The following is a 458,178-nucleotide window of genomic DNA, read 5'->3' as shown; positions in this document are numbered from 1 at the left end:
GCAAGGACGTCTCTCTAGACCTGCCGTGTGGTGGCGCTCAGTCTGCAATTACTGACAGTGGCGACACGCGGGTCCGACGTATACTAATGGACCGCGGCCGATTTAAAGGCTACCACCTAGCAAGTGTGGTGTCTGGCGGTGACACCACATATACTTTATTGTTTTCAAATACAACCTTAATCTCCTTCGAAGTACTCTCCATTAGCTTTAATACACTTGTCCAAACGTTCATTCCAGTGTTTGAAGCACCTTTTAAATTCATCTTCTTTGATACCTGCTAGCACTTTCATGACATTGCGTTTTACGTCTTCCACATCCACAAAACGCTCCCCTCTCAAGTCTCTTTTCATCCTTGGGAATAGGAAGTAGTCTGAGGGTGCTAAATCCAGCGAATAGGGCGCATGGGTCAAGGTAGTCGTCTTCATTGAGGCCAAAAACTGGCGAATGCTGAGAGCCATGTGCACGGGAGCGTTATCGTGATGGAGGAACCACACACCAGAATCCCACAAAGCCAGACGTTTTCGTGACAAACTTCTGCGAAGCCGTTTCATAACCTCCAAATAGAATTTTTGGTTTACTGTCTGGTTTTCAGGGACAAATTCAGAGTGTACGATCCCTTTGATGTCAAAAATACAGATCAACATTGTTTTCACATTCAATTTCACTTATCGAGCTGTTTTTAGTCAAGGTGAGCCAGGTGACTTCCATTGTGATGACTGTTGTTTACTTTCTAGATCGTACCCATAGCACCACGACTCATCACCTGTAATGATTTTGTTGAAAAAATGTGGATCATCTTAGAACTCATCCTTCATTTCGAGACAGGCTTGAACGCGACGATCCCTTTGATCTCTGGTAAGAAGCTTCAGCACGAATTTTGCTGCCACTCTTCGCATCCCCAAATCAATGGTCAAGATGTGCTGAATTGAGCTCCAGGACAACCCGGACAAATTCTCAAGTTGGTCGATTGTCCTGTGTCGATCTTCACTGATGAGATCACGGATTTTGTTGATGTTGTCTTCGCTTCAAGCAGTTGAAGGTCGACCGGAATGGGGCTGATCTTCAACCACCATTTCTCCCCTTTTAAACCGAGAAAACCATTCATACATTTGTGTTTTACTAAGAGCATGGTCTTTGTAGGCTGTCTGAATCATCGCAACAGTTTTCTACTGCGTTCTTGCCGTGCAAGAAACAAAACTTCACTGCCGCACGTTGTTCGCAAGAACTAGCCATTTCCTCATGTCACATCTGCACTGTACGCACAATCAAAGAACTGCCAAAGAAACCACACTTCTCACTGTTGGGTGATGCCGCGTGGCAGAATGACTCAGCAGAGCTCCTACTACAACCCTCTGGTGGCGCAACCTGCTACTACAAGTACCGATGTGCAGCATTACGATTCCAGTTACTTTTGGGTTCCCCCTCGTATACCTAACACTGCCACTCACTACTGCTTCAACATAACCATACTCTCTATTATATGTCTGAAGAGCCCCAAAATAGCGTGAGCACATTGTGTCAAGTTTCCTGCATTGAGAACTTCACACTTGCCACGAAAATTTCCTGCTCATTCCGAGCTCCAATAGTTCACAACAAAACAGCAAAAACACAATGGTCTCGCCAGATAATATAACGACATCTTTCCCTAAATGAGATTTTCACTCTGCAGCGGAGTGTGCACTGATATGAAGCTTCCTGGCATATTAAAACTGTGTGCTGGACCGAGACTCGAACTCAGGACCTTTGCCTTTTGCAGGCAAGTGCTCTACCAACTGAGCTACCCAAGCATGGCTCACGCCCTGTCCTCACAGCTTTACTTCCACCAGTACCTCGTCTCCTACCTTCCAAACTTTACAGAAGCTCTCCTGCACAGGAGAGTGGTTGGTTCTAGGTATCGAGGACTTTGCTGGAGCTATGTAGGTCAAGTGAAAATTGTGTTGAGTTTTTGAGTTCTATATGAATTACTGGTATTGAGGTCTTCATTTGAGATGTATAGGTCACACAAAATGTACAACACCAATAGTTTTCATTTTTGTAATTTTTTTGTGTTAAATTTTGAGGATTTCATTTGCTTGATTTTTGGGTGAAAATTTATGTTGCAGTTATGTCATTATTGCCAGTGATTGGAAGAAATCACCATTCTCTTGAAATTGTGGTTGTTTATTTGTATGACGCCACATTAGTAAATGTACATATTGTGAAGGTGCTGTGAGAATGCTTAATGCCTTGAAGATGCACCTACAAAATGAGTGTCGTTAAACAGTAGCATCACTATCTCCAGCTTCCCACTTGCAATGTGATGCAACATGTGATCAGATTAGCTGGATATGTGCTTCAGCATTTGACAACTTAATACTTTTTCAAATGGAGGATTTTTTACTCATAGGTACTTCATTTGAGGTTGATTTGAATCTTAATTGGCGACAGAATAGTGTACTCTACATACAAAATTCAAGTTACTAACCAGTATGTACTTAACTCTTTTGTAATTTGACATGTAGTGATGATATTCTTCTTAAATTTATTCTTTTCATTAAAGCCAGGTTCTATCAAAAAGTATTCACTAATTCATTCAGTATTTTTTATTTATTTTCAGGAACACATTGCAAATCCAGTACCACACCAGAACTACAGGATTGTAGAACCAAACGTTCTCTGCCTCAATAGCAGTAGTATAGATACACTTTAGGAAAATGAAACTGATTACATTCCACTGTGAAAACCCACTGTCATAAAATGTTTATTGAAGTGGATGACACTTGTATCTCTTTTGTTGGAGTTGCTGTTGCAATGAATGTGATTTTAGCATTATAAAAGAATACCAGCAATATAACCAGGAGAGTAATGTTACATAGTGTGTTTAGCTTTTCACTAGGCAACTGTAGAATCCCTTATGATGATGAAAAGCTTCCTAATGAAGCACAAAACATAAAATGTGGCTACCTATACAACTAAGTATGAGAGTAATGCACATTAAGAAAAGCATTTTGTAAGCAACTTCCTTTCCAACTGGAAAAACAGGTTGCCAAAAACTGCAATACTAAATTCTATACTGTACAGTGCACTCATTGGCACTTGAAGTGTCTGTTTCTATTTCACGAAGTACACAAATCATATGAGTAATGAATCCATTTTGTAAAGATTTCTATTCTTCATATACAAGATATGCCTGTAAGAGTTACTGTTAAGTCACAGTTCCAGCCGTTTCGAACACGCATTATTTTAAAGCAGGGCGTAAGGATGAGCATGGGATACTGCACCCTTTTACTGTTTATGCAGGTGAAACTGGAAGGGAGATAATTCGTCGGCGTTGGCAAGTGTTCAGCGCGACCTGCCAAGAATAAGCAAATACGGCCCGGAAGCTCCGTGGCCAGCTGCAAAGAGTAATGTAGCATTGTATTGTTAAAAAACAAATGGGGAGACTCAAAATAGTGACTGTTTATTACCCGTTGAACTGCTTTTGAGAGTACGTGGACTGGGCGTGGATAGTCAGCCACGATAAAAGCTTATGTATTAATTGTGTTCAAAAATGTGTAATTAACTGATTCTGGGTGCCCGGTAATGTGTGGGCTTACGTCATAAAGTTTAGTTGTTTTTTTGTACAGAGTGGAAATAAGTATGTTCTGGCGTATTGAATGATATTCCAAGAGTAGCGTATTTTTTAAATAAGAAGAGAGATAGCGAGAGAGTGAAAATTTCCCCTTCCTAGCAGTGAAATCTTCGGAGAAGCATCCGGTGCTAGCAGAAAACATCGGCACTGCAAGAAAGCAGAACCAGCATTCTTCAACAAGTAAGTCCACAAAAATATTTAAGCTGTATAGAGAGAGCTTAACATTACACGAGGCCACCGTAAAGTTCATCAGGCAAATCTAGGAAAACTAAAATTACAAATGGGGGCTAGATACCTAGACAAAATGTTAATATGCACATCTTACAATGAAATTATGGAGTAGTATTCATACTAATGCAGTGAGTTTGTTGAGGCGATGAATCCATAAACAATAAACACATTCCAAGTACAGGAAACCTTGGCTAAATAGTGTTATACTGCTGAAGGCCAAATAGAATAAATGAAAAAGTACATGCAAGCTTTCATTGCATTTGCATAACTTTCTGGATTAAAATTATCTTTGACAGATGAATAATATTGAATTCAGTTTGTGTTAATCATCAAAATTTTAATTAATTCAGTGATAAGCATTAAATGAGGGTTGGAACTTAAATAGTGCCCACTATTTATTCACAACTGATACAAAAGAGTTAAATGTTCGCACCAGTTACTGTCCTTCAAAGCAGTCACCAGCGTTATGTAGAACCCATTGCCAGTGATGTGGAAGGCATAGTATACTGCTAGCAGAGCACAGTAACAGGTGCAAATCTGTAACTGTTTTGTATCGGTTGTGAATAAATAGCTGCCACTATTTAAGTTCCAACCCTCGTAGCTCTTGGATCAAACATAATTCCCTCCTTTTGACAAAATGATAGCAAGTTCTAATAACAGTATTTCTTTGGGTTAGTACACACAGTAACAGAACACTGTTGTAAAAGAGAGCAATAACACTTGCACCAGATCTACATCCACGAAGGTGCAATCTAGCATAAATATTTTGTGATATGTACCTAAGACAAAGAGCTACAAAAAAGGACTCTGTGTTAAGTACGTTTAATCTTGTGTAGGAAGGACTTCATGTCAGGACATGATACAAGAAAACATAAAAAAAGATATTTACTTTCACAGTTCCTTTTCATTTTCTGTATACCATTAAGATTAATCAAATATGTGTAATAAGATACCTGATAACAATAACATTACTTCAGACAAACAAAAATTTATGAAGAGACACAAGTGGTACAGCAGCCTGCCAAGAGATGGAAAAGAGCCACCATGGTACAACAACCGAGTTAGAAAATTGCTGCGGAAGCAAAGGGAACTTCACAGCAAACATAAACATAGACAAAGCCTTGCAGACAAACAAAAATTACGCAAAGAGAAATGTAGTGTGAGGAGGGCTATGCAAGAGGCGTTCAATGAATTCGAAAGTAAAGTTCTATGTACTGACTTGGCAGAAAATCCTAAGAAATTCTGGTCTTATGTCAAAGCAGTAGGTGGATCAAAACAAAATCTCCAGACACTCTGTGACCAAAATGGTACTGAAACAGAGGATGACAGACTAAAGGCCGAAATACTAAATGTCTTTTTCCAAAGCTGTTTCACAGAGGAAGACTGCACTGTAGTTCCTTCTCTAGATTGTTGCACAGATGACAAAATGGTAGATATCGAAATAGATGACAGAGGGATAGAGAAACAATTAAAATCGCTCAAAAGAGGAAAGGCCGCTGGACCTGATGGGATACCAGTTCTATTTTACACAGAGTACACGAAGGAACTTGCCCCCCTTCTTGCAGCGGTGTACCGTAGGTCTCTAGAAGAGCGTAGCGTTCCAAAGGATTGGAAAAGGGCACAGGTCATCCCCGTTTTCAAGAAGGGACGTCGAACAGATGTGCAGAACTATAGACCTATATCTCTAACGTCGATCAGTTGTAGAATTTTGGAACACGTATTATGTTCGAGTATAATGACTTTCCTGGAGACTAGAAATCTACTCTGTAAGAATCAGCATGGTTTTCGAAAAAGACAGTCATGTGAAACCCAGCTCGCGCTATTCGCCCACGAGACTCAGAGGGCCATAGACATGGGTTCACAGGTAGATGCCGTGTTTCTTGACTTCCGCAAGGCGTTCGATACAGTTCCCCACAGTCGTTTAATGAACAGAGTAAGAGCATAAGGACTATCAGACCAATTGTGTGATTGGATTGAGGAGTTCCTAGATAACAGAATGCAGCATGTCATTCTCAATGGAGAGAAGTCTTCCGAAGTAAGAGTGATTTCAGGTGTGCCACAGGGGAGTGTCATGGGACCGTTGCTGTTCACAATATACATAAATGACCTGGTGGATGACATCAGAAGTTCATGAGGCTTTTTGCAGATGATGCTGTGGTATTTCGAGAGGTTGTAACCATGGAAAATTGTACTGAAATGCAGGAGCATCTGCAGCGAATTGACGCATGGTGCAAGGAATGGCAATTGAATCTCAATGTAGACAAGTGTAATGTGCTGTGAATACATAGAAAGATAGATCCCTTATCATTTAGCTACAAAATAGCAGGTCAGCAACTGGAAGCAGTTAATTCTATAAATTTTCTGGGAGTACGCATTAGGAGTGATTTAAAATGGAATGATCATATAAAGTTGATCATCGGTAAAGCAGATGCCAGACTGAGATTCATTGGAAGAATCCTAAGGAAATGCAATCTGAAAACAAAGGAAGTAGGTTACAGTACGCTTGTTCGCCCACTGCTTAAATACTGCTCAGCGGTGTGGGATCCGTACCAGATAGGGTTGATAGAAGAGATAGAGAAGATCCAACGGAGAGCAGCGCACTTCATTACAGGATCATTTAGTAATCACGAAAGCGTTACGGAGATGATAGATAAACTCCAGTGGAAGACTCTGCAGGAGAGACGCTCAGTAGCTCGGTACGGGCTTTTGTTAAAGTTTCGAGAACATACCTTCACCGAAGAGTCCAGCAGTATATTGCTCCCTCCTACGTATATCTCGCGTAGAGACCATGAGGATAAAATCAGAGAGATTAGAGCCCACACAGAAGCATACCGACAATCCTTCTTTCCACGAACAATACGAGACTGGAATAGAAGGGAGAACCAATAGAGGTACTCAGAGTACCCTCCGCCACGCACCGTCAGGTGGCTTGCGGAGTATGGATGTAGATGTAGATGTAGATATTTTAAGAGCGGTAACTGAAATTTATTCAGGTAGTGAATAAGCAACATGGATTGCGAACTTCTCAGAACTGTATGGCATAGTCCAAAATAAAAGAACTGTGATTTTACAACTGAGAGATAGTAGAATCCAAAACCTGTACCTTACAATTCTGAAAGTGGCAACAATTGCACACCTATTGCAGTAAACTATACATTAAATCATGAAAAACAAATTATATGCATTTTATGTACTCATGTAGAACTGACAAAAATTGTTTGTGTAAACATTTTGAAATCCCACTTGTGAAATGTGAACAACAATATTTTAGAGTCATTGGCGAATCTAGAAAATGGAAAAAGAAAAATCTGAGCAGGGAAGAGAGAGAGAGAGAGAGAGAGAGAGAGAGAGAGAGCATGCTGGGACATAATAAAGACAGGATAGTGAGCTGGTAGTTGCAGCATCTGCAGGCTATGCTGGGGCAGCTATTGTGCCAGTGGGTAGAAGGTTGTGTAGGGCTGGAGGGGAGCAGAGAAGGTTGAGATCAGGGTGGTGGTATGGGTGGCAATAATCCAGCCAGTGAAGCAGTCATTGAATTTGAGTATATCATGTTGGGTGGCATGCTCAGCAGATGGGTGATCCAACTGTTTCTTGGCCAGTTTGGCACTGGCCATTCATGTGGACACACAACTTGCCAGTGGTTATTACCATGTAGAATGACAGAATGTGGTTGCAGATAACTTGGTAGATCACATGACTGCTTTCACATTTGTCTCTGTCTTTCATGGGATGGGAGATGCCTGAGACAGGACTGGAGCATGTTGTAGTATGGGCCAGGTTTTGCATCTATTACAAGGTAATCCCCATGGGATGATTGGTTCAGAGCAGGGGTGGAATAGGGGCAGACAAGGATATCACGTGAGTTGGGTGGGCAGCGGAATACCTGTGTGTGCGTGTGTGTGTGTGTGTGTGTGTGTGTGTGTGTGTGTGTGTGGAGGGGGGGGGGGATATTTTTCATTTCAGGACACAATGAAAGGTAGTCAAAATGCTGCGATTCTCTGAAGTATCATTAATGAACCCTGATGATGACAGAAAATTTGTTATGAACTATCATTAATGCAATACAAGTCATCCAATCTTAGCATTTTAAGAAAACTAAATTGTGTGGTTGCCTTAGTCTTAAATCAGATTTATGTCTCCAAGAATATATATCCTTTCCTTAGAACATTTTGCAAAAAATAAGTCAATTTTCTCCTAGGACTGCCCAAATGCTTCAATATTAGTGTCTGGAATATAGTACAAAAATATAGTTATGACTTTAAATGTGGGCTGTAATAGTGCAGCTGCTTCCATTGTATTTTCTAAGCTTGTATCATCCACACTAAGGACACACTCTATTGCACAAGGGCTGTAAGCCCACAACCCTGATTTATGTAGTCTCTTCTATGATGCCTCTTCGGTAACACATCAGTCTGAAGTCATAAAGCTGAAAATCTTAATGAGTTCAGGATGGTGTTTGCTGAAAAATGTACGCACCACCACAATTTTGGTTTCACTTCTTCATATATTGTCTTCAAGGTCTTATTGTTGGATGATAACCAATTTCTTAACTTCATATGGAAAAAAAGTTACTACTCAGGATAGACTATAATTATTAATAATAATTTGATTAGTAAAAAGTGTAGTGACCTAGAACTTTTGAAAAGTATATGGAATCATTTTATGCATCTGCATCAGCACTAATCCGTTTATAGGTACAAGTGCAATACTGAACATCATGGGAGATTACACAGTATTCATAACTAATGAGTCAATCAGTTAATGAAGTAAGCCACCTTGTGCATAAAAATTGGAGTAACGGAAGTACAGCAGTCAAAGATGAAATCTAATAAGCACAGAGTCAAAATCTGCAATGTTAAATGTGTCTACTTCTGAACCTTAAGTTAATTTTTTCCACAAAATTTTAACTGTGTTAATGAAAAGTTGGAATGCTGGTCTTTACAATGAGTGGTATCATCCTTACCAAATCTATTTATTAGCTCAGAATATTTTCACTGCTAGTGAAATTTTTAATAACTTTTAATTAACATTGTTTTAAAGAAAACTAATTGTATTTTTGCTGTCATATACTGAGACTACAACTGTAACAATGAAATCTGACCTAAATAACAAATGGGCAGATTTATGCTTACATCACATACAAATATTACTGAAAATCAGAACCAAAAGCCGCCCAGAGAAAGAAAAGAGAGAAAAAAATTATTGGTATTAGTTGGGGTGTAATTAGAGCAGGTGGCAGAAACCAGCTCAATCTGCCACAATATGCCAGGACCATCCCCCATGATATGTAAAGTTAACACATAATGTAGTCTTCTTGGTTACACCTAACAGAATACTAAGATTACCAACTTTATTTTCTAATGACCTGACATTTATATATAAGAATAATCATGAGTCATCACCACAAAGGGGTAAAGGTGAATTCTTAAGGCAACAGCACATCATTGCCTTCACTTTATACATAGTCTTCTGTTATAAGGAGATTGCGTACAAACAACAGCAGCTAGCTCTTGATGGCACTGAATCCAGATGATCCCAGCAAAGTAATTTGCTCAGAACCACCCTTTAAAAAATCACTGTTACTTTCTTGTTCTGGCAGACGCTCATACAATGACTTCTTTGTTTTCATCCAAATTCTGTGAATTTATTTTTTTCAATGCCCTACTAATATAATTGAACATATACTGTCCTGTGAAAGAAGTGTAATTGTTTTCTTTTTCATGGATTTGTCTATGCATTTGTAGCAGTAACAGTAAATATGAAAGGATAACCAAATAATGTATTACTTAAATTTCAGTCATTGAATGGAATGTTAACCAACAGTGATATACTGAAATCATATAATAATACCAGTTAGATCTGCTCAACTATTTATCATTAAATAAACTAGAACTATTTATTGTATGTGGTTAAAAGACAGTATGACATACCCCCACTGCATTTTTTGTAGATTACATATATGTCATGCCCTCATGAGGTACTTGTTTATTATCTTGTATATGCTTTCTGAATTTACCTTACAGTTTGTTTTTATTATAAAAAGTGCACTAAATATGGCACCAACATATACATCATGCTTCTCTACAAATCAATATGTTACATCTAGCTCCAAATAGCTTGGCACCCACACAGCCCCAGGTGTGTCTACCTTTTTGTTATGAAGGAGTGACCAGCTTAGTCTTCAGTAATCTGCTGAGCAGTGTGCTTGGTCCACTATCAGCATTAATTGTTAATGGGGTGATTTTCTTATTAGGCACTCCAGGCAGTTATATTATGTCATACTGTAATGAGCTGTCCGTATAATCTTTTGCAGACTCACTAACTGTAGCTGAGGAGTTCTACTTTTGAGTAGGCCTCATCCGTTGAACTGAATCCCCCTACCAGATACTGCTTGCATGCAATGAAACCCCCACCACATCCACTGTACCCACCCATACAATACTATCTGCACAGGTATGGGACAATACTCTTAACACTCTGCTTCCACATTCAGCTTGGCCACATGCAACCGAACTGTCACCTAGCCACCCTAACCTAATCCTCTGGTTACACTACAGATCAGTCATCACAACAAAATGCCTATTCAATCTGGTTATGTCAGTGTTCATTTAGGGAGATAAAGTAGGTGGTTACACAACCTGAAAATTAATTTGCATAAGAATATAGCATCTGAAATGCAGTGTTACAGAAGAATGGTGAAGATTATATGGATAAGATTATATGGATATACCAGATAACTAAATAGGTGGTACTGAATAAAGAAGAGAAATTAATGCCACAACTAAAAAATGGGACTGACTGTTAGGACACATCTTGAGGCATCAAGGAATCGTCAAGTCAATTTGGTACTGGAGGGAAGTGAGTGGGATAAAAATTATTGAGGTGCACCTAGGTTTGACTACTGTAAGCAGGTTCAAGTGGGTGGGAGTTTTGCCTTACAACAAAATGTAATGAAAGCTGTGCCTTATAACAAAATGTACCCAAGTTTCCTGAGTAAATTAATTACTGTTACAGCCAGTGCTTTAAATGTGATATCTTGATGAATTCGTGCATCAGTACAAATTGTCAGGGTTGCTTCTAAAGGGTATCAAATATACGTCTGTATCGTTATTATTTTCAATTAACTATTCTCAGTTCCAATATTTACTATCAACGAACATTTGATATAATAGTCAGTGTATGTAGACCCATTTATAACACAGTTGCAGCATATTCAAGAAAGTATTAAAAAATAAAAAAACACCATCTGAACAGCCCTTGAAGGCCCAATGGTACTGACTGGCTGCCGTGTCATGCTCAGCCTTCAGGCATCACTGGGTGTGGATACGGAGGGGCATGTGGTCAGCACACCATTCTCCCAGCTGTTGTCAGCTTTCATGACCAGTGTTGCTACTTCTCAGTCAAGCAGCTTGTCAATAGGCCTCACAAGGGCTCAGTGCACCTCTCTTCCCAACAGCACTTGGCAGGCACAGATGGTGACCCATCCAAATGCTAGCCAAGCCCAACAGCTCTTAACATCAGTGATCAGACAGGAACTGGTGTTACCACTGCAGCAAGGCCATTGGCCAAGAAAAATATTGGTTTCATTTGTTATTGTGTTCCGACCAATGGAAACTATGGTGCAATTGTCTTGCACACATTCCTTGGTGTATTACATTACTCACAGACTTCAGCATGTTTACACAAAAAACATTGAATACAAAATAATTTTTAATCATTATGGGCTCCAAATATTTAGGTTTTCTGTGTAATATTGTGACTCCTAGCAAATTTGTATGTTTGCGATATTTTTTATTTGTGTTACAAAATCACTGATTAAAAAATTGGCTATTTAGAAATTGCTTTTCCACAAATAGAGAGTATTAGATATGTATTTCAACACAGGAAGCAAGCTGTACAGGATACTCCTCAAGGCAAAATTAACAACCTTTCGCAGTACTTCATGAGTGGCGTTACTAATGTGATATACTTTATGCACTTGGTCCCTGCAAACCAAGTAGAACCTGGAATATTAGACAATGAATGCCAGTGTAATAAAATCTCAATTAGTACTGTAATGTTTAATACAATTACAATTCCACATTTTGCTCATCTTTACTCTCGGCGAATAATAAATCTGTAAAAATGTAATTGTAAAGATCACAGTACAGTGTGTAGATATACTATCAATTCTGTACAAATTACAGTGAGTACTATTATTAGCTAACAAGAATAGACATTACATTAACCATTGTTGATTAGCATGTTTATGTAGAATATAAGCAAATTCTTCATAGAATTGGGCATTAATACAAAGAAACATCTTTACATACACTTCAAAATAAGAGTTTAAAACTGCATCAGAATAATGGCCAACAAGGGTGAAACTCAAGAAATGTACCAAGAACCATTCTTCACTTGATAGGAAAAATAAAACTACCGGTACCTTAAATACGCACATCGTAAGCTATTTATTTTACATTACTCACCATCCCATGACTGGAATACAGTCATTTTTTGAGCATTGCCATAAGATACTCTTCCTGTGCATGTATCTTAAATAAACCAAAAATCTGTAGTCATTCATGAAGCACTTAACGATGTCTTCTGCTGTATTTTATGCACATTCCTCAAGCATGCAGCATCAGTATTTGGGCATAGTCTGACAGCGTTAAGACAATACACAGGAGTTGAAGTGGATGGGATAACTTCTGTGAATGATGTTACTTCCCATGTTTTGGTGTGGGAAGTTCTGTTGAATCATAGTTAAAATAAGACACCTCTTTTAAATTACGCATTTCTACTTCATTAACGAAGTTACTATAGGTGAGCATGGAGTCAACCTATTTACAACAAGAATTGTCACACTCGTTCATGTACTTCATTGAGAATCCTATATAATTTCGTTGCGAGGAGCATACGATCTGCAGAGTTGAAAGCAGCCTGACCCCTACTGAAGGAGGCCTGGCACCTACTGAGCAGCCCACCACCGGCGAGCACACGCAGAGTCATGATTGGTGCAGGTCAGTGTGCAAATGGGTGTCACAACAGCCTCCCAAATTAAAGATCACTCTCAGCAACACAAGAGACACTGACACCTCAGGTGCACATCCACAACGATCACCCTGCAATGAAAGGTAAAAAGGTGGGGAAAAGATTAGTCCCACAAAGGCTGGAACCTGAGAAGAAACCACAAGGCATAAAATTATTTACTTGCAATTTTCTCATAATTTTTTCTTTAGCTATACATGTACCACATATAAATTCAATGTTCTTGTCTTTTCTTTAGCTATGTATATTATTTATGTGCAAAATTTGTAACAGCAATCTAAAGAAATAACTTAAAATGGTAAGATTGAACAAAAGAAACTACCCGCTTTTTTTAAGAGAAGGGATATAAATGCAATAAAAATAAAAGTTGTTAAAACCTATGGCTGGAAAGGGTAGTTAGCATGGCCTCAAACAGCTTGCTCCTCCCCCTAATGGAGGAGACTGGGGGGAGGGGGGGGGGCTTGGATAGCAGTGGAGTGATTTGCATCTCCTAATATTATTAAAAATAAGATACAGTGTTAAGCCACGCTGTTAATGATATGCCATACCCATGGTTCTAAATATGTGTTACTCAGGCAATATAGTTGATAGTTATTTATCTATGTTATTTCTTTGAGATAAAAATGTTATTTTAAAACCAGTTAAGAATAATCAATGGACACCCTGTACCTTGTTGTCTTTCCTATACCCCAGGAAAATTAAGAAAAATAGGGGAAATAATGTATAAGATTTTGAAACTTTAGGAAAATACTCATACTGGATGTAGTAGTGAGAAATAGAAAAGTTCTCTCCCCTGATGGGTGAGTGTCTGCCTCCACCAACCCAATTCAATTTTTTGAACTTTATTTTTCTGTTTTTATGAAAAACAGTTCATCTTTCAAAGACATCTATTATGACAAAAAATATTTCTAGTGAAATTCTGCTCAAAGAAGTTCATATGCATGTTTTAACCAAGATAAACACATTAGGATTACAGAAGACCACTCACTGAAAAACAGAAGTATTGAGTTGTTGATAGACACAAACAAAAGAAAGAAAACTTGCTTGTGGGAGGGAGGGGTGGCAGGTATATGAGCTGGCACAATTGTAGCATCCAGAGGGAAGGGGCACATGCTGAAAGCAACTTGACTTGAGAAGGGTGACAGGATAGAGGGGACAGAAATTGTTGGGTTGAGGGTGTGGGGACAGCAGGTTACTGTAGGTTGAGGCTGGGATAATTTCAGAAACAGAGAATATGTTGTAAGGATAACTCTGGTCTGTGAGGTTAGAAAAGCTAGTGGTTGAGGGGAGGATCTATATAATCTGGGTTATGAACCAGCCATTTTATGTTCAGCTGCATGTTGGGCCACAAGTACGGTCTACTTTGCTTTTGGCCACAGTTTGGGAGTGGCCATTCATCCTGGTGGACAGCTGGTTGGTAGTCATACAATACAGAAAGCTGTGCAGTGACTGCACCAGAGCTGGTATATGATGGCTGCCTTCACAGGTGGCCCAGCCTCTGATGAGGTACGTAGGATAAGCCAGTGACTCGACTAGAGTAGTAGGTGCTGGTGGGTGGATTAGGCAGAACTTGTACTTTGGTCTGCCACATGAATATGATCTCTGTGATAAGAAGATGAGAGTGAGAGTAGCACAGAGAGAGACTAGGATGATATGTAGGTTGAGTGGGCAATGAAACACCACTTTAGGAGGGGTGTGAAGATTCTTAGGTAGGATGTCCCTCTTTCAGGGCCCTGGTGAACAATATGGTTCATTTGTTCCAGTCTAGAGTGATATTGGGTGATGAGGGGCACTCGTTTCAGATGATTCTTAGGGATGGTGGGAGGACTGGAGATGTGTGAGGATACGGCATAGGAAATTTGTTTGTGGACTAGATTGGGGGAATGTTGCTGTCTGCGAAGGCCTTTGTAAGCCCTTCAGCATACAGAGCAAGTGTGTTCTCCTCAGGTGGCTAAGCTGTATGTAGGGGATTTTTTTGTGTGGAAGGGATGGCAGCTGTCGAAATGGAGGTACTGTTGGTGGTTAGTGAGTTTGATGTTGACTGAGGTGTGGATGGAGCCATCAGAGAGGTGGAAGTCAACTTCCAGGAAGGTGGCACATTGTGTAGAGGAGGAACTGGTGAAGCAGACAGGAGAAAGGGTGTTGAGGTTCTGAAGGAATGTAGATAGGTTGCCTTGGCCCTGAATCCAGATCGTGAAGATATATCATCAATGAACCTTAACCAGACCGGGGGTTGGGAGATGGATCATTTAATGTTTGTGGAATGACTCCATAACTGTAATCTTCAGTCAATTTGTATTCTAAACATATTTATAGTAACTGTATCTCAGTCTAGGAGTCATTCATTGACTTTCTGCAGTAAATTCTACAGTGAAAATTGGGATTTCTCTGAAGAATCTAGAAAACTGCATACTTCTTGCAAAGTGGCATAAACTTGGTACCAATAGTGTGGCCCCCATTTCAAACAGAGGAAGGGTTTGACACTAATTTAGCATAGCAGTCTTGATGACAACAGTCTTTTGCAGTTACTGAACACAAAACATTGTTGATATGTTCAGCAACTTTTCTGCAAAAATCATAATCACATTTCTCTACTTTCTGAGGCAGTGTGCATTTCAGAGTTAATTGTATCATTGACATTAATATCTTAGTGAAACTCTTGTGTGGGGGTTCAGTGATACAGAAAAGTGCCTAACACCAGCCAGATGCATGTCTAAAGATGTTGCTGAGGTATCCTGTCACAGTACTGCATAGCAGAAGAGAGATCAGGCTGACATTGAAACCCTGTGGCAGCATCATGTTTACTGCTACAAATAAACTACAGTGGTGCTATCTTTTTGTTTGGTCATCAGCCTACGCAGTTGCAGATATGAGATGACAGTGTAAACTTTCACATGAGGGCCCCCCCCTCCCCCATTCACCAGCCATACACCATGAAGTGAATTGTCATATAACCATCTCTCAACCACATCATTGACATTTACAATAGCTATGGCTTAAGTTAAACAATCAAGTCAGTGCCCCCAACTAGACATTTCCATTTCAATGACAGAAATTTTGTCATTAATGTTATCTTGTTAACTACACAGAAGCAGAGTCTCTATTAAGAAGTTATTCTTCCCAAACATGTTTGCAGACATAAGTAAATTATTGCCCAGATTATCCTAAAATGATGAATTTATTGCCTCACAAGACCTGCAATTCCGGCAGCCATTGCTCCTGAAGCATAAACCAGGCAAGTAACATAGCCCTATGATATGTTATATTATTTTAAACTGTATTCATCCAAGACAAAAGAAGTGACTTCATTCTTGTAGGTTTACGTCCAAATCAGTTGATGGCCTATGATAAAGAATTTCCATCATCATACTGCGCACACATGATAAACAAGTGAATTCACAGTCTTAGCCACAACCCATTTCATCTTCTGTATCTCTCTCACTGTAATGTTACTGGAAACTTATTACCTATAGGCATACTGTCACTCAAGACACAAATACAATGTAACTGACTTTGCTTTTGCATAAATTTAAAAATTTGCACAGGCACAGATCATTGTTGTGTGGAGAGCAGTTCTTGTACCAAGACTTCAGCTGGAATGATCTCTTCAATTACAAACTGTTGCTCACTAGAAAGTGGTGCATCAACATGGATGCCGTCTTGATAGTTATTCACAGTGCCAGCTGCTCCACCAATTGTCGATTCTCTGCAAGCCTTCCTGCACTTCGCTGTAATCTTCCAGCTTCTAAGCCTCCATATAGACAAATAGCCTCACGTAGCTACTGAAGCTCCAGTTAAGCAGTATTTCATTCTTTTATAGTTACACGGAATTTCCATATTTTTTTTTTTTTTTAGCTTGTTTGATTTAAGCACTATTTTTTCCACCTCCATTTGCATTGTAAGGAAATGAAAATCCATCATTCTGGCAGAAACAGCTGTGCCACGCATGCCAGCTGAAGAAAGTCAGGAAAAGAAAGCAGATAAACTGAAATAAATAATATCCATGAAATCAAACTTACTATACCGTACTTCAATTGCCACTAAAATCTTTTTATACATATTTTTTAGTTTGGGAATAATTCTCAAACACACTGATGAACAGAAACTGTCATGAATTTCAATTAAGAAGAAAACTACTTCTGCAAAAACACTTTGTGTAGTGTAAGCCAACTTTTGGTCAAAGAATCTGTCAATTTAATATCAGTTTCAAATTTATGCCCTGAACAAATTTCCTCTCTGTTTATTTTTTTTTATTTATCACTAATTTGGTTTGAGTCAACATTCAGTTGGCTGCTACTCAGCCACAGATCTAATGCAAAAAGCCTTGTGGAAGATTGTGTCCATCTTGATGGAGACCATATAGTAAGAGATAAGCTCCACTCTTGGCAAGATATCCATTGCATGTACTGTCTGTTGGTAGAAACCTGATAGTCTGTTCTTACTACTGTGGTCAATGGGACATTAAACACTGATCTTCACACAATGGAAAATCTGTTATGTGATAATGACAATGTTATGAAAATTGTAGTTACTACTCACCATATAGCGGAGATATTGAATATATGTTGCCTAATTGTGATGAATGCCTGTTTGGCTGAAAGCTTTGTTTGACAATCTATTAGTTGTGCCTAACTGTGAATCAGTGGTGAGTAGCAACTATCCTTTTTATAATATTGTCAAACATTAATCTTCCTTTTTTAATGCTGTGAGATGACAAAGCAATCCAGGTACAGTTATTGGTGTCACTATTTTAAACCAGAAAACTGCTTTTGTTGTTATAACCAGTGCTTGATTTGTGATGGTGTACCGTACTGATACCTCTGATAAAAATCCATTAAAATAATGTTTTAAGACAGTAATTACAAAAAGTCCCTAGTAGGTCATAGTACTGGTATTACTACTTCTTTACAAATCAAGCACTGGTCATAACAGTTGCTACTTCTGCTTGTTCTGTTTCTGAAAGATTATGTCATATCCAAAAGGTCAAACCAAACTGAACATATCTAGAAGAAACTGTTGTAAATTAGTGTTCATTTTCATAGCCCATTATGTACTCTCACAGACTGATCAATTCAAAGTTACAAGCAGATAAGAGGTGATGTGTGGAAAGAACACATAACAAATAAGAAGCTGTGTATCATTGCTGAATGTGTTACAGTTGACTCATTATACCTTATTCTAAACATATACACAGTGAATCTTTGATGAGGTTTCTAGGACAATGGATATTCAGTATTTGTTCATCCCATTCACATTCGGATTGCTGGAAGTTATGCAGTCAAAAAGATTGGTTCAGTAACATCTGAACTTCATGGAATATTTCCTCGCAACACAAGAGAAATGTAGATTCAAGTAGCAGTCCGGCTGAAATTTTCATATGTCACTAATAGGTGTTACATTTATACCTAATACAGCTGATGTCTAACAGTTCACAGTAAGTGAATAAATTTTGAATAATTAAATATATTATAACAAAACATTCAACATTCCATGCAGAACCAACTATACAATATTTTAATTTCATACTTTTCACAGCTTTACTTTTGAAGAAATGTAAGCAACTCAGTCAAAAAATATTATCCTTGGACCTATAATGATTAGTGGATGGACCAATAAACTCTTCTCAAAATTGCGTGCACTCCGCCCCCCCTCCCCCCTTCCAAGAGACACACACATTATACAATGATTCTGTAATTACTTTCTCTGGGCAGGGGTGGGATCAGGTATTGTGAACAATATACACATAAAATGAGATGATATAACATATGTAACAGACATAACTCCTTTTGCAATAAACAAATTTATTGTACTGCAGTTGTTTTTAACATGTCAAATTCAAAAATTACATTCATTGCAACAGTTACGCGAACACAAGAAATACAAGTGTCATCCACTTCAATAAGCATTTTATGACAGTGTGTTTTCACAGTGGAATGTAAACCATTTCATTTTCTTAAACTGGCCGGCGCAAAACCAAGTGCCGCCCTGTGCGAGCTGCTAAATTTGATTCGCAAGTGACGTTGCTTTGTGAGCGGTCATGCCATCGAATTGTTCTGATATCTGAACCAGTACATAATAAACGCCTCCAATTTGAAACCTCAGGGGAGTAAGTGCATTGATGTGACTTTCCCACCTAGTATCACTCAGTGGCTTAGCGACAGGTTAGGCGGATACTTCTTCAAGACATCCCAATGTCGAACGGAGGACGAGAAGAAGTCATACAAGCTTTTCGCTGTCGAAAACATGGAAACAGCATATTTAGAAGACATAGCGGCATCATTTACAACAAGATTCAATGAGTGACTGCTACATGGTCCATAAAATGCTATCTTGTTCATATCTGAAATTCTTTTCTGGAGACCAGACTTCTTTCCTTTCCTGTCTGCTCCATTGTCGTATCCTTGCCCTCTCATATTACACAATAAGATGTTTTTATCTTCCAAGAACTTGAGTACGACCTGCCTCAAAGTGGAGCTTGAAGAATTGGGCACTGGAAGAAATCCCAGGAAATGCTCCCGAATTCGGACATCATATGTCACATAGAGTCTTATCTCCTGGATGAAACATACCACAACTGTCATCTGCTCAACTTTTGAAATATCTGGTGTGCAGTACAGAATTATACTGTAATGCTTTGCAGATTTCATCATTAATAGAATGTTGTTGGTTATAGTTGATCCAATAAGATGAATTATTTCATTCTGTGTTTCTTTTCCAAGATAATGATGACCCTTGTTCTCACCTTGCTTTGTTCTATGCAGGTGCTCCATCATCACAGTGTCGAACTTCCCGAATAATTCAACGAGTTTCAAGAAGTTTCCATTGTCAGGCTGAAAGAGTGTATCTGTTTTTCCTTTCAAAGGCAGACATTGCGACCCAGGAAATGAATTATTGCTATTAAGTGCTCAAGAACATTTTTCCAATGTTCGCTTTCAGTATTCAGAAGCCTTTGATGATGGGCGTCGACAGTTCATGACATTTTCAGTCCCTCGGAAAACACGATCCACTTTTTATGCGAATTAAAATGCTCAGTAGACTTCCTGTGACTTTCGAGATATGAAGCAAGGTGCCACCAGTCGCTTATACCGTTCTTTGCAATTTTTACTGTAGATGATGAAGTTTAAGAGAACCGTCCGAAACAACCAGTCCGGAATTAAATGGGATACCAAAGCTCTGAGGAATGATGGAGACGCATTTGAAGATCGCAAAGGCTGTGGATACTGCGGTCGTGAATACCAGAGTAGGAAGTTCAAGTGAAGAAGAGTGGACATCTCTAAAAACAGCAATCACAGATGTTGGGATGATAAACATACGAACAAGGAACGTAAATACAAAGAAACCACGGGTAACAGAGGAAATACTTCATCTGATCGATGAAAGAAGGAAGTATAAAAAATGTTCAGGAATACAGAAATACAAGTCACATACGAATGAAATAATTAGGAAATGCAGGGAAGCTAAGGCAAAAACGCTGCAGGAAAAATGTGAAGAAATTGAAAATGAAATGATCGTCGGTAAGACTGATTCAGCATATAGAAAAGTGAAAACAACATTAGCGGAAATTAACCCGGCACTAAACTCAGCTGGTCTGTCAGACCACGGAGAAATCTTCACATTAATACAATGTCTGAAACTTGCTTAAAAGAAGCCATCTTGTCGGCACATATAAAAGATAACATAAGAGTCGTCTGATGGTAATTAAAAATCGATGTAATCTGTACGGGTCTGAAAGAACAGCTACGTGTTTGACATTTGTGCGTCCTGTTCCCAGGCGCGTGCACTGCCGGGTTAAAAGCAACGGTGGTATCATTAAGAGTGCAGTGGGAATTCCACTGCTAAGCGCAAAGGAGAGGGCAGATAGATAGGAAGAATACATTGAAGGACTCTTATTAGGGGGAAGACGTGTCAGATGGAGTGCTAGAAGAAGAGATGAGTGTTGACATGGAAGACATAGGGGATCCAGTATTAGAGGCAGAATTTAAGAGGGCTTTGGAGGACTTGAAATCAAATAAGGCTGAGGGGATAGGTAATATTCCATCAGAATTTCTGAAGTCATTGGGAGAAGTAGCAACCAAACGACTGTTGAACTAGGTGAGTAGAATCTATGAGAATGAGTAGAATCTATGAGACTGGCGACGTACCATCAGACTTTTGGAAAAATATCATGCACACAATTCCGAAGATAGCAAAGGTAGATAGATGTGAGAACTACCAGACAATCAGATTAACACCTCATGCATCGAAGATACTGACGAAAATAATATATATATAAGAATGGAAAAGAAAATTGGGGATCTGTTAGGTGACTATCAGTTTGGCTTTAAGGAAGGTAAAGGCACCAGAGAGGCAATCATGACACTGCGACTGATAATGGATGCAAGACTGAAGAAAAATCAAGACACTTTCATAGGATTTGTCAATCTAGAAAAAGCATTCAACAATGTAAAATGGTGCAAGATGTTCGAAATTCTGAAGAGAATAGGAGTAAGCTATAGAGAAAGCTTATCCATCGACTCTTTGATTTGGTCTGAATGTCAAATATGAAGGTAAAAAACCAAAGCAGCTAAACAATGTAGAAGTCTATCATAAATAACAGTGCCAATATATGCGTGACTTTTTAATATTTCTTTGAATTCAAACAAATTTTATTGCCACGGAAACCACATTGCGCACACGATGTTGCTTTAGAGTAGACAATACTAATGATGTAAGAGCTAGAGAATTTAGAGTTAGCCTATCTGTTTGAAAAAAATTTCCCATAGAGAGATACAATGTGTATCAAGAAACATATCGCAACCAGATATGACTGAAACTGAAGTGCTCAGAGCTTGTTTTACAAATGCAAATTGACTAGTGTGGTATCGCCAGTTTTAGTGAACCTTGAAAGCACAATGCACGTAGATCTTATATTAAAAAGGGAATGAGCATTAAAAGGACGCTTTCAATCGAAGGTGAAAAATACATAAGCGACTTTGCATTCAACGTCTGCTATTGACACGTTTTTACACAATAATGCCCATTATTAATCTGGATGGTTCATTGTTACCTGTGTGAATGGATCAGAAGCTTTGGTTCACACCTGATAATATGAGCTTTACGTACAGAAAAAAGTGTGAAGGGATCATCTATGTCTGGAGGGGGGGAAAAAAGAAAAACTGTAAGAGAGAGAGAGAAATAAACATCTAGCATTTTTCACAGGTCAGGCTTTATTTCCGTTTTAAAGAAAGTTATTGTTGTCGTTCTGTGTTCTGTATTCCATACAAACGCTTTAAGAAATGCAAGAAAATTCTGCTGGATTTCATTAACCCGGAGAGTCTCAGGGGAATGCACGAAGGAACACTTCGTACCTCATGTGGCAAAACAGCAGATAGTAGTACAGTGGAAAAATTCAAAGATACTATCAATATCTCTCTTCTACTTGGCACGTTCATCAAAGTTAACACAACTTGCTTTTATCAAAAACATTCATCTGAGATTATAATGAAATTAGCGTCACTTTGACATTTATCGAATGTGATGACATTTAGGATAAAACAACTGATTTCATCTTCAATACTTTTAAATCGTATGTGTAATTTTAACTGGTACGTCTGTTATAAACAATATGGCAAACAGCCAAATCCCCTTAGATAGCATATCGAATTTTACTGAAATAAACAATAAAGGTGGTACAATTATCAATCACAAGTATGTTCATATTTATTAATTTTAGTAAATGAAATGTAGTTGTGAGAAAGAAGAATTGTATGACTGGCACTGTAGATGAATAAGTTCATATTATTTTTAATAATCAAAAGTTAAACTCTGGTTTTTTATGTACTCGTTAACAACAAGATTGATAATTTTAGTATCTTCCATAGGGACGCTTTTGGCGACACCTATGTCGATTGAAACGTATAGTGACATATGCATGACTTTCCACAGATTTTGATATGTATGTATTGTTATAATGTAGTTTTATCTACTGCTATGAATTTCAAATCAAAAAACTGACTGCGAAAAAAATAAAAAAACAGTCCATAAATTACGCAGATTTATGTAAGAAGCGTCAAATCAAAAATAGTGCGATTCTATTGCGAGAAAAACGGGGAAAATGTTTAACAACCTGATAAAACAAAATAAGAGTTTCATTCAAACATGAATGAATCGTAGCTGCTTGTGAACCATGAGCATGAGCACAGGAAACATATTGCTATTACAGAACACATGACTCATCTTCCTTGATGTACTACCGAGCACTTCCTCTTGCTACACAGCCACAGATGAACTGGTAACTGTTGAGTTTTGCAGGGCCGTGTAACTGTGAATGCAGCTTCGGCGAGCCTTTGAGGGGGGCAGTCAGCCTCATGGTCGACAGGATTAGTGTCGTCACCGAGGTCCTTCTGCAGTTTGGCAACAGACATCACGGAGGTGCGTGTACGGTCTGGGTTACTTCCACTCACCAGCTAACACAAACACCTACCACTACGAAGGTGTGTGGCGATTTTGAAACATGATGGAAAGCCGACCAGGATGGGGAGGTAGTCGAGTCATCACTACCAATGAACTTGTGCTAAATTATTTCTCAGTATGATAACCAGGTGATGCCGAAAGTGTACATGGTGTGTTCAGTTCTACATCGCTCTCATAAGGGCTCGTGCTTCAAAATCCTAACCCCCAAAAGTTTGGCCAAGTCGTAATTTCCCTGACCTGGCGAGAGCACAATTAAGCCAAAAGTATCTATGTTCTTTCAAAACCTCAAATCTGCTAATAAATTGTCGACTCAGTGGAGATAAAAGAATAAGGTAAAAAGATTTGATATGGCAATTACCATAGCAAAAGTAATGAGACCAGTAATATTAACGACGAATCTTGTTTATAGGTCTATGTGATAATTGTTATTAAATAGGTCTAATATGACTTTCTGGGTACTTTGTTAAGGTAATATTTTGCAACTGTTGCCATAAGCTAATATAACAAGTAAATAATATTTACTTACCGTGAATATAGAGTATACGTTTACATGCCCAATTAAACAAGAAATACGTCAACTGGATCTAACCACAATCGCATTTTATGCATTTGCAGTAAGATGAAGATGTCAAAACTGGTTTGCAAGGTTATGTGCTCTCGCTCTCTGATAAAAAAACTTCATGGAGTAAGGAGGTTTAGCTTAGGTAATATATATTAGCTGAGCACTGCCAAGAATAAATTAGTAGTAGTAGTAGTATTATTTTTCAAAAGTTTATCTAAAAAGATAATACCGGCTGCGGCGCACATTCTGTTTCGAGCAGACTGCACATCTACGACATAGTCTGCGTTTCTTGGACTGGTCACTTGGAGTGGCATGAGGAAAGTGCCTCCCAGTAAAGCGAAGATGATTCTCGTCATCAGAGCGTCTTCCTTTACTATCTCTTCTACGTTCTGTAGCAAATTTTTCAACAATTTCTCGTACCAGACTGGCCGCGGCGCAGCGTTATTTTTCCAGAACATTTGCGCCCCCCTTGCTCTTGCGCCCCTGGCGGGGCACTCCTGCCAAGCCCTAGGTACACCCCTGGATACAAATAAACAATCACAATTTCAAAAGAATAGTGATTTCTTCCACTCACTGGCAATAATGACATTACTGCAACACAAATATTCACCCAAAAATCAAGCACATGAGATCCTCAAAATTTGGACCAAAAAATTACAAAAATGAAAACTATTGGTGTTGTAAATGTCGCATGACCTATATACCTCAAATGAAGACCTCAATATCAGTAACCCATACAGAACTCAAAAACTCAACACAATTTTCACTTTATCTACATACCTCCAACAAAGCACTCGATACCAGGAACCAACCACTCTAAAACATGGTGTTGCAAATTTCACTTCACCTCACATAGCACAAGCAACGCCATAGATACCACACTTTCACTTACTCTATCTAACCAAAGTTCTCAGTACAACAAACCAAACCATGCTCACTTGACTAATATCAGAAATGTATCCTAACCAATGATGGTACATCAGTACCCAAGATACCTACCAATAACAATCCAACAATTACCGAACACTAACAAAGAAATTCCGAAAATTCATGAAAACTTTCATAACCACCAATTTCAATATACACAAACAACATCGCCCATTGCAACAAGCAATGAGCTACTCATAAATATCTGCATCTTCATCATAACAGAAGAAAAGAGAAAAATATTAAATCTCCAACCACGAGAAACACATGGCACTAATATTTCCAAAAATAAAAATAAATCCATCAGGCAAAATATACAAATTCAAAGTAACTCACCAGAAAGCCGGCACAAATTCTTTCAATAGCAACTTGAAACATTCAGTTCATGTCAAACAACTCACTACCAAACATCCAGCACAAGAGAGCGCCACCAAATACTACAACACACAATCAACAAACACGAAAACTCAAAAACAATATGGCTCACCATGACACACAGGTCAAAGCAGATGGGTGTAGCATCAGCACCTGACCTTGTGCGAATAACCTCACATTAGTCTCAGATAGGAAATAGTGATGAGGCAATGTCTGCCAATTGGCAAGAAACCTGGACTAAATCATCAATATTGAAACTTAATTACTTTGGAACATTTGTTCAGAGTTTGCATCTTTTTGGTACAACCCAAAAAGGTCAGTACTGCCTGATTTGCACTTAGGAGATCTTTCTCACTGTACTGGCCCACAAACAGTACTGACAGCATACTTTTATTCAATATGTTCTAAAGCATTTTCTTTCTATGCAGCGCACCTAAGACCCAAAAATTGTCCATTCTAACATTGAAATTCCAATACTTACATCATAAACCGTTTACTCCCTAATGGTACTTATGATTAATAATAAAGAGTGAATTTACTAGACACTGACTTGATTTGCGAATTTTCTAAATGTCAGATGAGACATTCATATGAATCCTTACCTGCTATTTCAGCATCTTGTTTTGCAAATGGAAATTTCCCACAGTATCTCCAGTTTTGCTGCATTTCTCTTCCTGTTTTTAGACTGTTTCATCACTATATACTTCAGTGACTAAAAATAAAGTTCAACTACTCCATTACTTAACATCTCAACATGTTTAAACGAGAGTTACCTTTGAAGAAGCCTTCAAACAGCCACTACAACAGTAGTAAGTTGCATACAACACAGCTATGAAGCTAAATCTGCCATTTGTAATGTTCATGAGTACAACAGTACATGTGCAGCTTGAGTACATACGTCACAGTATTAAATAAATCCTATACATTTATATTCTATGGGAAAATACGATATTCTAACCACAATCATTTTCACCGATCAGCTTATTTGCCTCCCAGAATGCGAATATACATTACTTTTCCGACGACCACCTACAGACTGAATTGCATAACTTAAAACATGTTTTCGGGGAAAATGGATACAGCAAAAGAGACATCACAAACGCTTTAATGGGCCGCCGACGATAGACAGCTGGTGAACCAGTAGAAGAGGCCAGACGGACAGTATTCCTGCCATACTGTGGAGCAACTAGCAGTAAGTTAGGACGTCTGCTGCAGAAACAAGGCTAAGACCAGTGTTGCGGCCCGCCCCCAAGATACGAGACATATTGCGCCCTGTTAAAGACGACATTGCTCTTCGAGTGTCCAGTGTGTATGATGTACCTTGTCAATGTGGCAGCATGTATATTGGACAAACAATTCGCACGGTTGGGGAGCGTTGTAATGAGCACAAGCGCCATATAAAACAAAGGGAGCTTGGCAAGTCAGCCATAGCGGAGCGTTGCCTAGAAAACGGACATAAAATACAGTTCGAAAATACAAAAGTGTCGGCTCATGCGTCTAAATATTAGGACTCCGTTATAAAGGAAGCGGCTGAGATTTGTTTAAACAACATCAATTTCAACAGAGACTAGGGATAAACACTCAGCACAGCATGGGGGCGGGTGTTGGACATCGAAAGAAAGCAAAGACAGATGCACGACGCGGGAGCGGCAGTTTCAAACGTGGCGCCTGCCCATGGCGCCACCTGGAGTCACCGGTGCTGTCATGGGCAATAGCTCCGCTAGCTGCCCGGGGTCGATTTACACGTGCACCACATTGGGTCGATCTGATTGGCTGCTGCGAGGCCCACGAGAAAGATAGGCCGCGGCGCGTACGTCACGAAGGTAGTCCTGAACTCACTCGCTCGCTCAGCAGACAAAATGCGTTTCTAAACCTGTTAACTCGCAGCTGGGCGTGTAAGTACTAACGAGAATTGCATCTTCCATGGGAATCTGCTATTCTGAAGTCTTACTGATTAACCGTACTACAGCAAAATTTAAGATCAATACTCGAAATAAATGGTATAACGGCTTGTTTATAGCATTTAGTCTCTTCTGCTTAACAGTACCGGTACTCATTACGTACTGGAGGTGGTGCCTTATGCAACTGATAATCATTTTAGCATGATTTTATTTTATTGTACATCAGGACAGCCACAACAAATTATAAGTAGGCCCATGGACTTCCCATCATTATAGGACTAACAACAGTAAGGTTCGATAATAGCAGATTTCAGTAGAAGATTCAGTTTTCGTTTGTATGGGTACGGACACGCCTAGTTACGAGTTAACGGGTGTAGAAACGTAGTTTGTCTGCTGATTTGAGCGAGCGAGCGAGCGCAGGACTACCTTCGTGACATACGCGCCGTGGCCTGTCTTTCTCGTAGGCCTCGCGGCTGCTGCTACTGATGCCATCATGCTTGTATAAGCGAGAAATCGTAGCAGCCCCAGCAGTCAGTGAACTCCTGACGACGATGGCGGAGATGGACATCGAAAGCTCGAGGATTTTATTTGAATTGACGCTGTTGGAAAACCGAGAACGCTTTATTCATGTATGCCGTCGCAAAAGACTCCGAGGACATATTACTTTCCTGTTTCCTCTCCAACAATTTTGCTTTCTGTCTCTTAGAAATCACAATAGCACAAAGCCTATTGCTGATTTACTACAATAATACCATGCTGAACCCACCACCTCGATGAAAACACAGATCTTTCTGCCAGCCAAAAATTTTGTCTTCAAAGATAATACTCGCAACGCTGTCTACTGGACGTGGTAACTTCTGTGAACTATGTCACTTACCGCGTTTCACTGTCGCTAGTCTTTCTTTTTCAAATTGATAGACAATTTAATTTTGTCCACCTCATTTCAGATATACAACCGTACAAAATTTTAAGATCTAATCGATGCAGACGATTGACAGTAAACATTTAATGACGTTAGCTACGAGATTGTTTATCCCACCGTGAGTTATTTATTATTCTTTGATTGTTTTCTTGCAACAGTACTCTCCACGATCTGGCAAACATAAATGGTACCTGATGGAGAGAAAGTCTTTTTGTGTTTATAATAATATTTCTACATGATTGTAGAAAAAGTTATCATACTTTTGCGTTCCAGTCATCAGCAAATTTTCTAGAGACATGAATTATGGTGAAATAAAAGTAAAAAGAGTCAAATCTCATAGATTCAGTGGACAGCTTGTTCATGAGGAAACACTTTCGAATACCGAATAATTGTAGCTTTCTCCACTGAAAGCAGTGCAACATAAATATGGTTCAAATGGCTCTGAGCACTGTGGGACTTAACATCTGAGGTCATCAGTCCCCTAGAACTTAGAACTACTTAAATCTAACTAACCTAAGGACATCACACACAACCATGCCCGAGGCAGGATTCAAACCTGCGACCGTAGCGGTCACGCGGTTCCAGACTTAAGCCCCTAGAACCACTTGGCCACTACGGCCGGCTACATAAATATGGCATTTCCTGCAAGAGAAGTATATATTTATGCTGCTGCATCTTGCTATTATGATTGCTACGTTTATTTACATGTAAGAAATTTCTATGGAGTCTATGATAATGTTACATCAGATGGCCACTTGTTATGACTTCTGCAGTACTCGTTAGCAGCAAACACAGTGGCTGCACCAAAGACTGAGACGGCACGGTGTTTTACAATTATTTATTGAGCTTTCTTTACAATTTCTCCCTTGTCGTCGCTGCCCAGCCCTGCGGATCCTTCCACCTGGCTGCTGCTATGTAGATTCTCCGACAATGTACGCAACGCGTGCCACCAGTGCTCCGCTGAAGTCAGGATGCCCTGTGGTTGGGATGAACTCATCGCTGCTCGGCAGCCCAGTATGGCACCCCCACGGAGCCGCATCACCGTGAGGAGAGGTGCTGCCGCCTGCTGCACCGGCAGCTGGGAAGCCGTCAGTCGCAATGTTTGCGAGCTCCTGTCATAAACGGACCATGCACGGTATTGCCATGGAGTCCGGGTGTCAGTCCCCGGCAGCGTCTGTGCCCAAGACCATGTTGCGGCCGGTCCTGCTGGAAGTTCTCGCTGTAGTTAGTCCGCCATGGTGCTGACCGGACTCGGGCCGACCCCCAGAGCTGAAGTTGATATCTGGCGGTGAACAGATGACTCCTGCGAGCTGGAACAGACTTCCGGAATTGTCACCTACGAAGACTGAACGTTCGGACATGGACTACGTCTGTCCTCAGATCCGAACTGCTTCCTAATGGCTTCTGTCCATTGCTGCCTGCGCTCCACTATTTAGATCCGGCAGGAGGACGTTTTTTAACCTCGGCAGCAGCTTCTTGTTATTACTCCCGCAGCATAACTTAGCGTGCTGGCCTCACTACCCTTACTCAGCACTCTCCAGGCTTCGCTCGGCGCTCGGTCTGCGTGCGTCCCTGCATCAGCCGGTTGGTAGACTGCAACTGACAGTAAGACTATCTGTGCCGTGCCTACTTCACAATACCGCAATTGCCGGCTGCCTCTGTTTTTCCATTCTCCACTGCGTGAAGCAATGCTTACTACATGTGGCCGCAACAGTAGGCACTTAATTACACTACACCCGACATTCTAATGCACGAATATTACTTCAATATAATTTATTTTTCTTCAGAAGACGACTGTGCGAAGAAGACTACTGTTATTTGTTGCTCAGAGATAGTGAAAAAATGCATTATTGGTTTCTTCTGTGTTGGGAAACAGTTTTATTTGTCTGATGTTTCATTATTACATCTGTGTGGTTTCTCCTCAGCTAAAGTTGGGGTGGCTTATTTGGTACATTAAATAAGGTAGACATTGCATCCTATACAGGTTTCCTATGTTCCGCATTCGCTGATTTGGTTGGAAGTGTAGTGAATAAAAGTTCATGTTCTTGGGTATTTACACGAGGTTCCTCTGCAAAAGGTCAGGTCTCCTGCTGATTACTAGTCATATTTTGTTCTTGAAGGAAAGTGACATTCTGCAGTAAATATCTGTACGTTACAAAAAAGTGAAAAGTGCGTATGGAAGTACTGGCCAGGATTTTCTCCACCTGGTGTAAATCCTTATAGTTGATGCCACTTAGACAGCTAACCTTTTGATGAAGATAAAATGATGATGACAACACACACACCCTCTCGAGCGGACAAATTGCCCTGAGCTGTCTTCCGGACTCTTTTAAGTAACTCATTGTGGTAGAAGATGAGCTTCTTCATGAACAATATAGGAATAAATTTTTCGTGTAACTAAATAAAATAACCTCCCCCCATGAACCAAGGACCTTGCCGTGCCATTGGTGGGGAGACTTGCGTGCCTCAACGATACAGATAGCCATACCGAAGGTGCAACCACAACGGAGGGGTATCTGTTGAGAGGCCAGACAAACATGTGGTTCCTGAAGAGGGGCAGCAGCCTTTTCAGTAGTTGCAGGGGCAACAGTCTGGATGGTTGACTGATCTGGCCTTGTAACACTAACCAAAACAGCTTTGTTGTTCTGGTACTGTGAACAGCTGAAAGCAAGGGGAAACTACAGGCGTAATTTTTCCCGAGGGCATGCAGCTTTACTGTATGGTTATATGATGATGGCATCCTCTTGGGTAAAATATTCCGGAGGTAAAATAGTCCCACATTTGGATCTCCGGGCAGGGGACTACTCAAGATGAAGTCGTTATCAGGAGAAAGAAAACTGGCATTCTACGCATCGGAGCGTGGAATGTCAGATCCCTTAATCGGGCAGGTAGGTTAGAAAATTTAAAAAGGGAAATGGATAGGTTAAAGTTAGATATAGTGGAAATTAGTGAAGTTCGTTGGCAGGAGGAACAAGACTTTTGCTCAAGTGAATACAGGGTTATAAGTACAAAATCAAATAGGGGTAACACAGGAGAAGGTTTAATAATGAATAAAAAAAATAGGAGTGCGGGTAAGCTACTACAAGCAGCATAGTGAACGTATTATAGTGGCCAAGATAGACACGAAGCCCATGCCTACTACAGTAGTACAAGTTTATATGCCAACTAGCTCTGCAGATGATGAAGAGATTGATGAAATGTATGAAGAGATAAAAGAAATTATTCAGATAGTGATGGGAGACAAAAATTTAAGGAGATGGGACCTGGATAAACTGTCTTTTGGGTCTACCTTCTGTCTTTCTTAGATTCTTATACAATTAGGTCTTCCTTCTCCTTCCTTTCTTGTCCTATGAGAACATGTTCAATTCTTGCAGCAGCTTATTTCTCTATAAACGTAATTTGTACTTGCCATACGCTAAGTAATAAATAATGTTCAATTCTCCTTCTGTCCATACACAATACTTCAATCATGCAAACTCTTCCTTATATCCATTGTATACAACTTGTTAGAAGAAGACTAGCCCAAGATAGTGCAGCCCCGGGTATCTGACCTCAGTGGTTCAACGTTTAATTGATAACTTCACTGCACGTGAGTCAGTACTGTAATAAGATCGCAAAGATACAATTTGATTTATTGCACTAGTCTGCAATGTGAAGTATGTACAGGAAAAATGAGACGGTAATTTTTAATGACAAAGGGTACAAAGATTAATGAAAACAATTGTTTATTGACAATCCATAATTACTCTGTATAAAGATGTACAGGAAAGCTAAGACATATCACCATTGAAGATGTCAAACAGATCTTAATTACATTGAACACTTTCAATTTTCTTTTATCTTCTGTATCTATTCTGTGTTCTCACAAGACATGCATGTTATGTAGTACCCATCTGAATAAGTCATGACAAAATTTATTGAAATATACTTCCCTTGACTTGAAAACCATTTTATAAATATTAATCAGCAATGGAAGAGAAGAAAGTACAGCTACAAAGTCCGGCCACTTTCCATTGGAATGGCACATGGCATAAAATCATTAGAAGAATGGCAAACTCTACCAACTCCAGGGAAAAGGAATACTCTGAGAAGGTAACCTTTACTTGATGCCAGTTATAATTTCAGCTACATGCCATGTGAAAATACAGCAAGGAGTGTTAAATCCAACTTTAAAGACAATTGTAAAAAAAAAAATTCTTATAATATTAACTCTCCCTGTGAGGAAAGCTGTTTCTTTCTCTTTACACACAATAATATAAATATTTTAAGTCTTAAATGAAGACTTTTAAGATTGGCGTGAAACACATTGTCCACCATTCTAAATCTCTCAAAGATGAATTCGACAAATATTATATGGAGTTGCTATATTTCATGGGACAAAAGAGCTATCGGTTCGTAATTTTTTTCCCGCTGCACTCTAATAGTAAAACAATTTATGTAACTACATATTTTTATATGAAAAAGATACAGGTTTATGTTGACCTGTGGGAAATGTAATATATATATTAGTGGAATGAATGGTTAGAAAGAAAAAAGAAGAGATAACTGGACAACAATCCAACAGCTGTAATTTAAATAACTGAAGTTGTTTTCATGTTAATTTATTATTTATTGAATTTGGTTAAGTAGTTCGACACTTGTTCATTTATTTGGGGTGGCAGGTGAGAGGGTATAAGATTTTCTGCTATTTTATTGATAAGAATTTCAGTAAAGGAAGCACCTGATTAATAGAAAAATCCTGTACTAGTTTGATTTATAAATGAACAGGCATACATAGGTGTGTGTTAAGTAATGTTGGGTAGGAAGGTCACATGGAAGGTTAGCACTAACTATAATATATTGGAAGACATTACAGTCCATGTTCTGTTGTGGTTGTTCTATTTATTTGTCCGAGATATTCCTTTTGGGATTTAAGCGGCAATGAGATGCGTAATGCTGTGTTTGACATCATTTCAGGTACAGCAAAGAGTCTTCCGTGCAGTATGTCAATGACATGAACGTGATGTATTGCAGTAATGTCAATATATACTGAATCTTTTAGAAATAGTTATAGTTTTTTTTTTTTTTTTTCCAGCTGGCTGAATATCAGCCACTTATAAAGGCACATGCTGACTAACTTCGTCTGATGTATAATCAAAGTACAGGGTGATTCAAAAAGAATACCACAACTTTAGGAATTTAAAACTCTGCAACGACAAAAGGCAGAGCTAAGCACTATCTGTCGGCGAATTAAGGGAGCTATAAAATTTCATTTAGTTGTACATTTGTTCGCTTGAGGCGCTGTTGACTAGGCGTCAGCGTCAGTTGATGCTAAGATGGCGACCGCTCAACAGAAAGCTTTTTGTGTTATTGAGTACGGCAGTTGTTCAGCGTGCATTTCGAATGAAGTATGGTGTTAAACCTCCTGATAGGTGGTGTATTAAACGTTGGTATAAACAGTTTACAGAGAATGGGTGTTTGTGCAAAGGGAAAAGTTCTGGACGGCCGAGAACGAGTGATGAAAATGTAGCACGCATCCAGCAAGCATTTGTTCGCAGCCCAGGAAAATCGACTCACAGAGCTAGCAGAGAGCTGCAAATTCCACAATCAACTGTATGGAGAGTCCTACGAAAAAGGTTGGTTATGAAACCTGAACGTCAACTACCCGAGGCGATGGATCGGCCGCCAGGCAGCCCGTGACAGAGCACTTCATCACTGGTCTCCAAGAAGCCCTGATCTTACCCCCTGCGATTTTTTCTTATGGGGGTATGTTAAGGATATGGTGTTTCGGCCACCTCTCCCAGCCACCATTGATGATTTGAAACGAGAAATAACAGCAGCTATCCAAACTGTTACACCTGATATGCTACAGAGAGTGTGGAACGAGTAGGAGTATCGGGTTGATATTGCTCGTGTGTCTGGAGGGGGCCATATTGAACATCTCTGAACTTGTTTTTGAGTGAAAAAAAACCTTTTTAAATACTCTTTGTAATGATGTATAACAGAAGGTTATATTATGTTTCTTTCATTAAATACACATTTTTAAAGTTGTGGTATTCTTTTTGAATCACCCTGTATAATGAATTCCAACTCTAACTCCAACTTCTAGGAATACTGATTTAGTAGACGTTGGAATTGAATCAAGATTTAAGAAGATTTCATCTAGTTGGGAGTTCAACAAGTACTAGAGAGCAGATGTGTGGTCTACTCATAGCACACATACTGACTGAACTTACGCAACTTTCACCAGATATACTCCATCCGTTCTCTCACTTTTCCTCTCTTCACTTATGAAGGACCATAAATATTTGAAATAGTTCTCTGTTTTACCTATAGCCATCTTAATGAAAAAAGTCTGTTTCTTGGATGAATCTGCAGTAACCTTTCATTTTTATTTGGTACAGTCTTCTTCTTCTTTTAGGGGAATCATAATATACTTTCAGTTTCTTTCTTGCACAGATTTTCTTTTTCTGGCACTTCATTACTAGCTTTTTGTTGAGAGCACACATAACATTATAACAGTAATTAAATAAAGAAAAAAATTGGTCCTACGTAGTATCTGCATTACTGTCTACATATACAGCTTCCGATTTGACTGCCATTATCATTTCTTTTTAAATACTATCGTGTTTTCCAAGTAAACCTGACCTTTTCCTTCTATAGCAGTAAGTATATCTGTTTAATGTGATCAGCAATGCTTCTACATCTATACTCTGTAAACCTCCATGAACTGCACGGCAGAGGGTACACCCCAATGTACCAGTTATTAGGGTTTCTTTCCATTCCATTCACATATGGAGTGCATGAAAAATGACTGAATGCATCTGTGTGTGCTGTAATTACACTAATCTTGTCCTCAAGATCACAATGCGAGCGATATGTAGGGGGTTGTAGTATGTTCATAGTATCACCATAGTATCACCATTGTTAGTAGACTTTCTCAGGATAGTTTATGTCTATCTTCAAGAGTCTGTCAGTTCAGTTTCTTCAGCATCTCTGTAACACTTTCCTGTGAGTCCAACAAACTAGTGACCATTCATGTTGCCTACAGAGTATTTGTTCAAGATCCCTGTTAGTCCTATTTAGAATGGGTTCCACAAACTTGAGCAATATTCTACAGTGAGTTGCATAAGACATTTGTAAGCAATCTGCTTTGTAGACTGATTGCACTTCTTCTGCCAATAAACTAAAGTTACCACCTGCTTTACCCACAACTCAGCCTATGTCATCATTACCTTCATATCCCTACAAAGTATATAGGTATTTGTATTAGTTGTCTGATTTCAACTGTGCCTCCTTGATATTATAGCCATAGGATACTACATTTTTTCATTTTGTGAAGTGCACTATTTTACAGTTCTGAACACTTAAAGCAAGATGCCAATCTTTGCACCACTTTGGAATCTTATCAAGATTGGGCTGAATATTTATACAACCTCTTTCAGACAGTACTTCATTGTAGATAACTGCGTCATCTGCAAAAACTTTGAGGTTACAATTACTTTTGGCCGCAAGGTCATTAATATACAATACGAACAGCAACGGCCCCAACACCCTTCCCTGGGGCACACCCAAAGTTACTTATACATCTGACTATGACTCATCATCCAAGATAACAAGCTGTTCCCAACTAAAATGTCCTCAATTCCATGACAAATTTCACTAGATTCGACATATGATCGCACTTTTGACAATAGGTTTAGGTGTGATACTGAGTCAAATGCTTTTCAGAAATCAAGAAATACTGCATCTACCTGACTACCATGATCCAGAGCTTTCAGTATGTCATGTGACAAATGCGCAATTTGAGTTTCACATGATCAATGTTTTCGGAATCCATACTGGTTGGCATGGAGCAGGTCATTCTGTTCAAGACACTTCATTATGGTTGAGCTCAGAATATGTTCTAAGATTCTGCAACAAATTATTGTCAAGGATATTAGATGGTAGTTTTGTGGATCACTTCTATTACCCTTCTTGTAGACTGGTGTGATCTCTGCTTTCTTCCAATTACTAGGCATGGCTTTTTGTTCCAGGAATCTATAATAAATTTTAGTTAGAAGGCACAAATTCAGTAAAGAATCTGACAAGACTTCCACGGGCCCTGCAGCTTTGTTTTTAACAATTTCAACTGTTTCTCGACACAACTCCCATATACTGATTTCAATCATCTTTTCAGTGGTACAAGGATTAAACTGGGGCAATTCTCCTGGGTTTTCCTTTGTAAAGGAACATTGGAAAACTGAGTTAAGCATTTCAGCTTTTGCTTTGCTACCCTCAATTTCAGTTCCTGTGTCATTTGCAAGGGACTGGACACTAACTTTGCTCTTTTACTCTTGTGCATTTATCTATTTGTACTGTCAGTTTGTAAGTATGCAGCAAGTCCAGAAGTGTATTAAAGTTCTCTGTATTTTTCTTTGTGTCTATGTTCAAATCCATAACAATTATCAACTTTAAGTTTAACTGAGTTTCTCTTGAGTATTTCCAATCCTTTTCCAGAAGAATTTCGAAATGACACTCATTTGCAATTCTTGCCTTTTGAGTGTAGCTACTTTCTAATGCACAAGGTGATGGCATCCTATAATGCATTCTTCCAGAATCTTTTCTATCTTCAAAATGTGTAAAACTTTTGGATAACAGGCTAAATTGAGTCAGCACAGATGAACTAACCAAGAAACTCAATCCAACATTTTTTGTGATTAAAAATATCTTGCAATGTATTGACTTGATTTGTTCAATGTTCATTCACTTTCTCAATGGTACCTTGGAACACGACAAATAAATTAATGAATCTGAATGTTTACACCATTAAAATGTACATACATGTTTTCTAATTAAGAGTTTTAGTGTTGTATTCAAGCACAGTTAATCAAAGATGATTATAATGAAAATAACAGTTCCACAAAGACACATAAAGAGTCAGCTGTTACCTACAAAGTAACAAATCACTGAAAAGATTGTTTTATGCTCTTTGTGTTAGAAATTATGTTCCATTCCTGATATGAATATGTTATAGGTATAAAAAACTCAAATTTACAACAGGGATCACAGTAAAGAAGATGTACAAAACACAATTTAAACATTTCTGCATTTCACACTGAATGTCACATAGACCTACCATACTCTCAATAAGTGATACAACCAACAATACTGGAACACTTCACATATGATCTCCTCATACACAGTCAAGGCAGAAAAATCTCTTATAAATTACATCACAGACAAATACTGATTTCAAACTGCAATAAAAATAAATATTTTACGTGTTTGTACATAATGTGTATGTTTTTGAACAATTCAATCATTTTCATCTACAAGTCATTTAGGAAGAGGTTTATGAAATTCAGGATTGTCAAAAATCAATGTCCTCTTCTGTGGTGTCGTATCATGATCAGCTGTACACTCTGTTAAGGAAATAAAAATGAACTGTTTTCACTTACATTAAAGTTGTATATGATACAATGTATGCAGATGTGTAAACGTGTGTGTGTGCCCACCCCCTCCAGCCCCTCCCCCCTCATACTCATACACACATGCGCATATATATACAGGGCTATTACAAATGATTGAAGCGATTTCATAAATTCACTGTAGCTCCTTTCATTGACATATGGTCACGACACACTACAGATACGTAGAAAAACTCATAAAGTTTTGTTCGGCTGAAGGCGCACTTCAGGTTTCTGCCACCAGAGCGCTCGAGAGCGCAGTGAGACAAAATGGCGACAGGAGCCGAGAAAGCGTATGTCGTGCTTGAAATGCACTCACATCAGTCAGTCATAACAGTGCAACGACACTTCAGGATGAAGTTCAACAAAGATCCACCAACTGCTAACTCCATTCGGCGATGGTATGCGCAGTTTAAAGCTTCTGGATGCCTCTGTAAGGGGAAATCAATGGGTCGGCTTGCAGTGAGCGAAGAAACGGTTGAACGCGTGTGGGAAAGTTTCACGCGTAGCCCGCGGAAGTCGACGAATAAAGCAAGCAGGGAGCTAAACGTACCACAGCTGACAGTTTGGAAAATCTTACGGAAAAGACCAAAGCAGAAGCCTTACCGTTTACAATTGCTACAAGCCCTGACACCCAATGACAAAGTCAAACGCTTTGAATTTTCAGCGCGGTAGCAACAGCTCATGGAAGAGGATGCGTTCAGTGCGAAACTTGTTTTCAGTTATGAAGCAACATTTTTTCTTAATGGTGAAGTGAACAGACACAATGTGCGAATCTGGGCGGTAGAGAATCCTCACGCATTCGTGCAGCAAATTCGCAATTCACCAAAGTTAACGTGTTTTGTGCAATCTCACGGTTTAAAGTTTACGGCACCTTTTTCTTCTGCGAAAAAAAACATTACAGGACACGTGTATCTGGACATGCTGGAAAATTGGCTCATGCCACAACTGGAGACCGACAACGCCGACTTCATCTTTCAACAGGATGGTGCTCCACCGCACTTCCATCATGATGTTCGGCATTTCTTAAACAGGAGATTGGAAATCCGATGGATTGGTTGTGGTGGAGATCATGATCAGCAATTCATGTCATGGCCTCCACGCTCTCCCGACTTAACCCCATGCGATTTCTTTCTGTGGGGTTATGTGAAAGATTCAGTGTTTAAACCTCCTCTACCACGAAACGTGCCAGAACTGCGAGCTCGCATCAACGATGCTTTCGAACTCATTGATGGGGACATGCTGCGCACACAAAATTCAAGCTTTCGCAACCCACGGTTGCTTCATCAGGAAAGAGGGAAGGAGACGGAAAGACGAAAGGATGTGGGTTTTAAGGGAGAGGGTAAGGAGTCATTCCAATCCCAGGAACGGAAAGACTTACCTTAGGGGGAAAAAGGGACAGGTATACACTCACGCACGCGCGCCCACACACACACACACACACACACACACACACACACACACACACACACACACACACACATATATATATATATATATATATATATATATATATATATATATATATATATATATAGACACAAGCAGACATATGTAAAGGCAAAGGGCAAATAAAGTAATGATGTAGCAGAATCAATAAAACAAAATTGTAAGTATAAACAACTGAAGAAGCATCAGCAGCTCAGGTAAGGTAATGTAAGGTAAGGGATACTGGTTGGTTTAAAAGATGGGGGGCAAGGACCAAACCATGACATCATTGGTCCCTTGTTCCGAAGGAAATAATGCCACAAGGGTGAGAATAAGACAATGAGACAACAAAAAACAAAATGAAAGGAAAAAGCACTGAATGGCAAGAAACACTTGAATGGACAAAAGGGGACAAGAAAACCACAAAGACACAAGAAACATGTAGAAGAGGTTAAAACAAGAAAACAGTTTACATGGCTGGTCAATCATGAGCATGAAAAGGAAAAGACAGCCACTCTGCAACACATTAAAACCCCCACCCTGAATGCACCAGGGTGGAGGACACACAGGGACAAAGGACATGTGCTAAAACTTAGAGGAAATAATAAAATTCACCCTCATGAATAAAACTTAAAATTGAAGATGCTGTTGAGGCATTGTTACCCAACACCAAAGATAGGGTGCTGAGAAGGTTGAAAGTACGCCGCAGAGCAGCTAAAAGTGGGCATCCAGCAAGAGACAGATGACCGTCATTCGTGAGCCACAGTGACACCGAGGTAGGTCCTCACGACGGAGAAGGTAACCATGAATCAGACACATATGGCCAATGCAGAGCCGATAGAGAACCACAGAGTCCCTGCGAGAGGCGCGCATGGAGGTCATCCACACATTTGTAGTTTCCTTTAATGGCACGCAGCTTGTTGTGCGTACTGAGGTTACGCCATTCTGTCTCCCAAAGCCGCAAAAGCTTGTGGCGTAATACTGAATGCAGGTGAGTTTCAGACAAGCCGACCCCCACAATCATTTTCTGTGTAGCCTGTTTGGCCAGCCTGTTGGCAAGTTCATTGCCTGGGATTCCAACGTAACCTGGGGGCAGAAATGACTCGCCTGAGCATGAGCGGATGTGCTCAAGAGCATGAGATATGGCCATCAGCTCTGCAATGAAAACACTGCAGCCATCTGGTAAGGAGTGCTGTTCTATATGCCCTCCATAAACTTAGGCAAAGGTAAAGTGACCATCAGCCATCGAGCCATCTGTGTAAACCACTTCATGGGCCTGGTAAATGTCAAGAATCGAGAGGAAGTGAAAGCGGAGAGTCACAGGGTTAACTTGAGTCCTTATGGCCATGCAAAATGTCCAGGCGAAGCCGCAGCCTAGGTAAACACCATAGAGGTGTATGTGAATGAACCTCAAGAATAGGTGGTAAAGACAAGGACTCCAGTTCGGAGAGAAGGGATCGCACACGAACTGCAATTGTAAGCCCTGACCTGGGCTGACGATGCAGGAGATGAACTGCCGTGGGCGGGAAAGGGAGACGATAATTCGGATGTGCAGGAGAACTACAAACGTGTGCAATGTAACTGGAGAGCAATTGCGCATGCCTAACCTGCAATGGAAAGACTTCAGCCTCCATCAGGATGCTGGTCACCAGACTTGTCCTAAAATCTCCTGTCGCAAGGCGAATGCCACATTGGCGCACTGGGTTGACTAAATGCAACGCTGAGGGCGCCACCGAACCATAAACCAGACTCCCATAGACAAGGTTGGATTGAACAAGGGCTCTGTAGAGCTGCAGCAGCATAGAGTGATCTGCACCCCAGTTGGTGTTGCTCAGGCAGCGGAGGGCATTGAGGTGCTGCCAGCACTTCCGCTTAAGCTGACAAAGGTGAGGAAGCCAAGTCAATTGGGCATCTAAATCCAGTCCCAAGAATCAGTATGTCTCCACCACAGTTAGTGGATCGTTATTACGGTAAAGTTCTGGTTCCAAATGAACGGTACAACACAGACAGAAGTGCATAACACACAACTTTGCAGCTGAAAACTGGAAACCGTGGGCTAGAGCCCATGACTGCACCTTTTGGATGGCTCCCTGTAGGTGCCACTCAGCAGCACCTGTACTGGTGGAGCAGTAGGAAATGTAGAAGTCATCTGGATACAGAGACGGAGAGACAGACGGCACTACAGCTGCTGCTAGACCACTAATGGCCACTAAAAATATAGATACACTCAATACGGAGTCCTGCAGGATCCCATTCTCCTGGATATGGGGCGAACTATGGGAGGCACTATCTTGGATATGGAAAGTATGAAGTGACAGGAAATTTTGAATAAAAATTGGGAGCGGTCCCGGAGACCCCACTCGTATAATGTGGCAAGGATATGATGTCGCCAGGTCATGTCGTATGCTTTTCGTACATAAAAAAAGACAGCAACAAGGTGTTAGCATCTGCAAAAGGCTGTTCGGATGGCAGACTCGAGGGATACAAGGTTATCAGTGGTAGAGCGACCCTGGCAGAAGCCGCCCTGACCTGGAGCCAGTAGGCCACATGACTCCAAAACCCAACCCAACTGGTAACACACCATATATGCCAGCAGCTTACAAAGAATGTTGGTGAGGCTGATGGGCCGATAGCTATCCACATCAAGCGGGGTTTTGCCGGGTTTAAGTGCCGGAATGATGATGCTCTCCTGCCACTGCATTGGAAATATGCCATCGCACCAGATCCGGTTGAAGATGACGAGGAGATGTCACTTGTAGTCAGATGAGAGATGTTTAATCATCTGACCATTGATGTTAATTCCAGGGACATCTGTTGGGGTCTGGTACCCAAAAACTCTTTTAATCTTTGCCCAGACTTGGGAAGGTGACGTATGGCACTCAATGGTTGACACGTACCTCTTTCAACACTGCTGTTTCCGCCTTTTGATAAGCTGGCGAATGCAGGCACAGAGCCGTTTAAAGGCTATGAGGTGCTCCAGGGAAGGGTGCTGCTTATGCCGTTGTCGAGCTTGCCTACGCTCCTTAATTGCCTCAGCGATTTCCAGCGACCACCAAGGGTCTGTCTTCGCCGGCGGCACCCGAAAGCACGAGGGATCATGTTTTCCGCCACAGAAATGATCATTGTAGTTACCTGCACAACCACCACATCGATGTTACCATGTGGGGGAGATTCAATGGTGACAGCAGAGGTGAAGGTTTCCCAGTCTGCCTTGTTTAAAGCCCATTTGGTCAGGTGTCTGTGGGTCTGACACTGGGACCGTGACAGGAAGATGGGAAAGTGGTCACTATCAAACAGGTCGTCATGTGCTCTCTAATGGGTAGTTGGGAGAAGGCCAGAACTGCAGACTGAGAGATCACTGGCCGAATACGTGCCATGTGCCACACTGAAATGTTTGGCGGCCTCAATATTTAAGAATGGCTCAAATGGCTCCAAGCACTATGGGACTTAACTGCTGTGGTCATCAGTCCCCTAGAACTTAGAACTACTTAAACCTAACTAACCTTAGGACATCACACACATCCAAGCCCGAGGCAGGATTCGAACCTGCGAACGCAGCGATCGCGCGGTTCCAGACCATAGCACCTAGAACCACTCAGCCACTCCGGCCGGCCCAGTATTTAAGAGGCAGAGGTCGAGTTGTGACAGTAAATTTTCGATATCTCTGCCTTGGCCAGTAAGAACTGTGCCACCCCACAAGGGGGTTATGAGCATTAAAATTTCCCAAAAGTATGAAAGGTTTAGGGAGTTGATGAATCAGTGCAGCCAATGCATTCAGGGGTACTGCACCATCTGGAGGAAGATATACGTTGCAGACAGTTATTTCCTGTGTCGTCCTTATCCTGACAGCCACAGATTCAAGAGAGGTTTGAAGGGGGCAATGGTTCACTGCATACCGAGTTCAGGATATAGACACAAACTGCACCTGACACTCTATTATAGTTGCTTCAGTTCCTGTCATATCTCTTATAGCCACTGAGGGCACGGGTCCACATTGCTGGGAACCAGGTTTCCTGGAAGGCAATGCAGAAAGCAGATGTAAAGTTTAACTGTTGCCATAGCTCAGGCAGATGGTGGAAAATGGGAAGGCATGAAGCGCGCAAGGAGGCAGGTAATGCCTCAGTGTCACCTGCTGCCTCCGACTGACTATTTGGAGCCATTTCTATGGCGGATGAGGCATCAGTGAGATCCAGGTCCGCAGAGGACGCTAAGATCTCCACTGCATCCTCAGATGCAGAACTGATAGGGAGTGATGCTGTTGGGGCCACCAGAGGGTCCCGTTTCTTCACAGACTACTTCTTAGTTTGCTTGCTCTCTCACTTCTCTTTAGGGGCTTGCTGGGAAGATTTCTCCAAAGCAGCTTCAGACACAGATGAAAACCGTGAAGCTCTTCATCCAGCAGCTTTTGGCTCCTTGAGCCACTGGTGAGTGTCTGCCTTGGCATTAGTGCAGACCTTGGGAGAGAGGGCCCCTTCCACATGATGAGAGGAGCCCGAGGAGGCTGTTGCTTCTCAGTCAAGGGAAAGGGGACCAATGTCCCCTGCGTTTGGGGGGGGGGGGGGGGGGGTTGCTCCCGAAGTAGGTGCTTTGGCAGCAACGGAGGAAGATTGGCCCCCTACTACCCTTCTTAGAGACTGCTGGTGCCATACGGTCACCAGCAACAGATGACATAGTCTGCCTCATTGCGGGTTATCCGGCCCGATGCCACCCACTCTGATCAGAGGCTCTCCCCATGGGCGGCACCCAGCCACAGCAAAGACCAACTGGCATGACAGCCATTGCCAGGAGTCCTGAAGCCCCATCAAGACGGGCATCTACTCCTTGGCATACATGGGGAGTTTACAGCTCAGGCATCAGCAGTGCAATCCCTGTGTTGCCAGGGGGCTACCACCAAATGGGTACATAATGGCCCCACTACAAAGGACTGGCTACCGTGCTGGCAACTGGGTACAGAGAAATCCAATATTTTCATGGGGCTGGAAGAGGACAGGAGACAATGGAAGAAGATAACATACCCCAGAAAGTGTCCTCACCCAAATAGTTGAATCGCAGGTGGAGATGTAAAGCCATGACAAGAGATTCAGGAGATCGAATCTAAGGGCACTCATGCACCACGTAAGGCGTCCTTCACCATATGGCCCGCACTTCTGTAGAATTTTGAAAGTGGCAGGTCAAACCATAGGTGGGACCTGAACTCATAGGGCCAAAAAGTGTGAAACTCCTTTTAGTCACCTCTTGCAACAGGCAGGAATACCTTGGGCCTCTTCTAACTCTACATCTACATCTACATTTATGCTCCGCAAGCCACCCAACGGTGTGTGGCGGAGGGCACTTTACGTGCCACTGTCATTACCTCCCTTTCCTGTTCCAGTCGCGTATGGTTCGCGGGAAGAACAACTGTCTGAAAGCCACCGTGCGCGCTCTAATCTCTCTAATTTTACATTCGTGATCTCCTCAGGAGGTATAAGTAGGGGGAAGCAATATATTCGATACCTCATCCAGAAACGCACCCTCTCGAAACCTGGCGAGCAAGCTACACCGCGATGCAGAGTGCCTCTCTTGCAGAGTCTGCCACTTGAGTGTATTCAACATCTCCGTAACGCTATCACGGTTAGCGAATAACCCTGTGACGAAACGCGCCGCTCTTCTTTGGATCTTCTCTATCTCCTCCGTCAACCCGATCTGGTACGGATCCCACACTGATAAGCAATACTCAAGTATAGGTCGAACGAGTGTTTTGTAAGCCACCTCCTTTGTTGATGGACTACATTTTCTAAGCACTCTCCCAATGAATCTCAACCTGGTACCCGCCTTACCAACAATTAATTTTATATGATCATTCCACTTCAAATCGTTCCGCACTCATACTCCCAGATATTTTACAGAAGTAACTGCTACCAGTGTTTGTTCCGCTATCATATAATCATACAATAAAGGATCCTTCTTTCTGTGTATTCGCAACACATTACATTTGTCTATGTTAACGGACAGTTGCCACTCCCTGCACCAAGTGCCTATCCGCTGCAGATCTTCCTGCATTTCGCTACAATTTTCTAACGCTGCAACTTCTCTGTATACTACAGCATCATCCGCGAAAAGCCGCATGGAACTTCCGACACTATCTACTAGGTCATTTATATATATTGTGAAAAGCAATGGTCCCATAACACCCCCCTGTGGCACGCCAGAGGTTACTTTAACGTCTGTAGACGTCTCTCCATTGATAACAACATGCTGTGTTCTGTTTGCTAAAAACTCTTCAATCCAGCCACACAGCTGGTCTGATATTCCGTAGGCTCTTACTTTGTTTATCAGGCAACAGTGCGGAACTGTATCAAACGCCTTCCGGAAGTCAAGAAAAATAACATCTACCTGAGAGCCGGTATCTAATATTTTCTGGGTCTCATGAACAAATGAAGCGAGTTGGGTCTCACACGATCGCTGTTTACGGAATCCATGTTGATTCCTACAGAGTAGATTCTGGGTTTCCAAAAATGACATGATACTCGAGCAAAAAACATGTTCTAAAATTCTACAACAGATCGATGTCAGAGATATAGGTCTATAGTTTTGTGCATCTGCTCGACGATCCTTCTTGAAGACTGGGACTACCTGTGCTCTTTTCCAATCATTTGGAACCCTTCGTTCCTCTAGAGACTTGCGGTACACGGCTGTTAGAAGGGGGGCAAGTTCTTTCGCGTACTCTGTGTAGAGTCAAATTGGTATCCCGTCAGAGTCCCCCAGACTCCCGGACCCGCGTGGGGGGAGGCATACTGCAGACATCTTTAAACAATAAATGTTTAACAATTTAACTGCCATAGCAATTCAATGTCAGCAAACACTATGTTCAGCGGCAGTCCCAATGTTTATTAATCCTTTTGCTTCTACATATGTGCACTTTGCATTACATGCTGAGTGACTTTTGTTATAGCTGAACTGCTCGTCAAATGCTGATGCCTATGCTGACAGATGGCATTCTGGGTGATATGAAATATTTATTATCCAATTTCTTGAATACTATTATGTGTAAAGACTATTTTTACACCTCTTACAGTTTGATATCTTCACTTGATAAAGAACCGAATTTCTTTTTGTTTTTAATCATACTTACTGCACTGCACCAAATTAAGTAAAACACTGCACAAAATTTTAAACAGTTTGCAGAGGTAAAAACTTATTGCATAAACTTTTAGGTTTGATTTTAGCTCGTACATTGCAGTGAATGAAATGTAAATAAGGTATCGGAATTTTACTCAAAATTGAGGGCAGAACAGTATCTCATTTGATTTTCGAGTTATTGGGTTTTATGTCCAGCAGATGGTTGGGTGTGATACGCTCAGTTTCGTTCACACAGACTTTCCAGCTGCTATGAAATACTTATCATCCATTTTGAGATAACAATTAGGTGAAAAAGTTTTATTTTTGCATATCTTACAGTCCAATATCTTCACCTGATAAAGGACTGAATTGTTTTTCATTATATTCCATAGTTACTGTGTTGCATCAAATTAAGTAAAACACTGTCCAAAATTTTAAAAATTTAGCAGAGGTAAGAACACATTGCATAAACTTTGTGTATGGTTGATTTTAGCTTGTACATTGTAGTGAATGAAATGTAGATAAGATAACAAAATTGTATTTAAAATTGAAAGCAGAAGGCTATCTCATTTTGTTCTCGCGGTATTGGGTTTTATATGCGAAGGATGGTTGAACACCACGTGCCCGTTTATGTCCTGGGGAATCGCAAATCATATGGTCATAACAATGGTCATATCTTATAAATGATTCCAGATATTGAAATGAGGTTTTCTACAAATGGTAGCATGCAATGAGGCGTATATTTTGTATTATCAATAATCAAAACTTTTTTATTTGGTGGATATGGAAGTAACTCGTACACAGCAGTGAGAAGTTGGCATCAGGAAGCATTCAGATGTTCACAGCACTGACGGAAAATCCAAGCATCAGGAGTATACATGACCACAACACCCAGGGAATGGTGTAACAAGATGTTTATACATGCCCACAGCAGTGAAAGTGTTAATTGAATACACTTACTTAAAACACAAACACCATAATAATCTTACACCTATCGAACAGCTTTCACCCAAGTCTCCAAACACGCAAATTCACTGGACAAAAGGTAATCATTTGGTACATTGAAGTCAATAGTATTTTTTCATGCTGATTGTGATGAAACAAGGAGGAATGTGTGGTACCAGTATGGAGAGAGAAAACTAGTGTACCGGGTGCTCCTAAGGTTATAGTGTGGATTAAAGACATCTTTCATGGTGTATTGTCACATACAGTACTTGTGGTAAAATATTGCAATCTGCATGAAATTCATGTCCAGTTGTGGCTGTACCTTGACCATGACAGACCTGGAATGCCAGCAAGAGGATAAAAATTCCATTTCTATAAGAAATTGCTGTGAAACACCAACGCTGGTTCTGTCTGACCCATTTCCAAATGCATACTCTAAAAAGAATTATACGACAAAGATATTTGGAGAAAAGATTCACACAAAAGGGCCTTGGTGGCTCCTGCTTACAAATTTTCCCCTTTACAATGGTCAAAGAAAGACTAATGGTGGAGGTCTGGAAATATGAAGTCAAGTGAGTGTATTTCAGCCATTATTGAGGTAATACTTGGCACTGTCTTCACTATAAACCTCAGCAAACTTCTCAGGAAAACTTTACAAAACGGAAGAGACAAGTTGACAAAACAAATCTGAGTGCTGATGGACTAGCTTTTGCTATTACTGCTAGGACCACCTGAAACAAAACATCAAACGTCAGGAGCAGGAGCCACAGAGCCTAGCCAACCTGAATGAGTTGTTGCAAGAATCATTATAAACTACACTCCTGGAAATTGAAATAAGAACACCGTGAATTCATTGTCCCAGGAAGGGGAAACTTTATTGACACATTCCTGGGGTCAGATACATCACATGATCACACTGACAGAACCACAGGCACATAGACACAGGCAACAGAGCATGCACAATGTCGGCACTAGTACAGTGTATATCCACCTTTCGCAGCAATGCAGGCTGCTATTCTCCCATGGAGACGATCATAGAGATGCTGGATGTAGTCCTGTGGAACAGCTTGCCATGCCATTTCCACCTGGCGCCTCAGTTGGACCAGCGTTCGTGCTGGACGTGCAGACCGCGTGAGACGACGCTTCATCCAGTCCCAAACATGCTCAATGGGGGACAGATCCGGAGATCTTGCTGGCCAGGGTAGTTGACTTACACCTTCTAGAGCACGTTGGGTGGCACGGGATACATGCGGACGTGCATTGTCCTGTTGGAACAGCAAGTTCCCTTGCCGGTCTAGGAATGGTAGATCGATGGGTTCGATGACGGTTTGGATGTACCGTGCACTATTCAGCGTCCCCTCGACGATCACCAGTGGTGTACGGCCAGTGTAGGAGATCGCTCCCCACACCATGATGCTGGGTGTTGGCCCTGTGTGCCTCGGTCGTATGCAGTCCTGATTGTGGTGCTCACCTGCACGGCGCCAAACACGCATACGACCATCATTGGCACCAAGGCAGAAGCGACTCTCATCGCTGAAGATGACACGTCTCCATTCGTCCCTCCATTCACGCCTGTCGCAACACCACTGGAGGCGGGCTGCACGATGTTGGGGCGTGAAGTAGAAGTATACCTTTTGGCCAGAAGCTCAAATGTATGGCAGACTTTTTGTTGTGCCTGTCTGTTAGTCATTATTCCATCTTGGTTATTCCATTGTTTATATCCTTATTGGAGTAGTATGAAAGAAAGAGATGAAACTATAAAAAAAAAAAGAAATAATTTTGTACATACATCTTCCCGATATCAAGGAAGCAGTTCTTAACTAGGGGATATGGGGCTATAAGAATTAAGAAATCATAACGCCAGGGAACACATTGTGCCTGCGCCAAATGGGAAGTGTGTAAAAGTCATTTACACTGCCAGTGAAATGTTAATGCTACATTAAATTTAAGCAAGACTATTCTTTAATTTAGACAAACATGAACACCATATGTACATCATGAGGCTCTTACTCAATACCTAGTGATGCACCAGAGGTTAAAGTAGCACAAGAATTATAGCAAAGACAAAGTTTTTAATGAATGAACTCTATTCAGAAGAACTGTGGTAAAAATGACAAGAATAAAATGCTGTAAAGGACTGAATCAGTTTTATATTCATTGACATAATAGTTTAGAAATTTTTAATCATACTACAAACCTAAATAAGTTTTTTTACAGCAGTTTCCACTATCTTTTACCAGAACACAGCGGTTAATAATAATAATGGCAACAGAGAAGGCTAATGGTTTGTTTGAACTTCACTTGCATTGGTTTTTACAATGGTGAAATGCCACTTTATAACAAGGCTTCAGAAAGATGTACTTGGTGTCAACTCCATTTGGCAAGGCATTCACAGTTGAAAACCACCGGATGCCTGAATGCCCCAGTAAATAGGCTGGCAGTCACCGAAGAAACAGTTGAGCATTTGCAAGTGATGTGTCTAAGTAACCCTCATGTCTATGCAGAAAGCATGTAGACAGCTAAACATTCCACAACTGGCTATTTATAAGAACTAATGGTAATGACTAATGCAGAAACCTTACTGGTAGAAAGTCCAACCAAGGATAATGAGTAAAATATTAACTGATGGGTCAAAAATAACTGATTACTCTCTGCTTCTTCAGTCCACCTGGACTGAATGATATCATGATCATATCGGCTTATTGGCTCTTAACACTTCAACAGTATGGAGAGACAACAATATTTATCTTGTGAACATAACAAAGAAGGTGGCAAGCAACAGGAGTATGAGGTTCAGTGAACTTTCTCTGCTTATCAATGGGCCAAGACATCCAGCAAAATAAGTACATGAACTTCCTTGCAAAGGATTCAGTGCACAATGATCATTTCCTTATCCATGATTTTAATGCCTCTGACAACAGCCCTGGAATTAAAGTGAGAGCATACAACACTAAGATGACTGGCAAGAAACACAATGGCACAGAGACTGCCAGTACATTAATCTGCATCCTATTTCCCACAGAGGAGCATGGTTTATATATTGGACGTGCAGTAGAGGGCACTTCCGTCATACGGATGCTTCTCCTCATTCCAGTTTCCTTTGAAGACTAGGTGTTAGTATCCACTTGTTCAGGCAACTCAAAATTAGAAAATCATTTATTTTTGGGCAGTACTACAACCAGGAAGTCACACTTTCCAAGAGACCTATCAAACTGAAACACCAGTTCCTCATTACTATCGCCTCCATTCTGGCATCAGAAAATACAAGCGGCAGAAACCACATGGATTTTTTAAAAGATTATAGTTGTACATATGATTGTAATCTGCACTAATTCCCACAAAGAGTTTCTGCGTCATTTGGACCGCAGCTGCAACACGGCGAACGGAAACCCGAGGCCGCTGTTGGATCACCTGCTGCACTAGCTGCGCGTTGCCCTCTGTGGTTGCCGTACGCGGTCGCCCTACCTTTCCAGCACGTTCATCCGTCACGTTCCCAGTCCGTTGAAATTTTTCAAACAGATCCTTTATTGTATCGCTTTTCGGTCCTTTGGTTACATTAAACCTCCGTTGAAAACTTTGTCTTGTTGCAACAACACTGTGTTCTAGGCGGTGGAATTCCAACACCAGAAAAATCCTCTGTTCTAAGGAATAAACCATGTTGTCTACAGCACACTTGCACGTTGTGAACAGCACACGCTTACAGCAGAAAGACGACGTACAGAATGGTGCACCCACAGACTGCGTTGTCTTCTATATCTTTCACATCACTTGCAGCGCCATCTGTTGTTGAAAATTGTAACTACTGTAATTTCGAAAGTTTGTCCGCCTGAAAATGTACTGTTGTCCCAAGCATATTGCAGCAAACGGTGTATTTCTATCGCTGCTTGTTTAGTTTTTATTGCCGTTTCAAATATACCGGTCATTTTTGAAACACCCTGTACATGGTGTAAGCTATCATATAACCAGACAGTTATGTAGCAGATTCACTTCAGAACAAATTGAGTGTGTTTGTACCATTTGTTGGTGTTTTTCCTCTGGATAATCTAAAATAGTAATTGTATTTGTTGTAAACATGATTTTTATCTGTTATCAGCTACTGTATGCTCTGTAAGTCTTCACATAATTGTTTTAATCATCCCATTTCCTTAAAAAAGCTACTGGCTGCATGATATGTACCCCAAACACCAACAGAAAATAAGTTCAAAAAAATCAAGGATAATTTGATGTGGGCATCATGTTTTCTAATGTAAAGTGTTTAAAAAACTCAATAAAATCTTTAAAAGGATATTTATGTAAGAGTTTGAAGATTCCTGTTCCAATGGACATGGGTATTCCCATAATTATTGATTCGCTCACACCAGTAATAGCATCTTTCTGGCCATAGTAAGCTGCATCAAATAGATGATCAGCAGTTTTTTCAAACTGTAACACAAAAGGTAAAATAACATTTTAGTATTTAAACAATACAGTGTACAAAAACACAGATTGGCTAGCATTGAAAGTGTATCACTTAGTAGCTGCATTAAGATCTAAACTATGCATAACAAAGAAGTGAACTGTACAAAAAGAAAATAACTGTACTATTAGCCCTTACAGCATACTAACAATGCTGGTTATTGTCTGATAATAACTTCACTGATTATTTGCATAAACATAAGGAATACTTATTTACTATAGCAGAAGTTACAGATGGCATTGGTTAGCTAAGGGTAATACATAATCTTAAAACAGCATTTAACATTTAAGTTCCTCAGGTCCTTACACCACCTTTCCAGCTTTTCCTCTTACAAAAAAAAAAAAAAAAAAAAAAAAAAAAAAAAAAACGATTATTATGGAAATGGTACTGACTGAATACTGCTGCACAAGATTTTATCAGCCACATCATCATGTGCCAATTTCTAACATTATTAAAGGTCACATCCTGCTGTCAGCTCATTCAGAAACAAATTTAAAAGGGACTCACCTCATAAGGGAAAAAGAGGCATAGATACAGGAAAATGTGTGAACAGTCACTACACATCAATCAATGAGCATTCGACATTATTTAGATGATCAATTTTTTGTAAATTTCCTTTTTCCCCCTAAATAACAGGCTTTGTGATGCAGATTCTCCCCCTCCAACCTGCATGCATCAAACATTCTACTGAAAAACATAAGAGCTGCTCAAAATAATGATAAAACTATTTTTCATTCAGAAATTATGGGTGAATATTTACTAGATAAATTAATGTGCAGGGTGATTATAATTAAAGTTAAACTTTCAAACCACTGTAGAAATGACACTACTCGTCAGAATGACGTCAAATTACAATGGAATATTATCAGAGAAGATGGAAAACATATGACAGAAGAAAAAAAATAGTGTGAAAATTGATCAATAGATAGCGCTGTATGTGTCAGAATACGTATATGAAAACACCTGTCATGCGCATGACCCATTGAAGTTGGTATAAACACGCCGGTTACACAGTGTTGGTGTTTAAGACTTACGCTTAGTAAAACATGGTATCTGGCAAACATCTTTGTTGTCGAAACCACCGCAACAACTAATGCTCTGTGTGCGGGAAATTTACCCCGAAATTTCAGAGAAAGCCAATCAATGATTTAGTTCAGAAGGCATATAAACTGTATTTTGATCATACTGTTGGTAACCCAAGATAATGAGTTTTGCTCCTCATATTGCCTGCATAAGCTGCCCTTCAGTTTAACCGAACAGTTGGGAGGAAAATGTTGAGCCATGTCATTCACTGTTCCAGTGGTGTAGTATGAGACTAAAACCATTTTTCAGACTGCTTCACAATTATTGCAGGGCATTCAAACAAAACTAGACATAAAATAAACTGTCCAAATGTATCTTCAATGCATTTGCCTGTGCCCCGAGATAAAGGGTTGCCTGTTCCTGTCATAATTTCCAAACCACAGGTTTACACATTGGGTTCACGAAATGCTGTTGCTTCTTGTGCCTAAGGGATAGACTTGACACCTAGAAGCACTATACAGTCAAGGAATGGCCTATGGAAAGTAGAATGTGGAAACACTCATTGGTTGAGTCCAACAAAATCATTTTGCCTCCTCCTGACCTCAAGTAGGGCCTTATGAAGAACTATGTAAAAGCTGTGGGTAAAGGAGGTTGGGGCATCATTCAATTTAAAGAAAAGTTTCCTAACCTGAGTGAAGCAAAGCGAAATAATTTATCTTTCTTGGAATACAAATAAAAAGAATTCATGAAAGATACCAAACTCAAAAATAATTAATTAGCTGCTTCGTCTTCTTTCAAAGCAAGGTGATGGGATTTTGGGGCAAACAGGAAAGATGATAATTATGTTTCAATTTTGAATGATACACTAAACACTACAAGCACATGCAGTGTAACATGTTGCTAGAATTTACTTTTTACATTTGCACCTTAATTTCTTTCTGGGAAATTTGGGAGCCGTAAGTGATGAGGAGAGTGAATACATTCACCATGTCATCCGTATGATTGAACACCATTATCAAAGTTACTGGAACCCTTTGTAGATGGGCAACCACTAATGTGGTCTTGTTAGGGAGCGTGGTGAAATGGCAAACAAAAGAAGACCATTGTTGACACATTTTATGACTACTATAGAAGATTAAAGTTAAAAATATCTTCTGAACTAATTTTGACCTACTACTGGTGTCATGTCCATATATACACATTAAATAGTATTGGGTTCTCAATGTCTGAATATGAATTTCTTATTGTTTTCATTTTGTCACTGTTCACCAGTACTGATTTTGCTGTCTATGAAACGCGACCTGACAGAGAAAAACTAATTGTAACAGCGAATTCAGTGTCCCATCAGTAACTAAATCCAGCCATTTACAAGGAATATTCAGAAAGTAGGGAACGTTTCGGCATTAAAAGAAAACTAAGTACAGGAAATAAATTTTATTATATACATCAGAAAGAGTGACTGACATACTACTTTTCCATATAGTCACCAAAAACATTAAGGCACTTATCATAGCAGTGGACAAGCTTAGAAAGACCTTCGTCGTAAGATTCTGTCACCTGAGACTTGTGATAGCCTAGCTTTTGATTGACAATTTCAAACAACAAATTCCATGAACCTTGTGGAAAAGAAAGTGAAAGCTCTGTTATTAAGCAGTGATAGATTTCACAAATCGTTTCATCAACTTTAGTAAAAAGGTCATCAGTCACAATGCTCACACGTCCACTCTTCTCTTCATCATGAATGTTGGTTCGGCCATTTTTAAACTGAATGCACCATTTCTGGACGGAACATTCACTCATTACATTGTTACCGTACACTTCACACAGTTCATGATAAATTTCTATAGGTTTTAGGTTTTTTGCCAACAAAAACTGTACCACAGACCGCAGCCCACAACGGGCATGATTTTTGATTGCAGCACACATTTCAAATTCAAATATCAAAAAAACCAGACGCACAGAAACATTCCACTTGTCACGGATGGATGCCAACCTAGCTGCTGAGCACACACATACCAAAATATACACTACTGGCGCGCACCTTCTCAGAAGTTATCTTTTTCCTTGCTGTAAATTTTCTTCAGTATTCAAAGAAGACTTGCTTCATGCAACAATAGGAAATATAAGGTGTCTTCCTCTTCTTTTTGGGTCACAGGTGAAGTGTGTGTGCATTTTGCCAATTGTTCTACAATGACTTTGGCTCTTGGTTTTGCTACACCCAAAATATGGTGAATGGAAGCACGAAGTTTACAGGTATGTGAGAGTTATACACTTGTTTTTCCGTCTGTGGTGTCACTAATGAGTTTGCATGCCTTTTCAAAAAATAAAACAGCTGGCTTAAGTACTGCTTGTGTAGGAATTGTGAAGGATAATTACATTCATCCCACTTACGCCCAACATGCAGAAAAACAATGCCATCTGGCCATTGTTAGATATGTTGTGCAGTTGAACACTAGGCTCACTTCTCATCTAGGGCATCAACAACACTTAAATTATAGTATGACATTATTTATAGTTTTCCTGTATAACCATCTCTACTTTCATCATGGTGCATAGAGAAAATTAGAATCACTACCCTTTTTTGGCACAAATGGAACTAAACTTAGATCATGCATGACTACATACATAGCAGAACCAACTTCCTTGCTTGTCCTTACAGTAAGAATTCTTGTAGAATTTGTCTTTTACTTTTTTCATTATTACTACATACATTAGTCCTCTTGACCTGAGACATATTGCTTAATTAGTTAAGCTAAACCAGCTGTATGCAGTAATATTGACGTTACTCTTTTCAATCAGTTTAGCTAGCCTAGAATTGTTTCTTGGGACTACTTCTCTACTGAGAAAACAAAGCCATTTAACAGATAACCTGTGCGAGTATCAGTAAGGCACATGACTTTTAAGCCATACTTGCATGTTTCGTTCAGAATGTATATTATGAATCTGCATAACACGAAATGGTGCCAGAGTTTCATCTATACACGCACAGTCTCCAATACTGTAAAACATTTGACATTTGTTAATAAATTTTGTAGAAATTTCTAACATTCAAGCTACAGGATTGTTTTGCTTGCTTTCAAAACAGGTTGCATGATCATCAAATTTCAAGCATGTTAAAAGTATGTCAAACCAGTTTTTGCGTGTAACACACACAAATATGTCTCATCCAGTACGATCTTGGGCATAAAATGATTTGTAAACTTATCTGCTGGATTTGAAAACAGATGAATAAAATAGTAAATTGAAAAATGGTTCTAGTTCACATAAATCAGATTAATACAAGACATTTACATTAGTTTCAGGCTTTTCTTTGTTCATTTTTATATTAGTCCATTTCAATATCATACTCAAAAAATATTGTCAGTTAAAGCACATTCCAAATGGCAAGAGGATCTGGATTATTATCTACTTGAGCAGGTCATCACAGTGTTGGCAAATGAATGGTGTTATGCTGCCAAACACAGGATCACTCGAAAAAGAGGCTTTGATAACAAGCAATATTTGTTTCGACCAAATATATTTCTAGCAGGACCTTTAGCTAAAGATTCAGTCTCTACACTTCTGTCTTCATCACTTTATTCACTTGTTTCACTCAAGGAATTCACAAGTGGCATAAAAAGTTTGCCTTCAGTTTCACAATGTTCTGATTCTCAATTACGTTCACTTTCAATTTTCTTGACACTATCTGATCTGACATCACTTTCTAAACTGTTCTCCAACCATTTTAAAAGAGTATTTTCAAAGTCAGGGTCGGTAACGTGAGCAGTAGACAAAGACCTGGCTGACGAATCTACGACAGTAAGTCCCAGACATCATGTTCAAGTGAGGAAGTACATTAGTTTCTAAGACTAATATTATTTTTATGCTTTTCAGTAGTGCAGTGACATGAATTTTACTTTAAGATTCTTCTGTGATGCAAGAGTGGAGCACTGAACACTAATGCTCATTGGCACGGCTCATCCATTAGGAATGGCCTGCAGTCATAAAGCTGTTGTACCTCCCGATAATCTACACCATTCTATTACACAGCTTGTAACAAAGGTCATCTTGAAACTTTGTCTACTGCACTCATCTAACATTATCAGCTCTCATATTTTAATGTCCTCTGAGCTTATTGCTGGTTCTATAACAATACTGTTTTGTCTTGTCTAATTCACACAAAGCAACAGTATCAGTTCTATCATCTACAACTCACCACGTCACTACACTACATTGTCTGTGAACTTGGACATAATGAGTCTTCATCAGCTGCACCCAGTTTTAGACATCAATTCTCATTACATTGGCTTTAAAACTTACGCAAGCACTTAGTCAGGTATATGGTGTCACTGAATGTCTTTTTTTACTTTGCCTTTTAAATAAGACACTGTTCTGTCTCTTATTATTGCCAATACTGAGAACTTTATGTGCCTGTTTCTGAAAGATAGAAAAAATACAAAATAATTGAGAGTATGTTATAATCAGCTAATGTATACTTACAGAAGCCAGGTTCAGAATAGATTCCTTCATCTTGGCCAGCCCATATCGAGTGATTCCAAGGACTTCCCCTCTGCTAGTCATGAGATCTGCGACAAGCATTGGATGTCGCCTATCGATGCTCATGCCATGATTTTCCATTACCAATTTTATCTCTGTCATTATTGTAGACCTAAAGGAAATAAAATAAAAACATTTCTCAAATATGCTTTTTCTTCAGTAATGGAAAATGGTGAGAAAGCAAAGAACCGTATGCAAACAATCTACATCCCTATTACGAATATCAGTGTAAAGTGCACAGCAGAGAGTATACTTAATTGTTATTTAATACAGACACTGTAAATTGCACACTAAAAGGATAGCAATGCTCAATGAATTTGAAATGTATTATGACTTACTAAAATACAAATTGTGTCTGGATAACAGCACTCCTATAGTAATGTGTTGTTTTTTTCCATTTTATGCACAATATTGTGACGACCAACCCATCCATCTTTAGGAAACACTCACAGCACCTTAGTAAGACTCCTATTTGTCCCAGCGGGCTCAAAAGCAGCCAGTTTAGGTGGGTGCTAAACTTTTCAGCACTGTTACCTCTGTATGTTCCAAACTTAGGCAGCATTAGGATTGTTGTTTTTGTGAACTTCTTCATAGTGCACATATCACAACATGTGATTTGGACAACACTACAACAATGGTACAAAATCAAGTGTTGTGCTCAACTAAAGTATTGATGAAATCTACCAAATGATTCAGTAAGACTATGAGGACAATGCTTCGTCATATTGTCAACTCTAAAGGTCGGTGGAGTCATTTAAGGAGGACCAGGAACGGTGGATGGGCAGACAGCACTCAGTAAGAGTGACAAAATGTGTCTTGTGTCCGCAATACTTAGAACACTGATTGCTGAATGAGCATATGGATGATTGCAAAGACTCTCAGTATTCTAAAAGCGACCAACCACAACTGAACATATGGAAAATGTGCATCAAGCTTGCCCCCAAACTAATGAATGACAAACACAAGAACAACTGAGTGATGATCATCTTTAAGAAAATGTGCAAATCGAATCCTATTACTTGGAATATGTTTGTACTGTCTGGAAAATAAGAATGTTTCAATAAGATCCTGAGATGGAATACCAAGAGGGCAAGAGTGAGACAGTTGAAGTGAAAGACTATGCCAACTGTGAATCTTCCTGGCTGATTAAGACTATGTCCCAAAATAGGCTTCAAATCTGGGATCTTTGCCGTTTGTTGACAAGTGCTCTACTGACTGGACTACCCAATCACGACTACCAATCTGCCCACACAGCCCCACTTCAGCCAGTATTACTTCTCCTACTTTCCAAACTTCGCCCAAGTTCTCCAGCATACTTCGTGGGACTAGCACTTCTGTATATTGTGTAGAAATGCAGCATAGGAGATTGTTTACAGAATGGATATTTTCACCCTGCAGCAGAATGTGCACTAAACTGAAACTTCCTGGCAGATTAAATCTACGTGCCTGACTGGGACTCAAACCTGGAACCTTTGCCTTTTGTGGAGAAGTGCTCATACTGATTATTATTCAAAATTAAAGAGTTTAATTTAATTTTTCTATTCTTTTGTCCCAAAACTGACAATGGCTTCTATTTTCATCCTGGCACTTGGTGCTGAGTAAATTTTTCCATCAGTTCCAGTGACACACCTCCAAGTTTCGTCTCACATCAGTTGTCGACAAGAATTTTACTGGCCCCTGTGCCTCTTCTGGCTCCAGTGCTACCTCCAACTTTTATCACAGAACATTTGATGACATGGTATTTTTTTCTGAACGATTTCTGATCTATCTCACATAACAGTATTTCCTTTTAGCTCCGGGGCCCAACACTTCTGTCCCGCAACTAGTGAAAGTGTCCACATTTTTGTCCAACATCTTCGTCCCACCACTGGTGACAGCTGTCAAATTTCTGTCCCAACAATGGCGATGGCTTCCACATTCTCGTTCCAACAATGGTGTCGGCTTCAACCTTTTGTCCCACTATTGATGATGAAACTATGCTTCATCCCACCATTTACAATACACATTTGCATTGCCTGCAGTGTCACTGTTGGCTCCAGCACCACCATCCAAAGCTTCATCCCATCGACTGGTCACATGGAAGAACATTTTTCAGAATCTCCAGCACCGCCATTGGCTTCTGCACCACCTCCCAATGATTTGTCTCATGAATTGGCAATGGGGCCACGGAGATTTTCATAGGTTCCAGCACCGCCTTTGGTTCCAGCTCCCTCTCTCAATGTTTCATCCTAGCAGTTGGCAATGAGTATGTTCATCTTTGGCATATAAGTGACTTCACAAGTCCTATCCATCTTGCATGACATGCAGCAGATGTAGCAAATAATTTTGGAGAAGCTGGCCAAGGCCAACGTCAACAAGACACTGGAGGCTCCCAGCTGCCATCCCCAACGTGCCTTCTTGATCCACCACCTATTTTTCATCACTGCCGCAACTTTCTCCTCCTCGCACAGCACTAGAACCTTTGATCAACTCTTTCCTCATGTATCGATGTCACGGTAGCTTCCACCAGCAAACATCAATCCGCAGTCGTGCCTATTCCCTACCCCTGTCCACCCGTGCCTAATCCATGCACACAATATCAGATTCTTTTTTCTGTGCATAATCTACAAACTGTTTTATGACTATCCTTTCCATGCCTAATGCATGTACTCATTTCCTTACACCCCAAGTGTCCTCACACCAGTCAATGCCCTCAGAGTACAATCAGTTTACATCCTTAGTGCATGGGCACCCAACTATGCCCTCCAGGGATATTTTTACATCCCTAGTCGTCCTGCACTCTTCCATGCCCTCCAGGCACAGCCAGTTTACATACTAAGTGCTTCTGCATTCATCTATGCCCTCCAGGCACAATCATTTTATTTCCCTAGTGCTCCCATACCTACATATCCCTCCAGCACAACACTTTTACTTCCAGGTGCTCTTGCACTCCCATCCGCCCTCCACGTGCACTTTGTCCATATCCTTCCCATAGTGTTCTTGTACCTGTATTAGCCATCTGCAAGCAGTCTACCTCTTACACAGGTGTTCTCAGAGATTTATGCAACAGGTGGAAGTATCTAAAATTGTTGTTTTCACTACAAGAAAACTTGAGCAACTCCTGTTGATTATTAATGTAAATAACCAGCAAGATTCCCATTGATTCCTCAAAGTGGAGAAATAGAAAATAAACTTTAAAAATGATCATTGAACTTTAACACTGTTTGCTTACAAAGCATTACATCTGATCATATTGGCAGATGTATTGCATTACTTTCATCCATTCTGTTTTTTAAAGCATAGTTAAAATTTAATAACTTGTGTGTTTTTAAAGCTACATTTTTACATTGTTAGGGTAAAGTGTAGTACAGGCCAGCATCCAAAGAAATAAATGTGGGAAACCTCTTGAAACAACTATATTTCTTTGGATGCTGGCCTAGAATTGAACCTAGGTGACAGTATAGTGAGCTTGCTGTGTTCCATGTCACAGAGTTTGATAACATTCAGTTTCTAGAAGTGGAGGTTTTCTCCACATTAATTTTTCACACCTTTTTTCCTCACTTCCAGAACAGGAAATGTGTTTTCTATTTTCAGTTACTGCATTTGTCCCATACATGAAGTGCAGATGTACACACCAATGGTATAGCAAGACTGCGTTCTTCAGAGTCTACTATAAGCATTCTCTGATAGAAAATTGAATGTTGTTTCAGCAAGCCATGACCAGTCTTCTTCAACTACATACAAATCATAAACTACCATTATCATTAAGTTGTTCAGCATTAGGAGATGGGTGTGCTCTTGTGTGAACTGGCGACCAATGTTGGGCAGGTGTTCTGCAGCCATATTAATTTGTGCTGGAAATAGATGTCAGAATTTGCACGTGATAGTGTGTTTTATTTATTCATTCATAGATCATTTGGTACAATAGTATCAGACAAGCCAGAAACATATAGACATAATATATACATATAAAGTATTAACAAAATAGGATTGACACAATTAATAAAATGTTCCAGGCTATTGTGTCGTGGCTGAATGATTTTCACATTTAAACCAAATGTTTCATTCCCATTCACATCCTTGCTCACTACTGACTCCAGCAAAATTCAGTTTACACATGCTTCCACAGAGTGGCTTGATATCACATGTTTCAAATACGTGAGCACGGTAGGCCATTGTCAACTACCGTCTTCCGCTGTTGCTATCACCCCGTGGTGAAAGACTGGTACACATCATCTTCAGCACTATAATCCTACTGTCATTCAGTTTCAAGCCTTCCTCCTTCCTACTGAAATTCCTGTGGTGTTTATGATCTCTATGGCCTCTCCGTATAGCTTTTCATGTTACCTGCTTGTGGCTGCCAGTACTTGAGTCTTATCAAAATGAATGTGATGGTCTATTGGCCACAGAGCATGTTCAGCAAGAGCTGATCTGTTAGTCTCCCTCTTCTGCAACTTCCCTTGTGCTCCTCTAGCCATTTCTTCACCATTCTTTTGTTGTACCCACATACAGCTTCCTACAACTACACAGAATCCTGTAAATTCCCCGACAAATAACCATTCTTGAGCAATGTGTTGGTGAGATGTTTCAATTGTGCATCAGCAGCTCTGTTTTGCAGATGTTCCTTGCTCTATCCGGCAACATTTTTATGGTGTTTCACTTATGTTGTGGATGGTGGTTCAAATCCCGGTTCAGCTAACAGTCAGCATGTGTGGGATTTTGGTAAACCTTGTGGTCTAAGTTAACATCATCTTTCTTGAAAACGAGAACATCAAGAAAAATTTAATCTTTCATCCGCCTCCTCCTCCATGGTAAACTTAATTTTTGGATTAATTGCATTGAGATGTTTGTGAAAACAACTTAGTTTTTCTCTGCCATTCCTCCACAAAACAAATGTATCATCCATGTATTGGAACCTTATTCAATTTCTTGTTGGCAGTTTCCAGTGTGTGCTCCTCAAGTTTTTCCATGAAGAAATTTGCTGTAGCAGGGCTTACAGGACTCTCCATGGCCACACCATCTGTCTGTTCACAGAACTCATCGTTCCATTTGAAGTATGTAGCTCTGAGGCAATATTCAAAGAGTTCTGCAATACCAAGAGGGAAAAATTAGATTCAGCTGTTGCAACACTTCATCATAGTAAACAGCGGTGCCACATCAAAACTAACTAATATCTCCTCCGGCTGGACCACTATGCCATTTAATTTACTGATAAAGTGAGCCAATTTCTTGATAAATGAATCCAATCAGCCCACATACAGTAGTAATAATGTTGTCAAGAACTTTTCAACTGAATATGTGGGCAAACCAATATCACTCACTTTAGTTCTTAAAGGAAGATGTTCTTTGTGCACCTTTGGCGACCCATAATCTCTTGGTGGTAGCGAGACTGAGTCAAACACACTTTTTTGAACAGTCTGTTTGATAGAGGACATTTTTATCAACCATGTAACAGTTCTACGAATTTTGCCTGTGGGGTGTGACTCAGTTTCCTACAATTGCAGAACTAATACATCGTTAATTAACTTTTCATAACTGGGATTCGTAGTCATTTAAATTTTTTGAAAGACATCATGTTTATGCCAGTGACTGTTAAACTTTTTATTTCCACTATTGCAATTTCGCCCTCATTCAGGTGTTTATATGGTATTCAAAACAGCTGCTGGACACCTCTGATGCCACTTTCTCAGGCTAGAATGGCTCCTTACCCTGTGTTTTGCAATGGTGTCATCATCATTTCCCACTTTTTGGTGGGGAGGAAGGTGGCACAACCATCGCAGATGACTTTGCCACCTCTCAGACTTTAAAACGTGGATAATTTCCCAAAAGCTGGAACTCTGCAATTGCCCAGTTATATTATGAAAATAAAATGACTGAGATTACTTATCATAGTTTCTTTTTGAAAGTCAACACTGTGGTTCTGTAATTCTACTACATAAAAAATTTCACACAGTGATTTGTATTTTTGACAGATAAATCTGAAGACGAGCCTATACTGATGCAAAACTGGTAGTTGCAAATAAAGCACCTTCAAAAGCTATGCAGCTTTTGGAAACACCTCACCATTCTTAATTGTTGTAATTTTTAATGATAATATGAACATGTGCAATAGTTTAAGAACTTCTGAATCAGACACTACCAATAGTGAAAAAGTATACAGTCTCAGCACATAAGCTCGAGCATTAAATAGCTCAACCTTTCCACTCACAACCCATACCACAAGGGAGGGTAAAGTGATGTTTCATAATACAAGTATGTATGAATGGGCAGGAGAAAACCCTCTCAATATGAAGATACAAAGTACTCACCTAAGATTGTTTGATTTATCGACACGCTAATTCAACATCAAAACTTCTTTAACCACTTAAAATCATAAATGGGAAACAAGCTGGTGCAGAATATTACTCTTACTCTAAGCAAGTGATACAAGAATAAAGAAAACTTAAAAGTCTCACAGGTACTGCTGTGTCCACCTTCAGATACAGTACACAGCTATGTACACAGTGGATGTCATACATGAGGCCAGGCTCCAGTGAGCTGCCATATAGTTACAGTCAGTCATCGCAGAAGGTGCACCTAACAGGGACCATATTACAATTCCAACATAAGTCATACAGATAGTCCAAGTCATCTACTGTAGTTATGCTCTGACGCCACAAAGGATGCTCAAGACATGGATCTCATCTTGCTTCTGCCTGATGTCAGAGAAACAACTTGCAAACGAATGTTCATCCACCAACAACAGATAAGAGTGGACACACATATCCAATCAGCGAGTTGCCATTGGTCACCAGCCGTTACCAGTCACCATCACTCAACAGTAGTTACCAGTTGCTGTCAGTGTTCAGCAGCAGTTATCGAGCAGCCATCGCACAGTGTCAAAGTATCTGCCAAGTGTCGATGTGTACGTGTAATAACAGAGCCAGAAATTTAGAGACTATCATGAATAGCACATGCATATTGGAAATGCTATTAGATTAGGCAGTCATTGTTCACTGGATTTAGGTTTAGACCAGTGTTCAGAACTTTAATATCAGTGTCACACCTTCTAATCATCATCACACTGAAGTTAAGTGTTGGTATTAAGCTTTTAATAAATGATTGTTAACTGTCACTCATTGTGTTGTAAACATTATTTTTGCTGTAGTCTAATTTGCCCTGTGGTGAGACAAGCTGCAGTGGGTAAGCACATCACCTGAATACAGCAACTACTTTCAGTGATAAGGTGTCCTTTGCACACATCTTTTATTTTGGGTGCCGAACTGATTTGGTGAACACAACACAAATAATAACGAATTGTCTAATGATGCTTAACAAGATTCATTTGCCAGTGATCTTAAGTTTTTCATCCATTCTATGATCCCACTGAATGACTGCTGAATATACATTTCTTATTGAAATGCAAAACAGTTCAATCATTTCAAATGATGGTGCAAACATAATTAGCCACAAGAAACTTACAAGAAAAATTTTTTTCATCATGAACAAGTCTCAGGAATGATATTATCACAGTAAAACACTGAATATATACACTGAGGTAACAAAAGTCGTGGGATAGTGATATGCACATATATAGATGACAGTATCATCTCATACGCAGGGTATAAAAGGGCAGTGCATTGGCATAGCTGTCATTTGTACTCATGAGACACATGTGAAAAGGTTTCTGGCACAATTATGGCTGCTGGGAATTAACAGACTCTCAGCACAGTACGGTAGTTGGAGCTACATGCTTGGGACTTCCATTTTCAGAAATCATTAGGGAATCCAATATTCTGAGCTCCACAGCATCAAGAATGTGCTGAGAATACCAAATTTCAGGCATTCCTCTCACCACAGACAAAGCACTGGCAGAGCAGTGGTGCTGACAGACAAGTAACACTACACGAAACTACTGAAATCAATGTGGGACCTATGACAAACATAGCCCTTAGGTCGCAGTGTGGCAAAATTTGGTGTCAATGAGCCACGGCAGAAGATGACCAACACAAGTGCATTTGCTAACAGCACAACATCATTGGCAGCACCTATCCTGGGCTTATGAAGTACACAATTAGTATCACTTTTAGTGCACTTGTCTATTGTATGTGCAGTGCAGCAAAAGAGTGACGTTGATTGGATATTATGTTTTGTGATGCCTGTGTTGCTACAGAATAGAAAATTCTCTGACAATTCTAGAAGAATGCCTTCACCTCAGACGTAAATATCATCATCAACTTCCTCTCCCTCTTCCTCTGAATTACTGATACCCATACTGCATGCATGTTTTCATGAAATTGCTTTCATTACTAGTTACAGATGCAACAGCTCTTTTCAGGTCTAAACTGAATTTTCTGCGACTTTCATCTGACATCCTGGGTACACTATCATTGGTACGAACTCCATACAATCTCCGACATGCTAGTATTTTGAGTTGGCTGTTGAGGTTCTCATCAATCCAATGGATGCGACCCCAAAAGAAACTCATCTTGCTGTTTGTTCATAAATCAACAATTGTACATACACTGAGATGACAAATGTCATGGGATACCTCCCAATATTGTGCTGGGCCTCCTTCTGCCTGGTGTAGTGCAGCAACTCAACATTGCATGGACTCAACAAGTGATCAGAAGTCCCCCTCAGAAGTACTGAGCCATGCTGCCTCTATAGCCATCTATAATTGTGAGAGTGTTGAAGTGCAGGATTTTGTGCACAAACTGACCTCTCGATTATGTCCCATAAATGCTTGATGGCATTCATGTCATGTGATCTGGGTGGCCAAATTATTTGCTCACACTAACCAGAATGTTCTTCAAATCACTCACGAACAGGTGTGGCCTGATGACATGATGTACTGTCATCCATAAAAATTCCATTGTTGTTTAGGAACATGAAGTCCATGAATGGCCACAAATGGTCTCCAAGTAGCTGAACATAATCATTCCCTGTCAATGATTGGTTCAGGTCAATCAAATGACACAGTGGAACCATTGCTGGATTCCACAGTGCGACAGCCAGGTGAAAAAGCAGGTATTATGAGCTTTCCATTGCATGCTTGATTACTCTACTGAAAGGGTGCAGAAATTTTGAAACTGCAGAAATTTTAAAATATGTGCATACGTTATCATGCTAAAATTTCTTCTCCCTAGATGTTGAGTAAGAATGACTGAAGTCACCAGGCTAAGGCAATGATCTTGTAGTGATTAATTCTACATAAGATGTTGTTTCATAAAGCAATGTTGTTATTATTATTATTTATTACTGAACACATTTGTCTTGGCTTGGTTTTGTGCATCTTCTGTTTGAGTTGTTCATTGGGCTATTGGGTGGCAGTGGGGTGCAGCAGCCGATGTTCCAGCATCAGAGCAAGTGCAGAGAGACCCCATCACCACCTGCAGCTATGAAAACTACAGCTGACACAACATAGCAAGCTACTGCCAGTAACAATTGAACCCACACACAGTGATGGCAGCTATGAGAGCTATGGCTGACACAACACAGTGAGCTGCCGCTGGTAGTAGTTCAACCCACACACAGCAACAAAAGCTATAATTGACAACACTAGTACACAGTGGATGCAAACAAAATTTAATTAACAGAGTGAAGTATTGTGGTTTTGTGGTCATAGGCCTATAGACATTTGTGTCTGGTCGGTACACTGCCTACAGGGCAGGTTAAGAATGACATGCTGGTCTAAGCTCTTTATTCTTATGATGAACTGAATACATTAACATTATATTCTATGAAGGAAGTACAACCTGTATTGAATGAGATAAAAGAAAAAAATTAGGAAATAGGAACATCAGTACTATTCAATACAGGAGCCCTAGTGTTGCTAAGAAGTCAAAAGCGAAGTTTAAAAAGTGATACACTAGCAAATAAGTTCTGTCCTCTATATGAGGGACCATTCGTTATCAAAAGTACACATCATCCTCAGGCCGCTGTGCTCACCAATAAAAGTTCACAGGAGGAAAAGGGGTATATGCTATTCAGGATAAGAAGTTGTTCATACCTGAGTAATTCAAAGTTAAGGTTTATTTACAAACTTCAAAATTTGCAGACTAAGAATGTCAACTGAAACTTCCAAAGACATACTGGGTACTTGGAGGGATAATATTTAGGACTTTTGGTAGATGTAAGATTAATGTATATCTGGCGTTTTTGTAGAGTATGAGACAGGCAGTAACATACACTCAGGCTTAGTGGGAGAGTATTGCACTCATTTCTAACAATGCTGTGTATGTACCCTGGCTAAGCAGGAAGTAAGAATGACATCGCAAGATGTATTTAGGTATTCAGGGTAAATCTTAACATGCAATTTCAGGATGATCAAGGAATTAATCCATTCTGTTACTCGTAAAAGGGTTCAGCAACGACAGACATGTTTTATGTTTTGTGTGTAGGAGATGTAAAGAAATGAGAGCTCTAAGAGAGAAACTGTCAGTGTTCTGGGGACCAGTGTACCGGTTAGTACTTGCGTAAGGAACTAGGAAGTTTTCCTTATGACAAGGAACTCTGTTTTCACATATAATCAGTTGGATAGCCGATGCTATCAGGTTGGCTATCATGGTTATTAGCAATAAGATGAAAAGGAGCAAAGATCCTTCTTGTCCCTCTCCTATGTAAGCCATGGTCTGAGTTAACAATTTCTTTTCCTAAAATGATGTTCAGAATTTATGTCCCCTTCCGAACTAAAATTTGTGTACAAATTTAAATTTCGTACTCTTGTATGATAACTTTTCTAGGGGAACATTTGCTTGAATATCTACATCAGGGAGGGTTTATATTTTTCTATTGGGTAACTATAGGATAGTAACTATAGTATAGGTAACTATAGTATAGTTCAAGTAAGTTTTGTAGGGCAAAGTATCCACAGATTACTTCCGGTCTCTTTAGTAAATATCAGACATATTTATATAGTATTACTGCTCTGTATGTGTAAAAGGAAAAAGTGAAAACTAACAGTGAGTTCACTCATGCTTGTTAACCAGGATGACATATGTCTGTGGATTGTTAGCATGTAATGCCCTCGCAATTTCTTCAAGTTTCTCACAAGCAAGATGTCAGCTACGAAAACAAATAGGTGTCAGATCTAGCAAGACACTGGAAGTTTAAATAAATTATTTACTCTTCAAACAACTCCTTATTGATTAAAACAGTCTTGCCAGTGAGTGACTGCATATTAAAATGTAGAAGGATGTGACCTTCACGCACTCATTCTCATCACTGCATAAAAGGTTCAGCATATGCGAGGGAAGACTCCTACGTTTGGTTGGTTGGTTGGTTTGGGGAAGGAGACCAGACAGCGAGGTCATCGGTCTCATCAGATTAGGGAAGGACAGGGAAGGAAGTCGGCCGTGCCCTTTGAAAGGAACCATCCCGGCATTTGCCTATAGCGATTTAGGGAAATCACGGAAAACCTAAATCAGGATGGCCGGACGCGGGATTGAACCGTCGTCCTCCCGAATGTGTCCTACGTTTGGAGATGTGATTCAAAATACAATGACATTCAGGGCCTGGGTTTCTAATAACTGACTGGGGTATCCATTTAACAACGATATCATCATTTTATACAACAAACTTAATTGACTCTGTCAGCAAAAAGTTGCACAATAATTACAGTTATGGGAAAAAAAGAGAACAGTTTTATGTTAATATCACAAAAAGACAATGCATGAAAAAAACAAAAATGTATTTTATGTCAGAAATTTTGAGCCTACAGAAACAAAGTCACCATGCTCAAATTTCTGTTCCCTCAGTGTCAAGTGTGAATAAGTGAACATATTGAGTTATAGGGCTGTTTTTGTAGTGACTAATATTTTGGAGCCCATGGCTCCTTTCTCTGGCAGAAGAGTTGAAGGAGAAGGAAGCGGGATGAAGGAAAAGGACTGGGAATGTTTAGAAAGAGTACAGTTCAGGAAAGTCACCCAGAATCCTGTCAGGCGAGACTTACCAGATGGGATGAATCTTTCCTTCTCATCCCATCTGTCACCTGACCCGGGGTTGTGGATGACGTTTCTGAACTGTACCCCTTTTCCTAAACCTCTTCAGTCCTTTTCCTTCGCCCCTCTTTCTTCCCCTTAAAATCTTCTGCCAGAAGGAGCCACTGCCCCTGAAAGCTCGTAAACGTTACACCTTTTTGTGTGTTAACCTGCGCCACTTTGAGAGTAGATATTTTTTAACAATGTATTTGCATTATATTGGCAATAATCGATTGTTTTCATTGTTACATGTTTTTTTATGTACTGTACATGACATTCATTTCAGTTTTGTGCACTTTCTGTCTGAGATATGTTGGGCTACGGGTGGCATTGCGGTGCAGCACCCAATGTTACAACATTGGAGGAAGTACACAGAAACCTCACTGCCAACTGCAGCTCCAAGGAAGAAGCCAGACAGAAGATTCCATGAACCCAAAATGAACTAAGATCAAGAAAAAAATATTAAGCTTGGTCGTATACTTGAGGCAGTCTCTGGTTTACAGTCCCTGGACAGACAGTGTGTAACTTATTCTGAGAACAAAGTAATTTTTCAGCAAGACCTTCAGTATACTGATTTTAGCAGATTGGGGAAACACTCTGTTTCGTGTAGTGCACTACGGTTCAAGAATTTTACAAGAGCACTGCGTGATCGTCATGGTCACAGTACAAAGCAGTAACATGGAAAAAAATTTGTGCGGCATCCCCACACTATGTACAAGGATGCAAACACTGGTCGACAGTCCCATTAAATATTGCTTCTGACTGAGAAAGTATCCACAGACAATTTTAAGAGTTTTTCCATCTTTCTACACCACAGGGAAAACATGAAGGTATTATTGCAGCACTGTTTTTTCCTTATTTAAAAGCATTGCAGTCCAAGATCAAGGAAGGCTTATAAGAAATTTCAGGTATGTATTTGCTGAAGAAATCAGGTGGTGAGTCTGAAAATAAAGTTCTAACAGAAGAAGGAAATTCATTTTTTGATTCTAAAATTCGCTTTTCAATTTCTAATCAGAAGATTCCAGTGATAAAACTATGTAGGAACCACAGTGAAATTATTGTTCAAAATCTAGCACAGAATTGATGAATTCTCAATTTTTTGTATAAGAAATTGTGATCTGAAGCTCTCTGATCATTAACCTCAACAAGGATGATTTTTCAGTGGATACAACATTCCACTACTCCCTTTGACACCTGGAAAATGTTTTTTCATATGCCAGAATGGTAAATCTTCAGAAGTCAATAAAATTGTCTGGTGAAATGTCTGAAAGGAGACTTGTTCTGAAAGCTAGTCTAATAGCAAGAAAAAATATATCTGTGTTACAAATGAAAAAGAATTGGATTTGAAAACTATTTTATTTGTATACCCTTTTATTCACAAACAACAGATAAACCTTTTTATTTGTGTAAATGAGTAATTCTTCAAAGAAATATTTTTATTTGTTGTTGTTCACAAATAATGAGTAATAATTTATATCTGTATAATTACTCATCATTCAAATATTTTTTTTTTTTCCAATTCTGATTTCTATGTGCATTCACACTGTCAAGTTAAGTGGAATGTTCAATATAAATTATATTTAAACTAGAGTTCAAATAAAACAACATTACTGAAAAATGTTACCTGGCTGCTTCAATACCAAGAGTTGTATACACTTCATAAATATTATTAGAAGTAGTACGTGTTCCCTTCACCCCATGTGTTGCCATCACTTCTCGTAGGTTATCACCTTCCACTAAGAGTTTGTATCTTGTTTGACCACCAGAATCATCATTGTGGATCACTGCTCTGCTCACTGATGGAAGACCCTACAAAATGGAAATGAAATAAACTTCAGGTAAGTTTTCAGTAATTTTTCTATACTGCACAATACAAACATTTCCACTGTCTCTAAGCTTGGTAACAAACACTGAACATTTACAGTGTAGGCAGCGATTTTTCTCCAGTTTTCTATACAGAGATAAAGACAAAGAGACACATCTGATTTACAGTTTCGAAGTGGTATGAGTGGTGAAAGGTATAATTTATATTAGATGTTAGCAACTTCCTCTTTTTCGGAAATGTTTTCATTTCTCTTGTTGGTCTTCTATACTTCAGGCATCATCAGCTATTTTGTTGCCCAAATAATAAAACTTATCTACTACTTTTAGCGTCCTATTTCTTAATCTACACTGCGTAAAAGAATTAACGAAACACTCTTTTGAAACTTTGTTATTTTCCCCAACTGTGAAGTAGAATTTAGAAACAGGGCTTACGAGTGCTTAAATCCTCCATCACTGAGGATGCAAAAGTATAGCGCCCTGCGAACTCACCCTCTGGTTCAGGGATGCTTCGTACTAGAAGGTGTACACACAGAAGAAAGAAAAGTCAAGAGCTGAGAAGTTCATGTGAGGTGTAAAGTAGTTTAATGATGTTACACTGCAACCAAATTCCACCACAATTCTGCTCAAAGACACTGTGGATGTGTCACACGTTGGGAAGGACATAACACCACCCACATGTCACCCGTCTATCACCCCTTCCTTAGACGCTTCTGCAGTGAAGATCAGAAGTGCGATGCCCGGCACTGAAATCACCCTATTTTCTTATGACTGGTTGAGGAAAACATTTCCTACAACTGCTGCTCAGAATTGACACTAAAATACAGGAGGTGGCACAAAAGGTGTCAATGAAACCACCCCTTTCCTTGAAGCATCCATTTACACATTCTTGACAACCTTTGACACTGTTGGCACCCCCACATATAAGCCAACCCTTGTCTGAGGACATTGTGGGTCTGTTACCCCTCTGTATTACATTTGGAGTGTGGCGCCACTGTAATTTCTGCGCTGTTATACAGTGTGGAACCACTAGGGATCGTTCAAAAACACTCGATGAAATTTGAACGTGATCCAAAACAGCATGGGTATTTATGCTTTTTATAGATCTATTTTGTGCAGTGTAATTTTCTGATCATCAACTGATTTAGTTCGGCAACATTCCATTACCCTCGTTTTGCTTTTGTTGTTGTTGTTCATCTTATAGTCTGTTTCCAAGACACTGGCACTGAGATGGAGTTGACACTCAAGCTGGCCCCTCATATTTTCTACCACAGGCAGACATGGAGATCTCACTCATCATACGTTAAGAGGATCCTGTGTCCTCACACGTTTGAATATTTATTATTTTTTGACATTTTTCTACAATTACTGCTTAGCATTTCCACAAGATGAAAAATGTATTAATGCACCTACTGTTGGTTAGGCTGTCTCCCGCAGTTAAAATGAATCTTTACCCCTGATAAGGTATCTTGAATTTTTATTGCTGTGTTGTTTCATGCACACATTAGGCATAATAATTCAGTTAGCAGCCAGAGTTGGGAGTTGTAGTTGGTCGACTGTATTCACCAGATGCAGGTGCACGGGACATGTGTGTTCATATGTGATTGACAACATATTCTATCTATTTGTGTCATGTTTTCATTGTCTAAAAAGTTTCAGTGTGAAGTAGATAATTTTGTGTTGTGGCATATGGGATGTTATTAAAGTGAAGTGTAGTTGGAACTGGTTTGGAAGGAGTAACAATTTTTCAATAATAAATAATACTATCAGCAATCAGTGAACCACCATTAACCATTACCAACTCAATCTTTCATAGTCTGCTTCCTCTAATGTGATCAATGGGATAGGAATTAATTGGATAGTTGGAGGCGAAAAGGAGTAATGTAGCACTGTTGCTAATTATATCCTGCCAACATGTTATATATGGAGACTGGTGACAAGGACATTGCATCCTGCAACAATTTTTTGATCTGGAGCCCAATCATCAGGATCCATGTATGGTGAGTGCATTTGGAATTCTCAGCGGCGCCTCAATAAATTCAACCATTACTGCACAGAAAAAAGCTGTAGACTGTGAACTATTATCTAAATTACATAAATTGAATGTGAAGTCTGCATATTTTGACTAGAAAAAGTGAAAATTGTGACGTAATTAATTATGAAGACAATTTCAGTCAAGATAGAATTAACATGAATGTTATTAACGAATACAGCCTAGTTGGCAGAAGTCAAACTATAGCAGCCGTAGCGGCAACTGCAAGTAAAAGTTCCAATTTAAACACACACAACGAACCATTAGATGCAGGAATAGACAACAATCATGTCAAAAATGTAGGAAGTAATGATGTGACAATGGAATGGGAGCAGATAATCAAAACTGGATCAAGAGCTGAAGGCAGATATTCAAAAGTTAATGATAAAAAATCAGGGCAAAGATAATGGAGACCAAACATGAAATTCACAAAAACACTGGACCAAAAAGTGACCGATACCCATAATGACTCACACGTTATTCGCAGATCCAAAGAAAGAGCTTACAGGATCGACATACACTGAACATTCTGATGATACTCAAGACAGTAAACAACATGAAGAAGAGAAATTCTGTCTCCATCTTACGGGAACAAGAAGTCTATCTGACTACTGAACTGAATATAATAATTCATAATGCCACTTGAAATTAATGTTATGAGATAGATCAATTTGCCAAAGCCAAACATAATGGCAATTTTGAAATTAATTTAAGCTTGATAAAAGAGGGTATAGATTTGATAATCCAAGAAAACTACAACGATAAATGCTACCCCAATAAACGATTGACAATTTTACTACCAATGGATGATTTAAGTTTCCTGTTGACAGATTCCTAGTGAGGCAGATAAGATTAGGATGTATTTGTGGACAACACTTGTATGTTGGTAAAGACAGATGAGGAAAGTACTGCATGGAAAATTTCACATCATCTCCAGAGTTTGAAACAACATTCCCAGCTGAAGAATGTTTGTCAAAGAATTGCTATTGGAACTACACAACACTTTTGGTGAGGAAATTTAGTTGGAACAGTAGATTGTAAAACAGAAGGAGAAGAAGAAGGAGAATGTACGCTAATTTCTGAAAGAAGAAGAGGAAGAAACTTTATGTTTATTGTCAGGCAATAACAACTCATTATAACTTTCAACACTTTGATTTATGTAGACAATGTGTAGAAGACTGGTTGAGAATCCTCCCAGTGATAGTGTGTTATGAAATTGTATCTTTGAACTGCTTCAAGCTATTTTACATGTCGCAAGTACTTACATGTTCAACTGTGTAGGCAACTTGAGTATTGTTTCTACGTTGTGCTTCTTTCTGTTTTCTTTTTTGTTATTTATGAAGTACTGATGCACAACACTACATCACTGCTAAGTCATCCAGTGCAAACAAGTGGCTCACAGCAGACACACCCTCCGCTACGTGGTGCTGTTAATCACAACTGTGCTGAATGTGCTGCTTCCTGATCCTTCCACAAGAGGCTCCAAGGGAGTCAGTGTGTTTGTACACACATCCACATGGGCAATGAGGTGAGATTTCAGCTGCACTGATGAAGTGAGTGTCGGTTATGTTTTTTACAAAACACAGTATCCATGAGAGAACTGAATAATTAAAATTAAATACTGCAACATAAAGTACATTCACATCTGGATATGTAAAAAACTTTGAGGTATTTATCACAAAAATGCATTTACTTATTTAAACTGTGTATCACAAACATGTCTCTAAGCCCTTTTATGTTCTTTCTTCATTTCTTAGCATACTAATCGTTAATATTTATTTGACTAAGACTGAAACATAATGCAATTTGTGTGTACATTTTATACATCACATACTTAATCTTTAATGTTTGTTCACAATGATAATATTTATCAAATGGTGATCCTCTTTAAGTATACTCCTCAGAACATAATGAGTTTGATTAATAAGAAGGACTAAAACTTGCTGATTTAAAGTTTATTAATTTCTTTGTGAACAAGATTCTATGCCACATCACATGTAGCTGAAAGTTGATTAATTTCACATATACCTTTAATCATTTTGTTAATTACATTATACAAACAATAACATTTCTTAAACGCCTAATCCCCCCCCATGAACCATGGACCTTGCCGTTGGTGGGGAGGCTTGCGTGCCTCAGCGATACAGATAGCCGGACCGTAGGTTCAACCACAACGGAGGGGTATCTGTTGAGAGGCCAGACAAACGTGTGGTTCCTGAAGAGGGGCAGCAGCCTTTTCAGTAGTTGCAAGGGCAACAGTCTGGATGATTGACTGATCTGGCCTTGTAACACTAACCAAAACGGCCTTGCTGTGCTGGTACTGCGAACGGCTGAAAGCAAGGGGAAACTACGGCCGTAATTTTTCCCGAGGGCATGCAGCTTTACTGTATAATTAAATGATGATGATGTCCTCTTGGGTAAAATATTCCGGAGGTAAAATAGTCCCCCATTCGGATCTCCGGGCGGGGACTACTCAAGAGGATGTCGTTATCAGGAGAAAGAAAACTGGCGTTCTACGGATCGGAGCGTGGAATGTCAGGTCCCTTAATCGGGCAGGTAGGTTAGAAAATTTGAAAAGGGAAATGGATAGGTTAAAGTTAGATATAGTGGGAATTAGTGAAGTTCGGTGGCAGGAGGAACAAGACTTCTGGTCAGGTGACCACAGGGTTATAAACACAAAGTCAAATAGGGGTAATGCAGGAGTAGGTTTAATAATGAATAGGAAAATAGGAACGCGGGTAAGCTACTACAAACAGCTTAGTGAATGCATTATTGTGGCCAAGATAGATACGAAGCCCACATCTACTACAGTAGTACAAGTTTATATGCCAACTAGCTCTGCAGATGACGAAGAAATTGAAGAAATGTATGATGAAATAAAAGAAATTATTCAGATAGTGAAGGGAGACGAAAATTTAATAGTCATGGCTGACTGGAATTCGAGTGTAGGAAAAGGGAGAGAAGGAAACGTAGTAGGTGAATATGGATTGGGGCTAAGAAATGAAAGAGGAAGCCGCCTGGTAGAATTTTGCACAGAGCACAACTTAATCATAGCTAACACTTGGTTCAAGAATCATAAAAGAAGGTTGTATACATGGAAGAAACCTGGAGATACTAAAAGGTATCAGATAGATTATATAATGGTAAGACAGAGATTTAGGAACCAGGTTTTAAATTGTAAGACATTTCCAGGGGCAGATGTGGGCTCTGACCACAATCTATTGGTTATGACCTGTAGATTAAAACTGAAGAAACTGCAAAAAGGTGGGAATTTAAGGAGATGGGACCTGGATAAACTGAAAGAACCACAGGTTGTTCAGAGTTTCAGGCAGAGCATAAGGGAAGAATTGACAGGAATGGGGGAAAGAAATACAGTAGAAGAAGAATGGGTAGCTTTGAGGGATGAAGTAGTGAAGGCAGCAGAGGATCAAGTAGGTAAAAAGACGAGGGCTAGTAGAAATCCTTGGGTAACAGAAGAAATATTGAATTTAATTGATGAAAGGAGAAAATATAAAAATGCAGTAAATGAAGCAGGCAAAAAGGAATACAAACGTCTCAAAAATGAGATCGACAGGAAGTGCAAAATGGCTAAGCAGGGATGGCTAGAGGACAAATGTAAGGATGTAGAGGCTTATCTCACTAGGGGTAAGATAGATACTGCCTACAGGAAAATAAAGAGATCTTTGGAGATAAGAGAACCACTTGTATGAACATCAAGAGCTCAGATGGAAACCAAGTTCTAAGCAAAGAAGGGAAGGCAGAAAGGTGTAAGGAGTATATAGAGGGTCTATACAAGGGCGATGTACTTCAGGACAATATTATGGAAATGGAAGAGGATGTAGATGAAGACGAAATGGGAGATACGATACTGCGTGAAGAGTTTGACAGAGCACTGAAAGACCTGAGTCGAAACAAGGCCCCCGGAGTAGACAACATTCCATTGGAACTACTGACGGCCTTTGGAGAGCCAGTCCTGGCAAAACTCGACCATCTGGTGAGAAAGATGTATGAAACAGGCGAAATACCCTCAGACTTCAAGAAGAATATAATAATTCCAATCCCAAAGAAAGCAGGTGTTGACAGATGTGAGAATTACCGAACAATCAGTTTAATAAGCCACAGCTGCAAAATACTAACACGAATTCTTTACAGACGAATGGAAAAGCTAGTAGAAGCCGACCTCGGGGAAGATCAGTTTGGATTCCGTAGAAACACTGGAACACGTGAGGCAATACTGACCTTACGACTTATCTTAGAAGAAAGATTAAGGAAAGGCAAACCTACGTTTCTAGCATTTGTAGACTTAGAGAAAGCTTTTGACAATGTTGACTGGAATACTCTCTTTCAAATTCTAAAGGTGGCAGGGGTAAAATACAGGGAGCGAAAGGCTATTTACAATTTGTAGAGAAACCAGATGGCAGTTATAAGAGTCGAGGGACATGAAAGGGAAGCAGTGGTTGGGAAGGGAGTAAGACAGGGTTGTAGCCTCTCCCCGATGTTATTCAATCTATATATTGAGCAAGCAGTAAAGGAAACAAAAGAAAAATTCGGAGTAGGTATTAAAATCCAGGGAGAAGAAATAAAAACTTTGAGGTTCGCCGATGACATTGTAATTCTGTCAGAGACAGCAAAGGACTTGGAAGAGCAGTTGAACGGAATGGATGGTGTCTTGAAGGGTGGATATAAGATGAACATCAACAAAAGCAAAACGAGGATAATGGAATGTAGTCGAATTAAGTCGGGTGATGTTGAGGGTATTAGATTAGGAAATGACACACTTAAAGTAGTAAAAGAGTTTTGCTATTTGGGGAGCAAAATAACTGATGATGGTCGAAGTAGAGAGGATATAAAATGTAGACTGGCAATGGCAAGGAGAGCGTTTCTGAAGAAGAGAAATTTGTTAACATCGAGTATAGATATAAGTGTCAGGAAGTCATTTCTGAAAGTATTTGTATGGAGTGTAGCCATGTATGGAAGTGAAACATGGACGGTAAATACTTTGGACAAGAAGAGAATAGAAGCTTTCGAAATGTGGTGCTACAGAAGAATGCTGAAGATTAGATGGGTAGATCACATAACTAATGAGGAGGTACTGAATAGGATTGGGGAGAAGAGGAGTTTGTGGCACAGTTTGACCAGAAGAAGGGATCGGTTGGTAGGACATGTTCTGAGGCATCAAGGGATCACCAATTTAGTATTGGAGGGCAGCGTGGAGGGTAAAAATCGTAGGGGGAGACCAAGAGATGAATACACTAAGCAGATTCAGAAGGATGTAGGTTGCAGTAGGTACTGGGAGATGAAGAAGCTTGCACATGATAGAGTAGCATGGAGAGCTGCATCAAACCAGTCTCAGGACTGAAGACCACAACAACAACAACAACAAACGCCTAATAATGCAAGCCCATTTGATTTTGCTGGGAGACAATTGAAGATTTTCATTTAATGTGCGCCTATTGATTTATTGTTTCCTTCATATTAATTGCAACAGTTACTATATGTTAAATGGGTTTTGTACATAATTTTTCTTCACTTACATTTTTCTTGAACATCACATTCTGAACTTTTTTTCACAGATATGATATTGTACTTGTCTTTTGAAGTTTTGCTCTCTTACAGCATTATTTTATGCGAATGTTAATTTATCAATGTGTGTTCTTTAACCCTTTGTTCCTTTCCTATAAGAAGTCAGAGGTGGGAGTTGGAGGTGGCTGGCACTGTTCACTAGATGCAGATGTGTGATGTGTGTGTTCGGATGTAATTGACAATATATTCAGTCTTTTTGAATCATATTTCATGGTATAAAAAAATTCAGCATGTAGCAGTTAATTTTGTATTGTAGCATACAGTATGTTACTAAAGTGAAGTGTAGTTGGAACTGGTCTGGAAGGAGTAACAATTTCAACAGAGGCCAATGAAAAAATTTTTTTAAAAACTTTTTTTACTTTGATAGCTGACCCTTATAAATTTTTATGAGCTGAATCCAAACCTAGCCTTAGTTTTTTTGTATCACCCATAGTTTTCGAGCAATATGCTTTTTATTATATAGTATAAAAATCCTATGCTATATGGTAAATGGGGAAATTAATGAAACACTTTCTTACAACATAACCGTGGTTTGCATATACAGTAAGCTACTTAAAACAATGATATGTGTTAACAGAGGTTTCACTTGTCAGCTGGAATTGGTTTGTATTTTCTTTGAAGCTTCTTGTGTAGCTTTTTCTACCATGAGTACTACATACATACATTAATCCTTGTTCCATAGATCATGAACACAACATTTCGTAATGATGTGGAACGTGTCACTTTAACAAAAGTTTTCTTTACACAAAATATCAATTTTTTTTTTTCTTTTAACTTCTTGGTGAAGTGACCAACAGAAGTCCCCTATCATGTTGGTGTTCCAGCGGCCTTAGTAACATTTTTCCATCACTTTAATGTTCTGGTGAAAACGCTCTCCTTGCGCCTCACTAACATCTCCCACTGTCCGGGAAGTAATCAAGGTGACTGTTCAAAAAGTGAACTTTCACACTCATTTAACATCCTAAAGTTTTAAACTTCTTTAACATTGTATCTATAATAGAAACATATTCTGGGTCTTTTTCATATCCTAAGAACTTTGTAACGACTTGCTTGAATGAAACCCATGCTTCTTTCTCATTTAAGGTCATTTTGGATTCAAAGTTAACATCAAACATCAATTTTCTAATGTCAAATCCGACAAAGACACTGTCTTTTAGTTTAGCTTCTAAAAGGTGTGGAAACTTTTGGCAGAGATACTTAAAACATGGTCCATCTTTAGCCAAATGTTTACAAACTGTCTCATTAGGCCTAACTTTATTTGTAGAGGTGATAGGAGAACGTTTTTTGGATCTACAAGGTTTTTGTGTAGAATGTTCTTCTCACCAGGTTTTAAAGACTCCCTCGCATGCCACTTCTTTCTGCACCAGCTTTGATCCCTAGCCCTACTGTCCTATTCACACAAGAAACATGGAAATTTGGTAAAGCCACCTAGCTGACCACAGAGCATGCATGTTACTTTTAGATCGCCACATATCATCCAACCATGAGCAGAATAGCCTATTTTATTTAGCACTATTTCTAGGTTTTCATAGCTTTGTTTCATATGTACAGAATGTCCAACAGGTATAGATCCATACATGTTACCATTGTGTAATAGAACAGCCTTTAAACTAGTTTCGGATGAATCAATGAACAGTCTCCAGTCTTCCTTTTTGCATTCAATATCAAACTCATTCATCAGACCGGGAATGTCTAAGTAGTACACTAAATCACCTTCTTGTTGAAAAATGTGAAAAATTGCTGCTCTCTCTCTTTCTATACATGTACATGCTGACTCCAACTGCCAATAAGTTCTTGTCTTTTAATCTAGAGCCAATCAATTCAGCTTTTTGTTTCATTAAGCCCAGATCCCTAACCAAATCGTTAAGCTCAGTCTGATTAAACAATTTGGGCTCTAGACTTTCTGTATTACAATGGAATTCATCATCACCTGGTTCATCTAAATCACATTGTGCATCAGAAAATACTTCTGTTTGAACAGAATTTAAATCATCTGGTGGTTCAGAAACCGGCAAATCTAAACCATGCCCTACTGGTCGGATGGTGGACACAAGGTTAGGGTAGCTTATTACCTTCTTGTTTTTCAAATAATGACCAGTAATATCAACACTGCAAAAGTAGTGATCATTGGAATGATTTCTTGGCTCCCTCCATATCATAGGAACAGCAAATCTAAAGGCTGGTTTCTCCTTTTTGGATCATTTTCTTAGATCTTCAACACACACATAACATACCTTATGCAGTGCCCAATATTTAACTTGATCACCAAGTTTAGATAAAAGAAATTTTTCAGGTAGTGAAGGGAGACCAAAATTTAATAGTCATGGATGGCTGGAATTCGACAGTAGGAAAAGGGAGAGAAGGAAACATAATAGGTGAATACGGATTGGGGCTAAGAAATGAAAGAGGAAGCCGCCTGGTAGAATTTTGCACAGAGCATAACTTAATCATAGCTAACACTTGGTTCAAGAATCATAAAAGAAGGTTGTATACATGGAAGAATCCTGGAGATACTAAAAGGTATCAGATAGATTATATAATGGTAAGACAGAGATTTAGGAACCAGGTTATAAATTGTACGACATTTCCATGGGCAGATGTGGACTCTGACCACAATCTATTGGTTATGAACTGTAGATTAAAACTGAAGAAATTGAAAAAAGGTGGGAATTTAAGGAGATGGGACCTGGATAAACTGACTAAACCAGAGATTGTACAGAGTTTCAGGGACAGCATAAGGGAACAATTAACAGGAATTGGGGAAAGAAATACAGTAGGAGAAGAATGGGTAGCTCTGAGGGATGAAGTAATGAAGGCAGCAGAGGATCAAGTAGGTAAAAAGACGAGGGCTAGTAGAAATCCTTGGGTAACAGAAGAAATATTGAATTTAATTGATGAAAGGAGAAAATATAAAAATGCAGCAAATGAAGCAGGCAAAAAGGAATACAAACGTCTCAAAAATGAGATCGAAAGGAAGTGCAAAATGGCTAAGCAGGCATGGCTAGAGGACAAATGTAAGGACGTAGAGGCTTATCTCACTAGGGGTAAGATAGATACAGCCTACAGGAAAATTAAAGAGACCTTTGGAGAAAAGAGAACCACTTCTATGAATATCAAGAGCTCAGATGGAAACCCATTTGTAAGCAAAGAGGGGAAAGCAGAAAGGTGGAAGGAGTATATAGAGGGTCTATACAAGGGCGATGTACTTCAGGACAATATTATGGAAATGGAAGAGGATGTAGATGAAGATGAAATAGGAGATATGATACTGCGTGAAGAATTTGACAGAGCACTGAAAGACCTAATTCGAAACAAGGCCCCGGGAGTAGACAACATTCCATTAGAACTACTGACGGCCTTGGGAGAGCCAGCCCTGACAAAACTGTACCGTCTGGTGAGCAAGATGTACGAGACAGGCGAAATACCCTCAGACTTCAAGAAGAATATAATAATTTCAATCCCAAAGAAAGCAGGTGTTGACAGATGTGACAATTACTGAACTATCAGTTTAATAAGCCACAGCTGCAAAATACTAACACGAATTATTTACAGACAAATGGAAAAACTTGTAGAAGCTGACCTCGGGGAAGATCAGTTTGGATTCCGTAGAAATGTTGGAACACGTGAGGTAATACTGACCTTACAACTTATCTTAGAAGAAAGATTAAGGAAAGGCAAATCTACATTTCTAGCATTTGTAGACTTAGAGAAAGCTTTTGACAATGTTGTCTGGAATACTCTCTTTCAAATTCTAAAGGTGGCAGGGGTAAAATACAGGGAACGAAAGGCTATTTACAATTTGTAGAGAAACCAGATGGCAGTTATAAGAATTGAGGGGCACGAAAGGGAAGCAGTGGTTGGGAAGGGAGTGAGACAGGGTTGTAGCCTCTCCCCGATGTTATTTAATCTGTATATTGAGCAAGCAGTAAAGGAAACAAAAGAAAAATTTGGAGTAGGTATTAAAATCCAGGGAGAAGAAATAAAAACTTTGAGGTTTGCCGATGACATTGTAATTCTGTCACGGACAGCAAAGGACTTGGAAGAGCAGTTGAACGGAACGGACAGTGTCTTGAAAGGAGGATATAAGATGAACATCAACAAAAGCAAAATGAGGATAATGGAATGTAGTCGAATTAAGTCGGGTGATGCTGAGGGAATTAGATTAGGAAATGAGGCACTTAAAGTAGTAAAGCAGTTTTGCTATTTGGGGAGCAAAATAACTGATAATGGTCAAAGTAGAGAGGATATAAAATGTAGACTGGCAATGGCAAGGAAAGCGTTTCTAAAGAAGAGAAATTTGTTAACATCGTGTATAGATTTAAGTGTCAGGAAGTCGTTTCTGAAAGTATTTGTATGGAGTGTAGCCATGTATGGAAGTGAAACATGGACGATAACTAGTTTGGACAAGAAGAGAATAGAAGCTTTCGAAATGTGGTGCTACAGAAGAATGTTGAAGATTAGGTGGGTAGATCACATAACTAATGAGGAGGTATTGAATAGGATTGGGGAGAAGAGAAGTTTCTGGCACAACTTGAATAGAAGAAGGGATCGATTGGTAGGACATGTCCTGAGGCATCAAGGAATCACAAATTTAGCATTGGAGGGCAGCGTGGAGGGTAAAAATCATAGAGGGAGACCAAGAGATGAATACACTAAGCAGATTCAGAAGGATGTAGGTTGCAGTAGGTACTGGGAGATGAAGGAGCTTGCACAGGATAGATTAGCATGGAGAGCTGCATCAAACCAGTCTCAGGACTGAAGACCACAACAACAACAACCAAGTTTAGATCCAAAGTATGATAGATAAACCTTTTTCACAAAGTCTGTAGTGTTTCTTTGGTGTTTTCTAATCACAAATTCGTCACAAATATAACAAAAACTGTCAGCAGAGTTTTTACAATCATGATTAGACATTGTACTGAGCATATGTACAGGAAACGGGAAAGTGAGGTTAGGTTGACAGTAAACAAAACAACATATGTTAACACTAAAATAGAATTCACATTTTTTTGCCAGCAAATGTTTTTCAGCAGTGCTACCAATGTCATCTACATTCATTACACCTCCTCTTTATATTATTTTAACTATATAAAAGCAGTTAAATTCTTTAAGAAATCGCTTAATTTAATAAATTTAACTGTAAAATGTGAATAAATGGTGGGTGATACAGTTTTTTTAAGTATCATATTTGGATTTCCCACCCTAAAATACATAAGAATAAGGTAATTTCAGAAAAAAAGTTTTTCCATTGTTGGCCTGTGTAATCAATGATACAATCAGCAATCCACCATTGACTGTTATCAACTGAATCCTTCATTATTCATTTCCTGAAATGGCAGTAAAGGAGCACACATGGATATGAGGAGGAGTAATGTAGCACTGCTGCTAATATACCAGTGAGTTTGTTATAATGTGTCATGCACAGAAGAGTACTGCCCTGTTGAGAAACGGCACCACAATACTGACACACAGAATAACACGAGGACACAGGATATCTGTGACGTACCATTATGCCGTCAGAGTTTTCTCTATCACTTCTGGCAGCGACATGATATCATACCCAATGGCTCCCAACCCTATGACATCAGGAGAGACTCTCCAAAACATTGGAAGAATGGAACCTCTCCCTATGTCGCTGCCAAACATGTCAACGATGGTCATCTGGGCAGTGCATAACTGCGTTTCATCGCTTAACACAATGTGACACCATTCGTCGGCAGTCCACACTTCCTGGTCATGGCACCACTCCAAATGCAGCCACTCATGTAGTTGTGTCAACAACAGCCCAAGCATGAAACTGTAATTCCCTCATACAGCAACTGCTAATCTCCAACTGATGGTGTGGTAGTGATCATTCCATATCTGATGACAATGTTTGTGCCCATTATATACCTTACAAGGCATAACAACAACACTAAACATGAACCACACTTATGCCCTCTGGGGGCCATCCCACCAGTCACAGAGAATGGAAACTCTAATGATTTACATTTCTGCTGATCATGTGTTTATGTATAAGTTACACTGACACCTGACCATGTCTTTTGGGTGTTTCACTTTCTTGTCAAATTGTATACATTAATTATCTGGAATGGAAATGTCAATAGCAACTCCCAGACTTTTTGCAGACGATGCTATTGTATGTAACAAAACACTATCTGGGAGGAGAATAAAACTACAGAAATATTCTGTCAGATCTTGATAAGATTTTAAAGTGGTGCAAATACTGGCATCTTGCAAGTCTCCCCCCACTTTAGCACATAGCAAAGAACATTCTTACAACCATGTGATAGTATCAGAAAAGTCCTTCATCATGATATTGTTCGGCTACTGCATCACATCGGCTTGAATGTTGGTTATGGCATGAAATTGCATTTCTGCACTTCGTTGTTTTGTGACTGGCTCATATTAACAACTCCAAGTCTTATGACCCATGATAATTTTGTTCAAAAAGTAACTGTCCACATTCATCATTTCAATGAAGTCATGACAGGAATGCATGATCATCATTTTAGTTTGGGAGACAAGATGTATGCAGACAAACTATGCACACACTTTCCTCTTCTTCAGAACATTCTGGACAATGTCTTGAACACTTGATTTTAGAGATGTTGCTCTTTTGCAATTTGTGACACAATCATGCTGACACCCTGCAGCCAGAAGTCCATTACTTAACCCTGCCAGTTCACAGCTTACTGCTTGTGAGTGCATCAGTTGTTAGTTCAAGCTGCCACCATAGTTACTGCCCACAAGTCGCTTACACACCAGGAAGAAATCAGTCTCGGAACTTTATGGATGGACAATGCTGAGACAAGTTTAGGTGCAGACAGAGTTGAATTTTGTATCACCATGCCATCTCCCAATTCTCTTGCGTCAACAAGAGAGTTTTCTTAATCTATTATAATACCAACTACCACAGTGAAAAATCTTGGAGATTAAAAAGAAATTTGTAGTTCCGAGAGGGGGGAGGGGGTGGGGGGAGTGGGAGACCTGCAGCCCAGAGAAGTTGAAACCCCCCTCCCCCTCCTGGTTTGCCAATGGGTACATAAGCAATAATTCCTTTTTGTTGCTTCTTCTAATCTATGATTAGTGAGAACATTACCTTTATGACAATTTTTGGAACATTCTCCTTCAGATGCTGAAGTGCATAATTTAAACTGGATCGTGATTTTCCAGGCTTCACAGTAATGATGGAATCACCGACAACTGTTACTAAACCTGGTTTAAGTTTTAATTTTGAAGTACAAATGCTGAAAGAGAGAAATATAGACAAGTAAGTCACATTCCTTTTACTCCTCTATGATCAATAAACTAAAGGTAACGTGATTTACCTGTATCTTATTGATTCTGCATCAACCTCTAATTTCAGAAGTCTTATGCGGTCGATATCTAATTTCACAAGAAGGAAACAATCATCAGGAAGATACATTTCTTCAATGTACTCTGAAACTTCCCCCAACGTTGTCTTTTCAATGCGACCCTTCACTCTTCGTGCAAATTCTGCATCATTATTTATTTCCAGGCATGCTGTGATGATTGGTGTGCTAATAGTTTTGCTGGCATTAATTATTTCTTTGATCCTAAAAATACATAAACCAATTAACATATTGCACAAACAGATTGTTTCAACATAATGTTCATCATGTGAGTGGAGTTGGAAACAGGAGTGTCTGTAAAAAATAAAAAACACTTCCTGCAATATTTAATATTATATAGTTGGACCACATTTCCAGGTGTGTGTGTGTGTGTGTGCGTGCTGTTGTCTATTTTTGACAAAGGCCTTATTGGCCGAAGCTTATTGTGAGACAGTCTTCTTTCCTTTTTTTACCTATCCGCAACTCAGCATATCTCCTATATGGTGAGTAGCAACTATCCTTTGGTACTCAACAAATATGGCTGTAAAAAAGGTTTTTATACAAGCTAATAGGCATTTTAGAGAAGAAAAGTCAGTGCTGAGCATACATGATTCAAAAGAAGTGGATATACTGACAATTTTTTATCTTTACAATTATAACATATGTTATAACAGAGTTTATTCTGTCAGAAATATAGATAGGATTTTAATGCCACACAGCAGTTGCAACTTTCTTCACAATAAATATACTGGCATCAGTGACAGCTGAGTCATATATGTTTCTGTACCTTCTTAGAAACTTTTCATCTGCCTTGCACTTTCAAATTTATCTTAACTAAAAAATGTAAATTTTAGGGGTATAGAAACAACTCACTAAAGTGTAAGAGATGTTGAGTTATGAAAATGCACACCAATAAGACTGAAAACTTTGCTAGCTCCAACTCTAATGGGGTGACGGGTGGTGTCATGTGAAACGGGCAAGAGAAGGCATGGGGCAGGAGACAGGCAGAAAATGGGTGGAGGGGGGGGGGGGGGGGGACTGGAGAAGGTAGACTGGTGGTTGGGAGTGAGAGTCAGCAGGCAGAGCTGTAATTTCTGCATGGCATTTTATGTGGATAAGACCAATAACCCGCTGTCCATTCAAATAAATGCTGCAAATTGCAGCCAAGAGCAGAGTGTCCACCCAATGGAGGAACATGCTACTGAGCACAACAGGCTCAAGTTCAATGGCTGCTTCTCAGTCCGTGCCATCTGGATCATTCCCCTCGACACCAGCTTCTCTGAAGTTGTCCTTGCAACACACACTTTGAGCACATAATCATTCTAGATTCATTCTCTGCTAGGCCTCTGCATCACACCCACACTCTCTTCCCTGCAGTGTCCCCTTCCTCTGTTCTGTCACCCCTCCCCAATCCACTCCCTATGTCACCACATGCAGCACCATCTCACTGGTGTCTGTCCATCACTACAAGGTAACCATACTGCTGGCCATAATAACTTGACAATTTCGCTAGTGCTGCCAGAAGCAGAGAAAATTGGCACTACTTGAAAGTTACTCATTTGTTTCTGAGTGCTGCCAATGTCAAGGTGCCCCTAGATGCAAAATACACACATCAAAAAAAGTTTTGCATCACCTTGATTCTGAGAGTTTCGGAACCTGTACAGAACATTGTTATAGAGATCAACATAAACATCATTTCTGCCCTTTTTATTGCTCATAAAAACCACACATTGCATGTTGTACCACCATACAGTGAGACCTTCAGAGGTGGGGGTCCACATTGCTGTACACACCAGTACCTCTAATACCCAGTAGCAAGTCCTCTTGCATTGACGCATGCCTGTATTAGTCGTGGCATACTATCCATAAGCTCATAAAGGCACTGTTGGTTCAGATTGTCCCACTCCTCAATGGTGATTTGGCGTAGATCCCTCAGAGTGGTTGGTGGGTCAAGTCATCCATAAACAGCCCTTTTAAATATATCCCAGGCATGTTCGATAGGGTTCAAGTCTGGAGAACATGCTGGCCACTCTAGTTGAGGGATGTCATTATCCTGAAGGAAGCTATTCACAAAATGTGCTTGATGGGTGTGCAAATTGTCATCCATGAAGACGAATGCCTCACCAATATGCTGCCGATATGGTTGCACTATCGGTCGGAGGATGGCATTCACGTATTTTACAGCTGTTATGGCGCCTTCAATGACCACCAGTGGCGTACATTGGCCCCAAATAATACAACCCTAAAACGGCAAGGAACCTCCACCTTGCTGCACACGCTGGACAGTGTGTCTAAGGTGTTCAGTCTGACCGGGTTGCCTCCAAACATGTCTCCCACGACTGTCTGGTTGAAGGCATATGCAACACTCATCAGTGAAGAGAACGTGATGCCAATCCTGAGCAGTCCATTCAGCATGTTTTTTGGCCCATCTGTACCACACTGCATGGCATCATGGTTGCAAAGATGGACCCCACCAAGGACGTTGGCAGTGAAGTTGCGCCCCTCACGCAGCCAATTGTGTACAGTTTGAGATGTAACATGATGTCCTGTGGCTGCACAAAAAGCATTATTAAACATGGTGTTGTTGCCATTAGGGTTCCTCCAACCCATGGTCATCAACTGCAGTAGTAGCACTTGGGCGGCCAGAGCGAGGCATGTCATCAACAGTTCCTGTCCCTCTGTATCTCTTCCATGTCCGAACAACATCGCTTTGGTTCACTCCGAGACGCCTGGACACTTCCCTTGTTGAGAGCCCTTCCTGGCACAAAGTAACAATGTGGACACAATCAAACTGTGATATTGACTGTCTAGGCATGGTTGAACTACAGATAACATGAGCCGTGTACCTTCTTCCTGGTGAAATGACTAGAAGTGATCGGCTGTCGGACTCCCTCCATCTAATAGGCACTGTTCAAGCATGGTTGTTTACATCTTTGAGCAGGTTTAGTGACATCTCTGAGCAGGTTTAGTAACATCTCTGAACAGTCACAGGGACTGCGTCTGTGATACAATATCCACAATCAACATCTATCTTCAGGAGTTCTGGGAACTGGGGTGATGCAAAACTTTTTTTGATGTGTGTGTTACGAAAAGTTTGTGCCCACTAGCAAATAACTTCTGTAAGTACTTCCTGAGGTGTTTGCAGTAGAACAAAAACTTACTCAAGTTTACTTCTTGAAGTCACTGGGGCAAGTTTACTTTGGGAACGTGCTGCAAGTACTTGTTGCAGAAGTGCAGTTATCCTTAAAAACCAGAGCAGCTGCCATTGTTGTTGAATTATTATTAATGAATAAATCATGATGAAATACAAAAATAAATAAATCAATAAATAAAAAATACCTAGAGGAGTTGTATTGATGTTACCAAGAAACACTATTCAATTTACTAAAATCTGAGGACTTAACTTATTAAAAACCTTGATGATGTTTGTCGTACGTAAATTTGAAACATCTCTTGTCTACTGTATTATCAAATATTTGCAAACAGGGAACTAAAATGTAGCACAGTATTTCAACAGGAGACTGTGTTGTAACTACTCTGATTTTTGCAAGCAGTATTTACTACTATTATCATAAATATTATGTGTTTATGTTTGCACTAACATTAAAAAAACAGCTAAAGTTTAAAGATTTGTGTACTGCCATTCTACTTTCCCTTCTGAAGAAACAAATTGATTGTTAAATTTATTTCATACTTCCTTTACTGGCGGTGCAAATTAGTTGTTTTTAAAGATTCCAATGGTATGTTTGTTTCAGTGCATCTGTCTTTGTGACATTCTACCTTTTTGACACCAGTACTGAACAAACACAACTTCTGTAAGTTTGAGAAAAACTTCCATGAAATGACAAATTCAGCAAGTACTTGCAGCAAGATGCAAGAACTAGAATGAACTTTCACTCTGCTGAGGAGTTCTGAAACCTCCTGACAAATTAAAACTGTTTGCTGGACTGGGACTCAAAACTGGATATCATGTCTGCCACACAATTTTAATCTGTCATGTAGTTGCATTCAAGAAACTATCTCCACTATCTTGGGAACTTCTTGAAGTTGATGAAACTTGTGGATGTGGATAGGAGGAGGAGGGGGTTTGCAGATATGGTGGTTCCTAATATTCCAGCCAGTTCTGTGATTGTATGGATACTGCACAATACCACAGCATCACATTTGACAGAATGCTTAAGAAATATGGTTTCAGCATTACAATGTTAAGAGTTGTTGCAAGACAAGCAAATAAACTGAAATGACTCAATGAAGAAGGCTGAACTGTTATCTAAAATAAAGGAAAACAAGCCGGCTGTGAAAGTGTACATTAGGGATAAATCACTGAGAGCAGAGATCACAAAGTAGTCTGTTTACTGCCCTACAAAGGCAGTTTAAATCTGATAAAACTGGCATGAGCCAAAATAAAACAATTTTAGGGAAAACAATGTTACTGGCGAAAGCATAAGGAAAGATTGCAGAACCTTGTTAATACTGCTTTCCTTTCAATTACTGCACTGCAGTGGCAAGGTTACTGCAGGGAAGTGCAGCAGCTGGAGCAAGAGTATTGGACACGAAATGGAATTGATGAAGTTACCATCAATACCATGTCCTCAAGCGACGACAACGAATCAAACATAGATGACAGTGACCTTTAGTGAACATCATTTTGACATTTTTTTCAGACAGTTAATTAAAACATTGTAAACATTACTGCTGCGCTGTGTTTGATAAATGCAATGTGCAAACAGATCCTAAAAACCAGTTTTTGATGCTCTATTCATCTACATTCATCTACTTTCATTTTTCATTATTTTCAATAAATAAATAATAAATAAGTTGTAGATAAAACTCTGGAGCAGGAATATGTCAACACATTATGTGATTTCTGATCTGACGGCAGTGTCATTTATGCGAGCAATATTTCTGCAAGTGCCGCCAACGATTTCATGTTAAACACAAAACACGGGTAGTGGTGCAAGCACTGCTACAGGCAGCCGACGCTGCCTTCCCCTCGCCACTCCTCTATCCTCGGCAGCCTTAATGAGGGGGCACAGCTGTTCCTGACAGACATCGCGCTAATCATCAGCTTGTCATGGGCAACATGGACAACAGTGTGTGTGTGTGTGTGTGTGTGTGTGTGTGTGTGTGTGTGTGTGTGTTTAAACCGCACATTACATAAAAATAGTGCTAGTACATCACCCGTGATCAGAAACATCTGACAGAATAATAGAAGAAGCCACTATCTGACATCATTCAGCAACTTTTATGTCAGGTCCCTTAAAAATAGAAAGAAGAATAGGCTTTAAAGTCTTGTTAATGATGAGAGAAATTAAGAGATGGAACACACTTACTAGACTGAACAATACTGGTCAAGTCCTTTACAAAGGAACTATCCTGATACACATCTTATTAGATTTAAGGAAAACATTGAAAAGCTAAATGTGACTTGATGACAGAAGCATCTTGAATGTAATTGGTTATGGTAGGTGACTGTGATGAGTCAATATAAATCTAAATGTTCTTTATGCATTTAAACAGAGCTTTTTATAAAGGCATGACAGTGTATGTGATGGAGAGATGTATGTTACATTTAGTGTTGAAATGCAAAAGTAATACAAAGATCCCTCTAAGCCAGTAACACCAACAGGTACCAGGCGAAACAATATATCGGCGCTACACTACATTTAATATTGTCAACATGACCATGAGTAGAGCTCTTTCACTATAGCTGTTAAATAAATAATAAACTTGAAATAGAAGAATAATCTGTAATGTGGAACTGTATTAAATAAGTATTAAGAGTGAAAATTATATCAAAAATACTTTGAAATGAAATAGAATGTAACAATCACTTATGAATCTTTGTTATGAATTTCTTGGGAAATGGATGAGTTTTTTAGGCTATGAACATTGTATTTTGAAGCAGTACAGGGAAGACTGGATGTATTAACTACAGGTGAAAAAATTTTCAATTAATAGGAAACAGACTGGAACGAGACTACTTACACGAATAACGCTGAATTAATAGGCAAGATCGCTAGTAGTGTTACTCAATATGAAGTTTGTTCACGTTCACTGCCTTATGAGAGTAGAGTTGCAAATATTTTGGATTTAGCGCAGTGTGTTTTCTTTTGTGTACAAGTTTATTCAAGAAGTGGTTTGTGTTAGTGTTCTCCTATATGGTTTAAAAAACATAACATTAAACTCATTACAGAAAACACTATTAAGGTATTAGTACAGATTTTGCTTTAAATGAGAGTGAAAGTTCTGAACAGTTTCTCCAGTACTACTAAAATTTACAGAAATAATGGGGTTTTAGAGGCACACACAAGGTGCATGCTGTAATTTCAATGTCTTGTACTGTAGTAAATTTTTAATCATATCTATTCTGCAAAGTAATTACTGAAATAATCTCTGGTACGAAAAGTATATGTTATCTAGTGAATGAATTGGTAAATTAGATTATGGTGGAAGTTGAACTACTTCCTGAAAGATATTAGCCAAAGAAATAATTTAAAAATGTTACAGAGACAAAATATCATAGATGGCTCCCTATTGACAGGATCTTTAGGTCTGTGCCAGAGACACATATGGGCACTAACAGCCACTGTTATCACAGTGTGGGGGTTCTACCATTTTTGTGTTACTTATGATCAGTGAGGAGAATGCAACCACAATTCAGTGTGGATGCAGTTGCCTCAGACTGCAGCCATGCGTGAGAGTTAAGTTTGTGTGTGTGTGTGTGTGTGTGTGTGTGTGTGTGTGTGTGTGTTTGTGTGTGTGTGTGTGTGTGTGTGTGTATGTTCTATTGTTGACTAAGGCCTTACTGGCTGAAAGCTTTATTTGTGACAGTCTTTTTGTTGTATCTATCTGCGACTCAGCATCTCCGCTATATGGCGAGAGGCAATGCTCCTTTTCATAATATTGTTTCCTTAACCCATCTTCTATGTGAAGTCGTAGGGTTAACAGCATCTCGCATGTTTCTACATTTCTCCGGAATCCAAACTGATCTTCCACAAGGTCAGCTTCTACCAGTTTTTCCACTCATATGTACACAACTGATGTTAGTATTTTTCAGCCATGACTTGTTAAACTGATAGTTTGGTAATTTGGAATTGGTATTATTATGTTCTTCTTGAAGTCTGAGAGTATTTCACTTGTCTCAAACATCTTGCTCACCAGATGGAAGAGTTTTGTCATCAGTATTTCTAACGGAATGTTGTCTATTCCTGGGGCCTTGATTCGACTTACATCTTTCAGTGCTCTGTCAAATTCTTCCCACAGTATCACATCTCCCATCTCATCTTCATATATGTCCTCTTTCATTTCCATAATACTGACCTCAAGTACATCTCCCTTGTATAAACACTCTAATACTGCTTCCACCTTTCTGCTTTCTCTTCTTTGCTTAGGACTAGTTTGCCATCTGAGCTCTGGATATTCATACAGGTAGTTCTCTTTTCTCTGAAGGCCTCCTATATTTTCCTGTAAGCATCATCTCTCTTACCCCTAGTAATATATGCTTGTACATCCTTTACACTCTCTTATCATGATGCACAGTTGGTTAGGATAAACAGCCTTGCAATACAGATTTTCCTCTTGGAAACCAGTTATAATAATTATTGGCTTCAGGATAAATGTTTGCAAGAGATGAAATTTATAATTTACCAAACGCTGACATACAATTTCATCTGTTCCATGGTAAATTCATGTCATTATTTGAAAATAGCGTTCCTCATAAACTAAAGACAAAACACATTAAAAAAACCACATAAAAAGGCATGGATAACTAAGGGGATTGACGAATCTTCCAGTATTTATTACTTTTCCACTTCTTTGGCACTGTCTTCTTCTCTCTAAGCACAAAAAGTGTGACTACGTCAGCATACCAAAATTTTTAAAGGTGCTGAGGATGGTAGAATAAACAAGCTGGCACTCTACTTTTCAGTCAGTTTTTTAAATGAACAAGAACATATTCACATGTTTTGTGCTCTGACAGAAGTATTTTTCCATCGGTTCCCTTCTTTTCCCTGCTGCAGCAGGGCATGTAACTCATATGAAAACAAATGTATTAGTAAAATTTAGATAGTTGACTTATGTGAAACAGAAATAAACCTAAACTAATTTTACACTTGACACTGGATTTTATGTACAATTAAAAATTGCATGTGCTTCAGTACAACAACATGGGATTCTCAGATGATAACAGAGACAGTTTACTGCACATTTCTCTATGCTACATCACTTTTATGAACTATATTTCCATTTCACATCAGATTTTACAATTATATTTTGTGTGTAAAAGGAGGGTAACTTTGAACCTCTGTATCTTGGAAACAGATACAGATGTTATGAAAATTTTCGAGGTTCTTAAGAATCAGGATCTTAGGATTATAAAAATTTCAGCCATTTTTTGTGCATACCCTTCTTGGAATCCTCGGCTGGGTTTCGATCCACTGGTGGACAGCAAAAGTCCAGTAAAAAAATATTTTTTGTGAGGTTTTCTGAGGAACCGTCCACAAAACAATGGTGTCTCCATAAGTCACATCATGACCACCATAGACTGCATCAAATGCAAAAATAACCAACTCATTCGCTCCATTTGCCTAAGCAGGAAGAAGTGCATAATACTCATACTTTGACCCTTTATTGTAGGATAGTGACAATAAGACAATCCTCCTGCTGAGTATATAAATGGTCCCTAGTCCAAGGGCTATCAAAAACATTTTTTACCACTAATAGAACCCAAGGTATAAGCACAAGAAAATTCCATTTTTATGTGGGGCATTTTCGAACACATTAGGTACGAATGCTGTCGCATGCACACCGATATGTCACTGTTCAAACCCATAGGAGGTGATAGGAGAGAGATCAATAACTATTGACCCATTTCACTACAGACTCATTTTCAAAATTTCTGCGAAGGTGATGCATTCTGGAATCCCAAATGAGCATCAATAATGTTCCCAGTAAATCACAGTGTGAATTTCAGAATAGCTGCTTAACTGTAAATGCCACTTACACACACACTCACCACATCTTACAAGAATTAAACAACAAAATAGCACAGATTGAAATTTGTGACCTATCTAAGGCCTTTGAGTGTGTGAGACGCAATATTCTCCTTGATAAACTGTATTTTTATGAATTGATGGTGTTGTCAACCTATGGTGTCATATACAACCAAAAGAATGAAGAAAGTTCTACTTAATAATGCAAACACTGTAAGATGGAGAGATGCTTCTGAACAGTGAGAAATCACTTATGGGATTCCACAAGGCTCAATCTGAGGTCCACTATTGTTTCTCAGATATTGCTCCTTATCATGCGAGACCTCGTAAGTCACATTTTTACCATTTTGCATTACTGGTATCAAAAATTGAAGAAACATGGTCTGCATCATCCTAGCAATATCTCGTAAAAAAACAAATGAAAATATTTGAGATAAATTCTGTTTCAAAGTGGTATCTTGTAAAACTGTATGTCATACAGATTCCTATTCAAAAGAAAAATTATTGTAAATTAAAACTATCAGTCCTATTGCATTAATTTACTTTTACAGCTTCATATCTATTAGTCTGCAACAAATATTGCAAAAGTTGAATTTAGGTCCTCAACAAAAAGTATGTAAAAGGTTTTTCCTCTCCCCTGAGATGTTGGATTTCTGTACCTACAAGGTATCACTTGTTAAGGAGTGATATGTAAATGACCTTAAGTCCAATATACAACAATCGGAATTACTTGTTTTTGCAGATGGCACTACCATAATGAATCTAAACATACAAACAGCAACAAAAGAAATGGTAAATAATGTTCTTAAAACTGTCATTGACTCGTTTTCTGTCAATAGTCTCACTCTCAATTTTTAAGAGACACCATGTAAACATTCTGCACATTCACAGGTACTACCCCAATGACAAGAGTAACACATGGTGTGGAAATAACAAATAGGTTGGAAACTTCAGAATTTTTAGGGCTCATATTGATGAGAATTTAAATTGGAGAAAGTACATCTCGGAACTCTTACAACAACTTAGTTCAGCAACCTTGCATTTCAAATCATTGCGTATCTTGGGAAGAGACAAATCAAAAGGTTGACATACTTTGCATATTATAATTCAATAACATCATATGGAATAATGGATTTGGGTAACTCATCTTTAAGAAAGAAAGTCTTCATTACTCTTAAACGTGCAGTAATACTAATATGTGATGCTTAATGATGGACATCCCATAGGAAACTATTTAAGAAGTTAAATATTTTGACTACTACTTCACAGATTTATTCCCTCATGAAGTTTGTTGTAAATCATCCTCTGCAGCTCAAAACAAATAATGATATGCATAATTACAATGTAAGAAGAAAAAATGACATTCACTACGGCACATTAAGACTCTCCTGAGCATAAAACAGAGTGCTAAATGTTGCAGCTAATATTTCTGATCAATTACCCAGTGATATAAAATGTCTGACAGCAAAAAAAAAAGTTTCTACTTTTGTGTAGAAAAATTTCTATTACAGTAATGTGTAAGGTGGTGGTTTGCAATGCTGCTAACTGAGGGTACACAGGCAGAAGAATTGTGTGAAGCAAGGTCTTTACTGATATACTTACACCACCAGAGTAAATCTTTGACAAGGGCAGCAACTTGTCCTTGTGAAACATCAAAAATAATCTTACAAATACCAGCACATCACATCAAGAAGCAATTACTAAAGACACAATACTTTCAAGCAGACAGTCTGCCAGTTGCCCTCTTGTTTTTACAGGAATTTATATCAGAATTTCAGTCTAAATTCACCTTGGTACTCCCTGAGTTATGTTCATCGATGCAACTCCAGCAAAATGAAATGTTTTTAGAGTCATCTGAGTACCAGGTTCACCTATACTCTGGGCAGACAATGCACCAACAGCAGTTCCTGCAAAGACATTCCATTTTTAAAAAACATGAAAAACATATGGAACAAAAAATGTAAATTCTATATTTTGGTGTTCTCTAAATGTTGATTATATTTCAGATGTGATTAAAAAAGCTGTAACACATATACTCAACACCTTCAGTGAAATAAAAATTTAATTTTGTTAACTATGACACAAAGTCACAAAGTGTCCCAAATGCATGAAAATGTTGCATAGCGATCAACGACACTCTGAATTATCTTCATACTCTCTTAAGCTGAAGATAATAAGCTGTGTGATGAGTTGTCAACAACCGTGTACAAAATGAGAATCAGATCACTTTCAATTGTGGGCAGTAAGAAAAATACACAGTAAAACTCATCCATAAATGTAAATTTAGTAGTATCTCCACATCTTTTAATTTAAAATATAACATATCATTAAGACTTAATTTACTACTATGTCAACAGCACTCACTGACATCATAGTATTAGTTCACAGTGGCACAAATCATTCTAAGTCCATAGCCCTTAATGACAAAATTCTGTTTGCATGATGCATAAAAAACCACACCGTCATTTATGACTAACGTATGACAGTGTAGTTGCTTACATAGCAATGTACAAACAGAATGATGTCATTCGAAGTTACAAACGTAGAATAATTTCAACTGCCACGAACTGCTGCTATCCTCAATGCACGTATAGATAAGTCTAGATGCACACATTAAGCGGCTGAGTCAGCAATGGCAATGAGCCAGACAGAATAGCACTTTGCAAAGACTGATGTAACTGATACGTGCTCTATGGCAAATGTGTAGTGTAGTGTACAACACAAACCACAAACCAGAACTGGGATAGTTTGGGATGCATCACTATCTGTGATGCAATTAAATTGTTTTAAAATTCTCTCTCTCTCTCTCTCTCTCTCTCTCTCTCTCTCTCTCTCTCCCCCCCCCCACCCCCCCCCCCACCCCCACCCCTCCTACCCTCTTCTCTTTATTTCTCAAATTGAAGTACACAGTACAGTCAACCATTAATGCAAATTTTGCAATATCTTCATATTCTTTAATCCAAATACACAGCAAATTATTAAGACTTAATTTACAACTATTACAAATCCTGCTTTCGAAAACATTCCTCCCTGATATGTTGTTGCTTAAATGGTTTTAAAGTTCTCTGAGACTGGGTGGTCATACTCTACTACCACAGATGCATCTGTTGCTGTCGATAAACCAATAATACAGCAGAGAATGATCACACAGTCTCAGACAATGTTAAACTCTTGTAAGCAACACCTCGGGGAGGAAAGTTTTCCAAAGTGGTAAAACTGGAAGTGTCATTCTTATCTACATGAAAAATTGCAACAGTAATCCATCTTTACCACCATCAATATAAATATTTGCTAGCACAATGTCAAATTTCATGCCATGATCCACAGCAGGACCATGAAACAGTTGACAATAGAGGGCAACAGTGGTAGCAGCGTTATGCTTAAGTACATCATATAGTTTGTAGATGGTAGGAGGCCATTAATATACACGAAAAACACATCGATGTGGCATCTTAGTGCCTGACTCACATATGACAGTGTGGTTTCTTACATAGCAATGCCAAAACAAGTCATTACGATGATGCAATTATTTTTTTTTTATATCCATACTTAATTCTCAAATCATAGTATTCACAGTACAATCAGCATGTAAGGTAAATTTAGTGATATCTCCTTGTCCTTTAATCCAAATATACAATATATGTATCAACTGTGTGAGCCACTGCAACATACCCTTGTGTCTGGCTCATTGCTTGCCCCAACTCATGCCACTTTGCGCACATTTAAGTTTACTTGTATATGCTTTGGATAGCTGTAGTTTACAGTGGCAGGAATTATTCTAAGCCCGTAAAGTTGAATGATGTTACCCTGTTTGAATGTTGCTATATAAGCAACCACAGTGTCATATATGAGTCAATCATTAAGACACTGCCTCGACATGTTCATCACATGTATAAGTGTGTACTACTATCTACAAACAACCATATGATGTAATTAAGGACAACATTGCTATCGGCGCTGCAATCACCAACTGTTTTGTGGTCCTGCTGTGTGCTGTGCTGTGAAATATGACTTTCAGAACTGGGTTACCTTCAGATGTTCATACAGATAAGAATAACACTGCTGGCATTACTATTTAGAAAACTTTCCTCCCTGAGATGTTGTAACGTACAAGATTTTAATGTTGTCTGTGACAGTGTGGTCCCACTCTGCTTCCACAAGTGCATCCAGTGCAGTTGATAAATAATTGTGTATTCATACTAGACATTGTAAATTACATATTGATGATATGTTATGTGTTTGTAGTACAGGACAAGGAGATATTGCTAATTTAAATTACTGGGTTACTGTACTGTGTATACTTCATTTTGAGAAATAAAGATGAGTACGACAACAACAATGACAACAACAACAACAACAATAACAGAAACTTTTAACTACAATACAGGTAGTGATGCATTGCAAACTGTCTCAGTTACTGATCTGTGTTGTAAGCTGTTATATGTTACTGAACTTTCTCATCTTAAGAAGTGCAGTCTAGACTCTTTGATTATTGGTTTATCTCTGGACATCCAACAAATGACTGATATAAAGACATTCTTCACTGACTGGTTGTTATGTGATGTTATTAATCATTGTCTGCTGTCTTGAATACACAATATTTCACACAGCATTTGGTGGTCCCGAGTTACTGAATCATGCACCAAAAAGACTGTATCACACTCCAGAGAAATTGGACCATGTATCGGTAAAATAATGTGCTTCTTAGGTGAGTTTTTGTGTCAACTGCATCATGCAAAAACACTCATGACAACCACATAGCATAATCAATGACTACTAAGACAAACATACAGAATTCTGCAAATATCGGCTAACGGCAAATGTTATCTTAAATCTGATACTTATGAAACATATGACCTTCTGGATGGACAGTCCCATATTATGGCTCTCACAACCTGAGCAGCAATTTGTCTTGAACCACATCATCTTAGACAAAACTAAATACAGTTATGTTGCGACTGATCTTAGCAAGCAAGTAACCTACAAAATTACAAGACATCTCAGCTTCATCACGAAGCACTTAAAAATACACTGATGAGCCAAAACATTATTACCATCTGCTTAATAGCTTGTTTGTCCATCTCTGGAACACAATACATCATTGATTCAGTGATCTGACAGTCCGTTGGTAGGTTTGTGGAGATACACGACATTACATGTATACACACAGGTCATGTAATTTGTGTAAATAATAGGCCACAGATTTGTGTATTTGGTGACAGCAAAATGGTTCAAATGGCTCTGAGCACTATGGGACTCAACTGCTGAGGTCATTAGTCCCCTAGAACTTAGAACTAGTTAAACCTAACTAACCTAAGGACATCACAAACATCCATGCCCGAGGCAGGATTCGAACCTGCGACCGTAGCGGTCTCGCGGTTCCAGACTGCAGCGCCTTTAACCGCACGGCCACTTCGGCCGGCTTGGTGACAGCATCTGATAGCAACCCACATGGGTTCCACAATATAAATCAGGTGAATTTGATTGATGAGACATCAACATGAGTTCACTATAATGCTCGTCAAACCACTGTAGCATGGTATTGGCTCCGAGACACAGACAGTTATACTGCTGAGACTTGACCTCGCCATCAGGGAAGACATCAAGCATGAAGGGGTGCAGGTGGTTCACAGCTGCCAGCGTTTTTGATTACTACTATATGTCCCATGCAAGCACTGTAGAATGCCTCCCACAGCATAACACTGCTCCCACCACCCTGCATCAGTAATGTGCTGCACTTTTCGAGCCACCATATCATTGTCCTTTCAGTGTTACTGAAGGTGAATAGACATAGTTAAAACAATGTATCATTACAAACAAAAAAACATTTACTATTCACGAAGTTGAGTAACTCTGTGTAGTAGCTGGGTGCCAAATCATTAGTGAGACATGGAGAAAAATAATGAACATCACTGCAGATCTCATCAGAGAGGCAGCCAAGAATGAAGACACTGGTAGAATAACTAATTAAACATCTTAGTGGTAGCAGTGATAGATAGGGCATTGCAGAAGCAAACAATTTGCAATCAGAAGCTGGTGGTGATGTAAGTGGAATCTTTCCATTACCTTAACGAAACACAGAAGGGAATTAAAAAGGACAAAATTTCATCATAGATTATCATATTGTAAGTACTTTTGTCAGATTATAACTTATATGGTGCTGATAAAATTTTCTGTTTGTTCATTTGTTGAACATGTGAATAATTTAAAAAATTTAACAATGACATAATTCCAAAGAAATGGGGCAGACCAAAATCGAAGCCTCACTATGAGCGAGATATCTTGAATGCTTGACTTGAGATACTGACATGAGAGACGATAAAAAAACAAATGTATTGAAAAAAGAAAGTCATTATAAACAGACGGTAACATCACGGAAGCTACAAAATAATTTGAGTACTGTCACATTACTCCAATATCACAACTTTTATTCCTTTACACAACATGCCTTACAAAATGGAATTTTTGGAACACAACCTACGACCAGCTTAGAGACAGACGTGATGACACTTTCTGCAGAACCTGACCATCATTTTGCAGGACAATGCTCAAGCACGTATAGTGCAAGCTGTTACTGATATGTTTGACTGATGGGGGTGCTAAGTGCTATACCACCTACTGCACTCCCCTGACTTAAGCCCTCGTAAGTTCAACTCTGATAGGAGCCAACTTGTCAGTCTCTCTGCAAACACCTCTATCACGGATATTACCAAACCTAAGACATCTCAACAGAAACCTGAATCGGTTTTCACTTATGCTTAAATAACATGATTCAAGTCCGTTTCCCTTTGAGTTATCCCACAATTTCGATGTATATTATCCCTAGAACACCTCAAAGATCCACACAGATATAACAAAATCTGATCTCTATCACATCTGTTTCTTTAGCATCCCTTTCCCTACAGAAGTTACCATGAACTTCACTGATGGACATATTAGTGCACGTTGTGATAATGCTTATTATGTTTTCATCCAAGAACAAATTCAGAATTTCTATTTCGGTATTTTTTATACGAGCTTGATTTTTTGGTCCAGGCAAATGCGTAATAATATTACAAGATCTGCTTCTAACAATGGTAGGATATTTATTTTTCCTCTGTTTAGTTATTCCATCTTTCCCTAAAAGAAATGCATCCTCTTGAGTTACTTCTTCCTGTAACTCATATTCATCATACTCTGGCACTTCTTGTTCTGTTCCTGTGACCGCTTTCATGAACACAGTCCTCAGTCTCTGAGTCAGTACTATCACTGTGAGCATCTTCACCACTCAGCTCATTGAACCATTCCAACCATACATTAGGATCTCTACTAAACTCTGTCCGAGGTTTTTTTGCTTTTGACATTTCTTCCATAATCTAAAAATAAAGAGAATACTAGGTAACACGGAAGGTAACTGCAGTCCAAATTTACGCACATGAAAGATCGATTGAATCTAGGAAAGCAATAAAATAATACAAGACTTACTTTGTTTCAGATTGTGGCAGCAGAGCTCGCGCAGATGACTGGTGTCCTCAAGACTATAATAATGTTTCATAAACAATGTATCTTGCATAACTGAAAGCCAACAATGATTGGAGCTAACAGCTGGAGTGTTAACAGAAAGGTACTGAAAATGGCGCGATCTCAGTCCTGCCCTGTCGGACAAAATTGAGCGGCAAAGTCATGTGGATGATGAGTGTCATCCGTGCAAGCGACTGAGGGTTAATGACAGATCTCCATTCAGTGGAGACGCACAGCACACAGGGACACATGAAAGACACAATTATCCAGAATAGTTATCAAGTTCTAGTTCTTGGCAGTTTTTCTTTGCTACTGTTTATGAGATAATCTTTGTCCCTATTAAAGTAGGATATGCCTATGACAGTTCTGGAACAGCATGTGTTCAGTGAGTGCATGGGACAGGTCTTGCACATTGGTCTCAAAGATATGATGAATGTGGCAAGAGGTAGGAAGTAGGAGGGTGATAAGGATAAACACTGAGGGAAGTGAGTAGGATTTTGGAGATGATATTCCTCATATCAAGGCACAATGAAAAGTTGTCAAAGCCATGGCAGGGGATGTGATTTTGCTAGCCTAGTGTGGGATTCTATTAGGTAAGATATTGTGTACTCCGTGTTTTTATTGGACCAAGGGTTCTCTCTAAGGCTTCTGTATAAAGTCAAAAATGTAATGTAAGTGAACAGATTTAAAAAATCTTTGATTTAAAGTCAGAAATGTGTATGTTATTCTCATTAGTCACCAAACAGGCCTGGAGACTAACAAAATGTTTGATAGCTCAGTAGATAAGTTTGTCCATTATGAGTAACAATTGAAAACTGGAAATATTTTTATAATCAATGATCACATAGTACTTGCCACACGTTTTTCCCTGTGTTATGCTTGGTTTTCTTCATATTATTCTAATCACTGAACTACAGAAATGAGGTTTGTACCTGGTTCAATCTTAGCCCGCATATATTTATCACGACAGGTATGAAAGAATTCCACCAGCTGAGTTAAAGTTAGCCTCTCAAGTTGCATAATAACTGGTGGCACTGTTTGATCTGTTGCGCCAACACCCATTTTGTGCCTCAAGCGTGCTGTGCGCCTGGCAAAGCTTTCCATGAACTTCCTGAAACATACATAAATTCTGAACATTATGTATCCCGTAAATTTCAACAAGGCATTTTCTGAATTAATTTACAGCATAATCAGATACATGTAAAATATGATGAAAAAATAGTGAGAGAGATAGAACATATATGAAGTTTTACACAAAAGTGGTTAAAAGAGGGGGATTTAATAGGCAATTATTTCACAGCTCATGGACGGTTTGTGTTGGGAAGATGCACAGTTACTTCTTACTCTAGGATAATTTTCCTTGATTTCCTCTTAAGGTGCTTGATTTAGTATTGGCTGTTTGATTTACAATTACCTATCAATCCCATCAGCTGAGTAATTAAATGTTGAAGCTCCTAAACTAACATTCAGTATAAAGAGGCCTGAGTTTGGCAAAAAATTGATAAAGATAAATCTGGGCTTAACCGGAAGGTAGGTTTCAAAACCTCATTTCTTTGCTAGGTATGGTCCAGTTGGATTTAGTTATGCCCTTGACTTCCTCCAGCATTTCAACTGAGTATAGAGAGATCTGCAGTTTAATGTTTCAATTATTCTGCTGTCTCTTCAACCTATCAGGACACATAAAATTAAATTTTCGATAACAACAGTTGTATTAGTAGTAGCAGCAGCAGCAGCAATAGTAACCACAGTAGTAGTACAGTACAGCAGTATCAATAAGTCTTCTAAAGTTTTTGGGGGTGGTGTAGCATCTGTACAATTTGCACAAAAATCAAACTGCTGTTATAAGAGTCAAAGGACATGACAGGGAACTAATATTTGAGCAAGGAATAATACAAAGTTCTAGTTTATCCTCAATGCTGCACAGTTTGTGTATTAGGAAACTGTAAACGAATTCAAGGAGAAATTTGGAAAAGTAAGTAAAGTTCTGGGAAAAGAAATAAGAACTCTGAGGCACATACTTCTGTCACAGATGCACAGGGTTTCAAAGATTAGAAGAACAGAATAAATACTGTCTCAAAGAAGTTATAAGATGCTGATCAACAAAAGTAAAAGAAATGGACTGGTGCACAATTGAATCAGGTGATGTTTGGGGAATTAGGTTAGGAAATGAGACACTAAAATAACTAGACACATTTTGCTATATTGGCAGCAAAACAACTGTGGCAGAAGTGAAGAGGTCATAAAATGCAGACAGGTGACAGTAAAAACAGCTTTTCTGTTATATATATATATATATATATATATATATATATATATATATATATATATATATATATTAAAAACAGAGATTCCATGACTTACCAAACAGGAAAGCGCTGGTAGATAGGCACAATAAAAAACACACAAACACACCTATCTACCAGCGCTTTCCCGTTTGGTAAGTCATGGAATCTCTGTTTTTAATATATTTTTCCCATGTGGAATATATATATATATATATATATATATATATATATATATATATATAAGCAGTGGTGTCTGTATATGTGTGGATGGATATGTGTGTGTGTGTGCGCGAGTGTATACCCGTCCTTTTTCCCCCTAAGGTAAGTCTTTCCGCTCCCGGGATTGGAATGACTCCTTACCCTCTCCCTTAAAACCCACATCCTTTCGTCTTTCCCTCTCCTTCTCTCATTCCTGATGAGGCAACAGTTTGTTGCGAAAGCTTGAATTCTGTGTGTATGTTTGTGTGTCTGTCGACCTGCCAGCACTTTCATTTGGTAAGTCACATCATCTTTGTTTTTAGATATATTTTTCCTACATGGAATGTTTCCCTCTATTATATATATATATATATATATATATATATATATATATATATATATATAAAGAAAGATGATGAGACTTACCAAACAAAAGCGCTGGCAGGTCAATAGACACACAAACAAACACAAATATACACACAAAATTCAAGCTTTCGCAACAAACTGTTGCCTCATCAGGAAAGAGGGAAGGAGAGGGAAAGACGAAAGGATGTGGGTTTTAAGGGAGAGGGTAAGGAGTCATTCCAATCCCGGGAGCGGAAAGACTTACCTTAGGGGGAAGAAAGGACAGGTATACACTCGCACACACACACACATATCCATCCACACATACAGACGTGTGGATGGATATGTGTGTGTGTGCGAGTGTATACCTGTCCTTTCTTCCCCCTAAGGTAAGTCTTTCCGCTCCCGGGATTGGAATGACTCCTTACCCTCTCCCTTAAAACCCACATCCTTTCGTCTTTCCCTCTCCTTTCCTCTTTCCTGATGAGGCAACAGTTTGTTGCGAAAGCTTGAATTTTGTGTGTATATTTGTGTTTGTTTGTGTGTCTATCGACCTGCCAGCGCTTTTGTTTGGTAAGTCTCATCATCTTTCTTTTTAGATATATTTTTTCCACGTGGAATGTTTCCCTCTGTTATATATATATATATATAAGATCATGTGACTTACCATACGAAAGCGCTGGCAGGTCGATAGATACACAAACAAACACATACATACACACAAAATTCAAGCTTTCGTAAACAATGGTTGCTTCGTCAGGAAAGTGGGAAGGAGAGGGAAAGATAAAAGGATGTGGTTTTCAAGGGAGAGGGTAAGGAGACATTCCAATCCCGGGAGCAGAAAAACTTACCTTAGGGGGAAAAAAGGACAGGTATACACTCGCGCACACACACACATATCCATCCGCACATACACAGACACAGACACAAGCAGATATTTGTAAAGGCAAAGAGTTTGGGCAGAGATGTCACTCGAGGCAGAAGTACAGAGGCAAAGATGTTGTTGAAAGACAGGTGAGGTATGAGCGGCAGCAACTTGAAATTAGCGGCAAGTTCCCATCTCCAGAGTTCTGACAGGTTGGTGTTAGTGGGAAGTATCCAAATAACCCGGACGTTGTAACACTGTGCCAAGATGTGCTGGCCGTGCACCAAGGCATGTTTAGCCACAGGGTGATCCTCATTACCAACAAACACTGTTTGCCTGTGTCCATTCATGCGAATGGACAGTATGTTGCTGGTCATTCCCACATAGAAAGCTTCACAGTGTAGGCAGGTCAGTTGGTAAACACCTTCAACCCATTACATGCAGTCTCCCATCCTTCATCAAAGACACCAACCACTTTCTCGAACGCCTGGAATCCTTACCCAATCTATTACCCCCGGAAACCATCCTTGTAACCATTGACGCCACTTCCTTATACACACATATCCGCCCGTCCAGGGCCTCGCTGCGATGGAGCACTTCCTTTCACGCCGATCACCTGCCACCCTACCTAAAACCTCTTTCCTCATTACCTTAGCCAGCTTCATCCTGACCCATAACTTCTTCACTTTTGAAGGCCAGACATACGAACAATTAAAGGGAACAGCCATGGGTACCAGGATGACCCCCTCGTACGCCAACCTATTTATGGGTCGCTTAGAGGAAGCCTTCTTGGTTACCCAGGCCTGCCAACCCAAAGTTTGGTACAGATTTATTGATGACATCTTCATGATCTGGACTCACAGTGAAGAAGAACTCCAGAATTTCCTCTCCAACCTCAACTCCTTTGGTTCCATCAGATTCACCTGGTCCTACTCCAAATCCCACGCCACTTACCTTGACGTTGACCTCCATCTGTCCAATGGCCAGCTTCACACGTCCGTCCACATCTAACCCACCTCCATTACGACAGCTGCCACGCATTCCACATCAAACGGTCCCTTCCCTACAGCCTAGGATCAGACTCTGAATGTGGCTCTCCTGCAGGGATACGACTTCCTCAAATCCTGCCCTGAAATGAGATCCATCCTTCATGAAATCCTCCCCACTCCACCAAGAGTGTCTTTCCGCCATCCACCTAACCTTCGTAACCTCTTAGTTCATCCCTATGAAATCCCCAAACCACCTTCCCTACCCTCTGGCTCCTACCCTTGTAACTGCCCCCGGTGTAAAACCTGTCCAATGCACCCTCCCACCACCACCTACTCCAGTCCTGTAACCCAGAAGGTGTACACGATCAAAGGCAGAGCCACGTGTGAAAGCACCCACGTGATTTACCAACTGACCTGCCTACACTGTGAAGCTTTCTATGTGTGAATGACCAGCAACAAACTGTCCATTCGCATGAATGGACACAGGCAGACAGTGTTTGTTGGTAATGAGGATCACCCTGTGGCTAAACATGCCTTGGTGCACGGCCAGCACATCTTGGCACAGTGTTACACCGTCCGGGTTATCTGGATACTTCCCACTAACACCAACCTATCAGAACTCCGGAGATGGGAACTTGCCCTTCAGTATATCCTCTCTTCTCGTTATCCGCCAGGCCTCAACCTCCGCTAATTTCAAGTTGCCGCCGCTCATACCTCACCTGTCTTTCAACATCTTTGCCTCTGTACTTCTGCCTCGACTGACATCTCTGCCCAAACTCTTTGCCTTTACATATGTCTGCTTGTGTCTGTGTATGTGCGGATGGATGTGTGTGTGTGTGTGTGTGTGTGTGTGCGCAAGTGTATACCTGTCCTTTTTTCCCGCTAAGGTAAGTCATTCCGCTCCCGGGATTGGAATGACTCCTTACCCTCTCCCTTAAAACCCACATCCTTTCATCTTTCCCTCTCCTTCCCTCTTTCCTGACGAAGCAACCATTGTTTGCGAAAGCTTGAATTTTGTGTTAATATTACGTAATCCACCTCCAAACCATAACCAAAAAAATTTTTTTCCGCTTTCAACACTACCGCTGCTATAAAATCCACCGTTACTAGTTCACAAACAGTTCCTTTCACCTATTAAACAACCATTTCGGCTACTTCTAATAACTTTTGCTTTATTTCCATTTCCATTTTTCTCACATCACTGATCATTTTTAGCCGCTTCCCATAGAATTTAACGTCATTATTTCTTCGTCAGACAATTGTGAACCTCATTTTCATAATCTGCCACCACAAAACCACTCCTTTTAATACATTTACACGTAGTTTTACGAAATTTTCCCCTATTTCTCCACCCTTTAACGTGTTTTGGCGGCAACACAACCACCTAACCTTTATGCACGTCGTTGTCTACCAACCCAAGTTCACCACAGGATCAACATAGCCCAGCTTTAACCAATACTTTTTCGCCTTTTTTCACAAAAGATCTCTAGTTGCTTTCTAGTTCACCTTTATCTCTCCCCATATATTTTTATTTTCATTTTCATTTCAGCCTCATGTTACACTTTCCACCTTCTAATACCATGTCACCCTCACAACACCCCCACAACGACCCCATTAAGTTTTATTTACATTCCCTCCGCAAACATGCCTTCGCCCTAGCTAGATTACACTCCCATATTTTATTTTCTCAGGCTTGTCTGACATTTGGCATTACCCCCAAAGGCCTCACACTTAAAGTTCCCATCTCTGGCTGCAACCCTTCTTTCCATCAGTCCCTATACCAGTTCCAAACTGAACAATCCATTGCCCTCACCCACCTAATCCTTCACCTACACATCAACTCGGCCAATGAACGCACCCGTCAGCTCCTATCCTTAATAAAAGTCCTCAATCTTTCCTCTCCCACATCCACACCGGCTGTTCAGTGCATTCTCCTACAGGCCAACCGCAAATTAGAACAGCATGCCACCCTCCACCTTAAAAAACTATCCATCTCCTGGTTTCCCACCTCCGGAAAGGCAACTCACTCACCCTTCACAACCTTTCCAGCAAACCTCAACCTCCTCTCATTGCACACAGACCCAGTCTCTCCCATCTACTCAATCTCCCACTTCCAGCTCCACTCCCTCCAAAACCTCAAAATTCCAATCAACACAACCTGGAACCACAACACCCTAATTCAGTAGTTAACCTTTCCTCCAAACCTCTCTCCCAATCCGAAACCTCTGTCCTATCCAAAGGCCTCACCTTCAGCCCCATTCCCAGATTCAACCAAACAGCCCTCGTCAAAGATTTACTGTCCTACACTCGTACTCTCTGCTGGAAATATCACTTTGCCACGAAGAAAAATGATCCTAATCCTACTCCTAATGATCCAACTCCCCAAGACACTATCCAAATTGAACCCTGCCTGGAACAGTTCCGTCCTCTGTCACAGCGGGACCCACCTCCTCTTCCTCAAAATCACCCTCTCCAAACCTTCCAGAAATTTCTGACTTCCAGCCTTGCCTCTCAATCCTTCTTAAAAAACTTTAATCCTACTCCCAACATCACCACTGCTGAAGCCCAAGCTATCCGTGATCTGAAGGCTGACCATTCCATCGTCATTCTTCCGGCGGACAAGGGTTCCACGACCGTGGTACTTGATCGTCAGAACCTTAGGCCCCCTACAAAACCTTTCACCTGACTCCATCAACCTCCTGACCCCACCGACACTCCCCACCCCTACCTTCTACCTTCTTCCTAAAATTCACAAACCCAATCATCCCGGCCGTCCCATTGTAGCTGGTTACCAAGCCCCCACAGAACGTATTTCTGCCTACGTAGATCAACACCTTCAACCCATTACATGCAGTCTCCCATCCTTCATCAAAGACACCAACCACTTTCTCGAACGCCTGGAATCCTTACCCAGTCTGTTACCCCCGGAAACCATCCTTGTAACCATTGATGCCACTTCTTTATACACAAATATTCCGCACTTCCAGGGCCTCGCTGCGATGGAGCACTTCCTTTCACGCCGATCACCTGCCACCCTACCTAAAACCTCTTTCCTCATCACCTTAGCCAGCTTCATCCAAACCCACAACTTCTTCACTTTTGAAGGCCAGGCATACCAACAATTAAAGGGAACAGCCATGGGTACCAGGATGGCCCCCTCGTACGCCAACCTATTCATGGGTCGCTTAGAGGAAGCCTTCTTGGTTACCCAGGCCTGCCAACCCAAAGTTTGGTACAGATTTATTGATGACATCTTCATGATCTGGACTCACAGTGAAGAAGAACTCCAGAATTTCCTCTCCAACCTCAACTCCTTTGGTTCCATCAGATTCACTTGGTCCTACTCCAAATCCCATGCCACTTTCCTTGACGCTGACCTCTATCTGTCCAATGGCCAGCTTCACACGTCCGTCCACAACAAACCCACCAATAAGCAACAGTACCTCCATTATGACAGCTGCCACCCATTCCACATCAAACGGTCCCTTCCCTACAGCCTAGGTCTTCGTGGCAAACGAATCTGCTCCAGTCCGGAATCCCTGAACCATTACACCAACAACCTGAAAACAGCTTTCACATCCCGCAACTACCCTCCCGACCTGGTACAGAAGCAATTAACCAGAGCCACTTCCTCATCCCCTCAAACCCAGAACCTCCCACAGAAGAACCACAAAAGTGCCCCACTTGTGACAGGATACTTTCCGGGACTGGATCAGACTCTGAATGTGGCTCTCCTGCAGGGATACGACTTCCTCAAATCCTGCCCTGAAATGAGATCCATCCTTCATGAAATCCTCCCCACTCCACCAAGAGTGTCTTTCCGCCATCCACCTAACCTTCGTAACCTCTTAGTTCATCCCTATGAAATCCCCAAACCACCTTCCCTACCCTCTGGCTCCTACCCTTGTAACTGCCCCCGGTGTAAAACCTGTCCAATGCACCCTCCCACCACCACCTACTCCAGTCCTGTAACCCAGAAGGTGTACACGATCAAAGGCAGAGCCACGTGTGAAAGCACCCACGTGATTTACCAACTAACCTGCCTACACTGTGAAGCTTTCTATGTGGGAATGACCAGCAACAAACTGTCCATTCGCATGAATGGACACAGGCAGACAGTGTTTGTTGGTAATGAGGATCACCCTGTGGCTAAACATGCCTTGGTGCACGGCCAGCACATCTTGGCACAGTGTTACACCGTCCGGGTTATCTGGATACTTCCCACTAACGCCAACCTGTCAGAACTCCAGAGATGGGAACTTGCCCTTCAGTATATCCTCTCTTCTCGTTATCCGCCAGGCCTCAATCTCCGCTAATTTCAAGTTGCCGCCGCTCATACCTCACCTGTCTTTCAACAACATCTTTGCCTCTTTACTTCCGCCTCGACTGACATCTCTGCCCAAACTCTTTGCCTTTACAAATGTCTGCATGTGTCTGTGTATGTGCGGATGGGTGTGTGTGTGTGTGTGTGTGTGTGTGTGTGTGTGTGTGTGTGTGTGTGTGTGTGTCTACCTGTCCTTTTTTCCCCCTAAGGTAAGTCTTTCTGCTCCCGGGATTGGAATGACTCCTTACCCTCTCCCTTAAAACCCGCATCCTTTCGTCTTTCCCTCTCCTTCCCTCTTCCCGACGAAGCAACCGTTGGTTGTGAAAGCTAGAATTTTGTGTGTATGTATGTCTGTGTCTGTTTGTGTTTCTATCGACTTGCCAGTGCTTTCGTATGGTAAGTCACATCATCTTTGTTTTTAAATATATTTTTCCCACGTGGAATGTTTCCCTATTATATATATAAGAGAGTGAGTGAGAGAGAGAGAGAAATTAATTAAGATCTACACTAAACTGTAGTGCAGCATGATATGGAAGTGAAATGTGGATGACACACAGACAAGAAGAGAATAGTAGCTTCTGAAATGAGGTGATGCAGAAGATTAGATGGGTAGATTTAACAACTACTGAAGAGGTACTCAACTGAACAGGGGGAAAAAGAGGTTTATGACACACCTTGGCTAAGAGAAGAGATAACTTGATAAGACACACCTTGAGGCATCAATGAATAGTTAATTTGGTAATGGAGGGAAATGTATCGGGTGAAAACTGTATTGGGAGACAAATGCTTAAAGTAACACAGTTCAAATGGATGCATACAGCAATAGTTATGCAGAGATGAAGAGACTTACAAAGGACAGACTAGCATGACAAACAGCACCAAACCAGTCTTCAGACTGAAGACCACAATAATAACATTGTATACTGGGAAGTGGTAGAGGGAAATGGGGAGTACCACCAATGGAAATGTATGTACAGTGAATTTCTGGTACTACTTAGAAGCACTTATGCATGGAAAAAGAAATGTTATACAGCCACTGTTACTGTCCATAGCATCCATAAGCAGGAAACAAAACTGGAATGGAAATCAGATGACATCACACAAATGAGCTTCCAGGAGAATGCATCGATACAGCCTGCCATGAATCCCTCTCTTGTGCAACCGCTTCATCTAAGAGTAGCAATTGCATCCTACATCCTTAGTTATTTGTTGGATGTTTTCCAATCTCTGTCTTCCCCTGCAGTTTTTACCCTCTACAGCTCCCTGTAGTTATTACCTATTGTCGTAACACACCCTATTATCCAGTCCCATCTTCTTCTCAGAATTTTTCAATTGTTCCTCTCTTCACTGATTTTGCAGAGAACCTCCTCATTCCTTATCTTATCTGTCCACTTAATTTTCTTTCTATAGTACCACATCTCGAACACTTCAGTTCTCTTCTTTTCCAGTTTTTCTACAGTCCACAATTCATTACCATACAATACTGTGTTCCGCTCCAAACGTACATTTTCAGAAATTTCTCCCTCATACTAAGGTCTGTAGACTTCTTTTAACCAAGAATGCCATTTGCCTGTGCTAATCACCAATTTTCGTGTTAAACTTATCAGTAAACTCATTTTTGGTATTATTTATTATTTTTGTCTTTCTTAAGTTGACTCTCAATCCAAATTCTGAACCCATCAGACAGCACATTTCATTCAACAGGTCCTGTAATTCTTCTTTCTCTCACTGAGAATAGCAATGTCATAACTGAATCTTATCATCGACACCCTTTCACCTTGAATTATAATTTCTCTCTTGAACCTTTCTTTCATTTCCATTATTACTTTTTCAACTGAACAGTAGGGTCAAAGATTGCATTCCTGTCTTATTGCTCTCTCTTGGTTCTTGCCCTTATAGCATATTACCCTTCTTTCCCTAAGCCTTGCACCTATTTTTTGCAAATTTCAAATATTTTGCACCATTTTACACTGTTTAATCATTTTTGTAGGCCAGCAAATCCTATAAATGTGTCTTGATTTTTCTTTAAGACTTGCTTCCATTATCAGACATAATGTAAGAACCGCTTCTCATGCCTTTGCATTTCCTAAAGCCGAACTGATAACTATCTGACAGATTCTTGATCTTCTTTTGCATTCTTCTATACGTTAGTCCTCTCAGCAACCTGGACGCACAAGACGTTAAGACGATTGTTTCGTAGTTTTTGTACTTATGTGCCCTTGCTATCTCCAAGATTGTGTCAGTATTTTTCCCAAAAACTAGCGATATGTATTCAGTCTCATAGATTCTAAACATTAACTTGAATAGTTGTTCTATTGCCACTTCCAAACAAATGTTATCTATACTTTCAGCCTTGTTTGAACGCAAGTCTTCCAAAGTTTTGTTTAATTAGACTTCAGACTGTTTATTGTACTGTCTACCAGAATTATTGTGTTTGGATCTTAGGGACGCCCCACGGCAACATCATCAGTGCCCTTACACTTATCAAAACAAACAAATGTGAGGATAAACTAAAATTGTTGTGCACCCATGAACTCGAAATGAACACACAGTCACTTCATTTTGCATGCACAAAAACCAATTAGGGGGGAAAGTAGCCATACATGAAATTAAAACAAAGAGGAAACAAAACAAAGAAGAGCTCAAAGAAAAGCACAGGGAAATGTGACTGGCTGACCACTTACCAAAAAACTTGGGCGAGCCAGTCACCCTCTTGACACATTAAAAACATCTCCCTAAAATCTTGTTAAAAATGTTGGACAATTCACAAAATTTTAAAACTTTAACCACATTCATTTGAACATTGCTTACAATAGAAGGCAGATGCGTTGGCAAAACCACCGTAGTCCAGGGGTTGGAAAATAAAACACAATCCAATAAAATGTGGCACACAATGATCTGCACGCCACAGGCACCACACATTGTTGAGTTCCCTCACCGTGGTAAGAAGCCATGTGTCATGGGGCTGTGGCCTATGTGAAGATGAGCAAGGAGAACATTGCCCCATCAAAGTGGCTGGAAGGAAGTGCGCCATGGATGAGTTGTGAGCTTTACTATACAAAGATTGTTGTCAGTCACTTCCAGCCACTCGTTTTCCCATTGACGAATGACTTTGTACCTCAACAGTGAGGCGACAGAATGCAGGGAGATGGCACACTGAAATACTTGAGGATCACAACATGCCTTCTTGGCTGCTTGATCCACCATTTTGTTCCCTGAAACTCCCATGTGCCCTGGTACCCAACCGAAAAACACCTCCTTCCCCAATCATCGTAGTTGGAGGAGGGCATCCTGGCTATTTTGGGTTACTTTATCTGCCGAGTACAAACATTAGAGAGAGAGAGTAATGGGCACTCAGAGAATCTGAAAAGACGCGAAATTGAACACTGGGAGAACAGCTAATCTGCTCCAGTGCCCATAATATCGCATATTATTTTGTGTCTAAGATAGTAAATTCTGGAGGTAGTCTGACCTTTACGACATGATATGGGAAAATCACAGAGCAACCAACGGAGTCCCCCCTGCTTAGACCCATCCGAAAAACAGCTACAGGGTTGTGGTGTTCATATGCAATGTCTGAAAATGTCAAATTAAAAACAGAAGCAGGAGTGCAATCCCTTCTATAATGCACTAAATGTAAAATGTCACTGGGCCTCTGCAGTAACCGTTGCTGGGCCTCTGCAGTAACCAAAGCAGCAATAGTTAAAACCCTGGATCTGAGGTTGGACTAGCTCCACACCAAGTGGACTCCAGCACATGCTGCACATGGATTCCAAACAGCAGTGTGGCTAGTGGATAGTTGGAGAAAGGCGTTCCAGAGGTGGATGGCAACAGGATGTGTGTGGGTGAGGTCACAATGCGAAGAACTTACATGTCTGATGCACCTTGAGGAGCTGCCGCCAGATGGTAAGTGGTGATTCCGCAGCCTCAGTACATAGGCTGGGTATGGGACTGGTCCTAAATGCAGCCATGGCCAGCTAAATCCCTCATGGTGGACAGTGTCAATGGTCTGCAAATAATATGGCCTCACTGATCCATACACTGTTCTCCTGTAGTCCAGCCGCCAACACATGAAACCTCTATAAAACTGGAGGGGAGATGCCCTGCTGCTCCCCAATACCTGTGGCTAAGGCACTTTAAAAGATTCAGTGCCTTCAGGCTTCTGGCTTTCAGGTCTCTCAGATGTGGCAACCAAGACAATTTCACGTCAAAAATGAGGCCATGAAACCTCAGTGAGTCCCTAAAAATGAAGGATGGTGTCCGTTGCATGCAAGGCAGGCAAATTTAAAATGGATGAGAACAGTTAAAATGAATACACACTTATCTGCAGAAAACTGAAAATCCGTGTTTGCAGCCCACTCCTTTAACCTCCGAACTGCATGCAGCAACTAACTGCTCGCTATTCCAACACTGGAGGAGGAACAGAAAACAGCAAAATTGTCCACAAATAAGCAGCACAGTACGGGATTCCCTATCATAGATGTGATACTGTTTATGGCTATGGCAAGGAGAGTACTTTTAAAATATTGCCCTAAGGGACACCATTCTCCTGCTCACATCAATCATAAGGGTGTCAGAAACTCAGGTCCTAAAAGACTGCTGAGACAGAAAAGACCATATGAAGATTGGGAGGTGGCCACGAAAGTCCCTTTGATGTAGTTGTGGGAGAATACAGAGTCTCCAAGCAGTATCGTATGCCTTATTTATATCTAAGAATATGCCAATACAGTGATGCTTACGTCGGAAAGTCTGCTGAATAGCCACCTCTAGCAGGGCCAGGTTGTCAACAGTGGACCGAAATCTTCGGAATCCACACTGAGAGCGACTAAGGAGTTGCCTGGTCTCTAACAACCAGACCAGGTGATGGTTAACCATTTGCTCCATGGCATGTCCTACATAGCTCATTAAGATGATACTCCAATAACAACTGGAACACGTGTGGTCCTTTACAGGTTTAAGGACAGGGATCAGAATTGCCTCCCTCCACGAGTTGGGGAAGTTGCCTGTCTGCCATATAAGATTAAAATGTTCAACGAGGATTTCCTTTGATGCTGCCGGCAAATGTTGAAACATGTTGTAACAGATTTGTTCGTGTCCAGGTACAGTATCACAAGTCTCAGATAGTGCCGATTTCAGCTCCCACGTGGAGAAAGGGTAGTTGAAAGACTCACAATTGTTGGATCCAAAATCCAACTTGCTCCTCTCTACAGTCACATGTTGACTACAAAATGCTGGAGCCTAGCTTGCATTGGAAGTAGTTGGTACAAAATGCTCTGCCAGTGTCTGAGCAGTATCTCCAGGTGTTGCTTGGAGACACCCATGTCAGCATTCTGGTTATTGGTAAACAGCTATGTTTACAGGAAATCCTCTAGATGGCTTCCCAAACTTTTTGAAGAACATGTGGAATCGTTGCTGGAGTTTGGGAATGCTTGCTGTGACCCTTTCTTACTCTCCTTAATTACGTGCTGAGTTTTCGCTCTCATGACTCAAAAGGCTCTGAGGTTTTCTGCTGTTGGGCAGCATGTTATATGTTGAAGAGCTGCATGCCTGCCCCAGATCACTGAGCGGCACTCATCTGTCCATGAAGGTACAAGTTGCCTCTTAAGATGACCTGAAGACTTTAGGGTGGGTAAGTCAGAAGCACGATGTGGTCCACCCATTCCTGGAAGCTGTTGTAATGTTCAAACACAGCCAGCTGGCTCAGCAGCATCCAGTTAGCCCTGCTGACCATCCACATTGGTGACTGCTCTTCAGGTAGTGTTCCAACTAGTAGGTGAATGTGAGTGGGAAGTGGTCACTGGAATGAAGTTCATTAGTGATCTCCCATTGAACAGAGTATGCAAGGGCTGGAGAGCAGAAAGAGGTGTCGATGGCTGAGAATGACACAGTAGCAGTGCAGGAATGAGTGTGAGTACCTATGCTGAAAAAATTTTGGAAGCACAAATTCGGGCAAAATTAGGAAGAAGGATGAGACAAGAGCAACATGGCTCCAGAACAGGAACGTCCATGGTGGATCTAATTTTTGCTGTAAGACAACTGCAGAAACAGCATTATGAATATGGAATAGATCTACTAATGACCTTCCTGGACACTGAAAAGGCATATGATAGTGTACGTAGAAGCGAAGTGTGGAAACCCCTGGAGAACAGAGGAGTAGCAAAACAGATTATTTGGAGGATAAGGGAAATGTACCATAGAAGTGTGAGCTGTGCGAAAGTGGAAAGAGAGAAATCAGCCTGGATGGAACAGAAGAATGGCTTGAGGCATAAAGTGCACTTTTACCATTACTCTTCATTGTAGTGATAGATGATATAATGAGTACACTAGCACAAGCAATTGGTGAAGGAAGGATGACAGCTATGGTGTTTGCAGATGATCTGATGATTTGGGGGAATAAGGAGGAGGAAGTACAGGGGCAGTTGGATGTATCAGAATGAACAGTACAAGAATATGGGATGAAATTTAGTATAAGTAAGAATGAGATGATTATCCAAACAAGAACGAAGGAGAGAGGAACAACTGGAATAACAATTGATGGAGAACAATTGAGATAGGTGGAGAGTTTCAAGTACCTAGGAAGCCTGATACAGGAAGGTGGAAAAAACGGCAGAGAAATAAACAAGCGGGGGAGAAAAGCAGAAGCATTTCGGAAGAGTGTCAGAAGCCTGATATGGAGCCAGGATGTATCCCAAATCAGTAAAAAAGTTATAAACCAGTCATGCTATGTCCTGATCCTGACATATGCATCTGAAACCTGGGTTATGAAAGGAAGAGAGAAAAGCAAAGTACAAGCCAGTGAGAGGAAATTCTTGTGAAACAGCATTGGAATGACAAAGATAGACAGGTTAAGAAATGAGAGGATTAGAGAGTTAACGAAGATGGAACCATTACAGGAGGACATATAGAAATCATGGCTGAGATGGTATGGGCATGTTACGCAAATTGAGGGGAAGAGGATACCCAGGAGGATACACAAGGTGAAACTGGGAGGAAAGAGACCAAGAGAAAAGACCGAGAGACAGAGGGCTGAAAGGAGTGGAAGAATGCGTCCAGAAGAAAGGAGAAGACTGGACCGAGGTGAAGACAGAGAGATGGTGGTAAGACAGAAGAAGAAGAGGCTTAGGCTTATGTTCCAAACAGACCTGGCCAGAGGCTGGAAACTGTCCAAGATGATGACGATCTATGATGAGGATGCACAACTCATGAGACGTCATGAGGCTCTCCAAAAACCCGACTCTGAGGGCAAGTAAGATCAAGTCCCAAAAACCATGATGGGCAGTGAAGCATCCCAGGAGGAGAAATGGTCAGGGGAGTTGTTCTATAAGACCTGTGAGAGTCTCAGAGTCTTTTGCATCTTGCAGAGATAAATACAGCGAGTAAACAGTGATCCATGATGTGCATTAGTGACAAGCACTACAATCCCTTCCTTGGCCCTTTCCCCCTGACAGATCATCCTTGCAGTATAGCATATAGCCCTGTAGCACAGGGACATCTGTATCTTTAAAACGTGTTCCTTGTAAACACAAGCACAAGGAGTGTGCCTGTCTTAGGAGTTTCAGTTCCTCCACATGAGCCCTGAACCCAGTGAAGTTCCACTGTAGTATGGAAGCTATGCAACAGGTGTGGTTTTAATTTACCCCTATCTTTGCACTGGGGAGGTGAAGCACTTGTAGAGAAAGGAGGAGTGGAGGAGCTGCCTGGATCCGAGGTATCTGACTCCATGATGTCCTCCTAATCAGTCAGACGTAACGGAATGACATCTGATGGGACCTGGGACAGTTTTTGACCTGAACATTGGGTTCCTTTCCCTGCACCCTGTCCCATTAAGGATGATGGGGAAAGGCGGCGTTGAGAGGCATTCTGCTTTTCACGTGCCTTCTGGATGCTCACCGCGGAATTGTTGTTTGTCTTTCCTATTGTAGATCACTGGAGATGGGCAGGCAGTCCCAGCATTATGAGCATCTTTTCCACAAATTGCTTCACCTCAGAAACTCAACGGTTGTATGACCGAAATGCTGGCATTTATAGCACTACATAGGGTTTGGAATGTAAGGCCAAACATTAAGTCAAAGGAAACCTGCCATAATATGTTCAGGCAGTGTTGGAGAATTGAATATGACAATGAAAGTGGCAGTCTTTTCAGTTTATCCATTATTTGTCTGCGTTCGTTGCCCCACACCCACTATCCCCTGGGATGTCCATTCTTGCTTCAGTTCCACTATGTCCATGTACATGATAGCTCAGCGTGTGACGATGCCCTTACTGGAGTTGAGAGAAGTGTGCATCTCAACAATGTATCATATTCACCCAGTTGCTTTGACTTATTAGTTTCGACCAACAATGAGCCACTACACAGTTCTTTTATAGATTTTAAGGTGCCAGCAAGGCCTTCCAAACCCTTATGGATATAGAAGGGGACACTTTTACAAATTTTCCCTTCTTCCTCTTTCTCACCAAAGAAACACACTGTTATTCACACATCAATGAGCCCCATTACATAAGTCAAATTAATCAGCTTAATTGGTTGACTTGGGGGAAGGGCCCAAACAGCAAGGTCATTGGTCCCATTGGATTAGGGAAGGATGGGGAAGGAAGTCGGCTGTGCCCTTTCAAAGGAACCATCCAGGCATTTGCACGAAGCGATTTAGGGAAATCACAGAAAACCTAAATCAGGATGGCTTGACGCAGGTTTGAACTGTCGTCTTCCCGAATGTGAGTCCAGTGTGCTAACCACTGCACCACCTCACTCAGTCCATTATCAGGAGGACTAGCATCTCTCAGTCTTTTGAATGAATGGGCGGGAATACTCCCAGGTGGTACTCTCCTCCTGCTGGGAGGAAAGCTGACGATTTTGAGGGTTCCGTCTCAATCCCACGAGCAGCTAGGGAAATAAGGGTCCACTCAGACAGAACCCCGTGTGCCTGAGTAAGCCTTATACAACTGAGGTGCGGCAGGTTCCACACGTTGCCCGCTAACAACAGTTCCACCCCAACAGCCATGCATCCCATCAGCGCGCAGCATACCTTGAGATGGGGGAGTGTTTTATAGAGGTTTATTCCGTCCTTGCGATCTGGGTGGTCAAGCCAAGATCCCTGTTCTCTGAGACACGCAATGTTCCACCGTAATGCCGCACGGTGGTCGCTGAAGCATGCCCAGAGCTTACGGTGACAGGGGACTGGTGGTGCTTACCGGGTCCCCAGCTCAGGAACCCCATGAGCGCCAAGCCCGTACCTAACAAATGAATGCTGAGCTGCTGAGGGCATCTGGCAGAATTGTCTCCACTTTGTACAGCATTACGCTGAACTGCTGGAGTACAAAATGACAGGCTAAATTTACAAGTCATTTCCCATCTGATACAGTATCATATGGGTAGTAGGAGTTTGCGTATTTCACTTTCACCTGGGGTGTGAGTTGTTTTTAAAATTGTGCTTAGACACAATCATTGGGCCAATTCTGTTAGTCATCACAACTTACATTATTAACATGGGGAAGTGGGGGCGGACAGAAATATATATTGTTAAAAATTAAGATCTAAATCTCTACTCTTAGCACTATGAAGAGCATTGCATCACATATTAGGGCTTCTCCCCATTCCATGCCTGTACAAAGCACAAGAATACCGACTGCTTCAATGCCCCGTTCATGCTGTTATTAGCGTAACCTTGCCTTCACAGTCCCACAGGGGAGAACTGTATGGGCTTTTAGCACACTCCTTCCTTATTCACGTAATACTGGTTCTTCTAAATTTGTAAATAGGTTTTCATCAGATAGTTGTTGGTTATCTTCCTAAGCATCTCCCAATTAGGGTTTTCCAGCATTTTTGTGATGCTCTTCCATGGGTCCAACAAACCTATGACCATTTGTGCTGCCTTTCTTTGTATACATAAAATGTCCCTCATTAATCCTATTTTGCATAAGTTCTGCACACTTAAGTAACATTCTAAGACAAACCAAAAGAGTGTTGTTTTAAGTGGTCTCCTATGCACAGTGATCGCATTTTGTCAATATACTACCAATGAATCAGTCTTCCACCTGCTTTAACTATAACTAAGCTTATGTGGTCCTTCCTTTTACATCCCTACATCTGTTACATCTCAGTATTTGAATTGGTTAACTGGTCCTGTTTGTGACTCACTATTACTGGAGTCATAGATTACCACCATTTTTGCATTTGGTGAAAATACAAATTTACTTTTCTAGATATTTCACGCAAGTTGCCACTCCTTGCACCATTCTGAAGTCTTATCAGGATCGAACATAATATCTGTGCAGGTTTTTGCTTCTTCATAGAGTACTTCATTACAGACAGCTGTATCATTTGCAAAATGTCTAAGGTCACTATTAGTATTGTCTGCCGGGTTATTAATATAGAACATGAACAGAAAGGGTTCCAATACTCTTCCCTGGAGTACACCTGAAGTCTTTCCTGCATCTGTCAAAGATTCTCCATCTAAGATGATATACTGTGCACTCCCTACCGAGAAATTCTCAGTTCAGTCACAAATTTCATTTGATACCCCACATGGCTACCAATATCAATACCCAGAGGATTCAGGCCTTGCAGACCATGTGCAGCTTCCACAAACTGCTGCCATTCCTTTTTATTTTGTGCTCGCTTCCTCCAGGTGTCTTCAATCCACAGAGCTGTCAGGTCCTTCACCGGGTTGTCCATCCAACATTGGTATGGTTGTTCTATGGGGTGTCAGGTGTTTTGTTTCCCCTCAAGTGCTTTCTTCACCTGCCTTTCTTCTGGCGCCTCCTCATTTTTCCTCCTCCTTCTGCATTCTCCTTTATCTAAGATCAATCCCCATATTTTCCCCATCACTCTCCTATCAAATATTAATAGTTTTTCCGCACATGAGCATACAAACATTAATAGGTATTGTCGTGTCACGGAGTCAAATGAAGAAATATGGCAAAATTTAACAATGGAAAATCCAACATGGAACATAACAATATTATGAAATAGATAGTTGCTACTTCCCATATAGTGGAGATGCTGATAATAGGCACAACAAAAAGACTCAGAAAATGAGTTTCACCCAACAAGTCCTTCATCGGAGATAGAAAATACACACACATACGACCACAGCCTCTGGCTGCTGAAGCCACACTATTCTTTTTCTGAGAGTCTTTTTGTTGTGCCTATCTGCACTCCGCATTTTCGTTATATGGTGAGTAGCAACTACCATTTCCATCTTTTGAAAAAATACGGCATCTGCTTGACTGTTCTGATCTGTGGTTTTTAGGATGTCTACTGAGAAAAGCTCATGTTGGATTTTGCACGACTGATGTTTCTCGAATACATGCTGGCTTGCATAAGGTCATTCTGTTTGAGATACTCATTATATTCTATTTCTTGAGTACTTGAGCAAAAAGAACCATGATAAATATTCTCTTAGAAGTTCATAAAATACCTCATTAAAACCAGAATACATATATTTTTGATATATTTGTGAGAACACAAAGTTAAGAAAAAGTTTTATAAACAGCAACCTCAAAGAGAATATGGATACAGTATATCACAGGAAGAAGTGGTGACACTAGCTTATAAGTTACTTTTATTCATCAGTAAATAAAAGAGTGATCAGCAGAACAGTAGTACCTTAACTCCTCTTTGAATTCATCACTACAGCCATCAAAATCATCTGATTTCAAAAGTTCCTCAGCAGCTTTTTTAATGCTGGGTCCATCAAGTGATTCCTCATCACGACATGGGCACTTTGCTCGAACATGATCTAACACACGCTTGAAATCCACAGGGCAATCCTTACCTGCAACAGTGAGATATACAATTATGAAAATAATAATGAAAGAATTCACAGACATAAAAATAATAAATGAAAAAAGTTACCTAACAAAAATTAGCTACTGCAACAGTTACAAAAATAAACCCTTTCTTTATGTTCTGCAACAATTTTAGGGTTTCATACCTCAACCGGTACAAAACAGAACTCTTATGGGGTCACCCTGTTATCTTTCTGTCAGTATGACTAAATGTTATACACCCTTTTTTTCAGGAACAGGTAAACATATCAAGTTAAAATTTATGTTACTAACTAATGTATACGGTCCCTTGACAGTGCAAAAAAATTAATCCCCTAAGTCAATACAATCGAAAGTTATGGGCATTTATGTCACGTTTTGACACTCGCACTCACTCATCAAAACATGTATGATACTTCCTGTTGACCTAGAATCATGACATTTGGCAAGAGACTGCACACTACAACCAAAGGGAAAAAATCCAAAAATTGTTTATTTGTAATTAGATCACGCAAAAAAAAATCATCATTTGTTATCAGACTGGCTGCTCATCTGTTTGTTAAGACCCCTTTCTTCACAAATGGGCTGCATAACAAGTTGAAATTTATTTCACATACCAAGTCAATGGATCCTTGCGGGTATAATAAATGTAAGGGTCTAAGTCAAAGCAACCAAAAGATATCCTCATTTCTGTCACATATTTTGATTCTCACAAACCCACTGATCAAAACACACTGGTCTAGAATAATGAAATTTGAAAGAAGCAAGGTTTTACAGTAAAACCATAGGGAAAAATTATAAAAATAATTATATTACTAATTATATCACAAAAGGAAGAAAAATTGTCATTTGTTATCAAACCGTCTGTTCCCCCTCCATCTGTTAAGACCCTTTTCTCTCAGAAAGGGATGGATGTATCAGCTTGAAACTTATGTCACATTCTGAGGTCTATGGTTCTTCAGTGGTCAAAAAAGTTCAGATTCTAAGTCAATACAGTCAAAAGATATGGCCATTTATTCCACACATTTTGATAGTTGCACACTCACACATTAAAACCTACAGGGTACTTCCCACTAATGTAGACTTACGAAACTTTCACAAGAAGCGAGGTTTCACAGTACGGCTTCAAACTTGAAATTAAAACATTCTTGAAAGTCTTGGAATTCCTGGGATCAATATCTTGTATCAATGTTAATGACAGGCAAAAATTGTCATGATTTGTATGAAACCCTCAATGTATGAGTCCTACTTGCACCATGTCAATTTATTTAATTATCAACTAATATTTACTGGATATGTTCTTATGAAAAAATATCCACATTCTGAACATTGTGACATTCTTCAAAGCAATAAAGGAAATAAACATATGTTACTGAATACTACCTTTCTGTATTGAAGATCAACTTCACAATTTTAAATACTATCGTTTTTGAAGCACCCAGTACACTGTCTGTTCAATGATTATTTTATCTACAGTTATCACAGGTTATCACAGTCAGCTATCAACATACTTCATGTAAAATAAAAACAAATAAGAACACCAACAGTTTCCACTTGATGATTTTTGAGAATGAAATGTATTCTAGAATCATATCCCACCTGAGCAACAATAATAACCTCAGTAGATCACAGTTTGGATTTCGGAAGAATTGCTCTACTGAGAATCTAGTTTACACATTCACTCACCAAATTTTACAAGCATTAAATAATAAAACAGCACTGGTTGGTATTTTTTGTCATCTATTTAAGGGATCTGACTGTATGAATCAAAATATTCTCCAAAATATATGGAAGTTTTACCAAATAGATCAGGCTGTTCCAGCTCGTCAGCTCCATTGTGAGCCGCGGAGCGCTACCTGCTCCAGGGAGCCGTGTTGCTCGCTGTGGCCAGTCAAGTGGGCCGGCACGCCGGCATGTGGCACGGCTGGCTGAAGCGGGCAGCAAGGCAAGCGTTTCGATATGCCAGCTGCGTCTTACAACATTCACTAACAGTTTAAAAAATGTCACATCCTGTTGCGGTGTAATCGAGTTGTACAACATCCAAGAGGTCTTCAGTTACTTGCAGCTCCATGTCGACACCACGCACAAAGACTACAAGCTGAGCACAATCCGATATGTCGGTGCTTTCGTCAAGTGCTAGCGAAAATGCAACAAAGCTCTCCGCCTTTTTTCTGAGTTGTGTCTCTAAATCCGCTGCCATGTCCAGGATTCGACGAGACATTGTTTGCTTCGACAGACAAACCCCTTCAATTGCCTGCACCTCCCTTGGAAACAAACAGTCTGCAACTGCTACCATGCACGATTTTACGGGTGGTCCCACCGAAAACGGCTTGCCACTCTTCGCAATGATGTGAGCGACCCTGTAGCCTGCTCGAATTGCAGATTCAGTAGTGTTTTCTCCGCTCTCATTCACCTGAAAATTATAAACGCATTACAGAACTATGTTGCATGTTTTGATATCCTCCGTATTACGAAACCGTTTTAAATTTACGTCACCTGGTATGTCGTTTTTAAGCCTGGCTACCAGTTCTCTGCGTGCAACGCCTTCTACCTGATCATAGTGTGCTGCGTGAAGAGGTGTATAATGTCGTTGTATATTGTACCTCTTCGCAGAATTAAATACTTTATGACATACAAGACACTGCGGACGACCATCCCTCTCAATGAATAGAAAGGTATCCTCCAATAGAGGTACAGGGCTCACGCGGCTAGTCATAGCTGTCATTGCACATGGATTATTGCGTCAGTTGCGGCTACATGCGGCCTGGGGGCAGTGAGTTTGCTTTCCCCCTCCACGTGGGCTCCGAGCTGCCGCAGTGAGCGCTCCGGAGCGCTCCGGCTCCCTGGAGCTCGGTTGGAACAGCCTGAAATAGATGGTATGACCACTCAAAGGATAATGAAACATATAACCAAAAGAATCCACAAAGTTGTACTCCGTAATTCAACTAATGTAATCAGGCAAGATTCCTCAGACTGGAAAGCAATCGTGTTTTTGGGTTCCCCAAGGCTCAATCGTAGGTCTGCCATTGTTCCTCATATATGTGAACAATCTTCTGTTTAACATAAAAACAAGCAGAATTAGTTCTTTTGGTGGATAATAGCAGTATTATAATGAATCCAAGCATACATACAGCAACTGAACAAATGGTACACATTGTTCTTAAAAGCCTCATTGACTGGTTTTCTGTGAATGGTCTCACCCTCAATTTCAAAAAGACACAACACAGTGCTACAGATTCAGGGGTACTACAACAAAGATAAGGGTAACACATGGTGAGCAAATAATAGATAGGGTGGGAACTTCAAAAATGTTAGGGGTCTGTACTGATAAGAATTTAAACTGGAAAAAGCACATTTTGGAACTCCAAAAACAACTCAGTTCTGCCACATTTGCAATTAGAATCACTGCAAATCTTGGACAGAGACAAATCAATACGTGGACATATTTTGATTGTAAAACCACCAACTGTGACTGTGGTGAACCAAAGACCATGGAGCACCTACTGGATTGTCAACTATGCCCTGCATATTGCAGAGAAGAAGATCTGCTTGTGACACCAGGCACGGCTGAAGTTGTAAGGTTTTCTTCAAGAGTAGTGTAGCTTGGTAGTTGTTTGTGTCAACTGCTTGTAGTGGTAATTAGCATGTACTGTATCTGTTTTCTGATTCGAATAAATAATAAATAAATAATATGCAATAATGCTCTGTGGTAGCTAATTTTTAAGAACGAAAGTCTTCATCTCTAAAAAACATGCTGTAAGAATTTTATGTGGCGCTCACTAATGATCAATTTGTAGAAATCTATTTAATGAATTAGTTATTTCGACTACTGTTTCTGGATCTATTCTCTTGTGAAGTTTGTTGTAAATAATCACTGCAATTTATAAGGAACAATATGTACAAAATTGGGAAGAAAAATTGGCATTCATTACTCCACATTAGGGTTCTCTTTAGCACGAAAAGGGGTTGCAATTATGCAACCAAAATTTTTGATCACTTAGCCAATGATACAAAATGTCTCACAGACAGCAGAGTAAAATTTGAAAACAAACTAAAGACGTTCCTTGCTGACAATTACTGCTGCTGCTGCTGCTGCTGCTGCTGCTGCTACTACTACTACTACTACTACTACTACTACTACTACTACTACTCTGTAAAAGAATTTAGTATTGTAACATGTAAAAGGTGGAGGGTAGGAATTACTGACTATAAAAAAATTAGCATGTAACCATATTTACAAATTAATTTGTGATGTCAAAGTAAAATGACTCATTCCATATCATATCATTATGATTTGTCATGCAAATGATCCATGGAACATGGAACTAAGGAGACTAAGTTGCCGAAAACTGTTGGCTAAAAATGAAAAATTTTCATAATATGTCAACAAAGTGTTTCTTTCTCTAATTGTTTTCATGTTCTGTCAAGCAAAAAGAGGAAATTCAATTAATGTTACTACCATCTTTTCATCTTTCCTATCAAGTACATTGGATCAAGACCTACAGTTTCTTTCTTTTATTGTTTTCATGTTCTGTCAAGCAAAAAGAAGAAATTCAATTAATGTTACTGCCATCTTGTAATCTTACCTTCCATATATGTTGGATCAAGACCATCTCCTCCATAGAGAAACTGCACAATGTCCCCAACTGAATTGCGCACTGTCATATCATAATGCAAACACAGATCTTCCAAGGACTGAAATAAAATCAACTCTTACAGTAATCAATATCAATAAAAATTAAAATTATGTCTGTTATTATAGGTTATCTGTCTTGAGCTGACAAACATATTGATATTATGTATTCTGATATCATATAGTAATAGTTTCTCCGCAGAATATTAAAAACAAACTAGACATGCATTTGATGACAAACATCTGTTTCAACATTTAACAGAATTTATAAGCAAAAGGTACGTTTACATAACATAACAAGTTTCATATCAGACAAATGGGAATATTATTGATCAGTATCAGTCAGAATGAGATTTTCACTCTGCAGTGGAGTGTGCGCTGAAATGAAACTTCCTGGCAGATTAAAACTGTGTGCCCGACCGAGACTCGAACTCGGGACCTTTGCCTTTCGCGGGCAAGTGCTCTACCATCTGAGCTACCGAAGCACGATTCACGCACTGTACTCACAGCTTTACTTCTGCCAGTATCTCGTCTCCTACCTTCCAAACTTTACAGAAGCTCTCCTGCAAACCTTGCAGAACTAGCACTCCTGAAAGAAAGGATATAGCGGAGACATGGCTTAGCCACAGCCTGGGGGATGTTTCCAGAATGAGATTTTCACTCTGCAGCGGAGTGTGCGCTGATATGAAACTTCCTGGCAGATTAAAACTGTGTGCCCGACCGAGACTCAAACTCGGGACCTTTGCCTTTCGCGGGCAAGTGCTCTACCATCTGAGCTACCATCTGAGCTACTCCTTTCTTTCAGGAGTGCTAGTTCTGCAAGGTTCGCAGGAGAGCTTCTGTAAAGTTTGGAAGGTAGGAGACGAGATACTGGCAGAAGTAAAGCTGTGAGTACCGGGCGTGAGTCGTACTTCGGTGGCTCAGATGGTAGAGCACTTGCCCGCGAAAGGCAAAGGTCCCGAGTTCGAGTCTCGGTCGGGCACACAGTTTTAATCTGCCAGGAAGTTTCATATCAGCGCACACTCCGCTGCAGAGTGAAAATCTCATTCTGGAAACATCCCCCAGGCTGTGGCTAAGCCATGTCTCCGCTATATCCTTTCTTTCAGGAGTGCTAGTTCTGCAAGGTTCGCAGGAGAGCTTCTGTAAAGTTTGGAAGGTAGGAGACGAGATACTGGCAGAAGTAAAGCTGTGAGTACCGGGCGTGAGTCGTGCTTCGGTAGCTCAGATGGTAGAGCACTTGCCCACGAAAGGCAAAGGTCCCGAGTTCGAGTCTCGGTCGGGCACACAGTTTTAATCTGCCAGGAAGTTTCAGTATCAGTCAGAGTTTACTAAATGTAAAGGATAATCAAAGGTTAATGAGCTTATCACAAAGGAAATACAAAGAAAACGAAAAATAGTTCTTTTTCTACAGTGTAGCGCATTAATAAAAAACTTAAAAGAAGAAAATGCTCTCATCATAAAATCACAAAGGCAATTCTTCTGTTATCTTAAGTATAAAAATGACTATGTGAATAAAACAGAATTCTTTTCTGATAACATTCATACCATCAGCAAGGACCCCACTACTAACTTCACTAAAGAGTTTAATGAGGCTTTTGATTCCAGCAACTCCCTCTTCTCTCCCAAAGACCCTGTTAGATTACTAAGCTTGAATCCTGAGACACCAATTTTGCATTCACAAGTTAAGATTCATTAAAATAATTGGCCTATTTGTCCAATTATTAATGGAATTGGTGGTCTTGGACGCTTCCTGTCCAAGAAATTACTAGTTCTTCTCAAGAAATACTATACATAGACGACATCATTCTCTGTAAAAAATGAAAGAGAGATTGTCAGTTCTCTAAAAAATGTAATGTTTCCTCCTGGCCATACACTTGCATCTTCTGAAATTACAAGTCTCTACACTAACATTCCTAAAGACGAGAAGATCTGTATTATTGAAGACAATTTCAACAAATACAAGAAACTGCATTCCAATGAAATTAAAGAATTTATAAGATTTTTGGAGAATCTTTCTATAGTACAACTACTTCAGTTTCAATTGACAGTTATGTCAACACGAAAAAGGCCTTGCTATGGGGAACTGCCTAGCTGGATTTCTAGCTGACATCTTCATTAATTATGTTGAAATACATTTTTTTAATTCCCACTCCACTCTACTCAATATCTTTTCTTTCTACAGACGATATGTTGATGATACCACCACTGCATTAAAAGGAGATGTGAAGAACATCAAATCACATAATGAGTCACCAAACTGCTTCCATCCTAAAACTAAATTTACATATGAAATACAAAACCAACATAATGAACTGAGTTTCCTGGATCTGAAACTATGTTTAGTATATGTTAAAGTAACTTTGATATTTACAAGAAAGGCACCACAACATATAACATCATGATGACTCTTCTTGTCATTTTCACGGCACGAGTGGAGCGATGGAAGTAGAGGCACTGAAAGCAATTTTTTCCAGATCACAGGAGTGGTATAATGCACGATACACTAACTATCTAGGAGATGGTGATTCTAAGGGATATAAAGCTGTAGAGGAACTCAAACCTTATGGCAATGAAATTCACATTAAAAAACATAAGTGCATTGGGCATGTGCAGAAGCGCATGGGGGCTTCACTTGTGCAAACTAAAGCAGACATTAGGATCCCAGAAGCTTAGTGATGGTAAGACCCTTGGAGGAAGAGGAAGATTGACAGATGAAGCAATTGATAGATTGCAAAGGTATTATGGGTGTGCAATTAGGCAAAATACAAGAATCATTGAGCATATGAGGAGAGCAGTATGGGCATTATTTTTTCATACTGCATCAACAAATGAGCACCCACAACATGCACTGTGCCCCACAGGTGATGACTCATGGTGTAAGTACCAATTAGGAAAGGAATATGCCCATAAAAACAGTTTGCCAAATGCTGTAATTTATGTAATTAAGCCCATATTCAGAGATTTATCACAGCCAAGTTTATTGGAAAAGTGTTTACACGGGATAACAAAAATCCAAATGAAAGTGTAAATAACTTAATTTGGATTCCCAAAAGAGTATTTGTACAGATAAAAACATTACATTTTGGAGTGTACAATGCAGTGGCAACATACAATGAAGGAAACCTTATCAAATGTGATGTGCTGAAATGTGTAGGTTTCCAACCAGTACACAACACGATTTCCACAATGCGCCTAATTGATGAAGAAAGACTAAGAGGTGCAGGAAGAAGAGACAAAGGCCTACAACATGCAGCAAAAGGGAAGAAAAGACAGTGAAAAGGAAACTAACACTGGAAAAAGAAAAGGATGCTGATAATCCATCATATGGGGGCAGGAATGTATTTAAAAAACTTTGAAAGCCATTTCCCGTAACTTTAAAATTTTTATCTTTGAGGAACATTTTCTCAAAAACTGCTAACAGTATGTCAATTAAATTTATACACAATATTGTTTAATTCTTTTCCTTCATTTTTATAACAAATTATAAAAAAATATTGTATAATTCAGGAGTAACAGAAGAAAAAGTTCAAAATTTTAGAGAAAAAAATAAGCATCTGTTTAAAAAAATTGTAAAACAAAAACCAATAAATATTTCTTAACATGGCATTATAACTTTGTAGAGAAATATTAACTGAACATGTAGTCCAAATTTCAGAGCAATATGTTTAATGGTTTTAGAAAAAATGTTCCTTCTATTTGCTAAAATTAACATGGAGGAGATGGATTGTTTCGGATCCCCTTAAGCACAAATTGGCTCTTTTTCCCACTACACTTGACTGTATCATTGAGGTGCTGCTACCCCCTTCTGCTATTGCTATAGAACTTAATAACTTAAAGTATATAACTGACAAAAATGAATATCAAGCAAACCTTGTATAAAAACTTTATAATAATAAAACCAATAAGAATACTCTGCACTCAACAAAAATGGCCTTACTGTTAAGAAAAACACTAAAATCCCACTTTTAGGTGACACTGTGTATCATATAGCTAATTTATTTAAAAATGTGATTTCACAGTGTCCTCTACGACCAATAATGGTGCCAAGTAGCTCTTAATACATAATGAAAAGCCTCCAACTGACAAATTTTTCAAATCTGGAGTACATAAAATATAATGTAATATATGTCCGAGCTTTTACATAGGGCAAAGAGGGAGAACATTTAAGGTCCACTTGCTCAACAAAAAAACACAAAAATTTATGTAAGTTAACTTTTGCAGAACACCTCAAAACAGAGAAACAGCCTCTTCCTTCTGTATCCTTGCTTAACGTGGAAATTTTGCATATAGTTGACAAGGACTACAAAGTGAACCTTTTAAAAGAATTTGAAATATATAAACACTCCTACCTGAATTCAAAATATTTGTTGAATGATCAACTTGCATTAAAAAACAGGCACTATTTTGATTGCATATCATCTCCTATAAAATTTGAAAATCAGACCATTCCTTTTATACATATTAGAACTATGTGCCATGGGGTTCCTTCCCCCCCCCCCCCCCCCCTCGAGTGTATTGTATATAACTTTCTCATATACCTCATTTATATTTTTTATATATGCTTTTGTGTATATTCCTTTGTTGGATGCGAGCTCCACCAGATATGCAAAACACTGTTTTTTCTCAATACCCAAACATGTTTCAGAACGACTGTGCCATCATCAGTGGGTTTTCGTTTTTATTTATTCTGCAATGTGAATATTTTTGTTAAATGATTATAAAATTATATGCATCTTTAGTTCAAACAACAGATCATTTCTATTTTGGTGTGCATGAATTTTCTGGATCACTTGTGTGTCAGTTACTACAGGTAGCTTGTCATCTGCAACCAAACAATGTTGATGAGAAAGTTTTTTGTTGGGAGTTAACGCATCTCCTAGGATGTAATTTAGTTTGTTGTGATGTTTTCGTGCGTATATTCGTTTTTACTTACTTTCCGTGTGGCGAGCACTTTTTTTTTTTCTGAGCACTATGGGACTTAACCCCATTCGGATCTCCGGGCGGGGACTACTCAAGAGGATGTCGTTATCAGGAGAAAGAAAACTGGCGTTCTAAGGATCGGAGCGTGGAAAGTCAGATCCCTTAATCGGACAGGTAGGTTAGAAAATTTGAAAAGGGGAATGGATAGGTTAAAGTTAGATATAGTGGGAATTAGTGAAGTTCGGTGGCAGGAGGAACAAGACTTCTGGTCAGGTGACCACAGGGTTATAAACCCAAAGTCAAATAGGGGTAATGCAGGAGTAGGTTTAATAATGAATAGGAAAATAGGAATGCGGGTAAGCTACTACAAACAGCTTAGTGAACGCATTATTGTGGCCAAGATAGATACGAAGCCCACACCTACTACAGTAGTACAAGTTTATATGCCAACTAGCTCTGCAGATGACGAAGAAATTGAAGAAATGTATGATGAAATAAAAGAAATTATTCAGATAGTGAAGGGAGACGAAAATTTAATAGTCATGGCTGACTGGAATTCGAGTGTAGGAAAAGGGAGAGAAGGAAACGTAGTAGGTGAATATGGATTGGGGCTAAGAAATGAAAGAGGAAGCCGCCTGGTAGAATTTTGCACAGAGCACAACTTAATCATAGCTAACACTTGGTTTAAGAATCATGATAGAAGGTTGTATACATGGAAGAACCCTGGAGATACTAAAAGGTATCAGATAGATTATATAATGGTAAGACAGAGATTTAGGAACAAGGTTTTAAATTGTAAGACATTTCCAGGGGCAGATGTGGGCTCTGACCACAATCTATTGGTTACGACCTGTAGATTAAAACTGAAGAAACTGCAAAAAGATGGGAATTTAAGGAGATGGGACCTGGATAAACTGAAAGAACCAAAGGTTGTACAGAGTTTCAGGGACAGCATAAGGGAACAATTGACAGGAATGGGGGAAAGAAATACAGTAGAAGAAGAATGGGTAGCCTTGAGGGATGAAGTAGTGAAGGCAGCAGAGGATCAAGTAGGTAAAAAGACGAGGGCTAGTAGAAATCTTTGGGTAACAGAAGAAATATTGAATTTAATTGATGAAAGGAGAAAATATAAAAATGCAGTAAATGAAGCAGGCAAAAAGGAATACAAACGTCTCAAAAATGAGATCGACAGGAAGTGCAAAATGGCTAAGCAGGGATGGCTAGAGGACAAATGTAAGGATGTAGAGGCTTATCTCACGAGGGGTAAGATAGATACTGCCAACAGGAAAATTAGAGAGACCTTTGGAGAAAAAAACCACTTGTATGAATATCAAGAGCTCAGATGGCAACCCAGTTCTAAGCAAAGAAGGGAAGGCAGAAAGGTGGAAGGAGTATATAGAGGGTCTATACAAGGGCGATGTACTTGAAGACAATATTATGGAAATGGAAGAGGATGTAGATGAAGATGAAATGGGAGATACGATACTGCGTGAAGAGTTTGACAGAGCACTGAAAGACCTGAGTTGAAACAAGGCCCCCGGAGTAGACAACGTTCCATTGGAACTACTGACGGCCTTGGGAGAGCCAGTCCTGACAAAACTCTACCATCTGGTGAGCAAGATGTATGAAACAGGCGAAATACCCTCAGACTTCAAGAAGAATATAATAATTCCAATCCCAAAGAAAGCAGGTGTTGACAGATGTGAGAATTACCGAACAATCAGTTTAATAAGCCACAGCTGCAAAATACTAACACGAATTCTTTACAGACGAATGGAAAAACTAGTAGAAGCCGACCTCGGGGAAGATCAGTTTGGATTCCGTAGAAATACTGGAACACGTGAGGCAATACTGACCTTACGACTTATCTTAGAAGAAAGATTAAGGAAAGGCAAACCTACGTTTCTAGCATTTGTAGACTTAGAGAAAGCTTTTGACAATGTTGACTGGAATACTCTCTTTCAAATTCTAAAGGTGGCAGGGGTAAAATACAGGGAGCGAAAGGCTATTTACAATTTGTAGAGAAACCAGATGGCAGTTATAAGAGTCGAGGGACATGAAAGGGAAGCAGTGGTTGGGAAGGGAGTAAGACAGGGTTGTAGCCTCTCCCCGATGTTATTCAATCTATATATTGAGCAAGCAGTAAAGGAAACAAAAGAAAAATTCAGAGTAGGTATTAAAATCCAGGGAGAAGAAATAAAAACTTTGAGGTTCGCCGATGACATTGTAATTCTGTCAGAGACAGCAAAGGACTTGGAAGAGCAGTTGAACGGAATGGATGGTGTCTTGAAGGGTGGATATAAGATGAACATCAACAAAAGCAAAACGAGGATAATGGAATGTAGTCGAATTAAGTCGGGTGATGTTGAGGGTATTAGATTAGGTAATGAGACACTTAAAGTAGTAAAGGAGTTTTGCTGTTTGGGGAGCAAAATAACTGATGATGGTCGAAGTAGAGAGGATATAAAATGTAGACTAGCAATGGCAAGGAAAGCGTTTCTGAAGAAGAGAAATTTGTTAACATCGAGTATAGATTTAAGTGTCAGGAAGTCATTTCTGAAAGTATTTGTATGGAGTGTAGCCATGTATGGAAGTGAAACATGGACGGTAAATAGTTTGGACAAGAAGAGAATAGAAGCTTTCGAAATGTGGTGCTACAGAAGAATGCTGAAGATTAGATGGGTAGTTCACATAACTAATGAGGAGGTACTGAATAGGATTGGGGAGAAGAGGAGTTTGTGGCACAACTTGACCAGAAGAAGGGATCGGTTGGTAGGACATGTTCTGAGGCATCAAGGGATCACCAATTTAGTATTGGAGGGCAGCGTGGAGGGTAAAAATCGTAGGGGGGAGACCAAGAGATGAATACACTAAGCAGATTCAGAAGGATGTAGGTTGCAGTAGGTACTGGGAGATGAAGAAGCTTGCACAGGATAGAGTAGCATGGAGAGCTGCATCAAACCAGTCTCAGGACTGAAGACCACAAGAACAACAACAACAATGGGACTTAACATTGTGGTCATCAGTCCCCTAGACTTAGAACTACTTAAACCTAAGGACATCACACACATCCATGCCCGAGGCAGGATTCGAACCTGCGACCGTAGTGGTCGCGCGGTTCCGGACTGAAGCGCCTAGAACCGCTCGGCCACCGCAGCCAGCGGCGAGCACTTCCATTCTCCACGTCATTCTGATGCACACGTAACTATAACAAGTATTTTCCACAAATAATGTAGTAAAACACTTTTCACTTCACCAAAACACAGTGTGATTGTGGTTTGTTGTGGATCCCAGACCAGCCAGTGTTCATTTGTTCACCAGAGAGTTCGGCGCCAAATCTGAATTTTGTTTGCATTTTATCTTTGTGTGTGTGTGTGTGTGTGTGTGGGCGCGTGCGCGCGCGCACTTGTGTGTGTTTTCTGTGCACTTCTTAGCTGTGTGTGTTGTCTTTTATATGGTATTCCTTTTGTGTGTAAACGATGCATCTTTGCAGATTTTAGTGTATCTATTATTTGTGTGTGTGGGGGGGGGGGGGGGAGGGGGGGGTGCATGCATGCGTGTGTGTGTGTGTGTGTGTGTGTGTGTGTGTGTGTAGACTTTATCTGGTTGTGCTGTTTTTATTTGTAAAGTTCCTTTAATGTGTTAAATAGTGTGCCCTTGCAGAGTGCAGTGTATTCGTTTAAGACCTGTTTTCCTTTTGCTATTGCCTTCTGTATATGGAAGTTTTCCTCAATGGTCAGTTTGCTGAATAGGCTGTGGCTGGGTTTTAGTGTTCTGAAGTCTGTTGTCGTCGACAAGGTGGTCAGCAAATGTACTATGGGAGCTGATGCTTTTTAAAGCTCTGATATGTTCTGAATATCTGGTTTTGAAGTTTATGCATGTTTTTCCTATGTACACTGACTGGCAAGTGTTGCAAATGAGTTCATATATTCCTGATCTGTTAAATTTATCCATGGGTGTTTATTGTGTTCTAATCTGTTTCTGTGTTGTTCTCCATCCTGTATCCTATTTGGAGTCCCTGTTTCTTTAATATGTTGCCTATTCTGTAAACAAACTTGTTATTGTAGTTGAGTATGTGCCACTTCATTTTGTGTGTGTGCTGTTTCTCTGTTGTGTCTTGTGTGTGGTCATTGTTTGTGTTTTGTGTTGTTCTGTGTTGGGTGAGGATTTGTGTGTGTGTGGTATGTTCATTTTTGTACTGTTTGTATATCTTTTGATTTAAATTGTCTACCATATGGGTAGTATAACCATTTTTTACTGCTAGTTGTTTTATTATGTTTAGTTCTTGTGTGTAGTTCTGTTTGTTCATGGGTGTTCTGTTTACTGTGAGGAGCATGAATCCGAAGTTTGCACACTTGTGTGTCAATGGGTGGTCTGATAGGTTGTGAATGGTGGTGCTTGTGGTTGTTAGTTTCCTGAATATTGTGAAGTTGTGTGTGTTGTTTGTTTTATGTATGGTGAGATCTAGAAATTGTAGTGTGTTGTTAGTTTCTGTTTCTAATGTGAAGTTAATGTTTGGGTGTAAGTTGTTTATTTCATTGTGTAGCTGTTCTATGTGTGTATACGGTTCATCAATCAGGCATATTATGTCATTTACATAACAGTACCAGTTAAGAAGTGCACAACACACACACACACACACACACAGACAGATAAAATGCAAACAAAATTCAAATTTGGCGCCATACTCTCTGGTGAATGAATGAACACTGACTGGGCTAGGACACACAACAAACCACAATCACACTGTGTTTTGGTGAAGTGAAAGTGTTTTACTACATTATATGTGGAAAATACTTGTTATAGTTACATGTGCATCACAACATCTCAGCATGATGCAGAGAATGGAAGTGTTTGCCACATGAAAACATAAGTAAAAATGAATATAGGTGCGAAAACATCACGACAAACTAAATTACATCCTAGAAGATGCATTAACTCCCAGCAAAAAACTTTCTCATCAACATCGTTTGGTTGCAGATGACAAGCTACCTGTAGTAACTGACACACAAGTGATCCAGAAAATTCATGCACACCAAAATAAAGGTATTTACAAAAAGAAACGATCTGTTGCTAAGATGCACATAACTTTATTATCATTTAACAAAAATATTGACATTGCAGAATAAATAAAAACGAAAACCCACTAATGACGGCACAGTGGTGCCGAAAAATGTTCGGGTACTGAGAAAAAAATGGTGTTTTACATAACTAGTGGACCTCACACCCAACAATTTTAACTGCAAACACGGCCAACACATGGAGCCGCAAACCAAAATGATGAATGTGTGTTCCTTGTTGCTAGCACACCAGATACATACATGGGATTCAGTTACTGTAAATGGTTGATCTGTGTTCACAGTAATCACACAAACTGATAAGCCAAAACATTATGACCACTGCCCACCATGGCAGCATTGATCACTGACTGGTTGCTTTGCAAGCATTGATTGGTTGATTGATTGATGGTTTGAGAGGGGTTATGGGACCAAAAGGTGAGGTCATCAGTCCCACAATTCTGAAGTGAGTACGGAAAAAAGAGGACTGCTAAAAGTGGATGGACCCAGTCAGGGAAGTCAAATTATAAAATAATGATTATTAAAACACACACAGTAAAGGCATAAAAGCTGAGACCAAATCTTTTCTTTATAAAAAAAAAATGGGGGCAGGGGGGTGGCAGCGGGGGTGGGCTGTGGGGGACGGTCATAGTGATACAGACTGAGAAGACTGTGAAAGAAGTCCCAACCACAACCAGCCTGGCTCTGCTCTAAGACTAAAATAGAACCTTATATCTGGAAATAAAAACCACTTTCACAAAGGAAACAGGACCATTTCAACCATCCGTGGATTGTCTGCTAATATTAAATGTAAGGAATCAGGAAGCCTATACTTAACACGAAGGGCCGAAAGAAGGGACATTCCACCAATATGTGAGATATCGTCAATCTGGCTCCACAATCATATTGTGGTGGTGGGTCGTTACATAGGAGGAAACAATGGGTTAGCCGGGTATGACCAATGGGTAAATGGCATAAAACAAATGTTTCAGAACACACTGTTCATTGTACATTGCTGAATGTGGAGCTCCACAGCACCCCCCCCCCCTGTGTTCACATGTTGACCCAACAACATTATCAATCATGACTACAGTAGACCAGGGACTATTGAGATTCGAACATCAATCAATGGAAACATGTTGGTTCTTCAGGTGAACCACAGGTTTGCTACACTAGGTCACTGCACATCTCCACAAATACCGTTATCAAGGTGAATGGCAGCTCAAAATGTGCAGTGCGCCATTGACACAGGTTGGTGAGAACAGTATTATGTTATGAGAGAGATTCTCCTGCGCTTGCAGGGGAGGGACCTGTGACAGTAATGGAAAGTGTGCTGACAGCTGCAAACCACCTATGTCCCTTTGTGATTGAGGTCTTCCTGAATGGTGATACCATTTTTCAGAAATGGAATTGTCCATGTCTCAGAGACTAAAACATGCTACAGTGGTTTTATGAGCATTATAGTGAACTCATGTTGATGTCTCAGTGATCAAATACACCTGACATAAATCAAATGGAATCCAACTGGACTGCTACTGGATGCCGTCACTGCATACACAAATCAGAGGCCGGTTATTTACAAGAATTATGTGACCTGTGCGTAGACATCTAATGGCACGTACCTCCGCAGAACTACCAACAAACTGTCGGATCCCTGATATGAAAATCAGTTATGTATTTCATTCCAAACACAGACAAACAAGCTATTAAACAGGTGATCATAATGTTTTGACTCATCAGTGTACAATATGCACAATTCTGGACATATCATGACATTATGCGTCTATGAAGAAGACACAGACATCTGCTGAACCAATACTAAGTAAGTTTCTGTAATATACTTCTTATACTTCACATACATTTAGAGCCAAGGTCTAAAGATTTATGATATCCCTAATTTTGTAGTCTTCTTAAGAAGACTAATTAATTTGTAGAAACTGGTAAAGCATAATAAAAAATATATTTGCAACTGATGACTGAATTTCGTTCTGAAAAAAATTTAAAAAATACTTGACCAAACTGATCTCTTCATTCCTATTTCCAAATATTACTTATGAAGGGCACTGCAACTAAATTCAACCTTAATGGTTCCATAAAGATGAAGGATCATATACAAAGGGCAAGGTGTAAGATTTCTAATAGAAATGGTGTAGAACTAAGTGAGAAAGCATATAATACATATACGTAGAATAAAGTCAGAGAATAGGATGCTACAGAAATGAATTTCTAAAACTTTGTACAAAAATACTGGCCGTATCATTGCAATGAGGATTTTAAAATGTCATTTAAGGAAACAATAACCAAAAAATACCTTTTTTCACTAAAATGTTATACGGAAGTTGATCTTCACCTGTGTTGGTCACATTGATGCACCTGAACATTTACGTATTGTAAGACAAGGCTCACAAAATATGAAGCAATTCTGTACCATCTTTGCCATAGCCAACAATTGAGGCTTCTTTCTAACTACCAGTTTCAATTTTTGACTTAAGGTTTTTAGTGGTACAACAGTTATTCACAACATTAGAAAACCAAATAGCATGGGACTTACAAAGACTGAGCACAACGTGTGATAACAGCCCAATTCTAACCACTGATCAAACAAGGCACAAAATAAATCAATGAAACCAGTTCTCTTTAAAGCATAATCAACTGGCGACACACTACAGTGTAATCAATTATGGATAAATACAGAATTGCCAGCCTGCGTCTATTCTTGAAAACATGGCACCTGCACTCATTTTTGTCGTGCTATACCGATGCCTCTCCTTTAGTCTTTTTCTTCTTCTTGTTTATCCTGGCTTCTTGAGATCTCTTGTGAAGAGGCACAATACAACAAATTCTGTAGTGGTGTAGGACAATCAATGAAATTACACAACAGTTAATAATTTAACTTTTGAAACTGCCAGTTTACTGGCATTTATGGAAAGAAAAACACTCTCATACTCTCATGTGGTCAGCAAACTTTGTGTAACATTTTGTGTGTGTAATAGGCCTTATTACGTCACAAATCATTCTAATGAATTAATTAAGCTGCTTTACAGTGTTCTAGGCAACATAATCAACAAGGTGATAAGAGTCTCAATTAAAACTGGACTTCGATATTTTGAATAAACTTTCAGTTCTTTCCCTCCCCCCCCCCCCCCCCTCAAAATCAGCACTTGTCTCAAAATTAATTTCCAGCTTCGTGCATTAAGTCCAAACGCATTTGCAACTATTGTACTTCATTTACCACACAGCTCGATCACGCACTGGCATGTAACATATTTCAAATCAAGCACACAGATTTTAGTTTTCCCTAATGGGAATTGTAATAACGTGATATGTCTATCTCACATAAAGTTTAAGGGGATACGGAATCACCTATCCCCGCAATGTTAATATATGCCTACTATAGGGAACATTTTCTCACAAACTACTGGAGACAGAGAGGTAAAAATTTTACTGCATGTGCATTCATATGTTACAACAATACTGAAACAACAGTTTATTGTCAAAGTATTTTCTTACAGAGATATTGTACATTTATTTTTAAGTAAATTTTTTCCATCGCTTTTTACTAGACTACCACCCCTAAGTCTTTTGTAAATCAAGTAATTAAAAAATCGTTGTTTCAGTATGTAATAGGGACCTATGTCACTACGTCATAAAAATTTCAGACTTCTAGGTTGACCAGTACCTGAGATAATGTTCCTAGATGAAGTAAAAAGTAAACTTACGGGAAACGGAGAAAGAAGATTAAAACATTCCTGATCCGTAGCTAATACCCCCTTCACAGTCTTCATAATCATCTTCAAGTCTTCTTTTGGCACCCCTCTGCACCTGTCTTGCTTTTTTCACTAATGTCTTGATTATATTATCAGCATGCCTTAGTCTGTGCTGATCTAAAAAGAACATAGCACGTACCGTACGGGAACCAACACACATACCCAACTTTTGAAGGACCTGGCATTTAGTTATATTTCCAAGATTGAAGGTTGCCACAGCATCATACACACCAAAATGTAGTGTATTAATTCCGACAAACACTGTTTTTGGGAGACGATGCCATATCACACTATTCAAGCACTCGTTGGGGTTCTGCGTTTTTCCGTGAAGACATTTCATCAGAAGACTTCTGTCAGCCAGATCTCTGAAAATGGGCTTTATTTCTGCCATGATGGCTGATGGTAGACTGTGGTGGTGAATGTATTTCTCTCCTGTTGTTAGTCCCCTATTGTATTTACACCAGCTGTTTTCACCTTTGGGGCACAAACCATGTTGTGGATGCTCATCCGTGGATGCGGTGTGGAAATATAAAGCCCATATAGCTCTCCTCATTTCTTCAAGATTGCCTGTATTTTGCCTGATTGCAAGGCCATAGCAGTTCTGAATGTGGTCTATTATGGAATCAGTCAATCTTCCTCTGCCATCCAAGGTTTTCCCATCATCTAGTTTTTTCCCTTTCATAACTGATTTTAACCTTCTCAGCCTGGCACCCATTCTCTTCTGCACATGTCCTATACATTCAAGTTTGCTTATATTTACACTGTTCCCATATGGTTTGCTTTCCAAAACTTCTTTGAATGCTTTAGAGTCACCATCTCCCAGATATTTGACATAGCGAACATTATACCACTGTGAAGAGCGATGAAAAATTTTCTTCACCCCAGCAACCTCCATGCCACCACTACTACCATAATAATTAGCAATACAGTCATCACTGTGTTCATTTTTCAGCCTGCCTGTGCACCTACAGTATTTAGACATTATTGCAACATCAATAACCTTGCCAGTATCAACACTAGTTGCTGTTACAACACCATTGTTGGAGGTGTGGCCCCTTTTCTGCCACGTGCCATCAAACGCCACTGTGAGGTCACGACTGCCGTCATTTTCTTCCACTGCTTCTTCCACAGCAACCTGCATTGACTTCTGTGCTACATCTTCAACTGCAGATCCTAGTACATAATTGTAAGCTTCAAACTTTGAAGGTGCACTTGGAAGATTTAGAACACCACATAGCATATCACCAGCTGCTTTGCCCTTACCAATTGCTCGCAATCCATAAACTAACCTAATATTTACACTATAAAGTTCAGTTTTCTTGTATCCATTATTTACAGTTACTGAAACCGAACTTGGAAACTTACAGCTGTATTTACAAACACTGCATATTAAATTAAACTGGGCAGCCAGGCCAACATGGGATTCTACTTTCAGAGAAACGTTTCCATGACATTTTTTGCAGCACAAACTGTTTTCAAGAGCTTCACACAATATATTCGTATCAATGAGTTCAAAAACTTCATTCCCTCTATCAAGTAAATTATATTTCTCTTCCAAATCTCTTAGTTTTTTATGAGAAGCACTGTTTTCATTTGGTGTAAGTTCGTTCGGCAAATCAGTAATAAGTGGATTCACATTTTCCAACAGTGATGATGATGAACTGCTTTGCTTTGCTAATGAATCATTATTTCTTTTCTTTTGCCAGTTCACACGCTTTTTAAATACTTTTGCTTTAGCTCTAGGCATTTTCACTGCGAAAAATGAAGCACTAAATACGAAATAACTCAACAACAACTACTTTCTTATATCACACTGTTTACAAAACAGTCCCGCCACAAAGTCAAAGAGTAACTTGAGGAAACCAGAGAGAAACATTTTCGGACAACTAGTGTATAAATAGTCGCTGGAAACCGGGATATTTGAATTCATGTCACTTTAAAGGTACTGCCAAAAAGTTCATGGTCAGCCACGAGAGACGTGTATAACTAAAGCGCAATACCCGATCTCACAAATATATAAAAATAAAATAGTTATAATTGTAGTAGAGCTATGTATGATACGTCATTTTAAAGAGGAAACATGGCAGAATATAATACGCCAATAAAAAAAAATTCGATTTTTTAACCCAAAATCCGATTCCGTATCCCCTTAAATGAAACTGGATTTATTCTCCATTCGGCTTAAGAGCACAAAATAAAATTCACCACATAGGTCAGCGAACTGTACACGCACACTTTTAGCACTCTAAGTGATAACTCGTCTCAGAGTAAAAGCCGCACATAAATTCACACTTTTTATTCTGAATACAAAATTCAAAACACCTTTATATTAAACAAATAAATTATGGCATGTAATTACTAACTAAACATTTCCGATTCTGAATAAACTTCAAGAACTTGTATTTCATAATCAATAAAATTTTATCGCCCGAGAGAAATTATTAGTTTGCTAAAACGGATTCAGATTACAGTCAACTCGTGTCTGGACGATGACGTCACAAATTGACACTTGCTTGGAATGAATGAAATACCTGTACTGAAAAATACTATCTCTTGGGTAACTTAATGACTTTTATAAAAAATTTGGTGCCCCTTCTATCACTACAGTGCCTTCTTATCAGCAGAAGCAGTAACTCAGTTAAGGAACTATTTATCAAATAAGATTTAATTATACATTATATTCAGTTATTGGGCACCTTGTGGGTAAATGAAAGACTACAAAATGCAACAATATTAACTAACAGTGCAACTAATCACATCTTGTTCTGATGAAAAATAGTACATCTATACAATGCTATTCTTGCAAGAGTTAGAATATTTACCAAAATCATAAATGTACACAAAGACTACTCACATAATTTACAACCATTGAACATCGATAGTTTGTAACTGTTGATGTTCAGTGGAAATTAGTTATACAAGTAGTCTCTGAATGCCACTTACCTTTACTAGCCTTCGTTGCATGTAACCAGTTTCAGCTGTTTTCACAGCTGTGTCAACTAAGCCTTCACGGCCACCCATAGTATGGAAGAAAAACTCTGTTGGAGTTAAACCAGAATAGAAGCTGTTTTGCACAAAGCCTTTTGCAGCTGGAATTTTTGCTATTAAAAACAGAGAAAAACCAAATCTTATGATCACTTAATGCAAAGCAAAGGGTTATTAATGAAAATATTGCCTTTTTGCTACTAAATATTGTTCTTACAATGCCGTTCAAAATGAGGTAAGGCTCTGTCCTCAAAGCCATTCGGGACACGATGTCCACTAATGGCCTGCTGTCCGACACAGGCAATCATCTGAGATATGTTAATAAATGATCCTGTGCAAAGAAAGTGAATATCAAAATTTGTAACAAAAGGAAACACATTTGCAATGTTACATATCAGATTATGTAAGTTCATTTACATGCTTAGTGTATACTTCGCTATTTTCTTGAAGACACATGCACCAAATATTATGAATAAGCAATGTTAACCAAATAACATGTAAAACTGTGTAGTTTCTTTTCTGACATCTGTATACACACCATAATGTAATCAATTACAACACTTCAGTTGATTAACAGCATATTAATTTCATTAATGGAACGAAGGAGTCTATCTCCATAAGCAGTATTATACAATGTGAGGCACAAAGCAGCTGAGGCATCCATTCCAAGACTGTCCAGATTGCTTAGAAGACAGATTGTCCCATGATGCAGTGCCAGATTCTGCTTTGACAACTGGGTACTGGTGTACAGTTCTGCTCAAGTTTAAATGTAGCCCACGGCAGGATATTTGCAGCTTTTTGAAATGCAAGAACTAAATCCCCAATATGCCAAAAGGAGAGCAAGGAAATATTTTGTGAGAAATTCATGAATTCCATTAACTGCTGCACAAGTTTAAGAGTCAGTAACATGGGCTTCAGGAAGTACACCATCTCTTATGGTGCTAGTAAAAAAATGATATTTTGAGACATACTCCTATAATTATGGTTCAGGCAACAATGGAGCAATTTTTGAATAACAATGCCTCAATCATTCAATCACACAAACTACAGCATTATAAACTGTCTGCAGAACCAAGAAGTGGGTACGTTATGTTTCTTCTTCAATTACAAAAAATCACACAAGCATCGGTTGGCTTTCTGTGGGGATGGACTTGCAAGAAACTATTCTAGATCCTGATGAAATTCATTAAGCTATACTCAAGCATTTATACTAAAGATGAAAACTTCCATTCTTTTAGTAGCATCTGCCCCCATTGGACAGAAAGGCAATGCCATAAGGTAGCTCCAAGTTCTGACAGCAATAGAAGATGTGTTGGAATTGGAGGTATTAAAAGGGTGTGTTCTACCTGCAATTTTGACCAGGAAGGACAATCTTCCTCACTCTTCTAAGTGTTGACATTGCCAGATGTTCCCAAAATCTGCTGATAGATGACAATTGTTCCATTTGGTAATTATTTGAATTGTTGTTCTCCTTTGTCATTCATCCCTCAACAACTGTGACTGTAAAGTGGTGTGGAATGTCCTCAAGCTGAGACAGCATGAGGACAGGTGATGACATTTGCAATAGTTGAGGGTGTGGGTCTCCCTGCAGTTGTAGCCCATATGGGTGGTTATGCTCAAGGCTAATACACATTAAATCCATGGAACGTACTCGTGCTACCTCATTGTTCAAACACAGATGGCTAGCAGTTCATCCTGATGAATATCTGTTCACATGGTTTCCTTTCAGGAACTGATCCTTCAGGAAGACACATCCATACTGGATTGCAAGGAACAAGAGTGGCAGGATGTTTATAGTTCCGATGACATGATAAATATAATGCTTTCCTTAACACACTTCTCATGCTCTTTGAGAGTTGCTTTCCAATAGAACATTCTAAACAGGGTACTAGCAGTAATAAGCAGCCCAGGTGGCTGACTAGTGGGTTAAGGATATCATATAGAACAAAGCAGGAATTATATCAAAATGTTACAAGTAGTCACAGTCAAGTTGCAGTAAGCCCACTGCAAACAGTATTGTAAGGTGCTTAAAAATGTTATTGGGAAGGCAAAGAGTGTGTGGTATGCAAATAGAATAGCTAATTCAAAGGATAAAATTAAAACCATATGGTCAGTTGTGAAGGACGTGTCTGGTCAGCAGCACAAGGTCGACGATATAAAGTCAGTTTACAGTAAAAATATTTCTGTTACTGATAAATCAGATATATGTACAATATTTAACAATCATTTTCGGAGCATTGCTGGTGAATTAAATAAATATTTAGTTTCTACAGAGAATCATATAACTCTTGGCAAATGCCTTTCTGAGACTGATGTCTGAAATACTCCTCTGTGATACAGACACTGAAGACTAAGGACTCTCATGGATATGATGGACTGCCTAGCAGAATATTGAAGTACTGTGCTGCACATGTTAGCCCTGTATTTAGCCATATTTGTAATTTTTCCTTTAGGAATGGTCAGTTTCCTGAACGTTTAAAGTACTCAATAGTAAAGCCGCTTTTTAAAAAGGGAGAAATGGACAACATATACAATTTTAGACCTATTTCTATGACATCAGTGTTTGCTAAAATTATTGAAAAGGCTGTGTACGTACGGATAATTGATTATTTTATATCACACGTTTTTCTATCACATGTACAGTTCGGCTTTAGAAGTCACTTAATAACTGGAAATGCTGTGTTCTCTTTCCTCTGTGAGGTACTGGATGGGTTAAGCAAAAGGTTTCGAACGCTAGGCATTTTTATTTTCACAGATTGGCCGTATGATTAGTGAAACTGAACAATTCAAATTTCTAGGTGTTCAGATAGATAGTAAAGTGTCGTGGAAAGCCCACGTTCAGGATCTTGTTCAAAGACTTAATGCTGCCAGTTTTACTATTCGAACGGTATCTGAAGTGAGTGATCGTTTGACACGAAAATTAGTCTACTTTGCTTATTTTCATTCACTTATGTCATATGGTATTACATTCTGGAGTAACTCTTCCCATTCTAAAAGGATGTTTTTGGCTCAGAAACAGGGGTTTCAGGCAGTAAGTGGTTTAAGTCCACGAACCCCTTGTCGACCCCTGTTCATGAGTCTGGGTATTTTGACATTGGCCCCTCAGTATATATATTCCTTACTGTCATTTCTTGTTAACAACATTAGCTTATTCCCAAGAATAAGCAGCTTTCACTTGGTGAATACATGGCAGAAAACGAACCTGCATTTGAATCTGACTTCCTTAACTCTTCCGCAGAAAGGTGTGCAGTATACTGCTGCATCCACTTTCAATAAGCTACCACTCGAATTCAAAAATCTTAGCAGTAATCCACACACTTTCAAATCGAAACTGAAGAGTTTCCTCATGGGTCACTCATTCTACTCTGTTGAGGAGTTCCTTGAAAAAGTAAGCTGATTCTTGTTGTATTGTTCATTGTGTTTACTTAAGCTTATGGAATTTTTTTGGGGTTCATAAACATTTTATTTTCATCTGTCATTACTATCATGTTGTACTTTTAATTTACTGACACATTCCATGACCTTTGAGATTTGCTCCTCAATTTGGTCCTACGGAACTTGACACGTAAGTAAATAAATAATTGTAAGCCAATGCAACTACATACTGGACAGTAACCATACAAGCACAGTTGGGCAAAATGTATCTGAATGACAAATAATGAACACAGATAAAAATTATTATACATTACTCGTGAAAAACTAATAGAGCTACTCATACGAATCACCATTAATTTTTGTGAATAATAATATTTATTCAACTGTGAACAATGGAACAGTAACCACACAAGCACAGTTGGGCAAAATGTATCTGAATGACAAATAATGAACACAGATAAAAATTATTATACATTACTCATGAAAAACTAATAGAGCTACTCATACGAATCACCATTAATTTTTGTGAATAACAATATTTATTCTTCAACTGTGACCAATGGATTTCCAAATAAGGGACAAATTTGAAACCTAAAGGCATTAATTGCTCCAATTCTTTGTCATACGTCAAACAAATGTACCTTTGTTGCTTTGTTTTCAGGACCACTTTTGCTTTTTTCAACAAACTCATCATAAAGTTTGCTTGGTTTTGGAATATTTTCCACTGCAATATATTAAAAGAAATATGTTCTATACATGCAAAAAAGCATAATGCTGCATTATATCTCCTTAAAATTGACTTTATTTCAGGATAATGATGAAAGAATTTCAAATCATGATCTTCTAGAGAAAAAATTGAGAAATCCTCAATTTTGCTCTAGATTTTGGTTGTGATTTCACATCAGCTTCATCTCCTTGGTCCCATTCAGAATGGTAAAATAAATTTTCTTATTATGTCACATAGCTTCATTCAGTCACCTGATTGCTTCAGCATTTCTTTGGCTATAATAGGTCTGTAATTCACTGTAAGTCTCCCTCGGTCATGGGCAGCAATACAGGCAAATTAGTGGTTTTTAAATCATTATTAAGACAGTGCTACAATAGTTGCTTGTTCTTTATTTGCTGCAGGAATGGAGAAAAATGTCTTCAAGTCATCTCTCGACACATTTGCAACATGGAGTTGCCAGTGTGCTGTAATATTGTGTGTTCTTATACGTAATAACTCAGTGTCACTTATGAAATTTTACAATCCCAAAGCTCTATGTAACTGCACAGTCATATGTGAGATAGAAAAGCTATTCCATTCTGTAATGTAAAGATCACTCAGACTTAGTTCTAGAATGATTTCAATTATGTCTAATGGCTTTGGATGCCCATCAGCACTCAGCAAAGTGTTATAATTTTGTGATGCATTTTGGCTAATGCCATTTCAGGATGCTCCAAATTTAAAGTTTACTGACATTAGTCTTGCCAACCACACGGCTCTTACTTTGTTCACTATATCCTAGTGTTAGCAATTTTTGTATAACTGAGGAAGGAATTGCAGATTTGGGTCTCTGCTGGCTGCATTCTCATCTTTGTCTAACTATGCAGAATCAGTCCACATGTTGTTGGGGCAAAGAAGGGGAAGAAGTACTAACATGTGCAGAGTCAGTTGAACTGGGTCATATTGGAAATGTAACTGCTACGGTCATTTGCCTACAACACATGTCGGTTGGCTGAACGCTGCTGTACACTGGTTTATTGGAGGCCTTCCTCAGACCTTTGAATCTTCTTATGAGTCTGTTATATGAGGACCTATAGTTCAAGATGTACTCCAAAACATGTTTCAACTTGACTTGTCAATTTATTCCCCCCACCCCAATTGTTAGAGGTGAAAGAAGTGATAAGGGAGAGAAAAAACTCTGGGACCAATGTGTGCTTGTACCCCAAATGTTTAGCTTTACAGCCTGGAATGAACCCACTGAGCCACACTTACATATAATTGTTAATGAACTACTTGTCAAAGAGAAACAATGCTGAGCGACAGGAACAAACACTGGTGATACATGACACAGTTCTGTTCCAGAAGCAAACAAAGAAAATGCACTTGTATCCCATGTTATTCATTATTTAAATTACAAATAACAAGTAATAAATAATTACTTGTATCCTTAGAATGTGATAATACCTTTACCTATGAACAATTTGTATGTGAAAAATTTTTTTCAATCATTTATTTATTCAAACAATTATCCAGATAGAGATTTATTTGAATAATGCCCATCTCTGCACACAAACAGGCAATCAGAAGTAGAGATCAATGGCTGATACTGACAATGGTACAGTGCTGCGGTGCAACCTTGCCATCTGTGAGGATGAGACTTTCAAGAATGCAGTGCTGGGTAGTTGCTAGTAGTGCCCTATTGAATGTTACATGCACTGAAGTCTCCAAGGAGGAGGAAGGGAAGGGGCAACTGCTTGAGAAGGTCTTTGAGAAACTACACCTATACGGTATTACAGTGTGTGGTATACAATTGTTATTTTCAGTGAGTGCCACCCCCCCCCCCTCCCACACACACACACATTTTAAAGATAACTGCCTGTAATTCAGTGGTAAGTGTGACTGGTGAGAGTGCATGTCATTCACAAACACAGTCAGTCCTCTTTTGGCATCCTCATCACCAAGGTTGTCCCTTTTCTGCATACTACAACCATTTAGTGTAGCAGTATTATTAGCTTTATAATATGCCACATGCAGAGACAAATCTAGTGATCATCCCTATGCCAAGAGCTTCAGTTCTTTTCCACGAGTCATGAATCTATACATACTGACAATATGTTTATTTTGCTCATTGGTCTTAGTGGGGAGTTCAAGACATTGGCAGGAGATTTTCTTGATCTCTAGCATGTATGCTGAGTTCTATGAGTTCTATTCCTGAAGCGCTCTCTCTCTCTCTCTCTCTCTCTCTCTCTCTCTCTCTCTCTCTCTCTATCTATCCATCCATCCATCCATCCATCCATCCATCCCCCCCCCCCCCCCAAACCCCATATAAGAGATTTCTGCTTTTAAATTTATGTCCTGAGAGCTTATGTTCCTTTTTATTGGAGAAGATGGTGCATGTTGAGATGGGGATATATGGCTACCATTTGATGGAGGTATGTTATCAGATGCATTTATCATTGAGACTGTCTTCTGTTTTATAGGTAGTGGTGGTCTCAAATTTCTTACTGGAAACTGTGGGCAGCTTCACAGGTATGTTTGTAGGTGCAGATACTACTTACAACAGTAAAACCTTGTTTCAGTGTAGCACTGTGTAACCCTTCGGCAGCTTGCTTGAGGGCAAATGTAAATGACATAGCAAACACCATGTGAATGCACTGCTTCAGTGTGAGATATTCATTAGTGGTCGCCAGTTCTTAAATTTTTTCCCTCAGTAAACACAGCACAGTATTTTGCAACTGACAAAAAATGGAGGTAAATTAAATAATGTTCCTGGCTAGTGTGCAGTTGATTCACTGAAAAGATGCCCCCAGGCCCCAGACCATCATAGTCCTGTGTTGCCAACTGTAGTCCCCACAGTGCGACCTACGAAATGCGCTTATATTTCAAGATTTGAATTCTTCAGTTAAACTAAAATTCTTTCAGAGAGAGGGGAGGTATGAACAAACTGCCCCCAGACCAAAAATACAAGACATTTTTATTGTCTGAATTTCACAAAGAGGCCATCTTTTCATCCACTGCCTTTCCATTGATATGATAACAATGAACTGCTTCACATTGGAATAGGCTGAATCATCATCTGCTCAACTGCCCTGCCAATTAAATGATGCCACAGGATCACCTGGCTTGTGAGACTGAGGGGTTTTAGAGCTGAAGCCACCTAACATCCGTCTTCTGTTCTGAGCTGCCACCAGAGCAGACATTAAATTGTTTAGTCTTCATTTCCCTTCTCCTCCAAGATGGGTCTGGGGCTAGTAGAGTTACCTTCTCTCATCCCCCTGGCAATCCTCATCATGTAATCCTCATGAGCAAATAAACCAATATACTCTCTTTTCTGGACATGAGTGTCATATATTCATTCCAATCTTGACTACACCGCAAAGTAGATGTACATCACATTATTCATAGCTCTGCTCAGCCTGCACCACAAATCCTCATATATCAGAACTTCTGATGCTTGTAGCATCACTAGGGGGTTCAGTATGTAGGGTCATATCTTCAGGCAAATGAATCATGTTTTATTGTATTGTGAAATGTTGGAATGTCAAATACAAGTGTGAAATCCATTGCCTCTTCGAACTTCTTCTTTACTGATTTCATGATGATGCAGACATTCCTCTCCTCCTAGAGGTCTGATTGTAAGGATGTCTTTAAGAACTTTGCACATTACAACACCTTGCTAATACTGAGGATCTTCTGCAATTCTACTAAAATGAGAATATTCTCACAGCAGAGCATTAGTCTGATGACATGTTGTTGTTTTAGTTAAATCGGTTGACATGAGATCATTTTGTCTGTTCAAATATTTCAGCTACCCTCTAGATATAAAATGGGTGCACTTTTTCAAATGACACAACCTCACTTCATAGCCAGAAATATATCCCAAGACATATCATCTATGAAGATGACTGGTTTGGAGAACAGTCTTCTCTAGTTCTATAAACTGAGGTATCATGGGTTGGATTGTCAAGAGGACTGATGGAACTCACGCACTGACTTCTGGTCTTCGAGTATACCCAGTGCTTCTGCACCTGCATCTTGATACTTGAAGCTTCAATAAATAGAAAATATTCTAATCATCAGAATTATGGAAAAAAATTGACCAGGGAGGAAATATGGATGTACACTTTACTGTAAAGAAAAACTGAAACAGTATGACAGATGAAGGACTGGGCAGAATAGCAGGATTTGTTAAAAAAATAAAAATTAAAAAAACTTGTAATACACGGAAATCATTCAAGTTTGTGCACTAATATGCTGTCATAAGGAGGTAGAATACAGCAAATTCCATGAAAAGGTAATAATATAGTTTCAATGTAAAAGTAGAACAAAATCAAAATAGCAATTTTTCTGCAGGAAAGAATTTTGTGAGACGAAGAAGATGTTTCTCTTGAACATATTTTTCCAGCAAAAAACTATCAGTAACTGGACTTCTCCAAGAATAAATGTAACTACAAATGAATCAGACAATGTTTCATCAAATAATAAAGAGATCCCAAATATCATCCATTTGGAATTGGGAGTCTATAGTGTGGTTCAAATAACATTTCTGTTTTAATTTAGAACAGTGCACTAGCTACCTGGAGCTGTGCTTAAATGAACAGGAAAATTACTGCTGACTTCTTCAATGGATTACTTCCTTCTGTGAGAAATTTACAGGACCGTGCATGTATTTTAGTAGAGTACTAACCCAATATTGCAACCACAGAAGATTTTTCTGGATTTTAGTGCTTCAGGAATGTTGCACTAATGACACTGACTATTCACCTTTACATCAGTCACTGTAGAAAAGACATAATAATAACAATAATAATAATAATAATAATAATTCCCCGTGGAGGCCCGGGAAAAAGAATAGGCCTCCGGTATGTTCTGCCAGTCGTAAAAGGCGACGAAAAGAACAAACCACTAATAGGGCTAACCACCCTTTTAGTGTGATTATTTGGTTCAGGACAGAACTAAAGAAGCCTCGGACAAGCGCCGTCATGGTCAGGGACGACACTTGAACCCTATGCCCGCCCACAATGGTAACGACACTGCTAGCCAACTGGAAAATGATTTAAATCCAAGTAGAGGTGTTTTGCAGGACATGCTTCCTGCAACCACCCTAGAAGGAAAACAAAGACAGAGGATGAGATGGTCAGATAAAGTTAATCGACACCTCATGTTCTGATATTACCAAGCAACAAACCTAGGAACCAACACAACTGGATACAGATCACAAGTATACACAACATTTATTACCAGATACCCAGAATTAAAATTTTTAACAGAACAACGACTAGCTGATCAGATCCGTGTAATAATAAAAAATAACAGGATACCCCAGACAGAATTGGAAAACATCAAACAACAAATACAACAAATACTGGAACAAAATAATGTGCAATCAGAAGAAGAAGAAAATACAGTAATGGACTCAAACATCCCAGAGCAAACAAACAAAGAACAACACGCACCAATTAAACAATCAGAGGAAAACGAAATCTTAAGACAGCCACCAGAACAAGCACAAATAGAACACGAAGTGACACACATGTTAGATATAGAAGAAAAATTTCAGCTAACATATATAGAATACAAAGACACAAATACAGACATTAGACCATTCTTGCATACACCACCAAATAACCCACAAGTCGAAACAACAATAAAAACTATCAACACAATCATACACAACAAAATAAATGAAAACACAACTATGGAAGAGTTACAACTACTGGTTTATATAGGAGCACTCACTACATTAAATATACACACTAGGCAGAGATCAGAACCAACCAACACACAGAAGAAACCCACAAAACCAGCATGGCAACACAGGCTACAGATCAGAATAGAAAAACGGAGAAAAGACATCGGACAGCTAACACAATTTATAAGAAATGAAATCTCGGAACAAAAACGAAAAAGGTTAGGTAAAATCTCACAACAAGAAGCGATAGAGCAATTAGACGAAAAGAAGCAGAAATTACAAGCATAAGCCAAACGACTCAGAAGATACAAAAAAAGTGAAAATAGAAGGAAACAAAACCAAACATTCAACACAGACCAAAAGAAATTTTACCAGACAATAGATAACACACACATTAAAATAGACAATCCACCAAACATAACAGACATGGAACACTTCTGGAGCAACATATGGTCAAACCCGGTACAACATAACAGGCATGCACGGTGGATACAAGCAGAAACAGACACATACAAGATAATACCACAAATGCCTGAAGTGATAATTTTGCAACATGAAGTCACCCAAGCTATTAATTCTACTCACAATTGGAAAGCCCCTGGAAATGATAAAATAGCAAATTTCTGGTTAAAGAAGTTCACCTCAACACATTCACATCTAACTAAATTATTTAACAGTTACATTGCAGACCCATACACATTCCCTGATACACTTACACATGGAATAACTTATCTGAAACCTAGAGATCAAGCAGACACAGCGAACCCAGCTAAATATCGCCCCATAACATGCCTACCAACAATATACAAAATATTAACTTCAGTCATTACACAGAAATTAATGACACATACAACACAGAACAAAATTATAAATGAAGAACAAAAAGGCTGTTGCAAAGGAGCACGAGGATGTAAAGAGCAACTGATAATAGATGCAGAGGTGACATATCAAGCTAAAACTAAACAAAGGTCGCTACACTACGCATACATTGATTACCAAAAAGCTTTTGATAGTGTACCCCACTCATGGTTACTACAAATATTGGAAATATACAAAGTAGATCCTAAATTGATACAGTTCCTAAACATAGTAATGAAAAATTGGAAAACCACACTTAATATCCAAACAAATTAAAATGACATCACATCACAGCCAATACAGATTAAGCGTGGAATATACCAAGGAGATTCATTAAGTCCTTTCTGGTTCTGCCTTGCTCTGAACCCACTATCCAACATGCTAAATAATACAAATTATGGATACAATATCACTGGAACATACCCACACAAAATCACACATTTGCTATACATGGATGATCTAAAACTACTGGCAGCAACAAATCAACAACTCAAACAATTACTAAAGATAACAGAAGTATTCAGCAATGATATAAGTATAGCTTTTGGAACAGACAAATGTAAGAAAAATAGCATAGTCAAGGGAAACACACTAAACAAGAAGATTACATATTGGATAACCACAGCGACTGCATAGAAGCGATGGAAAAAATGGATGCCTATAAATATCTAGGATACAGACAAAAAATAGGAATAGATAATACGAATATTAAAGAAGAACTAAAAGAAAAATATAGACAAAGACTAACAAAAATACTGAAAACAGAATTGACAGCAAGAAACAAGACAAAAGCTATAAATACTCATGCCATACCAATATTGACCTACTCATTTGGAGTAGTGAAATGGAGTAACACAGACCTAGAAGCACTCAATACACTTACACGATCACAATGCCACAAATATAGAATACATCACATACATTCAGCAACAGAAAGATTCACATTAAGCAGAAAGGAAGGAGGAAGGGGATTTATCGACATAAAAAACCTACATTATGGACAGGTAGACAATTTAAGAAAATTCTTTCTAGAACGAGCAGAAACTAGCAAAATACAAAAGGCAATCACTCATATATATACATCGGCTACACCACTGCAATTTCATAACCACTTCTACAACCCTTTAGATCACATAACATCAACAGATACGAAGAAAGTAAATTGGAAAAAGAAAACACTTCATGGCAAGCACCCGTATCATCTAACACAGCCACACATCGATCAAGACGCATCCAACACATGGCTAAGAAAAGGCAATATATACAGAGAGACAGAAGGATTCATGATTGCAATACAGGATCAAACAATAAACACCAGGTATTACAGCAAGCATATTATTAAAGATCCCAATATCACAACAGATAAATGCAGACTTTGTAAACAACAAATAGAAACAGTAGATCACATCACAAGCGGATGTACAATACTAGCAAATACAGAATACCCCAGAAGACATGACAATGTCCCAAAAATAATACATCAACAGCTTGCCTTACAACATAAACTTTTAAAACAACAAGTCCCTACATACAAGTATGCATCACAAAATGTACTGGAGAATGATGATAACAAATTATACTGGAACAGAACCATTATAACAGATAAAACAACGCCACATAACAAACCTGACATCATACTCACCAATAAAAAGAAGAAATTAACACAACTAATCGAAATATCCATACCCAATACAACAAATATACAAAAGAAAACAGGAGAAAAAATTGAAAAATACATCCAACTGGCTGAGGAAGTCAAAGACATGTGGCATCAGGATAAAGTTGACATCATACCAATTATACTATCAACTACAGGAGTCATACCACACAATATCGACCAGTACATCAATGCAATACAGCTACATCCAAACTTATATATACAACTACAGAAATCCATAATTATTTATACATGTTCAATTACCCGAAAGTTCCTAAATGCAATATAACACATACCGTACAGTTAATAGGAAGTGACGCTTGATCAAGGTCCGCGTCACTTTCCATTCTTAACCAGACTTAACATCTGAGAAAGTAAAGAAATGATAATAATAATAATAATAATAATAATAATAATAATAATAATAATATGTTCTGCCAGTCGTAAAAGGAGACGAAAAGAACAAACCACTAATAGGGCTAATCCCCCTTTTAGTGTGATTACTTGGTTCAGGACAGAACTAAAGAAGCCTCGGACAAGTGCCGTCATGGTCGGGTACGACGCTTGAACCCTATGCCCGCCCACAATGGTAATGACACTGCTAGCCAACTGGAAAATGATTTAAATCCAAATAGAGGTGTTTTGCAGGATATGCTTCCAGCAACCACCCTAGAAGGAAAACAAAGACAGAGGGTGAGATGGTCAGATGAAGTTAATCGACACCTCATGTTCTGTTATTACCAAGCAACAAACCTAGGAACCAACACAACTGGATACAGATCACAAGTATACACAACATTTATTACCACATACCCAGAATTAAAATTTTTAACAGAACAACGACTAGCTGATCAGATCCGTGTAATAATAAAAAATAACAGGATACCCCAGACAGAATTGGAAAACATCAAACAACAAATACAACAAATACTGGAACAGAATAATGTGCAATCAGAAGAAGAAGAAAATACAGTTATGGACTCAAACATCCCAGAGCAAACAAACAAAGAACAACACGCATCAATTAAACAATCAGAGGAAAACGAAATCTTAAGACAGCCACCAGAACAAGCACAAATAGAACACGAAGTGACACACATGTTAGATATAGAAGAAAAATTTCAGCTGACATATATAGAATACAAAGACACAAATACAGACATTAGACCATTCTTGCATAGACTGCCAAGTAACCCACAAGTCGAAACAACAATAACAACTACCAACACAATCATACACAACAAAATAAATGAAAACACAACTATGGAAGAGTTACAACTACTGGTTTATACAGGAGCACTCACTACACTAAATATACACACTAGGCAGAGATCAGAACCAATCAACACACAGAAGAAAACCACAAAACCAGCATGGCAACACAGGCTACAGATCAGAATAGAAAAACTGAGAAAGGACATCGGACGGCTAACACAATTTATAAGAAATGAAATGTCAGAAAAAAAACGAAAAAGGTTAGGTAAAATCTCACAACAAGAAGCGATAGAGCAATTAGATGAGAAGAAGCAGAAATTACAAGCATTGGCCAAACGACTCAGGAGATACAAAAAAAGTGAAAATAGAAGGAAACAAAACAAACATTCAACACAAACCAAAAGAAATTTTACCAGACAATAGATAACACACACATTAAAATAGACAATCCACCAAACATAACAGACATGGAACACTTCTGGAGCAACATATGGTCAAACCCGGTACAACATAACAGGCATGCACGGTGGATACAAGCAGAAACAGACACATATAAGATAATACCACAAATGCCTGAAGTGATAATTTTGCAACATGAAGTCACCCAAGCTATTAATTCTGCTCACAATTGGAAAGCCCCTGGAAAAGATAAAATAGCAAATTTCTGGCTAAAGAAGTTCACCTCAACACATTCACATCTAACTAAATTATTTAACAGTTACATTGCAGACCCATACACATTCCCTGATACACTTACACATGGAATAACTTATCTGAAACCTAGAGATCAAGCAGACACAGCGAACCCAGCTAAATATCGCCCCATAACATGCCTACCAACAATATACAAAATATTAACTTCAGTCATTACACAGAAATTAATGACACATACAACACAGAACAAAATTATAAATGAAGAACAAAAGGGCTGTTGCAAAGGAGCACGAGGATGTAAAGAGCAACTGATAATAGATGCAGAGGTGACATATCAAGCTAAAACTAAACAAAGGTCGCTACACTACGCATACATTGATTACCAAAAAGCTTTTGATAGTGTACCCCACTCATGGTTACTACAAATATTGGAAATATACAAAGTAGATCCTAAATTGATACAGTTCCTAAACATAGTAATGAAAAATTGGAAAACCACACTTAATATCCAAACAAATTAAAATGACATCACATCACAGCCAATACAGATTAAGCGTGGAATATACCAAGGAGATTCATTAAGTCCTTTCTGGTTCTGCCTTGCTCTGAACCCACTATCCAACATGCTAAATAATACAAATTATGGATACAATATCACTGGAACATACCCACACAAAATCACACATTTGCTATACATGGATGATCTAAAACTACTGGCAGCAACAAATCAACAACTCAAACAATTACTAAAGATAACAGAAGTATTCAGCAATGATATAAATATCGCTTTTGTAACAGACAAATGTAAGAAAAATAGCATAGTCCAGGGAAAACACACTAAACAAGAAGATTACATATTGGATAACCACAGTGACTGCATAGAAGTGATGGAAAAAACAGGTGGCTATAAATATCTAGGATACAGACAAAAAATAGGAATAGATAATACAAATATTAAAGAAGAACTAAAAGAAAAATATAGACAAAGACTAACAAAAATACTGAAAACAGAATTGACAGCAAGAAACAAGACAAAAGCTATAAATACCTATGCTATACCAATATTGACCTACTCATTTGGAGTAGTGAAATGGAGTAACACAGACCTAGAAGTGCTCAACACACTTACACGATCACAATGCCACAAATATAGAATACATCACATACATTCAGCAACAGAAAGATTCACATTAAGCAGAAAGGAAGGAGGAAGGGGATTTATCGACATAAAAAACCTACATTATGGACAGGTAGACAATTTAAGAAAATTCTTTATAGAACGAGCAGAAATCAGCAAAATAACCAAAGCAATCACTCATATTAATACATCTGCTACACCACTGCAATTTCATAACCACTTCTACAACCCGTTAGATCACATAACATCAACAGATACGAAGAAAGTAAATTGGAAAAAGAAAACACTACATTACAAGCACCCGTATCATCTAACTCAGCCACACATCGATCAAGACGCATCCAACACATGGCTAAGAAAAGGCAATATATACAGAGAGACGGAAGGATTCATGATTGCAATACAGGATCAAACAATAAACACCAGGTATTACAGCAAGCATATTATTAAAGATCCCAATACCACAACAGATAAATGCAGACTTTGCGAACAACAAATAGAAACAGTAGATCACATCACAAGCGGATGTACAATACTAGCAAATACAGAATACCCCAGAAGACATGACAATGTTGCAAAAATAATTCATCAACAGCTTGCCTTACAACATAAACTTATAAAACAACACGTTCCTACATACAAGTATGCACCACAAAATGTACAGGAGAATGATGAATACAAATTATACTGGAACAGAACCATTATAACAGATAAAACAACGCCACATAACAAACCTGACATCATACTCACCAATAAAAAGAAGAAAATAACACAACTAATCGAAATATCCATACCCAATACAACAAATATACAAAAGAAAACAGGAGAAAAAATTGAAAAATACATCCAACTGGCTGAGGAAGTCAAAGACATGTGGCATCAGGATAAAGTTGACATCATACCAATTATATTATCAACTACAGGAGTCATACCACACAATATCCACCAGTACATCAACACAATACAGCTACATCCAAACATACATATACAACTACAGAAATCCGTAATTATTGATACATGTTCAATTACCCGAAAGTTCCTAAACGCAACGTGACATATACCATACAGTTAAAAGGAAGTCACGCTTGATCAAGGTCCGCGTCACTTTCATTTCAAACCAGACCTAAGGTCTGAGAAAGGAAAGAAATAATAATAATAATACCCAATAATACCCAATACAACAAATATACAAAAGAAAACAGGAGAAAAAATTGAAAAATACATCCAACTGGCTGAGGAAGTCAAAGACATGTGGCATCAGGATAAAGTTGACATTATACCAATCATACTATCAACTACAGGAGTCATACCACACAATATCCACCAGTACATCAATGCAATACAGCTACGTCCAAACTTATATATACAACTACAGAAATCTATAATTATTGATATATGTTCAATTACCCGAAAGTTCCTAAGTGCAATATAGCACATACCGTACAGTTAAAAGGAAGTGACGCTTGATCAAGATCCGCGTCACTTTCCATTTTTAACAAGACTTAACGTCTGCGAAAGTAAAGAAATGATAATAATAATAATAAACCCGTGGAGGCTCGGGAAAAGAATAGGCCTCCAGTATGTTCTGCCAGTCGAAAAAGGAGACGAAAAGAACAAACCACTAATAGGGCTAACCCCCCTTTTAGTGTGATTACTTGGTTCAGGACAGAACTAAAGAAGCCTCGGACAAGCGCTGTCATGGTCAGGGACGACGCTTGAACCCTATGCCCGTCCACAATGGTAATGACACTGCTAGCCACACGGAAATGTTTTAAATCCAAATAGAGGTGTTTTGCAGGACATGCTTCCTGCAACCACTCTAGAAGGAAAACAAAGACAGAGGATGAGATGGTCAGATGAAGTTAACCGACACCTCATGTTCTGATATTACCAAGCAACAAACTTAGGAACCAACACAACTGGATACAGATCACAAGTATACACAAAATTTATTACCAGATACCCAGAATTAAAATTTTTAACAGAACAACGACTAGCTGATCAGATTCGTGTAATAATAAAAAATAACAGGATACCCCAGTCAGAATTAGAAAACATCAAACAACAAATACAACAAATACTGGAACAAAATAATGTGCAATCATAAGAAGAAGAAAATACAGTAATGGACTCAAACATCCCAGAGCAAACAAACAAAGAACAACACGCATCAATTAAACAATCAGAGGAAAACGAAATCTTAAGACAGCCACCAGAAGAAGCACAAATAGAACACGAAGTGACACACATGTTAGATATAGAAGAAAAATTTCAGCTGACATATATAGAATACAAAGACACAAATACAGACATTAGACCATTCTTGCATAGACTGCCAAGTAACCCACAAGTCGAAACAACAATAACAACTACCAACACAATCATACACAACAAAATAAATGAAAACACAACTATGGAAGAGTTACAACTACTGGTTTATACAGGAGCACTCACTACACTAAATATACACACTAGGCAGAGATCAGAACCAATCAACACACAGAAGAAAACCACAAAACCAGCATGGCAACACAGGCTACAGATCAGAATAGAAAAACGGAGAAAAGACATTGGACAACTAACACAATTTATAAGAAATGAATTATCAGACAAAAAACGAAAAAGGTTAGGTAAAATCTCACAACAAGAAGCGATAGAGCAATTAGATGAAAAGAAGCAGAAATTACAAGCACTGGCCAAACGACTTAGAAGATACAAAAAAGTGAAAATAGAAGGAAACAAAAACCAAACATTCAACTAAAACCAAAAGAAATTTTACCAGACAATAGATAACACACACATTAAAATAGACAATCCACCAAACATAACAGACATGGAACACTTCTGGAGCAACATATGGTCAAACCCGGTACAACATAACAGACGCGCATGGTGGATACAAGCAGAAACAGACTCATACAAGATGATACCACAAATGCCTGAAGTGATAATTTTGCAACATGAAGTCACCCAAGTAATTAATTCTACGCACAATTGGAAAGTCCCTGGAAATTACAAAATAGCAAATTTCTGGCTAAAGAAGTTCACCTCAACACATTCACATCTAACTAAATTATTTAACATAACAGAGGGAAACATTCCACGTGGAAAAAATATATCTAAAAAGAAAGATGATGAGACTTACCAAACAAAAGCGCTGGCGGGTCGATAGACACACAAAAACACAAATATACACACAAAATTCTAGCTTTCGCAACCAACGGTTGCTTCGTCAGGAAAGAGGGAAGGAGAGGGAAAGATGAAAGAATGTGGGTTTTAAGGGAGAGGGTAAGGAGTCATTCCAATCCCGGGAGCGGAAAGACTTACCTTAGGGGGAAAAAAGGAAAGGTATACACTCGCACACACACACATATCCATCCACACATACAGACACAAGCAGACATATTTAAAGACAAAGAGTTTGGGCAGAGATGTCAGTCGAGGTGGAAGAGTAGAGGCAAAGAAGTTGTTGAGAGACAGGTGAGGTATGAGTGGCGGCAACTTGAAATTAGCGGAGATTGAGGCCTGGCGGATAACGAGAAGAGAGGATATACTGAAGGGCAAGTTCCCATCTCCGGAGTTCGGATAGGTTGGTGTTGGTGGGAAGTATCCAGATAACCCGGACGGTGTAACACTGTGCCAAGATGTGCTGGCTGTGCACCAAGGCATGTTTAGCCACAGGGTGATCCTCATTACCAACAAACACTGTCTGCCTGTGTCCATTCATGCGAATGGACAGTTTGTTGCTGGTCATTCCCACATAGAATGCATCACAGTGTAGGCAGGTCAGTTGGTAAATCACGTGGGTGCTTTCACACGTGGCTCTGCCTTTGATCGTGTACACCTTCCGGGTTACAGGACTGGAGTAGGTGGTGGTGGGAGGGTGCATGGGACAGGTTTTGCACCGGGGGCGGTTACAAGGATAGGAGCCAGAGGGTAGGGAAGGTGGTTTGGGGATTTCATAGGGATGAACTAACAGGTTACGAAGGTTAGGTGGACGGCGGAAAGACACTCTTGGCGGAGTGGGGAGGATTTCATGAAGGATGGATCTCATTTCAGGGCAGGATTTGAGGAAGTCGTATCCCTGCTGGAGAGCCACATTCAGAGTCTGGTCCAGTCCCGGAAAGTATCCTGTCACAAGTGGGGCACTTTTGTGGTTCTTCTGTGGGGGATTCTGGGTTTGAGGGGATGAGGAAGTGGCTCTGGTTATTTGCTTCTGTACCAGGCCGGGAGGGTAGTTGCGGGATGCAAAAGCTGTTGTCAGGTTGTTGGTGTAATGTTTCAGGGATTCCGGACTGGAGCAGATTCGTTTGCCACGAAGACCTAGGCTGTAGGGAAGGGACCGTTTGATGTGGAATGGGTGGCAGCTGTCATAATGGAGGTACTGTTGCTTGTTGGTGGGTTTGATGTGGACGGACGTGTGAAGTTGGCCATTGGACAGGTGGAGGTCAACGTCAAGGAAAGTGGCATGGGATTTGGAGTAGGACCAGGTGAATCTGATGGAACCAAAGGAGTTGAGGTTGGAGAGGAAATTCTGGAGTTCTTCTTCACTGTGAGTCCAGATCATGAAGATGTCATCAATAAATCTGTACCAAACTTTGGGTTGGCAGACCTGGGTAACCAAGAAGGCTTCCTCTAAGCGACCCATGAATAGGTTGGCGTACGAGGGGGCCATCCTGGTACCCATGGCTGTTCCCTTTAATTGTTGGTATGTCTGGCCTTCAAAAGTGAAGAAGTTGTGGGTCAGGATGAAGCTGGCTAAGGTAATGAGGAAAGAGGTTTTAGGTAGGGTGGCAGGTGATCGGCGTGAAAGGAAATGCTCCATTGCAGCGAGGCCCTGGACGTGCGGAATATTTGTGTATAAGGAAGTGGCATCAATGGTTACAAGGATGGTTTCCGGGGGTAACAGATTGGGTAAGGATTCCAGGCGTTCAAGGAAGTGGTTGGTGTCTTTGATGAAGGATGGGAGACTGCATGTAATGGGTTGAAGGTGTTGATCTACGTAGGCAGAGATACGTTCTGTGGGGGCTTGGTAACCAGCTACAATGGGGCGGCCGGGATGATTGGGTTTGTGGATTTTAGGAAGAAGGTAGAAGGTTGGGGTGCGGGGTGTCGGTGGGGTCAGGAGGTTGATGGAGTCAGGTGAAAGGTTTTGCAGGGGGCCTAAGGTTCTGAGGATTCCTTGAAGCTCCGCCTGGACATCGGGAATGGGGTTACCTTGGCAAACTTTGTATGTGGTGTTGTCTGAAAGCTGACGCAGTCCCTCAGCCACATACTCCCGACGATCAAGTACCACGGTCGTGGAACCCTTGTCCACCGGAAGAATGACGATGGATCGGTCAGCCTTCAGATCACGGATAGCCTGGGCTTCAGCAGTGGTGATGTTGGGTGTAGGATTAAGGTTTTTTAAGAAGGATTGAGATGCAAGACTGGAAGTCAGAAATTCCTGGAAGGTTTGGAGAGGGTGATTTTGAGGAAGAGGAGGTGGGTCCCGCTAAAATCCCCCTAAAATCCGTCACAGCGGGACCCACCTCCTCTTCCTCAAAATCACCCTCTCCAAACCTTCCAGGAATTTCTGACTTCCAGTCTTGCATCTCAATCCTTCTTAAAAAACCTTAATCCTACACCCAACATCACCACTGCTGAAGCCCAGGCTATCCGTGATCTGAAGGCTGACCGATCCATCGTCATTCTTCCGGCGGACAAGGGTTCCACGACCGTGGTACTTGATCGTCGGGAGTATGTGGCTGAGGGACTGCGTCAGCTTTCAGACAACACCACATACAAAGTTTGCCAAGGTAACCCCATTCCCGATGTCCAGGCGGAGCTTCAAGGAATCCTCAGAACCTTAGGCCCCCTGCAAAACCTTTCACCTGACTCCATCAACCTCCTGACCCCACCGACACCCCGCACCCCAACCTTCTACCTTCTTCCTAAAATCCACAAACCCAATCATCCCGGCCGCCCCATTGTAGCTGGTTACCAAGCCCCCACAGAACGTATCTCTGCCTACGTAGATCAACACCTTCAACCCATTACATGCAGTCTCCCATCCTTCATCAAAGACACCAACCACTTCCTTGAACGCCTGGAATCCTTACCCAATCTGTTACCCCCGGAAACCATCCTTGTAACCATTGATGCCACTTCCTTATACACAAATATTCCGCACGTCCAGGGCCTCGCTGCAATGGAGCATTTCCTTTCACGCCGATCACCTGCCACCCTACCTAAAACCTCTTTCCTCATTACCTTAGCCAGCTTCATCCTGACCCACAACTTCTTCACTTTTGAAGGCCAGACATACCAACAATTAAAGGGAACAGCCATGGGTACCAGGATGGCCCCCTCGTACGCCAACCTATTCATGGGTCGCTTAGAGGAAGCCTTCTTGGTTACCCAGGTCTGCCAACCCAAAGTTTGGTACAGATTTATTGATGACATCTTCATGATCTGGACTCACAGTGAAGAAGAACTCCAGAATTTCCTCTCCAACCTCAACTCCTTTGGTTCCATCAGATTCACCTGGTCCTACTCCAAATCCCATGCCACTTTCCTTGACGTTGACCTCCACCTGTCCAATGGCCAACTTCACACGTCCGTCCACATCAAACCCACCAACAAGCAACAGTACCTCCATTATGACAGCTGCCACCCATTCCACATCAAACGGTCCCTTCCCTACAGCCTAGGTCTTCGTGGCAAACGAATCTGCTCCAGTCCGGAATCCCTGAAACATTACACCAACAACCTGACAACAGCTTTTGCATCCCGCAACTACCCTCCCGGCCTGGTACAGAAGCAAATAACCAGAGCCACTTCCTCATCCCCTCAAACCCAGAATCCCCCACAGAAGAACCACAAAAGTGCCCCACTTGTGACAGGATACTTTCCGGGACTGGACCAGACTCTGAATGTGGCTCTCCAGCAGGGATACGACTTCCTCAAATCCTGCCCTGAAATGAGATCCATCCTTCATGAAATCCTCCCCACTCCGCCAAGAGTGTCTTTCCGCCGTCCACCTAACCTTCGTAACCTGTTAGTTCATCCCTATGAAATCCCCAAACCACCTTCCCTACCCTCTGGCTCCTATCCTTGTAACCGCCCCCGGTGCAAAACCTGTCCCATGCACCCTCCCACCACCACCTACTCCAGTCCTGTAACCCGGAAGGTGTACACGATCAAAGGCAGAGCCACGTGTGAAAGCACCCACGTGATTTACCAACTGACCTGCCTACACTGTGATGCATTCTATGTGGGAATGACCAGCAACAAACTGTCCATTCGCATGAATGGACACAGGCAGACAGTGTTTGTTGGTAATGAGGATCACCCTGTGGCTAAACATGCCTTGGTGCACAGCCAGCACATCTTGGCACAGTGTTACACCGTCCGGGTTATCTGGATACTTCCCACCAACACCAACCTATCCGAACTCCGGAGATGGGAACTTGCCCTTCAGTATATCCTCTCTTCTCGTTATCCGCCAGGCCTCAATCTCCGCTAATTTCAAGTTGCCGCCACTCATACCTCACCTGTCTCTCAACAACTTCTTTGCCTCTACTCTTCCACCTCGACTGACATCTCTGCCCAAACTCTTTGTCTTTAAATATGTCTGCTTGTGTCTGTATGTGTGGATGGATATGTGTGTGTGTGCGAGTGTATACCTTTCCTTTTTTCCCCCTAAGGTAAGTCTTTCCGCTCCCGGGATTGGAATGACTCCTTACCCTCTCCCTTAAAACCCACATTCTTTCATCTTTCCCTCTCCTTCCCTCTTTCCTGACGAAGCAACCGTTGGTTGCGAAAGCTAGAATTTTGTGTGTATATTTGTGTTTTTGTGTGTCTATCGACCTGCCAGCGCTTTTGTTTGGTAAGTCTCATCATCTTTCTTTTTAGATATAAATTATTTAACAGTTACATTGCAGACCCATACACAGTCCCTGATACACTTACACATGGAATAACTTATCTGAAACCTAAAGATCAAGCAGACACAGCAAACCCAGCTAAATATCGCCCCATAACATGCCTACCAACAATCTACAAAATATTAACTTCAGTCATTACACAGAAATTAATGACACATACAACACAGAACAAAATTATAAATGAAGAACAAAATGGCTGCTGCAAATGAGCACGAGGATGTAAAGAGCAACTGATAATAGATACAGAGGTGACATATCAAGCTAAAACTAAACAAAGGGCGCTACACTACGCATACATTGATTACCAAAAAGCTTTTGATAGTGTATCCCACTCATGGTTACTACAGATATTGGAAATATACAAAGTAGATCCTAAATTAATACAGTTCCTAAACATAGTAATGAAAAATTGGAAAACCACACTTAATATCCAAACAAATTCAAATAATATCACATCACGGCCAATACAGATTAAGCGTGGAATATACCAAGGAGACTCATTAAGTCCTTTCTGGTTCTGCCTTGCTCTGAACCCACTATCCAACATGCTAAATAATACAAATTATGGGTATAATATTACTGGAACATACCCACACAAAATAACACATTTGCTATACATGGATGATCTAAAACTACTGGCAGCAACAAATCAACAACTCAAACAATTACTAAAGATAACAGAAGTATTCAGCAATGATATAAATATGGCTTTTGGAACAGACAAATGTAAGAAAAATAGCATAGTCAAGGGAAAACACACTAAAAAAGAAGATTACATATTGAATAACCACAGTGACTCCATAGAAGCGATGGAAAAAACAGATGCCTATAAATACCTAGGATATAGACAAAAAATAGGAATAGATAATACAAATATTAAAGAAGAACTAAAAGAAAAATATAGACAAAGACTAACAAAAATACTGAAAACAGAATTGACAGCAAGAAACAAGACAAAAGCTATAAATACTTATGATATACCAATTTTGACCTATTCATTTGGAGTAGTGAAATGGAGTAACACTGACCTAGAAGCACTCAATACACTTACACGATCACAATGCCACAAATATAGAATACATCACATACATTCAGCAACAGAAAGATTCACGTTAAGCAGGTAGAAAATTTAAGAAAATTCTTTATAGAACGAGCAGAAACTAGCAAAATACACAAAGCAATCACTCATATAAATACATCGGCTACACCATTGCAATTTCATAACCACTTCTACAACCCTTTAGATCACATAACATCAACAGATACGAAGGAAGTAAATTGGAAAAAGAAAACACTACATTACAAGCACCCGTATCATCTAACACAGCCACACATCGATCAAGACGCATCCAACACATGGCTAACAAAAGCCAATATATACAGTGAGACGGAAGGATTCATGATTGCAATACAGGATCAAACAATAAACACCAGATATTACAGCAAGCATATTATTAAAGATCCCAATACCACAACAGATAAATGCCGACTTTGCAGACAACAAATAGAAACAGTAGATCACATCACAAGTGGATGTACAATACTAGCAAATACAGAATACCCCAGAAGACATGACAATGTAGCAAAAATAATACATCAACAACTTGCAATACAACATAAACTAATAAAACAGCACGTTCCCACATACAAGTATGCACCACAAAATGTACTGGAGAATGATGAATACAAATTATACTGGAACAGATCCATTATTAGAGATAAAACAACACCACATAACAAACCTGACATCATACTCACCAATAAAAAGAAGAAATTAACATAACTAATCGAAATATCCATACCCAATACAACAAATATACAGAAGAAAACAGGGGAAAAAATTGAAAAATACATCCAACTGGCTGAGGAAGTCAAAGACATGTGGCATCAGGATAAAGTTGACATTATACCAATCATACTATCAACTACAGGAGTCATACCACACAATATCCACCAGTACATCAACACAATACAGCTACATCCAAACATATATATACAACTCCAGAAATCTGTAATTATTGATACATGTTCAATTACCCGAAAGTTCCTAAATGCAATGTAACATATACCACACAGTCAAAAGGAAGTCACGCTTGATCAAGGTCCGCGTCACTTTCCATTTTTAACCAGACATAATGTCTGAGAAAGGAAAGAAATAATAATATCATCATCATCATCATCATCATTATTATATTCTCTATGTGGAGAGGAGAGAAGGCGAGAAGAGGAAAGGACTAAGTGAATGCATTGACGGGATAGGAGGCACATTCATACCACCTACCTATTGGAGCAGGTAGGTTGTAAGTAAGTGGAGACCAGGAAGGGTTATGGGAACAAATGATATGCCACAGGGAAAGTTCCCAACTGTGCAATTCAGAAAAGGCAGTGTTGGTAGGAACAATCCAGACACTAGAGTCAAGCACATGTTGAGCAGCATCATCATCCTTGGAGTCTTTTGTGGTGGCAGGCTTCAATAAAATCTTCTCAGTTTACAAGCTGTGACACTTCAAATAAAATACTTGAGCTTTCAATAGCTCTCTCCACAACCATCCTCAGAAGTTAAAATCACCAATTCCCAGGGCCTGCAGAGTGTTCCACTTTTATGGGTGTGATAGCAGTATCCGGAAGCTACCAGAGAAGGCCAAAGTGACACACATGCAGAAAGCGAGTTGGGCAGCTCACAACGGCTCTGGCCCACTGTGGGACTGAGTTATGTCACGTGGTATGAGGGGCCTGCATCACATTTGAAGTGGTCACTCCTGTCGCCCTACAAGCATCAAGAAACTATCGTTGCTTTCGCTCAACCACAGTAATGGTGTCCATCACAAAATTAAATTTACTGCTGTGATGGCAAGGAATGGCAAGCTTCATTTCGGTAGCAGGAACACACGGATAGGAAAAGTTAATGGTTCGGATGTACCAGTACTGCATTATGTCATGTTTGGTTCTTTATTATGGCATAACGCCATGTGTCCTAGAAGATGAAAACGTGCAGGACACCGGCTTAGTCATTCAGTGTACAGGAAGCATATGTCACTGATTGGTGCTTGAACAATAAGTATAACTTTGAATTCCAACAAACACTGCATGTTACTTTCTGAAGCATAGAATTCAAGATTGTGATGCGCTTTTGTAAGTCAGTCATAGCTCGTGTCACATGATCTAGGCAGCTGATGACAGCGGATATTCAGAGCATAGGACACGTGATGTAGTGAGCCAATAGCAACATCACTGTTACGTAGCACAAACACATGGATAGGAAAAGTTAATGGTTCGGATGTACAAGTACTGCATTATCTCATGTTTGGTTCTTTATTATGGCATAACGCCATATGTCCTAGAAGATGAAAACATGCACCTGAGATGCTGCAAACAGTTTAAATTAGCCAATAGTGTGGAATTAAACACTTCGTTTTAAATAAATTGACTGCCTCAGCAGAAAAGATTAAGAAAAGCCAAATCTCTTTAGCAAACCGACAAATATAACTTAATTGTTCTGCAAGGCGATTAAAGGTTGACTTTCAAAAGGGTGGAAATAAAATAAAATCTGAATCTAATAACATATTTGAATGTATTTCAAATCACTTGATAGTTCCCGGCCACAGAAATCTGTATTGTTTTCATTTGACATGAGAACAATAAACAAAGATCACTAAATGTAAACACGGGTCACATGAAGACTACCCACCTCCCAACTACAACTCAGGCTGCTCTGTGCATCAGCCTCAGATCTACAATCTTCCTGAACCGGGGCAATACTAGATAATGGCACCCCCCTCCCATCCTCATGCATTTGGGGTAGGATGCCAAAAATTTATAAGATATACTTTTCAAAACTATGTTCATTTTGTAGTGCACATCTTTGTGAAGATGTCTGATAAATAAAACATATGTGTTCGAGAAAATGTAAGACATGTTATTTGGTCTTGAGTGTGTCAAAGTGCAGTGCCACACCTCTGCACAAAGCATTCTTCTATCGCATGTCACTGTATTTCACTCTGTGGAATTCAAAGTGTAATATCCTGAAATGGATGCCATCAAACTATATTCAGGACAGTGGAAATTAAAACGTCCTGTGGTGCCTCTCCTCCTCCCAGTCAGCCAGTTTGACATCCTGCTCTCTCTCTCTCTCTCTCTCTCTCTCTCTCTCTCTCTCTCTCTCTCTTTTTAATAGATAGAACCTTGCAATTAATATTGAATGGGATTATTTGTAACTGGGAGAACAAGAACTCTTCAGAAAATTTGCACTCTTTATTGCCTATTAGATAATAACTTGCTGTTTTGTGTGACATAAAATTAAATATAGAATACATAAAACCAGTAAAGACAAGAGACAAGCAAGACAGTAAACATTTCTTCTATCTGTTAGCCCTAGCATTTTTTTCTCTCATCTTGCAACAGCTTTACCTGATGTTTTTCCTTTCCTCATCAAAGTGCGTCAAGCATTTCACTATATGAAGGGAAAAAAAAAGGTCATTGTCTAATACTGAAAAAGTTATTAATGCAAATAATACCAAAGACTGGTGTGGTTTCTCGGTTTGATTACTTGTATTTTGCCACTGTCTGCTAGATAAAATTAAATAGGCCTGCCTAATATTGCAGCAATTGTAACACACACCAAATAAACAAGACCGTTTTGGCACAAATGGTCATTTTTATAACACGACAGAATATAATTCATAAAGTACCAATATCAAATGCCTATTAGGCCTACTACAAGCAAAAAACTTTATGTTCGGAAATAGTTGCACATTTCATCCATATGCTCCAGATTCTCAAGCATGAGATCAAAAAGAAGTAGTACGAAATTTTTGTATAAATTAGGAATCATCATATTCTTCCGTAATTTGTGTGATGTCCCCATTTCTTCTCCTTCCTCATTCTAACAAACAATCTCGTCATCACTAATTCTGTAACTATTCCTGCCAGTGTCAAAACTTATTCTCTGGTTAACTTCACTAACACTGCCACAATCACTGGTTTAGTTATGCTGCATTTATTCTCTGGTTGGACCTTATTACGTGTTCGTACAGTGCGTTTTCTACACTACTCCCAGAATAGAACTTAAGCAGCTGCTAACTGGGGCCTGTACTCTGGCTCTTACTACTATAACGGTCTGGCCAAAAATTTTGTCAAAATTTCTTTTTCTTGGATACACTAAGAAGATAATACTTAATCTTTCTTACCTGTTACTCCTGTTAGTCATTTATTTCCACTCTGGTAGTCTGAATCTATGGATTTCGATAGTAATTATAACAATGCTGATCATTCGCAAAACCAGTCAACAACATAAACAGTGACTGGCATTCACCCATTCAGCTTTGTTCCGCTCAGCTCATATAGCCTGCAGGGAAGTTTATTTCCAGACATGTCGGGGATTATCCTGGCACAGACATCACGTATGCCATGCACACATTCAAAAACCAACTTAGGATTCATTCAGAAATCAACATAGAATGTGTTCAAGAACCAACATGATGCGTTTCAAAATCATATGAATAATTGATAGACCAACGTGCGCCGGATGCTAGGCACTTTGTGAAGTGAGGGTTTTTTCCTCAAGAATATGAATTTGGCACCTCCCCCCCCCCCCCCCCCCCCTCCAAAATTGCCACCTGGGGCAGATACCCCAGTTTTACTCTGACAGCTTGGGCACGCCAGTAGAATTTTTACGGGTAGCATCTGGCTGCTTGCTGCAACTGCTTATACAGCTTACAGCCTCACTTCTGTAGCCAGAAATGGGAGAAGGTACTACTCATACGCGACTCAACTGCACATGCACATGAGCTTGCTCACAACTGCTCAAACAAATCTAATGTAAACAGCTGTGACATCACGCTCATTGGAGGCAATTTGTTGTAACGAAGCACTGCACGATCTTCCTAAAGCCTTTGATGCATTTTGATGTTGGTAGATGCTTGTATGAGCACTACGTTTGGTTGTTGTATATGGCGCATTTCCTTTGCAACTTAAATTTTATTTTATTTTATTTTTTTCCTCTCTCATTCATGTTTTATTGCTACAGTATTATCCTGCAGTAGAGAGATACAGTAACATCCTTTGAAACTTTCTAGCAGATTAAAACTGTGTGCCGGACTGAGACTCAAACTTGGGACCTTTGCCTTTCGCAGGCATGTGCTCTACCATCTGAGCTACCCAAGCATGACTCATGACCTGTCCTCACAGCTTCAATTCTGCCAGTACCCCGTCTCTTCACAGAAGAGCTTCTGTGGAGTTTGGAAGGTAGAAGACGAGGTACTGGCAGAATTGAAGCTGTGAGAATGAGTCGTGATTCATGCTTGGGCAGCTCAGGTGGTAGAGCACTTGCCCACGAAAGGGAAAGGTTCCAAGTTTGAGTCTCAGTCCAGCACACAGTTTTAATCTGCTACAAAGTTTCATATCAGCGCACACTCCACTGCAGAGTGAAAATCTCATTCTAGTAGCATCCTTTGTTAGAGTATCAGTTCTTACCAGTCAAAATTACAGAAATGTAACTGAGAACTAAAACGATTCTAAAAATTCCCGGCTTTTTCCCAGTTTTCTCCTGGATGAAAAAATTTCCAGGTTTTTTCCCGGATCTCCCAGTTGTCCCGGGTCGTATATACCCAGTTAGTAAATAAGCAAATGGGTCAAGCAGGTACACAGTCTAAAAAAACTAGAACTGAATCTCAGTTGTTTGTGTGTGCAAACCAACTCTGTTCTCAAATTCCTATTCTGACAGCCAGTAAACAGGTTTTATTCTGCTCAAATAAATGGGTGTCTATTCATTTCCAACTTCTATTGATAATCAAATACCTATCTGAAAATAATACTTCTGATGTTTTCACTCTATACATATCATTCACATTGGGAATCCTCTCAAAATATATCCAAATGAATGAGGTATGGAGGAGATTGTTAGAAGGGGTGAGGAGATAGGGAAGGGTCGGGCGGGGGGGGGGGGGGGGGGGGGGATAGGAGATACATAGGGGGCCGCGGGCAGGGGTTGACTTTTAAAATCAAATCCTGTGTTTAGCAATTAAAGCAGGAGTGCCTCAGATAAACTCAACAGCATCCACTCTATTAGGCAGAATACCAATTAAATGCATGCTGCCCCCTGGTGATTCAATTACACTGAGCCTATACAAATACCACAGCGTTGCTGCTTGTGAATTTCTGCAATTTCTATACCGTAATTTTTATAGCAGCAAATAATACTACAATGTTGTCAATATAATTAAAACTGTTCACAGAATAAAAGCTTACCTTTAGAACCACTAAGTGCCATTACAAGAGGACTGTTACTTCTATGCAATTCCTTCAAACAAGCCTTTCCTGCATGATCTCGAATAACGGACAACTCCTTTAGAATGACAGCTTCAAGTGTCTCCTCTTCTGTGCATCCTGGTTGGCACGTAAGTAGACCTTCATGCATTTGTCGAATGTATGCATCACATTTGCTGTACCTAGTCATTATAACACAACAAAATAGTTCAGGCTCAATTACACCAAAGAATAAATTTCTAAATATTTTTTAAAATGTCCAAATCAGGAGCAAGAGGGAGGGGGGAGGGGGGAGAGATGAAGGGGGAGAGGGGGAGGGTTGATGGAGAGGGGGGAAGGGAGAGGGAGGGAGAGGGAGGGGAGGGAGGGAGAGGGAGAGGGAGAGGGAGGGGAGGGAGAGGGAGGGGAGGGAGGGAGAGGGAGGGGGGAGGGGGAGGGGAGGGAGGGGGAAGGGGAGGGAGGGAGAGGGAGAGAGGGAGGGGTGGGAGGGAGAGGGAGAGAGGGAGGGGAGGGAGGGAGGGAGGGAGGGAGGAAGGGAGGGAGGGGGAGGGAGGGAGGGAGGGAGGGAGGGAGAGGGAGGGAGGGGAGGGGGAGGGAGGGAGAGGGAGGGAGGGGAGGGGGGAGAGAGATAGGGGGAGAGAGGGGGGGTACGAGTGTGCATAAGGCAAGTCTTGCAGCAGGGATGGTCAAAGGGGTACGAGCCATAGGGTAGGGAGAACTTGCCCTATGCACCCTCCTACCACCACCTATACCAGACCTGTAACTGGCAAAACATATACTATCAAAGGGAGAGCCACCTGTGAAACAACACATCATATACCAGCTGTACGTAAACACTTTTCAGGCTTTTACATTGGCATGATTACCATCAAATTATTAGTTAGGATGAATGGGTACTAGCAGCGTGAGTATACTGTAAATATACAATATCCTGTTGTCCTGTTGCACAGCATGCTTTACAACATGGCAGTTGCGACCTTGGTGCCTGTTTCACCACACGCGCCATCTGGGTCCTTCCCCCAGACACAAGTTTCTCAGGACTCTGCAGGTGGGAACTAGCACTACATGTCCTGGGTTCTTGTCGGCCACCTGCGCTTAATTTATGTTATTTTCTTCCATCTCAGCATTTCTTCACAGTAATTACTCCTTTTGTCACTCCACTTTAGTTTTCTACATCTTTCATTTTCTTACCTCTATTTTTCGCTGTCCCCCTCCTGTTCTGTTACAGCAATGCACAAAGCTTTTCACTTTTATTAACTCGTACACAATGTTTTAGCAATAATCTCTGTCTTGCATATTACCTGTCTTCCACCTTTAAGCTCTCAGGTCTTCAAGTCTCACCCGGTGCAGTCCCCAACAATCAGTCTTTCTTTCTCACCCCGTCCAGTAAGTCCACTCTGATTTTGTAAGTCCACATTAAGTTGTTTCTCACTGCTAAATAAACTATCTAACAACTGTACTACATTATCAGCACTTATTTCTGCAACAATTGTATCTTCTTCTAAGTTTTGAGAAGGTCGAAATACAGTGCGTACTTCAATGCAAGATGCTTTCAATAATTTCCACAATGAAACTCTGTCTCGAAATCTGGCAGAAACCCAAAGAGATTCTGACACACCAGTGGCGAGACGCAATCAATACCTTCATTGTGTGATACCATCGGTGAAGTCACTGATGACAGTGCCAGTAAAGCAGAGTTATTAAACACAATTTCCCAAAACTCCTTCACCAAAGAAGACTAAGTAAACATTTCTGAATTCCAATCAAGAACAACTGCCAAGATGAGAAACATAGAAATAGATATCCTCGGTGTCGCAAAGCAACTTAAATCACTTAATAAAAGCAAGGCTTCTGGTCCAGATTGTATACCAGTCAGGTTCCTCTCAGAGTATGCTGATACAACAGCTCCATATTTAGCAATTATATACAATTGCTCACTCACAGAAATATCCATACCTAAATACTGGAAAATTGCTAAGTCACACCAATGCCCAAAAAAGGAAGTAGGAGTAATTACAGGCCCATATCACTAATGTTGATTTGCAGTAGGGTTTTCGAACATATACTGTATTCGAACATTATGAAGTACCTTAAAGAAAACAATTTATTGGCACATAGTCAGCATGGATTCAGAAAATATCGTTTTTGTGAAACACAACTAGCTCTTTACTCATGAAGTAATGAGTGCTATCGAAAGGGGATGTCAAATTGATTCCATATCTTTAGATTTCCAGAAGGCTTTTGACACCGTTCCTCACAAGCATCTTCTAATCAAACTGCATGCCTATGGAATATCGCCTCAGCTGTGCTACTAGATTTGTGATTTCCTGTCAGAAAGGTCACAGTTCGTAGTAATAGATGGAAAGTCATCAAGTAAAACAGAAATAATATCCGGCATTCCCCAAGGAAGTCTTATAAGCCCTCTATTATTCCTGATCTATATTAACGACATAGGAGACAATCTCAGTAGCCGTCTTAGATTGTTTGCAGATGACGCTATCATTTACCGTCTTGTGAAGTCATCAGATGACCAAAATGAATTGCAAAATGATTTAGATAAGATATATGTGTGGTGCTAAACATGGCAATTGACCCTGAATAAAGAAATGTGTGAAGTTATTCACACGAGTACTAAATGAAATACGCTAAATTTCGATTACGCAGTAAGTTGCACAAATCTGAAGGCTGTAGATTCAAATAAATCCTTAGGGATTACAATTACAAATACCCTAAATTGGAACAATCATGTAGATAATGTTGTGGGTAGAGCCAACCAAAGACTGCGATTCATTGGCAGAACACTTAAGAGTTGCAACAGGTCTACTAAAGATACTGCTTCCACCACGCTTGTCCGCCCTATTCTGGAGTATTGCTGTGTGGTGTGGGATCCGCATCAGATGGGACTGACAGATGACATCGAAAAAGTACAAAGAAGGCAGTTCATTTTGTATTATTGTGAAGTAGGGGAGATAGTGCCAAAGACATGATACGTGAATTGGAGTGGCAATCATTAAAACAAAGGCATTTTTTGTTGCGACGGGATCTTCTCATGAAATTTCCATCACCAGTTTTCTCCTCTAATTGTGAAAACGTTCTGATGGCACCCACCTACATAGGGAGAAATGATCATCATGATAAAACATGAGAAATCAGGGCTCACACAGAAAAATTTAAGTGCTTGTTTTTCCCACGCGCCCGTCGAGAGTGAAATGGTAAAGAGACAGCTTGAAGGTGGTTCACTGAACCCTCTGACTAGCACTTTATTGTGAATAGCAGAGTAATCATTTAGATGTAGATGTAACAAGGAACACCATGACAGTGCGATTGCAAAAGGCCAATGATGTTTATGTCATTTGATGCTTCACATATTGTCTACCACACAACCCCAATGTTGCAAGAGCGACAGGGAGCAGGACTGGAGGTTTCCAATCGTGAACACATCATGAGGCTATGGAATGTAGTTGAACTGTTTAGTTGACGAGTAACTCAAAACAGTGCTACAGCACTAGTGTTGTTGATGCAAAGCAGAGAAATGGCAATGATACACAGGGAAAACATTGCATTATATTTACACCACAAGTTGCTGAAGTTGACACTTCATTTAAAAAACACCAAGGAATTTCACAGAGTGAGAAAGAATGAGAAAGAAGTGGCAGATGAAATATTAAGGTTTCTGCGAAACGAGTTGGTCGAATGTGTGGTGTATTATATGCTCAATGTGTGGGAAACATACATGGGGAGTACAATTATGATGATACGTGCTTAACAAGTGAAAATGATGCAAAAACAGGTGTCGACCCATGTAGTTCATCATCCTTGTCAAATAGGGAAACAGAAATTTTGTCTACAGTGAAACATAGTAAAGGACAATCATTATCAAAGTAGTGGGTACTGAACAAATTACATACAAGGAAGAGCATCCACAGAATAGTAAAAATCCAATTATGAACAAATTTCAAGTCCACAGCAATAGTGCATAAGAAAAACTATGGATATTCAAGGGATGACAAAGCGCACTTGTAACAGAAATTGGTGTTTGAGCATTTCAAGGATGTTTGACACAATTTACAGGATGCGTATGATAGTGACATACTATGTTTTGCACGTCAAAATGTGCGACAAGATACAATGATTTCAAGAAAAGCAGTGGATGGTTGCATTACTTCAAGTACTGCTATAGTATTGGAAGATGTAAGATAACAAAATTTCAAACACAGTGTCAACTTGACGGTGCACAACAAACTGCAGAAGCTCCCTGAAAATTTGTAGATGAGATAAATAAAATTATCCTATTGTCCAGCAACTTTGACCAAAAGGATTTGAAGAGGAAATGCGTATGAAATGAACCCTGGAAACTAGAGGTACCAAGAGAGTTGTATCAAGATCAACTAAAATCAATGCCTGAACACATTTGAATACAATTATGCCGACTTTTAATCTGGATTTTAAATTGTCTGGAAAGTTATTTATTGTGATATGAGAAATTGTAGGTGCTCTGCCCACAACAACTTCTGCTTGCATGCATGATCTTGCAGGGGCAGGGAATAGCTATGTCACAGCAAGAAAAAGTTGTAAAACGGGCATAAGAGAATTACAACTATGGAATGAGTACTGCTTTTGGCCAATAGATCATCAAAATAACTAGCTTTTGCTATATTCCTGGTTCCTGGTTTGCATACATAAATACACTCCTTTAGAGAAAACTATCCTTCCTGAAAAGTCTGCTACATTACAATTCATACCAACTGGAACCATAGGACAAATTCAGCCACTGTATGCTTGTTCTTTCAATGTCTATAAATCATATTGTCACACTATCTGCAGCTACGTCTCAAAGAATAGCCACTTTCACAATAAACTCCAAGACAGGCAGCTTCGCATTTGGTTGTATGCCATCCCATTCCATCAGTTCTCATCACCCTGTTACACCAATATGATTCAATGTGCATTCTTTAAGAGTGGATATCTAGCTGAATGTCCTGCATGCTTTGTACCTCCAAAGGAATTCGCCTTCGATTTCAATGGTGCAAACCTTTGTGATCACTGCAGCAATTCGGTTTTAATGGTGCAAGTTAATGGTTTCTTTTGAACATTTCTTGAATGTCAACAATGCCCATTTAGTGAACTATAACACATACATCCCATAGAAGACTGATCTCTGCATCTTCCAGACACTCATTTCCTGCTGCCCTCCTGATGCACATGGTGAGTCATTAGCATCTAATTTTTTCCTGTCAAAGTTGTTAGACGAAAACTTCTTTGTTAACAGAAAAGCTTCTTTCAATGACAGCATTTCCATGAAACATGCTTAACAGCTTCTGCACGAGCTTGATGAAATCATAGTTCGCACTTCGCAGTAAATTCATCTGAAAGTGATCAAGTTTGCCCTTCTTAGGATTTCTTTGTTTCAGCTATTTTTCAGAATATTAAGTATTCTTTCTTCATTATGTCAGCTGTTGATGGAGTCATATGTTGCTTTGCCATAAATTCTTCCAATGTAATTGTCACTCAAGAATTTCTCAAAATCGAGCTCCCCATAAAGTTTGTTAGATAAACAAGAGCCATTTTCGACTATCTTCACTTTCAAAGGGCTCTTCTCAGAAATTTTTAGATATATACTTTGCAAAATACCTGTGCACGCATCCCTGAAAATAACCACATACAGCCCAATGAAGCCACAACTCCAAATTTCTCAATCCACACCTGCCCCTCTCAATGTTGCAAACCACAGTAGCAGAGACTTCCATTACAAGATTTGCACAGACAAACAAGTCCCCTATAGATAACAAAGACTTTTTATGAGTTCTGCTGAATCTTTATAATACATTTACACTGATAAGCCAAAACATTATGATCACTGCCCACTGCAACACTGGATGTCGCCTGGTGGCATTGCAGGCATGTGACGTGGTGACAAAAGTATGTAAGTAGAGCAGACATGGACGGGGGATCACCCTAACAAAGATCTGAGCTGCAAATGGGGAAATCCATTGACATAAACAACTTTGACAAAGGGCAGATTATTATTATTATGTTTTGAGCACCTACAGATAGAGAGAGAGGGACAGTGAAACTATCACTAGGGACTAAATGGTTTGACATTCACAACTCTTTACAGAAAGTTTTTGGAAAGGCTGTGTATGTAAAGATAACTGGTCATTTTATTTCGCATAATTTGCTATCAAATGTACAGTTTGGTTTTAGAAGTGGTTTAACAACTGAAAATACTGTATTCGCTTTTCTCTATGAGGTACTGGATGGATTAGACATAAGATTTCAAATGCTAGGCACCTTTTTTATTTAACTAAGGGGTTTATTTGTGGTGTTCACAAAATATTGCTCCAGTAGTTGGACCATTACGGAATATGGGGAGTAGCTCACAGTTGGTTCACCTCTTACTTTAACAACAGGCAGCAAAAGGTATTATTCATAGTGTTAAGAATGGCTATTATGTGGGGTCTGAGTGTGGCACAGTCAAATGGGGGTTGCCCAAGAGGTCAGTGCTGGGACCACTCCTGTTCTTCATTTTTACAAATGATATGCCCTCTAGCATTACAGGTGATTCTAAAATATTTCTCTTTGCTGATGACACTAGCTTTGTAGTAAAGGATGTGTGCAACATAGACACTGTTTTAATTAGTGCAATTCATGACATAAGTCAATGACTTGTAGAAAATAAACTGATGCTAAATAATAGTAAGACCCAGTTTTTACAGTTTCTAACACACCATTCAACAAAACCCAACATTCACTTACGATGTATGGTATTACATTTTGGCATAACTCTTCCCATTCTCAAAGGATACTTCTGGCTCAGAAGTGGGAGGTTCGGGGAGTAAGTGTAGTAAGTTCACGAACTTCTTGTCGACCCCTGTTCTTTAGTCTGTGTATTCTGACAATGGCCTCTCCATATATCTATTCCTTACTGTCATTTCTTGTTAACAATATCAGCTTATTCCTAAGAATTAGCAGCTTTCACTCAGTTAATACTAGGTAGAAATCCAATCTACATTTGGATTGCACTTCCTCGACTCTTGTGCAGAAAGGTGGCCAGAATAATACTGCATCCATTTTCAATAACCTACCACAAGAATTCAAAGATCTTAGTAGTAATCCTTGTGCTTTAAAACTGAAACTGAAGAGTTTCCTCATGGGTCACTCCTTCTAGTCTGTCAAGGAGTTCCTTGAAAAATTAACATGATTCCTGTGTTATAATGTTGATTGCATTTACATAAACCAGCTTGTCGTTTTTGGGTTCATAGACATTTTACTTTATCTGTTATTACTTTTATGTTGTAATTTCACGATCTTGGAGATTAGCTCCTCAATTTGGTCCTACAGAACTCGATGTGTAAAAAAACATGGGGTTCAGAGGCTTCTCTACTCTGTAAAACAGGACACATGGCGATCGGTGGCATCTCTGCCAAAAAGAGCACAATTGCAGTGGGCATGGGACCAACAGGATTTGACTGTAGATCAATGGAAAGTGTCGGCCCTTCATCTGAATCACATTTTTGATACACTAGGTAGATGGTTGTCTCCGTAAACACTGTCATTGAGGTGAACACCAGCTCGATATGTGCAGTGCACTATGGACACAGGCTGGTGGAAGCAGTATTATGCTATGGCAGACATTCTCCTTCACTTGCGTGGGACCTGTGACAGTAATGAAAAACACGCTGACAGCTGTGAAACACCTGCATCCTTTCATGTTTGATGTCTTCTCCAACAGCGAAGTCACCTTTCACCAGTACAAATTTCCATGTCTCAGAGCTAGAACCATGCTACAGTAGGTTGAGGAGCATTACACTGAACCCACACTGATGTCTCGGTGACCACGTTCACCTGATGTAAATCCTGTGAAACCAATCACTGTGTACGCAAAAGTCAGTAGAAACACACCTGACTAACACACAAAATGAAATGCATGACCACTCACTCAACTTCATTACTTTCATGACCACCTGTTCATTTTCATTACTGTTTCATGAATTTCATGAACTGCAGACACCCAGGTAAGGCATCTGTCTTGAAAAGAGCTTTGACACTGGAAAATTTGAAGCTTTTTCAGGGCAAATTCTTGGGATATCAATCCTACTCATTAGATTGTAATAATAGTATTAGAAGGACAATTGCTACTCACCATATAGCGGAGATGCTGAGTCGCAGATAGGTACAACAAAAAGATTCTCACAATAAAAGCTTTCGGCCATGGGTCTTCATCAACAATAGACACAGACACCCACACACCCACGCACGCACACATTCACACACACACACACACACACACACACACACACACACCCGCACACACGCACACACGCGCGCGCTAACGCAACTCACGACTGCAGTCTCAGGCAATTGAGTGTGGTTTAAGTTGCCTGAGACTCTAGTCGTGCATGCGTGCGTGCGTGCGTGCGTGCGTGCGTGTGTGCATGTGTGTGTGCGCGCGCGCGCGCGCGCGCGCATGCACTTACATGAATCTATTGTTGACGAAGCTTTAACTGTGAGAGTCTTTTTGTTGTGCCTATCTGTGACTCAGCATCTCCGCTAAACGGTGAGTAGCAACTTTTATCTCATGAAATTGTTACATTCCATCCTGTACTACTCATTAGATTTTGTGTCCTATGACTTTCAGTTACTCTCACATACAAAAGGTGGCTGATAAACATTCTGAGTCAAGTGCAAGCTTGTAACGCGATGTCCTCCCCTCGCATTACTTTTCCTCAACAGTAGTTGTCGAATTTTCGACAGGACAATGTTATCTCAGTTGCTCTTTTGAAAAGTTTCAAATAATTTTATATACAGTTTGTTAATTTTCAAGCTAAAATTTATGAAATGGAATTACTTTATAAAATATTTTAGTTTTGATGTTATAATAGATAAGTACTAGTTCTGAATGTACAGTTAAAATTATTTTTTTAGAAACATTTGAAATTACATATTATCTGACACTTAAAATTTCTATTATTAATTATGCAATCCTCTACTGTTTTCTATGTTTATTTCTGAATTCATTTATGAAATAACAATCCAAATCAATAATGTAACAAAAACTTGTAGGAATTCATTTGTTAAGAAAAATTTTAAACCCCTTTGGAATATTGTTATTTCAGCAGAGTGTGAGAGCAGTAAGCTTGTGTCTTATGTGATCAGGTGTATTTTTGTATAATAGGTGTGAACAATGTAATTTTAGCTTTGTTAATGTGAAAAATCAAAATACTGTATGATATAATAATATGTGAGAAAATCAGTGGAAAATATATTTACATAAAAAATTCTGCCACAACAATCTTCAAATTTATTTAGTTCAACCAACCATGAGGACCAGATGTTAGATTTTCAGCTTCAAGAATCAGACCCATAGACAAGAAGACCTGGAGCCATCTCAACGTGACAAGCTAAGTAAACTTGAAAGTTTATTGTAATCTTCACTACTCTCAAATCTTCATAAAAGGCTTTGCTTATTAATTATTTGGACTGGGCATTGTTTAAAGTGGACAATAGAAGGAAGAAGGAAAAAGGAGGGGGGGGGGGGGGGGAGATTACAAGCTGCATATGGGTATTGTGCCAAACTTCCAAAACAGTACTTTAAGGATGAAATCTACTCATCAGAAAAATTTTGGACTGTGTGTGCAGGGTATTTCCACATGTTAGTCTGAAATATTTTCTTCTAGCCCTTGTATATCAACATCATAGGATACAGCAGTTAATTGCCAAACTGTTTTATTTGATGATTTTACTAATATAAGTGTTAACAGAACCAGGTCAGAAACTGTACAATGAAGCAAATCGTTTCTGGTTCATAGATATGAGGACAACATTCGGTTGGATTAAAACACATACAGTTATTAAATGGTGACATTCCATCCATTTACAATGGTGGTGGCATGAGTCACATGGAAGGTTTCGAATTTCTAGGGGATGAAGATAGACAGAGAGCTATCGCATAAAGCATATATTCATGCCCTTTTGCAGAAGTTGCACTTATGAAGGAAACTACACCCTTACACTGTCATCACAGTCCACACGCTCTCACATAACATTTTTATGTTTACACACACTTTTTTACAAGAAAATGGCTCTGAGCACTATGGGACTTAACATCTACGGTCATCAGTCCCCTAGAACTTAGAACTACTTAAACCTAACTAACCTAAGGACAGCACACAACACCCAGTCATCACGAGGCAGAGAAAATCCCTGACCCCGCCGGGAATCGAACCCGGGAACCCGGGCGTGGGAAGCGAGAACGCTACCGCACGACCACGAGCTGCAGACTACTTGTTTACAAGTAACTGCAGTTTCCATTCTGTAAAGACAAGAAAAAATGGTTCAAATGGCTCTGAGCACTATGGGACTTAACTTCTGAGATCATCAGTCAACTAGAACTTAGAACTACTTAAACCTAATTAACCTAAGGGCATCACACACATCCACGCCCGAGGCAGGATTCCAACCTGCGACCTAGCGGTCGCAGAACCGCTCAGCCACCCTGGCTGGCAAAGAGGGTGTTATTTTGCAGCATAATTTTTAAAAGCTTCATTAATAAGTAATAAAGTTCATACACTTCAGCCTCAATAGCAAATAATACTTTATGGCATCACATTTTTATTATTATTATTATTAAACAGAAGAGGAAGGGCTGCATTGGTTGTAAATTTTTAATCTGTTTAATGCAGACTGATTGCAGCTACAGCGTAGCTGTCTTCAGTGCTATTATATTCAAATCATGACGACTCATCTAATTAAAATCCCATGTTACCACACTGCCATTAAAGATGATTTAAACTTTTTTGTTATCTGTAATTGCACTGTGATGCCATGTGTGATTTTATTTACTGTGAGTCATCAAGCCTTGGATGTCACTGCAGCTACACAGTAGCTGAAATCAACCTACATTAAAGTTTAAAAATATACAACAGATGATGCCCTACTTCCTATCTTGGACCTCATTAATAAGGTCGTGGAGCACACAGTCCTTGATGGAAATACACCTGAAGATTATTATTATTATTTCTTTACTTTCTCAGACGTTAAGTCTGGTTAAAAATGGAAAGTAACGCGGACCTTGATCAAGCGTCACTTCCTTTTAACTGTACGGTATATGTTATATTGCATTTAGGAACTTTCAGGTAATTGAACATGTATCAATAATTACAGATTTCTGGAGTTGTATATATATGTTTGGCTGTAGCTGTATTGTGTTGATGTACTGGTGGATATTGTGTGGTATGACTCCTGTAGTTGATAGTAGAATTGATATAATGTCAACTTTATCCTGATGCCACATGTCCTTGACTTCCTCAGCCAGTTGGATGTATTTTTCAATTTTTTCTCCTGTTTTCTTTTCTATATTTGTTGGATTGGGTCTGCATATTTCGATTAGTTATGTTAATTTCTTCTTTTTATTGGTGAGTATGATGTCAGGTTTGTTATGTGGCGTTGTTTTATCTGTTATAATGGTTCTGTTCCAGTATAATTTGTTATCATCATTCTCCAGTACATTTTGTGATGCATACTTGTATGTAGGGACTTGTTGTTTCAAAAGTTTATGTTGTAAGGCAAGCTGTTGATGTATTATTTTTGGGACATTGTCATGTCTTCTGGGGTATTCTGTATTTGCTAGTATTGTACATCCGCTTGTGATGTGATCTACTGTTTCTATTTATTGTTTACAAAGTCTGCATTTATCTGTTGTGATATTGGGATCTTTAATAATATGCTTGCTGTAATACCTGGTGTTTATTGTTTGATCCTGTATTGCAATCATGAATCCTTCTGTCTCTCTGTATATATTGCCTTTTCTTAGCCATGTGTTGGATGCGTCTTGATCGATGTGTGGCTGTGTTAGATGATACGGGTGCTTGCCATGAAGTGTTTTCTTTTTCCAATTTACTTTCTTCGTATCTGTTGATGTTATGTGATCTAAAGGGTTGTAGAAGTGGTTATGAAATTGCAGTGGTGTAGCCGATGTATATATATGAGTGATTGCCTTTTGTATTTTGCTAGTTTCTGCTCGTTCTAGAAAGAATTTTCTTAAATTGTCTACCTGTCCATAATGTAGGTTTTTTATGTCGATAAATCCCCTTCCTCCTTCCTTTCTGCTTAATGTGAATCTTTCTGTTGCTGAATGTATGTGATGTATTCTATATTTGTGGCATTGTGATCGTGTAAGTGTATTGAGTGCTTCTAGGTCTGTGTTACTCCATTTCACTACTCCAAATGAGTAGGTCAATATTGGTATGGCATGAGTATTTATAGCTTTTGTCTTGTTTCTTGCTGTCAATTCTGTTTTCAGTATTTTTGTTAGTCTTTGTCTATATTTTTCTTTTAGTTCTTCTTTAATATTCGTATTATCTATTCCTATTTTTTGTCTATATCCTAGGTATTTATAGGCATCTGTTTTTTCCATCGCTTCTATGGAGTCACTGTGGTTATTCAATATGTAATCTTCTTTTTTAGTGTGTTTTCCCTTGACTATGCTATTTTTCTTACATTTGTCTGTTCCAAAAGCCATATTTATATCATTGCTGAATACTTCTGTTATCTTTAGTAATTGTTTGAGTTGTTGATTTGTTGCTGCCAGTAGTTTTAGATCATCCATGTATAGCAAATGTGTGATTTTGTGTGGGTATGTTCCAGTAATATTGTATCCATAATTTGTATTATTTAGCATGTTGGATAGTGGGTTCAGAGCAAGGCAGAACCAGAAAGGACTTAATGAATCTCCTTGGTATATTCCAAGCTTAATCTGTATTGGCTGTGATGTGATATTATCTGAATTTGTTTGGATATTAAGTGTGGTTTTCCAGTTTTTCATTACTATGTTTAGAAACTGTATCAATTTAGGATCTACTTTGTATATTTCCAATATCTGTAGTAACCATGAGTGGGGTACACTATCAAAAGCTTTTTGGTAATCAATGTATGCGTAGTGTAGTGACCTTTGTTTAGTTTTAGCTTGATATGTCACCTCTGCATCTATTATCAGTTGCTCTTTACATCCTCGTGCTCCTTTGCAGTAGCCTTTTTGTTCTTCATTTATAATTTTGTTCTGTGTTGTATGTGTCATTAGTTTCTGTGTAATGACTGAAGTTAATATTTTGTAGATTGTTGGTAGGCATGTTATGGGGCGATATTTAGCTGGTTTTGCTGTGTCTGCTTGATCTTTAGGTTTCAGATAAGTTATTCCATGTGTAAGTGTATCAGGGAATATGTATGGGTCTGCAATGTAACTGTTAAATAATTTAGTTAGATGTGAATATGTTGAGGTGAACTTCTTTAGCCAGAAATTTGCTATTTTATCATTTCCAGGGGCTTTCCATTTGTGCGTAGAATTAATTGCTCGGGTGACTTCATGTTGCAAAATTATCACTTCAGGCATTTGTGGTATCATCTTGTATGAGTCTGTTTCTGCTTGTATCCACCGTGCATGCCTGTTATGTTGTACCGGGTTTGACCATATGTTGCTCCAGAAGTGTTCCATGTCTGTTATGTTTGGTGGATTGTCTATTTTTATGTGTGTGTTATCTATTGTTTGGTAAAATTTCTTTTGGTTTTTGTTGAATGTTTGGTTTTTTGTTTCCTTCTTTTTTCACTTTTTTGTATCTTCTAAGTCGTTTGGCCAATGCTTGTAATTTCTGCTTCTTTTCATCTAATTGCTCTATTGCTTCTTGTTGTGATATTTTACCTAACCTTTTTCGTTTTGTGTCTGATATTTCATTTCTTATAAATTGTGTTTGCTGTCCGTTGTCTTTTCTCAGTTTTTCTATTCTGATCTGTAGCCTGTGTTGCCATGCTGGTTTTGTGGGTTTCTTCTGTGTGTTGGTTGGTTCTGATCTCTGCCTAGTGTGTATATTTAATGTAGTGAGTGCTCCTATATAAACCAGTAGTTGTAACTCTTCCATAGTTGTGTATTCATTTATTTTGTTGTGTTTGATTGTGTTGATAGTTTTTATTGTTGTTTCGACTTGTGGGTTATTTGGTGGTCTATGCAAGAATGGTCTAATGTCTGTATTTGTGTCTTTGTATTGTATATATGTCAACTGAAATTTTTCTTCTATATCTAACACGTGTGTCACTTCATATTCTATTTGTGCTTGTGCTGGTGGCTGTCTTAAGATTTCGTTTTCCTCTGATTGTTTAATTGATACGTGTTGTTCTTTGTTTGTTTGCTCTGGGATGTTTGAGTGCATTACTGTATTTTCTTCTTCTTCTAATTGCACATTATTTTGTTCCAGTATTTGTTGTATTTGTTGTTTGATGTTTTCTAATTCTGACTGGGGTATCCTGTTCTTTTTTATTATTACACGGATCTGATCAGCTAGTCGTTGTTCTGTTAAAAATTTTAATTCCGGGTATCTGGTAATAAATGTTGTGTATACTTGTGATCCGTATCCAGTTGTGTTGGTTCCTAGGTTTGTTGCTTGGTAATAACAGAACATGAGGTGTCGATTAACTTCATCTGACCATCTCACCCTCTGTCTTTGTTTTCCTTCTAGGGTGGTTGCAGGAAGCATATCCTGCAAAACACCTCTATTTGGATTTAAATCATTTTCCAGTTGGCTAGCAGTGTCATTACCATTGTGGGCGGGCATAGGGTTCAAGCGTCGTCCCCGACCATGACGGCGCTTGTCCGAGGCTTCTTTAGTTCTGTCCTGAACCAAGTAATCACACTAAAAGGGGGGTTAGCCCTATTAGTGGTTTGTTCTTTTCGTCGCCTTTTACGACTGGCAGAACATACCGGAGGCCTATTCTTTTCCCGGGCCTCCACGGGGATTATTATTATTATTATTATTATTATTATTATATTATTAATAGAGTAACTTATGTTCTGTGACAAAAATACAAAATTACTGAAATCCCGTGGAATAAAGATAAAACAGCATAAACTAAACAATGTACATACACAGCTTACCCTGCTTGTAACAGTTCATGTTTTGCACGCAGTAAACCTTGCCCAGGAGTAACATCACCAATACCTATTGAAAAGCCCCTATTCATAAGAAAACTGGACGCAATGCGTGCAAGTCGCCACATGGCCTTGGCTGCTGTATCCTCACCCCAGTCACACAGGAGTACATAAAAAATATTGCTTTTTGAACCAGATCCGAGAGTAGATTTGTCCATAGAGCCAGCAAGGAGCTCCGAATTCCGTATCACAACATCTGCGGACATAGATGTTTGATTAGTTAATTGATAATGATACTTAAACTTCTATACAGTAATTAAAATAACAGTTTTAAATTTGAGTTTTCACTGTATTAAAGTTATGCAAAAAACTGCCCTTTCAAAATAACAGCATAGTAGATAAAACAGCAACAAAGAAAATTCCGCAGCAATTTTAGTTTCAAAATGCAGAACATTCTTCCCTAGAAGTCAAGGAGAAAGGGAATGGTATGTAAATCAGTAAAAAGTTGCTGAGGATCACAAAGAACTTTTATGCTGAAAAGGAAACACCAGACATTTGCTGTAAGTGATTTAGGGAAATCAGGCAACAAAATCTACTAAGTAGATTTAAATTTATGAGGATTTTAGATACAAGGTACAGTCAATAACAGCCATGATGAGTTAGTCTAAGATAAATTGAAACTTTTTTTTTAGAAGAAGAAAAGTAAAATACATTAAAAGAAAGTCAGATAATGGTAACAGGTAAAATGAAAATAAGATTGAAGTGAAATTGTCATTGCAGGAAATGGAGAGAGGAAAAAAGATGAACTGTTCATTTTGAAGCATATCATGATACTGTGAGCTTGTGCAGTTTGATTTCCACATGTAAATAGGGCTCCATTCCATACAGTGTGCCTAAACATTGTAACTGCACTGCTAAAACTGGATGTTGCAGTGAAAACAGATGGAGGTTTTATATTTTGTGCTTCTTGGAAAAGTAAGATTTCAGTGTCAGTATGGCCAGAAAAAATATGCCGTAATTCATATCGCTTTAACATACTGCAGCCATTTGATAACGAATATTTTGTTTGAAATCAGTAATGGCAGCAAGGAATAATAAAATAATTTAAATATGTAAACAGTTTAGTGATTGGTAGCTTTTCCTCAACTTACCCGAGATTGGTGTGTCTACGAGTTTCAAGTGGCAGAAGACAAAAATGTTTGAGACAGCAGTAGGTTTCTATCATAAGGCAAATCCTGAGGCTTTCATATATATTACTCGCATCTTCATTCAGAATTATGTACGACTTAAAAAACTTTACGTATGTTAATGTCTCTGTTATTTTTGTAAGTGCGCCCATCTTCAACACAATTTCTAGTTTTGTAATGATGGGGATGATGACAGCTACTTAATTTGTCATCTGAATGTTCCATGCAAAGCAAGAAGGAAGGTTAGAGTTTAGCATCATTTCAAGAACATTCTCATTAGGGAATAATGGGGAAGAAAATTGAGTATGCCCTCTCAAAGGAGCCATCCAGAATTTGCCTTAAGTGATCTAAGGAAATCAGAGAAAATGTTAATCTTGATGGTCTGAACAAGCCATGGATCATAACTGTGATCTCTTGCTATGACGTAAAGCAAGTCAGTTTTAATGTAATACACCTTCTCCATGAAAAAATATAGCAACATTTTGACCATTTACACGATTGTCTTCTTCCTATCCTATTTTTTATCCATTAATTTACGTTTAATAGCTAGCTATGTTCCTTCTCTCTCTCTCTCTCTCTCTCTCTCTCTCTCACTGCATTGTGAAACACACAATTTCAGTTTGTGTTTAAATTTTATTATATTATCTATTAAATTCTTTCCCGCACTGGGTAAATGGTCTATCTTTTTATGTCTGGATACTTAACTGCTTTTTGTGTCCATTAACACCAAGTAAATGTTTAACTTCATAATGAAGTAAATGTACAGTGAGGCTGTTGGCAGTCAGTGTACTCAGTTGTTTAAACAGGTTCCTAAGAGAGGTTCTGGAGTGTTCCCACATATCTTCATTCTGCACTTCTGCACAAGATACACTTACTTTCTCAATCGCAAGTTATCAGAGAATATGATGCAATAACAAATTAGTGAGCGAAAATATGAAAAATAAGTAAACTTTTTATTTCCAAAATCCAATATTGTCTTTAACACAAAAGTTACAGAGCTTAGAAGTTTGAGAAGATGTTAACTTAGAGTTCAGGTTCTTATCAAGACAAACATCGAAGAATTTGGAATATTCTGTTTTATTCACTGATTTACTCTCCTGCATTATTTCTAATGCTGCAGTCAGGTCTAGTGAGTACCAAAATGTGTGTACTATTTTATCACAATTCAAGGACAGTCCATTTCCAGAAAACCAGTTATTAATTTAAATTATAACTGCACGTTGAAGTGTCTTAAGTTTCTCCATTAAGTTGAATTACAAAACTTGCATTGTCACCAAAACCATGTGAGAAAATCAGATATTGGATCTAAATGCATTCAATCACGCAATGACCATACTGGCATTGAAGCAGAAGATGAGAGAGAGAGAGAGAGAGAGAGAGAGAGAGAGAGAGAGAGAGAGAGAGAGCCAAAATACAAAATTCAATTTTCCGAAATTGTTTCATTGCAGAAGATCATAATAACGGCCCTCCACTCAATATCACATGAACACTGAAATGGCAGATGTTGAGATAAATGATCACAGAACTAAAAGCAACTACAATCACTTAGTAGTGAAAATGTCTGAACCAAATGAGAGAATTGGAACATTCTACAGAGATTAAACAAAAGAACTTGTTCCCCTTCTAGCAACAGTAGTTTATCATAGGTCCCTGGAGCAATCAAAAGTAGCTATTGACCAGAAAAAAGTGCAGTACATTCCTGTTTTCAATAAGGGTTGTAGAGCAGATGCACACAATTATAGGTCTACATGACTGATTTAAATCTGTTGCAGACTTATGGAGCATGTTTTATGCCACATATTATGCCATTTTTGGAGAACAAAAATCAGTACAGATTCTACCCACAGTGATCTTTTGAAACACAGCTCATTCTGTTACTTTGTGAGACTCACAGTACTGTAGAGATCGGTGCTCCGGTTGATGAGATGTTCCTTGACTTCAGGAAGGCATTTGACACAGTCCCACACTGCCAGTTAGTGAAGAAATTACAAGCTTATAAAATATCGGACCAGCTTTGTAATTGGATTCAAGGCTTCCTTGCAGTAGAACTCAACATGCCATTCTCGACAGTAATTTCAGGGGTACCCCAAGGAAGTGTGATAGGACCATTGCTGTTTACTAAATAGTCTACTAGAGAACATCAGAATCCTTATAAGGCTGTTTGCAGACACTGCAACTGTCTATACGAAGGCAGTAGCAGTTAGCAGGAAGAGCTGCAAAGGATTGATGAATGATGCAAAGACTGACAATTGAACCTGAATGTGCATACATAGGAGAAGATATCCACTACTGCACAATTAAGCTGTTGATAACAAACTGCTGGAAACTGTATATTTAGTATCTAGGAGTAACCATATGGAGTGGAATGACCACATAAAAAAATTACATGAAAGCAGATGCCAGACAGAGATTCATAAGATGATCCCTAAGGAAATGTAGTTCATCCATGAAAGAAGTAGCTTACAAAACACTCTGTTGACCAATGCTTGAGAAATGCTCATCAGTCTGGGATCCTTACCACACTGGATTAATAGAAGAGATGGGAAAAGTCTAACAAAGACAGCATGTTTCGTCATGGGATTGATATGTCAGCACGAGATCATTATGGAGTTGTCCAAAAAAGCTCCAGGAGCAGAGAGGCACTGTGCATCACAAAGAGGTTTACTGCTTAAATTCTGAGAGAGTATATTCCAGGAAGAATCAGACAACATATTACTTACTCCCACATATATTTTGTAAAATGAGTACAACAAGAAAATTAGAGAATCTAGACCTAAAACAGAAGTTTACTGATAATTATTCTTACCATGCAGCATTCACGAATGGAATGGGGAATGGGAATCAGTTAGTGGTGCTAGAAGTACCCTCTATTACAAACTGTCAGGTGACTTGCAGAGTAATGATAGTTGTAGATGCTTCTTGGATACATGATGGGAGATTTTTTAAATGTAACACAAAAAAGATCAATCCAATACTGATTGCTTTTGTTCAGTTTTAGTCATTATTCTCCAAGGTGAAGATATTATTTCAATACTTAACACACTATGAGTTTCCTGATGCAACACTCCACATCCTTTTAGTTAGATTTCTGATATGAACAGATTAGAAAATCTTTATCAGAATACTATGAGCTGCTGATTCAAATGCTTTTTACATGTCATAGAACATACCAGTCGGCAGTATTTTGTCATTTAAATCTTGTGAATCAGTCATCAAATCAAAAATAGTGTGTGCTATGGTGAGAAACTTTTGCAATCCAAATTGAAACTGACAAAGTACCTTAGTTTGAGAAAGGTATGTTAATGTTCTTGTGTACATAATCTTTTCCACTTCCTTGGAGGAGCTGATAATAGTGAAACTGGTTGGTAACTAATAATATCTATGCCACTACCTTTCTTGTAAATGGGTCTGACATTACCATATTTCAGTCTGTCTGGAAAAATCCCCTTCAATTGTGATGTATTGCATATGTGACTAAATACATTACATATCTGTGAAGCACAACACAATTTTAGTACTATACTTGAAATATTATGTTTTGTGGAGTTTTTGGTGCTGATAAAGTTAATTACACTAGGCCTATTAGTTTTTTTGGCAGCACCTGAAGTAAATATGATTTGTGTGTACATATTTTGGTACTGCTTCTTAGATATACTCTATTGCTTTATCCCATGGATGTCCATCACAATCTTCTGATCTACTTACAGGAAGTTATTATTCAATACATGTACTACCTGACTGTTGCTATTTATTATTTGCTTTATTTTCAGTAACAAACTCTTCACTCTCCTTAACTGATATCAGAGTTTCTCTTTTTACTGTTACCAACATAGATTTAATTTCTTATCCGAATTATTAACTTTGGACATTATAAGCTCAATGGTGCACAACTGGCCATAAGTGGTCATTTATTCCCGTACTGCAGACATAAATGATGGCAGTGAAGTGCCATGCAGTTGCATGTAATCAATACAGTAAGATTTTTCAACATTTCTGATGACAAAATGTTGCCTTTTCATCTACAATTTCATGAGAGTGTGCAACCGACACTCCAACCTTCCAAGATGATGACATTCATGTTCACAACCTGCGTACATTTCTGGTTTAACAAACATTCATTCACAAACCTTACTGCACCTCGGCTGGAGCACTAAACCATCTGATTTTAATCCTATAGAAAATGTTTGATACAATGTGAATGGTGGGGGAAGGGGCAGAGGTGAAAGATAGCAATCAAATTCCCACAATTACCTTTGGGTTCTAATCATCAATGAGGCTCCAGATGGACATGGCATATCTGTAGAACCTTGTGTACACTCTTCTTCACTGGTTTCAAGGTGTTTTTGAGGCTAGAGATAGTGTTATATGGTATAAGCATGATTTCTCCTGAGGGTGACTAATTTTTGGTAATGCAGGCTTACAAAGATTTATTTTTGCATTTTTAAATACTTCCTCAAGATAGCACAATAATTTCTGCAATATGCAGTCAGGGCTATTTTTCCGTTTATCCTAATGAGTTCATAAGACTTTTTTCCCTTGCACATGGTATTTCGGATCCTTTTTTAATCCAATGTTTTTTCAACATCTCATTAGTTCCATATTTTATTGTGTTCCAGGCAAAGCAGCTTTAGACTGAAAGAAATATATCTACGAACATACCAAATTTAGAATTGACATCTGTCACATTACACACATCCCTCCAGTCAGAATCCTGTAATGCTACTTTGAAGTTTTAAGTTGTCTGTTCATTGGTTGCACTAACTGTTTTGCATGTTACTACTTCACTGTAATCAGGTAAGTTATTAAGAATGGACAGTTTTGTGTCATGGTCAGGGGGCCTATTCACTATCAGATAAGCATTTCTGTCACCGATTAAGTTTACACACAGAAAAATATTGTCTAATATAGTTGGAGTCACAAACGATGGTGGTTGAGGTTAGGCTTATTCTGTGCACCTACATCACACATTTTCCAACACCCAATGAGCAATCAGGAGCAGTCTCAGCACTCTGCTGCGAATGTCATAGCAAATGCGAGCATTAAACTTGATTGTAGAAAGCCATTTAGAAAATTTTTATTCAATTTGTTGAGAGTTGTCAACGGCTGATGTTAGTGGTAAGCGACAAATTCTACACAACCAAGTCAGATACAAAATTTGCAGGATAGAAGCTTTCTTCAAGTGCAAAGAGTGTACTGCAACTGTCACTAGGAACCGGTAACAATGTAATCCCCATCTGTTTCTCGACCTGCATGAACCACCATTATTCATGGATCGGACTACAGTGTACTGCTATCTTGTGTAATTCTGATGGCACAGTTCGCAACAGAAGTCAGGCTGCAAGAGTCAAGTAACATTTTGAAATTGTTTTTAATATGCATGACTTATCTCCTTCAGTGATTGTGTTGATTATTATTATTATTATTATATCTAAAAACAAAGATGATGTAACTTACCAAACGAAAGTGCTGGCATGTTGATAGACACACAAACAAACACAAACACACACACAAAATTCAAGCTTTCACAACCAACAAATGCTTCATCAGGAAAGAGGGAAGGAGAGGGAAAGACGAAAGGATGTGGGTTTTAAGAGAGAGGGTAAGGAGTCATTCCAATCCCGGGAGCGGAAAGCCTTACGTTAGGGGGAAAAAAGGACAAGTATACACTCGCACACACGCACATAGCCATCCGCACATACACAGACACAAGCCTTTACAAATGTCTGCTTGTGTCTGTGTATGTGCGGATGGATATGGGTGTGTGTGCGAGTGTATACCTGTCCTTTTTTCCCCCTAAGGTAAGTCTTTCCGCTCCCGGGATTGGAATGACTCCTTACCCTCTCCCTTAAAACCCACATCCTTTCGTCTTTCCCTCTCCTTCCCTCTTTCCTGATGAAGCAACCGTTGGTTGTGAAAGCTTGAATTTTGTGTGTATGTTTGTGTTTGTTTGTGTGTTTATCAACATGCCAGCGCTTTCGTTTGGTACGTTACATCATCTTTGTTTTTAGATATATTTTTTCCAGGTGGAATGTTTCCCTCTATTATATTATTATTATTATTATTATTATTATTATTATGTGGACTATGAAACTCGCCAGACCTGTTTATTTACAATACATCCAACTGGATAATTGGAAGCCACTTTCAATAAACACAAACACAAAACATTTGAAGATTACTTACATGAATCATTAATGCACAGCTCTTCATTGCTAGTGTATGCCCTTCCCTTGGTTCGTAAATTTGCTTTCACAGGACATTTTTTGTTTGGTCGTAAAATCAGTCCAAAGATCTGTTTTCCAGTCCATAAGGCCATTGGCTGTATATTATCAATAGAGATGAAAGAATTAAATGTCATTTGCAGTTTATGTTCCTAAGAAAATCTTAAATTAACACTCATGGTACAAGTTTAACACTACCAAAAATAAGATACTGCTGAATTTTGAATAAGCAGAAAAAGTTTCATTTTTCTGCATCCCAAATGAAACACACAAAACTTAAGAATTTATAACAGTAATACGCACAGAGAAAAGAGAAGGATCACTCTGGGCTATGAAATGGAAAGTTTGGCAGAGGAAACAAGTTTTGTTTGTACTGTCACCATTTCTTGTATACAGTACTTAACTTCAGGAAACGTAATTACAGTATTGTTGATAAGACCTTTTAAAAGTTGAAAACACTATTCCTAGCTTTTGACACTGTTAGTTCCTTCTTCAGCAAAGAAATTATGATAAATTTAGGGTTAGTTGGAAAGGAATCACTATAGATCTTAACAACAGATAGATCGGCTGCAGCGTAGTGAATTACTCACGAAATCAATGTTGAACAACAAATGTAAGTGAGAAGGCACATCACCCAGATTCTCCAACTCATTATGAAGTACAGAAACTGCTGCCTCAAATGTGCAACTCTGCTCACTATGTCATGGGATGCAAAGAGTGGCATCACAGCAGCAACACAGTCATTGGAACACTTGAAGTACAAAACCAGGTTGCTTGGAGTGACAAGTGTTTTTTTTTTTTTTAAAGCAGAATTTCAGTATATTAGAAAGACACAAGACAACACATTCCACTTACCCACTGGGCACTGTTCAATTAGGTGGTGAAAGTATTCTCATGCATGCAACATTTACACAGGCTGATTGGGGCCTCTGATAGGGCTTGCTTCATCTCTCATCGGCAAACAATACTGAACCTACTATCCAACTGCGTGCATCTGCTTGTCCACCTACAGCACAGTGCAGCTAGCCCATACATTCAGCAAGACAGTGGATCACACAACAATACTCAGAATGTGTCAGAATAGTTCAAGGAGCACTACACGGAAATTAAAGTTCTTGGGTGGCTACTGCAGGTCAACTTACCTCAGTCCCATCAAGCACCTTTAGGCCAACCAGATATGCATATTTCTGACATAGCTCCAACCAGTTTATATTTTTTGTTGGGGGTGGCTGAGAGGTCCTGCACCTTTTGTGTCTTGTAGAGTCCACACCATAATGTGTCACAACCATCATTTGAATGAAAGAGGTTGATATACATTACTACGTATGTTTAATTCAATTGCATATTTCACTCATCACTGGGAGTCACAGACATACAAAGACATACTGCCTTAAGTTATGATTGCGTGGTCTTAAGTGCCTCGCCACGGTTCCCGCGCGGCTCCCCCCGTCAGAGGTTCAAGTCCTCCCTCAAGCATGGGTGTGTGTGTTGTCATTAGCGTAAGTTAGTTTCAGTTAGATTACATAGTGCATAAGCCTAGGGACCGATGACCTCAGTGGTTTGGTCCCATAGGAATTTACCACAAATTTCCAAAAATTTCCCTATGTTACGCAATATGCCATAAGAAAAAGAAAATGCACATCTTTGAAAAGCTTGGTCATTAGAAGTGAGGTGGAAATACAATGTTTTGTACTGATCCAGTTCAGTTGAGTTAATTTGCTGGTTCCAAAGTTGCAGTCATTATTGTACCAAGTGTTGTGGTCTATGCAGTTATTTGTTAGCAGAGATTAATGATTACTTTACAATTATTACCTACAGGAAGATAAACACATGGAAAAATGAAACAACATATTATTTACATGTGAAGAAAAGAGAGATTTACAAGACATCTGTGTCTAATTCCCTCAGTATTTCCCTACATCCTATTAAGAAGATGTTCATTACCAAAATGATAACATCGATGCACACCTTTGCAGAAGGATAAGTTTTGCCTCTTAGGATATATAAGTTGGGTTGTTGTTCTTAAGATAAAGGCACTGACTCAATATATAGTAATTGTAAGTGATTATGAAACATCCATTTGCATTATAAGCAATGCCATTAACACGCTGCTATCTCGAATATGGCCAAACACAAGGTGTGACTTCTGATACCTCAAACTTTTTAAATCAGCTACCTCTTCATATACATAAACTCAGAAGATATTTGCATCATTATGACTTGCTCAATGAAACCAGTATAACTTTTTACTCTTCAGTGGAGAATACATTGTTATGAAACTTCCAGATATGTTAAAACTGCTTGTAAGACTTGTATTTAAACCTAGACACTTGCACTCATAAGCAATTATTTTACTGGTTATTACTGAAACTTGGCAGGTTGGAACAGACACACAGATACACATAAGGTATCTACAAAAATACCAAATGTGATGCAAAAGGCCAGTAATCCTTGTGAATGCTAAAAACACAATAAAGTCCTTTCTAAGATTTTCTCAGTGCAAGTGATTAAAATGGTATGTTTTTGGGCTTTTAACTGAGATTAAAATCTTATTTTTGCACAAAAAATTTTCAATGTATATTCACTAGAAAGTAATAAACAACTTTTTCAAGACCATACATTATGACAAACTCAGTACTATAAGTATTTTACTTACAAAATATACTGTACATCATTTATCAAAATCAACACTGACTGCATGTACATTCAATTACTCAATATTTTGACAGTTTGTGTTAATTACAATCATTTTAGCTCAGTTTTAGGAGAACAAAACAGAAATCTGATTCAGAGAGGGAAGAATGCAAGTGGACTTTCGTAGTCATTCAGCATAAAGTTATAGTTGAAGGTATGGTTCCACTGCAGCAGCTGTGGCATCACAAGCTGTGCAGCAATAGCTATTTGCCTGTCAGGTAGTATTCTCTTAATGTAACTAAATGCAACTTTTCCAAAAGCACTTTTGTAGTGACGCAAAAGCAGAGACAACAAATCAGTGTGTGACTTGAATGTCTGGCAGAGCAGAGAATGGAATATTCATAGTCTAAGCTCACACTGAAAATCACATTTTTCCAGTAAGCCTACTGGCATATCAAACTATTGTCACTGATATCCATTTCTATTTTGATTTTCAAATGTTGTTTCTGTATTAAGTGTTTCAGGTCACGGGAACACTTAATTACTGTCATTTTCCTATTTACCTGATCACTGTGTAACACCCTAAAAAGTTTGTGCTTCTATTACAAAAGCAATTTTTGTATGTACCAACTTGAATTGAGTACTAGAATGCAAGTGGGAACCAACCCACATAGAAAAGGATGGGTTGTTTTGGGGGAGGAGACCAGACAGCAAGGTCATCGGTCTCATCAGATTAGCAAAGTCAGCCGTGCCCTTTTGAAGGAACCATCCTGGAATTTGTCTGGAGTAATTTAAGGAAATCACAGAAAACCTAAATCACAATAGCCGGACACAGGATTGAACCGTTGTCCTCCCCACTGCGACACCTCGCTCGGTCATAGAAAAGGAAGTGAGATATTTTGAGTTTTATTGTGACTCAAAGCTATTCCAAAATTTTTCATTGTACTGTGAAAGAGTAAATATTTATATATCAAATAATGGAAAATCCAAGATGGAATGTAAGAATATTATGAAAAGGGAAAGTTGCTACTCACCATACGGTGGAGATGCTGAGTCGCAGTTAGGCACAACAAAAAGACTGTCACAAATAGGCTTTCAGCCAGCAAAGTCTTCATCAAAAACACAAACACAAACAAACAAACAAACACACACACACACACACACACACACACACACAAAACTGCAGTCTCTGGCAACTAAAGCCACATTGTGTGGCTTCAGTTGCCAGAGACTGCAGTTGTGTGTGTGCCTTTCTGTTGGCCTAGATGCAACTCAGAATTTCTGTTATATGATGGGCAGAACTTTCCTTTTCATAATATCATTACAAATTATTTATATATAGTGGAATAATAAATTATTGCAGTAGTATCTACATATGTCAATAACTTACTTTTAACAATTTGTAGGTTAGCATCCTTCTGCATTTTAGCACACAATTTTTTGCATGAAATACACTTTCAGAAACGTAATCTTTACAGATGACCTCAGCTTACATGCACCAGTGAAACAGAATTTTTTAAATGGTTGAAATAATTAACTCAAAAATAAAGTACAAATAATATAAATACTGATAATGAAATCTGATCATAAATAACACTCAGTGTTGTAGGTTTGCACAAAGAAAGTAACTTCAGCATTTATTACTCATTGTAAACTCTTCAACAAATAAGAATTTCTCTCTGTCTCTTCCTGTCATTTGAATACATTACTGTTCTCGGTGATACATACTTTCAATATTGTTGGTGGTGGCAAATCAATATGCATGTTTGTATCACTTCCAGCCAAGAGAGTTGCTGCTAACTGACAAGCCTGGCCTCTGTCTAGAAAATTATCTTTCTGTGTAAGTAGATAGGCTCCAGTGATGAAATCTTGTGTGGCAGCTATAAGTAGTTCTCCATTGCGAGGTGTCACGAGATTTGATTTGTTCTGAAAGAAATATTTCAAACAAATGAAATTTTAAAATTTAGTACATAGAACTGAAATTGTTTTCTCTGACAAATGTACTGTAGATTGTGAAAATGCATTTCAATTCAAAGCTTTATCTGTAAGTATCCCGTGTTAGATTTTATCTTTTCCATGGCAGACTAATACGAATTAAACTTTCACTAATAATGTCCACAATAAAAATATTGTCCCTTGCCATGGTGGCACATAATTCTCCATTTACTAGTCAGTATGCCTAATCAAAAGCCAAAACAACAACATTTGAGTTTAAGTATGACCATACTGTGACTTCTTTTAGACTGCATTAACTCACATTTACTGTTATGTAGAAGCAAAGTGACATCATGAAGTCATAGTTCACTGCCTACTATATTTAAAAAGTACAAATGTGTATGGAACTGCTGAACTAAATTGTATTTTCAGCACACAGGACACAAATTGGCTTGTTTACAAAATGATTTAGTGTATTTTTAAATATCGTGAATCTTTTGGTTCACAATGCTACTTTGCTTCTGCCTAATATTGATTGTGGTCTAACATAAATCACAGCACAATACATAAAATTGAAAAGCTATTGGCCTAGTTGTCTTCTCAGCTTCTGATTGCAATTTCGAGATATGTTACTACTATCAGCAGATTGTAATAGTAATCACTAACGGACCTTCAGCTGGCCAATTTTAAAATAAATGTGTCATATAATTATTTAGTAAAATAGAGCCTACTGCACTGGTCAGAGTTAGGTGAAAAAAACAGTTTATACAATAAGTTTACAACTGAAAGCTACGATAAAGCCAAGTATAGAGTAAGTCTACATCTGGCAAATCAGCATATGTATATAATCTTTGAAGATGAGGAACAGTATACAAACACATAAAAACAGGATGATCAACAACACAAATGAAGAAGAGGCACTACATCTAGCAAAAAGATCACCAAATGTAATATGTAACAATATTATGAGGAGGATGGTTGTTATTCACCATACAGTGGAGATGCTGAGTCACAGACAGGCACAACAAAATGACTCTCACAATTCAAGCTTTCGGCCATTAAGGCCTTTGTCAACAATAGCCGCATGTGCGCACACACACACACACACACACACACACACACACACACACACACACACACGACTGCAGTCCACCAGTGCATGATGGGAGTGGTGACTGGGTGGCGGTAAGGAGGTGGTTGGTGGGGTGGGGGGGGGGATAGTACGGTAGCGGTGGCAGACAGTGAAGTGCTGTAGGATACACATAGGGCAGAGGAGAAATGGGAAGGGAGGGGGTGGGGGAGGTAAGTAGCGGAAAAGAAGAGAAATTAAAAATTGGGTGTTGTGGTTGAATGACGGCTGTGTAGGGCTGGGATGGGAACAGGGAAGGGGCTGGATGGGTGAGGACAGTGACTAACAAAGACTGAATCCAAAAGGGTTATGGGAACATAGGATGTATTGCAGGGAAATTTCCCACACGCAATTAAGAAAAATTGGTGTTGATGGGAAGGACCCATATGGCACAGGCTTTGAAGCAGTCATTGAAATTACGGATACCATGTTTGGCAGTGTGTTCAGCAACAGGGTGGTCTACCCGTTTCTTGGCCAGAGTTTGTCGGTGGCCATTCATGTGGACAGACAGCTTGTTGGTTGTCATGCCTATATAGAATGCATCACAGTGGTTGCAGCTTAGCTTGTAGACCACATGACTGGTTTCACAGGTAGTCCTGCCTTTGATGGGATAGGTGATGTTAGTGACCGGACTGGAGTAGGTGGTGGTGGGAGGATGTATGGGACAGGTCTTGCATCAAGGTCTATTACAGGGGTATGAGCCATGAGGTAAGGGATTGGGAGCAGGGGTATATGGATGGACGAGTATATTGCGAAGGTTCAGGGGACAGCAGAATACCACTGCGGGATGGGTGGGAAGAATAGTGTGCAGCACGTTTCTCATTTGAGGGCACCACAAGAGGTAATTGAAAACCTGGCAGAGAATGTAAGTGAGTAGCTCCAGTCTTGGTTAGTACAAAGTTATGAGGCGAATGCTCCTCTGTGGCCGGACGGTGGGAGTTTGGGAGGTGGTGGGAGACTGGAAAGATAAAGACACATGAATTTGTTTTTATACAAGGTTGGGAGGATAATTACGGTAAGTGAAGGCTTCAGTCAGCCCCTCAGTATATTTAGAGAGGGACTGCTCATCACTGCTGATGCAATGACCACGGGTGGCTAGGCTGTACGGTATGGACTTCTTGGTATGAAACGGGTGGCAGTTATTGAGGTGGAGGTACTGTTGGTGGGTAGTAGGTCTGATGTAGCAGAGGTACTGATGTAGCCATCTTTCAGGTGGAGGTCAACATCCAGGAAGGTGGCTTGTTGAGTTGAGTAGGACCAGGTGAAGCAAATGGGGGAGAAGTTAATAAATGAAAAGCACCAGTTTGCTTTTGTTCTACAATATTACTTTTATTGTTAACTGGTTTTTGGCTTACATGGCCAAGGGATAAGTTGTTGAGGTTCTGGAGGAATGTGGATAGGGTGTCCTCATCTTTGATCCAGATAACAAAGATGTCATCAATGAATCTGAACCAGGTGAGGGAATTATGATTCTGGGTTTTTAGGAAGGACTCCTCTAGATGGCCCATGAATAGGTTGGCATAGGATGGTGCCATGTGGGTGCCTGTAGCCATACCCCAGATTTGTTCGAAGGTAATGCCTTCAAAGGAGAAGTAATTGTGAGCGAGGATACAAGATACAGATGGTAAGGGCGACTAGGAAGAAGGTTGTTGCTTTGGAATCCAAAGGGCATTGGGAAAGATAGTGTTCAATAGCGGTAAGGCCATGGGCATTAGAAATGTTAGTGTATAGGGGGGTGGCATCAATAGTGACGAGCAGGGCACCATGTGGTATGGGGACAGAAACTGTTGAGAGTCATTGGAGGAAATGGTTGGTATCTTTCGTATAGGAGGTTAGGTTCCGGGTAACAGATAGAAGGTGTTGGTCTATGATAGCAGAGATTCTCTCAGTGGGGGCACAGTAACTGGCCAAAATGAGGCATTCTGGCTGGTTGGTTTTATGAACTTTATGAAGCATGTAGAAGGCAGGAGTGCAGGGAGTGGTAGGATTAAGTAGAGAGATGGACTACGGAGAGAAGTTCTGGAATGAACTTAAGGATTTGAGTAGTGACTGGGGATCCTACTGGGTTACTGGAATGGAGTCACTGTGGCCAGATTTGTAGGTGGAAGTATCCGACAGCTGGCAGAGACCTTCCTTGTGGTTCAAAACAAAAGGTGGAGCCTTTGTCTGCAGGTAGGATTATACGGTTGGGATCAGTTTTTAGATGGTGGAATGCGGTTCTTTCTGTGGATGTAAGGGTAGTTTGCATGTTGAGGGATTTGGGGAATGATGGTGAGGCAAGGTTTGACGTTAAGAAATTCTGGAAAGTTAACACGGGGTGGTTTGGGGGCAATGGGGCATTCACAGTTGGATGGAGGAGTGAACTGAGTTAGGAAAGGTTCAATATTGGTCTTTGGTTGAGTCTGATTGGTAAGGTTGGTGGCGAAGAAGTGTTTCCACTGTAGGGACTGGGAGAAGGACAGAAGGTCTTTAACAAGTCCTGCATGATTGAATTTGGGAGTGGGGCAAAAAGTGAGGCCTTTGGAAAGGACTAATATTTCTGTGGGGATAAGGCTTCTGGAGGAAAGATTCATGACTGTGTTGCGGGTCTTTTTAAAATCTGGATTCTGTGTGGTGGGGGGGGGGGGGGGGGAGGGGGGGGGGAGATTTGGGAGATTTGGAGGATGGGGTAAGTGTAGTGTGTCTGCAAGACAGGGTCTGTCAGCTATCAGGGAGCGTGGGGGAGGTTTGAAGGTCATGGACAGTGGTACTCCAAGGCAGGAGTAGGAAGTGAGCAGGGTGGAGAGCTTTTTGAGGTAGCATTCCTGTAGAGGAAGAGTTTCAGTGTGTGTTATGGGTTCCAGGAATTTGGGATTGCATAGCAGGAGAATTTTGCAGATGGAGAGAAGGTACTGCAAGGAGGGTTGGGTTTGGTTGATACCGATTTGCAGGACTACGTTGGTGAGGGCTAAGGACTGTCAGAATCTGAACAGTGGAGGTCATTGTGGAAGGAGAGGTGGCAGCCAGAGATGGGCAATTCATTAGGAGGGATTCCGTGAGCAAAGCAACAAGGCAGGAACAGTATGTGAGACTAGAATCTGGCTAGGGATGTGGAAACTTTTCTGTACTGATGCAGATGGAAAGGGCAAGGATCCATGGTGGTGGGAACAATGCGGAAAATTACGCAAATAATGTTGAATTACATCCGAAAAATTTTGCAAAAATACAGTCAAATATGTGTGAAAATTCACAAAAAGGAGCAAGATAAAATCTAAGGGAGTCGACGATAGCGAAGGTAAAAACTCACAAAAATTGGCACGAAGTCACAAGGATCAAAGAAAAGAATAACTAATAAAAAACATATTATTGTGGGTAGTGGGTCTGATGGTGGATAAGTGTGAAGAAGGGGGACGGCAGATGTGACTGGATGGTGGAATTAGTGGGTGCGAACTGGGATAGAACAGAGAAAGTGTGGGGGTGGGGAGGGGTTTGTAGGATGAGATACAAGATCGTGTGGCACCAGAAAGGTGCAGGAGTTAACATACAAAAATACGGGAAGTGACACTGGGAGAGTGATCAATTTGAAAATATAGGATTAATTATATTGGCAGGAGTAATGTGGGACATAAGATGCTGCACCAACAGTGTAGTCTTGTAGCTGTCTAACCTGCAGCACTTCACTGTCCACCACCCGCACCACATTATTCTTCCTCCTTCCCGCCCCAGCCTCCTCCTTACTCCCACCCAGTCGCCACTCTCATCATGCATTGGTGCTGCAACTCGCAGTGTGATTTCAGATGGCTGAGACTGCAGTAGTGTGTGAGTTGTGTTTGCACGTCCACGTGTGTGTGTGTGTGTGTGTGTGTGTGTGTTTGTTTTGCTGAAGGCCTTAATGGCCGAAAGCTTTAATTGTGAGAGTCTTTTTGTTGTGCCTATCTTTGTTGTGCCTATCTGCGACTCAGCATCGCTGTATGGTGAGCAGCAACTTACCTACTCATAATATTGTTACATTCCATCCTGGATTTTCCAAATGTCATATGTATTTAGTTTAGAATTGCTGTAATGTATAAAGGGAAGAAAACTGGTAATTTTTAGCAAATTCAATATGTAACACTGTAAGGATCTCATAGAGCTGAAGGAGGACATTAATCAACAAAGGGAACACTGTGAAGAAAGTACCATGTACATAACAGAACTGATAGAATAAGTGCCATGAGATACTTGCAAATCTAGGAAAGGCAACAATAATGAATGAGTACACATGTATAGAAAACACACAAGGGCTGCAGCAGGAAGTAGCGAATATGTCTAAGAAAATTACAGAAGGTAAAAGAATAAGCAATGCCATGAAGGGCCAAGTTTCCAGGAAATGTTTGATACTGTAAAAACCCTTGCCTTAATGCTATAATTACTTTCACATTCACAAAATTGTTCCTAATTCTTGTGTTGATGAACTATATGACTTTAAAAATGCAGTATACAAGTTTAAGTCAGTTTGTGATAGAAAAATTTGAAAGCTACAAAGCGGAACATGGCTGGTGGACAGTCTTTTTTCCATTTGCTATTTCTGCTGAACAACTTATGGGGTAAGCATGATATATGGAACGGAGCGTGCAGCTGACAACAGTTCCAGTCAAATAATACAATGCAGTGTGCAACATGTGCAGCTTGAGACTTTTAAGCAACGAGAGCTGTTCAGCACAACCAGACACAGTTGATCCAATGGAGCAACAACAGGTTGGCAGAAGAGCACTGCATAGGAATATGGCACTAGTGAACTCATCTGGCAGCAGGCAGCAGGAGTTGTGTGTAAAATGCAATAAAATGAAAGAGTGGTTTGGGAGGGGCACATAGAATAGAGGAAGAGAGAGACTGCAGAAAGAAGGCTGTGAGTATCAGACGAGTAAAGCTGTTATCACGGTGTAGGAGGGGTGTTGGAGGTAGATGTGTAGCAAAGGCTAGCAGGCATAGAGACTAGATGGATTACAGGATCAAAGGACCTGTTACAAACACAGTAGCTTTCTTACCATAGTATCATCTCTGAATATCACTGTACCTTTAATACAATTATCTTTAAATCTTCCAATTCTGTTATTCCCAATCCCTCACCATTCTAATACTAGAGAAACAGATAACTTTGGCACAGGCATCTATGAATCCCCATCTACTCCCTCTGTAAGATACTATTTCTATGCATTCACAACTATCAATAATTTATCTGCCAAATCAAAACCTTTGCCCTCCAATATTTGTAGCAGCATTCCTGACACCAGTATATTTCCAATTTACTGGCATTCTATTCTGACTTGGACTACCACTGCCCAACAATACCTATCTACCCCTAGCGAACCCCATCATCACTCCCTCATAGATGGAAAAGTCAGCAAGCAAGGTATTGCCTTGCTGGTGTTTTCCATTTGCCACAACCCCCAAAACCCTGTAATAGTAGCAACCAAACAAACCCAAAATGCTGTTGTCAATGTATCTATCAAATAACTCAATTCTACAGGAGTTTCAGACCTAGCCAAATGCTTCACGCTCAGCCCTACACCAGCGTTCAGTCACACTGAACTCATCAAATATCTGCTCTTCTCCTCTTAATCCCTCCAGAGGACACCATTTTTTGCCACTTACCCCTCAAATCAAAGCCAACCAAAATCAAATCTAAATCCTCTCCCAGGTTTGTCTCTTCAACTAATCAACTGACTCAAATGACAAACTGGCCAACTGACACACTTCCCCTTTCCCCACTCCCATATAACGACCTCCTGGTTACCTCCAACGATTCCTTACCACCAAATTGGACTCCCCCTCATTCTTCCATCCCTTCCCAATAACACATTCTTCTTTCAAGATGAAATTCAGGGAGTGCATGACAAAATGTATCCAATTTTGACATTTTCACCTAAAAGCTTTGACACAGTGATACTATTCAAGAAGTCTTGCTGAACCTCCAAATCCTACTCACATCCTTAGGCCCATCGCAGAATCTCTAACCTGAATCAATCTCCCTCCTTTCCCAACTAACCCTCTGCAAACTCAGTTTCTACATGTTTGTCATAATCCACATATCTAATCAACCTAATCATTCTGGAGCCACACTGTAGCTTGTAATGTTATGTGTGCCTCACTGCTTTTTTTTAAACTAATTTGTGTCTGATTTTATTCTGAGAAGCTCAGTAATGTATGTAAATACCGTAAATGTAAATGTGATTCAAAAAGTACTTGAAGTGAAGTGAAACACAGCTGGACAGCAAGAAACTCCTTAGAGCGCAATCCCCGCAATGATAGTATTAGAGAATCTTTGAGTATGGACTCTACATTTAAAAAAAAAAAAAGAAAACAATTGATTTATTTAAAAAGGAACTGTTAATCTGTATCTTGTGGAAAGCGGACGTGTTGCTGGGTCGTCGCACAGAATATATTGTTACATTTAATGAAAATTGATACTTTAGTGATAAAACTGAGTAAAGTATGTGTAAGAGTTGCCAAACATTTATGTATACAATTCTCTGGAAGTGAAGAATAGAAATATCTTGGTTTTGGAAAAGTAGGTGAACTTAATTGTCGTCGCCGTCTATCAATCAACAGAATTGTAAGTGTACAAAGTTCACTAAAATACAGGAAAAGAAATGCATTCTCTATAGTTTTCATTCAATAAGTAACAACCTCTCATAATTTCTTAATTACAGTAATTGGAATATGTTCTTGAACAACAGCATGGTGCTGAACTCCACTGACCAATTTTGATGTAGCAGGACGTGTAGTTTGAAGGAAGTTTGTGTGCTAAGCAATCTCCTTTTCTCATGAAAATCAGATTGCTGTTTGATCTTATTTACTTACAACAGTGGTCCCTTAGGTATGAAAAGCTACGAAAACTTGGGGTCAAAGCTATCCGCAATACGGCCAAGTAACTAACAGAGTTGTATTTTAAACCTTAAAGAACAATAACTTCCTCCAAATTGTGATACATCACCAACTAGTGCAGAAGCTGATCATTCAAGGAGGCAGCAACCAAAATTCAGGTACCAGTTATGACTTCAAGTAAAAATCTCAATCAAAAATCTCTCTCTCTCTCTCTCTCTCTCTCTCTCTCTCTCTCTCTCTCTCTCTCCAAACACATATATAAATATTCATATTATTATTATTAAAAAAAGTTATTTTATAAGCTGATTAATGTATTCCTACATAAAGAATCTGAGCACTTGCTGATGCACACCTTCAAATCACTGTCTACAGCCTAGCTTCTCACAGCAAAGACATCTCTTGACAATCCCAACCCCTTTACCCTCTGAATCCCAACTTAACACTGTTGATTTCACCTCCCTTCGCACCAACATCCCACATGGCTTTGTTCAACCCAACTAGTACACCACCTTCCCAGACACTGATCTCCACCTCTCCAATGGTTGCATATAAAACTCAGTCCATATGAAGCTCACTAACTAACAACAGCACCCGCATGTTGAAAGCCCCGTCCCTTCCAAAGTAAAAAGTCCTTTCCGTATAGCCTGAACACCTGTGGAGAGCACATTTGTAGCAACAATGAGTTGCTTGCCCAATATGCTGAAAATCTTTGTAAGTAGTCTAACAATGACAGTAATCAATTACTGATAATATACAGTAAATGAATAGATAAAAAATCTACTCCCCAAGTGGCATCAGGGAACCACACACACAAAAGGATTTAACTTTCACAAGCTGTTGGAGCCAGTGGCTCCTTCTTCTGGCAGAAGAGTTGAAGGGGAAGGAAGAGGGGTGAAGGGAAAGGACTGGAGAGATTTAGGGAAAGGGGCATAGTTCAGAAAAATCACCCAGAACCCCGGGTCGGGGAAGAATTACCAGTTGGGATGAGAAGGAAAGACTGAATCTGTCCTCTAGATTTTTTATCTATCCTTTTACTAGGTAGTCTGTAGTTTCATTAAGACATATGATCTTACATATAACTCAGCAAAATGTTCAGAATGTGTCATAACATTATACATTTAATAAACTGGAATGACACAAGATGCCAAAATCATGAAAAGTATAAGGTAGGGCAACTCACTGTCGCCATTAACATTTAATTTGTATATTAAAAAGGTAATGAAGGAAACAAAGAATAATCTTGAAGTGGGAGTTGTTTGTCACTGGCAAAAAGCCAGCATGATATAGCTGACTGATGACACCGAAATGGTTGCTAAAACTATAATAAACAAGAATTGAGCTGGGTGCTTAATGAAACATAACTTGTGTTGGTTGGTGGCTAAAATGTGTACAAAAAAAAACATAACATCATAAGGTGCAGAGCATGTGGACACGATAGATGGTAAAATGGTAGAACTGATAAAGAAAGAAGATTCAAAAAGAGACATTATAGTAAGTGTTGTACATAGCAAAAGAGCTTTTATATATTTGAAGCAAAACATAATTTTTTTGCAAATAAATTTTTATTATGTTTACCGGTTTACTGATAAACATAATAAAAAGTTTATTTGCAACAGATGACTGAAATTTATTCTAAAAAATAATACTACAGTTGCTGAAAATTACATTCGTGAATAAAATAAAAAATATAAATTGTAAAACCAGAAGAGATTCATGAATGTTATTTTTGGAATTCAGCTCTGTATGCATGCAAACATGGGCAACGAGGAAGACAGAAATGAAACAATTCGAAGCCGTTGCAGTATGGTGTTACAGGAGACTGTTTCACTTCAGTTGGAAAAAGAATGAAGACATCCTACAATGAGTAACAAGAAGAAAAGTCTAGTAAAAACACAATGAACTGAAGAGAGAGACTGGATGGGCACACATCGCACCACGAGTCACTGCTGAGAACTGTAGCTTAAGGGTTGATGAAAGTGGAAAATCACAGGGGCATGAATAAATATGAACATAACCAGATTGTTGATGATGCAGGATGCAGTATTTATAGTGAAATGAAGAGGATAGCCGGAACATAGTAGATCTGGGCTACTGAATCAAACCCACTCTGGGCTCATGTCCGGAACAACAAGAAGTAAATAGTTACTGTTTCAGCTAGTGCTCCTGTGATGTGTAAAATCAATTAACAGAACTATCTAACTGTATATTGTTGTTGTTGTTGTTGTTGTTGTTGTGGTCTTCAGTCCTGAGACTGGTTTGATGCAGCTCTCCATGCTACTCTATACTGTGCAAGCTTCTTCATCTCCCAGTACCTACTGCAACCTACATCCTTCTGAATCTGCTTAGTGTATTCATCTCTCGGTCTCCCTCTACGATTTTTACCCTCCACGCTGCCCTCCAATGCTAAATTTGAGATCCCTTGATGCCTCAGGACATGTCCTACCAACCGATCGCTTCTTCTAGTCAAGTTGTGCCACAAACTTCTCTTCTCCCCTATCCTATTCAGTACCTCCTCATTAGTTACGTGATCTATCCATCTAATCTTCAGCATTCTTCTGTAGCACCACATTTCGAAAGCTTCTATTCTCTTCTTGACCAAACTATGTATCGTCCATGTTTCACTTCCATACGTGGCTACACTCCATACAAATACTTTCAGAAACGACTTCCTGACACTTAAATCTATACTCGATGTTAACAAATTTCTCTTCTTCAGAAACGATTTCCTTGCCATTGCCAGTATACATTTTATATCCTCTCTACTTTGACCATCATCAGTTACTTTACTCCCTAAATAGCAAAGCTCCTTTACTACTTTAAGTGTCTCATTTCCTAATCTAATTCCCTCAGCATCAACCAATTTAATTTTACTACATTCCATTACCCTCGTTTTGCTTTTGTTGATGTTCATCTTATATCCTCCTTTCATGACACTGTCCATTCCGTTCAACTGCTCTTTCAAGTCCTTTGCTGTCTCTGACAGAATTATAATGTCATCGGCGAACCTCAGAGTTTTTATTTCTTCTCCATGGATTTTAATACCTACTCCGAATTTTTCTTTTGTTTCCTTTACTGCTTGCTCAATATACAGATTGAATAACATTAGGGAGAGGCTACAACCCTGTCTCACTCCTTTCCCAACCACTGCTTCCCTTTCATGCCCCTCGACTCTCATAACTGCCATCTGGTTTCTGTACAAATTGTAAATAGCCTTTCGCTCTCTGTATTTTACCCCTGCCACCTTCAGAATTTGAAAGAGAGTATTCCAGTTAATATTGTCAAAAGCTTTCTCTAAGTCTACAAATGCTAGAAACGTAGGTTTGCCTTTTCTTAATCTTTCTTCTAAGATAAGTCATAAGGTTAGTATTGCCTCACGTGTTCCAACATTTCTACGGAATCCAAACTGATCTTCCCCGAGGTCCACTTCACCCAGTTTTTCCATTCGTCTGTAAAGAATTCACGTTAGTATTTTGCAGCTGTGACTTATTAAACTGATAGTTCGGTAATTTTCACATCCGTCAACACCTGCTTTCTTTGGGATTGGAATTATTATATTCTTCTTGAGGGTATTTCGCCTGTCTCATACATCTTGCTCACCAGATGGTAGAGTTTTGTCAGGACTGGCTCTCCCAAGGCCATCAGTAGTTCTAATGGAATGTTGTCTACTCCCGGGGCCTTGTTTCGATTCAGGTCTTTCAGTGCTCTGTCAAACTCTTCACGCAGTATCTTATCTCCCATTTCGTCTTCATCTACATCCTCTTCCATTTCCATAATATTGTCCTCAAGTACATCGTCCTTGTATAAACCCTCTGAATGCATTTACATCGATTGGATGAACGTTATGGAAACAAACACTCGAAACCGACGTTTCACGTAAGTCACATGCAACGAAAATCTGCAACGCAACCATCTGTGTGTGGCGTGTTTGTAATTATGTTTTATTTATATTTTAGGACAATTAATCTATAAAAACACACCAAATGTAGAAAGAAAGCGTGTAAACCGTCTGATGATGAATCGCAACGGTTTCCTTTGAATAAAGGAACTCAAAGTAAATTTGTGGCTGGTTGCTGTCCTAACACCATCAACATTTGTCTTCAAAAACAGCCACGGTCTCCAACATGTCATCATATGACAAAATTGCACTCTATATACTCCTTCCACCTTTCTGCCTTCCCTTCTTTGCTTAGAACTGGGTTGCCATCTGAGCTCTTGATATTCATACAAGTGGTTCTCTTCTCTCCAAAGGTCTCTTTAATTTTCCTGTAGGCAGTATCTATCTTACCCCTAGTGAGACAAGCCTCTACATCCTTACATTTGTCCTCTAGCCATCCCTGCTTAGCCATTTTGCACTTCCTGTCGATCTCATTTTTGAGACGTTTGTATTCCTTTTTGTCTGCTTCTCACTGTATATAATACAAGTAAATTAGGGTAGAAGTAGTTCTTAGCATGCGTAACCTTTAATGTGACATTGCGTATTTTCAAATTTAATTTTGCTTTTAATATTTTCTATTCCTTTTTGCTTACTTTTTCCTCTTTGAAACTATTCTAATGTATACCAACCCCCATAAGAATCAAGGCCTCAGCACGAGCCTCTTCTGTCTGCGGCAAATGGAGATTCATTTCATCACCATCAAAATCAGCATTGTATGGTGTACAGACACATTCATTAAACCTGTAAAAAACAAAGCATCTAATTTTTCTTAAAGGAGCTGAACAAGTACTTGCACTTCTTAAAAAAAGAAAACATACCTGAATGTCCTGTGTTCAAGAACTTTGGCTCTGTGTGACATGATACTTAATTTGTGAAGACTAGGTTGCCGATTAAACAGTACAATGTCTCCATCAACAAGATGCCGCTCCACTATATCACCAGGCTGTAACAAAAGAGAATACTAATGCAGTGTCTCACATGTATATGTGTATCAGGACTATTTTACTCATCTAGCTTAAAAGACACATTTATACAGCAGACACATAAGATATTGAAATGATGAGTATTAAAAAATCATAACTAAACAGCTTCAAAGTCAAGAGTACTAAAATAAGAAGTGGCCAGAAAATGGAAAAGACGGGGAGGTTATTGTGTGGCGGAGAGGCTGCACAGGAAACATGAAGCATGCATAATGAAGATGGAAAGGAAGGAGAGGGGAAGGAGATCACAAATGGAAGTACCACAGACTTCTATCAATCCTGCCACATACTCACAATAAGTAACCTATTACAAAACATCTACAAACAATTATCTGTAGAACAAGGAACACTATTAATATGCTAATCATAGGTTCACAGGGGAATTCAAGTGGTTTGATGTTAGTTTTAGAAAACTTTCAACCATTCAAAGTATCTCGGTAAAAGCTAATGTTCCACCACCTTTTCTCCTCCAGTTTAGTCCAATGCTCGATAACTGGCACTAAAGGTACACTTGTTATATTTACATCATTATAAATACCTATTTCATCAAAACCAGATAAAGCAAATGCAGGGTGCATTCTAGGCACAGAAGGAGAGGGGGGGAGAGGGGGGGAGAGGGAGAGGGAGAGGGAGAGGGGGAGAGAGGGAGAGGGGGGAGTGGGAGAGGGAGAGGGGGAGAGAGGGAGAGGGGGGAGTGGGAGAGGGAGAGGGGGAGAGAGGGAGAGGGGGGAGAGGGAGAGAGGGAGAGGGGGGGGGAGAGAGAGAGAGAGAGAGAGAACTTTGCAGCTTTACAGTGTATAATATTTCTATATTTCTTTGTCCAAGATTAGATACGCTACCCACTCTCTTCCTGGAGATGAAGGTAGAAGGCCACTCTCTTTCCTTCAAGTCTCGTTTGAAAAATCTATATGTACACGGGAAAAAAAGTACCACATGCACACTACCAAGAAAAATCACTATTAAATGTTCAACATGCACTTAATAGTGCTTACAACAGCTGCAGTATAAAACTACTATTAAGTGCTGTGTCAGAAGCCACAGACAGCATGCTTCCAGCTGCAATTGTGCACAACCCCACCACCTGCCTTCTTACACACACCTCTGCAGACAAGGGGACACTAGCAACTGTGGGTCTCAGATTCAAATTTATCTTCAAATTCCTTTTCATCTATTTAGAAAAATCAACACAGAAGTTACCTACAGAATGGGGTAATCAGGGGGGTTGGAGAGGGGGGAAGCTATTGTGTGGATACATTGTATTTGCCCAATTTTTCAAAAGTATTGCTCTAATATATGAACTGTAACAAAATTCACACTTTTCCTTTCATTAATGGTGAACACTGATTTTATTTTGCCATTACACATTATTATTCTATAAAGTTATTTTCACCTTATACATTCTGTTCTTTACAAGAATTCAGACAAAACTTGGCATGAAGGAACACTGTGCATTCAGGTCAAACTTGCTTTTAAAAAAATTACAACCACTTAGAATTCAGGTACACAAAATTAAACATAGTGAGAATTTTTCCACCGTACTACATATGGTGGGAATTTAAGGAGATGAGATCTGGATAATTTGACAGAACCAGAGGTTGTGCAGAGTTTCAGGGAGAGCATTACGGAACGATTGAGAGGAATGGGGGAAAGAAATACGGTAGAAGAAGAATGGGTAGCTTTGAGGGATGAAATCATGAAGGCAGCAGAGGATCAAGTAGGTAAAAAGACGAGGGCTAGTAGAAATCCTTGGGTAACAGAAGAAATATTGAATTTAATTGATGAAAGGAGAAAATATAAAAATGCAGTAAATCAAACAGGCAAAAAGGAATACAAACGTCTCAAAAATGAGATCAACAGGAAGTGCAAAATTAGAGAGCTTTGGAGAAAAGAGAACCACTTCTATGAATATCAAGAGCCCAGAGGGAAACCCAGCTCTAAGCAAAGAAGAGAAAGCAGAAAAGTGGAAGGAGTATATAGAGGGTCTGTACAAGGGTGATGTACTTGAGGACAATATTATGGAAAGGGAAGAGGATGTAAATGAAGATGAAATGGGAGATATGATACTGCGTCAAGAGTTTGACACAGCACTGAAAGACCTAAGAAGAAAAAAGGCCCTGGGAATAGACAACTTTCCATTAGAACTACTGATAGCCTTGGGAGAGCCAGCCCTGACAAAACTCAACCATCTGGGGCGCAAGATGTGTGAGACAGGCGAAATAACCTCGGACTTCAGGAAGAATATAATAATTCCAAACCCAAAGAAAGCAGGTGTTGACAGAGGTGAAAATTACCGAACTATCAGTTTCATAAGTCATGGCTGCAAACTACTAACGCGAATTCTTCACAGACAAATGGAAAAACTTGTAGAAGCTGACCTCGGGGAAGATCAGTTTGGATTCCATAGAAATGTGGAACACATGAGGCAATACTGGCCCTCAATACTGACCCTACGACTTACCTTAGAAGATAGATTAAGGAAAGGCAAACCTATGTTTCTAGCATTTGTAGACTTGGAGAAAGCTTTAGACAATTTTGACTGGAATACTCTCTTTCAAATTCTGAAGGTGGCAGGGGTAAAATACAGAGAGCGAAAGGCTATTTACAATTTGTACAGAAACCAGATGGCAGTTATAAGAGTCAAGGGGCATGAAAGGGAAGCAGTGGTTGGGAAGGGAGAGAGACAGGGTTTTAGCCATCCTCGATGTTACTCAATCTGTATATTGAGCAAGCAGTAAAGGAAACAAAAGAAAAATTTGGAGTAGGAATTAAAATCCATGGAGAAAAAATAAAAACTTTGAGGTTTGCCGATGACATTGTAATTCTGTCAGACAGCAAAGGACTTGGAAGATCACCTGAACAGAATGGACATTGTCTTGAAAGGAGGATATAAGATGAACAACAACAAAAGCAAAATGAGGATAATGGAATGTAGTCGAATTAAATCAGGTGATGCTGAGGGGATTAGATTAGGAAATGAGACACTTAAAGTAGTAAAGGAGTTTTGCTATTTCGGGAGCAAAGTAACTGATGATGGTCGAAGTAGAGAGAATATAAAATGTAGACTGGCAATGGCAAGGAAAGCATTTCTGAAGAAGAGAAGTTTGTTAACAACAAGTGTAGAATTTAAGTGTCAGGAAGTCGTTTCTGATAGTATTTGTATGGAGTGTAGCCACGCATGGAAGTGAAACGTGGATGATACATAGTTTAGACAAGAAGAGAATAGAAGCTTTTGAAATGTGGTGCTACAGAAGAATGCTGAAGATTAGATGGATAGATCACATAACTAGTGAGGAGGTATTGAACAGAATTAGGGAGAAGAGAAATTTGTGGCACACCTTGACTAAAAGAAGGGATCGGTTGGTAGGACATGTTCTGAGGCATCAAGGGATCACTGGTTTAGTATTGGAGGGCAGCGTGGAGAGTAAAAATCATAGAGGGAGACCAAGAGATGAATACACTAAGCAGATTCAGAATGATGTAGGTTGCAGTAGGTACTGGGAGATGAAGAAGCTTGCACAGGATAGAGTAGCATGGAGAGCTGCATCAAACCAGTCCCTGGACTGAAGACCACAACAACAACACAACTACATATGAAAATTAGGTCTGACTGAAGTTATTGAAAACTGGCATTTCAATTATGAAATTTTACATAAACCACTTGCAAAATATGTCATTACAATTTGGTGCAGACAACCGGTTATATATCTGCATTTGGATTCTGAGTGAGTCAGTCCTATCATGCAATATTTCATTTATTAAGTTATCTGGAAACCAAACTATACTCATGCCCAAAAATTAAGGATAATGCTGAACATGGTGAAACAATGCTCTGGTGTGCAGTTTACGGGTTTAAATCACCTCAGGGTATGACCATGCAGTGCATTTGACCTGCAGTCATCGCACGGTGGCGCTGGCAGCAGTCCACATATGCAGAGGTGTGTTGGTGCATGTCAGAGTACGGTGCAGCGAGTAAGTGTGCAGACGTTTTCAGATGTGCTAATGGTGACTGTGTGTTGAAAACGGCTCAAAGAACACATATTGATGGCGTCATGAGGGGTAGAATACTAGGGCGACTGGAGGCTAATCAAACACGGCAGGTCGTAGTATGGGCCCTCCATGTGCCAAAAAGTGTGATCTCAAGATGACAACGATTCCAGCAGACAGGAAACGTGTCCAGATGCTACAGTACGGAACGTCCACAGTGTACAACACCACAAGAAGACTGATATCTCACCGTCAGTGACTGCAGACGGCCACAGAGTACTGCAGGTAGCCTTGCTCAGGACCTTACCGCAGCCACTGGAACAGTTGTCTCCAGACACACAGTCTACAGACAACTGAACAGACATGGTTTATTCGCCTGGAGACCTGCAAGGTCCATTCCACTGACCCCTGGTCACAGGAGAGCCTGTAAAGCCTGGTGTCAAGAACATAGTACATGGTCATTGGAACAGTGGTCCCAGGTTATGCTCACAGACGAGTCCAGGTATAGTCTGAACAGTGATTCTCGCCGGGTTTTCATCTGGTGTGAACCAGGAACCAGATATAAACTCCTTAATGTCCTTGAAAGGGACCTGTATGGAGGTCATGGTTTGATGCTGTGGGGTGGGATTATGATTGGTGCACATACACTCCTGCATGTCTTTGACAGAGGAACTGTAATAGGTCAGGTGTATTGGGGCGTCATTTTGCACCAGTATGTCGGCCTTTTCAGGGGTGCAGTGAGTCCCACCTTCCTCCTGATGGATGGTAATGCATGGCTCCACCGAGCTGCCATTGTGGAGGAGTACCTTGAAACAGAAGACATCAGGTGAATGGAGTGTCCTGCCTGTTCTCCAGATCTAAACCCCAACGAGCACGTCTGGGATGCTCTCGGTCAACGTATCGCTGCACATCTTCAAACCCCTACGACACTTCATGAGCTCCGACAGGTAATGGTGCAAGAATGGGAGGCTATACCCCAGCAACTGCTCGACCACCTGAACCAGAGTATGCCAACACGTTGTGCGGCCTGTGTACATGTGCATGGTTATCATATCCCATATTGATGTCGGGGTACATGCACAGTACAGTGGCATTTTGTAGTACATGTGTTTCAGGATGGTTTTCTCAACTTATCACCAATACCATGGACTTACAATCTGTGTCGTGTGTGTTCCCTATGTGCCTATGCTATTAGCGCCAGTTTTGTGTAGTGCCACGTTGTGTGGCACCTATGAGCATGAGTGTATGTGTTACATAACTGGCAAACAGTTCTAGTAATGGTTTGTGAACCTTTCACAGTTCCAGCTGAGTGACTATTTGTCAATATAGTTATTCTGTAGTCAATAACGTGCATTTAGCCACTCCACAAATCTGCTGTCAAAAGGAACTTGTTTTTCTGAATTTAACCCATCAGAACATAGCTCAAATATGGCTGATAAAGTTAAGACGATTTCTTTCCTTGTTGCTGTTGTTGTTGTCATCAGTCCAGGGACTGGTTTGATGCAGCTCTCCATGCTACTCTATCCTGTGCAAGCTTCTTCATCTCCCAGTACCTACTGCAACCTACATCATTCTGAATCTGCTTAGTGTATTCATCTCTTGGTCTCCCTCTACGATTTTTACCCTCCACACTGCCCTCCAATACTAAATTGGTGATCCCTTGATGCCTCAGAACATGTCCTACCAACCGATCCCTTCTTCTAGTCAAGGTGTGCCACAAATTTCTCTTCTCCTAATTCTATTCAAAACCTCCTCATTAGTTATGTGATCTACCCATCTAATCTTCAGCATTCTTCTGTAGCACCACATTTCAAAAGCTTCTATTCTCTTCTTGTCCAAACTACGCATCGTCCACGTTTCACTTCCATACGTGGCTACACTCCATACAAATACTTTCAGAAACGACTTCCTGACACTTAAATCTATACTTGTTGTTAACAAACTTCTCTTCTTCAGAAATGCTTTCCCTGCCATTGCCAGTCTACATTTTATATCCTCTCTACTTCGACCATCATCAGTTACTTTGCTCCCCAAATAGCAAAACTCCTTTACTACTTTAAGTGTCTCATTTCCTAATCTAATTCCCTCAGCATCACCTGAGTTAATTCAACTACATTCCATTATCCTCGTTTTTGCTTTTGTTAATGTTCATCTTATATCCTCCTTTCAAGACAATGTCCATTCTGTTCAGGTGCTCTTCCACGTCCTTTGCTGTCTCTGACAGAATTACAATGTCATCGGCAAACCTCAAAGTTTTTATTTTTTCTCCATGGATTTTAATTCCTACTCCAAATTTTTCTTTTGTTTCCTTTACTGCTTGCTCAATACACAGATTGAATAACATCGGGGATATGCTACAACCCTGTCTCACTCCCTTCCCAAACACTGTTTCCCTTTCATGCCTTTCAACTCTTATAACTGCCATCTGGTTTCTGCACAAATTGTAAGTAGCCTTTTGTTCCATGTATTTGAGCCCTGCCACCTTCAGAATTTGAATGACAGTATTCCAGTCAACATTGTCAAAAGCTTTCTCCAAGTTTACAAATGCTACAAACGTAGATTTGCCTTTGCTTAATCTATATTCTAAGATAAGGCCATGGGGTCAGTATTGCCTCACATGTTCCAACATTTCTATGGAATCCATACTAATCTTCTCCGAGGTCGGCTTCTACCAGTTTTTCCATACGTCTGTGAAGAATTAGTGCTAGTATTTAGCAGCCGTGACTTATTAAACTGATAGTTTGGTAATTTTCACACATGTCAACACCTGCTTTCTTTGGGATTGGAATTATTATATTCTTCTTGAAGTCTGTGGGTATTTTGCCTGTCTCTTAATCTTGCTCACCAGATGGAATGTTTTGCCATGGCTGGCTCTTCCAAGGCTATCAGTAGTTCTAATAGAATGTTGACTACTCCCGGGCCCTTGTTTCGACTCGGGTCTTTCCGTGTGTCAAACTCTTCATGCAGTATCGTATCTCCCATTTCATCTTCATCTACATCCTCTTCCATTTCCATAATATTGTCCTCAAGTACATCGCCCTTGTATAGACCCTCTACATACTCCTTCCACCTTTCTGCTTACCTTTCTTTGCTTAGAACTGGGATTTCATCTGAGCTCTTGAGATTCATACAAGTAGTTCTCTTTTCTCCACAGGTCTCTCTAATTTTCCTGTAGGCAGTATCTATCTTAGCCCTTGTGATATATGCCTTCACATTTGTCCTCTAGACATCCCGGCTTAGCCATTTTGCACTTCCTGTGAATCTCATTTTTGAGACGTTTGTATTCCTTTTCGTCTGCTTCATTTACGGCATTTTTAAATTTTCTTCTTTCATCAGTTAAATTCAATATCTCTTATATCCTCCTTTTGAAGACCTAAGGATTTCTGTTGGCACACATCTTCTTACCTAGCTGATCCTCCTCTGCCATCACTATTACATCTCTCAAAGCTACCCATTATTCTTCTATTGTATTTCTTTACCCTGTTCTTGTCAATCATTCCCTAATGCTCTCTCTGAAACTCTCTACAACCTCTGGTTCTTTCAGTTTATCCAGATCCCATCTCCTTAAATTCCTAACTTTTTGCAGTTTCTTCAGTTTTAATCTTCAGTTCATAACAAATAGGTTGTGGTCAGAGTCCACATCTGCCCCTGGACATGTCTTACAATTTAAAACTTGGTTCCTAAATCTCTGTGTTACCATTATATAATCTATCTGAAACCTTCCAGTGCCTCCAGGCCTCATCCATGTATACAGCCTTCTTTCATGGTTCTTGAACCAAGTGTTAGTTATGATTAAGTTATGCTCTGTGCAAAATTCTACCAGGCGGCTTCCTCTTTCATTCCTTATCCCCATTCCATATTCACCTACCACTTTTCCTTCTCTTCCTCTCCCTACAATCGAATCCCAGTCACCCATAACTATTAAATTTTGTCTCCCTTCACTATCTGAATAATTTCTTTTATCTCATTATACATTTCATCAATCTCTTCGTCATTTGCAGAGCTAGTTGGTATATAAACTTGTACTACTGTGGTAGGTGTGGGCTTCATGTCTACCTTGGTTTTCCTTACTTAAAAATATTATGAAATATCCTTGAATTACATCTAGTGAGCTACAACTTCCTGAGAAATTCAAAGGCCAAATTTCCCCTTACGTTCCACAAAAGGCTACAATACTACTGTTAAACATTTTCAAATGATGGAACATTAGGCAGAGAATGAATGAATGGGTACTCCTCTTTAATGGAATATAGTAATCTGAATTAACATGATATACTTTCTTTGGTCATTATTAATAATAAAGCTCAGTTCAAAGTTCACCATCAAAGTAGTTTGTTAAAATATTTGGCAGTTTCCATGGTTTACTTAAATCATATAATATCCTGGTGGGAAGCTCATATATCACAGATTTCAATGAGTCTTGAATCTGTTTTAGGGAGACCTGTTCTGAGTACCTGGATAATACCTGGCTTGCAATGGTCCCTAGTTTCCGAGAAAATCAATGCTGAAATTTTATGCATACCTCCTACACATCAGCAATGTTAGTTGTGTCAAATAAGCGAACATAGCAAAGCGGCTAAATTTTACTGCCATCATGCAGGCGGTACAGGTTCAAATCCCAACAGTGTGCACACAGAATTTTCAGAAGCTATTCTGAGGTACACCGTTCATTCAAACTCAGAAAGATTGTTCTTTCTACAATCAACTTTGATGTGAACCATGCATATTTGATCACTCCTAAACTGATGCATAATTAAAGGATGTATTTTTATGGAATCTTCCCGAGAAGCAATTTTGTATTAATGTTTAGTAATTCAGAAGCATCTGAATATTTTTTGTGATAATTTTAATCTGACTGTAGAAGTAAACATCACGAGATTGGCAAAGTCAAGTACATTTGGATTGATCATAAAATATCTTATCAGTCTGCCCTGCCCACGAATTCATAAAATAAATAAATTTTTGCCCGATTTCACACAGGTCACAATTACATTTTTTCATTTAGGAGTCAACTCATCAACACTCACACTCTCTCTCTCTCTCTCTCTCTCTCTCTCTCTCTCTCTCTCTCTCTCTCTCTTTTTTTTTTTTTTTTTTTTGCGGACTGTTTGGTGAGGCGGTTTTCTCTCCTTGTTCCACAAGGCATCTATTGTATGTAGAGTGGTACTGGTAGCCAGTTTTATCAGTATAAATGAGGTCAAATTACAGATGAGTACTTTCATCTATATCTGGAATCCTCCCACAGCTGCTCTTACTTCCTCCACCTTTGAGAACTATTTGGAATTTTAACTATAAACCACAAATGGAACATACACTTGTAGAAAGTGTGCTGTAATGACTGATTTATTAATGAAATCGTTATGGCAAAAATGACTATTTTTTAATAATTTTGCATGATGGTTACATCTAATGATTTTCCACGCGTGCAGACCTCTATGCTATGCTCACTTGGTCGAAATGTAATTAATGTTACAGATAGAGGAGGTATGCATAAAACTTAAACAACAATTTTCTCATAAACTAGGGGACATTGCATGAAAAGCTGCTAGCCAGATACTCTGGACATGTCCCTCTACAACATATCTATGATGCACTGAGATCCGTGATTACTGGGTCTGATGGTCCCCTTGTCAGTTCAGGACATGGAGTCAACATATTCATTGCTATGTTTGAAATTCTTTGCCCAGGTCAATAAACAGTAAAATGAAAATAGTCATCATTCAATACTTACTGTAACTTCGTCAACTGAAGGAATAATTATTTACTAAGCAAATGAACATTTCTGAAACAGATGCACATACACGTGCATGCATGCCCCCCCCCCCCCCCCCACACACACACACACACAGTTCGTATAAGAACACATTTTTGTGGCATAATGCTTCACAAGATGTGCATGGCCTCAATAAGTTCTTCGATATTCTCAATTACAGTTCCCTTCAAGATCTGTAAAAATAGTTTCATACAAATAAGCTCACTGAAGATGATTGATTTTCAGGCATTTCATGGATTCAGTAGCATATCTGTTCAAATTAATAACATTGATGGTTGAACAAACACAAAGGTAAAGTTAGCCTGAAACATACAAGTCATATTTTCTTACCGGAGTTAAACACAGGATACAATCTGTCTGGACATTATATCAGCAGCACCAACTGTACAATGAATTGTCCTTTGTTTACAAAAAGATAAATTCAATGACATACTCCAATGATGCAAAATTTCATGTGTAGACTTTTGAAATACAAGATAAATATTTACAATAACAGAATTCTGATTATTTTCTGACAAATATATATTCTACCTAACAGAAAAGAGCTTCATCCAAATAATTATTGAAATTTGTACACAATTTTGAAAAGTCTGAATTTGACACCTTCACCACATACACACCAGCCTAGCATATCAGCCACCTATTTTTAAAAAGAGAGAGAGAGAGACAGAGAGAGAAAATACTTACCCTAAGTTCCTGAGCAATTTTCTGACGGTTCCCAAATTTTAAGAATTTCTTAAATTTCAGGTTCTTTTGTTCAACAAAATTTGCACCTGGATGCTTGTCAGGTCCATTTATTACCATCTGTTTCATCAGTTTGAGATTGGCACTAGTTACTCTTTCTGGATATGTGAGAATTTTTGCAACATGGACAGGTACACCAACCTACAATAGAATGATAGAATATAAATTATATGAATCATTATCTCATGCACTTTATGCATCTAAATTTGTAGTATATATGTAATAACTATTCTTAACAGGGATGCGAAATAAAAAAGTATGAATTAGCATTTATTAACAGGCATACCTGTTCAATGAGAAGATTTGGATCTGGAGAAATAACAGTTCTGCTGGAAAAGTCGACACGTTTACCTGACAGATTTCCTCTAAAACGGCCCTGTTTTCCTTTCAGTCTTTGAACAAGTCCTCTACTTGATTTTTTGGGCTGTTTTCAAACAAAAACGAGAAAATTAAACACAATTTTTCTCACACAAATCTTATCAATGGAATAAGCCCACCACATACAAAACAGAAAACACAACAAACTGAAACTCACAAAATTATCTCGTGACTCTTTTTTTACCTGCATATTCAGCGGTATTCCTGAAGTTTCACTGTTGATGTAAAGTGCACAATGCAGCTGAAGAAAATCCCAATCTTCATTTATCATCTGAACTTTCGCACCAGTCTGACGATGCTTCGTAATTACGTCATTGATAAATATAATTTCTGAAAGTTTCATAGTCAGATCATCTTCATTCCTGAAACAACGGCAGTACATATTAACAGTCAAATATTGTATCGTGCATGAAAATATACGTTCACAGTGTTTAATAAGGTCCAAAGGAGTACTAAGTTCTCAGTAACTATCTACAGCTACCATCAGTTGTAGATAGGTTTGAGGAGAAAAAAGTAGTAGTATTTAGGGTGTAAAAGAAAGTGATCTGCACCCAGTTAGACCTCAATCCACAACAGTTCAGAAATGAAAAGGTTTTATTATTATTATTATTATTATTTTAATGCAAAGTATTCACCAGTTCGCATCTTATCTTTCAAAATAGGCAACTATACATACTTTCAGATACACTCCCCAATATTTATGAGCACATGAGCCTTCTCCTAACAATTTATGTAATTGATTACAAATTCACCTTCAATGTATTCTATTTACACTGCTGGGCTTTAAAATTACAAAACCAGGATGGACACCAAAAAATCTTAAGAAGAATAAATGATTAAATTCATAGACGATTTTGGAAAATATGGGAGGGGTGGGGTGGCGGGGAAGGGGAAGAGGGTGGGAGACGGGGGAGGGCATTGCGGACAGAGACCAAGGCTTGCCTACAGCAAATCAGTTCAAATGGATGTAAGTCACAATAGCTGTGCATGGACAAAGAGGCTTGTACAGGATAGACTATTATGGACAACTGTATCAAACCCATCTTTGGACTTAAGTCAACAATGATAAAAACATGGAGTTGTTCATGAGATGTTCACAGAAAGCTGTCATAATGTTTTACTATTTGGTACCATGTGTGCTAACAGTCACACTGATACCACACTATGCCAAGGTATATGAAAAGATCCTGGAAAGCAGAATCCTAACAAGGGTCAAGAACAAATTGCAAGAGGAGCAGCATAGCTTCAGACCTAGAAAGTCATATTCTGGCCTCAAATTAGCAATGAGGCAGCTCCAGGAGTACCACTCTGAATTTGGGGAATTGCGTGTGATGGCCTCTCTTGATAGCATCTGTAGAAGAAAGGTCTGGGGAGCAGTAGAAAAAAAGGGAGTGGAAAAAGAGACAACAAGCAGAGTGGAGGTGATATACTTTGGAAGTCTGAGTTGTGTGAAAGTGGGAAATGAAAGAACGAATTGGTCCAGCAAACAAATGGTGTGAAAGGGGCAGTGCATTGTCACCTCTCCTCTTCATTTTTGTCTTGGATGAGATAGTGACTAAGGTAGCAGCAAAAACTGGAGAAGACAAGATGAAAATAATGATGTTTGCAGATGATTTGATGATCTGTGAAAACAGTGAGGAGGAGATTCAGGAACAGCTGGATTCTTGGGAAGAAACTGTGACACAGTAAAGAATGAAATTTAATGTAAACAAATGTGAGGTCCTGGTTCAACTAGAAAGAAAGATACAACAACTAGCAGAATGAAGATTGGAGGAGAAAATTTAAAGTACGTGGAAAGTGTTCAGTACTTGGAAAATGTGATGAAGGAAAGTGGAAGAAGTGAGAAAGATATCAGCGAACGTGGCCAACAGAAGCATTCCTGCGATATTTTAGGAGCGTGATTTTGATTTTAAAAAATTAAAAAAAGCAAAGTAATATATACAAGTTACTACATCCCAATGCTGACCTATGCATCTGAAACATGGGTAATCAAGAACCAAGATGTAAGCAAATTACAGGCATATGAAATGAACTTCCTCAGAAGTAGGATAGTAGCAACAAGGAGAGAGAGAATGAGGAATGAAAAGATAAGAGAAATGATGAAAGAGGAATCCTTGCAGAGCAAGACAGAAACATCAAGGCTAAGATGATATTGGTACTTTAAAAAAAACAGAAAACAATAGGATTCCCATGAAGATAAATGAAAGGGAGATGCAAAGAAAACATCTAAGAGGAAGTCCAAGGGATAGATGGCTGAAATGTGTGGAAAACTGTGTTCAAAATGGAGGCGCAAACTAGACCAAAAGGAATATATGGGGGTTGACTCAAAAGTAATGCCTCCATTTTTGTAACTCTTCAACAGTTGGCAGCATTGATGTGCGGCAGGTACTGATTTGTTCCGTAGCCTTTTCTCTACAGCTAAAGTTGGGGGGAAGCCTTAGCATTGACTGAGTGTGTTGTTACAGTGTAAAGTATGGAACCCTGCACAGACGGTCGGTCAATGCAATTTAAGCTACGTGCAGTCATTGAATTCTTGACAGCAGAAGGTGTCACCCCAAAGGAGATTCATCAGAGAATGAAAGCAGTTTATGGTGATTGTGTTGATGCGAGTACTGTGGGTCATCGGGCAAGTAAGTTTAAAGATGTTGAGGCGGGAACATCTGACCTGTGTGACAAAAAAAAAAAAAGAGTTGGACGTCCTGTGACAGAAACCACCGAGTTTCACAAGCAAAATGTTAACAGATTGATACAGGACGATCGTCGTATCACTCAGAGAGAAACTGCAAGTACAATCAGCATTTCACAAAAACATGTGGGTCACATTTTGCTTTGCTTGGCTATCGGAAGATCTGTTCATGATGGGTACCCCGGATGCTGACTCCTGAAATGAAAGTGCACAGACTTGAAATTTGCCAGGAACTACTCTCACGTTATGAGAATGAAGGTGACACCTATCTCCATTCAATTGTGACAGGATACAAATCGTGGGTACACCATTATGACCCGGAGAACTGTGAGACGGTGGTTGCAGAAACAGAGTGTCGACTTTTTCTATGACGGTTTCAGAAAACTTGTTCATCGTTGGCAGAAATGTATCCAATTGGCTGGTGATTATGTGGAAAAGTTAATATTGGCAATTAAAGATCACATTCTAAAGATTATTTCTGCATTTGATTTATAAAAATATTTCCATCCAAACCCAATTAACGAAGGTGGAGGCATTACTTTTCATTGAACCCTCACAGAAAGATAGTGGGAGAACCAAACTACATGGCATGGCTTATGTCCCAAACATACCCACCCTGATGCTGGAAACCACTCAAGATGATGATGATGATGATGTGCTAACAGTTTGACAAAGCAGTAAGTGTCTACGTGAAATCACAGTACATCCACCCTGTACATCAAATTTGTCTTATTATTGCTTATAATCATCCTCTGTCAGGAAGCATACGAGAAGTCAGCAGTGTTGTAGCAGTCTGAGATACACTGGATCCTTCTAGTGATGTGTATTTCACAACTGTAATTTCATACTCAGATGAAATGAAAACTTTAATGAAAGCCAGGAATGAAATATACTAACAGAAAACACAATTTTTGTTTCAAATATGAATATTCTTTTGGAATGTATATAATTTAGGAGTAAAGAGCACTCACAAAATAGCTGAAAGGTTGAGTCGCAGACAGGCACACATAAAAGATGCGATTAGTGCAAATTTTCTTGAAAATTGCCATGAACATTGAAACATAAGTGATGGAATTCCGTATTTTAACTTGGCACTGCCTCAAATCAAACCTAGTTCCTTAATATTGCAGACAAACAGCAGCATGTCTTCACTTATCAGCTAGAGCATTTATACCACCTACCTAATAGCAGATAACAGAGGTGATGCATCATAGCATGGAAGCAATGAGGCCTTGGTAGGTTGCTGGAGGGCGTTGGCACCACATCTACACACGCAAGTCACCTATTTCCCAAAAATTCCAAGGAGGGGGGCGATGAGCTCTGACACCATGTTCAATCACATCGCAGATGTGTTCAATTGGGTTCAGATCTGGTGAGCTGGGGGGACAGCACATCAACTGGAACTCATCACTGTGTTCGTCACACCACTCTATCAGACTCCTGGCCTTGTGACATGGCAAATTAACTTGTTGAAAAGTGCCACTGCCATCAGGAAAAATGATCGTCATGAAGTGGTGTACATGGTCTGCAACCAGTGTACGATACTCCTTGGCTGCCATAGTGCCTTGCACAGAGCTCCAATGGACCCATGGATGCTGATGTGAATGTTCCCCAGAGCATAATGGAGCTGCCGCCAGCTCGAGTTCATCCCACAGTATAGATGTCAGAGAGCTGTTCCCTTTGAAGACAATGGGTTCACAACCTACCATTAGGATAATAAAGAAGGTGTAAGGGTTCATTACACCATGCAATGCTCTCCCACTGTGCCAATGTCCAGTGTCAATGGTCACACATCCATTCCAGTGATGTCATGGTGTTAACATTGGCACATGCATGGGTCGTTGGCTGTGGAGACCAATTGTTAGGAGTGTTTGGTGCCCTGTGTGTTCATACACAATTGTACTCTGCCCAGCATTAAAGTCTGATGTTAGTTTCACATCCTGTTTTACAAGTCTTCCCAGCCTATGACACCAGACATCTGTAATGAAGGGTGGCCACTCAACCCCATGACGTCTGGGTGTGGCTTCAGCTTGGTTTCGGCATGTGGTGAAGACACCACAGTACTTCTCTAACAACTGACAAATTGTGCAGTTTCCAAAACGCTCATGCTGAATCTCTGGGCCATCACAATTTGCCCTCAATCAAACTCAGATAGATCACACACCTTACCCTTCCTACACACAGCACACTGACTGATATTATATGCACAGTCCATGGGTCTGACTAGCAGTCATTTCTCGTCAGACGATGTTGCTATCGCCTGGATGGGTTTATATCAATAGTAGGTCGGTGTCATAATGATCTGGCTGATCAGTGTAGGTACATATAATAAATTACATCTTCAGGGATGTCTAAAATAATTACTGACAGCCCTTCAATGACTTACAATTGGTGTTATCTTTTGGGCACTTAAAATCAATCAAAACTTCACCCAATGCTTTCTGGCAAAAGTTCAATTAGTTCTTCTATGATTTACTGTACAGTTCAGTGACACTCAGCAGTGCACAAACAGTTCCACAAGGGGAAGAAAAGTCTGAAGGGAGGCAGGAAGCTATGGATGTTAAGTTTGTGCCAGTGATGTGCTTTTCATTTTATACAAAGTAGTATTTGAATGTTTTATCAAAGAAAGGCAGATCAGAGTTTAAAGTCCTGTCGACAACAGGACCATTAGAGACAGAGTACAAGCTTGGATTAGGGAAGAATAGAGAAAGAAATCAGCTGTGCCCTTTCAATGAGATCATCCCAGCATTTGCCTTAAGCAATTTAATAAAAACCACAGAAAACCTAAATCTTGATGGTCAGATGGGAATTTTAATTGCTGTGCACCTAAGGTAACAACACACTCATAGTTGAGGCACTGAGTGATCAATAGGCACATGAAAATGAGTGGGAGGCAGTAAGAGGATGAGATATGAAGGTGGCACAGTTGAGCTCATGCTGGCCGCATGCAGGGGGAGCTGAATGTGGCACACTATGACATGGAGGAATGGATTGGGAGGGACAGATAAAGCAGAAGTAGAGAGAATGTGGAGAAGAGGGTGTGAGTGTACAGTGAGCGAAGTGGGGTGCTTAGAGGTAGGGGTTGAGGTGGGAGAGGTGCTGAGGCCCAGAGGGTTAAGGGTCTGAAGAATATGTTATAAGACCAATCCTCACCTACATAGTTCAGAAAAGACAATATTGAAGAAGGCGGATGAGGGGGGGGGGGGGGGGGCGAAGGGGGGAAGAGAAACCAAATGGCAATTAAAAGTCAAGCATATCATGCTCTGCAAGGCATTGCACTAGTGGGTGGTTAAATCAAAGTTTGGTGGTGGCCATTCATTCATGTTCACAAATAGTTGATAGTATCCCTACATAAAAGGTTGCACAAAAGTTGACAACGGAGCCTTTATATGATGTGAGTGCTTTTATTGGTGCCCCTTCCTCTAATAGGATAGGATATGTTGTGAAGGAACTAGCTTGGATGTACTAAGTGAGTGCGTAAAACAGTTCTTGCACTGGGTCTCTCACAGGGGTAGGACGTGGGGCAACGCACTGGAGTGCGTGTGGCACACAGATTGACATGATGTTTTTATAGATGATGATGATTTTAGGTGAGGTGTGCTCAACATCGTCATTAGCGCCCTGATGAAAAGTCAGTTTATAATGCATTAAAATTTGCTTCCCTTCACCACCAATTTAGGGGTGATGCCTGACAGTTCACAAAATTTCACCACTCTTGTAACATTGGAATCAATATCAGCAAGGGTGGAGAGCAGATCTCCATCAAGACTGAGGGCTGCCCTGATATTAGTATATAAGACACATTGTCAAAATACGCTGAACTGAAAATGGCACACCTCAAGCCTCACAGAGTGGTGGATCCTCCTCCCACTGAGGAGGAAGCCATGTGTTAAAAAGCTACATCTGATGTGCACCCAGGTAAGCAGGACCTTCTTCCAGCAGAGAGGCTGACATTAAGAACGACATGCTTGTTTGGTCGATTTAAGCAACCACAGTTTGTTCACTGTCACCTTCAATCATTCAGTCCCCCACTGACGCACAATGCGCCTGTCAGAAAATGAGATGGTGGCACACTACAGGACGAGACAGCGATGGACAACACCATCCTGACAAGTTCCTTGGCTGTCTTATCGGCCATGTCATTTCCCTATATCCAGGCACCCAGCAAAAGATCACCTCCTGGCAAAGATGTTGGAGCCACTGTAAGGAGTCATGGATGAGCTGAATCAACTGGTCTACTGGATATATTTGGTGAAGTGCTTGTAGTGCACTAAGCAAGTCGGAACAGACAAAAAACCTTGTACAGTGATGTCCATGAATTCTCTCAAGTGCCATCATAATGCCATATAACTCAGCATCATATTTCGTAAATTGTTCTGGAAGACACACTCTGAAAGCCGTATCACGGAAAACAGTGGAACAACCGAGGACATTCTCCTGCTGGTATCCATCTGAACAAACAATGATAAAACTGTGGTACATACTCAAAACGGAAGAAAACAAAGCTGTAAAAACGTAATCTAAAGTGCGAGTTTTTTTGTACCATGTCAAGCTTAAAATCACTTTGTATCTCTGAAGACACCAAGGTGTCCATCACTTGCAGTGTATTCAGAGATCTGACAGATCCAGATCCTTGAGACAGTCAGTAGCACATATCCCGAATGGCTTGGTTTCATGGAGCCGATTCCTGAACAACTGTTCTAGGTTGGGTTGGACCACTGCTCTAAATGCCTGTCAAGCCAAAAGGATGCGTAGCTGAATCCAAAGTGGTGGTTCATCAGCCTCTGCAGAAAGACTGTGAACTGGGCTGGTACAAAAGGCTCCAGTCGATATCTGAATGCCCTCATGGTGTACAGTGTCCAACATCTTGAGGTAGGAAATAGGGGCTGATCCACAGACCACACTGCCACAATCTAAACGTGATCAAACAAATGCCCTATAAAACTGCAGGAGGCAGGACCTGTCGGCTCCCCGTGCTTTCCCGCTAAGTCATTTCAAAATATTTAATGACTGGAAGTCCTTAGTTCATAGGTCTTTCAGCTGTGGGAGCCGATCTAATTTTGAGTCAAATAATAAACCCAAAAAGCACACAGTTTTGATTGGTTAAAATTTCAACAAGCATGGTTAAAACTGACACATGTAGTCTTCTCTGGTGAGAACCAAAAACTAGTTGTCTTGTTCCAGTTTCCAGTCTCATGGTGGTCAGCCGTAGCTGCCATGTCATCAATGTATGATCGGAAGAAGAGAAAAAGCATTTGACAGGGCTCCTGACTGTGAAGGAAATGCCATTGATAGTAGTGGCAAATAATGTGACACCTAGTATACTGCCTTGGGGGATCCCATTCTCTTGAATATAGCAGTAAGACAAGGCATCACCAATATCAAAAGCATCAGTTGTTGAGGAAATACTGGATAACAAGGGGTACATGTCCACGTAGTTCCCATTCATGAAGTTGCTGAAGGATGTTGTACCTACAAGTAGTATTGGACGCTTATTTGATGTCAAGAAACACACAAACCACATGGTTTCAGCCTAAGGAGGACTCCTATATTGCTGTTTCCAACAGAATTAAGTTGTCCAGCGTGGAACGATAGTGCCTGAAACCACACTGGGAGCAGCTCACATGACCTCAGGATTTAGACAGCAAGACAAGGAGGCCGTTGACCAGGCGTTCATGAGTCTTACCCACACTGGTACCTGTTAGGGACACTACGGCCCTTGATTGGTTTCCATAATGGAATTAATATTGCCTCCTTCCAAGTCATGGGGTACTGTCGATCACACCAGATCTGACTGAAACATGAGAGGAGCTGTCCTTTTGCTTCAGGGCACAAATGACGGAGCATGGCTTATTCAATCTGATCAGGCCCTGGAGCAGTGCCTCTGGCCATGGACAGAACTGATTCCAGTTCCCACAGGGAGAATCAAAGATTGTAAACTTCCTCACTATGCTACTAAAATGGAGCTTGCTCATATCAGCGTTTGTACAGAACACCTGAAATGCAGGAGCTTGTCTGGATGACACAGTAACTGTAAAAACGTCTTCAGCTTAAAACTGAGCCATGTCTTTAGGTGCGTCCACCAAGACCGCATTTCTCAACAAGGCCGTAAGGGGTCGTGTATTGCCCCTGCCAGAAATCCACCTTATTGATTCCCAAACTCGTGCAGTAGAAACGTACCGATTAATGGAAGTCATGAATATCTCCCAGGAATCCCTTTTCTAGTCTTTTATCAATCGCTCATGTGTGCTCTTGCAGTTCTGAATAAATGAATGTTTTCTATAGTTGGATGGTGTTTGAAGTTCCACAAAGCTGTTCGTCTGGCTATGATTACCAAGCAACATTCATCATTCCACAAAGATACAGGCCATCATCTGAGGTGGTTACTAGACTGTAGGATGGACTCTGTGGCAGCCCATGGGATCTCACAAGTGATATGGGCCACCGTCTCCTGTGCACAATCCTTTTGTTCAAAAATAGCCTGTCGACTGTACTTTAACCAATTTGCCCTTCAAATCATCCATCTCCGTGTTCATTTGTTGACCACCGTCTTAGTCGGCAGATGGATCCACATTAGGGAGTGGTCACTAGAATGAAAATCTGTAGCCACTTCCCACTGAACCTATTCTGCAATAGCTGGAGAGCAAAAACAAAGGTCAATGGCTGAAAAACACTCTGTAACTGTGGAAAAGTGTTTCATCTGAGGTGAGTTCAAATGGCAGCCATTCTCAGAATGGACGAGTTGCTCAATAATTCGACTCCTGGAGCAAGTGCTAGCCGTGCCCCACAGTACATTGTATGCACTGAAGTCCCCAACAAGGAGGAATGGACATGGGAATGCCCAAAAGAGTCTGTCAGTGTGTCTGCATCCAAAGGATCATGAGGTGGAAGATATAAAGAACATACTGTGATGTTAAAGGGTGCTAGAACTTTCATGGCAATTGCTTGATTGGCTGTGGTAAGAGAGACAGGAGAGGAGTGGCATCTGTCATCAATAAAACAGCCACTCCACCTTTAGCCCTGTCTTCAGTAACATTGTCCTTCCCGTAGGGGTGGTAACCCCTTAATGCAGGTGTGTCAGTGACTGCTTTCTTATAAACAGATGCAGAATCAGCAGATGCTGGACCAGGAGTTGTAATTCTTCGAAATATCATCACAATCCCTTTATATTCAAATGCAACACAGAACTCCCTGTGGGAGCCATTGATTAGTGATGGTTGGTCTTGTCTTTCTCTCTCTGAGGCAGTGATTTACCCGGCAGCTCAGGGGGAGTGTTAGCCGGTGCCCGGTTCTGCAGTCCCTCCAAGTGGAAATCAATTTCCTCAAGAATAAAGTCCCCATTTGAGAGGTAGGGAGCTCGCCAATCTGAAGGTTTAACTTTGTTCACCTCTGAACTACTTTTTGAGGAACATTTTTCCTTACTTATGGGAGCAGTTGGTTGCTTGGGTTGAGGGGATGGCTTAGTAGGATTCTTATGGTGGGCAGTGGTATGTGACTTAGGTTGCACGCCCATTACATCCCATAATGGTATGGCCAAATCTTTGACATCTGAAGCATCACATTGGGTTAGGAACAAACGAGTGAACCTTAAGATGGATATAGCCTGCAAGGATGTGTTCAGGAAATTCTGAGGTGTTAAACATTACAATAAATGTTGCAGATTTTTCCAACGTGCCATTGGGCTCATACAGTTCTGCACTTCCACAACACCCATATTTTTTCCATTCTTCACATAACTCCATATGGTCCATTTCCATTATATCAGAGCAGGTAATCATACCTTTAGAAGTTAATAGTGCTATGCAACCAAGCCTAGACTGGGTAGTCACCTAAGATCTTATATCCCAAAAGCTTAGATACTTGATTTGGAATCAACAGTTTCAATTACAAGTGTTCCATTACAAAGTCATTTAACACTTTTTAGGGGCCCAGCAACACCCGCCAATGCTTCTGACTATAGAAAGGGGAGAACTTCTGAAAGGTTCCCCCTCTTTTCTTGATTACGCTGAAAGTGTTATGGGTCACTAGTGATCTGTTACTATGATTCTGAGATTACTTCTCAGGAGAAGTGACCAAACGAGCTCCCTTTAATGAGTGGGTGTAGGTACTACCTGACGGTACATCCATCCCATCAGTAGTAGTTGTTTTATGAGACCCTTTCATAGGGATCTCATGATATGCTAAGGAAACAAACATCGACCCAGGCCGAACCCTGCATGCCTGAGCAAGCCTTATACAACTGGGGGGGGGGGGGGGGGGGGGGCAGGTTCCCGAGGTTGTCCACTAGACTGTTTTACCCGAACAGCTATTCACCTCATCAGCACATAGCACACTTTGAGGCTGAGTTTTTTTTATAGAGGTGTGTACCCTCCTTGCCGTCCAGACGGTGATGCCAAGGCCCATGTTCTCCGAAACACAGAATGTTCCACCACTGCCCGGAGCCTACAATAACAGAGGACTGGTGGTACTTACCAGTCCCCAGTTCAGGAACCTGGGGTCACCAAGCCCAGACACAGCAAACGAATGCTGAGCCCGTGGAGTGGGTGGATGGCAGAACACCATTTCGGGAGAGGTGGGGAGTATTGCAGGTGGATGTTTCTCTTTTCTGTGCACAATTATAGGTATTCAAAGCCTGTATGAAGGATCTGATAAAGTTGTTCCACACCAGGGTGATTTTGGTGGGTACTAATTAAGGGGTGATAAGAGGATTCTAAGTATGTATGGATATGGCAAGAGAGATCTGTTTTCACAAACTAGATTTGGAAGGTAATGTCTGTCAGTGAAGGTCTTAGTAAAACTTTCAGCATACTGGACAATGGCTTACTCTTCATTTCAGATGCACCATCCACAAGTGGGCAGACAGTATGGAAGGGACGTTTTAGCATAAAACGGATGTCAAATGGAGGTATTGTTGATGGTTAGTAGGCATTATATTGGCAGAAGCTTTTATGGAGCATCGACGAGGTAGAGGTCAACATCAAGAAAGGTGGCAAGCTGGGCTGCATAGGACCAAGTGAAGCAGATAAGTGAAATGATGTTGAAGTCGTGGAGGAATGAGGCTATGGTGTCTTGGCCCTAAGTCCACATTACTAGGCTATATCAATGGGGCTGAACGAGACGAGGGGTACAGGACCATAGGTGGCTAGGAAGAGGAACTAGATGGTTCATATCCAACTTGGCATTGGAGGATGCAATGTGCAATGTATAACAAATGAGGTGGCACGCTGGAGTCAGTAGGAGGACAATGGGAGAGGTGATATTCAAAAGCTGCAAGACCTTGGGCATGGGGGATGTTGGCGTATAGGGAGGCAGCATCAACAGCAACCAGTAGGGTTCCTTCCAGCTTTTATTGGAGTGGGGATGATTGAGAGGTGATGAGGGAAATAGCTTGCATCTTTGATACCAGAAGATACACTGTGGGGAAGATTTATCCTATGGGGGCAGTGTAACCAGATTTAAAGTGGTATCTGGGGCAGTTAGGTTTATGCATTCTGGGATGCATGTAGAAGGGTTCTGTGTGTGTGTGTGTGTGTGTGTGTGTGTGTGTGTGTGTGTGTGTGTGTGTGTCGGGGGGGGGGGTTGTAGGTGGGGGGAGGTGTAGTTAAGATGAAGAGGGATTCAGGAAAGAGGTTCTGGGACAGGACTAAGGATCTGAGTAGGAACTGGTGTTATGCTGGACATTTGAGACGAGATCACAGTGGTGGGGCTTGGAGGTGTAACAGTAAGGCAGTTGACAGACACTTTCTTACAGGTAGTTATGACAGTTCATCTACATCTACATCTACAACTACATCCATACTCCACAAGCCACCTGACGGTGTGTGGCGGAGGGTACCTTGAGTATCTCTATCAGTTCTCCCTTCTATTCCAGTCTCGTATTGTTCGTGGAAAGAAGGATTGTCGGTATGCCTCTGTGTGGGCTCTAATCTCTCTGATTTTATCCTCGTGGTCTCTTCGCGAGATATACACAGGAGGGAGCAATATACTGCTTGACTCTTCGGTGAAGGTATGTTATCGAAACTTCAACAAAAGCCTGTACAGAGCAACTGAGCGTCTCTCCAACAGAGTCTTCCACTGGAATTTATCTATCATCTCTGTAATGCTTTCGTGATTACTAAATGATCCTGTAACGAAGCGCGCTGCTCTCCGTTAGATCTTCTCTCTCTCTTCTATCAACTCTATCTGGCACGGATCCCACACTGCTGAGCAGTATTCAAGCAGTGAGCGAACAAGCCTACTGTAACCTACTTCCTTTGTTTTCGGATTGCATTTCCTTAGGATTCTTCCAATGAATCTCAGTCTGGCATCTGCTTTACCGACGATCAACTTTATATGATCATTCCATTTTAAATCACTCCTAATGCGTATTCCCAGATAATTTATGGAATTAACTCCTTCCAGTTGTTAACCTGCTATATTGTAGCTAAATGATAAAGGCAATATGGGAGTCTTCAGCCACGGGGATGATGATGTAAGGTAGTGGATTGATATCCTTTTCTCCAATAGGTTTGTGTTTTTTGGGTAGGGACTTAGGAAAGGTGGTAAGGAATTCCTGGAAGATAACTGAGTGTGAGTAGGGGAGTCTCATGATTGGATAGAGGTATGAACTGTGAGAAGCAACTAAGATCCCGCAATGCTACTGCCACCAGTCTCTCTCAGCTGATCTTCACCCCCCACCCCCAACTCATTCTACACTCACACCCTGTTATCCATATGTCTCCCTCTTCAAGTGGTCAATTTCCCCTCCCAATTCACTCCTTCATGAAACTGTGCACCATATGCAGTTCCCCTGCCTGCACCATGGCAAATTCATGGGTGCTACATTCCTGTCCCATCCGCTTGCTGACTCTCCCTCTCAGCTGTCAACCAACCTTCCCTCCAAACCTCCAAGACTCCTTTCTATCTTCATCACTCCACCCAATACAACCCCTTACTCCTATCTAGTTGCAGCACCAGTAAATGAAGCTGGCTGTGACAATGTAACCATTTATAATTTGAGTGTATGTGTATTCTGTATTAGTCAGCTCTGAAGGGCATTATCCCAAAGCTTATTAATATTCCCAATCTTGTTCATGTTCCTAACGACCACTCAGTTCCTCAACTACGTGCTGAAGTTTACCTTTTGCCCCTTACACTTTTAATATTGAAAAAGTAACAAAGCCACCATTACACAGAAAAAAATCGAGTTTTTTTGTTATTAATGTCATGATTAGTGCTTTCTTTAGGAGCACGAAAACTCATTCATTCTCATATGGAGGAGAAAAGCTCAGTGCAGGTCAAGCATACTGAAATATCTCTATTCTCTATAACATTCTGAAGATCTTACATTTGACCACATTTAAAAAAAAAGTGTCATGGGTACAGGCAGCAATAATGCTAAGGTAGTACACATAAAGCCCTAAAATTCTTACTTCACTGTTGTGCCTTTGTATGAAAGGTAATTTAAAAATCCTTACACATTTATCATCGGCATTGCCTTGATACTACAACTATGTGAAAGTCAGTGCACTTTTATAAGGTCACAAGGCAAACGGCAGTTACATCTGCGCTATATCGATAACATCTGCTGTCACTGTCTTCTTTCTTTCTGCTTATAACTACAGCAGAGCCACAGGTAAGTAGACGTTAAGACGTATGGTTATAATGTGCCTTGCAAGAGAACAATTGACACTAGAGAGATAGGTGCGCGGGAAGAATCCTAATAAGGGAGAGAGAAAAAAATTTGAGAGAGAAAAGAGCAGAAATGATGGGAAACAGGAGGATATGGTTACAAATGAGAAACAACATAGTGATAAAATGAAATAACACAAAAAGGGTTTAATGAAACCATTCTTCAGTAAAATCTCTCTTCTTAAAAATCTGTTGTATTCTTAACATGCAAATTTAAGAGAATATGGTAATACTGTCACTGTGAAGTACTTACGTTCCTGATTTTAAATCAGACACTACAGATGGTCTTATACATAGTGGTGGCACAGGTATCCTTGTCAAAATAAGGTCCTTTGGACTACCACAAGATGGGTTCATAAGCAGTAAAGGAACATCCTCTTCTGGTATCCTCTCCAGAATGTGCAGAACCTCAAGAGGATTGAATATATGAGCCAATCCATTGACAACTGCAGATTCCAGTTCACGATTATATTCGACAACTTTTGCATAAGCAGCTGAAAATGAAGGTATCTTTCATTAGTTCTCACATAATTCACATTGTAATTTGAAGTTACACAGTCTGATTCTGTAAAATTACTAGCCCTTACCCTTGCTTGAGGAAGTCGCATTCAATAAATTTTATTAGCATACTACTGCAATAGCAAATTTAGCTCTCAGTATTGTTATACAGTATAAACATCAACAAGTAACTTGGTATCCTTAATCTATGGAGAATACATAGCATTTTTGTTACCCAGGTTACAACTTTTTTGGAGGTGAAAATGAATCTTAAGACCCATACCACAATTCTACCAACATGTCCTCAAATACAGTGCAGCTCAACAGTTAACTAGCCTCTACAGCATAAAACACATTCATTTAAAATGAGGCCAACAGTTATCTGTATGCCACAAACAATACACAATGGTGGTTTCTCCTGCTCCACATGCATCATAGAGCAGTCCACTATTCCAAGACGCATTAGAATTACTTTTCCTCAGGTCAGACATCAGGAAAAGGACTGGCACAGTCAGAGTCTTCTTGATTATCTCCAAATTGTGGCATAAAAGGGTACACCACAATGTGCCACAGTATGTATCATACAGGCATACTCTGCTGCTTTATTTGTAGCACTATTTTCTTCAATTTCCATACATGTTGTTACTAAGAAAAATGAAATCTCCTTCCTCTGCTTCTGTAGATGAAGGAGGAAGTCCTGGATAGTTTGCACTCTTTTGTCTCAGAGGTCCAATCACTATACAGGGTGTCCAAAGAGGAATGGTCAGTATTCAGTGATATGACAGGAATGGCCATTCAAAGCAAAAAGTCTAGTACACATGGACTCATTCATACCTTAAGAGCTGTGAACACTTCATCTTTATCACTGTGACATCAATCTCTTCTTAATGCAACCTCTTTGCTTTCCATATTTTGGGAGGAGGTAGTATGGGCCAAAAAAGAAAGAAATGTCTAGTAAACATGGGCTCTAAAATGCAAACCAAGGGTTAAGGGCATTTGTTCAGTAGAAGAGATGCTTCACAGCAGCAAAGATGAATAAGTGCTCATAGATCTTAAGGTATGTACTTTAGAGCCATAGTTTACTAGATTATTTTTGCTTTGAATGGCCATTTCTTTCATTTCCCTGAATACTAACCACTCCTCCTGGGATATCCCGTAAACATGAATGTGCAACTAGGAAGTGAAATCAAATGAGGAATTTCATCTGCTCCAATGCCCTACAGATTTCATACATCTCTGAATTATTAACTGTGAATTCATCTGGTAAGCAAATCCTGACAGAAGAATCAGGCAATTTTACAAAAGTCGGTTACATCAAGCCAATTCAGAACCATCCACATATATTATGAAATACTTCCAGCATTCACCTAAAATGTTGTAAAACAACAGCTTCAAAAGTAGTATAGGATACAACAGCTTCTTTGATGTAGTAATTTTAAAATTACTCTGGGCCTCTTCAGTAACCAGGGATACAATTTGTTCCACCAATGGTTCAGAATAGTAATTCCAGCCACACAAGTGCCACTAGGTCCTACTTTCAACAAACCCCAAGTGATCCCACTGGTCAGGGCAATTGTAAAGGTAGACTATGAAATGGTAGGGACTGTGGAGTGGCTAATAATTTTCATGTCTAGTGAACCACAAGAAGGTGCTGCTGAACGATACGTGGCCATCTGCCAGCTTCAGCACAGGGGCCGAGTATATGATTGGTTTTAAATACAACTGTTGCCAGCTTAATGCTCAAATGGTGAATAATGTCAGTGATACTGACCTTTGAAGACCTTGGTGAGGCATGAACTGTGTACTATAATGAGACTATGTAGGTGTTCATCCTTTAGTTTTCCAAGCTACGGCTAGAATATAAAATACCACTACTCACTATTGTGGTATCATTCACAGACTGTGGTGCCACACCAAGGTTGCTAATATGCATTGATATCACAGACACTGTTGATTTATTGCTGCAATCTGGAGTGATGAATGGGAGGGGCTTCTGAATGCCATGCTTCTGTCTCAGCACCACAGCGCCCTCACGCAGAGGTCAATATCGAGCTTAGCATGGAAGTGCTTTGTCCCAATTTGTGACCCCAGCTGATGCAGTCAACATCATCAAGTAGGATTAAGGAATTATTCAAGTCTCAGACAAAAATGTACTTTGGCAAATTTTGAACATTGTACTTCAAGTGAAGAGTTTGTTAATTAGTGCATCAAGTGATGCTTTAAAAGTCAATGACAGCTCTAAATTATCAAACACTCCAGTGGCAAAGGATTGTATCAAGTTAAGTAAATATTTTTATCAACTGTTTAATAAAGTGAACTAATATTTCATTTGTTGTTGTTCCAATGAGCCGTTTCACAAAACAATCAAAGACCCAACAGTTACGGCTTGACGATTGAGGTTTCATATGGTCATAATAACTAAGACTCACAGACACTAGTAATTGCTCATGACTTCCTAAGCCAGGACTACTAAGTTCTGGACTGGTAGAAGTCATTCAAATTCAGGTTGCAGGATTTTGTGTTCTGCCTTTGCCAACATTTAAAAATCCAAAAGTACAGTACCTATGTTCACAACAACCATTATGAAGTGATGACAGATTTGTGTTAAGGTACATTATGTTGTGTTATAAAAACTCAACATGAGTTATGATGCGGTTCCTATGTCGGTCTTTACTTCATTGGGAGAGCAATAAAAACATGATGAAAATGCGTGGGGCCACCACTGCCCAAAGAAAATGCAGCTTGTTTCCCCTCCACCACCACCAACACCACACCCATGGCTGTCAATGTGTTAGGTAACAACAGACATAGCTACCTGCTTCCTGCAGACAACTCAAGTCAGGTCATGGTGAACAAATTCTACATGTGTTACAGTACTGTACAACTTCTTTGCCCCTTTACACAAAGACAACTTTTAAACATTATAATGCAAAAAGATACAATGAATGTGCTGAAGAGCGCAAGACGGATGGAATTACATTCAAATTTCTTTTTTTTTTAATTTTATGCAGAAAACTGTTAAATTTACATAGAGTTAAGTCAGTAGTTATTTAAAATTACAAAGAGACAGACACACTGGCCAGTACTCACATCTATAATGCCTAACTTACAGTAGATAAGAGAGACATTGCACATAAGAATAGAAGTGCTCTTTTTCTTTCCTGTCCTTTAAAACCACAGATTCCTTCTTCAGAGATGAAAGCAGGAATAGTTGGGAAATGTCAGAGAGGGCTTCTTGGGGAGCAGGACATGTGGGTAGGGGGTAGGATACACAATGCAAATGCTAAGGTACACCCAACTTGTATGAGGAGAAAGTAAACCCTCAAATATACCTCACAGGTGGTTGTTGGTTTGAATGAAGTTGGTAATAAATGCCTTACATTATTTCAGCCTTAAATAACAGTTTAAAAAAAATACTAAATGTAATGTAAAAACACAGGGACAAGAGTACACTGAGGTACACAATCCCCCTACGCATTTCTCCTGTAGGTATCATGAAGACACGATTACAATCATTCTTTCTGCACTTCATATGTGAATGGAACAGGAAGAAGTCCTAATAACTGGTACAATAGGAAGTACCCTCTGCAATGCACTTCACAGTGGTTTGAAGGGTGCAGATGCAGATAAATAAAGTAAAAATACAGGAACTATATTACACTGAAACTGTATTTAAAACTTGCCTAATTTATGTTGCACCAGAGGATCGGTCTTCTTCTTCGAACGGTACTGTTCATGGACGATTTTTAACAAACCACATTTCTTCACGACACCATTTAGCTCACTGCAGTGAGGACAAATTGTAATCTTCTTGCATTTGTCCAATATCTGCTTTCTTAAAGCTTTCCGAGTCAAGTATGGTATTGCAGGGTTCATTACTTTATTTCTAAATGGTTTTTTATCTTTGTCTGGCAGTAAGACTCTGGAACAACTCTGAAGAAAATTAAAATACATAATTGTTTGCATAAAACCATAACATTACAAAAAATAAACCCAAAACTGTCTCCAAACAGGATAAAAAAATGCTAATACTCAAAATTCATCTCATGTGGAATTCAAAAAAACAAGAAAACATATCTATATATCACTGAGAGAGAGAACATTTTCTTTTAACATGTAACCTTAAGTGAATAGCTAAGAAACGACGCGTGGCACTTCCTAGTCTGTGAGCCACCTACTGCATATGAGAAAGTTAATAATGTTCAACACAGAAGACATTATCTTGATCAGACATGATTGTAATCTTTAAGAAGCCACATGTACCTTGAGGCCAGGTGCAATAAGGTGAAAAGCCAGTATTATGCATACAGAGATCAAACTTTTCCGAGTCACTTTTCAGGTGAAAGTGGTATGTAAATGTTATACCCGCAGTGAGTTTCTCCTGAACTCACTTCCCTGAAGTTTGCTTCCATCAGTCGTTTTGTAGTTCACCTCTTGCTACCTTTCCTGTTACTTCTATTTCAGTGCAAGTCCTTAGTGATGTTGCTTAAACCATTCTTAACATCTCACCACGTAGTTACAGTGGCCTTCTTCTAAGTCTACTATCAAACAACTGAAGGCAGTAATTACTGTTTGAAAACCTTAATGTTTCATAACTTATGCAGTTACAAACAAAATACACAATCCGCCAACTCCTACCATCCTAATCACAACAACATGAGGCAGAAAGTTGTCTTGTGTCGCTTTTCATTCCACCTTTGCAACAGATTTTATTTTCTTCTGGTGGTGGTGGTGGTGGTGGTGGTGGTGTAATCAGTACAAAGGCTGGTTTGTGCTGTGCACCACATTGGTCATTCTTCTGCAAGTCTTTTCTTATTTGCATAACTATTGCATCCTATATAATTTGAATCTGCTTGTCATAGTCAAGTCTGGGTATCCCTTTACAGTTTTACTATCCCACATTCCCACTTCCTACCATTACCAAATTAATTATTTCAGTACATGTTTCAGGATGTGTCCTATCAACATATCTCTTCTTTTATTGGCGTTGGGCAACAAAGCTGTTTTCTGTGCAATTTTATTCAGTACCTTTCTACTCAGTTTACCCATCTAACCTTCAGCATTCTTCTGTGTTATACCTCAAAACCTTCTACTCTGTTATTGTATGACATTTTTTTCAGTCACACTTCACTTCTATATGAGGTTACATTCCAAACATACACTTACAGAAATGACTTCTAATAATTAAATTTATATTCAGTATTAGCATATTTTACTTGTTTAGAAAATCTTGTCTTGCATTTTACATGCATTTTAATTCTGCCATTGCCAGTGGTTTTGCTGCCCAAATAACAAAATTTGTCTCCCACTTTGAGCATCTCATTTTTTTAATCTGATTCATTTCGACTAATCTAATTTAATTCAACAACACCCTCTTACCACTGGTATATTTTTGTGGATGTACATCTTCTAACCCCTTTTCAAGTCACTATCCATTCCATTCAACTGATTTTCTAACTTCTTTGGCAGTGCCAAAAGCTATTATTTCTTCTTGATGAAATTAAAATCTCCCTTTTGATTCTCTGCTTAGTCTCCTTTATTGTTTGCCAACGTACAGAGAAAATACACAGATATTAAACATTAAAGTTGTCATTCATATCTCAATTACTGCCTCTTCATGTTCTCTTGAAGAGTGCAGTTCGGTTTCTGCACCAGCTGCACATCACCTTTCACCCCTTATGTTTGATCTGACTTCAGGATTCCAAAGAGTGCATCAATATTGTTTTAAATTTAATTTGCCAATTATCAATGGAATGGTGGTCATAAACTTTGCATATCTGTGGTGGCTCACTAACATTAAAATTTTACTACAGCAGATATACAGTCTCTTCTGCACCTGTTTGAGGCCTCTTTCAAAACAGACTGTATAGTAGCCTATATTCTTCTGTGAACAATCTTCTTCTATCATAGTTAATAGATTTAACCTACCTGAGGATATCCATCACCAGTTTTCAGTATTGCCTATAGTAAAATTCTGCAACTGGGGTGTAACTGCCCTGTGTATTACGACACAGGTCACATTACCTTTTGAATTATACTCTGCTTAGCCATACTACAAGTCTGCTTTTTTAAATGGAGAACACTCAAGGGAAGCAACTGGGGTTTTTAGGAAAGTGTTATATTTATCATTCAAAATATGTTAGAATTTAAAATCCTGTTGATGTCAGTGTCACTGAATATGGAGCCTTAGTACAGTTGGATGAGGGTTTGGAATTAATTTAGCTGTGACTTATTTCAAGGGACTGTTGGAAACTTGCCTGAAATGATTTGTGGACACACGACACATACTTCGCAACTGAGGTGGATTTTTGAAATATTAATTTATCACAGTTGCTGACAGGGCTGCAACATGTTAAAAATTCTTATATACGAGATCTATGGACAAGCATTTGAATCCCATGTTTTCCAAATGTGAGGCCAACATCTTAATCGCTGCACTACTTAACATTTCATCTTGTCATTCAAGTTACCCTTATCATACGATTTCTTGCCAAGTGTGCCTTTTCAGATTATCTATCAATATCTGTGTTGGAAGTAAAGCTCTGTCCTTATATTTTACGTTTCATTATTGGGATAAGGTTGCCCTAATTGTTTGCTATGTTGGTATTTGTGCACTATGATCTGACAGACCATTATTTGTTGTTGTCACAGTGTATCTCTCAACTAAAGAAAGGTACGATTATGTAATCTAATACAGTAATACAACTTCCCCACTAATGAAGGGGATGGAGGAACAGAGTCAGTGGGTCATACTATATGCTACATTTCTTAAAGCTGAGGATGGTACAATAATGTGAACTGACGTACCTTGCAAACAGTCTGAAGCACAGTAATGACAGATCGAAAATATCCTACATGAAAAACTGGAAGCTCCAAATCAATGTATCCGTAGTGCCCCACACAGTCATTTAATCCTTTTCCACAAGTCAGACATACTGCGTCTTTCTGATTGACTCCCTATACAGAAAATAAATATCATACTGATCATTTGTAGTTTTCCTCTGACCATACTAAAAAGTAAATGACCATATTGTATTAATTAAACAATTAGATTAAAACAGTAACTGTAATGTAAATGAAATACAGAAACCATATATAATCTTAGTGTAGAATTGCGTGAGAACTGAAACACTTACACCACTGATGAGTACAGCAATCTAAATTTTGAATTTGTATCAGTCTTTGACCAAAGGTTTTTTAAATACTTTAACGGATTACTAGTTCTGAACAATAATGATTGTCCACAGATCAGTCTTTGTTAATAAAATTGAATAAAAAACAATAAAATTTATAACAAATAATAGCAGCACCCAAAAATATAAAACATAATTAAACTGAAAGAAAAGTAATTGTACATGACCTGTAGGGTCGGCTCAGTGGCAGTGTGCCAACACTAGCCCTGTCATATGGGTCATATACAATTATTTCTCTGTCAGTTTCATCATTTCTTATGTTTTGTGATGTTCATCTTCTTGGCTAAATATCATCTGAGGATGATTGTAATTTATCAAAACCAGTAAACAAAATATAAAAGTCCTTTCAGCCAAAGACTGGAATAAATAAATAAAAAGACAACTACTTACATAAAAAAAACAATGGAAAATCAAGGATGGAATGTAACAATATTATGAAAAGGGTAGTTGCTACTAACCATAAAGCAGAGATGTTGAGTTGCAAAAAAGCACAGCAAAAAGGTTGTCAGAAAGTTAGCTTTCAACCAACACACACACACACACACACACACACACACACACACACACACACACACACGAGCGCGCGCGCAAACGCAACTCACACAATAAGAATAAGTGTATGAACAAGAGTAGGGCACATAAACGCAACTCACACACACAGGACCACAGTCTCTGGCAGCTGGAGCCAGACTATGAGCAGCAGCATATTATGGATGTGGCAACCACGTTGGGGTAAGGAGGTGGCTGTGGCAGCGAAGGGGAGAGATAGCAGGGTAGGGGTGGGGGACGATAAAGTACTGCTTGGAGTGTGCAGGGATGAAATGGACAGTAGGACAGCTAAGTGCAGTCTGGAGGTTAGATGGAATGTGAGGGAGAGAGGGGTAGTGGAAAAGGAGAGAAGTAAAAAGACTGGGTGTGTTGGTGGAATAGAGAGCTGTGCAGTGCTAAAACGGTAATAGGGAAGGGGCTAGATGGGCAAGGACAATGACTAACGAAGGTTGTGGCCAGGAGGGTTATGGGAACATATGATATATTGCAGAGTTCCCACCTGCACAATTCAGAAAAGCTGGTGTTTGTGGGAAGGATCCAGATGGCACAGGCTGTGAAGCCGTCATTGAAATGAGGAATGTCATGTTGGGTGGCCTGCTCAGCAACAGGTGGTCCAATTATTTCTTGACCACATTTTGTTGGTGGGCATTCGTGCAGATCTACCTCTCCCCCCCCCCTCCCCCCCCCCCTCTCCTTCCATCCATCTAATCTCCAGACTGCCCTACTCTCCACCTCGACCCAGCATGCTCCCACCAGCACTTTACTGTTACCCACCCCCAACCCTGCTATCCCTCCCCCTCCCTGCCTCCCCCTCCTTAGCCCCACCACCCGACTGCCTCTCCCATTATGCAGAGCTGCTTGCAGTGTAGCCTCAGCAGCCAGACACTGTAGTCATGTGTGTGTGTGAGTGAGTTGTGTATGCATGAGCATGTGTGTATGTGCTATCTCCGATGAAGGCTTTGTTCGCCAAATGCTCATAATCTGACAGTCTTTTGTCGTGCCTATCTGTGACTCGGCATCTCCGCTACATGGTAAGTAGCAACTATCCTTTTCAATATATTGTTGAGAGGTTCAATCATATTCAGATTAGAGGACTAAGGTGTGTTATGTCATAATTCTGTTCATTAAATCAGCTCAGACAATTCCAAATGAATGAATGGAAGCATTATCATACTTAATTACAAGCTGTTTAGCACAAAGCACAGTTAGCAGCATTGGCTGAAGATGGTCAATCAGGCTACTGGAACAATTTCACCCTGTAACCCACCCATTAAGACAATACGATGGTAAAACATTGTACTTAACAACATCATTGAAACGCACTGTACTTCTTTTTCAAGCATCCCTAGTGCAATCAAAGCTTCTGAAATGGCCAGTTTATAGAGAATGTCTGCCATATGTACTTCAGTTAGGGCACTTTTTTTGACGGAAGCTTCCTGTAAACGTGCGTCCATCTCAGATGACATGTGGGGTTATGTTGTCTTCTGCTTTTGGTCACATTCTGCTTCAAAGTTCTTTTGTTTTTATCAGTCATTTTTGACAGCTGTGCTGGGCAGATGATGTTTTTCCCCTGTTTCATGCAACCTGTGACTAGTGACAATGTGGTAACTCTCCCAACACCTAAAAGGTCAATATCCAGCTCCAGTAAGATGGATTCTTAACAATCATGACTGTTTTGAAATCTGAGAGGCCAACCATAGTGAAGTTCGCAATACCACAATATATTTTACATCTAACCTCAGTCAATGTTAGTAATCCATTGATGCATGTACATTCTCACACACTAAATGGTATGCTTATCCACTGGAGAGAAAACAGCAATATACAACAAGGATAATATCTTATGTTGACAGGTCTTGGTAATCTTCTTTTCTAGACTAAAGGACCAATAAAAAATACAAACTAAATATAACTAAAATAGCCTGTTAATATTTTTAATCTCTTAAATGGTTTGTCATGAGCTTTTTAAGAGAGTATACATGTAGATGTACTTCCTGATACATTATCACACTTACCACTGGGCTGAATGATTTGTATCACTGACAAACCATATTTTGGGGATAAGTGGAAAACCTTAGACTTCAAATATGTATACCGAAATCTGTAGAACAAGATTTAATTATGTTTATTTATCAAGGGTATGGATACTTGGGGGGGTAAGAAAATTTGTTCAACATATTGTAAAATTTTACTATTTTAAGGACTTAAGTCAAGACGTACTGTCTGTACTATGTCCATGTGAAACTTGCCAAAAGATGAAAGACAACAATCAATCGATAAAGTACAAATTATACCTGATAATACCTAAAGGCTTCCAAGACCTCACAGCTGCTGATTTCCTTGACCAATTACCAACGAGTAGGGGCCGGGAGTTAACATATATATTTGTACTAGGTGAGTGTTGGTCTAAATATGTTAAACTCTATCCTGTTAAGCATGCCAACACAGAGATCGTGACTAGATGTCTACAAGAATATTTCTCAGAGGTAAGAAAGTCACGTATATTGTTGACAGACAATGGCACACAGTTTGTGAGTAAAGCCTTTTTTTAGCATGGGAAAATGTTAGACAAACTGCTATCTCTAAATACCACCTGCGAAGTAACTCTTGTGAACGTATCACAAAAGAAATCATTAGGTTATGTAGGGCATACTGTTCAGACAGACATACAACTTGGGCATGGAAAACACCAGAATTCCAAGTAATACTTAATGAACTTCCACGGTTGTCTACTGATTTATCTCCCATTGAAATAATGAAAGGTAAATTTATAGCAAGTCACTGTTGAAATTATTTAAATGGCCAGATGACAATGATGATAACGTACAGGGAGGCAACTTAGATGATATTGAAAAGACAATTTACAACAAGCAGCAGATAAACACCTGCGTAAATACAATGAAAAAGCTACGACACCTATGTTTGATGTGGATGACTTGGTACTAATTAAGGAAGTACATCACAGCTCAAATTTGAGGAAAGAAACACACAAGTTTTGCCCTCGATATAGCAGTCCTTTCAAAGTTTTAAATGTACCACATCCCAATGCAGTTTTCTAGATCTACCCAGAAACTGGTCACGAAAAGGGATTATATAATACTGAAATATTAAAACAGTATATGACACCATTAAATTAAACTTGGGAAAGAAACACAGTAACAACAAAGATTGTTCTTAATGGTGAAAGTATGTAAACAAATACTGTCAAATGTTATTTAATCAATTGTTGTTATGAATTCCTTTAGTGTAAAATTGCTCACCAAAGAGGCAGATTACTTACCACCATATGGTAAAAACTAGGGTTGGGTTTGTACGTGAATTTTTTTTATTAAGGGAGATTAATCATCGGTAGTGCTATCACCTCATTCGATAATTGACCAACTATATTTTTGTTAACTTTTTCACTAATTTGAAGTGTTCCGGGTGGGTTTGTGTTCAACTTTTATAGAGGTGGTGTGGGATTTGTGTGTACTACATATCTCTCTCTCTCTCTCTCTCTCTCTCTCTCTCTCTCTCTCTCTCTCTCTCTCTCTCTCTCACACACACACACACACACACACACACACACACACAAATATATTCACCTACAGACTATGCGCAAACTAATATGATTTGGGAGTATTCTTTCGCTATGCATGTCATTGTTTCATCGGGAGGGAGGAATAGGACAAGGTGACATACTAATATGCTTCACATGGAAATGACAAGCCAGCACTAAGAAGGAAAAGGAGTTTTGGAGGGGAGAAAATGTACAGGAGAACCCATGGCAGAAAAGCAGGAGATAGCTGGAGTTTCATAAAGGATGCAGCTTTAAGATGAGGGGAAGTGAAAGGGAGAAGTACTGAAGTACTCAACAAAGTAGTGGAAAAGGAAGGTCACATACTTCAAATAGAAAGTTATGGGTAAGTAATCCCCAAAGACAGGAGCTCATTCCAGGTTCGGGAGGACCCATGCAAGGGAAGAACTCCACCCACTTCAGAAGAAAGAAGAGGTACATCACACCGACTGGGCCTACCAAATATGAGGCAAAGAGTACTGAATCCCCGGAATAGTAGCCTACAAGAAGGGAGAAATACTTAAGGGCAATATTCGCAAAGAAAAGGAATAAGAAACCTGCTTAAGGGAGCATCTCCTCCAAACTGGATAATAAACTGAGAAAGTAAACATTTGTTACTCTGTTGATTAGCACAAGTTTTTGAATCTTGGCATAATTTGATGTTTGATCTTAAAATGATGTACAACAAGTGCTTCCTCCAAACTGAAAGTACTCTGAAAGAAAGCAATGTAATTATGGTACACTCTGTGTCACCATGCTAACTAAAATAAGGGAGCTATTAAATACAAAACAATCGAGTTTATGAAAATTCTCATTAGAGGATATGTATGTTTGTAATGATTAATTGTTGAGTGTATCATCATAACATCTTTTCTCTTAGTGGAGGAATATGTAGCTACCCATGCCATTCATGGAAGGGCATGTATCTCGTACATCAAATATAGAGTTCAGAATAAAGATGTGCATGATCGCAGTTAGTCTGCAAACATTGGGCCACATACTGTGGGAACGTATTACTCAACAGGTGCAGGGTCTAGCTGCTAGAGAGAATCTGTACTCTCTGTGGAGCAAGGAGGAATGAAGGAGTTCTGGTACCATGGAAGATATCCGGCACCAAGGAAGACAAATAAGATGTATATAAGCGATTGTTGTTGTATACTATTCACATAATGTTAACAAGTGGTCTTTGAGAAAGTTCCCATATAATGTGCAACCATTCATCAAAGTTTGTGACAATATACAGAGTTGATTGGAACCAATTTACATTTTATTTAAGTACAGAGCAATGTTTTGTTTTATAGCCACTTCACTTACTGAAATCTGCAGAGAAGAAAGAAGTTTGATGGCAAAGAAGAACAGGGCACGGCATAGCTGGACACTGAAGTAAATCACAAGAGGTGCATGGCTGAATATCTACCCCAGTCTAATAAGGGAGTGTTAAGGTAGCAGTGTCAGATGTAGCGGCATGGAGTAATAGGTCCAGAACAGATAAGTAAAAGGTCCAGAACAGACATTGCTCAAGTAGTCAAAACACTGTCACACTAGCTAAATACAGCAGTCATCAGCCCCTAACAAACACTCCAATCTCTTAATGAAATGAAAGATGTGAATGCAAGTTCAGTGGATGAACTGCCAGCAGAAGTATTTAAGAGCCTATACTTCAATTAAAACAACTCTGTAATTGAAATAACGGTGAGCTGAGTAGTAGGGACTGGGCATCAGCCAATCACAGCATAGCTGGGCTCCATGTGCTCACTGTATTGCCTGATCTGCAGGCACAAGCAGCAGAGCCTTGCTACGTGACAGGGGCTGCACATGGAGGAAGGATGTGTGGATGTTGTGTGCAAGCCATCGTCTCCACACCCCATCACTAACATTTCTCAAACACAAAGTTGTTTTAATCTAAGTAGAGTAAGTATGGGAATAAAATAAATTACATACTTGTGTAACAAAGGGTATCGACAAGGGAGTGGCCAGAGAACTTCTTATTAACATTAATAAGAAAATGCCATTTCAAGCGAAGAATTCAGGACTATCGGCCTAACACTACAGTAGTGAAAGAATTACTGAGTGTCTTCAACAGGAGAATATATGTGGGAATAGGCAGCTTTATAGATGAAGAACCACAGAGATTTATAAAAGGAAGAGGAACAAAAGATAAAACTGACTTATTACGAGCAATAGAAGAGAGGTGCCTCTAGAAGAAATTAGAAGTTTATAGAGCCTACATCAGCTCGAAAAAGCATGTGACAGAGTAAAATTGGATAAGACCTACAAATTTTGAGAGAAAAGGGAATAGACTGGAAGGGAAGAGGGTTAGATTAAAGCCTATATATGGAGCAGAATGTTAAGGTAAAAATTGGAGAAGACAACAAATGACAAATAAATAGGCACATCGCTCAGAAAAAAAAGCTGTAATGTATAAAATTCACTGCTGGGGTAGTGCTATCAGCTAAAGATGAATTGATAATGAACAAAGCTCTGAGTGCAGAAAAAACGAGAGACTGGTCATTTGCTTGGAGGAAAAGAAGTTGACCATAAGAGTATGAAAGGACACAGTTTACCACGATAATACTTTCAAATACTTGGGCACCTTCATAAAGGAGAATACGGCACACACACAAGAAATTAAAACTAGAATGCAATGGCTAAGCAGCATTTAACAGAAAGAAGTTTATGAGGGGAACTGAACAGAAAAAAGCAAAGGAGGTTAGAATTTGTCTCATTGACAGCACGGTCATTAGAGATGGAGCATGAACACGGGTTACGAAAGGATGGAAATGAAGTTGGTCATGCCCTTTTCAATGGAACCATCCCAGAATTTGTCTGAAACAATTTTGGAATATCATGGAAAACCTAAATCTGGCTGGCAGGATGGGGACTGAACCATTGTCCTCCCAAATTCAAGTACAGTGTGTTAACCAATGCACCACCCCGCTATGTGAAAACTGAACGGATCTGAGAAAATGACTGGTTCAATCTTTTGTGTGGAGAGTGGATTTATATGATGTGGAAATAGGAACATTAAGGAAGTGGAAAGGAGATTTGAGGACTTTGAGATATGAGTATTGAGTAGGACAGAGAAAATAAGCTGCACAGAATGAGTTAAGAATGAAGAATTATTACGAAGGACTGTAAAAAGAAATATTGCAGAGGATTTTAAAGCTAAAAAAAAGAACTGGTCAAAGAAGACAATGTTTACCAAAATATGCTTTAGAAGGGGTGGTGAATAGAAAATGGGATAGAAAAATGGGGGAGGAAAAGATATCAGTTGACAGATAAAGCCAAAGTGCAAAACAGTTACGTAATGACAAAGACAATGGCAGGAGATAAAGGAAGATGGAGACCCAATGTTATGTAAAAACCTGCCTAAGGGGGGGGGAGACTAAATAATAACAACAATCAGAAGAAGAAGAAGAATGATAAATAATAGTGAAATTTGGTCTCTAAATACTCTACTAAGGCATAAGGATTGTAAATAAAATTACCTAATACCTGTTAGTAAATTCACTAACACAAAAAAATTGTGTTTTGGTACTTACAGTTTTGTGTTTCATTGTTTCAAAAATGTGTTCATATAAAAGGAAAAATATTATCTTCAAAATCTTCTGTTTTATTAAAAATAATCTTTAAAATATGGGCTATAACATGGTGAAATGAAATCAGTACATTGTTCATTCCTATTAGGTATTTTTCCTGTTATAATGCAAATTTTTCATTTTTTTTTTTTAATTTGGTCACTAATTAAAATTTGTTGTTATTAAAATATTACTTAGATTTTAAGTTTTCACTTTTATTACTCTTCTTACTAACATGATTTTGTTCAAATAGGAAGGAAAAATTGGTAACAAGTTATAGTCTAAGCAAAAAACAGCAGCTATCTGTATGTTGGTAGCCACATTTTCTGGCCTACAAACTCTAGAAATGTTACTTCATGGCAATAGGGTGCTCACTCTTAAATTCCATGCATTTAATGAGGGCTGCAAAAAGGGGTATACAATGGTTAAACTCCAAAAATTAAGGGAAAAAGTAAAAAGGAAAATAAAAGTTTCCCTACATGTTGATGTACAAAAAAATGATACTATACTAGCAAATACCATAGAAAAAAAGCTGTCCACGTAGTCTTGCTGGTTGATAACATAAGGAATAATTTACACCACATTGTAAAGACAAAACAAATTCTACCACAGTCTACCCCTACACCCCTGAACTTGCCTCAGCAAAGAATTCAAAGTACTTCTGAAGTTTATAATCAATCATTTTGGCAAGCACTGAATATTTTAAACAAAAGTTTCCTGGTCATTGGAAATTATATATTAGAATCCATACCTGTGCTACAAAATTAATCTTTGGCCCACTGCTACAGTTGTTGCCTTGGATTCTTTTTGTAGTTGTCCTGTGCTTTTATGTTGTGTAACGGTTCACATTACATTTGTCTATGTAAAAATAAACCTTTTTTAAAAAAAAAAAAAAAAGTTTCAAACCATGACCACTTTTATTGAAGGGAGAAAAGGCAGGTAATGGGTCCAGTACACACAGTTTGCCAGAATAACACAAACAGTAGCTTATTTGAAACAAAAAAAATTACTTATGTCTCTCTCAGTACGAAATGCCATTTCAAGGTACAAATGTGGAACACCAACATTATGAATGCATTCAGTTTCAACTTCAAGTCATTGATCAAGAAACTAAAAGGGAGAGAAAATTGCAACATATGACAATTCGCTATAAAAAATTATATACAACACTAACAATTCATTCACTCATCATGTTCTGTAGATCACATCAAGGATAACCTTCGGGACGTGGAACAAGTCACTATACTGATTAATGATTTTCATGCTCATGCTGCCAAAACTTAATTGAGTTAATTAGCTACATTTCCATCCATCATTTTGCATGATAGATTGTAATGAGGTAGAATCAGTCATTTTACATCACATCGCAAATTTCTAAGGTGTTTTTTTAATATAAGAAAAAATGTGTACAGGTGTGAGTTAGTAATTCCTATCAACCACCTTTTACACATTACAGGAATAGAAATTCTTCTGCAGAATAGGAGTTCTCAAGGAGAAACTTTCTCAGTTTATTTTCAAATTTTACTTTGCTGTTTGGCAGCTAAATAGATGATGATGGTTGAAGTAGAGAGGATATAAAATGCAGAGTGGCAATGGCAAGAAAAGTGTTTGTTAAGAAGAGAAATTTGTTAACACTGAGTACAGATTTAAGTGTCAGGAAGTCATTTCTGAAAGTATTTGCGTCGAGTGTAGCCATGGTTGGAAGTGAAACATAGACCGTAAAAAGTTTAGACAAGAAGAGAATAGAAGCTTTCGAAATGTGGTACTACAGAAGAATGCTGAAGATTAGATGGGTAGATCATGTAACTAATGAGGAGGAGGCACTGAACAGAATTGGGGAGGAGAGATATTTGTGGCACAACCTGAAAAGAAGGGATCAGTTGGTAGGACACATTCCGAGGCATCAAAGGATCACCAGCTAAGTACTGGAGGGAAGTATGGGGGGTTAAAATCATAGAGGGAAACCAAGAGATGAATACAGTACGCAGATTCAAAAGGATGTAGGTTCCAATAGTTACTTGGACATAAAGAGGCTTGCACAGTATAGAGTAACATGGAGAGCTGCATCAAATCAGTCTTCGGACTGAGGACCACAACAACAACTTTGCTATCTGTCAGATATTTTACATCACTTGGTAAGTGATCAAAAATTTTTGTTCCAGGATTGTGCACCCCTTTTTGTGCTAAAGACAACCTTAATGTGGAGTAATAAATGTCATTTTTCCTTCTGGTATTGTAGTTATATACATCATTATTCCTTTTAACTGTAGTGGATTATTTACAACAAACTTCATGAGGGAATAAATATACTGTGAAGCAGTACTCATAATGCTCAACTCCTTAACAGATGCCTACCAAATGACTGTGGGTGAGTAACAAACATTATTCTTACTGCACATTTTTGTGCAATGAAGACTTACTTTCTTAAAGATGAGTGACCTCAGAACATTTTTCCATATGACATTATTGAATGAAAATATGCAGAACACGTCAACTTACTGATTTTTCTCTCCCCTAGATTAGCAATGATTGTAAGTGCAAATGTGGTTAAAGTTGTTTTAGTAGTTAAAAACAGTACTTTTTTAAATTCAATTTTTCATCAATATGGACACCTAAAAATTTTGAAGTTTCCATCTTATTTCATCAACATGTGTTGTGCTTATCATCACTGTAGCATCCCTAAATGTGCAGAACTGAGGGTGCAACCATCTGCAGAAAATCAGTCAATGATAGTTTTAAGAATTTTATTTACCATTTATTCTGTTTCTGTATGTAAGCTCGGACTGATCACAATACTAGGATCATCTGCAGAAAGAACTGACTGCTTGTTGTATATTAGACGGAATATCATTCACATGTATGAGAAACAATATTGGATGTAAGACTGGGCCTTAGGGAACCAGATACATTACTCCTCCCCACGCAGATTTATGTCCCCAGACAATATAGGTTGAATACTATTACAATTTTCTGTATTATTTTGGTTAGATATGACATTACCCATTGGCTATACCATCAATCCAATACAACTGCAATTTATTTAGGAGAATACTGTGATTCACACATTCAAATACCAATCAGTGTTATATTATTATTTAATGCTTGTAAAATGAACATTTAAAGGGCATTCTCAGTAGGGCAACCCTTCTAAAACCCAAACTGTGATTTGCTGAGGATATTATTGTCACTAAGATGAAACACTACTCTAGAATACACCACCTTCTCAAAAATGTTGGAAAATGGCATCAGCAGTGAAACAGGATGGTAGTTATTAACATCTCTATTGGTTGGTTGATTTAGCGGAAAAGACCAAACAGCAAGGTCAAACCCAGAACCTCCCACAGAAGAACCACAAAAGTGCCCCACTTGTGACAGGATACTTTCCGGGACTGGACCAGACTCTGAATGTGGCTCTCCAGCAGGGATACGACTTCCTCAAATCCTGCCCTGAAATGAGATCCATCCTTCATGAAATCCTCCCCACTCCACCAAGAGTGTCTTTCCGCCGTCCACCTAACCTTCGTAACCTCTTAGTTCATCCCTATGAAATCCCCAAACCACCTTCCCTACCCTCTGGCTCCTACCCTTGTAACCGCCCCCGCTGTAAAACCTGTCCCATGCACCCTCCCACCACCACCTACTCCAGTCCTGTAACACGGAAGGTGTACACGATCAAAGGCAGAGCCACGTGTGAAAGCACCCACATGATTTACCAACTGACCTGCCTACACTGTGACGCGTTCTATGTGGGAATGACCAGCAACAAACTGTCCATTCGCATGAATGGACACAGGCAGACAGTGTTTGTTGGTAATGAGGATCACCCTGTGGCTAAACATGCCTTGGTGCACGGCCAGCACATCTTGGCACAGTGTTACACCGTCCGGGTTATCTGGATACTTCCCACTAACACCAACCTATCCGAACTCCGGAGATAGGAACTTGCTCTTCAATATATCCTCTTTTCCCGTTACCCACCAGGCCTCAATCTCCACTAATTTCAAGTTGCCGCCACTCATACCTCATCTGTCATTCAACAACATCTTTGCCTCTGCACTTCCGCCTCGACTGACATATCTGCCCAAACTCTTTGTCTTTGAATATGTCTGCTTGTGTCTGTATATGTGTGGATGGCTATGTGCGTGTGTGCGAGTGTATACCCGTCCTTTTTTCCCCCTAAGGTAAGTCTTTCCGCTCCCGGGATTGGAATGACTCCTTACCCTCTCCCTTAAAACCCACATCCTTTCGTCTTTCCCTCTCCTTACCTCTTTCCTGACGAAGCAACCGTCGGTTGCGAAAGCTAGAATTTTGTGTGTATGTATGTGCTTGTTTGTGTGTCTATCGACCTGCCAGTGCTTTCGTTTGGTAAGTCACATCATCTTTGTTTTTAGATATATTAATACTGAGTTCTATTTATAATCTATTATCACTTGTCATACAGGTTTATATGAAACACTGCTACTTCCCATGTAGCTAATGGAGATTTTCAGTCTATGAATCTACGTATTCAGATAATTTGTAGAAAGAGTTGATAACAAGGCATGTTTTTTATTTTCATTTGAACTGGAAGGGTTTCCTGTGTCAATGCCAACAGCAGTAGGTTTTTAGAGATGAAAAAAATTTAAATTTTAGGGTTGTAAAACAATGAGTTAAACAGGACAATAAAAGTTTTGCATAAATGGAGACATGTGAGGATAAGTCAGAAATTCAAATCATCAATGAAATCTAGCATCTTACTGGAAATTATCAACATACTGCGAAACATTTGACAAATCAAGCACTGGAATTGGTCAGTTTGGGTATGTCTTTCAAAGTAGGAAAGCTTGCTTGTGGTGTGTTGCCCCCTCAATTTCCACCATGTCTCTACACAACACTTGCCAGCTTGAAAGCACCTACAGAAGCAAAAAAAAATTATAATACGTAAATAAAGATAAATGTCAGAATATGAATGGCCTAACAGTTCCTATACATCAACTTTAGACATCTATAGCAATACTACTAAGAAAAACACTTTGTAACAAATAAATAACACGTAAAATATGCAATGCGCATCACATTCCATAGTCTTTTAAATCCACGCATTGTGAATATGTAGCGTTTACACATGGAAAGATGAATGGCATCATTCCCCTACCACTCCCACTCATTTGGATCTGTCATGATCACTATTTGCATTACTTTTCTCCTGGCCACGTTCCTCTAAATTAACTTTTTCTGTTTTTTCTGTAGCTTCATTTAAGTTTTCACTCATTTTCCTTTTCTTTCTCTGTGTAGAAATCACAATCAACAGAATGATGTTGAAAAGACAAAGGAACACACGATTTCACTCTTTTGTTTAGCAAGAAAAATTCATGATTTCTTCCCTGTGTCCATGTGACTTTGGGCAGTCTTCAAAGGTCATATGTCTGCCCTCAAGTTGAAGTACTGAGTGCAACAGGATGGGAAAATAAGATTGGAGCAGTGGCCTCTCTTAAGTATAACAGAGGATAGGTATATAGTGCCCAGATTGTAATAAGCAAAGATGAAAACACAGACAGAATGATTACGCGTGAGGCTGACAGTAAGCCAAATCTTATTCATGAATAAACACTACTATGTTCAGTGGTGATATGGTATGAAACATCGCTACACATTAATGTTCTTGGTAAAAACACACAGCTTCAGCATACAGACTCTCTACCAGGCTAGTAAAAAAGGCGCAAGTGGCCAAATGGATGCCACAATGGTGGATTGTATTGAGACAGAATAAGATGGATGGACATGCAGATGAATAAACAAAACATGGATAGTCTAGTTTCAAGCGGGCAAGGGACTGGCACAAATGAAGGAAGGCGGTCTGATCCGCTCCCCGCAAAGTACTGCTGACAACACGTAGGAAACTTAGGGACCGTGTACAGTGGGTGGCCAGGTAAGACACATGGGAGGTCCAAGAAAGTTTTCTATTGAGCATGATCCCCAGGAATGTCAATGTTTCAATTAATGGAAGAGCAACAGGACCAGGATGTAACGATGGTGGAGGAAACCAATTGCACTGCCAGAAATTCATACAAAAGTTTTGTCAGTGGAAAAGCAAAAGTCATCGTCAATGCTCCATGAGTAAAGACGATCGAGGCAATTCTGAAGACGCCGCTCTAGGAGACAATTACATGGGGGACTGCAATAGATGGCAGAATCATCAACAAAAATGGAACCGGAAATGCCCAGCGGGAGACAGGCCATAGTAGGGTTAACGGTGATACCAAAGATGAAGACACTGTCTACAGAACCCTGAGGCACACTGTTTTCCTGGATAAAGTTGTCTGACAACCCACAAATACCTTGAAAACTCAGTCTTTTAAAAATTCCTGAAAGAAACAAAGCATGTGGCCACAGAAGACCCATTTGTAGAGACTAGGGATGGTACCAGGCTCCAGTAGATATCGTTGGCTTTCTTCAAATCGAAAAACACTATCACAGTCTGGTATTTCTGCAGAAAACTATCCATGACATGGCTTGACAAAGTGACGAGTAGGTCAACTGCAGAAAGGTGCCCTCAAAACCCACATTGTGCAGTGTTTAGTGAACTGTGAGACTCGGGCCACAATACCAACTGGGCATGAATCATATGTTCCATCACCTTGCAAAGACAGCTGGTGAGAGAACTGGAGTGATAACTAGAAGGAAGATGGTTGTCCTTTTACTGGGCTTAGGGATGGGTATGACACTGACTTCAGACCAGCATCTAGGAAACATGACCTCTGCCCACATGTGATTATATATACGAAGGAGAAAGTGTTTACCCACAAGAGAAAGGTTCTGAAACATCTGAATGTGGACATTGTCCAGGCCTGGTGTGGAGGATTGGAATGAAGTGAGAGCATGGTGTAGCACTCACCACTCACAATTCTGAGAAGAGATCGATATCGCCCGAGCCTCCCCCACTCATTTCTGATGGGAGGAAGGCAGGGTGATAGTGAGTCAAGCTCGAAATCTCCGCAAAACAGTGGCCAAAGATGTAGGAGATAGCAATAGGGTCCACTAAGACAATCTGCTACAGTCAGGCTGGAAATTGGAGGATGGCCTTAGTTCCAGAGTTTCATCGAAGATTGGCCCACGTGACTGTTGAAAGAACTAGTAAAGAATATCCAGCTAGCTTTTTTGCCATGCTGAAGAAAGCGACTGTGCACATAACCATTTATAACGAATGCAGTTTGCCATCGTAGGACGATGGACTACATCTCCACGTGCAAATTGCATTGCGGCATAGCTCAGTCCACAAAGGGACCAGGACACAGCACAGCAAAGAGAAAGTGAGAAAAATGAAATGTTCTGCGGTGGTAGGGATACAGTTTGTAAGATATTCTACCTGGTCATCACAACTGGGTAAATGTTGTTCATCGAAGGTCCCCAGGGAGGAGTAAAGCCTCCAGTTGGCATTAGAAAGCTGCCACTTAGGTTTGCACACATGTGTGGTCAGCAGACAGATAGCACATGGGAAATGGTCGATCAAGTACATATCAGAGAAAATGGACCACTCGAGACAATGGGCAAGCTGGGCAGTGCAGAATGAGAGATCCCAAGGGGAACTGGTGTTCGCAGAGTCTGAAAGGAACATGGGTGCTTCAGTGTTGAGGCATATGAATTTGAGTTAATTGAGAAGGTTAGCCAAGAGGGCAACTCTCTGAGAGGTTCTGGGAGGTCAAAACAGACTGGAAAGAAATGCAAGAGGTCAAAGTGGATAACTGTAGATAACTGTAGCAAAGACTGACTGTCTTCAGTGCGCGAAACCATGAGAACCCAAGGTGCAGCTGGGACAGTCTTTGTTTATTAGCCTCAATCCTCTTATGTTTAGTAGATGTAGACTGAGAAGACGATGATTGGCTCATTGCAAGAAAATCCCCCATGACTGCCAACATCTCTGATGGTGCACTCCTTCCAACTGAGGGCCCCCGTCAGAGAGGGCTCACCTGCCTTAGATGATTGTTCACACCTCCCGAACAACTGACAGAGGGACTAATCGGCAATTTGGGAAGGTAGCAGCTAAGGCAATCATCCCTCCCTTGGCCTGGCTTGTACCAGAGGGTATGTGCGAACCCTACCTGTTGATCCAGGGCTGGGAATTACACATTACCCAGTCACCTGTTATGCATCAGACACATGGGCCGGTCTTCAAGAGCGCACAAGGAGGAAGAAGAAAAAGAGGAACCTCAAAAGCCAAAGCGGTGGAAGGACAGGAGAAGGGAAACAAAGAAAGAAAAAAAAAGAACAAAAAATACAGTGGAGAGGCTGTTCTGATATCCAGCTACTGAAAAAGCAGAACACATTCCCAGAAATGAACCAGACATGTTTCACAAGGGAGGGGAAAATGAATAGCAAGTAGCAAGAGGATAGACATGCAGCACATAAAGGAAGAGATGTTGCAAAGGCTGGGTACCTGTGGTAACCAATAATGAACTCGCCAGAGTGGTGAGCCCCCTCAGGGGCCCAAATTTCAGTGTTACCTACAACAGGCTATGGAGCTTGGAACCCAACTTGATGTTGAGAACCCAACCGTAGGTGGTACAACATACATGGAAGAAGGAACAGTTCCAATATGACTGACAAGATGAGAAATTTATTCAGAAATGCAGTACAAAATAGAATTTTAATCTAAAGTACTGGATGTGACAATATTTGCTCTCAGTAAGAGACTTCGACAGCTTAAAAGTCATACTGGGCTTTTCAATTTTTTGTACAACAGACATGCCATCTGATGGTTTAAGTAACAAGTGTTCCAAACCATGGGCCAGTTTCAGTCATGGACAGGCAAAGGATATCAGTTTCGTAAATTTTAAAGATGAACTTAACTTGGTCTCTACTTTGGTAAAACCCGACAGCACACTAAGTGAAACCTTGAAACTAACAAAAGAGCATGGCTTTTGGTTCAACATAAAATGTAGTCTTATGAATTTTGTGAACACAACTACTGACAGTGGCAAGTGGAGAAAGAAATTTTTCGAAGTTTAAACTGATTAAAACACTGTCGATTGAACACGAGGCAGCTGAATATTTGGATTTCATTAAGTTATACAGGATTTCACTGATTTCAAAGCAATATCAATAACTTAATATAAAGCATATGTTTATCATTACATATGAAGCATATGTTTATCATTAATTTCAGTTATAAGTTATTTATAAATTTTGTGCATTTTCATCCATTTACATTGTCCAGCAGGACTATATTTGTTTTTTCTAGCAGTGAAATAGATTGCCAAATGTCAACCGCCAGGGCAAATCTAGTTTGGAGGTATTATTTCACGTACTACCATGTGTAAAAGTATGAAATTGGAATTGGACTGTAATTAATTACATATCTGTTGTTTGAAAATGATAAACAATATTTTATTCAAAATAATCTCCATTGCTATTTACATATTTCTCCCACCTCTCCAGCTGGCTATGAATTCCATGCAAAAAAAAGTTCTTCTTTTGAAGCAAACCAGTCAGCGAGCCATTTTCGTACATTTTCATGCGAATTGAAGCATTGTTCAGCAAGAGCATATCCCAGTGATGCAAATAGGTGATAATCGAACAGAGCCAAGTCCGGAGAATAAGCAGCATGCCCTAGTAATTCCCAACTGAATGCTTTGATTGTTTCCCTGACTCGTTTTGCTGTGTGTGATGGGACATTATCGTGGAGCAATACAACTTTGTCACCTCTTTCCATATTACAATCATTTTTCATGTAATACTCAATTTAAATCAATCATTTGCTGTTGGTAGCAATCAGTGTTAACGGTTTCACCAGGTTTTAGCAGCTCACAATAGGTGGCACCCTTCTGATCCCACCAAACACAGAGCATTGTCTTCTTTCCAAAGTGATTTGAGCTTGCAGTGGATGTCGATGGTTTGCCTGGATTCACCCAAGATTTATAACACTTAGGATTCACAAAATATATCCACCATTTTTCATCACCTGTCGCTATTCGATGGGGAAAAATCTTTCTTTTGTATCTGGTGAGCAGCATTTCACAAGTGGTCTTTCAATTTGCTTGCTGTCTTTCATTCAGTTCATGCAGAACCCATTTTCCCACTTTTTGCACCTTTCGCATAACTTTCTGTGTCACATTCAATTGTTCTGCAAGTTCCTGTTGAGTGTTGAGTATCATCTTCATCCAATAAGGTCTGCAATTCGTTGTCTTTGAAGTTTTTTGGTAGTTTCCCCACGCTCATCATTTCTCATGTCAAAATCACCACTTTTGAATTTTTTGAACCACTTGAAACACTGTGGTTTCCCAACAGCATGTTCATCGAAAGCTTCAACAAGCATTCAATGTGATTCTGCAGAAGTTTTCTTCAAATGAAAACAGAAAACAAATTCTGTGCACAAATCGTAGTTCGTAGGCACAAAACTCGACATGTTTACGGGTTTGAAACAGATACTGATGTATGGAACTTTGGTTACTGTGTGTTGACATTCATTGTCAGCCATTACAGGAAGCAGATGACACTCCAGATGCGGTTTCATGGACCCTACACTAACAGCTAGCACCATGTACATGGAAACTCCGGTCTCATACTTCTACACCTGGTGTACTCAGCTTATTTTTCCTTGCTCACTGAGACTCAAATTTCGGGGCATTTCATGCCCTTTGCAACTTCTGCCAATGTATGTGATCTACCACTTTTTGGTGTTCCAGTGAACAGTCATCCAGTGCACAGTGAAAAAAGTGCATTTGTTTCTATTCCCGTGTGTTACTCTTCCCGCAGTGGTCATGGTGCTCCTCCATCCGCACCATGTGCTCTCCTCTGTTTAGGAAATGAGAGAAAGAGAACAGATTTTATAGTTATACTCTGTGAGTGATATAACTTTATTTTGGTTGACACAGTTAATTTTGGAGCTATAACTCAAAACGTATTATACTGTGAACATTTCACTTCTGCTTCACTGACTGGTGCCTCACACCTGGCTCTGGTCTTAAAGATGTGTTTTCATCAAAAAGACTTATGAGTAAGTGTGATATGTGAAAATAAGACATCATGGATGAATGACACTGGAAAAAGGTTGACTATGTGCAAAAGGAAGTTGCCGGTCTGTGCATCACTTTGAAATCTTATGAAGATGTGACAGAATCTTGTCTTTCAGGTAGTACTTCATTACAGATAACTGCATCATCTGCAAAAAAATCTGATGGAGGTTGCCAACACACTTTCCTGTGGCAAACCCATTGTTACTTCTACATCTGACGATGGTTCTCCATCCAAGATAACACGCTGTGTCCTCCCTACCAAAATGTCCTCAATCCAGTCATAAATTGCACCCCGTATGATTGAACTTTTGACAATAAGCATATGTGTGGTACTGAGTCAAATGCTTTTCGGAAATCAAGAAATACTGTATCTACTGGACTATCTTGATCCAAAGCTTCCAGTATGTCATGTGAGAAAAGTGCGAGTTTGGGTTTGGGAGAGGGGGGGTGTGGCACATGGAATTTTTGCACATGCTGGCAAGTTGACAAAATCCCTGGAGCCGGCCATGGTCCAGACACTCTGTGACCAAAATGGCATTGAAACAGAGGATGATAATATGGAAAGCCAAAACATTAAACTCCTCTTTCTAAAACTGTTTCACTGAGGAGGATCATATTGCAATTCCTCCTTTAAATTGTTGCATATTGTTAAGATAACAGAAATCAAAACGAGTGATCGAGGGATAGGAGATCAACTGAAATTGCTCAACCTGGTGGAATACCCATACAATTCTACAAAGAGTGTGTGAAAGAAGTTCCTCCCCTTCTAGCAGCATCATATCATAGGAGTGAAGTGTCTCTAGTGATTGAAAAAGTGTCCAGGTCGTACCCATTTCCAAGAACAGTCTTCGAACAGATGCACAAAACTATAGATCTATATCGCTGACATTAGTATGTTGTAGAAATTTGACACACGTTTTATGCTTGCATATTATGATATTTATGGAGATAGAAAAACTCCTCTGCAGGAACTGACATGGATTCTGCAACCAACAAATGTGTGAAACCCGGCTCACCCTGCTTGTTTAGAAGGCAGAGAATGCAATAGATTCTTACATTGAGCACTGTTTCTTACCTTCCAGAAGGATTTCGATACAATTCCACATTGCTACCTAATGAACAAAATACAAGAATGTGGAATATCAGACCAGTTGTGTGATTGGATTGAAGAGTTTCTAGCAAACAGCACAGCAAGTCATTCTCAATTAAGAGACTTCTTCAGATATAAAAGTATCTTTGAATCTACCCTAACAAAGTTTTATAGGAGCATTACTTTTCACAATATGTGCAAAATGACCTAGAGAAGTTGCAGCACTGGAAAATTGTAGTGAAATACAAGAAGAGCTACTGAGGATCAATGGTTGGTGCAGGGATTGGAAACTGATCCTCATTGTTACCAAATGTAATGTATTGCACATAACTAAGAAGACCCGTTATTGTATTAACATCTGGAAGTATGTGTACAGTGAGAACGGGGCAGGGCATGAAACGGGTGGTGACATGTGGTACTCCTACTAAGTTTGATGCAAGCAAGTCCACACCACAGCTGCTGAGCAATGGTGTACACAGACAAGTCATGCGAGGGCAAAACACGCAAATACCCAACACTTTAAAATGAGGATCCAATACCCACTAGCTAAGGGAATCAATCCCAATATAAAACACTGGCATTCATGATCACTGGGAGCTGGCACTGAGCTGACAACCCAACCTGTAAAAATCAAATGTTACGAAATCTAATGAAGAAAAAGCTGGCCCGACCAATTTACAATGATCTGGCAGACATCTAAAGAATTTAAATTGAGATCATGGAGTGTGCTAACTCTCTATTAAGCTGAAGTTCTAAGCAAAATTACTTGATCATCTGGATGAATACCGATTGGATGATACAGCTGTTCAGGAAGTGAGATGGTTAGGTGAAGGAGTTATAAAGTAGAAGGATCACATGATAATTTACAGCTGCCAAAAGAAAGTCACATGTTAGGTAATGGTTTTATTGTAAACAAGAGAAAGAAAGCTTATCACGGACTTCCAGTTGAAGTGACACAGATTGTGCAGATTCAGAAACAGAGGGAAATTCTTCAACTATAGTCTCACATGTGCTCATGCACCAACTGAAGAGGAGGCAGCTTTTTAAGATAAGTTATATGAATTAAAAAACAAATGTCTCACAGGAGACAGTAAGATAATTTATTAGAAAATGGAAATTTTTAGGTAACACAAATGACAATGAGAAAAGACTTCTACATTTTGCTTTCTCAAGAAATATGGTAGTGGACAGTACAAATTTTGACCACAAATATATACATAAAACAGCGAAGAAATCTCCATACAAAAATATTTTTAACCAAGTCAACCATCTCCTAATGGGTGCATGACATCTGTCCAACCTAATGGATATTAGTAGCTATAGGAGAGACAATTTTGACTATAACAATTACTATGTAATAGTAACAATCAGAAGCCCAATATCTAATGCAAGGTAGGTACATAGATCTTATGCAAGAAAATTTCATATTGAGAAGCTCAAGGAGCCCCAGCTTGCTGAAAGAATTTCTGACCTATTCAAGGAATAACTGGCACACTTGCCAGACCATGAGAGAATCGAAGAAATACAACAGATATCTGGTTGGATGAAGAGTGTACACAAGTCATGGCAATTACAAAAAAAGATCTACAAGAGACTGCAATGGGTAAACCATGCCCAAAGATTTATACAAGCTTAAAGAAAAGCATGAAGAGAAGAAAAGAGGCTGCTCAAAAAGAAAAAGAGAGAACATGAAAGGGTAGAACTGGAAGAAATGGACAGCTGAATGGGATGAATGAGGTGAGAGGTTTTTATCAAAAATTAAATACAAGCCAACAGGATTTTCAGCCTATGATGAATATATATAAAAATACTATGACTCAATTTTGAGCAGTGATGAAGTAATATGCAAAAGACAGGCTCTACACTTTGACAAACAACTGAATAAGGGTTTAGGTGAGAATCAAGGAATCGCACCCTCTTTAAACACAAGGAACTCAGAAATATAGGAAGCAGCACCAACTGCTGAGGCAGAGGAGGCAGCCATCAAGAAGAAATTCTGGTCATATGCAAAGGCTGTTAGAGGCACCAAAGTTAGTGTCCAGTCCATGGTCAGTGAGGCAGAAACTGGAATTGAGGCTAACAAAGCAATAGCTGAAATGCTTAACTCTGTTTTCAAATGTTCCTTTACAAAGGAAAACCCAGGATAATTTTCTCAATTTAATCCTCGCACCACTGAAAAGACGACTAAAATAGGTATTAGTGTCAGAGGTGTTGGGAAATAGCTGAAAACATTAAAATCGAACAAGGCTCCAGGGCCTGATGGAATCCCTATCAGATTCTACATTTAATTTGCGGCTGAGTTGTCCCCTCTTCTCACTAAAATCTATCATAGGTCACTCGAACATAAAACCATGCCCAGTAGTTGGAAGAAAGCACCTGTCTACAAGAAGGGTGGTAGAAGTGAATATCTTTGACACTGATTTTTTGTAGAATCTTAGAACATATTCTGAGCTCAAACATAATGAGATATCTTAAATAGAATGACCTCCTCCATGCCAACCAGCATGGATTCCAAAGCCATCAATCATGTGAAACCTAACTTGCACTTTTCTCACATAACATACTGGAAGCTTTGGATCAAGATAGTCCAGTAGATACAGTATTTCTTGATTTCCGAAAAGCATTTGACTCAGTACCACACATATGCTTATTGTCAAAAGTTCAATCATACGGGGTGTAATTTATGACTGGATTGAGGACATTTTGGTAGGGAGGACACAGCATGTTATCTTGGATGGAGAACCATCGTCAGATGTAGAAGTAACAATGGGTTTGCCACAGGAAAGTGTGTTGGCAACCTTCATCAGATTTTTTGCAGATGATGCAGTTATTTGTAATGAAGTAATATCTGAAAGACAAGATTCTGTCACATCTTCATAAGATTTCAAAGTGATGCACAGACCGGCAACTTCCTTTAAATGTTCAGTATGTAAAATTGTGCACTTTACAAAATGAAAAAAACATAGTATCCTATGAAAATAATGTCAGTGAGTCATGCTGGAATTGGCCAACTCATACAGATACCTGGGTTTAGCACTCTGAAGGGACAAGAAGCGGAATGATCACATAGGTTCTATTGTGGGTAAAGCAGGTGGCAGATTTGATTTATCAGTAGAAGTAGAATACTGGGGAAGTGCAATCAGTCTACAAAGGAGATTGCTTACAAATCATTCATGCAACCCATTCTAGAATATTGCTCAAGCGTGTGGGACTCATACTAAATAGGAATAACAGGGTGGTGGTGGTGGTTGTTGAGATGTTTAAGGGGGACTAAACAGCTAAGGTCATCAGTCCCCCATTCCAAAATCAGGCGAACCAAAAATCTACGGAGCAGGTAAAAACCAAAGGGGGAAGAGACGTCCCCCCAGGCGCTAAAAGAACACAAATGCAGCAACAAACACTACAGACAAGAACAGGACAGAGAAACACCAGACAGAAAGAACAGAAGAAAGGCAGACGGCCGGAGACTGGTTGACTGACCACGAGAACAAAAAAGGGAAAGAGTCAACCATCTGACGGCACACCAGAACAGCAACAGACACAAGGACAAAAGACACAGAAAGGGAAAGGTGCAGGACCTCCCTAAATCGAACCATAAAAAGGACTACCATGGATAAAATGTAAAACATTGTCAGCCATGGAGGCATCGTCGGATAAAACCAAAGCCAAAGTGCCCGGGAGATTAAAAGATTGCCGGAGTGGGCGCAGTCGAGGACACTCCAGCAAAATGTGGCCGACCGTCAGCCGGGAGCCACACCGACACAAGGGGGGATCCTCCTGACGCAACAGATGGCCGTGCGTCAGGTATGTATGGCCGATGCGCAGCCAACACAGGACTACCGAGTCCCTGTGAGAAGCCCGCAGGGAGGAACGCCACACAGCGGTCGTCTCCTTGACAGCCCGCAGTATATTCGGGGCTGTCATGCCGCGCCACTCAGCAGCCCACATCCCAAGCACCTTACGGCGCAAGACCAGCTGCTGGTCGCGAGCCGTAAGGCCGATCTCCAAAGCTGGGGCGTCTATCGCCCCTTTGGTCAGCCTGTCTACACGTTCGTTCCCCGGGATGCCAACGTGACCTGGCGTCCAAACAAAAACCACCGAATGACCAGAGCGGGTAATGGTGGAAACAGACTCCCGAATAGAGGACACCAGAGGAGAAGAGGGATAGCAGCGGTCGATGGCCTGGAGGCTGCTCAGGGAGTCACTGCAGATGACGATGGACATACCTGAGCAGGAACGCATATGCTCAAGAGCGCGCAAGATGGCCACCAGCTCTGCAGTAAAAACACTACAGCCAGCTGGCAAGGAGCGCTGTTCAACATGGCCAGCGTGAGCAAAAGCGTAGGCAGTGCGACCATCAACCAGGGAACCATCAGTGTAGACAGGCTCGCAGCCCGGAAATGAGGCGAGGAGCGTAAGAAAACGGCGACGGAGGGCTACAGGCGGAACCGAGTCCTTGGGTCCCTGTGCCAACTCCAGACGGACGGCCGGCCGGGGCAAACACCAGGGAGGCGTAGGTGCACGGACCCGGAAGTGAGGCAGAAGAGGGAATGACCCCAGTTCGGACAGCAGGGACTTTACGCGGACAGCTATGGAAAGCCCAGACCGAGGTCGCCGTTCGGGCAGATGGAGGACCGTGACAGGGAAAAGCAGGCGACGATTGGGATGGGCTGGCGAGCAATGAACGTGGACAGCATAGTCGGCGAGCAGTCGATGGCGGCGAATCCGCAGCGGGGGAACCCCGGCCTCGACCAGTAGACTATCCACTGGGCTCGTACGAAATGCGCCAGTGGCAAGCCGAACCCCACAGTGATGGATGGGGTCTAACAACTTCAACACTGAGGGGGATGCAGACCCATAGGCCAGGCTCCCATAATCAAGCCTGGACTGCACAAGGGCTCTATATAATTGCAACAGCGTGCAGCGATCCGCACCCCACGATGTGTGGCTGAGGCAGCGGAGGGCGTTGAGGTGCCGCCAGCACTTTTGCTTCAGCTGAGTAATATGAGGAACCCATGTGAGCCGGGAATCAAACACGAGTCCCAAGAAGCGGCAAGTGTCCACCACTTCAAGCAGGTGGCCGTCGAGGTAAAGTTCAGGATGAGGGTGGACCGTCCGACGCCGGCAGAAGTGCATAACTCGAGTCTTGGCTGCAGAGAACTGAAAACCGTGAGTCAGAGCCCATGATGCTGCCTTCCGAACGGCTACCTGCAGCCTGCGTTCGGCGACTCCCGTAGTCGTGGAGCTAAATGAGATGCAGAAGTCATCGGCATACAAGGAAGGAGACACCGACGACCCCACGGCCGCAGCCAGACCATTAATGGCCACTAGAAATAAGGACACGCTCAACACCGAGCCCTGCGGGACCCCATTTTCCTGTATATAAGATGAACTAGAGGCGGCACCCACTTGCACCCGGAAAGAGCGGTGCAATAGAAAGGTTTGAAGAAAAGCCGGGAGCCGACCACGAAGACCCCAGGCATGCAGCGTGGCAAGAATGTGATGCCTCCATGTGGTGTCATACGCCTTCCGCAGATCAAAAAATACAGCAACAAGATGCTGACGTCGGGCAAAGGCCGTACGGATAGCAGATTCCAGCCGCACCAAATTGTCCGTGGCAGACCGGCCCCGACGGAAGCCACCCTGGGATGGAGCGAGGAGACCACGCGACTCAAGGACCCAACACAAACGCCGCCCCACCATACGTTCGAGCAATTTGCACAAAACGTTGGTGAGGGTAATGGGACGATAGCTGTCCACCGCCAGTGGGTCCACACCGGGCTTCAAGATGGGGACAATAACACCCTCTCGCCATTGCGACGGGAACACGCCTTCGCTCCAAATGCGGTTAAATACCGCGAGAATGTATCCCTGGCAGTCCCTGGAGAGATGCTTCAGCATCTGCGCGTGGATGCAGTCTGGTCCTGGTGCTGTATCAGGGCAATCAGCGAGGGCAGCGAGGAATTCCCTCTCGCTGAAAGGAGCATTGTATTGTTCAGAACAACGCGTGTGGAAGGATAACGGCGTCCGCTCGGCGCGCTCCTTTAGAGAGCGAAAGGCGGGGGGATAAGAGGCAGTCGCAGAGCTCTTCGCAAAGTGCGCGGCAAGCTGTTCAGCAATGGTGGCAGCGTCCATGCAGACAGCGCCGTCCAAGGAGAGCCCAGGTACACCCATAGGGGTCTGGTATCCATAAATCCGCCGGATCCGGGACCACACGAGCGAGGGGGAGACACGGGAACCCAAGGATGAGATATACCTCTCCCAGCACTCCTGCTTACGCCGTGCAATAAGACGACGGGCCAAGGCACAGAGCCTCTTAAAGGCGATGTCACCCTGTAGGGGAGACTCAATGGTTGCAGCAGAAGTAAAAGCCGGCCAGTCAGCCCCGTGGAGAGCCCAGCGGGGCAGGCGCCCAGAAGAATGACACTGGGGCAGTGACAAACAGATGGGAAAATGGTCACTACCACACAGGTCAGGATGCACTCTCCAGTGGAGGGATGGGACAAGTCCGGGGCTGCAAAGAGAGAGATCGATGGCCGAGAAAGAGCCATGAGCCACACTGAAATGCGTGGGAGCACCGGTATTCAAGAGGCTAAGGTCGAGCTGAGCCAACACATGCTCCACGGCCCGACCGCGGTCATCGGAGACATTCCCACCCCATAGGCATTGAAATCGCCCAGAAGCAGCAAAGGTGGCGGGAGTTGAGCCAGCAGTGCTGCCAAGACATGCCGGGGGAGCTCCCCATCCGGAGGAACGTAAACAGAGCAAACTGTAATAGCCGGCGAGAGCTCAACCCTGGCAGCGACTGCCTCTAAAGGCGTCTGAAGGGGTACTGGCGAGCTACAGACAGGGTGGTGAACAAAGAGGCAAACTCCACCTGACGCTCGGTGACAGGCAACACGGTTCTTATAGTATCCCCGATAACCGCGAAGGGCAGGGGTCCGCATTGCAGGAAACCAAGTTTCCTGCAGAGCAATGCAGAGAACAGGGGAATCACTCAGAAGCATCCGGAGCTCAGGCAGGTGGCGGAAATAACCGCCGCAGTTCCACTGGAGAATGGAAGCAGGAAGGGACCGGGAGGGCGTGAAGGCGACTAAGAGGCAGACGGCACCTCAGAGTCAACTGCCGCCACCGGGGGAGAGTCAGCTGAGTCCATAGGAAAGGCCCCCAAGGGTTCCGTGAGGGCGAGATCCGCAGCAGAGGCGAGGATCGCCACCTCATCCCCGAAGCCAGGACTATGTACAGCAGGCGGTGCTGAAACCGCCGGAACGTCCTTCTTCTTGGACACATGCCGTTCCTTCTTCTCACGTCGGCCCTTAGGGTGAGAGGGCTGGGAGAGCTTCTCTGAAGGTGCGTCGGAGGCTGATGACGACGCAGAAGCTCTACGACCAGCAGGTGGCGGAACCTTCAGCCACTGGCTGACATCCGGCTGGGTAGGAGAAGAAACGGAGGAAGGGAGAGCCCCGAGGGACCCCTTCCGCGAGAGAGGAACCGGCAGAGGCAACGCCGGCGGAGAAGGAGGGGGAGGGATCGAGCCTCCCGGTTGTGGAGTAGATGTCACTCCCGAAGTAAGCGTGGGGGGAGCGACAGAAGAGGGTTTGCCCCCAACTGCTAAGGGGGCAACAGAGGAAGGCTTGCCCCCAGGCACGAGGAGGGCAGACAGAGATACACGGCCCCGAGGGCCCACTGAAGGCGGCACAGATGAGGCGACAACGGTCGCTCGCGTGGGCGACGATAATGTGGCTGCAGCATAAGATGTTCGAATGGAAGCAGGATACAACCTTTCATATTTCTGTTTAGCTTCTCGATAAGTAAGCCGGTCCAGGGTCTTAAATTCCATGATCTTCTGCTCCTTATGAAGAACAGGGCAATCCGGCGAGCATGGAGAGTGGTGCTCCCCACAGTTGACACATACAGGCGGAGGCGCACATGGAGAATCGGGATGAGCGGGGCGTCCGCAATCTCGACATGTAGCACTGGATGGGCAACGGGAGGACATATGCCCAAACTTCCAGCACTGGAAGCACCGCATCGGGGGAGGGACGTATGGTTTGACGTCACAACGGTAAACCATCACCTTGACCTTCTCGGGCAAGACATCACCCTCGAAGGCCAAGATAAAGGCACCGGTGGCCACCCTGTTAGTCTTGGGTCCTCGATGGACACGACGGACAAAATGCACACCACGTCGTTCCAAGTCGGCTCGCAGCTCGTCATCGGATTGCAACAAGAGGTCACGATGGTAAATAATCCCCTGGACCATATTTAAGCTACTGTGGGGAGTGACGGTAACAGGGACGTCACCCAGCTTATCACACAAGAGCAACGCTCGTGACTGGGCTGGGGAGGACGTCTTGAGGAGGATGGACCCATTCCTCATTTTCGACAACCCCGCCACTTCCCCAAACTTATCCTCCAGGTGTTCCACAAAAAACATAGGCTTCGTCGTAAGAAAGGAGTCACCATCAGACCTGCTGCAGACAAGGTATTGCGGCACGTAAGGCTCCCGCTTGGCACTAGATCGGCGTCCCTCCCATGGCGCAGCCAACGAGGGGAACGTCTGAGGGTCATATTGCACAGCATCAAAGTCGACTCTACCTCGCTTAGAGACGCTGGTGGCCGTGCGACCACCAGCTTGGTGTGATTTATTGCGCTTCATTGCGCCACATCCACCCAGATGCCACCTACTCCGAACGAGGGCTCTCCCCAAGGGCGCCACCCAGCCAAAGCAACGGGTACCTGGCCGATATCCCGTTGCCCGGAGTCCCCGTGCCCCAGACAAGATGGGCACATACTCCTTGGCATGCATGGGGAGGAAACAGCTCTGGCATCTGTAGTGCGATCCCTGCGTGGTCAGGGGGCTACCACCAAGAGGGTACATGACGACCCCACCACAACGGACTGGCTACCGTGCTGGATTTTAGGTGTCTAAAGGGTCCACAGGTGTCGTGGGCGCTAAGAAGAAGATTGCACACAAGACGAGAAGGACGCAAGCCAGAAGACGTTGGCTGTAAATCCCGCCACACGACAATGGGTAGTATGCAAGATGGTGGTGCATGATGGACCAATAGAAAAACACCACGTAAGGTGTCCTTCCCCAAATGGCACGCACTAACAACGGAAATTTTGAAAAACAAGGAGGTCAAACCCAAGAGGGGACCATCACAGAAGGCCGAAACGTGTGAGACTCCTTTTAGTCGCCTCTTACGACAGGCAGGAATACCGCGGGCCTATTCTAACCCCCGAACCCGCAGGGGGGGAATAACAGGGGGGGGGGGGGTACTGTACATATGCAGAGAAGGGCAGCCTGAATAGTCACAGGTTTGTTTGACCCATGGGAGAGTGTTACAGCAAAGCTGAACAAAATTAACTGGCAGACTCTTGAAAATAGATGTAAACTATTCCAACAAAGTCTAGTAACAAAGTTCCAAGAAGTGGCTTTAAATGATGACTCTATGAACATAAACAACCCCCCATGTATCGCTCACATACGGGTCATGGGGACAAGATAATAATAATTACAGGACACACAGAAGCATTCAAACAGTCGTTCTTCCCATGCTCCATACGAGAATGGAACAGGAGAAAACCCTAATAACCAGTACAATAGGACGTACCCTCTGTCATGCACTTCACAGTTATTTGCAGAAAATGTATGTGGATGTAGATGAAGAATAATAACCACAAGAATAATCTAATGCAAGCAGAACTGGTACAAAAATGTTGGGAACTAATTTATCAAACATTTCCACACAATTGTAATTAAGAGTTTATAAGATTAAAGCATCCCTGATGAATGTAACATATTATCATTAGCTCAATATACATGAAGGGTGATAACATAGTAGACTCAAACTAAAAGGAAATTTGCATATTACCTAAAGCAAATAAAATACTCTTCTAGATCCTCTTTAGCTGACTTGCCCCTTTCTTGAAAGTGCTGCCGGTAACTATCAATGTGGATTCCGTCATGGAAAATGTACTGTTGATTGGGTCTTCATGATTTAGCAAATATTAGAAAAATTGTATAAAATTTGCGATTGATACACATCACCTCTTTATAGTCTTCAGATCAGCCTAAGGCAGTACTGACAGGAGGAATGTACAGCAATGGAAGAATTAGAGAGTCCTAATAAACTGATCACCTTACTGAAAACACCTGCAGTCAAGTAAAGCTACAGAATATTTTATCAAAAGCTGTTGATCACAAAAGTGGAGTAAGACAGGGCCATTCATTATCCTGTTCTCTGTTTAAAATAACCTTGGAAAAGGTTATTACAGATGTGGACATCTATGCCAGAGGGACTATCCCCTACAAAACAGGTCAGATGTTGGCATAAGCAGGTCATACTGGTATAATTGCAAGAACACAAAGAGCAGTGAAGGTAAAAGTGTAGTTATGGTGTCAACAGCTTTTGTGTTGTGTGCTGTAGTTAGTAGCCATCTAACGGTGAATGATGGGAAGTGAATACAATGAATGATGGTTATATAAGATGGCAGAACTAATGAGAGAACAGTGTTCAAGAAACATTGTCATGTTGTGGAGTGTATGAATTACGTGGCAGCATAGTGGAATACACAGCGCAGAATACTGTCATATAAAACAGAAAATTCCATTAAATTTATACTGTACTCCCGTGCTACAGATCAGTCCATCACCACAGACAGTTTTCCTCCAGTCTCACTGGCTTACCCAGCTCACAACCAAGCTGCAACATTACAACCTAACTTATACTTCGGGCTACACTACAGATCAGTCCATCACCAGACCTAATTTTTTTACATTCACATTTGTTGGCTTCACTAACACATAACCAGACTAAAAAAAGTCAACCTAACCTAGACCTTGTGCTACACTACAGATCAGTCCGTTACAATAGCCATTTTTCCTCCAGCTACTTTTGTTGGCAATTCACGACCCAACTCCAACACTGTAGTACGAAACAATATACCAAGGAACCCTGTCATATTCTGAAAAACATACAATACAAGAAATGCATATGAAAACCAGTAACCAACTTCGTAATTCATATTAGCCAGAACATTAATCGTCAACCTTGCACTAACTATTTCAAAAACAAAAGCAATCAACTGAACCTTTCATAAAAACAAGCCATGCAATTCAGCAATTTTCACTGACTATAGTATACTATCACCTGACTGGCTATGATCCACAGAAATGAACTGCCAACAGTGGCACACAGCAGAAGATCCACTGACACCATAAGTGCTGTTTAACCACAAACTCACAGATGAATGACAGAAAATCTACATTTATGACAGTAACTAAGAAAGATTATCTTATAAACCCCATTCAGAGACATTGGCTTGCATAAGTTTGATGTCAGCCATAGTTACTCTTGCCTCGGGTCAGAAGAAAAGGTTAAGAGCAACGCCAATTCTGAAATCGAAACACAAATACTGCCCGCGAACAAGTGTTCCATGATCTCAGGAAAGATTTGAAATAACAGATGCTGTTCAGGAACGATAATTATGATGTACACAGTTATAGTGAGACAAATGCTGAAACAAGAACATTAGCAAAATTTGATGAAAAGCAACTTAGCATATTTGAAACAAAGATTTTAAGAGAAATTCTTGGGCCATTGAAAGAATATGATGTCTGAAGAAGAAGATTCAACTATGAATTATATAATCTATATAATGGACAATACATTGTCAGCTGCATTAAAATTAAAAGGCTTGTTAGTGAGAACTATCAACAGAATTATTAATAAGATATTCAATACAGTTCATGAAGGAACTAGGACAGTTGGGAGGACCAAAGCCAAGACGAGAGAAAATGTCATAGAGTATATAAGGAAAACTTGAATGTAGAACTCGAGGAGTTTAGCACTAAACAGGAAAGAATGGAATAATCTTTTAGAGAAGAACACGGCTCACAAAGGGATGTTGTGCCTGTGTTGATGAGGATAATAATAATGATGATTATGCGTAAGGAGCAACCACATGAAACTAACTGCAGATTAGGCAAATGCCACACTGAGATTCATTGGAAGAATACCCAGAAAATGCAGTCCACCTACGAAGGAGGCAGCTTACAAAAAAATCATTAGACTAATATCATTATGTTGCTAATCAGTCAATCTGTACCTGATAGGACTACTAGAGGAAATAGAAAAGATCCGAAGAGGAGCAGCATGCTTCATTACCCAGACATTTAGTAAGCGTGAAAGCTAATTTTGTGGATATAGAAATTAGCAAGCTAACATACTTTGCGTACTTTCAATCTCTGATGTCATACAGAATAATATTCTGGGGGTAACTCAACACTTAGGCAAAAATTATTCACTGCACAAAAGAAAGTGGTTAGAACAATGTGTGGGGCTAACAGTCGCACATCTTGTAGGAATCTGTTTAAAAGGATAGAAATTCTTACAACAGCCTCACTGTACATTTACTACGTAATAAAATTTGTTCTCAACACTATGGACCAGTTTAAAAACAACTGTGAGATTCATGATAATAATACCAGATGAAAGAAACTTAACACTATCCTCTACTTCACCTTTCTTTGGCACAGAAAGGGGTAAAATATGCTGCTGTAAAACTTTTTGATAAATTACCAGATGAAATAAAATGTCTGACAGACAGCAGTAACAGTTTTAAAAACAAACTGAAATCATATCTTCTTCACAACTCCTTCTACACCATGCATGAATTCTTGAACAGGAATAAATAAATCTATAGATATAAAATATGCAATATGTGCCATTTAAAGGAATGGGATAGGTAATAAAAATGTTAAGCTTTTAAAAAAACACCTTGATTTCTGTGCTAATTTCTTATGCACTTGACACGTTCCACATCGTAACGGTTACTGTGAGATCATGGGGTGCTTTTCTACAACAATTATGAGTGCTTCTTTTTTTAACAGTCAACAAATATATTGCTTCCATTTGGGTAAACCTCAAGAAAAGACCACGGAGGTAAAATTAGGGAGATATGAGTTCGCATGGATGCTTATGAACAAGATATTTTCTCAAGGATCATTTGCAGCAGGAACAGGAAAAGCAAGAAGTAACAGGGTTACACAAAGTACCCTGTGCCACATACCATAAGGCAGCTCCTGAAGTATAGACACAGCAATCTGTGACTGAATGCTGAGGCCACTATAGGGTACAGGAAAGTGTCAAGTGACTGTAGGAGGAAATAGGATGACATGGACAGAATTTTTATTTGTACAATGAATGGCAGCTTGTTCTAAATGTGGAAAAATATGTGTTAATGAATAAGAGTAGGAAAAACAATCCTCTAATATTTGAATACAGCTTTAAGTTTTGTTAGTATTGGTATTAGTTGTGGTTTAGTAGTATTAATAGAAGTAGTTGCTTTCTTAGTAGAGAGAGAATTTTGAGACCACTATTGTTACTTTTATAAATAGTCCTACTGGTGTAACTGAACTTAGGTAACGTGGATGTATAGTTTTTTTTCATTATGTAAAATTTTACGCTGAGTGAGAAGTGTGGGCTCCGTCGTAAGTTTGTGAGTAGTGGGGGGAATGCAGTGGGGAAGCCAGTGGGAATTCTAACAAGGTCCTCTCCTGGGAATGCAGAATGTGAAGTAGAAATAAGATGATAGAGGAGCAGGAGCATAATATCTGTGTCCTTCAGGTGCAGTTACAACACAAAAAAGATGAACTAGATAGGTTGAGGAGGGTGAAGTTTGCTGGGGAATGGGAACTGGAAGTTGGCAAGAAGGCAGCTAGGAGGAGGAGGTATTCAGACAGTTATACTTTGAGTATATGCAATAGATTTGACCAACTTTCAGAGTTGAGTGGAGAGGAAAAAGGGATAATGTAGACAATTTTAGACCTATTTCTACGCCACCAGTGTTTGCTAAATTTATTGAAAAGGTTATGTACGTAAGGATCATTGATCACTGTAAATCACAACATTTGCTATCAAGTGTACAGTTCAGCTTTATAAGTCACTTAACAATTGAAAGTGCTCTGTTCTCTTTTCTCTGTGAGGTACTGGATGGTTTAAACAAAAGGTTTCAAACACTAGGCACACTTTTTGATTTAACAAAGGCATTTGATTGTGTTGATCACAAAATATTGCTCCAGAAGCTGGACCATTACGGAATATGTGGAGTAGCTCACAATTGGTTCACTTATTAATTCAGCAACAGGCAGCAAAATGTCATTATGCACAGTGTTGAGAATGGCTGTGATGTGGGGTCTGAGTGGGGTATAGGTGCCCCAGGGATCAGTGTTGGGGCCACTCCCGTTCCTTATTTATATAGATGATATGCCCTATAGTATTATGGGTAACTCTAAAATATTTCTGTTTGCCGAGAACACTAGCTTGGTAGTAAAGGATGCTGTGTGCAACACTGGCTCGGTTTCAAATAGTGCAGTTCATGACATAAGTTCATGGCCTGTAGAAAATAAATTAATACTAAAACACAGTAAGATTCCGTTTTTACAGTTTCTAACAGACAATTCAACAAAATCTGACATTTTAATTTCACAGAACGGGCATGTGATGAGTGAAACTGAACAGTTCAAATTCCTAGGTGTTCAGATAGATAGTAAGCTGTCGTGGAAAGCCCACATTCAGGATCTTGTTCAAAGACTTAATGCTGTCATTTTTACTATTCAAATTGTATCAGAAGTGAGTGATCGTTCGACATGACAATTAGTCTACTTTGCTTATTTTCATTTGCTTATGTCATATGGTATTATATTTTGGGGTAACTCTTTCCATTCTAAAAGGATATTTATGGATCAGATATGAGCAATTCGGGCAGTAAGTGGTTTAAGTTCGCGAACCTCTTGTCGACCCCTGTTCACAAGACTGGGTATTTTGACATTGGCCTCTCAATGTATATATTCCTTACTGTCGTTTCTTGTTACAATATTAGCTTATTCCCAAGAGTAAGCAGCTTTCACTCAGTGAATACTCAACAGAAATCAAACCTGCATTTGGATCGGACTTCCTTAACTCTTGTGCAGAAAGGTGTGCAGTAAACTGCTGCATCCATTTTCAATAAGCTACCACTAGAATTCAAAAATCTTAGCAGTAATCCACACACTTTCAAATTGAAACTCAAGAGTTTCCTTATGGGTCACTCCTTCTATTCTGTCGAGTAGTTCCTTGAAAAATGAAGCTCATTCTTGTTGTATTGTCAATTGCGTTTAATTAAACTTATTGCCTGATTTTTACTCGGGTCCACAAACATTTTATTTTTATCTGTTATTACTTTTATGTTGTAATTTCATATACTGACACGTTCCATAACCTTGGAGATTTGATCTTCAATTTGGTCCTACATAATTTGACGTGTAAATACAAGGTGTACAACTTTGCTTCTGCTGTTTGCCGATAGATGGTGACAATGGTAAGTAGTGGCCGAAAAAAACAGATTGCAGACATCAGGCAGTTAGCTTGGACCTCGGTCAACATAACCTCATTCAAACATTAGTCGATTTGTGTCTGCATCATAAAGTTGTTCTTGATTGAAAATGTCAGGTTACAAACCTAATTCTTGTCATTTGCGGGAGGTGTTACTGCTTTGTTTCAATATGAAGAAAACAACAGCTGAGTCTCATAGAATGCTCTGAAGTGCATATGGTGAGGACACTATTGGTGAGAGAATGTGTCATGAGTGGTTTCAACACTTCAAGAATGGTGATTTTAATATCATAGACCGGCATAGTGGTGGAAGAGAGAATGTTTTCGAAGATGCAGAATTGGAGACACTGCCGAGTGAATACTTGTGTCAAACTCAAGGAGAATTGCCACGATTAGTGGGAGTGACACCTCAAGCCATTCCAAACATCTAAAGGCTATGGGCATAATTCAGAGAGAAGGAACTTGGGTCCAGTGTAAGCTGAAACCAAAAGACGTTGAACGGCATTTGTGTGTTTGTGAACAGTTGCTTCAGAGGTAAAAACGGATGGGATTTCTGCATCACATTGTGACCAGGGACAAAAAATGGGTTCATTACAATAACCCTAAATGCAAAAAATCACGGATGTCCTGGCCATGCTTCCACGTTGACGGCCAAACCAAATATTCACAGCTCCAATATCATGCTCTGCACTTGGTGGGACCAGCTCGGCGTTGTGTACTATGAGGTGTTAAAACCAAGTGAAACAATTACAAGTGCTCGTTATCGAACACAATTAATGCATTTGAGCACAGAATTAGAAGACAAATGGCCACAATACAGCGAGAGGCACGATAAAGTGATTTTGCAGCATGACAATGCTCGACCCCATGTTGCAAAAGACGTCGAAACGTACTTGGAAAAGTTAAAATGGTAAGTCCTACCCACCCTCCGTATTCTCCAGACAATGCTCCCTCCTACTATCACCTGTTTAGATCAATGGCGCATGAACTGGCTGACCAACACTTCCGATCTCATTAAGAAGTCACAACTTGGATCGATTTGTGGATCACTTCAAAAGATGAACAATTTTTTCGACGCGGGATTCATGCACTGCCCAAAAGACGGGAGAAAGTAGTGGCCAGCAATGGAAAATACTTTGAATGATACATGTTAAACCAATTTGTTTCATAAAAGCCTCAAATGTTGGGGAAAAAAACTGTGGAAGCAAAGTTGTATACGTTACAAATAAACAAACAAATAAATAAAAAAAAAAAACAATCATGTTGATAAAATATTTGTGTGTAACACTGCAAAGTGATATGAAATGGAATGAACACCTAAGGTTGGTAATAGGGATGGCAAATGGTCAACTTCAGTTTACTGGGAAAAATCAAGGAACAGAAACAACAAAGAACACTTATGCCACACATTCTTATGCACTGCTCGAGTGTCTGGGATCTCCACCAGGTTCGATTAAAGGAAAACATTGAAGCAATTCAGAGATGTCCTATTACTGACAGGTCTGTTCAACAAGCGAGTACTACAGGAATGCTTCATATAGGCCTACTCAAACAGAAACCCCAACAGAGAAGACAACATTCTTTTTACAAAAACACTATTGAGGGAGCCTAGAAATCCGTCATTTACAACAGACTGCAGAATGACACTACTGCCAAAACAGTACATCTAGTGTTTGAACTGCAAAAACAAGATACGAGAAATTAGTAGCCATAAGAAGGTACTGGGTGGTTATAGATGAACTTTTCCTATTTAACATGCCATAAAATGGAAATTAATTACCATACGAAGACCAAACTTGGTAGCACTAATGAAACAGACTTGGGGAAGAGCAATAATGCAGAATCAATTCAACTGACACACTTTTAATGTGCTGGTACGGTACATCACATCATTACATACTGGTACCATTACTGCTACAAACGGGGCTCAATATGGTGCCTATCAGCGTCCAGAAGAGACTGAAAGCACAGGACTGCATTATGCACAGCTGAAAGAAGCATTTCTGTTGGTGTGCTGGCTATTTCTCTTAATATACTGCACTTCAAATCAGTACACGTGTAATGACACCCTAGTAAACCCCGTCCATCAGGTAGCCCCACAACCAGAAATCACAAGGAGTGAGGGAGATGGTTGATACTTCGATCATTTCCAAACGTGGTTCAGAATAGCAGATTAACTTCACAAGTGATACTCGATGGGGGCCCATCTTGCACGATAACTGTTGAGTTCAATGCATCTCTCTCCTGTAGGGTGGGTATGACATGCTGGTGAAGCATATCACAGTAATGTTGGCCAGACACACTGCACGGCTTCGGTTCTTGAGGCGCCAACCTGCCATGAAGCCACGCCACATGGTGACACATTCATCATACAGAGGAACTTCATGCACAGTGATTGGAAGTGAAGATGTCCACACTCAGCAATTTTGCGTGATTACCTCACCCATCAGACAAAAAGGAGCTTCATCCGTCCATAGGACGGTCCAGGACCAGCCCTCGTCAACTTCAATCCTCAGGAGAAAGTGGAGAGCAAAGTCAACATGTCGTGCATCCTGTGGTGCAAGCTGCTGTACGATATGGATCTTGTGCAGATAGAATTTAAGAACAGCTCAAAGCATCTTCTGTGCAGTGGATCGCAGGATGTTCAACTCTCATGACACTGCTCACACACTGCCTGTCGATCAGGAATTGCGTGAAGCATTGTCTGCGTAGCAACAGTGATTTCATCATCACCTGTGGTGCAACCGGTGGATGGCCTCTCCCCCAGAGCGAAGCCCAGTTCTCCAGTTTATTTGAACTACTTCATCATGCTCCGCACAGCAGGTGGAGAAAGGGAGCGATATTTTGTATAGAGGAGAAAGAATACAACAGAATTGATCTAGTTATATCTATATTTTTGATGTCATTTTTCAAACTAAACCCCATCAGACACTAAACAATTACTGCTAATATATTACACGCTCTTAAAGGCAAGGAATTTAAATATTAGTGCTGTCGTATTGAAATTTCACCGTCGATAGCTTTCGGAATTGTTGAAAGTATTTAGAAGTATTATCACTGAATTGTTTCACAACGTGCGGCTCATTTGGTTCCACCTTTCACTGTTGTTTGTTCAAAAAAAATGGTTCAAATGGCTCTGAGCATTATGGGACTCAACTGCTGTGGTCATAAGTCCCCTAGAACTTAGAACTACTTAAACCTAACTAACCTAAGGACATCACACACATCCATGCCCGAGGCAGAATTCGAACCTGCGACCGTAGCGGTTCCAGACTGTAGTGCCTTTAACCGCTCGGCCACTCCGGCCGGCGTTTGTTCAATAAAAAAGTCACAAGGAATGTAAAATGACAAGACTTACCATTCGTCTATCAAGAACTCCATACTGTACGGGTGTCCTCTGGGGATCCTGGCTGTATAGGTTCTTCGCCACAACATGCAAATGAGCTTGTTGCTGAATCTGATGACAACTGTCTACACCGAAGGAGACATGAGATCTGCAGAGTTCATTATATCACAAATTACTAGTGGTACTCACGCAGTGAGTCAATCATTATCTCATCCACACACAGAGAAGTAATAATTACAGCGGATAGGCAGAACTTAAATAGCAAAACATTTCTTGCATATTTCAAAACATGAACTTTAAATAACCAAATAAGGTAAAGCAAACAAGAATACATGAAATTTCTCACATTTTTCGTGCCAAATTTGTTTCGCGGTATTGTTCTTTAACCATGTTGTGACAAAATATAAAACACAGGTACCACGCTACATTAACTCCGTTCTCTCAAACGTTGTTGACATTGACAGCACATGTGCAACAACAACTCAAAGAGCATCGTCCGTGAAAACAGCACACAATTCAGTTAGTGAACACTAGTAAAAAAATATCTTTGAATTTGGAACAAGCCGACAACCGACGGTGAAGAGCATTTACCTTTCGGTTCTTAGCTACTGGCGATTTGCACAGAAGTTATATGTACCTCTTCAAGGAAAGACGTAATGAATTTTGGTACAAGCTAACGATTTTTTAAAAACATATTTTCTTGATCTACACAGTTTAATCGATGTTGTGTTAGAATTTTATCCTGATAGCATCTTTAGAAATGCCTTTAAATGGTTAAACTGATTAAATCTGTACTGGCGGCCACTCCCACATTTCCCTTTCGATATCTATGGCTGACATCTATATAAATGGCTGACATCTACATCTTTACCTGAAAAATTTATGGAGTGGTTTATTTACATTTTGACAATACTAACACATGTTAGTAGGTGGTAGGTTGAATTCGCAAACCTTTACATGGAAGTCAAGATTTATGCATAATGGGTGGTGGAAAAACTCTATTTAGGAAACGGAGGTTTCATGGAAAGCGGCTTACCAACAAAAAAGAGGAAACAGCTCGAAATGAAGAACAGTAGCTCTCAGCTTCAGCATCGAAACTTGGGACAGGAGAATTGTACAGGTGCGTGAATGATGTTGATATGGATTCCACTGGACTCAGACTTACTGACTTAGAGCTTCTCTGCAGGCTATAAAGTTTTCATCTTCATGTGCTAGCTGTAAAAATACGGAATGCGTGCTTGTGGTTGAAGAAAGAAGATTGGGAATAGCTTCTGTTTTTAAATTAATCTGTAACTATGTGACTATGAATTTTCATTTTCCTCCTCCAAAAAAACTGACACTGGTATCTATGAAACCAATTTTAGGATGGCATATGCTCTGAGATGCCTTGGACAGGTCAGGGAAGGAGGTAATTTACTGTGTCATTTTCTGAACACACCTCCACAATGTGCAAGGTCTGAAAAAATAAATAAAGGATTGCCGTTTGCTGTATGCGATACTGTCAAAGTTTGTATGAAGAAAGCAGTGGAGGAATTGGTGGAAATAAACCAAAAAGAAATAGATCCCGGAGTTGATATTCATGACAGTGATTGTCCTACAAATGCTACTGACCTGTGTATGTCTGTAGATGGGACCTGGAGAATAAGGGTCACACATCTCCATATGGAGTTTGCATCTGTTATTGGTATTGACTCAGCTAAAGTTTTAGATGAAGAAATTATTTCTAAATACTGCCACGAGTGTGCTACAAGACAAATGTCCAATAATAAACACAGTGAGAAACTGTGGCAAGAAAAGCAAAAGAAAATTATAGTGGCTCAAGTGGGGACATGGAGGCTGCTGTAGTTGTGAAGACGTGGTCCAGATCTGAGGACTAGTATAGTGTTAGATATACTAAATACCTTGGTGATGGGCACTTCTTTTCGTTCAAAGCTGTAACAAATAAAAATGCGAACAATACAACAATAAGTTGGAATGTTTTGGCCACATTCTAAAGAACCTTGGTGGTAGGCTTCGTCGCATACTGCAACAGAGGAAAGGTGAAGTACTTGAGGATGGAAAAGCACTAGAAGGAAAATGCAGGCTTAATCTGAAAGAAATTTATTCTCTTCATTTATTTTATGGTGGAGCTATCAGGAAAGACACACATAATTTAGAGGCAATGAGGCGTGCTGTGTGAGCGATTTTTTTCCTCAATATACCCACTGACCAAACACCAATGAACAATCTGTGTCTGAAAGATGACTGGTGTAAGTTCAACAACAGAAATTAGATGTATGCACTTAAACACACGTTACCAGAACCTTTTATGAATGCCATTAAGCTCACATTCCGGTTTCTTGCAAACCCTGATTTATTGAGGAAGTGTCTTCAAGGAAGACGCAAAATGCAAATGAAAGCCTCAATAATATGATTTGGATTAGATGCAGTGCTCAAAAAGGACATTCTGTAGACTTGAAGTACTCAAAATAGGTGTCTGTGACGCAGTTTTATGTCACAATAACGGAAATAATGGCAGAATTGAAGAGCTGAAGAAAGTTGGTATAGATCCTGGTGTGTTTACAACAAAAGCATTTTACACCATCGACGAGAGCAGGGCGACGAAAGCTAACAGATCAGTCTCTTACTTGCAAATACAGGCCAGACAGATTTGAAGAAGAGAGAAGAGAAAAGTGGAGAATGAGGAGTAACAGTATGGAGGATTTTAAAAATTGAGGTAAGTTTATTGCATGTAGAAGCAAGGGAAGAAAATCTTTGAACCTCATTTTCTCTGTTTACACTTTTTACCTTATTGGAAGCCTTTTCTCAAAAATTATATGCGCTAATGCTATGGAATTTTCAGGAATTGTTCGCAACATGCTGCTGTCTCCCTGGAACTAAAAAATTCGAGATCCTGCAATTATATTCTGATTTTTAGATGATTGTATGTAGAAAAAAGTTAATTTTGGGTGTGCAAAATTAAAAACTCTGTTGATGATACAATTTGTACCATAAATTAATAACTGTAGTTCAGTGGTCTTATACCTTCTCAGAACACTACAGTAAAATTTTTAGATTAATTGCATGAATAGAATTTGAGTTTTGGCTTTTTATAAAGAAGACAATAAAAAATTAAAAATTCAAATTTCTGGTTAAAATATTAATTCTGCATATTTTATTATATTTTTCCGTTAAAACACAACTCTTTTGCTTTGCACATGCAAAATTTTAGATTTTAACATTAATAAATATAGCTATAATGATTTTTTTTAATGTTTGCATTTTCCGTTACATTCCCCTTAAAGTTCATTATTCATCAATGATCCCATGGTACCAGAAGTAAGCCGGCCTCATTGGTAGAGAGGTTCTAGGTGCTTCAGTCTGGAACCGCGCGACCACTATGGTCGCAGGCTCGAATCCTGCCTTGGGCATGGATGTGTGTGACGTCCGTAGTTAGATTTAAGTAGTTCTAAGTTCTAGGGTACTGATGACCTCAGATGTTAAGTCCCATGGTGCTCAGAGCCATTTTTGAACCATTTACCAAAAGTAAACAATGCTTCGACTGAAAGATTTCATTGAGGTTGTTGTTGTTGTTGTTGTTGTGGTCTTCAGCCCAGAGATTGGTTTGATGCATCTCTCCATGCTACTCTATCCTGTGCAAGATTCTTCATCTCCCAGTACCTACTGCAACCTACATCCTACTGAATCTGCTTAGTGTACTCATCTCTTGATCTCCCTCTACAATTATTACCCTCTACGCTGCCCTCCAGTACTAAATTGGTGATCCCTTGATGCCTCAGAACATGTCCTACCAACCGATACTGTCTTCTAGTCAAGTTGTGCCACAAATTTCTCTTCTCCCCAATTCTATTCAATACCTCCTCATTAGTTATGTTATCTATCCATCATACATCATTAAAGGAGGTTTGAAAAAGAATATAATTTTATTATTATTTTATTTTTGTTAATCAGCACACAAGACAGTTTATACGCCTAATTCCTACTTCATGTATCAGTACGTCCAGAGACAGTATGAAAATCATTCCATCAAATGCAGACCATATCAATGAAAAGACACCTGCGCTTTCAAGCTTCCTATGCCACTTTTTTGCCTCACATTTAACACAGGTTTGAAGACTTCGGATTTCTTTTGTACGCTTCATCAAGTGCGATTATGAGATCATTGGCAACGGTTTGCCAAATGTTTTTACAGACTGCTTTCTTTGTATACATTAATTTCAGCTTCCTATAGTTCTGACTCTGGATGAATTGCATTTATAAAATTCATAGTTCTCTTGTTTGTCCACTTCTTTATTACTTCACACAACAATCTATATCCACATCTGTACATAGATGTGTATTGTTTTCGCTCAGACACTTCACTGTAACGTTGTTCGTGACAGAAGCAGGAAACAAGAGCAGGAGAGAACCATTTACAGGCAAGGAGAGATATACATACTGCCGCACAATACGAAATATTTTCCGCCTTTGGTGGACAGCATCGGCCAACCCTTGGCATTACATCTTCAACTATTGACAACATTCCACATCAGTAATATTGTCCAGCCATACTGCAAAACTGACATCAACTGTAGTCACATTGCAGCAAAATTGATGTCAACGCTATTGTGGCCAAATATTGCCGTAAAATATTCCCACCTAAACGAAAAAACAGTTAAAATTTCATCGACTGAAACGAGCAGCCATAATGTTTATATTCCTCACCTGACACAAATACCTGAGTGTTTGTTCCTGAATATAACGCGGTATCAGGGAGAGATACTAGGCAGGAACCTAAGACTACAGCTTAAATTGAACTTGCTGCGAGCTTCAGTTCAGGAAAAACAAAATGTAACTCAGTTTAGAAAATTAATCCTGTATACCAGTGAAACAGCGCTTTTCGATTGGTATTCCAATCCTCACATTTCTTTGGAGCCTGTTTTATTTATTCATTTATTGGACATATGCATTGCCAAGCAATATTTTAATACTTTTTTTTCGAAATGAAGAAGCTGTGCAGCCCCAACGGTTTCTGGGACTCGATCTTCAAAAAGGCAGTGGAGATACGTCTGCACAACAATTTACTAAACAGAAACAGCGGTTTTCAGATCACTGTAGCGTGGAATCCCGCGATTGACAAAATACGTCAGGAACTCTTCGATCTGAAGGCAGCGGCGTCCGCAGACAGATTGAATAGCCACCGGGTCTCGACTCTGCGTTACCTTCTTCCAGAGGAACGTGATTAGCCGGCCTACAGAAGCGGACGACGACCAAGCTGCTATATAGATATGCAGAACACAGCATCCGGACAGGATTCCCGCTCACGCTGCGGAGAGTTACGCATCGTTGATTGTCGCTGTTGCTACTCGAGATGTCGGAACGCGGAAGGGGACGCAAAGCTGCTGCCTTGGCGGAGTTGCTGCTCACGCTAGCAGGATCATCCGGCAAGAAGAAGAGGAAGACCGCAGCGCAGTGCTTTCGCTGCCAAAAGCTTGGCCACGTCGCCAAGCACTGCAGCGGCGCAGTTGCGTGCTTGAAGTGTGCGCAAGCACACGACACACGCGACGGCAAAATGCAGAAGAACACCCCCTGTACCTGCGCCAACTGCGGCGGCGCACACGCGGCCAACGCCCGTTCCTTGCGCCTACAGAAGATATTGGCGCGGACCGGAGAAGAAGACGCAGAAGCAAGTGACCACCACACACGAAGAGGTGGTCTCTTGTACGGAAGACGTCCACAGGCGCCTTAACGACGACGTACAAGAAGCCATCTCCGCCTTCAAATCCGCCATCGCGGAAGAGAGGGCGGCCATGCTGGCGGAACTGGGCGAGGCTCGGCGTCAGATTGCTGTGCTGACGCAGGAGCTTCGCTCAGCCAAAGAAGATTCCGCCACAACAGAAGACACCGCCACCCCGACGACCCCTCCACGAGAGAAGGAGTTTACGTCGGTGGCCACGCAGACCGACGAGCCTGCCGAAGGGGAGGCGACACAGCACAAGGAAAAGGACACCGAAGCAGCTGCACAAGAAGAAGAGTGGGAAGAAGTCCCATTCCTCCCGCTTCCAGACATGTACAGCGCAAGCGCTGCAACGAAGAAGATCGCTGGCTCGCTTCGCGATGGTACATACCGCCACCACGACAACCCCTATCCTTTCGTTCCACCTAACCATCCTAAACCTCCACTCCCACATCACTCACTTGGGTATCCAGAAGGCCTTATTGGTCTTTTCAGGGAGGAATTCAATCTGATTGATTCCTACCCTATCTTCACAGAGCTGCAAATGCACTGTATAATCATCTCTCTGGTTAACGGAGAATATGATAAAGCAGGAATCCTTATGCACGATATCCCAACCGAGGCAGAGACCTCAGCAACGAGTAAGAAGAAAAAGAAAAATCGTCATATCGACAAGCTCAATAAATAGGTCATTGGCACTCCTTGCCAGTCCAGATACAACCACCAGTACAGCAAGAAGATTCTACAAGATTCCCAGGGGAGTAAAGGCCAACAGGCCACAAACTTCCACCCGAACCTCCTCACAGTGAGGAAGTCATAATAGGAGCAGCAGCAGCAGCAGCATCTGGACACTCGCTGAATGGCAGTCAAGCGTCTGGCGTCTGTTCCGCTAACTCGGACACGTTTCAGCCATATGCCCCCACTTGTACGGGTGAGAAAACAGGCACTCATCCGGCTTTGCTTTTATTAAAGCATCGGCAGGAGCTCACTTTGAGGTCTGCAATAAGGAATTACGACTGTCAGGATACTTAGGTCAGCGCCACCCGACAGCAGTTTTGTCGTTTTTCTTGCTGCTTTTTCGAGATATCGGGCTCGAGTGGTGCCTTGGAGTCGAAGTGGTCTACCGCTGTTGACAGAAGGCGCGTCTTGTTGTTGCCACAGGCCGCGTCGTCGGCCGTTTCGAGAGTCTCAGCTGCTGCAGAGCGAGGCTCTGCTCCCCCCCCCCCCCCCCCCCCCCAGGTTAGCGAAATTATGGGCCAGGACCTGGAAGCCAGCCACGGAACCAAAGAGAAGGTTCCCGCCGCCACCGTCCAGACCTCCGCTTCCGTCAGTGGAGTAGGGCCAGCAATGCAATCGGGTAACCTAATGGTGCCAGCGAAGGTTGCCAGCAGCCCTCTTTTGCGCTCCAGACATTGCAAGAAAAACACCTAACGCTGTAACACACAAAACGCCGATACCGACATATATAGCCAGTACTTGCGATACCGCCCCTCCTCCCCTTGGCCTAAGTCCGCTCCTGCTTCCCAATGCCACCAACAACCTGCCAAACTACATAGTATCCCTGAATAAAGGCAAGCAGATGACCCGTCAGCCAATCGAAATCCTCCCCAAACCCACCACCTCGACCCAGCCCTCCACCTGATCCAAATACTTAAACTCCCCCCACACAAGTCCACTTCATCCAAACAGCGGTGTGCAAGGAAGGTTCACAAGCATAGGCACTCCAAGAGTAAAAAATGGTTCACCACCCCTACCCCAACCACTCCCTCACCTTCTGAGGATCCTGCACTCTTGACACCAGCTGTTGTCGCTCTGGGAGGGAACCAGGAAACCATCATCCTGAACGGGAACTGCGTAACCAGGCAGGACTCGGACGGTTTCATGTTGGCAAAGAAAACCTTTCGCCAGCCAAGGCTTTTGGTGGCCCGGGCAGTAGAAGCCACCACGAACAGGTTTCAGGCAGTGGCTGATGAGCCAGAGGCGACACAGAACAACACAACAGAAACACAAACCCAGAAACACAAACCCAGAAACACATCACCCACCATCTCCCTCCGACTGTCGCAGAGTTTCCTCAGAATTATGAGGAACTCTTCGAGTTGTTAAAAGCAGAAATCAGGGGAGGCAGTTTCAAGGCAAAACCTGCCGGTGGTGACGAAATAAAAATAACACTACACACATTAGAAGACTACAATACAGTCAAAACACTTTTAACCAAAATAAGAAAACATACCCCACTACACGTTCCCCACAACAAAAACACGAAACAAAAATATTGTTGTCAGAGACCTCCCAACACTATGGTCCCCCCAGGCAATCACAACAGAATTGACTGCCCAGGGGTAATTCCTCAAGACTGTCCAGCAGATGGTCAAAGTGAAAAGCAAGTTGCCCCTATTCCAGCTTACACTGCCAGATATCCCGCAGAACAAAATGGAGATAAAAATGGTCCTGGCTGTGCCTGTCACCACTGAGCCACTGCACCGTAAAAACAAGACAGTGCAGTGTTTCAGGTGCCAGGGCCTAAATCACATCGCTGCACACTGCACCATAAGATGCAGAAAGTGTGCCAAGGACCATGACACGAAGTCCTATACACTAAAACCCATGGACCCACAAATAAGGTGCGCGCTGTGTGGCAAAAACCACTCAGCGGGTTACCAAGGTTGTGAGGTCCACAAAAGACACTCACAGCAGGCGAAGGGCGCAAAGGTCGCCCCACACATACGCAAACAAGACACCACCACCCCATCCGGTCACCCAAAGAAACAAAACACATCAACACACATGGACTAGGCTTAGGTAAAACCAAGACCAGACACACAAAGGGCAACATACGCAGAAGTGGTTTCTTCTCCGAGAAGCCATAAAAAAGTAACCCTATCACCACAACATCAAACACAGTCACAAGAACAACATTGGGAAAGACACAATAACAACAACAAGGTCCACCAAGACAGAGGAAGCTCTAGGGAACCCCACATTCATTCCACCCTCTTGTATCAATTGTTAGGCATTATGGTCCAGATCATGAACCTCATCATGGAAATGATGAAGGAATTCAGGGAGGCCCAGAGGCAGAACACCCAGATCCTCGTTGGCCTTCAGGGGGCAGTCCAGCAGTCGCTCCTCTCTGTGACTTCCTCAATAGTTCCAAAACCCCATCATGGATAGATGACCAAATATCCAAGGCCTGTCAATATGCATCTTTAATGCAGATGGCATTGTTAATCAAGAGATCGCGTTCAGAGAACTCATGAAGGAGTTCTCCATCGACATATGCATGATGGGGGAAACCCACCTAAGACCTGGAATAAAAGCGACAGTTCCCAACCACGTTAGCTACTGTAAAGACAGGCCAACCCAAGGTGGAGGAGTGGCCATATACATAAAAAGAGGGATCCCCCACCATCAGCTATTTTTACCACCTACCAATAAAATCGAAGCAGTGGCGGTGGAAGTAATCATTGCAGTTGTTGCAATCTACCGACCCCCCCCCCCCCCCCCCCCCTCCAGGCGAAATCCGCGAGGGAGACATAGCTGCTCTAAGTCAAATTGAAGGCAAACTCATAATAGGAGACTACTTCAATGTCAAACACCCAGATTGGAACTCCAGAGTAGCCTCCAGAGCAGGCGCCAAACTGCAGCGACTAGTGCAGGACCACCACTTCGAAATATGGGGTTCGGTCGAGCCCACACATTTTTCTAAAAATGGAGGTAGGCCCCACGTGAAAGACAAAGCCCTCACTAGGAGTATCGCAGGGTTTTTGGCCTCAAGGGCAATTAACAGAATGTCCTCCGACCACAACCCAGTGATTCTAGAGGTCGATGTGGGAGAATGGGTAGCACTCCCACAGTACCAGACGTCTTACAAACTGGGAGCGATACCGAGAAACTGCCGCCTCTGATATCGCTCGCGCCCTGCCACCTACTGCCGAAACAGCAGAACAAGCGCTACAAGACCTAACAGGTACCATCTTGCAGGCAGTGGCAGAAGCCACCCTACCCCCCCCCCCCCCCCAGAGGGACGGACCCAAATACAGCTCCCGGAACACTTGCTGGCTCAAATTCGACACAAAAACAGAGCAGCAAAAGAGTTATCACCAGAAATCAGGCCACCAGGAGGCTGCTCAATCGTCTACAGAGAGAGCTGAAGGCAGCGCTCAATGAGCACAGAAACCAGGAATGGCAAAACCGCCTCACAGCTCACAAAGTAGACGATCACGCACTATGGCAAGCAAACAAGCAATTCACAAAAAGACGAGCTGGGATGCCGCCACTGCACGGCGAGTGGGGTCTGGCCTACAGCCATGCTGAATAGGCCAACGCCCTCGCCGACTCCTTCCAGAAGCAGTTTCAAGCTGTAGAACCAGAATGAAGAACATGAAGAGGTAGTCCGTCGTCAACAGGGTGTCTTCCTCAATGCTGAGGAGGACCCTAAGGACGACAAACACTTTTCACCCCAGAAGACGTGGCAAAAGTAATTAGATCCCTCCCCCACAAAAAAGGCACCAGGACATGACAGTGTCACCAATCATCTAGTTAAAAACCTCCCACCCTCGGCGATCACACACCTCGTTAACGTCTTCAACGAGATCACTCGTTCCCGCGAGTTCCCAGCTTGCTGGAAACACGCGGAAGTGGTTGCGATACGCAAACCAGAGAAAGACCCTCTATATCCGCAGCACTACAGGCCGATTAGCTTCTTGCCAGCTCTCAGCAAGACCTATGAGCGCCTCCTCCTAGTACCCATACAGGAACATATTACCAGAGAGGAACTTCTGTCGGATTTCCAATTCGGATTCCAGCAGAACCACTCTGCCCCACAACAGATCATGAGAGTGGTTGAAGCAGTCCCAGTGGGTTTCAACCACAGAGGCTACTGTGGGATAGTGCTACTAGACATAGCCAAAGCCTTTGACTCAATATGGAATAGAGGACTACTCTACACACACAGGGGTCCCGCGGGAGCATAGTTAAGCAAATCAAAAGCTATCTCACGGATATAACTTTCTCTATCAAAGGAGAAACTGCCACCTCCACCAAAAGGCAAATTTGTGCTGGGGCGCCACAGGGATCGTTCCTGGGGTCCGTTTTGTACAGTCTGTACACTGCGGACACACCAACGCCCCCCCTGGTGCACATTGCACAGTACGCAGATGACACAGTCTTCTACACACGAAATGCAAACAAGGACCTGGTCATCCATAAGCTACAAATGGTTTTAGATGACAGAGAATCTTGGGCCCATCACTGGCGCATTACCATCAACTCAGAAAAGACGCAGGCAATGTTGATCACCTGGGGGCTTGGAAGGCACGGACCTCCTGAAGCCCCCCCCCCCTTTCACCTTCACCTAAACAGAACTCAACTCCCCTGGCGCAGAGCCACCTTGGCGTAACATTGGACTCTCGTCTTACGTGGAAACCGCACATAGACAAGGTCCACAGGAAGGTCTGTGCCAGAATGTCCATCCTATACCTTGTCCTCAACCCAACCAGCTCCCTTCCCTGCTCTGTAGGAGTGAATGTTTATCAGGCCAATAAATGCATATGCATGCCCTGTCTGGGGATACGTGGCGAAGTAGCACCTGGTAAAACTCCAGAGGCTGCAGAACCACGCCCTCAGGAGGGCATTGCATCTACCCCTCAGATTCCCTACCGATGATCTGCACACTGCACTCTTCAAAGAGCGTGTCCAAGATCTGGCAAGGGCCTTCTATGAAAGCTCTTCCAGATCAGGGAATGTCCTCATCCACTCCTCAGCTCGGTATGACATGTCCCATGACAAGCACAAACCCCCAATGACGGTCTTTGACGACTAAGTCGAAGAAAAAATCCCTATATTCAATTGCTGATCCTCGTCCCTCCACCCATAATATCAATCATTTCGCCAACCTCAGGCAAGTACCAAACACACACAGAACATCCATCACATCTCGCAGACACCCAAAAATTACAGAAATAACCACACACAAAAGTACACAATGGAGTAAAAGCAGAAAGGCTACAAACTCCCCTACACAATTCCCCAAAGAGGGGAAAGTATTAGATTAGAGTGACAGCATCTCGACACATTGCGAGAAGATGATGGGTATGAAACTCATGGAAACGTTGCGACAAGACGACATGACCACTCGGCTGATAACCCAAGAAGAATTCATCATTGGAATACGCCAAAAAAGACTGCAATCACATAAAGCTGCCATATGTTACTTGGAGTTGAGGTATTGAACATCCAGACATCCTTCATTGCACAATGGTCATATAAAATTCCATTCAACATCCATATGTTTCAGTTGTTTATGTTCACATTTTTGCAATAGGTGTAGGCATGAATTTTGGAATTTTCGTAAACACTTTAAATTCTTCAGGAAGTTTCTTCAGCTGCATAGTTTCTGCTATAGATGAAACCAAAGTAACGTATTCTGCTTTTGTTGAAGACAGTCCCACCAGGTCCAGCTTGGAATGTCCTTTCAGTGTAGTACATTTTCTGAGTGATGGTTGTGCATGGCGTCCCCTTTTGCGTTTTTGACAAGTTACCCATGTGCCTGTCCACTCCTTTCAATATTTCTTGACATTTGGCCCTATGAAACCATCTGTAATGAGACTTGTCGTTAGTCAAACGTCAGGATGCGGCTGGGCAACTGGTTAAAGATGATCTTCCAAAATACTTGAGGTATGAAGGGACAGGTAGAGTACTGTGACACGTAACACGAGATCTGTCTTGTTGTGGCTGGTATAGGAAAATGTTCGAGTTTAAAGATTAGCAGTTGTATCACTGAGGAGGTCTTGGAGCTGTCTGTCCTGCTGCTGAGCCTCCGTGAATTTATCATAGTCGATCTGAGCAGGGAAGTCATGGATCCATGAGAGCTAATCAGTGATGACACTGTCTATGCCTTTCAAGTGACGTACAGCAGTTGTGAAATGTGTGATGTCATTTAGGTTGTGGAAACGTCAGGGAACTAGTCATTCAATGGGTTACAGACTGAGTCTGCTAGTGGTTAGTGATCTATATAGATGATTAATGGCCTGCCTTCAGCTTGAACTGAAGTATTGCCTCATAAATCATGAGCAGTTCATGGCCACAAAAAGACCATTTGATTTGAGAAGAAGTGAATGGGCCACATCAGCTTCCGCTTGTCATTGGTGTTTATTCCTTTGAGGGCCTCTGTGAGTGTCTTCTGAATAGTTGCTGCCTGCAGTAGGTGCCACTGGTATAACTTGATAATCCCTAGAAATCCATGTCATTCCTGCTAGTCTTGTGGAATTGGTGATGTTGTGTACTTGCTAATTAGCAGATGGTTTCCATTCATTGTAGTGTTTGGCAGAGGCCTACGACAACATAAACTAGAAAAGTAACCTCATGTTATACATTCCTGACATGATCAGTCTAGGGCGATCTGCATTATGTGACAACAGAAGAAATTTCACAGACCAAGATCACTAAAAAAGAACTTTATTGGATACCCAGTTTGGACAAGCTATGCTGTCATCATCGGGTTCTTATGCTTTTGAATTTTTACAACATGTTATCTGTCAGTGTAACAACTTACTTCACATTGCATATTTACATCCCACTACCATGAAGATCACCATGCATCAGCATGCCTACTGTAAAAGTATTAGGTACAAACATAAGCATATTTATATTGAGCTGATTGCAAATGTTCATGTTCACTACCAGCAGACAATCATTCATTATGACGCCATTTGCAGTAAGTACATCTAAACTTGTTTGAGGTGAGGGTATTGTGTGTCATGATCCTGGGTAAAAATGAGGTTCTCATCAGGATAAGCATAGCAGATGGATAGTTTAAATGGGATAACATTCAAAATCCACTCCCATGTTAGGGGTGGATTAGGCATAAGAAGGTACTTGAATAGGTCAAAAGGTGTGATGTTTTCTGCTTTTTGCACATCTTCCATTTTCATTGGCATCTGGTAATATGCTTGATTGCAATTCAGGATGCTGATGGCATATTCAGTATTGGGGTACTGTGCATTAAGAGCTCTGGAGTCGCCACATAAAAGTTAAGTACTGTCTGTCTTGGGGCTGGTTTAATGGGTGAAGAGCATGAACTGTGCAAATTTCTGGCTATTCTGGCTTTTAAAAGTTCATCAATCACAACCTCACCTGCAACAAAGTTTATCTGCTGGGAGCCAACATGGTCTATGTCAGACTGGGGAGTACAGCGTAGTTGGGATCACGTGTACCATTCCATTTGTGATGGTGCACTGAGGGAAATGATAATTAAGCAAAATTGGCGGGTGGTTGGGTGTGTGGGGTAAGAACAAGGAGTGCTTGAGAAGGCACATTACTAACATTGTTGGTAAGTGAAGGATGTGATATGTAGACAAGAACGCTTCCTCTGAGGCTCCTGTAGGCACATTGGAGGTGTGTTGTGCCTGCACGATGGAATCGTCATTAACAGGTGAGGTCAGTCGAAGTTCTTGTAGATGATATTGTGCTGCAGTGAGCTATTCAGACATTTTTGGATTGCCAGTCCTATTGTTTCATCCTCCAGTTGGAGGCATAGGGACCCTAGGTGACAGTGTGCTTTTGAATAAATCCAGTAACAGAGCCATGATAGGTAGACTGTTGTCTTGCCACAGCCTGCTGCAGGTCAGCAGTCTGCTATGCACGGTTCTGCTATTGGATTTGTCCAAAAGCACGTGGGCTGCCTGCCTACTGGCCTACTGGCCTGCCACCCTGCCTCAGCTCCGCTGAGCCTGTGCTAACACACAAGTTGTGGTTGCCCCATCCAGGTTGGCCAGACCAGCCACCTGTTGCTCATGAGCTGTGGCCACACCCAGATGGAAACACACACTATGTAAGTTATGTCTGCAGCGCTCATCACTTTCTCGCCCTTATAGATCATAAAGTTTCATGTAATCTTCCTAGGTGTGTAGGGTAAGCCAAGGCTGGAAGAGCTATTCTACTAAAGCATAAAAAGTCATAAGTACTTTAACAATTCCCTACAAGTACTTTAATGAAATATAGTTAAAAATATATCTAATTAAAATTTAACTAACACAAAATATCATACCTGTATAACATTCCCAAGAAGTAAGAAGAAAGGAGTAGTAAACAGGTAGCTCATTTTTTAGGCTTCTGTACCTGAGTCAGTAAAATTGGAATCCTTATATGATGATTTTGTTGTCCATCTGTCTGTCTGCTGCCCATCTGTCAAGAACCATTTTTTCAACTTGAAATTTATGCCACATACTAAGGTCAATGGTCCCTAGGCGATTTAAAAAATTGAACCTTCTACGTGAGTGCAATCCAAAGTTATGGCCATTAATGTCTCATATTTTGTTATCTTGCCAGTATCGATAACAGGCAAAAATCATCGAAATGCTCGATTTCCTGGGATGGATGAACCATCTACATAGATAAGTAAGTTTGTTCGGAATCCTTGATGCAAAAGAACTACTCGTACTTGTCTCGATTTTTGTGTGGGAATATAAAGCCAGTAGTCGGTTTTGCTGACACACTACATGAGCAAACATCTAAGAGTCTGCACAAGAAGAAAGCGGGCTACCTGTGCCGGAGGAGGTCCAGTGGGACGCGGCTTCTTCCAGTACTGAAAATATCCCCTTGTTACCAGACAAGACAGCACACAATGACAGCTGGGTGAAGGCGCATTGTTGGTAGCATGGGCAGAACGTGCATCTTTCTTGGGGGCTGTGTCAGCACCAGGTCGAAAATTAGTTCGCATGGTGTGTAAGAGTCATCATTCACAGTGGGCAACTGCACATATGATCCGACAGATGTTGTTGCTTTGGACTGGATTGCTTCCGAAACAGGGTGACAGCGAATTCACAAAAGAAATCAGATATTGGGCACCAGTGTTTGGCATTATTGGCAACTGTCGATGCACTGCACTGGCGAGTGTTTCTGAAGAATATACTACAGTGGAGAGACGGTTACTGAGGACTGTATACTCCAGCACTGCACTCATTTGCGTGACTCTCGAATTACAATGCACAGTGCATTGTTGCTGCGTAGTATACAGTTCAGTGAGTACTTGCAATAATTTGCATTTGTTGTGGGTCACGAAAATAGATCAGTACTGTGAGATATTCAGTGGCTGACATACACCATGACAATGCACGGAGTAATATCATTTTATTGCTCAAATGGTATATGACAAGAAGCACGTCTGATAGGTCTGAAACCATAGAGCTTACCAACTATAAACGGTCAAACCAGAGGTAGTCTTTTGTGGAACAAGATTGATTGTCAGTGGCATTACACAAAGCGGCATTCCCACAGACGTATATATAGTGAAAGCTCTGTGAGCAATAGCGAAATTAAGATGGGAAAACGTATGTTACGATAACTTGCATCTCCTCTCTGACGTCAAGGAGGAAAATGAAGACAGAAGCAAACACGACGAAATAAGAGACATAAACTGTGATCCAGGTGAAGGTACGTTTCTACAAACGTTTTGTGTGAGTGCTGAAGCAATAGACAATTTGTTATTATAAGAAAACAGGTGTTCAAGGAATGACATGCACTAAATACAGAGTGAAATTTCATTACAGTTGGACGAAAGTTCTACCAAAAACTAAATGCTGGATTCGAGGAAAATGTGCTGAAACGAATATTTAGGGTATAGAGACAAGAAAGACGAAATTATTATAATTCTTTTTAAACAAAACGAAAACCTGCAGAAGAAATACGACACTTCTGGTACACAACGAAACAGTGCAATTAAGACACAGTGTAGGTGTAGCAATGTCCATCTCCATAGCTGAGTGTTCAGCATAAATGGCTGCCATATAAAGAACCTGAATTCCATTCCTGGCACTGCCAAGGATTTCCCTTTGTTGGGAAGTCTGGTACTAGATGCACTCAGCCTCATGTTACCAACTGGGGAGCTACTTACCCGAGAACTACCAACTCTACATCCTGCAAGGTCTGTAGAACAGGAAGGACAGCTGTGTGCTGACCATATGTCCCTCCACTGCACATTGGCCAGGCAAGGAGCTCATAGCTGTAGCTATACTTTTAAGCCAGAACATACTGAAAGAGTGAGCTGTAATTTAACAGTAGTGGAATAAAACGAGTGGAAAGATCCACGAAACGTATACAAGAAAGTGGCTACATCAGGAAAAAACAGAAGTACTGTATTGGTTATCATGACTAACAGATTTGAAATGTTGGTAGAGCTCAGTGATGACAGTAAGTCGAAAAAACCAAGTGAAGAAATGTCCAAACGACGATGTATAAAAACAGTAAGTAACAACAACAAAATCATAATATTGTGTGACAGCCATGGACAAGAACTAGCTCAACTAATAACCCAGTCACCTTCGTTAAAAGCAACCAGACTGTCTAACCAAGTACTCCTGTATCAGAAATAGGGAAATTAGCACTATACGCCGAATGTACTAATTTAAACAAAAATAATTACATAATTCTAATAGGCAGGTCAAACAACATGTGCAGAAGTGACACATAAGTGGCAAAAGTAACTTAAAAATTGCCTAAGATGACTTGCTTTTACAAATTTTATAGTCTGTCAATGAAAATAATCAATTTTTTTACAAATGAAGCGGCAGCAGGAGAAGACAAATGTAAAAGAATTTAAATTTACGAGCTTTGGGAACCACTGGCTCTTTCTTCTGGTAGAAGAGTTTAAGGGGAAGGAAAATGGGTGAAGGAAAAGGACTTGTGAGGTTTAGAAAATAGGAAGAGTTCAGAAAAGTTGCGCAGAACCCTGGGTCAGACGATGAGAAGGAAAGACTGATAGTTGGCGACTGCACCGGCCGAGATTTGAAAACCTGAGAGCATAAAGATGGAAGCTAGGGTAATACACAAGACAAAGATCACTGCCGAAACATTGCACATGAGTTAATAAGAGCCGAAATAAAGTACATTGTTTGTGATAGAGGTGGGAAGGGGAGGAGAGTAGGGTGAGGAAAAATAGACAGGTCGAAAAATGAAGGATATAGAAAACTAAAAGGGAGTGAAGAAACGAATGGTTACTCTGAATAAATGATGAGACCGAAGAAATTAATGTAAATTAAGGCGAGGTGTATGGCGAGAACCAAGGACATATTGTAACGCGTGTCCCACCTGTGGGGTTCTGAGAAACTGGTGTTGAGAGAAGAGTCCAGAGACATTTACCTTTTCAGGCATGTAATGAGATTTGTTTAGTCCTTTTGTAATGTTCATCGTTTTTTAACAATTGCAATGCACTTTGGCTGTTCCATGTTGACACCATGATCCAGCGAATATATTCCAACTCATATTATTTCAGCTACTCCAGTCCAGTCATTAACATCACCTATCCCATCAAAGGCAGGGCTACCTGTGCAACCAGTCATGTGATTTACAAGCTAAGTTGCAACCACTGTGCTGCATTCTATGTAGGCATGACAATCAACAAGCTGTCTGCCCGCATGAACGGCCACCGACAAACTGTGGCCAAAAAACAAGTGGACCACCCTGTTGCTGAACACTCTGCCAAACATGATATCCCTCATCTCAATGACTGCTTCACAACCTGTGCCATATGGATCCTTCCCATCAACACTAGATTTTTTGAATTGCGGAGGTGGGCCCGCATCTCGTGGTCGTGCGGTAGCGTTCTCGCTTCCCACGCCCGGGTTCCCGGGTTCGATTCCCGGCGGGGTCAGGGATTTTCTCTGCCTTGTGATGGCTGGGTGTTGTGTGCTGTCCTTACGTTAGTTAGGTTTAAGTAGTTCTGAGTTCTAGGGGACTGATGACCATAGATGTTAAGTCCCATAGTGCTCAGAGCCATTTGAACCATTTTTTGCGCAGGTGGGAACTTTCCCTGCAATGCATCCTACGTTCCCGTAACCCTCCTGACCTCAATCTTCGTTAGTCACTGTCCTCACTCATCCAGCCCCCTCCCTGTTCCCATTCCAGCACTACACAGCCGTCATTTCACCGCCATATCCAGTCTTTTAATTTCTTTTTATTTCTCTCCTTTCCGCTACTTACCCCATCCCCCCTCTGCATGTTCTCTCCTGCCCTCCGTCTAAACTGCAACACTTCACTGTCCACCACTCCCACCATACTATTCCACCCCCTCTCTGCCCCAACCTCCTCCTTACCCCCACCCAGTCGCCACTCCCATAATGCACTGGTGCTGCTGTTCACAGTGTGGTTTCATCTCTCTGAGGCTGCAGGCGTGTGTTCAAGTTGCATTTACGTGAGTGTGTGTGTGTGTGCATGTGTGTATGTATGTCTACGGCTGACAAAGGCCTTAATGGCCGAAAGTTTTAATTGTGTGAATCTTTTTTTTTTTTGTGCCTATCGCGAGTCAGCAACTCCGCTATATGGTGAGTAGCTGCTTTCCTTCTCTGGTATTGTAACTATTGTGTTCCATATTTTCCCCCTCATGTGACTCTGCATTGTTTGCTGAAAGGACACTTTAGGACTAACTTAAAATGAAGTGCATAGTTGCTCGCTGGCTACTAATGCATCACACTTTCAGTGTTCGTATATTGAATTTCTATTAGTGCGCAATTCACTCTTTATTAATTTTTTATGAGTTGTGAAAGTGCACATGTTCGTAGTGCGGTTATCGTTTTGACTTTCCCTTTTGCACCTGAAAAGAAAAGTGTTGTCGTAGGCGTGGTGCAATCCTAACGCTGGTAGTATTTTCAAGACTTAGTTTATATTCATTCATTCTTCATATGGATATCCCCTTTCATGTAGCATGTAAATAGCCACTTGTACAAACATAAATAGCTTGTACATAGTATCATAGTGTGTAGCTGGTTTTGTGCAGATAGTGTTTTCTTCGTAATCTGTATGCATATTCCCTAGCTTAATTCTTCCTAATTTCGTAATCTTCGTTTATTTCTGTAGTGTAGACGTTTTGTTTCCTAAGTAGTCAACCCATATCATAAAGTTTTCTCTAAGGGTAGACTCCTTGTTTCTTTGCTAAGCTACGATCGTCGTCTGGAGGCTTGTGCTGAGGCATGTGCATGCGAGGTGGTTTACAACCTTAATGCTAGCTAATGGACGTGTGCAGTCTGCCCTCATTCTACTTCACCACTTCCATACGCTACATCTCAGTCACATACATGTGTTGTGTTTAAACAGGAAAACGTCAAATTAAATAATTTCTCATCCTCCGTGAGGATAATGTTTCCTGAGCTTCTCTGGCTCGCAAACATACAATGAAAATCTTACATAACTAAAACTTACACTCTAATAAGGTAACATACGCGAAATAGGCAAAATGAAATCTTTCCTTAGTACTAAACACCAATTGTAATAAGTATATTTAAGTGGACAGCATGTTATCTCTTATATACAGTTATATACAGTGCTTGATCAGTGTCAAATAATTTTAAGTACACAAATTCACGTAAATCTTAGTGTGGGTAAAGGCCCCTATCGTTACCACTGTGTAAGTATACTACCTTATAGGATCAAGGGTGAGAGTTTAGGATATAACAATGGCCCTGTGTACAGCAGTTGCCACTTCTGATTCAACTTACCGTACTTTATCGATTTTGAATGAGTCCTGAGAAGTACTTGTTGTCCTACATTGTACTACACAGTGTGTCCAAATTTCCTATCATAATCTGTTTTCTGTACTCAGCCTTTTCCTCAGTGTTGAACAGTGCCCAATGTATTTTTTCCTTGTGTGAAGTTTCTTTCCTAGGGACCTTGGTTAGAGGTTTTTCCCAATTGTCTACTTGTCTTTTGTTAAACAGTAATTCTGTAGGTATAAAGCCAGATCAGCTATGTGGGAGATTGTTAACAACTAGCTGAAATAGAGTACCGTATACGAACCACATTGTCTGATTGTGGAGATGTAAGTCTGGATAAATCTGTTAAATTCCTTAAATATCCGCCGTATGGGCCTTCCTTCCGGGAGAAACGTGGGTACAAGTATTTGTTAATGTTGTGAGTGTACATGAACTGTTTCCAACACTTGCCTGTAAAGTATGATGGGTTGTCTGTCAACAATATTTCCAGCTTGCCCACTCTGTGTAGTTAATCCATTGTAATTCTGCTGATGATGGTGCTCTCAGTAACTGACCACACAGCATACAATTTGACATAGTTAAAGGAAACATGTTATGGAGCAACAACCTCTCTTACACCTCATTTCCCTCGTGGATACAGTCAAGCTGCATCCAAGGAAACTATCTCCAAGGATCTTTTAGGCAATGTTGGGTGTAGTTCAATTAGTTTTGACTTGTTTGTATTTTGAACCTTCTGACAAACAACACATTTCCGTATTACTTGCAGAAATTGTAGTATTAAACTTGGATAGTAAAAATAAATGTTTATCTTACTATGACATGTGGAGACACGGATAGTATCCCAAAACATTGTGAGTGTGTAACATAAAGTCATTAAAGTGATCCTCTGGTAAACAATCAAACCATGGGCTCTGCTTTGGGTGGTGTCAGAGAAACAATACAACTTGGTAAATCCTAAAGAGTCATCATTGTTCTGCATCAGTTTTAGCCTTACGATATGACACCTTCTGCTTTTCATCTTACCCTATTCCATGAGCCAAGAAGAGGCAGTGAGGAAAGATATCAATAGAACGCTAAACTGGGATATAATACAACCATCTTTATGTCTGTTCTGTACTCCACAACCATCCTTATCTTCTTGCTCTGGCCCCAGTTTGGCCATTAGCAAATCAGACAGTAGTATCTGCCTCATGCTCGACACACGAGGAATAAATAAAATTATTATGCTTGCGGGACACAACCTTTCAACCTGGAAGAACAACTTCTAAAATTACGTAACGACAAGTAACTCACCATAATAGATCTCCTCAAACTGGCAAACTGCACTACATGAAGGTAGCCATAACTACACTGCCTTTGTATGTGGGGGCAGAAGCTATAGGTTGTGTGTTCTCCCTTCTTGTTTGAATGTCAGTTCAGGCGTATTTATTTCTGCTTTAGATCAATTCTTAGGACTTGAATTGTTATAGTAGAGGCACAGCATACGTTGATGATTTACTGATTGCTACCCCCACATGGTCAAAACACTCAAGTTGCTTGGCTCAAGTCTTGTGTAGGTTTTCAGAATACGGAGTCACAGCCAGTGTAATGAAATCACATTTCGGTGTGGAAAGGGTTAATTTTCTTGGACACATATCACCTCAAGGTATACTTCCAGACCATAAGAAGTTCGATGAAGGGATATCTTGGATTAGTATCTTTATTCAGAAAATTTATACCACAGCAGCTTTTAAATAGTGATACTCTACTTAATCTTCTATGGAAGAACCACCCTTGGTTATGGACCAAGCAGTACCAAATTGATTCTAACAATATTAAAGAAGCTCTTTTGAATGCCAACATCTTACATCATCATGACATGACCCAGGATTTTTGTCTCTCTACAGACCCATCCTCGCAAGGGGTGAGGACTTGTTTATTCCAGATCACTGACACGAACTGGGAGCTTACCCCCAAGGTAATTAGTTTTGCTAGTAGGACCCTTTCTGAAGCCGAACAAGCATATTCCATGATCTAATTGGAAGCTCTCGTGGTAATAAGGGCCTTCAAAAAGTTCGAATATTACCTGTGGGGAAAGCATACCAAGGTGTATTGCGACCATCAGTCTTTGTCCTTCCTTCTCACTTGTTAGCCCTTACACAGGAGGATCGCTAGTTTGTGTTTGTATTACAGGAATATGAATTTGAAATTTAGTATATCAAAGGTAATCAAAACGTAATTGCTTATGCCTTACCAAGGCTTACACAAGGTCTAAACGAATTCTTGGTATTCGTGGAGAACAATTCAGAACTCAGGATTTTATTGATGAAACATAAAACACAACAGCCATCCTATGTTAGAATGTTTGAAAGCATGGAGCAACTACAGCTGTATGGACTAGAAAACATGCGTTTATTAAGTGATTTAAGTTGCTTCAATACTCCAAGGATATAAATCATGGAATTCTTTTAGATAAGCTAAATCATTATGGTTTGAGTGGGGCAGTGCATAAATGGTTTAATTCATACTTAACTGGAAGAATGCAGAAAGTTGAAATAAGTGGTTCATGTAATGTTAAAACAGTTGATTCCTCAAAATGGGGAGCTATCAAGTACGGGGTCCCACAGGGTTCGGTCTTAGGTCCTCTACTGTTCTTGATATACATTAATGACTTACCATTCCACATTGATGAAGATGCAAAGTTAGTTCTTTTTGCTGATGATACAAGTATAGTAATAACGTCTAAAAACCAAGAACTAAGTGATGTAATTGTAAATGATGTTTTTCACAAAATTATTAAATGTTTCTCAGCAAATGGACTCTCTTTAAATTTTGACAAAGCACAGTATATACAGTTCCATACAGTAAATGGCAAAACTCCAGTAATAAATATAGACTTTGAACAGAAGTCTGTAGCTAAGGTAGAATTTTCAAAATTTTTAGGTGTGTCCATTGATGAGAGGTTAAACTGTAAACAACACATTGATGGTCTGCTGAAACGTCTGAGTTCAGCTACATATGCTATTAGGGTTATTGCAAATTTTGGTGATAAGAATCTCAGTAAATTTGCTTACTATGCCTACTTTTATGCACTGCTTTCGTATGGCGTAATATTCTGGGGTAATTCATCAATGAGTAGAAAAGTATTAATTCCTCAAAAACGTGTAATCAGAATAATTGCTGGAGCTCACCCACGGTCATTCTGCAGACATCTATTTAAGGATCTAGGGATCCTCACAGTAACCTCACAGTATATATATTCACTTATGAAATTTGTTGTTAATAATCCAACCCAGTTCAAAAGTAACAGCAGTGTGCATAGCTATAACACCAGGAGAAAGGATGATCTTCACCATGCAGGGTTAAATCTGACTTTGGCACAGAAAGGGGTAAATTATGCTGCCACAAAAGTCTTTGGTCACCTACCAAACAGCATCAAAAACCTGACAGATAGCCAACTAGCATTTAAAAATAAATTAAAAGACTTTCTAGATGACAACTCCTTCTACTCATTGACTGAATTTTTAGATATAAATCAAGGAAAAAAAACTTAAACATTAGTGTCATGAAATATTTTGTGTAATGTAATACCTTGTACAGACATCTTTTATTAACCTGACATGTTCTACATCATTACGAAGTGTCCTATTCATGATCTATGGAACAAGTATTAATCTAATCTAATCTCTAATCTAATCTATACCTCTAAGTTACTGATGTAGGCAGCTGGTTTTGATTAGAATTCTGGAATATTTACTTCGTCTTCTGTTGTGAAAAAATTTCGAAACATTGTGTTTAATAACTCTTCTTTCACAGCACTGTCATCAATAATATTTCCATTGTTATCTTGCCGAGAAGGCATTGACCATGTCTTGCTGCTAGCGTACTTTACATACCATCAAAATCTCTTTGCAGTTTCTGCCAGGCTTCGAGATAAGGTTTCACAGTGGAAACTTTTATAAGCATCTCGCATTTATATCCGCACTAAATGTACCTCCTACAGTTGTTTGGATTTTACAGTTTTGGACTGAAAGTGTCGGTTTGTGTCATTTTTGTAATTGATCAAACATGCCCTGGGAAATTTTATTCGTTGTAGCTCCAGTGTCCAGTTCTATAGGTGCCCTTAAACCAAGTATTTATGCATTGATTACTGCTGTACTGTGTCTTCATTTTCATGTACAAAACTGGTAAAATCTTCCTGTCACAGGTCATCTTTGATATCACCTCAGTTGTCACATCTAAGAAAACAGCTTTTAACTAGTCCCATGACCACATCCCTATTACTGTACATCTAGCAGGGGCCTATCGAGCCCGTTTGGAATTTTCTAAATTACCCTGGGTACTGACCGGCTTGTTAGGGGTAACCTCAACTACGTGAACATTACGGGTCTGGTTTTGCCAGTTAGTATCTTGTGTGACTCCTGCTTTGAAATTTCGTTGTCCGTGGTGACTATTCGAAACGTAATTTTGATTGTACTGATTATAGTCAGTCAGCGGCGGATTATTTTGTCGCCCTGTTGCCTTCTGCCCTAGCCGGTTGCCGTTTGGGACATTTCCCCCGATCGGAAGCGCATTGTACGGCTGCTGATTATAACCTCTCTGGCCATTGAATCCTGACCAACTGAAATTCTGTCCTGTTTCATTTTTATATCCTCGTTTGAATTTTTGTCCCTTTCTGTTACCAAACTGGTTCCGGTTCGTATTGCAGCAAAGTGGATGTGGCTGCCATCCATGTTGGTTGGTACTGCCATTCCCGCCATGTTGCTCGTTTGTTTGTGTGGGGACTGCCTGTGTGCTGCAGTTTGTGGTTGGACAGAACTCTCTTCGTAGATAAGATCTATAGAACAGTGAAACGAGAGGTAGTCGACTTTTCAAAATTTTTAGGACCTCTACACGCGATATCAGGCTTGTCCAAAAACGGGCTTTATTGAAATACTTCTCGAAATATCTTCTGAGCCCTTGTGTTTACTGCTGAATGGCGCTGAGTTAAACACTTCACTCATCAATCTCTCTTGTACTGTGAGAGAATTGAACTTGTCTAGGAAGACCCTTTCAAACTATTCTTAGGTGTGACATTTTCCCGCTATGTCAGCGGCCCACAGCAAGACATCGCCCTGTGTATAAGATACCACAGAGTGTATCTTCTCCACTTCAGTCCAGTTCCTTGGCGAAACGTTCGGGAAAGCTAGCTCTTGTGAACATGACTGTGTTTGTTCGCTTACGCTCGGAAGACAAAATTGGAAACTGCCTGAATCGTAGTAAGCCTTCATCTGTGGGTACTGGTGTGGCATTTTTTGTTGTATCGGATCGTAATCCGTAATCTCTGCATGACAGGGACAGAAGTCGGCAGCTCCTGCTGAGTTTTATTGTTGTGATCTATTACACCTGACAGTCTAGGATTCAAGTGCAGATAGATGTTCAGATTACCTATCCTCTCTGTTGACAACTGATAGCATGAGGTTGTATGTTTCGTTTCCTGTTCAGTGTTACCAAGGATGTTCGGCTGCAATTTTTCCCCCCACTGCTTTCGACCTCTGATCTATTTCGGCTCTTAGTTCTGTCTTCTGTACCTTCATCTCTTCCTCGACCCCATCTACATAACCCATCTTTTCTTAGACTACCTTCCTCACCACTGTACTGTCTTGTTGTAGGATACCAGCCTCAGCTCTATCCATTATTTCTTTAATATCTTTATCTGTCCTTTCTTGCTACATTCTCAGAACTTAGTATTTAAACTTATGCTACTTTTTTACAATGATAGACCTTGCACCTGATCAGGTAGACCTTTGTACGCTGTTTACAGCCCATCAATGGTACCTGCCATTTTATTTATATACTGGCACAATTTTAACTGCTACTCCTACATTTTTGTCCGAGCCTCAGATACCTCCTTCATCTGTTTCGCGAACTGCTCTTGTGTCTCGCCTACTGATGACACTTTTTGGCTTAAACTATTTACATCTTGTGACATGTCTGTGAGAAATTGTATTTTTAGATCTTTCCGCACACTTACAAGTTTATTAAATAATTCATTTGAAAGATCAGAACGCAGATCTTTTGCCAAGTCATTGAACTGTTGTGTTCTGTCGGTTTTGAAAGCATCAAGAGTTTGCTTTTGCTATTCAAGTAATCCATCTGTGTATCTGTCTGCTGTTTTGTAATATCATTAAATTTTTCATCGATGTTTTGCCTAAGTGTTTGATTTTGCACTTCCTTAAACTCGTTCATAAAACTGAAAGCTTTGTTTAAATGACTGTTGACAGATTTGCATTGTGATCGGGGTTTCTGATGTGTGCAATGCAACTTGTCCAATCACGATTCCATTGTGGGAAAGTGTCGCTGACAAAGAATGGTTTAATAAGTCTGTGCAGTCACGTGTTACATTTTCACAAAGGAAAAGAAATACTGTTTGGAGAAAAATGCAACAGAGTCTCATCTACTATCATCATCATATCATTTTGAACGATAACATTACTATCATCAGTATCCATGTTAATTGAAAAATTTAATTGGTCGTTGTCACTGTGGGCAACATTTTCAGTTTCGATTTCATTTGTTGCCACAGCCATATTGACGACATCTTGTGCCTGGCTAACTGGAATGGACTGGCAACAATGTGCCTTTCTTGTGTGCTCATTTTTTGATAATTTTATGAAATGAAAAAATGAAGGAATGCTTTTGAAAACGAAATCTTCTTTTTACAATAGCGAAGATACCACTACGACACAGCTGAAAATGCTGATGGCCGTGGTCAGCCGTCTTCAGGCTACTGCCTTGGAGTGCAGCGGCAGTGGGGAGTCTGGTGCGTCACATGGTACCCCCAGGTGTTACATGCTTCACCCACGGTCCCTGCTGTCGTGACATCTTCGCGGGTACCGGGTGCTGTTGCACCACCCTCTCCCCAAGGGGAATGGCGGATTCAACGGCGTTCACGTCGCTCGAGGCAGAGGGTCAATGTAGAGGGTGGCTGTGTAACATATCTCGCTCTGCCTGTGAGTGGACATGTGGCTACTCCTTCAGCAAGGTCTGAACAGACACGTGGGGGGAGGGGTTTATTAGTGATTGGGAGCTCCAATGTTAAGACGGGTGATGGAGCCCCTTAGAGAAAAAGTGGAAAGATCAGGGAAGAAGGCCAGTGTACACTCGGTCTGCTTGTTGGTGGTCTCCTCCGAGATGTGGAGGAGGCCCTGCCGGCGGCGATAGAGAGCACTAGGTGCACCCAACTGCAAATTGTTGCTCGTGTCAGCACCAATGACTCCTGCCGTCTGGGTTCAGATGTCATCCTTAGTTCATACAGGCGGTTGGCGGAGTTGGTGAAGGTGGAAAGCCTCGCTTGCGGGGTGGAATCTGAGCTAACTATTTGTGGTGTCGTTCCCAGAACCGATCGCGGTCCTCTGGTTTGCCTCAAACGATTCTCCAGAGATCTGGGGTGCAAATTGCTCGACCTCCGCTATTGGGTGGAGAAATGTAGCGTCCCCCTGAATAGGTAAGGCGTGCACTACACGCAGGAAGCGGCTACAAGGGTAGCGGAGTACGTGTGGAGTGCACATGTGGGTTTTTTAGGTTAGAGAATTCCCTCCCTAGGCCCGACAAGACGCCTCCTAAGATGCGACAAGGTAGCTGTAGGCAAAACGCAACAGGGAATGACAATATTAATGTGGTAATAGTAAACTGCAGGAGCGTCTATAGAAAGATGCCAGAACTGCTCTCATTAATAAACGGTCACAATGCCCAGATAGTACTAGGAACGGAAAGTTGGCTGAAACCAGATGTAAACAGTAATGAAATTCTAAACTCAGATTGTAATGTATACCACAGAGACAGGCGGACAGTGAAGGGGGAGGCGTGTTTATAGCGATAAAAAGTGCAATAGTATCAAAGGAAATTGACGGAGATCCGAAATGTGAAATAAATTGGGTGAAGGTCACGGTTAAAGCAGGCTCAAACATGGTAATTGAATGTCTCTATAGGCCCCCTGGCTCAGCAGCTGTTGTGGCAGAACACCTGAAGGAAAATTTGGAAAATATTTCGAGTACATTTCCCGACCATGTTATAGTTTTGGATGGAGATTTTAATTTACCAGATATAGACTGGGAGACTCAAACGTTTATAACGGGTGGCATGGACAAAGAATCCAGTGAAATTATTTTAAGTGCTTTATCTGAAAACTACCTTGAGCAGTTAAACAGAGAACCGACTCGTGGCGATTACATATTAGACCTTCTGGTGACAAACAGATCCGAACTATTTGAAGCAGTTAACGCAGAACAGGGAATCAGCGGTTACAGCATTGGTGTTTTCAGCCGTAAATAGAAATATTTAAAAAGGTAGGAAGATATTTCCGTTCAGAAAAAGTGACAAAAAGCAGATTTCAGAGTACTTGACGGCTCGACTCAAAAGTTTTATCTCAAGTACTGATAGTGTTGAGGATAAGTGGACAAAGTTCAAAACCATCGTACAATATGCATTAGATGAGTATATGCCAAGCAAGATCGTAAGAGATGGAAAAGAGCCACTGTGGTACAACAACCGAGTTAGAAAACTGCTACGGAAGCAAAGGGAACTTCACAGCAAACATAAACATAGCCAAAGCCTTGCAGATAAACAAAAATTACTCGAAGCGAAATGTAGTGTGAGCAGGGCTAGGCGAGAGGCGTTCAACGAATTCGAAAGTAAAGTTCTATGTATTGTCTTGGCAGAAAATCCTAAGAAATTTTGATCTTATGTCAAAGCGGTAGGTGGATCAAAACAAAATGTCCAGACACTCTGTGACCAAAATGGTACTGAAACAGAAGATGACAGACTAAAGGCCGAAATACCAAATGTCTTTTTCCAAAGCTGTTTTCACAGAGGAAGACTGCACTTTCGTTCCTTCTCTAGATTGTCACACAGATGACAATATTGTAGTTATCGAAATAGATGACAGAGGGATAGAAAAACAAAATCGCTCAAAAGAGGAAAGGCAGCTGGACCTGATGGGATACCAGTTCGATTTTACACAGAGTATGCGAAGGAACTTGCCCCCCTTCTTGCAGCGGTGTACTGTAGGTCTCTAGAAGAGCGTAGCTTTCCAAAAGATTGGAAAAGGGCACAGGTCATCCCCGTTTTCAAGAAGGGACGTCGAACAGATGTGCAGAACTATAGACCTATATCTCTAACGTCGATCAGTTGTAGAATTTTAGAACACATATTATGTTCGAGTATAATGACTTTTCTGGATACTAGAAATCTACTCTGTAGGAATCAGCATGGGCTTCGAAAAAGACGATCGTGTGAAACACAGCTCACACTATTCGTCCACGAGCCTCAGAGGGCCATAGACACAGGTTCCCAGGTAGATGCCGTGTTTCTTGACATCCACAAAGCGTTTGATACAGTTCCCCACAGTCGTTTAATGAACAAAGTAAGAGCATATGGACTATCGGACCAATTGTGTGACTGGATTGAAGAGCTCCTAGACAACAGAATGCAGCATGTCATTATCAACGGAGAGAAGTCTTCCGAATTAAGAGTGATTTCAGGTGTGCCACAGGGGAGTGTCGTAGGACCGTTGCTACTCACAATATATATAAATGACCTTGTAGATAACATCGGAAATTCACTGAGGTTTTTTGCAGATGATGCTGTAGTATATCGTGAGGTTGTAACAATGGAAAATTGTACTGAAATGCAGGAGGATCTGCAACGAATTGACGCATGGTGCAGGTAATGGCAATTGAATCTCAATGTAGACAAGTGTAATGTGCTGCGAATACATAGAAAGAAAGATCATTTATCATTTATCTACAATATAGCAGGCCTGCTACTGGAAGCAGTTAATTCCATAAATTATCTAGGAGTAGGCATTAGGAGTGATTTAAAATGGAATGACCATATAAAATTATTCGTCGATAAAGCAGATGCCAGACTGAGATTCGTTGGAAGAATCCTAAGGAAATGCAATCCGAAAACAGAGGAAGTAGGTTACAGTACACTTGTTCGCCCACTGCTTGAATACTGCTCACCGGTGTGGGATGTGTACCAGATAGGGCTGATAGAAGAGATATAGAAGATCCAACGGAGAGCAGTGCGCTTCTTTACAGGATCATTTAGTAATCGCGAAAGCGTTACAGAGATGACAGATAAACAGTGGAAGACTCTGCAAGAGAGACGCTCAGTTTCTCGGTACGAGCTTTTCTTGAAGCTTAGAGAACATACTGTCACTGAGGAGTCAAGCAGTATATTGCTCTCTGCCACGTATATCTCGCGAAGAGACCATGAGGATAAAATCAGAGAGATTAGAGCCCACACAGAGGCATATCGACAATCTTTCTTTCCACGAACAATACGAGACTGGAATAGAAGGGAGAAGTGATAGAGGTACTCAAGGTACCCACCGCCACACACCGTCAGGTGGCTTGCGGAGTATGGATATAGATGTAGATGTAGGACCTATACAGTGGTGCCTCGCTAACATGTATGAAAATATATTGTCAGCCTAATTCAGTTGTATGCACACACTTCCTTCCCTAAAATTAATTTTTTATCCGAACATCTACGTATCTTACTAGAATGTTTCAATTTAGAAATTGAGTTAGGAAAGGTACTACGATCACATTGGCAGGTATGCTACTAAACAGAGTCATGCACGTATTGGATCATGAATTTTCTTTCCTTTTCGTTTGCTTTTTCGCTCCTTTTGGAATTATTTCTCAAATTGATTATGTTTAATCTTTTGCACACTGTATGATTTCCATCCTTGTTGTCATAATATAGTATCCCATTCTTGAAACAGAGAAAATATACAAAATTATATAATTATTTTCAATTATTACAAACATGCTAACTCCCTCCCAATGGTGTCGACCTAGTATAGGTCGCCAGACACAGTGGTTAGGAAGAGAGATATTGTGAATTGTTCAAGGCTGACATAGTTATACTGATCCACATTTAGCCACATCAGAAATTGTAAGTCTAGGAATGCACCCAGGTATGGATGCGTGTAGGTAAAGAAACGTGACAGTTCCAGAACACTGATTGAAGATTAATTCCTTTGGATTTTGGTGTATGGTTTGATATTTATGTCATCTCCACAACACTGTACTACGACGCTAGCATGGCTGCATCAGATGTTCTCTACATCTACATCTATACTCTGCAAACCACTGTGAGGTGCACTACAGAGTGTACGTCAGCTTGTACCAATTATTAGTGTTTCTTCCTGTTCCATTCAAGTGTGGGGTGTGGGAAGAGTGATTGTTTGAATACTTCTGTGTGTACAGTAATTATTCTAGCCATATCCTCGCGATCTCTTTGAGAGCAATGTGTTCAAATGGTTCAAATGGCTCTAAGCACTATGGGACTTAAGATCTGAGACCATCAGTCCCCTAGAACTTAGAACCTTTATATCTAACTAACCTAAGGACATCACACACATCCATGCCCGAGGCAGGATTCGAACGTGCGAACGTAGCGCTCGCGAGGTTCCAGACTGAAGCTCCTAGAACCGCTCGGCCACAGCGGCCGTCAGCAATATATTGGGGGTTGTAGTATATCCCTAGAGAAATCAGCTAAAGCCGGTTCTTGAAACTCTGTTGATAAACTTTTGTCAGGATAGTTTACATCTGTCTTTAAGAGCTTATCACTTCAGGTCCTGTGATATCTCTGTGACACTCGTCCATGGATTAAACAAACACGTTACCATTGGCGCTGCCCTTCTCTGTATACATTCAATATCTCCTGTTAGTCCTATCTGTTATGGGTCCCACACACTTGAGCAATAGTCTAGGATGGGTCATATAAGTGCTCTGTGAGCAATCTCTTTTGTAGACTGATTGCACTTTCCCAGTATTCTATCAATAAACCAAGGTCTACCACTTACTTTACCCATACTGAACGTATGTAAGCATTCCATTTCATACCCCTATGCAGTGTTGTGTCCATGTATTTGTATGAGTTCACCGATTCCAACAGTGACTCATTGATATTAAAGTCATAGGATACTACATTTTTTTGTTGTGTGAAGTGCAATATTTTACATTTCTTAACATTTAGAGCAACTTCACAATCTCTGCACCACTTTGACATCTTATCAAGATGTAACTGAATATTTATGCTACTTCTTTCAGACAGTACTTCATTACTGGTGATACTATTAATAAGGTCTGCAAAGTCATTAAATATACAACATGAACAGTAAGGTTGCCTGCACACTTTCCTGTGGCAAACTCTTAGTTACTTCTACATCTGACGATGGTTCTCCATCCAAGATAACATGCTGTGTCCTCTCTACCAAAACGTCCTCAATCCAGTCACAAAATTCACTTGTTACCTGATATGATTGAACTTTTCGCAAAAAGTGTATGTGTGGTACTGAGTCAAATGCTTTTTGGAAATCGAGAGATACTGTATCTACCTGACTACCTTGATCCATAGCTTCCAGTATGTCATGTGAGAAAAATGCGAGTTGGGTTTCACAGGCTGGTTAGCATGGAGGAGGTCATTCTGTTCAAGATATCTCATTATGCGTAACCTCAGAATATGTTCTAATGTTCTACAACAAATCGATGTCAAGGATATTGGATGGTAGTTTTATGGATTACTTCTACCATACTTCTTATAGTTGGATGTCACCTGTTGTGTTGGGTACGATGTTTTGTTCAAAGGGTATGCATTAAGTTTTAGTGAGAACAGGGGCAAACTCAGCTGCAGCTTCAGTATAGGGTCTGAAAGGGATCCCATCAGGCCTGGAGCTTTGTTCAGTTTGCTAACGATGTCAGCTGTTTCTCAATTCCACTGGTACTAATAACTTATTTCATTCATGTTTTCAGTGGTACGATGATTAAATTGGGGTAATTCTTCCGTGTTTCACTTTTTAAAGGAACATTTCAAAACAGAGTTAAGCATTTCAGCTTTTGCTTTGCTACCCTTAATTTCAATTCCTGTCTCATTCGCTAGGGACAGAACACTTATTTTGGAGCTACTATTAACAGCCTCCATCTTTGTGTTGACTTCTTCTCCAAAAAGTGCGAGTCCTCATAGAATTGCAGGTTAGGTAAGAAAATGAAAACTTGCAACTTCTGCATGTTATAACTTTTAATTAACACAATACCGGGAGAGTGCAAGTACATATGTCTTTACAGTACCAGCTAAAAAAACCAACAGACACCAAGTTCAGTGAAAAACCATTGGAGATCATAAAAAATTGATAGTATAGGATTCAATTTGCTGTCAGCTTACTCAGATGTAATCATTCCTCCATATGATACCATTGTCACGCGTGGATGGTGCGAATAAGAATCATTACAAATGTTTATTTATATGTGTAGGAGATTTAAAGAACTACACCATGGACAATAGCTTAATGTATACTATTTCTTTTTGGCAGCTTATGTCCAAGTGTCTCTGAAAGGCCAGAATCGAGATACTTTGTGCAAGCACTTTCCACTAATGAACTGATTTCATGTTCAGCTTTACTATTCTATTCTGCTCTTGTATATGCGTCGTACTGGTTTCATCTATGATGCCAATCTTCTTGGAGTGATTATGAAGTTCATCATTAACATACTCTATCTTATTGTTGGTTATGATAACTGTTAGCTTATTAACTGTCTGCCTATCCAACAACAGTTGAAACTCTAAGAAAACAGAAGCGTTATCAGTTTTGCTCTTAACAAAATATAAAGATTTGTACAAAGCACATTCATCTTTATAAACGACAAAGTAGCTGGCTTCAGCTAACGATGTGAGTGACATCCATCTGCATACATTGGCATGAAATATTTGTCCTGGGGTATAAAGACTAGTTGGCAAATTCGAATTAAATTAGTGTTTGTTATACGATCTCTGTTCTCATTTCTCAACGATCATCAATATTTGGGCACAGCGTTTCTCTAGGGGCCCAAGATTCGTTTCTATCACAGAATACCAGAGACAATAAATTCCATACTCCATAGATATGATAAACTTATGAGAAAATGTGGGTGTGTATGAATGCGTGGATGTTTATGTGCATCTTCGGGGACTGTTTGCGGCGTCAGAGTAAAGTTCTTACGAAGCTTCAGGTGTTGTGATATGCTGTACCGTTTGTCATGAACTGCGACAACCACAGCTGAGCACTATGGCTAAACTGGAGTGGAGGAGAATAATTCACTGGGGTCCACTGACTGCTTTAGGTTGGTTTACATTTTTCAATCATCGTACCAATACGCATTGTGGCAGATCTTGGAAACTGTGTGACCACTTTTTATATTCGCTGTTGTTTTCTCATGAGTGCAGACAGGTTTCTGGCACCAGTTTTGTATGGATAGAATGAACAGCTTATGTCATTGATGGGATTCCCCTTCCCATGTATTAAGAATAGAAAACCTACGAGGGTAACGTAAGCAGGCGTCGTTTAAGCGTGTAATCTGCTACTTAACCAATAATTTTACTCCTAAAACCAAACATAAAGGCGTGTAACACCCATATTTGTGCTAGGAGCAATATATAAGTTAACCGAATCTACTGACTCCATGTATTTCACTTTATCTTATTGACGCTAACTTTCAGTTTAGCTATAATTTCAATTAACTTTAGAATCATTACAGATGTGAGCAGATTTCCTTCTGCAAGTCTCCTGTATTAGAGTTCTGGCCTGGCAAACAGTTTTAATCTGTCAGGAAGTTTCAAAACCAGTGTACACACTGCTACAAAGTGAAAAAAAACCACATTGACGGTGATTAATCACGTTCTTCGCGAAGTCCTTACTTTCAGGAGTGCAGGTCTCACTAGGTGTGTAAGAGAGCTGCTGTGAAGTGACGAAAACGATTGAGAGTTCGGTGCCCGTCTCACAAATTTCATTACATAAGCCTGCACATCATAAACATTGGTGAAACTGTAAATAATGTAACATTTAAAAAGTTACATACATACATAATTATGTGGCAAATTCAACAATTATTTCAAATTCAGAAATATAAATAATTTATTATTAAAGGAGACCATTCATTCAAAAGATTTCTTTCCAAAAGCTAACAAAGTTTTCATTCTCTTTTGTGTGTGTGTCTGTTGATGACTTGACATTTACATTTTTGGTGAATGGTTTCCTGTTGTTCTAAATTATTTACTTTCTGCAGAACGTTCCTATTATAGGTATGTCAGATTCAACAAATGTACAAACACCACCTCTCTCAATACTACATCATACACAGAATATCAGTACTCTTTTGGGAGGCCAGGTTCTTGTTGTCACAAGTCGTGATAAATGGGATTGTGGAAATAATGGTATGTACTTTAAAAAAATGTTTGTCCAACTGGCCCAGCTGGTAGCACCTTGTATAGACTTATTGTCAGAATTATGTTGAAAATTGCAATGGTCTGGGAGGTGAATGAGACCAGAAGGTGACAAATATGACTCACAGGCAGAAGCAGTGTCATCACTGATGGGATTGGTACACAAAGAAGCTACATTCTGAAAGAAGGCAGCAGTTCCTCCAGTAACCACAAAGGCAGAAATCAACAGAAATTGGATGGCAGCTGTGATCCTACACGCAGTTATGGTTGGAATGAATATTGTTAAAAATCTCTTGCTTCCTTATGGACAAAATATTAGTCTGCAATGAGTAGATCATTGGATATCAAGAGAATCCATCAGTCAAAAATAGAATGCTCATTTGGGTGGAAAGCAAGGGGAAGTTAAATGGATGTGGGAATACAAATATTGTGTGGAGAAAATGGAAAATGTAGAAATGAAAAGGCAGCCAGTAAATATTTTAACTATCTGTGACACATGATAGGAAGAGAGATATTTGGATGGGGTATCATAAGAATGTTGATGCTGGATCAGATAATAATAGTGGGAATAACAATGAATAGGGTGATTGGCAAATTGAGTAAAGAGTTATATGCAATAAACCACAAAGAACATTGATTTTGAAATGGAGTAAATAGCTGATGAATACTGCAATCACACAAGTATACATCCCAAGCAGAGATGTGGATAATAGAGAAATTTAAGAATTGTGTGATAATATTAATGAATTCCTGAAATATGTCAAAGGATTTTGTAGTTAATTATAATAAGAGAATGGTATACAGTTATTGGTGAAGATGGGGAACAGAATACAACAGGCCAGTTCAGTAGGCCTATTGGCAAGTGAAATGAGGTGATAGAAGTATAAACAGAGTTCTGTACCATGAATTACTCATTGCAAACACACTTTTTGGGATTGCCTTGAGGAGGCTCAAAATATGTATTGGATTGGATATTTTGGTAAAACAATGATTCAGAAATCAAATGAAGATTGCAAGATTTATCTAGATTCCGACATTGGTAGTCATTGTAACCTATTATTAATGGAAAACCAATTGAAATTCAATAATTTAAAGATAAAGTAGCCGATATGTTGGAAACTAGACGAACCCAAGGAAGCAAATATGTACAAGAGTACTTTACTGAAGAATAGAAAAGAAAATTACAAATAGTTTAGGAATAACTGGTTTGATGCTAAGAAAGGTAGGTATATGTGGGACTCGCTTCAGGAATATTAAAGATCAGATTTCTGAAAAATAAGGAAATGTATACCAAAATCAGGAAATGTATAAGGCAAGGATGCTCATTGTTACCCCTAATACTTAATAGCTGGAAGTGACCTGGAATAAAGTTAGGTGCCTAATACAATGGAGCATCTATTAACAAAGGCTATAATATGCATAAAAATTAAAACATCAGGATCTTTCCACATCAACTGTCCGAGGGGTCCCCACTCGACCATCTCAGATTCTGTTAAAAATTGATATGTGTGTACATATGTTTGTGTTATGTCACTATTCAAAATTTTGGCTCAATCCTTTCAGTGGTTCGAGAGCTAGGGCCACCTTAGTGGACCCATACCAAATCATAAAGTGCACGGGGTGAATAATTTGGCCTACTTTGGTATAGCTTAGTGCATCTGTTGTGACATATATCACCTTGAATTTTTGTACACTAGTAAAACTTTTAGTGCTGAATGTAGCTGTAGCACTCAAATTGCTCAGAAATTACTATCCCCTATTGCTACTTGGTCTGAAAGTACCTTGTACAATTTATCGTGAAAGATTTACGTCATACTTTAAGCATCTTTTATTATAAGGGAAAAGCAGCTATGACCTTGATTTTTGAGCTGCTAGCCAACAACCAGGTGCTCATTATACCACACCAGTATTAGCATTTGTGAGTGTATACTTCTGATTGGTTTACGGAAGTGTCAGATTCCACCCGTCTGCTTTGACCCATGCTGTCATCAATATGGCGGAAATGGCTATTCTAAGTGTCTCCATAATGGTGCCTATGATGTGATTACATACACATGGCAACAAACACGAAAACACGTATAAAAATAAGAGGCCAATCGCAGCTGATGATACCAAAACAACGCCAACAGCAAAAACTACGGAAATTGGAATCAAGACATTTCCCTTGACCACAGCTGACAATATCAAAACACCAATATCTACAAATAAAATTACGAAAATTTGAATCGGTCATTTCCCTTAACGTATATAGATCAACCCCAACTATTGATACGAAAAAAACCAACGCCTACAACTACAAAAACCAAAACCACAACACCTCAAAAATTCAAAAGTCGTAAACTCCGCTTCGTAATGACGTCACACACCACATCACTATTATGTCATGGGTCAGAGCAGGCGGCAGATCGGATGCTTCCGTTGACCCCTTCTGATTTTATTGAGCCTTATCTCAAGTGTCAGATTGAAAATTTACAAATTTTTCAAGACCGGATTTTAATATAGCTACCATCACTGATCTTCTTTTAACTGACACCATTGGAAAGAGCTCAGTTTTTTGCTACAAGGAACATTAAAAAGTAGAATGGTAATATTCCATATAAGATTTTTAAACTAGCTTCAAAGATACCTTAGCTTTTGCACATACCGCATGCTTGACATAATATCTTTAATGAATGCATACAAAAATCAGCAAATAAACAATATTGTTGTGAACATAACAAAGCAATAAGTTCCCAAAATGAACCAAGCATCATAAATTTGTTCCCGGAGTTTGTGAAACCATTTTCATGGCTCTAAAATTCTCTTCAATGCTCTTCAGCACCTCTGATAGGTTTCTGACCCATGGAATTGGCACTTAGAGCTGGCAGAATGTCGATTATCTGCTACTCTGGGATCCAGTAGGGGTCCTTTCTTAGGGGCCAATGTAATGAATTAGTTGGACCATGTGGATGCATGAAACTGACTAAGGCATCTCTCAATTGGAACACTCAGAGTTTACTGATTGATCAATACTTGCAATAAATGACACCGTGTCATTGGATACTCTGCTAATTTGTAACCGTTTTTCATCGATTGGACTGAAGCAGTGGTTTTCTCTGGTCCCTGCAACTGTGCAACCATTTTCAAATCTTGGCGACTTGCTCTTTCTGCTAATCACTTTGTTGTGCCCCCATTATCATCATATGGAGACTTTCCATGGCTCGTGGCGAAGTAGTTCCGTTCTGCACTGATACTAAAGTCATTGTAGTGCTGATATAGAGTCATGAAGTTCTTGAAATTTTTGTATTGTGTGGCTGATCTATTGCGGAAATAGCTGATGTGCTTCAGCACTGGAAAGTGGGTTTGCAGGTGATCAATCAGCTTGGAGCAGAAAACACGAACTGCAACTGCATCATGTCGCAAGCAATCACTGATGATGCTGAAGCTAAGAGACTCAATCTTTCCAGTCAAAGCCTTGTAATAAATAACAAAGGGATATAATGTGGCCCTTCCCCCATGAACCATGGACCTTGCCGTTGGTGGGGAGGCTTGTGTGCCTCAGCGATGCAGATGGCCGTACCGTAGGTGCAACCACAACGGAGGGGTATCTGTTGAGAGGCCAGACAAACATGTGGTTCCTGAAGAGGGGCAGCAGCCTTTTCAGTAGTTGCAGGGGCAACAGTCTGGATGATTGACTGATCTGGCCTTGTAACATTAACCAAAACGGCCTTGCTGTGCTGGTACTGTGAACGGCTGAAAGCAAGGGGAAACTACAGCCGTAATTTTTCCCGAGGACATGCAGCTTTACTTTACGATTAAATGATGATGGCGTCCTCTTGGGTAAAATATTCCGGAGGTAAAATAGTCCCCCATTCGGATCTCCGGGCGGGGACTACTCTAGAGGACGTCGTTATCAGGAGAAAGAAAACTGGCATTCTACGGATCGGAGCGTGGAATGTCAGATCCCTTAATCGGGCAGGTAGGTTAGAAAATTTAAAAAGGGAAATGGATAGGTTAAAGTTAGATATAGTGGGAATTAGTGAAGTTCGGTGGCAGGAGGAACAAGACTTTTGGTCAGGTGATTACAGGGTTATAAATACAAAATCAAATAGTGGTAATGCAGGAGTAGGTTTAATAATGAATAAAAGAATAGGAGTGCGGGTTAGCTACTACAAACAGCATAGTGAACGCATTATTGTGGCCAAGATAGACACAAAGCCCATGCCTACTACAGTAGTACAAGTTTATATGCCAACTAGCTCTGCAGATGATGATGAAATTGATGAAATGTATAACGAGATAAAAGAAATTATTCAGGTAGTGAAGGGAGACGAAAATTTAATAGTCATGGGTGACGGGAATTCGTCAGTAGGAAAAGGGAGAGAAGGAAACATAGTAGGTGAATATGGATTGGGGGGAAGAAATGAAAGAGGAAGCCGCCTTGTAGAATTTTGCACAGAGCATAACTTAATCATAGCTAACACTTGGTTCAAGAATCATAAAAGAAGGTTGTATACATGGAAGAATCCTGGAGATACTAATAGGTATCAGATAGATTATATAATGGTAAGACAGAGATTTAGGAACCAGGTTTTAAGTTGTAAGACATTTCCAGGGGCAGATGTGGATTCTGACCACAATCTATTGGTTATGAACTGCAGATTGAAACTGAAGAAACTGCAAAAAGGTGGGAATTTAAGGAGATGGGACATGGATAAACTGAAAAAACCAGAGGTTGTAGAGAGTTTCAGGGAGAGCATAAGGGAACAATTGACAGGAATGGGGGAAAGAAATACAGTAGAAGAAGAATGGGTAGCTCTGAGGGATGAAGTAGTGAAGGCAGCAGAGGATCAAGTAGGTAAAAAGACGAGGGCTAATAGAAATCCTTGGGTAACAGAAGAAATATTGAATTTAATTGATGAAAGGAGAAAATATAAAAATGCAGTAAATGAAGCAGGCAAAAAGAGATACAAACGTCTCAAAAATGAGATCGACAGGAAGTGCAAAATGGCTAAGCAGGGATGGCTAGAGGACAAATGTAAGGATGTAGAGGCTTGTCTCACTATGGGCAAGATAGATACTGCCTACAGGAAAATTAAAGAGACCTTTGGAGAGAAGAGAACCACTTGTATGAATATCAAGAGCTCAGATGGCAACCCAGTTCTAAGCAAAGAAGGGAAGGCAGAAAGGTGGAAGGAGTATATAGAGGGTTTATACAAGGGCGATGTACTTGAGGACAATATTATGGAAATGGAAGAGGATGTAGATGAAGATGAAATGGGAGATAAGATACTGCGTGAAGAGTTTGACAGAGCACTGAAAGACCTGAGTCGAAACAAGGCCCCGGGAGTAGACAACATTCCATTAGAACTACTGATGGCCTTGGGAGAGCCAGTCATGACAAAACTCTACCATCTGGTGAGCAAGATGTATGAGACAGGCGAAATACCCACAGACTTCAAGAAGAATATAATAATTCCAATACCAAAGAAAGCAGGTGTTGACAGATGTGAAAATTACCGAACTATCAGTTTAATAAGTCACAGCTGCAAAATACTAACGCGAATTCTTTACAGACGAATGGAAAAACTGGTAGAAGCGGATCTCGGGGAAGATCAGTTTGGATTCCATAGAAATGTAGGAACACGTGAGGCAATACTAACCTTACGACTTATCTTAGAAGAAAGATTAAGAAAAGGCAAACCTACGTTTCTAGCATTTGTAGACTTAGAGAAAGCTTTTGACAACGTTAACTGGAATACTCTCTTTCAAATTCTGAAGGTGGCAGGGGTAAAATACAGAGAGCGAAAGGCTATTTACAATTTGTACAGAAACCAGATGGCAGTTATAAGAGTCGAGGGGCATGAAAGGGAAGCAGTGGTTGGGAAAGGAGTGAGACAGGGTTGTAGCCTCTCCCCGATGTTATTCAATCTGTATATTGAGCAAGCAGTAAAGGAAACAAAAGAAAAATTCGGGGTAGGTATTAAAATTCATGGAGAAGAAGTAAAAACTTTGAGGTTCGCCGATGACATTGTAATTCTGTCAGAGACAGCAAAGGACTTGGAAGAGCAGTTGAACGGAATGGACAGTGTCTTGAAAGGAGGATATAAGATGAACATCAACAAAAGCAAAACGAGGATAATGAAATGTAGTCAAATTAAATCAGGTGATGCTGAGGGGATTAGATTAGGAAATGAGACACTTAAAGTAGTAAAGGAGTTTTGCTATTTAGGGAGTAAAATAACTGATGATGGTCGAAGTAGAGAGGATATAAAATGTAGACTGGCAATGGCAAGGAAATCGTTTGTGAAGAAGAGAAATTTGTTAACATCGAGTATAGATTTAAGTGTCAGGAAGTCGTTTCTGAAAGTATTTGTATGGAGTGTAGCCATGTATGGAAGTGAAACATGGACGATAACCAGTTTGGACAAGAAGAGAATAGAAGCTTTCGAAATGTGGTGCTACAGAAGAATGCTGAAGATAAGGTGGGTAGATCACGTAACTAATGAGGAAGTATTGAATAGGATTGGGGAGAAGAGAAGTTTCTGGCACAACTTGACTAGAAGAAGAGATCGGTTGGTAGGACATGTTTTGAGGCATCAAGGGATCACAAATTTAGCATTGGAGGGCAGCGTGGAGGGTAAAAATCGTAGAGGGAGACCAAGAGATCAATACACTAAGCAGATTCAGAATGATGTAGGTTGCAGTAGGTACTGGGAGATGATGAAGCTTGCACAGGATAGAGTAGCATGGAGAGCTGCATCAAACCAGTCTCAGGACTGAAGACCACAACAACATAATGTGGCCTGACTATTTTCCCAGTGGAAGCCTTGTACAGCGTACTGCACGATAAATGAATAATTTCCTGCTAAATCCATCACAACAACCAGATTTCCACCTTTTAGATTTTCCTTAGTTTCTTTTAGGTCGTTGCTTTGATGTTTTGCTATGTAATGATGGGGTGAGAGATTCACAATTTTGGTCATGATGTTTTGGATAAATTCTTCAATCGTTGACTGCTTTGTCTCCAGGGTATCTTGGTCGGTGTGTATCCATTCCTTGTATTCAGTTGCTTCATCAATGTCATTCCCTTCAAATGCAGCTTCTACAAATCTTTCCAAGACTTCTAATCCAGGGCATTGGTCAGATTGTCGGAGCATGCAATCTTTTGAATCCACATTGCAAACTGTTTTGGCTAACAAACTCTTGTAGTCATCCTTAATTGCAGTCGCTGCTAGCTTCAACTTGACATTTTGATGAGCTGTACAAACACAAACTGAGTGTGTTCCTGCTGAACGAACTGTGATGCACCACTTTGGCCAGAGCCCACAAAATTTGGAAAAGCCAACTTTTGGTAAATTTTGTGTGCAGTATTCTTGATAGGCTTCTTTCAAGTTACAAAGCAGCAGACGTTTCTGCATATGAACTTTTGGGCCAGCTGGTGTCCTTACGACAACATAGTCCTTTTTTCCAGGGCAGATTCGGCTGGCTTCATCACTGTCATAGAATTTTGCTACACTTTCCTTAATATCTTCTTGCGAAGCCTTTCCTCGCTTTGGATCTGGTTTCGCTAATATGCCTTTCTCTTCCCTCAGCTTTCTGGCAGTAATTACCATTCGCTCAGACACGTTGAATTCTTCCATTGTTTTTTAATGCTTGTTAACTCATAGGGACCAAAGTTAAAATTTGAATTTTCTCAGAAGCTGAGAACACCTCCAGCTTTGCTTTCAGTTCATTGATGAGAATTTTGTATGAAGAGCAATCGTGGAATTTTTGACCTGGTTGCGGTTCTATGACATCATCTGCTTTAAGCTTGCCAATTTCAGCAGTTGTGGTAACTACAACCATTTGAACTTGCCTTATCTTTTGTTTTGCGTATCCACTAGAATCCTGGTTTGAAACGTGCTGAAATTTTAGTGGTGACACACCAATTGCTGTCAAGCTAGAGTCAAAGCTGTCTGAAGCAACCGTAGCATCATCTTCATTAGACTCTGATGGTGGCAAAGGCTTGTCCTTTTTTGCATTGACGTCAACTCTACAACCAGGGCAAAGCTTCTGCCCGGACTTAACATCAACTGTCGTAAGTTGTTTCAAAAAGTCGGCTATTGCTACATCAATAAGATGCAGACCTTTGTTGAACACATGATTCTTCTTTTGAAATGGATTGCAGCATGATTTCTGCAGGTATTGAAGCCTGGTCAACAGTTCTGCTTCATGATGTAAACATATTTTGGCATCACAATCAAGCTGAAACGCAACTCGTCGAATCAGCAAGTTCTGATCCTCCTCGGAGAGGTTACTAATTGACTTCAGAAGGTGTTTGTCCTTGGTGAATTTAATTAAATGACACATAGACTTGTTGATTTGTCCAATGGTGCACTGCTCTAGACCCATATTTCCTTTGTTTGAAGCCATAACATGTTGTAACTTCAGCATAATAACCACAAATGATGCAGTAATTGGCAATTTGTGTACAAACATGAGTGCTACCCAAATCAGAATGTATGAAATGAGAATACTGGAGAACATTCCATAACATTACATAAAATTCCGGAAGTTTCTAGTGCCTTGTTATAAAACTGTTGTACCAGCATAAAGATTTTGGAATCCATGCCTTGTTTTATAAAACAGTGGTACCTACATATCAAATATCCAGAAATTTACGGAACCCATGCCCTGTTATAAAATAGTCATACCTACATATCAAATTTCCAGAAGTTTCTGGAATCTGTTACAAAACTGTCGTACCAGCATATCGAATTTCCAGAAGTTTCTGGAATCCATGCCCTGTGTTGTAAAACAGCAATATTTGCATCTCAGTTTACAAAAATTTCTGGAACCTCTGCCCTGCATTATAAAACAGTCATATCTGTTTATCTAATTTCCAGAAGTTTCTGGAATCCATATATGAAATAGTTGTACCTGCACATCAAAGGAACAAAGGTACCATGCTAAAAATAATTTGTACAAGGGCTATCCACAAAGTACATTACGTTTTCGTTTGTGTCCGTTAGGGGCGGGGCTAGTGCGGACATCTTGGTGTCATGGCATTCCGCCGCTCAGTCGGCATCCTGCCATGCTAGTGAGAGGTTCGTGCTGTACTCCGTTGAGTTACTGTGACTGTTTGAAATGTCAGTGTTAATTGAAAATGCCGCGAAGTGTGAAGTGCGTGCTGTAATAAGGTTTCTGACTGCAAAAAACTGTACACCGATAGAAATCTATCGGCAGCTTTGTGAAGTGTATGGGGACAACATAATCACTGAAGGTGGAGTGCGTAAATGGGTCATAAAATTTAAAAATGGTCGAACTAACGTTCACGACGAAGAGCGAAGTGGAAGACCCAGCATAGTGACTGCCAAACTTGTCGAAAAAGTCGATGCCGCTGTCCGTGAAAACCGTAATTTCACAATACCGGAACTCTCTGAGTTTTCCACAAATTTCACGAAGTTTGTTGCACGAAATCATTACCGAAAAGCTTGGTTACCACAAGTTTTGTGCAAGATGGATACCAAAAATCTTGACAGAGATTCACAAAAATCAGCGAATGGCTGCAGCGTTAACGTTTTTGGACGCTTACGAGAAAGATGGCGACTCATTACTCTATCGCATTGTTACTGGTGACGAAACATGGGTTAAGCATGTGAACTGCGAGACAAAATTGCAGTCAATGCAGTGGGGGCACACAAATTCCCCCAAAAACCCAAGAAATGCATGCAGACAATGTCGGCAAGGAAGGTGATGGCAACTGTCTTTTGGGACAGAAAAGGTGTGTGATTTTTGTGGATTTCCTGGAAAGAGGCACTACAATAAACTCTCAAAGGTATTGCCAAACTCTGCACAACCTCAGAAGAGCAATACAAAACAAGCGCAGGGGAATGTTGGGCTCAAAGATCTTGCTGATTCATGACAACGCCCGGGCCCACACGGCAAATGCCACTTGTGAAGTTCTCGAATCTTTTAAATGGGAGTTGTTTCCTCATCCGCCGTACAGTCCCGACCTGGCACCGAGCGACTTCCTCTTCTTCCCAGCAATGAAGAAGTGGTTGACTATGCAGCGTTTTGATGACGACGCACGGCTTCAAGAAGAGGTAACCACGTGGTTGAAGGCGCAGGCGGCCGAATTTTACGACGAAGGAATTTCCAAGCTCGTCCATCGCTACGATAAGTGCCTTAATTTAAATGGCAACTATGTAGAAAAGTAATATTTAAGTGTTGCTTTCATCTGTATATAATTAAAAAATTTTCCAATACTTTATTTATTTTTAATTCCAAAACGTAATGTACTAAGAAATCACATCACAAGTGCCTTCACATCTCCTGCACAACAGTTGCCAACAAGGTAATACATGCGGTAAGGGTAACAGCTTAGGTTTCTTTTGATCTATTTTAAACGCCTTATATGGAAAATGACCTTTTTCAAGTCCCTTATAGCAAAAAATGTGCTCTTTTCAGTCGTGTCAATAAAAAGATGATCAGAGTTGATAGCAATAAAAAAATTGATCCTGAAAAGTTCTAAAAATTTTAAATTTTCAATTTGACACTTGGGACAAGGGTCAATAAAATCAGAACTACACAAATCAAAAAAAAATTTGTATCACCCTGGTTCCCAGAACTCCTGAAGGTAAACATAGACTGTGGATATTGTATCAAAGACACAGTGCCTTTGACTGTTCAGAGAGGTCGATAAACCCTCCCGAAGATGTAAACAACCATGCATGAGAAGCGCCTAATAGGAGGAGGGGATCCGACAACCGATCAGTTCCAGTTATTCCACCAGGAAGGAGGTTCACAGCTCATGTTGTCTGTAGTTCAACCATGCCTAGACGGTCAATACGACGGTTTGATTGCATCCGCATTGTTACTTTGTGCCAGGAAGGGCTCTCAACAAGGGAAGTGTCCAGGTATCTCGGAGTGAACCGAAGCGATGTTGTACGGACATGGAGGAGATACAGAGAGATAGGAACTGTTGATGACATACCTTGCTCAGGCCATCCAAGGCCTACTACTGCAGTGGATGACCACTACCTATGGATTATGGCTTGGAGGAACCCTGACAGCAATGCCACCATGTTGAATAATGCTTTTCATGCAGCCACAGGACGTCTTATTATGACTCAAACTGTGCACAGGAGGCTGCATGATGTGCAGCTTCATTCCCGACATCCATGGCGAGGTCCGTCTTTTCAACCACGACACCTTGCAGCGTGGTACTGATGGGCCCAACAACATGCCAAATGGACCGCTCAGGATTGGTATCATGTTCTCTTCACCAATGAGTGTCAGATATGCCTTCAACCAGGCAATCTTGGAGACATTTTTGGAGGCAACACGGTCAGGCTGAACGGCTTAGACACACTGTCCAGTGAGTGCAGCAAGGTGGAGATTCCATACTGCTTTGGGATGGAATTATATGGGGCCGACGTACGCCGCTGGTGGTGATGGAAGGTGCCGTAACGGCTGTATGAAATGTGAATGCCATCCTCCGAGCAATAGTGCGACCATATTGGCAGCATATTGGCGAGGCATTTGTCATCATGGATGACAATTCGCGCCCCTATCGTGCACATCTTGTGAATGACTTCCTTCAGGATAATGACATCACTTGACTAGAGTGACTAGCATGTTCTCCAGACATGAACCCTATTGAACATGTCTGGGATAGATTGAAAAGATGTGTTTATGGACGACATGACCCACCAACCACTCTGAGGGATCTATGCTGAATTGCCATTGAGGAGTGGTACAATCTGGACCAACAGTACCTGGATGAACTTGTAGACAGTATGCCATGACAAATACAGGCATGCATCGATGCAAGAGGATGTGCTACTGGGTATTAGAGGTACTGGTGTGTACAGCAATGTGGACCACCACCTCTGAAGGTCTCACTGTTTGGTGGTACGGCATGCAATGTGTGGTTTTCATGAGCAATAATAAGGGTGGAAATGATGTTTATGTTGATCTCTATTTCAATTTTCTGTACAGGTTCCAGAACTCTCGGAACCGGGGTGATGCAAAACTTTTTTTTATTGGTGTATTTACTCATAAATGCTAATACTGGTGTAGTGTAGTGAGTACCTGGTTGTTGGCTAGCAGCCCAAAAAATTAAGGTTCCAGCTGCCTTTCCCTTTAGTAAAGGGTGGTTAAAGTAGGGCTTGAATCTTTCGCAATAAATTTTACAAGGCACTTTCAGACCAAGTAGCATAATGGATGGTCATTTCTAAGGAATTTGAATGAATTAGCTCCATTCAGCAACAGAAGTTGTTCTAGCATACAAAAATTTAGAGTGCTAGATATCACAGAAGGTGCACACAGCTATAACAAAGTTAACTGACATCTTCACACCATGCACTTTGTGACTAGGTATGGGTCCACTGAGGTAGCCCTAGCTCGGGAACGGATATAACCATTGAGCCAAAATTTTGCACATTGACCTTACACATACATATGTATACGAAAACAAGTTTTGAACTGAATGTGAGATGGTAGAGTGGGGACCATTTTTTTATACTAGGGCACTTGACATGGAATGACCCAGCAGGTAGACCTGCTGAATGGCTAAATGTGAAAGTTGTACAAGAGGCTCTTGAAGAGATGACTGAATTTTGCTGCTGAAGATGGTAAAGATGGAAATGGATCTCTTGGAAGCCTTTGAAATGTGATGTTACATGATGTTGAAGATCAAGTGGATTAATGAAGAAGAGAAGACATCCTGTAATAAGTCAGTCAGAGAAAAATCTTTATAAAGAATGTAGTAATCTGAGAGAGTAATAGTTTCACACGTATTGCAACATGATTCTTTGCTCAGAACTGTAATTGAAGATTTTGTGAAAGAAAATACATCACTGGTGCAGGCCCAAATATAAATATATGAAGTAGATCATTTCTGATGCAGCCGTAATGCTGAAATGAAGAGGATAACTGGAATGTAACAGGAATGGAGGCATGAATGAAACCAACTTAAGGTTCATGACAGATAACAAGAAATAAAAGCTGATGAAATCCTCTTGGGCCTCCACTTGGGTGGCTGCGTCAAAATTCTCTGATGTTTCAGTAAGTGTTGACCCCTCCAGAACCTGCACTTGGAGGAAAGGGTGGGGAGAGAGAGCTGCTGCTTAGGTATATAAATGGGACACTCATGCCAGATTTACTCTTTGCCAGAAGATGATGAAAATGACACTCGTGGAAAAATTCTGGAATTTGGACGCATTTACCTAGATGGGAGCCTGAAAAAATTTCATCAGCTGTATACATTGGGAAAGTCTATATTCATATATAAAGAAATAAAAGGTTTGATTGCTTCAGCCCATGTACATATGAATGCTTAGACAAATATTGCAGTATGACTTGTTGATGAAACCTAGTTGAAGGAATGGGAAAATGAGAGGAATATTAATTTTAAGAGTCCCACAAGGGGTGCATGACTTATTTCACGCGTACTTTGCAATGTGAATGTGGGCCTCAAGGTACTGCATAATACTTTCTCTGCCTTTCCCATGCCGCAATCCCTCTCTTCTCTATCTACACCTCCTCAGACACTATTGATCCCAGTGTTATGTCTTGGTTTCTGACTCTTGCATTGTTATCCTTACTTTCTTCTCTGTATCACTGTGTCAGCAAAATAAAATGTAGTTCTCCATTTTTCCAAAATATGACATTACACTGGACTTTTTTGTGGATAGTGCCCTTTTCATGTACAGTGGTCTATGTTTTCAAACCATGTTGGGAGTTGCTCTGGTTGTAGAGCCAATACTGTAGCCAATTCATTTCAGTGAGGTTAAAATGTACCCCCTCTATCATTATCCTCTGACAATGCAACACTTGCAGATTGTGCCTGAGGTGTTACCCCTCTACACCAATCCTCCCACCCGCGGGGGCTCACGGTGAGTATGTGCGTGGTGAGCACAGGGCCCAGAGCTAATGCAGCCTTCCTTCTTTCCTGGGCTGCATTTCCTTTCCCTTCCCCCCCTTTCCTGTCTTAGCGCCCATCCGCTCTGCCCTCTCCCCTCCCTCTCTTGGTGTCCTTGTTTATGTTGGCCCTGCTGTCATCCCGGTTATGTTGGCTTTGCGATTTGGTTTTGTTGAGTAATTACTTCATCCTTTTGTCATTCTCTGGGGTTTAACCTCCATTACTAAATTTCTGTTCTGTGGTGTGAGCCATTGGGGGAATCGTACCTTACCTAGTATCTCCGGCGTGTGCCCTCCTAGTTCCTTCCACCTTTTCTGATGCTAGGGTACATAGCCAGCACGGTAGCCAGCCCATGTGGTGGGGGTCACTATGCACCCTTTTGGTTGAGCCCCCTGAAACAACAAGGATCACACTTCTGATACCTGTGCTGTGACCACCTCATGTAAGCCTAGGAGTGGTTGGTTGTCATCTTGGAGCATTGGAACTCCCAGCAATGGCCGCCGTGCCAGATGGCCCTTGCTGTAGCTGGGTGGTGCTTGTGGGGAGAGCCCCTGATCGGAGTGGGTGGTATCAGGGTGGATGCTATGCAAATGAAATGCATATAGGTCCAGAACTCTGGCCGTTGTTCTATGGCCGTTTCTTTGAATGGAAATGATTCTTTTAGTGCTGCTTCTTCTGCCCTGTTGGCCTTTCCTTCCATGGCTACCCCCTGGGAGGAGGGTCAGGCTCGTTGGCTAGGGACGAAACATTTCCCCCGCTATATGGTTTGCACCAGGACTGATGGGGATACTTTCACAAATACGAAACCTTTATTTTTTGTGGAACACATTGAAGACAAGTTTGGCGAAGTGGACACTCTGAGCAAGATGCAGTAGGGTTCGTTGTTGATCAAAACTGCTTCAGCTGCCCAGTCTGTGGCCCTTCATGCCTGTGACCAACTTGGCACAATTCCTGTGTCCATTATTCCCCATCAGTCTTTGAATATGGTTCAAGGTGTAATTTTCCACAGGGACTTCATCCTTCAAACTGATGAGGAACTTACAGACAATCTAGGATGGCAGGGTGTTCACTTTGCTTGGCGTGTTCAGAAGGGCTCGAAGGGCAATTGCATAGATACTGGTGCCTTTATCCTGGCATTTGAAGGGGATACCCTCCCTGAGAAGGTCAAGATTAAGGTTTATCGATGTGACCACCACCTATGAGATGCTTTAAGTGCTTGCGTTTTGGACACGTCTTCCCACCGTTCGCAGATCCCTCTCTGTGGTGACTGTGGTTTTCCACTCCATGAGGGGAGTTCCTGTGTTCCCCCTCCTGTGTGTGTTGATTGTCATGGCAATCATTCTCCACATTCACCAGATAGCCTGGCTTATAAGATGGAAAGAAGGTACAGAAGTTTAAGTCCCTTGATCATCTAACCTACACTGAGACTCTTAACAAGTATGCATGTCTTCATCCTGTGTCAATGATGTCTAGCTATGCTTTAGTTACATCTTCATCCCTTCCTCCCCCTTCCTTACCCCAGTCCTGAACCCCTCTCCACCACTCCCCTCCCCTGCAGTTTCCACGCCCTCCCCTCCAGGCACCGCTCCCCCTCCCCAGCTGTCCCCCTGCTGGTCCAGGGTAAGAATAGGCCCGAGGTATTCCTGCCTGCCGTAAGAGGCAACTAAAAGGAGTTTCAACTGTTTCGGCCTCCTAGTAGTAGGTCCCCCTTGGGGTTTGACCTCCATTTTTCAAAATTCTACAGAAGTACGAGCCTTTTGGGGAAGGCCGCCTTACGTGGTGTATCACTGGTCCTCCGTGCACTAAGACCTTGGCACTCAGCATTGTAACGGCGTTGTAACCATACCCACTATTCCTCAAATTGGGCCTAAACGCCTGATGGGTTGTACAAGTTACGCCCATAGTGCATCCCCATCTGCACCTACGATCATGATGGACTTTCCATGGAACCCGAAATCCAGCACGGTAGCCAGCCCGTTGTGGTGGGGTCGTCATGTACCCTCTAGGTTGTAGCTCCCTGACAACACAGGGATCGTACTGCCGATACCTGAGCTGCACCCTCCCCACGTCGGCCAAGGAGTAGATGCCCGTCTCCTTGGGGCATCAGGACTCCCGGCAATGGTCATCCTGCCAGGTGGCCCTTGCTGCGGCTGGGTGGCGCCCGTGGGGAGAGCCCATGGTCGGAGTGGGTGGTATTAGGGCAGACGTTTCACAGATGAAACGTCAACATGTATCAGGTCGCTCTGCGGCAGAGTCTTTTAAAAAGAAAGGTACTGTCTCTGGTTCTAGTTCTCCTGCCCTTTCCCCCTTGGCCACTCCCTGGGAGGAAGGACAGGCCCGCCGGCTTGGGGCGAAGTGCTTCCCCCGCTATTTGGTCTGTTCTCGGACCGATGGGGGGACGTTCGCCACCTCCAAGCCCATGTTCTTTGTTCAGCACATTGAGGACATCTTCGGGGAAATCGAGGCTCTCAGTAAAATGCGTTCGGGGTCCGTTCTTATAAAGACCACCTCCGCCAAACAGTCGGTGGCGCTTCAGGCGTGCGACTGACTAGGGGACATCCCAGTGTCCATTGTCCCGCATCTGGCACTGAATGGGACGCAGGGGGTTATTTTTCATTGGGACCTCCTGCTGCAATCTGATGAGGAGCTCAGGGCCAACCTGGAGTGCCGAGGCGTGCATTTCATCCGGCGAGTCCAGTGCGGCCCCAAAGACCATCGCATCGACACCGGAGCCTTTATCCTCGCCTTCGAGGGGGACGTTCTCCCGGAGAAGGTAAAGGTGATGTGCTACCGGTGCGACGTGCGACCTTACGTCCCGCCTCCTATGCGCTGCTTTCGGTGTTTGCGCTTTGGGCACATGTCGTCACGGTGTGAGGCTGAGCCCCTTTGTGGCGATTGTGGACGTCCTCTTCGTGAGGAACATACATGCACCCCACCATCTCGGTGCGTTAATTGTCCTGGCATCCACTCGCCTAGATCTTTAGACTGCCCCGCGTATCAGAAGGAGAAGAAGATTCAAGAACTCAAAACTTTGGATTGTCTCTCTTATTCTGAGGCCAGGAAGAAGTATGACCGCCTCCATTGACAACTTCGTTTGCCTCAGTCGTGTCCACTCCTTCCACAGTATCCTCACCCCTATCCTGTCCCCCCTCCACCTCCTCCCCCCATCCGGGGTCTATGCCTCCGCCTCCCAAATCCCTCCCTTCGAAATCCTCCTCCCCCGCAGCCCCCGCCCCGTCTGCCCCAGGGGCCACCCTCCCCCCCCTCCCCCCGCCACCACCTGAGAAGCGATCCTATTCTGAGGCGTCCATCGGGGAAACGTTCCGGACCCCGGCTTCCGAGGTCCGGCGTTCCAAAATGGACCCCGCGCGTGAGGACCTTCTTCGGGTCCAGCCCACCATCCCTGTGCCTGCTCGGACTTCCAAGAAGGCCTCCAAGATGATGTCTCTATCCCCCTCTCCACCCCGGCACGTTTCGTCTGACGCTCCATCCGTGAGTCGCTGCTCCCGGCCGTCCTCAGTTTCGCCGGGACGCTCTGCTGCCAGGTGCTCAGCTGGCCTCTCGTCGGCAAATGATGCTGCCCCTCCTACGCAACCCGGGACAGCGGCCACAGCTGGCGACGACTCGATGGAACAGGATCCGCCTCCCGCCGGTTGTAGCGTTGTGCCCTCGAAACCTGGCCCTCCGCGGCCGTCGAGGTGACCAGCTCTTCCCCCATCTCGTTCCCCCCTTTTTTCTGATTAGCGATGGCCTTGTTACATTGGAACATAAGAGGTATTCGATCTAATCGGGAGGAATTACAACTGCTCCTCCGCCTGCACTGTCCGCTCGTCCTTGGTCTCCAGGAAACCAAGTTGCGCCCAACTGACCATATTGCCTTTACCCACTATACCTCGGAGCGGTATGACTTCACCCCTGTGGACGGCATTCCAGCTCATGGTGGGGTCATGTTGCTCGTTCGGGACGATGTCTATTACCATCCCATCCCATTGACCACCCCACTCCAAGCAATAGCTGTCCGTATTACTCTTTCTGCCTTTAATTTTTCAGTTTGTACCGTCTACACTCCATCGTCATCCGCAGTTAGTCGGGCTGACGTGATGAACCTGATTGTTCAGCTTCCTCTGCCATTTTTATTGTTTGGCGACTTCAATGCCCATAATCCCCTTTGGGGCTCTCCTGCATCCTGTCAAAGAGGCTCCCTCTTGGCGGATGTCTTCAACCATCTCAATCTTGTCTGCCTCAATACTGGCGCCCCGACTTTCCTCTCGGACTCTACTCATACCTACTCCCACTTGGACCTTTCGATCTGTTCTACCACTCTTGCCAGTCGGTTCGAGTGGTATGTCCTTTCTGACACCTATTCGAGCGACCACTTCCCCTGTGTCGTTCGTCTCCTGCACCACACCCCATCCCCATGTCCTTCGAGCTGGAACATACCGAAAGCTGACTGGGGACTTTACTCCTCCCTGGCGACCTTTCCGGACCACGATTTTCTCAGTTGTGACAGTCAGGTCGAATACCTCACGGCTGTTATCATCAATGCTGCCGAACGTTCCATTCCTCATACTACCTCTTCTTCAAGTCGCGTTTCCGTCCCCTGGTGGAATGAGGCTTGTCGAGACGCTTTCCGTGGTCGACGACGTGCATTACGCACTTTTCGCCGCCATCCTACGTTGGCAAATTGTATTGGATACAAACGACTCCGAGCGCAATGCCGTAGAGTCATCAAAGGCAGCAAAAAAGCTTGTTGGGCCTCTTTCACCAGCTCCTTTAACCGTTTTACTCCCTCTTCTGTCATTTGGGGTGGCCTGCGCCGGCTGTCTGGCATTAAGGCCCACTCCTCGGTACCTGGCCTGACCTCTGGTAATGAGGTCCTTGTTGATCCTGTGACTGTCTCCAACGCCTTCTGCCGCTTTTTCGCGGAGGTTTCAAGCTCCGCCCATTACCACCCTGCCTTCCTTCCCAGGAAAGAGGCAGAAGAGGCTCGGCGACCTTCCTTCCGCTCGCTGAATCTGGAAACTTATAATGCCCCCTTTACTATGCGGGAACTCGAACGTGCGCTTGCACTGTCCTGGTCCTCTGCTCCGGGGCCAGATGCCATTCACGTTCAGATGCTGGCACACCTTTCTCCGGCGGGCAAAAGCTTCCTCCTTCGTACCTACAATCGCGTCTGGACCGAAGGTCAGGTCCCCAGGCGTTGGCGTGATGCCGTTGTTGTTCCTATACCCAAACCTGGGAAGGATAGACACTTTCCTTCTAGTTACTGCCCCATTTCTCTTACAAGCTGCGTCTGTAAGGTGATGGAGCGCGTGGTTAACGCTAGGTTAGTCTGGATTCTTGAATCTCGATGGCTACTTACCAATGTTCAATGCGGCTTTCGTTGCCGCCGCTCCGCTGTTGACCACCTTGTGACCTTGTCGACATTCATCATGAACAACTTTTTGCGAAAGCGCCAAACGGTCGCCGTGTTCTTCGATTTGGAGAAGGCTTATTATACCTGTTGGAGAGGAGGTATCCTCCGCACTATGCACAGGTGGGGTCTACGTGGTCGCCTGCCCCTTTTTATTGATTTCTTTTTAACAGATCGAAAGTTTAGGGTACGTGTGGGTTCCGTATTGTTTGACGTCTTCCTCCGGGAGAACGGAGTGCCTCAGGGCTCCGTCTTGAGCATAGCCCTTTTTGCCATAGCGATCAATCCAATTATGGATTCCATTCCACCTAATGTCTCAGGCTCTCTTTTTGTCGATGACTTCGCGATCTACTGCAGTGCCCAGAGAACATGCCTCCTGGAGCGCTGCCTTCAGCATTGTCTAGACAGCCTATACTCATGGAGCGTGGCAAATGGCTTCCGGTTCTCTGAAGAGAAGACGGTTTGTATCAACTTTTGGCGATATAAAGCATTCCTTCCGCCATCCTTACATCTCGGTCCCGTTGTTCTCCCATTCGTGGAAACAACTAAGTTTCTAGGGCTCACATTGGACAGGAAACTTTGTTGATCTCCGCACGTCTCTTATTTGGCGGCCCGTTGTACACGTTCCCGTAATGTCCTCAGAGTTCTTAGTGGTTCATCTTGGGGAGCGGATCGCACTGTCCTGCTTCGCTTGTATCGGTCCACAGTCCGATCGAAGCTGGATTATGGGAGCTTCGTCTACTCGTCTGCTCGGCCATCCCTCTTACGCCGTCTGAACTCCATCCACCATCGGGGGTTACGTCTTGCGACCGGAGCCTTCTACACTAGTCCCGTCGAGAGTCTTTATGCTGAAGCTGCCGAATTACCATTGACCTACCGGCGCGACATACTGCTGTGTCGGTATGCCTGCCGGCTGTTGTCAATGCCCGACCACCCCCTTATCAGTCCTTCTTCGCCGATTCTCTCGACAATCAGTACGGGTTGTATGTGTCTGCCCTGCTGCCCCCTGGAGTCCGCTTCCGTCACCTGCTTCGACAATTGGATTTTGCCCTCCCTACCACCTTCAGAGAGGGTGAGAGCCTGACACCACCTTGGCTCCAGGCTCCGGTTCATATTTATCTCGACCTCAGCTCGCTCCCGAAGGAGGGTACTCCGGCTGCAGTGTATTGCTCACGGTTTGTCGAACTTCGTGCGCGACTTGCCAGTCACACTTTTATTTACACCGATGGCTCCAAAACTGACGATGGTGTCGGCTGTGCCTTTGTCGTCGGGGCCGTCACCTTTAAATACCGGCTCCTCGACCAATGTTCCAGCTTTACGGCCGAGCTTTTTGCTCTCCATCAGGCCGTTCAGTATGCCCGCCGCCACCGCCATTCATCGTATGTACTCTGCTCTGATTCACTCAGTGCTCTTCAGAGCCTTGGAGCTCCCTATCCGGTCCATCCCTTGGTGCAACGGATCCAGCAGTCCCTCCCTTCTTTCGCTGATGATGGCTCTCCTGTCAGCTTTCTGTGGAGTCCCGGACATGTAGGAGTGCCTGGTAATGAGGCTGCTGATGCTGCAGCCAAGGCTGCAGTCCTCCTGCCTCGGCCAGCCTCCCATTGTGTCCCGTCATCTGACGTTAGTGGGGTTGTTTGTAGGAGGCTTGTGTCGTTGTGGTGGGATACTTGGTCATCCCTTCAAGGAAACAAGCTCCGGGCAGTAAAACCATTCCCAACTGCTTGGACGACCTCCTTCCGACCATCTCGGCGAGAAGAGGTCCTTCTGACCAGGTTGCGGATTGGGCATTGCCGGTTTAGCCACCGCTACCTGCTCTCCGGTGACCCAGCCCCGCAGTGCCCTTGTGGTCAAGCATTAACAGTGCGCCATGTTTTATTGTCGTGTCCCCGCTTTAGTCAATCTCGTGTTGTCCTGTCCCTCTACTTTACCGGATATTTTAGCTGATGATGCTCGAGCAGCTGCTCGTGTTCTTTGTTTTATAACTTTGACTGGCTTGTCCAAAGACATCTAACTCTTTTACTTATTTTATCTGCATCTTTGTAAGGACTTTCTGGTGTCTCCCCCCCCCCCCCCCTCCCCTTGAGTTTACTAGATTCTATGTGCTCTAACAATTGTGACTGGGCGCTAATGACCTCAGTAGTTGAGCGCCCTTAAACCCCAAAAAATAAAAAAAAAAACCTCCCCCAGCCGGAGAAGTGTCCCACTTTTTCGGCGTCTGCCGGTCAAGGGCGCCACTCCCAGAACCCCCCTTCCCGGCACCTTCCAGGCCAAAGGTCTGCTGCCACACGACGACCACGAGAACCATGGTCTGTGGGCCCCCAGGTCACCCGCTTTTTTTCTGTTCCAGATCTTGCCGCAACTGGCCCCTTTTTTTGCAGCACAGCCCTCCTTGATATCAAACAGAAAAGAAGAAGAAACATAAGTCCTGGGACAAAGAGCCTCTGGTGTCGCCAGGGGTCCCGTCCCCACCTTTGCAACCTGACTCTGACCTGCTGTTCATGAATGTCGCCACCTCCTTGTCTGCACCCTCAGGGGGCTCAGCATTTAGTTGCTGGGTATGGGCTTGGCGACCCCGGGGTCCCTGAGCTGGGAGCTGGGAACTGGGAAGTGCCACCAGTCCTCAATACCGTAAGCTCTGAGCGTGCTTCAACGACCACCATAAGGCACGACGGTGGAATGTTGTACGGTACAGAGCCCGGGGATCTTGGCTTAACTGCCTGGGTCGCAAGGATGGTATAAACCTCTATGAAAACCCCTCAGTCTCAAGGTGTGCTGTGCGCCGAGGAGACGCATGGCTGATGAGGTAGAACAGTTGCTAGCGGGCGACCACTGGGGAACCTGCCGCCCCCCAGTTGTATTAGGCTTACCCAGGCAAGCGGGGCTCTGTCTGGGTGGACATTCCTTTCCCTAGCTGCTTGTGGGACCACCATGAAAAGAAATACAAATAGTGCGCAAGCACGAGTCTCTAAGAAAGGAAAGTTCAATGCTTTACAGTATGACCCCCAATCGTTCCCTTCCCTGCCCACACCAGGGGGGGCATGGCGGTCAAAATTATCTGGTGGGACGTATTCTCCTCGATTTCTGGTTTGCAGCCGAACAGATGGGGACCCATTTCTGACCACAAAGCCTCAGTTTTTTGTGGAAAATTTAGAGGACAAATTTGGAGAAGTTGAGGGCATGTCTAAAATGAGGTCTGGAGCAGTCCTCATACAGACAGCATCCCCAGCACAGTCACGGGCACTGCTTGTTTGTGACAAGCTTGGTGATGTTTCAGTCCCCATTTCGCCTCATAAGAGCCTCAATATGATTCAGGGACTTATTTTTCATCGTGACCTGTTGTTGCAGTCTGGCGACAAGCTCCGTGCAGATCTGCAACGCCGCAGTGTCCACTTTGTACGACGTGTCTTCAAGGGACCTAAAGATAGTAGGGTCGCCACCAGCGCCTTCATCTTGGCTTTCGAGGGAGACACCCTGCCCAAGAAGGTCAAGGTGATGATATATCGATGTGATGTTAAGCCTTATGTCCCTCCTCCCATGCGCTGCTTTAAGTGCTGGAGGTTTGAGCATGTGTCATCGAGATGTGACGCCAACCCTACCTGTCGGGATTGTGGATGTGCCTCCCACGTCCCGTGTTCGCCGCCCCCTGTTTGTGTCAACTGCGGACAGAAACATTCACCTTGCTTGTCAGACTGCGCGGTTTATCAAAAAGAACGGAAGATTATGGAGTATAAGACCTTGGACAGGCTCACTTACACACGGGCTCAACAGGCTCACTTACACACAGGCTAAACGCAAGTACGACCGACTTCCCCCTGTGCGCATTTCATCGACATTTGCTGCAGCAGCTTCGATGTCGCCATCCCTGGCGACGAGTTCCCAAACTCAGCCGCTTTTTGTGGGCCCTCCAGCCCGGCCATCTACTATTCCTGCCCCCCCCCCCCCCCCCCCACAGGTAGTTGGGGGAACACCCTCTTCCGTTGCTCCCCTGTTATCAACATCGGGAGTAACAACCCCTCTTTCTTTGGGGACTTCAGGCCCCACCTCTGAGCCGGAGAAGTGCCTGCCTCCTCCGGCTCCCCTCGTGCGGAAGGGATTGCTTGGTGCCCTCCCTTCCATGGTTACTGCCCCTCCAGATGTCAGCCAGTGGCTGAAAAAGCCACCACGTGAGGGCTGTAGGGCTCCCATGTCTTCCTCGGTCCATGAGACTGGGTCAGAAAAGCCCACCCAGCCTGATAAACCGATGGACAAACGGGACCCTACCAAAAAGAAGAAAAAGCAAAAGGAGAAGAACATAGAGACAGAAAACGAGTTCACCACTGCACCCGAAGATGATGTGGAGCATCTAGCGTCCACTCAGGAGCTAGATGTTGCTCGACCCGCAGCTCCTATGGAAGTTGATCAGGCTACTTCGCAATCAATGGCGGCGAGCACTTCTAAGGTGTAACCTATCCCTCCCCAGGTCCTTTCATGTCTTCACAGTCTGATACCATTATCCTTCAATGGAATTGCCGTGATTTTTTCCACCACCTTGCTGAGTTGAAACAGCTTTTGTGCCGCTTCCCTGCCACTTGTCTGGCCCTACAGGAAACTTGGTTTCGTGTTCGGTGGACCCCGTCCCTCTGTGGCTACTGGGTTATTATAAGAACCGTGTAGAATACGACAGGGTGTGTGGCGGTGTCTGTGTTTATGTTCTTGCCACTGTTCCTAGTGCCCCAGTGCCACTTCACACGGCTCTCGAGGCTGTGGCTGTTAGAATCTGGGCAGGAATGGAGCTTACCATCTGTTCCCTCTACCTTCCCCCAGGTGAGGTTGTCCCTCTTGCTGATCTAGCTGCCTTGTTCGCCCAGCTACCCCCGCCATTCCTCCTTTTGGGGGACTTTAATGCCCACCACACTTTATGGGATGGGGCCCAGGTCTCGGGCCAGGGTGGGAACGTTGAGGCTCTCTTGGCACAGCAGTACATTTGCCTCCTTAACACTGGTGCTCCCACATATTTTATCTTGACTCATGGCACATACTCGGCCATTGACCTCTCTCTTAGTAACCCGGGTCTTCTTCCATACCTCAGTTTGAGGGTCCACGATGACCTCTGTGGTAGCGACGACTTTCCTATCCTGGTTTCTCTTCTTCAATCCCAACCCCCTGACCAGCTGCCACGATGGTCTCTTAGTGGAGCTGATAGGGCAGCCTACACCTCAGCTACTATGGCCATTGTTCCGCTTCGTGGTGACATTGATGTGGCAGTGCAGGAGGTCACTATGGCCATTGTTTCTGCTGCCGAGGCAACTGTCCCCTGTTCTTCAAGTACCCTAAGGCGTAAGTTAGTCTCTTGGTGGACACCAGAGGTTGCAGAAGCTATCTGGGACCGCCGGCGAGCCCTGCAACAACACCGGCATCATCCTTCCCTAGAGAATCTGGTTGGCTTTGAACGGCGGTGGGCCCGGGCTCGGCTGTTAATCCGGCAGAGCAAACAGGACTGCTGGGAGCGATATGTTGCCACCATAGGTTCTCGCACCTCCCCTTCTCAGGTGTGGTCGCCGGTTCGGCGCATTTTTGGCTTTCGCCCTCATGCGTCTGTCCCTTGCATTTCTCTTCGGGGTACACTTTTTACTGACCCAATCCCCATCGCCGAACATCTGGCAGAGTACTTCGCTCGTATTTCCGCGACAGCAGGCTACAGTGCAGAATTCCGTGCCATTAAAGAGCAGGCTGAGCGTACGCAGTTGTCGTTTTACACGCATTGTTGGGAATGATACAACGCCCCATTTAGTGAATGGGAGTTCCAAAGTGCCCTTACAGCTTGCCCCGATACTTCTCCAGGTCCAGACTGAATTCACAACCAGTTTCTTCACCATCTCTCAGCACACTGTCAGGGTGAATTACTCGCCCTGTTTAACCGCATCTGGACGGAGGGCATTTTCCCACCTCGTTGGCAGGATAGCGTTACCATCTTGGTGCTGAAACCTGGTGCAAATCCGCTGGTGGTTGATAGCTATTGCCCTATCAGCCTTACCAACGTTATGTGCAAACTCCTGGAATGGATGGTGAGTCGGCGGCTCATGTGGATCCTCGAAGCTCGGGGCCTCCTAGCCCAGCAACAGGGGGGCTTCCGTCAGGGCCACTCAGCGATCGACAATTTAGTCTCTCTAGAGTCGGCTATTTGTACAGCTTTTACTCGACGAGAACATCTAGTTGCTGTTTTCTTTGATCTTCGGAAGGTGTATGATACCACCTGGCACCATCATATCCTTGCTACGCTACACGAATTGGGCTTACGATTTTTCTATGGAATTTTCTCTCCAATCGCTCCTTTCGGGTTAGAGTTGGCACTTATTTTAGCTCTGCTTATATTCAGGAGAATGGTGTCCCACAGGGCTTGGTTGTCAGTGTTCTCCTCTTTTTGGTGGCGATTAATGGTCTTGTGGCTGCGGTGAGCTCATCGGTCTGTTCCTCTCTATATGCCGATGACTTTTGGCTTTATTACAGTTCCCCAAGCATTAGTGTCGCTGAACGGCGGCTGCAGGGAGCTATCTGTAAGGCACATTCTTGGGCATCCAACCATGGTTTTCAGTTCTCAGCCTCTAAGACCCGAGTGATGCATTTCTGTTGTCATCAAATGGTCCACCTCCATCCAGAGCTCTACCTTGCCAATGAACTCCTTCGTATTGAGAAGACGCATTGCTTCCTTGGCATGCTGTTTGATGCTCAGCTCACTTGCACACCTCATCTTCGCGAGCTTAAACAACGGTGCTGGCGGCACCTCAACACCCTTCGCTGCCTCAGCCACACCGTTTGGGGGGGCTGCACGAACAACCCTCCTACAGCTCTATAAGGCCTTAGTCCAGTCCCGTCTCGACTACGAGAGCATGGTGTAAGACGTAGCAGCACCTTCAACGTTGCAGATCCTCGACCTGATTCTCCATTGTGGCATCAGACTGGCGACAGGTGCCTTCCGCACTAGTCTGGTGACTAGCCTTCTTGTAGAAGCTGGAATCCCTCCACTACGATTCCGCCGACAACAGTTGCTTGCGTCATACATCGCCTGCGTCCATGCCTCGCCCGACCACCCAAACCGCAGGCTCCTTTTTCCATCTTCTGCACTCCCCTCCCCACGACGGCAGCCTAGGTCGGGTCTCCCGATTGCAGTCCGCGTTCATTCCCTTCTCTCGTCCCTTGAGTCCTTTCCCCTTCCTCCATCCTTCTGGCCCTCTTCTTCTATCCCTCCTTGGTCCCTCCCTCGCTTGCGGCTTTGCTTGGATTTGTCCTGCGACTCCAAGCCCTCCGTTCCACCTGCCAGTCTTCGTCAACAATTCCTGGCTCTTCTTGCCTCGTTTCGCGATGCAGAAGTAGTCTACACCGATGGTCCTGTGGTCGATGGACGCACTGGGTTTGCTTTCATCCATGGCGACTATGTTGAGCAGCATTCCCTGCCTTGTGGGAGCAGTGTTTTCACTGCGGAGCTGGTTGCTCTTTATCATGCACTCGCTCACCTTTCCTCCTGCCCTGGGGAGTCATTTGTCATATGCAGTGACTCCCTGAGTGGATTGCAAGCACTTGACCAGTGTTTTTCTCGGGACCCTTTGGTGCGCGGTATTCAAGATGCTGTTTTTGCTCTCGCCGAGTGTGGTCATTCAGCGACATTTGTGTGGACCCCGGGCCACATCGGCATTCCATGAAACGAACGTGTCGATTGGTTGGCCAAGCAGGCCACCACTTCGCCACCCCTGGAGCTTGGTCTCGTGGAAAGAGACCTCCGCTCAGCCCTACATCGCAAGGTCCACGATATTTGGAGCTCTGAATGGTCTGTCTTGAACATGCCAAATAAGCTCTGTGTGGTCAAGTCGTCCACGGCCGTATGGAACTCATCCTTGAGGGGCACGCGTAGGGACTCAGTTCTCTGCCGTCTCCAAATTGGACATACGCAGTTGACCCACAGCTATCTCCTTTGTCGTGAGAACCCACCCAAGTATCACTGTGATGCAGGGCTGACAGTGGTCCATCTTCTGATGGACTGCCCTCTTTTAGCCCCCTTACGGCAGTCCTTTAATTTACCAGCTGCACTTCCTTTAATTCTAGGTGACGATACCTCTATAGCTGACTCAGTTATATGTTTTATCCGTGCAGCTGGGTTTTATCACTCGCTCTAGTGTGGGTACTCTCGCATGATTTCTCAGGCTACACCCACTCCAGCAACTTTTAATTGTGACGTGGATACCAAAATAGTGTCTTTTATGGTAACAAGTTGTGTTGGTACCTCTATCAACACTTTCCAGCTGGAGGTTCTTCGTTTGTAGCTGAGTTGTTGACCTTTTACCTGATCCATCAAACATTGTAGTCTGTTTTACTCTAGTCAACTATTTGCTCTGCTCCTTTTAAGTATCCTCTATTTTGTGTTATCCTTGTGCTGGTCATGGTACCTTTTCTGCCATTCATCTTTCTCTTTCTTCTCTGTCCCTCCTCCCTTCATTACACTGGTCGCCACACGACGACCTTTGCGATAGTGACCACTTCCCATTGATTCTCTCGCTCCATTCCCGCTCATTTTAGCTCTGTACCCCTTGGTGTTCCCTCCCTCTGAGTGCAGAGGTTACACTTTTACTGTATAAGCCTTTTACAAGTATGTCTGTTTGGAACAGGGGACTGATGACCTCGATGTTTAGCCCCCATCAAACCCCAAAACGAACCAACCCACCTTGTCTGTGATGGATGGTGGCACAGCAGCATGACTGGCTTTCTCCTGTTTCCCGCCCATTTGAATCATCATTCTGTTGTTATCCAGTGGAATTGTAATGGATATTACCGCCGCCTTCCGGAGTTGAAACCCCTTATTTCTTTTTACTCTGCAACTTGTGTGGATCTACAGGAATGTCATTTTACGGATGATCTGTCACCGACCCTCTGTGGTTTTCGTGCTTTCTGACGAAATCGGGTCGACCCCCTGCGGGCCTCTGGTGGCGTTTGTACATCTGGACTCTGGGGTCACAGTTTGCAATCTTTATCTCCCTCCTGACAGGACTCTTACACCTGCTGCCTTAACTGCCCTTCTTCAGCAACTTCCTCCTCCCTTCTTCCTTCTCGGGGATTTTAATGCTCATCGTTGCTTGTAGGGCAGTGCATTTCCATCTAATCGGGGACTTCTCATAGACCAGTTTCTTGCAGACCACGACTTGTGCCTTTTTAATGATGGCTCCCCTACCCATTTCAGTGCTGGTCATGGTACCTTTTCTGCCATTCATCTTTCTATTTCTTCTCTGTCCCTCCTCCCTTCATTACACTGGTCGCCACACGACGACCTTTGAGATAGTGACCACTTCCCGTTGATTCTCTCGCTCCATTCCCACTCCCCGATGGACAGATTACCTCGTTGGCCTCTCTGTCCTACACAGGTCGTTTATTCTCCCTCTTTGTTGGGTTGTATTGGTGATGTCCTACGTGACGTGTCTGATGCGATTGTTTGTGCTGCTAGCCTTGCTATCCCATGCTCGTCTGGACCATTTCGCTGCCGGCAAGTCCTGTGGTGGAGTACGGCCATTGCCATTGCCATCTGTGGTCACCGTCGAGCTTTGCAACACCTTAAGAGGCACCCATCCGCTGCCAATCTTATTACCTTTAAACGCCTTCATGCCAAAGCCCTTTATTTAATCAAATGTAGCAAACAGGTGTGTTGGGAATGCTTTGTTCTTCCCTTGGTTCTAATGTCTGTAAGTCATGGGTATGGGCTATACTTCACTGCCATCGGCAGTCTACCCTCCCGGGCGGCCTTCACACGGACCCGTTGATTCTTGCGGAACATCTTGCGACCCATTTTGCAACAGCATCAGCATCAACCTCCTATCCGACTGCTTCCTTCACCAGAAACAGCGGGCCGCGAGCTTCTGCCTTATATTTTACCCCTTGTCAGTCAGGACCTTACAAGGAACCTTTTACTGAATGGGAACTTCTTTCCACACTTTCTTCTTCTCATGATATGGCCCCTGGACCAGACTCCATTAATAACCAATTGCTTCAACATCTCAGTGCTCCACAATGATGACATCTTGTCCAGGTGCTTAACCGTATTTGGCTCCCCGGTGACTTCCCTTCTCAATTGAGGGATGGCATCGTGGTTCCCAGCCTTAAGCCTGGTAAGAACCCCCTGTTTGTTGAAAGCTATTGGCCAATTAGACTGACAAACGTTGTTTGCAAGTTACTTGAATGTATGGTAGCCCGTTGGCTCAATTGGGTCCTCGAATGGATCTATTGTCCCCTTACCAATGTGGCTTCCGAGAGGGACGGTCTCAGATTGATCGTATACTTCGATTGGAATCTGCAGTTCGGCAGGCTTTTTCCCAGCGCCACCATTTGGTTGCAGTATTTTTCAACCATTGCAAGGCCTATGATACGGTTTGGCGCCATCATATCTTACTTACACTTCATGAGTGGGGTCTTCAGGGCCCACTCCCAATTTTTACCCGCCAGTTCCTGTTCCATTGGTCATTCAGGGTTTGGGTTGGTACTGTATTTAGTTCTCCACTGACCCAGGAGAATGGTATCCCACAGGGTTGCGTATTGAGTGTACTTCTTTTCCTCATTGCTTTAGACTGACTTGTGGCCTCTGTCAGTCCTTTGGTCACCCCTGCTCTGTATGTGAATGATTTCTGCATTTGGGTTAGTTCCCCTTTGTCTCTGTAGAGAGGCAGCTCCAGGGTGCTATACAGCGTGCCTCTGCACGATCCCTCTCACATGGGTTTCAATTCTCTCCTTTAAAAATGCAGGTGGTCCACTTCTGTCGCTGTACTACGGTCCACCCCAATCCAGAGCTCTACCTCAATGCACAATGATTACCTGTGGTCCCACAGTTTCATTTCCTGGGTCTTCGTTTCGACAACAAGCTCACTTGGCTGCCTAATATCAGACTTCTGAAGATAGGATGTTTCCGTAAACTCAGTGTCCTTCACTTCCTTGCCCACACCTCTTGGGGTATGGATCGTTCCACTCTTCTCCGCCTTTATCGGGCTATAGTGCTGTCTTGCTTGGACTATGGTTGTCAAGTTTATGGTTCGGCTGCTCCTTCCACACTGCGCCTCCTGGATCCGGTCCACCATTGTTGTATCGGTTTGGCCACCGGTGCTTTCCCCTACTAGCCCTGTTGATAGTCTGCTGGGTGAAGCTGGGATCCCCCCCCCCCCCCTTTTCTGTTCGGCGGTCCCACCTTCTGGTTTCTTATGCAATTGCTGTTTGTTCCTCTCCCGCTCATCCTTTCTATTCTATCCTGTTCCCAGACCGAGGACGTCGCTCACCTGATTTCTGCCCTTGGGCGAGTTTACCGGTTGGGCTGTGCCCTGTGTTTCTTCGCCGTGATTTTCAGCTTTCTTCTTTGTCCTGTCTCCCACGTTCCCTCTCCAACCAAACACCCCCCACCCCCCAATTAGTTCCTCAGCCATGGATTCAGATGGATCTCCTCAGAGGTCCGAAAGATTCCGTTCCCCCGATGTTGTTCCATTGTTTTTTCCACCTTATTTTATGGGAGTTTCGGGATGCTGTTGTTTCTTACACTGATGGCTCTAAATCTGCTGATTGTCCTGTGTTGGCATGGAAAATCATTTCCTGCCAACTGCTTGTGAGGTGTTAACTGTGGAATTGATGGCAATTTCCCAGGCCCTTACCTTTATTAAATGGTTCCAACTCAACCGCGTTTTGTTATGTACAGACTCAATGAGTGGCCTTCAGGCTATTGAGTGGTGTTTTTCCCACCATCCCTTGGTCTTGGCCATCCATGACCGTCTCGCTGATCTTCGCCATGCTGCTTGTTCCGTTGACTTCCTTTGGGTCCCTGGCCATGTGGGTATCCCAAGTAATGAGCTTACTCATCGTTTGGCTGGGGGAGCAGTCACTTACCCCACCTTCTCTGTAACCCCTCCTGTAGTGGATTTATGACTTCATATCAAATCCCACTTCGCACAGTCATGGACCAACTCTTGTGAGGCTACCTCCCTGTCTAATAAACTTCGTGCGATTAAGGTGACACCTGTCCAGTGGGATTCTTCCTTCTGCCTCTCCCGAAAGGACTCTACCACCCGTGTCATCTCCGTATTGGCCATACCAGACTGACCCATGGTTTTCTTTTGCATAATGAGCCACCCCCACTTTGTGGTTGTGGAGCCTTCCAGTCAGTAGCCCACATTTTTGTGGAATGCCCCCTTCTTTTGGCTCTGCATACTAAGTACAGACTTCCCTGCACTTTACCTTTACTATTGGCTGACAATTCCGGGATGGTTGAACTGGTTCTCAGTTTCCTCCATGAAAGTGGTTTTTATTTTCAGTTATAAGGTTTTTAATCTCCCTCTGGAGTAGGGGCAGGGCAGTGAGGGTTGGGGTGTCTCCCACTGTAAACCGTGTTTGGAGATTCCTGACTCCCCTCCCTGGCCAAGATCCTCTTTTCTCTCCCCTTTACTCTGTTTTTATCGCTTTTTAGATTTGGTTAGTCTCCTTTTACAATACGCACTTTTACATTCTAGCTGTTGAACGCTCTTGAATAGCAGGTAGTCTTGCCTGTACTGCATCAGAGGTGGGATATTTCCTGCCTCTAGCATAGCCTTGGGGTTGCCCTCTTGATGACTTCCCTCCTCTTTTTTCACCATTGACAACATGACTGCACTTTTATGTTTTTTAGCCTGTTACCTTTTATTGTTATGATTCTCTGAGATGTAAATCCGTCCGAATGGACCACCTTTGACACAAGGGACTGATGACGTTGCTGTTTGGTCCCTTAGACCTCAATCAACCAACCAACCATCTCTATGCCAACCAAGGAATAGATGCCTTTTCTTTTTTTGGACACCAAATTACCACTAAAAACCATCTAAGCCAGGTGGTTATTGATGTGTTTGGGTGGCACTAGTTGAGAGAGTGCGAAGCAATTTCTGTGTCGCATCATCAGTTTCAGGGTGCGGGGACTACAGTAAAGTGGCAGTGGTGCATCAGTTACAAGCTACTAGACACCAGAGGCTGGTATTAGACTCTGGGAGGTACGTCAACAGGAAGCATGTAGTATGCAATCGCGGAGTAATTTCTATGTCGCATCGTCAGTGTGTGGGTGCGGGGACTACAGTAAATTGGCAGCAGTTACAAGCTACTAGAGACCTGAGGGCGAGATTAGCCTCTTGGAGATACATCGGCAGGGAGACTGTAGTATGCAATCGCGAATCAATTGCTGTGTCACACAGGGGGATATCATTAAACATACTTCGCACATGAAATCAAGCATATCCCACATAATAATGGAACTGATTCAACTATCTGTGCAGATAGAAATGTAACAATTATTGTCTTTACTTCTCATCCTGTCCGGTAAGTCTCTCTTGATCTAGGGCTCTGGGTGCCTATTTTGTAACTCCCCCCATTTCCTAAACCTTGCCAGTCCTCTTCCTTCACCCTTCTTCCTTCCTTTTCAACCCTTCTGCTGAACCTTGCGTGAACATTGAAATACGAATACACACTGATTCATGGAATGCCTTGCTCATCAAACACCACCATTTGCCCCCCCTGGGGGTCCACAACTCTTTTGTGGATACGTGTGTAGGGAGCGTGGGACCCCGAGCTAATGTGGCCCTCCTTCCTTTCCCACATCCTTCCCCATCCCCCATCTTTGCCCCCCCCTCCCCCCCTTTCCTCTGCCTCTTTCCTTCCCTTTCTCCCCCTCTGGGAGTATGTTTTGAGCCTACGTCCGGAGACGGACGCTCGAAAATGTAAAACAGTCTTTCTTCGCTTTCTCTGCTGGCAAGTCTTTGTCCTTCCTTTGTCCTTCTCTTTTCACTACCTCTTCTCTTTACCCTTTTCTCCGCTGCGGCGTTTGAGACCTCTCTTCTTTCCTTTCCCTTTCTTTTTTTTCCCCTTTGTCTTTTTTCCTCCCTGTGCGTGTCTGAAGGCCGACCCACGCATTCCCATGCGTAGCCGGTGACGGGGTAACGCGTAATTCCCCGCCCCGGGTAGACAGGTAGGACACGTACGTACCCCATGGTAACGGCCAGGCCCAGGGAGGGGTGATTACCCGAGCTGATACCTTCCAAAAGTGCCGATTGGTCCCTCCGTCCGTTTCTCGGGAGGTGTGACTTGAGGTGTGAACAATCACCTAAGGCGGGAGTGCCCTCAGAGAGGGCCCCCACAAGGAAGGAGTGCCCCATCGGAGACGCTGGTAATCATGGGGGATACTTCTGCAATGGTTTCCTCATCATCTACTATGTCTGCTCACAAGCGTAAGTTCAATGAGTCTCAGCCACAGACAGGTCTTCCATCGTTGCCACAGTTCCTTGTTGTTTCTCGGTCTGACGAAGGTCAAGACTTCTCCACGGTCAACCCTTTCATAATTCAGAAAGGTGTCAATGCAATTGCAGGTCCTGTAAAGTCTTGTTCCTGATTACGAAATGGCACCTTGTTGTTAGAAACAGTCAGTGCCTTCCAGGCCCAAAAATTGCTGCGTACTTCACTGCTACACACCTTCCCTGTCCGGGTGGAAGCGCACCGCACTTTAAATTACTCACGTGGGGTCGTTTATACATGCTCCCTCGACAGATTGTCCGACGAGGAAATTCAAAACTACCTGTCTGACCAGGGTGTCACGGCTGTTCATCGAGTCGTGAAAAGGGTTGACAAGAAAATTGTTCCAACCTGTACGGTCTTCTTGACATTTGACAGAGTTCAACTCCCATCAAACATAAAAGCGGGCTATGAGATAATTTCTGTTTGCCCTTACATTCCAAACCCTACGTGTTGCTATCGGTGTCAGCGGTTCAATCATACCAGCCAGTCCTGTTCTAATCCGGCCAAATGCGTTACATGTGGCAAGGATGCCCATGAGGGTGCTTGTCCACCTCCATCCCCTCGTTGCATCAACTGTATGGGTGACCACGCTGCTTCCTCTTGAGATTGCCCCATTTTTAAAGACGAACGGCTCATTCAGGAAATCATAGTGAAGGAAAGGTGTCGACCTTTGCTGCTCGAAAGTTATTCGCCAGTCGAAAGCCCACTGTGCCTCACACAGGTAAATACAGCACTGTCCTTGCCTCTCCTCGGCCAACAAAGCAGGCAGCCACTCAGACTTGTGATCCCACCTTTAGTGCCACGGTCGTCAGATCAGCCAGCACAAAGATCGACCGTTCAACCTCCCCACTCTCACCTGCTCACTCTATGACTCACCCTTCATCAGGTTCTGCTAAATCTCGAGCCCCAAAATCAGACACCCGGACTTCCAAAAAAGAGCCTACGTGTGAAGATTTTTTACGTACACCAATTTCACAACCGTCGGTTCCTCCTTCATCTCAACGTTTTGTTTCCAAGAAGGCTAATAAGAAACCCAGTTCCTCTCCTTCTCCGCCACGGCGTGTCTCAGCTACAGCACCGCCTGGCGGTAACCGCCCTCGGCTGACTTCTGTGTCGCCGAGGCGCACTGCTGGTGGGCGATCAACAGGCCGATCGCTGGTGGCAGAGTTGCTCCTGAACAACCTGTGGATCAGGATCTTCTGCCTTCAGCCGACTGCCATTCCACACTGTCGGTCGCAAGCTCTGAGCAGTCGTTGAGTTGAGGGCACCCTTGGTCACATTCTTCCATTTTCTGTCCACCCTATGTCCATTATCCATTAGAATATCTGCGGCATTCGAGCCAATCGGGATGAATTGTCGATCCTCTTACGATCCTACTTCCCGGTCATCTTCTGTCTTCATGAAACAAGGCTGCGTCCCCACGACAGCTTTGTTTTCCCCCATTTTCAGTCAGTCCGATTTGATCTCCCCTCTGTTGAAGGCACTCCAGCACATGGAGAACTCATGATTCTTCTCCATGATACTCTCCATTATCACCCAATCCCCTTAAACACTTCCTTCCAAGCTGTCGCTGTCCGTCTTTCCCTTTCTGGATACACCTTCTCTCTTTGTACTGTCTCCATTCCATCGTCCACACCAATGGCACGAGCTGATCTCCTTCATCTTCTTAGTCAGCATCCACCCCCCCCCCCCCTCCCCTTTTTGCTGGTTGGGGACTTCAATGCCCACCACACACTTTGGGGATCTCCGCATCCTTGTCCACTCAGCTCACTATTGATAGACGTCTTCCACCAAGCAGATCTTGTTTGCCTCAACACTGGGGACCCTACGTTTTTGTCTGCCTCCACGACAAATTTCTCTCATTTGGACCTTTCGGTTGGTACTGTTCCACTAGCTCGGCGCTTCGAATGGTTCGCTCTTGCTGATACACACTCGAGTGACCACTTTCCATGTGTCCTTCGATTGCAGCCACAACTGTCATATATGCGCCCAAGCCGATTGGACACTTTTTTCGTCTCTAGCGACATTCGATGACCGTCACTTTCCTAGTGTCGACGATGAGGTCACTCATATTACAGAAGTTATTCTTACAGCTGCGGAATGTTCAATACCTCGCACCTCCGAATTGTCCCAGCGCCCCCCAGTTCCTTGGTGGAACGAGGCGTGCCGTGACGCAATACGTGAACGGCGATGTGCTCTTCGCGTTTTCAGACACCATCCTACTTTGGCCAACTGTATCCGCTATAAGCAGTTCCGTGCGTGATGCCATTGCGTCATCCGCGATAGCAAGAAGGCAAGCTGGGACTTCTTTACTAGCTCATTTAACACCTTCACTCCCTCCTCGGAAGTTTGGAGTCGGATTCGGCGGTTATCTGGAGCGCCTGGTTTTTCCCCGGTCTCTGGGCTCACTGTCGCACATGGTAAATTAGTGGACCCTGTCGCAATTTCTAACTCATTGGGTCAACACTTTGCTGAGATTTCGAGCTCTTCAAATTACCTGCCAGCGTTTCTCTCGAAGAAACGTGCAGCGGAAGTGCAACCTCTTGCCTTCTCCTCTCAAAATCGCGAAAGCTACAATACTGTTTTCTACATGCGGGAACTCCAACTTGCACTCTCTTCTTCTCACTCTTCCGCCCCAGAACCGGATGGTATCCACATACAAATGTTGCTGCATTTATGATACCCTAGTCTGCACCGAGCGAGGTGGCGCAGTGGTTAGCACACTGGACTCGCATTCGGGAGGACGACGGTTCAATCCCGTCTCCGGCCATCCTGATTTCGGTTTTCCGTGATTTCCCTAAATCGTTTCAGGCTAATGCCGGGATGGTTCCTTTGAAAGGGCACGGCCGATTTCCTTCCCAATCCTTCCTTAACCCGAGCTTACGCTCCGTCTCTAATGACCTCGTTGTCGACGGGACGTTAAACACTACCCACCACCACCTCCGCCTTTATAATCGAATTTGGACGGACAGTACTTTTCTCAGACGATGGCGGGAAGCTATCGTCGTTCCTGTTCCGAAACCTGGAAAGTACAAACATCTCCCCTCTAGCTATTGCCCCATTTCTCTCATGAGTAGTGTGTGTAAGGTTGTGGAGTGTATGGTGGATTGCCGTTTAGCCTGGTGGCTGGAGTCCCGCAGTCTTTTAACACCGGCCCAATGCGGTTTCCGAAAGCATCGTTCTGCAGTTGACCATCTTGTTGCTCTCTCCACTTATATCATGAACAATTTTCTCCGTAAACGCCAAACAGTAGCAATATTTTTTGATCTGGAGAAAGCATACGATACCTGTTGGAGGACAGGGATCCTCCGTACACTGTTCTCTTGGGGCTTTCAAGGTCGGCTGCCCCTTTTTCTTCGTGAATTTATGGCAGAGCGCACATTTAGAGTGCGGGTGAACACAACTCTCTCCTGTACCTTCTCCCAAGAAAACGGGGTACCCCAGGGCTCCGTGCTAAGTGTTGTACTGTTTGCCATTGCCATAATTCCAGTTATGGATTGTCTCCTTCCTGATGTCTCGGGCTCCCTCTTTGTGGACGATTTTGTGATCTACTACAGCTCTCAACGGACCAGCCTTCTTGAACGGCCTCTTCAAGGATGTCTCGATCGCCTCGGGCTCCCTCTTTGTGGACGATTTTGTGATCTACTACAGCTCTCAGCGGACCAGCCTTCTTGAACGGCCTCTTCAAGGATGTCTTGATCGCCTCCACTCTTTGAGCATCGAAACTGGCTTCCACTTTTCTCCCATTAAGACTGTTTGTGTTAATTTTTGGCGTCGTACGGAGTTTCTTCCGCCTTTCTTACATCTAGGCCCTGGCAACCTTCCGTTCGCGGATGTCGCTAAATTCTTGGGTCTTATGTTTGACAGAAAACTGTGCTGGTCCTCCCATGTTTCCTATCTTTCAGCTCGCTGTCTGCGATTCCGCAACACCCTCCGTGTCCTGAATGGCACGTCCTGGGGAGCGGACAGAGTGATCCTTCTCCACCTCTATCGCGCCTTAGTGCGCTCAAAATTGGACTATGGAAGCATAGTTTACTCCTCTGCTCGGCCGTCTATTCTTCAGCGTCTCGACTCTATCCACCACCGTGGATTACGTTTAGTGTCTGTAGCTTTTTACACCAGCCCTGTGGAAAGCCTTTATGCTGAGACTGTTGAACCTCCGCTGTCCAATCGGCGAGCTGTCCTTCTGAGTCGTTACGCTAGCCATCTGTCTTCCATGCCTGCTAATCCAGCCCACGACATTTTTTTCGACTCCTCCTTGGATTTAGGGTATGCTGGACGCCCTTCCTCCCTACTACCACCGGGAGTCCGCTTCCGTCAACTGCTCCATTCTCTTTCCTTCCACTTTCCTAAAACTTTCTTGACAACTTGGGGTACAGCACCGCCTTGGCTCTGGCCCCGGACCTGCCTGCTCCGTGACCTATGTCAGTTTCCCAAGGATGGTACCCCTTCTCTTGTTTATCGTCGAGTATTTGCTGCTCTCTGCGCACAAATGAATGATGCCACATTTATTTACACTGATGGCTCAAAAACATCGTTTGGTGTTGGGAGTGCCTCTTTTGTTGGCGACACCCCAAATTGATTTCAGCTTCCCGACCAGTGTTCAGTTTATACTGCGGAGCTTTACGCTGTTCTCCAGGCTGTCCAATACATCCGTCGCCATCAGTGGATACAGTATGTTATCTGCTCAGACTCTCTCATCTCTCTCCTCAGTCTCCAAGCTCTCTACCCTGTCCACCCTCTGGTCCACCGGATTCTCTGTGGCGTTCCTCCGGATCCCAGGACATGTTGGTATCTGTGGAAAAGAGGCGGCCGATATGGCGGCCAAGGCTGCAGTCTCTCTTCTTCGGCCAGCTATTCGCATGATTCCCTTCACCGATCTATGGAATGTTTTATGTCGTCGTGTTGCTCTTTTATGGCACGCACATTGGTCGACACTTCCCAATAATAAATTGCGGGTCGTGAAAGCTCTTTCCTGTGCTTGGACCTCTTCCTCCCGAACTCGTCATCGGGAGGAGGTAATTTTAACTAGATTCCGGATAGGGCACTGTCTTTTTAGCCATCGACATCTTTTAAACGGCGATCCTCCCCCACTCTGTCCCCACTGCTCTCAACTGTGGATGATGAGACACCTTTTACTTGAGTGCCCCTATTTTACTCCATTACGTGCCCGTCTACAGCTGTCGCCGGATATATCTTCCGTTTTAGCAGATGACACGCAATCAGCCGATCGTGTTCTCGAGTTCATTAGTGCCAGTGAGATGACGTCAGTCATTTGAAGCTCTTTTTGGGGATAAACAAACCCCCCTCTATAGTGGTTTTTTAAGCTTTCCTTCTGTTTTTGGTTTCCCCACTTTTTTAAGTTTTGCTCCGATAGCTGCTGGTTACCAGTTTCATTTTTTTAGCTTTTCCTAAGTCACAGACCGGGCACTAATGACCATAGCTGTTTTGCACCCTAAAAAAATAGAAAAGAAAACACCATTTGCATTGGTATTGTCATAGTGTGCTGTTTACAGTGCCAGTCCAAAATGGTTTCAAACAAATGATCAGCCTGCCAACTGTCAGATAAGGTCAGTGTACTGGTTTTTTACAGCAAAGGAATGTTGCAGTGGTGGAAATTTATTGACAGATAAGTGAGGTGTGTGGCCCAAATGTGATGAGTGATAGCAAAATGTTGAAGTGAGAGCTTTCAAGGATGGGTGGGGAAAATGCCTGTGATGAACCATGAGCAGGCTGACCATCAGTGATCTCAGATTATTTGGTCAATGTTGTCTACAAAAAGATTTGTGAACACCAGTGATTCACAATTTCAACTTTAGCTCTGTAATTTTTGAATTTGGGTAGAGTAGTTGTGCACAAAATTGTGTCTGAGAAGCTGCAATTTCCCAAATTGTGCGCTTGTTGGGTTCCCAGGCTGCTTGCTGAGAAACAAGAAATGGAAAGAATGGGTTGTGCTATTCGTTCTTTTGATCAGTATCATAAGGAAGGTGATTTTTTTTTTTTTCAGAATATTCTCATGGGACAATATGCCTCGCATCATCCCAGAGTCTACATGTCAGTCGATGGAATGGCAACACATGGCATCATTGATCAAAGTCCAGGCCAAGCAGATAATCTCAGTGTGCAGTGTTATGGCAACTGTATTTTGGAATGTTATGGCAGTTGTGTTTTGGGATAGCCCTGGAGTTGTGTTAGCCCTGCACTACCCTCAGTAAACTTTTACATGCAGTACAAAATAAGCTACATGGCCTTCTGACGTCTGGAGTTTTGTTGCTGCATGACAATGCCAGACCCCATTGTGCCATTCACACCCAAAATCTGATCCAATCTTTTGGATGGAAACAGACTGTCCGCCCTGAGTACAGTCCAGACCTGACAGCCAGTGGTTTTCACTTGTTTCACAACCTAAAGTAGTTTCTTCTCAGTGGCAAGTGCGTCACAGCAGATGACAAGTTGAAAGAAGCAGTTAAAGACTGGTTAGCTTCACAGACAGCGGACTTATGACTTAAGGATACAAAAGCTTGTGGAACATTATGTCAAATGTTTAAACAAATATGGAAACTATATAGAAAAATAGAGAAACAAGTAAGGAATTAAATAAAAACAGTCTTTTGAAAATAAATCTGTGGTAGTTTATGTTCTATAAGAAATTGAACCTCGTAGAAAAGCAGGATCTTGAAGAATTTATGCAGTTATGATCCATCCACCCTCCAGCACCTTGGCAAGTTTTTGCAGCAGCACAAATATGGGCAGTAGATGGAAGTTGTCAGAAAATCTCTTTAAGAAATTAGGCGTTTGTCTATTGATTAATAAAAATACTTTAATGTTTCACACAGTGCTTTTGCCACCAGTGATGTTAAACTATGTCGCTCAAGCATAGTACCAATGATACAAAGGCATGCTCGTGATAAGTAGCTTAACAGTGACCATTACCCCACCTTCTTGGTGGTTTCATGTTGCCGACTAAGACCAAGTGAAAGACGTCGACTGAATCATCCAGGATGCTACAAATACTGTTCAATAAGGGGCAGTCAAACGAAAATGAGGCAGTAAGTAAGTAAACTGTTTATTATTTCGAAAGTAATCGCCATAGCTGCTGATACATTTATCCTGTTGTGAGAGAAGATGGTCAGTGCAAAATGGAAAAATTTTGTGGTTGCCTGTGGAATTGCACATGCACCTCTTCATCTGAAACAAATCGATGGCCACAAATGTCTTCCTTCAGGGCACCAAGAATATGGAAATTGTGTGGGGAGAGATCTAGACTGTAAGGAGGATATGTAAGGGCTTCTTAGTGAAACTTCTGCAACTTACTGAAAACAACCTTAAAAACATGTCATATAGGTCAGCAAATTCAAATGGATATTGGCAAGAGCACAGTATCATATGAAACAACAGAAAAAGTACTGTTTGGGATACATGTTGCTTCAGTGACTGCACATACCCTGCCTGCTTAAGTGTGTGAAAAGTTGAAGTGCGTAAGTTGATATGCCTTTCCAGCCAAAATGGCTATAATTACCAGCAATGAAGTCTTTTATACTCAGCATAAAGTGTATAGTTGTTAATAGTCTTTAGTCTATTATCTAGTTTGGTGCAGCTCTCCAATGCTAATCTTTCCCATGAAAACTGTTTCTTCTCTGCATAACTGCTGCAATCTGCACCATTTGAACCTAATTGCTGCAGTCAAGTCATGGTCACCTCTCCTGTTTTTAGCTACCACACATCCCTCTAATACCAAATTGATACCTCCAGTAGTTATTCAGTTTCCCCATCTAATCTTCAGCATTAATCTGTAACCCACATTGCAAGGTCCATTTTCTTCTTGTCGGAACTGTTTATTATCCAAAATTCATTTCAGTAAAAGGCTACACGAGACACATGCCTTCAGGAAATAATTCCTATCTTCCAATTTTTATTTGGAGTTAACAAATTTCTTTTTCGCAAATGCTTTTACTGCTATTGTCAGTCTGCATTCCATGTTCTTTCTAATGTGACCATTGTCAGTTATTTTTCTGCTCAAATTGCAAAATTCATATACTTTTAGTGTCTCATTCCCTAATTTAATTCCCTGAGTATTACCTGACTTAATACGACTACATCTATTACCCTTACTTTTCTTTAGTTGATGTGCATTTTGCAATCCCATTAACTCAACGGTTTTTCCAAGTCTTTTGACTTATCTGATACAATTGCAGTATCACCGACAAACCTCAAAGTTGTTTTTAAATATTCTCATCAACTTATTATTATTTTTTAAATTTCTCCTTGGTTTCAATTACTGCTTGTGCAGTGTACATATGGAATAACACCGAGTATAGGCTACAATCCTGTCTCACTCCTGCCTCAATTTTGAATTCCCTTTTAGATCCTTTGACACTTATAAATGCAGTGTGGTTTCTATACAAGTTGTAGATAACCTTTCACTCTCTGAAATTTATCCTTGCTACCTTAAGAATTTCAAATAGTGTATTAAAATCAACATTGTCAACAACTCTCTCTAAATAAACAAATGCTATAAAAGTGGGTTTATCTTTCTTCAGTCGTCTAAGATAAATTGTAGGATCAGTCCTGCCTTGTCTGTTCATACATTTTTTAAGAACTCAAACTGATATTCGTCGAAGTTGGCCTCTTTGTCTTTCCGTTTTGATATAAAAAAATTGTAATCTAAGTTTGTGATTGTGTTGACTGCCTCATATATCTTGCATACAAAGTGTAATAATTTTATCAGGGTACGTTCTGTCAAGGATCTTAATAATTCTGAGAGAATGTCGTCTACTTCATGCCTTATTTCCACTAAAGTCTTTGTCAAATAATACTTGTGGTATCATATTTCCCATCCCACTTTTATTTACTTCCTTTTCCATAAGATGGTCTTAGAGTTAGTTTGATCTGTATGGCCCTTCTAGGCCTATATATTCTTTCCACTTTAGTCATTCCTTCTTTTCGTAGTACTGGTTTGCCATATTAGCTCCTAATATTCATACAGCTTCTTCTCTTTCCTCCAAAGTTCTTTAAATTTATATATGGGCGACATCTTACCTTCCCATAGTTATTAAAGTTTCTGCAGCTATCTGTATCTCGTCGACCCATTCCTGCTTTGTACATTTTGTACTTTCTGTCAGTCTAATTTTTTAGACATATTCCCTTTTGTTTATTTCTTTTGTGGGATTTTTGTATTTTCTCATTCTGTGAATTGAATTCAGTCTTCCATGTGTTATCCAAGTATTTCTGCTAGGCCTTGTCTTTGTGTCTGTTTGACCTTTGGCTGACTTTGTATTTCATCTATCAAAGCTACCTCTTAGTCTTTTATTGCATTCATTTCCCCTCATTCAGTCAATCATTGCATGATGCTGACTTTCAAATCTCTTGGCAACTGCTGATTATTTTAATTTACAATGTCCTATCCTTTTAATTTTGTACTTTTCTGCAATTTCGTCAGTTTTAATCTGCAGTTCATTAGCAACCAAGTGTGACCAGAGTCTGAATTTGCCTCTGATATCTTCCAGTGTCTCCAGCACTCGTACATCATACTTTTGGGCAATATCATACTCTCTCCTTCCACTCCATGAACCATTAAACATACAACACCCATATTACTGATGAGGAATTTAATGGTGCAGTAGCACAGTGAGAGATGCCTCCTCAATACCTGACAGAATATGTTGCCATCACCTCACTAACAGTGAGAAATCAGGCATACTAACAACATTCAACAAGATATGCCAAAAAGGAATTTTGTTAACCCAGAAGAAATATGAAAACTGACAGAAACCTCACAGTTAGAACAATTATTAACTGATTTGTTTCATTAACCTTCTATGCAAATTAAGTCTTTTGTCTTAGTGTTGGATCAACTCCTAGTAACATGTAAACAAGAAAATGGAATACTGCAGTTGGCTGTTTTAAATACCACCCTTTTATCCATTGCAGTAAATGGAATTGTAACTGCCACAGAACCTAATGTTTATTGGCAGTATATGTTGACGATATCTTTGCTTCTAGTACAGTTCCGCTTCTGGCTGGTCCAACAGATATCTCCAAATGCCTTTACGTGGAACACAGACATAGGTTAAAGCATGGTTGTTGTATTTCATTGATGAAATCACATGTTGTACCCTTTTGCAAACTTAGCCCTTTTCATCCTCATTGCAAATTGTACTTATATCACCAAACATTAACAGTTGTTAACTGTGCCCAGTTCCTGTTCTTACTACTCATTAGTAAACTGGTGTGAGTTTCACACATCAAGCAGACAAAGGCTACTTGTATGCAGAAACTTATATTACTTTGGAAGTATCTTCTGGGAGGAAATGAAGTCTCCAAAAATTCTGTGTATCATGTACCTTAACTTGACTACTGTTATGGGAGCATCATTATAGGTCCACTAAGCCATATGCACTAGTGTTATTAAGTGCTGTATATCACAGTGGGATCTGGATCACAACAACAGCTTTTTTATATGAACCCAATAGACAGCCTTCTGGTGAAAATAGTGTTTCAGCAACTTCTAATTAATAGTGGGCCTGAAATAAATAAAATGCCAAAATACTTTTGTTATTCAGTCTTCTTCCACATACTAACATTTGATTATTTAGAGTTCATTTATAGAATTGTGGTCAGCTATGTTATGTTTTATTGGTGTTTACAAAGAGCCCTCTTAGGCCCTGGGCACTCAAGCTCTGTTCATGACAACGTTAGTCTCACCATAGCACATCCTCTCTCCTGCCATGTGACTGGATCTCAAGCATGCCATTAAGAATGACAGTTACAGGAATTTACCACTATTGTTTCTTCTCTGTACTTCAAAAATTTGATGCTTCTGCAAGATAGAGGCATATGGTTCCAAAGGTGGATAAACAGTTCGGTATTCATATTTCAATAAGAATTTCTTCAAACACTACTCTCTACCAAGTGAATGTAGGCATTTGTGTAGTGGAACTGATAGTTCTACTTTGATTGTTCATCCATACCAAAACTTGCTCCATCCAAGAATCTCTTTAATACTGTGATTCTCAGCAGTCTCCAGGCAATAATAAAATGCTTTCCAGTGCAGCCTAATGTATGATATTATAGTGCTCTTATATAACCTTTACAGAATAGGGAACACATTTGGAATTGAGCCACATTGGCATCCTAAGAAATGATCACATTGATGAGGTAACTGAGGCAGTTTGTCAGATGAAACTGTTGATGCTTCAATCCCCTGGAGCTGGTGTAAGGATGCAGTACCTATGTTGCCAGCTTCTGCATAAATTGGAAGAGGTGTGGCAAACAAGCATCTATCTCAACATACTCAGGATGATAAGATAACACTAAATAAAAGAATTTATTCTATAGCACTTCCCAAGGAAAGTTGATTTTCCTGTATCATATTCACACTGTACACATTACGCTCGCATTTGGATATATCTTCCTACTAGAGACCAGATCAGGCGTAGCTGCATAAAAATTTCAACAATTCAAATATTGTTGAATGCCTAGATGTATGAAAGCTGTGGCACACAGTTAACCCAATCCTTACCACAGATTCTGATGGATGACTATTGCAATCAGTGTTTATTCTAACCCAAGAACACTATGATTTAATGGTTGAACAGTACCCACACATGGCAGACAAGGTCCAACACAATTAGCGATACCCAATTGGCTGGTGGAACCATGTGTTCCAGCATATATTGACATTAGTTCCAATAGGTGTTGCAGCCACCAGGCTGCTCACGCAACTGCTGTTGTGTTAGCAAGCCGGGTGGCCTCTGTCGGATGAATTGAGCACAAACTTCATGCCTGAAGTATGAAGCGGTGCACACACAAAACTGACAGTTACAGCACTCTTCTTCCTTTACAAAGAAGTGAGCACTGTGCTCACATCCATCCTTCTGCGGTCGACGTAGGTTGTTGAGTCACGTGATTAGATACCACCGGTGCGTAGGGTCATAAGTGGCACAAGTGCGGACTGGTGTGCAGTGCGTACCTACCTGTGAGAGGCCATATAGGAGGACAGGCAATGCTGGTGCAGCTTCCATTTCCACATCAGAGTCCAGACCCAGGGAAGGAGATGGCAGCAGAACAGGTGGCACCAACTGTGCTGGAGGTGGTAGAGATGGAAGCATTGGCTGCAACAGTGTAGCCGGGTCCCCAACATGGCCCCTGACAGCTGAAGAAGGCACCCACAGCAGAAGAGACAGTTTTGATAACATCGGCAGTGGCAGTGAAGGCGAGGGCGCTAGCCATGATGTACGAGATGGTTAGGCCGATGGAGGCACGAGGCGGTGGAGGTGCACGCAGTGTGCAGCCACCCACACGAGGTCGTATCTGGTCGATGCATTGTGACACCCTTCCCGCAGCCATGTGGATGTCGCAAAGGCATTGGCCATGCATAATCTAGATTACTACCGGCATCCATTTTGTCTGTAATTTCATGGTGAACATGGCGTGTGGCAACGCAGCAATAGATTCAGTATGGTGGCACAGTGGTTTAATGCCAGTATGCGACACTTCAAAACCCAAATAAATAATTGATGATTGAGAAAGCTCTCTTGTTAAAATTGTTCTTTAACCCCGCACACTATAAAACGGAAAATAGAGCACAAAGGTTTTGCAGATGATCCTCTTTAAAGTCACCAGACAATACTGTGTCATCTTAATAGTTGATGCAGCTTGGAATTGATGCAATAAGTTGTAAAAAAAAAAAAAAACAAAGAGAGAGAGAGAGAGAGAGAGAGAGAGAGAGAAAGAGAGAGAGAGAGAGAGAGAGAGAGAGAGGGAGAGAGAGAAGCTAAAAAACTGCTGGTGCTCATGCCTCACCAAAAGACAAATGCTGGCATGGATAAAACCTAAATGGGGCATTGATAACTAGAAGGCATTTAGATTTCTCATCTACCGGCAGCCGTAGATATGTATCTGCCAAGTCAGTCTTTGAACAATAATGCCCCCCCGCCCCCCCCCCCCCCCACCCCATCCCAATAATTTTGCTAACAGCTCATCAGGGCAATACAAAGGACTGGTATCAATCATTGACTGTACATTAATAGATTTTAAAAACCCCCTCAGAGGCATAATTTACTGGTAGGTTTTTACTGTCACCTTTGGTGTTGGCCATTCACTGGAGGAAATAGGTTGAATAACATCAAGGGATTGAAGATTGATCTAATTCTGCATGTGGTTGATCCTGTAAAGTTACTGGCACCATGCGGGCCCAGGAAAAACAGGGGCAGACAAACTGTTTCATAGTAATACAGGTCTGAAATTCTGTTGCACAACCCAGTCCCAGAGAAAACAGAGAGGCAAATTTGGCACAGAGAGCACCTTACTGTTGATATGGAACTTTATCAAAAACCACATGCATTTCATCATTGATGGAGAATCCAAACAGCTTAAAAGCATCCAAACCAAACAGATTTTCAGTGTAAGCATTGTCAGCAACTAGGAATGTTAATGAAGCCTTGTAAGTCACAGGTTCAGAAAACTGTCCAAGAATGGGAATCTATTGCTTGTTATAACTCACCAGCTTGTGTGACACTGGAGTCGAGGGACTGAACCCAAATCCAGGCAGTCTGAGATTTCATTTCTGTTCCACTCGTGTCCTCCTGCATTTAAACGGTTTGTTAAACACGTGCATTCAGTGTATATCTTGTGTTATGACACTGTCACTGCTGACTCACCGAGCACATAAATGTTCATTTCATCCTCACTCAGGTTTGGAAAGGAGTTACATACAGAAGCAAAGTGACCTTTCTTATGGTACCTGTTACACATTGCCCAGTGCTTGAGACACGTGGTCTATTCATGTTGAATGAAGCAGTGCGGGCACGAGACCAGCAGAGCATGTGACTGTTGCTGTTGTAATGTGGACTGTTATTATTGTAGACGATGATTACGTGTACGATGCTGAGATGTCTGCTAGACTGCTGCAATAGTGTCTGTTCCATTTCAAACTGACTGAAGTCTGGGAGGGGGTGAGAGGAACTGATTTGTGAAACTTCGGACCAGACTTCTGTCTGACTACTTGCAGCCTGTGAAACTTCAAATGACTGATCTATGTTCAATACACCTGCAAGTGTAGAATTTTCACACTGTAGAGCTTGCTCTCGAACTTCCCTATCAGGAGCAAAACCTGTGATCTGTGTTTGTCACAAAGTTATGACGATGTCTAAGACCACGTAGTTCTGCTGCCCATGGCCTGTATGACTGTTTTGGCTGTTTTTGGGAGAGGTAAAACTCCACATGAGTAGCAATAATGAGAGTATGTTTACAGTGATAGGTGGAAAGTAGTAGCTCACACAGCTTACTGAAAGAAAGAATTGAAGGTTTTTGTAAGGGAGTGAGCTGACATAACAACTGATAATGCAAGATGAAATTTACTGCAAAAAAAGGACCTTGCACAGGTTTATGTCTGTCACCCAAGATACCTGGAAATGTTACCGCATGTATTTTTTGTAAGCATCCCAGTCTTCTGGTGTATCATTGTTCGGAGGAAACAGCAGTGGACATGTTGTTGATGGGGCTGCAGGTTTTGCAAGTGCAGTTGTTAAACTGGAAATAGCACTGCCTCTCCAGGAATTAAACTCAAAGAACCAATGACGGAAGCACTGCCTCTCCAGGAATTAAACTCAAAGAACCAATGACGGAAGTGAAACGTGGAGCTGAATCTCATTCTCAAGTGTTCTGACCCAAGAACACTCTAAACTATTGCTCAAACAGTACAAGCACATGGAAGACAAGGTACAATACAATTATCAATACACAAGTGGCCAGAGGAGCCTTGCGCTCCGGCCTATATGGACATTAGATCCAACAGGGGGCACGGCTGGCAAGCTGCGCATGCACTGCTGTCGTATTAGCAGGCCAGATGGCCTCTAGTGACCAAATCAAGCACAAACTTTACACACAAACTGTGAAGTGGCGCTCACACACACAAAATTGGTAGTTACAGTACTGTTAAAATAACTACAAGAAAACAGTTATTATCACAAAGTCTAATTTCCTTGTTAGGAAAATTAAATTTATCAATAGATACAGCTTGAGAACCCTGTAGCCCTGGAGGCTTTCGATCCTAGTGTATTTCACATGTTCATTACCATCTTCTTCATTTTTTTCTTTACTGTACTTTTTATTAAATCATGTCTCTTCATTTACCATATTCATATTTCAATAATTTGTTACATAGGTAGAGGACCACCATTTAATGCCATAAATTGCTTTTTTCCTCCAGAAATCAGAAAAACCACATGTTATGTCTCTCTTAATTTTTCCTTATCCCTTACAGTGACCATTCCTTGTTGACAGCATGGGGAGATCGTGCCCTCTGCAACAAGATTATGTTCTGGGAGAAAGGGGAAGGGGTGGTTCACAGGCCATTCTTATACTGACATGCAATCTCATATACAGCTATTACAGTGTTACTAGGAAATGAGTGACTAATAACCCCATTGTTAAATCTGATTAATCCAAATTCTTTCACTACAGTTTTAAGAATTTTTGTGAAGCATCTTTTCAGTGGAGAAAGAGTAGTAATGCAAAAATTTTTTAAATTCAATTGCAGACAACCATATCACCAGTGTGACATTTAATATGCTCTGACAGATTGTTGAGTTCTTACATAGCCTTGTATATTAGTCCTTTCTGTGTTAATTTATTGATATATTTAGGGAGATTGTATTTGATCCTAGTGTGACATTGTAACATACTCATATAACACAGTTTTTTTTTTGGTTGTTGTTGGGAAAGAGAAATGAGGATGTATTGAGGATGTATATGTTGTAAAGCATTTTTCAAAGTACGAAATTCTGTTATTAAGGTGACTCTGCTGGATATTCTAGAACAAGCAACCAGTATAATTTTTGCGACATGCTTCAGTATGCTAAAAACTCAAGCACCGCAAGTCCAACTTCCCCAATAAATGTTCTATATCACCTGTCTCAGGAATCACGCGTACTGAAAATGTGACTGACCTAAGACATTATATTAATAGTAGGATATGGATTTTCCAGATAATGTAACTCTTTCTACTTCAAATTATTCATCGATAATAGTAGACTATTCTTATACCTCTTGAAGTTTAAGAAGCTCTGAATTATGTATACTGACTCTCATCAGATATTTTAATAACTACTTTTCAGTAAGAAAACTGCTACTAGTTTTTATTCCTATGCTTGTATTAACTGTAAAAAGGACAAAATTGGCACATTCTGACAATGCAAATGAAATTTTTTACATATATGAGAAACAATAGAGGATCCAAAATATAACTCTGTGGTGTGCCGTGTTTGATTCGCTTTCAAGATTACAACATTCAAACCTGCATTTGGCCATCCTGATTTAGGTCACTCCAGCCAAGTGTCAGGATGGTTGCTTTGAAAGGGCATGGCTGCGTTCCTTCCCCATCCTTCCCTAATCTGATGAGACCGATAACCTCGCCTTTTGATCTCCTCCCCCATTTCAACCCAGTCCAACCTGTCTGATTGGTTCACATTCTGAGTGTATATTTAAACATAAACAACATGGAACTGAAGCATTTTGTTTTCTTCCATGCATATAAGACAAAATGAAACTAATATGCCTACTATTCCATAATATCTAAAACATTACATCTGTATCTACTTGTACACTCTGCAAGCTACTGTCTTTTGCATTGTGGATGTTACATTGTATTTTTGATTTTCTGTTTTGTCCATTTGCACATTGAGCAAGGGAAAAGTGACTATATAGGCCTCTGTATATGCCCTAAAATCTCTCTTATTCTCATGACAGCTACATATGATATAAGGTGGTGTCAGCATAATAGTCATGCAGTCTTCTTGGAATATGAATTGTCGAAATTAATGCATTGTGGCTTCACAATTTTTCATCAAAGATTTCCATTTAAGTTCCCTTAGCATTACTGTTGCACTTTCATATTGACTCTGCCAACCTGTGGTGTATCCTAGCCTAATGTCTCAGAATTTGTTTGATGCCCATCGTCATGCCTACTTGAAAAGGACTCTCAACACAGCAACAGTACTCTAGATTTGGTCACACTAGCATCTTATAGGTGATTTGGTTTACAGACATGTTGCATTCTCCCAGAATCTTTCCAACAAATTGAAGTTTTTCATTTGCGTTCCTGACTGAATACTGATTTTCTGTAACTGTCCCATTTCATATCACATCCTAGTATTTCTCCTAAATACTTGTACAGTGTGTTGTGTTAAAGATGTTCTCCACTAAGCTTCTAGTCTGATGTTATTTGGTCCTTTCCCTTTGTTATAGGCATTATGTCACATATATTCCCATTTAAAGCGAGCTGCAATTCATTTCACCATGTGGATCTTTTGTGCAAGTCTATCTGCAGTAGAACAGTGCCCATCTGCTATAACTTACCAAGTTCTGTCAGTCAAATATTCATCAAGCTAATCACATATATGCTCAGAGGTACTCTGTATGATTGTATCTTGGCTATGATGAGACGTCATGATTTACACGATCCGAAACAATACACAAATAAATGAATACTCTCAATCTTTATAAATTTTGGTTAATTGATTCTAGTATATCATCTACACAGCCAATTCAGTTGACAATCAAGTTTGAAATCCAAATTATATGCTACTTTATTTTTTTAAAGTAGGAGTTATATAAGTTCTGTTGTACACTGTATTTTCAAATACTGTCTCTCATGAGATGGATCAGTAAGTCTTTATCAATGTTTTATCACCTTTTTTGTGAAGTGGCTTGATAATGGCATATTTAAATGTGTTTGGGAAGACGTTGCTATGAAAAGATTCATTATTTAAGTAAATTAAAACATTACAGCGTTCAGCTGAACTGATTTTATTTTACCACTAATTACAATGTAATCACTAGGCTAAGCATTTAGTTTTAAGAGATTTGAAAACTTATTTTGGAGATGTAGCAAATAGTTGAATTTTATCAAACTTGTTTTGGAATGCTGAAACTGTAGGCTACCTAAAAAGTATGTTGTCAGGCTTAATTTGTCTCCTACACACAGAAAAAAGTCATTAAAAGTATCTGCAATTTTGGGAACTATCGTTGATCACTTCATTGTTTATCTCATTTCCTCACTAATTTTTCCTGTCCCATTTTTGTACACTGTTCCAAATAGGTCTTACTTGTTGCCAGAGGAGCTTATTTTTTTCTTGAATAGGATACTTTATGATGATCTGACGGCTTGGCTTGTAATTTTACAAACAATTTGTAACGTGATATAAGCCCATTATCAACTGTGTCCCTTGATGCTAAGTAAACTCTTCTGATAGTCTGAGTAATATTCTGATACCCGACAAAAAGTTTGAAGTGATAAATTGAAGCAGATAGTCTGAATATAAGAAGTCAGTAACAAGTAGTGAAAAGAAATAATAAATTATCGAAACTTGTCAAATGTAAAGCTGGACATGTTTTTACAGTAGGTTTAATCCTGTAATAAAGGGTGTACATAAAGTCCGGGAACACTTTCAATTATTTATTGCATAAGAAACAAATACTGTACAGATATCACACACATGTCATTTTGAAGAGAAACCCTGAAATTTTTTAATGTATACCGCCAAAGCGTAGTTTGGTAATTTGCCGATAGTCAGCGCTAGTTGCAAACATGGCGAGTTCAGGTGTGGAGCGAGCATTCTGTGTGTAGGAGTTCGACAAAAACAAGTGTGCTACAGCTGTTGACGTGTGTTTAGAACCATGTACGGTAAGAAACCACCAACAAGGGAGGCCATTTACCTCTGGCACAAAAATTAATTACGATGGGTTGCTTGTGCCCAGCAAAGAGAAGTGGATGACCCAGTGTGAGTGAAGTGAATGTGGAGCGCGTACGAGATTACCGTATTAATGTCTGCCGGGTCACTCCTGGTTCGCATATTGAATGTGTGTGTGTCTATATATATATATATATTACAAACTTTCAGAGTTACTCTTCAAAATGCAATATGTATGACATCTGTACAATGTTAAGTTCTTGTGCAATAAATAATTGAAAGTGTTCCCAGATGTTGTATACACCCTTTTATGTGCTAAGAAAAGACTCTTGTTTTTTGATTTATTGCTTTACAACTGCTGAGCTATGACTATTTAAGACATATGACTCTTCAGATGTAATATATTCACTTTTCTTATTAAACAGGAATTGTCAAAATCATTACTTTCATGATGGTACACTGCTGCAGTATGTGGTGGCCACCAGCAGAGTCCATTAGTGGCTTTATTAACTTGGCAGTTTTCATGCTATTTAGTGGATTGACAATATGTAATTTCCTAAATGCCATTTTTGATGGCCCAGGATACCTACCACCAAACTGGCAACCAGTGAGTAATCTACTCAACAGTTTCTTTACTGTAGATGTAAATTAATTGGGACTTCAATGTAATTATCTTCACATTTGTTATGGTGAAATGCACTGAAACACACTATGCTGGTTTATGACCAAATGTAACCAGTAATTATCATTAAATGTAACCAGTAATTATCATTAAATGTAACCAGGTATATGTATTGAACAAATTATTATTATTGAATCTTTATCAGATTAAGTAGTGTTAGTAAGGTCAGTTTTGGGTCAACCTTGTTTTGTCATGAGCTAGTGTCACTTAAAACTCATTCAGAATCAGTGTTGTTAATTAGTTTTGTACATTAACTGAAGACTTTGTTTTTTTCTCTTTTGATGGTGGATAGGAGAATCCAGACGATTCGGAATACCTGCAGTTCTGTAATGTGTGTCATGGTTATAAAGCTCCAAGATCTCACCATTGTGGGAAATGTAAGTATATGGGTTTTGCTGGGAGCCAGGAAAGTTTCTTTGGCACTGGTTTTTATCTTGAGCATTTCTTAAAATGCATGGTTGGAAGCAAAAGTAAACAACTTTAAAATGTTTGTATTGCTGTCGGCTGCCAACTGAATGCAGACATTTACATAACACAGTATTTTGACAAGAGTACCATGTCATCATCTTCAGGTGATACTGTAGAATGAGCAGCTTTGCTACATTGTGCATCCTTTATAGTCTTAATATTCCCTACCCCCTTCCTCACTGCAGGGCCGAGCATCGTGTCAGGTGGTGTGGTGGAGGGGATGCACTCACTGAATGCTGGGTGTGAACTCTGCTCCCTTAGTGCTTCTGTCATCCCGGTGGGTTCGGAAATAATTCTCAGTCAAGAGTGTGACTGCAGTTGATTGAGTACTGGGTTCAGTGCTGCACTGAGAGTGAAACGGCTATCTCTAAGGATCAGGCTATAGAAAGCTTGCATGTAAACAGGTTCTGTTAGAACACAATCGCAAAATGATGAAGGCTGTTGTAGCTCTTCTGTTTGTTCATATTTCAATTTTATTCATATCTCATGGAGTTCCTTGCAGCTGTACGATCTGCAAACACAGATTTGGTTGGTTGCTTGAGTTCAGTATGTCTCCCGTGCTCCTGGCACCTGTCATCTTCTGTCTGCACAGTCTGCCCAATTTATACCTTATCATATTTGAATGGAATGTGATAGACATGCAGTTTATGGTACCCCAAGTCATCCTTCACCAAACATAATAATGCATGTGTGTTTGGAAGTTGTCAGAGAAAGCATTTAATGTCATGTCGAGTCAAAATTGTCAGTTTTGTTCGATACTTTGCCGACTTATGATGGATACACCATTGTCTTAACCATATTGTTGTGTTCTATTTGCTCGGCCTGCACCTTCTGCCTGAAAGTCATATGTCTCCCTCCGTACCCATTCTCCTTGAATGCATCCTTAGTCTGCAGTATCTTGACTCAGTGTAACATTAAATGCCTTTTCCGTCCACCTCTGAAAGTTTGTGCCCTATTAGGTACAGTGATGGGGTTTCATAAACTGGGTTTCTACTGTAGTCCATCCAAGTTGGTGGGGCAGACATGAGCAGACTGTGCAGACAATCAAAGAAATGTGCCGGAAGCACAGGAGACACACCAAACTCAAGCAACCGAGAAAATCTGTGGTTGCGGAACATTATGTTGCTACAAGGGATTGAATGAAATATGAACAAATGGAGTTGCGAAGATAGACTATGTTCATTGTGGGTCTGTATTCTAAAGGAGGCTGTTGAAATACAAGTGACTGATAGCTTGATGAATAAAGGCAGTGGCTTTACTCTCAGTAAAATATGGGAAGGCAAGTCTTTTCATTGTGAGGATGCTCCGCCTGTCCTCTTATTACCAGAGTTATTAACACATCACAGAGTTATGATTTCATTCATAGGCAGTATTTTTGCAGTAAGGTGATATATATTTTTGCAATATGAAATTGTCATCACTGTGACAGATTAATCTGTCATGAGTGGAACTCTACAAACTTTAGGAAAATATAATTTATTAGAAAATGGCAGTAGAGGCTTTTTATCGCATGCATATCTATTTTAGTATACCTTAATTATATAAAAGCACATAAAAAGTATTTGTTCAGTGCTGCTAGTGCATCAAATTGACATTTATATAAGTGTGATTAATTCACTATAAAAAAAAATCTGTGGTTGTAATTATTGCATACAGTGTGTACGTTTGGTGATATGTCATGGCATTATGCTTCATTAATGAAGATATTTATATCTGCTTATATGTGCTATAAGCCAATATTTAGTATTTTTTGTAGTATGCTTCTAGTACTTTACATACCTGTTTGACCATTTTCTACTGATGAATTTTTTCCTAAATTTCAATATAAAATTGTGAAGTTGACAACTGTATTTCATTTTGAGAAAACATCACAAACTCCCTCTGTTCCCTTTAGTCAGTAGTGGAAATGTACCCAAAAGAGAGAATGATTTATAACATTCAAGACACTGTCGTAAACATTCAGAACCAAGGGAAAGCAGTATACTTGTTGGATCTCGTGAAATGGGAATCAGGGGCAGTGACATAGGGATGCAGGAGCCAAAGATGCATGTTGGGATAGCACAGAATAAGATCATCCGGTCCTCTTCATGCTCTTATCATACTAATGAGAAGAAAAGATGTGAGTATGCGAAGAAGAGCATTTTCTAGTAATGATCAACAAGCTGTAATCAATAAATCACAGCATTTGACCACAATACTTGTTCTGCCAGCCACAGAGATGGATGGAAGTGGTGATGTCCAAACTGATAAATGACCTTTTCCCACAATCTGCAGCTACCCTTTTAGACAAAATGATCCTCCAGTATACAGTGTGTGCAATATAACCTGGTATTTTAGCTAAATGTGTTTTATTTTGTAACAAAGAGTGGCCTTTAGATTTTCCAAAGATTTGTCATCAGTTTTAGCTGACAACACTATTATTGTAAAAGTTTCAAAATTTTATCTTTTGTGGGCCCTGCTCTTATGGAATGTTTTTTATAAAGTGAACAACTAGTCACAATTAGTCAGTAGTGTGATTTTACCTCTCGTATTTTCTCAGGTATGATCTTTTTTACTATGAACATGTAGTCAAACGAACATAAAACCAAGATGTTAAAAAGTTTTTAATGTAATTTGTGAGCAGTCAGTTTTAACTATTTTTTAATGGCCTTGCTCCTTTTCAAAGGTGTAATGGGGAGGACTCATTGCGTTTTCCCTCTGATACACATTTTTCTTACTATCCATTTTCATAGTATTGTATTCTATGTAATTGCTCTCCATCATTCGTAACAGCGTGCATTGTCAATTTTAACTTCCAACCATTCAAAGGGATGCTGTGGAGCGATGCCAACCTCTCATCACCACCACTATCACAGTAGGATTACTTGTGAATGGTTACTTTGTGCATTTCACGAAATTCATACATTTATAATCAGCAAGGGCACTCATAACCATGTTGTTGAGCATCTTAAAATCGTCAACAACATTAGCATAATCATACTCCTTGGATTTTGTCCCATCTATAAAGGTGTGCCTATCTGTAGATATTTGGGTTAGTGAACAAGTATTGCTTCTGAATTACTATTTTAGTAATCCTAATGCACCATATTGTGTGATTGTATTTTAATCCTCAAATTTTATCTTTTGACTGTACTACCTTAGTGTATCTTCTGTTTCATGTTAGATGCTATATTATTGACTGATAAAATTATTTAACTGGATGGATAAAAATCTACTCATCAAGTTGCGGCAGAACACACACACAAGATTGTTGTGATTGACAAGCTTTCGGAGCCAGTGGCTCCTTCTTCAGGCAGAAGGGTTGAAAGGGAAGGAAGAAGGGTGAAGGAAAAGGACTGGAGAGGTCTAGGAAAAGGGGTAAATTTTGGGAAAGTCGCGCAGAACTGCAGGTCAGGGGAGACTTCCCGTACAAGATGAGAAGGATGGCCAACCACAACAATCTTTTAGTTTTATCATTACCAGATTATTGACTGAGTGGTGGAAATTTTGGTTTATTAGTAATTGTGACGGAAACGGTTTTGTTGTATATAGATAGTGAAAACTGGATGATGCTTACTTGTATTTTTAAATTTTTAATGTTAACAATGAAAAGGATAGTTGCTACTCACCATGTAGCAGAGATGCGGAGTTGTAGATAGGCATAACAAAAAGACTGTAACACTGTGTGTGTTTTTTGTCTATTTTTGACAAAGGCCTTGTTCGCCGAAAGCTTATTGTGTGACAGCCTTTTTGTTGTGCCTGCCTGTCACTTAGCATCTCTGCTATATGGTGACTAGCAATTATCCTTTTCATAATATTGTTACATTCAATCCTGTATTTTCCATTGTTTAAAATTTTAAATGTGCATTACACCTCAGCTATTTAATTTTAAAAAGTTGGAGCCAGTATGTTTCAGATTTATTTCTTCAGCATTAAATTAATTTCTTCCTAACCCAAAGTAATTTTCCTAGCAATTCAGTACTTACAAATCTTTGAAGTCAGTATGATTGTTAATTGCCAAAGTTACTCCACAAAGTCGTAGTGTAATTTAACTGTTAATTTTCAATTATACCAAGCGTCTTTCTCATTGTGTGTTGTTACTTTGTCATTCCCAACTCTGTGACTATAAAAGAAAAATGTAAGAAGAATATTTCATATTTTAGATATTTAAACTTAAAATGACTATTTCTGTATCCTTAAAGAGAAAAAAATTGGAATTTCTGTTATTGACAGGTGGTCACTGTGTGATGAAGATGGATCATCACTGTCCATGGATCAACAATTGTGTGGGACATCGTAACCATGGGTATTTTACTGCCTTTTTATTTTTTGCTGTATGTGGCTGCTTGCAAGCAAGCATTGAGCTGACATGCTGTTTGTACAGAGCACTTAATCGGGTAAGTATACTGGACCCCTATTATCAAGCAGATGAGATCTTTTTTATGCTTGTTTAAGTTTCAAAATGTATCAGTTTTGACATGTGGGAAGTTATTTAACAGTGTAAATGGTCAGAATCAATTTATTAAATTAATAGAATAACTGTGCACTATTATTAAGAGAAATTTTTCTTCTTGTTGCTTTCTGCCTGTGTAACGTCTGTCTTCTATCAGAAAAACGAAGAGCTTTGAACAACATATATATGCTTATATTAGCTCCTCATTGCTTGTAAACAGGCACAGCCTGAGGTTTGATGAACTGCTATAGATTGAAAATTGTAATGGTGTGACCATGATTGTGTAAAGATAAAAGTTAATTTTTACTAAAAGTAAAAACAGCAACTAGCTACCAATAATAATGCAATTTATTAAGAAGAAATAGTGCTCTCCTCATGGCATCGAGGCCGTCCTGTCCCAAAGGTCCTGGACGGTTCTGAAAAGCTTATAGCGTTCATTTCCAAAACCTTAATTATAAGGCTCAGGAACATTATTTGCAAATAGAAAAGGAAATGGTGGCTATCACATATGAAGTGCTTAAGTACTATATTTTTTGTTTGGGAATAGTACAAGCCTTTGTGGTCTTGGTTGGGCCCAAGGCTAAACTTTCAGAACAAACAGCTCACGATCTTCATTATTGTATCTTACACTTTTCAAATTACCAGCACTTGATACATTACTGCCCACCCCATCAACATTCTAAGGCATACTCCCCATGTGTCCAGATTTCAAATTTGACAGACAGGAAAGTGTTGTTTTCAGATTGACTGCCACAAAGAGCAGTACTTAAAGGCTTTCCGATAAAATTCAGAAGAGAGTTAGTTGGACTGTCCTCAGGGGCTCAGCATTTCTTTGCTGGGCACAGGTTTGGCAACCCCAGAGGTCCTGAGCTGGGGACTGCTAAGCACCGCCAGTCCTCTGTTGCCCTAAGCTTTGGGGATGCTTCAGCGACCACTTTGGAATGTTGTGTGTCAGAGAACAGGCATCTTGACTTGACCCCTGGATTGTGAAGAAGGTAAAAACCTCTATGAAAATCCTCTTAATTTCAAGGTATGCTGCACGTTGATGAGGTGCGTGGCTTATGAGGTGGAACAGTCGTTAGTGGGCAACCTCTGGGGAACCTGCTGCACCTCAGTTGTATAAGGCTTACCTAGGCATGTGTGCTCTGTCTAGGTGGACTTTCTATTTCCCTGGTTGTTTCTGGATCCTTCTAAGTTTTCTGTTCCACCTCCCAGCAGAATGCGTGGGCTGCTGGTAGGTACTAATACCCAATCAAATAGGAGGGCTTGTGCAGCCAGTCCTTTTGACTCAGGGATATTAAAGAATTCAAGCGGGTTCAGTAACAGAATGCATGCTGCTGGTCAGAGAGGTTTTTATTGGCTGCGTGGAAAGAGGGGGGTTTCGAAAAAGTATCACCTTTTTACATACAAAAGGGTTAGATGCGATTGCTGGTAATTTAAAATCAGTTAAGTCGTCGTGAAATGGCACACTGTTGGTGGAATCATCTAATTCTTTTGGATACACACACTCATTTCTGCACTGCTACCGTGTCATTCTCAGCCATTGACATCTCTTTCTGCTCTCCTGCCCTCGTAGACTGTTCAGTGGGAGGTCACTAATGACCTTCATCCCAGTGACCACTTCAGACTCTGCATTCACGTGCTGGTTGTTAAAGCTCTCCAACTTTACCATGCACTGGTCTTGTGTCCAGACTAGCTTATGGTAGTCAGGTTTATGGCTTAGCGGCTCCTTCCACTCTGCAACTACTTGAGCCTGTTCTCCATTGTGGGGTGCCTATGGCTATTAGTATCTTTCGCACTAGTCCCATTGACAGTCTCCTCACAGAAGAGGGTAGTCCTCCTCTACAGATACAACAGAGCCAACTCCTGGTTTCTTACGCAGTTGCTATTTGCCAGCTCCCTGACTATCCCGTGTACCCTGTCCTCTTTTCAAATGAAGGATGTCACCCTCCTGACAACCACCCACAGGTGGTGTTGCCGGTTGACATGCATCTCACTTCCCTCTGTCGGGATCTCTGTATCCATTCACTGGAATGCATCTACATCTACATCTACATTCATACTCCGCAAGCCACCCAACGGTGTGTGGCGGAGGGCACTTTACGTGCCACTGTCATTACCTCCCTTTCCTGTTCCAGTTGCGTATGGTTCGCGGGAAGAACGACTGTCTGAAAGCCTCCGTGTGCGCTCTAATCTCTCTAATTTTACATTCGTGATCTCCTCGGGAGGTATAAGTAGGGGGAAGCAATATACTCGATACCTCATCCAGAAACGCACCCTCTCGAAACCTGGCGAGCAAGCTACACCGCGATGCAGAGCGCCTCTCTTCCAGAGTCTGCCACTTGAATTTGCTAAACATGTCCGTAACGCTATCACGGTTACCAAATAACCCTGTGACGAAACGCGCCGCTCTTCTTTGGATCTTCTCTATCTCCTCCGTCAACCCGATCTGGTACGGATCCCACACTGATGAGCAATACTCAAGTATAGGTCGAACGAGTGTTTTGTAAGCCACCTCCTTTGTTGATGGACTACATTTTCTAAGCACTCTCCCAATGAATCTCAACCTGGCACCCGCCTTACCAACAATTAATTTTATATGATCATTCCACTTCAAATCGTTCCGCACGCATACTCCCAGATATTTTACAGAAGTAACTGCTACCAGTGTTTGTTCCGCTATCATATAATCATACAATAAAGGATCCTTCTTTCTATGTATTCGCAATACATTACATTTGTCTATGTTAAGGGACAGTTGCCACTCCCTGCACCAAGTGCCTATCCGCTGCAGATCTTCCTGCATTTCGCTACAATTTTCTAATGCTGCAACTTCTCTGTATACTACAGCATCAACCGCGAAAAGCCGCATGGAACTTCCGACACTATCTACTAGGTCATTTATATATATTGTGAAAAGCAATGGTCCCATAACACTTCCCTGTGGCATGCCAGAGGTTATTTTAACGTCTGTAGATGTCTCTCCATTGATAACAACATGCTGTGTTCTGTTTGCTAAAAACTCTTCAATCCAGCCACACAGCTGGTCTGATATTCCGTAGGCTCTTACTTTGTTTATCAGGCGACAGTGCGGAACTGTATCGAACACCTTCCGGAAGTCAAGAAAAATAGCATCTACCTGGGAGCCTGTATCTAATATTTTCTGAGTCTCATGAACAAATAACGCGAGTTGGGTCTCACACGATCGCTGTTTCCGGAATCCATGTTGATTCCTACATAGTAGATTCTGGGTTTCCAAAAACGACATGATAATCGAGCAAAAAACATGTTCTAAAATTCTACAACAAATCGACGTCAGAGATATAGGTCTATAGTTTTGCGCATCTGCTCGACGACCCTTCTTGAAGACTGGGACTACCTGTGCTCTTTTCCAATCATTTGGAACCCTCCGTTCCTCTAGAGACTTGCGGTACACGGCTGTTAGAAGGGGGGCAAGTTCTTTCGCGTACTCTGTGTAGAATCGAATTGGTATCCCGTCAGGTCCAGTGGACTTTCCTCTGTTGAGTGATTTCAATTGCTTTTCTATTCCTTGGACACTTATTTCGATGTCAGCCATTTTTTCGTTTGTGCGAGGATTTAGAGAAGGAACTGCAGTGCGGTCTTCCTCTGTGAAACAGCTTTGGAAAAAGGTGTTTAGTATTTCAGCTTTACGCGTGTCGTCCTCTGTTTCAATGCCATCATCATCCCGGAGTGTCTGGATATGCTGTTTCGAGCCACTTACTGATTTAACGTAAGACCAGAACTTCCTAGGATTTTCTGTCAAGTCTGTACATAGGATTTTACTTTCGAATTCACTGAACGCTTCTCGCATAGCCCTCCTTACGCTAACTTTGACATCGCTTAGCTTCTGTTTGTCTGAGAGGTTTTGGCTGCGTTTAAACTTGGAGTGAAGCTCTCTTTGCCTTCGCAGTAGTTTCCTAACTTTGTTGTTGTACCACGGTGGGTTTTTCCTGTCCCTCACAGTTTTACTCGGCACGTACCTGTCTAAAACGCATTTTACGATTGCCTTGAACTTTTTCCATAAACACTCAACATTGTCAGTGTCGGAACAGAAATTTTCGTTTTGATCTGTTAGGTAGTCTGAAATCTGCCTTCTATTACTCTTGCTAAACAGATAAACCTTCCTCCCTTTTTTTATATTCCTATTAACTTCCATATTCAGGGATGCTACAACGGCCTTATGATCACTGATTCCCTGTTCTGCACTTACGGAGTCGAAAAGTTCGGGTCTATTTGTTATCAGTAGGTCCAAGATGTTATCTCCACGAGTCGGTTCTCTGTTTAATTGCTCGAGGTAATTTTCGGATAGTGCACTCAGTATAATGTCACTCGATGCTCTGTCCCTACCACCCGTCCTAAACATCTGAGTGTCCCAGTCTATATCTGGTAAATTGAAATCTCCACCTAAGACTATAACATGCTGAGGAAATTTATGTGAAATGTATTCCAAGTTTTCTCTCAGTTGTTCTGCCACTAACGCTGCTGAGTCGGGAGGTCGGTAAAAGGAGCCAATTATTAACCCAGCTCGGTTGTTGAGTGTAACCTCCACCCATAATAATTCACAGGAACTATCCACTTCTACTTCACTACAGGATAAACTACTACTAACAGCGACGAACACTCCACCACCGGTTGCATGCAATCTATCCTTCCTAAACACCGTCTGTACCTTTGTAAAAATTTCGGCAGAATTTATCTCTGGCTTCAGCCAGCTTTCTGTACCTATAACGATTTCAGCTTCGGTGCTTTCTATCAGCGCTTGAAGTTCCGGTACTTTACCAACGCAGCTTCTACAGTTGACAATTACAATACCGATTGCTGCTTGGTCCCCGCATGTCCTGACTTTGCCCCGCACCCGTTGAGGCTGTTGCCCTTTCTGTACTTGCCCAAGGCCATCTAACCTAAATAACCGCCCAGTCCACGCCACACAACCCCTGCTACCCGTGTAGCCGCTTGCTGCGTGTAGTGGACTCCTGACCTATCCAGCGGAACCCGAAACCCCACCACCCTATGGCGCAAGTCGAGGAATCTGCAGCCCACATGGTCGCAGAACCGTCTCAGCCTCTGATTCAGACCCTCCACTCGGCTCTGTACCAAAGGTCCGCAGTCAGTCCTGTCGACGATGCTGCAGATGGTGAGCTCTGCTTTCATCCCGCTGGCGAGACTGGCAGTCTTCACCAAATCGGATAGCCGCCGGAAGCCAGAGAGGATTTCCTCCGATCCATAGCGACACACATCATTGGTGCCGACATGAGTGACCACCTGCAGATGGGTGCACCCTGTACCCTTCATGGCATCCGGAAGGACCCTTTCCACATCTGGAATGACTCCCCCCGGTATGCACACGGAGTGCACATTGGTTTTCTTCCCCTCTCTTGCTGCCATTTCCCTAAGGGGCCCCATTACGCGCCTGACGTTGGAGCTCCCAACTACCAGTAAGCCCACCCTCTGCGACCGCCCGGATCTTGCAGACTGAGGGGCAACCTCTGGAACAGGACAGGCAGCCATGTCAGGCCGAAGATCAGTATCAGCCTGAGACAGAGCCTGAAACCGGTTCTTCAGACAAACTGGAGAGGCCTTCCGTTCAGCCCTCCGGAATGTCTTTCGCCCCCTGCCACACCTTGAGACGACCTCCCACTCTACCACAGGTGAGGGATCAGCCTCAATGCGGGCAGTATCCCGGGCAACCACAGTCTTAGTCCGATCGGGGGATGCGAGGGACGAGCTGGCCGTCCCCGACAAACTCCCATCCGGACCCCAACAGTGATGCCCATTGGCAACAGCCTCAAGCTGTGTGACCGAAGCCAACACTGCCTGAAGCTGGGAGCGAAGGGATGCCAACTCAGCCTGCATCCGAACACAGCAGTTGCAGTCCCTATCCATGCTAAAAACTGTTTTGCAAAGAACGTCTGAACTAATCTACAACCCATATACGAGGGCCGTTCAGAAAGTAACCTCCGGTTGATTTAAAAAAATACACCAAGTTAAATAAAAATATTTTAATATATACATCTTACAACTACAACTTTGCACTATTTTTCTACATAGTCCCCATAGCGATTGAGGCACTTATCGTACCTCTTCACAAGCTTTGAAATTCCTTCTGCATAAAAATCACCCGCTTGTGCCTGGAGCCAGCCTGTGACCGCATCTTTGAGCTCTTCGTCGTCATCAAACCGCTGTGACCCGAGCCATTTCTTCAAATGCATGAAGAGGTGATAATCACTTGGCGCCAGGTCTGGGCTGTAAGGTGGATGGTTGATAACGTCCCACTTGAAGGACTCAAGAAGGGCCGTTGTTCTGCGAGCAGAGTGAGGACGGGCGTTATCGTGCAAAAAAAGGATACCAGAAGTCAGCATACCACGGCGTTTGTTCTGTATAGCCCGTCGTAACTTTTTTATTGTTTCACAGTACACGTCTTGATTAATGGTCGTACCACGTTCCATGAATTCAACCAACAACACCCCTTTGGCATCCCAAAACACCGTTGCCATCAGTTTTCTGGCAGAAAAATCTTGCGAGGCTTTTCTTGGTTTGGTAGGCGAATTTGAATGTGCCCACATCTTTGATTGTTCTTTTGTCTCAGGGTTCACGTACTTAATCCAGGTTTCGTCACCGGTCACGATTCTGTTTAACAATGGTTCTCCTTCGTCCTCATAACGTGACAGAAAGTCTAATGCAGAGGCCATCCTTTGAGTTTTGTGGTGGTCGGTAAGAATTTTGGGCACCCATCGTGCACAGAACTTACGGTAACCCAATCTTGCTGTCACTATCTCGTACAAGAGAGTCTTAGAAATCTGTGGAAAACCAGTAGACAACTCCGACATTGAGAAACGTCGATTTTCACGAACTTTTGCATCAACTGTCTGAACGAGTTCGTCAGTCACCAATGATGGTCTACCACTCCTCTCTTCATCATGAACGTTTTCTCGTCCGCTTTTAAATAAACGTACCCATTCACGGACAACTCCTTCACTCATAACTCTTGGTCCGTACACGGCACAAAGCTCACGATGAATAGCTGCTGCAGAATATCCTTTGGCTGTAAAAAACCTTATGACAGCACGCACTTCACATTTGGCGGGGTTTTCTATTGCAGCACACATTTCAAACTGCCACAAAAACTAAACTAGCGCAGGTACGACGTTCACTCGACCACGGCTTGATGCCGACTGACCTGTTGAGTGCGTGAATGCACAGATGGCGTCGCTACTCCCCTCACAACCCGCACTGTGACCAATCGGAGGTTACTTTCTGAACCGCCCTCGTATTTTCTTTCACACTCCCTCTTGGATGGTGCCTAGATCATGGATTAGGACCTACCTATTCCAAGGTCCTAAGGTCTCTATCACTCCAATGGTTTTCTGGAGTCTTGTACGTGCCATCCGTGCAGAGTTCCAGGATTCCATGATCTTCTACACTGCCGAGAACGTGAGAGGTAATTTCACGTCTTCTACTGTCGTAGAACACCATTTATTGCTGGAAACATACAGTGTGTCCACGGCAGAGCTTCTACCCATTCACAGAGCCCTCCATTTTGTTTCTCAGGCCTCCCTCCACAGTGTTTTAATTTGTTCCGGCTCAATGAGCAGCCTGCAGGCTATTGAACGATGCTACTCTCATCACCCTGTGGTATCTTCTATCCATGACCTTTTCTCTGCCCTTGGCTGTGCTGCCTGCTCAGTTGTCTTTCTCTGGGTCCTAAGTCATGTGGGCATCCCAGGGAATGAACTGGCTTACCATTTGGGTAGAGAAGCAGATACTAAACCCCCCCTCCCAAATTTGCTTTCACGATTCCAGCTGCGGGTATGTGGATCTACGTCAAATCTCTCTTTGCCCAAAAATGGAATGCCATCTGGTGTGCTACTGTTCATAGTAATAAACTCCGCACAATCAAGGCATCTGCTGCAGTTTGTCACTCTTCCTTCTGCTCCTCTTGGAAGGAGTCTACTGTTTTATGCTGTGTATGCAATGTTCATACCACGCTCAACCATTGTTTCCTCCTCTGTAACAAACTGTCCACACAATGTGGCTGTGGAGTCAGACTGACAGAATCCCACATATTAGTGGAATGTCCCCTTCTTTTGGCCCTTCGTGCCAAGTATAGACTTCCAGATTCCTTAAATTTAATATTAGCAAACGATTCATGGATGGTTGAACTGGTCCTCAGTTTCCTCCATGAAAGTGGTTTTTATTTCCAGATTTAAGGTTTTGCTTTACTCCTGGAGCACAGACAGGGTGGTTGTGGTTGAGACCTCTGTTCATTTCTTCTCGGTCTGGGATCCCATGACCATTCCCCCATGGAAAGACCATTCTTTTTTTTTCCAGTTTTTAGATTTGGTCTCACCTTTTATGCCCTTTACTGTGTGTGTTTTAACTTCTTTATTTTATCATTTGACTCCCCTGACTGATCTGTCCACTTTTAGTGGACCCTCTTTCTTCTGTGAGTAACTTCAGAATTGCGGGACTGATGACCTCGCTGTTTGGTCCCATAAACCCTCTTAATTAAATCAGTCACAAAATGAATGACACTCAGTTCATAAGAGTTACTGATCTCGTGAATTTTCCAGGACTGCAAATGAAAACAATCGGTGGGACCACAACTTGAATTACACTGCTGGAAATCACTCGTAAGCGAGCCCGAGATTAATCACTTAGCCTAATGGTAGCACAGTCTGATAGAGTAGAAGTCAGCAGCAATAGGTGGAGCTCATTTTACTTGGATCCCAAGCAGGCCCAGTTATAACATGAACAGTCGAAATAGTAACTGGTGTAGTGCAGAGCCACCATCAGTACTTCAGTCTGCCGTGGAGGTGAACACATTAACTTGTGGATAGAAATGCAAACGGTGTGGTTGCTTGGCCTTAAATTGGCAGGTTTACGTGACATGCTGGCTGGAGAAGCTGGTTTGTTCCCCACTTATACTGACCCCATTAGATGTAGGCATACCATACTGTATCAACAGATTGATGCATCTGGTGGGATCAAAAGATATGTTATGCTTAATAAAATAGATAGATAGTGTTAATATGATTATGCTGACTTTACTGGGAAGTCATTGTGTGTGGAAATTTTCTGACAGATTATTCAGGTCGCGGATATGTAGAGTTAGTGATTTCTAGCTTCAAATTTCTTTTGGCAGTAAAGTTTCCACCAAGATTTGAAAGACATAGTGCATTGTTTTTAAAGATAAGTTTTTTTCAGCCATTTACATGTACCAGCAATAGTTATTGGTCCAAGACAGTCAAACTTTAACAGTAAAATGTGCTAGCCAGTTAGATACAGATCATAGAAGAAAAATGCATCACAGAATCATAAATAGTGATTCAGTCACAATATGTAGTGAGAAATTATGAGGGGAATACTGGGAATATTCATAAATAAGACAAAGTAAAAGGGAAGTTAAAGTTTGTTGTAAACGTATTCTGATAACAATGTGTGATCTTTTGTTCGCTCAACACAAACGAGAGTAAAGTTAAACTAAACAGGAGTAGGGACTGGGAGTGTGTAACTGCTGGGGTTAAAGTATCTTGTGCTAGGAACAGATAGGTCTTCGTAATTCAGAGAGATGATAGTAGCAAGAGTTGAAACTTCATTAGCGCCAGCATTGTAAAATTTTCAGTCTGCTGTAGAGTGAAGAACATGCATTATTTACAAATAATCAGGGAAACCATCCGAGAATAAAGCAAAAACAATTTGGAACATTATTGAATGAGAAATGGTGATTAGTTATTGTTAATACAGTGTACAGATTGTTTCTGTGAGTTGCTTATATTGCGTTGTGTTATTCCTTCACTTGTTCTGCTTTCATAAAAGTTCTCTTTCTTCATGGGTCTATGAGAAATCACAAAGAAATGAAGGAAAGTAAAAGCACATAGCCAGATCAATGAGTTGACTGATCCCACCAAGTATGAAAACCTATGACATAAATAAATGCGTCATATAGAGTGTCAAGTTTAAACTGTTTTTTCCTGCTTGTTGTCCAGTTGCCTTGGATACATCCCAGTACAGTTACATATAGTCCATTTACTTATTGATGTTTGTTATTTACGTGCTTATGCAATATTTGTGTAGTTGCTAGTTGCCCATTTTTATGGTCATAGTATTTACATGGAGCAATTTATTTATTTATTTTATTTGAGATACATATTCCATAGATCCAGTATGGCGTGATTACGCATGGATGTGGAACGAGTCAAAGCAGATACAATATAGATATCATACAATACAATACATACTGGTATATTACACATGATAGATGAATGATTCAAAATTGGTACAATACAATAATATAATCAAGATAATAAACAATACAATACAAAAATACAATAGTGATAAAAAACAATACAGATAACAATGACAAAGGAAATAATCTGAATTACTAGTCAAATTACTTATCTCTTTTGAAGAATTCATCTAAAGAGTAGAAACATTTTTCCAATAGAAATTCCTTTAGATTTTGTTTTAATAGCATTTTATTTTTTTTAAGACACTTTATATTACTTGGGAGTGCATTAAAATTTTTTGTACTTGTGTACTTTACCCGTTTTTGCACCAGAGAGAGATTTTTCCGTTCACAGTGCATACCACCTTTCTGCCTTGTGTTATAATGATGGTATGCCTCATTTGTTTCATATTAAGAGGAATTGAGAAGAGTGAAAGCCATGAGTGAGAGTAGATATTGTGAGGTAGTGGTTAATATACCTAACTATTCAAAGAGATTTCGACATGAGGTTCTTGGAGGGACACTACATATAATTCGGACTACTTTTTTCTGGCTTACAAAAATTTTTTTTGAAAGTGGTGAGTTGCCCCAAAAGATTATTCTATAGCACATCACCGAATGAAATTAGCCAAAATACGCAGACTTTGATACGTTGATGTCTCCAAGTTTGGAGATTATTCGGATGGCAAATGTTGCTGAGCTAAGCTTTTTTAGTGTTTGCTGTATGTCGAATTCCCAGTTGAGCCAGTTATCTATGTGAACGCCTAGGAACTTTGTGCACTGAACGCTCTGCAACTGTTGGCTCTCGTGTGCAATGTTAATCTCTTCTGGGCTTATGTAACTGGATTGGAACTGCATGTAATTTGTTTTACTGAGGTTTCTTGCTAGAGAATTTGCCGTGAACCAGTTCAGAGCATTTGCAAGTGCTTTGTCGGCATTTAACTCTACGTCAGTGGAGGTTTTGCTGGCTGTCACTATACTTGTGTCATCGGGAAACATTGTGATATTGCTAGCACTATTTGAGGACAGGGGTAGGTCATTAATATATATAATAAATAGGAGGGGACCAAGGATTGACCCTTGTGGATCTCCATGATGTACTGTTCCCCAGTCAGACTCTACCTCTCCTACTTGTAGATTGTTAACACCTAATACTATTTTTTGTTGTCTGTCTTCTAGCTATGATCTGAGCCAGTTACCCATTTGTCCACGGATTCCATATTGGGCTGCTTTTCCTAAAAGTATTGTGTGATCGACGCAGTCGAAAGCCTTAGTCAGGTCACAGAATATGCCAACGGGTAATTTTTTCTTGTCAAGGCATTCTAAAACATTATTTTTAAGTGTGTAAATTGCTTCGGATGTAGATATGCCTGACCTGAAACCAAATTGTTGTTTACTAATTAGTGCAAATTTTTCAAGGTGATTGACAATCCTGATGTATATTAATTTTTCAAAGCCTTTAGAAAATGCTGTTACAAGAGAGATAGGACGATAGTTGGAAGCATCTGTGGGATCACCTTTTTTGTAGAGGGGCTTCACAGTAACATACTTCATTCTGTCAGGGAAGATACCTTGATTTAGAGAGGAATTGAATATATGAGCTAGAACTTTAGAGAGTTGATTACAGCTGGCTTTTAGCAGTTTGCTGGAAATACTGTCTACACCCTCGAATTTTTACTTTTTATAGACACTATGTTTTTTTTTTTTTTTTTTTTTTTTTTTTTGCACAGTTATGGGGGCCATACCTATCATGTCTATAGAATTAGGTAAAAGTTCTTTCAGAGTTTTTATTACCTTTTCTGAAGAGCCTTTGCATGCTGTTTTCTGAGCAACAGTTAGAAAGTGCTCATTAAAGATTTTAGCTACAATATCTTGATTTTGAACTAGCTTACCTTCATTGTTAAGAGCAATATTTTGGGTCTTGTTGGGGTAATTTGCACCAGTCTCATTTCGTATCACTTCCCATATAGTTTTGGTTTTATTAGTGGAGTTATTAATTTTTGAGCACAGATACATACTTTTTGATTTCAGAATGACTTTGTTCAATATTTTACAGTATTTTTTATAGTTATTTCAAAGGTTAGGGTCATCTGATTTTTTTGAGGCAATGTACAACTCTCTCTCTCTTTTGCAAGAAATCCTAATTCCAGTGGTAATCCAAGGCTTGTTGGTGGATTTTTTAGTATGGGTTTTATATATTCTTTTTGGGAAGGTACTTTCAAATATTAGAGCCACTTCATTACTACTACTACTACTACTACTACTAATAATAATAATAATAATAATAATAATGGCATGTGACGAGGGCCTCCTGTCGAGTAGACCGCTCACCTGGTGCAAGTCTTTCGATTTGACGCCACTTCGGCGACTTGTGCGTCGATGGGGATGAAATGATGATGGTTAGGACAACACAACACCCAGTCCCTGAGCGGAGAAAGTCTCCGACCCAGCCGGGAATCGAACCCGGGCCCTTAGGATTGACAGTCTGTCGCGCTGACCACTAAGCTACCGGGGGCGGATACTTCATTACTGAAAAGGTTGTATTTGGAATTGGCATTTTCTAAATTATACACTGGACTCCAGTCTACATTTTGGAGACATGATTTAAAGATCTGAATAGTTTCATCAGTGGATTTCCTAGTAATTTTCCAGTTGGGACCACTATTAATCTCACAAATGAGTTGTTAATGGTGAGTCTTTGTCCATCATGGTCAGAGAGACCATTCAGAACTTGCCTGACAGCTATATCATCAATCTTGGTTATGTCAATAAATACATTATCAATTAATGATTTTGTTTGTGAAGTTACTCTGGTGGGACAATTTACAACAGAAGCAAGATTATATGAGGACATCAAGTTCTCAAGATCTACTCTGTCTCTGGAGTTTGTTAGGAAATTTGCATTGAAGTCTCCAACAACTATGACATCTCTACTGAATTTAAATATGTGTATTAAGAGTGCATCTAACTGTTTCAAAAAAAATGCTAAAGTTGCCTGAAGGTGCCCTGTATAAGGCTACTACTGCTGTATAAGAGTTATTTGAAGCAAGAGAGCAGCATTATAAACTCACATTGAGAAGTGATTGAGTGACAGAGTAAAAGGTGAGGTGATGGTTGGGAGGGAAAAGTGTGTGTTATAGAATAGATTACATCTTCCATTTAGTTCATTATTTGTGGAAACAGCTAAATTTAACTTCATTCTTTTGCATGAGCAGGTACACACATCTCTAGATGTGCTTTTCTTCTTCGTGCCATTATTGAACTTTCTCTTGCAACTTTTGTCAATTCACACAGTATATGGTGTTTGTATATAAGTAGTAGGAGTTAATATTTTTGTTCTTTTCATCCTGTTTTTAGATAGGCACTGACTGTAATTACATTGGCTGTAATAAATGTTTTGTTTTTAGGGTTATTATGAAAAGATAGATCACACTTGCCACATAGGGAAGGCATTGAATCACAGATAAGTGCAGTGAAAAAAAGTGCTAAACAATTAAGTTTCTGGATATAAAAGTCCTCCCTCAGAAATAGTGTGCACATGCACATATACACACACAAGTACACCTCATGGCTGTTTGAGCCACAGCGGTTGGAGACAATGCCTATGTGTGTGCGTTTTTTTTATGTTTGCAAAGAACGACTGTCCGTCCAAAACTTAAATGTTTAGGACTAGTGTCATTGTGCCTGTCTGTGACTTGTCACCTCTTCCATGTGGTGAGCAGCAATCTATCATTTTCATAGTATTGCAGTTATTCCATCCTCGACATACCATTGTTTGTTTTTAGGTTTGGTATCTATACTATGGTAATGGCACAGAACCAATTGTTTACCTTGGAACATCAATGTTGGTACTGTGTGTATTGGCCCTTGGACTTGCAATTGGGGTTGTTTTGGCTGTCGGAATGCTGCTTTACTTCCAGGTAATTTAATCAATACGTCTCTTATTGTTTTCCAAAACAAAAATTTTAAATATTGCTCTGGTAGTACGTTGATGTTTCATATTGTATAAACCTTTTACAAGTATCCTGCAGAGAAATTAACTTGAATGATACATGAGACTTCCTTTTTGAAGTAGAATCCTGCTTTATGATATTCATACAGGCTTTTATTAATAATGTAACTCATTTAAATTGCTATGTGATGAGAATAGGTCTAATTTAAATATGCATCATCACATGTAGATTGCAATAATGGCTATTAACATGATCAACATTTTTAGTTTGCAGTGAAATGGTTACTTCCACTTAAAACAGAATTGATAATATATCGCCTGCATTTTTACTTAATTTAGCACATCTCCAACACCATTAAGCAAAATATTGTGTTACAAATGTAAAAGTGTTGATGAACATACCTGGCACTACATGATCTCAGCTGTGTGTTCAGTGTATCATTTGTTCGTATTAGTCTTGGGTATTCAGCCGGGTACAGTTGTTCACAAGACATGATATTTAAATAGCATATTTTGCCATTATCTTCACGTGATACCTGTAGAATGAGCATCTTTCATATGTCGTACCTCCTTTATACTCATAACACTCCCATCTTTTCCCTCACTTGCTATGCCATATCGAGTGGAGTGATGGTGGGAGGGACACGGTTGATAAATGCTGGGTGCAAAATCTGGTCCATCATTGCTTCTGTTGCTGCCGTTGGATGTGGAAGTCACTCTCAGCTGTCGTTGAGAGTACCATTGGCCGAGTGCTGGGTTCCATGCTTGACTGAGAGTGGAACTACTTTCTCTAAAGATCAGGTTATCGGTCACTCATTACAATACCCTGTTTAGAACACAATCCCAAAATGACCTGGGCTGTCTTAACACTTTTTTAATTCATACTTCATTGATTCACCTGTAGCTGTGCAGTGTTTTGTAATTGAAAATCTTGTTGGTTGCTTGAGTTCAGTGTGCTTCCTGTGCTCTTGGCACCTTCCTTCCACTGTCTGCAGTCTGCATGATGTATACCTTATGCATTTGTGTGGAATACAGTAGACACTTGATTTATTGTGTCCCAAGTCATCTCTCACTGTACCCAATAGAGCACACATTTTCTGAAATTTATAGAAAATGCATTTAATGTTAGATCGAGCCAATATTCTACCAACTTTTTTCAATAGCTTTCCAACATGTGGAAGATTCACCATTGCCTTGTTCTCCTCATTCGGTTCATGTGTGTACCATTTGCCTGAAAGCACGTCAGATGTGTCTCGTGGCATATATATTCTTCTTGAATATTCCCTCAAGGTGATCGAGCTGTCTTTGTAGGCTTTCTGTGTCTATTAATGCACAGACGCTGTGGTCCTGTGCTTGTAGTGCACCCTCACACTGTGAAGGATGAAGGCATGTGGAGGCATGGAGATACATATAGGTCTGGATGGTTTTCCTGTACACATTGTGTCCCGTAGTTCCATCTACTTTGTGCTTGACTAAAACATTGAAAAAGGAGAGTTCGCCATTCTCTTCCACCTCCATAGTGAGTTTGATGCTGGGTTGTGGAGTGTTCACATGTTGAACAAATGCCTGAAGCTTTCCACTAAATGTATCATCAGCATGTGTGAAAAAGCATGTAGGCTTCAGTGCAACTTTTTCCTGAGCTTTCTCTTCAAAGTCAGTCTGCTACTGCCAGTGCCATAGGGCACTCCATGGTAATGCCATTATTTTCTTCATAATAATTCTATTGAAGAGAAAAATACAGATAGGAGAATGAATTCGAAGTGAAGTTGAATTTCTCCCTGATCAGCTTGAGAGAATCAGAAAGCAGCACTTTATTTAAGAGAAGAATAAGAGGCCTATCTGCAGCACACCGGCAAAGTGTCAAACAAAATTGGCAACGTAACATTAAACGTGTTTTCTGTCCACCTCCAAAAATGTGTACACTGCTAGGTATGGTGAAAGATGATTTGAGGCTCCATAAACTGAGTGTCTGCTACAGTCCATGCAAATGTAGTAAGGCTTACATTGGGCTGACTGTACGAACAGTCGAAAAAAGGTGCCTGCTGCACAGCAGAAACACCAAAGGCAAGGAACCAACAAAATTTGTGGTTATGGAACACAGAATAGCTACAGGGAACTCAACAAAATATGAGTAAATGGAACTGCTAAGACAGCCCTGGTCATTTGGGATTGTTTTCCAAAAAGAGGTTGTTGAAATATGAGTAGCTGATGCCCGGATCCTCACAGACAGTGGCTTACTCTTAGTAAACCAAAGCTTAAGATCACATACATTATTGTTTGTTATTGCTTGGGTTTACAAATGACTTAAGATCTGTCCCAGATATTTTTCAGTTTATTTCTCTCTCTTTCTGTGTCTACTTCTGAGGATATTTTCATTTGAAATTGCAATTTTTGATTAGCCTTATTTGCCCTAAGTAATAGTGGCTCTTCCTCTGGTAGTATTTTCTGAATATACTCTGCAAATAAAAAGAAAAATATTGTGAGAAAAATTAGATCACAAACACACATGGACACCCAGAACACATCTACTATAAAATATATTTATAAAAGAGAAGTTAATATGTGTGCTGCTAATAACAGAGCCATTTGTGGTGAGAGTAATGAGAACCCCATGATGCAGACATAATGAATGGTGAGAACCATTAATGAAAGCTGAACACAATGTAGGATGAAGAGAATTGTACAAAGAAAAATTAGTTAAAGGGGACAAAGGTCATCTAATTTATAAACTTCAGCTTGGCTGATAGACAGGCTTTTAAACTGAAAATGTGTTGTGACTCGCCAATCTTTCAAAGTGCCGCTGCGCAGTTACGTGCGTCCTCTACATGTGGCGCTGTCTGTCAGCGATGCAGCAGCCGCGCCACCTAAGCGGCCAGCCAGCCAGCAGCCGCTAGACTTGGACTCAGTTATGATTTGAATGTTACCGTGTACACATGTCTTACTTTGTCTACTTGCTCTGTGACTTACATGTGTTGTGTCGTTCTTGAAATATGTGTGTTCAACTTGACGTTATAACAATTGGCGACGAGGTAGTAGATTTTCCTTTTCATCGTTGACCCACAGGTTTCCATGGCTACTTTAGAGCAACTATTGCAGGGTCTCATTGAACAGCAAATGCTTCTCACATCAGCGATTCGTGATTTCGTTGCGGCATCAAATGCGGGGCGTTTCTCGTCGTCGTCTGTACATCCTTACGACGAGACGGCAGAAGACTGGTCTGATTACGAAAAACGTCTTTGACAGCAGTTCTTGGCATTTCATGTCAAGGACGAACAAACATGTAAGTCTGTTCCTTTCATTGATTTCACCTCAAATGTATCGGTTGTTGTCGCAATTGGCTCCTTTGAAAGATCCTGCGTCTTTGTCCTTTGCTGACATGTGCTCACTTCTGTCCGTATATTTTCACAAGCATACGCATGTGGTAGCCTCTCGTGTTGCCTTTTATCGCTGTCAAAAACAACTGAATCAATCTTATCACGCTTGGGCTGCTGAACTTCACGGCCTCAGTAGAAAGTGTCAATTTGTTACTGAAGTTCACAGAGAATCCTACGCCGATTCCATGGTACGGGATGCTATTATCCGATCGGCACCTGGCAAAAAAGTTAGGCAACGTGCCATTCAGTTGGCAAATCCATCTCTAGATGAAGTCCTATCCATTGCGCAGTCGTTTGAAATTTCTCACGCCGCTGGAGCGCAAATAGAGGCGTGGGGTGACATCGGGGAAATACAACCTCTGTGCACTGTTGACGATGCGTGCGGCGTGTCCCTGCCGGCCGATGTGGCCACAGTACGCTCCCATGTGCAGCCTCGGCCTAACCGTAAACAAACCTCTAAGAAACTGCAGCAAAACCCCCGGCAACTTCCTTCACGTCCACGGTGTTTTACAAAACATTCACGGGAGGATTGTCCCCAACGTTGGGCCGCGTGTCACAATTGCAAAAAGAAGGGTCATGTGTCATCCGTTTGCAAATCCGACCGCATACCTGATGTTCATGACCATGACACTGATTCTGCTTCTGTGTTGTCTGTCAATGGTACTTCTTCTCTTTCAGGGAAGTTATTTCTCACTGTCCAAATCCTTGGTCGGGATGTTCACATGCAGGTGGATACTGGTTCGGCTGCCACTATCATCAATTCTCCGACCTATCTTCAGTTGGGTTCTCCAATCCTATCACCTGTCACTCGGCAATTACGGACGTACAATAAACAGAAGATTTCTCTCTTGGGACAATTTAATGCTGAGGTATCTTACAAATCCGTCATTCGCCCTGTTACTATATTTGTGGTTGACCATAGTAACATGGAAAATCTTTTTGGTTTCGATGCCTTTCACGTTTTTGGGTTCTCCATAGATGATTCTGTCAATATTGTCTCTGATGTCATTCCTTATGCTCAATTGGATTCCTTGTTGACGACATTTTCGTCCCTTTTTTCTCCTGGGCAAACGACTTTGAAGCTCATATCACGCTAAAACCCACTGATTGGCCTAAGTTTTTTCGGGCTTGGCCCATTCCTGTGGCCCTTCGTGATCGGGTCAAACGGGAGCTGGTTCGTCTCACTGCTTCAGGGGTCTTGCTTCCTGTCACTTCAAGTGAGTGGTCCTCTCCTGTCATTGTCGTTGCTAAGCCCAATGGTGATATTTGTTTCTGTGGCAATTTCAAAGCCACTGTAAATGCTCAATGCCTCATCGACACTTACCCTATGCCCCGACCTGAAGAATTGTTCACTAAACTTGCTGGAGGCCAGTATTTTTCTAAACTTGACCTTTCAGAAGCTTATCATCAACTTCCTCTCAACGCTGCTTCCCAGCAGTTTCTGGTCCTTAACACGCCTTTTGGCCTCTATCAATACCAACGATTGGCATTCGTGGTTGCCAGCGCCCCTGCTCTCTTTCAGCGATTCTTGGAACAATTATTGCTCCTTGTCCCTGGGTGTATCAATTACATGGACGACATTGTTGTCACGGGCTCCACCACTGAAGAACATCTTCAGAATCTCCGCACACTTTTTCATGTCTTACAGATTGCCGGTCTTAAGTGTAATCTTCAGAAATCACAATTTTTTCAGGCATCTATCACATACTTGGGGTTTTCAACTCTCTCAGGATGGTATTCGTCTGCTTCAGCAAACTGTCGCTGCGATTGATGCCCTTCCTCACCCTACATCTGTTACGGAACTGCAGGTCTTCTTGTGGAAAATAGTATACTATCACAGGTTTTTACCATTTGCGGCTTCGGTGGCTCAGCCGTTGCATCGCCTGTTGCATAAAAACGTGCCCTTTCACTGGTCTGCGTCATGCGATGCGGCTTTCCAGAAATTGAAGGCTATGCTGAAACAGGCCCTGTGCCTGGCTACTTATCGACCTGGCCAACATCTCGTTCTTGCCACGGACGCCTCTCAATATGAGGTTGGTGCAGTCCTTGCGCACAGTTTTTCTGACGGTTCTGAACAACCCATTGCTTATGCCTCCAAAACTCTCACGGATGCCCAACGAAAATATTCTCAAATTGAAAAAGAAGCTTTGGCTGTTATTTATGCTCTTCATAAGTTTGGTGTTTTTCTTTATGGATCCAAATTTCATCTTGTTACGGACCACAAACCACTTGTTTCCTTGTTTCATCCATCAATGTCGCTTCCCGACAAGGCTGCACACCGCCTCCACCGACTCGTAATTGACTCCTACTCTAACTTTTTCTTTCATTGTCCGTTGCACGTCGCCTACCACTGCGGCAACCACAAATGCCCTAGCTCGCATTTTCTCTTTGGAAGGTCTTACCTCCACTCTTGTTACTGAAAATGGTCCACAATTTGCCTCTTCCGAATTTGTGGATTTTTTTGCCCGTCATGGCGTCATGAATGTCACGGCCCCTCCGTTCCATCCACAGTCAAACGGTGAGGCTGTACGACTGGTCCGCACAGTTAAGGCTCAGATGAGGAAACTCCTGACTTCTTCCACTGCTGATGATGGGCTTCTTCAATTTCTGGCTTCTTACTGTTTCACCCCCATGGGTGACCACAGCCCGGCTGAGCTCTTATATGGCCAACAGCCCTGCACGCTATTTCATCTTCTGCGGCCTTCCAACTCACGGCCGTTGGTGCCTTCGCTTGGCCGGTTCACTGCCGGCAACCGTGTATGGGTACGGGGATATAGCAGGCTGCCAAAATGGAGTCCTGGTCGCATCTTATGTCACCGTGGCCGACGCCTGTATGAAATCCAGACAGACACGGGTGCTGCAGTGCGTCATTCGGACCAGCTTCGGCCTCGTGTGCCGGCAACACCTGTTCTGAATGTCGCTACCCCCACCTTCGGCTCTACCCGACGTTCGGGATCTTGGCATCTCTCATTACTCACAACGAAACCCTCTCACCATCATCTCGGTGCTAGCACAATAACGGACGCCACCAGGAGACGTGCCCATGCAGGAACTGGATGACCATCATCTGTCGGAGCAAATCTACTCGCCTCCTTCTCCTACGGATGCGGACACATCGCCCATGTCTCCTGTTATAACAACCGGACTTGCTGCAACAGGCAGATTGGTGCACGGGGCCCCAGCAGATTTGGCCCCTACGTCTCCTGTCATCTCGACCCGTTATCATCGGGGACACTTTCGTCCGTACGGAAAGCCTCCACCTCAAGACTTCACGGCCAGTCAAACAACACCTATGGACGTTAGCAATCTACAGGCCACCTCCATCAAGACCAGTGCAAAAAATTCAAAGGGGGGAAAAGTGTTGTGACTCGCCGATCTTTCAAAGTGCCGCTGCACAGTTACACGCATCCTCTACATGTGGCGCTGTCTGCCAGTGATGCAGCAGCCGCGCCACCTAAGTGGCCAGCCAGCCAGCGGCCGGCCGCTAGACTTGGTCTCGGTGCTGATTTGAATGTTACCATGTACACATGTCTTACTTTGTCTACTTGCTCTGTGACTTACATGTGTTGTGTCCTTTTTGAAATATGTGTGTTCAACTTGACGTTATAACAAAATGAACCACATTAAAACTGGTATGCAGTAGTATTTATTACATTTTTGAAGAAATCAACTAACCAAAAAAAGTGATAGAGACATAATTGCAATGAATAAATGATCCAGAAGTTAAAAAAAGGATTAGAAATTATTCTTGTAGGGGGAAATATTGTGGAAGAGAAGAAAGATAAGTAGAATGGAAAGAGAATTGTTATAGACAGAAAACAGATAACAGAAATTATGAGATAGGAGAGGAGCTGGGGTGAAGAAATGAGAGAGAATGTAAGGGAACAAGGATGATTTTTGAGGACAGTTGTGAAACATCGAAGTGGAAGGACGAAAGTAGAAGGGAACGTGGACAAAAAAGGAAACAAACAAGAAGAAAATCAGATAGATGGCAAGGGAGAGCCTGATATGTACTGTGTAGTTGTGGTTCTTTGGCTTCTCTCGGCATATTTCAGTATGAAATACTTCACAGGTGAACGGCCAGATGTCAGTATCCAATGTACCCATGGAATGAAGTATGACCACACTAAGATTCTGACACAGATTTCTAACTTCTGGGATGGTGTCATCAAAGAATGTATGAAGATGTGAGTAAGGGATCTGCTGATGAATCATGATAGTGGCAACTTCCTTAGTAAAGCATGGGAACCCTCAATTAATCTGATAAAGAAGAGGAAGGAGATATCCCCCAATGAACTGTCGTCAGGAGCACATGGAACAGCAGCAAAGGTGCCACCAGCACGTGTCCTTGGTGTGGACCAATGACGGAGCAATGTGTCAGCAGGAGGGAGGAGACGACGACCTGGACTTCCACCCACTTCCTACAGATGGACTACAGACTGAGTGGCAGCTAGGAGGGAGTGAATGGGTGGGAAGGGGTGGTGGAGATGTAAAAGAACCATACTATCTCCTAAGCAGTTCATCAGTGTACTTAATGATAGAAGCATGGTCACTTTCCAAACATTGTGTTTGTTGGACACTAACAGCTGGCTGTTCACTCGTGAAGTATTTCATTAGTGAAGAGTTATTGTCATCGGAAGATTAATATTTAGAGAAGAATTAATATAATTTTGGTGGTAAAAAAATCTGACCATGACTTGTAATGCTTCAGTGCATTTTCAGCTAGAAAATGAAAGAGATTACAATATTGGTTAAAACTAAGACAGTGGGCAGTTTTGCATAACTAATTTTCAAGTTGTGATTGCTGATCATTGTTTAATGGAGTTAAAATCTTTGTTGGATAGAATTATTCTTGTGGTAATTCTATATTCATATGGTATGAGGATTCAGAAAAATGCGTTTCTTGTTAATAACCGTATATCTCACCTGATGACCTGGTGTCTTTTTGTATTCTAATAAACTGAGACGCTCATGCCTTTAATATTAATCATTATATCATCTTAGAACTAGGGTAATAGATGCAAAACATGACCAATAATTAGGCTGTGATCATTATCATTTCCAATCTCTCACACTTCTTTTATGTCTATTTTTGGGGCTCGTCAAATGTACTTCAAAATATTCTTTTGAATTCTTATCTGTATTGTTATCTATGTAAAATCCAGGAATGTAGCAGTATTATGAAAAGGATAGTTGCTACTCTCCTTGTAGTGGAAATGCTGAGTCATAGATAGGCACAATAAAAAGACTGTCACACAAAAAGCTTTCGATCAACAAGGCCGAATTGTCTATTTTTGACAAAGACCTTGGTAGCCAAAAGCTTATTGTGTGACACTATTTTTGTTGTGCCTGTCTGTGACTCAGCATCCCTGCTATATGATGAGCAGCAACTATCCGTTTCATAATATTATTATTATATATGTACTTATGTATGTATCTCTACAAGTTAAATTTTGTTTTGCTTGACAGTTAGTATTAATACTTTTATTTCTGCCAGCCTCCTCTCCCATAATTGTTTTCTGTTCCCTTTGTTTTCTTCCTTGGCTCAAGATTCTCACAGGTGAAGCATTTTAAATGCTGCCCAGTGAGATCGTGTGAGCTTGTCCATGGGCAGGTATAGGTAGTATAGCTATTCATCAGGTGGCAATATTGCCCTACTTTCAAACTTTGGTCTCTCACCCCTGCCCATGGTCACTCGACATACATACTGCCTGCACATGCTACTTGCACCCTCTACCTTGGATGCCCGGCTGGACATACACACTTGAGTGAATCCAGTCTGTCATAAGCAGTTGCTCCCTTCTGCTATCTTGTAACAGTTATCAAATATATATCTTCATTTCCTTTACATTTTTGCTGGTTCTATACCTCTTTCTGCCCTTGGTGAATATGAGCTCTTGTAATTTCTCAGAATTACATGTTTAACTTCTTCGCTTGTATCCAGATTTTACAGTAGTGTCATTAGAATTATGAAATTGCAAAGTATTTTTGTTGGTTGTCACTGCTTTTATGGACAAGATTCCAGTAATAGTTGAATGGCTGTTGAGTCGTTCTCTGGACTTGCTGTGACTGTAGTGTTAGCTTGAATATAGCATGGAAAGTGTATACAAAATTTAGGAGTAAAGGAGACCAGCAAGGGGTGTGTGTGTGTGTGTGTGTGTGTGTGTGTGTGTGTGTGTGTGTGTGTGTGTGTGTGTGTTTGTAAGACTACCTTGCAGTTTTCTACTGCTGAGCTGCTCTTCTAAACAGCATCCAATAGGAGCAAACCAGTTGCGACTTTACCTGATGTTGCTTGCCCCTGAGGTAGTTGGGCTATGCATGTCTCTATTTAAAAGGAATAGCTCAATGTACTCGTAGAGTCGAGCAGCACATGTCTGTTTTCATGCCCAGCTGTTAACTCGCTGCAGATAATAACTTAACGCTGTAGTCCTGCAATAAAATAGTCCATGCATTGGTTAGAATTACGATTTAATAAATACACAGTAATATGTAAGTGAATAATTAATAAAAAACATTGTATTGTAAAGTCTATAATTGATATAGGTGATGGAGATTTATGTTGAATAATGTTAATTCAAGGAAAAACATCTTAAAATAAAGGGAAAGTGGTCCTACAATATCCATTTAAAAGAGAGACAGAAAATACCTTTATCTAAGGTTACATCCAGAATGTTATGTGAATGGTAGCAAAATCCCCAAACTAAATAGGCATCAAAGACTTGAGAAAACTAAGATCGCAGTACCCAAAATATTCACCAGCTCAGAACAGTTCAGGTTCAACACGACATTTCACAAATTAATACACATGGTACAAGAAAAGTAGCTCATGCCCTGTCTGTCTTCAGTTCCATAATACAATCAGAAAAAGTTAGTATCCTACACTGGATCTCATTCAGACCTCTCAAAATATTAAGTCCCTTCAGAAGTTAAAGTATGATAGTGGCCATTCACCAGCCAGAATCAGTTACCTGCATGACTGAATCACACTTGTTACTACAGGCAGGTCTACCATCTTCCAGTGCTTGAAATGGTGTCCTCTTCAATATCTAAATGAAAAGCTGATCTCATAGCAACTGTTCAGTGCCCAGAATCACCCACTAGATCAAATACTTCATAATACCACAGGTCTTCAAGAACTAATGTAAAAGTGTCCAGAATCGCTCCTTTGGGCACTTCACTCAAAAAGCATCCATATCCACTTGATTTCAGCAGTGTTCCGTCACTATCGAACTCTCATTGGTTAAAGGCCATCCCCACCAAAATTACGTTGTTCATAAGTTCTACAAACATGATTTAACTCAGCTTAATCACTTCCCAGACTAAACTTAATATATCACAACAATGTTTAAATAAAGAAATGTTCAACAATATTTAAATAAAGAAATGTTGTAAACATTTGGTTACATTCAGATCTTTCACAATAATTGCAATTAAAAGTTTGTTCATTCATAAATAAGCCAGCATTCTTAAGCAAGTGTGCTCTCGACAAATGACGACATTTTGCCATTAAATATTGTTTAAACAATTATTTAAGCTCGCTTGACAGAAGCATCTTTTGGTCCTCTTTCCAATTGTGGTGTCAGCTTACACATGCAATTGACAACTTCTTAAATTATTACTATTTTGTTTTAGCAATTGTAATCAGTAATTAAGTAAATAGTAACATATTCATTAAATAACTACAGTAGTATGACAATATATGAGGTATTCATGCTGCATTTATTCGCTGTGTTATTGTGGAGAATACGATGTTCTGTTAAGTATTTGCATAATGGAAAGATATAAAGAACATAATCAATCAAGAAGTGGAATGGATACAGGTAAATTACTTTCTTGGATGAAAGCCATCGTTTAATACTGTCATCGGAGATATCATTTGTTGAAACCATGTGAAGTGTTTAAAAGTTATTGATTCATTGTCTAAATATTCAGTCGCCATAAAATATTAACTTCTGTAGTGTGTCACTGGCCGTGCTTAATTTATCTGAGAGCACCATTGTATTCATATTTTCTTTAATACTTGACTGTGAATAATTATAGATTTTCTAAGAGTTACAACTTAGCCATCTTTCACCTTGTCTGACACTCCACCATGTTTGGTACATTTTCTGCACAAGGGTCATGTGAGCAATAGCTGCCCCTAAGAAACAGCGTGGCATAAATAGTATATCTGATTTTCTTTATTGAGTATCATATTTCAAAAAGTGTTTTGTAATACTTGTAGTAGAATTAACTGTTTTGTGTAACTGTTGTATATGAACATTCTAAGCCAGTTTTAAGGAACATTTTTGACGAACATAATCCTGTGAAATTATAACTGTATGTGGTTTGATTTAAGATTAATATATATCTTAAATTTTTATATTATTATGCCTGTTTCACAGCTCCGTGCAGTATTCAGAAATCGGACTGCCATTGAAGATTGGATAATGGAGAAAGCAAAACATCGTCGTAAGGGCACAGATGAAATTTTCATTTTCCCGTATAACTTGGGATGGAAACATAATTTTAGACAGGTATTTTTTCTGTTTGGCTGGAGTTTTATGTAAAATTTTCATTTTTCATTTTAAGAGAACAGAATTTAAAGAATTAGACAAGTTACTTCTGGTTTCAAGAGAAAAATCTTTGCCTGAGAACATTTTTGTAGTAGCCATACTCCAGGCCATTGCTGGTTTGGGCTTTGTTATAAGAACAGATCTACATGTTAGACTGTCAGAATCAGCAATAGACTGAAGAAGAACTGCTGTCTTTGTTCTACAAATAAAGCAGTGTGCTGGCATTACAAATATGGTCTTCAGTTGGAATTGCGGAAATAGTACTTAAACTCCTTGTACTTCTTAGGGACATAAATATAGTTGCATAACCATGGGAAAAAACTTAAAAGTAAAAATGAGAACTGTTTTCATCGTTTCAATATGTAATTGACTAAATGTTATCTGAAACATATGATAATGTGTCAGATACTGCAATTATTTCACTTTATTGTCAGTGTTGGAAATAATTTATTTTCTTGTTTCCAGAATGAGATTTTCACTCTGCAGCGGAGTGTGCGCTGATATCAGCGCACACTCCGCTGCAGAGTGAAAATCTCATTCTGGAAACATCCCCCAGGCTGTGGCTAAGCCATGTCTCCGCTATATCCTTTCTTTCAGGAGTGCTAGTTATGCAAGGTTTCGCAGGAGAGCTTTTGTAAAGTTTGGAAGGTAGGAGACGAGATACTGGCAGAAGTAAAGCTGTGAGGACCGGACGTGAGTCGTGCGTCGGTAGCTCAGATGGTAGAGCACTTGCCTGCGAAAGGCAAAGGTCCCGAGTTCAAGTCTCGGTCGGGCACACAGTTTTAATCTGCCAGGAAGTTTCTTATTTTCTTGTTCTTTATGTAGTTTGACTTATCTAGGAATAAATCACAAGATATCAAAATAATGACAGTCAGTGTATACACATCCTGTGGCAGCTCCACAAAACAAGCCTCTCAGGGGCTCAGCATTCATTTGTGGGTATGGGCTTGGCGACCTCAGGCCTCCTGAGCTGGGGACTAGTAAGTGCTGCCAGTCCTCTGTCATCATAAGCTCTGGACATGCTTCAGTGACCAGCAGGTGGTGCAGCGGGTGGTGCAGCAGGGGAATGTTGTGTATACAGGGAATGGGGATCTTGGCTTGACCAGCTGAGGATGGTAAAAACCTCTATAAAATAGCCCCTCAATTTCAAGTGTGATGCACACTGATGAGATGCATAGCTGTTGAGGTGGAACAGTTGTTAGTGGCAACCTCTGGGGGAACCTTTCCCAACTCAATTGTATAAGGCTTGCTTAGGCATGTGGGACTCTGTCTGACTGGACTTTAAAATCTATTAAACAACTGCGTAATGATTCCTTCTGGCCAAAGCTAATCTGTCCAAGCAGGCGGAACTTCTCAAGAAATCACTGAAATGAGTGACTCTGATATCGTTGTTGAGAAGCAAACCTATCTCAACTCAAGCAAGGGCATGGTAACATGCCGTGATATCGTGGATATGAACATAGTGGAGATGAAATGAGATTTGGCATCCCAGGGGGTAGTTGATGTGGAGCAACGAATGTGAAGGAATGATGTAGAAACTGAAAAGATTGCCACTTTCACTGTCACGTTCAATTCTCCATCGGAGCCTGAACATATTTTTACATACCAACCCCTGTTCAGTGTTACAAATGCCAGAGTTTTGGCCATACAACTGTGAGTTATGGAGTTGAAGTGACCTGCAGGAAGTGCGGAAAAGCAGCCCATGGATGACACTGGTACTGACTGACTGTCTCCAGCAAGCTGCATCAACTGCTTTGGGAGCCACCCACTCTGGACCTGAGACTGCTCTGTTTTTATTGAGGAATGCAAAATACAAAAAGCAAAAGTGACCAAGCAGATCCCCAATGCCGTAGCCAAAAAAGAATACAAGGCAATGAAACACCCCCCCCCCCCCCTCTTGCCACTTTGTATTTTTCCATGGTGCAGAAATCTGTTACCAAGGTGGACATTTCATTGCAGACATCATCCTGTGTGCCACTATCCACCACAAGTGACTGTACTTGTACTTGTATGTGTGTGTGCCAAGGTAAAGTGAGTAAGGGCAGAGCAATCCAAGCAGCTGCAACAGCAAAGCTCAGCAACAATTCCACAGTGAGCATCCAGAAATCACATGAGAAGCAGTGTGGCTTTCAGTGCCCCTTCCCACCTCATCCTCAAAGGGACAGGCTGCAAGGAAAGGGTCATGATGTTTGGGTCAAACATCATGCTGGGACTTCGGACTGATCAGGAGGATATTTTGGAGTTTGATGCCCCGGATATAGGCAGCATCTCCACTCACGCTTACCCTACAATTGCTTCATATCCCTGGTGCAAGGGTAGGGGTAAATTATAACCACACCTATGAAAAGGCTCCTATACTACAGTGGAACTTCAATGAGTTCAGGACTCGTGTGGAGGAACTGAAACATCTAGCACTGAGACCCCTGTGCTACAGAGCTATATGTTATATCGCAAGGATGACCTGGTGGGAGAAAGAGCCAAGGGAGGGTTCACTGTGTTCTCACTAACACGCACCACTTCTCCAATCTCTGCCTGGCTGTGTTTGTCAACAATGCACATAACTCCTCTGCTCTCCTCCTGGCTACTGACCTGCAAGCAGTTGCTGTCGAAATTCATGTGTATTGGAGGATCACTGTTTGCTCATTGTATTTACCTCCACAAGATGCAGTAGACTCTGAGACTATCACAGGTCTTATAGAACCACTCTCCCAACCATTTCTCCTCCTGGGAGACTTCAGTGCCCATCATGTCTTTTCAGACTTTTTGGGACTTGATTTCTACTTGCCGTCGGGGTCGGGTTTTGGAGAGCCTCACGCCGTTTCATGAGCTGTGCATCCTCAACAAACACACTCACACTCATTTCTGCATTGCTACTGTGTCATTCTAAGACATCAATATCTTTTTTTGCTCTCCAGCTCTCGCAGACACTGTTCAATGGGATGTCGAAAATGACCTTCATTCCAGTGATTACTTCCCACTCGCATTCACCTACTAGTTGGAGCACTACGAGAAGAGCAGTTACCAACATGGATGGTCAGCAAGGCTAACTGGATGTTTCTCAGCCAACTGGCTGTGTTTGAACATCACAACAGCATCCAGGAATGGGTGGACCACATCATGCGAGTGATCCAAAATGGCTCTGACTTATCCACCATGAAGTCTTCAGGTCGTCTTAAGAGGCAACTTGTATCTTCGTGCATAGATGAGTGCTGCTCAGCGATCCAGGGCAGGCGTGCAGTTCTTCGATGTTTCACATGCCACCCAACAGCAGACAACCACAGGGCATTTTGATGCACGAGATCCCGGAGCACAAAATGTAATGAAGGAGAGCAAGAAAAGGACACGCAGAGCGCTCTTGGACTCCACCAACCATTCCACTGATCTTCAAAAGTATGGGAGCTATCAGGATGGTTTCTGGTAAACACAATAGTTTAACAATAGCCCGAGTGCTGACATGGATATCTGCAAAGAACACCTGGAGATATTGCTCGGACATTAGCAGAGCATTTTGTAACAGCTACTTCCAATGCAAGCAAGGATCCAGCATTTTGTTGTTAACATGTGGCTGTAGAGAGGGGCAAGTTGGACTTTGGAGCCTACAATTGTGAGTCTTTCAACTACCCTTTCTCCAAATAGGAGTTGGAATCGGCCCTGTCTGATACTAGTGGTACTGTACCTGGTGATGACCAAATCTGGTATTACACACTTCAACATTTGCAGCAGCATCAAAGGAAATTCTCCTTGAACATTTAAATCTAGTATGGCAGACAGGTAACTTCCCCAACTTGTGGAGAGAGGTACTTCAGATACCTCTCCTCAAACCAGGAAGGGACCACACATGTCCCAGTAGTTATCAGAGTATTGCCTTAATAAGCTGTGTAGGAAAGATCGTGGAGTGAATGGTTAACTGTCATCTGGCCTGGTTGTTAGAGACCGGGCAACTCCTTAGCTGCTCTCGATGTGTGTTCTGGAGATTTTGGTCCACTGTTGACAACCTAACCCTACTAGAGGTGGCTATTCAGCAGGCTTTCCTATCTAAATATCAATGTATTGGCATATTCTTCGATGTCTGATACTGCTTGGAGATAATGTATTCTTGCACAGCTGCATCAATGAGGCTTTTGTGGCCCCTTCTCCATCTTTATACAGTCTTTCCTGTCTCAGTGGTCTTTTAGGTCCCAAGGTGGTGAAACACTGTCATATTGTTTTGAGCAAAAGAATGGTGTCCCTCAGGGGAATGTTTTAAGTGTTACCCTCTTTGCCATAGCCATCAACAGTACCATTTCTGTGGTAAGGAGTCCTGTACAGTGCTCCTTATTTATGGACAATTTTGCTGTTTTCTGTTCCTTCTCAAGTGTTGCAACAGTGACACATCAGTTGCAACTTAAGGAGGTGAAGTTAGAGGAGTGGGCTGAAAAGACGGGTTTTCTGTTTCTTGCAGATAAGAGTGTGTGTGTGTGTGTGTTTGTGTGTTTAGTTTACCTGACTTGCATATGAGGGACACCAGCCTACATTTTAGACTCAGTGACGCTCTGGGCCTCATTTTTGACTCTTTTGACTCCAAATTGTTGTGGTTGCCACACCTGAGAGACCTGGAACCTTGAAGGCACTGATCATAAAGTGCCTTAGCCACAGGTCTTGGGGAGTGGACAGGATGCATCTGCTCCATTTTTATAGGCATTTTGTGCAGTTGTGGCTGGTCTAAGGGTGCATGGTGTATGGTTCCGTGAGGCCTTTTTATTTGAAAATCATTGATTCTGTCCGTCAGGAGGGGATTCAGATGGCCACGGGTGCCCCTATATTCTCTGTGCTGAAGCTGGAGAACTGACACTTACCATCTGGCGGCAGCTCTTCATGGTGTGTCAGGCAAGTAAGTTCCTTGCAGCTTTGACTTCACCCACATACCACAGTGTTGCTCATCTGCCTCTGGAGTGCCTTTTCTCCAACTGTCTACCAGCCACAATACTGTTTGGGATCCACGTGTGCTGGAGTCACTCCGTGTGGAGCAAGTACGACCCGAAATCCAGGGGTTTAACCACCTGCCTCCTTGATTACTGCAAAGGCCCAGAGTAATTTTAGATTTGGTGCTGTACGGGAGAGATTGCAGCCCTGCTTCAGTTTTACATTTGATATTTTGTGACTTCTTATATGAGCATCACAACTATGTACCTGTCTTTACGGATGGATGTAAACAGGGGGCCTCAGTTGGTTGCTCTAGTGTTTTCTCGGATCGTGTCCTCAAGACTTAATTGTCTTCAACACAGAATTATGTGTGATCTTAGTCATGTGATTATAGTCAGTCCATATATTCCGAACCCAGAGCACTGCTGTCAGTGTCATCTTTACAACCACACTCGAGAGTCCTGTCGACACCCGGCCAAATGTGTAACCTGTGGCAGGGATGCTCACGTGAAGGGTTGTTCTGCCGCCTCAATGAGCGGACTGTCCAGGAATTCTGGGTGAGGGAAAATTGCATTATCCAGTCTCTCGCAAGTTGTTGGCTAGTCGGAAACCCTACATTCTACCATCTGCATATACAGTACTGTTCTTGCTACCTCTTGCTCCAAGAAGGACATGGCCACACAGCCGTGCAACATCAAATTTAGCACCACGGTTGTGAAGTAGCCCAGTGTCATGGAAGTGTCCCCATCTCCTCCTCCAGCTGTGCAACATGCCACCAAACTTTTGCCTCATGGGGTGAAATCACCAGCTACACAACTGGCAGGCCAGAAAGGACAGAAGGACTACTCTCGTGAAGATCTCCTATGTCCCTACAGCCATCCAGCATCTGAATCTTCCTCTGCTAACCGGAAAGGCTCGAAGAAGTTGAACAAAGGCAAAAGGTCCTCTCCTTCGCTGACTCGAAGATCCTCTTCGCTGGTGACACCACGTGATACCCTCGCCCAGCCAACCTCCACGTCGCCTGTGCACACCACCAACTGTTTTACTGCACCCGACTTTGCAGGCCAACAGCAGAAGAATGCCAATGCTCCTGTAGACCTCATGGAGCAGGATCCCCCTGCCTCTGTTCCCTGTAGCAGCAAGTCTTCGAAGGCTGGCACTCGGCAGTTGCTGAGGTGACACCTCTTCATATTTTCCTTGTCATGAGTCTCCTCCATTGGGACGTTTGTGGCCTTTGTTCAACACAGAGGATTTATGGCTGCTTGTAGAATCACAGCATTCCACGGGTTCTCTGGCTTCAAAAACGAAATTGCGTCCTTACAAGCACTTTGAGCTCTCACAATTCTTCCTGGTCCATTTTGACCATCCCCCGCCCCCCCCCCCCCCCCCCCCGCCCCTCCTGGTAGGCATTCCATCTCATGAGGAAGACACACTGCTCTTACGGGACGATGTTCATAGTCAACCCATCACCCTGAATACCCGCCTTCAAATTGTTGCAGTTCGTCTTTTCCTTCCTCACTTGAACTGTTTCTCTTGTACCGTTTACATCCCTCTGTTGTTCGATGCCACCAAGGCAGACTTCCTCCAGCTTCTTGGGCGGCTAACTCACCCCTTTCTGCTGCTCGGTGACTTTAATACACACCACCCCCTATGGGGTTCTCCAAGAACCTTTTCAATCAACTTAACCACCTCTGCCTTAACACAGGAGCTTTCAGACTCCATGCACACCTGTTCCCATTTGGACCTATCCTTCTGCACTGGCCAGCTGGCCCATCATCTCAGGTGGTCCATTCTCTCTGACACATACTCGAGCAGCCGTATCCCTTGCGCTATCCGTTTGCTGACTCCCACCCCACTTACATACACACGCAGTTGACTCAGGCTGACTAGAGGCTTTACTCCTCCCTGGCAACCTTTGATGAACATTATTTCCCCAGTTGTGATGACCAGGTGGAATATCTTACAAACGTTATCCTTAACAGCCACAGAATATTCCATTCCTCACACTTCCTCCTTACCACACTACGTCTCTTGGCCGACTGATGCTGTGGCGCAATTCGCACACGGAGATATGCTCTCTGCATTTTTAACTGTCATCCTATGATGGCAAACTGCATTCATTATAAAGGGATGCATGCACAGTGTCATTGCGTTCTTAGCGATAACCTTCTCTTCTCAGAATTGTTAGTGTTACGAGGCCACCTTTACTATGAGGGAGCTAGATTATGCTCTCACTTCATCCTGATCCTCCGCCCTAGGGCTAGGTGCTGTTCACGTTCGTCATTCAGATGTTACAGCATCTTTCTCTTGCTGGCAAGCACTTTCTGCTTAATACGTACAACTGCATCTGGGCAGAGGTCACATTTCCCAGTTGCTGGAGTGAAGCCACTGTCATGGTCATACTGGGCAGAGGTCACATTTCCCAGTTGCTGGAGTGAAGCCACTGTCATGGTCATACCTAAGCCCGGTAAGGACAAACACCTTCCGTATAGCTACTGCCCCATTTCTCTCACTAGTTGTGTTTACAAGGTGATGGAACATATGATTTGTGGCCGGCTGGTATGGCGGCTTGAGTCTCGCAACTTACTAAGAGCTGCACAGTGTGGATTTCGCGCATGGCTTTCTGCAGTTGACCATCTTCTCACTTTCTTCACCCATGTCATGAATGGTTTTCTGTGGAAATCCCAGGCTATGGCCATGTTTTCCGATTTGGAGAAAGCATATGACACCTGCTGGAGGACTGACATCCTCGGTACTCTCTCCACGTGGGGCTTCCATGGTCGCCTGCCCAGTTTCCTTGAGGAATTTTTAAAAGATGTGGGTTCTGCCTTGTCGGACACATTGATCCAGGAAAACAGTGTGCCTCAGGGTTCCGTCCTGAGCGTCGTCCTCTTTGCTATCGCCGTTTATGGCCTGTCTCCCACCTGGCATCTCTGGCTCCCTTTTTGTTGACGGTTTTGCCATCTATTGCAATTCTGCATGGACCTGTCTCATTGAGTGGCGTCTTCAGCAATTTCTTGATCACCTCGACTTGTGGAGCATAAACATTGGCTTTTGCTTTTGCAGTGAGAAAACCAATTGTACGAATTTCTGGTGACGCAATTGGTTTCTCCTACTATCTTTACATCTTGGGTGTGTTGCTCTTCCATTTGTTGAAACTTTGAAATTTCTGGGGCTCATATTCGATATGAAACTTCCTTGGCCCTCCTACATTTCTTACTTGACAACCCCAGCCCACTGTATGCAGTCCCTTAGTGTCTTTTTTGTCATCAGTCTTCTGACTGGTTTGATGCAGCCCACCACGAATTACTCTCCTGTGCTAACCTCTCCATCTCAGAGTAGCACTTGCAACCTATGTCCTCAATTATTTACTGGATGTATTCCAATTCCTGTCTTCCTCTACAGTTTTTGCCCCCTACAGCTCCCGCAGTACCATGGAAATCATTCCCTCATGTCTTAACAGATGTACTATCATCCTATCCCTTCTCCTTATCAGTGTTTCCACATGTTCCTTTCCTCTCCGATTCTGCGCAGAACCTCCTCGTTCCTTACCTTATCAGTCCACATAATTTTCAACATTCGTCTGTAGCACCACATGCCAAATGCTTCGGTTCTCTTCTGTTCCGGTTTTCCCACAGTCCATGTTTTTCTACCATATAGAGCTGTACTCCGGACATACATTCTCAGAAATTTCTTCCTCAAATTCAGGCCGATATTTGATATTAGTACACTTCTCTTGGCCAAGAATGCCCTTTCTGCCATTGCTAGTCTTCTTTTGATGTCCTCCTTGCTCCGTTCGTCGTTGGCTATTTTGCTGCCTAGGTAGCAGAATTCCTTAACTTCATCTAGATTGTCACCATCAATCCTCATGTTAAGTTTCTCGCTGTACTCATTTCTACTACTTCTCATTACCTTCATTTTTCTTCAATTTACTCTCAATCCATAATCTGTACTCATTAGACTGTTCATTCCGTTCAGCAGATCAAGTAATTCTTCTTCACTTTCACTCAAGATAGCAATGTCATCAGCGATTCATATCACATATATCCTTTCACCTTGAATTTTAATTCCACTCCTGAACCTTTCTTTTATTTCCATCATTGCTTTCTTGATGTACAGATTGAACAGTAGGGGCGAAAGGCTACATCCTTGTCGTAAGGGTGTAAACCCTTTTTAATACGAGCACTTCGTTCTTGGTCATCCACACTTATTATTCCCTCTTGGCTCTTTTGCATATTGTATATTACCCATCTCTCCCTATAGCTTACCCCTACTTTTTTCAGAATTTCGAACCTCTTGCACCATTTTACATTGTCGAACGCTTTTTCGAGTGGACAAATCCTATGAAAGTTTCTTGATTTTTCTTTAGTCTTTCTCCCACTATTAACCGCAACGTCAGAATTGCCTCTCATGCCTTTACCTTTCCTAAAGCCAAACTGATTATTATCTAGCGCATCCTCAATTTTCTTTTCCATTCTTCTGTATATTATTCTTGTCAGCAACTTGGATGCATGAGCTTTTAAGCTGATTGTGCGATAATTCTCGCACTTGTCAGCTCTTGCCATCTTCAGAATTGTGTGGATGAGGTTTTTCCTAAAGTCAGATGGTATGTTGGCAGACTCATACATTCTACACACCAACATGAACAGTCGTTTTGTTGCCACTTGTACCAATGATTCTAGAAATTCTGATGGAATGTTCACCCTTGCTTTGAATGTCACCAAAGGTTTTTTTCACTTTCCTGTATGCTGAGTCTGTTCTTCTGACAATCATTTCTTTTTCGATGTCTTCACATTATTTCTTCAGCCATTTCCTCATAGCTTCCCTGCACTTCCTATTTATTTCATTCTGCAGCGACTTGTATTTCTGTATTCCTGTGTTTCCCAGAACATTTCCCAACTTCATTGATCAATTGAAGTGTTTCTTCTGTTACCCATGGTTTCTTCGCATTTACCTTCTTTGTACCTATGTTTTCATTCCCAGCTTCTGTGGTGGCCCTTTTTAGTGATGTCCATTCCTCTTCAACTGTACTGCATACTGAGCTACTCCTTATTGCAGTATCTACAGCCTTAGAGAACTTCAACTGTATCTCATCATTCCTTAGTACTTCCGTATCCCACTTCTTTGCATACTGATTCTTCCTCACTAACGTCTTAAACTTCAGCCTACTCTTAATCATTACTATATTGTGATCTGAGTCTATATCTGCTCCTGGGTGCACCTTACAATCCAGTATCTGATTTCTGAACCTCTGCCTGACCATGATGCAATCTAACTGAAATCTTTCCGTATCACCCAGCCTTTTCCAAGTATACTTCCTCCTCTTGTGATTATTGAACAGAGTATTCGCTATTACTAGCTGAAACTTGTTACAGAACTCAATTAGTCGTTCTCCTCTCTCATTCCTTGTCCCAAGCCCATATTCTCCTGAAACCCTTTTTTCTACTCCGTCCCCTACAACTGCATTCCAATCCCCCATGACAATTAGATTTTCATCCCCCTTTACATACTGTATTATCCTTCAAATATCCTCATATGCTATCTCTCTCTCTTCATCTTCAGCCTGCAACATTGGCATGTATACCTGAACTATTGTTGGTGTTGGTTTGCTGTCAATTCTGATACGAACAACCTTGTCACTGAACTGTTCACAGTAACACACTCTCTGTCCTACCTTCCTATTCATAATGAATCCTACTCCCGTTATATCATTTTCTGCTGGTGTTGATATTATGCTATACTCATCTGACCAGAAATCCTTGTCTTCTTTCCACTTTACTTCACTGATCCCTGTTATATCTAGATTGAGCCTTTGCATTTCCCTTTTCAGATTTACTAGTTTCCCTACCATGTTCAACCTTCTGACATCCCACACCCCGACTTGTAGGACGTTAGCCTTCTGTTGTTGGCAGTCCCCTCTGGGAGATCCGAATGGGGGACTATTCCAGAATCTTTTGCGATTGGAGAGATCATCATGACACTTCTTCAATTACAGGCCATGTGTCCTGTGGATACAAGTTATGTGTCTTGAATGCAGTGGTTTCCATTGCCTTCTGCATCCTCATGCCATTGATCATTGCTGATTCTTCTGCCTTTAGCGGCAGTTTCCTACCCCTAGGACAAGAGTTCCCCGGACCTCTGTCCACTCCTCCACCTCTTTGATAAGGCCGTTGGTTGAATGAAGGTGATTTCTTATGCCGGAAGTCTTCTGCTGTCAATGCTGATTATTAATCAAAATTTAAACAGCGGCGGGTTTCAAACCTGGGACTGAAGACGTTTAGATTATGAGTCAAAGATGCTACACCTAGACCACGGGTGCAAACTATGTGTCCTCAGTGCTACTTCCTGTGGTGCAGCTTGAACCACTTTCCTCCTTTTGTACTGGTCCCTTGTCTGTTTGAATCTAGACGATGGGTACTTCTTTTATGCATCTGCACATTCATCCCTCTTACACCGTCTCAATACTGTCTACCATCATGGCATCCATTTGGCCACTGGCACCTTTTACACGAGCGCGGTTGAGAGTCTGTATGCAGAAGCTGCCGAACTACTGCTGTTCTCTCCCCGTGACTTCCTCCACAGCAGATACGCATGCCATTTGTCGACCATGCATGGCCACCCATCCTATGCCTCCTCCTACGATGACTCCTTTGATTACCAGTATGGGGCACGTTCCTCTTCTTTGTTACCTCCTGGAGTTCGCTTTTGGCTTTTCCTGTGGCAGCTTAACTTCATGTTACCTGGAACTTTTCCGATGGGTGTGAATCCTTCAGCACCTTGGCTTCGTGCAGCGACCCATGTTCCCCTTGGCCTCCACTTGCTTTGTAAGGATGTTGCTCCAGCCTTGCTCTATCATCTTCAGTTTCACGACCTTTGCATGGGATTTTGCGATACTACCTATGTGTACACTGATGGCTCTCAGACTGATCAAGATGTCAGGTGCGTCTTCGTTGTTGACGCCGATGTTTTTTGGTTTTGGCTTCTGAACACTGCTCAGTATTTACAGAAGAGCTCTTCGCCATCTATCAGGCCAAGAACAGTACATCTGGCGACACAGGCATTTCAATTGTGTCATCTGCTCTGACTATCTCAGTGCCCTTCAAAGTCTGTTTGTGCTGCATACTGTCCATCCCTTAGTGCAATGGACCCAGGAAAGCTGTCACTTGCTCACTGTGATGTTTATGTGAGTTCCTGGTCACATCGATGTAACAGGAAATGAGGCTGCTGATGCTGCTGCTAAGGCTGCAGTCCTCATAACTTAGCCCGCTAGTTCTTACATTCCCTCCCACGATCTCTCTGTTGTCGGTTGTCAGCAGGTGGTGTCACTTTGGCATTACAATTGGTTCTTCCTTCAAGGGAACAACCTCTGGGCTATTAAGCCTCACCCAGCGGCTTGCAGGACATCTTTTCGGCTCTCTCGCCCCGAGGAGATAATTTTTACTAGGTTGTGAATTAGGCACTGTCTCTTAGCCATCACCATATGTTAAAAGATGCTCCCCCACCACTTTGTGCCCATTGTGCCCAGCTTTTGCCTGTCTGACATTTCTTTATGGAATGCCCTTTTCTTAACCACTTATGTTCCCATTTGTATTTGCCACCTGAGTTATCGGATGTTTTAGCGAATGATGCGCAGGCTGTCCACCAAATTTTATTTTTTATCCGTCGTAGCAGTAAGGCAAAGGCCATTTAATTTTTAGTTCTGGACCTCCATTTCTCTTTGACATATTTTATAGACTTTGCTCCACCTCCCAGTTTTTGGCTGTCTTGTCTTCTGTTGTTTGGGATTGATATGTAGTCATTTTTAACTCCTCTCTTTGTCTTTGTGTTCTACAGTTTTGACATGGGAACTGTAGACCATAGTTGTTTCTGCGCCCTAAAACAAAACAAAACAAAATAAACATACCACCAACCTAATAGTCAGTTATCCTTTCACTTTCTGTAGAGAAGTGATTTGACTTTGAAACTTTGTAGTAGGATGTTAGAAGTGGTCTTGCATATGGATGAGTCGAAAACAAGTTGCATGCAGAGCATCTTTCATTGTTGATATGCAAGAGAGGAATTGGCTAAGGAATGTGATGCTTCATTTCATTGTGTTCTTGCATGAGAGAGTTTTGGAACCACTCTAGATCATTATGATGTTTAGAGCTCAGTTCTGCAGGGTATGCACTGTTGATATAGGGATTATCCTCTTGAAAGTTGTCGTTCCTGTCTAGGAAAATAAGAGCAAAACTAAAATTGTTCAGGTTTTCTCATGATTGATTAATTGTCGTGCTGGTTATTCATTCAAGTTGCTGTTTCCATTTTGTGCACAGCCTTTCACTGACCAACCCAGTCATCTTCAGGTGCTGCAAATTATGCTGTTACGTTTATTCACTGCTGGACTCAGAGACTGTCCGACTTTCAAGTAGCACACACACACACGCTACTGAGCATATGAATGTTTATGAAAAAGTGCAAATGCCCTGGAATCACTGAAAAAATTGATCTTCTTTCATAACAAGAACATTTCAGTGACTTGCAATGACTTTAAAATATAATTATTTGCTCTTACCATAGCTACATGTAATGGCATACACTGAAGAGCGAGACACATTGTACATTATCTAAGCCTGGTGTATGTTGAAAGATGAATGATTAATTAAAACTCCTTTATTATACACAATCGTTGACACTTATTACACATAATAGTGACTTTCACATTTGAAATGATATTGGTGACACACATTTTAATACTTTATATTCACTCTGTGTAAACCAAACAAATTCTTTCAATGTTTCAAACTAGTCCTTTTAGTCTTTGCTTACTATCATTAAAATGGCTTCCACGTAGTGGAAAATCTCAGTGTGATGGTTTAGCCTGGGTTCCATTGGTGTCACCCTCTTTACTTTTTTAGTTGGCAGCAAAGAATGCTCTATTCTCCAAAAACTCACAGTATCAATATAGCAATTCCAAGACTTTCAAAAAGAATGGAATCTTGTGGCATGACAATATCTGAGGTACTTTTAACATTTATTTCACTTTTAACCTCAAAACTATAACTTGTTTGTTAATAACGAGTCACATGTGAATGTCACCAAACAGTGAGATAGGCTGCTTAATGAGTATCCCTAGCAGTTTCTCACTTGCCCATGCAGAGGCATTTCCATGAAAGATCAGTCATCTCTGCCAACATTCATCATGTTAATTTGATTCATTTGTTTATTTTCTGAAAGTCTTAAATACATCACAATGCAGATATGAAACATCAGTTTGAATAAAAAAAAATCCGGATTCCAGTAAGGTCAGCTGGGTGTATTAATAAAGTACTTATCATCGCTATAAGTATGCACATTGCCGCCAATTTTGTACAGGAGTTTCTACGGTCTGCTATAGCTCAAGGACAAAGTCTCCTTCTGCCTGAAACTTTTGCACACTTCAGTTCTGCATGTCTTGACCATGTCATAATGGACTAGGTAACCAAACTACACCTCTTCAGACATGCAGTGCCACAGCAGTGAATTTAATTCTGTATTGAAATTGAATTATGATCCAGAATGTGACACAAGTGCCACACCAGTGAGGAGGAAACAAATGTTCCATTACTGTCTTATCAGTTATTGTATACATTGTAAATAAATTCATACTATTGCGAAAAGATTTTGTAATACAGGTTATGTGTCCATTTCAATGTATTCTCCAACAATTCCAAAAATGGAATAAGTGTTAAGATCATGAACCTAAAAAAGAAATAAGTACGGCTATGGAGACATAGGAAATGACAAAATATGAAAACATATGCTCGCATGCCTTATATCAGAGAGGTGAATACTTGGTAAAGTTTACAAGTTAACAAATGGTCATAATTCATTGTTCACTCAGTTGTTTTTATTTTCGGTAATTATTAGTGTTTGTTTGTCACAGGTGATAAATTGGTCGCTGGTTCCTGCCGGTGATGGTGTCTTCTGGCCTGTAGCAGATGGGTGCAATCAGTTCACTCTGACTGTAGGTACTTCGGATTTTGGTCTATTTGCTTTGTTTTAAATTGCATATGCTGTATCCAACAACAAAAAGCAAGCACCTGAAACATACAGTAGGTGATTGTCCATTCAATTTAAGAGAGAAAGCAAAGTGTTCAGTTGTGATGTGTGTGTGTGTGTGTGTGTGTGTGTGTGTGTGTGTGTGTGTGTGTGTGTGTGTGTGTGTATGCTTTTCCATTGCTTACTCCAATTTACCCAATAAGAAAGAGGGAAAAAAAAAAAGAAGATTTCCATCTAACATTCCAGGCGAGTATCAGGCAGATTGTTTCTCTTCTCAGCTTATTAACTTGATAAGAAACATCTTCCGTAGCTATGTTTTACAAGGAAGACACACAGAGCCAGCCAGTTATGCTTGAGGAAGTTGTGATGGTACAGAATTTGACCGATTTGAAATAGGAAATTTTCTCATAAACATTAGAGATACAAAATTTTCTTTACCCTCATCATCTATAATTGAGAAATTTGTACAACTAATTTTACTATAATTTTAACAATATTTGAGTAGGAAAACTTGTTAGTTATATGTAGATGAACTTTATATATGTTCAAATATTCGTCTTGTGTTTTTATTATTCGTTTGATGTACTCCTTGGGTAGTGTGTGGCAGATGGAGTTTGACAGCAGAAATCCCTATGTCACAGCAGGTGGTGCATGGAGCTACCAACACTGTAGGAGGACTTCAGAGAACTGCATCATCACAATGTACTTCTGTGGATGAATGAAATTCTTGTAAAACTTTCAGTGTATAACGATCTTAGCTGCTGCTCATTCATAGATATCTGTATTCACATACATTTATAATACAGGTTCATTGTTGTTTAAAAGAGCCAGAAGTTCTTTGAAGAAAATAATTACAAAAGATAAGAAAACACTAATTCATTATAATTTAAGGAAGCAACACTAACTGGTGAAACAAGTTGGTGGAAAAAGTCTTAATTTGATAAATATTACCTGGTTGTTCATTTCAAAAAATACAAACAGGAGTAGAGGCATGTTTAAAACAAACACGAGAGGTTGAAAAAAATTTCAAACTAAGCCATTATGCATTGCAGCAAATTTCAAACTAAGTGATTATGTATTGAAGCATTATGGTGTATTTTTAAAAACTGAGCAACTGTACAACATAAAAAGAACTGAAGACTTTTGTGTCTATTTTGATTATAAAATTGAAGATTGGACAAACAGTTTCCTTCCTAACGTGAGTAGAAAGATTATTTAAAAAGTGATATTGAAGCACTGTGCATCTGTGGTGTGTGTGTGTGTGTGTGTGTGTGTGTGTGTGTGTGTGTGTGTGTCATATTTATATAATGTTACAGTAGTGACAAGCCATCATTGATCGGAAGTGAAACTAATGCCTAATTAATTACATGACAAAAATTTTCAAATGCTTCAGAATTTGAACTTGAAATTATTCTGAAACATTTCATATGTGTTCATAGAATATGTAATTGTAGATTTTTCATAGCAACAGTTATCAATAGTGAGTCATCAACATATTCAACAGTGAGAGCAAAATGGTAATAATGATTGTTTTGCAATACTTGATGGTTGCTAGTAAGTAAAAAAAGGTTTACTATAAATTTAATATAATTTTGAATGATCTTGAGAAATGAACAATCAAAAGCAGGAAGTCAGAGAGATGTTTTCCAGGAAGAATAATTTAGGACAGTGGAAACAGTGTGTGCAGTGAGCATTTTAGATCTGTTTAATAGGCAGTTCATACACAGTCATTCCACACATCGTGGCAGCCGGCGCAGTTTGCATCCGGTGACAGTCAACTTCATGCAGCCTCTACAGATGAGCGTCAGACTGACCTATACAAACTCTAATTGGAGTTCATTTCTTCAAAACCCGGTGGGTTGTGATTAAATAAGACACTGTGTATTGTGCAGTTGATTTTTAATTTTTATTTATACAATGGCCTCACCAGGTGAATGTCAGTTTAAACGTTGAACGTATTAGTCAGATTTTAATTTAGATAGTGAAATTTTTCAGTGAAGTTTGGATAAAAGAAACATAGATCATTTACTATTAGTACCTTCTTCATTATTATTAACATTTCTGTAATTTTTTAATTTTTATTTGTGAGGACATTGATGGCCGTGACTCTCATAAAAGAAAATGAAGCATTTGAGACAGTTGTGTAGCTATTGGCACACATAACAGCAAAAACTGATGATTTTCTCAACTAGATGAAAGACTTTTTAATTCAGATGATAAATGGCTTGATTTTGGTTCTTAAGTAAATGGGAGAATGGAAAAACTAGAAAAGGAAATGGAATGGGGATTAAAACATGCACAATATTAAGATGATTGTGTAGACTTGATGGAAGAAAAGGTAGAAAGCAAAGTTGAGCATTTATATCCAGTTTGGTGTAGAATATTCTAGTGAATATAGTACAAATTTTACAGAAATAAGTAATAGACACAAATGGTAATTTAAAGCAAATCAAAACTAAGAATGTTGAAATGCTTTTGGTATTTGGAACTGTGATTGTGGAAATTGGAAGTATGGGATCCTCAGGTAAGGAAGGAACTGAATTTGATAGACAATAAATTAATCGTTTATGTTGCTACTGTACAAGCTGAGGTAAGAACCTCATTATATAACAGTGGGTTCACATATCAGTTATTATGAAAACTCTGAATGTGTGTGACTTCAGGTAAGCAAAGAATTAGGATTTGTGTTTTGATCACATAAGTGTATATTTGTAGAATAGCACAGAAAATACTGAGAACATACAGTACATGTCAGAAATTGAAAGTATTTACTTCACATACACACATTATTTTATAACCAATAATAACAGAAAGCATTTGGGATCTTGCGATTGTGGACCTGTTTGATCCACTGCCTCTTGGTCGGGGAGCAATGGCATACATTTTTGTAATAGTACCAGAAATGCAGGCAACAAATATTGAAGTGTGTTTATTCAGGGAAGGAGAGAAACGGAAGAAAATATGGGCAATGGCACCCACATGCAATTGGAAGTGGGAGATTTAATCCTTGTTAAGTCACAAATGTAGCATAACAAGTGAGAAATTAATTGGAAGGATCAAGGGAAGATTTAGCATACAACATGTAAATTTGTTTTATGTGACAGTATTATGAAAAGATCAATAGAAAATCCAGAATGGAATGTGATAATATAATGAAAAGGAAAGTAGTTACTCATCATACAGCTGAGTTGCAGATAGGCACAACTTTCCTTTCATAATAGTATTATGAAAATGGTAGTCGCTATTCACCATATAGCGGAGACCCTTTGTGCACTTGATAGGGGCCAGCATCAATAATTACAGTGTACTGTGATAGATTATGTTAACTGAAAACTCCTGAAGAGTTGTAGCATTATTTAATATTGTGGTCTGGAACCACATTTTTCTTTTTATTTACCTTTTAAGGGGTAGGCACTGATAGTGGTGTATATTGGTGAAGAGTAAAGGAATGAAGACTCATGGAGCTTCTACAAATAATTACCATGGCCATAGTACCCTGTGTCCTCTGTGCAGGGAAGTACTTTTTTTCCTTATTACAACTAAGTACCAATTTATGGTTGGAATTAAGCCCATGTAGGAGAGTCTACCAGGAATGGTAATGCTAGTGTTGGCAATGCTGGAGGAAGGAGAATATCCTATGAGAGTTTTCCTCTGTGAGAGACTTGTTCTAAATTGATGATTACATCAGACCCCTGAAAATTATCTGGGTTGAGCTTAGTAGTGTATAATTTTCTTTATTTTTATAGATTTGATTTTTACATAGATTTTTATTTGTTACATGGTGACAACTGGTAAGGGTTCATACTATTCTCTACAGGTTGTTTACTTCAATATGGTATAGATATTGTACAAAGGGACTGTACTGTTTGGAATTTTCTGAGTGATAATATGGTTGGGATGGTATAATTTTTAAGGATGGTTAGCTTAGCTATAGCATAAGAAGTCAAGCTTATTCTAATTTTTGCCAAAAACAATTATGTTCCAAAAATGGTGCTTTGTAAAATGCCAGAAATCATGTGTACCCAATAGAAATAATGACATAAGCTTTTGATGTAAGGGTTACAAAGACATATGAGATGTGACTATAAAGTAACTGGACTGATGCTGTCACATGCACCAAAGATGAACAACCAGTAGCTGTGAAGCATGAAGCTTTCTCAGTTGAATGCAACATCTCTGTTGTCTATGGACAGATAATTGTAGTCGTGGCCTTCTTTTTGTGTCTCTTATTTTGTTGCACTGGAAAAATGATCACTGTAATAATTGAGTAATAAATTGTCATGAAGTTTCACAAGAAACTTGGAAAAACTGCTTCTGAAACCTATCTTTTACCAAAAGATGTTTGTGGCAAAGATTGTTTAATCACATACACAAGTTTTTGAGCAGTTCAAGCATTTCCAAGATGCCCGATAAGACACTGGAGATATCTCACGTTTGGGTTACCCTTCAACATCAATAACGATGAAAATATTAAAAAAAGTAGGTGATATGATTCCATCTGACCCTTGGTTGAGTACTCAATCGATTTCTGAAACTGTAGGAATTGACAAAGGATGCATAAGGTAAATTTTACATAACATATTTAACATGAGAAAAGTGTGTGCGAAACTGGTGCCAAAAATACTCACAGTCGAACAGAAAGAAGCTTGGGAAAATATTTGTACTGAATCTTAATTTCTCACTTATGATCCACAAACTAAGGGCCAATCCATGCACTGGAAGGGCCCAACTTCACTAAAAACATAAAAATCTAAAATTAGCAAATCAAAATTAAAAGCAATGATTTTTTTTTTTTTTTTCAAAATTCGTGTAATTGTGTATCTTGACTGGTATACCAGTGTAAGCCAAACTCTAATTTCAGTCCGGAAAATTGATATTGTCTTGAACGGCATATACCGACTGGGAGAATCGGACATTCCATGGTATGGGCGCATCTCTGTGTCTTACTGAACCAAGGATTTAGTTTTAAAGGACTCTGTACATGTGAGAGGAGGAGAGAGATCGTTTTGTTGTGAGAGACAATTATGGCATGTAGTCAATGGTCAAATAATTTCTTGCACAAAATAAAATACAATAACTAACATAAAGTATTCAAGGTGTGTGTATCTCCATACCGAATTTAGTTAATTATCACGGTACAGATATTGAGAGACGTAGATCGCTCGGAGGTGAAGTTTGGAATGATAGTGTGAACCTGCATTTTCCACAGTCAGAATTTGTTGAGAGATTATCTCCGAATTAATAAACTTTAACTTGCTGAATTGTTGGACCTATCATCCAGACTCATCAAATAACATGCCACACAGTTGTGCCAAACAATCTGCATAGCGAGTAAAGGTTTTAGAGATTTCAGGTGGAGCAGATAATGATGAGGAATTTCTGCGAGACCACAACTGCAGAAGACATCTCTTGCTCTCCTGTGGTATTTAAAATGAAATATTTATATTTTCCATGTTTTCAGGAGATTAAAGATAAAAGGAAATAAGGAACTAAGCTAAACCAACTAAAACCAATAATTAAAATAAAAGCACACATAAAGAATACTTATTTATAATAATAAATAAATAAATAAATAATATTTTAATTAACTGACCAATAATCTACATCTACATCCATACTCCGCAAGCCACCTGACAGTGTGTGGCGGAGGGTACCTTGAGTACCTCTATCGGTTCTCCCTTCTATTCCAGTCTCGTATTGGTCATGGAAAGAAGGATTGTCGGTATGCCTCTGTGTGGGCTCTAATCTCTCTGATTTTATCCTCATGGTCTCTTTGTGAGATATACGTAGGAGGGAGCAATATACTGCTGGACTCCTTGGTGAAGGTATGTTCTCGAAACTTCAACAAAAGCCTGTACTGAGCTACTGAGCGTCTCTCATGCAGAGTCTTCCACTGGAGTTTATCATCTCCGTAATGCTTTCGCGATTACTAAATGATCCTGTAACGAAGTGCGCTGCTCTCCATTGGATCTTCTCTCTCTCTCTTCTATCAGCCCTATCTGGTACTGATCCCACACTGGTGAGCAGTATTCAAGTAGTCGGCGAACAAGTGTACTGTAACCTACTTCCTTTGTTTTCGGATTGCATTTCCTTAAGATTCTTCCAATGAATATCAGTCTGGCATCTGCTTTACCGACGATCAAATTTATATGATCATTCCATTTTAAATCACTCCTAATGCCTACTCTCAGATAATTTATGGAATTAACTGCTTCCAGTTGCTGACCTGCTATATTGTAGCTAAATGATAAGGGATCTTTCCCCATAATTAATATGTTAAACTGGGTTACTGAAGATCAAACTATTGATCAACATTACTGCTTTGAGGTTCTTTCTCAACTCTGTGAGAAAATAAGAAGGGAAAAAAAATCCAAGTTGTGGAAGAACAAGTCATGGGTTCTGCATCAAGACAACACACTGGATCATACTGCATTGTCTGTTAAGAGGCCTCTAGTGAAGTACATCATCCCAGTGTTAGAGCACACACCTTATTCACCTGTCCTAGCACCATGTGGCTTTTATCTATTCCTTAAGTCAAATCTGCATTACAAGGAACAAGATTTCAGTCTGTTGAAGCAGTGAAAGAAAAAAATGGCACGCGTCGTGAAGGAGCTCATAGAGGAATACTTCGGGCACTGTTTCCATCAATGGAAAATTCACATGGAACATTGTAGGGGTAGAGGAGGGGAGTATACTGAGCATGATATGTATTTTAAATAAAATTCTTTTCAGCCATAATTTCTTTATTTTATAGTCACACCTCTTATGTTCTGATTCAGCAGCTGAAGAGAAAAAAAGAGTCCAGTAACGTCCCAGCATGATTCAAAGTGAGAAGCTGGAAACAATGGAATCGACAGTATGCGAGCTGAAATGGGGAAACATTAAATTATATCATCAGATAGAGCAAAATATCAATACAGTGGAAAGGGTAGGGTAGGGAAGGGGGTGGGGGAGAGCGAACTATTAAAATGAATAAAGCTACTTCTCTTTCCTATTGGAATAATAAGGGAGCACGTAACTTTCTGTATGTTGTATTAATGGCCTGAAATATTTTTCTGTACATCTACTCTTCTTATTAGCATTGTGTGTCCATCTATATTTAAAATAATCCCAATTTAAATTATGTAGAGATATATTTAATGAGATTCATTTTAATTGCACTTGAATATCTCAGATCCTTTTTTTTCCCCCTGTCAAATTTGTGCGCAGTAGAGTAATGATTCCACAAAGGATCATCTAATAGCATTCAGTTGATTTGGATCACATGAATAATATGATAGTGCGTAAAATATATACTAGAATTAAATTTTAGAAAAATGAATGTAGTGCCTTGTACAAGTCATTATGCATTCAGATCTAGTCGGGGATTGCTGCTGACCCACTGCATTGTCTGCAGTGCAGGTAGGTGAGTAGTCGCTCAAATATTGTTCCCCATAAAGTGACCCATCAAGACTGTCATCTTGTGGATGCTTATGGTGGCACAGTGTCAATGTCTTGAGTGTATATCACAGTCTACCTTTGTTGCTTTCTTTAATCCCATTTATAATATAAGTAAGAAGTTTCTTCTCCATTTCTTAGTAATTCATTTTTTGCAGTGAAGTCATTGTGTTATACTGAAAATTAACAAAATTTGTATGTATGATTTTTTCCACTTCCAAGAGACTTTCTGTGGTTGGTTGGTTGATGTGGGAGGTGGGGGCCAAACAACGAGGTCATCGGTCCCATTGGATTAGGGAAGGATGGGGAAGGAAGTTTGCTGTGCCCCTCAGATGAACCATCCCAGCATTTGCTTGAGGCGATTTAGGGAAAACGTGGAAAACCTAAATAAGGATGGTCGGACATGGGTTTGAACTGTTGTCGCCCTGAATGCGAGTCCAGTGTGTCAACCATTATGCCACCTCACTCAGTTCTCCCTGTGGTGGAAAATTAATGTAATATAGAAGCAGAAAAAGAATATTTTACCATTACCATTGAATGCCGGGCGCGCGCCACAAAACGAAAATTCCAGTAATGTTGCCTACATGAAACACTAATACTGTTGTAAATAAAATACCTGACATACAAGTGGAGCTACTACAAAGGTAGGTGGAAACAGAATGAAACTATACTGTTTGAGAGAGTATGTGCTGTTATTGCAAAATCTAGTCAAATTTACCACAGAATTTCCACTATGAGCCCAATTACTGGTTTGACATTGTATCCTGTCTGAGGGGGATGCATGGACAAGGATGTCATAAAGCCATTGTATCCTCTACTGAGGTACTGGTCCTTGGTACCTGGATACTGTTGTTAGGACTGAGTTCATTTCTGAGCTGGTCCCAGACATGTTTTGTCAGGGACAGATCTTGATGTCCATGGGAGTAGCTCACCGTCATACACAGTTGATAGAGTGTGCGCCATTTGAGCAAAACCATTTTTCTGCTGAAAACTGGCATCGTGATACCGTTGCTAGAGAGATAACACTTAAGGACACAGGAAGTCAGTGACATACCATTGCACCATAAGAATTCCTTCATCACTACCAGCCATGGTTTGGAAGTCATACCTTTGGCTCACACACCATGATGCCACTGGGCCTTTCCAAAACATTGGAAGAGTGGAGCCTCTCCCCAGGTCGTTGCCATACTCGCTGATGATGGTCATCCACCGTAGTGCAGAACTGCGGTTCATCACTGAACACTGTGTGGTGCTATTCATCAGCTGTCAGTGCTTCCTGCTCATGGCACCATTCCAAACATGGCGTTGGGGTGTTAATGGCAATCTATGCATGGGATGGTAGTTCTCTATTCTGGCTCCTGCTAGTCGGACCAATGATGCGGAATGACACAATATGTTGCAGGGGCCCCATTACTTGTTCTTGGATGGCAGGCAAAGAAGATGTGAAGGGCTTATGATGTGCTTGGTGCACAATGGCATAATCCTCCCTTGTGGCGGTCAGATGTTGTCAACTGGAATCTTGACAATGAGTATACCTGCCCTTCCTATGCAGTCCAACGTGGTGACACTGTCATATCTAAAGTCCCCACAAATCTAGATATTCCACAATTCAGCCAGTTGGCAAAAGGGAGACCCTCGATGCTGCTGCTGCTGCTGCTGCTGCTGATGGTGATGATTAGTGGTTGATGGCATTAAACGGCAAGATCATCTGTTCCCTTGCTGAAAATAAATGCAGATGAGGGCGGGTAAAATCAAGGATAAAACACCAGTACAGACACAGTTAAAAAGGGGCACAGGTAACTGTAGCAGAGTGTCTACCTAGAAACAACGGGGCACAAAGCCACTCTGAAACATAGTAAAATCTCACACCCAGATTCTCAATGTGGGCCCTTTCAGACTATGTCAGGTGCTGATAATGCTGTCTCATACATGTACCTGCTATATCCTTCACAGTGAACATTCAACATTGGATGCTGTTCACACCCCTTATATACCTGGCCTGGTAACAACACTAATGCACTCTTGTGGCTGTTCTACCTGTCACAGTGAATTGAAATGCTAATCATTTACACACCTGCCAACATTGCGTATGTGTAGAAAGTTACATTGAAATCTGAGGATGCATTCTGGGGGCGTAACTTTTATTGTCAGGCTGTATATAATATTATTATAATTGACTCACATTTTGTGCTAGAACTGGTGATAGAAAGAATAGCAGGTGCTCATTTTACTGTGATATCTATAAAAATCTGTTTCTTAATTTCTGACAACCATGAAGTTATTAGACTTAGCAAAAAAAAACCAATATGATGAAGATGATGATGTATCTCTATTACATAGTAAATTCTTCTATTAGCTTACAGGAGAATGTTTTTGATCCTTTATGTTGTCGTTTGCAGATGGAGCAAAAAGAACAAAAGGCTGAAAAACGCAGTCAGTCTCGAACATACATAGTTAGAGACAGTTACTGTGGTTCGTGGGTTCCTGTATCCAAAGGGTGGCGCATATTACTTTATGCACCTTGTACAGATGAACATCGTCTTCCTCTTGATCAAGGCGATGTTGTATTAGTTACAAGATGGAGAAGGTTTGTATTAACATAGAGTTTGAGTTCATAGTATTTTCTTTAGTTTTTTTTTTATATTTGTTATTTACAGGTTGCTTGCATGTAATTTTCATTTTATAGTGAGTAACAGTACAATAATAGGTATTGTAAGCTGGAAACAATAATTTAACTGAGGCAAGGTAACCACTCACCTAACTGATGCTTGATGCATAGAAACATGTAAAAGCACAGACTCATTAAGTGACTTCCAAGCTACTGCTCTTTTTATAGTGTATACACTCAGTCTCATACAAGCAACCATACAGATACATAAACACATCTATTCTGAGCTTGTGATATCACAGAGTAAGATGTATAGCAACTAGGGTGGAGTATGAAGAGCTGCTGTTCAAATAAGGCATGAGAAGGTAATGGGAGACATGGTAGTGAGGTAGACACAAGTGGTTTTCAGTATAAGTAGAGAGAGAGAGAGAGAGAGAGAGAGAGAGAGAGAGAGAGGGGGGGGGGGGGGGTATGTGAGTCAAAGGTAATGTTGGTAAGGATCGAGCAGTGAGAGGAAACTTGTTAAAAATTTTAGGGCATTCACTTCGAATTTCCTGTTGTTGCTAGACTGCACCTTGGAAGATGAGTGTATTATTTCCAGTGTCATGTTCGTGAATTACTTCCCTGATGACACATTCTTTAATGCTGTTCTTGACAAAGGGTGCAGACTCATAGATATACAGATTCATCATTGTTAGCATCCAAAGCCTGTTAAAAAGAGGATGATAGTGCTCTGTAGGACCACCCTTGCATAGTACAGACTTATTTTTTAAATGTTAATTATATAAGGAGAATGTCCCCATATGAGTAGGACATATGATATATATGACTGAAAGACCGCAAAACAAGTCATACAGAGATACTTATTGGAGACAACATATCTCAGTTTCAATATGAGGTGGGCCTGTCCAAAATCCGTACTGATTCTTGCAAAGGAGGTCATACTTTTCAAAATAATTGCTTAATTGAATGTACATGAGTGTTTCAAATATTTTTGAGAATATTGGGACAATAGAAATTTTCAGTAGTTATGAGAGAGTTGTTTATCAACCTTTTTGAATATGATAATAACTTTAGAGATCTAGTGTTCTGGAAAAACCTCGTACTCTAGACATTTTTTAAAACAACTCAGTGGCTTACTTATCAAGTGAACTGTTCATTTAACAACATAATTAGACATCCAGTTGCAGTCCCAACTTTTGGAATTGAGTGAGTGTAAGGATGTAGAAATGGGATTATCAGAGTTTCAGGCTGTGGGCATGCAAAAGTGGAGGATATCACACTCCCATGGTTTATCTTACCCTGTGGTATACAGTGCCAGTCTTCTGCATCTTTCATTTCATGTGTTTTACTGTCATTTTTTCTCTTTTAGTTCTCATAATCTTTTGTGTTTCTCTTTTCTGCAAAGTGTTGGGTTTTATTTTGATTCATCTCACACTATAAATTTCTGTCCAAACTTAAGAGAAGTGTCACTATTTGATGTGACTACAATGCCATTCCATTTAATGCGTACATAATGTCTCCAGTGAACTTCCATTCTGCTGTACTTTTAGTCTTCATCACACACACACACACACACACACACACACACACACACACACACAGAGAGAGAGAGAGAGAGAGAGAGAGAGAGAGAGAGAGAGAGTGAGTGGGGGGGGGGCAGTTTCCCATATGTTACTTTCTTTGCTGGTTCTGTGGGGAACCTGTTCATTCCTTATCAGTCCACCTACTTTTCATCATCATTTTATAGTGCCACATCTCAAATGCTTCGAATTTATTCTTTTCTGGTTGTTTCACCATCCATGATTCACCACAATGCTGTGCTCCATACATAAATTCCCAGAAATTTCTTTCTCAGATTAAGGCCACTGTTTGATACTAGCAAATTTGTGTTGGCTAGGAATGCCATCTTCACATATAATGATCTGCTTTTTATGTCTTCCTTCCTTCGTCCATCATGTTATTTTGCTTCCAAAGTAGCAGAATCTTTGTCTACTTCGTGGTATCCAGCTTTGATGTAAAGTTTATCGCTGACCTCATGTCAACTACTACTCATTACTACCCCCTGCGGGTTCGGGGGTAAGATTAGGCCCGCGGTATTCCTGCCTGTCGTAAGAGGCGACTAAAAGGAGTCTCAAACGTTTCGGCCTTCTGTGATGGTCCCCTCTTGGGTTTGACCTCCTTTTTTCCAAATTTCCGTTGTTAGTGCGTGCCATTTGGGGAAGGACACCTTACGTGGTGTTTTTCTATTGGTCCATCATGCACCACCATCTTGCATGTTACCTATTGTCGTGTGGGGGGGACTATACCCAACATCATCTGGGTTGTCTCCTTCTCGTCTTGTGCGCAATCTTCTTCTTAGCGCCCACGACACCTGTGGACCCTTTAGACACCTAACATCCAGCACGGTAGCCAGTCCGTTGTGGTGGGGTCGTCATGTACCCTCTTGGTGGTAGCCCCCTGACCACGCAGGGATCGCACTACAGATGCCAGAGCTGTTTCCTCCCCATGCATGCCAAGGAGTATGTGCCCATCTTGTCTGGGGCACGGGGACTCCGGGCAACGGGATATCGGCCAGGTATCCGTTGCTTTGGCTGGGTGGCGCCCTTGGGGAGAGCCCTCGTTCGGAGTAGGTGGCATCTGGGCGGATGTGGCGCAATGAAGCGCAATAAATCACACCAAGCTGGTGGTCGCACGGCCACCAGCGTCTCTAAGCGAGGTAGAGTAGACTTTGATGCTGCGCAATATGACCCTCAGTCGTTCCCCTCGTTGGCTGCGCCATGGGAGGGACGTAGATCTAGTGCCAAGCGGGAGCCTTACGTACCGCAATACCTTGTCTGCAGCAGGACTGATGGTGACTCCTTTCTTACGACGAAGCCTCTGTTTTTTGTGGAACACCTGGAGGATAAGTTTGGGGAAGTGGCGGGGTTGTCTAAAATGAGGAATGGGTCCATCCTCCTCAAGACGTCCTCCCCAGCCCAGTCACGAGCGTTGCTCTTGTGTGATAAGCTGGGTGACATCCCTGTAACCGTCACTCCCCACAGTAGCTTAAATATGGTCCAGGGGATTATTTACCATCGTGACCTATTGTTACAATCCGATGACGAGCTGAGAGCCGACTTGGAACGACGTGGAGTGCATTTTGTCCGTCGTGTCCATCGAGGACCCAAGACTAAAAGGGTGGCCACCGGTGCCTTTATCTTGGCCTTCGAGGGTGATGTCTTGCCCGAGAAGGTCAAGGTGATGGTTTACCGTTGTGACGTCAAGCCATACGTCCCTCCCCCGATGCGATGCTTCCAGTGCTGGAAGTTTGGGCATATGTCCTCCCGTTGCCCGTCCAGCGCTACATGTCGAGATTGCGGACGCCCCTCTCATCCCGATTCTCCATGTGCGCCTCCGCCTGTATGTGTCAACTGTGGGGAGCACCACTCTCCATGCTCGCCGGATTGCCCCGTTCTTCATAAGGAGCGGAAGATCATGGAATTTAAGACCCTGGACCGGCTTACTTATCGAGAGGCTAAACTGAAATATGAAAGGTTGTATCCTGCTTCCATTCGAACATCTTATGCTGCAGCCACGTTATCGTCGCCCACGCGAGCGATGGTTGTCGCCGCCTCTGTGCCGCCTTCAGTGGGCCCTCGGGGCCGTGCATCTCTGTCTGCCCCCCTCATGTCTGGGGGCAAGCCTTCCTCTGTTGCCCCCTTAGCCGTTGGGGGTAAACCCTCTTCTGTCGCTCCCCCCACGCTTACTTCGGGAGTGACATCTACTCCACAACCGGGGGGCTCGATCCCTCCCCCTCCTTCTCCACCGGCGTTGCCTCTGCCGGTTCCTCTCTCGCGGAAGGGGTCCCTCGGGGCTCTCCCTTCCTCTGTTTCTTCTCCTACCCCGCCGGATGTCAGCCAGTGGCTGAAGGTTCCGCCACCTGCTGGTCGTAGAGCTTCTGCGTCGTCATCAGCCTCCGACGCACCTTCAGAGAAGCTCTCCCAGCCCTCTCACCCTAAGGGCCGTCGTGAGAAGAAGGAACGGAATGTGTCCAAGAAGAAGGACGTTCCGGCGGTTTCAGTACCGCCTGCTGTACATAGTCCTGGCTCCAGGGATGAGGTGGAGATCCTCGCCTCTGCCGCGGATCTCGCCCTCACGGACCCCTTGGGGGCCTTTCCTATGGACTCAGTTGACTCTCCCCCGGTGGCGGCAGTTGGCTCTGAGGCGCCGTCTGCCTCTTAGTCGCATTCACGCCCTCCCAGTCCCTTCCTGCTTCCGTTCTCCAGTGGAACTGCGGCAGTTATTTCCGCCACCTGCCTGAGCTCCGGATGCTTCTGGGTGTTTCCCCTGTTCTCTGCATTGCTCTGCAGGAAACTTGGTTTCCGGCAATGCGGACCCCCGCCCTTCGCGGTTATCGGGGATACTATAAGAACCGCGCTGCCTGTCAACGAGCTTCGGGTGGGGTTTGCCTTTTTGTTCACCACTCAGTCTGTAGCTCGCCAGTCCCCCTTCTGACGCCTTTAGAGGCAGTCGCTGCCAGGGTTGAGCTCTCGCCGGCTATTACTGTTTGCTCTATTTACATTCCTCCGGATGGGGAGCTCCCCCGCCATGTCTTGGCTGCGCTGCTGGCTCAACTCCCACCTTTGCTGCTTCTGGGCGATTTCAATGCCCACAACCCTCTCTGGGGTGGGACTGTCTCTGATGACCGCGGTTGGGCCGTGGAGCATGTGTTGGCTCAGCTCGACCTTAGCCTCTTGAACACTGGTGCTCCCACGCATTTCAGTGTGGCCCATGGATCGTTCTCGGCCATCGATCTCTCTCTTTGCAGTCCCGGACTTGTCCCATCCCTCCACTGGAGAGTGCATCCTGACGTGTGTGGTAGTGACCATTTTCCCATCTATTTGTCACTGCCCCAGTGTCATTCTTCTGGGCGCCTGCCCCGCTGGGCTCTCCACAGGGCTGACTGGCCGGCTTTTACTTCCGCTGCAACCATTGAGTCTCCCCCACAGGGTGACATCGCCTTTAAGAGGCTCCGTGCCTTGGCCCGTCGTCTTGTTGCACGGCGTAAGCAGGAGTGCTGGGAGAGGTATGTCTCATCCTTGGGCTCCCATGTCTCCCCCTCGCTGGTGTGGTCATGGATCCGGCGGATTTATGGATACCAGACCCCTATGGGTGTCCCTGGGCTCTCCTTGGACGGCGCTGTCTGCACGGACGCTGCCGCCATTGCTGAACGGCTTGCCGCGCACTTTGCTAAGAGCTCTGCGACTGCATCTTATCCCCTCGCCTTTCGCTCTCTAAAGGAGCGAGCCGAGCGGACGCCTTTCTCATTCCACACGCGTCGTTCTGAAAAATACAATGCTCCTTTCAGCGAGAGGGAATTCCTCGCTGCCCTCGCCGATTGCCCTGATACAGCACCAGGACCAGACTGCATCCACGCACAGATGCTGAAACATCTTTCCGGGGACTGCCAGAGACACATCCTCACCATCTTTAACCGCATTTGGAGCGAGGGCGTCTTCCCGTCGCAATGGCGAGAGGGTCTTATTGTCCCGATCTTGAAACCCGGTGCGGACCCACTGGCGGTGGACAGCTATCGTCCCATTACCCTCACCAACGTTTTGTGCAAATTGCTCGAACGTATGGTGGGGCGGCGTCTGTGTTCTACATCTACATCTACATTCATACTCCGCAAGCCACCCAATGGTGTGTGGCGGAGGGCACTTTACGTGACACTGTCATTACCTCCCTTTCCTGTTCCAGTCGCGTATGGTTCGCGGGAAGAACGACTGTCTGAAAGGCTCCGTGCGCGCTCTAATCTCTCTAATTTTACATTCGTGATCTCCTCGGGAGGTATAAGTAAGGGGAAGCAATATACTCGATACCTCATCCAGAAACGCACCCTCTCGAAACCTGGTGAGCAAGCTACACCGCGATGCAGAGCGCCTCTCTTGCAGAGTCTGCCACTTGAGTTTATGAAACATCTCCGTAACGCTATCACGGTTACCAAATAACCCTGTGACGAAACGCGCTGCTCTTCTTTGGATCTTCTCTATCTCCTCCGTCAACCCGATCTGGTACGGATCCCACACTGATGAGCAATACTCAAGTATAGGTCGAACGAGCGTTCTGTAAGCCACCTCCTTTGTTGCTGGACTACATTTTCTAAGCACTCTCCCAATGAATCTCAACCTGGTACCCGCCTTACCAACAATTAATTTTATATGATCATTCCACTTCAAATTGTTCCGCACGCATACTCCCAGATATTTTACAGAAGTAACTGCTACCAGTGTTTGTTCCGCTATCATATAATCATACAATAAAGGATCCTTCTTTCTATGTATTCGCAATACATTACATTTGTCTATGTTAAGGGACAGTTGCCACTCCCTGCACCAAGTGCCTATCCGCTGCAGATCTTCCTGCATTTCGCTACAATTTTCTAATGCTGCAACTTCTCTGTATACTACAGCATCATCCGCGAAAAGCTGCATGGAACTTCCGACACTATCTACTAGGTCATTTATATATATTGTGAAAAGCAATGGTCCCATAACACTTCCCTGTGGCATGCCAGAGGTTATTTTAACGTCTGTAGATGTCTCTCCATTGATAACAACATGCTGTGTTCTGTTTGCTAAAAACTCTTCAATCCAGCCACACAGCTGGTCTGATATTCCGTAGGCTCTTACTTTGTTTATCAGGCGACAGTGCGGAACTGTATCGAACGCCTTCCGGAAGTCAAGAAAAATAGCATCTACCTGGGAGCCTGTATCTAATATTTTCTGGGTCTCATGAACAAATGACGCGAGTTGGGTCTCACATGATCGCTGTTTCCGGAATCCATGTTGATTCCTACATAGTAGATTCTGGGTTTCCAAAAACGACATGATACTCGAGCAAAAAACATGTTCTAAAATTCTACAATAGATCGACGTCAGAGATATAGGTCTATAGTTTTGCACATCTGCTCGACGACCCTTCTTGAAGACTGGGACTACCTGTGCTCTTTTCCAATCATTTGGAACCCTCCGTTCCTCTAGAGACTTGCGGTACACGGCTGTTAGAAGGGGGGCAAGTTCTTTCGCGTACTCTGTGTAGAATCGAATTGGTATCCCGTCAGGTCCAGTGGACTTTCCTCTGTTGAGTGATTCCAGTTGCTTTTCTATTCCTTGGACACTTATTTCGATGTCAGCCATTTTTTCGTTTGTGTGAGGATTTAGAGAAGGAACTGCAGTGCGGTCTTCCTTTGTGAAACAGCTTTGGAAAAAGGTGTTTAGTATTTCAGCTTTACGCGTGTCATCCTCTGTTTCAATGCCATCATCATCCCGGAGTGTCTGGATATGCTGTTGGGTCCTTGAGTCGCGTGGTCTCCTCGCTCCATCCCAGGGTGGCTTCCGTCGGGGCCGGTCTACAGCGGACAATTTGGTGCGGCTGGAATCTGCTATCCGTACGGCCTTTGCCCGACGTCAGCATCTCGTTGCTGTATTTTTTGATCTGCGGAAGGCGTATGACACCACATGGAGGCATCATATCCTTGCTACGTTGCATGAGTGGGGTCTTCGTGGTCCGCTCCCGGCTTTTCTTCAATCCTTTTTATCGCGGCGCTCTTTCCGGGTGCAAGTGGGTGCCGCCTCTAGTTCATCTTATATACAGGAAAATGGGGTCCCGCAGGGCTCGGTGTTGAGCGTCTCGTTATTTCTAGTGGCCATTAATGGTCTGGCTGCAGCCGTGGGGTCGTCGGTGTCTCCTTCTTTGTATGCCGACGACTTCTGCATCTCATTTGGCTCCACGACTACGGGAGTCGCCGAACGCAGGCTGCAAGTAGCCATTCACAAGGCAGCATCATGGGCTTTGACTCATGGTTTTCAGTTCTCTGCAGCCAAGACTCGAGTTATGCACTTCTGCAGGCGTCGGACGGTCCACCCTCATCCTGAACTTTACCTCGACGGCCACCTGCTTGAAGTGGTGGACACTTGCCGCTTCTTAGGACTCGTGTTTGATGCCCGGCTCACATGGGTTCCTCATATTACTCAGCTGAAGCAAAAGTGCTGGCGGCACCTCAACGCCCTCCGCTGCCTCAGCCACACATCTTGGGGTGCGGATCGCTGCACGCTGTTGCGATTGTACAGAGCCCTTGTGCAGTCCAGGCTTGATTATGGGAGCCTGGCCTATGGGTCTGCATCGCCCTCAGTGTTGAAGTTGTTAGACCCCATACGCCACTGTGGGGTTCGGCTTGCAACTGGCGCCTTTCGTACGAGCCCCGTGGATAGTCTACTGGTGGAGGCCGGGGTTCCCCCGCTGCGGATTCGCCGCCACAGACTGCTCGCCGACTATGCTGTCCCCGTGCATTGCTCGCCGGGCCATCCCAATCGTCGCCTGCTTTTCCCTGTCACGGTCCTCCATCTGCCCGACCGGCGACCTCGGTGTGGGCTTTCCATAGCTGTCCGCGTCCAGTCCCTGCTGTCAGAACTGGGGTCATTCCCTCTTCTGCCTCCCTTCCGGGTCCGTGCACCTACGCCTCCCTGGTGTTTGCCCCTGCCGTCCGTCCGTCTGGACTTGGCACAGGGACCCAAGGACTCGGTTCCACCTGTGGCCCTCCGTCGCCGTTTTCTTGCGCTCCTCGCCTCATTTCCGGGCTGTGAGACTGTCTACACTGATGGTTCCCTGGTTGATGGTCGCACTGCCTACCATGTTGAACAGCGCTCCTTGCCGGCTGGCTGCAGTATTTTTACTGCAGAGCTGGTAGCCATATTGCGCGCTCTTGAGCATATGCGTTCCTGCTCAGGTGCGTCCATCGTCATCTGTAGTGACTCCCTGAGCAGCCTCCAGGCCATCGACCGCTGCCATACCTCTTCTCCTCTGGTGTCCTCTATTCAGGAGTCTGTTTCCGCCATTGCCCGTTCTGGTCGTTCGGTGGTCTTGGTTTGGACGCCAGGTCATGTTGGCATCCCGGGGAACGAACGTGTTGACAGGCTGGCCAAAGGGGCGATCGACGCCCCAGCTTTGGAGATCGGCCTCACAGCTCGCGATCAGCAGTTGGTGTTGCGCCGTAAGGTGCTTGGGATGTGGTCTGCTGAGTGGCGAGGCATGACAGCCCCTAATAAACTGCGGGCTGTCAAGGAGACGACCGATGTGTGGCGCTCCTCCCTGCGGTCTTCTCGCAGGGACTCTGTCATCCTGTGTCGGCTCCGCATCGGCCATACCTACCTGACGCACGGCCATCTTTTGCGTCAGGAGGATCCCCCCCTGTGTCGGTGTGGGTCCTGGCTGACGGTCGCCCACATTTTATTGGAGTGTCCCCGACTGCGCACCCTCCGGCAGTCTTTTAATCTCCCGGGCACTTTGCCTTTGGTTTTAAGCGACAATGCCTCCATGGCTGATGACGTTTTAAATTTTATTCGTGTTAATCCTTTTTATGGTTCTATTTAGGGAGGTCCTGCTCCTTTCCCTTTGTGTGTCTATTGTCCTCAGGTCTCTCATATTTGGTTGCAGATTTTAGTGTGTCGTCGGCTGGTTGACTCTTTCCCTTTTTTTTGTTCTTGTGGTCAGTTAAGCAGTTTCCGGCCATCTTTTTTTCTTCTGTTTCTTTCTGTCTGGTGTTTGTCTGTACTCTTCTTGTCTGTAGTGTTCGTTGCTGCATTTGTGTTCTTTTAGTGCCTGGGGGGGGGGGAGTCTCCTCCCCCCTTTGGTTTTTACCTGTTCCGCCGATTTTAGGCTCGCCTGTTTTTGGAATGGGGGACTGATGACCTTCGCTGTTTAGTCCCCCTTACACATCCCAACAACCACCACCACCACTCATTACTTTTGTCTTTCTTCAGTTTACTTGTAATCCACATTCTTCACTCAGTAAATAGTTTGTTTCATCCAACATATCCTATAATTCTTCTTAACTTTTACTTAGGATAGCAATGTCTTTAGTGAATTTTATCATTGATATCCTTTCACCTTGGATTTTAATTCCACTCCTGATGTACCTTTCTTTTATTTTCAGCATAGCTTCTTTTAGTGAATTTTATCATTGATATCCTTTCTCCTTGGATTTTAATTCCACTCCTGCTGTACCTTTCTTTTATTTTCAGCATAGCTTCTTCGATGTGTAGACAGAACTGCAGGGCTGAAAGACTACATCCAAATCTTACACCATTTTTAATGCAAGTACTTCATTCTGGGTTTTCCGGTCTTATTATTCCTTCTTCTTTCTTATAGATATTGTAGATTAGCCATCTATCCCTATAGCCTACTCCTGCTTTTCTCAATATTTCAAATATCTTGCACTATTTTACAGTGTTGCTAGCTTTTTCTAGGTTGACAGATCCTCAGAATGTGTCTTAATTTTTATAAAATCTAGATTCCATTATTAATTGCAACATCAGAGCTGCCTTTTTGGTTTTTTATCTTTCCTAAACCCAAACTGATACTCATTTGGCATATCCTCAATTTTCTTTTCCATTCTTCAGTATATTATTGTTGTTGACAACTTGGATGCCTGAGCTTTTAAGGTGATTGTGTGATACTTGTCGCACTGTCACTTGGTTACCTCTTCCCCCAATGATTTCAGAAATTCTAATGATATTATCTATCTCTTTTGCCTTATTAAACAATGGAAAATCCAGGCTGGAATGTAACAATTTTATGAAAAGAATAGTTACCACTCACCATACAGTGGAGATACTAAGTCGCAGTTAGGACAACAAAAAGACTGTCACAAAATAAGGTTTCGGCCAGCAAGGCCTTTGTCAGAAACACACACACACACACACACACACACACACACACACACACACACACACACACACACGAGACCACAGTCTTCGGCAGCTGAAGCCAGACAATTTGCCTTATTTGACTGCAGGTCGTTCAAACCTCTGTTACACTTCAATTTTAATATTGGTTCATCTGTGTCTTCCATATTGACTCCCATTTCTTCCTCAATTATATCTCTAGCCCCCCTGCCCCCCACCTGCCTCCCTCCCTCCCTCCCTCCTAAAGCCTTCAGTGCATTCTTTGGTTTTTCTGTATGCTGATTGAATCCTCCTGATAACATTTTTTTTCCTGTAATCATTTCACCTTGGCTTTCCTGTGTGATGTGTCAAAAGAAAAGTAACTGCTTGATTTCTGTAATGACATAGAGCATGTATGTACTTGTATTTCCAGAATGGTGACACATTAATTTCCAAGTATTTTTATTGGCTTTGCTTGCACCTCATGAACATCTCTTTCCTTTCATTATTTTTTCTATACTATGAAAAGTAAAGACATCAAGATACTCTTTGCAGTGGAGAGGAAGATTAGTAATTTTATGATCTGCTTTTGTCACCATCACTACCAAATGCTTTGTAATTTTTATTTTATATTTGTTGTTTTTCCCATTTTAATAGCAAAGAGGCATCAGTTTTTGTGGTTGCTTTATTATTTGTACATTGAGTTTAATGTGAATTGATATAATTTACAGATACTGGCTGTTTGGTGAAAAACAGAAAGGGGCCAAGGTAGTTGGACATCGAGGATGGTTCCCCCGCTGTTGTGTTGTAGAATTGGCTGAAGCAATACCAAATGATTTTGATAAGAATAAATAAGTAACCCATTCCAGAAAATGTATCATACTTTTAAAGCATTGATAATATCATTGTGAGGTACTATGTCTTCCCCCCCCCCCCCCCCCCCCACGTTTTTCCTCTGCCTTTTCTCTCTCTCTCTCTCCATATTTATTTTTCCCTCTTCCTTCCTCTTCTGCCCCTTCACCACTCTCGTTCTCACTTTGTTATGTGGCATCCTTGTATCAGTGGAGAGCTCCTGAATTAACAATAAATGAAGATTTCATAGTAATTTTGTTTCAGCTGTCTTTGGTGGTTGAAACAAACACCTTGAAACTCAAAATGAAAACCATATGTTGTAACAAATAATAATAATAAATAGACAGTGCTGATTTGAAACTATTGATTTTTCCCTACATCTTTTTTGTTCCTTATTATTGTGGTCCTGTCTTCCAGTTCACATTGCTTACCTGTCCTCCTTGTTCGCTCTCATCTTTTTTTGCTTTTCTTTTTCTCCGTATAATCTTATTTTTGCACTATCTGCATCTCCTTTCCCCTGGAGTTATTGATCTGTCTGTTGCCCTGAACTTCTGAACATAAGTTCTCCTTGTCCCTCCATTTACGCAATTTCATTATATCTTATTATTTTGCCGAATATCTAGTGTTAGCTGCTTGAGGTTCAAATTGTGTATTCCTTCTTGCTCTCAATTCAGCTCTTTGTCTTTTTTCAAGCCAAAGTCCTATCAACTTTTTTCATACCTCTGGTTCCTTTTTTACATTGCCTTTACACATGCCTTAAAAGGTACAAAAACTTGCAATTACAGTAAGTACCGCCATTTATTTATTGGTTGCCACAAGTCATATAACATTTTGACTGATAAAAGTACCAGTGGGTATTGTGCATCGCTTCCATTTCCACAGATAATAACAATGTTAAGAGAGATCTTTCTATTTGACTGATAGAAAAGTGATTTCCTAGACATCTTATTGTTTGTGAATTGATCTCAACCTTAAATGTTTTTGTTATTGTATATGTTTTTATACATTTCATGGACCAGATTTGTTATATTATAATGTTTTTATTACATAGTTATGAATATGTATTAACAAATTAGTAATTGTTGTTTAAAAGCACAGTGTTTCAGTTGTTCAACATTTTTCATGTCTTTCACATATGACATGCTTTTGCATGTGGTGACTTTTTGTTGTGAATTGTGTGCACATGTTAATAATGATATTTTTATTCATTGTGTAAACTGGGGGGTACCCTTTAGTTTGCAGTGCTGGTAATCAGTTAAGAAACATATGGTGTATGCTGCAGCCTTTAGATATCTATGTGCGTTTGTTTTAGATGTATATATGAATTTATCCTTGCAGTTTTAATTATTTGATACTGCTTATTTGATGCATTCAGTGCAGTTAATTGAAATTGTTCCGAAAGGACTGATTCCATTGTACATTGTCCTATGAATTATCACAGATTCATTTTTATATGTCTTTAGAAAGTTTGTAAATTGCTTTTTTTCACAAAAAGGCTTTAGCGTAATTATCCCTTAACCTCAATAAAATTATTGGAGACTGAACATATCACTAAATTTGCAAACAGAACTAGCAGACACATCTTGTTTTTATAAAAAGAGGTGAGCATTGCAGCCAAATTTGAATACTTTCTGATTTTTAAAACAATTTCTATGCGAATAACAGGAATTATATTTATATTTCTACTAGCTGTTTTAATGTAAGGGATAGTTGCTTCACTAGAAAATGAAGAAGTGTGAATTTTCATCATCTACCAGAATGGCACTTTATTGCTGTTTTATTATTCATTCCTACAGTTTAAAAGAAATCAGTTTTTCCTGTGGCTACATCATCAGGTACAGAAGTGCACACTGCTACGTGCATGCACACACACTTAATGTATTCCATAAATGACTAAATGAATGTTAATGCTTTTGCTTTACTTTTGATTTATTGCTCTCATGGTAACCAAAGAACTTTAGTTTCTTATATGTGCCATACTTTAAACTAATGCAGGGGAGAAGCAACGTAATATCACACGTGCCTGTAGCTCTGTGCCTTGTACAATTTTTAGATATGAAAAAAATCTCCCATCACATTAGACATGACAGCTATTTATTGTGAAAAATTGATTTCTTGTCCTGAAAAATCATCTATTCATTTAGTATATAAGATGTTAGTTGGTGTACTATTTTAATACATTTTTTCTTCAAAGTGAAAATACAAAATACAGTTTAGTGCTTACTGTACCTGTACTTACATGTTATAGCAGAATTGTAGACATCAAAAAAATTCTTTTATTGTTAGAGATCCAATGAACATTTTTATAATGTTTAAGATTGTGATATAAAATAAAATCCAACCTGTTAAAAATAAATATTTTGTTATTTTAAAAGAAAATTGAATGACTCTCGAATTTTGAATGTTGTTCCTTTTTATAGATAATAATTTCTGTTGGTTAATATATCATGTAAATTAACAAAAATTTGTCAATAAAGTTTGTGAATTTTTTTTAAAAGAAAAAGCTATTTTATTTTCTCCTGTGATATAAGTATAGCAGCATGTCGTAAAACATTGTCACTCAGGCTTAAATAACTGATCATTAAACTGCATTGAAATGGTTATAGTAGATTATAATTTGTTATGTGCAAATGAACTTTGTCAATCTTGTGTTTAATGTCTGTTTCATTTAGACACTACTGGCAAAATTTTAAGGATATTTGTAGGGAAAAAATTAAAGTGGAAGGGAAAGCAACTACAGTAAACAACCATAAAGATTTTCTCACAAGATACTGTTGCTATTCATATCGAAAGTGATTATTTTGTGCTTAAAATATGGATGTTATTCAAAGATGATGATGAAGATCATCCATTAAAATCATAATGTTTGTACTTTTATTGTGTTTGTTTACTCTAGTTTCTTATTGAAGATTACACCATAATGCCACAAAGACACCATTTAGATCTCATTTTACACAACAGAATCTTCAGATGTAGTGAAGCATACCAGAGACCAATAACAGACTCAGTAGCATTGAATGTTCCACAGAATATTACAAGGCTTTGATGTGGCATCAGAAACAAAGGAAACCACTTCCCCACAGGACTGATAATTACTATTGTTATTTAGTTTATACTCCAGGTCTCCATTAGTATATATCCCACACAGGGCAATGCAGAAATGGACCCATTTACAGTGGAGCCCTTGAGGATATAAACTTAGTCTTTTAACTACCGCCAATGACTCTTGCATATTTCTACATAGAGAATATTTCATGTTGCTGCCAAGAATCAGTGGTAATTAGTAATAATCATATCCCTTATTTACTGTTTTGTTTTTGTGGAAAGTGGCTCTGTTTGTTTGCTTTTAAATTTAATATTGTTTGGATTTGTGTCTCCAAGGCTGAGGACTTCTGTATTATGGACATCGTTGCATGCCAAGTGCCCTGTGATTGAACTTCGGCTTGTTCTTCAATATTATGACCTGTTCAGGAAAGCTTTCATTTCTAACTTTATGGATGTCACAAGAAGGAATCTCATTTTGGAGATCAGTGAAGGAGTCCAGGTCCTGGAATTTATATATTTCACAGGTAGCTGCAAAAGAATTGGTTTGGGTTTTGCATAATAGTTGTTGCCATTTTGGTATAAGGAAGTGTATTAAATATATAGCCTAATTTTATTATCTTAAAAGTATGAGCAGAAAAGTGAAAACTATCATAAGAACATGTGAGTTGTGCCAGAAAGTGAAAGACAACAACAAACACAAAGTATATAAAATACATCTAGTAATAAATGAAAAGCACCAGTTTGCATTTACTGTAAATGTCTGAAGATGGCCTTGTAAGCTGAAAACCGGGTTACAATAAAAGTAATTTTGTAGAACAAAAGCAAACTGGTGCTTTTCATTTATTCTAATGTTGTTCTACCAAGAACCGACGGAAGATTCTGTTAATATACATCTAGTATTTCCAAAACGTGTACATGCCTAACAGCAGCTGACTCATATGGCCTTCTGCCAAAAGGTAGAGAAGGAATACCTCACATTTTAGTATTAGTTGAGTGTTGGTCAAAATATGTAAAATTATATCCAAAAAATTAGCCAACACAACTACAAATTGTTTAAGAGAATATTGTTCAGATACAGGGGAGCCACTAGCTCTCAATTCACAAGCAACACTTTTAAGGACTTTCTGGTTTGTCACCATTTCCCAGTACCAACCTCAGGATAACCTTCCTAAGGAGATAAAGAGAGAGATCATTTTACTGTGTTGCACATACTGTTCCCAAAAGACAAATGACATGGGTAAAAATGATTCCCATATTCCAAACGGTGCTCAATGAATTATCACTTTTGTCAACTGAACTTCCCCTGCTAGAGATAATGCACAAGAAATTCATGGATGAACTGCTGTCCACATATTTTACTTTGCTGAAAGCGGAAAAATTGACACCAAGATTTGTAAGCAAGTGGAAGGGCACTTAAGAAAGCAAGCAGTGCATAGGGTAGGAGACCATAATCTAAAGGCAATTGTACCTAAGTCTCACTTGGATGAACTTCTATTAGTAAGAACTCATCATCAGAGTTCTAATTTTAAAAAATAAATTAGTAAGTTCTTCCATTGAATTGATGGTCCTTACTAGAAAGTAAATATTCCCCATCCTAAAGCTGTATTCCTTGTGGATCCTTCCACAGGCCAAGAAAAAGGTCCATATAACACAGAACTGATAAAGAGATACACAGCTTAAAAAATGATGACTACAAGAATTGACTGCATTTGACTCTAAATATAACATGAATCCTTCTTGAATACTACCCAACAGTAAAAACAGACATGAGAAAAGTAAAAAACTCATACAACAGCCAATGCCCATTATAAAATAACATAATAAATATTATATTAAACAATACCTTTTCAGCTATTGATACAAAAGCTAGAAGTTAGCGTTCCGTAGAAAGTTAGTGGTGAACTAACATCTGGGTATGAACGGAGCAATGATAATGCAGGGGAGAGAAAAAGATGTAAACCACAACAGACATGTAAACTAGGCAGTTCAGAAATAAGTTCTAGCTAAAACGGGGGGTAAACTGCCTTGAGAATAGAAATATGGTTCAAGGGTAGTAAGACATTTCATGATGTACAGCATAATACACTTCAATGTAAATTGGTTATGTGGACGTTATCGAGGAAGGACCTGTACTACAATGGGAGCAAAAGTAGATAAGGGGGCATTATTGCTGTACCAATTTAGGATTGTGCTGGAAGTATTTTTCTGCATTAAGCAGTGTGTTTGACAGTCTCATAAGGGTGGGATGCTGTTATTCTAAGGTTTACTTCAAGTGTTGAGTTCCTACCAAATGAGAAAGGAACTGAAACTGGGGGTAGCAAAGCAAAAGTTGAAATGTTTAACTCTATTTTCAAATGTTCCTTTACAAAGGAAAAGCCAGGAGAATTGCCCCAATATAGTCCTTGTACCACTGAAAAGATGAATGAAACAAGTATTAATGTCAGCGGTGTTGGAAAACAGGTGAAATCATTAAAATTGAACAGAAATCCAGTCCAATGGAATACCTGTCAGAATACTAACTTTGCAGTTGAGATAGCCTTCTTCTCACTATAATCTATCATAGGTCCCACAAACAAAAAACTGTGCCCTGTTCTTGGAAAATGGCACAGGTCACTCATGTCTACAAGAAGGGTAGTTGAAGCAGATATCCTTGATGTCAGTTTGTTGTAGAATCTTAGAACATATTTTGAGATAATGAGGTAACTTGAACAGAATGACCTAGTCAGTGCCAACCAGCATGGTTTTCAAAAGCATTGATCATGTGAACCTAACTCAGTATTTTCATATGACGTACTGAAGGCTTTGGATCAAAGTAACCAGGAGATGCGGTGTTTGTTGATTTTTGAAAATCATTTGACTCAGTGCCACACTTATGTTTATTATCAAAAGTGCAATCATACAGGGTATCAGGTGAAATTTGTGACTGGATTGAGGACTTTTTGGTAGGGACGACACAGCATGTTTTCTTGGACAGAGTGTCATCGTCAAATGTAGGAGTAACTTCGGGTATGTCCCAGGGAGGAATTTTGGGACCCTTGTTGTTAATGTTGTATATTAATGACCTTGCAGACAATATTAATAGTAAAACCAGGCTTTTTTCAGATCCAGCAATTATCTATAATGAAGTACTGGCTGAGAGGAGCTGCTTAAATATTCAGTCAAGTCTTGATAAAATTTCAACATTGTGCAGACATTGGTAACTTGCTCTAAATACTCAGAAATGTAAAATTTTGCACTTCACAAAACGAAAAATCATAGTATCCTATGATTATAATATCAATGACTTACTGTTGGTATCGGCCAACTCATACAAATACCTGGGTGTAACACTTTGTAGGGATATGAAATCATACAGGTTCAGTCATGGGGAAAGGAAGTGGTAGACTTCAGTTTATTGGTAAAATACTGGAGAAGTGCAATCAGTCTACAAAGGAGATTGCTTACAAAACACTCATTTGACTGGTTCTGGAATATTGTGCAAGTGTGTGGGACCCGTACCAGATAGGAATAACAGAGGTTATTGATCATATACAGAAAAGGGCACAATGAATATGACAGGTTGGTTTAATCAGTGGGAGAGTGCCACAGAGATACTGAAGGAATTGAACTTGAAGACTTTTGAAGATAGACATAAAATATCCTGAGAAAGTCTGTTAACAAGGTTTCAAGAACTGTCATTAAATGATTACTCTAGCAATATAATACAACTCCAATGTGTCACTCACATAGGGATCATGAGGATAAGATCAGAATAATTACTGCAAGCACAGAACTTTTCAAGCAATCTTTCTTCCCGTGCTCCATATGTGAATTGAACAGGAAGAAACCCTAAAAGCTGGAGCAATGGGATGTACCCCCTGCCATGCACCTCACAGTGGTTTTCATACTGTAGGTGTACATGTGGATGTAGAAGATAGTAAAGCAGAGGAAATTTCCGGGATAGTGCAGCTTCTTGGCTTTCCATATTTGGCTACATAAATGAATAAGGATGCATGTGCCTGAGCTTTTTTCTGTACATAAGGTACAGGGAACATTAGTAACAGGTAAGAAGCAACAAAGGTTGTGAGTTGACTTTAGCTTGTAACTCCTTAAGAAAAACAACCTTAGATGACCACAAAAAGTTGTTAGATTAGGTAAAGTGTCAAAAGACAGACACAAATTATGAATATACATCTGCATGTACATTGCATGGGTCCTGGCTGGGTACCTAAAGATAATTTGGATTAAGTGCTACTAATTGGGAATTTTGTTAAAAGTACTGATTTAGATGATTTGATTTTTAAATGTTTATGTGGGTGCAACATGGATACCAGCATTAGTCTTCTATTCCAAAGAATCATCTGTTCCATGAGTAACTAGGGTGAGCAGTTAGTAGCTAAACCTGGAATGTACTTGACGAACAATCTTATGTGTGTATAGCACACACATTCCTGACAGTGAACTCAAAAAAGAATCATATGATAAGAAAAACAATATGTAAAACAACAGATTTTCTCTTACTGGGTTTGCATGTTAAATTCATGGTCTGATATAAGCACATGTAAACATAAGGGTTTGAAACCAAAGCTAAGATGGTTAAAGATAGTCTAAGACTAACAGACTAATTCATTGTAAAGTAAGGTGTTATTTGGATTGGGATAGAGCACATAAGTAAAAGACAATAAATCAATAACTATCATTATTATGGGTTACAGCAGGTGTGAGTTGAAAAGTAGTTAATTTAGATTTGGTTCAGGTATAGGATAAGACGATCATGACATCATCTGCCTAAGTGAGCACTATGATGTGTAGCAGATTTTTTTGGCATAAAGCAATGCGTTGTACTTTACCTTTTAAATCCAACAAGTAATGTCCTGTACTTTTATAAAGGAACTTTCATTCTTAGTTTGTTAGACATGTACAATGTGCCTTCCATGCACGGAATTTTCATTTTGCTTGTACATGTACCATATGCTGGGGTGAATGCAGTGTATCTGCAAAATGGGGCAGTGGGTGATACTATTATGACATGTTACAGCACTTACCACAGTCAGTGATTATTCCATGCCACTTATGTCTCACCTGGGAGATATGCTCTGATCCATGAAATCCCCAGGGAGTTGGAAACTTGATTGTTGATGTATCTAAGGACATAAATCAGTCATTGGTCAATAGCCAGAATATTTAAGAGATGTACAAGGCAAATGTTTTATAACTTGGAGTATAACCAACTGTAAAATGGTGATGTACTCACTTGTAATGGAAAGTGAATACATATAGAGCAAAGAAGACGATTTAGCAATAGCAGGTATCTTAAGTAACTTTACAGGCAGACATAGACATCGCAATAGAAGAAATGGAGCCTGAAGCCAAGATACCCTGGTCATGATACTTCTTCAACTACTTTCAAGTGCCAAAAGGTACAGTTTATACTCTACAGTGACCATAAAATACTCACAAATGGACCGTTACAGCTAAAAATCCTGCCACTGCCATGCCTCTATATATTGGAACTAGTTTGTTTTACAATACAGCACAGCACTTGGGTGCCCTCGACAGAAATGCAGACCACCACACACGACACCAGAAACAAAACACAGTTACAAATTATAGCCCATAACACAAAATTATATGCGAATGGGGTTAAATGTGTGGGCATTAAAATATACAACCACCTCCCAACAGACATAAAAACAAGCAAAAACCCAAAAATAATGAGAATTAAATGAAAGGAATTGCTACTAAATCACTGTTTCTATTCCGTACATGAATTTCTTGAAACAAAATTTTAATTACTTGCAATAAGCTGTTTATTCAGTTTTAGATGTTTCTACTTAGTAAGATTGTTTAATTATTGTATCTTATCTATATTCTGTCTGTATCTCATATATGTATTCTGCTATGTGGACTATTTACCACAATATTTTAATTACTTGTAATAAGCTCTATATTCACTTCTAGATATTTCTACTTAGTAAGATAATTTAATTATTGTTTGTTACTCATATTCTGCCTGTATCTCTTATGTGTATTCTGCTATGTGCAGTATGCACCACCATCATCTCTCATCACATACCACATTTTTTTAATATTTTGTCTATATATCCTATATGTATTCTGCTATGTGAGTTATGTGCCACTACTGTCATCTCTCATCATATACCATCTTAACATAATTTTTCAAATTGACTTGTCTTATATCATGATGTGCTTTGCTGTACAAATTGTATGAACCACAGGACCAATAATAAATCAAATCAAATCAATCAAATCATGCAATGCAGTGTAGTGTTCAGGAATTCATGTGAACTTACTAAATGTGTAGTGAAATAATTAATTACGACTATGACAATAAATAACAACAGTGGTCAGGGACAGTAAATATACTTTTGTGTGGCATAAACAAACTGAAATGACATGTGGTTTGAAGATGACACTGTGCACAGATGATTTCTCAGAACAGTGGAATTTTGAATGTTTGAATTTACAGTTGGAAGCAGATGCCATTAAGGAGAAAAAGTTTGAGCAATGAGAAATATAGTACTGTGTGATGCCATCAACAACAACTCCATCTTGGACAGCCACCATTCAGTGTACAAGTGATGTCACAGCCCACAGCATGACAGTTGAATGACACAAGGTGGAGTCGATGAAAACAATAGAAAACTCTGCCAACAAAGTGAATTAAAGATGCAGACATTCAGAAGCCTCTACTGGTGCAGAAGTTTATTAAGGCAAACAGACATTGTAATTATTTGTAAAAAAATGAATAACAGTGAAGTTAAAGGCAGTGTGATGAATGTTGATGGACTGGGAGTAAACATTGGAGATACACATGAGGAACGTAATGTACTTAGGGGAGAAACAGAAGAATTTCAGTTAGTAAATTAGCATAAAGTAGTCATTAAAGATGAACCTGTGAACGATAACGGATTTAGATTAGGAATAGTCTTGCCTTTTTATGATGAATTGAATGACAGTCAAATTAGTGACAAAATGTCTAGGACTTCACCCACTGCTTATTGTAGTGTAGATGTAGAAGAGAACAGTTACAAACTGGTGGAAAAAATTACTGTTGAACAAGAAATGCAGGCTGAGAGCAGGAAGTGCCAGTAAATGAGAACTTGTTGCTCCAAATGTTCAAGTTAATGGCATATTAAAATCAGATAACAACAACATGAATTCAAAAATGAACTTGTGTAGTAAGAATGACATTAGTATTTCAAATTCAAAGATAGACACAAGCAGTAGTGTCATTAAAAAGGAATTTTAAAAATAAATGGTATAATTGATACACATCTTAAAAAATTAAATAAGAAAATACAGGAGACAGAAATAGATTGTGAAAAGAAATTAAAGAATATAGTACAGGAAACAAATGTAAAGTTGAGAAAAGCTATAAATGTTTGTAGAAATAATAAAAGGGTAGTTTGGGAAGGGAAGAGTGTAAAAAGAGAATGGACGCTGTTGACAAATCATGCAAAAATGATTTACAAGTGGCAGAAAATTGTTATGCTAATTATAGGGATGAACTTGAAAGTCAAATTGATCAGATCAAAACTGAATTGGAGGGAAGGTTAGGAACAGTGGAAACAGAAGTAGAAAGGAAATGTGTGGTTGTTATTAAAGAAGAAATGGAGTGGGTTAATAAGGATGTAGATTCTAAGCTTGTTGAAACTGAAATGAAAGTTAACAGAGCACAGTGGAGAATGCAGTGTGCATGTGCAGTGTTAAATAAATGTTCTTTTGTTAGTTGTAGAAATTCACTAATTTTGAACCATATGGGGAAGTACACCCTGTGGACATCTACATCTATGTCTATATCTACATCTACAGTGTGCAAACCATGGTGAAGTGCATGGAGGGGAAACGTTTTAGTGTTTCTTCCTGTTTCATTCACATATGGTGCCTGCAAAGAAAGAATGTTTGAATGCTTATGTTGTGTGCAATAATTATTCTAATGTTATCCTCATGATCCCTAAGTGAGTGACACATTGGGGTTGTAGTCTATTCCTAGAGTAATCATTTAATGCCAGTTCTTGAAACTTTGTTAATAAAGTTTCTCAGGATAGTTTATGTCCATTTTCAAGAGTCTTCAAGTTCAGTTCTTTCAGTATCTCTATGACACTCTCCTGCAGATTAAACAAACCTACCACATTCATGCTGCCCTTTTATGTACTCGTTCAATATCTGCGGTTAGTCCTATCTGGTATGGGTCCCACACACTTGTACAATATTCTAGAACCAGTCACATGAGTGTTTTGAAAGCAATCTCCTTTGTAGACTGATCGCACTTCCCCAGTATTTTACCAATAAGCTGAAATCTACTATGTGTTAATTCTGTTGGTTGATTTTGGAATAACCCTGCTGGGAAGCAGGCCAGCAGCTAACACAAAGAGTATGAATAGGCATGAAATTTATGTAATGAAAGATAATTATTACTTGCAGTACTGGAATTAAAGCATGAACTCTTGTTGTAACTAAACTGGAGCCATGAACAGACTTCCACACAGTGTAAGAAAATACAATACAATGCAATGTACCAGTACTGAAGTCACACAAACTGTATTTTGCAGCAAACTTGGTCACTGTTAAGTTAGCTGACATTATTTTACCTCTAATTTTCTGTAGTTGTCAATCATATAGTCCATCCATCAAATCTTGATGATTGGCACATATATATTTTTAGATGTCTTGCAGAATGGAAGAAATTACTGCCTCTTCTAACGATCCCAGGTAAAAGTCATGCTTGGGAGTGAATATTAGCATAATAAATGAAAATATTCTTGTGTCTATGATAACTCTTAATATACAGGGTGTTACAAAAAGATACGGCCAAACTTTCAGGAAACATTCCTCACACACAAATAAAGAAAAGATGTTATGTGGACATGTGTCTGGAAACGCTTAATTTTCATGTTAGAGCTCATTTTAGTTTCGACAGTATGTACTGTACCTCCTCGATTCACCACCAGTTGGCCCAATTGAAGGAAGGTAATGTTGACGACTTCAGTGTTTGTGTTGACACGTGACTCATTGCTCTACAGTTCTAGCATCAAGCACATCAGTACATAGCATCAACAGGTTAGTGTTCATCACGAACGTGGTTTTGCAGTCAGTGCAATGTTTACAAATGCGGAGTTGGCAGATCGAAGACAGATTTCCAGAACGAAGGTGTCCCGACAGGAAGACGTTCGAAGCAATTGACCGGCGTCTTAGGGAGCACGGAACATTCCAGCCTATGACTTGCGACTGGGGAAGACCTAGAATGACAAGGACACCTGCAATGGACGAGGAAATTCTTCGTGCAGTTGACGATAACCCTAATGTCAGCATCAGAGAAGTTGCTGCTGTACAAGGTAACGTTGACCACGTCACTGTATGGAGAGTGCTACGGGAGAACCAGTTGTTTCCATACCGTGTACAGCGTGTGCAGGCACTATCAGCAGCTGATTGGCCTCCACAGGTACACTTCTGCGAATGGTTCATCCAACAATGTGTCAATCCTCATTTCAGTGCAAATGTTCTCTTTACGGACGAGGCTTCATTCCAAGGTGATCAAATTGCAAATTTTCACAATCAACATGTGTGGGCCGACAAGAATCCGCACGCAATTGTACTATCACGTCATCAACACAGATTTTCTGTGAATGTTTGGGCAGGCATTGTTGGTGATGTCTTGATTGGGCCCCATGTTCTTCCACCTACGCTCAATGGAGCATGTTATCATAATTTCATACGGGATACTCTACCTGTGCTGCTAGAACATGTGCCTTTACAAGTACGACACAACATGTGGTTCATGCACGATGGAGCTCCTGCACATTTCAGTCGAAGTGTTCGTACGCTTCTCAACAACAGATTCGGTGACCAATGGATTGGTAGAGGCGGACCAATTCCATGGCCTCCACACTCTCCTGACCTCAACCCTCTTGACTTTCATTTATGGGGGCATTTGAAAGCTCTTGTCTATGCAACCCTGGTACCAAATGTAGAGACTCTTCGTGCTCGTATTGTGGACGGCTGTGATACAATACGCCATTCTCTGGGGCTGCATCAGTGCATCAGGGATTCCATGCGACGGAGGGTGGATGCATATATCCTCGCTAATGGAGGACATTTTGAACATTTCCTGTAACAAAGTGTTTGAAGTCATGCTGGCACGTTCTGTTGCTATGTGTTTCCATTCCATGATTAATGTGATTTGAAGAGAAGTAATAAAATGAGCTCTAACATGGAAAGTAAGCGTTTCTGGACACATGTCCACATAACATATTTTCTTTCTTTGTGTGTGAGGAATGTTTCCTGAAAGTTTGGCTGTACCTTTTTGTAACACCCTGTATGTAATTTTTTTGCATTTTTATCTCACATAGCATTTTCTACTACATTGTTGATGTACCAGTAAAAATTAAATCTCCTTCTTGTGTGATATCTAAAACATTAAGTGTCCTCAAGTGAGACTGAAACAAAAGTAGTTTAAAAAATTGAGTATTCTCCGGACATTGTTCTTTTGTTACAAAGATAATTTTAAAAGCCTGTCTTTGCCATCTTCTGCGGCAATGTACAAATTTCTTATTACTAATGAGGAAAAGAAAACATTCATAGATATTGCAAGGCAAAATAAAAGAAAGTTATTACACAATTGCCCCACCCCCTTGTACAGTGACGTTTTATGTAGTTGTATGGTGTTAGACATTATCATGTGCTTGATCTGTTGCTATCTATTCCTGATGTGAGGGGGTCAAAGACTTTAATTCTCAGTCTTTTAGGTAGACTTATGTCACATTAAATGGTGATGTCAGCTTTACTTTATTGTATCTACATATACCAATACAAATAATTAAAAGGAAAACAGGTTATAAAAAAAGTGGTACAGATATCAAATACTGTGCGTATTCAACAGTGCTTGATCTAGTCTCTTTCATTATTGTGCCCACACGCCTGTCAAGTTGTTGGCAACCTGGGAGTGAGACTTTAACGGCTGCATCCTCATCGAATACTTTTAACTTGTGCATGTCCAATTCACATGGAGTAAAACAGTGAAGGGGTCGTGTGTTGCACTGTGGATTCCTCCACAATTATTTGTTTATTTATTTTAAATGGTGTGTGTGCTTGTGGTAATTGTGATGCTATGACAGAAAACCTCCAATTTTGTGCCCAGGGCCTATTGTTTACCCATCATAACGCTCATATTCATTGGAGAGGAAATCTGTTGATCAGCACTTGCCGATGAGATAAGTTCTTTATGAAACACTTCTCCATTTATTCACAGTTGAGTGTAACTCAATAAAAATTATTGTAGGCTTGCACATGTGTAATAACCAACAACACACTTCACTTTTGGAAAAAAATATCACTTTTACACAGGTTCCTTGCCTAACTGCTGTACAAATCTATTAATCACTTATTTTGCATAAAGTGACTGCTTTTGTATGCTTTTACTCTTCAAACAAACTGCTATTTACATAGTTACAATTTTAATACACTCATATATTACATGTTACTGCTGACGTTCCACTCAGACTTACTTCATATTGAATTCCATTTTTATTATTTTCATAAACAGTCACATCACTTTAGTTTGTAAATAATAGATTCATTTTCATTCTTATTATAGAACAAACATGGGTAACCTCAGTTACATTGATCATCCTTATATACATATACATGTCCGTATGTTTGGGTATCACAAATCTTTACATAAGAAACATTATCTATATTTCCTTTCACATTATTCATGGCAGATTATTTATTTATGGAGCAGGTGGGAAAGCCTTGGCATCTACTTGAAATACACTATGCACTGCTTGTTTACCTATGCTTAGCATCGCTTCTAGGAATGAAGGAAGCAATCTATTCGGATTACTCAGGAAGATTGTTCATGATAGATTCTTGTTATGTTCCTACTACATGAAATAGATATTGTTTACTTCAGGCGACGTGTAACTTAAGAGTGCTCATGACATGTATTTAATTGCCATAAGAGTTGTTGTCATTTGATGTGTAGAAATAATAATCCTGTTTATAGTGATCACGTACATATACATATTATAAAGAGAAAAATGGGTGTTGGGAGTTTCTGGTGCAGTGACTGTACCCTGGGTGTAGGTCGGCCCTTTACTTGTTCAGTAGCATCAAACCTATATCTTTACAACATTGCTTGCTGGACTGCTACTGCATTTACTTTGAGTTGTTCATTCATGTCACTTTTTTATATATATATATATATACCTGCTTGTGTCTGTATATGCGTGGATGGATATGTGTGTGTGTGCGCGCGAGTGTATACCCGTCCTTTTTTCCCCCTAAGGTAAGTCTTTCCGCTCCCGGTGTTGGAATGACTCCTTACCCTCTCCCTTAAAACCCACATCCTTTCGTCTTTCCCTCTCATTCCCTCTTTCCTGATGAGGCAACAGTTTGTTGCGAAAGCTTGAATTTTGTGTGTATGTTTGTGTTTGTTTGTGTGTCTGTCGACCTGCCAGCACTTTCATTTGGAAGTCACATCATCTTTGTTTATATATATATATATAATTTTTCTTACACCAAAATTTTATTTGCTTGAGGTGCAGCCTGTTAAACTTGTAAAGTACCATGCCATTCTCGAAGCTTATCATCTCTTTTTTTCACGCTGTGTCGATGCACTGGTCACTGAAAAGAAAAAGCTTAAAACTGACTTAAAATTGAATGTGTAGCAGCTCAGTGGCCATTGATTCAGTAATTCTTTTATGTCAGTATGCAGCCGTTTTATTCACCTGTCCTGCTCAGTACGTCACCAGTTTCACTTACCTTTACCCTGTAAAGAAAAGTACCTACAAAATTCTATAAAGCTTGAGATACTTATGCTCCTATCTCTGTATCCTGCTTTCATCTCAGCTGTCATTGTTCATATCCTTAAATGTATGTTACATGCCCTACAGTTCACTTTCTGTAAATGCCTGTACATATCTGTATATAGTAGGCTAACACTATTATTTTATGTAGAATGTAGATATTACTCATAGTCTAGATGTAGTCCACCTTAATTTTACATTCCTTCTTTCTTCCTATATGTCTATTATTTTTATAAATATATGTGTGGGAGAGGTGCATTAAATGGCATTAGCTGGTGGTCATTTTTCATGTCCAGTATGTGTCGCAAGTTCTGCTCTGCTTTGCTGCTCTTCGCATTGAGCAAACTGCTGTATTGTTTTATATCCCTCTAAATTTAACTTACCTTCTACTTTATATATCAAAATACAG

The 458,178-nt window shown here is 40.9% G+C and overlaps 2 protein-coding genes across 3 annotated transcripts; one reads left to right on the top strand and one right to left on the bottom strand.

Moving 5' to 3' along the window:
- Window positions 1–37,051: 37,051 nt before the first annotated feature.
- LOC126259818 (DNA-directed RNA polymerase III subunit RPC1) lies at window positions 37,052–286,443 on the bottom strand. Its single transcript, XM_049956862.1, has 26 exons — window positions 286,310–286,443; window positions 285,976–286,111; window positions 247,088–247,237; window positions 243,964–244,213; window positions 240,036–240,276; window positions 225,611–225,788; window positions 225,335–225,472; window positions 224,992–225,189; window positions 214,386–214,510; window positions 214,197–214,308; window positions 201,452–201,649; window positions 197,052–197,187; window positions 189,688–189,937; window positions 174,750–174,949; window positions 144,499–144,612; window positions 144,240–144,397; window positions 127,506–127,614; window positions 122,759–122,927; window positions 103,080–103,258; window positions 96,437–96,554; window positions 85,631–85,879; window positions 85,402–85,549; window positions 70,488–70,672; window positions 56,868–57,036; window positions 51,198–51,331; window positions 37,052–37,386 (listed from the first exon to the last, which is right to left on the bottom strand). Exons 1-26 carry the CDS (start codon window positions 286,351–286,353, stop codon window positions 37,308–37,310), a joined length of 4,167 nt encoding a protein of 1,388 aa, XP_049812819.1. The 5' UTR covers window positions 286,354–286,443; the 3' UTR covers window positions 37,052–37,307.
- Window positions 286,444–320,079: 33,636 nt separating this feature from the next.
- LOC126259807 (palmitoyltransferase ZDHHC6) lies at window positions 320,080–444,290 on the top strand. Of its 2 annotated transcripts, none has more exons than XM_049956841.1 (9): window positions 320,080–320,294; window positions 374,110–374,291; window positions 374,659–374,743; window positions 379,047–379,210; window positions 393,298–393,432; window positions 405,223–405,354; window positions 420,197–420,277; window positions 430,149–430,336; window positions 441,795–444,290. In XM_049956841.1, exons 1-9 carry the CDS (start codon window positions 320,240–320,242, stop codon window positions 441,916–441,918), a joined length of 1,146 nt encoding a protein of 381 aa, XP_049812798.1. In that variant the 5' UTR covers window positions 320,080–320,239; the 3' UTR covers window positions 441,919–444,290. The 2 variants fall into 2 exon arrangements, with proteins under 2 accessions (XP_049812798.1, XP_049812807.1); XM_049956850.1 differs by lacking the exon at window positions 441,795–444,290 and adding an exon at window positions 422,025–422,166 and having other exon boundaries at window positions 430,149–430,274.
- The last annotated feature ends 13,888 nt before the right edge of the window (window positions 444,291–458,178 follow it).

The sequence above is a fragment of the Schistocerca nitens genome, chromosome 1 (genome assembly GCF_023898315.1).
Source record: "Schistocerca nitens isolate TAMUIC-IGC-003100 chromosome 1, iqSchNite1.1, whole genome shotgun sequence".
NCBI classification, from domain to species: domain Eukaryota; kingdom Metazoa; phylum Arthropoda; class Insecta; order Orthoptera; family Acrididae; genus Schistocerca; species Schistocerca nitens.
The sequence above is the reverse complement of the archived record's forward strand: the minus strand, read 5'-3'. Positions and strand labels throughout refer to the sequence as shown.

Bases quoted from the DNA above. Each gene is read 5' to 3' on its own strand.
- LOC126259818 (XM_049956862.1), bottom strand. From the start codon at position 286,353: ATGGTTAAAGAACAATACCGCGAAACAAATTTGGCACGAAAAAT. The intron at 225,789-240,035 runs GTAAGTACTTCA...CCGTTGTTTCAG, and splicing joins TCTGATTTAAAATCAGGAAC to GAATGAAGATGATCTGACTA. The intron at 37,387-51,197 runs ATATCCTTTTAA...AACAGAGTGTAC, and splicing joins ATCTTCAAACTCTTACATAA to AGCTGATCATGATACGACAC.
- LOC126259807 (XM_049956841.1), top strand. From the start codon at position 320,240: ATGGCTAAACTGGAGTGGAGGAGAATAATTCACTGGGGTCCACTGACT. The intron at 320,295-374,109 runs GTTGGTTTACAT...CTTATTAAACAG, and splicing joins GGGTCCACTGACTGCTTTAG to GAATTGTCAAAATCATTACT. The intron at 405,355-420,196 runs GTATTTTTTCTG...TGTTTGTCACAG, and splicing joins GGAAACATAATTTTAGACAG to GTGATAAATTGGTCGCTGGT.